Genomic DNA, 477,260 nt, shown 5'->3' with positions numbered 1-477,260 from the left:
TATAATAATGCACTAGTTCTTTCTAAGCACATAAAATAAATAGAATGTAATTTGCTTACTATTTTAATAAAAGGTGCTGCTTCAAATAGCCTTCTGGTAGTGAATAATAGCTTTTAGAGGTTGAATCCAATTATATATAGTTTATTGACACTCAGAGAATAATCAGGAATGTAAAGATTTTAAGTTAAATCTGAGTTCCAGTCAGAACTTACATTTTTAAATATTTGATGGGATAAAGATGTGTTAGATTTCATGTCACTTGATTAAGTGGTCATCCATAAAGTTGATAAATGATGCTGCCTTTTACTGAATCATTTGGAAGGAGTTCCTAAGGAAACATCCTGTCTCCAATAGTGGTGAATCAGATATAATTTTAAGGTGTACGTATCAGTGGCCATTAGCTAGTAGGAAACGCCATAGTACAACTACGTGTGGTATGAAGTGCTTCCTTTTATCTGTCCTGGATCCCAGACTATTCATCTTCATTGGATGACTGCAGAAATGGGAGGGGAGGGCAGCTAAAATATAAAAATGACTCAATAAAATTTCAAATGTGTTGTTTGTTGTTTTTCCTGCTTCAGAACTTTACTTTGGATGGTAATTCTATTTTTATTGCTTTAGAAATATTTGTTCTTTATGATTTTATTGCTTTTAATTGTAGAAAGTCACCACCCACCCATCCACCCTCCTAGAAGAATGAAATATTTTGAGGAATATTAAAAAAAGGCAGAATATTATATTTCCCCAAAGGAAGAAATGGAGAAACATATTTTTAGAGGCAGAAAGCAACCCCTACTTTTCTTAATACCCCACAGCAGATGTCAGCACTTAAGAGATAGAGATTATTGAAAGAAGCCAGATATCTAGATAGCTCTATTCATAGGTAAAACAAATACTGCAGGCAGAAATCCATTCAAAACAGGATATTTTGAAACTCCCTGCAGCAAGGTCTGAACAAAGATAGGATTAGCCCTCAGCCACAATAGGAATTGCCCAACACCCTTTCAGTTGCACCACCCTCAGCAAACTTCAACTAAACATGGGAGGTCAGACAAACACCTAGGACAGTGATGGCTAACCTTTTCTGGACCGAGTGCCCAAAGTGTGTACGTGTGTGAATGTGCGCACTTGTGCCAGAACCCCCCAAATGCAATGCATGCGCAGCCCCCCTGCATGCACTCTGCCCCTGCGCATGCAGCCCCCTGCATGCCCCCCGCCTCCCATACATGCATACAGGTGAGATGAATTGAGATAACGGCTCATGTGCCCACAGAGAGGGTGCAGCTTGCCACCTCTGGCACCCGTGCCATAGGTTTGCCATCACAGACCTAGGATTTGCATTTCCCCTTTTGCCTATAGAGCCAGCCAGAACCCCTACATAACCCCTACAACAGCCAACAGAAAACATGTTCTTGCACATGAACAGGAAGTTCAAATACAAAGCCCAAAAAGAAGGTATAAAAGCCACCCACTCTCAACACCATTTTGTCAGCTGCACCAGAACCACAAATTCTAGTGGTCCTGTTCATCAATAAATGGAGTTTCTTTCCAATCAGCCTCCAGCCTCCATTTTGTCTCCATTGCCTTTCTCCAGGTTTGGAACTGAACCAGATGGATATGTTTTCCCACATAATGTAAGCTGCCCAGAGTCATTTCAAAGTAAGATAAGTGACAAACGAATTTAATAAACATATAAATAAAACAATAGCAGGGGCTTAGATTCAAATTCATGCTGCTTCTTAGGAATTTTCTCTCAATGGAATTCTGTTAACAGATAAAAGGCTTCCACATCCTTGATTGTATAAAATTTGCAGTTTGTGTGAAAGACTGTGTATTTATATCGAAGACAGAAGGAATTAATGAAAATCTACGCATCTCTGCCTTCAGTGGAGGAAGTCTGAATGACAGTCATATTCACACACAAGTGTTGAGATCCAAACCAATAAATGTCCAATAGGTACTTGCCTAGTCATCACTGATATGTAAGTATCCCTTCTGACAACTAGAATTAAATGTTTTCATGTAAAGAAAATTTGTTCTGTGCTTTGCACAAAATTGGAGTATCCCTTGGATAACAAGTGTATTTAAAAATGTACTGCATGGCAAGTGAATTTGTAAGTGGCATCAAAAATAAAGTTTTAAGTTTATTAAGTTAAATTAAGTTACTATAGTATCGTTAATTATAAAATTAAATCTATTACTATTTTTGTGAACGTGAATAGGATTCCTCACACAGCTATATGCATTGTATTTTCTAGTACACACTTTGCATCATATTACTTTGGCTAATAAATGCTGCCGCTGCTCATTCTTGGGCTTCCTCTGTTGTTTTATGTGTCATTAATGGCAATTGTGTACTTGAAGATTTATACTCATTTACCTGGAATAAGTGCTATTGAACTCAGCAGGGCATTCTTCTTAAAAGACACGTAGAGGGTTGAACTGTAAACGAACTTCATATGCTCCATGTCATGACACAGCTTAAATATATTTCTAGTTCTGCAGATTCTGCTTAAATCACAATGATAACAAATCTGTTCACTGTAGAAGAAGCGGTTTCAAAAAAGGTTTGCAGCAGCTGGAATGTGGTTATTGCTATTGCAGTAAACAAAAGAGAAATTACATTTGAGAATTTATGGACCCTGGCAGTGACTTCCTTTGCTGATGGTTTCAGTTCATGGATGCTTAGAAGGAAATGACCAAATATTTAAAGACTCTGATTGATGCTTAAAATGTTAATTGTCCAAGAGTAGCAGTGAATTGCAGACTTTTTAGAAAACATGGCAACATTAGTTTTATCACTATTAATAATTAACTGTCCTTCACAGCAGTAATGAACAAAGACTCTGCTGAGGCCTACTTGCTTTGAGGAAAAAGGTGCTGTGTTGGACACTTTTAGGCACATGGAGGCAGGTCTTAGTGTGGCCACTGAAATTTAGGCTTTGTCAATGCTCAGACAAGTATATTAATATAAAAATTGAATACACATACACATAAGGGGCATGCATAAGAGCACCAGCATACCTACTGTTCCTGTCCCAGTGTTCCCTTCGGTTGCATTTAATTTATTTCATGCTTATACCAATATAGAGTGTTGTGCTTGACAAAATAAATAAATAAACAAACAAACAAACAAAAAACAAACAAACAAACTGTTAAGTTCGGGAAGTAACGAGGCTGGAGACCAGGGTAGTGACAACAGCTCTTTAATATAGGGTGAACCCAGCAACAGGCTGGGGGAAAAACCTCTCCTTTTATACAGTTCTGCTGGAGGCTTCGTCCAATCAGCAACGTGCTGATTTCCCGCCCAAATATTTAAAGGCACAACTGTTAATACATAACACTCCTCCCCTCCCAGAAAACACTTGGTCTTATTTACATATTTATTTACATGTTATTTTTCGTAGTCACGCAAATAACCTGGGCGTCTCTAGTTCTTTCTGACCTCGCGGTTCAGTTCTGGGTGGTGTTTTGAGCTGGTCGGAGGCTGTTTTCTCCTCCCAGCTCTTTCTCTGGGCCATCGGGCTCTGGATTATTGGCCGACTCTTTTACTTGGCCATCCGGCCTTGGATTAATTTTGGAATTTTCCTTGCTGTTTCCCTCGGGGACCTGATGGCGTCGCTGGAACTCTGGGACCTCAGCTAAGTCTTGCGCCTCCCCCGGGTCATTGTCAGCTGTGGATTCAAAGTGGTATTGGTCATTACCTGTCTCTGTTGGTTTGGTTTGGTCAGTTATTCGTTTCCTTAACTGATCTATGTGGCGCCGCCACATTCGGTTGTCTGGTAGCTCTACCACATACGATTTTGGCCCTGTTACTTTTGTTACTTGTCCTGCGAGCCAACTAGGGCCGTCCCCATAGTTTCGGGCCCACACCGGTCGCCTATGCTCATTTCCTTGTTTTTCTAGCTCCCCTTGTAACCCTCGGGTGTGTAATGGGGTTCAAGCGATCAAGTGGGCACGGAGTTTTCGTCCCATTAGCAATTCGGCTGGGCTTTTCCCAGTGGCTGTGCTTGGGGTTCTATGCTGGACGGCTAGGAAAAAGTCTATTTTTGTTTGCCAGTCACCTGGCTTGAGCCTGGACAATGCCTCCTTAGCGCTCCGGACGGAACGCTCTGCAAGGCCATTCGACGCAGGGTGGAAAGGTGCAGAGAGGGCATGTCGGATGCCTTCCTCTGCCAGGTACTCTTCAAACTGGGCTGCCGTGAATTGGGGCCCATTGTCGGACACCAGAGTGTCCGGCAACCCGTGAGTTGCGAATAGGTGGCGCAGGGTTGCGATTACTGCTTCGGCTGTGGTGGACTTCATAAGTATGATCTCTAACCATTTGGAAAATGCGTCCACCACCACTAGGAACGTTTGGCCGGTCGCCAGCCAGTAATCCCAGTAACGGTCTGTGGTCAGTCACGATTTCAAAATTCCGCCCAAAGACATACTCATGGAATTTTTTGACCCCTGATACAATGGCTAATGCCTCTTTGTCTAATTGGCTGTAGTTCCTCTCTGGGGAGGACATCGTTCTAGAGTAGAACGCTATAGGGGCTTCTGTGCCGTTTGGAAGTCTATGGCTGAGTACAGCCCCCACCCCATAAGGGGACGCATCGCAAACTAGCACTAGGGGTAGTGAGTCGTGATATTGGATGAGCAGGCTATCACTTGAGAGCAGGTTCTTTACTGCTTCAAAAGCCCTATTTTCTGACTTTCCCCAAGACCAAACAGTATTTTTCCCTAAGAGCCTATGCAGCGGTTCCGCAACGGTTGCTTTGTTCTTCAAAAAGACCGCGTAAAAATTAACCAATCCCAGGAATGCCTGCAGCTCTGCTTTGTTTTTGGGCGCTGGAGCCTTCCTAATTGCCTTAACTTTGCTCTCAGTAGGGTGAATTCCTTTCTTGTCTATCCGGTAGCCCAAGAAATCGACTGATTCGACCCCTATCTGACATTTATTTGTCTTGACTTTTAATCCGGCTGTCCGGAAAATGCTCAAGACCTTTCTTAACCGCTCCCCCAGTTCCTCCATGTTTTCCCCTGAAATTAGGACATCATCGAAGTAGGGAACTACCCCTGGGAGCCCTTGCAGTAGTCGTTCCATCAGGTTTTGGAACAGCCCTGGTGCCACACTAACCCCAAATTGCAATCGGGTGCATTTGAATGCCCCCCTGTGCGTCTCGTTTGGGCTTCGCCAGGGCGCTCTACTGGCAGTTGTTGGTAGGCTTGGGCCAAGTCTAACTTTGCAAAGACTTGTCCTTGCCCCAAGGAGTGCAATAAATGTTGCACTACAGGAACCGTACGCTTTTCTGTAAGGCTTTGTTAAGCGTCGCCTTGTAGTCAGCGCAAATTCTAATTGACCCGTCCGATTTGATGGGGTGACGATTGGCGTCTCCCACTTTGCGTGATCGACTGGCACCAAAACCCCTGATTTATGAGCTTGTCCAGCTCCTTATCAATTTTGGTTTTAGGGCAAAGGGACTCTCCTCGCCTTAAGCCTAATGGGGCTACCTGGGGTCTAAGTTGAAGGAAATAGGGGTCCCCTTGTACTTGCCCAGGCAGTCCTTGAAGACATCTTGAACTCGTTAAAGAGAATGTCTTTCAAATTGCAGTCACTTCTGTAGATGCCAGTCACTCCCATGCCCAGGGCACGAAACCAGTCTAGTCCCAACAGACTGGGCAGAGTTCCTTCGACGATCGTGATGGGCAGGGTCTTTTTGTGAGGGCCGACTCGACTCGGACGGAGGTGGTCCCTCGAACAGGGATGCGATTCCCTGGTAGTCGTGCACTCGTAGCCGCTGTGCTTGCAGATGGCGCCGCGACGGACGGCAGTGACTTCCTTTGCTGATGGTTTCAGTTCATGGATGCTTAGAAGGAAATGACCAAATATTTAAAGACTCTGATTGATGCTTAAAATGTTCATTGTCCAAGAGTAGCAGTGAATTGCAGACTTTTTAGAAAACATGGCAACATTAGTTTTATCACTATTAATAATTAACTGTCCTTCACAGCAGTAATGAACAAAGACTCTGCTGAGGCCTACTTGCTTTGAGGAAAAAGGTGCTGTGTTGGACACTTTTAGGCACATGGAGGCAGGTCTTAGTGTGGCCACTGAAATTTAGGCTTTGTCAATGCTCAGACAAGTATATTAATATAAAAATTGAATACACATACACATAAGGGGCATGCATAAGAGCACCAGCATACCTACTGTTCCTGTCCCAATGTTTCCTTCGGTTGCATTTAATTTATTTCATGCTTATACCAATATAGAGTGTTGTGCTTGACAAAATAAATAAACAAACAAACATATAAGCATTAACAATATAACACTATCATTAAAGAAGAAAGGCCAGGCAAATTATACAAATATTTCCAACAGAGTTGAACAAATTTCTTAAAATGTTCATTGTCCAAGAGTAGCAGTGAATTGCAGACTTTTTAGAAAACATGGCAACATTAGTTTTATCACTATTAATAATTAACTGTCCTTCACAGCAGTAATGAACAAAGACTCTGCTGAGGCCTACTTGCTTTGAGGAAAAAGGTGCTGTGTTGGACACTTTTAGGCACATGGAGGCAGGTCTTAGTGTGGCCACTGAAATTTAGGCTTTGTCAATGCTCAGACAAGTATATTAATATAAAAATTGAATACACATACACATAAGGGGCATGCATAAGAGCACCAGCATACCTACTGTTCCTGTCCCAATGTTTCCTTCGGTTGCATTTAATTTATTTCATGCTTATACCAATATAGAGTGTTGTGCTTGACAAAATAAATAAATAAATAAACAAACAAACAAAAAACAAACAAACAAACATATAAGCATTAACAATATAACACTATCATTAAAGAAGAAAGGCCAGGCAAATTATACAAATATTTCCAACAGAGTTGAACAAATTTCTTAAAATGTTCATTGTCCAAGAGTAGCAGTGAATTGCAGACTTTTAGAAAACATGGCAACATTAGTTTTATCACTATTAATAATTAACTGTCCTTCACAGCAGTAATGAACAAAGACTCTGCTGAGGCCTACTTGCTTTGAGGAAAAAGGTGCTGTGTTGGACACTTTTAGGCACATGGAGGCAGGTCTTAGTGTGGCCACTGAAATTTAGGCTTTGTCAATGCTCAGACAAGTATATTAATATAAAAATTGAATACACATACACATAAGGGGCATGCATAAGAGCACCAGCATACCTACTGTTCCTGTCCCAATGTTTCCTTCGGTTGCATTTAATTTATTTCATGCTTATACCAATATAGAGTGTTGTGCTTGACAAAATAAATAAATAAATAAACAAACAAACAAAAAACAAACAAACAAACATATAAGCATTAACAATATAACTGCAGCGTTGGCGCTGATGCTGCCCTCCGCAGCTTCCGCTCGTCCACGGTCCTCAGTGTCGCGTTTCTCGGTCCGGCAGACCCTTCCTCATCCTCGCCCTCACCTTCGGATTCGGACTGAATCTCCTCCTGGTGTACTGGCGTTGGCTGCGCTTCGTCTTGGATTGAAGAGGCTTTTGCAGAGTCTCTGCTGCTTTAGTGGACATTTCGTGTGCTCTGGCCTCGTCCAGGCGGTGGCTAGTGTCAGGTTGCTCTGGCTGAGCGTCGCCGTGGCGGATGTCCTGACCCCTCGGATGAGTTGCTCGAGTAGCACCTCGTCTAAGTCTCGTATCCGCGGTCCTTGGGCGCTCTTCATCTGTTCAGTAAAGTCTGCAGAGTCGGCCACGATACCGATTGTATCGGCGTTGGCTCTGCCAGGGCTTCCGCATAATCGATTACCTCCGGCCCGCAATGGCTTAGGAAATAAGCCCGTTTGCGGTTATCAGATCAGTATGACTCAGTGTCCTTGAACAAAGCTACATTTTGTTATATAATATTGCCTGCAAAATTAGGCAGAATTTGATTATCCCTTGATGAACCTACCATCAATTATTTCCTTTTTGTTTGAGGGGGGGTGTTTGACTGTGTGACATGCTACAGTCAAGTTAAGGCATTTTCTGAATTTTTGACATGCCGAACCCAAAAGGTTAACCATCACTGCTCTAGAAGAATTCAAGGACCTGCCTTATAATTCCTTACCTAGTAAAATACCCAGGAAATTCTTATCTTTATGTGCAGTTGGTTATCAGATCAGTATGACTCAGTGTCCTTGAACAAAGCTACATTTTGTTATATAATATTGCCTGCAAAATTAGGCAGAATTTGATTATCCCTTGATGAACCTACCATCAATTATAATATTTTATCTTTTATTTTGACTTTAATTTTAATTTAAATTTGTGAGTTTTGTTTGCAATTCTGGTCAGTGACTGTAAAGAATTATTTCCTTTTTGTTTGAAGGTGGGTGTTTGACTGTGTGACATGCTACAGTCAAGTTAAGGCATTTTCTGAATTTTTGACATGCCGAACCCAAAAGGTTAACCATCACTGCTCTAGAAGAATTCAAGGACCTGCCTTATAATTCCTTACCTAGTAAAATACCCAGGAAATTCTTATCTTTATGTGCAGTTGGTTATCAGATCAGTATGACTCAGTGTCCTTGAACAAAGCTACATTTTGTTATATAATATTGCCTGCAAAATTAGGCAGAATTTGATTATCCCTTGATGAACCTACCATCAATTATAATATTTTATCTTTTATTTTGACTTTAATTTTTAATTTAAATTTGTGAGTTTTTGTTTGCAATTCTGGTCAGTGACTGTAAAGAATTATTTCCTTTTTGTTTGAAGGTGGGTGTTTGACTGTGTGACATGCTACAGTCAAGTTAAGGCATTTTCTGAATTTTTGACATGCCGAACCCAAAAGGTTAACCATCACTGCTCTAGAAGAATTCAAGGACCTGCCTTATAATTCCTTACCTAGTAAAATACCCAGGAAATTCTTATCTTTATGTGCAGTTGGTTATCAGATCAGTATGACTCAGTGTCCTTGAACAAAGCTACATTTTGTTATATAATATTGCCTGCAAAATTAGGCAGAATTTGATTATCCCTTGATGAACCTACCATCAATTATAATATTTTATCTTTTATTTTGACTTTAATTTTTAATTTAAATTTGTGAGTTTTTGTTTGCAATACTGGTCAGTGACTGTAAAGAATTATTTCCTTTTTGTTTGAGGGGGGGTGTTTGACTGTGTGACATGCTACAGTCAAGTTAAGGCATTTTCTGAATTTTTGACATGCCGAACCCAAAAGGTTAACCATCACTGCTCTAGAAGAATTCAAGGACCTGCCTTATAATTCCTTACCTAGTAAAATACCCAGGAAATTCTTATCTTTATGTGCAGTTGGTTATCAGATCAGTATGACTCAGTGTCCTTGAACAAAGCTACATTTTGTTATATAATATTGCCTGCAAAATTAGGCAGAATTTGATTATCCCTTGATGAACCTACCATCAATTATAATATTTTATCTTTTATTTTGACTTTAATTTTTAATTTAAATTCGTGAGTTTTTGTTTGCAATTCTGGTCAGTGACTGTAAAGAAAATATTCATTCCTTGCCTGAAACCCATTAGGCATTCTAAAACCGGCCAGCTTGCTATGTCTAGTTTGAACTCTCAAAAGACAATTGCCTCGAAAGCGAATTTATGTACTTGTGTTTATGTGTGCATTCATGCACATTTCAGTCAGCCTTGAATCCTGGTGACTATCTGGACTAACTTTGCCTCTTTCCTTTCACCGTAAGAGTGTGACCGGCTCAAAATCACTCAGCTGGCATCATACATACATAACAGAGGGCTAGAACCAACCACCTGCCTGTTTGTAGCCTTGTTTCTTTAACCACTGTACCAAAATGGCTGTAGTAATCACTTAATTCTTAAGTCATATCTATGTGTGGTACAGCCCAGAAATAATGCAGACCAAATGCTACACATTTGAAATTCTCACTGGTCTAGTGTCAAAAAAAAAGTATTAACAATCCAGAAGCAGAAAGGAAATACATTCCTGTATTGTAATGTAAATGCTGTGTACCAGAGAGACCTTAGTCTTAATTATAAAAACTAGATTTACAAACTTCCTTTGTTTACAATGCCCTTAGAATCTCAGTAATATTTTTCACAGCACCCCATTTGTGCAGTGTCTGGTTGACATCAGGTATTGCAGTTTCCTTCAAAACTGAGGTATAGACGTGCGAACCACAACTATAAAAACTTGTCCTTGCGAAGTCAAATTCTTTGATATTAGTACTACAGCTGTGAAATACTATTATGCCATGAGCTTTACTACTGAGTAGACAAAGGTGATCTGCATTTTGAGTGAGTGCAATTACAACAATGGAGACCAGAAGACTATATCCAGTTTGGGTAGAAAATGGCCAAGTTTATCAAACTACTACCAAAAAAATCTCACAAACTCTTAGGAAAGCTTCCTCTGAAAAGTGTCTATATTTTCCAATTGGTTGGAAAATCAGCCCATACTGAAAAGTTCTGAACTGGTTGCCATTTATGGTATTGATACCGACCTTTTAAATTCTGAAGTGTTAAGGATCACTTTTCCTGCTTTGAACATGCCTGGCTTAGCCAATGTATGGAAGAGATCCCTTTCAAGACACTCCCACTGACAAAGGTCCCACTGTCACATGGGATAAGTCCTCCTGGGTGGTTTCCAGGTTATGAAATGTATTTTTGGGGAAGTTGTCCCTTTGCTCATTCTCACTCACTCACACAAAATATTTTTTTTCCAATTTTGTTCGTCATCTTGAGTATTTGCCAGACTAGAAAGACAAAGTATAAATCAAGTAAATATAAAAGTATGTCGAGTTTAAAATAGTAGCACAATGTTAACTTTCTGAGGTTGTCAAATAGATGTTAAGATCTAGTGTTGGTGTTCTCCATAGACGTGAGACATCAGTTATTGATCACCTTCCTGAAACAAGGAAGCGTACTAGTGGGCCTGATCCTTCTGAATCTAAAGCCCTATGGTTCTCCTACCAGGCATAAGAGATCAACAACGCCAGGCTAGAACTGCTGTAGATAATTTCCCTCCTATTGTACTGATGATAATTTCAGGAAACGTCTATTATATTGGGTAGAAAAAAGGAGTTGGGAAAGCATTGGGTATAATAGACCATATATTATTATTAAACACAAGGACTGTTTGTGGTAATTTTACTATGATATTCACACAGCTTCAGGTAGTTTTCATAGCTTTCATAACTCCCGGCAGCTATAAAGCTGACATTACAGAAATAATAGATTTTGGTTTAACACCGGACTGAAGTATATCCAAAGCAATCTGGCCATAAGTTGTGGCTCTAATTCTCCTCCACCTATCTTTTACAGAAACAATAGTGTGCAAAAGGCAGCATGCTGGGATTGAATGTTCCAGGAAAGACCAAGAGGTTTATTTAAAAAGAAAAAGATAAACTCCCAGTATGTTCCAGAGTGTTTTGTGCCCAGAAAGATAAGTTTTGTCCTGAAATATTTTATATAGTACATTTTCCATTCATAATTTCAAGGAAAAAATCATGTTGCTAATAATGCTAGATTTCTTAAAATGTGTTTGAACATAGAATTAAAATAACTGAGAAAAAACTGGTTTGCAAAACAGTCTTTTATTGTATCCGTGCCACACATACTAGTGAAAAATAACACTCCTAAAAAAAAAAGAATGCTACCTTTTCCACAACATTTTGTTTTAAATGAAACTTCAAGTACTCTTACATAGGTACAAAAAAAAGTCTGATCTATCTGCCTCCAACAGGCCACCACAACACACAGTAGATAAAACACAGTGGTTACAAATTTTTTTCTTTTTTTTTCTTTTTTGTTGTTTCTGTGGCAAGGCAAATGGAGGGAAATGTTTTTATGAAAAAATACTGTGTGCGTAAGAAATTGTCACATTTTTATTCCACATGGATACAAATGATTATACTCAAATTTGAGGCCCTGGTGGCTTGAAATTATATAACAAAATAGAAAAATGGAAAACTAATATCCCCTACACCCTGTTTTAAAGGCAGGCACTACAAAGATTAAGGAGACTCCACAGTGTTGGTAGAGGATACTTACTGTACAAGCCATATAGCTGTAATTACCTTAAAACTAAAATAAAATGCTACAGTCCTTTCTAAGGCATAAACAATGTCTGCAAACAATATGTACACATCATACATATTTAAAACAAGACTTAATATAAACAATAATGAACAGTATATACATATGTTTCATTTTTCTTCTTCACTGTTTTGAAATACAATTTAACTACACAAGTGATGCAGCAACATATATATAAATGTACTTGTAACTCTACAGTAAAGTTTAATTTTTCGTGCTTTTTACAGCACATCAGTGTAAACAGTTTTACTTGGCTTTGTTTTGTTTTGTTTTTTTTAATTTTAAAACATTCCTTGTTGTATTTTCAACATTTAAAGCAATTTCATTTCATTTTATTTTTTTAATTCTTCCTTTTCACAGAAAACGAAGAGTCTGGATGCTATTTAATCATAAATAATTCATAAAATTAAATACATTTACTAAAAATAAACTACAAAGTAAAAAAAATGAAAAATAGATATTTATTGAAAGGGGAAATACAACTTTTTTCCCCAACTAGAGCTCTGGTGGTTGAATATTCAGTGCGTTTTGATATATTTTAAATTGCTATTGCACTATGACACCCCTTACATTTAAATTCTTTGGGTGTGCTTCCCTGTTCTACCTAAAATAGTTTGATAAAACACACAAACCAAGAACCAAGGGCCATGGTTACTGAAGGAGTGAAACCTTAAGAATTAGCATTACTCCCCGTGATCCCTTAAGGAAAAATAAAACAGTCATTAGTTATGCATGTGCCTTGTACTTTAATGTAAATACACTTCACATTGCTGGTCTTATTTGTCCTCATTTAAGAAAAGAAAACATGTTGGACTGTGATCACTTCAGCTCACTTTGAAAATCTCTGTCCATTTTTTTTCAAAATGTTTTCTCATGTTGTGGCCAGCACGACCAATGTCAGAATCATCTTCATTAAATGTTTCACAGTTGTCAAACACAAGCCTGACATCTATAGCAAAAGCTTCGAGATTAGGATACCTGAAACAAACAAACAAACAAACAAACAAACAAACAAACAAACAAACAAACAAACAAACAAACAAACAAACAAACAAACAAACAAACAAACAAACAAACAAACAAACAAACAAACAAACAAACAAACAAACAAACAAACAAACAAACAAACAAACAAACAAACAAACAAACAAACAAACAAACAAACAAACAAACAAACAAACAAACAAACAAACAAACAAACAAACAAACAAACAAACAAACAAACAAACAAACAAACAAACAAACAAACAAACAAACAAACAAACAAACAAACAAACAAACAAACAAACAAACAAACAAACAAACAAACAAACAAACAAACAAACAAACAAACAAACAAACAAACAAACAAACAAACAAACAAACAAACAAACAAACAAACAAACAAACAAACAAACAAACAAACAAACAAACAAACAAACAAACAAACAAACAAACAAACAAACAAACAAACAAACAAACAAACAAACAAACAAACAAACAAACAAACAAACAAACAAACAAACAAACAAACAAACAAACAAACAAACAAACAAACAAACAAACAAACAAACAAACAAACAAACAAACAAACAAACAAACAAACAAACAAACAAACAAACAAACAAACAAACAAACAAACAAACAAACAAACAAACAAACAAACAAACAAACAAACAAACAAACAAACAAACAAACAAACAAACAAACAAACAAACAAACAAACAAACAAACAAACAAACAAACAAACAAACAAACAAACAAACAAACAAACAAACAAACAAACAAACAAACAAACAAACAAACAAACAAACAAACAAACAAACAAACAAACAAACAAACAAACAAACAAACAAACAAACAAACAAACAAACAAACAAACAAACAAACAAACAAACAAACAAACAAACAAACAAACAAACAAACAAACAAACAAACAAACAAACAAACAAACAAACAAACAAACAAACAAACAAACAAACAAACAAACAAACAAACAAACAAACAAACAAACAAACAAACAAACAAACAAACAAACAAACAAACAAACAAACAAACAAACAAACAAACAAACAAACAAACAAACAAACAAACAAACAAACAAACAAACAAACAAACAAACAAACAAACAAACAAACAAACAAACAAACAAACAAACAAACAAACAAACAAACAAACAAACAAACAAACAAACAAACAAACAAACAAACAAACAAACAAACAAACAAACAAACAAACAAACAAACAAACAAACAAACAAACAAACAAACAAACAAACAAACAAACAAACAAACAAACAAACACAAACAAACAAACAAACAAACAAACAAACAAACAAACAAACAAACAAACAAACAAACAAACAAACAAACAAACAAACAAACAAACAAACAAACAAACAAACAAACAAACAAACAAACAAACAAACAAACAAACAAACAAACAAACAAACAAACAAACAAACAAACAAACAAACAAACAAACAAACAAACAAACAAACAAACAAACAAACAAACAAACAAACAAACAAACAAACAAACAAACAAACAAACAAACAAACAAACAAACAAACAAACAAACAAACAAACAAACAAACAAACAAACAAACAAACAAACAAACAAACAAACAAACAAACAAACAAACAAACAAACAAACAAACAAACAAACAAACAAACAAACAAACAAACAAACAAACAAACAAACAAACAAACAAACAAACAAACAAACAAACAAACAAACAAACAAACAAACAAACAAACAAACAAACAAACAAACAAACAAACAAACAAACAAACAAACAAACAAACAAACAAACAAACAAACAAACAAACAAACAAACAAACAAACAAACAAACAAACAAACAAACAAACAAACAAACAAACAAACAAACAAACAAACAAACAAACAAACAAACAAACAAACAAACAAACAAACAAACAAACAAACAAACAAACAAACAAACAAACAAACAAACAAACAAACAAACAAACAAACAAACAAACAAACAAACAAACAAACAAAAAAAGTGTGTGTGTGTGTGTGTGTGTGTGTGTGTGTGTGTGTGTGTGTGTGTGTGTGTGTGTGTGTGTGTGTGTGTGTGTGTGTGTGTGTGTGTGTGTGTGTGTGTGTGTGTGTGTGTGTGTGTGTGTGTGTGTGTGTGTGTGTGTGTGTGTGTGTGTGTGTGTGTGTGTGTGTGTGTGTGTGTGTGTGTGTGTGTGTGTGTGTGTGTGTGTGTGTGTGTGTGTGTGTGTGTGTGTGTGTGTGTGTGTGTGTGTGTGTGTGTGTGTGTGTGTGTGTGTGTGTGTGTGTGTGTGTGTGTGTGTGTGTGTGTGTGTGTGTGTGTGTGTGTGTGTGTGTGTGTGTGTGTGTGTGTGTGTGTGTGTGTGTGTGTGTGTGTGTGTGTGTGTGTGTGTGTGTGTGTGTGTGTGTGTGTGTGTGTGTGTGTGTGTGTGTGTGTGTGTGTGTGTGTGTGTGTGTGTGTGTGTGTGTGTGTGTGTGTGTGTGTGTGTGTGTGTGTGTGTGTGTGTGTGTGTGTGTGTGTGTGTGTGTGTGTGTGTGTGTGTGTGTGTGTGTGTGTGTGTGTGTGTGTGTGTGTGTGTGTGTGTGTGTGTGTGTGTGTGTGTGTGTGTGTGTGTGTGTGTGTGTGTGTGTGTGTGTGTGTGTGTGTGTGTGTGTGTGTGTGTGTGTGTGTGTGTGTGTGTGTGTGTGTGTGTGTGTGTGTGTGTGTGTGTGTGTGTGTGTGTGTGTGTGTGTGTGTGTGTGTGTGTGTGTGTGTGTGTGTGTGTGTGTGTGTGTGTGTGTGTGTGTGTGTGTGTGTGTGTGTGTGTGTGTGTGTGTGTGTGTGTGTGTGTGTGTGTGTGTGTGTGTGTGTGTGTGTGTGTGTGTGTGTGTGTGTGTGTGTGTGTGTGTGTGTGTGTGTGTGTGTGTGTGTGTGTGTGTGTGTGTGTGTGTGTGTGTGTGTGTGTGTGTGTGTGTGTGTGTGTGTGTGTGTGTGTGTGTGTGTGTGTGTGTGTGTGTGTGTGTGTGTGTGTGTGTGTGTGTGTGTGTGTGTGTGTGTGTGTGTGTGTGTGTGTGTGTGTGTGTGTGTGTGTGTGTGTGTGTGTGTGTGTGTGTGTGTGTGTGTGTGTGTGTGTGTGTGTGTGTGTGTGTGTGTGTGTGTGTGTGTGTGTGTGTGTGTGTGTGTGTGTGTGTGTGTGTGTGTGTGTGTGTGTGTGTGTGTGTGTGTGTGTGTGTGTGTGTGTGTGTGTGTGTGTGTGTGTGTGTGTGTGTGTGTGTGTGTGTGTGTGTGTGTGTGTGTGTGTGTGTGTGTGTGTGTGTGTGTGTGTGTGTGTGTGTGTGTGTGTGTGTGTGTGTGTGTGTGTGTGTGTGTGTGTGTGTGTGTGTGTGTGTGTGTGTGTGTGTGTGTGTGTGTGTGTGTGTGTGTGTGTGTGTGTGTGTGTGTGTGTGTGTGTGTGTGTGTGTGTGTGTGTGTGTGTGTGTGTGTGTGTGTGTGTGTGTGTGTGTGTGTGTGTGTGTGTGTGTGTGTGTGTGTGTGTGTGTGTGTGTGTGTGTGTGTGTGTGTGTGTGTGTGTGTGTGTGTGTGTGTGTGTGTGTGTGTGTGTGTGTGTGTGTGTGTGTGTGTGTGTGTGTGTGTGTGTGTGTGTGTGTGTGTGTGTGTGTGTGTGTGTGTGTGTGTGTGTGTGTGTGTGTGTGTGTGTGTGTGTGTGTGTGTGTGTGTGTGTGTGTGTGTGTGTGTGTGTGTGTGTGTGTGTGTGTGTGTGTGTGTGTGTGTGTGTGTGTGTGTGTGTGTGTGTGTGTGTGTGTGTGTGTGTGTGTGTGTGTGTGTGTGTGTGTGTGTGTGTGTGTGTGTGTGTGTGTGTGTGTGTGTGTGTGTGTGTGTGTGTGTGTGTGTGTGTGTGTGTGTGTGTGTGTGTGTGTGTGTGTGTGTGTGTGTGTGTGTGTGTGTGTGTGTGTGTGTGTGTGTGTGTGTGTGTGTGTGTGTGTGTGTGTGTGTGTGTGTGTGTGTGTGTGTGTGTGTGTGTGTGTGTGTGTGTGTGTGTGTGTGTGTGTGTGTGTGTGTGTGTGTGTGTGTGTGTGTGTGTGTGTGTGTGTGTGTGTGTGTGTGTGTGTGTGTGTGTGTGTGTGTGTGTGTGTGTGTGTGTGTGTGTGTGTGTGTGTGTGTGTGTGTGTGTGTGTGTGTGTGTGTGTGTGTGTGTGTGTGTGTGTGTGTGTGTGTGTGTGTGTGTGTGTGTGTGTGTGTGTGTGTGTGTGTGTGTGTGTGTGTGTGTGTGTGTGTGTGTGTGTGTGTGTGTGTGTGTGTGTGTGTGTGTGTGTGTGTGTGTGTGTGTGTGTGTGTGTGTGTGTGTGTGTGTGTGTGTGTGTGTGTGTGTGTGTGTGTGTGTGTGTGTGTGTGTGTGTGTGTGTGTGTGTGTGTGTGTGTGTGTGTGTGTGTGTGTGTGTGTGTGTGTGTGTGTGTGTGTGTGTGTGTGTGTGTGTGTGTGTGTGTGTGTGTGTGTGTGTGTGTGTGTGTGTGTGTGTGTGTGTGTGTGTGTGTGTGTGTGTGTGTGTGTGTGTGTGTGTGTGTGTGTGTGTGTGTGTGTGTGTGTGTGTGTGTGTGTGTGTGTGTGTGTGTGTGTGTGTGTGTGTGTGTGTGTGTGTGTGTGTGTGTGTGTGTGTGTGTGTGTGTGTGTGTGTGTGTGTGTGTGTGTGTGTGTGTGTGTGTGTGTGTGTGTGTGTGTGTGTGTGTGTGTGTGTGTGTGTGTGTGTGTGTGTGTGTGTGTGTGTGTGTGTGTGTGTGTGTGTGTGTGTGTGTGTGTGTGTGTGTGTGTGTGTGTGTGTGTGTGTGTGTGTGTGTGTGTGTGTGTGTGTGTGTGTGTGTGTGTGTGTGTGTGTGTGTGTGTGTGTGTGTGTGTGTGTGTGTGTGTGTGTGTGTGTGTGTGTGTGTGTGTGTGTGTGTGTGTGTGTGTGTGTGTGTGTGTGTGTGTGTGTGTGTGTGTGTGTGTGTGTGTGTGTGTGTGTGTGTGTGTGTGTGTGTGTGTGTGTGTGTGTGTGTGTGTGTGTGTGTGTGTGTGTGTGTGTGTGTGTGTGTGTGTGTGTGTGTGTGTGTGTGTGTGTGTGTGTGTGTGTGTGTGTGTGTGTGTGTGTGTGTGTGTGTGTGTGTGTGTGTGTGTGTGTGTGTGTGTGTGTGTGTGTGTGTGTGTGTGTGTGTGTGTGTGTGTGTGTGTGTGTGTGTGTGTGTGTGTGTGTGTGTGTGTGTGTGTGTGTGTGTGTGTGTGTGTGTGTGTGTGTGTGTGTGTGTGTGTGTGTGTGTGTGTGTGTGTGTGTGTGTGTGTGTGTGTGTGTGTGTGTGTGTGTGTGTGTGTGTGTGTGTGTGTGTGTGTGTGTGTGTGTGTGTGTGTGTGTGTGTGTGTGTGTGTGTGTGTGTGTGTGTGTGTGTGTGTGTGTGTGTGTGTGTGTGTGTGTGTGTGTGTGTGTGTGTGTGTGTGTGTGTGTGTGTGTGTGTGTGTGTGTGTGTGTGTGTGTGTGTGTGTGTGTGTGTGTGTGTGTGTGTGTGTGTGTGTGTGTGTGTGTGTGTGTGTGTGTGTGTGTGTGTGTGTGTGTGTGTGTGTGTGTGTGTGTGTGTGTGTGTGTGTGTGTGTGTGTGTGTGTGTGTGTGTGTGTGTGTGTGTGTGTGTGTGTGTGTGTGTGTGTGTGTGTGTGTGTGTGTGTGTGTGTGTGTGTGTGTGTGTGTGTGTGTGTGTGTGTGTGTGTGTGTGTAATGGGGTTCAAGCGGTCAAGTGGGCACCGGAGTTTCCGTCCCATTAGCAATTCGGCTGGGCTTTCCCGGTGGCCGTGCTTGGGGTTCTGTGCTGGACGGCTAGGAAAAAGTCTATTTTTGTTTGCCAGTCACCTGGCTTGAGCCTGGACAATGCCTCCTTAGCGCTCCGGACGGAACGCTCTGCAAGGCCATTCGACGCAGGGTGGAAAGGCGCAGAGGGGGCATGTCCGATGCCTTCCTCTGCCAGGTATTCTTCAAACTGGGCTGCCGTGAATTGGGGCCCATTGTCGGACACCAGAGTGTCCGCAACCCGTGAGTTGCGAATAGGTGGCGCAGAGTTGCGATTACTGCTTCGGCCGTAGTGGATTTCATGATTATGATCTCCAACCATTTAGAAAATGCATCCACAACCACTAGGAATGTTTGGCCGTGGAAAGGGCCAGCAAAGTCAATGTGGATTCTTGACCAGGGCCCTTGGGGCTTTTCCCATTCTCTGACTGGGGCCGTTGGGGTAGAGGTCTGGACTCTTGGCAAGCTTGGCATTTCCCTACCCTCTCAGCAATCTCTGCGTCCATGAGTGGCCACCATACATAGCTTCTAGCTAACCCCTTCATCCTTACGATCCCTGGGTGACCTTCGTGGAGGAGGTCCAATACCTTTCCCCTTAGCTTATCAGGAATTATTACACGATCACCCCATAACAGGCACCCCCCTTGAGCCGAGAGCTCATCTCGTTTTTTAACAAATTCTTTGAACCGTTCGCCCGGCGCAGCGGGCCACCCTCTCTGTACCCAACCGAGTACAGTCCTTAACACAATGTCGGTATGATGCCGAGCCACTTCCTTAGATGTGACTGGGCCAGAGTCCAACGAGTCAATAAGTAGGATGGGCGTCCCCGGAGTGGGGTCTTCGGTCGCCCCTGGTAGTGGGCATCGGCTTAACGCGTCTGCATGCCCCACTTCTTTTCCTGGTCGATGCTGCAGCTTGTAGGAGTAAGCGGCTAAGAATATAGTCCAACGGGTCAAGCGTGGCGAAAGTGCCACAGGCGTTGGGCGGTCGCCAGCCAGTATCCCTAGTAGCGGTCTGTGGTCAGTCACGATTTCAAAATTCCGCCCAAAGACATACTCGTGGAATTTTTGACCCCTGACACAATGGCTAGTGCTTCTTTGTCTAATTGGCTGTAGTTCCTCTCTGGGAGGACATCGTTCTAGAGTAGAACGCTATGGGGGCTTCTGTGCCGTTTGGAAGTCTATGGCTGAGTACAGCCCCCACCCCATAAGGGGAGGCATCGCAAACCAGCACTAGGGGTAATGAGTCGTGATATTGGATGAGCAGGCTATCACTTGAGAGCAGGTTCTTTACTGCTTCAAAAGCCCTATTTTCAGACTTTCCCCAAGACCAAACAGTATTTTTCCCTAAGAGCCTATGCAGCGGTTCCATAGCAGTTGCTTTGTTCTTTTAAAAGACCGCGTAAAAATTAACCAATCCCAGGAATGCCTGCAGCTCTGCTTTGTTTTTGGGCGCTGGAGCCTTCCTAATTGCCTTAACCTTGCTCTCAGTAGGGTGAATTCCTTTCTTGTCTATCCGGTAGCCCAAGAAATCGACGGATTCGACCCCTATCTGGCATTTGTTTGTCTTGACTTTTAATCCGGCTGTCCGGAAAATGCTCAAGACCTTTCTTAACCGCTCCCCCAATTCCTCCATGTTTTCCCCTGAAATTAGGACATCATCGAAGTAGGGAACTACCCCTGGGAGCCCCTGCAGTAGTCGTTCCATCAGGTTTTGGAACAGCCCTGGTGCCACACTGACCCCAAATTGCAATCGGGTGCACTTGAAGGCCCCCCTGTGCGTCACAATCGTTTGGGCTTCGGCTGTGCGGGCGTCTACTGGCAGTTGTTGGTAGGCTTGGGCCAAGTCTAACTTTGCAAAGACTTGCCCTTGCCCCAAAGAGTGCAATAAGTGTTGCACCACTGGAACCGGGTAAGCGCTTTTCTGTAAGGCTTTGTTAAGCGTCGCCTTGTAGTCAGCGCAAATTCTAATTGACCCGTCCGGTTTTATGGGGGTGACGATTGGCGTCTCCCACTTTGCGTGGTCGACTGGCACCAAAATCCCCTGATTAATGAGCTTATCCAGCTCCTTATCGATTTTTGGTTTTAGGGCAAAAGGGACTCTTCTCGCCTTAAGCCTAATGGGGGCTACCTGGGGGTCTAAGTTGAAGGAAATAGGGGTCCCCTTGTACTTGCCCAGGCAGTCCTTGAAGACATCTTCGAACTCGTTAAAGAGAATGTCTTTCAGGTTACAGTCACTTCGGTAGATGCCAGTCACTCCCATGCCCAGGGCACGAAACCAGTCTAGTCCCAACAGACTGGGCAGAGTTCCTTCGACGATCGTGATGGGCAGGGTCTTTTTATGTGGACCGTACTCGACTCGGACGGAGGTGGTCCCTCGAACAGGGATGCGATTCCCCTGGTAGTCGTGCACTCGTAGCCGTTGTGCTTGCAGGTGGCGCTTCGCGACGGACGGCAGCGACTTCGCCAAAGTGTCCCAGGACATGATGGTGATCGCTGATCCCGTGTCTACTTCAAGCCGGCACCGTACTCCCTCTATTTTTGGCTTGGTGAAGATCTTCTTCTCCACTTTGGTCGAGGCGCGGCCTATGACCACAGTTGTTTGGTTGGAATCCGCGCCTTTTTTGTTTGAGCCAATCGCGGGCCGCCTTGCCGATTCCGCGCTCTGATTGGCCGATTTGAATTTTCGGCGGGAAGGTTGGGCCGCTCGACAAACTTGAGCTAGGTGCCCTTTCTTCCCACACCGCCGACATGTCGCGTCTTTAAACTTGCAGCGTTGGCGCTGGTGTTGACCCCCGCAGCTTCCGCATTCGTCTCGGTCCCCTTTGTCGCGTTTCTCGGTGCGGCAGACCCCTTCCTCGTCTTCACCGTCGGATTCGGTCTGAACCTCCTCCTGGTGCACCGGAGTTGCCTTCGCGCTCGCCTTTTGTGGGACCGGCTTCTGCAGTGTCTCTGCCGCTTGGGATGACATTTCATGTGCTCTGGCTTCGTCCAGAGCGTTGGCTAGCGTGAGGTTGCTCTTTGCCAGCAGCCGTCGCCGCAATCGGATGTCTTTGACCCCTCGGATGAGTTGCTCGAGGAGCACCTCGTCTAGGTCACGGTATCCGCAGTCCTTGGACGCTCTTCTTAGGGCGGCCATGTAGTCGCCTATGGATTCGCCCTCCATCTGCCTTCGCTCTCCGAATTCAAACCGCCGCACGTATTTGGACGGCGTTGGTGCGAAGTGGTTTCTTAGTAAAGTCTGTAAAGTTGGCCACGACACCGACTGCAACGGCGTTGGCTCTGCCAGGGCTTCCGCGATGTCGATGACCTCCGGACCGCAGTGGCTTAGGAAATAAGCCCTCTTTCGGTTATCTGGAACTCCGTGCAGTTCGTTGGCTTCTAGAAAGCTTTCGAAACGGGTCATATACGTTCCCCATTTCTCTTTAGCCGGGTCAAACGGTGCGGGCGGAGTGTAACTGGCCATCTCCGCTTTTCTGCCCTGGGTTTGCTGGGTTCGGGTCTATCGTGCTTCAGCTCGGTTCTGGTTCTCCTCAGCCTCGAGATCCCACCTTCGTCGCCAATGTTAAGTTCTGGAAGTAACGAGGCTGGAGACCAGGGTAGTGACAACAGCTCTTTAATATAGGGTGAACCCAGCAACAGGCTGGGGGAAAAACCTCTCCTTTTATACAGTTCTGCTGGAGGCTTCGACCAATCAGCAACGTGCTGATTTCCCGCTCAAATATTTAAAGGTACAAACATGAATACATAACACCTCCCCCAAGACTTTTGAGAAGGGCTACTGAACTGCAGGTTTAGCATAATGGCACTAAGCGTGCAATCACATTCAGAAGGGCCTCTGGGTGAATATCTGTTGCCCTGCCATCCAGCTGCCATGCCACCATAATTGTAGCTCTTCTGAATGAAGATGTTTGACTATAATACCATGGAACTGCTGTAGCCAGATGTGCTTGCTTCTGTATTTCCATTTTTATAATTTTGCTTCGTATCACCAACTTGCAAGAGGCTTTTTTTGATTTGCAAACTGACAAATGTAGATTGATACAAGTTCAGATGTAAAGGATGTAAAACTGCCAATGGCAAAAAAAAACTCCACACTCAGCTATTTCTTATCTTGAAGGTGAACTCAACTGACACGCTTTGAAAGTTTGAGCTCACAATGCTACTAAAATGTGTTCTGTATCATTTTAGAACCATGACTATCAGCATAAATCAGAAAAGACTGAAAAGAGAATGCAAAGATATTCTGATTTTATTTAAATGTGAATGGTAAAAGCAGGAAACTCATCATATGGTGATTTATAGTAATTGTTGCTACTTGTATTGCTAGGTAAATTAATTGATTGGTTTTGAATAATTCATGAGGGAAGGCTTTCAATGGCTATATTGCTATAATATTAAACATTATAAAGCATAAGTGGTAGGATACCTATTATGTTCTTGACTTTCCAGAGGCATTTAGCTGACTGCTGTATACCTGACTACGTGGGCTTCCAGCAAAACTTTTTTCTTTTTTTAAATAAAAATGCAGATATATGCATTCTGTGATACATGCATATACTTGTTGCCTCTTTTCCTCTTGCTGCTGATCCTCCATTAAGCCCCAAGCACTATCTCATGTCCTTCCAAAGCATAATAATATAACACGTAATATAACAATACAAGCACATTCTGTGCTTCTTCCATTAGACCATTTTTTCTGACTCTGTGTAAATGTTCTTTGATGGTGGTCCAAAGATTTAATACATAATTAGACAATATCGAGTCCATGTCTGCCTTTTGAAGTCATCAATAATGAATTTCCCTTTGAAATTCAGCTAATGAATTGATTTTCCCACCTTAAAACAGAATTTGACACCAGACCTCAGATATATTTTGCAACAGCTATTTCAGAACAGGTAAGAATAAATATTCTCTCCCACTCCCTCTCTCCACCCCCCATCCGCCGTGTAAGATACTCATCGCAGTGTAGATACTTGCAGAAGCTACCAAATAGGACGTAGTTCCTTACTGGATAATAGTCTGATACACACAGCCTAAGGAAACAAGAAACCTTCAATCTCCATGGTAATTACTAGTACTACATACTTACTCACCTTGCCAGCCCTGACTGTTCACCATTATGGTACTCTAGCACCTAAAATATTAGACATCAGACACTACCTGGGATTTAATTAATCAAAGTGGATTTAAAATTTTACTTTTTCTTTTCTGTGGTTCCTCTGATTTTTACTTACTGTCCACTATTCAGCTTCTCTCGAATTGTAGAAAAATCCATGGGTTTTTTAATAACTTTCCTATAACCAGGAACATGTTTTAAATTTACAGGAAGTAGGAAAGGCCAGGCATCTTCATGAGTTTCCAATTCAGACAGGAGCACACTAACAATATTTAGAAAGAAAGTCACAAGTCAGTTCTCAACTATTTTGCACCTCATGTTGCAATGAGTATAAATAAAAATGTCAAATGGCACATTAAAAAGTAACACATTTATTGAGGGATTAGCTACAATTCAATTCATCTGATGCAGAGAGAATCTTTAGAAAATATTTGGGACACAGAAGAATGATAAAAATCAAAATAGGAAGAAAATGATACTACAGAAGCTGAATAGATAGGAGAGACCAAAATAGCCACATGAATAAGAGGCACTGAATTCTGCCCAACTTTCTGCAGTTTGCATCAAAATCTGTTTCTCCCAGTCAAGTTTTGACAACGGAAGGGAGATTAGGTGACTAAAAGATGGCCAACTGATGACATACCCAGGGAAGGATCTCTGAAGGGTTTTTCCCTGGATTGTAATTTTTTTCAACTCACAAGGAACTAGCATTCCTTTAGTTTATATGACTCTGCTGGGTTAGGGAAAGTCCTAGAATTATCCCATAAGATCCTCTGATACAGCAAAGGTTTGCAAGTAGCTTCAGGAGCTGTGCTTCCAAGCATCCTGCATGCCGAAAGCTGAGGGGGTGGGGCTGCAATGAATTCCTTGTTGAAGAAGTAACTATTTTGGAATTTATTCTTCAAATGGACAGTAAGTTGTGCCTTTCATTTCTTAATCATTTTAAAGGACTATTTATTAAAATAAAAGGGGCTCTCTTTAGCCACAGCCTCTTATTCCTTTTTGAAGCTCTGAGCCATTTTGGGGATTTTTTCATTATTAAACAACAAAAAAGAAGGCTGCTGAAGGCAAGCTAAAATAAGTAAGTGTGGAGAACCTTTACAAAAAAACTGATGGAGAAATATAAGGGCAGAAAGTTGTGGTTCTAGTTTATTATTTTTAATAATTTGTAGCTTGGTCTGCTTTGCTATGGATAGCTAAAGCTTTCCAATTTTTATGATTCCTGATTGGCCAGAAATTCTTAAGTGATTTACACAAAAGCTACTCTTTGACTAAAGAGGAAGTTAAGAAGATGGAGGAGCAAATTATTAGAGATGTATTTAAAAAAATCTTTAAATAAAATCCATCAGTTCATCGATCAGTTATACTCCAAGGATATTAAAAAAAACTTCTCCAACTATTTCAGAGATGCAAATATATGTAAAAAGTTACTAAACCACCGAGACAATTTCGTAAATAGCTGACAATGCAGAGGAGTTGATTGCAATTTTAGAATATAAGCCCGACACCAATTTTTATTATGATGGTTTAAATATAAACCTCCCAACACAATTGAAAGATGTGTTTCTCCAAGAACATCTGCAACTTTTAAAAGGACAAGTTTAAGGACTTTTTTTCCTCATGAACATTAACAAGGTTGAGAAATCCTTGAGAAAAAGAGAAGCTTATAACTACTTGACAAACATTTCAGAGAAGAAAAATACTTTATTCCATGAAGCTGGAGTGACTTAATGAAATTGATAAAACGATAAAAATCATGAGATAAAGACAGAAAGGAGATTAGGTGAGGAAGCAAGGCAGGAATGAAGTTATGGGGAAGTAGAAGGGAAGCTTCCATTCCATACATCTATTTTGCCTTTAGGTTGTGGCCTATCAGATCTTTCTTTGCATGAGATTAAGGCAGGCTCAATTTAAACAGCTCCTGTCACATTTGAGAACCTCAGTTTGTTTTCATATAAAATCTAAAATGAATACACTCAAGCAATACCTGCATAAAGCCAAATCCTTGGATTCATCACGTTTCATTTTCTTCACAGGGGAGACACTTTCCTGTTTTGATGGACTAACAGAAAGGCTCTCTTCAATTTTTCTCTTTTTGGACTCCGTTTTCCCCCTTTTAACAGAGCTGCTTACAGATGCTGAGTCCTCATCTTCCATTTCTACCACTGGGGAGAATTTCTTGCTTTTCTTGTGTTCGTTACTTTTCTTCCCTTTCATCTGATTTTTTTTAACTTTTAAAGTTTGACCACTTGCCTATGTCGGAAGAAAAAAACCCCCAGTAAGAACAGAGCAAACCTGTATTTATTTCTGTTAGCAAAACTAGTCCATACATATCACTTATGGCTTTGTCAATATTTATTTATTTATTTATTTATTTATTTATTTTGTCACAACAATATATGTAGGTATCATACAAAAAGATTATATAGTGTATAAACATATATGAGTAAATATAAGGAGGTATAAGCATATATATAGGAAAAAGAAAAGAAAAACAATAGGACAGGAACGGTAGGCACGTTTGTGCGCTTATGCACGCCCCTTATGGTCCTCTTAGGAATGGGGTGAGGTCAATAGTAGAAAGTTTTTGGATAAAGCTTTTAGGATTATGGGAAGAGACCACAGAGTCAGGTAAAGTATTCCAAGCACTGATGATTCTGTTACAGAAGTCATATTTTCTGCAATCTAGATTAAAGCGGTTGACATTAAGTTTAAATCTATTAGTTGCTCTAGTATTATTGCAATTAAAGCTGAAGTAGTTTTTAACAGGAAGGACATTACAATAGATGATTCTGTTACAGAAGTCATATTTTCTGCAATCTAGATTAAAGCGGTTGACATTAAGTTTAAATCTATTAGTTGCTCTAGTATTATTGCAATTAAAGCTGAAGTAGTCTTTAACAGGAAGGACATTACAATAGATGATTCTGTTACAGAAGTCATATTTTCTGCAATCTAGATTAAAGCGGTTGACATTAAGTTTAAATCTATTAGTTGCTCTAGTATTATTGCAATTAAAGCTGAAGTAGTCTTTAACAGGAAGGACATTACAATAGATGATTCTGTTACAGAAGTCATATTTTCTGCAATCTAGATTAAAGCGGTTGACATTAAGTTTAAATCTATTAGTTGCTCTAGTATTATTGCAATTAAAGCTGAAGTAGTCTTTAACAGGAAGGACATTACAATAGATGATTCTGTTACAGAAGTCATATTTTCTGCAATCTAGATTAAAGCGGTTGACATTAAGTTTAAATCTATTAGTTGCTCTAGTATTATTGCAATTAAAGCTGAAGTAGTCTTTAACAGGAAGGACATTACAATAGATGATTCTGTTACAGAAGTCATATTTTCTGCAATCTAGATTAAAGCGGTTGACATTAAGTTTAAATCTATTAGTTGCTCTAGTATTATTGCAATTAAAGCTGAAGTAGTCTTTAACAGGAAGGACATTACAATAGATGATTCTGTTACAGAAGTCATATTTTCTGCAATCTAGATTAAAGCGGTTGACATTAAGTTTAAATCTATTAGTTGCTCTAGTATTATTGCAATTAAAGCTGAAGTAGTCTTTAACAGGAAGGACATTACAATAGATGATTCTGTTACAGAAGTCATATTTTCTGCAATCTAGATTAAAGCGGTTGACATTAAGTTTAAATCTATTAGTTGCTCTAGTATTATTGCAATTAAAGCTGAAGTAGTCTTTAACAGGAAGGACATTACAATAGATGATTCTGTTACAGAAGTCATATTTTCTGCAATCTAGATTAAAGCGGTTGACATTAAGTTTAAATCTATTAGTTGCTCTAGTATTATTGCAATTAAAGCTGAAGTAGTCTTTAACAGGAAGGACATTACAATAGATGATTCTGTTACAGAAGTCATATTTTCTGCAATCTAGATTAAAGCGGTTGACATTAAGTTTAAATCTATTAGTTGCTCTAGTATTATTGCAATTAAAGCTGAAGTAGTCTTTAACAGGAAGGACATTACAATAGATGATTCTGTTACAGAAGTCATATTTTCTGCAATCTAGATTAAAGCGGTTGACATTAAGTTTAAATCTATTAGTTGAGTTTTGGAAATTACTGAAATGTGCTTTCTTAAATTCAGGCCAAGTCTAGAATTCTATAGATTTGATCAGACTTCCTTTTCTCCATTTTCAAAAACTAGAAATTAATCACTTTAATCTGCTTATCCCACATCTTTCAATCAGTTTGATACCAAGGTTAGAAATTTCATTAAATAATGGGGCATTAAAGGAAAGCATGTATTTTAGGACAATGTTACAGTTTAGGTCATTTTTAACTTCTTTTACTTAGATATGAAAGAATAAACTCACTGGTTCAATACCTTCTTGATCGTAAAGGATGAGTGCTGCAAAAGAAATTGCCCTGAAAAGGGGGAGGTTAAGAAACACTAAGTGGAGTCAAATTACAATATGCCTAAAACCATTACGTACGCTAATGACACCAACTCATACCATCAAGATTCTTCAAAATAATTTTGTTTTTAACAACATACAGAAAGCAAGTAGGGTAGATAACATTGCCTGGTAGAAAACTACTCCGAAGTGTAAGTACAACCACAGAAAGCTCATGCCTATAAACATCCAACCATAGATCTAACTACTACTCCTTTGTTTCACATATGTAGTTCCCCACATATGGGGAACTATAAGCAGATTCTCCAATGATGTTTCAGTTAGATGGATCAAAACTGAACGGAGAAGGCGTGAAACAAACAAAATGTTAAAAAGTTATGATATTTATGTAGTTTCTTACCAAGCACATCTAAATTATATTAAAGCAACCAAAATAGTTTTACAATCCCCAAGGCATGTCACAACTTTTGAATACCCCGAATGTTTGGAAATTGAAAGTTGAAAAATTTGACATGCCCTAAGCTGTATTGTGTTGCCAAGTCATGTAGGGCTATAAAGGCCAATATCAGCACTTTGATTTTCATTCGCAAACTCATAGGAAATGAAGGAAGGAACCAAAGCACAGCTATAATGTGCTCATGTCAGTACCCTGGTTGCTGCATTCTGGCTAACTGAAACTTCTATACCATCTTCAAAGGTAACCCCCATGACCATTGCAGTAGACCAAATGAGAGGTGAACCAGACCTAGGTTACTGTCCTCTTACTCTGCATCGGGCTGCAGTTGTAACAACTGATGAAACTGGGCAAATCCTGCCTTAGCTATGGCCTTCACCTTCTAATCTAAGCAATGGCTGAGTCCAGGAGAACCAAAAAGTTGCAGATCTGCTTCTTCCCAGACAACTGCACCCCGTCAAGAATGTTCACTACCATCCATTATTCATCTTCCTCCTCCTCCAGTGCTACAGGCATCTCTTCTGCCACTTTATCTTGTGGTGATCCTTGGTACATTAAGGAGCCACCTGAGGCTAGCTAGCAGGGAGAGGCCCTTGGAAGCAATCACATAAAATATAATGGATCCTCTTGCCAGCAGGAATCAAGGACTCAACAGAGCTGCGATAAAGTTGCTGGGAAAGTCCTTAAATGCTTGTAGAAAGCCATCCAGATCCATGCAGTGCCTGGAGCAGGCCATCCTAATTCTAGTCTTTCAATAATAAACTTCTAAATTTCCATGTATTAGACTGATTTAATGTCAGAGAGGCGAATTCTCTTGTACACCAGAGACATTTATAAGTAGTCAATATATGTTGTAGTTTTGTAGTTTAGGCATAATAATCACATAGCAGTCAGTTGAGAGGAAAAGTATACAGATTTATCTCCAATTCATATTACCTTTGCTATGCAGGCAGGACAAAACCAGTCACCATCTGGAATAGTACTGATCTTGGGCCGATGACAGTATGTATGGCAACCTTTATCACAGCCATCACAGAGAAGCAGTAGTTCCTCATTATCTCCTTTTCGACATATTTGGCAGTACTAAAATACAGAGAAATTATTTCAGATCCATGAGTTATCTTCCACTGGAACATGATAACCAGCATGCTATGAAGACTCTAGGAACACTTTAAAATTAAGCTCAATATCTGTTGTTATATGGACCATTACACTTACAGCAGAAGTAGAGAAATAAATACATAGTCAGTAAAATAATTACCTCCACCTCTTTAATTTTATTAAATTTACAGATCTTATCTAAGCCAAAATTCCCAACCAACTCAATTAGGGAGTAATTATGAAGATTTTGTAATGTTCCTAAGGCATTTGAAAATTGATTCCCAATTACTGTATATTTTGTATTTTCAATTGTGCCACATTTGTGATAATTTGGAATTCAAATAAAAGTACGATGCTCCACTAATGCTATATAGAGAAAGTATTAAATCAGGAAAGGTATGTGGATAATGTTGAGCTTATTGCTTGCTGGTTAAAAAGGATGAAAATTTGGTATGGACAGTCCAAGCCGAGGAGCTAAATAGGGACCACAATTGTCCTAAGACTTGATTTTTGAAGACTATTAATGACAATCTATAATCTTCATTGCAGCATATACTGGTATTTGCTTTTATGATATAAGCAATGCCTAAAGTTTGGAAGGAGATGCTTTATTCCCCAATTTTTACTGGAGAAAAAATTTATAAAATGACAGTATTTCCTATATTAATGGAAAATCATTCCAGTGCAAACTAGATTAATAAAATGTGCTGGAAACATAAAAAGGTAAAGGTTCCCCTCGCACATACGTGCTAGTCGTTGCCGACTCTAGGGGGCGGTGCTCATCTCCGTTTCAAAGCCGAAGAGCCAGCGCTGTCCGAAGACGTCTCCGTGGTCATGTGGCCGGCAAAAGGCGCACAGAACACTGTTACCTTCCCATCAAAGGTGGTCCCTATTTTTTCTACTTGCATTTTTATGTGCTTTCAAAACTGCTAGGTTGGCAGTTGGAATGTATACGTATGGAATGTATACATATGGAATACGTATATATGTATTCCATACGTATATACATATGGAAACATACGTATCATAATTACCAGTGAAAATTAAGTTTGAAATTTTGTAGCAAGTTGGAGAAAGAGACTTATTTCGAGAGTGACACGCTCACTGTTTGTTAGTAATTTTTCCCATTGATTACTACAGCATAAAAAGCTTTATTTTCAGAAATCTGATGCCCAGGATTCATGCAAAATCTCTTACATGCATTTGCATGCCACTTATGAATATGCAATTAACATAGCAGTGCTTGTTAATTTGTTACTTCTATGCGGAGATGGGGCATTTCAGCTTGTATGCTGTACAGCATCCAATCTGCACATACTATTGTATTGGGTGGGCATGCCAAGAAGCCATGCACATCTTTAAAGCATGTACTTTGCATCTCATCTTTCTGAAAAAGCCTTTAATTGCAGTTTTTGACCCAGAACCCCCATTATGGCAACACAGAAGGCATCACTTTATTAATTGCATTCCAGGGAGAGCCGAAGAAACTCCATAAAATTCAAAATGTGCCAGCGGAAAGGCTATTTGTCATGTGGAAGTTCAGAATACTGAATTTGGCTACAGGAGGGCCCTTTATTTTACTTTTTAAAAAATGTATCTGATCCGCATAAAAGTGCCATTTAATTGTCCTTTTGGGATGCAGCAACAATGCTATCAACTTAGGTATCTGGAAAGGAGGAAAATAGGATATGTAAAAATCAGTTCATAACACTTACAACTTTCATAATAGATTTTTCCCATGCTATTGTTTTCTGTAACTGCTGAATGCACAGAGCTACCTGTGCAGCACTGCGAGCTTCTGACAATGCCCTTCTCCATACCCTTAGCCCTGGAGCAATATCCTCTTCCATTCTGCATTGAAATATAGAGAAATTAAGCAGGTCACATCCATTTTCATCAGTCTCTGAACGTGGAACAATCATCGTCACACTGAAAGCCAAGCAATGACAAAAACATACACAGCCAATAAGGGTAATAAGGCTTAAGCAACTAAATTTGATGTAGTGCACAGACTGTGGCTACGTGCCTCAAAGCTCAATCACAACCATAAGATAACTTTGCAGGATTAACATACGTAACAGAAAAACAAACAAACAAACAAACAAACAAACAAACAAACAAACAAATAAATCTTTGCACAGCACCATGCATAAAAAAGGCAGTCCATATGGATCAGAGACATACGAGAAGATACATAGATAAACACACAATAGGAAAAAATAGGCTCCAATTAGCAAAGAAGCACAATAATTTTTCAAGTTAATCTCAATAACCTACCCGTCACCATCACCACTAACGGATGGTGCAGGAGCAGGGACAGTAACTGTGCCCACATTATCCAGTTTGATCTGAATGGTGGTACTTAAGGGGCTCTTCAGATACCTTCGCTCTATGTTCCGCTCCAAGTCAGCAAGTCTGGTTACAGCTATATCTAGAGGGTTGTCACTCTTCCGTTCTAGAGTACTGCTACTGCCTTCTTCTCCACCAACACAATCACCATCACGCTTCTTGTGCAATGGAGTGATTGATTTATGCTCATAATATACCAAGTCTTCCCTTTCCGATTCCGGTTCAGGGCACATCCAACCCTACATTTTAATACAAAATTGTGCACATATGTGTTTGGCACTGTTAACCATTTCAGTTTGGACAATGGATGGATCATTTGTTTTCCTCCCTAAACACTGCATCTCTTTCCAGAAGTTCTCAAAAAGTCACTAGAGCTGATATTTTTCTTTCCTATACTATTGAAGACAACCACACACATTAATTTTTAAATCAGAGTTTTATGTTACATTTTTGGGAGAAAAAAAAATCGGCAATCCAACAAGTTCCTAAGTAATAAATTGATTTTTAACTCATACCCAAGAGCCAGTGCTATTGTGGGAAATATACAACTGGCACAAATCCCAGTTTCAGATTTTTAGTTTTTTTTTAAAAAAAACCCTGTAATCATTTCTGATGACTCACAGTAACAAGGTTAATTCACATTAATTATATGTGGTACGTAACACCTTCATATTGCACATTTTGTTAATTCCACAAGAAAAAATGCAAATATTTACATATATTTATTTCCCCCCCCCAATTTTAAAAGATGCCAGAAGTCACATGTTGATCATCATGACTAATGGGGAACGTAGATGGAATCCAAGAGCTACTAGCCTTTATGCTCTTCGTCAGCGGAACTTAATATTCTGTTTGCATGGAAAATCAAAGGCTCTTTCTCACTTGCATGATAATGTGTGTCCCCCCCCCCCATCCTCAAGAGGGAAGGAAAAGAGAAAATTGTTGTCTCGACAGTGATCTTTTTGCTGCACTTTGAAAACAAGGCCGGCAAATTTGCTGCCTGCATATGATGGTGGGGGCAGGGATTGCTATGCAGCTGCTACTTGTGGAAAAATGAGATGCGAAAAGAAGACTTTTTCCTTCATCTCTTGAAGCAGGATCCCTGCTTTTACCTCTGTGCTTGCTGGGGAACACAGCTATCTCTTTGCTATCCAGCAAACATGGAGGTTAGAGCAAGATCACTAAGACAAGACAGCAGCAGGGATTACTGATAGGAGTATTGATCCAGGAGATTGTTATTTTTGCTAGAATCAAAAAGAAAAGGAAAAGCTTGGCTGCTGGGTGAGTCTCTGTTGTCTTTGGCATACAGAGAAAGATTCAGGGGTGCCCAGAGTCCCATAGGCAGATAGGAGGGGCAGTTCCATGGTGGGCTGCTGACCTCCCTCAAGCTCTTCCTCCACCATGTGAACCAGAATGTTCACACAGGGGAGAACTTACATTTGCTGCAAGCTATGGCCTCAGTGGCAGCAGCCAGTTTGGAGCTATGTGGTTGACATACAAAGCAGAAAATAAACTGCTCAAAGCTGCACTGCTTGTGTAGCATTTTTCTCCATACACACTGGGGAGAGATGCTGTTTGCAATGTACTAGTCTATCTTCCAATAAAAGTAAAACTAAAATCTAAAAGACAGAAAATAGATGCTATTGTCTCCCTCACTCCAAAGCCTGACAGGGGGGAAAAAAAGCCTAAATCTACACTCAAGTTTTCCTGAACCATGCAAATTTGAAGTATGATCCCAGAGATGCTGTATTTTGAATTTAATAATATTGCATTAAATTCTACTACATGATTCTGAGGACTTGCAGATCTATGATGGTCATGTTTCCTCCATAATATTTATTTACTGACTTATTTTTATCCCACCTTTATTATTTTTTATAAATAACTCAATATTAACATACCTAATGTTTCTTCCTTCTCATATTTTCTCCACAACAACAACCCTGTGAGGTAGATTGGGCTGAGAGAGAGAAAGAGTAGCCCCAGATCATTAGCTGGCTTTCATGCCTAAGGTGGAACTAGGACTCAAGGTGTCTAGTTTAGTGTCTTGGTTCATGAAAATAGTTATATTTTAAAAATCCCATTTCCTACTTTTTCTCTGAACATTTAACCAACCATAAAAATAAAGCCCTCTCCATAAGAAAAGATGAAATAATTTCATTCCAGGTCGTGTTAATACATTCTTCAAAGTCTTTTGATTTCTTTTATTACTGAGAATAATCCTTAACGCTAGAAAATCTACTCTTCATAAATCTGAGTTAGCATTTTACCCAATAATTACTACATACAGATTTTACTGAAATACATTTTACCTTGATCTGCAAACTAGCTGATGCCACTCTTCTCTCTAAATCCTCTACCTGCTGAAGAATAGCAATATCCGTATCCATGGCTTGCTCTTCTATGGACCAATTTTCTACAATATCTCGTGTTACTTGGTTTTCATCATTTTCATTTACTTCAATAATTGCAGCTGTATTTAAAAATTAGATTAGGCTATTTTAGTATAACTTTCAGTTCAAGTGTTTTGTAGTAACAATGAGGTCAATGGCAACAATTATTTTATCAATACAAGAGGCCACAATCAATCCAACAAGTATACGTCTATCAAATTACTTCTATAGACTTAGATGTGTCATGTATTTTGCTTTTCAATTGAATTTAATAGGTTAGAAAGTTTCAGAATCTTTAGCTCAGTAAAATGATGAGAAAATGGAGATAAGAAAGCTTTATAAAATTATGCATAGCATTAAGGAACTCAATCAAAACAAGTTTTTCCTCCTTCTCAAAACATTATAGCCAAGGAGTCATGGAAAAATAATTGGAAGGAGATTAGAACAAGGGAAAGGAAGTATTTCCTCACAACAGCATAATTTAACATATGGAATTCATTACCACCTAACATGGTGATGGCCATTAATTTGGATGGTTTTAAAAGGGGACTGGAAAAATTGAGATCAGTCAACGGCTATTAGTCTTGGAGACCGATTGTTATTCTCTGGGTTGAGGTAGCATGTCTCCAAATACCAGCTGCAGGAGAATATGGCAGGAAAGAAAATTATCTCCTGCTTGCCAACACACCAAGTGGGCCATTGTGGGATACAAAATGCTGGACTAAGATGGGCTTTGGCTTGATCCAGCATAGTTATATTCTAATGTTTTTTTTTTAATTAAAGAAAAATGTCCATTAGTCATTTCATAATTAAGAGGTCACCTGTGCCATCTGAGCTATTAGAAAACAATCTTAAAAGATCGACTTCTCATTATACCACCGATTTTTTTTTCATCTAAATTACATACCATCTTTATTCTTGAGGCAAGCTAGAGTAATATAATCCATATGTTTTTGAATTTGCTTCTGTAAGGCCTTTTCTCTAATTCCCCTGAGATGCAACACTTTAACCAAAGCTTTTAGGTCCTCTGGATCAATAATTCTCCACCAGCCAAACTGCATTTCTGAATCAAAATATGGAGACAAAGAAAGATTTAAAATACACAAACGTTCTATATGGGAAATGGGTACCCCAAAACCTGAGTTCTCTAATATTAAAAGACACGTATATATGATCTCAGGGAAAACTACAGCATAGCTGAGATCCTTGCTGTTATTGCCATTGTTGCTGCCACTACAGAAAACCTCTTTTCTAAAAAAAATAAAATGAACAGTGGTCTGCAACAAACAAACACTGGGTCATTTTAGAAAGTCCTAGTCTCTAACTAGAAGAACAGAACTAGGATTCTGTTAGAATTAGTTAGAAACACCTATAAAAAGAATAAAATGATACTGACCTTCTGGGATAGGCTTTGGGCTAGGATAATCAGCTGGTTTGGCTACTTCCACAAGAACTGAAGAAGGTACAGAAGTTTGTTTCTCAACCTGTGGTACTGGCGATTCGCTTTTACTTGTTGGAACACTGGGTGTCAAGAAAGAGCTACCATTGCCCTCTGACAGTCCTAGGCCGGACCCCAGAGTAGGAAGTGGAGATGAAAATGGATGATTTGAACTCATAACGCCAGTAGGCCATCCACAGAACTGAAGTCCCATTACAGGCAATCCTGTCTTCATCTGCTATCCAAAAACAACAACAACAACCCCAATTTGAATAGTTATAACTATTTGTTATATAACAGCTCCATGCAGGAAATTGCAGTCAGAATAACAGCATTGGGAAGGACCTTGGAAGTCCCTTCTTGACCAACTTCCTGCTCAGGCAGGAAACCTTACACCATTTCAGACAAATGTCCAATCTCTTCTTAAAAACCTCTAGTCTTGGAGCGCCCACAATTCTGGAGAGAAGTCGTTCCACTGATTAATTGTTCTAACTGTTAGGAAATTTCTCCTCAGTTCTACGTTTATTTTTATTTTTTATTTATTTATTTTGTCACAACAGTATATATAAGCATAAGCATGAAAATAATTATATAATATAGAAGCATATATATAAGCATAAGTATGTAATAACTATATTAATTGCTTCTCTCCTTCATTAGTTTTCAGTCCATTGCTTCTTGCCCTGCCTTCAGGTGTCTTGGAGAATAGGCTGGCCCCTCTTCGTACAGTAAAAATCAGTACAGATTTTTAGTATGAAGATGAACTTGCAATAATTCCAAATCAATAAACATTGAGTCCCAGTATAGTGTACTAATTAATATATTGGAGCAGACAGATTCAAGTATAAATCCCCACTTGACTGTAGCACTCACCAAATGATCCTTACATTAGTCACTCCTTTTTAGCCCAACTTATTTCTTAAGAGCTGCTAGCATATGCCATTATCAGCTCTCAGAGAACAGATGGGATAAAAAAAAGTATTGACTAATAATAACAAGCATATGCAAAGAGTTCCATAAATGGCCCATCCTGTGCATGGAACAGACAGCATCTGTTTTGGGAATAGAACTATGATATACATTTTCCAGAAAGATGTTTTGAGATAGGATAGGGAAGAAGGGAAATAGGGAAATAACACAGCCATTTGCAGTGGTACAGGGCAACAGCAGCAACTAAGTGAAGGTAAGGGAGAAGGAAGGCAGAAGAAGGATTTGGAAAGCAATGAATGGGCTGATCTGATACGTTATACTTGAATTCATAATCAGAAGACACAAGCATTAAGGAAGACAGTACTGGAAAGATGGAAAAGAGAGGTTTCACAATTGACGGGTTTCAAAATATGGATTTAGCTCAATAATTAGCAGTATCACTTTAAAATATCACAAAAATCATGCTTTCACATAGTACAGTTATTGTCATAAAAAATATTTTCTTTCAAATCTTCTTCAGAAAATACTGTAGGCTTCTTCAACACACCTCAGGCACCATTTTGTATCCGATGTGTTCCATTGCTTTAGAAAACGCACATTTTCTAGCATATGCTTCCTATGTCCTCATTGCTTATAATAGGGAAATTAACAAATAGCCATTTTTTTTTCTAAAACCTTTTCAGAAGTGAATAGAACTTGCATGCACAGTAATGCTTTCTGAGGGATGGGTGCCAACCAAATCTAAGTAAAGTAAATATGGGATTGCAGTGTTAAACTCCTACCTATGTTTTCCCGAAAATAACTGTCTTATTTTTTTTGAACCCTGAAATAAGCACTTGGCCTTATTTTCAGGGAGGTCTTATTATTTTGGGGTGCATGGAGCAAGACGGGGCTCCTCTTGCCATCTTACCTGATTTCCAGCTCTGTCTCCCTAACCCTAATCAGACGAAGTGGAAGGGACAGGCTGTGCATGCATTTAAATATTTTCACGGAGGGCTTATTTTCAGGGTGTGTGTCTTATTTTCAGGGAAACAGGGTATCAGGTGGGAGGGGCCTTCTCATTTCTTGGCAGAAATTTGTAGACATGGTTGCATCTTCTTGGAGACAAAGTTTACTAAGATGAAACAGGCCATTGTGCAAATAACTAATCTAAAGAGGTTAGCATGGATCCCATCTCCCCCACTCTAGTTTGTAAGGAAACAGTACATACACCAAAGGTATCAGCAGATAACTACATTTAACAAACTTTAGATGTAACGGACATTTCTGTCCCAATTCTCCACAACCTTGAACTAATGTAGGATCTGAAATCAGGACAAGACATGGTATTTACATAATTTGTATTAATTTACATAATTACACAAATAATGGGAATTGCTGCGTATAACGTATTTTCAGATTGAATGGATATTCAGAAATAAGACAAACTCCCTCCCCTGGAACGGTTTGTTAAAACTGAGGTTTTACACAACTGTTTAGATTTGGATATTATAGTGAAGTTTCACCTATACTAATTCTGCGTAGACAAATATCAAATATCCATAACTGAGTTCATACTCTATACTAAGCCATAGTTTGTTTTAAGTATGGATCACTGAAAAAGTCACAGTGGCTCAATTGACAAGTAGTTGTATGACATAAACTGTGCTTTACAAACTATAATGATTGGCTCAGCTAGAATGATTTCAAATATTCATTAGCCAAAACAAAACAAATCATATTAGGGCTTAGTACAATGTATGAACTCAACCACTAGATTGAATTTTGGAAGATATTTCAATCAAGAGAAGCTGGAGAGAGATGATTAAACCAATTCCTTTCCTCCTTACGACTCCCTGCATCACCCACCCTACCCAACCAGACCCCAAAGATCTTCACATTCATATGCCCACAACTAGCAATTAACTTCCTTCCTTTACAACAAATGGTAAGCAAGATTCCTATCAATACTCTTAGCATCCATATATACTCTTTTTTCCCCCTGCAGAAAGCACACAGGATGAAATTTCCTGTGGAATAACATGGAATAAAATGCTTACCTGAAGTGGTGACAAGGCAAATGGACTTAATCCCATTGGGCTTGGTGAAGAGGCTGAACCAATAAGTGGAGATGGAACAGGTGAGGGTGATTTGGATGGAGGGTGAGAATGCGGAGTGAGAGATGAAGAAGAAGTAGCAGCAGCAGCAGCTGGTGAATCTAGGTGGGTAACAGAAGTGTCATCACAAGGAGTTCTGGGTAATAGGCTGAACCACTGCCTGCTCTTTTCTGTAAGAGTCTTTAACAGTTGGTCATTTGAAATTAATGGAGAATTATAAAATTTCCCTGGCCCAGTTGCCACAGAATTAAAAAGATGATTCGGATCAGACCGTTCATTGCTGCTTTGTGATAAAGTGGCCTGGTGGCTACACAATGAGGTTTTAGAGCTATTCTGATAGGCCAGTGAGCACCCATTTGCTGCACTGCCATTGGCTTTGGAGGCCAGAACATCCGACTCGGGAGGCATTTTTGCTACTTCTAAAAGTTTGCTTAGCTTTGAGAAAGAGCCGGGCTTCTGCAGGAAAAGATTTGTGCTGTCCTTCTCTTTGACATCCTCTTTTGGATTACAATGTGTTGCATTTAAACAATTTAATTTTTCTTCAGAGGTCTCAAAAATTTCTTCTTTGATATGAATATTTTTGGCCTTTTTCAGCTTCTCTTTTTCTTTTGCAATTTCTTCCAGACCTGTAGGCATAGAAAGACAATTACTTAACTCAATTTACAGCCAAAATGGGTTTGGTTTTCAGCTGTTCAAGCTGAAAGACCACATTCTCATCTAAAAAAGCCCTATACTTTTGATTTATAGAATGATTTTTTAAGACAGGATATTTGTCTAGCATAAAATCAACAATGATAACCAAAAGAATATAACAAGCATGTATGAGGCTGATCACAATTTCATTTCAAGAGATGAAACAGAAAAACAAAAGCTTGCTCTTAACATCTGAACTGAAAATGTTTGACACTTCAGCAGGAGGAAGTACCAGACAGAAGAAGCAGTGTTATTAAATGCATCACGCAAAGGGGATTCATATGGAAAAAGACTTTTTTGCATGCTCTGATACATAAAACACACTTCACTGCTTGTAGAAACCTGAATAAGAAAGAGAAATGAATTTAAACTACACCTTAATTTTTGTCCTAACTTATGCCATGCAGTACTGTTCTATTTTAGTGATGCAGAATACTTTTTAAAAAATATAATACAAAGATACTCTTTTAGTGTAACTAATTTTTTTCCAGAATTTCAAAATAAGGGATGAAGAAACGGGGCTGTATGTAGAAAATAAAAACAGCAGGGATTTCACAAATATCTAGCACAAGGTGAAATATTCCCTAACCCATGGTTTAGTACCAGCAATGGGATTCTTTTGTTTGGCAGCAAAATTCTGGCAAAACATTTTTTATAAAAATTCCCATTCTATGGCACACATCATATTTATGTTTTATTCAAGGAGTCTCAAGGGAAATTATTTTTACTTAATTTATTTATGTTTCCAGTGCTTAAATTACTTATTTTTAATTAACAATTATAAAGTGCCTTAAAACTAGTATGCTACTAGTAGATTCAAATATCAGCATAAAGAATATACTGTACTATTGGTTTTTGGAGGGGGTTGTTCCTACCGCCTTGAAAGAGGCGGTGGTGAGACCCCTCCTCAAGAAGCCTTCCCTGGATCCAGCTGTTTTAGGAAATTACCGTCCCGTCTCCAACCTTCGCTTTGTGGCGAAGGTTGTAGAGAGGGTGGTGGCACGTCACTTACCCCAGTACCTGGATGAAACTGTCTATCTGGACCCGTTCCAGTCCGGCTTTCGGCCTGTGTACAGCACAGAGACAGCTTTGGTCACGTTTGTTGATGATCTCTGGAGGGCTCGGGACAGGGGTTATTCCTCTGCCCTGGTCCTGCTAGATCTCTCAGCGGCTTTTGATACCATCGCCCATGGTATCCTGCTGCGCCGGCTGGGGAGTTTGGGAGTGGGAGGCACCGTTTTTTGGTGGTTCTCCTCCTATCTCTCTGACTGGTCGCAGACGGTGTTGGCAGGGGGGCAGAGGTCGACCGCAAGGCACCTCATGTGTGGGGTGCCACAGGGGTTGATTCTCTCGCCTCTCCTGTTCAACATCTATATGAATGCTCTCTCCATGGGACTCCCCTTGAAGAGCATCCGGAGGCTCCAGTTGGTTCAGAATGCAGCTGCGCGGGTGATAGAGGGAGCCGTTCGTAGCTCCCATATAACACCACTCCTGCGCAGGATGCACTGGCTGCCTGTGGTCTTCCGGGTGCAATTCAAGGTCTTGGTTACCACCTTTAAAGTGCTCCATGGCTTAAGACCGGGTTACTTACGGGACCGCCTACTGCCACCGTTTGCCTCCCACTAACCTGTGCGCTCTCACAGGGAGGGACTCCTCAGGGTGCCGTCAGCCAAACAATGTCGGCTGGCGGCCCCCAGGGGAAGGGCCTTCTCTGTGGCGGCTCCTACCCTTTGGAATGAACTTCCCCCAGGACTTCAACAACTTCCTGACCTTCGGACCTTCCGCCGCGAGCTGAAGACGTATCTATTTCTCCGCGCAGGACTGGCATAGAATTTTTTAGATTTTTATTACTGGGTTTTAAATTTTAATGGGTTTATGGTTTTAAGTATATTCTTAAATTGGGGCCAAATTGAATAAGTTTTTTAATTATTGATTTTATTTGTATTGTATTTATCTATTGTCGTTTTTACTTGGCTGTGAACCGCCCTGAGTCCTTCGGGAGAAGGGCGGTATAAAAATTATATTATTATTATTATTATTATTGTTGTTGTTGTTGTTGTTGTTGTTGTTATCAAGCCTTTCCCCCTTTGTGTTTTTTTATGAAAGGTGAGTACAATAAATTCAATAACTGTGTTACTACTTGTATCAGAACAGGCACCACCCAAATAAAAGAATGTGGATGAATGTATAACCAATTTATACCTATGAGTCCTCATAAAAGAAATAAAGAGGACCAGACTCTTCCAGTTAAATATCTGACAAATATTCTGAAATGTAAACTCTCCAGAATCCATTAACTGTGTTCAAAGAGCAGTTCCATATTTTTTTAAAGAAAGAAAGCTTTCATTCTTTAACCCCACATTTCTCCACTTCTCCTTTAAGCATGTGTCAACATGCATTAACAATTTCTTCACAAAGAGCAAAAAGAAAAGAGAGAATCACATAGAAAGGAACAGACAAATGGGAAAGAGAGGAAGCCTTTGCTGTTTCCTCTCTCCTAATTTCAATCTCTCTCATGACAGTGCATTTGGGATAACTTTAGCATAGTTGATAATCACTTTTAAAGGGAATGGGGCCAGGTTTCTTGCAAGACTGCCTATTTCTGTGGGTTCTGCAAGTCCCATAAGATCCAGCAGAATGGGCATTCTCCGGCTTTATTTGGTTTGTTTGTTTTATTTTGTTTTGTTTACATTTATACCCCGCCCTTCTCCGAAGACTCAGGGCGGCTTACAGTGTATAAGGCAATAGTCTCATTCTATTTGTATATTTTTTTTTAATTTTTTTTTTACAAAGTCAACTTATTGCCCCCCCAACAATCTGGGTCCTCATTTTACCTACCTTATAAAGGATGGAAGGCTGAGTCAACCTTGGGCCGGGCTTGAACCTGCAGTAATTGCAGGCTTTGTGTTCTTAATAACAGGCTTTACCAGCCTGAGCTATTCCGGCCCCTGGTGAAGCAATGTCACCTTGTGATGCCTAAGAATAGGGGTGAAAAACTCAAGGCCCGGGTGCTTAGATCTGCCCCGCAGGGCCTCCTTGGAAACAACGAAGGACTGGCCCACAATGCCTCTGCCAGAGAAAATGGAGTTCGGGAGGGCTGCGTGTGGCCCTCTCAAGCTCAGTTTTCGCTGGCAGAAGGTTGCAGGAGGCCATCACAACCGAAAACGGAGCTTGGGAGCCCATTTTTGCTGGCAGAGCACTTGGGCCACCACAAGCGCCCCTGACACGAGTGACATCGAGCTGGCCTAACAAGAGGGGTGTCAAACTCAAGGCCCAGGGGCTGGATCTGGCCTGTGGGGTGCTTAGATGTGGCCCGCAGGCCCTCCCTGGAAGCAGCAAAGGAACAGCTGCAGTGCCTCTGCAGCGAAAACGGAGCTTGGAAGGGCTCTGTGCGGGCCTCTCGAGCTCAGTTTTCACTGGTAGAAGGAGGAGGAGGAGGAGCAGGAGGTTCCATTGCAACCAAAAACGGAGCTCAGGAGCCCATTTTTGTTGGCAGAGTGCTTGGGCCACCACAGGAGCCCCTGACACACGAGTGACATCAAACTGGCCATGCCCACCCTGGCTCCTCTAGGTCAACACAACTCTGATGTGGCCCTCAATGAAATCAAGTTTGACACCCCTGCCTAAGAAACACCCCTCCCCTGTTATGGCGCCTGCCTTGTAGGGACACTTTCTCCTCAGAGATTTAATTTGTTCCAGATTGTAAATTTGGGATTATCAATATTTATTTATTTATTTATTTATTTATTTGATTTTTATACCGCCCTTCTCCCGAAGGACTCAGGGCGGTGTACAGGCAAAAATAAAACAGATAATACAATATACAATTTAAAATGCAGATTAAAAAACTTATTTTAAAATTAGCCTGATAGATTAAAATATACTAGACTAAAAACCCCATTTAAAATTAATTAATAAAAATTTAAAATTAATAAAATTCAGTTCAAGCCAGCCCCGCGCGAATGAAAAGATGTGTCTTCAGTTCGCGACGGAATGTCCGAAGGTCAGGTATTTGGCGTAAACCCGGGGGAAGCTCGTTCCAGAGTCTGGGAGCCCCCACAGAGAAGGCCCTTCCCCTGGGGGCCGCCAGCCGACATTCTTTGGCGGACGGCACCCTGAGAAGTCCCTCTCTGTGAGAGCGTACGGGTCGGTGGGAGGCATGTGGTAACAGCAGGCGGTCCCGTAAGTACCCAGGCTATTTCTCATGAACTATTATCAATAGTTCATGAGAAAACATAAAAGCACATTCAGTCCTTCAGTCAGGGCGCACCAATACCAACTTCGGGTTAAAAGAAGACTCTGACAGATAAAAACATGGACATTTTTTTCAGAGATCCCAGATCTAGCTGGGGATGCGGTGGCCTAGAGGTTAAGATGCTGGGCTTGTTGCCTGAAAGGTTGGCAGTTCAAGACAAAAGCATTGTACAATGTGCTGAGCTCCTATTCTTGGCCCAGCTCCTGCCCATGTGCACTTTGGCATATAGTCATGACCATGGAAATATTTTCAGATCCCTCAGATAAGAAACAGATTTGAGCACCCCCACCCCGCTCCAAAGTCAGACACAACTGGACAAGGGAAGCCTTGACCTTTTTAGATCTAGCTCCTTACCTTCTCCACTTTCCATGCCTTCAACAAAAATGCCCCCACATTGGGGCAAAATCCAGTATCGACGTCTGTAACGATCCTGGCCAAACATCATTGAACGTAAAGAATGAGAAGCTTCAAATAGCTTTCTTCTGTACTGGTTTTGCTGCTGTTGTATATATATATAAAAAAAACACAATGGTAAAAATAAATATTTTCTTCAAAGTTATGCTAATGAATGACAGACAGCTCATCAAAATTATTGGATATTTAAGTTACTTCCAAACAATACTATTGTTCTGTTTTTTTTGAGAAATTGAAAGAGTCTAATTGATGATGATGTGTCACACTGGACAAAATTAAAACAAATTGAAGGAGACATTACATAAGCAAAGTTTGGGCTTTTGTTACCAATTTCCAAAGAACAAAAGAATTTCAATGCATGAAAACAAGTGAAATATTATCAGTTATGACATACAGCAAAGGTTGTGTACATCTAGTACAACAAGCCAGGCTAATATGAGAAGTTGTGGCTTTTTATGAGATATTTTATATGGCCTTGAGATAAATTATGTTTAGGATAACCTATAAACAAAACTAATGCTCAGGTATCCACAGATAAAGAGAAAAAGCTAACACGCTGCATGCCATATTCTTGCTTCAGTTGAACAAATGGCGACAAATACACATTAGACCTAAATACCCATAGAATATACATTGGCACATGCCTCTCAAACTAGAGACGCAGAGGATCAAAAATTCCAGATAACACTTTTTCTTATCTAAATTAATAATTTTGTTCTATTATTTCACTACAGATGGAATCAGAAGGTAACTTTCCATCTTTAAAAAAAAAGAGTTTGCACCAGTTTTACTTTGAGAAAAAAAGCCTATATTATTTTGGACTCACAAAACTAGTTTTGAGGTTCTTATAATTCAGGTGATAATATTAATTAAAGTTTCTCTCAAGAGTACCAGTGCATTAGCACATTCAAGTCTTCCAAAACACACAAAGATTGCTCTGGCTCCAGAATAGAGAGCACATTACAATCATACAGATCAAATAACAGATCCCAGAATAAGGCAATATGATGATTTTTTTTTTTTTGGTAGTACTCTTTGCACATTTGTGTCATCATCAAATAACATAATTAGCTGTCTTCTGGATACAGCCTTGGATTTTTGCCTTTTTATAATATCTCACAGGTTTAAATTAAGCCAGGTCCAAGAGCTTGCTTTATTTATACAGTAGCAAATTGCTTCATCTTTCCTCATTTTCAACAAGACTGAAATTTGGTTAAGACAATGAGGAAAATTCTGGTGAATGTGTGTAAATGCTAAGGATCTAGTTAAGAACGCTTTAAAAATAACTCTCGTCTACATTATAGTGACAGAGTAAAGTTTAAATTTATAGAAGTTCAGGTTACCTTAGTAAGTTTGTCAATCTGTTTCTCTAGTTCCTCAACACTTGCCGTTTGATCTCCATCATCCTACCACCAACAAATAAAATGCAGTAATGCATTATTTTCTATATACTAATCGTGCTCACGATTATAAAACCAGAATTTTATGAAATATGCCTCAAAAATCACAAAGGCATTGCAATCATAAATATTTATTATGGGATGTGGTCTCCAAAGAGTATCTGTTCTTTACAGCAGTTGTACATAGGAGCCGCAAGTATGGCAAAAAACTAATGATTTTTTAAACATATTGATCTCAGCAAGGCTAGAACAGTCCATGCAATGCCACTGTGGCTTCATTCACACATCATACTGAGCTTTGTTCATGGAATAGGCTATAAGGTTTGACTGCACATAACATGAAGTCATAACAAGCAACTGCAAATCATTGTTAGTCAAAAACAGAAAAACTTAATGGCAGTTTATTTTCAGCAATGGACATAACAATAAAGACCTGCTAATCCTTCCCTTCTATGCCTCTGTATAGCTGGTAAATAAGAAATGTTGATGTTACCATCAAACAAACTCTTGTCATAACCTGTTTTAACAATTTTTCAGTAAGGTTTTTCATATAACACTACATTAAATATACTTTATAAAAATCAATATAAGTTATCTAATTTATCAACAACACCTACCTCATCTTCACAAATATCTTTCTTTCCCTTTTTATCATCTTTGTCGTCATCTTCTTCCTCATCTTCATCTGCTTGATCATCACTATAATCATCGTCGTCGTCATCATAATCACTCTCGCCTCCCTTCCGTCTCCTCTTTCGGCCTGGTGTGGGCGTACCTAGTGAATGGGGTTCTTCTCCTATGTCACCTCCTCCTGTGACATCTCGCTTGCCTGTTTTCTTAGCATGAATGATTCTAAGCCTTCAAACACATGGTAGAGAAACAGTATTATGGAGTGTTACTAAAATATACACATACATAGTTCCTCACATTTCACCAAGAGGAAATCATTCTCCTTACACATTTGAACCATTTTTGTCACATAATTTATTGCAGCTACTGAATCAGCACTTGAGAAATGTAATTCACCAACAGAACCATTTTTATTGATGATATAAATTTATTCGGTAAGAGCTTTAAAATTCTTTGATTTTATTTGCTGGGAATCATCAGAAACCACAAAATCTCTACCCTTATTTAATTCTTCATGAAATACTTTAGGTCTAACATGAATGATACTGTATAAAATTCTGTTATAACAGCTAGGAACAGCTAGCAGAAAGATTTCTAGAACCTTTCCTCTAAGCCAGGGGTGTCCAAACTTGGTCTCTTTAAGACTTGTGGACTTCAACTCCCAGAGTCCCTCAGCCAGCAAAGCTGGCTGAGGAACTCTGGGAATTGAAGAAACAAGTATTTAGCTGTATTCTTCTTTTGGTCAGTCTTAATCTCGGTAACCTCTTTCCAGTCACATTTAAAAAAACAGTGCTAACTCAAATCAAAAAATGATAAATCTGATGCTTGACTGTAGATTATATGAATACAAATCATTTCTCAAGTGTCTGCATATTACTTTATAGGTTATTAAACATTAATCTTGTAGCACTCTGGTAGCAGAAGCCTTAGTTTCATGTTTATGAAACAAAAGAAATTAAAACACAAATGAAAAACTTACATTGATAGTCACAGAGTCTGGCATAAAGTGCCACTTGATTTTGATTTTCTTTCCAAAGATCTACTGATCTATTACTATGTTTAAACAAACTCTTGTCATAACCTGTTTTAGCAATTTTTCAGTAAGGTTTTCATATAACACTACATTAAATATACTTTATAAAAATCAATATAAGTTATCTAATTTATCAACAACACCTACCTCATCTTCACAAATATCTTTCTTCCTTTTATCATCTTTGTCGTCATCTTCTTCCTCATCTTCACAAATATCTTTCTTCCTTTTATCATCTTTGTCGTCATCTTCTTCCTCATCTTCATCTGCTTGATCATCACTATAATCATCGTCGTCGTCATCATAATCACTCTCGCCTCCTTCCGTCTCCTCTTCGGCCTGGTGTGGGCGTACCTAGTGAATGGGGTTCTTCTCCTATGTCACCTCCTCCTGTGATATCTCGCTTGCCTGTTTTCTTAGCATGAATGATTCTAAGCCTTCAAACACATGGTAGAGAAACAGTATTATGGAGTGTTACTAAAATATACACATACATAGTTCCTCACATTTCACCAAGAGGAAATCATTCTCCTTACACATTTGAACCATTTTTGTCACATAATTTATTGCAGCTACTGAATCAGCACTTGAGAAATGTAATTCACCAACAGAACCATTTTTGTCACATAATTTATTGCAGCTACTGAATCAGCACTTGAGAAATGTAATTCACCAACAGAACCATTTTTGTCACATAATTTATTGCAGCTACTGAATCAGCACTTGAGAAATGTAATTCACCAACAGAACCATTTTTATTGATGATATAAATTTATTCGGTAAGAGCTTTAAAATTCTTTGATTTTATTTGCTGGGAATCATCAGAAACCACAAAATCTCTACCCTTATTTAATTCTTCATGAAATATTTTAGGTCTAACTTGAATGATACTGTATAAAATTCTGTTATAACAGCTAGGAACAGCTAGCAGAAAGATTTCTAGAACCTTTCCTCTAAGCTGAAGATTCTTCTTTTGGTCAGTCTTAATCTTGGTAACCTCTTTCCAGTCACATTTAAAAAAACAGTGCTAACTCAAATCAAAAAATGATAAATCTGATGCTTGACTGTAGATTATATGAATACAAATCATTTCTCAAGTATCTGCATATTACTTTATAGGTTATTAAACATTAATCTTGTAGCACTCTGGTAGCAGAAGCCTTAGTTTCATGTTTATGAAACAAAAGAAATTAAAACACAAATGAAAAACTTACATTGATAGTCACAGAGTCTGGCATAAAGTGCCACTTGATTTTGATTTTCTTTCCAAAGATCTACTGATCTATTACTATGTTTAAACAAACTCTTGTCATAACCTGTTTTAGCAATTTTTCAGTAAGGTTTTCATATAACACTACATTAAATATACTTTATAAAAATCAATATAAGTTATCTAATTTATCAACAACACCTACCTCATCTTCACAAATATCTTTCTTCCTTTTATCATCTTTGTCGTCATCTTCTTCCTCATCTTCACAAATATCTTTCTTCCTTTTATCATCTTTGTCGTCATCTTCTTCCTCATCTTCACAAATATCTTTCTTCCTTTTATCATCTTTGTCGTCATCTTCTTCCTCATCTTCATCTGCTTGATCATCACTATAATCATCGTCGTCGTCATCATAATCACTCTCGCCTCCCTTCCGTCTCCTCTTTCGGCCTGGTGTGGGCGTACCTAGTGAATGGGGTTCTTCTCCTATGTCACCTCCTCCTGTGACATCTCGCTTGCCTGTTTTCTTAGCATGAATGATTCTAAGCCTTCAAACACATGGTAGAGAAACAGTATTATGGAGTGTTACTAAAATATACACATACATAGTTCCTCACATTTCACCAAGAGGAAATCATTCTCCTTACACATTTGAACCATTTTTGTCACATAATTTATTGCAGCTACTGAATCAGCACTTGAGAAATGTAATTCACCAACAGAACCATTTTTGTCACATAATTTATTGCAGCTACTGAATCAGCACTTGAGAAATGTAATTCACCAACAGAACCATTTTTGTCACATAATTTATTGCAGCTACTGAATCAGCACTTGAGAAATGTAATTCACCAACAGAACCATTTTTGTCACATAATTTATTGCAGCTACTGAATCAGCACTTGAGAAATGTAATTCACCAACAGAACCATTTCACAAGAAAGAAAAGAAAGGAGAAAGAGTACGGATTAGGATGGCAAAAGTAGATTAATTATGATATTTGAATGCTTCTATGTATTTTTTTCAGTTTCCTTTTCTTCCTTTCCTCGCCCATCCTACAAAACAGTATTCCATACAGCAAGTGGGTATGATGCAGTGAAGCTGGCTTCTTAAAAAGCAGACTGGACAAAGCTTATAATTTTAAAAAGAACTCATCTGGAGGATGTTTATCAGCCTAATTAAAGAAAGATAAAAGGATGACTTAAAATCTTTAGCTGTCCTCAGTAAGCTCTTCTTATAAGGCAAAAGATAAAATTTATTTTTAATGTTCTAATTTGCAAATAATTAAATGCCCACTGCTTGACCAAAGACATATTAGGCTGAAATTTTATACCATAACATATGCCTTAAGTAAAATGATAGATATCTCTAGATTAAATATCTGCACCAGTATTAAATCATTGAAAAAATAATTAATGATGCATTTTGTCCTTGCGTCTTGACAAAGCTCATTCAGCTTTCTATTCTAAAATATTGTAATTCAGCATAAGTAGTACTAGAATAGATCAGCCATCTTGGTGAAGATAATTAAAACATTAACAAAAGAAATTAAAAACACAAATGAAAAACTTACATTGATAGTCACAGAGTCTGGCATAAAGTGCCACTTGATTTTGATTTTCTTTCCAAAGATCTACTGATCTATTACTATGTTTAAACAAACTCTACTGCTGCTAGCCAATATAGTTTACTTTTCTCTACATTCAACTAACAAGAGTAAACTAAAAAGACAGTTCTGGCAGCATGCAATTACTTTCACTTGCCCTTCCTAACCCCAAGTAAAATAACTGTTTCTTTCCCAATCATTTACTTAGAAAGGTGAAATCACAGCATCAACAAAGCCAGCAAACAGCTTGCTTGATGTTTTCAACAAAGTTCTAGTCCACAGAGAAACTGCAAATTTATTGTATCTTTGGCAAGATACACCTATGCTCGGAGCCCAATATAATAACAGTTTTTAAAAACCACATGTCTAATATATTTATTCTAGCTCATTATCAATCCAAATAGGATAGGGCTGTATTTTATCAATAAAAAGATAACCTGACCCAATATTCTTTCTAACTAATGAATTATCTTATGGTAGTGTAGAAAACATAAGATTGGACTCTGTCCAAAAACATTGAATTTAAATGTTTAGTTGGGTCATAAAACTAAATGATAAACATGGGAAGGTCAACATCTCTTAGTTTAATCAACTATATAAAAACCTTAGATTTTAGGGGAAGAAACAGGGACATAGCAAATGAACTTTGGGAGAACAGGCAGAATAAAAACATAATGTAACTTTTTCACACTCAAGCAATCATGAAAATACATGCTTAAGTAAGTCTGATGGAAAAGAAAAAGAAAGGTAAATATGAATAATCCTGCCTTCTACTAATCAAGTGCATTTTACGCCTATTGTGAATGAATGCTATAATGCAATATTTAATAAAAGCATTATCATCTTCTACAGCTAAGAATGGTATACATCATACAAAAATCTGAAGGAGTAATGTACCACTAGGATCTGAACACACACTGTTTTTAAGATTGACCAATGAAATACCTTACTTTGTAAGAGCTCAACAGATGCAAAATGAAATTATCTCAGCTCACCCGCATGACAATAATGAATGAATAGTGAAAGAGAAATAGTGGCATCCCATAAGACGGGAATGAGAGTGAGAATGAGAAGCTGAGAGTCACAAAGGAAAGATTTAGAAAAATAAAATTTGCCAGTTTTTTTTTTTAAGTAGAGCTAAATAAAAGAAGAGAAGCCGCTATGCCCCTCAAATCTAGTTCTGTACTTACATTTGTTGAAAAGACAGTTAAGAGAAAACTGAATTTCTCCCCCTATGTGAGAAGCCTCCTTGCATTAGGGACTGCAGGGCAACTTCAAATGTTAATTAGCCCATGGTTAGGGTGATTTAGTACATGGTTTTTATATGAGTTAATTATTACAAGGGCCTCACAGTTATACTCATGAACACGGTATGAATTTGGAGCCGGTATCATTAACAGAAATTTACAGTCAAAATCTTTTTCTTCCTGTAATTTGCTTTATATCTCTTTTTTTTTTACTTCTTCTATCTCCCTCCTGTAGCTCTCCTTTACTTCTTCTTTCTTCAGAGGTGCATTAAAATGTGTGGAGAAGGAGAAACAGGGTTAGAAACACAAACACTGTAAGAATTCCTTGATTTGCTAAACAAGCAAGAAAAGTGACTAAAGAAAAGAAAGAGGAGCCTGGCTATGCATAGCACAGGGCTACACAACCCTCTTGTGATTTACAATTACTGTCCCTTCAAATTCTATGGCAGATTGAGCTGTTATACTTGCTGTATGGAATTTTGTTTTGTGCAATGGAAAAAAAATGGCATCCTTAAAAACTTGACTATTTGTTTTGTAGCAAACGAAACTACCTCAATATTGGCAAGTCTACCCCAGATATACCTCAGACCACAGGAAATACTTAAAATTATATGACAAATTTTTTAACCATGACCTAAATAATTTGCAATTCTAAAGATGATAAGAACGAAATAACTTGACCTTATAAATCCTCTTTCAGAAATAAAAATACACAATTGTTCCAATCAGATTTTACTAATGCCAAAAAAATCCACCCCAATGTATTAACTCCACAAATCTTCAAGCAAAAAACTAATTTATTTTTATAAGTACCATAGTATGGATTTCTTCCAATTTGAGTCCTTCTAATTCACCACCTTTTTTTTCTTCAATGGACTATCAAAAATAAATTACATGCTTTACAAAATTAATTTCCCATTTTAATTAAATGAAATTGCTACTTCATTTTACATAGCATGAGATTTGTCTTTGCAAATCAGCCACATAACAAATTAAACAGAAATGGTGCTAGAATATTTTAGAGAAGTATTACTTACTTCCTAAGTTTGCCTTCAACCATCCACTTATCTCTTCTTAAATTTGACATATAATCTATATTCTTTTCTATTTCGCTGTCAAAGGAAAAAACATTAATTACTCAGGCACAATTTATTTCATGACATATTCCAAATATATTTACTATCTGTGAAAATATTTTGTTACCCAAATTTATGTGCTATCTATTCTAACTAGTATGAGTCAAGACTAAATAAAACATTCAGTTTAACGATGATAAATAAGTACAATTATTTCATGGAATGTGGTTGGAAAAACCTATTCTTTTAAGTATGATAGTTTGTGGTTGGCTCTGCTAACTCTGTTGCTACAGAAGTTCAAACCTATTACTGATCATTTGATTAGCTTCACCAGAAACATGCACAGAGGAAATTCTTACCTTATGACACTTTTGCTACAGGCTAATTCATTAACAAGGAAAGCAAGCACGGATGCTTTCTGAGCTGGGGTATGCGCCTGAAAAGCTTTGGTTTTCAAACTCTCTGTGAGTTCGGTTTGCCCACAGTGACCTTCCATAAATATCTGCAGTATTTCAGACACATTGTCTCTGTTGATGCCCACATTCAACAAATGATCCCCAAGAATTGTTTTGGCCTAGAGAAAAAAGTCTACTTGTAAATAATTGCACTCCTCACACAGTAATGACAGCACATATGTAATGCAGCTTTCTGTTACTTGATAACAAGAGGGGAAAAAACCAAACAAAATACAAGCCATAAACCAGAGGCACTACCATTTATTACCTTAGAACCTATTATCATTTTAGTTTTGCTGCCAGCACCCATAGAACCAGTATACCATCTTACTTTTTTTAAACATTTATTTATATTGAAATATACAGGCTCCTTTTTGAGACTTAAAGACGTTTCCCAAGCAACTTCCTGGCTTAACTGTCAGATCTCGCACAGAAAGGTAGATTCAAGTCCCCTAAACTAAGCTGAAAAAAAAAGGCATTCAAAGAAATCTAGAGTAAAATAAAGTTTGGGAATTACCTGGGGAGGTAGGCAGATGTTTGGAAATAATTGGGAATTAATCTAAATACATTGAAACTAAAGGCAATGGGCTTACAAAGTGGTATTTGTTGAGGACAGATTTGAAAATCCACACCACTATTAAGCCCAGATAAAAGGGAGACATTACTGTTAAGTGTTAGTAAGTGTTAAATTACAAACTAAGATTTGTTATCTGTTATATAATCTAAATGTGTATGAAATACAGCATCTTATCTAAGTTCTATACAGCCCCTTCATCGCAAGTGAGTGATACTGGAGTTCTAATTGCAGTTAGCATCAGCCAATGGACAGAGAAAGATTGGGCTATGTGAGTAAGAGTGTAATAAGATTTATACACGGGTCTTAAGACATGGCTGATCCTCTAACAGAATAACAGAGTTGGAAGGGACCTTGGAGGTCTTCTAGTCCAACCCTCTGCTCAAGCAGGAAACCAGTGGTGAAATCCAATTTTTTTTATTACTGGTTCTGTGGGCGTGGCTTGGTGGGCATGGCAGGAGAAGGATACTGCAAAATCCCCATTCCCTTCCCACTCTGGGGCCAGCCAGAGGTGGTATTTGCCAGTTCTCTGAACTGCTAAAAATTTCCACTACCAGTTCTCCAGAACCTGTCAGAACCTACTGGATTTCACCCCTGCAGGAAACCCTGTATCAAATCCCAAACCTTGTCAGTGTGGTCAATGGTATAGGATGATAGGAATTGCATCTCAACTAATAGAAAAATACTCAGTTATGTGGTACAACCCATAAGGTACACTTATTGTACTACCAATTGAATATTTGTTCATGATACTGTAAAAATATTATCTTAAGATCAAGGATAGTGTAAGAGTACTCATTACCTTGTATCCTGTTATTAATCCTGGATCACAAATTGCAGCCGAGAGCAACCTCACCAGCAGATCTTGTATTTCTCCCAAGCTGTCTCCTATGTTCAACAACCCCTCTTGCAGAACATTTAAACTTGGGACATCCAGATTCACATCAAAGCCAAGAACTTTGCCAAAGTTGCTGAGAAACTGTACCACCATGAGACAATCTGAAAATGTACTTCCTGAGAGAACTAGGCCTGGAATGCGAGGCAATTCTGGCAAGGGCTAAAAAAGAAAAAAAAACATCTTTTGCATCCTATAACACTGATCTTTGGCAAATTATTTCCAAGAAATGTAGCCGGCATCCAAAGGTTTGTATGTTTTGAAGTGAATAATACAGACTATCTGGCCTGCAAAATAATTGGTTGTGTAAATGTGTTGTGTAAACAAGGATGAAACAAGGCAAGAAATTTCTAACCACAAACAGGGTATCAATGATTTGTGCATAAATGGATTGAAGCCTCATTTATTTGTAGGGATCATATTTTAGACCTATTAAATCTCTTCTGAAGAAAAAATGGGAACCCTCTACATTTGTAATCTAGTTATTGTGAAAGCTCAGGTTATTCATAAGTTGCTACTAAATTATTATGTCTGACTTTGGCAGGAGACAATTAGTAAATGTACCAAGAAAAAATATAACCATTTGATTTAGTTAAATTTAACATTCGATCAAATCAAATCTAGCTTTTATTCTGGTTCCAGCGTGATACTCAAAGGCTACGTGTGATTTTCAAACCCAAAAAGCACAAGCCTACTTGAGCTAAAGCTGTAGCTGACAAGGTGCTCAGAAACATAGTAAACCACTTTCTCCATGCTTGGCTTTCACTTTAGAATGTCTATCTCCTTTAGTTGTGAAAATGTAGTACATGAGAAAACAAACAGGCCACAATCTATTCAGCTGCTTTGTAAGGAGTCATAAATTCAATAATGATTACTAAAATACATTTCGCTACAAGCTATTTCTGGCTATTATATACTTATTTCTTACCATCTTAGGTCCTCATTGCAGAATTTTGGCAACCAGTCTAACCTTTTGTTTGAACAGGAAATTAGACTGGCAATCACACAAGGCATCCAGGCATGGAGCTAAAGTAATACTCCCACACATCTTTAATAGAAGAGTTTTTATACTGAAAAGGGAAAATAACTAAGCTCCTGAAATAATGCTAGAATATTATCACACGTTGCATTTTCCTAAAACGTTGATGAAGAAAATAAAGAACAAATACTAGGTCCAGTGTATTCTAGAAATAGCAACCCAAATTTGATTATTAAAGAGCTGCTCCTGATTACTCTTAAGATCAAATATTTAAACTTTGTTGTCCATTTCACATAGCAATAAGCCCATCTGAAGTCTAAAACAAAACAGAAGCTGGTATATGTCTCTGTTGTGGGTTAGGAGCAGAAAAGAGAAATCAATGGGTTTGACTATATTGGTGTTCAGAGTTTTGTACTAACCTACACAAGCCCTCCTTAGGACATACTTAGTGTGCAAAGATTAATAATGTCTAATCCAGTATAGTACCCTACTATAAACATTCTATTATGTACTATTGTAGACTGTCCTCAGTTTATGAAAATTCTGAGTTTAAAACTGCAAGGTATGCTTTGGACCAAAGTCAGATAAAAGATTAAAAATAAAAAGATACCAAAAAATATTAATTTGTACTCATCATCTCCTATTGAATAGCACCTGAAATCAAACTGATCTAGACCGGTGGGAAAAATCTATTTTTCAAATTATACTCCACTGTAATTTGTGTTCTGAGGAACAGTGACTTTCCCTAAAGAAAAATGTTTTCCCTTCTGCATCCTGCAAGATATGACTATGTTCCATGGAAACTGATAGTCCAGAAAAATTCTGAGAAGCTATGAGTGTAAGAGCTATGCTGGATCAGACAAAAAACATTATTGTTCCTGAAAGGAGACAACCAAATGTCTCTCAGAATTCCCAAGCAGGGTATAAAGGCAACAGCTTAAAGAGGTATACTGGAAATGAGCCGAGAGAGTTCAAACAAATAGCACAAACATTACAATATTGACTATTAGTTAAAGAAAAAACAAAAAGAAACATACAACATTCCAGTATGTGCTTTAGTGTAAATATGGGTCATCCTGAAACACTGACATAACATTATCAAGCAATCTAAAGTAAAATGGGCACAATTTTAAAAAGCAATAAAGTAAAAAGAAATTGCTACAACAATAAGAGAGGAAGGAAGGAGAAGCATAAGAAAATGAAAGGTAAATTTACATGATTCTGATTACCTTCTGGTCCGCTAAGCACATATCTTCATTAGGCTTCTTTAGCTCCTTAGCCATTTCTAATTCTAATCTTCGCTGTTCCAGTTTTCGTTGTTTGTTTAATCTCTTTTCATCACGTTTTTCTTGTTTTAACCGCTCTTTCTCCTTAAGTAGCACGGGATAGATAAAAAAAGAATTAAACCCTGTATAGTCCACTTCCAAAGGAACAATTCAAGAATTTGAAAAACAATCATTATATAATCTTAAATCATCACTCTAGCAATTAAAACATTTAGGTTAAAGGAGTGGGGGAGGGAGACACCTAAACTTTAAATACACAAAAGACCAAATCTTGCAAGTGAGATCTGCCATAGTAGGTTCTGTAGAAAGATGCTACTATCAGTTGGCTCTGGATTTTCAAGAGCATGAATGAATTCTGTACTGTCAGAATACAAACAAAGCCTGCACTATATATAAATGCAGTGAAAACTCTTAGACTTAATTGAGGCAAAGTTTCTAGAATCAGCAGCATTAACATTCTCTTAACATCCCTACTTTTAAATGAATTGCTATGTGATAAGAGTGTGAATACATTTGATTCAGTACCAAATGCACATTCAGGGTCAAGGCATATTGGAATTTTGACATCTGCTAGAAGATTGGTTCCAACTTCATAGGAAACTGCAGGGAGACATATGTATGTAAACACCTCTCCTGCCCAGCAGTGAAATCCAGCCAGATCTATCCGGCTCGCACAATCTGGTAGGGGCGATGGCGGGAGGCTCCGCCCACTCGCCCGGATGTCATGGTTTCCCATTTTTGACCCTCTGCGCATGGGCAGAAGGCTCTGCACATGCGCAGAAGAGGCACACATGCTCACATTTGCAATCCGGTAGCGAGGTTAAGTACATTTTACCCCTGCTCCCGCCCCAAAAATACATGACAGCAAACAAAAGTACTAATAGAGAATTGTTCCCTTCTAATTTCTAATTAGAAGGGAACATAGGATCTAAGCCACTATTTTCATTCACTTTTTTCCCCAGACAAAAAATATCCCAGTATCCTAATATGATGTATGTTACTTACTGGTCTACTACTTTTATTTTAAATCTGAAACCACCTGTAACTGTTTGTACAGTATTTTCACTTGTAATTTGGAAATGATTTGGGGGACAGTTGGAAGAGCCACAGGCCAGACAACTATCTGATATAGTAAATGAAATCTGACTCTGCAGATGAAACGGGGGCATGGCAAATGTCTCCAAAGGAACCCTCCCTAGTTTCTTGAACAATAAAGGTGAGGGGGAAAGAGATGCACTTTCAGACTTCCAAGAATCTGTTAATGTAATCTTACAATAAAGTAGAGCTAGTACTTTTGGGTGTGCATCTTGTCTGGGCTACCTTGCAAGGCAGACATCAACAGAAGAAAGGCATCTGAATTGAAAATAGAGAAGCATGGAAGCAAGAGGACTCTCCTAGTGATAAGGCCAAAAGATGACGTTCCCCTACAACAGTGATGGCTAACCTTTTCTGGTCCGAGTGCCCAAAGCGCGCTTGTGCGTGTGTGAATGTGCACTTGCCCAAACCCCCAAAATGTGTGTACGGCCCCCTGCTCTCGCCACTCCCCCCACATATGCATATGGCCCCCTGCATGTTCCCCGTCCCCACCCCCAGGCATGCACAAGCAACCCCCCCCACACATGCCCAGAGCCCACTGCATGTGCAGCAGGGACCTGAAGACCAGCTAGCTGGCAGGAGACACACGCAGAGCTGAACTGACACGATGGCTCATGTGCCATCAGAGAGGGTGCTGTGTGCCACCTCTGGCACACGTGCCATAGATTTGCCATCATGGCCCTACAACCTCTCCTTAATGATGATGCAGTTGACAAGGATGACCAAGCCTTGCCTGCCTGCCTTTGACCAACAAGAGGAACCAAGCAAAACACTGTTGGATTGCAAATTTGCACAGAAGCTGAAACATAGGCAAAAAAATTGGCACATATAGCCCAGGAGATGGCCTGGCACTCCAACAATGCCTGCGACAGCCACCCAGCAACAGCAAATAATCCAGATTCTCAGAAACCTCCACAGAACAGGATTCTTTATCTCCAACACATCCCCTGGGGGTCATGTGCATCTGCCTATCTTTCTCCTGCCTCATTTTTTTTTGACTAACTTTCACCTTGCAGGGGGAGAGATCAAGCAAATTTTGTTCTCATTGTGGGTCTGGGTTTTGTGTGGTAGAGCACACTGTCAGTCTGTGATAGCTCAGCAGATAGATCTAAATGATCACATAACAAATAAGTATTGATAAAGCAAGCAGTTTATACATTTTAACACCTAATAAAATAAACTTTACTGGAAAATCCCGAATATACTGATTTAAGCGTTAAAAATCCACCTACTGAAGACATTAATCCTATGCTTGTTTATTCAGCACTAAACTTCACTGATTTCAGTAGGACTTCTCCCCAATGAAAAGTATATAAGATTGAATCTAAATATCATTGTCAGTTAATGATTGCCCTGTTTAGCAATGGTTTGAAATTATGAGGTCACTAAAAAAAATAATTTCATGCCCAATCCTTGAAATTACGATTGTTAATTGTTCTCCTGGACACATAATCATGATTTGGGTAGCTTGTAACCAGCATGCATTTACGACTGTCACAGTGTCCTGAAATTACATGATAAGCATTTGTGACCTGTGCAGCCAGTTTCCAAACAGCAAAATCAATGGCAGTATAATCACAGCTTGTGGTCATGTGATGTCTGACCTAATGACCAGAAGTGATTTGCTTAATGACCACAACTGGACTGCTGTAAGTCTGCTGCAGTCACATGATCTTCCCCTTCATGAGCACAGCATTTAGTGACTAGAGTTTCTAGTCCCAAAAGGGGTCATTAAATGAGGACTATCTGTTTTAAGTAACCAAAAAAAAAAAAAAAAGCTTGTTTCCTTCTAACTTTGTCATTGTCTATGAACTTTTGCTCCCAAAGTAGTATGGATATGCAATAATTGCTCCTATATTTCAATTACACTCTTATCTTCCCCCGCTAATACTAATATGGCGTGAAACCTAAGGTAGATAAGCTGGCCGCTCACCGGGTCTATGCAAGAAGATGGGACTAAGAAGATACTGTATTGATCAGTTCCTGGAAGGCAACTGGACAGGTAAACATGGAATGATAAAAGCTCTATTTACTCCCTCTGCTAAGCATTGGTTATCTCTGCCAGAGTTACTATTTATTGTAAGGAGAGAGATAGGGATAGGCGTGGACGCTAGCTGCATGACTAACAGATGCCCTTCGATATCCCAATGACATCACAGACCTTCCAGCAAATCCTGCAAAAAGAACCTTGCAGCCATTCTTCTTGCAGCTGTGGTACAGGTGGTCTACCTCTTTTGTTCCTTATGTCTCCTGAGGTTTTGCCTATCTCTCTGAAGCACTGGGCTGCTCTTCCCCTTTGTTTTCTGGATGCTCTGATGCAACTGTACTGTGCACAAGCGCCCACTTGAGTTTTGGCTTGTTCGTGCTTTTGCTTTTTGAATGGAAGAAACCACGGGAGTGGGTGAGTGGGTGGGGCAGAGAGCCTGCAAAGCTGGTCTCCATGTAGAAGGGGCTCAAGATAGAAAATGAACAGTGCTTTCCCCCTGTGTATCATGCAAAGAAGTCTTGCATTGCAAAGCTACAGTGTGAAGGATGCACTGATGCTGGACAGTATAGAAATGCCCAATATATTTATGCATGCATAGGCAGTCTGCACCCTACCGCATTCTTGGCTGAGCAGAATTATACTCATTAAATTCCAGGGCAATCTGTACCTATTATTTGAACATGGGGAAAACTGCTTAAATAACCCGTATTTCTGCAGCTTTGTATTGCCCAGGGGAGCCATTATGCTGGGTGGGCTTGGCAAAACAGAACCTATGGGGGGAAAAGCGACTTGGCTTGCTTCTAAGCCGTATTGTTTATTCATTCCTGCTGGGCTCGAAAAATTATGCTTAATCATCCTGCAGCATTACTTACCTCCTCTTCCAATTAATAAAACATTCTTGGCTCCTGCATTTGGCTTTATCGATTTTAAACGGTCAAAGCGTGTACACAGAACACTTAAAACTGAAAGATGAGTTTTGTTAAGTAAAACTAGGACTAGATTCCCCCATGGTATGTTCAATTGGCTACCAGGTGGTATAAATCTTCAATCATGGAATATTCAGAGCACAAGACTCACTCGGGTGCTGTGAATTTAATTCTGCTTTCAAACTGCTTATTAGACAACTTCCAAAACCTGAGATACGCTTCCATATTATGACTGCCGACAAAACTGCTGACAGCGCTGCTTAGTGATAAATGCATGTTTAACAACCTTTTGTTGCTTATTGATCCTCTGAGAGTTACTGGGAGGGAGTTGGAGGGAAGGAAGAACCAGTGGTACAATTGTAGCACTTTGTTATAGAGTTCATAGAGGCAAAATGAAGATAAATTTCTGAGTGCAGCCATCTGAAGATTTAGTGGCTCTAAGAAAAAAGGCAGAGAATTGAACAAATATCACACACACACACACACACACACACACACACACACGACCCACTGAGTGATTCTCAACTGTTCAAATATCCAGACTCTAAGATCTGCTCCGAACAGACTGTGAATGATCAAGGCATTAATTCACAGAAGTTTATCTTTCATAGTATTTGAAATTAAACATTATTGATAAGGTATTTTTTTACTTTTGAAATTAATTAGAATTGATATAGATTATTTTCAGCTGTAAGTACTTAAATATGTAGCTATATTTGATTTATTAATCTTTGCTTTCAATGTTTTCAGCTGAGTTTGAAAGGTTGGTTTTTTAAAATTAAGATTTTAATTGAAGAACATTTTAAGCATGTTAATCAACCAAAGTATTAGTGATATGTCAGTTATGTTGCACACTGTATTTGAATCTAATTGCCCTTGCTTTTATTTTATGGTCTATGCACGATTATCATACAGTATGATCTGTAATTATTAGTTCTTAATATCTGGCAATGTCGAGAGAACATTTTATTAAATTTCAGCTTAATTCTGAAATATATTTACAAAGCTTATACTTCAGATTCTGAAACCAGCAATAATCCAGAGAATGGTATGTCAGTAATTTCCCAATTTTTACCTTTATATAACATTTTTCATATTACTGTTTTCCAAGCAACTTCCCCATATATCCTTACTCATTGCAGACATTGGAATATGTCTTTGAGCATAATGCACATAGTGACAGATTATGATTCATGCACGCTGACCATGAAAAAATAATCTAGATCAGTCTTGGTTATTATATGGATAGAAGACCACCAGGAAATCCCGCTGCTTACAGGATATACTATTGCTGAAAACTGTATGGAGGTGTCTTTACAAACACTATGAGACAAGGCTAATTTGAAGAAATGTTTCCTTCTTAACAGTTCTTTATAGCTGCATTACACAGGAAAATCAAGCTGATTAAATTGCTTTCCAGTTCTTATTTTCATTGAAGCATCCCTGATTACTCTCCAGAAAATCTAATATTGCCTAAAGTTGAAATACTTGTTTATTATATTTGACAGTGTCTGACAGCACTGGAATGAATAAGAGTTTTCTCTCCCTGTAAACAGTTGTGATTCTGAACAAGCCTGTGTCTTGGTCCCAATCCAGGTCAGGCCCATACAACAGCGATTAAAAAATCAGCCACATGGAACCAAACCACACTGACTGAAATTGCTTTATGCAAATGCTATGTCAAAAGTAACCCAGAGTTCCATTTGTTTCTTGTATGTGACAGATTAGATCAAGCAAGTAGGGGAATAAGCACCTATAATTATCATTTATTTTGGAGTTTTGTATAGAAGTCACACAGGAGAATATTTTGCACCAGGTTTGGGAGCTGGGTGGGTGGGAAGGAAAATCTGCAAACTTAAGGAAGAAGGGCAGGGAATAAGACTGCATTTGCAGCAGCGGTGGGTTTCAAATTTTTTTTACTACCGGTTCTATGGGCGTGGCTTGGTTGGCATGGCATGGCCTGGTGGACATGGCTAGGTGGGCGTGGCAGGAGAAGGATACTGTAAAAATCTCCATTCCCTCCCCAATCCAGGGAAAGATTACTGCAAAAGTCCCCATTTCCTCCCGATCAGCTGGGACTTGGGAGGCAGAGAATAGATGGGAGTGGAGCCAGTCAGAATTTTTACTATCGGTTCTTCGAACTACTCAAAATTTCCACTACCGGTTCTCCAGAACTGGTCAGAACCTGCTGAAACCCACCTCTGATTTGCAGGTAAAATTTAACAGCATGAAATGACCTAATGGCAAAATGAAAGTAGATTTACTGACTGTAGGTAAGCTATCACTTGTCCTTAAGAAGTTTGATTAAAACTAGATTTTTTTTTTAAAAAAGAAAGAATTAAAATATTGGAAGGGAAGAGAGGAAACAGAATCAGTCTATATCAGACTTTAATACTCACTTCTGCTTTTTTACGTGCTTCCATAGCTTTCATCAGCATCATATGCTGCCTTCTTCTTTCCCGTTCCTATTAAATCAAATCAAATTAGAACAAAGTACTACTGAAAGTAAGAGTTTATATTTCTTTTGTTATTAAAAAAAAAATCCAGAACTCGACAGGACATGTTTAGCATTAACAGACAAGTCAGGGTGTATGCTAAATAAAAAGTATAGCAAGTCTGTGCATGTTTTAGTTCAGGTTTAGAAAGCAAATACAAGTACAACTGAAAGCAAAAAGGTAAAGCGATGAACATGGAGACAGTGTAAAACAGAAGCGTACAGATTTACTTATGGTCAGTTGTGAGGCTCCTTCAGAAGCTGGCCGAACAAAAAGCATAATGGTTGGCTGGAACAGGTCAGTTACCTTACATCTGCTGTAATAGGAAGTTTGCAGTCGCTCGCTGAGTGGCCAATTAAATTTTAAAAAACTGCAGTGCAGATACTTTGGAAAATAATCGAAAGTTACTAAAAAATTCAAAAACCATTTGGGCTACACATTGGCTGTAATCATTCATTTGGTGGGGGGAGGGGTGTTGCTGAGGATACAATTAACATTGGCAGCCAATCATTGAAAACAAAATCTGTTGGTTTGAAAACTAGTGTCCGATGAAGTAGCCATATTTGAGCAGGAATGCCAGGAGACAATTCTCTGGGTTGTTCCTCTAAGGCAAGCCAAAGAAGTTGCACCCAGGATTACATTAATGTTGAGTTAGTCCTGAACTAGAGCACAATGGGGGGGTGGAATGGCAAAGGTTTGTCTAGGGACCAAAATCGTGTGGGTTTATTTTAATATAGCCCAAAGACTGTGTGCTCTTTAGTAATTTCAAACCAAGTTATTTTTTTTTCAATTGCACAACACTGAAGTAATTTGAAAATCGTATGTCTCTTTAAGGTTAGCGTTAGGTAAAATTGAACATGGTTTCCCAAATCATGTGCACAAATGGCCTAGTGAAAATCATGGATAACCTATTTGTACTTCGAAAAAGCAAGTGTAAGGGTACTGCGAATTTGAACCCCCACTACATTCAGCAGTCCAACTTGATACTACAGCAAAGAAGATTCTGTTAACAAGGCAACAGCCTCACAGGTGGCTCAGATGGGTCAATTTATAGTTAAGTTTCAGGTAAGTTGTGTTCTTTTCTTTTACAGACAAGACAAGCAGATGTATGCAATGCACTGTGCTGGAAAGCCATGCAGCATTATGTAATATGACAGCAGCCAGTGCTACATTTTATGCATTGCTATGACAACCATATCACAACCAAATCACAATGCGGTGTTAGATGTACAAAAGTAAACATACCCATACCATATCTAGTCTATGCCTCTCCAACTCCTGGTAGAAAGAGTTGGCACAATATTATGAAACAGAAATCACAGCATCAAAAAACCACTTTATAATTCCCGTCTCCCCTCCACCATCCCATCACATATCAAAGCTGTTTACCCATAAGGTGAATGAAAACATTTAAATAAAACATTTACATATATTTATACTTATTCAACTAAAGTAAGTATATATCGTATGGGGGAGAACATTTGAAGATTTGTCCTCCAAATTCTTTAAGTGTTCATTCAAAAATAGAATTTCTGTTTCTTTAAATTAAATTCTGGATACATACCTGATGTTTCAGAAGGACAGCTTGCTGTCTCCTCATTTCCTTTTCCTTGAAATATAAAAAAAAATCATCTGATAAATGTTACTATCAACCAAAGATAACTTTTCTACCATACTGATCAAAGTAAAAATTCATGTTTTTTTTTAAAAAATTAATCCCACTTTAATTTATTTTTCTAGTAACCTGCAATGACTTGTTGAGTATCTTAAAAACACAATGTGTCAGGAATGAAGCAACATGATAAGAAGAAAACAAGGCCCTCATATTCTGCATAGACCTGCAGGTTGTGTACAGCTATCATCCCAAACCTGATGGGAATAAAGTAGGATTCGAATGTTCTGTTCCACTACCCAAACAAACTTGCATTGACAGAAGAAAACTTTTGTGACCTTCATGGTGCAATTCGTTTCCTATGGATTAACTTCTTTCCAACAGTAAAATGGAAAATTGGGAACAGATCCAGTAATTTGAATCAGAGCTCTTTACATGCGTTTTGGACTTGCCTCAAATCTAGAGAAATAATCCACTTCCCCCTGTTCCTTCTATTGCTGAATCTCCAGTGCTACACTGGGTAATTCTCTAGACTTAAAGAGGAATTTTTAGGAAACAACCATGAAGATGGAGATTGACAGCAAGAGGGAACTCTGCTATGCACAGAAGGTAACTCATAGTTTTTGGGATCCTGGCCTCAATTTAAATGTTAAACTACATATTTATTTAATGGCTTGTGGTTTTTTTTTAAGATCATGTATGAACTTTTAATTGTTTTCATTATTATTGTTACTTACATATACATATATGGAAGCTGAATGTCAAAAACATATTCTTAAAAGCCTATTGGATTTTTACAGACTATAGATGCACACACACAAAACACAGAAAGACACATGTATATGCCTATACAGAGCAAAGCATTCAGAATAAAATTGTGGTGATTTAAAAAAAAATATTTGGATACATTGTCAGGTTTGATGTGTTATGGTCATACAATGAATTTTTTTTAATGGTTGGAAAATAAAAGCTCTGATGCTTCTCTAAACTAACCTTTATTCGTTTCTCGGCCTCCAATAATTTGGCATTTGCTGCTTCTTCCTTCTTTTTCTTTTTAGCCTGTGCATGCAAAACAGGTCCCATGGTCATGCAAGAGAACGCTACAGCTTGAAAATAATCTCAGACCAGCAGTAAGGCTTCATGCTTCACAAGGTGCGAAACAATACTACACACCATATACACATCATAACAGATTTCTTCCTCAGGACTTTTTTGTGTTAGGAGTCATTCAACTGATTTTTTTTTTCTAGAGGAAAGACTTACATATGTACAGTCTAGGAAAAACATCATATATAACAACATGTCATCTTACAACATGGCTGCACTACTGAACTTCTAAACTTTTTGCTTGAAGTGGTATGTTTACAAACAAATGAACAACTAATGATGAATGATGTTTTTTATTCCCTGGATAAACCTCATCTGTGGGTTCAATTTTGAGGATCTAATTAAGTCAGTATTTAAACAATAACATCTCTTTGGCATATTATTAAAACCACATTTTCCCTGATAGATAGTTAAACAGCAAGATTAAAAAGAAATGTTGCCAGAAAGATCAGAAATGGAAACCTCAAATAGGAATCTTGAATCTCAATTTTCACCAGTTTAGTTATATATAGAATGTATACAAACCAACTTTTTGCAAAAAAAAAAAAAAAAACACCAAAAAAAAAACACCAAAAGGATTCATACATCTCTTAGAAGTATAAGCATGCAGATTCTTTAAGATTAAAATCATGCTATTCAAGTATCAGTCTTCTGAATAGACCTTTCTTTGTTCTAGTGACTCAGTCAAATTGTCTTTCCCTTCTCTGCCTTCATCATTTAGCTTTTCAATATCTACAGGACTATATAAGTAGTGTTTACTTTCACACTGTTCTAGGTAAGTCATTCCCAGGGGACACACAAGGCTAAAAGGAAGAGGAGAACTGGCCAAACTATCTCATTTCCTCCAGCAATTGTACCAATGAGTGAAAATAATTCTGGATCCATTCAGAGAATATTAAATTACTGATAATAGCATGCATCTGTCTAAATTGTATTTTGCTGCTTGTTATCTGGATGAAAGAATGGATGTTGCTGAGAAAGAAGAGTCTTTTACAGTTAGAAGGCCACAACCTCAGTTTGGATGGTATGGGTATTTATGGTATGGTAAAGTTAATCTGGATGTTAAAAGTTATTTTATTAGTCATATCGTATTGAGAATAAGCAATAGCTATAACTCAGGTTATACCTTTATGGATCTCAGCTCAAGAAACATATTACAGAAGAGAAATGGCAGACAACGATAAATGTTTGACATACTGGCACTTATTGGAAAATTATCAAGGCATTTAAGATCAAATCAAGAGAACAATTAATAGCAAAAGGATATGTAGTTGTTAATGATTCTTCCATTTAGTTACCTGAAAGTTTTAAAATGGATAAAAAGACTTATCATATAAAGTCACAATTTGTAAATCAGATTTTGAAATACTATTGTGTACAGATGATGAACATGTAATTTTATTATGATGAAATTTGAAACACAGGAAGAAGAGGTTAAAGAATGTACGATAAAGTAGGTTAAGAATTTTGGTTATGCAGATAGGTCAATATGTGTTTAAAAGGTTTGAAATTTATATTGTGCTATGTTCTCAAAGAAAATTTTGAGAAAGAGAAATGATGTACTGTTGGTACATGATACCAGAAAAAATTATCTAGAATATATAAAGGCACTTCAAATGTACGTTGAAAATGTGAACAACATGAACAGGCATTTTATTGTGCTTGGTTAAAAAAAAAAAAAAGCTAAATAGTTATGGATCCCAATACATATTTTTGATACCGAGAATTTAAAAGATTAATGTTTATTTGAAGTCAGAACATTTCCTCTTAGGATTGATGGTTAAACAGTTAGAAAAAAGCCATGGAAGATTATTTCAATATATGTTCCCATCAGCAAGATTACTGTATGCACAGAGATGAAAAGATTTGACACTACCCGCTATGGAGGAATGGTTGGCTGACAAGAATGTGCTGAACTAGATAAATTGACTTCTTTGATAAGACACACGACATTATCTACATTTATTGCTGACTGGAAGCTTCTTGTGGACTTTTTTTTTGCGTAAAAATGGAAAAAAAATAACTTGTGATTTATGGTTTGATGTTTAGACAGGATAATGTATAGAAAGATGAATATTATGATATAAATTTAGAGAGGTCAAAATATATTTGTACTTATAACTGCTGTGAAGAATTCCGGAAGACACGTCTTTATACTTTCACTTTTTTAATTTTTTCCTTTTCTTCCACTTTTTGTTTTCTCCTTGCTTTTTTTCTTTTTCCTTCTTTATTATCTATTAGTTCATATTAGCTAATTAGTTTTAATAAAGACTATACTGAAAAATTATTTTCAAAACCCATGGAGAGTCTTGTGTGTGTGCGTGTGTTTGTGTACACAGTGTGTGTTTGTGTACACAGGAGCATGAGTGAGTTTACCTACTGCATTCTGAACAATGTATTTATTGTGGCATAAGATTTCATAACGGTACAATCCACTTCATCGGATGTTTCTGGTGAACCTGATGCCCCTGACAACGTCAAGCCCAGTATATTAAAGTGCATTATAACCTATTAAATGTGTTACTCTTTTAAGTATAAGAAGAAGAGAATTCCTCTGAACATGAACCGGAAGTTGGCAACAGTCTAATAATTTTCTTCTAGAAATTCCTGTACATATTAACTGTTCTGTGAAGTGGTTTTATATCCATTTAAAAATAAAAATTCACAGCTTGGGAGCCACACTTCAATCTATGGACTGAAATATCTGCAACAGCATACAATCCTAATACAAAATTGTTAAATTCTTACAAGAGCCCTTTTTTTTATTTGCCATTAAAAGTTCGTCGTACCTCTAATATTTGCTGAGCTCGGAGTTCTTTTTCCAGTCGGATTTGCTGAATTCTCTTAATTTTTTCCTGCAACAAGAAAGGCTTTCATTCATTTGAAGCAGCAGTAATAATGGGCCATCCCCCCTGCTTCCATAGCTGAGAGTGAATTTCCACACAGACCCATCCAGTTCAGGCCAAGCCTCCACTGTACACTCACTGCTTGCTATTATTCCATCGTATTCCCTTGGAAGAGGCCAGCCACAATGATTTCATATGCAATGCCAGATCATGCGAAGACATCTGCCAAATAATGCAATGTTAAGGACTGTAGCCCTTTTCTAGGTGGTTGGGGACTTCCAGGCATTGAAGGAGGACCTTCTGCGAGCTACAATCAAAGTTAGTAAGAAAATGGCCCAGATGCTTAAAAATAATGTTTTTCTATGGTTCACCTGCGCCTCAAAAGTCTCAACTTTGGCCTAAAACAAATGGCTGCTGAAATAACATGTGTTCCAATACTGATAAACAAAGCACTTCTAAGAATTTTGTTTTCCCTATATACTTAGTAGAACACACAGCAATATTAGCCATGTTATTGACCAATTTTATTAAAATCATTGCTGTTCCTACCACCTTTCTATAATACGCTGGGACTGAATTCTTAATAGAAGCAAGCTACCACAAATACAGAGGGAATCGCTTCTGAGCAAGAATGTATTGCAAATTTCTTCATTTCAATTTGTGTCTCTGTATGAAGATCTAGACATCCCAAAGGTTGCTGCTGAGTTCTCTGGCGTTCCACAGCTTTAAGAGCTGATGGTAATAACTGTGAATTAATGGAGAATATAATGGACAAAGAAAAGAAATTCTATGCAATAAATTTAAGAAAAGGATGAACAGTATATGTGATTAAAAGGACTGAAATTCAGATCATCTTATAATTTAAGAGATAATTTCTATGAAATAAAATACCACTGGTTTACAACACCCAAAAAAACCCCTAAGACATAGGTGTGCAACCTTCTGGCTTGCCTTGAGCTGTACTGAGTGAAGATATATATAAAATATATAATATAGTTACTGTGTAATACTTGAAAATTTATGATCTTGTGGAGTTGCATTACTAGCTATTCAGGGCTTCATGTGGCTCATGGACCAGGGGTTGGACAAGCCTGATCTAAGATGTACAAACAATCCTCATCTTACGATCATAATGGAGTCTGCCAATTATGATTATAAGTTATGACAGTTGTAAAGTGGATCTTCATGTGACCAACCTGATTTTTTTAACCTTTTTTTGCTGTGGTTGGTAAGTGAATCACCATGGTTGTTAGATGAATCTGTGGTCATTAAGCAAATGCCAGTGTTTTTGCTGAAAATCAGTAGCAAACACCAGTTTTCGGCAAAAACATTGTAAATCATGGTCACCTGACCGAGGGACACTGCAAACAGCCGTAAACATGAGACTTCTGAACTCTCCCCATCGATCCTGGAAGGGCAGGGCAGGATGGAACAAAATGTTCCCTTATGCCCAAGGTTGATAATGTATTAATGGACAGATACTCATGATTGCACATTCCCTCTTTTTTTTTTAAACTTTTCCTCTTCTTCTTCTTCTTCCTCTTCTTCCTCTTCCTCTTCTTCTTTTTGCTTTTCTCCTTTAAATGCAACTTTATCTATAGAATTTGCAGGTGATGGCACATCTTCATGCTTGAAATGCATTATTTTTCATAATGTGTTATGGATCATCAAATTATCCAGCTGAGCTCGAGCAAAGCAAAATGAGTTTTCAAGTGGTTGCCCCACTAGAGATACACAAATGCACACACACACACACACACAAACACACCACTAAAATAGTACATTTTGCAAGGCGCATAGTTGCAGCCTGAAAGACATAAATTACCTGCTGTTTCATTATTTTTATCTGCTCTTTTTGCTTCCTTTTTTCTTCTGCAGCCATTATAGCTAAGAATAAGACAAAAACGTGTTTGTAGTAAATAACAGTCAGGATAATGGAAACATAATATCTATGGTTTCAAAAGCTGTAAGGTTCTTAAGTGTAATGTGTAATACTGACCTTGCTGTTTTTTTGCTTCCTTAGCAGCTCGGGCCTGCTCTTGCTTCTGAATTTTTCTCAAAAGCTTGATTTGTGCTGCTTGTCTAGCAATTTCTGGAACACAAAGGGGAAATGCTTGCAGTATAATAAAGATTGCCTATTGATACAAGGACAGTTGGACAAATGGAGAGATAAAAACAAATGAAAAAGAGGCAACTCAGCACTGAGGAAAACCTTAAAATGATTTCATACAAATATCTGTTATTTTGTACCCCAGGGAAAGAATGAAACTTTTTATTTTATTTATTTATTTATTTCATCAAGCATGTATTTTATGACAGATACAAGTGTAAACATAATTATAAATACATGTAAAGGATACGAATAAAAGAAAACATTAGGACAGGGACGATAGGCACGCTGGTGCGCTTATGCACGCCCCTTGCATAACTGCAGAAGTATCTCAGACCATCACTTCTTTTCTTTTTTTCCCTTTGGGTAATTTAAAAGAATATTAAAATAATATGGATTGACATTCAGATTCTGGAAGATCACTGGAGCCATATTTTTTTTTTGACTTGCAGGTCAAAAGGTTACAATTCGGCTTGGTTGTCCTGTAGTGAAATTTTCCTTCCTGTCACTGCCATCCATTATTCTGAACCTGCTCTCTGGAATCAAAGAGAGCAAATTCTGACTTTTGACTCTGTGACATCATCTCAGGTAATTGAAAACTGCTATTGTATCCTTTTCAAGGCTAAACATTCCCTGTTCCTTCCATCTCTCTTCATAGGTCTTAGTTTCTAGCCCCTTGATCATACTCATGTTTTCTCTGATTCTTAAAAGGTGATTCCCAGAAATGAATACAATAATTTGAGTTAAGATTTGAGAAGTGCAGAACGATGTGCAACTATTATTCCCAAAGTAATTTGAAACTACACTGAGCAGAATTCTTACTTGCTATGTAACAGTTTGAATCTATTATTTTCCCACAGCAAAATTCAGTGGCCGAGATAAGCTACCTTACAAAAACAAAATAAACCACAATTAGAAGCAGAGGATTTTTACCCATAGATATATCCTCTGAAACTGTAACATAGGTGCCAATTTATGGAATCAGAGGCTACCGAAGTAAGAACATCCAGGCCATTGGCACGTGCTCTGAAGAATGTGCCAGAGGCTGAATCAGTATGTTTCTCCCCTAAGTGTTATAAGATTTAACCAAGCTCTGCAGCATTGATTTCATTGTGAGGCATATCTACAAACACACAAGCAGCAGAAATATGGATGAGAACCATTCTTTTCCCTTAAAAAGAACTCAAACGCCAAGAGCTCCAAGATTTGAAGATAAAATTTCCCTTTATCCTTTTGCAGTCCTACAGAACCCCAACTGTCCATTGGGGTTAAAAAGCCAGGAGAAAATACAAATGCAAATGCAGCCTTAGGAAGGACTTGTGGGGTTTTTCAGGCTGTCAAAATTCTGCTTAAGGCTTCTCCTCATCCTTAAGGAGGCAATTATTTTTAATAGTTCAGTGTAATAATACTAAAAAAATTTCCATTAAAATAGTCAAAAGTGACATTTTGTGCCAAGGAAAGCAAATTTTCCTAAGAATTTGCGTATTTTACAAATATGCAAGAAGACAGGTCATGTACTGGAAATCTTTAACAGACTGTAGAAATCCTTTATCTATCCAAACTGGTGTTATGTTTCTCCACATGTGCAGGTCGGCAAATCCAATTTGCCACAGCAACTACTAGAACAGGATGGCATGACGTGTGGCTGCCAAGGACCCTTCTGTGGCTTGCTGGTTTTTTTCAAAACCTTAACAAATCCACAGCCACCAAATATTGTTGCTGCCAAGAAGAATCTGCTGCCATCACCTAGCTTTTCACAGCTTCCTCCTCCCTGAAAAATAAGCTGCTGAATGCATCCAGGCCTCACTGACTCTGCTGACGAATAGCGATCACTAGACCAGCTATTCTTTCTCAGCCCATGATTATTTTTAAGGTATTCATTTCAATGTAATTAACCTGGCTCCTTCTCTTCTGAGCTATGCAAACCTGTAGTAGAATATAATCAAAACAAAAGATCCTTTACAGACTACATGTTAAAAATACAGGAAAAAAATATCCAAAAGTTAAAAGAGAAAATTGTGAGTATAAATGCTCATTTGCTATATACTTGCAGTAATTTCATCCTGTGAAAGTGGCAAAGAAGATTTAATTGGAAACGGAACAAATGTGTATTTATAAATTTAGTAATAGAAGGAAAAAGATAGTTGCATAAAAGGGATTAACACTGCCAAACATATTGGAAAAAAGATAAAAACAGAACTATAATCAAGCAAACTACCAACTTGTAAGCAAATATTAGAGCCATGCAGCACCTGTTGTAGCTCCTTGAGCTGAAGGCACAATTTTGGGATTGCTCCAGAGCTGCAGAGTATGGTCCTGAGATTAGCCACAGTTACTTTAAGGATTTGCTGACAGATGCTCCCAGGCATCAAAGAAAACTTTTTCAAATTCAAAGTGTTGTTTGTGAGAATCATTATCGTGAAATATTAAGCTACATTAATATCTTACATTAAGTTAAGGTATCTATTAAAGCAATTGAATTGAACTGCCTAATCCCATTTTCCAAAGCAAGGAAGGGGCTCTATAGTCCTGATATCCCAATAATCTCTCATCTAAGCATTAACCATACTTAGTTTGCTTAGCTTCCAAGTTCACATAGTATCAGTCAGATGCTGCCTCCTGGTGAGAATTCAAGGAAGGCACCATAGCCTCATTTTTTTTAATACAGAAATTTTAGACAGGTATAAAATAATAATAAAATCAGTAATAAAATACTTACCTTGGGCTTGTAACTTTCGTAAGAGTTTAGCATCTGTATTGTCAAGGAATTCAGTGGTACCAACGTTTGGCGGTCGACCTTTGCGACGTCTCATTTTTGATTCCTCCTTGCTACGTTGTCTATCAGGATTGGGTGGCCGGCCCCTACGACCTTCCATTGCTCTGATGCGGGGAAGGACGTCCTCTCCTTTCAGCAGACACCACTGCATCCCCTTGTAATTAATATATTTCACAGAAAGTAATTATAAACACAAAATGGAAAACAAAATTAAAATTCAATACCCATATATTTATATACATTGAAGCATATGTCTATATCTGTAAGTATTAGAACTGTAAGCTTGGAGTGATTCAATTAGCAAATTAATGAAGTAATAGTAAATGGACTAGAATTTTGTCCTTTCAGCAGAGAGAAAATCAAAAAGTACCAAACTACACACAGTCCACAGCTGTCTTGATATCCTTTCTGTTTATTTCACAATAAAGAACTGAAACATGATTGCCCGTCCACATATACCCAAAGACAACATGTACCTGTACTGAGGGGTGATAAGACTTTCGATTTCCTTTTAGAAACCAAACCCATAAATTGATGGAACTCCAGTGAATACAGAATCAGGAATTTCTTAAAATCTGGATCTTCCAAAATTCTGATAAACTGCTCTATTTGACAGGCATGTGGGTTCTGGTATATCACCAGCAAAATGGAATAGCCATCATGCTGGATGGACTTGATGAAAAGGAAAATATGAAGAATGACCTTTTTCTTGAAAAAGTGGTGACATCTTTATGAAAATTGCAAGTTGCCTAAGAGAAAAAAAATACTAAAAGAAGTGTTTGTTAATACAAATCTATAATTACGCTGACAGTTGCAAGTAAGTCCCAGTGGTAAGGTTGCTTAGGATTGTAGCCTTAGAGCTCAATTCCCCAAACTCGATGGGATTACTTCTAAATGACTGTAAATATATTTGAGACTTGAGTACTTGCCAGAAAAGAAAGATGAGGCAGGAATCAAATTGTAAATAAATAAATGATCCTAATATATCCAATTATGCATCTGATTTTTCTGCTTGTGATTAGAATATTTATTGAGTTATCCATTGAAACTATTTTGTAATGCTTTATAGTTTTAAAACAATTTTTGACTTGCAGAAATGGAAGCTTAGCTTCATAGCACCATTTCAATTTTAGGAGTAACTTCCACTTAATTTGTAGAACAGGAGTCTTGTACCATGTTTACCTAATCAAACATTATACTGTAATCTAGTAACTTCTGAATTGCTTTTCTCTTTGTTTCCTCAAGCCTATCAATGAGTTGGTCAATATGTATCTTATTTGTAATACTTCAAACTACATGTCAAGACTCACATAATGAATGTTCTTCTAATTATCTCTGCACATGGAAATGCACCATCCTGATATATATGTATTGCTGAATTCAGAATTTGTGTGAATGGAAATCTGGTCATGAAATGTTCTTCGGCAAAGTAGTGATGAGAGGATTTTTGCAGATACTCCCCAGATGCTCTGAAAGCTACTCCAGAAAGTTGGAAAGCAATGGACTAAGGGAATCTCCTTTGGATCATAATCCTTTACATGAATGGAAAGATAACTGAATTTCAACCTTCCCCCCCTTCCCTCCTTCTCTCTCTCTCTTTTAATAGACTATTGATTTGAGGGACAATGAGCACAATCTGTTTTCTCATATAACTAACAAGAATTTAGATTAATTTGCTAGACGAATTAGAAAATTAATTATATTAGACTTGAATTCTAACCCCATCTGGATCAAATAAACACAACTAATTCACCAAGATTTCTATAGGTGTAACAATGTGGATGGGAATGGGAAAGATTCTGTTTTCATAAGGATCATTTACTGGATTGCTACATGTGGGCCTGTTCATAAAATAATACCCAGATATTTCATTTCAATTAGAACATACACATTTGTCAACAGGTCTTAATAGCTCAGTATCAGAACACAAGCTCTACACAGAAAATGTAGAATCCCTGGATGCCATAGAGAAGGCTGGAAAGACTTCTGCCTGAAATACTGGCACTCCTCTGCCTCAGAAATCATGACCTAAATAGACCAGTCACTAACAAGACTTCCCCCCCCCACACAATGTATTATTAAATACGTTAGGGTGCTTCTTTTAGGTTAGATTGATTAAATTAATTATTGAATGAAACTTAAAAATAAGTACAGCGACTTGCATAAAACCAAAAGCAAATAATCAAGTCCTTACAGATGACAATGTAACAGATGCAGAACTCCCCATCATATTAGTGTTTTAGGAATAGCAAGCTGGCTTAATTTAATTGGTATAAAGAAAACAGCCTTCCCCAATCCATTGTCCTCTAATGCTTTGAACTACAACTCCTATTATATTCAGCCACATTATCAGTGTCATGCTAAATGGGGATGATGAATATAACTGCTGAATGTATCAGAACAGAACCAGATTAGAAAGACATTTAAAATTACAATAAATTTAGAGCTTACAGAGTAAGGCTTTTATAGACATATACAAAAACACATTCAAAAAGCATTACTTATACTAGCAAACGTAACACCAAAGGTGCTATTCTGAATTTTCAAATTCGTGCTTGCTCTAAATTGCATTTGTCTCAAGCACACATTTTGCAATTTAAAAAATCCTATCAGGGAAGAGTTACTTACCTTATTTACTCTGTAGCTTACATGAGATCCACATTAACTATAACATAAAAATGCTTCTACTCTTCCAATTTCTTAAAGGTGTTTTGCTAACACCCAAAATGAAGACAAAGGTGAATTCAAAACTAACACCTGGTACAATCAAATGGTTTATTTGGTTTGCTTAACTGGAAATTGTTTCAAATTGACTATGTAAATCAAAGAAATACTGTACCAAGAACTGGACAAAGAAAGCGACAGTTAAAAGTTCTATAACCGACAGTTAAGTCTGGCAAGAAATCTAAATTCTCTACATTTATTCCAGTGCTTAATACCAGCGTAATAATGGCATTTCAATGGACTTATGTGACTTTTTTCCAACAATGCAAAAATTTCCAGCAATAAGAACTATGGCAAAAATCTTTGGTGGAGGCATAATGTTTATAATCAAAAAATAACTCGATTTTCTCGATTTTCTAAAGAGGTAGAAGAAATAATAAGCAGGGGAAAAACAGTTATAACTTCAGGAAAAATGGTGAAACAATTGGAAGTTGTGATTTCACTTTAATAAAATTAATGAGATATTCTGGCATTCTGAGAAAGACCCAGAAAGAAAGGGTCTAGGAGTTATGTAAGAAATAATTGGAAGGAAAGGATTAAACAAGTACCATCTGTGCAACATAATATGCAAGTATGAAATCCGAGAGAAACGGTCGTATGGTTGAAATTGTATGCTGACAGACCCAGAGCAGGATTCTGTATACATCAAACTGTCTTAACAATCACTGATCATTACACCATTTCCATTTGTTGTAGGTTTTTCCAGGTTACATCAGGAGCTGTACTTCTGAGACAGGGTCTATAACTTCACTAAAGATTCTGTAAACTGCTCACTATACCATAGTCTATTTAATCTCTCAGGGGAATCCATTATATCAAGGGTGTCAAACTTGCAGCCTGTGGGCCAGATGCATCATGCGCTGACCACCCCACCCCCGTTTTAGCAAAGGAGGAAAAAGTTGTGATATGTCATGTAACAATATGTCATCACAAGTTTGACACCCCTGCATTATACTAAGGACCTGCAGGTTCAAGCCCCACCAGGCCCAAGGTTGACTCAGCCTTCCATCCTTTATAAGGTAGGTAAAATGAGGACCCAGATTGTTGGGGGCAATTAAGTTGACTTTGTATATAATATACAAATGGATGAAGACTATTGCTTAACATAGTGTAAGCCGCCCTGAGTCTTCGGAGAAGGGTGGGATATAAATGCAAATAAAAAAAAAAAAATTATAGCTTGAAAGAGTATAATTCTCATAGGATTTGCTGATGGGAGGGAACAGTCATAGAGTTTCATCTGCTCAGTATTGCAGGTATTTTTATTTTGTTTCAATAAAAATAATCTAAAACCATCATCATTAAAAATAACTCAAGATCAAAGCAATCCATTCTAGTCCTTTAAGAAGCAAAGGGTACTTTTTTTCTTGTTTAATTGGAATGTGCTTACATGCATGCATGCCCCTCGTTGCAAGCAATTAACAAACAAACAAACCAACAAAAATGGTCTCTTCAAAAATGAAAATAAAATGTTAGGGGGGAAAAGTTTAACTTGCTCCTTTCCCTGACATTCCGGTTTTGAAACTGCCAGAATTTTTCACAGAAATGGATACAACACAAATCTTTTGTCTGTTTCTATCCATTACCTACAATAATGATCTGCATTACTGAAATCTTTTTACATGAATAAGCTTTCATGGAACTAACCATAAGCCTCCATTATTCTTCATCTACTGGATAAGACATTCAAGCAGAACCATTTTTTTAGGTATGTGGCTCTACAGTGTTATGATTTTTTCACAAATACCCTCTTTTTGTAGGCTTGTAGATACATAGTGCAATAACCATGTAGAATAGTTCCAGATGTTTCGGAAAGCATTTTTGGAGTATATGGCAAATATCTACACATATCTGATTTGTAGCTATTAAATTTATTGAAGAAGAATAGATCGTACGTTGAAATCAAAGAGAAGGAATGCTATTTCTTACATAGGAATATATCAGATAGCATGTGATGTAATATGAAAAAGGATACTAAGGCAGGGAATATTAAGGATAAGCAAAGTTTCCTGGGTAAAAATCCAAAAAAAGAAATCAAGAAAGAAATCACACTGTAAATTTTTACAACTATGTATATTGATATAGTTTAAAATAAGTCTCATTGACCTCTTTAGGAGTTGTTCCTACAGAAACCTGCACAGGATGACTACATTTAATCATCTATCACCGAGCATGGAGTCTTAATGGTAAAATGACATTAGAAAATAATCTCCACCATAGTGTCCCTGACTGCCTTTTCAACTTACTTGCCTATGCATTGTCCAGTTTTGCATGCATGCAACAAACACATATCTTTCATATCTGAGTTAATGCCACACAGGTTACTAAATAACTAAGATAAGAATATCAGAGGCACAAATGTTGACCAAATATAATTGCCACTAGTCTGACATAAACGCAAACCTTTCACAAATGTTGAAAGGAATATTCCAACATCGGTGTTATAATAGATGGAATAGTGATGTCTATTGATGAAACCCAATAAGTCTAAGGCAGGAGTCTGCAAACTTGGCTCTTTTAAGACTTGTGGACTTCAACTCCCAGAGTTCCTCAGCCAGCAAAGCTGGCTGAGGAACTCTGGGAGTTGAAGTCCACAAGTTTTTAAAAAACCAAGTTTGCAGACCCCTGGTCTAGGGCTACAGATGCCCAACATACACATTTTAACCAAAGGAGGTATTTCCTAACCTGCTCACCCACCCACCCACCTATCTTTAGAGCAGTGGAATATACTGAGCATTACAGACCAATAATATCAAATAATGGTATTGACTGCAATTTGAACAATACTAAATTGAGTTCAACAAGACACTGATTAGCTTAGCAAAGTCAAAACATGAAATTATGAAGGTTTTTCAGCACCTTCCCTGATCATGCGCTCCAGTCCACTCACCATCTTGACAATAAAACCATAAGTACTGGTCTAAGAATGAACAACTACCAATAGCAATGTTCCAGCGTGCAGTGTATGTATATGTGTGTGGGTATGTATGTGTCGGTATCAGGGGTGAAATCCAGCAGATTCTGACAGGTTCTGGAGAACTGGTAGCGGAAATTTTGAGCAGTTCGGAGAACCGGTAGCAGAAATTTTGAGTAGTTCGGATAACCGGCAAATACCACATCTGGCTGACCCCAGAGTGGGGTGGGAATGGAGATTTTGCAATATCCTTCCCCCAGGAGTAGGGAGGGAATGGGGATTTTGCAATATCCTTCCCCCAGGAGTAGGGAGGGAATGGGGATTTTGCAGTATCCTTCCCCCAGGAGTGGGGAGGGAATGGAGATTTTGCAGTATCCTTCCCACAGGAGTGGGGAGGGAATGGGGATTTTGCAGTATCCTTCCCCCAGGAGTGGGGAGGGAATGGAGATTTTGCAGTATCCTTCCCCTGCCACACCATGCCCAAGCCACGTCCACAGAATTAGTAGTAAAAAAAATTGGATTTCACCACTGGTGTGTGTGTGTGTGTGTGTGTGTGTGTGTGTGTGTGTGTGTGTGTGTGTGTATCACTTGGATTTATGGTACTACTCCTCGGATCAAAGACTTTACTTTTTTAAAAAGCGGATACCTGCGGTCCATCTCTGGCTTCATAGAAGTCACCCACTCCTATTTTTGCACTGAAGCTGAAATTGTCCCTTGAGATATCCATTATTCCATTTCGGCTGAGATACTGAAAAAATCACATATTTTTCCACTTCAGGTTTTAAGTCATCACAACCCAGCTTTGATGTACAGCTAATATTAGAGAATTCAAATACTGTGCATATTCTAGCAGGGCACTATGACTTTACGGTAGGTGAATTCAGAGACAGGTTAAGGATCATTAGCCTCCATATTGCAGGCCATTTTGTAGCTAAGAACTTTACTGGAAGGAAAGAAAATCCATTTAAACACAAATGTACATGCTAAATACATACACAAAAGCATAATGTTTAAAATATACCTTTACAACTTCTGGGTACTGCCTTAACTTCTTCCCACATGGTGCGTAATATGCTACTTCTCCTTGAAGGCGGCCACCAATGTTCCTTATTCTTGTTTCCCTTTGCCACCTGCAAATATAGTTCTGTGTTAAGAGACAAACTAGGAAAGGAATTGTCTACATACTTATTTGGAAGTAAGTTTTTTCTAGAAGGTAGATGAAAGTTCAGTGGATTACATTGGGCCTCAGGGTTGTTGCAGGGCAAAATGGGAGAAAGGGGTGCTATGTTTAATGCCTTGAACGTCTAGCGTAGGGCTGTCAAATTCAAGGCCCAGGGGCCGGATTCGGCTTGTGGGATGCTTAGATCTGGCCCGCAGGGCCACCCTGGAAATAGTGAAGGACTAGCCCACGGTGCCTCTGCTCATAAAAACAAAGCTTGCAAGGGCTGTGCATGCCCCCCCCCAGCTCCGTTTTTGCTGGCAGAGGGTTGCAGGAGGCCATCGCAGCCAAAAACTGAGCTCAGGAGCCCGTTTTCGCTGGCAGAGCGCTCAGGTCACCACAGTTGCCCCCGACATGAGTGACATCATGCTGGCCACACCCACCCTGGCCACACCCATCCTGGCCCCAGTGGTCAAATACAACCCTGATGTGGCCCTCACTGAAATCGAGTTTGACACTGTTGGTCTAGAGGGACGGTGGAATATAAATCTAATAGTATAAATGCATAAACAAAACAAACACAATTTTGATATGAAATAATGAAGATCCTTTGAAATTTCCCAAGTCCTATTTGTAGCTGACATTTGATAAAATACCATATGACTCAGCCCACAACCTGGAATTTGGTATTGACCAGCTGAAGGTTGACTCAGCCTTCCATCTTTCCAAGGTCACTAAAACGAGGACACAGATTGTTGGAGGTAATATACAGACTCTGTATACTGCTTAGAGAGGGCTGGAAAGCACTGTGAAATGGTATATAAATGTAAGTGCTATTGCTATTCTTATTCAGATTGCATTTGGAATCTGTATAGAGAGTTGGGTTGTTACAAATTGATTCTGAACCAAGATCTAGTCTGGAATTCCCCATATGAAGCAAGAAGAAAATCCGGTAGGCAGTATATTGCCAAGCAAAGAAAGAAGTAAGATGCAAAGATGCTTAGCAATGCAAACTAGTTTAGGGTGTCTGAAAAATGGAAGCTTGAAAAATTAAGGATATTATACTATCCAGCAGGATTAATATATTTGACAATCTGATTAGATTGAAGACCTTCAAGGTCACTTCCAACTCTATTATTTTGTATTCTGTTTGCCTGGACATATTTCAAACATGGCGTATTTGTTTAGAAAAATATATAGAAAGAGTTCAATGTATAAATTTGTGTAGTAAGTTAAGGTAGTTCTTGATCTATGACTAAAACTGGGACCAGAATTTCAATCACTAAGCAATGTGTTCATTAAGCAAGTCATTGACTGAATGGACCCAATTTTATGACCATTTTACTGCAGTTGTTAAGTGAATCTCATGGTTGTTAAGTGAATCATGCAATTGTTAAGCAAATATGGCTTCCTTTATTGACTTTGCTTGTTGCAAGCCAGCTGGGAAGGTTGCAAATTGTGATGTAACTGCAACATGACACAACTGTTGTAAATATAAGCCTGTTGGCAAGCACCCAAATTGCAATCACATGACTGTAGCCATGGTACAATGGTCATAACTTCAAGTATAGGTTGTAAGTCACTTTTCAGCACTGTCATAACTTCAAACCATCACTAAACATATGGTCATAAGTCAAGGACTACCTGTATAAAAAAAACCTTAAAGTTTCCTATGAAATGCATTGTTCTTCAGTTACTTATGACCAGATCTATTTCCCCACAACACATCCAAAACATAATTGTATGTTTTCGGAGAACTGGATTTTGTATAATAAAGAACCTATTATTTACCTATTAAAACTTCATATTCTCTCTATGAGGCAGAGAAAAGGACAATATGAATGGAGAAGGTAGCTTCTCAGGCCTCCATCTCCCTTCAAATGGACCCCTAAGCAGTTTTAAATCATTTCCTTGTATTCCAGTTTCCAAAGTGAATCTAGCCTTGGTTAACTAGCAAATTGATACTGAGAGGAGAGAGATCCAAGGTTCAAATGAAGCTAAACAACGTCCCACCCATTAATTCTTTTCCACAAGTGCCCCCTGTTTAATAATAGATTGCAAATATGAGCCTTTGGCAACAGCAACTTAGAATTCTATCTTCAGGATTGACAATCATAACACTACATTTTCAAGATTAAAAAAATCTAACAAGATATAGCACAAATCAATATTTTATTCCTCTTCCATCAATCCTAAACTCAGACTGACATCTTAAAATAATTCCCTCTTAGAATGGTAAAAGCACACAACAAATAAAGGCTGCAAAAATTTAATTTCAAATTTATTGTACATACCCATACTCCAGAGGAATGCGCAATTCCCGTTCATCTGTAACTCGTCGCCTTTTTGAAGAACCTTAAATAGAATTCAAAAAGTCAATTTATAACGAAACATACAGAAATTAAAACTAGTTGACAAACAGAAATTAGAAGCTGATCATTTTCATTTGCTACCGTAACATTTCCCATATCCTATAAAAATCAATAGGAGTACAAGTTTACTGTTTTACTGATTACAATATTAAACCATATAATTCAGCTGAAGTGAGGGATATTATCTCCCAATAATGTGCCAATCCATGAGAACTCCAGGACTAACTCAAATTTGTGTTGCTGCTGTATCATGAAGTAACTTATTCAATTTACCTTCACCAAAAATGAATATTTCAGAGCTCTACACCTCAGACTTTTAACAACATTTTTTTTCTACGGCATTTTTTCACTCCTAGGAGTAGGCATTGACAACTAATTGCTAAATTGGATACTCATTAGAAAAAAATGTGGTGCAAAATTATTAAAATATGTTTTTGCCAGCAGATATGGCCCAAGTCCTCATTTTAGTGGTAGAATGCCAGCTTTGCATGCTGAAGGTCCCTGCTCAATTCCCTCCATCTCTAAGTATGGCTAGGAGAAAATGATTTCTGAAATCATGGAAAGCTGTACATAAATCTTAGCCAAAATGATTGGTAATCTAACATGGTATGACAGATTCCTCTGTGAGGTCCACCAATTTGGATGCCTTTAAAAGAGGTTTAGACAATTCATGGAGAATAAGGCTATAAATGGATACTAGTACTAGATTATCCCCATTAGTAAAAATGTTAAGCCTGTTAACTCTAAGTCGCTGGAGGAAAATGAGTCAATGAGAGTTACTGATTGTGGGCTTCCTAGAATCATCTAATCAACCATAGAATACTAAGTTAAATACACATTTGTTCAAATCTTCTCCTTATTTGCAACAATTCATGCAATTCATGAATTGGCAGGCTTTCCATTTTATTTTTTTTACCTAAAAATAAACCAACAATTATACCCACTTAAAAAAAAATCTTCTTTGCTAAGTGATAGGAGTAGCAACTAGAGGAAAGATTTATACAGCATGCAGTATGCTGAAAGAGTTATTTGCTGACAAATGATAAGGAATGAGATTACAGTAGTCCTTGATTTACAATCATTTGATTAACAATTGTTCAAAGTTACAACAGCACTAAAAAAGATGACTTATAACCAGTCCCCATCCTTACAGCTGTCAGCATTCCCATGGTCATGTGATCAAAATTCAAGTGCTTGACAACCAGCATATATTTACTATGATTCGAGTGTCCTGGGTCACATGATCGCCATTTGCGACGTCATCAGTCAGTGGGGGAAGCTGGATTTGCTTAATGACTGCATGATTCACTTAACAATTGCATGATTCATTTAACAACCATTGGGAAAAAAAAGGTCGCAAAATTAAGGACAAGCAACTTAGCAACTGCTTTGTTTAGCTACAAAAATTCTGGTCAAAATTTTAATCATATGTGAAGGACAACCTATATATGTGATTGAAACCTGGATATAAGAGAAATATCTGGGCATTTAGCTAGCTAGCTGAAAAGCAGGATGAAACTTCAATTAAGTTTTTAAATCTTATTAAAATGAGAACTATAATTTTAATACCTATAAATGAAAACAGCAGGCTTGTCTTTTTATTAGATTAGGAACAATGTTCTTTGATAGTATGATTAGTCTAAATTAAGAAATGAACAGTTGAACACAACTATACCCAGGTGGTCTTGTTGAAACCAGTAGCATATAAACAGACATAAAGACATATTTTTTTTTAATCTATTAAGCACCTATTTTATCTTGAGTCAGTAGAACCTATATATTTTTGATAAAACTCACCTATGAGTCTTACAAATTTTGGAAAAAATATGATTCTGCATAGACCATGGATAATATTCAACTAATGGATAGAACTTAGTGTAATTCAACTGATGGGTCTCCTTGACCAGATTTTGTAATACAGTCAGGATGCCCGGCAAAGTGCAAGCAAATGTGTGAATTTCAGGCTCTGATACCCTTATGGAATATTCACATTCTCATTTTTCATCACCCTCTAAAGTTATGCCAGGGGATAATTCTGCTGTTTTTCCTTGGAAGCCACAATTTATGTAAGGCAGCTTTCAAGTAGAAATAATGTAGTGCAAGTCACTCTTTGTTATTCATATATCTAAAAGCAGTAGAGTCTTCCATATATTAAAGCCCCCAACATCCCTATCGGTCAGGATACTGAAAATTATATTCCAACAATATCTAGAAGACTACCAGTTTCCCAGAAACAGCTGTTCCCCAACCCAGGCACCTAGAAAAATCTGTAAAGTCAAAAAATATTATAAAACAAGCCAGATTTGAAAACTGATCAGTTACAACCCCTTTTTGATTTCAACCAAAGATCATACAATGGTCTTTTAGAAATAATAAATAAATGTTATACCACAATGAGTGCTTGAAGCAAGTCCAGATGATGGCGTTCCTACAAACACTGGTGAGGGGGACTCAGGGCATAATGCAGCTGGAGCAGAACTGGGTGTCTTTGCTACTTGGAGATTAAGTGGTGTTGAACAAGTGGCAAGACTGATAGAAGAGCTTTTAGTGGAAGAAGAGGTTTTGCTCAATTTAATCATAGATTTTTCTCCCTCGGTATCAGACTCTGACTCATCGGGATCTTTATCATCTTCTTCCTCATCATCTTCAGACCCTTCTGTGTCAGACCCTTCTGAATTAGTATCGGATTCTTTGAGAAAATAGAGAGAAACATGAATTACATAAAACAAATGGTGCCTCTTTCCAGCATTCACTAGTATATTGAGGGAAAAAATAAGTAAGTAGGACCCAAGAAATCAAAGTATGTATTGTGCAGAACAATTTTTGAGTCCACCCATTGGCAGTACTAAATGAAGTAACAAAAAATATATACCATATATGGGTATATGATCATGTTCCCTCTGTATTGCGAACATGACCATATACTCATAAGGCTTGCACATCTACTATTCATGCCCTTACAAGAAAAAAATGCAGCCCATGGATTATAGGTTGTGTCTATCATATACTGTTCCAAGAAAGCAGTCCAAATCAGATGCTTCTTGAGCCTTTATTTCATCACCAGAACTACTGATTGGCTACTATTCACTTTGTAATTCATAAAGAGAGGGATGCAGGTCTGCATAAGTTTTAATGGTATACAAAACTTTTTGTAGACACTGATACTAATTCCGAAGCTGAACTTGAACAGAACATCATAGTTCTCATAATTTTCAGTTAAGTTAAAATGCTGATTTCTAGCCTACATTTAATCAGAAAGTTGACAGTTCCTTCATATGAGTAGCTATGTGATTTAACTAGTTTTTAAACCTTACCTCAATAAGCATGCATGTAGAAGGTAGGTATGCATTGATTACAATGCATGCAAATGGTCAACACAACTTTTGTTGTGCCCATGTATATGTTTCTGTACATGTGTATGTGTTTATTTTACACATGTGTACATACATACACACCCACACAATCTCCTTCTGAATCCAACTGGCTCACTTCCAGGTATCTTTATAGAGACTTGAGGCCTAAAATATTTAAAGTAGGCCATCAGCTACTCCTGATTCTCTTCTCTCTCCTTTAGCAAACCTTTACTTGGGAAACAAATCTCCCTGAACTCAAAATTTCTTCCTCGTTGTGTGACCAGATCAAATAGTTATCTCATAATTACTGTCACCCTCCTGAAAGAAAAAGATTGGCAGTGGAATGTACAACCTGTGACACTCCAGATTTTGCTGTTCTGCAATTCTCAGTATCGCTAGGAAGTTTAGCCAACAGAGAAATATGTTGGGAGCTATAATTCAACAACATCTGAAGTGTTGCTGGCCTACTGTGATCTAAGAGCAATTGCAATAAAAGCGTGGCAGCAGTCCCACCACCGCTAGTTTAAATGAGTTAGGAATTATGCTGCATTAGGGTTGATTCATCTCTATAGTTCTTATCTCAAATATCAGCATTTAATACAGAAACAACTATAGAATTAAAAGCCTCAACATAAATTCAAGACACTTGCAACACAGAAATATGTGTTTTAGAAAGACGCAAGCATGCATTTTACACAGGTTCTTTAAAGGAAATAAACCTGATTGACTATCATCAGAATCTTCATCTTCATCATCCTCATCTTCTTCATCATCATCATCCTCGTCATCTTCATCATCATCATTTGAATCTTCAGAATCTTTACTGCTTAGAACATCTGAATCCGTTCCTCTGAATTGTTCAACTAATGATTTCGCCGAAGAATGACTGTGTTGTGTTTTTACTGCTGTTACTGTATTATTGCTGACTGCCTTTTCCTTTGCTGGGCCAGGTAATACAGGAGAGGTAGAAGACATAATAGGTGTCCGGTTGCTTGGTGTCTTTTTCCCACCTGTGGTTAAATTTACCGGTGAGGAAAAGGTTACGTTGCTGGAAGTAGATATGTTTTCGTTGACCTTGGGTTGAGATTTGGATTTGGTGGTAAGTGCTAGAGGAGCCTCTTGAATGACGCTCTGAATTACTCCATTAGGTTGATGATTACCTAAAAGTGCATTGGTCAAGAAAGGATTCGAATGGTTGTTTTCTAAAGAGGTGTGTTTTTGATGAGCTGGTGATGAACTGGTTGGCTTTGGACTTGATAATGCTGTGATAATCTTCTTTAGGTTCTTGGATGACTCGTGCTGTTTCTTGAATTGTGCTGGGAATGTTTGTTTGTACTGTTCCTGCAGAAACACAAAAACATAATAAATGTCATCAAATGCAATGGGAAATGGGTGGGTGAGTGAGCGTATAAGATCTATCTTTCTTTCTTTCTTTCTTTCCTTCCTTCCTTCTTTACATCCATCCATCCCTCCAATACTAGTTAAATGGGAACAGGAGTAGGAGATGCCCAATTAATGAAGCATCTATTGCTGAGTGTAGAAACGAAATGTTGAGCTAGACATAGCTGATCTTGGAAAGCTGCTTTTAACATTCTGATAAAGAAGCTGTAGAATTAAATACACTGTATTAGAATTCAAAAAGAGGAAAATATGGTTAATCAAAATTATATTATTAAAAAAAAGATAAAATTAAAGGTTTCCCCTTTCCAGTCATGTCCAATTCTAGAAGGCTGGCCTCATCTCCTTTTCTTAGCCAAGGGAGCCAATGGTGTCTGAAGACATTTCCATGGTCATGTGACCAGCATGACTATACAATTATACGCTGTTGCCTTTCCACTGAAATGGCACCTATTTATCTACTTGCATTTGCATGCTTTCAAACTGTTAGGTGGGCAGGAGCTAAGGCAAGCAACAGGAGCTCACCCCATCATGCACCGCTTGGGTCTTGAACCTGGGCTGTCAGCTTTCCAGCTAACAAACTCAGCATCTTTAACTGCTGAACACCCCTTAAATTATTAAATAAGACAAACCTTAATTGTTACATGCTGGGGTTACTTTGGTAACAGAAAGTAGATGAATATATTGTCTGTAATTCTATATGTATTCAAGACAGAATTCACAGATATCCAAACAGTTAATGGCTGGATAAGAAATTACATACATCTACTTGCATTATTACAGAGTCATAATAATATCCACTAAGATTTGGTATGGAAGAAGAGAAATTGGAATGCCTAATCCATTTACCTGAAGAAATTGCCATTACAAACAAAGTGCTTAACATATGAGGGGAAAGATGATTTTGAAATAGTGTATAAATAAAATATCACAGTTTTTTTTAACAGAAAGGTATAATGCAATGTTAGTTAATAATAAAGTACTGTTAATGAAGTACAGGTAGCCCTCGACTTATGACCACAATAGCGCCTGGAATTTTAGTCTTAAATTGTTGCGGTCATAAGACAAGACACTGGCAACCTCAGTCATGTGACCACATTTTGGGCGTTTGGTAACTGTTCTGCATTTATGACCGTTTACAGTGTCCCACAGTCACTTTACTGCAATTTATGACATTTTTGCCAGAAACCAGCATTTATTTTCCATTTCCAGCAAATAATGCCCATAGCAAACAAAGGGTTCACTTAATGACTGTGGTGTTTGCTTTATGACTGTGGTGTTCACTTTACAATGTTTGCTTAACAACCATTGTGAAAACTCATAGTCATGTGAAGACCCACTTTACAATCATCAAGATTTGTGACCATAATTCCCAGACTCAATTACAGTCATAAATCAAGAACTGCCTATACATGCTTTACTGCTATCATATAATACTTTACTGCATTCCTCAACCAACATTAAACTCCATAGTCATGTAAAACTTTCCAGAATTCCACTAATTCATTTTACTGTACACTTTTTCTAAACCAACAAGAATATAATAAACTTTATTAATCTTTCATTTCTTATCAAGAAGTAAAAAGAAAGAAAAATCTAGTCTGCACACTCTTTGCCTGGCATAAAGCCACACTGCATTTTCCAAATGTTACTCAATCTCATCTCTTATATCCTGTCAATCAGAATTCTGCTGCGAATCATCTCATGCTCATTTAACAAACTAAATACCCTTTAGTTTTACATTCATTCTTGTTACTTCTATCTTTGCATAGGGAATAAAAATAGCATTCTTCCAGAATTCATGCAGCCTTTTCATTGCACACATTAAACAAACATAGCCTCTCCATAAAGGAAACCATCTATATTTTAATATTTCTCCTGTTGCAGGTAGTCCTTCCTTGGCGACCACAACTGAGCCTGGTAATTCCATTGCTAAGCGCCCTAGTTACTAAGCGAAACATCACATGACTGGAATGAGCTTCCACCCTCACTTTTCTTTTAGCATGTATGACATCCTTTTTATCAGTTTTTTTCTTAGACATTAACATTTATAGTAGTTATTTCAATTCCATGCTTATACATGTTAGTATCATTCAAATATTTAAAATAGTTCTTTAAGTATTTCCTCACTTCAATTTCATCCTAAGTAAGTTCTTAATTTTTATTTCTAATTCCATTCTCTCTGTTGGAGGCACCTTTAGCCATTTCACCCATTTCCCAAAAGTGTTTAATTTCCATTAAAATTCCCTGGCATTTTCTTTGCTTTATTTAATCTTCCTGGCCCTATTTGATTATATTCTTTCCAGCTATGTTATTCTATTTGACTACATTATACAACATCTTCCTCTCATCCTCATTTTTGCAGAAATAGTTTTCATACATGCACTTTTTCATTATCCAGTTTCTTTCCTTTGTTATTCTACTAAGCAACTTTTTTCTTACTTTTACACTTCAGACCCTTGTGTGGCACTTTGTAACTCTGTTTAATTATCTTCATTGTGTTTAAAGCAGCTTCCTCATTTCTTTTCCTTATGTTCACTTCCTGTTCAGAATTGCATGTAAATGGAAATCAAAAAAATCCATAGGCAATTTATAAAGTTAAAAAAATAATAATACTGATTTTAAAATATCTTTATGTAACATTTGTAGCAACAAAAACAAAACAAAACAAGACTCTAAAACACTCCATGAATATAAATTGAAAATCCAAAAATGAGAATTGACACTACACAATGAGATCCAGTATCACTGGGGAAAAATACAGATAAACCTGTGTAATTTCCTGCTACTTTAAAAACAATTTCCTGCTACTTTAAAAACAAAATATTTAATATATACAATTGTTCAAGTTTCCATTTTTAATCATGAAGCACAATTGTGCAAGCAACCAATTGACACAATTATACTGTGAATAAACTTTGATCTAGTTTTAATACCAGTAAGATCACAGCTACTAAAGCAAAACAATAAAATAATTGTAAGAATATGCATATAAAATTGTCACGGCCAATTTTATATTCAAGTTCTAAGAACTGCATTCCAATCCACAGTTCAATTTGTCTGAAAGCTTTTGCACTTTTAAATAACAACAAACAGATCCCTACATTTAGAATAGAATATAATTTATTGGCCAAGTGTGATTGGTCACACAAGGAATTTGTTTTGGTGCATATGCTCTCAGTGTACATAAAAGAACAGAAAAAAAACCTTCATCAAAGGTACAACATTTACAACACAAATGATAGTGATAGGTTGCAATTTAACCCTTAATGATAGCAACAAAAAGTTACAGTCATACAGTCATTAGGGGAAAGAGATTGGTGATGAAAACGATGAGAAGATTAATAGTGTAGATTTAGTAAATAGTTTGACAGTGTTGAGGGAATTATTTGTTTAGCAGAGTGATGGCCTTCGGGGGAAAAACTGTTCTTGTGTCTAGTTGTTCTGGTGTACGATGCTCTATAGCGTCGTTTTGATGGTAGGAGTTGAAACAGTTTATGTCCAGGATGTGAGGGATCTGTAAATATTTTCACAGCCCTCTTCTTGATTCGTGCAGTATACAGGTCCTCAATGGAAGGCAGGTTGGTAGCAATTATTTTTTCTGCAGTTCTAATTATCCTCTGAAGTCTGTGTCTTTCTTGTTGGGTTGCAGAACCAAACCAGACAGTTATAGAGGTGCAAATGACAGACTCAATAATATAATATAATATAATATAATATAACAACAGAGTTGGAAGGGACCTTGGAGGCCTTCTAGTCCAACCCCCTGCCCAGGCAGAAAACCCTACACCATCTCAGTCAGATGGTTATCCAACATTTTCTTAAAAATTTCCAGTGTTGGAGCATTCACAACTTCTGCAGGCAAGTTGTTCCACTTATTAATTGTTCTAACTGTCAGGAAATTTCTCCTTAGTTCTAAGTTGCTTCTTCTTTGGTCAGTTTCCACCCATTGCTTCTTGTTCTACCCTTAGGTGCTTTGGAGAACAGCCTGACTCCCTATTCTTTGTGGCAACCCCTGAGATATTGGAACACTGCTATCATGTCTCCCCTAGTCCTTCTTTTTATTAAACTAGACATACCGAGTTCCTGAAACCGTTCTTCATATGTTTTAGCCTCCAGTCCCCTAATCATCTTTGTTGCTCTTCTCTGCACTCTTTCTAGAGTCTCAGCATCTTTTTTACATCGCGGTGACCAAAACTGAATGCAGTATTCCAAGTATGGCCTTACCAAGGCATTATAAAGTGGCACTAACACTTCACGTGATCTTGATTCTACCCCTCTGTTTAGGCAGCCCAGAACTGTGTTGGCTTTTTTAGCAGCTGCTGCACACTGCTGGCTCATATCTAAATGGTTATCCACTAGGACTCCAAGATCTACTACTACTATTGAGCAAGGTACCACATATACGGTACCTGTGCATTTTGGTTTTTTTTGCCTAAATGTAGAACCTTATTTTTTTCACTGTTAAATTTTATTTTGTTAGATAGCGCCCAATGTTCAAGTCTGTCAAGATCTTTCTGTAACTTGAGCCTATTTTCTGGAGTGTTGGCTATTCCTGCCAGCTTGGTGTCATCTGCAAATTTGATGAGTTTCTCATCTATCCCCTCGTCCAAGTCATTGATGAAGATGTTGAAGAGTACTGGGCCTAAAACAGAGCCTTGGGGTTCTGTATTAATTAATTAATTCCTCTGTAGAACTGGATCAGTAGCTCCTTGGGCAGTTTGAGCTTTTTGAGTTGGCGCAGAAAGAACATTCTTTGTTGTCCTTTTTTGATGACGTTTTTGATGTTAACTGTCCATTTTAGATCTTGCGATATGATAGAACCTAGAAATTTGAAGGTTTCTACTGTTGATACTGTGTTGTCAAGTATTGTGAGAGGTGGAAGTATGGAAGGGTTTCTCCTAAAGTCTACCACCATTTCTACGGTTTTGAGTGTGTTCAGTTCCAGATTGTTTTGGTTGCACCACAAGGCTAGTCATTTGACCTCTCATCTATATGCGGATTCGTCATTGTCTCGAATGAGACCAATCACTATTGTGTCATCTGTGAACTTCAGTAGTTTAACAGATGGATCGTTGGAGATGCAGTCATTGCTATACAGAAAGAAGTGGGGAGAGCACATAGTCTTGGGGTGGGGTCCTGTGCTAATTGTGCAGGTATCTGAAGTGATCCCGCTTAGCTTTACCTGCTGCTTCCTGTTTGTTAGGAAGCTTGTGATCCACTTAAGTCTGTTCAGGTACTTGTAGCTGAAGTTAGTTTAGAAGAGTGTTAAAAGAGTGTCTGAAATGATGATATTGAATGCTGAACTAAAGTCTACAAAGAGGACCCTTACATAGATCTTTGGAGATTCAAGATGTTGTAAGACGTAGTGCAGAGCCATATTAACAGCATCATCTGTTGATCTATTTGCTCGGTATGCAAATTGCAAGGGGTCTAACAGCGGATCCGTGATGGTTTTCAAGTAGGAAAGCACTAGCCTTTCAAAGGCTTTCATGACTACAGATGTTAAAGCAATTGGTCTGTAGTCATTCAGTTCCCTGATAGTGGGCTTCTTCGGCACTGGGATGATGGTAGAGCGTTTGAAGCAAGAAGGAACATAGCACATCTCTACTGATTTATTGAAGATATGGGTGAAGATGGGGGCCAATTGGTCAGCACAGACTTTTAAGCAAGAAGGAGTTATCTTGTCTGGACCTGGAGCTTTTCCTGGCTTTTGTCTATGAAATAGGTCCTGCACTGCCTTTTCTGTGATCACTAGAGGTTGTGAACCAAATGGGATGGGGTCAGTTGTAAGAGGCTTGGCTGTTGTTGGTGTGTCTGAGATGGGGGTTATGTAGATAGGTGGCTGTAATTTCCTTTCAAACCGGCAGTAAAACACATTCAGGTCATCTGCCAGTTGTTGATTTCCTTCAGCCTGGGAGGGAGGTTTGCCATAGCCAGTGATATTTTTAAGAGTTTTCCACATGTTTGCTAGTTCATTTGCTGAAAACTGATTCTTTAGCTTTTCAGAGTAGCTTCTTTTTGCTGCTCTGATCTCCCTTGTTAGTACATTTCTGGCCTGACTGTACAGCATTTTATCACCTTTCCTGTAGGCTTCCTCTTTGGAGTGACGTAGCTGCTTAAGTTTAGGTGTGAACCAAGGTTTGTTGTTACTGTAACGCAAGTTCTTTGTCGGTACACATAGGTCTTCACAGAAGCTGACATATAATGTTACAGTATCTGTGAGTTCATCCAGGTCTGCAGAGGTATCTTCAAAAATGTTCCAATCAGTGCAGTCAAACCAGGCCTGCAGCTTTAATTTTGACCCCTCCATCCAGATCTTCACTGATTTAATTGTTGGTTTTGTGGTTTTAAGTCTTTGCCTGTAAGCAGGTACAAGGTGAATCATGCAATGATCACAGTGTCTTACAGCTGCACGTGGTAAAGACCAATAAGCATCTTTTAGTGTTGTGTAGCAATGGTCTAACGTATTATTGCCTCTAGTGGGACAATTGACATGCTGAAAGTATTTTGGTAGCTCTTTCCTTAAGTTTGATTTGTTTAGATCTCCCAAAATAATGGCCAGTGAATCAGGGTATTTGACTTCAGCCTCCATGATTTGGTTAGCCAGAGTTCGTAATGCCTTATTTACACAGGCTTGAGGTGGTACATAAACAGCAATTAGAAGAAATGAGGAAAATTCACGAGGCGAATAGTATGGTTTGCGGTTGATAATTAAAGTCTCTAAATTGTTGTCGCAGAATTTGTAAATTACAGATAAATCTTGACACCAACTGATATTAATATATAGGCATAAACTTCCACCCTTCATTTTACCAGATGCTTCTGAAATTCTATCTGATCGTATAATCTGAAAAATTGGAATATGCAGGCTACTATCTTCAATTGATTCATTTAACCAGGTTTCAGAGAAGCATAGGACTGCTGAGTTGCGAAAATCAGAATAGTATTTGTTTAAGAGTTTGTTTAAGAATTTAAGAATTCCTTGTAAGGTGGGATGACATGATGGAAAATAAAACATGATGGAAAATAAAAGATGACCAACTCTTCCTTTGCAGAAACCAAGCATGAAGGTCAGTTTAAAAGGACGCCTTGTACTGTGCTTAGAATTCTAAGGTTAGTACTTTTGTGCAACCTCTTTTTCAATAGGCACTTGGTTCACATATCCAAGTTGCTTGGTATGTACAAGAAAGCAGTGACCTATACCTTCACTTGGCAGGCTTCTGGGTCTCATCAAAAGAAAGGGATATGCATTCCCACATAGCACTTTGGACAAGATATAGAAGCACAATGAGAGAAAGTACAAACAATCCTTTCATTGCTTTTTTATCTGCTGTTAAAGTCTGAGGTATATTATTGACTATAGTCCCTTACAAAAAGTGTGAAAGGCACAGCACAGAGATGAAACGTAATAATGTGCGCTATTTATCTATTCAAATCAATCTGGTGAAAAAAAAATCCCAAATAAAAACAACCACATATTAATTGCTGCATAATCTCTGAACTTTTCCCAAGAAGAAGGAATAACAGGAAAGCATCTTGAGGCAGTGTCCTGGATTAATGAAAGAGTATAACGTACTTACATTCATTTTTATATTGCCAATAGACCCAGCTGGTCTCCACACACCCCACATCATTGTAGCATTGCATTTGTGGGGCCCATTATCTTGCTGGGAGAATAAAGCTACCGTACAATAAGGCCAGATGTGGTAGTAAGCATATTCATATCAATTTTTCTGAACCGTCCTTCATCACTTCCAAATGGAAGGCTTCTTGTGGTTTTTTTAAGCACTATCCAAGAGGTTTTCCTCCTTAATGGATTCTTAATAGACTCCCCCTCCCCTTTGGAAAACCCAGAAAGGTTATAAGATGGAGAAAAAAGGTATGGAACTTCTGTTTGTGAACATAATATGACAGCGCGATAAGGCCTTATTTGAAAGCATCTGTGGTTCAAAATTAACATTTTCTATTTAATTCAAGTGCAACACCAGAAATATTTAGGTAGCTAGCATCATGACTTAATTTCTGTCTTGAACCTCATTGGATGTCAAAATCCCATTCTGGATTTCCCTGAGATCCAGGATTTATAACAAAGCACAAAAGTTTATATCATGCCAATAGAGCAATACATTTTGTTTTCCCTTTTAACTATTTGAAAACTGAAACATCTTCCATTGAACATTTGGTGGCATCATGCTCAGCTGTATTTTTAAAAGTTGGGCGTGTTAAAAAGAAGATAATTTTCTCAAAGAAAAATGTGATTTTATAAACGGTATTGTTTTTAAAACAAGTATTTTAAGAATGTATCCTCTCTATGCCCTCAGTAGAAGTATTTATACCTAGCAGGGATGTTGATGTCCTTAACTACAAATATTAATGGGTACCCCTCTTTCATGACTTCAGGTGTCCACACATGATGCAGTAGAACAGCCCATCATAAGCTTGTTTTATGCACTATGAGAATAGCAACTCCTAAACCCCATTGGCATTATCTCAGTAGCATTAACCAATTGTTTCCTTCTTAGCTCCCTGCCCGGCCTAAGCTCCAGTCTCCCCAGCCCACCAACCACAGCCCTAGATACACTCCACCTGCATCTGGAGTATCTATTAGAGGAGTATAGCCCTATCAACATTCATACAAGAATTATTCACTTGCCCAGGCTCTTCCTTCCATTCTACAGAGGAGGTACAAGGTTGCTACTACTATACAGTATCTCTTTCATCATTTATATATTCATTATTTTAAAGCATTCAGCATGAAAGCCTGGAGACAAGGGAGCCGAGGTTTCAGTGCTATCTTTTTCTGTAAAGTAGGGGATGAGATCTTTTTTAAAATGTGCAACTGCATGATCAGCATTTATGCAGAGCATTCCATGTATGTTAACTACCTGGAGGAGAAAATAAGAAAGAGCATGTTCTTCTGTCAAAGGAAAACTGTTATTCAGCAAATCCTCTATATCAGGATTCAGTATATTTACTTCATTGATATCTTGTCCCAAGCAGCTTGGGCCTGGGGTACATGGTTCATCTCATCCTGTCCATTTGTCTTTTCAATAATCCAAAATGTATTTCTATTTTTCTATTCTCTTTCTATTTTTTTACCCCAAAGCCAAAATAATGTTACTATATTAAACCATTTTATAATATATAATTGTACCAACAGTTACATAGTTATAGAATAGAATAGAATAGAATATTTTTATTTATAGACCGCCCTTCTCCCGAAGGACTCAGGGCGGTGTACAGCCAAGAATAAAATACAGAAAGAAAACAACAATACAAAACTAAAAACAACCCTTAAAAAACCTATTTGATATGGCTATTTATAGATAAAATATTACCCTCTAAAATTTACAAAAAATTTAAAACCCATAAAATCAATTTGATAATTTAAAATTTAAGCGAGTCCAGCAAGACGAAATAAGTAGGTTTTAAGTTTGCGGCGGAAGGTCCTAAGGTCAGGTATTTGTCGGAGTCCAGGGGGAAGCTCGTTCCATAGGGTAGGAGCCCCCACAGAGAAGGCCCTCCCCCTGGGGGCCGCCAGCCGACATTGCTTGGCTGACGGCACCCTGAGGAGCCCCTCTCTGTGAGAGCGCACCGGTCGTTGGGAGATAGACGTTGGCAGTAGACGGTCCCGTAGGTATCCCGGTCCTAAGCCATGAAGCGCTTTAAAGGTAGTAACTAACACCGTTATCATTCCTCCAAATACGTATGATAATTTAAACAAAATAAAAACTAACATATATGCACACACACACACACACACACATACACACACAAACACAACCCCACTACTTTTTCAAAAAGTTCATATAAAAAGGAAATTCGTCTCACCCGGTTTGATCTGACATCAATGGTCAATGCGCTAGCTTCTTCAGAGGTATTTTTATTCCCTGTCTTGAGTAGATCAGGAGAAGGAACTATAAGTTTTAAGAAAGTTTCCTTTTTGGCTTGATTTACCAAAGACAAAGGGTTCACATTGGGCACCAATCCAGTAGACTGTATTACACTTGTGTGTTTGTTCACAGATTCCACCTTTGCCTGAGAGCTTTGGAAAATAAAGGGAAGTTGCTGTGACAAAACCTGAGGCTGCTTCTGCTGGGCCTGGAATGATGAGTGAGTCTGGCTATCAGACGCAAGAGGTATTGGCTGGTGTGGTCTCTTTTCCTGGGGCAATTCCTGGGATTTCTGTCCATCTCCTTTCATGTCTGGTCCGCTATGCATTAGCACCTGTAAATATGGAAAAATAGCTTGATGGAGATATAGGAATGCTTGAGCTATCCTGTTTCCCCCAAAATAAGACATCTCCTGCTAATAAGCCCAATTGGGCTTTTGAGCGCATGCGCTAAAATAAGCCACCACCCCTGAAAATAAGCCCTCCCCAAAAACATTTAAACACATGCGCAGCCAGTCCCCACCATTTCCTCTTGTTTCCTCCACATGCCCTAAAATAATAAGACCTCTCCAAAAATAAGGCCAAGCGCTTATTTCGGAGTTCAAAAAATATAAGACAAGGTCTTATTTTCGGGGAAACACGGTATAAGCCACCAAAAGTAAAATAGGCTTGAACTGCTTTTGGCCCCCTTTTTAATGCCAAGGCTAAAGGAACTGTGAGGCCCTGGCCACAAAAAAGAGTACCTACCTGTGATTACAAGCGATTTTGAAAAAAATAATAAAATAAAATAATACTCTATCCATACAAAGGCCTACAGATAACAAATTGTTCTTAAATAAATCCCAAAATATCATTAATAATGAAATAGTAATTAACTTATTAGCATTATTTCATCCAAATAGCATAATTACATACTTGGTTGTCACTGGCATACACCCACAACAGGCAGGCAGACGCACCCCATCCACTCATAACTACTTTACCTAGTAATAAACATGAAATAACCTTACAATATATCTTCTTTGGCTTATTTCCCGCAAAATCCTTTTACTACATCTAGTTACAGTTTCAAGGGTAGTGAAAAAATACTATGGAAAAATCAGTTATTTTTGAATGTATGTCACACGATTAACTTAACGGAACATTAAAGATTACATTCTGGTTACTGGAAAGTGCTAACTGCTCTGCAAGGAAAAAAGGAGCTGTAAACAGAATTCAGTAGTCATGGCAACACTGACACCCAAACCTTTGCGACACAGAGTATTTCATTGGCTTGATATCCGTGGGCCTCAGTTTACAACCTAGATTTCCCATTTTAGAAGACTATAAACCTGTACTTTGCCCAGCTAATTTAAGGAACTTACTTTTTTATCCTAAACAGAGAGCGTATTTTACTGAAATCCAAGGGATTTCTTCCAAGAATAGAAGGAGTAGACTGTGCTGTGCCTTTTTCTTTCTTTCTTTCTTTCTTTCTTTCTTTCTTTCTTTCTTTCTTTCTTTCTTTCTTTCTTTCTTTCTTTCTTTTTCTTTCTTTCCTTCCTTCCTTCCTCCCTCCCTCCCTCCCTTCTTTTTTTTTCATTTTAAATGTGCTGTTCAGTCTAAAATGTATTTTACACTGAGACTCGCAGAATAATAAACACAAGTCAGTAAATCATTACAGACTAGAAAAACCCTTTTGCTCTTTTGCTCATTACATTGGTTTGCTAGTTTCAGTCAGTTTTCAAAATATGGAACAAGTTTCTGAGAACAGCTGGCTATTTCTGTGAATACTTGTGTGGTTTAATGCAGACTTTGGGATTTTGATTCCCACCTAACCCAAAAAGTTAATACATCAAGATAGAAAAGCATCAGACTTAAAACCTGCTCCTGTTGTCCCAACCATGCTGAGAAGTTCGAAAGGGAGCACATTTAATAATTAATAATTTACGAAACCCAATGCAACCTCATAATACAGAGTCCCATAAATTGAACACGTGCCCTGCAAAAAAAAATAATCTAGCAGTTCGAGGCAGTTTGTGATATGAACACACCTTGTTCTTATTTTTCGGCTGTGCTTCATTCTCAGAATCTGAATCATCGTCTTCACTTTCTTCAACACTTTGATCGTCTTCTTCTTCCTCCTCTTCTTCCTCTTCCTCTTCTTCCAAGTCATCTGAGTCACTGCTACTGATGCCTTCACTAGAGGTGTCCGAGGAGGAGCCAGAATCACTTTCACTGTTGCTGGAACTATCCACTGCTTTCTTTCTGGGTTTCTAGAAATAAAGGTTGAATGTTGAAATATTTTATTATTAGAAACATTCAGCTCTTACTCCTGTAGTAGTAACACAGAGATTTATCTCACAAACAGCTTTTAGGAATCAGTTGGGTTTGCACTTAGATAACCGATTTGATTCCACATTCTGGGAAATTTGTTATCTTCAACTCCCCATCTGCAAAACGGATATCTAATTCTATATACTTGTTGAATTTATAATATCACTACTCCAGGAGCTAAAAGCAGCATACATAACCTTCCCTCCATTTTTTTACTAACAGCAACCCTATGAGGAAAAACAGGGCTAAAAGAGAGTTACTAGCCCAAAGATAGACCAATAGGTTAAGGATTTGAACTTTTACTTCCTCAGCCTTAGTCTTAACCATTACATCACACTGCAATACAGCTAACAAAATGAAGGGTACAAAATGTGATATGAAATGCTGGCCAGCTGACAGGCCTACTGATCTAAATCTGGTATTTTCTAGTTGTGCTGGGACATATATCAAGGGTACCATGTTGGCAGATTAATTTGGAAAATAGTATCTTTGTTCAGAGAAATTATTCAATCAGTTGCTCCAAAATAGGCTGCACATTAAATTTAGGAACTTATGTTCGTACAGAGCGGAGATGCGCAACAGCCATGTTTTTATATCACCCCACCTACCCATCCAATAATTACTGTAATATCTACCACATTAGACAATCTGGCAAGAACAAACTATTTCTTCTATATAAAAGCACATGCTTTTATATACTGTAATTGCTCTTATGTGTGCTATTGCACGAAAAGAAAAGAAAAAGTTAGGCATAAAGCCATGGCAGAGAGACCAGCTTCCAAATGTGAACTGTTTTGGTAGCTCATAAACACTCCATGCCACACAAACATTAAATACAGACTAGAAAAATCTGAACACACATCAATAAAGTACAACACTTATTTAATATTATCAGATGTGGGTGGGAACATGCACACTGATCTTTATTACAACATGGGTAGAATGGCATATCCATAATCACAACTCCTGGTTTGAACAGCAGGTGATAGCTGTGGCCAGAAAGGCCTTTGCACAGGTACACCTAGTGTGCCAGTTGCCCCCTTTCATGAACAGGGAAGTTCTTTCGAGAGTCATTTACGCCCTAGTTATCTCACAAATGAATTCTGTAATGCACTGTAGATGGCGCTGCCCCTGAGATCAATTTGGAAGCTAGAGAATAGAAAGTGTTGGGCGTTCCTTATTATGCACATATGACGCAACTGCTCCACAAGTGGAAATTGATTATCAGTGGGTTTCCAAATGCAATTCAAGGTGCTGGTTATCACCTAGAGCAGGGCTGTCAAACTCACGCCCAATGGGCCGGATGTGTCATGAGCTGGCCATACCCACACTCTGCCCCCGGTTCTCCACCCCCGCCCCTGCACGCGCAACTCCCTCCGCCCCCCACGCATGCACATGCAACCCCCTGCACATGCGCACACATCGCCCACATGCGCCCCTCCCCCTGCACATCCCAAAAATCAGCTGGCCAGTGGGAGACAGGAGATATATGCATGCATGCGCAGTGGAGCTAAGCTGTGAGACGGCTCACATGCCCGCAGAGAAGGCTCTGCGTGCCAGCTGTGGCACACATGCCATAGGTTCGCCATCACAGGCATAGGGCTTATTTATTTGAGGAATCACCTATCATTAGTTGCTTCTGTCTGAGAGTCAAAAGCTATTATATTCAGTAGAATATATTTATTATAATACATTCTCAAGTAAGCATACACAGAATTTCATCATTCTTACCAAAACTTTGTCTTTCTGTTTTTCTCTCCATCCCCCATTGTTTAAGCTTCTCTACTACTCCAATCAGTTACTATATTATTCTATTCTATACTATATTATTCCTATGCTATTATAATTTTCTATCATTAAGATATTGCAATACCGGTTCTGTAATATAGCATCAGTAAAGCTGTAACCCATAAGCTTATCCCTGGCCTATCAGAGCCTTTCAGCTTGCAGGCTCTCAAAGCAAGCTTATTCCCTACACAACAGCTAAAATTTAATAAATAAATAAATAATACCCCAAGTCCCATACCCATATTCAGCATTTCTGAAGGGCAAAGTCTTGACTTATACAGAATGGATTTAGCTATTCCATGTTTTCCATCAATGAATGGTCCTTCTCAACGTCAACATCAACTTCACCTTCATCTTTCAAGGAAAACGGTGGGATACTTAAAACTGCTCCTTGGTGAGGTCTAAGAGTATTGTTCATAATACATATTTCAGAACTGATTCTTTTCTAACTTTATGTATCAAAGATATTACAAGCAACAAGTTACCCGCATGAAAAATCTCCATCTTAATAGTGATTCAAACCTCACGGCCCCATGGGAATAACCATCATGAGTAGCAAACAGACACACCAGTTAGAGCTCACAAAGGGATGGCATTTATATAAGGATTTCCCCTTACAATTCGAGTGACTACATCTTATGCCAAAAAAAAATTCATTGTTTTTACCTTGTCTTTAATCTTGACAGCTCTTGCATCCAGAACCTGGTTTTTACTTTGTTCCTGGTTACATTTGCGGCTTCCTCCTACTGAGGTTATAACTTTTGCCTGTCCTGCAGAACTTGCAGTGGTGGTAGATAACACAGAGGTGTTGATGCCTGATACTGAAGTGGTACTATTTCCATTTACAGATCCATTAACACCTTGAAAAACAAAAATATAATAATAATAATAATAATAATAATAATAATAATAATAATAATAATAATAATAATAATAATAATAATAATAATAATAATATAGGTCTTTGGTTATTCGGGTTTTCTCCCGCGTAAAATTGGAAGTGTCTTGGCGACGTTTCGACGAAGTCTCATTCGTCATCTTCAGGCTTCAGCTTCGTGCTTCTGGGAGCAATGTCTCCCAGAAGCACGAAGCTGAAGCCTGAAGATGACAAATGAGACTTCGTGGAAACGTCGCCAAGACACTTCCAATTTTACGCGGGAGAAAACCCGAATAACCAAAGACCTACATACAAACACCCACGAAAACCTCAGAAAACAAATACACACACACACATACACACACACTTTACACATTCATATATATATATATATGAATGTGTAAAGTATATATTAATTTATAGATTATATAAATACAATTTATTTTTATTGTTAATTTAAAAAATGCTGAGGATAAGTTTTCATTTAATATTCTCCTTCTATTTAATATGAAAAAATTTAAGCCATAACTATTAACACTAAAAATGCAATCAGTTTCAGAGGTTGACCTCTCAAGTGATAAGACAGTGTGCAAATTTCAACGAAGTGAACCTCAAGTTAACATTTGATGTATTCTGGTATATCATTCATAGTTAGTTCTATTTAGAATCTTGTGGTAGCCAGAAGAGTAACAAACATGATTATATAAACTGGCATGGATCCATTTGATGAAGTGGACTGTGGTCAACCAAAGCTTATGTGATAACAAATGATGAATTCTTTAAAATATCACAAGACTTTGTGTTCTATTTTCTACAAAACGCTAAAATAACTTCCCATCTGGTAGGAATTAAACATATATAGGTTTCTCTTCCAGTATTACCTCTATTGGCAGGTCATTATCAATTCAAGTTCCAATACTGCAATACAGGTAGGTCTTAATTTATGACCACAATTGAGCCCAAAATTTATGTGGCTAAGTGAGAAATTTGTTCAGTGAGTTTTGCCCCATTTTATGACTTTTATTGTCGGACTTGTTAAGTGAATAACTACAGTTGTTAAATTAGTAACATGGTTGTTAAGTGAGTTTGGTTTCTCCACTTTGACTTTGCTTTTCAGAAGGTCATAAAAGGGGATCACATGATCCCAGGAGACTGCAACAGTCATGTGAGTCAGTTATCAAGCATCTGAATGTAAATCACGTGACCACAGGGATGCTGTGAAAAAAAATGTCATAATTCAGTTTTTTCAGTGCCATTGTAACTTTGAACGGTCGCTAAATGAACTGCTGTAAGTCAAGGACTATCTGTATTTAATGTAGCACAATTTATATATTGCTTCCAGGTACCTGCACCATACCATTTAATGTGAGCCAAAATACAGTTAGTGCAAGATTAGCAAGCAGGTGGTTGAGGTTAATGATAGTGCATTTGGTATTGGGATTTTGAATACTAATTACTGTGTATGCAAAATAGAAAAAAGGAAAGTTCTGTTCAAGGAAATCTCAAAAAAAGAGCTTCATTTTGAAAAACTATAGCAGGACACAGATGATAGCAGGTATGTATTTGTCTTCCAGCTTGTCCTGTGTTCATCTGATGATTTAGTTTAAATATTTGTAAGATATATTCATCTAGAAGATATAGGAATGATGTTTAGATATTTTTGGTTTTATTTTGCATTCTATTACTAATCTGGGGCTTTGATAAAAAATAAAGTATATTCTTTTAATCTTTTAGTGTTATATTCATTAATAAACATATCAAATTTTCCTATTTCCATTGAACTAGAACCAATTACCCTATTTCCCATATGTATCACTTTGCACAAATTCAAATAAAATGACTGTGTTAAACAAGAATAATTGTAGACATTAATTCATAAATATATGAATTAATTCTTTTTTTATGTGAAGAGGACAGATGACTGCCTCTCATCTCTTTTTCAGTTTCTCTATTCTTCTCTGAGCTAAAATTTATTTCTAAGTGGACATTGAAACTACAACCCATGTCCTGCTACTGTACCTTTGGTAAGGATTCACAGACACACTTTGTAACACCCTCACCTAATAAAATACCCAGGAAATATTGAAATATTGCATTTTTTTTTATGTACAACTACTGCTCTCAGATCAGTACATAGTAGTTTTTTTGAATGTGGCAAAATTTTGTTATACTGCATGCAAAATTAGGCAGATTAACTTCCCACTGGTAATTAATCACTAATTATAATATATTATTTTGTCTGCTTTTATATTGATTGTTTTTAATGCTTTTATTGGTAATGCTGGTCTGTGATTGTAATGAAAATGGATTGATTATTTCTAAGATGTATTTAAACTCAACATATTAAAATTCCCATTTATGGGTCTATGAACACCTTTGAGTTGAATTGGGAACCCAAGTGAAATAAAACATCTCTATACTTTTATGCATCTACACACACTCACCCCTTCCAGTCCTGGAAAGAATGCTGTGGGCATGTCTCATTCAGAGCTTACCTTTCTCCAAACTTCCTCGTGCATTTTTTCCTGGGGTCCTTGTATGGAATGCAGTAGAGTCATGATTTTGGGCAGGAGGGGCAAACAGAGGAGAGATTCCAAGTAGTGGTGGGAAAAATGTAGTGCCAGTACGGGAGTGCACATCGGCATTCCGCCACCATTCTGCATATTAAATGCAAAGAAAATGGAAATAAAGGTCACATTATTTATTCTGCTTTTGCATTTTGTGTGTTCTTGCGGTTACATATTCAAATACAGATCTCAAACCTGGTACAAGTTAATACTATCAGAACTCCTGCGCTTAAAATCTATAGGAGGCTATACCTTTCTTTAGTGGTTTGAAATTTAAATATGCCCCTTTAATTTCCTAATCTTAACACTGTATCTTTACATTTAATTTCCACATATCTTTCATCAATCAAATATATTTGTCTACCACTCAGAAGTACTTTACATCTGAGGCTCAACATTTTGCAAATAACACAGAAAAAAATATAATTATTACAATTATGTGCAACGTCTACTAAACTGAGAACAAAGAAAAATGAAAAAGAATTAGCAACAAGATTGGTCTCGACACACAAGAGGCAGAAATCATTGACTGCAGGCAACCTCTCAAGGAGAGATTCGTGTAGGAATTGACATCTGAAGGGTGTAGCAAACTTTTTTAAAAGTGCTGTAGGGAGGGTATGAGTTGCTATTTAGGGTTTGTTTCAAGTGCTACAAGATATTGGAATAATATTGATAAGCAACTGCCATATTGGTGCCTAGGTATTCTGAGAAACTATACAACATGCTCGTGGGGCAGTGATTCAAACTCAAATGATGCTAGAGTTGTAATGACCACAACTGAACACAAGTAAATACAGTTTCAAAATTTATACAATTTATACTCTTGTTTTAGTGAAGTAAAAACTGGATACTGTAGCATCCCAGCGAGTCCTCTTTTTTTTTCTTGACATTACTATATTCTGCAAGTACAAATTGAGGATTTAACCAAACCAGGGAGATTGGGCTAGGATGGGATTGTGAATGTCAGTGCTTCAGAGCGGGGTTAATACTTTCCACCCTTAAAAAGATGGCAGTAAAATTCCTTTTGAAAAAGAATCAAGCTCTAATACTTTGATCAAAGGACATTAGTGCTCAATGTCCCATTTTATAGTTCTGAATATTGAAGAAAGCACTTCCACTTATCATAGCAGAGGGATTGGCAAAGCTCCCTGCTTCAAAGCAGAGAGAGCCATACCATTCAGAGTAAGGATACACTCTGGACCATGTAAAACAGATGGTGTTTTAGGCCAGATTATTTATTCCCCTGTGTAAAGTTGGGTTTATTACTCTTCATATGTCTTATGTGGGTAATAGAATTTTTCCCTTAGAGATGAAACAAAACTGCACAATATTATAATCTTTACTACATATGGCAAGAATAACCACTGATTAAATCAATAACATGGGATGACTCTCAGATGAAGAGAGCTGGTCCTGTTGCTCCTTCTACTATCAACTAATAAGCTAATCAGTACAGCTAAAGCCAAATCACAACCCACTGATTAAACCAGAAGACCTTTTCTGAACAGTAAATTTATCTTATGAAACATAAAGATAGCCCATTCCCTGGATTCCACTTGCTAGGTTCAGATCATGCAAATGATCTGAAGATGATTTCTGCATCTTAATGAAAATTGACAAACACTACCTAACTGTTGAATGATGAATCCCAAAGACAATTTCTCAGATACAAAGACCTACAGTTACTACAGTTGCTGTCTTCATCGTGGCATAGAACAACAGATCTTTCATGGGTTTGATCAATTCCATAAATTTAATGTGCAATTTGTTTTCTCCCCCTCCACAGTGTTACAAGCCATATGGAGATAAACTATATCAGGGGTCTCCAACCTTGGCAACTTTAAGACTTGTGGACTTCAACTCGCAGAATTCCTCAGCCAGCTTTGGCTGAACCTAGCAAGAGGAATTCTGGGAGTTGAAGTCCACAAGTCTTAAAGTTGCCAAGGTTGGAGACCCCTGAACTATATGATGAGCCTACCCACACACCACCATTTTGTAAACTTCCTTCTTGGCTTTGAAATGAATGGCATAAATTGCCTGATATGGAACAGAGAATTAAACCCCATTGTAATCCCAGAATAGTAGCTTAGAAAATAATTGCTCCTCAGTAACAAAAGGCAGCAATAAAGAACATATTTGCATTTTTAAAAAGAGTTAGCAGAATAAGAAATCGATTATTGCTTAATAATATACCAGGATAAATGCTTTATAAAAATCTAAAGAAAATCATAGGAGTTGATATTAGGCAACCTATAAGCAAGTGTGAAAATCATACTGCTCAAACTGACATAAATTACAAAATATTGAAATGTATAAACACTAGATTAAACAATTATGGGGGGGATGGTTTCTGGAAAGATAAAAACACTATAAATAAAACTAGAGCTTGAATTGCTTTTCTGGCTGTCAAGTGATTTTCCTAAAACCACAGCAGCTTCTGATTAAGTTGATTACAAAAAAAAAATGAAAATAATGTAAAGCAGAGTATTCTAAGTCATTTGTCTTCTCATAGTGCTATTCAGTGGAGTTCATTAGCATGTCTTGAACACAAAATTTGGAACAAGCTCGCAGAGTGAATGGGAGAACTATTAAAACTATGCAAACACTCAAGGATGCTTTGGAGAACATGGGAGTGAAGCCGCAGTGTGTGCCTGAGAAGCAATGGGAGAGAAGAAAAGAAAAGAAAAAGACATAGATATTTTAACAACCTGGAAAAAAAGGTGCTTTGTGTGTCCTCCTCAATGTTCCAAAACATCTCTTTTAAAAGGATCCGCACAGCCTTCATCTCTCTCAACTCACTGGATGAAGGAAAATACAGAAAGCACTAAAATGCTTTGAGAATAATTGAGGTGGGTAACAACATTATCTCATTCCCTTGCCATCACGTATGTATGCTTTCCAGAAGGAAAAGGAGAAAAACAGGAGAAGCTATAGGTTTTTTTTTAAAAAAAAGACTTAGGGAAATGTATAGATGATGCCACTCAAAATTTTGATGTAATCCTGCTTTAAAGCCATTTCTCTCTCCCGCTGCTCTGCAGGAGGGCTTCCTGAGGTGCATTACATCAAGTTCATCAATGAGCTAAGGCAGAAATTTTGCCAACAACAAGCAATCTGCCCATCCTTATGCCACTATGAAGCTAGAATCCAGCCACCTTAGGTAAGTTCATGGAATTAATTTGCACCTCATTTATATCAATGCTTTTGAACATAAATTTCAAACCATTTGTCACACATCATGAAAGAAGGGCTGTTTTTTTAAAAAAAAAACTTTAAAAAGAAGAGATGGCTTATGGTAATGAAATACCTGATGATTAGGTACAAAACTGGCTTTGTAACATGCATCATTATTTTGGAAGCTCAAGCATGTCAATAAATTAAAGAAAAAGAAAGGGAATGTCAAACGTCATGTGAAAGTACTCACTTACATGGTTTAGAAGTATAAATGAATACAAGAAGGAGATAGAGACTTGAGTTGGACCTATCATTCAGCAGAGTGAGAAATCTGATTTAGGGTGATAATTTCCTCACTACTGCAGTGTCTTGAGATCGCAGAACGACTATATGTTTAAGGAGTCCATACTTTCACTCTCTTTATTCCAATATGATATCTTTCAGTTTACATAAAAATTCTCAAGCTGTTTCTGCACCAAAGGAATGAGAATTAGATATATGACCTACTTGTGGTGCTACTTGCCATACGCAACAAAAGTACACATTCATTTTCAGTGAGGCTTGCCAAGAGCTACGAAACTGTTACTAGATAACATGCCACAATAGTCTACCCAAGATGTAGATAAAAGTCCAATCTACTCTGGAAAGAGTGCCAAACTAAATTAGACAAGCACATGGAGATCACACAGTATAATAGGTGGTGGCCGTTCCACTTTCACACACTCACCCAGCCATTGTGACTGCTTCTGGGAATGGAGTGAGGATTCCTTTGGGTCTATGACAATTCGCCACGGCCAACTTGCCGTGGCCAACTCGCTACGGCTATTCACCACAGCCAACTTGCCATGGCCAACTTGCTGCAGGACAGTTTGCCACGGCCATCTCGCCACAGGACAACTCACTGCGGGATAAGAGTTACACTAATATCAAAGAAATGGTGGAATAGAATCATTAAAGAAAGGATGTAAAAGGAGGGACAGAATGAAATATGAATGGCAAAAATTAAAACAAATTTTATTTATTTTAAACAATTAAACAGAAATATTAAATTGTCCCGCAGCGAGTTGGTCATGGTGCGTTGGCCATAGCAAGTTGGCTATGGCAAATTTTATTTATTATTTATTTATTTTATCACATTTATATACCGCTCTCTCTCCCAAGGGACTCAGGGCGGTTCACAGGCAGGTAAAAAAGCACATATAAATACAGACTAAAATAACAATTAAAAAACTTATTCTTACATGGCCGAATTATTAAAAAGCAATATAAATAATAAAACCCATTTAAAACCAGTATAAATTTAAAATCTAATCCAGTCCTGCGCAGATGAATAAATGCGTTTTAAGCTCGCGACGGAAGGTTTGGAGGTCCGGAAGTTGACAAAGTCCTGGGGGGAGTTCGTTCCAGAGGGTGGGAGCCCCCACAGAGAAGGCCCTTCCCCTGGGTGTCGCCAGACGGCACTGCCTAGCTGACGGCACCCTGAGGAGTCCCTCTCTGTGAGAGCGCACGGGTCGGTGAGAGGTATTCGGTAGCAGTAGGCGGTCCCGTAAGTAGCCCGGCCCTATGCCATGGAGCGCTTTAAAGATGGTTACCAAAACCTTGAAGCGCACCCAGAAGGCCACAGGTAGCCAGTGCAGTCTGCGCAGGATAGGTGTCACACGGAGCCACGAGGGCTCCCTCTATCACCCGCGCAGCCGCATTCTGAACTAACTGAAGCCTCCGGATGCCCCTCAAGGGAGCCCCATGTAGAGAGCATTGCAGTAATCCAGGCGAGGCGTCACGAGGCGTGGTGACCGTGCATAAGGCATCCCGGTCTAGAAAGGCGCAACTGGCGCACCAGGCGAACCTGGTAGAAAGCTCTCCTGGAGCGGCCGTCAAATGATCTTCAAAAGACAGCCGTTCATCCAGGAGGGCGCCCAAGTTGCGCACCCTCTCCATCGGGCCAATGACTCGCCCCAACAGTCAGCCGTGGACTCAGCTGACTGTACCGGGATGCCGGCATCCACAGCCACTCTGTCTTGGAGGATTGAGCTTGAGCCTGTTTCTCCCCATCCAGACCCGTCGGCCTCCAAACACCGGGACAGCACTTGATAGCTTCATTGGGGTGGCCCGGTGTGGAAAAGTACAGCTGGGTGTCATCAGCGTACAGCTGGTACCTCACACGAAGCCACTGATGATCTCACCCAGCGGCTTCATATAGATGTTGAACAGAAGGCGAGAGAATCGACCCTGCGGCACCCCACAAGTGAGGCGCCTCGGGGCCGACCTCTGCCCCCTGTCAACACCGTCTGCGACCGATCGGAGAGATACGAGGAGAACCACCGATAAACGGTGCCTCCCACTCCCAATCCCTCCAACCGGTGCAGCAGGATACCATGGTCGATGGTATCAAAAGCCGCTGAGAGGTCTAATAGGACCAGGGCAGAGGAACAACCCCTATCCCTGGCCCTCCAGAGATCATCCACCAATGCGACCAAAGCCGTCTCAGTGCTGTAACCGGGCCGGAAACTGGACTGGAACGGGTCTAGATAGACAGTTTCGTCCAGGTGTAGGGGAAACTGATATGCCACCATACTCTCTACAACCTTGTCCCATTCCCATTCCTTTTACTTTCTACTATTGGTATCTTATGATTATATTACTTTGTTGTTTATATGTCCACTGAGAGCTTATGCACTGGAGACAAAAATTCCTTGTGTGACCATTTATAGTTGGCCAATAAAAGATATTCCGATGTTCTAATTCTTTGCAAAAATCCACTCAAAAATGCCTTTTATAGAGTAATTAGGTATTAAGATAACACTGACAGTGGAAAATTATTTTGAAGCCTTGAGAAAATGGGGTAAGGCCCACTTTTCCCATTTTCTTAGCAGTAGTAGACTGAAGAAGTGATTCCTGCATGGAAAAAGAATGAAGCCATTGCTTGGGAAATGATGTGCCTTTTTAAAGCACACGTCACTTAGGGAATTTATACATGCCACTTTCAACCCATAAACCACAGATTTTCCATTTGTGACCTTGGATGTATCTTGAGCTGATACTATATTGACAAGAAACAGTCTAAATCAGTTTTTATTCTGGTCAACAACAGAATGTGCTTTATAGCTCATTTCTATATAGTTAAATGATGCATTAAATATGTACCATAAATTACCCTTCAGACTTTAATTTAAGCGAGAGTGTAAAAATCCAGAAATCTTAAACGTTATGTCCCACTTGATTTGCAAACTACACTCTTAAAACTAAGTCACGCCTGGTGCATAACTAAATTTATGGCAAATATATATTTTAAAAACAGGTTACTCCAAAAAAGTTTTGTTATCCAAATACAGGCACATTAAATATAAACAAAACGTAGTTTTGCAATTATATAGCTACATGCTGCGCTACATTTTGATAGATGAGTAGGACTTTTATGATAAATCTTACGTATACTAAAGTATCATTGAATTCAATGGAACTTACTTAGTCCAGAACAAGTGTGCACAAAACTGCAGACTTTTTTTCCCTTTCCTTTTTCAAAAATAAGATTCTCAGTCTCTTAATTATAATCTGAAAGATGCAAACATGCCCACCTTGGAGAGACCTAAATTAAAGCTGTACCATCATAATCACCAATTATAATAATCCAGTAGAATTTACTCCCAACCAAGTAAAATTGCAGACTCATAGTGCAAGCTTGCACATGCTTACTCAGAAATAGGTTTCCAACATGATTTATTTTGTGATGTGTACATAGGATTGTAGCCTTACAAAATAATCATACATCATACAGTTTCTGGAAAATAAGTATTTTAAGACTTAAATAACCAGGTCCTTTTTCCAAATAAAGGGTCCAACTCAATTCGTTTTCAGCTAAAACAACCAGATTTTGATTCCCAGCACTTGGAGGCTGAGCAGATATTTTTCATTCCACAAAAGTTCAGATAGATTTGAGTTACAAGTATGTAAACCAAATGTATGGAAAGGTCTTTTATAAAACAACAGGCGACTTACTTGTGTTCAGTTTTTTAAAAACATGCCTAGATATGTCTGATTTAGGATGTTGACAATATTTTCAGATTAGTTCTAAAGCAAATCATAACCCACCTAGAAAATGTTCATTACAAGTAGATTAGAAACATAAATAAATAAACAAGTGATGGGAACATGAGTAGAATAAAGCAAAAACAACCTAGAACCAGCCAGCATGCATTAGTATTCTCTTTGTAACCATGCAACGCAACTGCCTCAACTGTATTTACTCATGAGTAAGCCTCCCTGAGATCAAAGGGGTATTCTCCGATCAATGTATATAATACTAAGGATATTCCTGATGTGGTAGAATCTGGATCTTACTGGAAAAAAAGCTGACCTTTTATCTTTAGTATGCAAAATATAAAATCCATGCCCCTTTACTTTGAAGGAACATTTGTGGCTGCATCTTCAAGCAATTTTTTTTTAATGGAAGATTTATTTTTTTTTGAACACATAGACTTGTTTACCTGGAAAAGTTGTTAGCTGGGGGTGCGCTGCTAAGGCTATGGGTGTACCAAGTGACCCCAAGCCACCAAATTCTGTATGCCCTGAGCTGGCTGTATGTAGACCAAAGACTGGGTGGCTGACCATTGGAAAGGCACTCGACACTGTGGACAGGTTACACGGTTGATCCCCAGCTGTTCTGAATAAATGTCCTGAAGGGGGAAAAAAGCAACACTTGAAAAGGTCCCAGAAAAACACACGCTCCTCTTGAGATATTTCTGGCTTTGGGCTTTTTGAATCTGGGTTCTTCTATAGATTTCAGCAAAATTGGCAGCCGTCAGCTTCAAGCCATTGGAATAAAGCTGGCATTATAAGGCTCCTAAGCTCTGTGAAAAAGGATTTTGAAACTACATATGATTTCTAAAGCAAATTAACTTTCAATTCAGGCTACCAGATCAGGGCTGTGAAAATCTAGACCACCGTTAGATGTCCAAAAAAATACAAACTCGCTCTGGTTTTTAAAGTATTCTTATATTCCCTCTTGCTAATAAGTGTAAAGCAAGTTTAAAACACTTTAATGTTAGTACAAATGTAATCTATAATGGTCAAGCGTGATAAGTGTTACAAAGAAAAGTTACAAAGAACGATTACAGGAATTGGGTATGTGTAGACTAATTAAAATAAGGACTAGGGGAGACAAGGTAGCAGTGTTCCAATATTTGAGAGGCTGCCATAAAGAAGAGGGAGTCAACCTATTCTCCAAAGCACCTGAAGGCAGGACGAGAAGCAATGGATGGAAACTAACCAAGGAGAGAAGCAATCTAAAACTAAGGAGAAATTTCCTAACGGTGAGAGCAATCAACCAATGGAACAACTTGCTTTCAGAAGTTGTAGGTGCTTCGTCACTGGAGGCTTTCAAAAAGAGACTAGACAAACATTTATCTGAAATGGTATAGGGTCTCCTGCTCAAGCAAGAGGTTGTACTAGAAGACCTCCAAGGTCCCTTCCAACTCTGTTCTATGTCTATGTGATATTTCTTCCACTAATAGGAAAGTTTTTGGAAAGATACTGTCCCATTATGTGCTAATTTTCTTGTTTGTAGATTATCGGAAGGTAACTATTTGGACACTGTTGGAAACAGATTGCTGGATTAAGATAGAACCTACTAATCCAGTAGGGGTTCTTTTTACATTCTTAAGTACCACATTTGAACCTCATATACAGGTAGTCCTCAACTTACAACCACCATTGCGTCCCAAATTTCAGTTGCTAAGTAAGACAGTTGTTAAGTGAGTTTTCCCACATTGTAGGACCTTTCCTGCCACAGTTGTTAAGTGAGTCATTGCAGTTGTTAAGTTAGCAACACAGTTGTAAAGTGAATCTGGCTTTCCCGTTGACTTTGCTTGTCAGAAGGTCGCAAAAGGTGATCACATGACCCCAGGACACAACAACCGTCATAAATATGAACCAGTTGTCAAGCATCTGGATTTTGATCATATGACCATGGGGATACTACAATGGTCATTAGTTTGAAAAATGGTCATAAATCACTTTTTTCAGGGCTGTTGTAATTTCAAATCGGCACCAAATGAATGATTGTAAGTCAAGGACTACCTGCACTTCAGTTCAAATCCTGACAATTTCAAAAAGACTATTATGGAAACGGAGGCCAATCAATGTCTGGAACTGAATGGTACACTAAGCCATTCGTTATTTTAACAATTATGCAGAACAAGTTATACATTTGCACATACTACGGATAATATATTTTGACTGATTTACATTTGTATAAGCCCAAGTATTACGCTTATTAACAAACCAAAGTTACAGCAATGTGTCTTAGTTGTCAAGGTGTGCCTTAGACTATGTTAACCTTGTCACAATGATTTAGAGTATTTTATATCCAAAAATTCAGCCAGTTTTCTCTTAGTGAGTCAACCTACATTTCCTTGAGCACAGGTGGGAATTTTTAAAAAAAATAAATTATTACTATTTACCCCCCTTCCTTCTTTATCCATACCACAACTACAAAGGATGATTTTACTTGTATAGGGGTCATGATATATATATATATATTTGGCTGCTGTTTCCATAATGCCACTAGTTCTAATATCTTGGGATATAATTCCTGTGATGTGTAGAAATTATCACTAGGTGGTACTATTTACATCACTTGCACATAGGAAAAATATCTGTGCTTCTGAACATTCTAATTATTTTAATTATCTAGGACAAAGAAGGTAGAAACTCTGAAGAAAATGTACTGACTCTATACAAACAAGCACCAAAATGATAAGAAAGCAGTGATCTAGGGGCCTAGGAAAGAAAGGAATGTCTAAATGACAGTAAGAGGCATTTCTTTCAGAACTCTTAGAATGCTACCAAGTTCAACTTCTTATTATTTACTGTAATTTAATCTTTAGATTTTATCTTCAGGCAACCATCTTTTCAGATATCAGTTATATTTGTCAATGCTACCCAGACAAAGGTACCCAGATACAATGCAGCCTAACATCCTTTGACAGGCCAGCCATGAGGGCCAAGGATGTGATTCCTAAATGGGTGTGGCCTTAACAATGTACCACAGCTGGACTGCTGTGGTCCCTTTCTTGCTCCCTCTGATCATGGTTCTCAGACAGGCAATACAAGGTAGTCCTCGACTTATGACCACAATGGAGCCTCAAATTTCTGTTGCGGAGTGACAGTTGTTAAGCAAGCTTTGTCCCATTTTACAACCTTTCTTGCCACAGTTGTTAAGCGAATCATTGCAATCATTAAGTTAGTAACAAGTTGTTAAGAGAAACTGGCTTCCCCATTGATTTTGCTCATCAGAAGGTCACGAAAGGTGATCATATGACCCCAGGACACTGCAACCATCATAAATATGAATCATGAAATTAGATCACGTGACGAGGAAATGCTGCAACGATCGTCAGTGTGAAAAAACAGCCATAAGCCCCTTTTTTCAGTGCCATCGTAACTTCAAATGGTCACTAAATGAATGGTTGTAAGTCAAGGACTACCTGTAGTGGTGAAGATGAACCTGCAAGTTGCCAGCTCTTATCCTAGGCAGAACAAAGGGCATCCAATTTACCTGAGAAGGACCCACATTTCTCTTGGACTTTTCCTTTAGAATAGTTAGTGTTTGTCAGTAAACTGACAGAGATCAACACTAATTAATTTTTCTATAGTTCTCCAAGCTTCGGCAACCGCCTTAATCATCAGGAGCGACTCCCAAGCCAAAAACTTACTGGTGACTGATAATAACCATAACAATAGTCGTAATAATAAAACACATCACACAGCAGTAGAGTACGGGGAACATTTGGAAGCTGTCCCAAGAACAGCAACATTTGGTGTCCAGCTGGGCATTACGTACTAAGAGCAAAGAAATATAAACCAGAGGATGGGAGAAGGAAGAACAAAGAACAGCAAAGTTTTCTCAGCCTAGAAACAACAAAGTATCAATGCACTTGGCATTTCCCCCTCAATTATACTGTTTTTAAATTAATCAGGGCTGGCAAACAGGTAAAATGCCTGATCTCTTGAGTAAGGATTATCTCCAGGAGACAGGCAGAGAGATTTAACACACTAAATAGGTTCTCTGGTATGTTAAAGAGCCAGTCAGAATAGAAAAAGGAGAACAGAGCTGCAATCCTTGTTCAGCCAGGAAGCTCACAGGTAGCCTAAGCTGTTTTACAGGGTTGGTGAGAAAAAACACGTGGAGAGGCAAGCATTGGGGCGGGTAGGAAAAGGAAGAATGTAAATATGTTGAATAACAAAATAACAATTTTGAATAACAAAACAGTATCGTATTGTTGTTAGCTACTACAGCTAGTCCTCGACTTACAACAGTTCATTGTGTGACCATTACAATGGCACTGAAAAAAGTGACTTGTGACCATTTTTCCACACTTATGACCCGTTGCCGCATCCCCATGGTCTCATTCAGGTGCTTGGCAACTGACTTGTATTTATGACCGTTGCAGTATCCCAGGGTCATACGATTCCCCTTCACAACCCTCTGACAAGAAAAGTCAATGGGGAAGCCAGATTCACTTAACAACCATGTTCCTAACTTAACACCTGAAGTGATTCGCTTAACAACTATAGCAAGAAAGGTCTCAAAATGGGGCAAAATTCACTTGACAAAAATCTCACTCAGCAACACAAATTTTGGGCTCAATTGTCATCATAAGTCGAGGACTATCTGTACAATCTACCATGCATAGCCATAGATATAGACATTGATGCATTTATACACTATACTGGCCTAATGTGCTTATCCTGGGAGGCCTGGTATGTAATATCTCTAATCAAGTGTTTCGTTCTTATAATTTGGAACTGTTTTTGTTATACTCTATTTACATTGCTCTAGACCCCCAGAGTCATATTTTGTTATATGAGGTTTTTTTCCAAATACTTCCTACATTATTATTATTATTATTATTATTATTATTATTATTATTATTATTATTATTATTATTATTATTATTATTAATTGATTTTTATACCGCCTTCTCCAAGGACTCAGGGCGTGTACAGCCAGGTAAAACAAACAATACAATATACAATTAAAATACAAATTAAAAACTTATTATATAGTGGCCTAAAACTTTAAAATATATAAAACTAAAAACCCTTAAGATTAATAATAAAATTTAAAACCAATAAAATTTAAGCCAGCCCGAATAAATAGATGTGTTTTCAGTTCGCGGAAGGTCCGAAGGTCAGGTATTTGGCGTAAACCCAGGGAAGTTCGTTCCAGAGTGAGCCCCCACAGAGAAGGACCTTCCCTGGGGCACTCAAGCCGACATTGCTTGGCGGACGGCACCCTGAGAAGTCCCTCTCTGTGAGAGCGTGGGAGGCATGAGGTAACAGCAGGCGGTCCCGTAAGTACCCAGGCCCTAAGCCATGGAGCGCTTTAAAGGTAGTAACCAAAACCTTAAAGTGCACCAGAAAGGCCACAGGCAGCCAGTGCAGTCTGCGCAGGAGCGGTGTTACATGGGAGCTAACATTTTTATGAATTAAGTTTTGATACTGATCTTTAAATTCTTAAATGACTGAAGATTTGCGTATGGGACCATCTGTCTCATTATAATATTCTTTTAAGATCTGCGAGAGGCCCCTTTTAAAGATGTCCTACCTCCAGTCAGAGGTCCAGGTTTCTACCATTAGGGAGGGGAGATTTTGGTGTTAATTTTAATTTCTCTGGGTTTTTGTTATAAATATTCTGTTCTTATTTACAGTTTTGTTAAACTTTGATAGTTACACCTTGAGTATCTACTAAAACAGAAAAGTAAGACACAGATCAAACAAACCCACATATACACTAAGTACTGCAACAGAATCTTAGTTATATTGCTACTTGTAAAAAATGCTAACTTCAGTGAAAATTGCCACTGAATGGTTCCTTGTATTAGGTAAATCACACCAGGAATCAGAGCCAAATAAGTCAGTACTTATTAGCCTGTCAAAATCAGTTATCCCTATTTCTAAGACAGATAACACTTGATTTTGAACTCCTTCATTATAGAGAAGCAAAAAGAGAGCCTTAGAGAAAATACACAACCACCACAGCAAAACATAAACTCAGCCAGAGAAAACAAAAATGAGAGATTTAACACACTAAATAGGTTCTCTGGTATGTTAAAGAGCCAGTCAGAATAGAAAAAGGAGAACAGAGCTGCAATCCTTGTTCAGCCAGGAAGCTCACAGGTAGCCTAAGCTGTTTTACAGGGTTGGTGAGAAAAAACACGTGGAGAGGCAAGCATTGGGGCGGGTAAGAAAAGGAAGAATGTAAATATGTTGAATAACAAAATAACAATTTTGAATAACAAAACAGTATGGTATTGTTGTTAGCTACTACAGGTAGTCCTCGACTTACAACAGTTCATTGTGTGACCGTTACAATGGCACTGAAAAAAGTGACTTGTGACCATTTTTCCACACTTATGACCCATTGCCGCATCCCCATGGTCTCATTCAGGTGCTTGGCAACCGACTTGTATTTATGACCGTTGCAGTATCCCAGGGTCATATGATTCCCCTTCGCAAAGTTCTGACAAGCAAAGTCAATGGGGAAGCCAGATTCACTTAACAACCATGTTCCTAACTTAACACCTGAAGTGATTCGCTTAACAACTATAGCAAGAAAGATCTCAAAATGGGGCAAAATTCACTTGACAAAAATCTCACTCAGCAACACAAATTTTGGGCTCAATTGTCATCATAAGTCGAGGACTATATGTACAATCTACCATGCATATAGATTAATAATAAAATTTAAAACCAATAAAATTTAAGCCAGCCCGAATAAATAGATGTGTTTTCAGTTCGCGGAAGGTCCGAAGGTCAGGTATTTGGCGTAAACCCAGGGAAGTTCGTTCCAGAGTGAGCCCCCACAGAGAAGGACCTTGATACTGATCTTTAAATTCTTAAATGACTGCGCGGCACTTCAAAGGGCTGCACTACAGCTGATCAGCGCTGTAGGCAGCTAGTAGACCGGTGCCTCTATTTTTAAAGAAGGTAGACCGGTACCTCTCAGTAAAATGCAATTGGTAGACCGGGCCTCTATTTTTAAAGAAGGTAGACCGGTGCCTCTATTTTTAAAGAAGGTAGACCGGTGCCTCTATTGTTCAAGAAGGTAGACCGGTGCCTCTATTTTTAGAGAAGGTAGACCGGTGCCTCTATTTTTAAAGAAGGTAGACCGGTGCCTCTATTGTTCAAGAAGGTAGACCGGTGCCTCTATTTTTAGAGAAGGTAGACCGGTGCCTCTATTTTTAGAGAAGGTAGACCGGTGCCTCTATTTTTCAAGAAGGTAGACCGGTGCCTCTATTTTTAGAGAAGGTAGACCGGTGCCTCTATTTTTAGAGAAGGTAGACCGGTGCCTCTATTTTTAAAGAAGGTAGACCGGTGCCTCTATTGTTCAAGAAGGTAGACCGGTGCCTCTATTTTTAGAGAAGGTAGACCGGTGCCTCTATTTTTAGAGAAGGTAGACCGGTGCCTCTATTTTTAAAGAAGGTAGACCAGTGCCTCTATTGTTCAAGAAGGTAGACCGGTGCCTCTATTTTTAGAGAAGGTAGACCGGTGCCTCTATTTTTAGAGAAGGTAGACCGGTGCCTCTATTTTTAGAGAAGGTAGACCGGTGCCTCTATTTTTAAAGAAGGTAGACCGGTGCCTCTATTTTTCAAGAAGGTAGACCGGTGCCTCTATTTTTAGAGAAGGTAGACCGGTGCCTCTATTTTTAGAGAAGGTAGACCGGTGCCTCTATTTTTAAAGAAGGTAGACCGGTGCCTCTATTTTTAAAGAAGGTAGACCAGTGCCTCTATTTTTAAAGAAGGTAGACCGGTGCCTCTATTTTTAAAGAAGGTAGACCGGTGCCTGTCAAAATCAGTTATCCCTATTTCTAAGACAGATAACACTTGATTTTGAACTCCTTCATTATAGAGAAGCAAAAAGAGAGCCTTGGAGAAAATACACAACCACCACAGCAAAACATAAACTCAGCCAGAGAAAACAAAAATGAGAGATTTAAAATTGCCCTCCTTTACTCTCTTTGATATAAAAGGGGGGAAAGAGGAAACCCTAGGAAGCTTTCAAGATTCAAGACTACTACAGCCCGATTCAATCAAAAGAGTTCTAGTATTTTTTAGTGAAGTCAGTTTCATGACCTGCTCTATCTTGAAGGGTTTTCTCTCAAAGTTGAAGAATTAAATGCCACTTGCCACACAGAGACCGTGTTTTAGCAGACTTTTCTCTGTTTACTGAAAATTAGTCCTATTGTTCTCTTCATTATAGTATTATATGCATACTTTTACTTATACTTTTACTTATATATACTTTTTCTCTCATGATGAATTATTGTTTATGTTGATGATTGTATATACTGTTGTGACAAAATTAAAAAAAAATGCAAAGATGCCTCTTGATATCATGATACTTTTTAACCCAACACTACCTATTCTCCAAAGCACTACCCATTGCTTCTTGTCCAAGAAGCAATGGATGGAAACTAATCAGGGATGAAATGCTCCCGGTTCGGACCGGATTGCGCGATCCGGTAGCAATGGGAGCAGATAGTTCGGAGAACTTGTAGCAAAAATCCCTGCCCCCCCCCATTGCCCACAATTCACTGTTCCTCTTCTCTGTCCCTGAAGCGCTCGGTAGTGATATAGCTGCAAATGGCCTTAAATGACTGCCGCGGCACTTCAAAGGGCTGCACTACAGCTGATCAGCGCTGTAGGCAGCTAGTAGACCGGTGCCTCTATTTTTAAAGAAGGTAGACCGGTACCTCTCAGTAAAATGCAATTGGTAGACCGGGGCCTCTATTTTTAAAGAAGGTAGACTGGTGCCTCAGTAAAAGGCAATTGGTAGACCAGGACCTCTATTTTTAAAGAAGGTAGACTGGTGCCTCTCAATAAAAGGCAATTGGTAGACCGGTGCCTCTATTTTTACAGAAGGTAGACCGGTGCCTCCCAAGTTTTGTATACTTTATTATTTTTATTATTTATTATTATTGACCATGCCCATTCAGTCACCAAGCCACACCCACCAGTTAAGCCACACCCACAGAACCTGTAGGGAAAATTTTTAGATTTCACCCCTGCCCTAGTCATATGCTTACATAGCCATGCCCCCCCAGTCATATGACCCCCCCCATGCCATGCCCACCAAGCCACGCTCACAGAACGGTAGCAAAAAAATTTAGATTTCACCCCTGAAATTAATCAAGGAAAGATTTAAGATCTGAGGAGAAATTTCCTGACAGAACAATTAACCAGAGGAACTGTTTGCCTTCAGAAGTTGTGGGTGCTCCAACACTGGAAATCTTTTAAGAAGAGATTGAACAACTATTTGTCTGAAATGGTAAGGTTTCTTGTTTGATCACAGAATTGGACAAAAGACCTCCAAGGTCCAACTCTGGTATTTTGTTAAGAAGCTGCTTGGGCAGTGCCTTCTTCCCAAAATTAATTTATTGTTCAAAACCACACTTTTTTAAAGCTAAGACCATTGCCATGGAAATTCATACTCCATGGTGATAGTATACATATGTGTTGAGGCATTCAAATGAAAAAGGTTGCTGTAGAGTTATTGCTATATTAAAATTTGCCATTTTCTATGGAAATAGCACCTTATGCAAGCTAGTGCCAATTCAACATCAAGTACTCCAGTAGATACCATATTCCCAGGAATATTTAATATAAATTCAGCAGGGCAATTGATGCAGTAATTTAACTCAAAAAACCTACTTAAGAAAAAAATTCAGTTTTATGTTCACAATACAATGAAAGATTGGTTATAGCACCAAGACAATGTTAATAGGTGTTCATTAAATTTAAGATGATCCATGCCAGAATATTGAACATTATTTTGTTTCATTTGCAAGGTTTCATAAAAATAAGTATGGAACATGAAAACATGACAAATTTCTCAAAATACTTTTATGGTATGATATAAGAAAAAGATTCAAATATGTTTTGGACATGAGAAATAGTAATTTTAGATTACATATTTTATAAACAAAACTAATATGTTCAAAAAAAAATCAGATTGTAGCTTATCCTCAAAGAAAAGTGAATTAAACAGATTCCTTCCTTTCTGCCAACTCATTATCTTTTTGTTTCTTAATACATTAATATTCTGGCTAGAGATGAATATTTGTATTTCCTTTCATTTTTTCCTTTTGTTTTTTGTTCCCGTTAAAAAGTGCCAGCTTTCTGCATGCTTATTTTGCATAATGAAATTTAATACAAAACTACATTGCTTAAGACTCTTGACTTATATTATAATAGGCTGAATATTTTTCAGCAAAGCTTTTGAAATTTTACTAGCCAGTACGCAGATAAATGATTGAAAGTATTACCCAAAAGGCCAGCATCCATTTCGACAGGGCTGGTGTCTTAGTAACAAGGAACGATAAAGGCAAATGCCTTTATTAATATTAATGAATTTTGTGCTGCACTGTAATAAGCCTTTTCAAAAGAACTAAAAAGGATAAATACTTAACTAATGCCTTAAATGTAAAAAGATGGTGAACAAAATCTTTTGAAAAGCAACAGAGGCACAAAAATGACCAGCTAGATACTACCCCACCTCAACTACTTGTCTATTTAAGACACAGGAGATAAAAGACATTAACATGAAGGATAAGGTGGGTGAAGCTAATGCAATATTCTTTACTATGCATTTCAGTCTATGTGAGTAAAAGCTCTTCTCCTATGATTTAAATCATTATCTGAATGTAGCCACAACATTCACACCTCTGCAGTTTTACCTAAATGCAGAAATCTCTGAGCACCTTGTTGCAACATGTCTTTCAAAGATCAGATGTGTAAATTCACACTACTGGCAAACGGGTATCTCCTGTGTTAAAATTGAGAAGAGTGCCTAATCATCAGGAGTGACTATCAGCCGAGTAAAGGTCTCCTGCTTTAATTAACATTTTTCCTAATCTGATACAATATGAAAGGGTTACAAATAAAAAGGGTTTGCTTCAAAATCACTGCCAAATCATTAAAAAAAAAATACCACAATGTATATACTATTGGAAATAAGAGACATACAGTATGAATGTGTGTGTTATATAATTCCAAAGCTACGACAACATAGTTCTCTTCTTACTGGTACCAACGCTGAATGGTCTCCAACCTTGGTCCCTTTAAGACTTGTGGACTTCAAGTCCCAGAGTTCCTCAGCCAGCAAAGACAAGTCTTAAAGGGACCAAGGTTGGAGACCCCTTCATTAAAACTTTATTCTCCAAATCATAAATAGGTGAATGGAGAGGTAGATACTGGAAGCTAACAGAATCTTGCTATTTTAATCATAACGCCTTCAAATCTGCTGGGTTTTGAATGACAGACTGCTTTCTTTTTTGCTCTCCTCTTTCCGCTTTGCCCATTAACATGAAAACTGCTTTGCAATGTTCCTGACTAAAAGAAAAAATATATTTTGTCCAACCCATTTGTGATATATTAAAATCTTATTCTGTCCCCTTCAAAATCTCTTCTTTCCATATAGAATTATTCTCTGTCATATATGAGAGAAACTTGACAAATACACGAGTCTAGTCTAACAGGGTTTTTTTCCTTCTCTGAAAACCATTGTATAAAGACAAATATTTTGACTATGTATTTGTCTGTCTCTCCCACCATTGGCTTACACTAGTATTGCTCCCTTCACTTCATAATTAAATCATCCATAACTTTAACAATTGAAACTACATATCTGAATGCTACATGTCTCATATTTAGAAGAGCTACTTGATCCATGATGCTCAATGATTATAGGTAAAATGCTTAAAAAGCCTGGGTGTGAACAGAAACTTCATGATCAGCCACTATAATTTAATTATAATTGGTATTTGCTTTGCAAAATCAGAATTGAAAACCAGGATGGATCATACAACAACACACACACATCTTGAAATAAGCCATCTTTAAATAAAGAATGACAGAAATCAGAGATAAGCAGTTTGCTCCTGGAAAAGGGCTGAAGAACCCAAAAATCAGGCATGGGGATTGCCAATTATTCTTAAGAATGGGCTCCTTCCTTTGCTGGAAATATATGTTATCATCTCCTCCTCCCCCTCCTCCTCCCAGAAATGCAGATTATTTCTGGACCGCTAAGCAGATTGGCATATATTTCTTATTAGAAACAGACACAAAGATGCTATTATTTATATTTGAGATCCATATGCTAATTAGCAGAGAGTTAATTTCAGCATGTAGCTTGAACACAGATTCCTATGTTAGCACTTTGGAGATTGCGTTTCTAGTAGGGCTTCACAGGCATCTCTGTCATAATTGCTAATAGCATAACCTTTGAATCAGCCCTCAGGGAAGTCCACTGAAATATATGGGAGCATTCAGACTGCAATGGAATAAATGGCTTGTGATTCAGATTCATAATGAGGAAATATACTGCAGAAAATGTATGTATAATGTAATTACCATACTCAAATTACATACATTTGGAAAAGTATTTTTCCAAAGTCACATTATATAATTATAGCAGAGTAACCACAAATAACAGCTGATCCGTAACACAATCTTTCTGGCACGACATCTAGAGTTCCAGTCTGGACTAAGTCTCTGTCTTGGGATTTGTATGGCTGAAAGACTGAAGTTTATTACAAGCCTGCTTAATAGACTATTGATTACTGCAAAGAAAATAATTATATTGCATTGGATGAAACCTGAGCCTCTCTAACTGCAAGCTGAGATGAAGGTGTTTTTAACAGTATAGCACTGGAAACAATAACTGCTAAAACTGTAAAAGATAAATGTTCAATTATATAAATAGATTTTTTTTCTTCTTTACAAGATCCAGGCTGGTAACTCAAGAAATTATCACATGTTTATCTTATCAAATATCATACGAGCACGAAACTAGGGCTAAAAAGATGCAATTATATTTCTTCTTCATTCTAGAATATCTGATGTAATGTTTACTAGATTAACTGCAGGGTAAAAAGCAGCTTCATATGTGTTCCTATGCAATCAATAAAGCGAAGACATTGTAATATTAGATGTGATCATGAGTCTTCATCAGATACACCCCAAATTTATTAGACCAACACACTTGTTAGACCAACACAAATAAGCAGTTTAAGCAATTAAATACAGTGGACAAATATTTACCCATTTGTCTCTCTTTCAAACACCCAGAGAGCAAGAGAGAAGTAGTTTTATCTGAGTATCCAACTACATGATAGCAAGACTGTACAAAGGAGATTATATTACCTTGACTAGCTTTTATGGTGATGGCATGGAGCAGAATAATAAATGGAGGGGGGGGAAGTGAAGAACACACTGTGAATGTGTTATGTCTGATTCAGCATCCCACATGAGTAAAGAAACAAAAAAAAAAACACAAGATGAAACAGCCATTATTCCTGAGCTTTTTTTTTCTAATTATCCAAAATACGTGTAGACTGGTGTCATGTTAATATCTTTCTCAGTGCCTAGTGAGAAATATTCAATATAAAGTAAATAGCATTCTAAATTTTGATTTCATATTACCATAAGAATATGATTATACTCTACTATTCTGTAATTTATTCCTTTAATCTTTAGCCAGCCATTGACTGTTCGTTTATTTAAAATATATGTTGTCAGGCAGAAACCCATTTGGGCTCAAGGAAAAGCAGGTGTGAGAGGAAGCACTTTGGAGTTTTCTTCACCTGGGACAGAAAAGTGCTTGATAATTAGAGCTTCATCTGAGATTCATATTCCTTACACAAGAGTTACTGATCTAAGATTTCCACCATGCTATGAGGCTTTCATAGGTCTTGGCAAGTTCAGCTGATTAACTCATCTTCAGTGGTTGCTCTCAGGGAATTCCCAAAGGAATGTGACAAATAGTTTTAGGCCAGTTTTCCATTTGTAGGGATTTCCACTTCTTGTCTCATTCTTTCCCGATTCCAAGGTGCTGTGGCACCTTAAAATCCTCTTCCATAGTTTCTGACCATGTGGAGATTGCCCCATACAGTGGCCTATTTTTATTGCTTTAGTTTTTTCACATAAAAAACAACACCACCATGTTACAGGAAGAATGCGGATAAGGTGCCATCTGACTGTTTTTTTGTTCTCCCTTATATATATCAGCTAAGCATTTGGCATTTAGTCCTGCTGGCCACATGATCACAGAGACATCTTTGGATAGTGCTGGCTCTTCGGCTTTGAAACGGAGACGAGCACTGCCCCCTAGAGTCGGGAATGACTAGCACATATGTGCAGGTGGAACCTTTACCTTTATCTACTGTATCAGCTAGAGCAGGGGTGTCAAACTGGATACAGCAGCAATGAGCAATAGGGCTGTTCTACAGTTTGAATTTGAAGAAGAATCCAGACTACACAGGATAGTCATGTAATTCCTACTATCCTTAAAGAAGGAGAAAAATTATTCAACATTGTCTGAATAATTTTTAATACTGTGAATCTCCTTTGAATAGTTCTTCTAAGCATCCTTAAGTGGCAGGTCAAAAAAGTTCTCAGAGTTTGTGGAGTGTAGCTGGTTATGGAAGGACCTTTATTTTGTTATGTTTTTAATGTCCTGACCCAAATAATTATCGTCTAAACCAGGAGTCCCTAACCTTATGGACCTCAGGGACCACTAAATTCATAATTTTAAATCCCACAGACCACCAATATGATCTGCCTAATGACCGGCTGGGTGGGTGTGGCCAACTCGATGTTCAACTTGATGTCATAGTGAGGGGCGCCTCACCAGCCTCTACCTGCCCCTCCCCTCCCAGCCACTCCTTGCCTGCCTGCCCGGGCTCCTTAGAGCCCCAACAGGAAGCAGTTATTAGAGCTAAGCAGCCCCCACGAAAAAGAGTTGGCAAAACAGCTGGCTCAGTTCAAATTGGATTTGGCCAAGAAGGAGGCTCAGATGAAGCATCTCACTCAGGACTAGGAGCATAGGCTTTCCAAGCATAGGGAAGACCTGTGGGAGTGCAAGGCCAGGTACCAGGCCTGGAGGCTCAGCGGGCTGAGATGGTCAGCCAGTTCCAGGCCATGATGCAGTCCCACTGGAACAAGGCCCTTCGGCTCTTCACCACCAGCAGCACTTCCCTCCAACCTTCACCCAAAGTCCCACACCAGGAGACTGAAACAGACCCCAAGTCGGAATTTCTGCTCCCCATCCAACCCACACAAAAAGACCCCGAAGGAGGAGACTCTCTGCAGCACATAAAAATTCATTGCATATATCTGTCCCAGGGGCTGCAGTTTGAAGACCCCTGATTTAGTGCAATATAAAAAAAATGCAAATAATTTTTCTGCGGACCACCAAAATTTTCTCGCGGACCACCAGTTGGTGACCACTGGTCTAAACTATACATACCAAAATTATGATATTAATGCAGAAACAAATCTTCAATATGAATAACTTCTCTAAGATTATCTTTCTATTGTAGTGATTCAAATGTCTCACCTCCTACTGCTCTGGATATTATCCATGGACCAAATCAACTATTGTACAACTTTTATTTAATTAATGAAAGGATGTATGAAACAAAATAGGTTAACAGCATCTGTAATTCACTGAAGGTCCACAAATAACCAATGTTTGTAAATGTTTAGGCTCCTCAGATTAGTATTTAAAAATAAGGATCCTATGGATCCTAATTCACCCAACATGCTTCCAAAACCTACATTGTATTACACAATAAATAAATTTTCTCCTCTTGGAGGCAATGGGAAAAATGAAGTATATATTTATTTATTAAATTTATATGCCACCCATCTCACTCTGCAAAGTAACAGCAGCTTTTCCCATCTTCTTGTTCAGGGTGGTGGCAGCTTTTTTGTCACAGATATCGCCACAATCTCTACCAAGAGCGAAAAACGTAGGTATCATGTAATTAGTAATGTTGATAGGTCAAAAGTAGACCACCTGCTTTAATTTAAAAGGCTATAGATTCAATCCTAGACTAAAATGGGAAACGTTCTGGCTTTATCCTTGGCAAGCTGCTGCCAATTAGTGTAAGCAGTCATGAACTAAACAGACCAAGAGTTTAACTACAAATTTAATGAATATATAATATAGATAAGATTCCATATGCATTGAAACCTCAATGTAGCCCCATTTAATTGACCAAATTTCCATTGGAACATCCTCCTGAAATCAAAGAACAAGTTGTTGAATCCTATGAGAGTTGCTTTGCACTTTGATTGGAATGAACTTTATAAAACAAGGAAAAGGCATGGAGTGAGCCACAAAAGAGACAATCTTCTAGCCCTCTATGTCAAAAAAGCAGGAGGAAATAGATAAGGAAATTGTCAACTTAATTGCCTATACATACATGACTCACTTGATAACAGGAAATTTGCTAGAATCCTTAACCTTCCTGCAACTAAACACTATTAATCAGAGGTTAAAATTCTCATTCCTTGGAATAATGTTTCCAGCCTCCATTGCCTGGAGGGTAAGTCTGGCAAATCCAAAATAGTTTGGAACAATCCAGTTAAATTTACATTAATTTAACTGCAATTTTATTACATTGCATAACGATATCATTATGCAAATCATGTAAATCATCAAGATGGCATATTGGTAAGACTTGTCTCAATTGACTTAGTAAAAAAACTATTTGCAAGGATAGACTTGCAAAGCCACCTAAGTACTAATAAGTAGATTTAGTGCAGTAAAGTTAATGAAGCCCTATTTATAGTGAAACTTCTAATATATGTCCCTCTTTTTCCTTCCCATCCAATGTAAAAATTAGAAGTTCACTGTCTCTTGTTCTGGTATGGGACAGATCCTCCCACTTATGATTTATGATTATCCTTACGATTTATATTGATGTTGATTGTTTCCTAGTATGATTTGATTGCTTATTTGTACCCTATGACTATCATTAAATGTTGTACCTTATGATTCTGTACCTTTTTATATACACTGAGAGCATACGCACCAAAGACAAATTCCTTGTGTATGTAACTACATTTGGCCAAATAAAGCTATTCTATTCCTATTCCTATTCCTATTCCTATTCCTATTCCTATTCCTAGTCTAGTCCTAGTCCTAGTCCATTCCATTCTATCTGGTATCAGACTGTTTGCTTCTGACTGCATAAGGACATATTCACACATATACTTCATATTTATCAGGCATTTGGGAGTAAAAAAACAACAACACTCGCTGCCCCCAAATGCTCAATTAAAAGTACCGTACAGCATTTCAGAGTGCTGACTAGGTGGCTTTTTGTCTTATTCAAATAATTTTTGCAGAAACATTTTTGACAGATAGCCTATGAAATCGTACAAAACACACAGAACTGGACAGAAAGAAGAATTCGTCAGTACCAGGACAACTTTACTCAATAGGATAACATCAACAACAAAATGTTATGATCCACGGCTGTGAAAGCAGCTTTAGATAACTACTGCAATTATCTTAAGCTTCTAGTTGTTTCTTCAATAACTTAGTAGTTACTTTCATACCCTAAGGAAACTTATGGCGTCAGTTTTTGGATATTTGGATGTAACAAATTTGGATATAACAAAATTGAAGGACTCTACAAATCATGCGTAGTGTGCAATTTCCTCAACCTGGTGTCCTCAGTTATCTTCAGGCTATGTTTCTTAGAACTTCATTTGCAAAATTCTTGCCCAATGTTATCAGTGTTGGGAAGGTCTACAAGCTACAGTTCCAAATCTCTAGAATGGAAACCATTCTTAACTATAATTGTACGATTGCTTTAAAGGTTCCTTCCAAGCAAGGCATCAGTTTTAGGGATCATTACACTGAATGGCAAAAATGTCACTTCTGTTACATACAAGTTCAATACTTTTCTTATTGCATTCAGATCCCAAACCTATAAAAATTCTAAAACACAGTGAAACCTTGACTTAGTGGACCTAAACATGCATACGGCACATGCAAGCCACCATATCTGTTAGTGATTTATGCCATTTCATAATATTACAGGGTTTGCTTTAGAGGGAAGGGCCAAAAAAGTTAGCGATGGCCACAACCTACATGTAAAGGGATGAGTCTTTATTCACATAGTTATAGCTGCCATCTTTAAACCATCCCCCATATCTTTATCACTTGTGTGATGACATAATGCACACATGTCATCATTTTGCATCAATTTGCATCCTTTATAATTAATAATGCACACATGCCATCATTTTGCATCAATTTGCATCCTTTATAATTAATAATGCACACATGCCATCATTTTGCATCAATTTGCATCCTTTATAATTAATAATGCATTGCGCAACAAGGTTTCACTGTGACGTAAATTCATCTGGATGCCTTGATACAAGCCATCCACATGGTACAATATCACAAATATGACATATTCACCACAGGCGTTGATTGTGGAGCTAAGTGACGTGGCTCCAGTGGAAAGGCCACCTTTGGAAATTGCTGAAACGATGGATGCTGAGGACAAGGCAGGAGATGAAGCTGCAGTGGAAGAGGCTACTGTTGACGTTAACCGCTCTCCAGACTCCATATCTAAAATGAAAAAGGACGTGTTAAAAAAAAGCACACATTAAGATGGATGTATAAGGGGATATCAAGTATATTGCCAAGATATTCTGCATTTGGAGGGTGGGTGGGAGGAAGACAACTAATGAATTTAAAAGACAACCGAATCCAAAGGGTTCAATATTTTCCTCTACACTGGGGAATCCTATTATTGGATTTATACTATAATCCCAAATATGACTGAATTTTGCTTTCTGAAATTACATACCGGTATAATATATTCAATCAAATGAAACTGGGATCTTCTTGCCAAATATTTCTATAATACCAAACTATAAAGAAAATAGTTATAGTTTTATAGAAAATATAGCTAGCTAGATGATAGGTAGGTGGGTAGATAAAGGTATACTGCTCTCCAGGTGAGACAGACAGGCTGACAAGAGATAGATAAATAGGTGAGAAGAGAGGCAGAGGGAGAAGGAGAAGGAGAGAAACAAAATTATCTTGCTAATGACACACTGTTTTCAAAAATGGTTTTTATTTTGCTATGTTAGGTAGAGGTGTAATTAATGAATAGTCGTGGCCAAGGCAGTTTCTGCACTTGAATCATTCTTCATCTTCACATATACAGTATCTTAAGAGCAAAGACAACTCCTTGAATGTTCCCTTTGTTCTTTTCCTGGTAAAGTTTTGAGTAAACTGCAGAAGAAGTTGTGCTCCACTACTAGTGAATTCTAGAGTTTGAACTTGAGTTCTCAGCAAGAATTTCTGCCTGACAATCTATCTGACCCAACTAAGAAGGGATTTTTATTTATTTACTTGAATCACATCTTTATAATTTTTACAAATATCTCAAGGCAGCAAACCTATCCAAAATATCTTCCTCCCCTTATTTTCCCCACGCCAACACCCGTGTGAGGGGAGTTGGAGAGAGAATGACTGGCCCAAGGTCACCCAGCCATTTTTTATGGCTAAGGTGGGACTAGAACTCACGGTCTTCCACTTTCTAGCCTGGTGCCATAACAACTAGACCAAACCTGCTTTATGTTAATGATCATCTGAACTGTGCATGCATTCTGTGTATGTTCTTTGTTCCTGATTATACCTTTGAGATTTAGGATGACTACACAGTGAGTGTTATCTTCATGGCACTCTGAAATTTCTATAATCAACAGGATAAAAACCAGGAATGAGCCTTTGTCTGTCCTTCCTTCTGCTTCGGAAGAGGAAAATGATTGAAAGATGTGGTGTCTGGTGTCTTACAGGAAGGAATAAGAATTCCTTATACCTTCAGGGCAAATGGGAGTTTTAAGTTCAAGGAAAGCTAAGAGCTAAAGCTCTTAGACAAGCATTTGTGATGGCAATAAAGAGTTTTATTTGTAACTTTTGGCTGTTGTCTAGCAGTTCTCCAGATTTTTGCAGCAAAAAAGCTCGTTTTCTATCTGGCTATGAACAGAACATCTGAAACATTTTTCATTTTTGTTTCATCTGAATGCAGAACAAGCAAGTCTCTTGCTCTGTCTCAACTGCAGCCAATCTGAATTGGGTTGTCAGAACTTCCAGGGCATAATGTTTTGAGTTTTAAATAAATCACGTTATTTTCAGAATTACAAATAAAGTTCTTCTGTCCTTGGATTGATATTCTGTCCTCAGTTATGGGACCAGAACATCTGGTTATGGCACCAGAACTTCTGCCCTTGAATTCTTCTGTCCTAGATATTGCACCAGAACTGCTAGACAACAGCCAAGAGTTATACATTCTTTATTACCATTGCAAATAACAGCATACCCCTACATTTTCCCACATGCTATAACACATCAGATCCCAGTGTTTGTCTTGGCTTCATCTTTTCTTCTACTTGTGGGACTAATAGTGGAGAATCAATAACCATTTCAAGATGCAGAGTTCCTCATTGCTTTTCAATCCTGAGATATTCTGGTTGTAATATATTGTGGATATTGCATATCCTGCCAAAGCTCATGATTTGATAGAACAGCAAAGGGTTTTTTTGGATAATTTTATGTACTTGAAATTGTAAGATTTCAAATTATTTTTTCACAATTGTGAAAATTATAATGGGGAAGCATATATTTATAGTTTTGTCAATGGTGAATATTTTGGATTAGATTTTTCTAAAGATGGCATTTGCTGAAATTAATGAACTGATACTTTGATGGATCTATTTACATCACGAAAAACATGGGCCTATGTTTTTGTTGAATATTTAATGTTTTTTTAAAAAAATAACAGTTTAGAAATTGTTCTATTTTGTTTGTATTGCAGGGGTTTGTAGAGCAGGGTGTCAAACTGGAGGCCCGCGGGCCGGATGCGTCATGAGCTGCCCACCCTCACCCCCGGTTAGGGAAGGGGGGAAAAAGTCACGTGACGGCAATGTGACGATGCAAGTTTGACATCCTTGGTGTAGAGAATTTCTAATTTGAAATAGGTGTAAGTTTACACAATTTATTTACAGAATTCACTTAACAGAATATCTGATGGCCAAAGCTAAATAAAAAGATGCAAATATTATCACCGGCACAAAAGTACATCCGAAACAAAAAAAACAACCCTCAAACATTTCAGTAATCACAATTATTTTCAAGTTAAGGTGTGAAAGTAATAAGGCTCAAAGATTTAATTCTATGACTTCTCTGAAAATAATCCCCACTGACCTCAATGATACTTAATTCTGGGTGGACTTTTTATAGGATTGCATCATTAATTAATGGTGTCTCCCACTGGTTTCAGTGGGATTAAAAATACACAGTCTACTTAGATGTAAGCCCCACTCTATTCCCAGTTAAATTAGTACAGAATGGCAGTTCTAGACATTACTAACTTCAGCTGATTAGAGCTCAATATAATTAACATTATTTATTACGAAAATTAATATTAACATGATTTTATGTTAATTAAGTAGGAAAAGTCTGTAGCCCAAGGGATGCACACACGACTCCTGCACGCTCCGTTTCAGGTAACTAGGCACTGAAATTAATATTTTATTACTATTTTATTTGCCATGTATATATGCAGTGCTCTCAAGTATCAGTGTTATCTTTTCACAATTAAACAATAAGATCACTCTTAAGATTGGCACCCAAGATTATTTGCAATATGGGATACAACAAACTTTCTCAGAAACAGGAATTAATTGAAGACTAAGGACATGTAGTATCAGTATTTCAAGATAAAGTGCAGTTGACTGAAAATTATTTTTCCGTATATAATAGAATTGAGCAGCTATTCAGATATTCCTTACAATTACCCATTTAGGAGAAACTCACAAAACAATGTCCTCCACAGCCAAACTTTATGGCTTATTAAATGTTGATCAGTGGAACTAAAATACGGATATGCCACCTAACCTTTGTCTGTAGCATCTTCTATTGTGTTTTGAGAGACCTAAGAATTTTGTTTTTAAATTTAAGAGTAAGCCTTAATTGTACTCAGTTAGTTCATTACTCTAAACCACAGCAGATGGCTGACATTGTAAGAGATAATCCCTGAAAGAGTCATTAGTGAGGATCAACGATAATTAGACTGCAACCCCGAAAGGTTCACAAGAGAGAATAAAAAAAGTATCAATATAGCAGCTCTTCCTATGAAAAGCAACAAGTGCTTATTCCATTTTTTTTCTTTGGCTAATGCATTATTGGCAAATATACCCAAATGTGTCAAACGAGACTCTCATTACAAATAAACCATATTTTAGATAATACAATACTTGCCCCCTATCCTCTTATTATCCAGGACAGGTATTTTTATCTATCTATTTATCTATCTATCTATCTATCTATCTATCTATCCATCCATCCATCCATCCATCCTGACAAGGACTGAAACTTCACTTCGAGGCTGCTTAGTGATGAACAGGGTTTTTAACAGGCAGGAATATCCAGCTGAACTGAAAAGGATGAATTGTGTGCCTCTTTTAATATTGTGAGCAAAACCTGTCTTTTTCTCTCTACTAATTACTATATAAATATTTCAAGGCACACTGAAATATTTTGGCTCAAAGAAGCCAAAGAAGTAAATAATGTATTTCATAAAAACACACATGTTGTAATCCTTTTCAAAATGACAACTGCATATTGTGTAACAAGCTGATAAGTACACAGCATTGCTTTGTCTGTGTACCTTTCCAGAAAAATACATTTATTAGGAGAATGTATTGGTTTATTTTATGGGAAGTGAATCTCACAGCACGGGATCTGTTCACACGTCTATCATGTTTCAGATTTCTGTTGTTGGGCGTTGGCTGGAAAGCAGTGGTCCCATTGGGGAAGGGTAAATTAGTTACATCCTCTGACAAATTCCTTTTAGTATTAGAACTGTCGAGCTGAAATATCCTTAACAAATGTAGTTTCCTTCCTATATATAATTTAAACTTTAAAGATCATTATTACTTAAATCCATGTTTTAAAATAAAATTTAAACTTGTTATAGCATTATTTCAATAAATGAAAAGCGTATTTTCTCAAAGACCAGTGGTACTTGTTCAGGCAATACAAGTGTTTCTTTAGTGAAATAAGTTATAATGTTTTAAAATATTTTGCTATTTGCCCTTGATTCTTTATCCCGTAATTCTCTTCCCAACAGATTAAGGATGGGATTTCTATGGCTTAGAACATCACTTTGGTTAAATCTGCATTCTACAGAGGGCAAGACATTTCCAAGTGTTGGTCTTACGGATTCACATGCCACTCAAGTATGGGACAGCCTAATATGAAAATAAATATAGATTTCATGCTACAGACAATTAACAACAGGATACAAAACATGAAGGGGATACAATCTCTAAACAAAAACAACTATTTATTACTGTATCTGATGGCTTAATATAAAAGGTTTTGATGGTTTAATATAAAAGGTTTAATATAAAAGGCATGATTAATATAAAAAGGCATGACTTCTCCAATCTCTAAAAGCAACAGCTATTTTTCTTACCTGATGGTTTAATAGAAAAAGCAAGACTTCTCCAGTGGTCACTTACACTTAAAAAATGTATACCAAATATGTAATTGAAATAATATGGTCTAAAAGTGCCCAGGTCTTAGATGCCATAGAGACCATAGATACATTTAAGTTAGAGCCAGTATTAAGTGGAAGTTGAATCTTCGCATGCAGCAGATATTTTTCTTCAGATCAAGCTAGTGGTTTTCTGTTGCCAGATAAATATCAGGGTGACTACCTAACTATAGTGGTTGCTATTTGAATTCACTGTATAATACTACCAAATCATATTCAACATAACAGGAAGCAAAATCTGTTGCACAACAGAAATGCCTTTTTAAAGATTTCTACTTTTGTTTAGGGGAAAAAACTGTTCAATTGATACTATAGTGAACAATACAGTTTTAGTTAGAATATGAATAATGACTTAGGATGGAAAAGAATTTTAGATACGCAATGTGATCACAAACTCATTCTCTGCTTTGGAAAATTGATAGACATTATGAGTTGAGCCAAATTGCATTCCCAGAATTAATTTAATTCTTTTTTTTTCCCACATTTTCATCTAGATGCATTGGGAAGAACAACAAAACAAAGCAGAATTCTCATTTTGTATGTGTCTTTGTATTATTCCTATTAGTATAAATTTCAGGAACTGTTGTTTTTCATTCTCTTTAGTTTGCTGTCAAGAGTCAGCTGTAACTCTTTGTCCCACTTCAGGCTAGCAAAAAAAATAAAAGCCAAAAATAGTATGTGAGTATTTAAAAACAGAAAATATTGAGAAACAATATTTACTGCACTATAGCGTAAGTGGGAAGGACCATCTCTTGCTGGTCTCATCCACCTGACCGACTAGAGTGGGGAAGCAAGGAATATTACAGGTCCCATCCCCTAAGAAAGTACATCTGGCAGAATCCAGAAACAGGGCCATCTCCGTGTTGGCTCCCTCACTTTGGAATATCATCTCTTCAGAAATTAGACTGCCCCCCACTTCGACAGTCTTTTGTAAGGCCCTATAGACTTGGTTTTGCCAATGAACCTGGGGAACTCAGGGTGGAATGGAGCCCATCAAATGGCTTATTTGTGTTGTTGCCAGGGATGGGTGATGGGAAGTCGGGTTTTTGTTTGTTTTTTTCTATACTGTGTTTTTATTGTTTGTAACCGCCTAGAGTCATTGTGAGCGAGTAGGCAGCTATATAATTTTCTAAATAAATAAATAAGTAAAACAAGAGACAACAAAAGCCATATACCATAATTAACAGAAAAAATCTGGAAGAAAGCTTCTGACAAGTCTGACCAAGAGCAGCAACTCCCTCCCCTTTTAAGTGCTTTTCTGTAGAGTTACATAGAGAACATTTAGGTTCTATCATCTCTGAACTTAATTCTGTATGGACTTAGTTCATTTTTTAAGAACACAACTTACCATAGAAATCAAAGCTGCTGGATTTAAGTAGCAGTCCTTTGCTTTTAGGGAGTATTTGTGTGCTAAACTACTGAGCATACTAGCATCTCAATTATTTAGTTAGGACATCTTCTAACTAATTTCCCTGAAGAATTTTTTTAAGGCGTTATTCCCATAGGCTCCATCTGCCTGGAATGGATGATTGGACTCATATTTTAACCTGCTCTTTCCACTGTGTCACACATTTCTGTTTGTGCCAACAGTTGTTATTTTATTTTCTTCCTTCTTTCTCTGTCTTCATCTCATCTTCAAAACAAGTACCAAAAGGAGAAGCTGTTTTTGTTGACTTTTTGCTATTAACATTTCACTGTGGCTAGTCACATAAAGTGGAATCAGATAGGACATTGGTGGTGCTTTTATATCACCTGCGTCCGTGGATTATGAGTCGTAATGCAACAATGATTTTTTAAAAAAAGATAATAAGAAAAATGTGTAGGATTTGACCAGAATGATTAGAAAGAAGAAACCTCTGGAAACATACAAGCTAAATGTCACAATGCATCTCTACCTTTGCACAATAGACCTTGACTCTTAGGCTCAGGCTTCTGTCTTCAGAGAACAAGAATTACAGGTAATTAATTTTATTTCTTGACATAGTGCTTATATAATTGGCATAAAAGGAAATGAAGTGCCAAAAGAAGCAGAAATAAATAATGAAATTTTGCTAAAACCTATTACATTTCAAGTATGCTAAAGAGTTGCAGAGGACGGATCTACTCAAAAAGATAAAGAGGCTATCCTACTAAAAATTTAGAGATGGGTGAATCTGTGAAATTCAATTTTCCCCCATTTTTTATTTTTCCAAACTGTTTCCTGAATCAGTTGACTATTTTTAAAAGTTAGCATTAATTTTTTTATCAATCTTTTGTTTTAATATGAATTTTCATAAATGATGGTCTTTAACACATTTTGGTATATACATCCTCCTAGTTTATCTATTTTTCTTTAATACAGTACAATAAACAAACTTAATTACAAATTTCAGATACAGGAAGTTTTCTTTCTTGCTTCTAGGTTTATTGATATTTGAGAACTGTGGATTGGGTGAATTTTCATTAAAATGCAATCCAAACACTTCTACTTTTCTATTTTTGTATATAATTAATTTATGGTATTGTCACATTTCATATCTATGATCTAATAGTACAAGAAGGAGATGATTGACTACTAAAGAAATATAGGTAGTCCTCGATTTACGACAATTGAGCCCAATATTTCTGCTGTTAAGTGAGACATTTGTTAAGTGAGTTTTGTCCCATTTTATGAACTTTCTGACCACAATTGTTAAGTGAATCATTGCAGGTATTAAATTAGTAACACTGCTGTTAAGTGAATCTGGCTTTCCTGTTGACCTGGTTTGTCACATGGTGACAAAAGGTGATCACCAAGGACACTGCAACTCTCATAAATATGAGTCAATTGCCAAGCATCCAAATTTTGAGTAGGTGCCCATGGGGATGCTGCAGTGGTTGTAAGTGTGAAAAACGATCATACCTCACGTTTTTCAATGCCTTTGTAACTTCGGTCACTAAATGATCTGTTGTAAATCGAGAACTAACGTTGTAGTAGCTAGGATTTGTAGAAGGAAAATAAGGGACTTCTTTCTTCTCATATACTAGGAAACCTGCAGTTCAGTTCTCAAACACCGCAGCACTTTCAGTCTCTCTTTCATGGGTGCTCTTTTTTTCTTCCCATATTCCTCACCATACCCTTATTCAAAATGTTCTCTTGCATACAGAACAAAAATCAAAATAAATGTGACTCCATAACAATAACGTTGATGTAATTAAGCACTCAAACTTGCTTTTATGGTTAAGTGAGGCACTGGAATCCTTTAGTGAAACTACAATTTAGTGGATTTTGATACAGTGGACTGTGCATGCAGTGGACCCAATTTCCACGGCAATTTTGCATAATACATGTAATGACATAAATGATGTCCCTTGCATCATTTTGAGTAATGATACGATTCATGCAAATGGCTGCAACGACACACTTTTGTATTTGAGAGATGTTTGTGAATCAGGGACATCCTTTCCCTTAATTGGTCTGTCAAAGCAAAGTTTCACCGTGCATCTAAGAAAAGACATATACTGCTCAAACCAGACCACTAGCAGCTCTTTCTGATCACAAGGTTTCCTTCGAATAAGCTCTTCCACCACATATCAGAGATGAGCGACAGCTGTGATATTTAAAGCAAAGAACTTGGAACTCTTGGAATAGGTTAAAAGGAAATCTGATGCTCGCTTACATTTCTTATGGTCTCTCAGGTTGTTTTTTTTAAAAAAGAAACGTTCTTTCCAAAATTGTTTTCAAATGATATGGCAGCAGGACACAGTGAAGACAAGATCTGACATTTGAAAGTCCTTAGCACTCCCATTATAATTAGAGCCAAGGTGATTTTTTTTGTATTGTTTGGTTATCACTTATTATTTGTTTTGTGGTGTACAATGAAACAGAACTGATATCTAAGACATATTCTTACAGAATTTAATAACGTAAATTAAAACAAGCGTTCCAGCATCCATTAACACAGAATATTAAAATCAGCACCAACTATAATTAAGAGTGCTGAGTTCCACTTGCTAGTTAAAAATGAGATAAGGCTATTTTTATTCACTACAAAATGGGCTTAAAATCACCACAGATGGGGCAGGGCAGAATTCACACTGATGATATCAATTTCAAAGTTGTCTAAAATGTGTAGCTTTGACTTGTGGGACTGTCTATCTCTGATCAACAAGGTGCATACTCCAGGTCCCATCTATTAAGGAGTGTCATCTGGTGGGACCTAGATATCATGCCTTTTCTATATATCAGCATTTTCCCAGACATCCAGATGATCCCATTAGCTTTTTGTGAGGCATTAAAGCCCTGGTTGATCCCCCAAACCTTTGGGCTGTGAAGCTCTGTTGGCTGATGCGTCCTACAATTAGTAGTAAAATATTTTTAGACCTTGGGCATACTTTTATGTTTATTTTCTTGCTATGGGTTATTTAAGGGATGTGATGGCTCAGTGGCTAAGACGTTGAGCTTGTCGATCAGAAGGATTGGCAGTTCAGCGGTTTGAATCCCCAGCGCTGCGTAACGGGGTGAGATCCCATTACATGTCCCAGCTTCTGCCAACCTAGCAGTTTGAAAGCACGTAAAAAATGCATGTAGAAAAATAGGGACCACCTTTGGTGGGAAATCACAGCGTTTTGTGCACCTTTGGCATTTAGTCATGCCAGCCACATGACCATGGAGACGTCCTCGGACAGCGTTGGCTCTTCGATTTAGAAACAGAGATTAGCACCGCCCCCTAGAGCCAGAAACAGCTAGCACACATGTGCGGGGAAACCTTTACCATTATGGGTTATTTATACTAGTCTTTTTTTTTTTTTTGCTTTTCTTGGAATCCTTGTTCATCACCTGGAGTTACAATATCATGAGATAGGTGACTGTATAAATTGTACATCAAACAAACAAACACACCCCATAGCACAGGTGGTTTCCATGTGGGGGAAGGGTTCCTATATGAGCTCCAACTCTACACAATCAGAAACGCTAAAGATTATTATAAATGGAAGGCAAATACATCTTGACAACTGTTTAAGATTCTTTGAACAAAGAAAAGGAATGGCACATCTGGAAGCATGCTGGCAACTTCAGTGCTGACATTGAACTAAATACTGTAATAACAATATCAACATGTTGATACGATGCACTGATCTGGTAAAAACTTCACTCAGTTCACTGACCCCACATTAAGTTCCATCTGAGCAGTGAAATGTACTAATTTTATCCTGTGCTGCATTATTATCAAGGCAGGCAAGGATCAGGCAAGTACCACCTTCATACTACTTCGACCACCAGAATACTTTCCAGGTGTAAGACTTCATCTCCCATCATTCCTAGAACACATTTAGAAGGCACCAGATTAGGAAAAGCTCTTCTAGATTAGCAAGTGTTTAACATCATCTAATCCAAAATAGAGGTTTAGGCATCTTAATTTTTCAGAGTGATCTTAAATGCCTGTTCCCTCAGATGAACGCCCCATCGCATCTCGTGGACTTGATTCCCAAATAAACTACAGGATCACAGCTTTATGCAAAATAGAAGCTAAACCCAGTCAATTGAAATCAGCTGCAGTTTCCTCTGTTCTAAAAGTCCGGTGCCCCTTCTTAAATTGTAGCTCTCTTCAACAGCCCAGGGTGCAATTATATGAATGACACAATGTGGGTGGAATCACACTGAGTAATGCTTACCGCCTTGAGTTCATAAGCTGAAGCAAAGGCAGCTTAGCTTTGGTATCCATTCTTTTCATTGCGACCCTTTCAGGCCCAACTCCTGAAAGGCCACAAGCAGAATGAAATGGAAGGAGGGGAGCTGAACATGTAAAACATACTCAGCTCAATCTGGACCATTATTACCATTTGAGGGGGAAAAAGTATGATGAGAATGTTCTTTTCTCCATAGAAGTTGCACAATGGAGGGGTGGGGGAAACTTTTCAGCTTTTCAACAATGGAGGGGGGGACTTTTCAATCATCAATACTGATCTGGAATATTGTTAAAATTAGGGAGAACTTCATAAACAGGAAATAAAACAGAGGTGGGTGATAAAATAATATCTAGCAATTGTAGAAGCTGCCTAACCTTTATAAAAAAAATTCAAATGCTAAACTGGTTACTATAAATCGTCTTAAACAAGCATTTGATATAAGAAAAAAAAGAGGAAGAGAAAAAACTATAATTGATAATGTCATCAAATAAATTCTGAAATATCTCTACCATGATTGGTACCATCATTTAGTCTGTACAAGAAATATAGTATGGTCTAGATGTAAAGGCACCAGGCTAGCAAACAGAAGTCGTGAGTTCGTCCTATTTTAGGAATAAAATCATTCCCTCTCATTCACCTCACAGGTTGGTGATGGTGGTGGAAATAGCAGGAGGAAGGAGGAGTGTTAGGTAGGTTTGCCACCTTAAATTGTTTATAAAAATAATAAAGGTGGGATATAAATAAAATAAAAAATAATAATTATAGCCATGCATTCAATATTACACTGACACAAATAACATGTGTACTTTGCAAAATAAAATAGCAAAAATTTCAAAGCACATTTTGTAGTTTCAGAAATTCCACTCTTTGTTTCTTTCAGTTTGGAAAAGTGTTATTTTCCTGAAAATAACCATTGTATATCTAAGCTAATATAAAACTAAGCTCACTATGATTATATGGCCTTCTGGATTTGTTTGGTAAAACTTGATATATAAGAGCCAAGGTGGTTCAGTGGTTAGAGTGCAGTACTGCAGGCTACTTCAGCTGACTACTAGCTTCAGTTCAGCAAATCTCACCAGTTGAAGGTTAACTCAGCCTTCCATCTTTCCGAGGTGGGTAAAATGAGGACCCAGATTGTTGGGAGCAACATGCTGACTCTGTAAACCGCTTAGAGAGGGCTGTAAAAGCACTATGAAGTACTATTGCTATGTTCTTATTAGTATAATGACTTGTGTTTTGGTAGTGTTTTCCTGAAAATAAGACCTCCCCGGATAATAAGCCTAATCAGGCTTTTGAGAGCATGTGCTAAAATAAGACACCACCACCCCCGAAAATAAGCCCTTTCTAAAAATATTTGAACGCGTGCACAGCCAGTCCCCCGCCATTTCCTCTGGATAGGGTTAGGGAGACAGAGCTGGAAATCAGTTAAGACAGAAAGAGGAGCCGCTTTTATATCTAGTTTTGCCATTAATAAGGTTTTGGGATTGCGTAACACCATACAAAATTCAGTCTCTCACATAAATACATTCAGAATGCCTTAATTCTACTTTCACAGACTGATTTATTTCAATAGAAGCATATACTTAATTCTATAAAATTAATCATTTATTTATTCCTCTCAATTTTAAATGCTAAAGTGCAAATTTTTGGCATTCAATCTTTCATAGAAGTAAATTGCAAAAATAAATACACACTTCTAGATGAAAAGATGATAATTATTCCTTTTCGCAACCACTTGTTAAAAGAAACCTCACTAAACAGTTAATGTTTGCTCTTATATGTTTTCCTATTATTATATAGCAGCTACTACTAGTTATAAAATATGAGCACAAAGACTTATTCTTCCATTAAAACTTACAATTCAGCTGAAGAAACTGATTTAATAAATAAATAAATAGATCACTGTCCACTACAGGCTGAATACTCTGGAAGTTCAAGTAAAGATGGAATAAAATAGTACTACTTAAGAACTATTTAGCATAACTTATGATCTATTTTTATTTAAATTTATTATAGCTCCCATTCCAATAAACTGAGGCATTTTCAGAATTTAAAAATTTTAAACTAAAAGAAATAAAACAGCTAAAAACCTATCAAGCAAATCTCCCCAAATTTCATTACTACTTACTTAATAAAAGTGTTGATCCCCAATATTTCTTTTATCATGATACTGAAGATGACATACACTATGTTCCCCAATGGTATTTGCCAAAGCTTGTTCAGTTTTGCTGAAGTGGCTGAATTATGTGCCCTATAATGTCCCATCAAGGGCTCCCCTGGTTTTGCTGTTTACTTACTTTACTGTTGCAAATTCACAAGAGCTCGCGCAAGACCGGGCCGGGGTATAGCTCAGGCTGTAAGAAGCCTGTTATTAAACACAGCTGCCTGCAATTACTGCAGGTTCTAGTCCCACCAGGTTGACTCAGCCTTCCATCCTTTATAAGGTAGGTAAAATGAGGACCCAGATTGTTGGGGGGGCAATAAGTTGACTTTGTATATAAATATACAAATAGAATGAGACTATTGCCTTACACACTGTAAGCCGCCCTGAGTCTTCGGAGAAGGGCGGGATATAAATGTAAAAAAAAAAAAAAAGAAGACTTTGTGCCCTAAACTTCATGGTTGGTGCACAGTATCAGTTTATTCATTTAGAAGACCAGCTGTCTTTCTTCACATGCTGAAGGCTTATAACCTCCAGATCTATGACATCCATAGTTAATTTTATGCATTGCAATGCAATACAGGTAGTCCTCAACCTGCTACCACAACTGAGCCCAAAATTTATGTTGTTAAGTGAAAAATTTGTTAAGTAAGTTTTTGCCCCATTTTACGACTTTTTTGCCACATTTGTTAAGTGAATCACTGCAGTTCTTAAATTAGTAAGGCGGCTGTTAAGTGAATCTGGTTTCCCCCATTGACTTTGCTTGTCAGAAGGTCGCAAAAGGGGATCATGTGACTCTGGGACACTGCCACCCTTATAAATTAATCAATTAATCAGTTAATCAAGCATCCGAATGTATATCATATGACGATGTGGATGCCTCAATGGTCATGTGAAAAATGGTCATAAGTCACTTTTTTCAATACCGTTGTAACTTTGAATAGTCATTAAATGAACTGTTGTAAGTCGAGGACTATCTGTATGTGTAAAAAGAGTTGGGTTTTACCAATTCTCCCTGCTTTGGGGAGAGTAACTGTAAATATAAAAACAATAAAGTTGTTAGTCTTATACTCTGCCTCTTTCAAATTTTATGTTTTAAAATGGTCGAATACTGTTGTACCAGTTTATTGGGGGAAGGGCAAAAAATAGATTATGGTGCTGCATTGCCCTTAATTTTCCACTCCTGTAAACTTGTTGCTAGTTCCATCTATTCTCTGAAGATACCCACTGCAGAGAAACCACGTTGGAGGCTGGTAATACCATTACAAATAGAAGGCAATATGAGATGAAGGGCTGCAGTAGTAAAGAGGATTCTGTGGGAGCTTAGTACTCCAACTGATGCTACCATTAGATAAAATACTAATGTTGGATTATGATCATTGCTTTGGATTAAAATGAAACTAAGTCCACTCATGAAGACACCTTGATAAACTTGAGTTAAGAACCCGATTGTTTTATTTTTAACTGGCTTGGTCATTACCCTCATGCGTAATACAAAAGCTGACTATGGGTATTGCATGGGAAGATCTTCATATAAAAAAGTAGGAACCAGTTAGGATTTTTTTTAAAATTTGACTTCAGTACTTTTTTAAAAAAAAAATATCCACAGAGACAATTTACACCAAATGATGAAGATTACTACTACCAATTACCACTGGTCTCAACAACTCAGAAGAAGGAAAAATTATTATAAGTGGAAGCTTGAGTGAACCAGAATTAATAAATTGCTTACAGGTTTGGAGTACCTTGGCTCTGGCATTATAATTGGTTTTTTAATGCATGATATGGCATAGAGAATATTAGAATACTCAGTAAAATTTGACTTAACCTTCAGCTAGAGTTCATGAAAGTGCACTGAAGCATTATGATAGCTTCAAATCCGATTGAACAATTGTCATCATTTGTCTGGTACTTTCTATGAACCATGTTCAAAGCGGCTCTCAATTTTAATATAGAAACACATATTTTACACTTATATACACACTCTCCAAATGAGATGGACATTAACTCCATTGGCTGAAGTTCAACATATCTCAAGGGGAAGAGTGCATCAGCCATTTCAAGGCAATGACATTTAACAATCATACAAATATTAGTAGTTATTTAACAGTGCGTGGCAGTGATTTGTGTATAATAATTTTGACATAACCGAAGATGTCTATCTCCTCATCGTTTTAAACTCAACTAAATGGATGGGAATTTGTGACAGCAAACCAAAGGGTTCAGGCACAAGAGCAAAGCAGAGGCTACTGTGAAATTGAATTTAAAATGGTCATCATCAAACTCACTAGTTTGCCTGAATATTATCAACAAACAGCCCCAAGTTGAAACCTCCCAGATGCACTCAGTGTACAGGAATCTATACTAGCATATTCACTGACCATCTGGTTGGGAATTATAGTCCTAACATATCTAAAAGGCGCCAGATTGATGAATAGACTTTTTTAAAAGGATCAAATGAGTAGAAATAGCTGTCTGAAAACAAGAGCAGCTCCATCTTCAAACTGATTTTTTTTAAAAACAATTCGTTAATCTAATATTTATATTAGAGTTAGCACAGAAGTATTGAATTTTAATAAACAGTATGTCTAAGAAATGTAAAGCTTTTTTTTCAGAGAGATACAGCAATGCTCTTCAGCAATATTCCCTAATGTAAATTCCTTATTTGCATTACAACATAGGTAGAAAAATAATTCTTCCTGTGATTTAAACTTCTGAACGCTTCTAGACTTCTCATCACGTCACTCCACAAAATTAACCTTTACCACTAATTCCATCAGGAAACTATATAAAAATGTGATTACTTTCATGCCTTTCAGTCACATCCGTATAACAATGTTTTTCCATCAGGACCCAATGCCTGATTAAAGAAATCTCAGCCAATCAAGAGAAAGCCACCCACTGTTAATCTGTTGGTAAACTAGTTGATATTCCTTAGGAACCAGCTTAAATATTGTTTTGCTGGCAGCACTGAAAATCCCTAACAGGGCCATTCTTACCTAATCTAAAAGTCCTGTAATCCAATCCCAGAAGCTTTGATGATGCACGTTTTCTGTCAACAAATGAAAACCTGTCCCCACCCCTCACTTGTCCATTTGAAGAATAGCCTTCTTCTGCTACTCAGAGCAAGTAATACTTCTCTGTTAATCTGTTCACCAATTAATCAATTCTAAATGCATCCATACAGAATTCATATTTGACCAAGAACATTCCATCTTTCCCCCAGAGATCTACATAGAAACCATCCACATCTCTATATCCATATCTCCATCCTTCAAAAGCATTTTGAAGATAGTTGAGAATTATGTCCATAGTCACCAAAAGATAACCCAGCAGATGAACTGGGAATGAGTCTGTTCATCTCTTGAACCCAATCAGTACTATAAAAGCTCCAAGGTCCAGAGCTGGCTTTATAGTAGCTAATGCTGCTAATGAAAAAAGGGTATGAGGTCCCAAAGAGAGGAAGAGATAGTCTTGCCACAACCAACATAACCAGATCTACACAAACTTCTTCTGAAAGAATACTGCCATTTATAAATGAAAGGTGTCCTATTCCTTCTATAGAAGATAAAGTCCAGTAAAGATTCACAAGTATCTTTTTCTGCCGAAGCTCCTGAAGTAGCCTTAATAAGCAACTATTTCAAAGACTGATCTTATCACAAAACTACTCTGAAAAAAACTTGCTTACGTGTGAAACATACTTTGAGAAACCTCTCAGTACTTAATGGTTCAGGTACAAAGCTTGATCTCTTGAAAGTTAGAGATGAATTGCTTATTTTGGCAGTCATTCCATTTTAATAAATGTTACCTATGAGGAACAATTCCATCATTTTTCTGAGTTTGTTTTCTACGGGAACCCTTGAGGTTAGTTCCATGATTGGAAAGTTCCTTGTTTCATCTTAAAGATGACAATTGCTACATAATTCTAGATTTCAGACATTTCATTACGACAGTGCCTAATGCAGAAGAATCTGTGCATAGCACAGATGTAGGTATAATATTTTAAAACGATCTTTTAGAGCTACCCATTCAACAAAGAAAGCATCCACCTGCAGCAACTGGATCCCAAGGTCATGATGCTCCTGAAAGTGGTACAGAAATCTACAATGAGTGTTCATATTATTTTGTGTTTAGAAGGCACCTTTCAGATTTGATATGCTTTGCGGCCTAACAGCTTAGAGACCACGAAAAGGCAGATGGAGAATCAAGAAGAGGAAGAAAACAGCATGCTTGAGCAATCCAAGGGGAAATCAAGAGAGGATAGTTCTGATAACAGGTCACGAACTAAAGGAAACGTGACCAGAACTAAGCACTAATTAACTTGGGGCTTGGGAAAGTACAACCACAGAGATATGATATTCCCAGTACTCAGTAGTGGTATGAGTAAAATCAGACTGGGTTCAATTAAGTGCTTTTTTTTCTTGCTTTTTTTAATGCTTTTTTTGTGAAAAGGTGAACACAAAATTGACTTTTCCAAACCTAGCAAAAAGTTATGCAGAAAAGAACTTAAAAAGTCAACTACAATCGGATTTTGAAAGCACTATTGAAAGAAGATTTTTGGGTAAAGGCATACTTCATAGTCAAAAATGTATATTACGAACAATCGGCACATGAAGAGCCCTCTGTTATACAGGGTAGAAATCTTAAACAAATAACATTGTTGGGCAAACAAACATTTCAATCCAAAGAGCAGGTCATTAGCCTATTAAATAGGTTTATTCTGGCTGTACTCAGGAGGACCATTCTCAAACTGGCTGTTTGAGACAACAGGAGGGGCAAACATGATGGTTCCAACAGAGTTTAGGCTCCAGATAAAACATAGCAATATTAATCAGATTTGTAAAATGATGCTTAAAATTTTCCCACTATCCGAATATACATCTCATATGCAGATTGCATAGCTGGATTTTCTGGTCACAAACTCCCTCATTTAGATGTTGGTTTCTCCTCTGCTAGGCATTCTAGCTGGCTAGGGTGTCAAGCTGTGTGTCAATCTGATTTTGTGGATATTCAAAATCAAATTCTTTCTAGATGGATCATGATTTTAAGATTTGAACTCTGCCATCTTCAATTAAGGAAGAAAACTGTAAATGAAAATAAGGGTTAGAAAAACCCTACCAAAAACGGTTGATGCTGGGGAAGACCAATGACTTGGCATGTTTACTTGATTACAATCCAACCACTAAACCTACTGAGTTTTTCTTAGGCTTTGCAACTGATACTGTATAGCAAAATACCCTGTATTTCTAGAATTTGGGAAAACAAAACTGAGAAAGCATGTGGCATTTAATTACACCCATTTCAAACAGGTAAAGTGGAACTACCTGTTGATGAAGCACTGAAGAAACATGTTTAGTCTGTTTCTGTCTCTCTTATACAGCAAAAGTATCTCTGTATTGGAATCAGACAGACTTTCAACTAATACTTCCTTTAATAAACATCTGACCACTTGGCAAACATAAAACCTTTAGGTTCGTCCAAAGAAACACATTCTAGATCAGTTCTAGTACCCCACAGTTTCCTGATACCTACTTTTAAATCACCAAAGAGATTTTAAAAAAAAAAGCTCAGAAAGAAATTGCACAGACGACTAAACGTTCTCTCCTGTTAATTGAGCTGGGCCTAGTGCACTGGAAATAGATGGAGAGTTTGAGATCTTTGAATCAAACAGAGATGCTTAAAACTCAGCACCCTAAAAGGGCTAGCTGCTCTTTGACTAACAGTTTTTAAAAGTTTTACGAGCACCAAAAGCATACACAATTTTTTGCAGGACGTATTTGACTGTGTGGCATCAGTGTCCGTTCTTCTAAATCATTGTCATTTCAAATTAAAACACAATAAATAAGTAAACAGACTCACAATGGCAAGTTTAGACTCAAAACCACTTACTCACAGTAATTTTATGAAGATTTCCAGAGTCAGTAGACAGATGACTGTGGTCTGTTATCTGTTTAACTGTAATTTAAATTGTGAAATTTTTTCTCTTAAAAGATGTGCTAACATCTTTTTCCTTTTTCTAAAAGTTTAGTTTCCTGCAATTCAAGCAAAGAATTGCAGTACTAAAATGCAGCTTTAAAATTGCTGCAGTTAAACTAATCCCAACATTATTCTTTATTTTTGTTGCCCTCGTTCTCTTTTTTCAAATGTAAAACACTGATGTGTGATATGAAAAGCATCACTCTGCTTTCTCCTTAGGTTCTAATTCAGGATTCTCATTGTTCAGTTGTCAAATTACTCCCATGTTGTTAAATCATAGTGGTTATTCAGGCCAGACCTGGCTAAGATCCAAATTTAAAAACAAACCTATAATTAACGTGTTTAAGGAAATAACATTTAGAAAGGAAGCAGTGTGTGTGTGTGCATTTATATAGCAATAGCACTTAGACTTATATACTGCTTCACAGAGCTTTACAGCCCTTTAAGCGGTTTACAGAGTCAGAATATTTGCCCCCAAAAATCTGGGTCCACATTTTACCCACCACGGAAGGAGGGAAGGCTGAGTCAACCTTGAGCCAGTGAGACCCAAACTGCCAAACTGCTGACAGCCAGCAGTCAGCAGAAGTAGCCTGCAGTATTGCATTTTAACCACTGCGCCACCACAGTTTGTGTGTGAGTGTGTGTGTGTATAGTTTTCAACTTATGATCACAATTGAGCCCAACATTTCTGTTGCTAAGCAAGATAATTATTAAGTGACCTTTGCCCCATTTTATGACCTTTCTTGCCACAGTTGTTAAGTGAATCACTGCTTCCCCATTGACTTTGCTTGTCAGAAGATCACAGAAGATGAACACATGACTCCAGGACTCTGCAACCATGATAAATACAAGCCAGATTCAGATGTCAAGCGCCCAAATTTTGATCATGTGACCACAAGGGATGTTGCAATGGTCAAAGTGTGAGAAACAGCCATAAGCCATTTTTTAAAACAGTTATCAGTTGAGGACTACTTGTATATTTTTGCTTGCACATCTGGACTCTAAAGAACCTGAAATCTGCTGTAGTCAAATATTCATATAATATTTGTATACCATTAATTTTGTACAGAATACCAGTTATTAATGCTAAATCAATAACAAGTCAGAAATCTCATTATGCAAAGAAATTCAATGTTAGGACAGACACACTAGATTAAATTGAACATCAACAAGGGTTATGTCATGGAATTAGTGCATATATGGACTGGCATAAAGAGATAAACACCTATTGGCTGTGCCCTTCCTCTGCACTAATTGATGCAACTTGGGAATTATCATACGTGCAAACAAATGGTATACCTCAAAGGCCTTGCTCTGGGAGTTGACCAGCTTGGGCAGGGTCAACAGGCATGATGTAATGCATTTAGATATGATAGTACAGACTGTCTAATATTTGTTTATGTAGTCATTTGAATTTATATGTTAATTAATATACAGTGGTATCTTGGTAATTGCTAATTGGTTCTGGGAGGTGCAATGAGTACCAAAAACGATGAGTACTAAACAGATTTTTCCCATAAGGAATAATGTAGTGAATCACAAGGCAGCCAACAAGGACAAGTTCTAGCTTGTGCATTGAGTACCAAACAAATGATGAGTACCGGGATAAAATGTTTGTGTCCAAAGGCATTGAGTACCATATTCAATATGTTTCAAAGCAGTTGAGTACCAAGGTACCACTATAATCATATTTATGGCCTATAACGAAAATGATGAACATGGACTGTTTTTGTCAATCTATGAAATTTCACTGATTTGAAGTATTCTGAATGACTAATATTTGGCTTTAATAAAAACATTGTTTCTGTCTTTTTCAGAACAAAATTATGACCAGATACTCTGCTCATTGAGACAAACTGATGCTCTTGCCCATCAATGCCATCAAAATGCAGAAGAGAAAGTTATTCTTGTGCCTGAAACTGAACAACCCTATAAGGAAAAAATATAGTACAAAATTTCATAAAATCTAAAATCAGTTGTGAATAATAAAACAACTTATCTCTTTCTATGATTCTATGACATATTAGACAAGTAAATCAGCAGTATTTGTTTCACTGGTTGTAAGAAAATCTTCAATATTCTAAAGTCTACATTCTTATAATTTGTCTTGGATATATAGGTGGTCCTTGAGTTATGACCACTCTTTCAGTGACTGTTCAAAATTACAATGGTACTGAATGAAGGGGACGTGCAATCAGTCTGCAAACTTTCAGCCATTGCAATGCCCCTGCATGCAAGTAATCATGATCCAGATGCTTGGGTGCCCAGTTCACTATTACCATACTGCAATAAGCCAGTCACTGCAACAAGCCATTTGTGACCTTCCCTACCAGATTCCCACAAGCAAATAGCAATAGCACTTAGACTTATATACTGCTTCACAGTGCTTTACAACCCTCTCTAAGAAGTTTACAGAGTTGGTATATTGCCCCCAACAATCTGGGTCCTCATTTTACCCATCTCGGAAGGATGGAAGGCTGAGCCACTCAGCTTTGAGCCACTCAGAATCGAATTCCTGAAGTGAGCAGTGAGTTAGCTCTGCAGTGGGGAAGTTTGCAAGTTGATCCCATGAACAACTCCCACTGCTCCCAAAGAGTCTCACTATGCAATGCAGGATCACAGGGATCTCATACTCCATAGAACCCATCTCCTGGTGTCCTTACCAGTTGTCCTGCACTCCCAGCACTTGCCTATGCTTCTCAGCACCTGCCCACTGCCCTTGCTGGCCCACCCACAGTCCCCAGCACCAACTAGTGGCATCCATTCATTCTCTTCCCATCTAGGACTCCCGTTCTTCTTGCACAGCAAACCATGGGGTCGTGGGATTATGACAAAAACAGGAACTCCTGGGATTGTCCTCACTAAGCAATGTGATCACATGATGCCATTCTTTATGTTCGCATTGCTTACTGATGGGAATCTCAATCCCAATTGCCAATATAGTACAATTTGATAATTATCAGATTTGAATAAGCCTAATATACTTCCTATAAAATCAAAGGTGATTATGAAAATTTGTAAAAAAAAAAGAGTTTTAAGTATTATTTTAATTATTTAAAAGACTTTGGAATAATTATTCAAAGAATGACTTTTTCATTTGTAGGGATAAATATTTCTAATTGTTTATATCAGATTAATACTTATTTTAACAGGTTAAACATATCTAAAAATTTATTGGAGGGATAACACTATTAAACTGACATACCTTCTTAGATTCCTATATTAATCTGCTAATATTTTAAACAGCTTGATAAGATACTGAGAAAGTTTCTATGAGATAAAGGTTATCCTAGTTTTGTTTATCTAAATTACATAATACTAAAGTTGATGGTTTCAACTTTCCCAGTTCTCAGATATATCACCGGCTTATATTTTGATTTCTACTTTATATAGAATTGGAATTTTTATCAAAGACTTCAGTGAATAAAACTAGACAGTGATTATTTGACCCCTTTGGCTTCTTGGCAGGGACAGAGATTTGACTCTAGTCAGATGTTTTTTCAGCATTAAAAACTGCAAGACATTTTTGCATGAAGTTGGGAAGGAAACTTAAATTTTATGCCAATTTCCCTGAGAATTTTAGGATAATCCTAGTTTGAAAAATGTAGGACGCTTTTCTTTGGAGTTTCAAGGCAAGAAAGGTATTACTACTGTTAATCAAACTTTGAAATAAATGTCTACTCTCTTGCAGCAAGACTTTGGGTTATCTAAAATTGCTGAGCAATAATATATTTAACTAAAACATCTTTAACAGGCTCGGGAACTTCTAAATTATTGTCGATAGATAGTTTCAGATACTTCTGTATGGACAATTTCTTTTTTACACCACTGAAGAATATCACTCAAAGAGTCACTGGTAATAAAAAAAATTAAACAAAGCATTAAAAGGCCATATTTTAACAAATTAATGGGCTTGAAGTAGGTTTTTAAAAGTGTTTAATGTACACATTATGATCTTGAGATTAATTTAATATAAGAGTTGTGCTGACTGGGCACTGCAGAAGATGTTAGAAAAGAGTTGGCTGTCAACTTCACTAACTTTTCTAAGTTAGAAGTGCAATATCACCGATTACATGAGTTCTGGGTTTGTATTTGGTTGTCCTGTTTTAACTTAATATTTATAGATTCCATTTTTTCATACATATAGTTGAGCATGACAAAGATGTAATATCATGTTCAATCATATACAATAACCTTGGAATGTATTGCTTTATAAAGAATTCGGGATTTCTCATGCATGAATGTACCTCAAAAGATGGTTTTGTTTAGATGGAAATGATCTGTCTCCCCATATTTAAAATCCTGAAAGGAACATACTGCTTGCTCTTCAACTATAAATTGGTTTGCTATTGTTGTTTTAGAAAGACTGACAAATACTGTTCTGTGTGGTAGGGTTTAAAAATTGCTGTTTAAAAACTGAGTTATTTTCTGACATATATTTTATTGTATACTTTTCTTTTTCTTTTAAATCTTGTTAATTTTCATGCAGCTATCTTCAACTACTTTTTTAACTTGGAGAAAAAAGTGATTCAAGGAGTGGATAAAGTTATACATTCATACCTCCTGTTTTAATGTAAAATGGCTGAAATTTTGGGCATTTTAAAATTAAGGAAAGAGAAAAGGATACAAATCAGTTTTTCATTCAAATACTAAGCTGAGAAAGACAGGTAACCAGAAATTGTCTACAAGTAAAAGTAAGCTAGCAAATGAATACATTATTTTGACTCCATTTTTTGAACACAGAGGATGTATATAGCTAACTATCTTGCAAGCTAGTAACTTTTTTGCTTAGCTTAAAAACTTGCTTTTATAAGATTCCCGTTGTTTCTGAACCAATAAAAAGCATCAGAACCAAAATGAAAAATTGCTCAAGCATCTCTTCTAGCCGTTCCTGCAAGTCCATCACATTCCATGAAGATATCTGTTCTGAACTACATACTTTAAATATTTCTTAATATAACCCAGTAAACACAGACAGTATTCATCCACTTCACTGAAGGAGCTTTACTGGGGAAAAAAACTGTTGTGCTTGAGACATTTACTGCACCCTAAATTGTTATTTGCAGCATTTAATAATTTGAAATATCCATAGGAAGAGCATAAATGGTCTTTGGTCTTGGATCACTAATAGAGATTCTTGTAAAATGTTGAAAGAAAACGCTGAAGTTAGTTTAATAGTAAAGTTCATGGCAGATATAAAATTATCAAGCAGGAAAATTCTGCATCGAAAATAAAAGAGATCCTCATAATGTTTTTGACTTCTGGAGTTTCAAAACTTATGCAGTATTAACTGTTCATCCATGGATGATCCAGAATGAAACACAGTATGTGGAAAGTATAAGAAGAAGGAGGGGGACAACTAAATTATCTTCCCTGCTTCTCTGCAGAGTTTCTATTAGATCAAAGGTTCTTACAATCGCTGAATGAATACTTCCATTAATGGAAAGGAATGCCTGTATTTTTTTCCATACTTTCAGCTTGATACTATGTTATGTTTTAGTAAGTATGTGGGGGAAAAAATGTTCCAAAACCCCATTCCACATTTACAATTTTGTGCATGATAATATATTGTGGGATGCCCTAAGATATTGTGCTGTGATCCTAGATCTATGGATCCTACCAGCAGAGATGATGCAAAAATGGGTTTGTCTGAGTAAGAAATTCAGTGTTATTTAAGGTTATGAGGAATTAAAACCACTTTCCAAACCTTATGCCTTCCATTTATTTGAATCCTTTTTTTTTAAATATTCAACCAGCCACCATGTTCAACATATCTAAAACACAGGGCACCTGGCTAGGAAGGGAAAATCAAAATGCATTTAATAGGTAACCACCTTATAAAACAATGACATAAACTGGGCAACAAGACGTTCTCAAAAGGTTGTGGGATCTGATCATTTCTTCACTGTAACCAAATTACATTTTCATCAATGGTAAAAAGTTAACATTTTTGTTGACATATCTAAAAAGCCTCCTTGTCACCAAATACAGGTAGTCCATGTTGAGCAACTGCCTTGTTCATCACTGCAATTACAACAAGTGATGGACAAGTAACTTTACAACTAGTCTTTGCATTTCTGACCTTTGCAGATCTATAAAGCAAAGGACAACTGAAGTAAGATCAGAAGCACAACTGCGGTTTCACATAGTAATTGCTAGTCGCAATTATGGTCACTAAATGAGGACTGCCTGTATTGATTTGATACACAGACCGAATTTCATCTCACATTCTGATCTGGTTACAAACCAGATAATTATGAACTTGGCATTTTTGAAAAATTAATCTTTCTTTCAATCATTGTCATCAAAAATTAAAATAAGTCTTTGCAATATTGATTTATTGTGATACCTTCACTTTCAAAATGGTTTACCAGCTTATTTGATAATGTAAGGGAAGTTGCTACCCAAGCCTCATGTTTGCTCAGAAGTTTATTGCAGAGTTTAAATGGGATTTATTATTAAATATCAATCTATGCATAGTAATGCACTCTTCATCAAGCAATTTTTAGAAAGCTCTTGGCTTTAATTTGGGGAGCACGTCGTGCTATCAATATTAGATACAATATCATGATGTAGTCAATTTCATTTTCCTTTTGAAGTCTGTACTTACTCATATTCAATCTTCAAATACCTAGCATTAGACTCTTAGACTCCCCAAAATTACTACTTGTACTATATGAAGCTGTTAATAAATACTTAAATAATGGATTCAATCACTACAAACTGCATGACAAACTGGTGATAAAAATAAAACCTATATCCTGTTCATCATATTTCCTAAATCATTATTTTTTCCAGGAAAAAAAAGTCAGAATTATACTAGATATATAAAAATCATTCAGACAATATAAGGACCTAAATAGTTCTTGATTTTCAGCTCATATAATGTGGCAAATACCTTCTACCCACATTGCTTAATGACATGCTACAGTTCCTTTTCACAAGAATATATAATAATTCAAATACTTATATCATTAATGCACACAATATAACACTGTTGTATAATTCTGAACATAGGTAAAAGCAAGCATGTCTGTAAGAAAATATTTTACAGCTTTTAATACTCAAGAGCTTAAACAATTTCCTTACTTTAAAAGACAGAGGAAAGCAAAACAGAGAAAAATGAAAGCAAGCATGTAACCCACTATATCCATAAACATGTTAAACTGAAAAAGCCTTAATTAATTTTTCTTCTGAAAAGAAAAAAAGCATTAAGCACGTCTCCTATTTCAAGCAAATAGAGATGTAAGATGAACAGCTTACTGTGAATAGTGGTTTAATCAGGAAGTAGCCATTACCCCCTCGATACAGAACAGTGACAGCACTCCAAAACAAGCCGTGATATTTTCTTTTTTTAGTTAAGAGGAATGAAAGAACACCTACTATTGTACCCTAGTTCTTCTGACCTCTGGGTCAGCAGATCTCTATTATCAAATGCTATCAAGGCAGCATAATCCAAAGCAAGCATTTACAGCACTCTATTTGTGGAAACACCTAAAATCTCTCTTAACACAACCTCTCTCCCTCTCTCTCCCTATGTTACTCACAAAACATGGCTGTCTTATTCAGAGATTAGCAATTATTGTAATGAGATACTGCCGGAGAGGGTCAAATAGTACTTCCTGCAGTTTACACATCTTGATTTCCTGGTAAACAAACTGAAAGGCAGCTGGAGCACTTAGATTACCAGTAAACATCCATGTTCATGTGACCAAAACCAACCCAGGTAAGGTATGTGGCTTGCAAAATATAAGGTAGGAATTGTTTTACTGAACTGTGGCAACACCCTATCTAAAGCAGTTTTAACAAAAGGAACGCTCTCTATGCAAAAAGCCAAACCTCCCCCCCTCAGAGAAACAGATGAAAGGCTTAGTCCCTATTATGTTATCCCTTTTGCTATAACAAGGAACTAAGATTACCTGGATTTTAAATAAAAGCTTAAATTTCACTAACAGCTACAATTAAAGAAAAACCAGAACAGCCCAACTTCTCAAAAAACAAGGAAACTGCACTGGGCTTAAGCTAATATAATACAAATCAATATTACTTTCTTGAAAATATACTTGAATGAATAAAAACATGATATAATTCCCTGTCAAAAGAATATACACCTGAACTTTTTCTGCAAAAAAAAAAAAATCTCCCCCTTCCCAAAGCACCAGCAGCGAATATACAGTGTATACTTGGCAAAGAATAAAAATTAATATAAAAACCTAAGTACGACCCTGCCAAGCCAGGCCACTGCTTTCTTAATACAGTTTCTAAATAGATTTCTCACTGACCAACCAAATGCTTCTGAGACGGTCACGATCAGGGTAAATTATCTGGAACCTGGAAGTCTCAAGACCCATGTCCTCCATAAATTGAGTCAACCCCCTTCTAAAGACATTGCAGTAAGTGGTCACCATCATGTATTGTGATAATGACGTGCACAGGTGAACTATGCATTGGGTGAACAAGTGCTCCTTTTTCCTTTTGAAATTTTCCTGTTTAAATTATTCTAACTAGCTTCATTGCATACCCCTTGGACTTAGCATTTTGAAAGAGAAGGGAACTTACCTTTTGACTTTCTCCAAATCCATCCATCCATTCATTCAATTTATGTGCCACCCATCTTGACTAAAGGTGACTTTGGGTGGCTTACAAACATTCATACACTTTGATCCCATCCCTCCATCATCTTTATTTTAAATGAAGTGTTTTAATTGTTTTAGCCTTTTTCTTGTAAGGAAAGTGTTCAAGCCTCCTTCAATTTACTAGCACTGATGATGTTACATAGTTCGATTAATGAAATGTCTGCAAGAAAACAACCAAGCTCAGAGACCATCAGAGACCCCTCCATTCAACTCTGAGCTACAAATAATTATCCTCTATCGGTACCCCTTCAATTTCTCCAATAATTTTAAAAGCCATTAAAATAAAAAGTGAATGGTTTTTAAAAAAACAGCCTGTCTCTCCCTCCCTCCCTCTCTCCATCTATCATCCATCCATCCATCCATCAGAGAAAAGCATGAGCATAGTAGGTTCTAAAAATATCTGTAATAAAATAAAAATGATGTTATAAAAAGCAAAGAATAAATAAGTATCCAAACTTAACTAATAATGACATATTGTACAGATGGTAGCACAAATCTGGGCAACTTCAGAGGATATTTTTGAGTTCTTGTCTGAAAGAAGTAACAGTAAGCAGAAATCCCATTCTCTGCCTGGAAATTCTTCAAGATTGGAAAAATGGAAGTCAATCTATATAGACACCAGGATAGTAGAATATAACTTAAGAGCCATAGTTCTCAACTTCAGCAATTTTAAGATATATGTATTTCAACTCTCAAGTTTTCCAACCAGTATGCTCACTACAGACATAAATGACCAAGCTCAGATCTTACATCAGATACATTATATGATGATCTAGTTCTCAACAGAAGGCTCTAATGCTGGGAAGAGAAGTAAACAACCACCAGCAAAATTGAGAGACTCAGTTACAGTGATGATGAGCGGTGCACCTTTGAAAGACCTGATGGACCAAGTTCAGGACAGAATATCTATGTAATCACTGTCAGCACTGATGTGGTATCACTCCATCCATCCATCCATCCATAATAACCATCACTGAGTTACAAATGATGACCTATATATCAGCACTAATTGCCAGACTTTCTCTATGGGTAAAACTATTTTTTCCAACAGGACAAGAAGTCCTAAAAATTCTGTTTGGATTGTTTCTGGGAGGGTTAAACTTACTTTTTCGCACAGGAAAATATTGTAAAAATTGGGAAGAGTGCTTAAATCTACTGTATCAAAAAACAGACATAGATATTAAAATGGTGAGTAATGAGTAAATTCAAGCATCATATTAAACCACTATTGGCTAAGCATTGAGCCTCTGTGATTGGTGCAGCAACCTCTGATTAACCAAAATGTTTAGCTTCATGTATGAACCCAGCACGTCTAAGCTTGAATCTGAGCTTTAGGAATAAACGTAAGGAGTTTAACTTCAGTAATCAACCAAAAATAAATCTATTATAGATAAAGAGAAGATAGAGATCAACTAGATTCTGGGGAAATTAAGAAATTGTCTTAGAGTAAGAAAATAATTTTGCAAATAACTTCACCAAGTACTATCCACTACAAAGAGCAACAATTCATTTACTCTGTTGCAGACATTTGAGCAAATCAAGTAGTAAAGTCCAACATTCCTGTTTGTGGGCTGCCTCAGTGGTCCACTATCTCTCCTCTCCTTTTTAAAATCTATATAAAGATGAAGGTCATATCTCTGCCCTGGCTATACAAATGAAATTGTTAAGATACTACCCCACTTTCCATGGGCTAGAACCTTGATGGCGAACCTATGGCACTGTGTGGCACAGGTGGCACACAGAGCCCTCTCTGCGGGTATGCCTGCCATCGGCTCAGCTCAGCTCCACTGCATGCATGCGCTGGCCTCCCAATAGCCAGCTGGTCTTCAGGTCTCTGCCGCGCATGTGGGGGACATATGCGCATATGTGCGGGGGCAGGGCGCATGTACAGGGGGAGGGGGACATGTGCGGGTGTGCAGGTGGCTTTCCAGGCCCAAAATGGGGCACGGGGGGCCTCGTGCAAGTCCCCTGCACCCTGTTTTGGCTTCCACATTCGTGTAGGAGGCTTTCCAGGCCCAAAACAGGCCTTGCACAGCCCCCGTGCCCCGTTTTGGCTTCCAGGTTAGCATGTTTTAGGCCTAGAAAGCCTCCTGCACTAACCTTGAAGCCAAAATGGGGTGTGGGGGGTCAGGGTGCATGTGTAGGGATACACACACATGCATGGGGGATGTGCACACATGCATGGGGCAGGGTGCATGTGCAGAGGGTCCTCGCATTGCATTTTGGGGGTTTGGGCACACATGCGTGCACTTGCGCATGCACACACTTGGGCACTTGGCACCAAAAAGATTAACCATCACTGGGGTAGAATATTAAATTATGAGGGTCTGATTTGGTAAAAACAAGCTTTGGCTCAACCCTTCCAAGGCTGAGTGGCTGTGGCTGTGGCTGTGGCTTTGGGTCCCCATAGATCTTGGAACTGGAGGGATTCATCTTTGCACCTCAATGGGATTGCATTGCAATGATGCATATACTAAGAAAAACGAACAGAAATGGCAAAAGAGGAACTATATGTAAATGATAAAGTAGGCAGGATTAAAATTGATCCATAAAACAAACCCCCATAAATACCAACAGGATAATCCAGAGTTCAGAATATTTAATAAAATAGAGCAGCGGTCACCAACTGGTGGTCCACGAGAGAATTTTGATGGTCTGTGGAGAGATCTTCATATTCTTGCCAGTCCACCCTGATGGAGGAGCTACAGCGCAAGTGGGCTGAAGCAGCGATTGCAATGGCTGGAAGCTGTGGGAGCAAAGCACTACTTGCACTTGTGCAGCATCAGCATTCCGCCTTGGTATATTTGCGCAGTGGGTGGCACAAAGCAGCTCTCGTCTCCTGCCACTTGGGACTCAGAGTGGTTGGTGACTGATCCAGGGAGCAGCCAGATTTTGCTCTCTATTGCGGATACTCAATCGGCCCCCTGCAAGCTCTCGTCTCTCAAGGAGCGCTTGCTGAAGCAGCGCAGGAAACTTCAGCCGGGCTCCTCGAGAGACAAGAGCTTGCAGGGGGCCGGTCTGGCGTCCACAATGGAGAGCAAAATCCGGCTGCTCCCCTATCAGACGCTGTTTACAGCTCCGAGTCGCAAGCAGCAGGAGACAAGGGCTGGTTTGCTCCACTGGCTGGAGCAATATACCGAGGCAGAATGCTGATGCCGCGCAAAATGAAATAGAGAAAAAGAGAATGAAAGAGAGAGAAAGAGAATGAGAGAGAGAGAGAAAGAGACTAAGAGAGAATCAGAGACTGAGAGAGAGAGAGAGAATGAGAGAGAGTGAAAGAGAGAGAGAGAATGAGTGGGTGAGAGAAAGAGAGAATGAGAGAGAAAGAGTGGGAGAGAGAGAGAAAGAGAGGGGGGAGAGAGAAAGAGAATGAGAGAGAAAGAGTGGGAGAAAGAGAGAGAGAATAAATGGGAGACGGGGGGGAGAAAGAGAGAAAGGGAGAGGAGGGACAGTGCCTGAAGGACCCCATCCCGTCACTGGGAGTCCAGGAGCTTCAGCAAGTGGCGCGCTGGATTCATATTAGTGGTCGATAGGATTTAATATTATGAACTTGGTGGTCCCTGAGGTTCAAAAAGTTGGGGACCCCTGAAATAGAGATTGCAATGGATATATAGAAAATAATTACAATTTTTATATGTGGAAAGTATGAGCATGTGTGCAAAAAAGAGGAAGAAGAATTATCCTGATATTTGAGGGGCCTTTTAACTAGATATGACCAAATTTCTTTGCAAGGAAAATGAGTAGACAAAGAGTTGTATTGCATGAATAAAACATTTGGCTTTTGACTCTTTTCTACAAGGGAATGGGATCAAGATTGTATTATGTCAAACGTTTCAATATCGTCCAAAGGGTGAATTTACCTTGTAATTAGAATTACCATAGGTAAAACACCCAACATACACCAAAGTTATTTTTTGAAGGGGGGGGATGGGACATTATTAAAAAAAATTATGTGAATTTAAACAAACAGATATTACTTTTAGAAAATGCAAACCCTTTACCAATCTTTTGAACCAATTTTTGAAAATGTGGCTTGCGAAAGTAAAGGAACTGAAGGAATCATGGAACGATGAGCCAGAGGGAGACAGGAAGGAGGTGTTCCCTAAAGGGCAGGGAATGAGCAAATGTGAAACAATGGTTCACTTACTTTCAGTTAAGGTAACTTGAAATACAAGTTTCTTTCAGGGTTGTCCTCTGTCTGTATTGAAAAGCATGAATGTACATTTGCACCCCACCCACTATACATCATCCAGGATGCATAAACATTGTGGATAAACCCTGAAAAATTCTGTAGTAGTACAGAAGATAATTTAGCTAGGAATAAGGTCACAACTTCCAACTTTGATTCAACTTCATGAGGTAATAATCTACAAAATTGAACCATGTCAACTAACTCAGAAGATCATTCCATAAACTAAGTAGGTATACATAGTGAATCGTATATGCATTAGATGTCATCAAGTCCTTGCAAGCCCAACAAATGAGTTATATTGACTTTTGGTGCTTTTTTGCAAAAGCTGAGGAATGTAGGCTGGATAGATGATGATACATCTATAGTAAGTGTCATAGAGGATTATTAGTGATTGGCAAGGCCAACACAGTGCTCACAATGGATTGATTCAGACATGAGCCAAGTTTATTTTTTGACTGAAATAACTGAGATTATTTTCTGAACTAACTACACTCCCTTGTCCATTCTCATTTTCTTGTCAATCCTGTTATCACTCAAGCACTTTTTATCTTTGAAAGACTTAGAAGCTGGCTATAGCAGTAAGAAAAATGACACAAAAGAGCCATCATGAAGTTATTCTCTAAGTTTCCTTAGAGTTCAAGGAAGGTGTTCTTCCACTCCTTTCAAATATCCTAGGTCAAAGGCTTCCATAATATGCAGAAACCTCTGCAAAGATTGCTTATTTTCTTATGGAAAGAGAGTCCACATTCCAATTTACTAATGGTGCTAATACAAGAGTTGTTATTCGATCTCTTCCAGCAATAATTCTAGCTGCATTTCAATTCTTCCATTCATGTTGGCATTTTTTTCTCTCCTCCTATATTGGCATGCCAGGTAAACAAAGGAGCACTCTAGATTCTTCAATCTGAAAGACTCCTTTCATATACTCTCCAATTTTTACCTTTCACCATTTTTATTCTTGGAGCATAGCTATGGAGGATCAGTATCAGAGATGACCATCTTCAAAAGAGAAGGCCAAAGGCCAACCTCTTTCTCCATCATTATCCCATGAATTCTGTGACTCCCTTCTAGAGATGATAATGATTATCATCATCATTTATTAAACCTGTATGCCACCTGGCTCTTAATGATTCTGAGCTAAGATTTATCTCCATAAATTATTATTTATTGTTTAAAAATGGACTGTGCAGCAATCATTCAAAAGATATAAAAACCAGTTTTAAGGCTGAAAAATGTTAATGATTTGACCAATCTTGCTCCAGTCTTTACCGTTTTCTTCAAGGATTCCTAAAAATCATAACTTTTCAAATTAGTGGCACCATGTGGAAGAAAATGTAAATCAATGTAATTGTTATGACATTATTTTCATGTATAATTTTCACAACATTTCTACTTACAACATGTCACTGAAGACATGAGATTGCCAGTCAACCGTCCATCCATCCATTGACTTGATTCCAAGAAATCACATACACTATATGCCTTCTCTGGGATTAACTTCCCAGGAAGTTAATTTGGCTTCCAAAAAGTGCCCTTTCTTCTTGAGTTTGATTGTAGGGCAAGAACACACCATGAGTGTTCCTGACATCACCTACACTTACCCAAAACTTGGATGCACTCCAAAGTTCCTCCAAATCTTATAATCAAATTGCAATGGAAGAGTGATAGAAGAGAGAAAATTATTGAGTGAACATATAGTAATTATTATATTATCCACATTTAGCTTATCTTACATTTAAATTGAATTTTATTTTCTGGCTCCAATTATTTTGTGGCATACGGGCCCTTCCCCCAGCTCCATACACATACCATTCAAAGTCATATGTAGTCCTTAGCACAATCAAGTTTGCGTACTCCTGTTACAGAAAATGAGGAACTTTTTAGAGACTTTTAAAGTAGAAAGTGTTCTTTTAATTTCAAAGCACAATATTTGTACCTGAACAATAAAAAGCTACTATTGTGATAAGAAAGTTTTATTAGCCACCAGATGCTAGCTTTTCATTACATCTTCTGAATCATATCACTGGTCCTCTGAGCTGGATCTAACAGGAAAGTCAGAGACAGCAAGAATAGATCATATCATCTCTGGAAACCCTGGTTCTTATATTTCTGTCTATTTTCCATAACCATATTGGGCCATGGTAAGGGGTAATAATTTCCTACATTTGTTCCAATATTTTAATTGATTACACTATAACAACAATTCAAACAAAGCTTGCAGGTTTGTGATCTTTTATAACCATGAGCGTGTGTGTGTGTGTGTGTGTGTATATATATATATATATATATATATATAAAATAAAATATAATATGTATATAGTTATGAGAGTAGCCATAAGGAAATGAAATTCCTGTATCACTTTTATAAAGGGATAATAGGAAAAAGATGGTATCAGAGTAGTTGCTATTGTACAGAGTAATAACGCGTTGCATACTCAGACTAACAGCTTTCAGGAGGTTTCTTGCTTAAATGTAACCCCTCTCCAGCAGAACATGAAAAAAGCAACTAAATTCATTCTGACTATCTCGACTGTAATGCTGGTTAATTTGTACAGGGTACCCTGTATTAAAATATTCATTAATATGCAGCTCTTAAAAGCTTTACAAGAACAGAAGTGGGGGGGAGGATAAACTGAATCAGAAGCTTTGTTTTTTTTTTCCTATAAAATGCATGAAAGTCTGTGAAAAGCAGTAAATATATATCCTTTCATTTATCCATCAACAGAAAATAGACACACAGCCTGAGAGAATGCAATATTCATTTTGCTGCAGAAGAACAGACATTGCATAACAATGAGATTTGCTAATGAAATCAACCATCAACCTGGAATACATATGTATTAAACCAAGACCTCGGTGTCATTTTCTTTTTGCATCATTTGTTCTTTTCCTGATTCCACCCCCTCCCTCCTCTTTTCAGCATTTTGTCCTTCCTTCGGTTTTCCTGCATTCAAAATATAGCTATGTTGTACAACAATGTTTAAATATTATAGATGCTTTTATTTTAACATTTTCTCCCTGCCAAATGTAGATGCCAACAGCGTAGCTTCCATCAGCATTGTTAATGTACCCTTGAAGGAAAAATCAATGGGTACTAAAGAGACAAAGACGATTTATTTCTCTGGGAAATTGTTGAAAGTATTCATCAAAACCGTTTGTCATCCAGACTACAGAGGTGTACCAATATATCCTAATATATAACATAATAGAGGGTTTTAAAAATGAAAGTTATGTATACATTGTAATTCAATCATTTTCATTCTGCAATAATTACTAATAATGGTTAAGAACTATCCTAATTATGTTTTTAATTCAACTGTATGGAAGACCACCATGGTACAAAAATAATCTTAACTATAATACATAGTATGTATCACTTGCAAACTAGAATTTCAAATGCCATTTTTAAATTGCAGGATGTGACTGAATTGTTGGTAATTAATCATATTCTTTTGTAACATGCAAAGTCATAGCCCTTTAAGAAGAAGCTATTCGCTTCAGGATGAATTAACAATGGAAAGTTCTGAATTTTTAAAAAACCCTATTATTTAAGTCATCCTTTGAAAAACTATACTATGGCCTTTTACAAACATGCTTAAATTATTGGCAAGCAACAATATTCTTATATAAAGTGAAAGCTATCATTCTTTAAGAAGCCATTTATTTTAAAATACAAAAATGCAAGCTTTCATTTTGTGAAATACTTTATTAAGTGTGCATAAACTAGATTTAATTAACCTGCACACAACTAGGAAAGTTATCACTACATCCTTCTGTTGATGTAATTAATCCTAATTCATGGCACCCATAATTTCTGAGCTAGCTTCACTGCTATTAAATAAGGAAATAACTCATCCGGTACTTGCTACTTTAAAAATCTAATTCATACTGAAACAGCTTATGTAGGTGGCCACATAAACAGCATAGAATTTTATGGAGGAGTATTGGTTGGTAAACCATTTTGGACATGATAAGGAAGCTCCCTTTTTCATTAGTACCAATTCAGCTTTCAACTATTTCCTAATGTTTTCTTAATTGTATAATGCATGTGAGCATGGACTAAACTAGAACTGTCATCCACCTAAAATTTAGATTCTAAAGAGGTCAATGTAGTCACAGGCTATAATTAATCAAACTAGCAGATAAATGTAAATTATTAACTCTATGCGGTTTGCAATGCAAGCCACTAATACAAAACATTTATGCTGATAATATGATGATAATTTGTGCTGATAATGTGATGATAATATGTTGGATTTACGGTACTTGGTCCTATCCACCCCCCCCACACACACACACACACATCCTGAATACACAGATGTAGCAAATTTTAGGAATCGGCTACCCATACCATATTCCATACCTTAACATTTTACAATACTGTAAGTCCTTGACTTACAACCACAATTGAGCCTCAAATTTCTATCGCGAAGCAAGACAGTTATTAGCTGGGTTTTGCCCCATTTTGCCACAGTTGTTAAGTGAATCACTGCAGTTGCTAAGTTAGTATCAAAGCCGTTAAGTGAATCCCTGTCCCCCATTCTTTACTTGTCAGAAGGTTGCATGACCCTGTTATACTGCATGCCTGTTGCCAAGTGTCCGACTTTTAATCACGTGACCGGAGGGATGCTGCAACAGTTCTAAGTGTGAAAACTGGTCATAAGTAACTTTTAGTGCCATTGTAACTTTAAATAGTCATTAAACAAATGGCTGTAAATCGAGGACTGCCTGTGCTTTGTATCGCTGTTACAAGATTCCCTAGTTCCTATAAACAACGAAGCATTCACTCTTGGATATAACAGAAACAAAATGTCCTATAAATAAGCCACAGATTCATAAGGAATCCTGAAGATTCTGACCCTTGAAACTGGTTTCATGAACCTAAAGGAGGTTGGAAGAGGGGAGAGATATTTCATCTTTTCTTTCAGTAGCAGCCATCCTCCCTGTTCCCCAGTTGAACGTTTATACAATAAATGGAGTTTCAAATCAATCAGTGAGATTTTGGACGAGTTAGTTCAAATTTCAAAAAAAACCTGAATTTCATTGGACTAGCTTAAGCCTAAATAGCTGGACAATAAAACAAAAGCCCCCTTCTCCACTTAGTAAGCTCCAGATGTGTTGGATATCCAATTCTTACTCTCCTGAGTCTGAGCACCTTTGGAGGAAACCAGACTGGGAAAGGCCAGATGCAAGGTTTCTTCATTTACACATATTTTGTTTTCAGCTTCAGACAACTTTCAGAGATACTTTTAGGATTCCTTTGCTATCACTTGGTGACTTTTCTTATCTTCTAATCAAATCCAAGTGAAAGTGGATCCTTAGAAAACTATCCTTTCTGTTTGGAAATAGAGATTAAACAAGTTATTTATTTTTAAAATTTCCACAGATTCCAGTGAATTATGCATCAAGACAGACCTCCACCAATTTCTTTGAATGCAATTGTTTCGCATGCCTGATAACCAGTCTTGTACTCCTTAGAGAACCAAGCATTCCTACAGAAACTATAGGGAATCTTTAACGTCAGCCACGTTTTCATGTACAGACAGAGGTGGGCTATTGCCAGTTCTGACTGGTTTGGGCAAACCGGTAGTTGCAAACCCGCCCCCCGGCCCTATCCTGTGTTTTTGAAGTCACACGCATGTGTGGAAGACTGTGCGCATGTGCAGATGGCGTGCGCTCACATTTTCGGTGCTGGGCAAACCAGTTGTTACATTATGTGACGCCTACCTTTGTGTACAGACAATGCTCAACTTACAACAGTTCATTGAGTGACTGCTCAAAGTTACAACAACACTGGGAAAAGTGACTTATGTCCATTTTTCACAGTTACGACCTTTGAAGCGTCCCCGTAATCATGTGATCAAAATTCAAATGCTTGGCAACTGGTTCATACTCATGAATATTCCTGTGTCCCAAGGTCATGTGATCACCTTTTGCAATCTTCTGACAAGCAAAGTCAATGGGGAAGCAAGATTCACTTAATAAGCAGGTTATTAACTTACCAAGTGCAGTGATTCACATAACAACTGTGGCTAGGGAGGTCATAAAATGGGTGGGGCAAAACTCACTTAACAAATGTCTCACTTAACAACAGAATTGGGCTTAATTGTGGTTGTAAATTCAGGACTATCTATATTTTTATTTCTTCTTTGATTCTGAAGCTTAAGGTTCTACAACAGCTGATAAGAAGTTGCCAAGTATCTGAATGTTAAGCAAAATGCAGCACTTTTGAGTAACACCAGCAGCATAAAAGAAATACAAAACAAAATAAATCTGAGTACCCACTGTGAATTGCAAGATTGAATTCCATCTCTGCCCGTTGAAATTGGTGTCATATTCTAAGTCAGAATATCAAACAGGGAGCAGACACGGTTAGGCTGAGACTAGGATAATTTTTTGGAGCAAAAAGTTTGAGAGCGTGCATAGTTTAATGCAACAGCCCTGGTGCTAGAAAACATAACTTTGTTTTCTTTGTGATAAAACACTTATTGCTTTCCATATTCCTAACATTATCAACTGGGATAAAAAGTAGCCAAGGCTACTATATCGCCAGTTGAATATTTTGACTGTGGTTTTCAGCAACCCCATGCTCAGATTGGCATCAAGATACTTTCAAAAATTAAAGGACAGCAGATGTCCCTTGAAATATATAAGAACCATATGAGTAATTCTTAGTACAAGTTTATGAAGAGAAAAGATTGTAAATTAGCTAGTTGGAGAAGGATTAAAAATAATTTATTCAATTATTCACAGGTTTCTACTATAAAACATGTTAAACAAAAACATTAGTTTAAAAAGGACAATTATTTATACAAGCCCCAAATGAATAATAGTGGGTATCTGAATGCTAGGAGGTAAGATCATTATGATTGTTATGCCATACTGGAACCACCTGCCTGAAATGCAGTGGAAAATCGTGCTTCTTAAAAACATAATTTATTTTTAAACAAACAACCTCAGCTGAAAACTGGGTTAATGCCTCTGTCTTGAGGGAGGCTGGGAATAGCTGTAGATTTCCCACTCCTGTGAGGCACAGTTGGCACCTACTTTGTTCTACAGCAAAAATATTTTTATTCTCCAAGACCTTTTAATACAGAAACATGTTAATATTTTAACTTTTCCACTTCAGTGGAACTTTTATATTAATGTAATTTTAGCCATTCTGTTTTTAGTTTTTATATGTTGCATATTTGTTGCACAAAATATACTCTTTTTAAATAATCTTTTTAAAATGTTAATCCAGTGATATAACCATATTACTGCCCTCAGAGTTATACAGGTAATCCTCAACTTACGACAATTGTGTCAATTGTGACAATTTTATGTTGTATAGTGAGTTTTGCCCCATTTTACGACTTTTCTTGCCACATTTATTAAGTGAATCATTGCAGTTGTTAAATGAGTAACCCGGTTGTTAAATGAATCTGGTTTCCCTATTGACTTTGCTTGTCAGAAGGTGGCAAAAGGAGTGATCCAGGGACACTGCAACCGTCATAAATGTGAATCAGTTGTCAAGCATCTGAATATAAATCATGTGACCATGGGGACGCTGCAACAGTCATAAGTCTGAAAAATGGTCAGTCGTTTTTTTCGGTGCCGTTGTAACTTTGAACAGTCACTAAGTGAACTGTTGTACGTTTCGGACTACCTGTATTCTCCAAATGAAGAGATCCTGCTAAGCAGAAGTTTCTAACTCTGAACTAGATATTCTGTTAGCTACTATTGAATTACACTTCTTTGAAAAGTGGTTCAACATCGAGAAAAGTTGCCTCAGGGAAAAAAAATTGAATAGATAAAACCAAATAAAAGTCTTTTTAAAGAAATAGAAGCCACTATTTATCATTACAGGTAATCTTTGGGTTGCAATAAGCAATTGGTTTTGCTGAGGTTAAAATGATGTGGTTGTAAAGCACAATGTCACGTGACAATACTGCTTAGCTACCAGACAGTCCTGGTTGACTTCTAAGATGTCTGGGTCAATCAATGGAAAGTGGGGAGTCTCAGGTAAGAAATATGAGAGTGCCAGAAGTGGATAGGAAAGGCCCTGGGAAGCCCCACACAGGATGCATGTGAGTTGGGGCGGGAGGTGCTGCAGTGTGGCACAAGTGCAAGGAGACCGAGGGAAAAAGAGTGCAAATTGGTACGCAGCAGGAAGGTGTGGGGGGAACTTAGCAGAGTGATCTGTAATCTTTCTACCCAATTTCCCCATTGATTCTGCATGTGGGAAGCTGGCAGGGAAAGTTGCAAATGGAGATCACATGATTGTAAGATAATGCAATCGTCCTAAGTACAATATGGCTGCCAAGCACCCGAAGTATATTCACATAACCGTGAGGATGCTGTGACAGTCAGAACTTCAAGGACCAGTCACATGTCCCACTCAGTCAACACCTTCTGCAACTTCGAACAAGTTGCTGAACATACAAAAGAGGCAGAAATGGCATTAGTGTGAAATTATTTTACATGCTTATCTGATTTACAGTTTGCCTCACGCAAGCCAATTGCCCAGTAAAGCGGCAACCTCCAGAATATATATTTAGAATTAAACATTGGCAACATTATTCTCCCATTCTGGTTTTAGAGTCAGAAACACAGAAATACGTCTTCAACTTTGTTATGTACCATGTAAGGAGTGAGCTATAGGCTTCACTCAGGTCCTCTAAAAAGATGGGAAAATACTTGAAGCTCATTGGTTAAGCTGTCTGATAGACCTCTATAAAAGAGGACGCTGCCAGGCAAGCAAGTTGTTGGGTTGTACTGGTCTACTAATAAAGAGCTGTTGTTACTGAAAGAGCTGTGTCCGTCTCTTCCATCATCGAATCTAACAAACTTATAACCAGCTTGAAGTTACAACTGCCTCTGAAAGGGTGTTTTATAGCCTATAAAACACTTCCAACATTATAAAACATCATGTCGACTCTCCCACAAGTAATCTGATCACAATTGGGGCACTTGGCAAGTAGCTCACATATTATACGACCGGTTGTGGCAATCTATGTTTGTGGGACTGCAATTTTCAAAAATGCCTATTCAGGAGAGTGGATTTGGACTTACGACTGCATGGTTTGCTTAAACACATGATTGACTTAACGACTGTGTGATTTGCTTAATGATGTGATAAAATATTTTCAAAAAATTAGGCCCAGTCATGTGGTGCCTTGATTTACAATCAAACTTTCAGACTCAATTGTTGTCGTAGGTCAAGGATTTCCTGCAGATAGCGGAAAGAAATATAAAACCATCTTATTCTTGAAATGAGCTAACCTCAATCTGATCTCCTCACAGATGTTTATGGGAGGTTGAAGGAGGACAACTGATGAAACAAGTAGAATGCAAGTATGAAAGGCCAGAGTCTGCTTCATGAAATAAAGATAGTCCTCGACTTACAACCGTTTATTTAGTTACAACCGCACTGAAAAAAGTGACTTATGAACTGTTTTCACACTTAGCAACTATTGCATGATCCAAATTTGGGCACTTGGCAAGTGGCGTATATTTATAAGTGTTGCAGTGTCCAGGCTTCTTGTGATCACCATTTTAATCTATCCAGCTGGCTTCCAACAAGCAAAGTCAATGGGGGAAGCCAGATTCACTTAACAATTGCATGATTCATTTAACAACTGCAGTGATTTGTTTAACAACTGTGGCAAAAAGGTCATAAAATGGGGCAAAACTCAACTTCACAATTGTTCTGTTTAGCAATGGAAATTTTGGGCTCAACTGTGGCTGTAAGTCGAGTGATAACCCGTATCACTATTTCATCGTTGTTGTTCTACCAGACGCCTAAGTTCTGCCAGCCACAAAATCTTTTCCTGCCTTTTATTACAGAATGTAGGTCTTAGTAGGCAGACGTTTTTCAGCTTTCTTCCATTAAGCCACATAGTTACCAATCATTTTAATCAAAATCAATGAAATACGACACATTGACACTTAGCTCTGATCTAGAATAACATAATCCATTATGGTGTAACACAGGCAGTTTATCAGCTAAAAAGTCTTAAAATGTTCACAGAGCTACAATTTCAGCCATCCTCGTCGATCAGATATACCGAGTGTTTTGTACTTGCTCCTTTAAATACCTTATTTTCTGTTCTCTCTCTCAAGGGTATTCCAAGACAATACTAGCTCTAGGGCATAGCAAAATCTAATTTATTTTAGGTTTTGTGTCTCTTAATTTTAATCCTATGGCCTTTAAAAAAAAAAAAAGGCTTTGGTTTCCTATCTCCATTCAGGAAAGCAAGCACACTTAAAAGCTGTCATATTAAGCATGTAGGTAATAAAGTAGGCTTATGTTCCTTTTATAATGAAACAGCTCAATTTGTCTTGAATTATGATGACGACTATTTATCTACTTTTAAGGAATAAAAAGCAGAGGACAATTTATTAAAGCAGAAGCATAACTCCTGAGCACTGGAAGGTCACAGCCCGTGAGTTGAGCTGCTAGGAAAAACATCTCCGATGCTCCAGAGCTGCCATTTTTCTTCCTTGACAGAGACTCCATCTGCCACAGAGCCATTTAACAGCCTCAGAGTCGGAATATCAATGATTTTCCAGCATTCTGCAAGTCGGCTTTCACCTTGACATCACCTCTGTAATACATCTAAAACAGATGATACGTGCATATCTCTTTTCCAGACTACACCCCAGCTTCACGTGGCTGAGAGGAATTTGGTTCTGATGAGCCATTTTACATTCATGCCCCACTGAAAAAAAAAGGGGGAGCTTTAAAAGCTCCAATGCTTCCTACTTTTCTGTTCTGCCTATGCACCTGAAATGAAGTTGCTTTCTCCTCCTGGGGAAAGAAAGCATTGTAGCCCAGCCATATTTGCACAATAATTCTTCACGAGGGCATTGGATCAACTGCATTTATTGAGTTGAATGTTTCAGAAATAGGAGAGCTGACCCTGACACTGTAGCCCACTATCGGAATGCATTACAGGTAATCCTCGACTTATGACCATAATTGAGCCCAAGATGTCCATTGCTAAGTGAGAAAGTTGTTAAGTGAGTTTAGCCCCATCTTACGACTTTTCTTGCCACGATTGCTAAGTAACTCACTGCTCTCAACTGCTTTGTTAAAATTAGTAATTTAGTAATTAGTTAATTAGTATATTAACTAATTTAACTGCTTTGTTAAATTAGTAAAATTTGGTGGTTAAATGAATCTGGTTTCCCCATTCTTGACAGTAGATCGCAGAAGGTGGTCAAACGACCCTGAAACATTACAACTGTCATAAATGCATGCCAGTTGCCAAGTGTCTAAATTTTGATCATGTGACCATGGGGATGCTGCAATGGTCGTAAGTGTGAAAACTGGCCACTTTTTTCAGTGCCATTGTAACTTTGAATGGTCACTCAGCGAATTGTTATAAGTCGAGGACTACCTGTACTTGTCTCAATTACAGCTTTTCCCGTAAGTAAAATGTAAACCTGGCTAAAACAAGCACATTGTCTTCTTCAACAGAGCCCTTGTACTTAAAAGAAATTTACCAAGGATTTCTATCAGATCCGATCTGAAAATACAGGGCTGGCCTCTACCATTAGGCCAAATGAAACATCTGCTTCACATAACAGAGTCTGATAATCATGAGACAGTCAGTAACTCTGCTTTGAATGCAAAAAGAACTTGAGATGGCCTTCATTAACACCAATCTCGACTTGGACATGGGCGAGGTGGGTTGGAACGGGGACACTTGCTATTTGGCCAGGGCAAAAAAGTGTTTTGGAGTAGCTTTGGAGATTGGCCAAAAGAGACTCTGCTGGAACTAAGGCAATGGTAATAATACTTGAATTCCGCTAGTCTCATAAAAATTGCCATACACCCTACATTGTTCAGGAAGGGTGCGCTTGAAAAATAATGTTTTTCTGAAACTGAAATGCAAAAAGGAATTGTTATGTTAAAAAAAAGAGAGCGCTTACACAGCTGTCTAAAAAGCATGCCTTAGAGAAATATATTAACAAGGTACAACCTCAGGGAAATATATGTTATAAAGTATCTCGGGGACTTTATATTAGCAGCTATGCATATTAGGGGAAATCCATATAAAAGCCCTGGATATGTAGGACAGTTGGATATGAAAAAAAAGATGTCTGGTATCTTTTTTACCCTGAAAAAGAAATCATCTGGAATATTGTCCCACTAATGAGACAGTAAAATGTGCCCGTTTTACACCGGTCCATATATTGCTATTTATTGCTGACACATTGCGGTCTATAACGAGATGACAAGATGATGACAGGCTCTTTCAAAAGTGAGCAGAGGCATCTCTTTTTGCAATATACACATATTTGTTGATGCCACAGATTATCCTCCAGATTTGGATGCACCTTACACTGCATAATTAGGCCACCCAGGCTATCTAAACTGAAGCTTTGAGCAACATCAGTTCTCAGTGTAAGCTTCTCTCAGGAATACCTTCCCAGGTGTGTTTTTTTTTTTAAAAAGTACCTTAAATGTTCCAAGATTTTGAAAGTAATGCTACATATGGAACCCATTTAGGGTAGGCTATTTGCTGCTTCCATTTTCTATCCATAGTTCTTCAGATCTCAATAGTAACCAATAAAGCACTGTTGCCACCCCAACAACTGTGATTCCAAGAAGATAAAGAAATTACAGATGTAATTCTCAGGCAGATAAATGGAGGAGTAAAGAGTCCAACATTCTGATGCAAAGTTAAGACCTTCATTTTTGACAGTCAAAAGTAGCATTCTACAACAAGTTTCCATCATAAATAGCACTTGGCAACAATACTTTTTCTATTTGCACTTTAGACTTTTATTACTGACAAATTGCATTTAAATCCATAATTCTTGATTGATGACCTGAAATTATGAAATTCCAGAAAATTTGTCATATATGGTTTGTCAGAATCAGACAAGATAGCAAAACTGCAGGGGAGATTCATACATGCTGATGTGTCGAAAATGAGGTATCCAATAAAGAACCATGAGATGGCACAGTATAATCTCACTGTAGCAATAACACTAACAATGGAAGTGGATCCTTTAAGAGCAATCAAAACGTATTATTTGTTTGCACTGATTCTTTGAATTGATAGTAACACGCTGAAAATATTGTTGACCTAATGCCAAAAGCAGACTTCACTGGCCACTGAAATGTGCAAACATTATTACAGAATTTTTTTCCTGAAATCTCTTATCTTCCTGAACTATATCTCTATCCCACAAAACCTTCTGCAGTGGGTCCCCAACCTATCAAAATAAATTTAAGGATGGATGGCGAAAGGGCTGCAAGAGAGGGAAATTATAGTATCCCCTTCCCATTCTGCTGACAAGAACTGACTAACATGGCATATATTTTGACAGCAGGATCAAGAATAATCTAGAGATCCAAAAATATAAAGAAAAATAGTGATGAATTATTTGCTCGGTCTCCTTTAGTGAGTAGGTGGCTAGGACTTGTTACTTTAATTTCTGTTAAGTTAAACTTGATTGCAGAAAATATGACTTCTGTAACAGAGTTGTTAATGCTTGGAACTCACTACCTGACTCCATAGTCTCTACTCAAAATCCCAAAATCTTCAACCAAAAACTGTCTACTATTGACCTCACCCCATTCCTAAGAGGACTATAAGGGCGTGCATAAGAGCACAATAGTGCCTACCGTTCCTGTCCTATTGTTCCCTTCATTATATCAAATTAATATTATTGATGCATATTTTTACTTATATATTTTCTTCAATACATGTTGTTTTATCTATGACAATTGTTTGTGTATACTGTTGTGACAAAATAAAATAAAAAATAAAAAAAAGTTCTCAACGGAAAAGTTATACTAGCTGTTTGTAACAAAACCATTTTTGTGATTTTAAATGTACAGTTGTACAGCTTTTGTGCCATGTCTTCGCAAAACGGACATCCACTAATCAATAATGTTGCAAACCAGTGGTGGGATTCAGCCATTCTGAGCAATTTGGCAAACTGGTTGTTAGAAGAAATCATTAGGGCAGAGAACCGGTTGTTAAATTACTTGAATCCCAACTCTGTAGCAAACCATTTCCTTCAACAACTGAAGACTGAAGGTCTGGGGTTTTTTTGAGCAATACCAATAAATTTGACATTTCTGTACATTTAATATGTATTTGTCTACATATTTCATTTTGTACACTCTCAAGCATGATTTTCCCATGCAAGTCCCTGTTGTGTAATTAAAACTGGGGTGTTTGGAGCTATAATTCATGATGCCCACCATACAAATGAAAGATGACCTTGTTGTTTGGTAAAACATTCTGTAATCATGGTCAGTTAGAGATGGCCATATAAAGTCTTATTTCCAAATACAGTAGAACCTCTGGTCATGACCATAATTTGTTCCGTAACTTTGGTCACAAATTGATTTGGTCGTGACCCAAGTCTAATTTTGGAAATTTGGTGCTTACAAAAAAAAAATGGCATGGAAGGGGAAATCGACCACGGGGAAAAAAATATGAAATTTTTGGTCGGAACCCGATTTGGTTATGGTCAGAGATATTCATGAAGTGTTCTACTATAAGCAGGAAACATCCTATTCTTAGAATTAAGATGGTGGTGTTATTTGAATAAAATTTGAATTATGAAAGTTACAAATGCTCAGGTCATTGGTATTATTAACATTTCCCCTCTCTTAGTTTTTGTGTTTTGACTTTACCTATTAGGTAAAAGATGGAAGCAAGAACTCCCTGGGTTCTGGGTCTACAAATCTACCTGAAGATCTCCAATGTTTTGGCCAATGGCCACAATTACACTTGTGAATCCATATTCTATATCCTGGCTGTGATCTGCTAGGAGTATTAGGTCCTAAATACCTAAAGACAGGGTTCCCAGTAGGCAGTAAAAGAGATACCCAGGAACACCATATCAAGGAATCCAGACCAAACTGTAGGCTGACATTTAATACAGTTCGATTTATTCTGAGTAGATAAATATACATTGCTAAGGCATATTACCTTTGTAAATGCAAATTCTCAATTTCATGTTTGTTGGGTTAATGTAAATGGAGAGACAGAGTCTATTATCTGCTCAAGTCTGTTTAAGATTTAAATTATGTCTCTCTTTGGGAATAATTTTCAATGTGTAGTTTATGTATCTCTATTTGCACTCAGGAAACCAGAATTTATTTCTTTAAGAACCGAAATGCTGCTTATATGATTAAAAAAAATAAGCAAAAAAAAAGCAATTGCTGTTCCAGGAAATTAACATTTAAAGCCATCTGCCTGATATTTATAGCCTTATTTAACATATTTATCCCTTAAACAAGTTACAGAAACTTTGTTGTAAACAACAATTCCTTTGGATGCTTTTGGCACCTCCTAAACATTAGCGACTAACAGGAATTCTCAAGGTTTATTCAAACATACTACTGCTATTTGACTAATAAAACCAGCTGCTCTAAGTAATAAAATGACAGCACAGAAAATTCAGTTTATATCCGAATCCTTCCAATTGCCATCTGTACAGTAAAGCTTAATAAACTGCTTATTTCCCCTAACAGATGCTAATCATCAGCTGATAATGCACAATCAAAATCTGTTCTTTAATGCTTTTAGGCAATGGGCACTAGCAATTCCACACAAACAAACTTAAAATATTCTATTTAGTTCAAGGAGCCTCACTCCTATGTTTCCGTAAATTGGAAAGCTGCCTCCTGCTAACTATTAATACAAGTATCTACCATAGGAATAAAAACGTCTGCGGAGATAGAATTTATAAATATTAAACATCTCATAACATTTTTAGAAAAGTTTGTCTACTGATCAAGAATATAGATTATTTTATTAAAATAAGTGCTTGCAGTTGCAATATATATTTATATTAAATATATAAAGAGAGTGAAATGTATATTTCTGAGTTTAATGATTTTGCTTGTTTTTATTCATAGTCATTAAGCAGATACAATTCCTTCCATTTTTTAACATCCAAATATGGATATTTATTTGGTGGTTAGGGCAAAACTCAAACATGAGATAAATGTAAGTATTGTATCTGGGAAAAACTCAACTTTGCAGAAATTCAAAAATTGCAAAAGTGATTCTGAGAAGTGAAAGTGGGGAATCCAAAGATAATTGAATTATGACAAAGTATGCTCAATGGTCATGGAACACTTGTTGATATTAGTGCATGGAGAAGAAATTGGGGAAAAAATGGAACAGGAAATGGTACAGATTATGGTTCAAAAGAGCATGGCTAGCTGAAAGCTAGCCAAGAGAACTGCATACTGCAATATTTGCATGTTTCAATAACATAATAATCCTCAAGAAAAAAATATTTCATGTACCGGTTATCAGAAAAAAGACTGACATTTATTTATCTGAGTCCTTCAGAAGGACGGTATAAAAATCTAATAAATAAATTAAATAAATAAATAAATCTAGTAGTGCTTTGTAGTGGGCAACCTAGTATCTGACAGATGTTTGAGTTTTCGATTTTTAACATTCCTATCCCTTGATCATATTGTCTGATGTTATATGAGATCTGATAGGTACCAGGATGCCTGTCCCACAACTGAATTTATGTTTCCTCTCCACTTTCGGATGGAAAATGGGTCTTTATATGAAAGATTCTTGCTGAAATAAAATTTGCTTCTAAGTTTGGAATTTATGCCATGAATTAACATTAAAAAAGCAGTTTCATGTTCCATTTTTCATTCAAGTTAATCTGTATTTGTCAATCATAGAACGCAGGTTTTACTTAATCTTTACTGCTGATTTGTCAGCAAATGAGTCTCTGAATTACAAACACCAAATAACTCATATTCACTTGCAGTACTTCAAACTTAATATTTGTCTCTTTATAATCTACATGTATGTTTTGCAAAACTGCTTTCTTTTTAAAAATAATCTTGAGATGTGTAATTACTTCTTGGCTTCCATTTTAAACAGTTTTTCTTATTGCAAGCACTTAAAGCACTGCTTAGAGATCTTATTCTTTTAGGTTTCTCAGTTATAATTATTGTTATTATATGGAAGGAAAGGTTTAATTAAATCTGCAGGTGCTGCGAACATACAAAGTAGTGAATTTTCAGTCTTCTTTTTGAACTGTCTGTAGAAAAGAAATGATCTTGTTTCCATAATATTTTGGGATATTAAAATAACATTTATGGTTTCATGCTGGGTCTGAGAATTCACTATACCCAGAATAACAAAAATCATTACCCTTAGGTGAAGGAATAAAAGTTTTATTTTAGAATCCCTGTTTTCTCTCTTTCCCTACACACACACACACACACACACACACACACACACACACACACACACACACACACACAGAGAGAGAGAGAGAGAGAGAGAGAGAGAGAGAGAGAGAGAATGTCTTCTATCATTAAGACTGCCTTAAATTAATAAAAACTATAGCAAAAAAGGTTTTTTTGGCAACCGCACACTCAGTTTCAAAGCATCAAAGATAACTAGATTTAACAGAGAGAAAGATTTGTATTTTTTTCCCTGTAATACAGGTTGTCCTTATTTAATAACAAATTCATGTAACAACCATTCACAGTACGACAGGAATGAAACAATAACTTTGCAATCAGTCTTGTCATTTATGATCTTTGGAGGTCTATGAAGCAAAAGAAAGTTAAAATAAGATCATTGGCACAGTTGTGATTTCCCTTAGTACCTAGAACCAATTTGGTCTAGTTGTTAAGGACCAGGCTAGAAATCAAGAGATTGTGAGTTCTAATCTAGTCATTAAAACCAGCTGGGTGACTCTGAACCAGTCACTCTCTCTCAATCCAATTCACCTCACAGAGCTATTGTTGTGGAGAAAATAGGAGGAAGAAAAAATAATAGATATGTTCATTGCCTTGAGTTGTTTATACATATAATAAAGGCAGGATTTTTTTAAAAAAATCTAATCTAATCTTCATGTAACAACTGAGTTGCCAGTGCCAACTGTGGTTGCTAAATGGGACTTCATGCATATACTTTTAAAATAAAGAAGTCTTACTTCTGCAGGTCAAGAATTTGCACAATACGTAATGATGAGGATATCTACCAAATAATTTATTGTCAGAAGAAACACTAAACACTATATGTCATATCAATTTACCTTAATTTCAAAGAAACAGATTTGCAGCTCGCATCGTGTGATAACCAGATCAGAGGGGGTAAGCAGACAGTAATCAGAGGGGTGCAGTGCAGAAGGCAAATCAGCTCCCTGTGCCCTCTGAACTGCTAACAGAAGAAAAGAGGTTAATATGGATAAGAAAGGATTTTTTCCCTACAGGATCTAGTAATTAATATATTGATTGAAATCCCTATCCAGGCAACCTTCCCACCACCATTCACTTGACGGAAACAAGAAACAAGACTGTTGGCTCCACCCTTTTCCATGTCTCTTCATCAAGTGGTCCCATATAATTATGATTATTTCATGAAAATATTCAGCATTTCTCATTGGTCCTCTTGTGCAGTCCAGTTTAGTGCTGTCTCACACAATGGCCAGTCTGCACCGATGTAGGGCCAAAGCAGAGGGTAAATCAGAGGCCAGTGCCAATACAGGTTTATACAATCTTCTTTGTAGGGGGCACAATGATTCCGATTTAATTTCTAAAAGCTGCTTTGGAGTAAGCATGGAGCAAGAGTAGCATCTGTCTGCAACCCTTTACAGCAGCTGTGTCGATTCCTGAGATAATGGGGCATTCTCACAATCCCAGGAAAAGACACATTTGCTTGCAACAGTCACAAACCATTGTTCTGCTCAGCTGCCTGTCTGCTCCAAAGCACCTTTTCTTTATTTTCAAGTGCTGCACAACCATATGTTGATCTTCTTCCCTGATGAATAATTCATATCAAAATACAGACCCAGATCTGAAAGGAATTCAATGTGTGTCAACCCCACACTAGACAACTGTGGTAGCCAATTCCTAATATTAATCATGACAGTGCTTTTCAGGCCTGTCCAATTTGTGATCCACCAAACCAAATGCACTCGACCAATCACCACACATCAGTATCTGCCAAACTAATATGGTTATGAATAGCCTGAAAAATCATTATATATCCCTGCTAGATTATTTATTACATTTATATTCTTCCTTTCTTTCGGAAGGTTAACTGTCCATGTCCAGGAATCTCCTATTTTCATCTGCACAAGTACTTTCCGAAGGCACTCAGTGAATTCCCTGATGGAATGGGCTCTGAACAAGGCTCTCTTTATTCCCAGTCCAAAATTTTAACTACCATATCGCACTAGCTCTCCATTCAACTTGGTGGGTTGTACAGACATGCAGGAGAATGCAGCTTTGTAACCTCTCCATCCCTTGATTCTTCTGATCTGTTGCTGCAATAAAGAAGCTAGCAATTCTTAAGAGACAGTCCGAGTTTATTTTCAAAAGAAAAAAGAAGTTATACTTGATCTTTTCTCTAAGAATATCTGATCAAAATTATTTAGTTCAACAAGTAACAGATAAAGAATTGGATCCAAAACTCTTAGGAGCAGAATTCTGCTCTAGGGATGTTTTACAGTAGAGGTAGTCCTTACAAATCGAGCCCAAAATTTCTGTTGCTAAGCAAGACATTTGTTAAGTGAATTTTGCCTCATTTTACGACCTTCCCTGTCACAGTTGTTAAGTGAATCACTGCAATTGTTAAGTTAGTAAGTGTTCACAGATTCACAATCGTTAAGTGAATCTGGCTTCCCCACTGACTTTGCTAGTCAGAAGGTTGCAGGTCACATGACCCTGGGATACTGCAATTGTTATAAATACGACTTCGTTGCCAAACGTCTGAATTTTGATCACATAACTATGAGGATGCTGCAATATTCATAAGTGTGAAAAACAATCATAAGTCACCTATATTGGAATGGGGAAGTGTAACTTGTTTAAACTGAAGGCTGCATTTTGCCTTCAAAAAGAACCAAACAGAAGCTTGAGTTAATTATAATTTAATTAAAATTAAATCAAATATAGTTAATATGATTTGTAATTAACAAATCTCTTCCTATAGCATATTAAAAATTACAATTTAGAGGCAACTTTTTGATCAGTTCTAGGGTCACACTCAAATCTTGAGGGGCACTGAGGACGATTTAGAATAGAATAGAATAGAGTAGAGTAGAGTAGAGTAGAATAGAATAGAATTTTTATTGGCCAAGTGTGATAGGACACACAAGGAATTTGTCTTGGTACATATGCTCTCCGTGTACATAAAAGAAAAGATACGTTCATCAAATATTATTGTAATAAATGAGGATGATTTATTAAACTTGTATGCCAACCGATTCTCATCAACCCTGGTCCGCTCACAACAAACAAAGAAAATTCCAATAAAATCAATTAAACATGAAAAATTAAGATAAAATATATGAAGAAGTGAAGGTTCGCATTCTTCCTTGTCAAAACCCTGGGTGAAGAGTTAGGTTGTCCCAGCTCTTCTAAGCAATGGCAAAGTGGGGGTACTTGGATCTGGGTGGGGGAAATCTCTTTTCATGGGACAGACACTGATACAGAGAAGATGCATTTTTGGGGTCTTAACAGATGACATTGTTTAAACAGAAAAAGATAGAGTGCACCAATCCTGCAAGATCAAATCAGCCAGGCAGATGTTACGGAAGATAGGCATATGGCCTTATGCCATTTAGGACTTTATAGATAGCATCTTGGAAGCAAACTGGCAGTGAGTGTTGCTCGCACATCAGAAATTATGCATGGACATACAGAGGCATGCCCATTACTATTCACACCAACGAATGTTTTCACATTTCTCCTTCCACACGCAACCATCTTTAACCTAAATATTTGCTTTGGCAGGTTAAGTTCTTTTTAGATAAGTGGGAATGGTTACACAACACTTTCAGAGAGAATTGGCAAAGATTATTTGAATTCCTTGCCTCTGTATCACCTCCACCTAAGCACAGCTGAAAATGAACATGCACATAATGAAGTCACAATGAAAATTTTCTCATTTGTCTCTCTTATGCCTCCTGCCAGCCCTCCAAAGAGATCCAAGTCCTTTTGGAGCTCTTCTTCATATTAAGGCTACCAGATCTGGGTTGCAACTATGTGGAGGACTGTTAGAGGGTAAGCAGAGAGATACAGAAAAATTTAATTCTGGGTTTTGTATCCCAGAACTGCTAGCTCTATCAATCATGGAAAGATATGCCTGGATCTCTAATTGTGTCTAGTTCAAATCCTGTTCAGGTTCAAGCAAATTTCACAATATCTAGCATCTGAGAAAAATACTACAGGATATTTTCTGTTTGTGATGAGGTGTAAAATCCCTTCTTATATTCTACTGGTCAGTTGGCTGGTTTCTGCCTTCTGGTTGCTTCAAATGTATATGTATATGAGAAGAGGGAGGGTATTTTGGTTTTCACAAGAACCTGCTAGGGCCTGACAATATGTTTACTACAAACTTGTTCCTTTAGCCACTAAATTACTTGTATCCCCCAATTTTAAAGATTTAATCTCATGTTACAAATCTGGGCATTTTCTGATGCTATCCTTTCCTCCATTCTAAAAAAAAATATTTACGATGACTTTAAATAGTTTCATACTCAACTGTGGGCCCTGACTGTCTGATAAGCAGAAAGCATCCCCAACTTGGGAACCATTTAAAACTAACCTTTAAAAGGATTCCTTTTAGTCAGCATTTCTAAAACAATTGTTTTAGCATTCCCACCCACCCATCCACTACCAGATCTGATTTTAACTTTACTGATTGTAAAGCACCCGTGGGACACAGGCATGAAGGTCGCTACTGAAATACAAGATTGCAGACTATCATAAAATATTCAGCTTGCGCTAAAGAAGGAGAGATAAGAGTTCTCTTGCCTGGGATTCCCTGACACAGTTAAAATACAGAAGCATCAAACAAAGGCTCACCTTTATCTTTGACTACCAAAGGCAGAAAACAAATTAATTTTCAATTAGAACAGCTATAAATTCCATTCAAACTGCACTGGTAGTCATCGACCACTTTTAACAATCCAAAATGATGAAAAGTCTCAGATCTCCCCAAAACAGCCAGCTAAGCATCCAAGACTCAGACACCCATAAATAGACAGGCTCTCTATTTTAAAACTGTCCTGTTTTCCCAGTGCGCCATCAGCTTCAACTTGAACCACTAAGTCACAAAGAGGTTTGGCTCATATACTTCTCAAAAACAACTGGCCTCTTGAACAAGTCATTTTTGAAACCAGGAGAGATATGCAGATAATTTGCTACACTACATGGGAGTCTGTACTCATAGGATTAGAAATAATCTTCAAATAGTCCTAATTCTTCTTCTTTAAGATTACCCAGAGTGCAGATATCGGCAGGTGACCAGGCTCAGATAGGATGGTTGTCTAAATTGGGCAATATCTGATTGGGCGATCATTTCACAATAGACTTTCAAAATTATAAATATTGTAGTAATTTGGATAGTGAGGTGAACCATGTCTAAATTTTATAAATAAAAAATAATGCTATACCAATTCATTTTTTAAAAGCTATGTTCTTTCAACAAAGATGAAAAATACAGCTAGTCATTCCTGTTGATAAAATAGAAGTTCTCTAATTTTGCAACATCGCAAATCACTACAATTTCAATTTGGATTGATTTTGCTGATCATCTTGATAATACACGTTCAAGAATCTGATCTAAATAACAATGTAACTATAGTTAGATTGAAACCTCTGATGAATACATTGGTTTGGGAAGAGGAAAAAAAATCCATATAAAGAATTCCTTTTAAACTGGATCACATCTCTTAATAATAAAAAATTACAAAATATGATCATGGTTGTTTTACTCAGAGGATAGAAAAGAGAAGGTGCTATAGCTCAGCATCGTTCTTAAGTATGGATGGTAAAAGTATGAGATCTTAGAATTTTCTTTCTTATTTCTTTCCTCTATTTTTTATATTGCTGATATGATATCCAGTTAAGTAATTAAAATATTTTAAAGACTATACTAATAAAGATCATCAATTGCAATCTTAAACTCACTGTTCATAAGTCTACTTAGAACTGGGTTGATTTAAAACAATTTCAGGCTCAAAGTCCCGCTGAACCAAATAGGCACAGTATGTTTTTTTAAAAATAAAAGTTCTTCTCCCATAAAGTACAAACACATCACATTCCATTAAAAAGGAATTAACAGAAAATAAATTCTCCTATAGATACTCAAATCCTAGTATCTTAGAGGTAAATTCACTCTGTCAAGATAAGCTGGTTCTCTAGCAAGCTCAAAGCACAGTTTCTCAAGGACCTGGCTTTGATTGTACATACAAATCCTGATCCCTTTCTTTTCCATTCCATCTGGATAAGCCAGCTTGTCCAGACAGAATAGGGAAAAAAAGGAGTTTTGGACTTGGCTGCAATGATTGTGGCAATTTAGCAACCTGTTCTCACAAACCAAACTGAATTGACTAGATTCTTTTCCTAGCAAATTGGAAAATCTGTATGTTCACATTTAAAAAGCTAGCCTTCAGCATAGGAGTGAGAAGGCAGAAGTTCCACATTGTAGCTGTGACAGTTGCTAAACAGTGTCAAAGGCTTATTGAAGAAGTCTAGCTTTTTCTTCTTTAGGTTGTAGGGCTTTGGCTGTTGTTTTAATCATGACGAAGCATTAGGGCAGAAGAATAGGACAAATCCAGATACAAGCTGTTTAGCCACAACAGATGGCTAGAAGTAAAATGACAGTGGAGAACTTGGCATCCAAAACCAATGGCTATACATTAGAAGTAAGAAAAGTGAGGTCATCTTTTCAAGGTTTTGTTCCACAAGTGGCTGAAACCTTTTTTTTAGATTAATCCTAGATATCCCAAAGTCAGGTTAAGGCAGCAGGCTAGAAACCAGGAGACCATGAATTCTAGTCCTATCTGAAGCACAAAGCCAGCTGGGTAACCTTGGGCCAGTTGTTCCCTCTCAGCCCTAGAAAGGAGGCAATGGCAAACCACTTAAAAAACCTTGCTAACAAAATTGCAAGAATTTGCTCAGGCAATTGCCAGGAGTCAACAGTGATTTGAAGGCACGCCCTCCACCTTCCTCAAAAGCATATATTTTAAGACACTTAATTTCAAATAAGATGAGTTATAACAATCAGCTTCATAATTTCTGGTTTGAATTTGTCTTCTCTCCTATAATCAGAAGCAAGATTACATTACATTCATTCAGGTTTATGCAACATAAAATATATTTTTACTTTCTGTAAAATCTGTGATAAAAGGTCTAGGAAGAAAGGAAAGATGATAAAAGGCCCCAAATAGTTAATGAGTAGATTTTAAACACTGTAACAGCCAAATTCTCACGTAGCTTTCCTGAGTTTGATAATCCCAAATGATTTGGAAGTAAACCCCCCTGGATTCCTAGCACCCTAATAATTTTGTGACCCAAAAGCAGATGAAAGATGTCAAGGTACTTAACACCTTGAATTTTTTTTTTCCATTAGTGTGGCCAAAAAAAATCTGCCACAAGAAATGTAAGGTTACAATAAAACAGCAAAAAAGAAATAGAACAAAAGGCTTCTAGAAGCATGTTGTTATAAAAGTTAAAACAGACATATATTATTTTTTTAGGCTAAAAGAAAAAAGAAAAGAAAAACATACAAACAACCAGAGAAGCAAATAAAGACTTTTCTCACAATAGAAGAAACTGAACTGGGCAGTGGGCACATCCCTTAAGATTCTGTGCTGGAATCAATGCTATTTAATATTTATAAATATCCTGGAGAGTGGGAGAACAGTTAAATATCCAAAACTATAGATTTTTTCTGAATGCTATCACAAAGACTGCCAAGAGTCCCTAAAAATCTTAATAAACTGTGCAAATGGTAGGTAAAATAACATATGAGCTTGAACCATAGGAAGGATAAAACATTTGGGCATCATGTGTTGGTTTTTGAACCAGGTCATGGGGAAATAGGCCTTCGAAGTCCTAAACAGTTTGGTTCCAGGACACCTGAGGAATCCTTCAACATTTTCTCTGCCCAGTAAGATTATTGGAGAAGTCCCTGTCAAGAAGCAGCCAACCCAGTGGATCAATGGAGTTGATGTACAGAATGTACTGATGGCCTTGAAGAACAAGAGGAAGAGATGCTACCAAGGAAACTATCAGACAAAAGCAGTAGGAGTCCTAAGTGGCTTAAAAGTCAGACAAAGAAACTTAGGAAAGACTCGCACCAATGAATCAAGAAGTTAAAAGTAGCAGTGAGAAATTGTACTTTCAGACTTGCAAGATTCTACTAATGCAGCCTTACAATAAAATAGAATTAGTCCATCTAATTGTGTCTCTTGTCTGATTGACTGGGGAGAGCCGACTCGTTGAAATTCACTTCCCAGTACCATAACTAGACTTCCTCAAGTGTTAGCCATTGACAAATCTTTAATAACATCTGTGTCGATTGGCCACCATCTTTAATTACTTAATGAATTTTTGAAACTTGTCAAAATGATACTTTTTAAATCTATTTTAAATGTAAGAATGTGCTCTTTTCTGTATGTTTATCTGATATTTGGCCGTTCTGTTTATTGCCTAGGGACTTTTATGATATATGGTCTAAAAGCACAAAAATGAAATCATAAATACATGTTATCAAGGACTAGGCGTTACTAAGGCTAAAAGCAGACTATTGTTTTTCTAATTATTTCTACACTTAGGTGTACAACATACCAAAACAAACCCAGCAGTTCAATGGGAGCTAACCATGGGCACTAGAGGGAACCAACCAACCATATATTATGTTTGAATACATCATTTATGGTTCAGCAAAAGGGCTTCCCAGTGTGCAAATTTAAAAGAATAGCTTTACATGGAAATCTCAACTCACTGATACTTTGATTTATCAGGAAATATGTCTCACTCATTTATCTTCCACACAGTGCAATTACAATTATAAAACCCAACCTAATTCTGTTTTTAAAAATGTCAGAATCAGGTCAGCTCTAAATTTCTTATTCTCACCATTCACTTCAGTATGACTTCCGAATGAGAATAAAAAAGTGCTTTGTTAATTTGTACCAGTGGCTGGAAATGGTGTGTTCCATGCAGCAAATGAGCCATAATAATGATAATATCAAACAGCATCTAGGGTACGATTTCCCTTGTGTGGAAATAGTAAACAGAAAATAAGGACTATTTGAAAATTGCTGCAGTCCTACCTGAGCGGCCGATGACATTTTGCTATCCGCAATAAATGGCAAAATGGTTCCATATAAAGTAGTTGAACAACCTAGCAGATGAATCTTACTTCAGCTATGGAAACAGAACAGTGTCCTCCTATATATCTAAAGGTAGCAGGGTAGCTGAGGAAGTGCAGAGCAAGTTCTGTGCACTCACTGTCCCCATTTTATCCCCCCAGCATCGACTCTTGGTACAATTTGCAACACAACCTTAAAATGGCATTTACTTCTCACTGATTTCGAATCAGCCTTGCAAGTTAAACCAGCCAAGCGGGACATCCAGAAGCACTAGCTCTAATTTAATTGTAAGATTATATTCATAGAATCTTGCAAATCTGAAAGTAATCTCCCCCACACACCTTTACAGTCTTAGAAACTAGGGAGAGTCCCTTCTGAGACATCTTCCACACCCCCATTCCTTCTGAAGCTCAGCTGCCTCTTATCTGACCAAAGTTTGGAGCTTTCCTTCCTGTCTCTCAAAGTCATTCCCACATACAACAGTATTATACATTGAATGTATTCAGGTAAAGAAAGTCCTCTGAGTAACAGCTTCACAGCACTGGAACTACCCAATATATAGTAGGCTTACTCTGCCCAATCTACTCCTCTCCAAATATATAAAGCTACATGAAAGTCAGTATAGCATAGTGATTAAGGCATCAGATTAGAAACCAGAAGACAGCGAGTTCTAGTCCCACGGTAGGCATAAAGCTATCTGGGTGACCTTGGCCAGTCACCTTCTCTCAGCCCTACGAAGAAGGCAATGACAACCATTTCTGAAGACCTTGTCAACAAAGCTGCTGGGATTTGTCCAGGCAGTCTCTGAGAATTAGACACGATTGAACAGAAGAAGAAAAAATAAAGCTATACAATTTCTCACACCTTTAACTTTCCCTGGGTCATGCCCACTGTTTTTAAGTGCTCCAATACAAATCATACTTGTAAAAAAAATTATCTTAATGTCAGACATTGAGCAACTAACTTACTGTGATCAATGTGGTCAGTTCTGTGGCATCACTGTTTTGCAAGCTGAAAGACAAAAGAAACTCAGTTGAATTATCCCCAGATGCTAAACAACATCCTGTAAGCAGATGCATGAGAAGTAGTATTCAAGAATTTCCATAAACAATCAAGACAATAAATATGCACAGTGGAACACCTGATCATGGACATTTTTAAAATAAAACGTGCAATGTGCAGTCTGATTCCGCAGGAGAAAATTGCTTTTTTCACTGTCCTGGCTTGGCAGGGTTCTGGTACACCAGTCATACTATGTGTCAACCTGAAGGGATGATCAACTAGAAGCCCACCATTCTAAGGTCAGCATGAGGTGCTGACATTGCTGTGCAACTGCCTTATCTGAGAAAGATTGATGCAGTTGCCAAACCCTTGAGAGTTATTTCCCTCTGTCCCTGCTACTGTTCTTCCTCCCTGATACAATCAGGACAAGGAAAAGCAGCTTCTATTTCAGAGGTGGGTTTCAACAGGTTCTAACCAGTTCTGGAGAACCGGTAGCGGAAATTTTGAGTAGTTCGGAGAAGCGGTAAATACCAACTCTGACTGGCCCCGCCCCCGTCTATTCTCTGCCTCCTGAGTCCCAACTAGTCGGGATGAAATAAGGATTTTGCAGTAACCTTCCCCTGGAGTGGGGAGGGAATGGGGATTTTGTAGTATCCTTCCCCAGCCACCCCCACCAAGCCACACCACGCCCATCGAGCCACACCCACAGAACCGGTAGTAAAAAAATTTGAAACCCACCACTGTTCTATTTGCCTGCCCTGAACCCCCCACAGGTTCTCAATTCTGGATCCCCAAGGGAAAAACAAAGCCATTGGATGGTGGTGACAATAGACAGGAGGAGGTACTCAACAGTATAGTCAACTGTATTGAAGTCCCAATCCCACAGTTGAGAGAAAAAGAGAGCTTATCTACCCACGAACAGTATTCCATTGGGAGAGGAAAATAATGTAAACCACTTCTGCCAAATTTTAGCACACTTATTCATTCTTTGGGTTACTTTTTAGTCCAAAAAAATATGAAATCAGGAATATAAAGTTGTTCCTGGTTGCTCTTAATGTATTTTTCTTGATCAGACCAAATGATGAGACAATAAGGGGTGTGCATAAAAGCACAAATGTGCCTACCGTTCCTGTCCTATTGTTCCCTTTCATTATAACAAATTAACATAGTTGTTGCATACTTTTGCTTATATATATATTTTTCTTTATAATGTGTTGATTTTCTTATGTCGATGTTTGTGTATATTGTGACAAAATGAAATAAAAAATATTTTATTGTATTTTCAGAGAAAGTAATGTTACTGTGTTATGGTATATTTAAAGGAAAGGAATATAACTTGATTTATTTGGTTAAAGGTATGTATGTATGTATGTATGTATGTATGTATGTATGTATGTATGTATGTATGTTAGTTATTGTTTTCGGTAAATCCTAACAGACTTTGGCTGACTGAATGATGAAGCTTTAAAATCTGTTTATAGTTAAGATAAGAAAAGTGTGAAAATATTTGAGTGTTGTATCAGAGAAGATGATAAATTAGTGAAATGGTATGGACTTTTTATGATGAATCATTTCCTTATACATATTCTTTCTTTTTTTATTATTATTTTTCTTTTTCTACCTTAATTTTTTTTTTATCTCTGCACTTTTCTTTTTATATTTTTATTAGTGTTTTAATCTTTGTATTTGTAAACTTTAATAAAAATATTTTTTAAAAAAGAAAAATTAAATCTTAAGAGTGACTAGGAAAACTTAGTAAAGAGGCATGGTAGATTGATAAATGATTGAGCATGATCTTACATATTTAACAAAAAAATGTCTGTGGAAATGGGTGGTTGATACATTTTGATATGGAAATAAAAACTATAAGTTAATGTCTACAAACTAGGCTTTGGATAAAGCTCTGGGTAAAAGTCAACTTGAGTCTATCTAATATGGCAATCCAACATTAGATATTTTTATCCCAACATTTATATAGATTTTTACTAGTTTAGTTGCTCTGTTTTAGACAGCTTAGCCCTGTTATTATTTGTATCATTTTTCTGGAGTTTACTGAAAGAGGACAATACTAGAAGAGAAAGTAAAGAGAACGACATTTCCTCAACTACTCCAACATACAATAGGCTTGGACTCTACAAAACTTGAAATTCCAAATAAGCCAATTCCAATAAATTTAGAGTTTCAACCTGTGAGTATATTCTATTCTAGGTACCATATTGAAAAAGGACAACTCAAACAGTTATCTCTTGAAGGCCATCTTCAAAATTATTCAACAAAGCAACTGAACAAATTTGATGACATATAATGATGCTAGTAAGCAACAAAGGATGTTAATACATTAATACATTAATAAAGCTATCAAGAAAAATAAAAAGAATTTTAAAAACCATCTGCTCTAACTGCAATCTTTTCATAGAATTGAAAAGTGCTTCATCTACCATACGAACCTTACAGAATAAAGAGGACAGTAGAAGTGCAAGGCAATGCCATTTGAAAGTGTCAATGAAAAGATTCTTACTTTAACCCATCTCTCAATGCATTATGTTTTATTACATACACTTCAATTCTGCACGGTGTCAACACAATAGTACACAATACTTTGAATTTTCCACTGCACAATTTAGTGCAAGAACAACGTCTATAAGTTCAGGAAAGTTTTATGTAAATAAATATAAACTTTATTAATAGAAAATATTGTGAATCCATTATCTACCCTGCTACCCCCTACCTAGAATGCCTACATTATATAGTATATATAGTATATTATATTATTATATATAGTATATTATATAGTACGTTATAGAGTATATTATATATTATAGTATGCCAATGAAGCAATCTCAAAGTAAATTATTGCCAATTGTGAAATGTGTTTAAAAGTTTGTAGCTTAGCACTTCGGCTAAAGATCATGTGTTTTTCCAGACTGAATTTTTATAACATAACTGTTTTGATCATTTTTAGAATTTTGTAAGTAGGGTTAATGGTATCATTATTTTTTTCTATAGAACTCAATGGAAAGACAGAACAATCAACATTAGAAACCTTTCTCTGGAAGCAGCCTTGCAGTCAAAGACCTAATATTAAACTGTAATCTATTGACCATAAATTGACTTTAAGCAAAGATTATTGCCATAACTATCAGAGTTAGATTCTTGGACTTATACCATGATGTCCTAGGTTCAGCTCACCATTTCACGCTTCCTAGGTAATATTTTCATTTCTCCTTTAACGAACAGTATTTGCCTTTTCTAATTCAATTTTCTCCCAAGAATGGCTAATAAAAGTATAAATTTATAGCTAAATTAAATTATGGATAAATACCCTATATCTAAGATGCAGTCAAATTAATAAAGAACTTTTTCAGGTACCAAAAATGCATAATCAGTAACCATCAGTAGAGAAAACATCCTTTTGAACTCAGTCTGAATGGCATCTCTCCTCCACTTGTAAATTCCAAAAATAAATATGGAGAAAAGAGCCCTCAATATTGCTTTGTTTGACAAAGTGTATCAATCATGCAAGTTCTTAAGGTTTCTCAACCTAACATCTCACAAGATTCTCATAAAGGTCAAAAGCTGGAGGGAATGAATTTTAAAATAAAGTAAGTGCAATGATAATGGATCAGAAAATCTAACAGAAGTAACTGATGGGTTGGTTAGAGAAAGTGTATTTAAGCATGAAAATACCTCAAACGTCTCTGTTTACATACTACGACTGGCAAAAGAATGATCATGTTATGGATGTCAATTTCACTTTTGTTATTTTAGAAAGAGAAGAAAACAGCAATAAAGTTTGGCTGCTAACGGTCATGCAGGATGGAACGGTCACAAATGGCAAGATCTCCTTCACACTGCATTTTTTTATAATTGCATTCAACTGTTGATTTCAATGCTCTGTGGCATTCCACAGATGCCTGTCTGAGATTGTCAACTCTGCTTTTGCCTGTGTTTTGAAATATATCCTTTGTTTATATTGCTTTGTGTGTGGCTTGTGATGTGAACTTTGAATGATACTAGCTCTACTATGCACATTCAGTCTTGAGACTCTTTATATACCGTACTTTTCGGAGTATAAGACACACTTCCCCCCCCCCAAAAGTGGGTGGAAATTGTGGTGCTTCTTATACACCAACTGTTGCCAAAGCCCCACCCCTTTGGCTGTTTTCAGCCTCCACACATCTCGTTTTCGGCCTCTGCACGCTCTGTTTTAGACCTCTTCCAGGCTGCGGGGATCACCACAGAACATTGCTGCCAATCGCCGCCTTGTCACGTTTTCAGCCTCCATACGCCACATTTTTTTGCCTCCGTGCATTGCATTTTCAGCCAGTTCTAGGTGGTGGGGATTGGGGGTGGCAGTGGAACCGGGCAAAAATGTGATGCGCGGAGGTGGCGATGGACTGTGACGATCCCCACAGCCTGGAACAGCTAATTGGCGGTATTCCGGGAGGCTGATCCAACCGCCAATCAGCTGTTTGTGCTGAATCAAGCTGCGATAATGTGCTGAAGCTTACCAGGCTGTTTGCTGCAAGGATGCTAGCCAGATGAATGCTGATGGATGCTGGTAGGCAGAGGCAGAATTTTTCCCCCTTCTTTTCCTCCCCAAAAACTAAAGTGTGTTTTATACTCCAGAGTGTCTTATATTCTGAAAAATACGGTACTGTATTGTACTCCCTTTTTGTATTGTGTGGATGCATGTGCATGTATATATGCAGGACCTACCCTAATGGACTGTGTTTCTTTCATTTTGAATCATGTCAGCTCCTGCTGAAAGCCAGTTTTTTTATTTTCGTCTAGCAGAGGCCAGCAGTCTCAATTAACTTGTTTTATATTACTGGTATTGTTCTTCCTTTTGATAGAACAGAATGTTTTTTTGTTGTTGTTGCTGCTGTTCACATCTTGGTTTGCTGCTCAAGAGCTGCTTGCTATACACTGTTAATCATGCTCAAGGGCATCTTACAAATAATCCTGTACCTCAAAGACAACATGTCCATATTTCATATTTTTAAGAAACTGTTTGGCTATGTTTAGAAATTTATCATTTCCTTACATTTTAACATTGTTTCCAAAGCATATTGCACACTGCAAGGTCACGAGTTAAAAATGATTGACAAATGACTATTAACAAGCATCTTCCAAGGCAGAAGTTAAATATATTCCAGCCTCTCACTATAATTAGTAAAAATTGTCATGCTCTCATTATATTCTTAAAATAACTCTCTTTAACAGAAATGAGCACACTGGATAGACTCTGGTTAAATTTTCAAATGGTAAAGATTAAAGCTGCCTGATAGATTTGCATTATACTCCCCATTACATACAAGAAATTAGAACTTCTCAAGTAATTTAACTCACAGTACCTTTCAGGCTATTATTATTATTATGCTTCATTGCAGCCAAATGCTTAAACTAGATTTGGCATTTTTATTCACTTATTCAGTTCTTCTCAATGAGCTGGGATAGGCAGATGTAGTTTGATAGTGTTAGAGGTATCATCGCAGCATGTAAACTGTTCCAAGTAAAACTGCCTTTTCCAATTGACCAATGGTGATTTTGTCAATGTCCATGGTGTTTATATGATGCTAAAATTGTTTTAGGATTGCACCTAAGGCACCTATTAGGATTGGTACAACTATCTTTATTTTGTCACATTCTATTTCTATTTCCACGCTTTGAATTATTGTTATTATGATTCACTGTACAGTTCAGTCAGATATTTGGATTTGGCATTTTTATCCACATAGCGACTCCTTTCCAAAGACCTGAGATAGGCAGATGTTCTTGTTTGATGGTATTAAAGGAATTGTGGGATATATTATTATTTTTTAAGAATATAAATGAGATAAAGCAGGCTTTTTCAGCTGCTGAGAAATGAAGCAAGATGAAGCAAGCTGCACTGCTGTTGTTTGGCTTCGCAGCTCACCAACTCAAATCCCCCTGCAACTCAGACTAACCTGAGCACAACCAAGCCACCACCCCCACCCAAACAGAACACACCCCCAGCCAATCAGAACACAGCCAAGCTCCCAACCAATCAGTTCAAACCCCCACTAGCAGTTAAAAGGAAGAAACAACTGCAATCACACATTGCTCCCAGAAGCACAAAGCTGAAGCCTGAAGATGACGAATGAGACTTCGTCGAAACGTCGCCAAGACACTTCCAATTTTACGTGGGAGAAAACCCGAATAACCAAAGACATATATATATATATATATATAACATCCAGATGCCAGAAAAAAGAATCAAGTCATATACAAGCATATAATGATGTAAACTTAGAAAAAAGAGTTTGGAAAGAGTTTATTTGGGGGGTGGGGGGAATGAAACAAAACACTAAGAAACACTAAATATCAGTGTGAAATGAAGAGAGAATAGACTAAATCTCTCAGTTTTGTTCTCTGACAAAATACTTGGCATGTTTGTCTTTGCTGGTGTGATTGGCAATCATTCCTTGGCTAGAGTCCATTTGTCCTAAAGTGAGATGCTGACAGATTTCTTGGAAAATTACTTTGATGCCTTTATAAAACCCTCAAGTGCAAAAGTTCTCTCAATATTAGGCCTACATTTGATTGGCCTTTTATCTTATCTCTGGTTATGCCCCCCTTACATTTTGCTCAACAATTCTACTCCACCATTCCATTTAACTCTTAGAAAAGAGTCCTTTAACACTCTTAGTGCTTTCGAAAATATTAGCCGGGTGCTCCAAAAGGAGAACATTTGTAGAGCAGCAGGTCTGGCACATAGCTGCCATCAAGGCTACAGGGCGTACATGACAGGAAAGCCATCTGTAACCAAGAAAGGGCAGTCTGCTCAGCCAGAAGACTTGAGAGGGAAATTATATGCCAGGAGACAATTTCTGCAACAGATATAGTATACAGGCAGCTGGTTGTAGGCAAGAAACTCAAATCTGTTTTCACGTCCTAGTAAAAAAAAAGGAGAGTAAGTCAAAAGCACAAGCAGATTTGCATGTGTGTGTATGTGTGTAACAGATGATTCTGGCTTTCTGACACAGAGATTTTAATAGCTGTGCTGGTAAATGCACAATGGGAACGACTTTTAAGCACCACCAACTATACTTTGCATAAGCCATCGTGAATGCACATGGCAACAACATGATCAAAAACAAGATCTGGGTGTTGATTATCATTGTTAGCATTCATTAGTACATATCTAAAATATTTGGGGTGGGGTTTTTTTGTAATCATGATGGGAAGAACTTCCAGTCCAAATAGCTTTCAGAGGTATTTCTGGAATAGAGACAAGGTTCACTGTCTTCTGGCTCATTCTGGAAACATAAAAAGCATGTTCTGGAGCCCAGATGTTCCTTTCTATACACCCATCTCTTACCTCTGGAATGTTCTTCTTAGTACCTCAGAGATCCTAAATTAAACCTCACAGGTATTTTAGTCTTCATTGCTTCCATCTTTCTCCTTCCCTTTTGGTGCAGCTATTAGATGGCAAGATGATAATATTCAGTACTGAACATGAGGATGAAAATAATTGTAAAATAATTTTAAATGGAAAATCCATATATGGATCTGAGCAGGATATCTCACCTTTTTGATGTTTTGAACCACAAATTTTGGGGTTTCTTCCTCTTAACTTATTCATACTTCCCTCTTTTTGGCAGAGAGCCAATTTGATATAGTAATGGGAGCAGCAGGCTAGAAACCTTGAGACCCGAGTTCTAGTTCTGCCTCAGGCATAAAGCCAGCTGGGTGATCTTGGGCCAGTCATTCTCTCTCAGCCCAGAGAAGGATCAGGCAATGGCAAACTATTTCTTAAAATCTTGCCAAGCAACCTGTAGGGACTAGTTCAAATGGTCCACCTGTAGTCAATTTAAATGTGACTTAAATGTCCATATACATGTTCATATGTCTTATATGTTGCAATTTAATCTTAATTCATTCTATATGACTAAATCAGACTTGGTTTGTAATTCTTTTGTACTGCTCATAGCCACATTCACTTAAAAGCCATTCATTCTTGATCCTCTTTTACACCACATATTTCCAAATTTTCCCATTCCCTCTACATTCAACTTACATGCATATTTTTCATGATTTACTCAATCCTTACTTCACATACTTTTTCTTGCAAGAAGATCACACTTCCAGATAAAGAACTATGCCACATCTTTGTTTGTTTGTACCCCACTTTTATTATTTTTTAAAATAACTTATTTCCTAATAATGCCTCAAGCATTTACTTTTAAATAAAGCTGATGATAGAGGCTGGTATTTTCCTTTGCACCCTGAAAGCTTCTCGTGTAATTGTTTTGTTTAAAAAAATTAGACCATCAGATACAATATGGTGTCTAGTGAACACCACAGAAAGGTTAATCTGACAGCCTCTTGGGAAGTTTTTGAGAAGAAATTTTGATTCTATATACTTAAATAAATAAAAATAATATGGTGACATGATCTGGCTGAGCAAAAATAACTTTGTGTGCATATATAGGAGCCCTAGTGGTGCAGTGGTTAAAGTGAAGTATTGCATGCAAACTCTGCCCACAGTCTAGAATTTGATCTTGATGGGGCTCAAAGTTGACTCAGCCTTCCATCCTTCTGAGGCCAGTAAAATGAGGACCCAGGTTGTTGGGGCAATATGTAAACCACCTAGAGAGTGCTATGAAGTGCTAAGGGGCAGTAGATAACCCTAAAATGCTATGCTATGCTTTATATTCTTGTGTCATCAGATCTCATTGTGTAAGTCACCGAGCAGCTTTCTTCCTTAAGGCAACTATTACTAAATTCCCATCCATCCCTGACCATTGGCACTAAAATATAAGGGTTGTATGCTAGTTTGGAATCACTCTGGACCAGTAGAGTCATATGATACTGGTGGATTCCGAGAACCGAATCAATTTCCCCCCCTAGCTCCACTGATTTAAAGAGTAGTCTATTTTTTGTAGTACTTGCAGTACCACAGCGATTGTGGGTGGTCTATTATCCCCACTGATGTGAACTATAGTTTCACCCTGCCTCCCACCTCCTGGAGAGCCCACCACTGAGCTTCAGTGTTCTGCTTATTTAGAACTCATCTCTTTCCCTGCCTCTCTCCAGCCATCACATTTACAAAGGTGCCTAGTTGCAAAAATATTGATGTGCTATTTTTCATTATCACAGCTGGTGGGTCTTTACAGCCACTTGAGAAAAGGTAGCTTGGTGATTTGTATCTCCTGCTCTTAGAAATCACTCATCGTTTTTTTGCAAGTGACCAACCACTAAGAACATAAATAAAAACATAGATTCGGAGGGGATTGTTACCTCTTTTTTTTTCCTATTTGGGGTGAGTGAACTCTAAGGGATTTATGTTATTCCAAGATCCAAAAAGAGACCAGTAATTGGTTCATGGTATTCTCTACACATTCTCTTTATTTCAAGGTTGGCAGAATTGAAGATGATAATGGCTCAGCTTCAAACTGCTTTGAACAGACCGGGGAGTGGAAATCGTAGCATTGAAGTAACCAAGAACAAAAGCCGTTTCCTGCTTTCCAAATTTTGCTCTTAGCAGTACCTTGCTTTTTGTACTGCGACTGAAACCATCAGACACACGTGCTACATGGGAAGCAGAAATAAATATGCAAGCTTTTGAACAAAACACTCTCTTTACTAACATGAATGGAATGGAATGGAATGGAATGGAATGGAATAGAATAGAATAGAATAGAATAGAATAGAATAGAATAGAATAGAATAGAATAGAATAGAACTCTCAGTGTACATGCAAGCAAAAAGTGATGAATCATGATCATAATTATAAACCTCTCACAATACTAAACAACACAGTATCAACAGTAGAACCCTTCAAATTTCTAGGTTCTATCATATTGCAAGATCTAAAATGGACAGCTAACATCAAAAACATCATCAAAAAAGGACAACAAAGAATGTTCTTTCTGCGCCAACTCAGAAAGCTCAAACTGCCCAAGGAGCTGCTGATTCAGTTCTACAGAGGAATTATTGAGTCTGTCATTTGCACCTCTATAACTGTCTGGTTTGGTTCTGCAACCCAACAAGAAAGACACAGACTTCAGAGGATAATTAGAACTGCAGAAAAAATAATTGCTACCAACTTGCCTTCCATTGAGGACCTGTATACTGCACGAATCAAGAAGAGGGCCGTGAAAATATTTACAGATCCCTCACATCCTGGACATAAACTGTTTCAACTCCTACCCTCAAAACGACGCTATAGAGGACTGCACACCAGAACAACTAGACACAAGAACAGTTTTTTCCCGAAGGCCATCACTCTGCTAAACAAATAATTCCCTCAACCCTGTCAAACTATTTACTAAATCTGCACTACTATTAATGTTCTCATCGTTCCCATCACCAATCTCTTTCCACTTATGACCATATGACTGTAACTTTGTTGCTGGTAATCCTTATGATTTATATTGATATTGATTGTTCCTGATTGCTTATTTGTACCCTATGATTATCATTAAGTGTTGTATTATTAAGTGTTAAATTGTACCCTATGACCATCATTTGTGTTGTAAATGTTGTACCTTGATGAAGGTATCTTTTCTTTTATGTACACTGAGAGCATATGCACCAAGACAAATTCCTTGTGTGTCCAATCACACTTGGCCAATAAAAATTCTATTCTATCCTACTCTAAAATACAATCATCATAAATAATAAGATACAACATTCAGTGATAGTCATAGGATACTAAATAAAAACAATATAAATCATAACAGGATACATATATGAGTATACATTAACAGCTATTAGTATTAGGAATGGAATAGAAAGATGTAATGTAAATGGGTTGTTATTATTTCAGGGAGAAATAAAACAAATTTAATAATTCATATTCAATATTTCTGCTCAGAAGTATATTTGAACAGTCAAAGTTATCTGTTAAGGAAAATCTTGTTAGTATCAATGATAAATGATAAACCTTTTTAGGTAAATTTAACCTGCACTTTCTGATTCTTTCAGTGGCCTGCTTTGTTGTGCTAATTTTAAACCATCATATTACAAGGACATCATTTTTTAGAACATTAAATTGATTCCTTTGAGCCAGATTTCTTCCTAGATGCACCAAATACATATACAAATAAAATACATTTATCTAGATTAATAACTAAGATATATAAATGTTAATATAAGCCAGTGGTGGGCTTATAATTTTTTTAGGACTGGTTCTGTGGGTGTGGCTTGGTGGGAATGGCATGGCTTGGTGGGCGTGGCTTGGTGGACGTGGCATGGGGAGGATACTGTAAAATCTCCATTCCCTCCCAATCAGCTGGGACTCAGGAGGCAGAGAATAGATGGGGGCGGGGCCAGTCAGAATTTTTACTACCGGTTCTCCGAACTACTCAAAATTTCTGCTACAGGTTCTCCAGAACTGGTCAGAACCTGCTGAAACCCAATTCTGATATAAGTCCATATATATCCTTCTTAAATCAAAGTAAACAACAATGTCTAGAACGTTATTCTCTCTCATATACTATATCTGTGTAATACAGTTGTCCTCAATTTAAGATCACAATTGGGACTAGAATTTCTGTTGCCAAGCAAGCCAGTTGTTAAGTGAGTCACCCAATTTTATAACTTTTTTCCATAGTTGTTAAGTGAAGCATATAGTCATTAAGAGAATCCAGCTTTCCTCATAGATTTTGCTTATTAGAAGCTGGCTGGGAAGCTTGCAAATAGCAGTCACACAATCCTGGGGTGCTGTAACCATCATAAATACATGACGTGGCCAAGATGACGAATTTTGAATATGTCACTGTGGTGATGCTACAATGGTCATAAGTGCAAAGACCAGTGGTAAGATCCTTTTTTCAGTGCCGTTCTAACTTTGGATGGTTGCTGAACAAATGGTTTTAAGTCAAGGACTCTCAGTACTTTGTTTTTTTCCTATATGCATCTTTCTCATTCGTTCTTCCTTTCTTTTGTTTGGGTGCAATTTACACTCTCTTCTAAAAAGCAATACACATTCCACAAATATACAATCCTATTGCTTCTTGGGAGGTATCCCAGGGACCCTAAACATTGTATGGTTTCCAGAATTCCCCACCCAATTCTAGTGCCCTGGAATCAGTTTTGCAAACAACCAGCATCATTCAGTAGCCTAAAACAGAGGCGTAGCAAAGGATAGGATAGGAGATAGTAGTGTGGGATAATGGATAAAGTACTGGAGTGGTGCAATGGCCTAGAGGTGGAGCTCTCGCCTCACAATCAGGGGGCTGTGAGTCAGTGGTGGGTTGTTACTCCGGATCGGACAAACCAGTAGCAGCAAAAGAGGTTTCACCCACCCGCCTGGACATCTCTGCACATGCAGAGCTTCTGTGCATGTGCAGAAATGTTTCCCGCGCATGCAAGCACGCCCACGAGCGAACTAGTAGCGGCCAAAATTGAAACCCACTACTGTTGTGAGTTCAATCCTAGTAAAGGCAGATATTTCTCTCTCTGGGTACAATTGAGATTATATCTGCTGAACAAAGCTCCGCATTGGTGACAGGATGGGCATCCGGCCAGTAAACACTCAGCTCCATTCAGTTGCCCAGACTCTACCCTGCGAGGGATTAAGGGCAGGGTGGGTTTCAGCAAGTTCTGACCAGTTCTGGAGAACCGGTAGCGGAAATTTTGAGTAGTTCGGAGAACTGGTAGTAAAAATTCTGACTGGCCCTGCCCCCATCTATTCTCTGCCTCTAAAGTCCCAGTTGATTGGGAGGAAATGGGGATTTTGCAGTAACTTTCCCCTGCCACACCTACCAAGCCACACCCACAGAACCGGTAGTAAAAAAATTTGAAACCCACCACTGATTAAGGGTTGTTAAAAGAAGATGAAAATGGTTAAGGTATTGGACCAAAGAATTCATCTGATAATTTTGTGCCAATCACACAATGGCCCAGCTTAGTTAGTGCTACAAAGATAAAACCAGGAGTGGGGGTAGACTTCTATATATAGGCAGTTCTCGACTTATAAACAGCTTGTTTAGTGACCATTTAAAGTTACAATGGCACTAAAAAAAATGACTTATAACTGTTTTTCACATAAGTGTTGGAGCATTCCCATGGTCATATGATCAAAATTCAGACGCTTGGCAATGGATTCATATTTATGACAGCTGTAGTGTCCTGGGGTGATGTGATCACCTTTTGTGACCTTCTGACAAAGAAAGTCAATGGGGAAGCCACATTTGCTTAACAACCATGTCACTAACTTAACAACTGCAGTGATTCACTTAACCACTGTGGCAGGAAAGGTTGTAAAATGGGGCAAAACTCACTTTACAAATGTCTCACTTAGCAACAGAAATTTTGGGCTCAATTGTGGTCATAAGTCAAGGACTACCTTCCGTTCTCCTCCCTTCCATGCAGTTCTCCAAATTCATAGAGTATGTGAGAATCAGACACCAGCTTACTGGACCTAAGATAATACTAATATACCAGAAATATAGCATTCAATTTTTTAAAAAAATCACAATTCTCTTAACATCTGGATAGGCCCACTGATGTCATTATTTGGAATTGCTCAATACCAAACAACTCTGTTAATTCTGACTTATATTTATAGCATCAGTTCATAAAAGAATAATCTTTTACATTCAGTGCAAGTAAATATCCCTGAATTGTCCATATGGTTCTTGCTTTTAATGATACTGTATTTATATTTTGGAAAAGATTGCAAGTCCTTTAAACATTATCTTCTGTGGAAATCTTAAAATATCAGTTTCAGTCTAAAGATTCATAAACACTGTAGAAAAAAGAAAGTATATAATATCCTGGTCTGGAAACATGATACAATACCTTTGCTGAAACTAAGCATATTTGAGTGGCACAATCTTCAACAATACCTTCTATTCATGGCACTGAAGAGAAAACATGCAAGAAATACATCTGCTTTTGAAAGTGAGCTTAATGGCATTTTTATATTTTCTTAAGTGTCTTAAGGGAATCCATTTTCTTTTTAATTTCACTGAAAATTCACTTTTAAACCACATCTCACAGCAAATGAAGAATCCATAGATGGTTTCTCTTGCCTTACAAGCCTAATTCATAGAATCATAGGACTGGAAGAGACCTCGGAGATCTTGTAGTCCAACCCGCTGCCCAAGGCAGGAATCCTTATACCATCCCAGGCAAATTACAATTACTTTAATCTGTCATTGAGTATGCTTCATCAAATAGATTAATTATCCTTATCTTGCCCAAACCTGGACTCCACATCTCTCCCCCCATCCTTACATTGACTAGCAATTGTTCTAGGTAAGTCTCCAAAATCATCAATTCTAAATCTATTCTTTCCATATTAAGAACCTCAAGTGGCCAGTTTTACACCAGGCCATGCATTTATTGTACCATGCTTCCCTCTCCCTTTTCTGCCAGCCACTAGGCATGCCTGTAAAAACCCAGTTGAAGTTTACCCTAGGGACAAAGAAGGAAAAGGTTGACTGTGCATTTGATTCAGTATTATTAATTCAGTACACCATCTGCAGGCACCGTTCACATCATGGTAACACAGGGAGACATCAGGACTTCACTCCGCAAACTGAATCAGCCCAATCTCTGAAAAGGTTGCCAGAAGATCCAGGGTTATTGAGTTTCAAAGTAGGAAAGAAGCATTTGAAGCCCATTTGCCATCAAGCAATAGCAACAGCACTTAAGACTTATATACCGCTTCACAGTGCTTTACAGCACTCTTTGAGAGGTTTACAGAGTCAGCATATTGCCCCCAACAATCTGGGTCCTCATTTTACAGATCTCGGAAGGATGGAAGGCTGAGTCAGTCAGGATCGAACTCCTGGCAGTTGGCAGAATTAGCCTGCAATACGGCATTCTAACCACTGGGCTGCCAGGGCTCTTATCAAACCACAGGTGCCACTAGAGGTGGAAATGGAACAGCAGCTCCTACAACAATTTGCCTCAATGATATTGGAATTGCTTCAGGGAAAGGGGGCATTCCACAACAAAAGGAATGATTACACACCTTTAAAGGCAAATAACAGGGGGATGGGCAATTACCCCAGGCAAAAGCAGTTGCTTTAAGTCATGCATCATATAAGTACCATGTTATGCCAAGTGGCCTTAAATTCTATTAAAAGGACAGTTTTTTTCCTGATAAATATGCATCTTTCCACAAGTGCAAAGATAGTCAGTTAAGATTATCTGGGGGAAAAAAAGATTGACAGGGGATATACAAGTAGTCCTTATTTAATAATTGCCTCATTTAGCAATTATTAGCAATACTGTTCTCAAAACAGTAATGAAAAAAGTAGCTTTGATCCCAATCCTCACATTTACACCCTTTGTGGGTCTGTAATTAAAGAAAAGCTATAAGATCAAAAGCCCAATTGCAGTTTCATTTAGCAAGCACTTCGCTTAACGATCAAGTTGCGAGTCCCAATTGTGATCCCTAAATGAGGGCTTCCTGTTTGTTTATTAAATGTATCAGATGAATCCTATAACATAAATAAATAACATAAAATAATGTGGAAAAAGATAGAAATGAGAAGAAAAATAAATAAAAACAAGCATCGCCACCACAGATGCTACTTTCTTAATATCAGATACACCATTTTAAGCATTGAGTCTGTTGACACACTAAGACTTATTGAAAAGATTATCATAAACTACATAAATCATCAATAAATTGGGCATTGGCCTTACCTGAACTCCCGTTCTCAAAAAGTAGGAACCAGCAGTCAGGAATGGGTTAACTCTGTCTGATCCGATAGGACTGAGTCTGCAAACTGTTAAGCTCCTCCTCTTCCTCTTGCTTCCCAGCTTTCAGACGGGGATGATGCAGCAGACCGACGTGCTGAGCTGCAACGACAAGGTTAGTCCCATCCCCAGAGGCTCTCCCCAGAGGCCGGGACTGACGTACCTGGGTGGGGCTGACTGCTGGTCCCTACTTTTCAAGAACGAGCATTCAGGTAAGGCCAATTCCATTCTCCATAAAGGTGGGACCAGCAGTCAGGAATGGGACATACCAAAGCAGTTTGTCAAAATGGGAGGGATCCGACTGGCCCGGTGTCCCCAAACCCGTATGAACTCATTGGAGGACCCGGCAACCAAAGGCTGCCTCCACCGAGGCATAAACATCCAATTTATAATGGCAGATAAACAATGACAGGGATGACCAGGTGGCGGCCTGACAGACCTCCTCCAAGGATGCTTGTGTAGCCCACGTGGCTGAAGTGGCCACACTCCTGGTCGAGTGGGCAGTGATGTGCCTAGGGGCAGGCAATGCCTGTGCCCCATAGGCCTTAGCAATAGCTGCTCGAATCCAGCGCCCCAGCATGGAGGAAGTAACCCGGTGACCAAGGGTAGCTGGCTGAAAGGACACAAAAGAGATTCTGTCCTCTGGAGGGAGGAGGTCCTCTTCATATGGATACAGAGAGCTCTCCAGACATCTAAGGTATGTCATGTATGTTCTAGGTGGTGGGAAGGCCCAGGGCAGAAATTGGGCAGAACCAATTCCTGAGACCTATGGAACGCCGTGTTAACCTTAGGGATGAACACAGCATCCAAATGTAAGATGACCCTGTCGGAATGGAAGATGTAAAGGTCATTTATGATTGAAAAGGCCGCCAACTCAGAAATCCGGCAGGCTTAAGTTATGGCGATCAGAAATGCGACCTTGTATGAGAGGAATCGGAGGTGACCTCCTTCAGGGGTTCGAAGGGGCCCCAGGTAAGGGAGGTTAGCACCTTTGTGAGATCCCAAGTGGGGTAACGGTCGACTATGGGAGGTTGGAGATTAGTGATCCCCCTGAGGAACTGCCTAATCAGCGGGAGCTGTGAAAGGGAACCCATGGACCCACATGAGAAAATGGAAGAGAGAGTTGCTACCTGTCTCCGAAGAGTGTTTGGCGACAATCCCTTCTTGAGGCCATCTTGCAGGAATTCCAAGATGTGTGTTGTGGAAGCCTCAGTGGGGACCAGGTCCTTCTGAGACCACCAGCCGCTGAAAGCTTTCCAGTGGCATTGTAGATGCAGTTGGTGGAATTCCAGCATGAGGCCTGAATGGTGTCAATAACAGATTGCTGGATGACAGGTTGCTCCCTCTCAGCAGGCTCTGCTCAAGTGCCAGGTAGTCAGTTGGAGCCACTGAAGGTCCGGGTGACCAATGCCCCCCTGGCTGAGGGATAACCTGTCTGGAGGAAGCCACCAGGGCTGAGCCACTAAGAGGGCCATCAGGTCCGCGAACCAGGGCTGCTGGGGCCAATGGGGAGCCAGCAGCAGAAGCTCCACCGCCTCCTGCAGTAGCTTCCTGATGACCTTGGAAATTAGAGGGAGAGGGGGAAAGGTGTAAAGCAGGCCCAGGGGCCATGGGCTGCGCAAGGTGTCCACTCCCTTTGCTCCCGGCATCAGGAATCTGGCAAAGAACCAGGATGTCTGGCAACTGGCCTGAGTGGCAAACAGGTTGACTGTCGGGTTGCTGAAGTGGTCCGTCAGCTCCCTGAACAGGTCCGGGTGCTGGCGCACTCCGTGTGGTTGACTGAAGCTCGCTGAGCCAGTCCGCCTGCACGTTTACCACCCCTGAGATGTGTGCAGACCATATGGACTGCATATGGGTCTCCGCCCAGAGGCTCAACTGTTCGGCCTCCTGCATGAGGTGCCGAGAGTGGGTCCCTCCGAGGCAGTTGATGTGGGCCTTGGCAGCCACATTGTCTGTCAAAATCAGAATGTTTCAATCTTTGACTGTGTCCTGAAATACTCTGAGAGCCAGGTGAACTGCCCGGAGCTCCAACCAATTGATGCTGTGGCTCAGGTCTACCTGAGTCCATTGGCCCTGGGCCATCTACGATTTGAGGTGGGCTCCCCAACCGTAAAGGCTGGCATCTGTTGTCAGGATGAGGCGATGCAGTTTTCTGAACTCTCGACCCCTGGTGATCCATTGATACAGGAGCAGAAACCACTGCAGAGCCCTGCAGTGGAGGTGCGCCCAGGGCACAATGCCAATGCAGGAAACCACCTTTCCCAGGAGCTGGGAGAGCAGACAGGGCTTCCTGTTCTGACCTTCCTCATCAGGTGCTTCAAGCTGGAAAGACGACCCTGGGAAAGGTACACTCAGCCCTTGACTGTATCGATGATCGGCCCTAAATGTTGTATGAGAGTTGTAGGAATCAGATGGCTCTTGGATCTGTTGATGGAGAAGCCATGGTCTTGCAAAACCTGAAGAGTGGTATCCAGGTCCCTCCTTGCCAAAGATTCTAAACTGGACTGGATAAGGAGATTGTCTAAGTAGAACTGAATCCTTATTGGCAGTGTCTGGAGGTGGCTCGCTATGGTGGCCATAAGTTTGTGAATACTCTGGGGGCAGAAGAGAGACCAAATGACAGGGCGCAATTCTGATAATGATGCCCCGCATAACAGAAGCGGAGAAATTTCTGTGGGCCGGAAGGATGGGGACATGGAAGTACGCCTCCATCAGGTCCACTGATGTGAGGAAGTCAACCTTCCTGACGCTCTCCAAGATGGTTTGGAGAGACTGAATCTTGAACCACCAGTAAATGATGCGGCAGTTCAAAGACTTGAGGTCAAGAATTGCCCTCCATCCCCCGAAGATTTCTGGATCATAAACAGGCGGGAATAAAACCCCTGTTTGTGCTGCTCTCGTGGAACCGATGGTATGGCCTGAATGTCTAGAAGATGCTTTATGGCCGATACCATCAGGAGCCATTTCATCCTGTCCTTCGAGAGAGAGCAATGGACGAAGAGGCTTGGGGGGTGGAGAGAAATTCTAGAGAGAGGCCTGACCTGACTGTCTCCCTGACCCAAGTGTCCATGGAGACTGCCACCAGAATATGGTGCCAAGGCCAGCCTCCATTTGTTTCAGGCATCAGCATGCCAATGACAGAGTAATTGGCGGAAAGTAATTGTGGAGCCTATGGATTTGGCGGAAAATCTGGAAGCATTTAAGGTGACATCCACCGAGAATTCTAAGACAGCCACAATCGTGTTCAAGTCCTGTTGTGATCTAATGTCAGTTGGGAGCAATCGGTCCTGCTGTTTGAGCCAGAGCAGGGATGCTCTGCTAAAGAACAAAGCAGCCATGGAAGCCTTAATAACCCAGGCTGTGGACTGGTGAGCTTTAACTAGTGATTGCTCCGACCTCTTGTCTTCAGGGCGGAGTATTTCCTCTGGGGCTCCTGTTAGGGCTGGAGGAGCAGACATGGCTACCACTGGTGAGTCCACAGTGGGGACCTGCAGCATCTTGGCAAAATTTGCACCCAGGTTGTAGAGGTGCCTGTCATTAGGGTTGGGCCTGGAGATTGGTGCAGACCACTGTCTTTGCACGACATCAGAAAATAGCCTGGGAGTGGGAACCTCCTCCACCTCAATGGCCGGTTCAGAAAACAGGGGGATTGAAGGGTCAACCCCGCTCTTTGAGGGATCTGGGTCTGGCTGTACCGTACCCAGCCAGGTAGTGGTCTTGGCCTTGTGGAGCAAGGACCTAAACAGTTGGGTCGAAAGAGCCCCACAAAAGATGGCTGGTCAAGGAGCAGGTCCTCGTTTTCTGACAAATCTGGGTCCCACAGTATGTCTTCCCCAGCCAGCGAATCCTGGCTGGGAGAGGCTGAGCAATAATCAAGGTCCTGGGAAGGACCAGCATCCCTTAACAACTGGGAGTCCTGGTGATATTCTTGGGATCTGGGGTAGTCAGAGACCCATGATTGGGCCCGCTGCTGCATGCACATTGCTATGCCGCCTGGATAGCATCAGAAATAAAGGCTGCCATGCTAGCCGGGATCTGAGGGTCCTCCTGTTGGGCGGGCCTAAGGCCTGCGCCCATGGGTGTAAAGATGGCTGGGGCCGAAGATCCTCTATAGCTGTCAGGAATTTCCCAATGGGACTCCATGATATCTGGATCTGGAATAGGGCCAAACAGCATTTCACTGTTGTCTGGAAGCAAAGGAGCTTGGTCTCCCCCTCATCAGGAGACCGTGCTGCAGTGGTCGATTGCAGTGGGGTTACAGGCAAAACCTCCAGAGCAGGAGGTGGGGCAGGCTGGAGTGACTGCTCAGCCTCTTGCCAGCCCCGATTCTTCTTGGTGGCCTCCTTGACAGCCTTCTAAATGGCCCTTTCCATGGTCTTGTGCCTCTTTTGGGCCTCCTTCTCCAAAGCCTTTGAGGCTTGTTTTGGATGCTTAGCCGGGGTGTGGTGTTGGTTGACTTACCCCCTTTGAGGGCCCTTGATCCCGAGGGCCCTGTTGCCTCCTGGGAGCTATGGCTATCATCAGCCAAGGCCTGTAAGGCCTGTTTGCAGGTTTGCTTGGATGGGCCGGTGGCCATTTTGAAAGGCAATAGAAGCCTGTGCTTAGGCCTCTAACGCACATGTGGCAAGAGTTGAAAGCCTGCTGCCATGGGTCCAAGGCCAGAATAGCTGACCTGAAAGCTGTTCTTATGGGATAACTACCTCGCCCCCTCCTGTGCCCCAGCCAGTACCTGAGACACAAGCGACTGCTTCTAGCAAGGATCAGTCTTACCGACTCAATCGGAAGTCCTGCGTCGCCGGATCAAGGCAAAACGTGCCATGTCTGGCTGGCTGGCTAGCGCCACAGAGTCTCACTCATGAGCGCAGCCGCCGACCGCTTCTCCTCTGCAGTCCCTGGGGTGGAAGCCTCCTAACCCCCAGCTCCAAGGTCTCAGCAATTGGGCAAGGCCTGGCAGCACCGCTCTGACGCTCTGCCAGTGGCAGAAGCCTCACCGCGAAGCAGCCTTTAGCGGGCTCCGGCTGAAACGCTGTTCATGCTGGGAGCCAAGAGGGACATACCAGAAGTCCTGGTGCCCTCCATGATGCTCACGCTGCCTGGGGCCGTCAGTGGAGTCGGGTCAGATCGCCCTTCTATGCTGGTAAGGGATAAGTTCAACCAGCAAGGCTGGGAGCCCTCCACGATGTTTCTGCTGCCTAGCAGCCTTCAGCGGTTTCAGGCTGGATCGCCCTTCACACTAGAAAGAGGCAGGCTCAATTAGCGAACTGAGAGCCAGCCAACATAAAGGATCAACAAACTCAGTTTTGAAAGGAAAAAGCAGTTAAAATGGGACAGCTCAGAAAAACATGTCTGTCCGATCAGACTGAGTCTGAAAGCTTGGAAGCAAGAGCAAGAGAAGGAGGAGGAGCTTAACAGCTTGCAGACTCAGTCCTATCAGATCAGACAGAGTTAACCCATTCCTAACTGCTGGTGCCACCTTTATGGAGAAATGGGAGATTTTAAATATTATTATTAAACTTGGTCAAGTTTAATTAAATCATATTTTTACTAATGAGGTCCTGCCAAACATTGCCATCTATTAAACAGAGCTTGATGATGCTATAAGAGAGTGTGTCACTGTGGCTTAAATATAGTTAAGATAAAAAGACTAATATAGCATGGGCTTTTAAATTAGTAAAAGAATTATAGGTTTATAATTAGTAAGATTAACTGTGAAGTAGCACGCAGACTATAGTTTTAATGGTTCTGGATTAGTGGGAGAGATATTTATTGTAAAGAATTTTGTGAAACCTGCTTTCCAAGTCTGCAGCTTGATCTGTTTTGCTTAAAATACCTTTTAATTTGTTTATCTTTACATAATCTACTATTGACATCAAACATCAATTTAGAACTTGAATAGGGTATTTTTCTTTATTTTAGATACAATTTGGTGAATCAGCATATTGTGTGGAATCATCAGAATCATACTGGTGAAGCAGACCCTCTAAAGCGCTATTCTTCCATAGAGCCAGTTACGTGCAATGGTAAAGATACTGGCCCAGAAAACCGGGAAGGTGTTGAGTTCTAGTCTTACTTTAAGCACAAAACCCAGCTGACTTTACATTGGACCAGTCACTCTCTCTCAGACCAACCCATCTCACAGGGTTGATGTTGTCAAGAAAATAAGAAGAGGAAGGCGTATTGCTTATGTCTGCCATCTTGAATACTTATAAAATAATAAAGGCAGGATAAAATCAAATAAATAAATAAATGCACTACATAAAATGGAGACAAATTGCAGCCCTAAGGAACAGCATAGCCTATTTGCTAGCCACACATGAAACAGGCCTTTCTCCTAGTACGTCCTTCGGAAGTCATACATTCAAGTAGTACTTGAGCCATAAGAAAGCAATGTTTCTAAAATCCATCCAAGGCAAATAGTTCAGAAGAAAACCATGATTATTAGAGCTAAAAGCTACTTAACAGTTCCAGACCTAAGAACCCCTGTTCATCTTAAATAAAATGAGAGCCAGTTTGGTCTAGTAGTTAAGTTACCAGGCTAGAAGGCAGGACATTATGAGTTTTACTCCTAACCTCAGCCATGAAAGCCCTCTGGGTGACATTAAGCCAGTCACTCTCTCTCATCCCAACCCACCTCACAGGGCTCTTGTTGTTGTGAGGAAAATAGTAGGAGGAAAATGTGCTGGGTATGTTCACCACTTTGAGTTATTTGTAAAAGCAATAAAGACAGAATACAAATAAATTAATAAAATTAAAAAACACCAAACTTTTTTCACATTCCCAAGCCTAAACTTCAGTAATGAACTTGAGAAAAAAATGGTGCTCTAAGACCTTGCCCAAAATGGAAAAAAAGCTATTTTTCCCTTTAAGTGGTAGGATTTAATGGAGGTTTTTAAATAAAAAAAGTCTCTTACTCCACTCCTTTTAAATATCATGGAATCACAATCAATATAAAGAAGTTCCAAATAGATATGTTCAAAATGTTCTTGTGGGATTCAGTTCTCCAGACTGAAATATATCTATGACAACAGAACGACAGTACCTTCATCATCTCATCTAACTCAGAAAACCAGACTGAATATGTGTACTTATGAATAAAAAGGATACATTCCAATTTGGACAAGCCTATGTTGGCCATTCAATTCATGAAGTTCTAAGTCACTGATGACAGCCCTAAGTACTTTTGAAATGCGAAACTTGTTTTGTAATGAAAACCATTTTTCTGTGATACTTAAAAGGAACACCCTTTTCAAATTTAGCAGTTGGAAAAAACACATTAATAGCTTTTCCATGAACGTTTCATTTATGGTGTTTGAAATACTGAATTGTTCTTGTAGCCATATCAGATTAAAACAATGCTTCTGGTTGGCAGACTTTGCAGCAAATGGAAAATAAACTGAGGTTCAGCCATGAGGATGTGATCTGGCATATAGTTGAGAAAGTTACACAATATGAACATGTTTATACAATAAAAATATCAGTCAGAGGCACAGGAACTTTTTAAAAATTAACTGAAGTTTCTTTTCAAAGACTATTGTGTCAATGCATGCAATATTTTAATGTGAACATTTTCCAGTGCTAATAAAAGCCATATGCTAATGTTCAGGTCTTTATTAAATTCTATGAGAGTCTCCTCCCCTTCCCAATCTTTGGAAAATTGATGTGTGTGCGCATTTATGTGTGCTGTGTTAACTTCATTAAAAGACTGATTTAAGTGCTATTTATTTTTAGGTCTCATTAGTAAGAATGAGCACATATATTGCCTAATGAAAACAAAAAGTTAATGTAATTCCACGGTGTGGTTGCACAATTAAAATGCACCAAACAAAGCCTTTAAAAGGTCAATTTCCAAACACAGCAACCTCATAAAGATTACACCAAGAATGTTTTTGTATAGCTCTTTTGAAACTTCCAGTGTCATTCAGCTTCAATATCCATTTTATATTATATCTATAACAGAAGATAATGTTCAATATCCATTTTATATTATATCCATAACAGAAGATAATGTTGGAAAAGCTCTTCATAACTTGAAACCATCTCTATCTATTGGACCTGATGGACTATGTGCATACTTCTTAAAAAAACTTTCCACTAATATAGCAGAACCCCTAAGCATAAAGCTTTCACGACCAGTTCCCTTCCCAAACTTTGGTCACTAGCCACAGTCATCCCAATCTTCAAAAAAGGAGACTCCAGCTTAGTTTAAAATTACAGACCAATCTCTCTATGCTGCATCAGCTGCAAAGTAATGGAATCAATCATCAACCGATCCATTACCTTCCACTTAGAAATAAACAACCTACTCTCTAATAAACAATTTGGTTTCAGAAAAGAATTATCATTAACTTACAACTTCTCTACTGTAAAAACATATGGATTACAAATCTTGATCAAGGCAAAGCAATAGATGCAATCTACATAGACTTCTGCAAAGCTTTTGACTCAGTAGTACATGATAAACTTCTCCTAAAACTAAAATCCTATGGCATTTCAGGACCCCTTCACAATTGGATATCTGCTTTTCTGTCTAACAGACAACAAGTGGTTAAAATTGGCAATGCTCTATCAAATCTTGTTCCTGTCAAGAATGGCATTCCTCAAGGTAGCATTCTTGGACCAACACTCTTCATACTATACATAAATGATCTTTGTGACCATATCTCAAGTAATTGTGTTCTCTTTGCTGACAATGTCAAACTATTTAACACCACCGACAATACATCTACCATTCAAAAAGACCTTGATCTTCTAACCGCTTGGTCTAAAACTTGGCAACTCCAAATCTCAACCAGCAAATGCTCAGTCTTACATATTGGAAAAAAAGAACCTAAACACTAAGTACATGCTTGATGGACATTACCTTACAGATGACCCCCCCACCCTGTTAAAGATCTTGGAGTTTTCATGTCAAATGATCTAAGTGCCAAAGCCCACTGCAATTACATAGCAAAAAAGGCTCTAAGAGTTGTAAATCTAATCTTACATAGCTTCTTTTCCAAAAACACTACACTACTAACCAGAGCATATAAAACATTTGCTAGACCAATTCTTGAATACAGCTCGCCTGTCTGGAACCCATACCACATTTCTGACATCAATACAATCGAACCTGTTCAGAAATATTTTACAAGAAGAGTTCTCCACTCCTCTGAAAACAACAAAATACCTTATCCCACCAGACTTGAAATCCTAGGTTTAGAAAACTTAGAACTCAGTCGCCTTCGACAAGACCTAAGTTTAACTCATAGAATCATCTATTGTAATGTCCTTCCTGTTAAAGACTACTTCAGCTTTAATTGCAATAATAAAAAGAGCAACCAATAGATTTAAACTTAATGTTAACCGCTTCAATCTAGATTGCAGAAAATATGACTTCTGTAACAGAATTATCAGTGCTTGGAACACATTACCTGACTCTGTGGTCTCTTCTCATAATCCCAAAAGCTTTAACCAAAAACTTTCTACTATTGACCTCACCCCATTCCTAAGAGGACTTAAGGGGCGTGCATAAGAGCACAAACGTGCCTACCGTTCCTGTCCTATTGTTTTTTCTTATATACAGTGGTGGGATTCAAATAACTTAACAACCGGTTCTCTGCCTTAATGATTTCTTCCAACAACCAGTTCACCAAACTGCTCAGAAAGTTAACAACCGGTTCTCCCGAAGTGGTGCAAACTGGCTGAATCCCACCATTGCTAATATATATATATGCTTATGCTTCCTTATATTTCCTCATATATATGTTTATATACTATATAATCATTTTGTGTGATGCTTATGTATATTGTTGTGACAAAATAAAATAAATAAATAAATAAATAAATAAATAAATAAATAAATAAATAAATTTTAATTTTTGTGCTGTAACTTAAACTGCTTTGTCTTTCCTTTTGGCTTGTTAAAAATCCATCTCTCAATGTTTTGTTGAAATTATAGTTTTGTTTGCCCTTTTGTTTAGGTTTTACTGCTCGGAGGGGAGTTCCTGATTCTACAGTTTATGTATTTATTATGTCTGTTTTTTACCTTTTCTCTAAGGAACTGTAGAAATTAGTCATATACTTTCTATATGTGCACAAACACACCGGCTTCTGATCCAGCCATAATTCCCGAATCAATAAACCTTAGTTGTTCAACAGGAATAAACAGGATTAAGCCTGTGCTACAAGCTCTTGCTTCTCATCTTCTAACTACCCTGACTTTACTTTAACTGTGTACTTCCTTTGCAACTACATAACAATTTCATAGGTGTCATCCAAGTCAGGCAATTGGTTTCATCCCATGGTTTGCATATCATAGGAAACTATGTTCTAACAAACCAGGCAGTGCTGAATTAAAAGGCATTAGAGAAACAAGAAAAGAGTTGGGAAGGCACACAGCTCATTAAAGTGACATTCCCTTCCATTTCTGCCAACATCAAAATTCACTTCTGATTTAAAAAAAGAAAAGAAACTATGGCATTGTGACTATTCCCAAGTAGTTTGACTCTCTCCTGATAATTACAGAATAGATGTTGTGCAATGGAGGACTTGAGGGCATATTGATGAACTGACACAAAATACTCAACATATCTTCTAATTGCACACAAATTCAAATTGTAATAAATAGGATAGCACTTATAAGCAGTCCATAAGATGGGGAGAAAAATCTTATATTTGAAACCATTATCAAGCGATTGATTGTTAAAATCTTACAAATATATACATCTTCTAGAAATCATGGATACGCACTGTTAATACTTATTTTATTTAAATGTTGGCCTTTTTGCCTTAAAAAGCCAAACACTGGTTTGTATGGACACATTATAAGACATTTATGTAGCAGCTTATTGCAAAAAACCAGCAACTTTGGAATTTTTTTCTTGTAAGGCCATGAAAATTCTAACCTTCAGATGTAACATATGGGCTGATTCTTCCTGCATTCCTCCATCATTACCAGAGAGTAAAACTAGAAAATGGTGCTTATTTATTTAAATTATATTTATATAGTCACCCATCTCACAGAACATGTCTCTGGACGGTTTGTGTTTTAGCAGCAGACACCTTTATTGACATAATCTTTCAATATAACCAAAACTGAAAGAAAAATTTGCTTTCCATTGCCAGCTCACAAAATTCCACAAAGTGGAAGAGGTAAGATGACTAAATCTATTAGTCATCAGCTAAAAGAGTTAGAATGCAGTATTGCAGGCTAATTATGCCGCCTGCCAGCAGTTCAATTCTCAACGGATCAAGGTTGATTCAGTCTTCCATCCTTGTGAGGTCAGTAAAATGAGGACCCACACTGTTGGGGGCAATACACTAATTCTGTAAACTGTTCAGAGAGGGCTGTAAAGCACTGTGAAGTGGTATAAAAGTCTAAATACTGTTACTATTGCTATTACTCCTTTATCTATATTCTGGAACATTAGAGAGAATGACTTGATCTTCTTCTAAGTGATCTTCTTCCAGGTAGCTAATGATGCTTTATTATCCCTTTAATTTCTAGTATTTAATCATACTAGTTGCCTATATTTTGATTCTGGCCCTGTTTCTCTGATTCATTTTTAAAGGGTGATGTTTAGTACTGGATGCAATATTAGAAGCAGGATCTCACTGAAACAGAATGAAGTTGAGCAATAGCTACCTTGAAAAATATGCTACTCTTAGAGTTCGAGGGACAAAATGGTGGATTGAAGATGGTTCCACAAAAAACAGAGCTGATGACCTTGGCAGAATGAAGAGCTGCTGAGTAGACTGGCTCTTTGATAATTCCTCTCCAAACAAGGAGAAGACTTGAGATCCTCTATAAGTATGTGAACTTACTTTAGATAGCTGCTCCTTATAAAGAGATTGCAAGATAGCGGACCCCAGAAAGTTTAAAGCTTTTGGAGACGAAAGAATAGCCATCTTGCTCAAACTGTGGTCAGTACCTTTGAAAAGATACTAAGTTCAGACACTTCCTTTTCAAATCATTCAGAAATAGCTTATTAGGTGATTTTCAGCTATTTGGGAATTTATAGATTAATATGTTTTATAGCACCAGGTACTATAAGTTTCCTTCAATCCTTAGCAAAAGAAGTTTTGACTACAAAGATATATTTAATAAACAGCAAAAGGGTGATTAAAGCTTTGCTTTTAGAAAGTTAAAACAGATTAAGAGTCTGGAAAAAACCAACATAATGTTTTGGGATTAATTATGAACAATCCTTCCTATGGGAAAATGCTTCTGTTTTGAATTTTAAAAAATAGAAGGAACTTAGAAACCAAAGATTATAATTAAAGGAGAAGAATACTTAAACTTGACTTACAATTACAGAATGAAGCACAATATTTTAACATTGGACATACTTATAGATTTTTTGAACAATGGACTAAGAAATTATTTTTAAGAATGCCTGCCTCTATTGATATACTGTGTCTAAAATTTGCTTTGGAAAAGGAACAATTTCTACTTGATAAGATCAAGGCTGATTTGAAAATGAATTTTAAAATGACATGAAAAAGATAATACACTGGATACACAAAGAAATTAGCTGATATCTTAATAATTAAAATGAATAAACAAACAACAAAAACTAAGACGAGCTGGAAAATTTTCCTTTATGGGATTTACAAAAAAGGCTTGTTAAAATTTTGAAGTATTTTGTGAGAAGAGACAAATATAAAAATGAAAAGAAATCAAGTTATACATCATTATTTGAAGGAACTAAAGATTAAAACTGGTAGAGTTTAAAGGAAGGAATATATTTTAACCTTCATCAAATATAAATTTGATGAAGGTTAAAATAGATAAATTGTTAACTCTAGGTGATATCAGGATTAAAAAGAGAAGGCTTTTAGGTTTATAAAAAAAGAAATGGTATATGGGAAAAAGAGATCATTTGTTTTATTTTAAGAGATAAGTTCCTAAAATGGTTTATACTTCCAATGAAGGCAGGAAGTCACTTACAGTATTTGTATATTTTTCTTTTTCTTTATTATATTTAGAATAGAATAGAATATTTCTGTTTCTCTTTTTTTTTCTTCAATTCTTTCTTTTGATTCTTTTATTTTTTTCAGTTATTAGTTTTTACTGTTATAATTATATTTAATAAAATTGCTATTAAAAAAGAAAATATGCTTTTGTGTATCCAGTTTTTTATCTATGCCTTGCACTTTTGTTACATATTTTAACAGTATTTTCAATTGCTATCAAGTACTAAATCAAAGACTTTTTCATCTGTACCATTACCAAGCTTGCTAATTCCTCCCTCTATATCTGTGCATTTGATGCTTGTTTCCTGACAGCAATGTTGCATTTCTTAAATGTTATTCTATTATTTGATTCGATTTCTTTAACTTACTAAAATATGCCTGAATTTAATCTTTCTCTTCTAGGGTATTGGCATTTCAGTTTTGCGGGGTCCACAAATCTAATAAGTATACCTTCCACTTTTTCATCTGATTCACATTTGAGCCATGGCTCTCCATTCAATACACTGCCCCAGTGGTGGGATCCTACCAGTTTAACAACCGGTTCGCTGAGCGTGCATTTTTCAGAAAATTGAACTTCCATGTTGCTGAGAGCAAGGAAAACAGCTGAAGAGCGGCAATCCATTTTGCCGCCCGATCAGCTGGGCTTCAGAAGCAGAAATATAGGTAAATATAACGCAGGGGCAGGCAGGTGGGCCCACTTCAAAGAAAGAGAGAACCGGTTCGCTCACTGATGGAAGTCGGAGAAAACGGTTCTCCCGAACCGGTCCGAACTGGTAGAATCCCACCACAGCACTGCCCTAGATATTACTGAGGAACATAAGCAATCAATGTATCTACTCAGCTGAAATCTGTACAAGGCCCTGTTTAACTAGCAGAATGTCAAGGGATATTTTACCAAATGGATTATCTACGCACGCGCACACACACCCTTCCATGATTTTGACATAAATATATGCTTGCATCCAATAAGTCATTCCTCCATAGATGAACACAATGTCAATGGCTTCCATAGTTGAACATAATATATTGCTATCAAATGCTGAAATGTCCAAGATTTTATATTAATTTTAGTTTTATTCAGTATAAGCTGAATTCCTCTTTTCAGTTCTAATTTTATTTATTTATTTATTTATTAAATTTTTATACCACCCTTCTCCCGAAGGACTCAGGGCGGTGTACAGCCTTATTTAAAACACATAAATACAAACTCCCAGATTTAAAATACATTTAAAACGAAATATTTAACAGGCCAAATTTACTAAAACGGTCAAACCCGATATAAACCTTTAAAATTTAAAATTATAAATAGATTAATACATTAAAATTTAATTAAAATTAAGATAAAATTAAATTAAAATACTTAGGCTAGTCCCGCCCGATTAAATAATAGAGTCTTCAGTACCCGTTTGAAGGTTCGGAGGTCAGGAAGTTGACGCAGCCCTGGAGGTAACTCATTCCATAAAGTCGGTGCTGCCACAGAGAAGGCTCTCCCCCTGGGGGTCACCAGCCGACACTGTTTGGCTGATGGCATCCGGAGCAGGCCCACTCTGTGGGAGCGCACAGGTCGTTGGGAGGCTATCGGCGGCAGAAGGCAGTCTCGTAAATAGCCCGGTCCTAAGCCATGGAGTGCTTTAAAGGTGAGCACTAACACCTTGAATTGCAGCCGGAAGGCTACCGGCAGCCAGTGCAGGCCACGCAGGATAGGTGTTATATTGGAGCAATGTGGTGCTCCCACTATTACCCGCGCAGCCGCATTCTGGACTAGCTGGAGCCTCCCGGTGCTCTTCAAGGGGAGCCCCATGTAGAGAGCATTGCAATAGTCCAAGCGAGAGGTGACGAGGGCGTGAGTGACCGTTCGTAGAGAGTCCCAGTCAAGGAAGGGTCGAACTGGTAGAATCCCACCACAGCACTGCCCTAGATATTACTGAGGAACATAAGCAATCAATGTATCTACTCAGCTGAAATCTGTACAAGGCCCTGTTTAACTAGCAGAATGTCAAGGGATATTTTACCAAATGGATTATCTACGCACGCGCACACACACCCTTCCATGATTTTGACATAAATATATGCTTGCATCCAATAAGTCATTCCTCCATAGATGAACACAATGTCAATGGCTTCCATAGTTGAACATAATATATTGCTATCAAATGCTGAAATGTCCAAGATTTTATATTAATTTTAGTTTTATTCAGTATAAGCTGAATTCCTCTTTTCAGTTCTAATTTTATTTATTTATTTATTTATTAAATTTTTATACCACCCTTCTCCCGAAGGACTCAGGGCGGTGTACAGCCTTATTTAAAACACATAAATACAAACTCCCAGATTTAAAATACATTTAAAGCGAAATATTTAACAGGCCAAATTTACTAAAACGGTCAAACCCGATATAAACCTTTAAAATTTAAAATTATAAATAAATTAATACATTAAAATTGAATTAAAATTAAGTTAAAACATTTAGGCTAGTCCCGCCCGATTAAATAAAAGAGTCTTCAGTTCCTGCTTGAAGGTTCGGAGGTCAGGAAGTTGGCGCAGCCCTGGAAGTAACTCATTCCATAGGGTCGGTGCTGCCACAGAGAAGACTCTCTCCCTGGGGGCCACCAGTCGACAATGTTTGGCTGATGGCACCCGGAGCAGGCCCATTCTGTTGGAGCGCACAGGTCGTGGGGAGGCTATCGGTGGCAGAAGGTGGTCTCGTAAATAGCCCGGTCCTAAGCCATGGAGTGCTTTAAAGGTGAGCACTAACACCTTGAATTGCAGCCGGAAGGCTACCGGCAGCCAGTGCAGGCCACGCAGGATAGGTGTTATATTGGAGCAATGTGGTGCTCCCACTATTACCCGCGCAGCCGCATTCTGGACTAGCTGGAGCCTCCCGGTGCTCTTCAAGGGGAGCCCCATGTAGAGAGCATTGCAATAGTCCAAGCGAGAGGTGACGAGGGCGTGAGTGACCGTTCGTAGAGAGTCCCAGTCAAGGAAGGGTCGCAACTGGCGCATCAGGCGAACCTGATAAAATGCTCCCCTGGTGACAGCCGTCAAGTGCTCCTCTAGGGACAGCCGATCGTCCAGGAGAACGCCCAAGTTGCGCTCCCTTCCCCTGGGGGTCAGAACTTCACCCCCCACAGTCAGCGAAGGCGTAAGCTGACTGTACCGGGATGCCGGAACCCACAGCCACTCTGTCTTGGTGGGATTGAGCTGGAGCCTGTTCCTCCCCATCCAGACCCGTACGGCCTCTAGACACCGGTTCATCACCTCGACAGCTTCGCTGGGGTGGTTCGGGGTGGAAATGAGTATCATCAGCGTACAGATGATAATCCATCCCGAAATTACGGATAACCTCACCCAGCAGCTTCATATAGATGTTGAACAGGAGAGGCGAGAGAACCGACCCCTGAGGCACCCCACAAGTGAGGCACCTAGAGGTCGATCTCCGCCCCCCTGCCAACACCGTCTGCGAACGGTCAGAGAGATAGGAGGAGAACCACCGATAAATGGTACCTCCCACCCCCAATCCCCCCAACCGTCGCAGCAGGATACCATGGTCGATGGTATCAAAAGCCACCGAGAGATCTAACAGGACCAGGACAGAGGAACAACCCCTGTCCCGAGCCCTCCAGAAGTCATCCACCAACATGACCAAAGCCGTCTTGGTGCTGTAACCAGGTCTGAAGCCGGACTGGAACAGCTCTAGAAAGACAGTTTCCTCCAGGTATTGGGGAAGCTGATATGCCACCACACTCTCAACAACCTTCGCCAGAAAGCGAAGGTTGGAGACTGGACGATAGTTTGCCAATACAGCTGGATCCAAGGATGGCTTCTTGAGGAGGGGCTTCACCACCGCCTCTTTCAAGGCGGTGGGAAAGATACCCTCCAACAAGGAAGCGTTGGTAATTCCCAGGAGCCAGCCTCGTGTCACCTCCCGTGTGGCCAGTACCAACCAGGAAGGACACGGGTCCAATAAACATGTGGTGGGATTCAGCCTAGCCAACAGCCTGTCCATGTCATCAGGGGTCACAGGCTCGAACTCATCCCAGATAATGTCCACAAGACTCGTCCCCGTCCCCTCGCCTGGATCTATCCAATCAGTGTCCAGTCCATCCCGGATCCGAGCAATTTTATCGGACAGATACTGTATAAAATCCTCAGCACGCCCCTGCTGCTTATTTTATTAACTTCCAGCAGTTCCCCTCATCCTCTGTCATTAAAACAATAGATCTTTAAATCAGCATGCTCTGAAATGCATAATAAACAAATGCAATGGTTCATTTCCTTTCTTTCTCTGAGAAATTTGGACATCGAAAAGTTTAATTAATCTCACTCTCAAATATCAAATATCACGCAGCAGTGTTTTCAGATTTTATGAAAGGCATATAAAAGAGTACATGGATCACAATGTACTTACACAAAATTGGAAGCCTTTACATAGGACTATATTTCAAATCTAAACTTTTCCTCCTCCTTTTCCAAATCAATGGATGTTTGCTTATTCTTTTTTTTCCCAAAGGTTTATTGGGTTTTTATTTTTAAACATATATTAACCTCAATACATGAACAGTGTGGCCTCTGGGTATGGTTCATATTAATACAAATAACAACAGTCAATTATTACATTAATCAAACATATAATCCTAATAGTAATGTAGATTATTTTAAAGTAGTTATTCTAATGTCAATGATCTTCTTGAATATACATAGTAATACCATCTTTCAACCTCTCAACTTTCCATCTAATTATTACTTATTTTCAATTTATATAGAAATAATAACTACTAATATTCCCCCCTAATTCATATTTCTATCTCTGTTCTGGCTTCTAGTCAGGTCACTCTTACTAATCCTAATGTTAAAACACATATTTATGTTAATACGTAGTCCTTCATATATGGTGTATATTCTTATTTCTACCTCTATTTCTAGTTTTTAATCAGGCCATCATTATATTAGAAAAAAGATGTTTGCTTATTCTTGAAGGTCTTGTTGGCATCTAATATGTGTTGACATATGAGTTCTCTCTAGTCTGGCAACAACAGGTCTAGGTTCACCAATTTCATTCATTCATTCATTTTGCACTTAATGAGCACTTATGTTTTGATGGTACTATAGGAACTATTTTGCAACTGAATCGCAATTTGTGGATTGTAGATCAATAAATTATACTGCATCAAAAGTAATAGTGTTAAATGGTATGATGGAGATTCAAACGACTACTCTCTCTCTAGCTCTCATTCTAATGAATAAGGGTTTGGCATAAATGATTGACACAATCAGTGGTGGGTTTCTACCGGTTCTAACAGATTCGGGTGAACCAGTAGCGGCACAGGGTGGCTCTGCCCACTCACCTGGACATCATCATGGATACTCTGCGCATGCGCTCACATTTGCGAACCGGTAGCAAAGGTAAGTGAAACCCACTACTGGACACAATGAACATTTTATCAATCAATAAAGAGAAAAATAAATTGCAACAACTCATATCAAGGTCTATCTTCAGCAACACTATGTATCTTCAAAGTAAAAAAAAATCCACCTTGGTAAAAATGCTACTGATATCTCTAGTGTACCATCCTCTGACAATAAGCTGGGAAAGCTCTGTAACCAGTCAACTGAAGGAAAGTCTCGCATTTGCAAATGTGTCAATGGAATGAAATCATTTCACCCTTGAATCAAACCCATTTTGACAGAATTCCGGAAGAAAAACTATAGAAGTTGAAAAGTACTGCTTGGGTTTGGTTTGTAATGCTCTTCATGTATTTGAAGGAGATGGGTGGTTTAAATATGCAATACATTAAGAAATATACAATATAAATAAATTAGTCGTTTGATCTTGTTATGGAAAAGAGAATAACACTTTTGGCAAAACTGAGTAAAAAAAAAAAAGGAATCTCTCTTTTACAGGCATCCTTCTTTAAGTTCAATAAGCAGATGACCAAACCACTAATCAAATACCAATGGAACCCATGGCAGTTAATGCTTTCACAGAAGGAGAGACTAATTTGTCAAGTGGGGAGAAATGCTGATTTTATGTGCCAGGTGAAGCTGCCTTTGCCACAGTACATCAGTCTGTCCCATTTGGTTAGGCAGGGAACCTGTCAGTTAAAAAATTCAATTGGTGGGGGATCCAGGAAGAGGGCCTTCTCTGCCATTGCCCTTACCCTGTAGAATAGTCTTCCCCCAAGAGATGAGGCGGGTCCCCACTTTCCTGGCCTTTCATAAATATGGGAAGATCTTGACTCTGCTGACTTGCTTAGGATCCCACAGAAGAGCACACAGCGATGGGACAACAATAAAGTAACATTTTATCACACACTGGTATATTTGTACAATAAAGGATCCTCAAACTGGAAAAAGGTAGATCAGAATATCCATAAAATTAGAAAAACAAAATTTTTTAACAGAAAGGACAAATGTTTCCATTAGATATAATTTCAAAAAATATAAATATAAATGAAAAAAAATCACAATTTATTGTACGAAGATACTTGTTGAAAGCTACCAGGACAAATTTGGCAAAAGCACCGGAAAAGAGAAATTTGCCAACGATACAAAATTAGAGAATATGACAGTATACGGTATATTGATAAATTAAAGTTGCCTGTGTTTCAGTCACATGGACCTCTTTACCATGGCCCCAAATATATTTGAACATATGGCCCCTGGTTTTCCACTGCAGGATGAAGTAGAGCCCTCAGTCCTAAAAAATAGTTGCCCAACCGTTCTTGAGTTTTGCCACTTTTGTTTTTATAAACCACCTCCATTTAGATGGCAAATAAACTGTCATGTATTTTATTTTATTTATTTCTCTTTTTAAAACAATTTTTCTTTATCCAGCATCAGTTTATTCGTATAATATAGTTAAGTTAGCACTTCCTCATTTTAAATAAAATATTTTATTCCTAAATACTTTAAATTGCTAAATACTTTCTTCAACAAAGTTACCTTAAGTTCTGAGTAAATTTAGGAGTGCAGCTTGTGTGTTAAATTTTCCTCAGATGTAGAACAGTGGCTGGAAACCTCTTTTGGCAATATATAAGAACTGTATTGAATTTCCAGTAATTTTCTGGCAGAGTGACCAGTTACTAACAATGTCACCCTTCCTTTTATTGAGATAAACTTAATAACTGGAAAATAAAATATGACATCATAGGAAGTTGTCACATTTCTCTTATTAACTGCATGGGAACTGTCTATTACTTTACCTTAAGCATGCTCTACATATTTATTTTTAATCTATGTTATTAATTTTGTTTTTTAACAAATAATAAATATATGTCCTCTTTGATTTACATTTTGTAATATATATATGCATATGTGATAATACACATGCACACAGAGGTGCTATTCAGTCGATTCAGATTGGTTCACTGGAACTAATAACGGAAATCACGGGTGCGGTGGGGCCCGCCCACCTGCCTCGGCTCTACGCCATCCTATTTAGGCACATTTTTGAGACCAGGCGCATGTGAGGAAGGTGCGTGCGCTAGCAAAGCACATGCACAGAAGGCCGTGCGCATGCGTGGACATTTGCGAACTGGTAGGGAAGGTAAGTAAATACCATCCCTGCATACACATATGTAAACGCTTGCACAGAGACACAAACAATATCTAAATTCCAATAGATACGATGAAGAGAATTATAATGCATTTAGGAAGAAAAGAAATCCACTTGTTCCATAGTTCCAATGATTCACCCAACAATAGCCCTAAGGTATCCCTACCAATAAGAGTTCCTATCCTTTCTGGCCCTCACAACAACAGAATATACAAAAAAGAGAATATCATACAATATAGAATAGCATCTACACAGAATTCACACAGACCTCCTTAGCAAGGGTGCAAGACTCACAGATTGAGGAAAATATTATTCTGATTCTGATATTTCCTGATGCCCTCTACTCTACCTAGCAGACTAGCCCCGCTTAACAGAAGAAAACTGGAGTCAAAAACATTGTATGGTGCCAAAGTAATTATCGTTGCATTTGAGCATATGTTTCCTTCCTTCCCTTGCTTATTACTACTCTATGGCTGGGAGTTGTTTTAGATACAGGTGTCTGGAGAACCAAGAGGGGATCCCTGTTATGCAGGACTACTAAGGACATTATTATTTCAGTCTTTTCATTCTTAAGTCTTTTATAATTAGATAACAATAATAATAGTTTTAAGTTTTGACAGAAACACACAGAAAAATCTCTCTTCCTGAAAGCAAATGCTGTCCTTCTCAAAACATTGCAAGTCTAGAAATACCCCCATCCATATAAACAAGGAAAAACAAGGGGAGTGTAGCACTTTGTATCTGTAGTAAAAATATGTTTTGAATGGGTGAACACACCATACATGTCTTAAAGAAGTTGCTTCTTTTGTTAAAGTCATAAAAGAGCCATGCAATCCCAGAGAAATATGCATTTAAGGTCAAGAATTCCCAACAACATCCTCCCATTCATGTCAACACTCTTCGTCACATCCTATTAGTTCTTTCCTCCAAGGTAAGGTATATATATACACCTAGGGTCAGGTGAGCACTGTACAAAGGCAGGTACTGTATGTAAGACCCAATAGCACTGGAAGGCTACAAAGAGCTTCTTCTGGATTTTCCATGCAATATACATGGAGCTTGGAGAACACATGACTTCAAAAGGTCCTTGAAACAGTCACAGTGAGTGTTCAGGAAGATATAGCTGTCTGTGTTTTGAAGAGCACAATCCTACAACAGGACTATAGGCCAGTAAAACTTATATGGCAGTGATGGCTAACCTTTTTGCCATTGCATGCCAAGAGGGGGGGCGGGGGGTCGCACATGTGCATGTCCACACCCATAATTCTATGCGCCTCGTTGTGCATGCATGTGCGACCCTCCCCGCTCCCCCTGCTACTGGCATATGATGGCCCAGTAGGCCCGTTTTTCTCTCTCACCTGGCTCCAGAGCCTTTCTAGGAGTCTGGGGAGGGCAAAAACGGCCTTCCCCACTCCCCGGAGGTCCTCCAGATGCCAGAAACAGCCCATTTGCCAACTTCCAGTGGGACCCAGAGAGGCCCTGGAGGCTGGGGACAGCAAATAACGGGCCTTTGGTCCCACTGGAAGTTGGCAAATGGGCTGTTTTCGACCTCCGGAGAACCTCTGGGGGGAGGACGTTTTTGGCCCCCCCAACTCCTAGAAAGGCTCTGGAGCCAGGTGAGAGAGTAAAACAGGTCTACCGGGCAATCCCGTGCCAATAGCAGGGGGAGCAGCGTGGTCGGGTGCGCATGCGTGGGGGCAGGGCACATAGAATTATGGGTATGGGCACGTGCGTGCACAACCCCCCGCCCAGTGGTGAAATCCGGTTCTGTGGGCGTAGCTTGGTGGGAATGGGATGGCGGGTGTGGCAGGGGAAGGATACTGCAAAATCTGTATTCCCACCCCACTCCAGGGGAAGGATACTGCAAAATCCCCATTCCTACACCACTCTGGGGCTAGCCAGAGGTGGTATTTGCCAGTTCTCTGAACTGCTCAAAGTTTCTGCTACCAGTTCTCCGAACTGCTCAGAATTTCTGTTACCAGTTCTCCAGAACCTGTCAGAACCTGCTAGATTTCACCCCTGCCCCTGCCCCCCTCCTGGCACGTGATGGCAAAAAGGTTAGCCATCACTGCTCTAGGGTGTTAGCTATTCCTGCCTGCTTAGTATCATCTGCAAATTTGGTGAGTTCTCCTTCTATTCCCTCATCTAAGTCATTTATGAAGATATTGAAGATACTGGGCCTAAGGTGGGAACCTTGTGGCACCCCACTGCTTACTTCTCTCCATGTAGACCCATTAAGGTTTGTCAGCCAGTTGCAAATCCATATGGTGGTGAAGCTATCTATCCCACTTTTTTCTAGCTTACGAAGAAGTAGATTGTGGTCTACTTTGTTGAAGTAGATTGTGGTCTATTTGTCGAATGCCATGCTGAAGTCTATTACCGTATTTTTTGGAATATAAGACACACCTTTTTCCCCAAAAAAAGAGGGTAAAAATCTGGATGCATCTTATACTCCAAATGTAGCCCCGCCCAGCTTCTCAAATGGAGGTTTCAGAGACTGAAAAAAGCTTCAGAAACGAAGCCCCCAAACAGAGCTTCAGAGGCTTTTTTTCTGAAGCTCTGTTTCAGAGGCTTTCAGAGGCCGGAGTTTCAGAAGCAGAAAAAAAAAGCGGAGGCACAGAACTCACAACCAAGGAACCTGTTGCTAAAATTCATCTCTGGGAACAGCTGATTGGGGGTAATCCGGGAGGCCAATCTACCTGCCAATCAGCTTTTTCCTTATTTTCCTCCCCAAAAACTAAGGTGCGTCTTATACTCCAGTGTGTCTTGTACTCCGAAAAATAGGGTATGTCCACAGTATTTCACTGGTCTACTAATTTAGTCACTATGTTGAAGAATGAAATAAGATTGGTTTGGCATGATCTGTTTTTAACAAACCGGCGCTGGCTCCTAGTTATTACTTTATTCGTTTCTAGGTGTTGGCAGATCTGTCTTTTTATTATCATGTTTGTTCTTAGGTTGGAGTTCCGCCCTGTACTGACATCAAAATATTTTGCCATTTGCAACTGCTAGCTTTTTACCTGTGGTCATTGACAGAAGAAGAAATATGAACCAACTTTACTTCCTCTGACTTCTCTTCCTAGGCAACAGGGCGAAATGAAATAAAAGGAGCTGGGTGGTGAAAGGGAGTTTGTGAAGGAGCTGACTCATTAATAAACACCATCAGTGTTTCAGAGAACTTAAGTGAGATGTAGACAGTTTTATGCCTCATTATATTTCTTCTCACTTACACAAACATTCTGTAAGGAAATAGATGTGTCCACAGGCAAGCTAATCAATCAGAAAGCCTAACTGTGTTTGTTCTTTTGTTGTTACAAGATACCAGGAAGAGAGAGGACATCTATGGAGCTTCTGAAACCCAAAATGAATCACTTTTAACCACAAGTGAGTTATTGTGTAGCTACATATGTGACCAAATGCCACATTATACTTGAGGTATTTAATGGAAAAAGCTAGGCAAAACATCTCATTTTATTCACAAGAATAATTAATGATTTATGCTTTTATACAGATGGATCATGGAAGAAAGCCAGAACTTTAAAGAGAAATTATCTCAAATAACTTTTAAAAAAGCTATTATAAAAAAATTTGGGCTGGAAAAAAACACAAACCTTGATTAACATTAAAATGTTGATGCAAAAGTATTCAGCTACTCTGAAAATTTTATTATCGTAAGAACATATTTATATATTCTATTAAAATACACAGTGAACAATAGCACACAGTTAAGGACTAGTATCCTACTTTTAGAAAAAATTGATAGTGCTTCCCAATGTTGAATTTCCACTCATATAATTCAAGACCTCTTCAAGGAAATGACTGGACTTTTGTTGTGAGAAGCTGAAGCCCTCCTTTTTAAAAGCCAGATTGAGGATAGTGGATATCAAGGGACATATCTGGGATTCCACTGGTGCCCATAGGCACCAATTGCCTATCCTTGGCATTAAGGGAGTTTCATACGACATCAGAACAGAACTGAAACTAAGAGTGCAGAGAAGAGCAACAAAGATGATTAAGGGACTGGAGGCTATAACATATGAAGAACAGTTGCAGGAATTGGGTACGTCTAGTCCAGGGGTCTGCAAACGTGGCTCTTTTAAGACTTGTGGACTTCAAATCCCGGAGGTCCTCCAGATGCCAGAAACAGCCCATTTGCCAACTTCCAGTGGGACCCAGAGAGGCCCTGGAGGCTGGGGACAGCAAATAACGGGCCTTTGGTCCCACTGGAAGTTGGCAAATGGGCTGTTTTTGACCTCCAGAGGACCTCTGGGGGGAGGACATTTTTGGCCCCCCAACTCCTAGAAAGGCTCTGGAGCCAGGTGAGAGAGTAAAACAGGTCTACCGGGCAATCCCGTGCCAATAGCAGGGGAAGCAGCGTGGTCGGGTGCGCATGCGTGGGGGCAGGGCACATAGAATTATGGGTATGGGCACGTGCGTGCACAACCCCCCACCCAGTGGTGAAATCCGGTTCTGTGGGCGTAGCTTGGTGGGCATGGGATGGCGGGTGTGGCAGGGGAAGGATACTGCAAAATCTGTATTCCCACCCCACTCCAGGGGAAGGATACTGCAAAATCCCCATTCCTACACCACTCTGGGGCTAGCCAGAGGTGGTATTTGCCAGTTCTCTGAACTGCTCAAAGTTTCTGCTACCAGTTCTCCGAACTGCTCAGAATTTCTGTTACCAGTTCTCCAGAACCTGTCAGAACCTGCTAGATTTCACCCCTGCCCCTGCCCCCCTCCTGGCACGTGATGGCAAAAAGGTTAGCCATCACTGCTCTAGGGTGTTAGCTATTCCTGCCTGCTTAGTATCATCTGCAAATTTGGTGAGTTCTCCTTCTATTCCCTCATCTAAGTCATTTATGAAGATATTGAAGATACTGGGCCTAAGGTGGGAACCTTGTGGCACCCCACTGCTTACTTCTCTCCACGTAGACCCATTAAGGTTTGTCAGCCAGTTGCAAATCCATATGGTGGTGAAGCTATCTATCCCACTTTTTTCTAGCTTACGAAGAAGTAGATTGTGGTCTACTTTGTTGAAGTAGATTGTGGTCTATTTGTCAAATGCCATGCCGAAGTCTATTACCGTATTTTTTGGAATATAAGACACACCTTTTTCCCAAAAAAAAAGAGGGTAAAAATCTGGATGCATCTTATACTCCAAATGTAGCCCCGCCCAGCTTCTCAAATGGAGGTTTCAGAGACTGAAAAAAGCTTCAGAAACGAAGCCCCCAAACAGAGCTTCAGAGGCTTTTTTTCTGAAGCTCTGTTTCAGAGGCTTTCAGAGGCCGGAGTTTCAGAAGCAGAAAAAGAAGGGGGTGAAAAAAAGCAAGGCACAGAACTCACAACCAAGGAACCTGTTGCTAAAATTCATCTCTGGGAACAGCTGATTGGGGGTAATCCGGGAGGCCAATCTACCTGCCAATCAGCTTTTTCCTTATTTTCCTCCCCAAAAACTAAGGTGCGTCTTATACTCCAGTGTGTCTTGTACTCCAAAAAATAGGGTATGTCCACAGTATTTCACTGGTCTAGTAATTTAGTCACTATGTTGAAGAATGAAATAAGATTGGTTTGGCATGATCTGTTTTTAACAAACCGGCGCTGACTCCTAGTTATTACTTTATTCGTTTCTAGGTGTTGGCAGATCTGTCTTTTTATTATCATGTTTGTTCTTAGGTTGGAGTTCCGCCCTGTACTGACATCAAAATATTTTGCCATTTGCAACTGCTAGCTTTTTACCTGTGGTCATTGACAGAAGAAGAAATATGAACCAACTTTACTTCCTCTGACTTCTCTTCCTAGGCAACAGGGCGAAATGAAATAAAAGGAGCTGGGTGGTGAAAGGGAGTTTGTGAAGGAGCTGACTCATTAATAAACACCATCAGTGTTTCAGAGAACTTAAGTGAGATGTAGACAGTTTTATGCCTCATTATATTTCTTCTCACTTACACAAACATTCTGTAAGGAAATAGATGTGTCCACAGGCAAGCTAATCAATCAGAAAGCCTAACTGTGTTTGTTCTTTTGTTGTTACAAGATACCAGGAAGAGAGAGGACATCTATGGAGCTTCTGAAACCCAAAATGAATCACTTTTAACCACAAGTGAGTTATTGTGTAGCTACATATGTGACCAAATGCCACATTATACTTGAGGTATTTAATGGAAAAAGCTAGGCAAAACATCTCATTTTATTCACAAGAATAATTAATGATTTATGCTTTTATACAGATGGATCATGGAAGAAAGCCAGAACTTTAAAGAGAAATTATCTCAAATAACTTTTAAAAAAGCTATTATAAAAAAATTTGGGCTGGAAAAAAACACAAAACTTGATTAACATTAAAATGTTGATGCAAAAGTATTCAGCTACTCTGAAAATTTTATTATCGTAAGAACATATTTACATATTCTATTAAAATACACAGTGAACAATAGCACACAGTTAAGGGCTAGTATCCTACTTTTAGAAAAAATTGATAGTGCTTCCCAATGTTGAATTTCCACTCATATAATTCAAGATCTCTTCAAGGAAATGACTGGACTTTTGTTGTGAGAATCTGAAGCCCTCCTTTTTAAAAGCCAGATTGAGGATAGTGGCTATCAAGGGACATATCTGGGATTCCACTGGTGCCCATAGGCACCAATTGCCTATCCTTGGCATTAAGGGAGTTTCATACGACATCAGAACAGAACTGAAACTAAGAGTGCAGAGAAGAGCAACAAAGATGATTAAGGGACTGGAGGCTATAACATATGAAGAACAGTTGCAGGAATTGGGTACGTCTAGTCCAGGGGTCTGCAAACGTGGCTCTTTTAAGACTTGTGGACTTCAACTCCCAGAGTTCTCTGGGAGTTGAAGTCCACAAGTCTTAAAAGAGCCAAGTTTGCAGACCCCTGGAATGTCTAATAAAAGAAGGACTAGGGATGACATGATAAGTGTTCCAATATTTGAAGGGCTGCCCCAAAGAAGAGAGGATCAACGTATTCTCCATAATACCTAAAGGCAGAACAAGAAGCAATGGATGGAAACTAATCAAGGAGAGAACCAGCCTAGAAATAAGGTTAAATTTCCTGACACTTAGAACAATTAATCAGTGGAATGACTTGCCTCCAGAAGTTGTGGGTGCTCCAACATAGAGGTTTTTAAGAAGAGGTTGGACAACCACTTGATTAAAATGGTATAGAATTTCCTGCTTAAGCAGCAGATTGAACTAGAAAACCTCCAAGATCCCTTCCAATTCTGTTATTCTGAAACAGACCAATAGCATTAATTTAATTAAAAGTTAATCAAGCTTCTTGCTTCCACAATTGTGCATAGAGTACCCTGAGAAGTCTAGAACAAAAATATGTACTTAGAAGCCCCCTCTGCTTTCCATCCCCTCCTGTTCCGATATTACAGGTAATGTACAAAGATTAGCAGCCATTAATAACATTTTTAATAACCAGGAATTAGTCCAGTCCTTACTTCAAGCTATAAAAGTTGATGGCCAGCCTATAATTTGTGACAGTATCATAATTTAACTAAACTTAATAGGAAGAAGTGCTTCCTATTCTATACCTCCTACTACCGAGCTTTACTGAATGATCCATGAATCTACTATGATCCTCCACAAGACTTGCTTTTTCCAAATTCTTTGAAAGCTGCCAGCATGTTATTTTTAAAAAGCAACATCTTAATTGATATCCATCCACACAAAAACTATCTATTTATTCCTATTCTTTGCTTTCTGTCCCTCAGTTATCAGTTTCCTCAAAGTACTGGAATCCTCTTTACCTGCCGATTTGGCTTTTCTCAAAAGGTTTTCACAAATACAAGTAAATAGTGTCTACCCATTCACCCCCAGCTTCCTGACATTGTCTGAAAGAGGGGTACAAAATGGGGAGAGGGCTTAATGATGCCCACCTCACAATGCCCTCTCTTCTTTAAAAAATATTGGGGAAAATTAAGGGTCATTTTAACACTTAATCCCCACTCCCATGCTCATTTAATCTAACCATTAGACTACAATCCTTGACATACAATATTAGGGTTTCTAGGAATCAAGTTATCAGAAAGTATATAATTCTGTTCTAAAACAGAGATGGGAGATTTGCCATCTTCCAGTTGTTGCTGGACTCCAGATTCAAAATAACTTAATAAAACATGTATCTTTGAAGAAACTATGTTAAGTTTTCTTCAGCAAAATTCAGGATGCTTGATAATTATCTTAATGTTCGCAATGAGCACTACCCAAAATACTCATATACCTAATTAAATATTACTTTCTTGTGGCGTACACCCACAAGCCTCCTTACTCTTTTTGCTTTGGAAATTGTTGCATGGTATAAGCCCTATGAATAGAAATCTTAAAAAAAATTGAAATAATGTCAATTTTTGTCACAAAATAACATTTGCCCATTATAAATGCCAATTGCTTTTCATCTCCTGAATCTTAAAAAGTTCTCTTTTTAAAATTAACATTCAACTAGATTACTTTTCAACCTTCTGGCATCAAGACTGACCTCGGAAATATGTTATGTATTTTTGAACAATAGAGAGAAATCACTCAAGATCAATGACAGTTGCTCAGGCAAAGCCCAAATCTAAACCAGACAGATTTATAACCTAACATATAAGAGGAAACCAATGTTTTCCATAGTTAGAAGTAATAATTTTCAGGTTGAGAAGACTTCGTATTCTCACACTTTAGTCTCTAGTTGTCAGTACAATAGTTTATCACAACAACCAGATAGCCCTATATCCATCGAAAAGTTCTTGATTCCAAATGCTTGAAACTCTCAAACTGTAATTTTAACAAATCTTTTAAGTTGGATATGAAGTGACAATTTGTCTGTCAAAACTTTGATCCAGTATGCTGAAAAAAATACACAACTAAAAGTAGAACAGAATCTGTGATGGGGTTACTATCAGCGGTGAAATCCGGGGAGATCTATTGTTGTGTCTCGCTCGCTTTCCCCGCAGCCGGGTCCCTCTTATCTCCTGCCGAACGCTGAGGAATGTCCTGGCATGCCTCCAGCCCCCAGCCCTGGCTTCATGCCCAGGCAAATGGAGCAACTAGACCCCTCCCCCTCCCCCACAGCATGTGAGCCTGAGGAATGTGAATTGCCAACAGCTGGAGCCTGGAGAGATCCTCGCTTCCGAAGAATTGATAGCAAAAGGAAGGGAGGGGCAGGCCTGGATAAGTGCTGAGTCATGGAGCCACACCCATGGCCTATATAAAGGATCTGCTTTCTGGCATTCTCTGAGTCAGGCAAAGTCTACCTTGGATTGCTGAAGTCACTTCCTGGTCTCCTGCCTGCCTTGAGAACTCTGATAGGACTTTGGCAGAGCTGCAGAGGCACGCTTGCTACGGACTTCCCCGACCTGGCCGTCAGCGAGGAGTGGGATATGACATTTATCCAGCTCGTGTGAACCAGTAGCGCCGGCAGTGGGAGGCTCCGCTCACCCACCAGGACATCATTATGTCCCGTTTTTGACCCTCTGCACATGCATAGAAGGCTCTGTGCATGCGCAGAAGAGGCACGCACGCTCACATTCCCAAACCGGTAATGAAGGTAAGTGCATTTCACCACTGGTTACTATGTATATAAAATTTCATGGTTCCCTCTTTGTATAAGCTTCTGTTCAGTTGATTGATCTCTTTTACCAATTTCTGTTACGTCTAACTTTTGCTCTAGCCACAAGTCAGATGCTTTAAAACGTCAATTTTAATCTCAAAATTAAGAAACAGACCATCTTTAAAGAGCTAACAACACAGGCTGAAGCAGCCACCAATTGTTACCCCGCATTTTGAGGGCATAAATAGAACTTCCATTCCATCTTTAAACTATCTGTGAATACCTAAAACTATTTCAGGCTTCAACATTGTGGGTCCAAAATTAAGTAACCTGCCAAGTACAGCCCAACTGATATGAGGCAAAGGCTATCACAGATGCAGGTATTACCATGTCTTTCATGAGACAAGGCTCTAGTGCGGGTGTTGGCAACCTGCAGCTCTGGAGCTGCATATGGCTCTTTGACTCCTCTCCTATGGCTCCCTGCCAACCTGGCTGTGCGACCTGCTCTCTGCCCTGAGACAATGGCCCAACCCAGCCATAGCTGACACCAACCTCGCTAACATGAGGGCTGGCAGGGTGTAAATGGGATCCAGGAGGAGGGTACGACGAAAAGGGGGACAGGCCCGCAGCTGAGGAGCGAGCATGAGCCACCGCCACGGCTTCCCACATGACGACCCTCTTCCTCCTTCTCACGCGACCCCCTGGCTGGCTGTAGAGCATCCTCCAGGTGATGAAAGTCCCCCATGCAAGATTTAAAGCAAGATTTTCAATCAGTATCCCCAGTGGCACCACTCCTCTCTGTTTAGGAAGGTATCCCCACTCGTGCATGCCCTCCCGGCCCCACAACAGCAGGCCAGGGGGTCTCATGAGAAGGAGGAGGAGGAGGGTCATCTTCAGGGAAGCTACCACCACAGCTCGTGCTCGCTCCTCAGCCAGCCCAGATTTCCAAATAGTTGCCAACTAGAAAAAAAAAGGAGTAGCAAAGAGCCCCAAGGAGAGCTCGCCAGATCAGCCTAGTCTTGGTTTTCTGAGAGAGAGGCGGGGGGAGAGAGAGAGATGAGAAAATGATGGAGGGAGAGAATGAGAAGAGGAAAAAGAGTGAGAAACAAATGAGAGTGAGAGAAAGGGGAGAGGGAGAGGGAGAGGGAAATGAGAGAGAGCTGGAGGGAGAGAATGAGAGAGAGGGAAAAGAGAGAGAAACAAATGGGAGAGAGAAGGGGAGAAAGAAAAAAGAGAGGGAGGGAGGGAGGGAGAGGAAAAAGAGAGAAAAACAGAACTGAGAGGGAGAGAAAGAGAGAATGAGAAATGAGAAAATGGAGGGAGAGAATGAGAGTGGAAAAGAGAAACAAATGAGAGAGAAGGGGAGAGAAAAATGAGAGAGCTGGGAGGAGAGAAGGGGAGGGGAAAAGAGAGGGAAACAAATGAAAGAGAAGAGGGAGAGAGAGAAAGGAAGAAAGGGAGGGGAAAAAGAGAAAAACAGAAATGAGATTGAGGGAGGGAGGGAAGGAGAGGGGAGGGAGGGAGGGAGAGAGGGAGGGAGGGAAAGAGGGAGGGAGAGAGAAAGAGACATTTCCCACAGAAAACATCGGGAGCCACAAAACCTGGGAAGGCGTGGCTGGGGGGTGCCATGTGACAGGGTGGGAGTGACCTTGAGTTGGCTATGCCCACCCAGGTTTTGTGGCTCCCAACGTTTTCTTTTCTGTGGGAAACAGGTCCAAATGGCTCTTTTAGTGTTTAAGGTTGCAGACTCCTGCCCTAGTGCATGCAACTGTGTCATATAATTCTTCTCCAGATCCTTGATCAGTAAACCCAAGTTATTACATGTGAAAATAATAGTATTTTGGTAGCTTAAGCAGACATAGATAATTTTCATGAATTTAGTAAACATGTAAATACACTTTGAATAAGCAGCTTAACACTGGCCTATGTGCAAATGAAAGGTGGCCTAGAGGCATGAGAATCTACAAAGCTGAACTAGAACAGCTGTATAAGAAATAAATGGCTGTAAAGAAACAGTATTGGATCCAAACATTTTCAAGTTGCTAATTGTAACATTCACCTTCCTGAATGCTGCCCCCAGAAGTTGCAATCCAGCTCACCAAATGCTAATAAGGATGTCTCTAAACACTATAGAAGAACAATGTCCCGAATTGGTTCTGGCCTTTTCATGAATATCACTGACAAGAGCCAAGAATGAGCTGGGTGCATGATGAAATATGGATCACTTAAATGCTGCAATTTACATACTTAAGACATCAGGCTATAAGTATATAAGGGTGATGTTTATACTGTATGATATCACCATGCAAGTCATTTTGACATCATCATGGTTTGCTGCAGAAACTATTGGGCCCTTCAGAAGATATCTTGAGAAGGCAGAATTAGTCTTGGTCTGCTGGGCTGGCTGAAGTCCACAAAAATGAAGTCGGGCTCCAGCTTTCCATGGATAAGTTTTTGGCTCCAGAACAGAACCTATCCAACCAGACAGTCTGGTGATGATTGACCAACTACTACCATCTGTATCCCATTTGGTCACATTTTACAGGAAATTATTTTGCTTCATTGATGAAGACAGAATATTGCAATAATGGGGAGGAACATTGGAACTCTAAGAGTTGAATGTTTTCTGGTGTCCCAGACATGTTGACACAAATGGGCAATAACACATAACCCAGCATCAAATCCATTGTCTGTTGTATAACACTCTCTGTCGGGGCCTCGAAGTATAGAGGAACACAGAAATAACTCTGCTGAAGGCATGAAACAGCTGTTAAAAGAACATTTTTTAAAAAGTTATGAAAAAGAGAGAGAGATGGGAGGAGAAAAAACTCTCTGATATCCCTGCTTTGTTATGTAGCATTGTTTGATATAAAGGAAGCAGATTTTTCAAGAATCTATTACTATTATTATCAGTATACTACTTAAAACTGTAACCTTCAATTAGTTGAAACCGTACATCATAGGACAATGTCAAGTACCTCAAATGCACAGAATGTGTATACAACCCAAGACCCATCACTCCTGTGGAATTTAAATTTCAAGGATCTTCAGACGAGTTATATTTGCAAACTTGTCAGCTACAGTCACATGTCTAATTTCCAAAACTCCTTGTCAACTTCCCACAAAGTCATTGGGGAAACTGGCAAGAAGCTGGAAGTAGATCCAACTCCCACTGCTTCTTTGCCTGCCTCTGGTCATTTTGTTTCTCTCTTTAGGCAAGTCATTGTCAAATTCCCATCAGCCTTGCTATGCCTGTTTCCTGTCTACCTTGAAAGACTAACACAAACATATTTTAGTCCCTTTTCCTCTGTTCCACAGCTATGATTGTGCTGTTAGGATAATTACAATTAAATAAGTGTGGATTCCAATCACAGAGACCTTTGCTTAGAACCAATCCAACATCAAGAGACAACAGTTGTGTGATGATCTGACTTAGGAGATAGATGATTCAATAAAATAAACCCACATATACCTACCAGGACATTGTATAGACAAGAGGTCCCCAACCTTGGTCCCTTTAAGACTTGTGGACTTCAACTCCCAGAGTCCCTCAGCCAGCAAAGCTGATTGAGGAACTCTGGGAGTTGAAGTCCACAAGTCTTAAAGGGACCAAGGTTGGAGTCCCCTGGTACAGACCTTACTGGAATTAAGTAAACACAGGGGAGGGGGGAGGGCTGTAAAAAGTGATATTAGATTAATGCTAGGAAAGTTAAGTTCATGTTATTTTTTCCAATTTGCTTTACTTTCTACAAACTGTCCTTTCTCAAAAGTATTTTAAAATCTATTTAGAGAATCTAAGCAGCATTCTGGGTTTATCTGCAGAGTTTATATAATTTAAGACATTTAATTAAGATATTGTTAAAAAATGAATATCAACCTCCTTATTTTAGTCACAAATTACAGTGTACACTGCATTTCATCATGAGCCTTAGATAAAGCTGACAACTTGTTTCACAAACAGTACTTAGGATGGATGGAATAAAAGAAAATTGATTAGACAATATGCCTGTTCTAAAAAAAATTATGTTAGTTTCTATACATATCTGTCTGAAAATCAAAACATCCATTAATGTAAAACCCAACAGCAAAAATGTGGAAAACTGGAATATAATGTAAGGGAAACATCAGCTAGATTTTTTTTTTAATCAGACTTGTCTTTCACTGCTCAGAGTTTCTAGAAAGATCAGCTGTCTACAAGGTCTCCAAAATTAATGAATAGGAACTGAAGGCTGGCTGCTGGCAGTAAGATTCTCTAGGTAATAAATTTTAGCATGGCAAGATCTAGTTGTTCAAAACTGGATGTCATGTTTTTGAAGCTTCTGTCGGCATCATGTGACTTCCAGTATAATGTAAGGTTTCAGATGGATCAAAGCACTAATCAATATGACAATTAAAGGGAGGCTAGGATTTTGTAGGAGGAAGGGTTAGCACCCTCCAGTTGTTTTCCTTGTATTAAAAAGTGGCCATTTTCCATTGAAGCTTTAGAGATGCCTTCCTGGGGAGTGGCTGCTGTTACAAGCATCACAGGATTTATGTTCAGGACTGGACTCATGGAAACATTCCAGGCTTAAATCAAGGCAGTTTATGGGACAGAGTTTTACAGAAGCTTTGCGCTGTTATTATGTCATTTGTTACTGAACAATATGTGCATTATGTAATCTCATGTCATATGCAAGATTTCCTTCAGTTAGCATTTGTAGTCAAAAGAGGTCATTGTGATATCGTTTCAGGTTAAGCTATCAAAGTTATTGATAGAAGGATTTTATTTTATTTTGTTAATTAAATTATTCTCTTGCTTACTAAGTAGGAAACACCATCTTACTTATGTTCATGGGAGTTCATCTTGATATGGCAGGATATCCCAAAGCTTTCTCGGCACCTTTGCCAAATTGCATTATTTATGCCATTATTGCAGGTAAGGAAAATATTAAATTCAAAACAATATAAACTAGTGATTTATTTTGTTCCTTTCCTCTCAGAGAATTTCTATTTATAAAACCAAAATCAATTTTAAATGTCATGTGCTTAATTGCAGGCTATTTATAAAATAATCTTGTGATACATCTGTTTGCACAAGAAACTTGTGATGTTCCTATTCATAGAAAAGTTAGGTGAAATAATATATTAATTCCTTTGGACTATCGACATTGTACGCCCTTTTAAGACACTGTCTGATGGAAACAAACGGTCCCTTTCAACAGTCAGATTGTAATTTTCAGACTATTAATGCCATTTACCCATTGACTGGACTGGCTTGGAAACCTTAGAAACATGATGAATTTGAAATGCTGGTATTTTATTTTCAATTAGATGATACTAAGTGCAGGAGTCAGGATAACATGGGGCATACGGGTAGTCCTCGATTTAGAAACACCATTGGGATCAGAATTTGCTAAGCAAAAGTTTAAGTTTTAAGACAGTCTGTTATTAACAGCAGCTGCTTGCAATTACTGCAGGTTCAAGTCCCACCAGGCCCAAGGTTGACTCAGCCTTCCATCCTTTATAAGGTAGGTAAAATGAGGACCCAGATTGTTGGGGGCAATAAATTGACTTCGTATATAATATACAAATGGATGAAGACTATTGCTTGACATAGTGTAAGCCGCCCTGAGTCTTTACCCTCCATTTTATGAGCTGTTAAGCAAATCATTGCAGTTGTTGAGTGAAATGATGTGGGCATTAACTGAATCTGGCTTTACCCATTGACCATGCTTGTTGAAAGCAAGCTAGGAAGGTTGCAAATGGCAATTATGTGACCCTGGGACATTACAACTGTCAGAAATACACACTGGTTACCAAGTTTCCGAATTTTGATCATGTGGCTGTGGGGATCCAGTAAACAGTGGTAACCAACCAATTTTAAGTTACTTTTTTCAGTGCTGTTATAACTTCAATACAGTTGCTAAACAAGTAGATGTAAGTTAAGGACTATCTATAATCATATCCAATATCCAAGGAAACATTAGCAGGATAATAGCTTTTCCTTTGGGACAGAGAATGAAGAAACTCACATTTTCAATGGAAGAAAGGCACATAGCTACACAAGTCATTCAGAATGCCCTCTTCTCAACAATAAGTTGTAGTTCTGCTGTTGCTATACATATTAGCTTCATAAAAGTGGACAAGAGAGTTGGCACCTTATTTGACACCTGCTTTTTTTACTTTAGCTTTTCATTTTTTGTATAAAAAAAACCAACCCAACTTTATATGTAAGCTTTCCTCTGACAGGTCTAAGGAAATAAGAACGGTCCCACAGTGCTGTTGACATTTTCTCAATTCACTGTGTCTGTCAATTTTTGCAGTTATCCATATTTTGATTGGTCCTTTAAACTTGATTTATTTTAGCAAAAAAATAATCTTAAACCTCAGAGTTTCCCTTTTGTGTGGAATCATATTTTTAATACATACTATATTTAATTTATCAGGGGATGCAGGAGTCCCTTGATCCGGTAAAATTAACTCCCAAGATTGTAATTTTAGAGACCAAGCAGCCAGGACTGGGGCTAATGTGGAACAGATTATAAATAGCCTTTCTCTCAGAACCAGAGCTTGGAAATAAGTATGGGAAGTCAGGTCCTCCTGCCAACGGGGGTGAGAATTTGGCAGACACTCTGCTCTCAGCTGCCAGAATGGACCGTGTTTATTTTTGCTTTCCCCAAGAGCCCATTCTTGGAGTGGTGATGATGTAAGGCTTGGCCACAGATTCCAGAGTTATAACTGGCTGTCTAGTCAAGTGGGCAAAAGATGAAAGCAAGAGCAAGATAAATAAAGCATAAGAGAAAAGGGCTGAAACTTAAGAGCTAAATGACAACCATGCCATTTTTATTTCATGCTGTTTACAGGTTCTGAATGTATGGCCCCAACAGTATGTGAAAGCTCCAGCGTATGTCATTGATTATAACTCAGAGTAAGAGCTCATATTACACACCACTGAGCCTGTGGCTGTCATTAGTGAATACTTACTTATCCTGCATTTGTTTTCTTACAGTGCTCACCTTGCGCTTCTATTTACTTTTCTCCATCTGTGACTACTCAGTCCCAACGCAAGCACAGACTGAGCCTGTTTGCAGGGACAAAAACAAGGCGATGATCACATCGAGTTATTTTATGTATGTGCCTCAATAAGGAGCAATTGACCGTACCTTGCTAAAAATAGTGGAAACTGCAACTTGCATCTCAATATTAGTTAACAAAAATAGTATTGTTGTTTTAAAGACTAAAAGAAGTTAGAGCCCAGCAGATGTAGATCTTTTTCTGTGTATTTCTCATTCTTTTCCTGGATTTTAGGTAGGATAGCTCCAGTGGTGGATTCGGTTGGTTCGGCCGAACCAGTAGTTAAATTGCTGGCTGGCCCCTCCCCGCTCTTCCCCTTCCAGGAGTCACCCTGCGCCCCATTTTGGCTCCCAGGTAAGTGCAGGGAGGCCTACTAGGCCCAAAATGGGGCATGGGGCTGCAGTGCGCCCTCTGTGGCCCATTTTCACTCCCAGGAGGCTGCAAGGAGACCTACTAAGCCCAAAATGGGGCAAGGGGCAAGGCATCCCCCCATGGCCTGTTTTTGCTCCCAGGAGGCTGCAAGGAGGCCTACTAGACCCAAGTTAGAACACACGGGGGTGGGGGTGCGGTGCCTCCTCGCGGCCCGTTTTTGCTCCCAGGAGGCTGCAGAGAGGCCGAGTGCTGCCTGTCACACCCTCTGGCCACGCTCACCATGGCTACGCCCACCCCAGTCAATCATTAGGGCAGAGAACCGGTTGTTAAATTATTTGAATCCCACCACTGGATAGCTCCCTTGGAGACTGGTTCCAAAGTAAATCTCATACACTGAAATTTTACATTTGAGGAGGTTCACAATGCCTCCTGGGAGGAAACAATCTGAAAAAACATAATTTTCAAGTTGCAAACATTACCCTCTCATAAAATGTGTGTGGCAAATTGTGAAAATAATACTGGAAAAATAAGGCAGGTATCTACAAACTAGGTATCTATATAAATAAACTGAAAAGGTCCAAAACTGCACTAAACTACAGAAATATCCAGATACTCATACAATATTCAGCTGTTGTTCTTCATTGAACCAGCATAGGCTAAGCTGAGGTTTATTTAAATCAGCTAGCATGCGGGACAAACTTCCAGAAAACAAGTTCCTGGACTTCTAATCCAGTGGTTAAGACCAAATGAAAGGCATAAAAGAGCTCTGAGAGATAATAATAACTGTTGCACTAGCCAAACAAACAGCTTACCTCATGAATGTGTGATTCAGCAATGCAAATGTAGAACCCAAACCATTGGTTAAAACCAACATAATCTTGATAAATCCCCAGGGTTCTTCATTTCAAGCAGGCACCAAAATAGAGGCCTCAATCCCTGTGCTCTGCTATACCAACCATGAGTCAACATGAGGAGTCATATATTTTGGGAACCATTTTCCCAACTTGTCTGTAGGTACTGGGGGGATGGGAGGTGAATTTACTTTGATGTTTTTGTTTGCCCTTAATATCTTCTAACATTGGAAATGGTAATTAGTGATAGTCTTATTTTTATGTAGCACTCATGGTACTTCTTAAATACATGACAAGATTGCTCCTAACATGATTGGAAAGAAAGTTGCATGTACGTATCGGGAAGCAATCTATATCTACAAATTTTCCCAGAAATAATAAATTTGTACTGATCCAAAACTAACAGATAGACTAGATTAGTCCTTCCTCCGCATATTTTATATCAAGAAATATTGAAACTTTTCACCTACCAGTATTATTTGAAACAGGATGCTTCCAAAAACTTAAAGATCACTCCAATATGAAATACTCTTTCTCAACTACTTCATTTTAATTGGCAAGTTGAAAAATTAAAATATTGTGAAAATGCTAATATCTTAAAATTTGCACATTAATTTAAAATGTTATAAAGTGTTTCCAGTAGTAAATTGCTATTGCTCTCCACATTCCAAAATACTATTGTGATTTTTATGATGTAGAAATGTCCAGGTTTTATTGGACCAATAAATGTTAGAGTTTTCTAAAGGCTGTAGGATATACCCAATATAATTTCAGTGGATTTAACGCTATGCCTATTTTCCAATAGGGAAAAGGTTACTGACATCTTTCCAACTGTCAGCAAAACTTAGCTGGTTCAAGCGTGTATTAATGTGATTTAAATGATATTAAAGTAAGGATTGCAAAAGGTTGTCTTAAATCTGTCAAACAGGTTTGAATCTTGCTAATCTAGTTTAGTTTAAAACATGAAATGAAGGGGGAAAAATCCACTGCAGGCTTGAAACCCAGCCAGAAGCCTTAAAAAGAAGCCTGCATTTCAATGAACAGTTTCAAAAATGGGTTTCATAACCTTTGGTTTTCATGTGTATCAACAATGATTGAGTAGGAAAAACACTTTTTATTAACAAAATCATAATCAGTTGTGTATACGGTAACCATGGAAAGGAAACACTTTTGTGGATTATGGCCAGATTTTTGCTTCAAGCCATTTTAAACTAAAATGTAGCACATGTACACAGATGAACTCTGAAGTTTGTTTTGAAAACCTGCAGGCAATAAACCTGTAATCACTGTTAACTAAGGAATTCAAGTAGGAGAGTGTTCTGGTGTTTGTTTCCCAATTGCTGGCTTCCCACTAGAATCTGTTACAGGAACTATGGAATGGAATGGAATGGAATGGAATAGAATAGAATAGAATTTTTTATTGGCCAAGTGTGATTGGACACACAAGGAATTTGTCTTGGTGCCTATGCTCTCAGTGGAGATAAAAGAAAAGATACGTTCATCAAGAATCATAAGGCACAACACTTAATGATAGTCATACAATAGATTAGATTTTCTAATCTGGTTGGGATCTTAACTTCCCCACAAAGAGAAGAGGCAGGGAGTCTAGGACCTTTTCCACACACAGCAGTAGAATCAGGGGGTACTGTAATCATACTATTACCAATTCAAGATACCTAGAAGATTCTGGACAGGGTAAGATGATCCAAAATCAATATTTGCCATAGGGGTCAACATTACTGGTGCTAAATTTCTCTCATTCACAGTTTGAATTAAATCCAAACGATGGGGCATTCAAGAAATGAATTTTCTGAAAACCAGCAGCAAATCTAAACAAGATAGACTGCAAATATGGGAGACAACCATACAAAGGCTTTTTTACTATGAATTCTAAGAAATAGGGTGAAAGCTCCAAACACAAATTTATCCCAAGAAACACTTAAAATCCCTACGGGCAAATGACATGTCTAGAACAGCTCAAGGAAGCACTTAATCAGCAAAGGCAATTCATTTCTGAGATGCACAGAATCCAGCTTGCGTGTGTATGTATTTGCACGAAAAAGTCATATACTGCATTTGATTAGAGAGTTGCTGTCAGACACTCTGTAGAACGTGGAACTCTCTCAGAACTGGAAAACTTGCTTGCTACCCATTTGTTTCCTGAGGAACATCTCTTTCCAAGCTCCGCAAAAAAATCTGCCTAGTTTGGGTAGAGGAATATCCCCAATTATATCTTGGGCTGATTTTCATAGACACCATCACCAACACACCAGGGTCTGAGCTCAGGTCACCATCCATCCCATTTGATTCTTCAAAACGTCTTTAACTCAGTGACTCAGTTCATAAAAAGAACTAGCTGGCTGTATGACATGGTTGGTTGGGAAAAAATATACATCTAGGTATAGATTATGAGCCACCAGGACATCATCTGGAGAAGCTGCTGTCAGTCCTCTGGAGTCAAAAGATACAGCAGGGTATATGTTTTTGCAAGGGACCTGTCTCCCACTGTTACTGGCTACCATATTAGATCTAACAGAGACGCATACTCCAGGACCTTTCCATCAAACAATGCCACTTCATTGGACCCAAGAATAGTGTTTTCTCTGTGACAGTTCCTGCCTATGGAACAGCATCCCTCTGGAAATCCAGATATCATTGGCTCTGTTAATTTTTTTATAAGGCATTGAAGATCTGGCTGTTCCCCCAGATATTTGTTCAAGGGGTTAAAAGATTTAGTGACACTCTTGGTTAAAAGTTATTTTTATAAATTATATTGTTTTAATCTCAGACTTTGTGGTTTGAATCATGGGATTGTTTCTTTCATTGTCATTTCTGTGAGCTGGGCACCCATATGTATTATTTAATTAAAGTCAAGTAACTTAGTTACTTAATTACTTAATTACTTACTTACTTAATTAATTAATTAACTTAGTTACTTAGTTACTTAGTTAGTTAACCCTAGAGTCGGCAAAGACTAGCACATATGTGCGAGGGGAACCTTTACCTTTACCTTAACTTAGCAATCTATTGAGCAACGCAAATGCGCACTTACACAAATGCAAATACAAACGCAAAGCACGAATGGAAACAATTTCAAGAAGACTGCTCTGGAAAATTGAAGTGGAGCTGAAATATGCGAAGAGCTAAAAGAAGACAAGTTTCATGGTGTGAAACTGATCGCTAACAGCTAGTGGATGCTATGGTGCAACCTTTCTGTATTTATCTTATCAATGGATTTATTGGTGGTGGGTTGGGACTTACGATGTGTGCTTTTGGTTTACTGATATACAGGTATGCCATCTAGAAATCCTGTTAAATAAACAAATAAACAGATACTGCTTACCCAGGCAACACTGGCATACAAGCTTCTCGTATTGATGTTGTATGTAATAAGTTGCTCATCAAGGACTCAAATGGTAAATGGACAGGATAAGAACAATTGTTGCTGGACTTGTATTCTATTGTTTTTAACTAAAAGCATCAAGGGGGTGACTTTCTAATGACAGAGCTGATTAGTCTACCCATGAATTCTCAGACCACAGTGGCATGAATGCTAATTTTAATCTTTGACTTGTTATACATAACTGTACATTCTCTCCTCTCCCTTAGAGAAAAAGTTAGGATCTTCTCCTGGTAAGATGATCTGCAGAAATTATTTTAGGTATTTTTCCCTGGTTGGAGAACTAATGAAATGGTAGCACAATGAGGAAACGGAAGGCAGTAAAATGCTTTGCTATAGAAAATTCTAGGTTTATTTCCTGTATTTCCACCAAAATAATTTTGTCCAATGCTCCAGACAAAAATAGACAACTTTAGGCTTGATCAGTCATTTAATAATATAATGAAATGCAGAATGATTGCATATTCACAGACCAACTGTTGAGGAAAATACTTCACTGTAACTCTTAGTTAAAGTAATATGCCCTGATATAACTTCTGCAACTTTTAAAAACATTTAAATCAGTAGAATCTTCTAAAGAAGTATTTAAAAAAGGACTCCCCCATAATTTATAAAAATCACTAGGTAGATGTCAGGAGCTTGATACTTGAATGGATAGTTTGTTCTCCGAGTAACTACCGTATATCACTTCAAAGTTTTCTTTTTCCTGCCAGACACTGAAATCAATTTTTTTGAAAACAAGAAAGCATTTTCAGATTTTCTTCAGAAACTGAAATGGCTAGAAAATAGTTTCCAAGTCTTCTGTTTCCCCACCCCACCTGAGATAATAATTTAGTTTCCATGAAAAGTGAACTAGAAGAATGGAAATAAGCAGAAGATTATCAGTTTCAGTTGCAAGCCCGTTTCTTCTTCCATGTCAAGCTTCCAGTTTCCTTGGCAACCAAGGCGGCATCAAGGGACACTGCATGAAGTATACTTTCATGGAGGAAAATGTTAGTCTTCAAAAAAAAAAAAAACATTTTTAAATAGAAAAATTATCTGACATTATCCCAAGTCCTCAGTAGACTTTACAGTTCCAAGTACAAGTGCTTGGAATTTAAATAATTGGTACTTACACTTTTGTAAATAGATTTAAGTTTGAGATGGAAGTGTGATTTAAACAATCAGAAGTAAATGTATAAAACTAAAGTGAAGGATTTTCATCTCTCAAGTTGATCTGGAAGAGAATATGAGTTGGATCCAGATCCTTTCTCCAGCAGCAACCGCAAACATATCGATCCAAATTTAGTTTTTTCAAAGTGTCCCAACTCCAACTCTCTTTGAAAATCTGGTTGATACAAGGCCCACCAGAATAGAACCAGGTCATATAAGTCTATTAACAGTTCTGAACCTGATACAAGTGTGTCTCCTTCCACAATTTAATTCCATCAGCTTTTTTGCCTCTCTTCCATTCCTTTCTCCTAAAGCTGGCAAGGTATTTCTTTTTCCTTTGATGATATCAGGGGAGGACCAGAATAAAGTAGCAGCAGCCACACTATAATTTGGCAACAGTGACATTCAAAAGGTGGAAAAGGGGTGCACAAATACATTATGTGTAGGTGTGTATATAAGTGCTTGTGTGTTTTAAAAGTGATAGTAGACTCAGCCTCCCCCAAGCCGGGGAGAGACTATCTGGAGCCCAGTTTGCAATACATAAAAGCTAGTCAGTTCTTAGGTTCTCTGCAATGTGCGTACCAGGGGTGGGTTCCAAATTAAAGTCACTCAGGGCAAGGTGGGGCGGCACCTTGCTGTGAGTGACATCAAGTTGGCCATGCCCACTCAGTCACATGACCGATGCTGCAGAGACAGAGCAATTTCTCCCAGGGGACAACCAGAGCTTCGCCGCCACCTCTTTTCCTTAGAGGAGCTGCCTCCAAGTCCTTGCGAAGGGACACACACACACACACACACCACAAAACAACACAACAGACTCACACACAATGTAAAAGCAGCTGCACTTCACCCAAAATGGCACCTGCAACAGCAGGAACTTCACACAGCCACAAAAAGCTCAAAAACCAACTTTTACACTTTACACACACTTTACATACACACACACACAAACAAAATGCCACATACAGCTTTGTGAGATTTTGCGTGTTTGTGTAGTTAGAGTGAAACACTACAGAAACACACCAAATCTCAGAAAGGTGCACAAATATTTTATTTTATTATTTTATTTTATTTATAATTTTTAGATCAAGGATCTCCAACCTTAGTAACTTTAAGGTTTGTGGACTTCAATTCCCAGAGTTCCTCAGCTAGCAAAGCAGGCAGATTGAGTTGCTCACTGAGGAGATGGATTGCAGGCAAGCAGATTCAGTTGCTAACTGATGCAACTGATTGCACCAGCCAAAGGAAAGCGAGCCCGAAAGGAGCAGTAATTAGGTAAGTAGGGAGGGGGTGATTGGGTGGGCTAGAAGAAAAAAAGATTTTAAAAGGCTCCTCTGACGATCCCAGCTGAAGTTGCCTAATCGCAGCCCAGAAGCTCTTAACTCAGCTGGGATCGCCAGAGGAGCCTTTTAAAACCTTTTGTTTTTACAGCCTCTTCAGCTGAAGAGGTTGTTAAAAAAAAAAAAACTTTTAAAGGGTTCTGATGATCCCTGCTCAGCCACGTGATCATCAAAGGCTTTTTTAAAAAACTTTTTAAAGCCTTTTTTTGGCTGAAGATGCTTTTAAAAGTAAAAAAAAAAAACTTCTGATGATGGCGTGGCTCAGCTGGAGCAGGGGGCGGGGGCAGGGATTTTTGCTGCCGGTTCTCCGAACCACCAGCCACTATCGCTATCAGATCGGGAGCATTTCACTCCTGGCTGCTTACCTTCCACAGCAGCTAGTCCAGAGTCAGGAAGGCAAGCTGACCCAAGTTTTCGGAGGCCGCCAGCCAGCCACCGCTGCTGGAAAGTGGCTGGCCAGGAAGCCTTCAAAAAGGCTTTTTTGCCAGCCGTTTTCTCCTCAGGCTGCCAAAAAGTACCAGCTGTATCCCCATATTCTTTGCACATGCGCATCCCATTGGACTTGCAAGGCACTGGGATGCAGATGTGCAAAGAACATGGCAGTGATGAACATGGTGGCCGGGGAACCGGTTCGGGGGCGTGGCCAGCCAGCCATTACTATCAGTTCTCCGAACGCCAGCAGATTTTTACTACCGGCTCTCCCGAACCGGAGTGAACCGGGAACAGCCCACCACTGTTGTCTACATACATACATGTGTATATATACACATATATACATACATACACGTGTGTATCAAAAACTGTTTTGAACATATTTTAAAGTGCATGCTTCTAGGTATAATTCTCAAATGCTGAAATTTATGAAGGCCAACAAATAATTGCTTTAAAGATTTCCAAATGCTTCTTTAAAAGAGGAATTTGAGACAAAAACAGAACTGTGTTTTTAAAAATAATTTCTTTAGATATGAACTGTGCTACATCTGAATTTGCTCAGGAATTCCAAATATATACCAGTTCTTTACAATTGAGATATTTCTATCCCTTATCATTTGCCTTCTTAAAAATACTGAAATTTATGTTTTTCTTTTCATAACTACTTAAGCTCAGTTTTTGAGATTTCTGTTAAGCAGAAGCAGTCTAGACATATTTCCAATACTGGAGTATGTACTTGTGCAAAATATACTTTCCTTTTTACCACCAGCATTCCAACCCCCACCCCCACACACAAATATTAGTGTAGTGTTTCCCAGAACTTCCTGCTTCTACCCCTATCTGCATTGAAGGTTTACTGGATCATGTTCTGTTCCTTTCTGTAACTTGGGAGTAAATGTAAGTCAAAAAAGAGAATTTAATTTTTTTTAAAAAATCTTAACTTCAATTACAAATTTCACATTGTATTCTAACTTCTTCATTCTGACTAACCCTGAAAACAACTGTTACATAGAAGTTGACTTCATGCATTAAGATTATACTGTAGTTTCTTTAAATGATATTCATTAACTCTCAATTGGTTTGGTTTCCACAACACATCATATTCATGGATTATAAACCACAATAATTTGTGTTAATACACATTCAACCCAACCCAAAGCAACATTATGACTTAGCATTATGTATAAAGAATTTGATGCTTTCTCCTTTCCTTTCTAACTTTTTACATGAGGCTGATGGGTGAGCTCATCCATCATCATGGGATAAGGCATCACTGGTATGCTGATGATACCCAATTATGTCTCCCCAGCCTAGGTGAATTAAATGCTACCATGAACATCTTATCTCAGTATCTGGCTATTGTGGTGTCTGGATGGCAACAACAGGTTTCAACTGAATCTGGCAAGACCGAGTAGCTTTGGAGTTTAGAGTCCACTGGTTCCACGACTATGCCATCTTTGGTATTAGAAGGGATTGTATTATTACAGACATATCCAGTGCACAATCAGGGGTCCTCCTACACTCTTGACCTGTACTTTATGAGAATATGGCAGTTGTGACTAAGAGAGATTTGCACAGTTTAGTCTTGTGCACTACAGGTAGACCTCAACTTATGACCGCAATTGAGCCCAAATTTCTGTTGTTACGTGAGACATTTGGATTAATTTGCATCTTCTACTTGTTTTTACACTTGCTTTCTGATCTGATTTTATGCACCACTCAGAGTCGCTTTGAGTGAATGAGAAGCTATATAAATTTGATTAATAGATAATAATAAATACGGCAATCAAAGGTAGTAGATTCAATAAGCCAACCCAACAACATTGTGGCCTCTTGTTAAGTGATCTTTTTATTTCTATGAGCCCAGAAAAGGTTCCTCAGACAACTTATAGTTTAAAACTTTAAAACAAGTTACGAACTGGAAACCGTTAAACAGCATAATCAAGAGCAGAAAAAAAAAGAGAGCTAAGTTGTTATGTAAGAAACTACTCAAAAGCCACAGGGTTCAAATGTTTTAATAAGTTGCCTCATACTGTACAAAAAGAACAGTTTGTCTTGCTTGGGGGAAACAAATTTTCAAACAGAATTCTGTCACAGAGAAAAGACTGTCTATATTCCCACCAATCAAACTTCTCTTGATGGTGGTTAACAAAACGACTTCTGAAGGAAATCAAATTTTAAACAGGTTCATACTGTATGGGAAAAGATGTGTCTTTCAGATATCCTTTATAGTAAGAAGCATAGAAACTGTAGTTTAAAAAGGGAAACAAGGACATGTTTTCTTGTAAAGCAGTTGATCAGCAAAACAGAAAATAAGTATTAATAGCTTGGAGTTGTTCTGCTTTTCCCCCTGTCCTACAAAGGTTCTATTAATAATTTTTAGCATAACGCAACCTAGAAAATTATGCAAACCAGTATTGCAACAATTCCAATAGTACAATAATTAAACAAAATCTGTTCCTGCATAGGCTCTTCTCCTACTGTATTTAATACTAGCCAGCCTAATAATGCTTAATCAAATCCACACATATTAAATAAGAATAATGTCCAAAGTATTTAGTATTAGGCTAAATAACAGAATACAGTCTCCAAAACACAATGTAGTCAGTATCATATGCAGTTAAAAAAAATTATCTTTCATTGCTCCATAGCTGGCCTTTGTCAGACTTTCCTTTAAGGAACAAAAATAAAAGAAAATTTAGAAAGCACTAAAATATACGGCACAGCTGATGCAGAGAAATGTACTAATGCATCACTGACTTCTTTCATAGAGTGTTACAGATTTTATATTATTGCAATAAATGGCTGATCTGAGAGACGAACAAGGTCTTCTGCATGCAGCGTTCCTCCTATATTATCACTTTTACTCCTAGGCAACATACTTTCAATGGAAGCAAAATTACGTATACAGGCACATTTCAGAAACAATTTGGAGCTGAAATGCTTTTTCACATGCATTAAAGACATGTATTGGAAAAACAAAGATAACAGTAGGTGCTCTTTTTCCAATCTGCAGAGTTTGAAAGAGAGAAGAAGGCTGCACTATATAGCAGAAAATATAGAATTCTCTACTATTCTATAAACATTTATCTAGACTGTCCTAATAATGCCATACAGGGGATAAAAGAATTAAAGGTCATATTGTGTACAATGGTCTAGTCACTCCACACTTATGCTCTAATTCCCCAAAGCCTCACAGGATAGGGTAAATCAGAGAAAAACTACAAGCTTCTAAGCTTAGATCAGGTAAGGAGAATATATTATCATAGCCTTCCTTAACTGGGAAACCTTTAACTGTGCTAGGATTGAAATCCCAGAAAGTGTAATCTAAGAGTATCTAAAAAATACTGTGCACTAACCCAATGAAAGGTAAAGGTTAAGATATAGGCCTAGGACCAATACCAGAATTCAGTACCAAGAACCAATACCTTGAATGTGCAAGTTCACCAGTGTTTAAGGTCCATCCTCAGCCACAAATGCTCAGTGAGGGAACTGTAATCAGTTGGTATCTGTCAGCCCAACTTTTTTCATGTTATATAGAAAAAAAATGGAGAAGTGAATGTAATGTGCACCACCTTCAGCTCCTAGACTAGAGGAAAGGAAGCATATACATCAGAAAGGGGAGAGGGAGAGAGGGGTATGTGTGTGTCTGTGTTCATAACAGGCCTCAAGAAGAGCAGAGAGCTTGGAACAAATAAAAAAAGATGGGGAGTAGGAAATTAGATACCTTCTTTTAAAGAAATATTAATACAGCTCTGTGGTTTTCAAACATAGTCATACCAATGATTCTGGATGAGGGGACTCAATCCTTTCACTCAAGTCCCCCAACCCCTCTTTTTCAGGTGCAGTCAGCCTCATTTTAGAACAGAGACAGTAGCTGTACAATTCCCAAAGTTTCTCCCCATCCCAGTAGACTTACTTAGTTCGGGAAAGCATCTCTTCCTCAGTACCTTTGCTCTGATCAGAGTTTCTTTACCAGTTCATGGCTGCTGTAAGTACTGTGAGGACAATCAATGGACCCTTTCTCTCACTGCTCCAATGAAGCGTGAGTGGGATATAGAGGGAAAGCAAAGGGAATGCAAAATTATATTACTTGTACAATGTGTGAAAGTAAATGCACTCAAAGGAGGAAAGTACACAGGATTAGTTTTTAAAACAACTCTTGGATACAGAGGGTGTTTCTGAATGCTTGTATGTATATAATAAATACTCAACAGGCAACCTAAATAACCTCAACTGGACAAAGCATGTACTTGGACTAATCAAAAAGCCATATGTCATTGTAAAAAGTTTTAGGTTTTTCAGAATGACTGACAGTTCTGAGGCACTAAAGCCTGCAATTAAACTAACTTAAAAGTTAAACCAACTCCTTTCCTGAAATATAGTTTCCAAAGGATTATAGCTATTAAGATTTACAGGATCAGGAATTCTGGTTTAAAAAAAGAAAAAGAAATCAACCTCAATTTAATGGAAAAACGGATGCCCAGCTGCAGATGGCAATGCTAGCTGACGGGAATCAATTCCCATATAGGAACAGGCAATATTTATTTCTGTTAATGCTTTTTTTTAAGAGCTTCCAATATATCCCAATGTTTTTGACAATTTGCCATTTTCTATCCTTCTCTCTCTTATGTATCTGTGGAACAAGTTTTCATCCTATACACAGTGGTGGGATTCTACCGGTTCTGGTGAACTGGTAGTGGCTGTGGTGGGAGGCTCCGCCCACCTGCCTGGATGTCATCACGGATGCTCTGCGCATGCGCAGAGGTGGCATGCGCTTGCTTCGTTCGCGCACATATACTCACATTTCCAACTGGTAGCGAAGGTAAGTGAATACCACTACTGCCTATACACAATGTCAGATTGCCACTTCACTCATCTTTACCTTATGATAGACCAAAGTCTATGGGATGAAAGGTTACAACTTTTCTTAAAGATCTCAGAAAATATTAGCCTACAGTGGATATAAAAAGTCTAGACAGTCCAGTTAAAATGCCAGGTTTTGGAGATGTAAAAAAAAATCAAACCAAAATAAATCACTTCAGAATATTTTCCACCTTTAATATAACATATTAGCTGTACAATTCAATTGAAAAACAAATTGAAATCTTTTAGAGGGAAAATAACAATAACGTCGTTGCATGAGTATGTACAGCCTCTCATAAATAAGGATGTGGCTGTGCATAGAATTAACCAATCACATTCAAACTGATGGTAAACAGTAATCATACTTGCCATCAATTAAATCACTGGAGGTTTTTAAGAAGAGATTGGACTTTCATTGTTTGGATAGGATCTCCTGCTTGAGCAGGGAGCTGGACTAGAAGATCGCCATGGTCCCTTCTAACTCTGTTATTCTGTATTGTGTATTCTGTAAAATAACTCTGATCAAACTCATATAAAGTTCAGCTGTTTGAGTAAGATTTTTCTGACATTTACTCAGTTGCCTCTTATAGCAAAAGATCTCACTGTTGGATGGTATCAGTCAGAAGGCTACAAAACAATTTTCAAGGCACTGAATATACCATGGAACACAGTGAAGAGTCATCAACAAGTGGAGAAAATAGAGCACAGCAGTGACATTACTAGATGTCCTTCAAAAATTGATGAAAAAACAAGGAGAAAACTGATCTGAGAGACTGCCAATTCCTGACAAGTTCTGGTTATATACTACATGTGACAACAATCTCCCTTATTCTTTTTATGTCTGGGCTGTGGGGTAGATGGCAAGATGGAAGCCTTTTCTTACGAAGAAAAATAACCAAACCTGGCTAAAGGTTTGCAAAAACCTACATCAGGTCTGACAAAAACATGTGGGAAAACGTGTTAATGGTCTGATGAGACCTAGGTTGAACTTTCTGGCCAAAATTCCACAAGCACACCATACCCAGAGTGAAGCTTGGTGGTGGTAGCATTATGCCTTGGGGTTGCTTTTCTTCTGCTGGAACTGGGGCTTGAAGCTGGAGGGAGTTATGAACAGTTTCAAACATCATTCAATTTTGGCACAAAAGTTTCAGGCCTCTGCTAAAATGCTGAAGATGAAGAAAAAGGTCACCTTTCAACATGACAATGACACAAAGCATATGTCCAAATTAACAAAAGAATTGTTTCACCAGAAGAAGATCAAAGTTTTGAAATGAACCAGTCAGAGCCTAGGCCTGACTCCAACTAAAAATCTGTGAGGTGACCTGAAGGGGGCTGTGCACAGGAGATGCCCTCACAATCTGACAGATTTGGATTGCTTTTGCAAGGAAGAGATTCCCAAGGCAAGCTGATAGACTCCTACACCAAAAACTGAATGCTGTCATAAAATCAAAAAGTGGTTTAACAAAGTATCAGTTTAAGTTTCTGCACCCTTATGCAATCACATTATTGTATCTTTTTTATTGTAATTTTCCCCCTAAAAGATATGTTTGTTTTTTGATTGAATTGTACAGCTTATATTAATAGGTGGAAAAAAAACTTCTGAAGTGATTTATCTTGGCCTGATTTTTTTTAGATCTCAAAAACATGGCATTTAACATGGGTATGTAGACTTTTTACATCCACTGTATGTAATAGAAGGAACTTCTTAGTTCTTAACTCTTCTTTCAGAAGTTCTCCCCTCTAGCCCCCACCCCCAAGTTACATCTTGAAGGTGAATATTCAAATTAAAGCAAACAATCCAGAGTTCATGTTCTTTTTATTTGTCATGGAAAAAATGGTAACAGGATGCTATTTGAAACATTTTTCTTCCTGACGTAAATCCCACTGAAATTCTGAGTAAACGTATGGTTAAGTCAGAACTTCACATTTACGCTCACAATCTATCTCATGCTTGCCACTTTATCACTAGCCTAGACAGCACCAACACTGCATAATCAATGCCAAATAAATGAGAAACCTGTTTAAATACTGCCATCCTGCTGTGAAGAACACACAATCTGAATAAGAAGCATCACAGAAAGAGGGTTAAAATCAGACAAATGCAGGTACTGACTTGAGTATTTTTTTAAACAAGAAAACTATGTAAAATAAAACAAAGGCTCAGTAATTCCGAAACAACTGCTTTTGAAGTTCAGGTAGTTTATTTTCTGCTGTGCTAGACACTGTGGAAAACTGGTAAGTTTGCTAACTAATTGCTTATGTAGCTCCCTTCACTTTCCCTTTCTTTTCTGCACACAAGTGCATGGCACGTGGGCAAAGTACAAAGCCACTATGCTGCCTTTTAAGACCTGTCACACGAAGAATATAACCTTGGCTGTACTCAGCAAATCCCCTAGTCAGATCAACAGAAGAAATCAAAGGATTGGAAAGGGTTGAAGAATCCTGCTGCCAATATGCAAAACCTAAATTTGCATTTGAGATATATGACACTACAGTTTAATACAGATAATCTCTTCCCAACTTTCGATGCTTTAACATTCCTTCCAGAAGTTTGGTAAAATTAAATATTTAAAACCACATCTTCCCTACATGGTAAGCAGAGCTGAAAGGAAAAACAGCAACCAATTGTTAAAAAATATAAAGATCAATAAATAAGTGACAGGGGTATACACTGAGCTCAATCAGGTTCTGTGAGTGAATAATCAGCCTATATAAGTTTTCAAATGATGGCATGTTGGCTGAAACTTGTAAGTAGCATCCTCAAAAGGACAAATAGGCAACCAGTTTGTGTTTTGACTTAGGACCAGTACCAGAGCAATTCAACAGTTTCCCCTACATGTTAGCTCTGCTAAAGATACAAATAATGGCAAGATTCAGAACAAATAGAGCCAAACTATTGGCATTTCACGCATCAGGTCCATTATCACAGCAGGGATTGTCAATCATTGGAACACTCCTATAACAGCTCAGGCAATATGACAATGATCTTCCAAGAAAAGGGGGGGGGCACACAATCTCTGCAGCATACTCAAAGTCTCCTTGCCAGCTTCATGCTTTTTAATTCATCCAATCAGATTGTCAGCCCTGACCTAGCAAAAGACTTGCATCAAGCTTCAAACATTTAAAAACATCAATCATAAAAACAAAGACAGGACATTGAATTATGCAGTATTAACCTCCAGGGTTTGCATACAAAGACCTTAGATTTATTTATGTCCCAGTGCGTTAAGAGCTTCAGTACACCGTTCTTTGCACCAAACCGGCTGCCAATTTGATGAACCTCTCCGCCCTCAGCAGGAGTGCAGCGTCTTTGATTAATGAGTGCATGCTTGTGGAAAAGTGTAAGGACAGAAAAACAGGGTTAAAAACACACAATTATAGCTCTGCACATCCATTGGACCAGTGCAATAATTATCTTCGAACTGAATTTCCTGTCAGGGAAAACAAATTAAGCAGTTTTTGCTTATAATATAGATTCATCCAAATACTGAAGCCAAACCAGCCTTTCTATATATTTTCTTACAAATACAAATGTAAATGTATGTGCATCTCTCTGCAAGTCTGCTCCCATTCCAATATAACAGCCTTTGATGTCTTTTCTTGAAAATGTTTTCCAAGCCTCCATTTATTTTTTCCTCCAATCTTGAAGACATTAAATGAAAGCAAGCTTTATTTGACTCAAAAGGACAAATCAAAGAGGTAGGTATAAAAGTTTTCTATCTATTATTAGATATTGCCCTTTTGAAGTTAGTGATACTAATGGGCTTATTTATTTCCCTGTTCCTCCCAATCGTAATTGTACAATGGCAACTGAAACACAGCAATCCTCATATTCTTGAAATAAAAGCCACAGGGAATAGTAAATAATCTTTTAACGTTTACTGCCATCTGTGAATATTCTTTTTCTTCAATTTTCAAATCTGAAAGAGAATATGGTCACAAATCCCACAAAGGGAATAGTAAAACATCAACAGTTAAAAATAAAGGAGATTAGGTCACAAACGGATAATGTTTGTAAAATAATTTATAGTTGTAATATTATATGTGAAGGAATATATATAGAAATAAGGGATAATGGGACAATAACTATATTTAAAGAAAAGTAAGGGGAAAATGTAAATAATAGAAGACTACTATTACAAAATTGTTGTAAAAAGGGAATATATGTTTTGTGTTTGTGTTTGTCATGTCCTGTTGTTTTAAAAATAAAGAGATTTTAAAAAATAAATAAAGCAGATTCTTACTCTAAAGATCCATTACAGCTTCATGTTCATTATTAATCTAATCTCCACAAAACCAAAAGACCAATATCTGTTGTTATTGCCTCACCAAGTATGATTTATTATAATACATTATTTACAGCAGTATTTTCAATATAAAATAAAAAACAGCATATAGTAGTTTCCCTTTTGCGATTATCCTGCCATTTAAAGAACTTTGCTATGCAATGAGCAGAAATCAACGTATTCATTCTACTGGTATGGTGTTACAGACACTTTTTGGTAATTGCTTCAAAAAAAGGGGGAGGGATGAAGGTAATGTTACCATTTTTGTGGCATTTAGCTCTAAAGATAAATATTTAAGAGCTTGACTACTTTATAAAAATATTAGCAATTAAGGTTAATAAGATTAGTCATTTAGGAATAAGCCTTCCTTGAACTAAGCAGGAATTACCCTACACACAAAGGATCGCACAAGATCGAGTTGTAAACAAAACCCAGAAGTATGTTACTTGTTGAGGTTGAGAATCAGAACAAGAAGCCTCTTCTTTTTCAACTCTGAAATGTCAAAAGTAGTAATTCACTGGGAAATATATATTAATTTTTTTTTAAAAAATCTTTCAAACAGAAGTTTGCCTTCAACATGTGCAAAGTGACCTAAATAGGAGGGGGAGCTAATATACCAATTGACAAAACAGGCAACAAAGGAAGGAGGAACCAGTATTCACAATCTTTCTCCCACCACACTTTTTGCACTCCCAACAGGATTGAAAACTGCGCTCAAAATTATACCATACTAATTCATTAGCAGGAAATACATGAGTGTATCTGATGGCTGTGTTCTCGTTTGCTATACGAGAACCAGGAAAGGACTATCAAGTATCAGGTTGGAAGTATGATGCAAATGCAAATGCAATTTTTGCTGGAAGATACTTTACTAGTGTACTTTTTAAACCACACAGACATACTTAAGATAATGATGTGCATACTAGAAAAACAATGAAATTATTTCAAGCCAATGGTGGCCTTTAGCAGCTTAACAAAACTAGCATTTCAAATCAACTCTGAACATATTGCAAACATTATTTTTCCTTTGCAATGGAGTTTCAGCTATTACATAGCTGAAATATTCTGAAATATTCCTGCAATAGTGGAAAATTTGGTTGCATTGTGCATGTTAAAGCCAGTATATACCCCAAATATGATCTCCTTTGAAATAATGCATTGGTTGAGTTCATTTTGACCTGTTTCTCTTCCTTTTAAATGGAAAGGCATTTATTTGTCCTTCTAATTTAGGTCTGTTCCCTTTGCTAAAATGAATGGAGAAGCCTCGGCAAGCAAGATAGCTCTTTTGCTAAAACCCTTAGTCAGAAATCTGCAGCAAATCAGACTGTATCTATACAACATGTGTTCTTCATATACACAAAGACTATCAAAAAGATATTGCACATACAGCCAGATCAGGTCAATGGCAAAACATCAATTTGCACTATACAAATATCCCCTTTAAAATCCTTGACTAAAATTAGCAAGAGCTACAACTTTATGCACACAACTTCATGCAAAATCTTCTTTCTGTTCATTTGCTAGTTGCAAAAAAAAGGTAACTAGTGCTGAATCCAATGGCACTTAACTTCTAAATAGACAGACCACAATCATGCTGACGATCTTCCTGAAATCAAGAAATCCAGAGTCCAGATATCCATCTAAGATGTTTATTTAAATAAAAGATTGGAAATCATACATAAGCATACTCTTTCCCCGATCTCAATAAATATTTTATTTCTACCCCGTTTTCACTCGGTTCAAATTATGCAAATATTTATTTTTATTTTACTACGCCAACACACTGCTCTAATCATCAACTGAACTCTTACAAGCCTACCTTTGGTAAACAAGATTAAAACTAGATTAAAGAAACAAGATTACATAGTGTAATATTCCTATATAAAACATAGGTACTTTACTTCTAACAGTTCTTCAAAATAAATATCTCTGATTGCAAGCGGCTAGAAAAGTTGTCATAAAATAGGCCCTACCAAATATATATATATACTTATGTTACAGATTCTTTTTCTATTGGAGTATGCAAAGCATTAGAAAGGGGGGGGCTTCACAAAACTTTAATGTGAAACACTTCTGATCTTTTCTAAGGTTCTTTGAAAGCTCTACTCAGATGTGTGTGCATATACAGACACATCCCTATATATTCAGTAGCAGAGATTGCAAAGCAGCTCTTAAATGCTTTGTGCATCCCTACTTATTCTGGATGGTCAAAAGGGTGGGAGAGAAAAAATTATGTGTGACTACATGAACTGAACTTGAAATTAAATGTATGGCTGATCACCAAAAAAAGTTTTTTCCTGTGCTAACTATTCAATATTGTATCTGTTATTCAGCATCTGAGAAGCAATTCTACTCACTGGGCAGAAGCCCATCTCTAATTACAGTGGGACTTTCCTTTGCTCTTCTTTCCTCATACATGTCCCAATTCTAATCTAGAGGAGGCACCAATTAGATCAAAATATACAAGGACAATATTTATGGCTTTGCAAGTGGATAATTCACAATCACCTTCCCATTAGAGTAGATCCACTGAAAGCATCTTTCTTGGGAAAAGCTGTTGGTAGAGCAGCATTTCATTGGGTGAGGGAGGTCAAGACCTGGTGGTGTCATCTCTGGGGTGTTTTGAGCCCCCTGGAATGGCCTCTCCCAGGGTGAAATTGATTTCATGCAGAAGAGCTTTCCAGAAGTTAGTTATAATCCTATTTTAGCGGGCTTTGGGATGTTTATGTAATGTTGTTGTTATGTGACTTGAGCAACCTGATTATTTATAGCTTACTGTGAACATTCTAACGGTACATTATTGTCATAAGGTGTGTGGTAGGTAGATTTAATAACTAAAACAAATAAACAAGTTTTTCAGGCTAAAAGAAATTTTTTTCTAGCCAAACACAGGATCAAATTATACATTGTATTACAATTATACTGTAATTAGCAGATATCCTTTTGTTTTTTACCACTGGGAGTGAGAGAGATTTTTATTAGCAGTTCTTACCTAACAAGTATTGAGATAATTTTAAATTTTCTGGACTCCTTGATTTTACTAGTAACTCTTCCGCAAAGCACCTAATATATGTACAGTATATGACACATAAGGTACATGACTTAAGGAAGAAAGTCCCAAATAGTGTTTCCCCCACCCCCACGTTGGGAAACTACCCCATAATTAATATAGTTATTATTGGTGCAAGCAAGGTTTGTTGGGGTCACCTATTCAAAATAAAAATGGATCCCAGCTTCAACAAGAAAAATCAAGACAAGCTTCTAGGCTTAACATAGCTTCATACTCAATCACATGAAAGACCCATTCAACATTATTGGATCGCGAACATGACCAACATCAATCCCCTTGGATTCATGGGCCTACTCTTTAATTATATCCAGAGCCTTCACACCCATATACACAAAACACACACAAAATAATGAACCATCTTGAAAACAGCTCAAACAATTTCCAAAGAATCAAGCAACTTGCATAACTTTGTGGAAGGATGCTTTCTATTCTGTTTGACTCTGGCTGTTCTGAATTTTAATAGCAACCCCTAGTTGATTTTTTTAACCAAAGATGGTAGGACTTCTACATGCAAAGCACAGACTCTCTCACTGAGCTATGGATCACTGGAACCAAGTCTCTCTCTCTCTGCCTTTACTATTAGCTAGGGCCCAGTAACTATGAATAGGACTGTACCCTGAGCTGGAAGATCCTCCTTTGAATCCCAGTTCAGCAGCCACAAAATCACTAGGTAACATTAGAAAATCCATTTTTCTCTTAGCTTCAGGTCGCCAAATAGAATATGTTGATAATGATATTTATCACTCAGATAATAAGCATGGAATGCTTTGAATACTTGAAATGTGCTATACAAATGCTACTCTTATTTTAATAATTCTTTCAAGTTTTCTCCCCTGACTATAAACAGTGCATATGAAATGGTTTTCTTAACCATCTATCTTACAGAATATGCACCTTCTCCATTGCTTGATTTCATTAAAGCACGGATTCATTTGCAGATCAATTTTCAAGCAGCCTTCCAATGCGAATACATAATTGTCCGTCTTACTAACTTTGTCAGCATTTTTCCTGCCTATCCCAGCATTTTTTAAATACATTTATTTTAAAAAGAAAAGATCAGAGGTTTGTTGTCAAAAAGTGTTCAATATAAACGACCAACTAGCAAATCCCTCAAGGTAATAACACTGGAAAGCCTCAACTACAATTTCCAAATACAGACATTTCTGCTAATGCTTCTCCTCCTTGAAAGCAGATTAGTACCTTCCCAATATTCAGCTCACTACAATAAAGACAAATATACTTTTAATCCTGTAACAGAGAAAATCTGTGAATTATATTGCACTCTAGGCCTTAATCTATTACATACAAGACCTATTGTTTTTCATTGGACTTAAGTGTGCCGAACTGTGCTGGATTGTGATAATTACTTTTAAAGCTGAAATGTACTCTTGAAAATAAATAACAGCATGTAGCCAATCTTACCCACTACTCCTCTACCTATGAAGGCTAGAAGGAGAATGGTGTCAGTACTGAGACTATTTCTATCCCACTGTGTTCTTTTTTCTATATAAAAAGTTTTTATTGGTCAAAAAAGATTTATGCAAATACATATCAGGTATGGTAAATTTTCATTTTTCTTATACATGATAAGAATTTTGCTCAAAATTTTAAACACATACAACAGCCATATGGCAAGCAGGTGATACGAAGTAGCTAAGTTCCAATCTTACATACACAATAAGGAAGGGTCAAGAATAATCAGAATATCATACGAAAGAGAATAAGGAAAACCAACACAATACCAAATATCTTTGTCACTTCCTAGTTTTGGATCTCAGAACTCTGGGCTCAGCCTGACCCAATTCCAGGGCCGCAACAGCGGCAGCTGCCTCCGCCCCATGGTCTATAACCTCCCCTTCTTCAATTCCTGGGTCATCTAAATCCAGGAGGGCTTTGTGTTCCTCCACGTAGGCCGCAGCCTCCGCAATTGTACTAATTTTTTTCGTAATGCCCTCCCGGAAAATCATCAATCCCTCTGGCATCAGCCATCTGAAGCCCACTCCCTTCTGGTACAATTTGCTTGATAAAAAGTAATATTTCTTTCTCATTTCACGTACCTGTCTGGGAATCTGCCTCAGAATGGCTATCTCCCTGCCCCTATAAGTCAGTGCCCCACTCCTATGTTTTCTAAGAATTTCATCTCTCGTCTCTCTTTTCACAAATTTGACATGAACCTCTCTAGGAACTGCATGCGTGCGTGCATATTGTGAATTAACTCTATAAACTCGATCCACATCCCAATTCATAAAATCAACACCTCTCCCAAGAAATTCTCCCAACAGTTTAGTCACAACATCTCTCAAGTCTTCTTGGTCCACTTCTTCCAAATTTTGAAACCTAAGGAAATAAGACATTTTATCCATCTGTAGTCCAAGCACAGCATTGCTTGTCGTCTCCCCTCTTTTCTGCACTGCCCGCATCTCACCCTCCAGACCTTCCACTTTCTGCTTATTTTCTGCTGAGACTTGTTGAGTATCCTTTAAATCCTTTTGGATAGTCACAATTTCTGCTCTTATTTCATCCAGTTTCTTGTCCATATTAGATAACTTTTCCAGAATTCTCTCCATTTCTCCAGCAGTTGGTCTCTGACCTTTTGCCATTTAAAAAAAAAATTTTTCCCACTGTGTTCTTCTTATAAGTTTTAAAGTCTTTTATGCTACATCTTTAGGAACAAACTCTTTATATTCTAGGAAAAAATAATGAAGATTATTGAGCATCTAGACACAATCAAATCACAGCACATCTTTCCACTGATTTACGGAGATCCAAAAGAAAGATAGGCCTTCCTTGCAACTGTGATATTCTACATCTTGGGCAGGAACATAAAAGTACAACAAAGACATTAACAATTGCAGTTCAAGCTGGGAGTGACTGTTCTGTTTCAATTCAGTGACACCACTAATGGCTTCTTAGCAGCTCCATGAAATCAACCAGCTGTCAGGCTGATGCATCAGAAGGAACAGTTATGCTCCCCTAAGAAAAAGCAACACATCAGGATGTTTGGCAAAACATCTGCTCCTTTGCACTGCGGTTTTATAATAAACATGCAAACAAAGAAATGAGGGGGGGAAAGGAGAAAGGCACCAGAAAGCAAATGTTTCCACTGCCCCGTATCTAAATTTGAAATAAGTGTCTTTTGAGGAAGCAAATCAGAACAGAATCAAAACCAGCTATTTGTGCGTTACCATTACACCGAAGTTGTAATGGTTTATTCTACACCCATCACCAAACAGAAGGTGCATTATTTAAGTGATGTACAAATGTACTTTAAAAGTGCTGGTACTTAAAGAAGATATTAACACCCAGATATAATCTATAACTAATTCTCTCTCAGACACACACACATACAATACACACGAACAGAAATGTTAACAATGTCATGATGTATATGGTACTACAGCTAACTTTAAAACTGGGTCTCAGTTGGAATGTAGAACTACATTATAGTAAATAAGTATTGTGCAGTTAAAAAGTCCAAGGAACATATTGCTTAAAATATATCTATCTAATAATTTCAGAGAACAACAACAACAGTACAGCTAATCGCCCATTAAAGAAAAAAGAAAACCAAAAACTCCTAAATTTCAAACCCTTATATTTACTATCTATTAAACTTTCAGGCATAAAACTATAGAGGCATGCATTAACAGGTTATGTTATTACAGCATTTCAAGATCAGCATTACTCCAAGAATTAAAAATAAAATGATTTCTTGCCAGAACAGATCTAAACTATCTGAAATTATTTGAACATTTGAAATGAAACTCTTAAATATTTAAGACTTCCAACTCTCCTATGTATACCCAATATGGAAAATTGTTACAACTCTAATTTTCTCAGGATTTCATGCTTTACTGATTATGCATCATAAAATATGGGCACGGTTTACAATAGGTGTGAGGTATCAAATGTATTAACTGCCATTTTCTTAAACTGCTTCTGTGGCTCACCATTTATAATCTGTCAAATCTTCCAGGCACTTTTGCATGTATAATTTAAAGCCATCTGTTCTATGTGCTTTTAACTATTTCAACGTTTTCATCTACCTAAGATCCACATAACTGGCAGCCATTCAATTCAACCAAGCTTTCTGAAGTGGATTTTTTTCAAAGAAATAAAGAAAAAAAGGCAAGAAAGGAAGAGACATATTAACGTAAATAGTTTAATTTTGTAAACATGAAAGTATAATTCCAAACCAAACACAAAAATACACTAAATCTGTCATTCAGTTTTAACTGTATTGAAGAAAAGAACTTCTTGACATACTAAAAAGATTCCTTTTAATTTCCATTTAATTATAGTAAATGGTAGGGTTTTTCTTTTCTTCTACACACAAAAACAAAGGAAATGCACACTAAACACAAGGAATTTCATGAGATGTTAATGCAAATGTTACAGAGATGTTAGAGTAAATAAAAACAAATGCAAGAAGCATGAAAGTAGAAGTCCGCTTAATGATTTTATTATATATGAAGTGCTCAATGTTTCATTAAGTTTTGCCCTACGATCAGGGTAACTTTATAAAATAAAAAGGGGTGTCTTTTGAGAAATAAATTGAATAATACTTTTTCTGGTTTCCCTTTTCACAAGCAAAGACATCAAGGTGAGATGATGCAACTAAGATGTTTTGTGTTTTAATCTTGTTAGGGAGCAATTGAGAACTTAGCATACTAATAGTATTTTGATAACCATAGCATCTGGGACACAATCCACAGGTCCTTTCCAGAATGGGGGCAGGGTATGGTATTGGTAAGAAACACAATCCACAAACTTTAAAAATATATATAGCTGCAGCCTGACATACTTTTTTGTGTCCTCAATTATGCCAGGAAGATTATTAAGCACTATCCTCACCTAAAAATGGTTCAAGCACACAAGTACAGTATTTGCAAATGAAAATACTTATTTTTCACACAATTCCTATGTGTAGTATTATCATTTAAACCTGGTAATTAACAAAAAAAAATCTATGGGTGAAAACTGAAACACCACAAAGAATATAGTCTGCCCTATAGAAAACCAAGTCTTTCTCCACCTGTCCCAAAAATTCAAGCCGTGCAACTCCTTCAGTGCATTTTATAAATGTAAATTATAACCTTCAATCGCAGCTTAAAACTTGCTCGACCAGAAATCCTTTGAAAGAAAACAAACATCCAAGAACGCAACGTTGTAGTAGGGAAAGGAGAGGGAGGGGAGGAAAAAAAATCCCTTTTAAACTTTACATGACGTCACTATCCGTCCTTGTAAGATTGCCTAAACTTTGTGGGTTATTCACCAGGACTTGAACCGTTTCATCTTCTTATCCTTTAAAAGACACACACACACGCAGACCCGGACTTGGATTCTTTTTTTTTTTTAAAAAGCCCAAGATGGCGAAAGGCTTGTTGTTTAGAGGGCAGAAAAATGGAGGATATTGTAATATACACAAAGGGATAAATTTCAACAACTCGGCTAAAGGCAGCAGCTGCGTCTCCGGCTTTATAAGGAAGCAACACACACAAAAGACCGGAGGGAGGGGGGGAGAGAGAAAGAAAAGAGAGAAGAGAGGTTGTTGGAGAAAAGAAAGAAGCAAATGCCCCGAGAAGCAGCCGCGACTCCCGCCCGTCCTCCCCCCATCCTTCTTAAGCTTTACCCACACCCCGCTTTTTGCAAAGCGGCCGCAGCCTCGGATTCAACGCGGGCCGGGGCGCGTTTAAAAAAGAAAAGAAAAAGAAAAAGCATTGAAAGCGGGAGGGCGGGAGGGGGAGTTGACTGTGAAAGCGGAGGGGAGGGGAAAGAGACAGGCACGGCCGGGGACCTCGAGGCGGGCGAGGGAGCCGCGGACTCCCCTGTGCCCTCCTTCCCCGGGGAAAGAAGGGGTGTACCTTCTCCTACTCTTGGGGGGCGGGGAGGTGGCGGGGAAGCCCAAGCGGGGAGAGAGAGAGCGAGCAACCGCCCCATAGCTGAGGCTGGCTAGCTGGCTGTCACGCTCAAAGTCGCTTGAGCAAACGGAGGAGGAGGAAGAAGCAGCAGCGATTCAAGCAGCCAGGCAGGGCGAGAGGGCACAAAAGCGCAGCGGCAGATCCGAAGCGAGGAAGGTCGCGGGTGGGCGGGTGGGCGAGCGAGCGGGCGGGCACAGAAAGACTCCCGAAATCGCGCCCCCCCCCTTCCGAGTCGGAGACTTTTATTGCGAGCCACGGGAGGGGGGGTGAGTGGGAGGGTGAGGGCGGTGGTACTGGAAGGGTGTTGCAAAAAAAAACAAAAAACCACCCCGCCTGGCACCAAAGGTGTCCCCCCCCACCCTCGACGAGGAGCCGCGGCCCCACCCCCCCCCCCCTCCCACGTCCCCGAGCCGGTGTTAATCTACCCGCCCCTCCTGTCTGTCGGGCACAAGGTCAGTTTCACTTTGCTCTACTAGTTGAGCCACCGCTACGGCAGACGCACCGAGCCGGCGACTCGTCTCTGCGTGTCTGTGTTATCGGTCTGCGGATGACCGTGTGGAGAGACCGAAAGATAAGACGGGCGCCCAAGCGAACGCCCCCTCGGATGCACAAGCCAGCAGCGCCCCGGCAACAAAGAACGGCCGCAGAGGACCGCCAGATACTTCCGAAGCTGCCTGGAGCGTCTTCCCCACCCCGCGCCATCCTCGGTTTCTCCCTCCGTCCCTTTTTTTTTTTTTTCCCCTCTGCCGCTCCCCCCATTCCCGCCGCGATCCCCGGCTTGGAAACCCGAGTTCGGGGTGCCTCGGCCGGCAGCACAACTTGCGCTTCCCCCTTTGAAGCCACCTTTTCCCCCTCCTCCACCTTCACCACCACCTCCTCCTCCTCCTCCGGAATCGATTCCAACTCACCTTTGCAATTGAGACGCCAAGCGAGGGCTCTCCTCGCTCCCTTCCCCACACACACTCACACACACGCACGCGCGCGCGCGAGCTCCGCTCCGCTTGTGTGATCTGGATGCTGGGAACGCTGCCTTCCTCCAAACAGGCTGGAGAAGGGAGTGAAGAAAGACCGGGCCGGGGAAGGAGAGGAGGGAAGGCGGGGGGGGGGGGGAGAGTTGGAAGAGAGAGAGAAAAGGAGGGGGGTGAATCTAACTCGAAGGATTCATGATAGATAACACGCCTCGTTCCCGCTCCGTCTCTGCTTTTTAGTTCGTTCCAGCGGCGGCAGCTTGAAGCCGATTCAGCTCTCCTCTCAAGGTTTATTCAGCTTCACTTCCAGGCGAAGGCTTCACCGACCCAAAGTGACGTCAACCAACTCGCTCCTCTCTTTCTAACAATGAAAGTTGCTGTTAAAGAGACCGGGGGGGGGGCGGTTTGGTTTGTGAGAGAAAAAGAGAGAGAGAGAGAAAGAGAATTGTTTTATCTCCTTTCAGCTTCGGCAATACAAGACATTGTCGGGCCAAAGAGAAGCCGCAACAGCAGGCCGGTGGTGGGGGGGAACCCGGGGGCGCCGTTGCTGCTCTAAAGTTCATCCTCTTGCTTTGCTCGCGTTTCGGACCCCTCGAGGAGCATCCTCTCAAGTTTGGAAGAAAGTTGAGCCGCTTTGTTTTGGGGAAGGGAGAGCACTGTTCGCTCGTGCCCCCCTCCCCAAAAAAAGGAAGGGGCTGGCTAGACGTGGATCTCTCAGGCGGGGTCCCAAAACGAATGCATCGCCGGGAAATGGTCACTAACATTTTTTAGGGAAGTGTAAATTTGGGGGAGTGGAGGTTGTTGTAAACGCTCAGCGCAGAAAGGGGCAGATCCAATTCCCTCCGGAGTAAGGAGTGTGCAGGCTACCCAGTGATGCAGGCACACTCGGAGTAAAAGGAAAAGAAGAGCCAGTGAGTTGGCCATTCTTCCATCTCCTCCCTCCCCAAGATAAATGCTAACTTCCCTCGGCCAATAATAGTCTCCTTTAAACGAAAGAATATCAAAAGATGCCCCCATAATTCTTTTAAGTAGCATTTTGCATCCTCATTAAGACCACAGCAAGATGGCAAAATGTGTTTTCAGTACCCAAGCATCAGCTCTTGGCCTTTTTGCTATTTATAAACATTCTAATATATGGGGAAGTGCATATTGCACTTATTGCAGAGGCAGATAAATTACATCTTTCTCTGTCATTTTCCAGAAAAAAGACAGAGAAATGCAAAATACTTCTTTAAAACATTAATCAGTTTTCTGTTTCAGTAGTTTCTAAAACCTCTCCTGGCACTGGATTAAAGTCATGCTAAGTCAGGGTTAAAGTACACTGCAAGCAAACCATTGCTTCCTGTAAACTATAAAACATATAACCTTAAACCTACAAGGGAGAAGAGATTTTGACTAGAACTAGCAAAGTGCAAGAGGATATTATTGGTTTTGGCACTCTGAAATTGGAGCATGCAAATTGCTAACAATTGTTTGCATTGAGTAGGGCCCTCTAAAATCTGCAGGTTTTTTTAACATCAGTTCTGAACAAAAGCTGGTTGCAACATCAAAATTATATGCATATGTAGATACCATTGTCCTGGGTTTCCTCTTCAGACCCTGGCTGTGATTTTAATTGTGCTGGAGGATCTTCATTAGTATTAGCGCATAGAAAGATTTCACAAAGCTGCTTCATTAGGAGAAGAAGAAAAAAACAACTCTTGGCAGGCTAGGTCTTTTTGCATGCAATGAGAATGTCAGCCTTACCTCGGTCATTTGTAACATAATAAGTGCAAGCACAATGATTGCAATGCAAGAACCACTGGGGGAAGGGCTAAATATCCTGCCCATCTAACAAGGCTATCTGAAAATCTCCTCATTACATAGGAAAATGTATTCCAAAAGGGGAAAAAAATGTAGAAATAATGTCTTAGCAAGTTGATGACAAAATCTCAGTTAATGACCTACAATTTTAATTGTGCAATTGGTGGTAGTTTGTTTCATTCCTAGTATTCACTTTCAGCAGCAAAATTGTGCTAGCATTTATTGATTTTTTGTGTGTGTGCTGCCACATTCCCGGAATACAGATTTTAATCATTTCACTATTCCACACTCGGTAATTTCATTAAAAAACTGGAGCCTTCCATCCTCAGAAAAGCATTTAATTTCAGTGACACACAATTTCTCTTAGCAGTGAACTATCTGAACAGTAAAAGCTGGCCTATAGTTCAAATGCATAATTTAATCCTGGGTTTCTTCATGCTCTGCATTCCTTTGAAGCTATAATTTGAGTAACTACCTAATAACACTAATAAGAACAATGATTTCCTTATAATATATTATTAACCCACATTTAATTAACTCAAAGGCCAAAGTCTGTACATGTTTGATTGGGTCACTAGTTCTATAACCTCACAATTTACTAATAATATTCTTGGAGTTAAAATATGGCATAAGAATATAGTTATAAATATAGACAATCAGATATCTCACTCAGAAAGCTGTGGATCAAAAACTAATACCTTTCTTAGAAGATCAGTTTTTACCTCTCTTTTAAAAGACAACAGGGCTTTAAAATACACAAAAGTAAACCAGGTATTTAGATAATGCACAGAGTAAATGGTAAGAGTTTTCAGACCCTGAAAAAAAATCCATCATTGGAAGAAAAATCTCAGCTAATAATGTCAGGATAAAAACTGTCAACCACATGTAATAGAAGAGGTAAAGAAAAGTCATTTCATTGTATTGGGTAGTACAGTATAAAATGTTTATAGAGCAGCAAACTTAAAAAATGCATTGTTGCAAATCTAACTATAGATAAAGGAACAACAACTGCCATCTTAGCAAGCATCAGATTTTTTTGCATTGCTGGATTGTCGTCTGGAACAAAACACTTGGTCATCTAGATACACAGGAATCAAGTGGTTGTTAATAACTATCATATACTTGACAATATCTTAAGATGCCATCCCATTCAGAAGAACAATGTTACAAGCAAGCCTCCATCTTTCTCATGCTTTGCTTTTTCAAATGTTATATTTACATGGCATTGAAATAATATTTGCTTCAACTCACTGTGAAACAGTATTGGAATTAGGGATGGAGGCTTCAGTTTGCATTTTAAAATATAATAAAATCCACTAATGGTGTTTGTAGTCAAAATCAAGTGGAATTCCCATATAAAAAGTGATAACTATCTTTGGCTTTCAGTTCTTGGAGTCTCAGAACCAATGCTCCCCATGGAAAAAATATTCATATCAAAATGCCCGTTATTATATGATAACCATAATCCAAAGGTATAATTCTTTGTTGTATTCTGACTGCATATAAGTATAACCCCCACCCACCCCATTCCTAAATAATTCCTAAATATGGCTTTCTCGTCATAATCTGGGCCTTTTTTCCCCCCAAAAAAAGTTGTGGGAAAGTATCTAGCCTGGATGAATTAAATTTAAAATCATTTCCATCTTTCTAAGTTTTCACCCTTTGTGAAAACCCCACTGATGTGCCACTTCCTATTTTGATCCCCTGTTCTTTGCTGCCTTTGCCTTCTTTCTCCAGGAAATGTTTTGACATGTTTCCGTCAATTTTCTGCAATCTACCTAACAGTTACTGACTATGGAAATAACTGGAAGAAGACACCTGCTGCAATCATAGAAAAGGAAATTCTTGGAATGTTACCTAGGCTTGGCATATGTAAATGAACTCTGTGCCTTGGTATGTATTTGGGTTGCGCAAAGCATTCGTAGCAAGGTTGCTTTTTTTCCATATTAAATATGTTATTTAAGTTTTGTGCGCTGGCAAAATAATATTTAATTAATTGTAGTGTAACTCTTAAAGAGCATTGCTTTATTTGAAGTAAGGGTCCCCCAAATCAGCATTACTATTTGACACTGCTGCTTTTTGCAGGAACATAATAGGGAACTGAGCAGCTGACTCCAATGAGTCTTGCCCATCATTATTAATTTTCTAGTTAAACTTCCAAGGAGCTTGACATTTTCTGGGTGCCCAGTCTAAAAACAACAGTGGCTTTAGGAGGCAGGAACCCCAATGTGTGCAATCATGTCAATAGGAAAGGTGAGGCCTGTATCTGCAAGATTATTTCCAATTTGTGTGACCTGCTGCTGAAATCTGCCACATTTTGATGTGTTTTGCAATGCTCACAATAATCATGGTGAGAGCAGTTGCATGATAACAATGAAGAAGCTATTGGAAAGTATATATTATATGCAGTAGGGCTGCAAAGCTAGGCATACTTACCCAGAGGTTAGATCCACTGAACTCAGCGGGGTTTATTTCTTATTAGACCCCTATGGGATTTCCCTGCGAGAACATAACATCAGGGGGAAAAATTTTGCAAAGTGTGCATCGACCATGTTTCTAGTAAAAGATGGAAGCATTTGTAGGAAGGACGTGCTATGAATTGGAAAGAAAAAGCACTATAGTAGATTTATTTAAAAAGCTAAATATTTCATTCAATTATGGTGCAATCTATGCCTTAAAATATTATACTTATAAGTAAGACCTCAGTGGAAAGCTCTAAAAGCATAACTTTTGTGCTCAGAAAATTTACTCTGGGTTTAAGAGCTTTACTCTTATCTCAGATACTTGTTGGCACAGAAGAGCTTACACTCTCTGAGGGCTATTTATACAGTTTAACATGCCTAAGTACTCCTGCCTTTATGCTGTTACACTCCCTGGTTTATGATGTCACCCTAGAGTAGTCAAATGAATGCAGAGCTACTTCATTTCCCTATAATCAAAGAGTACAGAAGGACAAGAAAGCTCGTGAATACGTAAAACACAACTTTAATAGCTTTGCAGCTAGATTGATCTGTTGTTGATCACCGTGACTTGCCTGTTCTGAAATAATTATCCTGCTAGAAATGAGCCTGAAAGAAATTCTACAGGAAAGTCAAGCCCCATAAACGGGTTTCATGATTTACAGAACCCGAAGGGTGGGCTTTTCAGAGGTGGGAGTGTAGAAATTGGATCCACATCTGAGAGACAAAAACAGCTTTTCTTTCCAAGGATTGCATTTTGAGCAGAGGCAATCTTTCATTGTACCATTATGGGAAAAGAGAAAAATGTTCCTTTAGGAGAATGAAATCAAGGTAAGGTTCGTATCCTTCATAAATAAAATTGACATTGGTGTTGATACAATCACTTGTTATTTGGGTTTCAGACCTAATTCTTTTGAAGGCTTTCTACACCACCAGTTGTGGGACCCTTCTGATTAGATGATCTGAGTTGATTTTGGAAATACTGCATTGCTATTGGAATGATTAATTCCAAAACCCAGTACTTAGAGAGTGTCGTTCTGCCTAATGGTTCCACAAAGTTCAAATTTTTGAAGTATTTTCATGAAACCATGAAGTCGGGCTACCTGGAGATGTGGGTTAAAATTTCACTGATATAAGATGACATCTGTTCTTTTCATGTGGTCCAAGTAAAGCAGTGGATGATGGTCTGAACAATTTTGCAGGAAGATAAATGAGCTAAAAGCCAATATACTGAAATTCCATCAGAAAAAGATGATGCTTAATCTTTGAGAGAGAGAGAGAGAGAGAGAGAGTAGTGCCTAGGAAACTTCTACAACTCCAAAATGGGGCAGCAGATGCTCACTCCATTATGATTTTATTACAGTATCTATGATCCATATTGGCTTCTGGTCCTTTCCCTGCCTATATTCAAGCTAGTGTTTTTCACTTTGGAAGTCCCAATTGGTTTATAACCTGAAGGAGTTTCTCCTCCTATTGCCTTCTTTGGAGCCTCTACCGAACGAAGTACTGTAATGCAGCTGGTTCATAAAGAGCAGCTCTGGTGATTTATTCTGCAGTGGTTTTCCTGTCTGTCTGATGCTAAACGGGTCTTTTCAGTGCCATCCAAAGGTGTTTTTTATTGTTCTTCCAGGTTTCTCAATAAAAATACTTCAATATACACAGGTACACTATTAAAAAAAGTTATTTGCCACATGACAGCACTGTCTTTGCTGCAATTCCTTGTTTTAGATTGCACCTGACTTTTTAATATTTTTTTAAATGATGTATTTTACAATTTAAACAGATTTGCTGATTTGAATAAATATATTAATCATATCAAAACCTCAGAAACCATAATGGCATGAGACTGGAAAATGACACCCTTTTTTAGGAGCATCAGTGGAGTGAGGTTTGGGACAATACTAGTTTCTCTATCACAGAGATTGTACTTGAAAAGATGATGTCTGTACTTTCATTGCAGCTTAAAAACCACCATGATTTCTCCTCTAAAAAGAGGCTTAGCTTAACAACTTCATTTCTCAAGAGGAGAGTCCTGAGCCAGGTAGTCATTAAAGGCACTGCCTATTATTTGTTGATTGACTGATTATTGGATTTATATAGAAAAATAGTTCCAGCAGTAAATTGCTGATGTGTACTATTCGTTAAATTTTTGAATTGGCCTTTTTTTCCCTACAGAAAACCAAAAAAGAGGCCTTGTCAAATCTTCTTCACACAGTTCATTGTTGAGTCAGACTACGCACTGTTAGTATAACAGTGATAGAAAACAGTGATAGAAAATTTAATATTGCTATTAAATATTATAATAGAATAAAATATTAATGTTAAATATTAAATTATTTTTCCTATTATTGTCACTACCAATGTTTTTAATGTTAATTATTTAATAAAGCATACATGCACACAATAATAACATACTTGCTTTATTAAATCAACATTAAATTATGCATAATTAGAATAATACAAACAACTATATTATAATTAAAATATATAAACTCTCAAACTATAGAAATATAAAAATACAGGTTGAATGTATTTAGTCTGGAAAATAATTTGCACTGTTCCCTTATCCGATCATCCCAATGGGCAGGCAGCCATTCCTAGAGAGTGGAAACACCAAAATTGCCCTCTGTTAATCTACTACTCACCTTTAAAGAACCTAAGTGCGCATTTTTTTTCTGCAGTTTTCTGTATTATATCACTTGAACAGGCCTGCTCATCTGAGATGACACACTTCCATTTCTTGCAAGCTACACCAGCAATTCATTGGCTATTTTGCAGAAAAAAGCACTCCTGTATAACTGAGGCAATGTTTACCATTATTTCTAGTATCTGTTAGACTTCTCTTTTACCTTGAATATCAATAAAAGGAAAGTGAGTATAATATTTGCCTTCCAAATAGAAGATTGCTGGTTGGAAAGCCAGCATAATTTTTTAAAACTATTCTTTTTGTGAATTGCCTACTTTCCCCTCTACTTTCTTTAAAACAACTAAACAAAAGACATGTGAAATTTGGGGTACAAACCTCATATTTCAAGTAATTGGGGAACTAATAATATGGCATATCATTAGAGCTTCACTTTTTAAAAAAAAAAGCACATAAAAGAATAATAGGCTTGGAAAAGAAAAAGAAAATTTTTTTTGCCATATTTTTGAATGAACATTTTTTGTTTATACAAGCTTTTGTGTAAGTTGCACACTTGTGAAAAAATGGATCTCAACGAGATTAGAAGAAACACATCAGTGAGATTTTGTTTGTTATGCCTACATGTATGTACATTTTAATATACACACAAATATATGTCTAGGCAGATCTACCTGCAGGAAAGAAAGTGATTGGTTTCCTAAAACAAAAGATGGGAGAACATAGCAGGAGTGGAATTATCCAATGGGAAGATATGGTAACCTGCTTTCTTATTGAATACCTTGCAATCTGTTGTTGAAAAGTGACAGTCCAGAGAGAACTTTCTTAAAATGGCTTAGAGTCAAGCCAGCATGAGCACAGGACAGGAGAAGTATAAAAGATAAGTGTGGATATGTCCATTATAGTTTAGTTTAGTTTAGTTTATTAAATTTCTATACCGCCCTTCTCCCGAAGGACTCAGGACAGTTTACAGCCAACATAAAACAATATGCATAAATAGATTAAAAAACACTATAAAAATCTAATTCAAATTTGGCTAAATATTAAAACTATTAAAAACAATAGTAAAACCCAATTAAAAACCATAACACATTAGGCCATCCCCGCGCGATGAAATAAGAGGGTCTTATGCTCGCGTCGGAAGGTCCGGAGGTCGGGGAGTGATCATAACCCTGGAGGAAGCTCGTTCCAGAGGGTAGGTGCCCCCACAGAGAAGGCTCTCCCCCTGGGGGTCGCCAGCCGGCATTGTTTGGCTGACAGCACCCTGAGGAGACCCTCCCTGTGGGAGCGCACAGGTCGGTGGGAGGCTATCGGTGGCAGCAGGCGGTCCCGTAAATAGCCCGTTCCTAAGCCATGGAGCGCTTTAAAGGTGGTTACCAACACCTTGAATTGCACCCGGAAGACCACCGGCAACCAGAGTAGCTAGTGCAGGAGAGGTGTTATATGGGAGCCACGGGTGGCTCCCTCTATCACCCGCGCAGCCGCATTCTGGACCAGTTGGAGCCTCCGGGTGCCCTTCAAGGGAGCCCCATAGAGAGAGCGTTAGAGTAGTCCAGGCGGGAAGTGACGAGGGCATGAGTGACCGTGCACAAGGCATCCCGGTCTATGATATTATGATATGATTCCAACCTTATATAACAGTGATGGTTAACCTTTTTGGTGCCAAGTGCCCAAAGTGTGTGTGTGTGTGTGTGCGCGCGCAAATGCACACACGCATGTCTGGACCCCCAAAATGCAATGTGAGTGCCCCCATGCATGCGCCCTGGCCCCCCATTTTGGCTTCCAGGTTGGTGCAGGAGGCCTTCCAGGCCAAGACCCAAAGAACAGCTGGCTGGCGGGAGGCGCGTGTGCATGTGTGGTGGAGCTGGGCTGGAGCGACAGCTGGAGTGCCAGGCGACATGGCTCTGTGTGCCATTTTGGGCACGCGTGCCATAGTTTCGCCATCATGGTTATATAACATTACAAACTAAGTAATAAAATGTGATATCATTGTACCCAAAAGTCTCTGAAACATCCTCAGAAATAGTCCCACTTAGAGTATACAATAGTACAATACAGTAAGGTTACAAAGGCATGGATCATAGTCATCAGGTTATAATTGGTTCAGAAAGGTATGAATTCCTCACTGAAGATTTCTTGAGAGAAATAGTTCTGCCTCCACCATATTCAGGGTAATGTATGATTCTCATTGGCTCTGCTGGCATCTGATTTCTGGGCAGACTTGTTTCATTATTTCTCCCTTCATTTTCTAAGGATCAGGTACCCGCCCATGAATCCAACTTTTGCTATTTCTCTCATATCTGTTCCTGACCATCATATACACTGAAGGCAGTATAATGCTCTGCATGCTCTGAAGCCTTATGATTATTTTACAATGGGTCACAACTAAAATTCTATTTTAATCTGCTCATCTGCATCCATCTGAGTCCTTCGGGAGATGGGCGGTATACAAATATAATAAATAATAATAATAATAATTCTACATTAGAATTTTGATCACGCGAGCATGGAAATGCTGCAACAGTCATAAGTCACTTTTTTCAGTGCCATTAAAACTTTGAACGGTCATTAAATGAATGGTTATAAAGTCAAGGGCTATCTATACTTAAAAAGACCAGAAACACAACATGACAAAATATAGAAGACTATATATGCACTGTAGTACATATAAAGTCAGCTTTGGACTTGACTTCTAGGATACCAAGCACAGTAAATGGCCATTACTACTTCAGACAACATACATTAATTATCTCAGCAATTCTTACAATAGTCCTGCTAGAATACTAGTGGATTAGTACAGGTAGTCCTAGAGTTAAGACCGTAATTGAGCTCAAAATTTCTGTTGTTAAGTAGAACATTTGTTAAGTGAGTTTTGCCCCATTTTACGACCTTTCTTGCCACAATTGTTAAGAGAAACACTGCAGTTGTTAAGATAGTAACACAGTTGTTAAGTGAATCTGGTTTCTCCATTGACTTTGCTTATCAGAAGGCCACAAAAGGTGATTTTAGGACCCCAGGACACTGCAACCGTCATAAATACCAGTTGCCAAGCATCTGAATTTTAATCTCGGGGATGCTGCAACGGTCGTAGGTGTGAAAAACAGTAATAAGTCACTTTTTTCAGTGCCATTGCAACTTCAAACAGTCACTAAACGAACTGTTGTAAGTTGAGGACTACCTGTATTCTTATTTTAGGATTGCAGAAAGATTAATTCAAAAATGTCTTTCCATTCAGTCTTCCCTTAAGGTTTGTTTAAAGCCCCTGTAGCTAAGGAAAGCATCACAATCATGGCTGCAACATCATTAGTGGTTTAAAAAAAAAAAAAAGCTTACATTTGAAGAATATTCCAAATGGCATCATGCTTTGCTTTGGCTCATGTTTCAGGTAAGATGACAAATGAGGATTATGAGAATGAGCAGCAAAGAGGGGTAGGATTATTCTCACTTCTCCTTCTCACCACCTTCCTTTCCCATGGAGTGAAAGACAAGCTTGCACATCATCTTCACAGCAAATTATGTTCTTATTCCCTTCAGTGAGGCAAATTCCATGCCTTGTGTAAATCGTACTGAGCCAGATCAAGAAGAAACTAGAGTTTGACTCTAATCTCTTTTTTAACTAAGCAATGGAGACGGGAGAAGGGAATTGAAGCTTATAGTAGATCATGACCAATATGATAAATCCTGATTTGTTAATGCATCCAAAATAAGCTTTTAATTTTTTGTTTCAGTACTCAAAGAGTCTAAATTACGGTTTCTCAACTTCAGCAACTTTAAAATGTGTGGACTTCAACTCCCAATTCCTCAGCCGGTACAGTTTATTTGTTTGCTTATGTCTCGCCTTTGTTATGTTTACAAATAACTCCAGGCAGCAAATATATCCAACATACTTTCGTCTTCCTATTTTCCCCACAACAACCACCCTGAGAGTTGATCTGAGAGTGGATAACTGGCCCAAAGTCACCCAAGTCAGTTTTCATGGCTAAGGTAGGACTTGAATTGACAGTCTCCTGCCTTCTAGCTTGGTGCCTTAACCACCAAACGTATCCATTACACTAAACTGGTGTATTTCTATGTTGAATAACATTGCAATGAAAACAGATTGCTTCCTGTTCTGTTTATCTATTAACTGTAAACAATTACATAGTTTCTCTCAATGTGAGGAGTATTCCTGGTGACTATGTGAACATAGAAGCCTACAACATGTCGTTTTCTTGGCACCATTCTTAGGGCTAACGTAATTTAAGTAGCAGAAAACAACCACTAGATGGCAACAAAGCGAGTTTGTTTCCCTTTGCTGCTACCTAATGGTAATCTGGATTTTTGTAGTTCAGAAATGCTTTTTTCTTAGGTATTTCTCTTTTTCCTTTGAGACTTTCTAGTCCAGTTTCACCATGGCCTTTCATTCAAGTATCAACCAAGTCTGATACTGCTTAGCTTTTTTAGGATAGGCCAAGTTTTCTAATTTAGCCTTTTTTCAGTTAGAGGTTTTTTTTTTCCTTTTAGAGTGTGATCATTGCCTAATTTAACTGGTATCCTTAAGATGGCCAGATTTTGCCTCTATTCTAAAGACTGAGCTACATGTAATACTATTCTACTAGATTTTTGCATTGAAGACTCACTTTGCTCTTTTGTCCTCAAGGTGATCAACTTTTTTATAATGAGGAGGAAGACACAAATAAATTGAAGAAAAAAAATTGTAAATAAAAGAAACATTTTATTCATTGCAACAATAATACAGAATACACTATATGATAAATGCATAAAAACATCTGTAACAATAACATTTTATATTGTAATTATGCTTACATGCCTATTTATTATTTAAATGAGTACTTTTCCATTGAAGGAATATTTTTTGTCATTGTATCATTTTCTAACAATATATTGGAAATATCTGAACAAGAAATATCCTTCATATTGAATTTTAAAACTGAAACAATAACATAAGTGAATAAACTTGTAAATAAAATTATACATATTTGGAATAGATAATGAATTAATAAAACACGAATTATTGTGCTCATCTGTGTATGATTGAATATTCACTGAGAAAGAAGTGAGTCTAATGCATGCGTGTGTGCTGGGTCATGTCATGTTTCGGTAAGAAGTAAACAGCCATTTGCGCGTGGTGCACTCTTGCGTGCGGCGCACTCTCAAAACAATTCTGTGTGGAGCGCATGCGTCTCATAATCGCGTCTTGCTGCACTTTACCGAGCCTTGACGAATCGTCATGTCAAATATAAATACGTCACATCACACACAACGGATCGGATCGGCATCGATCAAATACGGAGATTTACAGATTAGTCTTCAAATATCGAAAAGGAGGACATGTAGGAGGACAATTTTCGAGAGAGGAGAGAACTTACAAAAGAAGGACTGTCCTCCCTAAAGGAGGACGATTAGTCACCTTATCCTTCTTCCTCTAAAACCATTCTGGAAAGCTTCCATCTTCCAGAACAGAAGGGGTCACGCAGGAATGATGGGAGAAGGGGATCCATTAGTACTGTAGGTGGAAACTCTTGGCGGCAGCACTGAATTGTAACAGTTGTACATATATATAAATAATTACATTCCAAGATAAGGTATACAATATGAACAAAGAGAACAGAGAGGGGAGAATCATCCCACAAACACTAAGGCTCTTATCATTTATTTTCTTGTATATCTGTGAAATATTTGCTACTAGTTCACCTTGATAAAAATCAATGGGCTGGTCCGTGCTTTGTTTAAAGCTGCCCAGTTTCTTCCTGTCATATCTAAAACAAGAGAAGAGACAAATCTGATTTTTGGAAAAAAAAGGGGGGGGGGGAGAATGTATGGAAGGGAAGACTCCCAACCCCTCTCTCTGGTCTGTAGCTCCCCTGCATTTCATCTCTCTCCACCACTTTTAGCAACTGAACTCAGACAAAGTAAAATAATGCTTTGAAGCAGTGGTGAAATCTTAACCGGTTTACTAGCGGTTCGCTGGCTGCGTACGCGTGCTGTGCGCACACATGCGCAGTGCGCACCACACACCAAAAGGACACATGAGGTAAGTAGAGAGGCATGCGGGTGTGTGATCAGCGGTGGCACATGATTTTTTTTTTACTTTTAAAAGCATTTTTTTACAGCCTATTTGGCCAAATAGGTTGTAAAAAAATGCTTTTAAAAGTAAAAAAAAGGCTCTGACAATCGCATGGCTCAGCTGTGATCGTCAGAGACTTTTTTTTACCTTTTAAAAGCATTTTTTAAAAGAAGCAGCAAGCGGGTGACCGGGCATTGGGTGGACATGGCCAGGGATTTTTGCTACCAGTTCTCTAAACCACCCACTGCCATCGCTACCGGATTGGCCGATCTGGTCCAAACCGCGAGCATTTCAACCCTGTTTTGAAGGCAGTTTACAAGGTTGCATTTAGACAACAGAGAAATAGTCCCGTTCCCGAATGACTTGTACTCCTGCCTTTTGTGTAAGAACAATCCAGTATAAATATGTTTGCTTCTTTTTTAAAAAAAAATAGCATTACCTTAATATTATCCTAATGCAGGGGTGAAATCCACTTACCTTCGCGGTTCGCAAATGTGAGCGCACGTGCCTCCTCCATGCATGCGCAGAGCCATCTGTCCATGCGCAGAGGGTCAAAATGAGACATGATGACGTCTGGGCGGATGGGCAGAGCCTCCCACCGCCGGTGCTACCGGTTCACCTGAGCTGTATAGAACTGGCTGAATTTCACCAGTGCCCTAATGATTCTTACTGATTGTGATGCAATTGACCCACTTAGGATATAATCCCAAATTGATGTAATGGTCCTTCAAGTCAAGTTTGACTCCTGGTGATTACATGGACACAAATCAACCTTGGCTCCACATGGACTACATGGACACATGGTACCTGGCTCAATAGTAGTAACTGTGAGAGAAATCTTAGAATCCTAGTGGACAATCACTTACATATGAGCCAGCAGTATGGTGCAGCTGCCAAAAAAGCCAACAGTTCTAGGCTACATTAACAGAGGGATTGAATCAAGATATTTATAATGCTTTGGTAAGACCACACTTAGAATACTGCATCCACTTTTGGTCACCATGCTGTAAAAAAAATGTAGAGGCTCTAGAAAGAGTGCAGAGAAAAGCAACAAAGATGATTAGGCGACCGGAAGCTAAAACATATAAAGGAAGGTTGCTGGAATTGGGTATGTCTAGTTTAATGAAAAGAAGGACTAGGGGAGACATGATGGCAGTGCTCCAATATCTCAGGAGTTACCACAAAGAAGAGGGAGTCAAGCTATTCTCCAAAGCATCTGAGGGCAGATCAAGAAGCAATGGATAGATACTAACCAAGGAGAAAAGCAACCTAGAACTAAGAAGAAATTTCCTCAAAGAACAATTAATCAGTGAAACAACTTGCCAAAGAAGCCATGAATGCTCCAACACTGGACATTTTAAAGAAAAAATTAGACTACCATTTGCCTGAAATAGTATAGGGTTTCCTGCCTGAGTAGGGGGTTGGACTAGAAGAACTCCAAGGTCCCTTCCAACTCTGTTATTCCAAATTCTACATCCATGCAGTTTTCTTGGCAAGTTTTCTGGAAAGGATTTGATATCTTCTTTCAGAATGTTTTTCAACTTCCTAGTCCAAGGCTGAGAGGCAATGACTGGCCTAAAGTCACCAAGTTGGCATTTATGAGCAAGGGATGACTAGAACCCAAGTCTCTCTTCTCCTAGGCCAACACATTTAAACACTACACCAACTGACTCTCAGGATCTTAATAAGTCCCACCATATACAAGGAATGTCAGCTAAGAGCCCTGGTGTGTCAGTGGTTAGAATGCAGTATTTCAGGCTAACTCTGCCAACTGCCAGCAGTTTGATCATGACCGACTCAAGCTTGACTCAGCCTTCCATCCTTCCAAGGTCAGTAAAAAAAAATATTTATTTTATTTATTTCATCAAGCATGTATTTTATGCCAGATACAAGTGTAAACATAATTATAAATACATGTAAAGGATACGAATAAAAGAAAACATTAGGACAGGGATGGTAAGCACGCTGATGCGCTTATTCACGCCCCTTATAGACCTCTTAGGAATGGGGTGAGGTCTACAGTAGACAGTCTAAGGTTAAAGTTTTGGGGATTTGGGGAAGAAACCACAGAGTCTGGTAGGGCATTCCAGGCATTGACAACTCTGTTACTAAAGTCATATTTTCTGCAGTCTAGTTTGGATCGGTTTACCATGAGTTTGTATCTATTGTGTGCTCTTGTATTGTTTTGGTTGAAGCTGAAGTATTCATTGGCTGGTAGGACATTGTAGCAGATGATTTTATGTACTATGCTTAGGTCAGACTGAAGACGGCGAAGTTCTAAATTGTCTAAGTCCAAAATTTCGAGTTTGGTGGCATAAGGTATTTTGTTGCGAGGACCCAGATTACTGTAAACCACTTAGAGAGGGCTGTAAACCACTATGAACCAGTATATAAGTCTAAGTGCTATTGCTATTGATAATGAAGTCTTGGAAGGGGACTATGTGGGGGAAGGTACTAGAAAGGGTAGGGTTCAACCTATGTTCTCTGGACATGGTGATCCCAATGCAGATCAGGGTACATGGGCAAACTTTTAAATACAAAACAGAGGGGAAATGACTTGCTGCATAATTAACACAGCTTGGAATTGGGAACCACAATCAATAGCCCCCAAATTAAAACATTGTTCCTCAGTCATATTAGTCCCAGTGGACTCTTACCATATTTTGTCTGCATTCTAAAGGCCCTGCCATGTTTTAAAGTTAGCAAAGCTGGCAGAGGAATTCTGGGAGTTGGAGTCCACAAGTCTTAAAGTTGCCAAGGTTGGAGACTCCTGTTCTAGGTAGTCCTTGACTTAGGACCATAATTGGGATCAGAATTTCTGTTGTTGAGCAACAAGTGTTCTTGGTTGCTAAGTGAGTCACACTCAATTTTATGACCTTTTTGTCACAGTTGTTAAGCACAACACTGCAGTTGTTAAATGAAATCAGGTTTCCCCCATTAACTTTGCTTGCCAGAAGACATCTGAGAAGGTGACAAATAGCAATCATGTGATCCCAGGATGCTGCATAAATATACGCCAGTTGCCAAGTGCCCAACTTTGATCACGTGATGATGGGAATGCTACAACGGTTGTAAATGTGAGGACCAGTTGTAAGTCCCTTTTTTCAGTGCCACTGTAACTTTGTAACATTTGTAACAACTGTAACATTGCAAAGCTGGCTGAGGAATTCTGGGAGTTGGAGTCCACAAGTCTTAAAGTTGCCAAGGTTGGAGACCCCTGACCTAGAACACATATCCACAATTCCTCCTTGTCAGGGATTTAAAAGACCACCAACATTGGCAAAAACCTCTGATTTAGGTATGGTTGAACATCTCAAAAAGCAATCTCCAGCAATACCCTGGTAAAAGCAGCGTATAATCTACATAGAGATGATTTGTCCTGTCTGCATACATGTCTTTTCTTTTCTTTCCTCTTCATCTGATCTCCACAACTTCTTTTAATTAACTCCCCTTTGTTTCAAGTTGTATTTAAGCCACCTAAATTCATTACTATCCCCTATAGACAATTTTTGGCAAGACTCAGGGAAGGGAAAAAAAATGCCTACAGCACTTTCTGGCATTGAGCAACAACTAATCTGTGGTTCTGTGTGAAGTCACAGGAATTCTCACATGTGAGAAAAATTATGTTGTGCTTGAGCTTTATTGCGTGTATTATCTGCATTGCCTTCTTGAAAATTACTTTGCTCCAATCCCAATGTTGGCTCCTTAAAAATCAAATAAAAATTAGTCTTTCATAGAATAGTTGAACCGAAAGGAAATAAAGGCCCACTCCTGGGACTTGTGTAATAATTGTAATGCAATTATTAATAGAAACAAAGCAAGAAATGTATCCAAAAGGAAGTAAAAGCGGAAAAATTGTGTCTGGATGTAAGGCATGTTCAGTTGTAAAAAGAAAAGGATTATGTAAGTTGCAGTAGACAAAGTTAAATATAGAAACTGTGGACACCAAATACAATGATGGCAACCACTTTAGACTGTTTTTAAAATTTAGGAGAAATCCAAAATTTTCAGGGCTTCTTGGTGGGCATGAGAGTTATATGTTATCTGCACTACTATTAATCTTCTCATCGTTCCCATCACCCATCTCCTCCCACTTATGACTGTATGACTGTAACTTTGTTGCTTGTATCCTTACAATTTATATTGATATTGATTGGTTCCTGATTGCTTATTTGTAGCCTATGACTATCATTAAGTGTTGTACCTTATGATTCTTGATGAATGTATCTTTTCTTTTTATGTACACTGAAAACGTATGCACCAAGACAAATTCCTTGTGTGTCCAATCACATTTGGCCAATAAAAAAAAATCTATTCTAAAAAAAATTCTATTCTATTCTAAATTCTATTAAGGCACAGGGTAGAAAGCAGGAGACAGTGACTTCTAGTCCCTCCTTACCCATGAAAGTTGGTTGGGTTACCTTCAACCAGTCTCTCTTAGCTGGGTTACCTTCAACCAGTCTCTCTTACCTTCAACCCACCTCACAGGGTTGTTGTTGTGAGGAAAATAGGAGGAGGAAATGCTGAATATGTTTGCCACTTTATAATATTTGTAACAATGATTAAGGCAGAATATAAATGAAATAAATAAAATCTTCAGAATACAACATAGCGTGTCCTAAATACCGGTTGCTAGGTAGCAACTGCTGAAAAGTGCAGTTGCCCTGGAAGCACCTCAAGGGGGCTGAAACAGCCCCAATTGCAGGGGTCCCCCCAGGCCACAGCCCATTAGGGACCAGTCTGTGCAAGTGAGCAAAGCTTTAGCTGTGCATGCGCGGGATCTAGGTAGCGTGCATAACCACATACCCACAGTCCGTGGGAAAAATTGTCTCAACCACTGAAAAGTGCAGTTGCACCAGGCGCACCCTTCCCACAGTCACACGTACTCTGGGTGCTTGGCAACAGGTGCACACTTACAACCAGTTGCTAAATGCCTCGCAATCAAGTGATCGGCATTTACAATATTCTCTGCCATCTCCCCAGTCAATGAGAAAGCTGCCAGGGAAGTTTGCAACCTGCTGCCAACTGCCAAAGAATTTTCCCTTCCCCTCCATGTATGGGGAAGGGGGCTTGGAGGCAGAAGTCCTTATCAGGCTACTGTTCTGACCTAGACTTCCTGATACAGTAAAAGCACCACAATGAGTCCCCAAAACCCTCTTTTTTATTTCAACGGCTGTGAATTCTGCTCATTCATAGCCTGTTCATTCTCATTCTGTTCATTCACAGATGAGTTGCAAATAGTTATAAAAAGTCCGACAGAAGTCTCCCACAGTCCTTTGGGATAAGGCTGATAAACACCCACCTTTATCTCCCTTGACATGCTGCCAAGATCTAACTGGCAATTAACTTTGCAAGGCCATACGGAACACAGAGTCAGCACGGAACTGCAATATTGAAACCGGCCAGTACAAATAACAGTTGCTTCCTGCAAAGGCCCATATGCCTTTGCTCTTCCTTTATGTCTTATGGAAGGGGCCAAGCCCTACTCCAGAGTTGTCCCTTTTGTTTTAATTGTTCTTGCCTTCTGGCAGCTCTGCGCATGCACGCACTGGGAACAGGCTTCCCCTGTTTCTCTTCCTCACTGATGTCCGACTCTGGAGGCTCCGGAGTCCCAGATGACCCTGGCCCCATCTCTGCCTCCGACGCAGAGCCCTCATCCGAGCCTTCTCCAGACTCCAGGATTGGCCCATGTTCCTCCCCAGCCTCCTCACTGTCCGACTCTGTTGCCAGCTCCGCAGGCCACCGGCGGACCACAACAGCTGCAAAAAGGAATCTCTGATCTTCAGGATTCTAACTATGTCTCGCTAGCCCAGCTCAGAAGTTTCCTTCCATACAGAGAAGGGAGAAGAATTCCTATACAAGGCTGGAGAGATGAAGCGGGGATCCTGAAGATCATCTCTCCAATCCATTAATGAGTTCCCTTCCTCACACAGTGGGAAGAGGAACTCCTACACTGAGCTGGAAAAACAAAATGAGGATCTTTGCAAGTTTTTTTTGCCTCTCTTTTCTGAGAGTATGCCCCTGATTTCTAATAATAATTGAAATTCTGGTGCTGACTCAGAACAAAGCTTCTTTTGAGTTCAGTCAGACTCAATGCCAATGTAAATAAGTATAAGATTACAGGCCATATTATTTCTATTTCACAAATCTTTTTAATTGCTTCCAATCCCACAGTGCCAGCAAGGCTGGAAGCAATGCCCATCGTTAGGATTATCATCTGCTTTTGCATTTTGACAAATATATCCAGCATATCAAACCAAGGAACAATTATGTAGGAGCCATAATGGGGCAGATAAAATATACTTTTCTCAGGCTGTACAATACCATCTAACTCAAGGAACTCACACTTTAAACTCACACTTTATACAGTGGAGTGACCACGGGGAAGGCTTAAGACCAGGGGTGAAATGCTCCTGGTTCGGACCGGATTGACTGATCTGATAGCGATGGCAGTGGGTAGTTGGGAGAACCGGTAGCAAAAATCCCTGGCCCCTCCACCCATGCTTACCCAATGCCCAGTCACCTGCTTCCCTGCTTGCCGCTTCTTTTAAAAAAATGCTTTTAAAAGGTTAAAAAAAAAAAAGAGGCTCTGACGATCCCAGCTGAGCTGCCTGATCGTCAGAGCCTTTTATTTTACTTTTAAAAGCATTTTTTACAACCTGTTTGGCCGAATAGTTTGTAAAAAATACTTTTAAAAATTAAAAAAAAACAGCTGATCACACACACCCCCGCACAAACTTTTTCTACTTAACCCATGCCTCCTTTTGGCATGCACTGAGTGCGTGCACACACACCTTGCACTTGATGGGTGGTGTGCAGCCAGCAAACTGGTAATAAACCAGTTCAGATTTCAACACTGTTTAAGCCTGATTTGGACTTCGGTGCCACTGCACGTATGCATCTGTCGTTTGGAGATGGCTGCATAGCTGTTACATTTATACTTCTGCAAATGTTAATGTTCTGTGCTGGGGGTACAGAAAAACTTCTCTCGCAGTTGCTTCCACTTTCCTTTCCATCTGGATCTTCCTCCGAACGTCTTCCAATTTCCCTCCATGAATGGTCTGTTACCTCCTGGCTTTTCTAGTTTTTATCCATTACATCATACAAATGTTTGTATTTCCTCTAGCTGCTCCATCTTCTCATTTGAATATGCCTTGTCTTCAGCCCGCCTCCCAATAGGAAGTTGGATCAACCAATCAGCAAGCAAGATGTTCATCGCCACACAATGCATAGTTGAGATTTGGGAGATGTGTGTGTTGATCCATCTGTAACCATCTGCAAATATCCTTACCCATCAACCCCTTCACAGCATAGGTATGAGTCAATGACTGTGCGCAGTTAAAGACAAGTCTAAATCAAGTTTTAGTATCCAAGCATATGCAGGCCTTTCCTCTAATTTTAGTAGAAAGATCAGATTATCAGTACCAGAAACTGCCCTATAATCAGTAGTACAATAAGAGTACTTCAAGTACTTCAAGTACTGTGTCAAGGGACACAGTTCAGTGTCCCTCAGCTAAAGGATCCCATAAAATGATATCCTAGAAAATGACAAATATTAGCAGAAAAGATTGACAGCAACATGATGGTAACATGGCTGCTAAAGATCCAAAGAGGCTCTCTGGTCTATGTCTTTTTATCCTTCCTGACACAGGCTTTCAAAAGGAGATCCAAGATCACATCTCTTTCTGGGTTCATTCTTGTGTCCCTTGACCACAACACAAACCTATTCCTAAACCTCTTTCTGTAGTCTTTATGATATTGCTTTCCTTTCATCCTCAACCCACTGTTGAGGCAGTTTGACTGTCTTTATCTAACCCACTTTTAGAGTTTTTAGAGTTTCCCCCCCTTCTTCCAACAAAATTTGGGCTGTAGATACCCTATTTCCCCCTAAAAAAATACATCCCCTGATAATAAGCCTAATTGGGCTTTTGAGCACATGGCAATTAGGCCAAGCGCTTTTTTCAGGGTTCAAAAAAATACAAGATAGGGTCTTATTTTTGGGGAAACATGGTACAATTCAGTCTTTTTCATCAGCAATATGGTTCCTGGCAAAGTCAGGTAGGATCTGCCCAGCTCCAACTAATCCCTCTAGATAGCTAAGGGCATAGCCTCTTTCCCCCTAGGGAAAGGGAACTGCCTTTTGTGGTCATCTTTCCTTAGGCTGCAGGACTCAGTGGAACTCTGGGTTCCCCAAAGCCATCCAACCATGAAATGTGTTCAGCATTTTCCAAAGTGTTATGAGGTCTAATACACGCCTCCAAAATTTAGTGCTTTTTTGACAGAATGCCAGACATTTCTTAAACATGGGATTAAGGCTCTTTTGAACGAATAGGACTAGCCCGCTCTTTTGAGGGTGTTAACCTCCGCTACACCAAAGTCGAATTAAATTGGAAGGGGGGAAACTGGGTTTTCTCAGCTGTGTATAACTGATTCTGCCATCTCTGCCATTTTATGTTGTTGCTTCTGGCTCCATACCTGACTGTATGTTACATCCGGCTACAACAAGAAAGTTGAACTTGTTTGTAACTCTGCCATTTCTTGTAATGGCAGAGTTCCATTTCTTGGAACAGACTTGTAAGTGGATCACAAGCTTCCTAACAAACAGGAAGCAGCAGGTGAAGCTAAGCAAGATCACATCAAATACCTGTACAATTAGCACAGGGGCCCCCCAAGGCTGTGTGCTCTCCCCACTTCTCTTCTCTCTGTATACCAATGACTGCATCTCCAACGATCCATCTGTTAAGTTACTGAAGTTCGCAGATGACACAACAGTGATCAGTCTCATTCGAGACAATGACGAATCCGCATATAGACGAGAGGTCGAACGACTAGCCTTGTGATGCAACCAAAACAATCTGGAACTGAACACACTCAAAACCGTAGAAATGGTGGTAGACTTTAGGAGAAACCCTTCCATACTTCCACCTCTCACAATACTAGACAGTATCAACAGTAGAAACCTTTAAATTTCTAGGTTCTATCATATCACAAGATCTAAAATGGACAGCTAACATCAAAAACATCATCAAAAAAGGACAACAAAGAATGTTCTTTCTGCACCAACTCAGTAAGCTCAAACTGCCCAAGGAGCTGCTGATTCAGTTCTACAGAGGAATTATTGAGTCTGTCATTTGCACCTCTATAACTGTCTGGTTCGGTTCTGCAACCCAACAAGAAAGACACAGACTTCAGAGGATAATTAGAACTACAGAAAAAATAATTGCTACCAACCTGCCTTCCATTGAGGACCTGTATACTGCACAAATCAAGAAGAGGGCCATGAAAATATTTACAGATCCCTCACATCCAGGACATAAACTGTTTCAACTCCTACCCTCAAAACGACGCTATAGAGCACTGCACAACAGAACAACTAGACACAAGAACAGTTTTTTCCCGAAGGCCATCACTCTGCTAAACAAATAATTCCCTCAACACTGTCAAACTATTTACTAAATCTGCACTACTATTAATCTTCTCATAGTTCCCATCACCAATCTCTTTCCACTTATGACTGTATGACTGTAATTTTGTTGCTGGCAATCCTTATGATTTATATTGATATATTGACCATCAATTGTGTTGTAAATGTTGTACCTTGATGAACATATCTTTTCTTTTATGTACACTGAAAGCATATGCACCAAGACAAATTCCTTGTGTGTCCAATCACACTTGGCCAATAAAAAAAATTATATTCTATTCTATTCTCTGCCATTTCTTTGTAGCCAGGATAGAACTGACTTAGTACAGTATTATTGATCAGGCCCATTCACTGCTTCCTACCCCTGTTCCACACCTGAAACTTTTGAGCTGGCCTATTTTTGAATACATGTTTACTTTTCTTTCATAAGAACACTAAACTCATGTTGAGAAATAGCCCAATGGACCAGTTTCATTCAGGTACCTCTACATATGCAATCTATTAATTGGGCAACCTACTGATTGATAAACACATCTACCCAGTTATCCATACCCATCCAACCACACATTATGGAAAGTTATTGTCGTTGTCCCCCCGCCCCCTCCAGTAAGCAACACGTGTTAAAAGAAGCAAAGCTAGGGGAATCAATTCATTGCTTTGAATAATGTATCTTGCATGAAAACAATAAGCACAACATCTAATGCTGGCCTCATTACTGAGACAGAATAGGGCTGAACAACTGTAGCTACACCGGCATACTCTTTTGTTGACTCAAAGACTGGTGGATATCTCTTTAACTCAGCTGATTGCTGTGCCTTTTTTTCTCTGAGCTTGGGTGTTGATAAGTGATGGGTTCTAATCAGTGTTACCACTGGTTCGCTTCGCGCACGCGTTTTACATGCAACCTTTCAGCTGGGCTAAAAACGAAGGAATAAAGGTAGGTATAGTGCAGGGGCAGGCGAGAGGGCCCAGCTGACAGTCAGAACAAACTGGTTGGCTCTCCCATCAATATTTCCGCTACCGGCTCTCCTGAACCAGGGAGAACCGGTAGCAACCCACCACTGGTATTGATCCAATCAACTCAATAGCCATTGGGACATCTTTCCAAGAGTCAAAAGACTGAGCCTTACATACGGCTGAATTTTTGGGGTTACAGTATTAAAAAAAAGTATGCAGTATTCATGTTCCTGTCATAGTTCTTATAGTAGAAGAGAAGGAAGGAAAGGGTAGGAAAAACCAGTTTTGCCAGAAGCAACTGCAATAACATAAATAACAAACCTGAGCAAACAAGACAGAACTCTACAAGAAGTTAAAAAGCTTTCTTTATAACGCTTGTACTATTTGCTTAGAAGCAGATCTCAGGTGTTCCTCTGGGCAATTCAAAGAGGCAGGTGGAAGAGAGATAAAGGCTGGATTCACACAGTATATATATTATGCTTTATATAAAAAAGAAAAGCATACTAAATGGATAATGTATTCAATTGCCATTTCATTGTTACTAGTTGACTAACGGGAAAGGAATTAGTTTAGCATGATTTTGGGGATTTAAGCTCAAAGCACAGGACTCACAGAGGGACTGAGACGCTGTTTTAACTAGATTTTGGCCAAAGGCCACATTTAATTTTTGAAGAAAAAGCTGGAGATCACATGCCAAGAAGGAACAAAGGCCAGGACAAAAGTTGTGATGAATTTAATTTAAATCAATATAAATTGAAATTAAAGGCAATTGAAGTCAATATAACACCTCCATGTATTCAATACATTTTTTTTCTTCTGAGTGATTAAACACCGAGGCAACTCTTAGAATGGTTCTTGACCTGAGAGCAGACCCAAGGCACTGAGAATGGCAAATTATTTGATGCTTCAGTCTAAAGAATGTCTGGCAGTCAAGATTACAAAAGTTCTTGCCGTTATATAGTACAGTACAGATTATACCGTACAAGGCTGCAATCAAATTTGCCAGCAAACGGTCATTTGGTAGAATTGTTATTTACCAACAGTGAGACCTCTAGGGGAAATTCTTGAAAATTCCTAACCATTTTCAGATCTAGCCAAAAGAACTTTTGAACTTTTTCTAAACGGCATAAACCTACATTTTCATTATGTTGGATTTACTTTTTTTAGTAACCGCTTTCAATCAGACTCAGCTTTTTCTGTACATCGTCCCTTAAGAGCAGACAAGGATTAATACTGTCATACCAGGAACAGGCCTTCCTTTATTCCCCTCAGTTAGTTTACTAAAATAAGATTGTGGCTCAATCAAACTGAGTGTTAGAAACATCTATGGAAATTCCCTTTGTTTTCCTACACAGTCTTTTAAGAAGTACACATTTTGCAGGCCTCATTTAATTTCCTAGGTCTCACTTCTCAATCCCCATCTTGGATTCCACCTCTGCCAAGGAGGAAGAACAAGAAACATGGTGACAGCTGGCCCTGTTTCCCTGTTGGACTAAGCAGTATCTTGATTGCAAATGCTGGGTTGAGATTAATGTTATTAAACTAATGGAAAACAGCTGCTACCTGTTATGTGCTTTGCCTCTCAGCACAATCTGTGTCCTCAGGTGGGACTGCCAGCCTTTTTTGTCTTAGTTTTGGGCTTGATGCCCTTATTTTGGCCTTCTTTCCTAGGCACTGAAATGATATCTTGTCTCTAGAAAGCATAGCAAATTGCCTGCTGTATTGTTATTATGTAAAAGTATATCCCATCTTAGATCAAGGGGGCACACCTAATACATCAGCCTCCAATTTTATCCTCACAATCACAGCTCTGTCAGGTAGACCAGCTAAGAGAGAGACTGCATGGCCAAAGGTCTCCCAGTGCGCTTCCATGCTTTAGGATGGATTTGAGCTTATTGCCCTAATCCAGTATTTTAACCATTACACTGAGAGCATATGCACCAAGACAAATTCCTTGTGTGTCCAATCACACTTGGCCAATAAAATTCTATTCTATTCTATTCTATTCTATTCTATTCTATTCTATTCTATTCTATTCTATTCTATTCTATTCTATTCTATTCTATTCTATTAAATCCCATTGGCTCTGAAATGATAGAAAATATTTGTTTCAAATGAGTTTCTGGACGTTTCATTACCAGACTAGGTAACATCAGCAACAGCAGCAGTGGTGGGATTCAGCCGGTTCTCTCCGGTTCGGGCGATCCGGTAGCAGCGACTTCAGTAGGCCCCACCCACCAACCTGGAGGAAATGCTGTCCTATTTTGCCATGTTTTGGAGGCTATGTGCATGCGTGGAAGGTGCGTGCACGAGCAAAGAGTCTCCATGGAAGGTTGAGCATGCGTGGAAGGTGGCGCGTGCGAGTGAAGCGATTGCGCACGCACCACCTTCCACGCATGCCTTTCCTACCGGTTCACATTTGTGAGCCGGTAGGAAAGGTAAGTGAATCCCACTTCTGATTCAGCAGGATTTTCTTGTCCTATTCTCCTTAGCTTATAAATGTCTTGTGTGACAATGTGGTCAGTTGGCTCTCTCTACAACATTTTAGCCCATCCAATTTGTCTCCTCCTTCCTCCTGGGTTGTGTTTGTATGCCTCCTCAGGCCATCTTATTTTACTACTGTAGCCTGGTCCATTAGCAGCATTTCCTGGTCTTTTGGTTGGTTGGGGCCTCGCTTCTGGAATCGGGACAGCAAGACAAGTGACTTATGACCGTTTTTCACACTTATGACCGTTGCAGCATTCCCCATGGTCACATGATCAAAATTGAGATGCTTGGCAACTGTTTCATACATATGATGGTTGCTGTGTTCTGGGGTCGTGTGATCAGTTTTTGTGACCTTCTGACAAGCAAAATCAATGGGGAAGCCAGATGCACTTAACAACCGTGTTACTAACTTAACATTTGCAATGATTCACTTAACAACAGTGGCAAGAGAAATTGTAAAATGAGGCAAAAATCACTTAATAAATGTTTCACTTAGTTTAGCAATGTAAGTTTTGGGGTCAAGTGTGGTTGTAAGTTGAGGATTACCGGTATTGTGTTGTTTGATTTTTAGCTTAATGGCCATTATTTTTAATTAAAGCCTGGAACTCCCTACCAGGTGTGTTGGGGTGCCTAGCCAGGTGGGTTGATCACCTGGGAAAGGGATAGAAGGGCTCAATTGCCAGTAGCCCCTTTGGGAGAAGTGCGACGTTGCTTAAATACTGCAGTGTTATTGGTGGCTATTCATTCTTTCCCTGATTCAATTGATCAATTCTAGTTTGTATGAGGATTCCTGGAACCCCAGATGATGTAAGTGGTAAGTACAGGTAGTCCTCAACTTACAACAAACATTACAACAAACAGTTCATTTAGTGACCATTCAAAGTTATAATGGCACTGAAAAAAGTGACATGACCATTTTCACACTTACGGCCTTTGTAGCACCCCTATGATCATGTGATCAATATTTAGATGCTTGGCAACTGGTTCATACTTATGACTGTTGCTGTTTCCCAAGGTCATGTGATCCCCCTTTGCCGCCTTTTGACAAGCAAAGTTAATGGGGAAGCCTTAACAACCCTGCTACTAACTTATCAACTGTGGTGATTCACTTAACAACTGTGGCAAGAAAGGTCATAAAATGGGGCAAAACAAATGTCTCACTTAACATCAGAAATTTTGGGCTCAATTGTGGTCATAAGTCGAGGAGTACCTGTATTACATTTATCCATTCTATCTTATATAACTAAGCACAGTATACACTGAGACTAAACATCAATCTGCTACTATAAACTGCAATTAAAGATAAAATCAAAGTTGGAAATAAGTAGCTTTTAAATTAAAAGGCAATCAGTATCAACATCTATGTGTTAATAGGTTTAAAACAAAAGTTAAATAATTAATGGGAATGATCCTTTTTTGACGCTTTATTAAACCCTGGCTCAAACCCCAAATCTGGAAATTATTTACACAGGAGAAGAACCAGTTAAGACAAAGTGTTCAACAGTGAAATGAATATTCTAAAACTCAGGAGAACTGGTTGACCATGGTCTGTTAAACAGATCAAATATATCAATGTATTGATTTATTTAACAAATTTATACAGCTGCCCATCCCTCAAAATGTGACTCTGGATGGCGTACAATATATAAAAACAATATCCTAGAACACTAAAAACAGAAAAGAAAAAAAGAAAAAAACTCAAATAATATTGTCTCTTCTGCTGTCTTAATATTGCACAACAACTTGCCAGCTCAATTTGTGATCCCCATGGTAGATTGAAAAACCATGTCTTGAGAGCTTTCTGGAAGGCAAGTAGAGATGGGGTCAAGAGGAATTGCCTCAAGAGGAATCATGTTTCAGATAGTGTAGGCCATAAGAGAAAAGGCACACTGCCTGGCTTACCACCAGATATAAATCCTTAGTAGAAAGAACCCATAGCATTTACCTCCTGCTTGACCTGATGGGACAGGACATATAATCTCTAATAATCTGGTCCCATGCCCTATTCACAACTGATGAAAATACAGCAGGTCTTTCAAATGATCATATGCATATGGGTCACAAAGAGATTAAATTGTCCTGAAGCAACCATTTTAATCAAATGATTGGATCAGGTTTACTGTATGCATATTTTTAATCTCATCACAACACTAAAAGATTTTCCATGCCTGGTTAATATCTGAGTCTTAAATGTGAATCTAGCCATTTCAGTTTATGCAACACAACCTGTTACAATAGTGATGTGTGAATTGATACAACATAAACAGTGAAAGTGTGAAGACGAGGAGAAAAACATACAAAGGGGGAATTGTAGCATCCCCCTAGCATGAAACTGGGAGAAGATTAAACTAACCAATCAGATTGGGATTGAACTATCTAAAAGGAAACGCTTGGAAAACTCGAAATCTAAAAATGAGGAACTAGAGAACTTCTGCCAAGAAGGAACATAGGATTTTATGCAAATCCATCAGCTTTCCAGAAAAAATTACCATGGCTGAACAAACCCATTCTCCTTGAATTCTCTTGCAACCCCAGTTTTTCTCTAGGGAGAGATCTGGGGAACCACTGGGGCAGAATGCAGACAGAGGGTAACAGAAGGTCTTATTAAGTAAGAGGAAGTCTGCTTGTGCAATTTATAGAAAAGAATAGAATAGAATAGAATAGAATAGAATAGAATAGAATAGAATAGAATAGAATAGAATAGAATAGAATAGAATAGAATAGAATTTTTTTATTGGCCAAGTGTGATTGGTCACACAAGGAATTTGTCTTCGGTGCATATGCTCTCAGTGTACATAAAAGAAAAGATACGTTCATCAAGAATTCTAAGGTATAACATTTAATGATAGTCATAGAGTACAAATAGCAAGCTATGTATGCTAAACAAACCAATGAACCATTGCTTCTTCTCATTGAATATGGTTTACTATTCAGTATTCTAACCAACTGTGCCTCTCCAAATTTGAGAAAGGGAGTTTGACCCAGACCTGGATGGAGGTGTCTGAGATTAAGGCTTGTTGAATGCAAAAGAGGGGAATAGGCAATACATCTTAAGGGAATAAATATTAATTAATGAACGTGCACAGAAACTCTTTTTTGTCCTGAATCTCAATAACAAAAATTATTGTGGTGAAACTAATTATTTTTATTAAAATAGTATTAATTTATCTTGTGCACTATTCCTTTCAAGTACTTTGTGATCATTAGGAAGCATAATGTAATAACAAATGGCTACTAAATTTACTTAGAAAACATCAGCAAGGCATTTTTCCAAATTTTAAAAAAAATGTGCCATACAATATTTGATTGATTGATTCAATATGTGCCATCAATTAGGTGCTGACTCTTAGTGACCAAAGGTAGAGTGAGCCTACCTCCACTGCATTTGAACTTCCCAGAGGCTGCTGGGAGGAGCTGCTGGCTGTAAGTGTGGGAGACGTAGCGGGAGTACAGAGGACAAAGGTAGCGGCCCACGTGCCATTAGACATGTGAATCATATAACTATAAACCCAAATAGCAATAATACATTCAGGGTAAGTGCGCCTGAGATTGCAATTTTATTTTATTTCAGAATGACCGGCTTAGTTCAGTGCAGTACTTGTTTTGCAGCTGTCTTTCGCAGTATTTTTTTCAAATTTGGATACTATCCTCTTTGTAAACAAATTACTAGTCTACATGGACAGATTACCTATCTAGAATTTCTAATCTGTGCTCTCCAAGCAGAAATTAGGTGTCCAATTCAGCCACTCCACTCTATTGAGCTGCTGCGCTATCAGCCCCCTCTACCACAAATATCCATCAGGAGAAGGGCAGTATGGACAACTGTGGGATGTGGCAGGATGACAGTTGTGAACAATAATCATGGTCCAAGACAAAAACTTGGTTTGGATGGGGGAAAGTGTGAATCAGGTTTTACACATCAGTCATGCAAGAAGAGTAAGGTGTCCAAAAAGAGAAGCCACCTTCTGGTTGGTGATTCATTTGTAATGGATGTAAATTTGGGAAAGGATATGGAGGTTTTGAAAGAGGTTAGGTGTCTGCCAGATGCTACTGCCAGCAGAGACAAGAGGCGTATTTTTAAGATAGTCAAGAAATCCCAGTAAGGACTGTGATGTTGATGCTATTGTACATCTTGGCACAAATGATCTGTCCCAAAAGGATGTACTTTCTGTGCAGAATGATTTCCAGAGCTTGGGGTATGAACTTAGTAGTATAGGTTGTATGCTTATCTTTTCAGAGGTTTTACCAGTATATAAGGAACAAAAAGGGAAAGGCCAGTGTGTAGTGGAGTTTAATGTGTGGCTAAAGGAGTGGTGTAAAAGGGAAGGCTTTAGTTTTATTAGTCATGATATCTGCAGCTGGTCCAATGAAAAACTGTATAAAAGAGGTGGTTTGCATCCACCAAAGAAAGGGACTGAGTTACTTGGCATTAAATTCACAGATTTAATGAACAGTGGGGACAGAGAATTAATTGATACAGAATATTTCTGTCCCCAGCAATCTAAAATTAATAGGGTTATCAGTGCATGTAACATAGATGCTTGTGCGGGTAAGATTATTAATCTTGCTGTCAAGCAAAACCAAGCATTTAACAGTGAGTGCCATACTAGAATAGAATAGAATAGAATTTTTATTGGCCAAGTGTGATTGGACACACAAGGAATTTGTCTTGGTGCATATGCTCTCAGTGTACATAAAAGAAAAGATACGTTCATCAAGGTACAACATTTACAACACAATTGATGATCAATATATCAATATAAATCATAAGGATTGCCAGCAACAAGTTATAGTCATACAGTCATAAGTGGAAAGAGATTGGTGATGAGAACTATGAAACGATTAATAGTAGTGCAGATTCAGTAAATAGTTTGACAGTGTTGAGGGAATTATTTGTTTAGCAGAGTGATGGCCTTTGGGAAAAAACTGTTCTTGTGTCTAGTTGTTCTGGTGTGCAGTGCTCTATAGCGTCGTTTTGAGGGTAGGAGTTGAAACAGTTTATGTCCAGGATGCGAGGGATCTGCAAATATTTTCACGGCCCTCTTCTTGATTCGTGCAGTATACAGGTCCTCAATGGAAGGCAAGTTGGTAGCAATTATTTTTTCTACTATTTGCACTAATCAAACAGGTGGCAAGAGAGTAGGGGCAGCCAGGCACAACACAGGTTATATAGACAGCAAACAGAGGGTCAATCAAAATGGACTCAAATGTCTATATACCAATGCACAGATTATGAGGAATAAACAGGGAGAATTAGAAATTCAAGTAAATGAGGGCAGATATGATATTGCTGCCATTATGGAAACTTGGTGGGATGAAACCCACAAATGGAACATTCAGCTAAAGGGATTTAAATTATTTAAAAGAAATAGATCCAGGAAACTACAGACCTATCAGCCTGATCTCAATACTAGGGAAGATTCTGGAAAAGATAATCAAGCAATGAATCAGCGAACACCTAGAAGCAAAGTAATAACCAAAAGCCAACATGGATTTATCAAAAACAGATCATGCCAGACTAATCTTATTGCATTCTTTGACAAAGTGACAAAACTAGTGGGCCAGAGGAATGCTGTCGATATAATTTACTTGGACTTCAGTAAAGCATTTGACAAAGTAGACAATAACCTACTACTTGATAACATAGAAAAATGTGAGTTAGATAGCATCACCACCAGATGGATTCGTAACTGGCTGACCAACCACACTCAATGATTAGTCCTCAATGGAACTTCATCTACATGGAGGGAGATATGCAGTGAGGTACCCCAGGACTCTGTTTTAGACCCAGTACTCTTCAACATATTCATCAATGATTTGGATGAGGGGATAGATGGGGAACTCATCAGATTTGCAGATGACACCAAACTAGTAGGAATAGCCAACACTCCGGAAGATAGGCTTAAGATACAGAAGGCTCTTGACAGACTTGAACATTGGGCGTTATCTAACAAAATGAAATTCAATGGTGAAAAAAGTAAGGTTCTACATTTAGGGGAAAAAATAAAATGCACAGGTACAGTATATGTGGTACCTTGCTCAATAGTAGTAACTGTGAGAAGAATCTTGGAGTCCTAGTGGACAACCATTTAGATATGAGCCAGCAGTGTACAGCTGCTGTCAAAAAAGCCAACACAGTTCTAGGCTGCGTAAACAGAGGGATAGAATCAAGATCACATGAAGTGTTAATACCACTTTATAATGCTTTGGTAAGGCCAACTTGGAATATTGCATCCAGTTTTGGTTGCCAATGTAAAAAAGATGTTGAGACTCTAGAAAGAGTGCAGACAAGAGCAACAAAGATGATTAGGGAACTCAAGGATAAAACATATGAAGAACAGCTGCAGGAACTGGGATGTCTAGTTTAATGAAAAGAAGGACTAGGGGTAATATGATAGCAGTGTTCCAATATCTCAAGGGCTGCCATAAAGAAGAAGGAGTCAAGCTATTCTCCAAAGCACCTGAAGGCATGACAAGAAGCAATGGGTGGAAAATAATCAAGGAGAGAAGTAATGTAGCACTAAGGAGAAACTTCCTGACAGTTATAACAATTAATCAGTGGAACAACTTGCCTCCAGAAGTTATAAATACTCCAATACTGGAAATTTTAAAGAAGATATTCACCGTTCGCAGATGGTGTTGGCAGGAGGGCAGAGATTGACCCCGAGGCACCTCACCTGTGGGGTGCCTCAGGGGTCTGTTCTCTCGCCTCTCCTGTTCAACATCTATATGAAGCCGCTGGGTGAGGTTATCCGTGGTTTTGGGGTGGATTATCATCTGTACGCTGATGATACACAGCTGTACATTTCCACCCCGAACCACCCCAACGAAGCCGTTGAGGTGATGGGCTGGTGTCTTGAGGCCATGCGGGACTGGATGGGGAGGAACAGGCTTCGACTCAACCCTTCCAAGACAGAGTGGCTGTAGGTTCCGGCGTCCCGATACAGTCAGCTTGTACCATCGCTGACTGTGGGGGGGGGGGAAGTACTGACCCCCAGGGAGGGAGTGCGCAACTTAGGCATTCTCCTGGACGATCGGCTGTCCTTAGAGGAACATTTGACGGCCGTCGCCAGAGGAGCATTTTATCAGGTTCACCTGATTCGCCAGTTGCGCCCCTTCCTTGACTGGGACGCCTTACGCACGGTCACTCATGCCCTCGTCACTTCCCGCCTAGACTATTGCAATGCTCTCTACATGGGGCTCCCCTTGAAGAGCACCAGGAGGCTCCAGTTAGTCCAGAATGCGGCCGCGCGGGTGATAGAGGGAGCACCACGTTGCTCCCATATAACACCCATCCTGCGCGGCCTACACTGGCTGCCGGTAGCCTTCCGGATGCAATTCAAGGTTTTGGTCACCATCTTTAAAGCGCTCCATGGCTTAGGACCAGGATATTTACGAGACCGCCTTCTGCCGCCGATTGCCTCCCAACGACCAGTGCGCTCCCACAGAGTGGGCCTCCTCAGGGTGCCGTCGACCAAGCAATGTAGGTTGGCGACCCCCAGGGGGAGGGCCTTCTCTGTGGCAGCACTGGCCCTGTGGAACAAGCTTCCTCCAGGGCTACGGCAACTCCCTGACTTCCAGACCTTCAGGCGTGAACTGAAGACTTTATTATTTCAGCGAGCTGGACTAGCCTAAGAATAAAAATTTTAGCTAAATTTTAATGGGTTTTTAATCGGTTTTTACCGTTTTAGTGATTTGGCTGTTATAATATTTTGTTTTAATTGGGTTTTAAATTGGTATTTATTATATAATTGTATTTTAATATGCCTGTGAACCGCCCTGAGTCCTACGGGAGATGGTGCGGTATAAAAGTATGATTAATAAATAAATAAATAAATAAAATATTGGATAACCATTTGTTTGAAGTGGAGTAGGGTTTCCTGCCTAAGCAGGGGGTTCGGCTAGAAGACCTCCAAGGTCCCTTCCAACTCTTTATTCTGTTTGTTTGTTTTTCTGACCACATTTTTTTTTATATTTGTCCTGTTTTACAACCTAATCTGTGCACAAAATACCTTATAAAATAATGTAACTATATAACCAAGAACAAATTAATAAATGCATTAAACAATAAAATAACACAATCTAATACAAAAAAAATTCTTTGGGTGTGTACTGTGCATATACACAAACACACATCTGTACATGTGTGTATGCAAAGAGGAAAGAAAGGGATCATGTTCCAAATGTTCTTTAAAATTAAATTGACTTTTTTCATCATCTGAAAAATCAGTTTTTCTGTGAAATGAATTTTATATCTCTGGTGCTAGTACGGAACATTCCCTGTTGTTTATTAAAATCCTCCAGAGTTGCAATATTCTGAGATTCAATAGAGCCAGATATTTGGGGATGATTTAAACCTTTGGTCACCAGGGGGCCAGTTCCATGGAGAGAGGTTTTTCCATGGACTGGAGAGGATGGGGCTTTGCTCGTTTGCACAGCCCAGTTACTGGCATGCTGCAGCCCGGTACCAGTCCACCGATTTAGGATTGGGGACCCCTGATTTAAAGTATGCATAGGTTTATGTGGGAAGATTTTGGATCTCCACGAACTCTATATTTGCCCAGCTGATTAACAAGATTAATGAGTTTTTAATTTTCTGGGTTTTTCCTGCATTTCCTTACGCAGTCAGGTTGTTTTATATTGACTAATTTCAGCTTTGTGGTAAGGAGGCTGATTTTAGGAAAAAGCTGAATAATGTAGGTCTGCTCTTGCAGTCTTTGGTATATAGAATCATAGCTGTAACTTTTTAATTTTAGTTCATCAATTTGTTCTAGAAAGTAGTTTTTCTTTATCTGTCAGTGTAGTTCAGGCACTTGAATCTTTCTAGTACTTTTCCAGGAAAGAGTCACACAGATATTTCATTCAATTATGCTGCATCTCTTTCTCCTCTCCGAAATTATTTTACACTTTTATCACTGAGCCCTCATATATTAAGGTAGTGTCTAAACCGAGACATTAATCTGCTGTCAGCGAAGGATGTCAGCAACAGTTAAAAGAATGTTGGAATCTGTTGAAATAACAGTGAAGACAAGGGCAAACTGTCAGCAGTTTGCCATTTTCACACCATTAGAACCATGTTCAAAGAACTAGATTCAGCAAATCCGTCTTTTGTTCAGCAGGGAAGACATTAGTAATCTGGAGCCAAGGATTGGGAGAATAAGGAAGACCTCAGACAGAGAAAAGAAGCTAGCAGTTGTTACTGTAAGTACCTGCAGGGCACTGTTAGGAGACTCAAATTAGCAGAACAAAAAGAAACTACTACTCTACTACCTTTACACAATCTTGTCAGTCAACAAGACTTTTGAACCATTCTCTTCAAGTTATTTTTTTCACACCCCTTTTGGAAAATGCATAATTTAAAAAACCGCATTCAGATTCTTGTGGCTGACAGTTTTCCAGACTAACTTTAGGTGTCGGTGGATGGATGTGGGCAGTTTTCAGAATCAGGAGCTTGAAACGCTTTTAGATTGCCACAGTAATGAAGTATATAGAGGAAACAATTTTTGTTACCATTTGATCAAAATTCTAGAGTTTGTTTCATAGTTGAGAACTCTGTTAAAGTTACCTGAATCATACTGTCTTATCTTTTGAAACCTACTGAAATCAGGGTGAGTGCAGAGGGAACGTAATCAATCAGCAGCTATAGTATTTTAAAAAGGAGATCAAAACGAATGACGAAAATTTCTCAGTACTAAACATTCCTTTCTAATGGCTACATCTCAGAGGCTAAAAAGATTTCTGAATTCTAAACTAGTGGTGGGCTGCAACCGGTTTAACAACTGATTCTGTGAGCATGCGCTTTGTGCACGGGCTTCATGCACGTGTCCGTCTAATGCACTTGCGCTCAGCGTTCAAAATACAGCAATTTGAAGCTCAGCTGCTTACCTAAGGCAGCCCCGCTAAGTAGAACAGCGGAGGTGCGGAAATCAGCTGTGCCACGCGAATCAGCTGAGCCAGAAAGAAGGAAATATAGGACAGGATAGGGTGGGGCAGATGGATGGGCCCAGCCGCTGGCATTAATTACCAGTTCACCCAAATCGGTCCAAACAGGCTGAATCCCACCCCTGTTCTAAACCCCAAGTTATCCAAGATCTATTTGCTCAAATGAATTGTAAAATTAGAAACCGACAAGTCATAGAACTCCTCCAAATTTTTGTGCAACTAGTTAAACACTGAGCACAATAAATTCTACAGCCAACAGAATTGAACTGTTCTTGCCCAGCAAGATAAGTAATTAGCAAATAGGAATTGATAATTTGATGTATTTGACAAAGTAACAAAAGTCAATGCAAATGAGCTTTGGTGGACCCCAGAATAATTGTTTGGAATCAGCTGCACAGGCTCCCCATTCTTCACATGATACTTGACAAATGATACAGGAAAAAACCTCAAGTAATGATGGATAATGTTATCAAGCATAACAACATACCTGTTTCTGACGTCACCCTGTTTGTAAATTTTATAGGAACCCATATATATTTCAGTGTGAAAAATGGAGATGCAAAATAGCCACGATCTCAACCATGAGAACCTCATAAGGGCTCTTGAGTGCTGAATGGCTTGCCTGAAGGGACCAGTTCCAAAGATCTTACAGCTCCTTTCATTAATAGCTGATGGAGCAGACCAGAAACATTTATCTTTTTTCACTTTGGAATATTTCAAGGTTATCTAGTACTTACGCTGATGTAAAATAGATTTCAAATAGCTCTTTATTCTCTTTTTTCTTTTATTTACTTTTTAAAAGAGCAAAGTGGTGTTTGTTACTGAATTTAACGGAACAATGCACCAATATAAAACACTGCTTATGTTTTAAGCAAACCATTAAATACAAGACTATATAAATACAATCTGCTTCTCTGGGAACTCACTGGAGTTGAATGTTGAATGGAAAAAAATACATCCATTCTCCTTTGAAAAATAGATTTATTCTGGGTTGGTTTTTTTTTGTGAAAATGTAAAAGATAAAAGTTATAGAAATAACAGCTAATAAATATGACTGTTAATGGAAACCAGAATTATCAGTTTTTATTAAATATAAGGAAGAATTAGAGTTCCCAATTTTGGCATAAACCTCCAGCAACTTGACCATGTGACATATATGAGCCACAGTGGTACAGTGGTCAGAGTGTAGTACTGCAGGCGACTTCTGCTGATGCCAGCTGCCTGCAAGTTGGCAGTTGAAAACTCACCAGGCTCAAGGTTGACCCAGCCTTCGATCCTTCCGAGGTAGGCAAAATGAGGACCCAAATTGTTGGGGACAATAGGCTGACTCTGTAAACTGCTTAGAGAGGGCTGTAAAACACTGTAAAGTGGTATATAAGTCTAAGTGCTATTGCTATTGCTATATGATAATCCTTGATTTACGACTGCAATTGAGCATGCAATTATGGTCATAATTTGTGATGTTCAAGTCATTAAGTGGGTCATCATGTGACCATGTCCAATTTTACTACTTTTTTTTTTTTACTTGACCAAGGGGGAGAAACAGTTTATTGGGAATTCTGTGAATTCTGCTTAGCATCAGGTGTAATATATTTCTTAAGTTAGATGTAAAAAAGCTTACTTGAGCTTTTATTTAGCTGTAGTTGTAAAAACATATAAAATGTTTCCCTATAAACTGAAAATGTTGCTGTGCAAACTGCTACGTGCTAGTGCTGTGGAAATAATAACACTGCAATAGCAATTGTAAATTTCATTTCTTGTGTTCCTGCATCCGATTGCTAGAAAACTCTACCCACTTGGAGAACAAAACAAGAAAACAAAACTGAACAAAACCTGGGAACGTAAGAGGGAACTCTTGTCTCTCCTTAGGCCACAGAATGTTTCTTAACCTTTTGTTTGTATTTAAATCTGCTCTTTGTTGTCTTTAGCTGCTACCCCAAAAGAGGAGGATATGCCAGTTTTTCTTTTGGGGGTACAAGACTTTTCTTTTTAAAATATTTTTTCTTTTCTCAAAAACAATATTTCTCTTAACTCTCTGTAGTCCAACATTTCTGCCTTGAGAATTATAATGGAAACCCCATGGACCTTTTTGGGATATTATCTGATCCAGTAGTGGGTTCCACTTATCTTCATTACTGGTTCGGAAGTGTGAGAGCGTGTGCACATGCGCTTGTTTCATTCACGCGCAACACTTCTGCGCATGCACAAAGCATCTGTGATGACATCCAGGAGGGTGGGCAGAGCCTCCCAAATCGGGGCGAACCGGTAGAAACCCACCACTGGTCTGATCCCAGAGCTGTTGGAGTTGGGGTGTAAAACGTTTGAGGTGCAAGGAGAAGAGGGAGGAAGCAGTCTTGAGTGTTGACCAGATTGTCTTCTCCATTAATAGTCTAGGATCTGGTAGAAGTTCTATTATGTGCAGTGTATGACCATTTTTCCAATCTAAATATTGGTGTTTGGGTGAAGAAGGTGAGGAATGCATAGAAATTCATGATAGCTTCGCTGGCTGTAAACTGTTCGACATGATGGAGTACAGTAAGCAATCTGGGAAATTTGCCAGTAGGTAATGGAATATGTCTGACTTTCAGTTATCATCTGATTTACAAAGCAAGGATGATTCCACTGAATCAGAACTCTCTAGGGTGGTACCTGTAGATGGGTATTCTTAAATAAATCCATACTATGACACTTGAAAGGGAGGGGGGAGTGGGAGAAGGACAGGGGGAGGGGGACAGGGGGAGAGAGAGAGAGAGATGAAGTAGTGCATGGGTGTGCAAGAAGGAAGGATAGTTTGCAAAGATAAAAATGTATGAATATAGCAAAGTCAATTTACCGTAGTTAATTTCCTTTTCTTTGCATGCATTGTCTGGCTTTGATTTCTTCAACTTACTATTTCATATTTCTTTTCTGTATTCTGTATATTGTGCCTTGATGTCCTTGAAGCTTGAACTGATATTGGGAAGCTGTGAGGATCTGAATTGGCTGATACAAATGCAAATGAAAACTTACCAATACCTGTACAGAGTTGTCTGTGGTCAACAGAAAACAGATATTTCAATAATATTGTTCCTGATAGCTACCATGCGGTGGCTCATAACCTGGGTTTCTGTTGGACTCACAACTTTTGTTCAAGTCGTAGGTAGAAGCCACTACCCAGCTGTGGCTGTTGCAGTTGTTGTGACCTTATCTTCAACCATGATGGCTAGACTTCAGTCATGCATGGATGGATGCATGATCTTAACTGAACTACTGCAACAAGCTCTATGAGGTTGCCTTTGGAGACAACAAGAAGTTACAGCTGAATGTTGAGTTTATGTTTGCATGTGTAAAACATAGCAGCCAAGCTTATTGGCAGTTCAGGCCCATCAATACAGAACTGAAACAGTATTCAAAGTAACAGCATTGGTTACCAATAACTTTCTAGGCCCAGTTCAAAGTGCTGGTCATTATCTTTGAATCCTTAACTGGCGCAGCATTAAGATATAACAGGCAATGCTTTGTCAAAGTTGAATATGTCCATCTGGTCCTTTCAACAAGACAAGCTGTGGGATATGAGAGCTTTAAGGCATGAGTTAGTTGGCAGACCTTCTTGGGAATAGCCCTTACCCAATGAAATACTCCTCCCTTCAACATGCAGCTCCACTTTGCTACGCCTTCATAAAAGGTTGAAACTTTTTTATTTCAATGAGCTTTTAATTCCAGCTGACTGGGACTATCCTGGGTTTTATTTGGGGTTTATCTTTAGTATCTGTGTGGGTTTTTTTTAGTTTTAGTTTTAGTAGCTATTCGTTGTTTTCTTTTTGTTGGTGTTATAAACCATCAGAATATTCAGGGATCCAGATGAATTAGAGAAACTACAAATAAATACTTTCTTACTTCCAAAAAGGGAAATAATGAGTATGCATGTATATATGTATGAGTATGTATGTATATATGTATATATATATGTTTTCTGAGGTTTTCACGGGTGTTTGTATGTACGTCTTTGGTTGTTCGGGTTTTCTCCCGTGTAAAATTGGAAGTGTCTTGGCGACGTTTCGACGAAGTCTCATTCGTCATCTTCAGGCTTCAGCTTCGTGCTTCTGGGAGCAATGTGTGATCGCAGCTGTTTCTTCCTTTTAACTGCTAGTGGGGGTTTGAACTGATTGGGTGGGAGCTTGGCTGTACTCTGATTGGATGGGGGTTTTTTTGTGCTCTGATTGGCTGGGGGTGTGTCCTGTTTGGGTGGGGGCTTGGTTGTGCTCAGTTTAGTCTGTGTTGCAGGGGGATTTGAGCTGGTGAGCTGCATAGCTGTTGTTTGGCTTTGTGGTCGTGCTACATCTTCATAGTGGGTGTCAGTCTGCTGCATGTATGGATTGGAGGGGTTTGAAATGGCTAATGTTGCAGCTGCGGTCTGGCTTCTGGTCCTTGGTCGTGCTTCATGATCAGTGTGGGTTTGGGTCTGCTTTCTGGGTGGATGTGCGGTGGTGACATCCTGTGTGGACCTCGTGAGGGTGGGTCTGGTGTCATTCCTCGTGTTAGGGACTCGTTTGTCAATAAGGGCGGGTTTCAAATGGCTGATAGGCGGGGGGTATCATCTCGTTTGTTCATGCTGTGTGGGCGTTTTTCTATCTATTTTTTACTTTTTCTTTCTATTTTTTACTTTTTCTTTCTATTTTTTACTTTTAAAAGCCTTTTTTTGGCTGAAGAAAAGATGCTTTTAAAAGTAAAAAAACCTAAACCTCTGATGATTGGAGAACCAGTTCAGGAGTATGGCCAGCCAGCCATTACTACCGGTTCTCCGAACGCCAGCAGATTTTTACTACCGGCTCTTCAGAACCGGAGCGAACCAGGAGCAACCCACCACTGGTGCACCCCTAATCTGAATGAAAGGCGGATCTGCACCTGCTCTTTCAAGTCACATATTTTAAGATGTTTGTTAGGTAAATTATTTAATGGAAAAACTACATTCTTCAGCACAGGAGATGTTGCTTGCATGAACTATAAATCCCATAATTTCCCACCAAGATCCCTGATATTGCAGAGAAGTAGAAAATAAATCAAAGTCTTACTGGTTTCCAGTATGCTGTTTATATACATAAATGTACATTTGCTTTAATATTCATTTTTCCCCCTCCAGTTTTGTCTCTTTATTTTACACTAACCCCAGTGGGATGGCTCTTATGATCCCTAGCTAATAACTGAAATAAAAGATAGGGAATATTTTAATAAAAGGTAAATGTAAAGGTTCCCCTCGCACATACATGCTAGTCGTTGCTGACTCTAGGGGATGGTGCTCATCTCCGTTTCAAAGCCGAAGAGCCAGCGCCATCTGAAGACGTCTCCGTGGTCATGTGGCTGGCATGACTAAACGCCAAAGGCACATGGAACGCTTTTACCTTCCCACCAAAGGTGGTCCCTATTTTTCTACTTGCATTTTTTATGTGTTTTTGAACTGCTAGGTTGGCAGAAGCTGGGACAAGTAACAGGAGCTCACCCCGTTACATGGCAGCACTAGGGATTCGAACCGCTGAGCTGCCAACCTTTCGATCGACAAGTTCAATGTCCTAGCCCCTGAGCCGCTGCGTCCCTGGCAATATTTTAATAACCATTGTCAAATCCATCATTCCAATGATGTGAACAATGTACATATACTTGGCATTTTGCAACCCAAATTCTATACAACTCGGTAGATTTTTCTTCAGTTACACCCAAATAGGATCAGGTTATCATAGGGATGACTACATTCACTTTTTTTTAAAACAAGAAACACATTCCACAACAACAAACAAATTGTTGGTGGGCCCATTAACGCTATGACATTCCGTGTACAATCCCTGTTTTCAAACTGACATACCACAGATCTCAAGGTTGATTTAATAAGCCTAATGTTGGGATCTCTGCTTTTTCCCCATCCCCTGCTTTTTGTAATATATTGCCAATATATTGTAATATATTGAATTCTGAAAAACTCAAAAGGATATAAAAGTAATACCTGATCATGGATTTCCTCTTCCATTTCTTCCCAATATGTAAATTACATTAACCAAATTAATCTCACATCTATTTTTAGTCCTACATAGATTACATACCAAATGTGTTAGCTATGTGAATATTTAATATTTAACTGACCTACATACCATATATATATATATATATATATATATATAAATATATATATTATATATATTTATATATATATATATATATATATATATATATATATATATATATATATGTAGGTCTTTGGTTGTTCGGGTTTTCTCCCGTGTAAAATTGGAAGTGTCTTGGCGACGTTTCGACGAAGTCTCATTCGTCATCTTCAGGCTTCAGCTTCGTGCTTCTGGGAGCAATGTGTGATCGCAGCTGTTTCTTCCTTTTAACTGCTAGTGGGGGTTTGAACTGATTGGGTGGGAGCTTGGCTGTGCTCTGATTGGCTGGGGTTTTTTTTGTGCTCTGATTGGCTGGGGGTGTGTCCTGTTTGGGTGGGTCTGGTGTCATTCCTCGTGTTCGTTCTGGGCTGCGATTAAGCAACTTCAGCTGGGATCGTCAGAGGAGCCTTTTAAAATCTTTTTTTCCTCTGGCCCACCCAATACCCCCCCCTTACATAATTACTGCTCCTTTCGGGCTCGCTTTCCTTCGGCTTCTGTAATCAGTTGCATCAGCTAGCAACTGAATCTGCCTGCCTGCCTGCCTGCAATCTGTCTCCTCAGTATCTTTGCTGGCTGAGGAACTCTGGGAGTTGAAGTCCACAAACCTGAAAGTTACTAAGGTTGGAGACCCCTGATTTAAAAAATATAAATAAAATACAATAATAAAATATTTGTGCAGCTTTCTGAGATTTGGTGTGTTTCTGTAGTGTTTCACTCTAACTACACAAACACAAAATCTCACAAAGCTGTATGTGGCATTTTGTGTGTGTGTGTGAGTCAGTTGTGTTGTGTTGTGTGTGTGTAAAGTGTGAAAGTTGGGTTTTGAGCTTTTTGTGGCTGTGTGAGGTTCCTGCTTGTTGCAGAGGCCATTTTGGGTGAAGTGCAGCTGCTTTTACATTGTGTGTGAGTCTGTTGTGTTGTGTTATGTGTGAGTGTGTGTCCCTTCGCAAGGACTTGGAGGCAGCTCCTCTGAGGAAAAGAGGAGGCAGCGAAACTCTGGCTGTCCCCCGGGAGAAATCGCCCTGTCTTTGCATGTGACTGAGTGGTCATGTGACTGAGTGGACGTGACTGAGTGGACATGACTAACTTGATGTCACTCACAGCAAGGTGCCACCCCATCTTGCCCTGAGTGACTTCAAGTTGGCCACGCCCACTCAGTCACATGACCACCAAGCCACGCCGACCAAATATTCAAGTGTGGCCTTGGTAAGGTCACACTTGGAATATTGCATTCAGTTTTGGTTACCACAATGTAAAAAAGATGCTGAGACTCTAGAAAGAGTGCAGAGAAGAGCAACAAAGATGATTAGGGGACTGGAGGCTAAAACATATGAAGAACGGTTGCAGGAACTTGGTATGTCTAGTTTAATAAAAAGAAGGACTAGGGGAGACATGATAGCAGTGTTCCAATATCTTAGGGGTTGCCACAAAGAAGAGGGAGTCGGGTTGTTCTCCAAAGCATCTGAGGGTAGAACAAGAAGCAATGGGTGGAAACTAACCAAGGAGAGAAGCAACTTAGAATAAGGAGAAATTTCCTGAAAGTTAGAACAATTAATCAGTGGAAGAACTTGCCTCCAGAAGTTGTGAATGCTCCAATACTGGAAATTTTTAAGAAAATGTTGGATAACCATCTGTCTGAGATGGTGTAGGGTTTCCTGCCTGGGCAGGGGGTTGGACTAGAAGGCCTCCAAGGTCCCTTCCAACTCTGTTGTTATTATTATTATTATTATAAATAAGGCGCGCCCACAGAACCGGTAGTAAAAAATTTTGGAACCCACCCCTGGGGTGCACATCTTATTCTGATAAGAAGAAAGAGCAGGCTAGACCTGAATGCCAATAAGTTGTTTCTTCGATTGACTCTTTCTTTCCATTTCTCTGATTATCAAATAAATGTTTATCAGGACACTCCCACAACTTCTTTCTAGAGAGAAATCAGATCAAAACATAATTGTGCCATTGATAATGCAAAAAAATTTACTACCACCACCACCATCCCAATCATAGCTTCGGTGTTGGAAAATCATGATGTGGCCAGAATAGAAATATTGGGAAGCCATCTGGAATCTATACAGCAAATTTATGCATTTGTCATTAAAGAGCAAATCAAATAACATTTAAAAATGGAAATGCCATTTACTCAGCAATAATCTGTTCTATTAATATCTTTATTATTAGTGTTGACATTTTGAACATTTTATGGCCTTGAATTAGCCTGCTAATGATATTGCTCTAATATGGATTGTAGATTTTTTTTTTTTTGCATAAAAGATTTTTGAGTAAATTATATACCAGGCACCTGAAACTTCTTTTGAGGATAACAATAAATAAGTAATTATATAAGTAAGCACAATTCACAAACTAGATAAATTTCTATAATGTGTTATTTTTAAAAAAAATAAATTGTGAATATCGTAAATCTGTTGAGATTTGACAATCAATAGATTTCCCAGCCCAGATCAAAAGATTAAGGTTTTTTTTAAAACAAGTTTGAAGACCAGTAGCTCTCTAAGGTCACTATCCCAACTGACTTCAACTGGATGAAAGGCCATCATTCACTTATTCACAAGGCTGAATGCTACAATACTGTGGGACAAACGTACCTGTTATAGCACCTGCACTTAGACTATTCACCTCCCTAAATGCACTGTGATTATATCTCCGATTCATCCATTTACATTTCTCAATTTCTTCCTTTTAAGCTTGTACTTTGATGATTACAGCTACCCATAGTGACTAAAGTTATAATTCACCCTTACTTCTTAACTAGGAGAACTCAATACACGATAATTGGCCAATCTCGCACAAGATGCTAACCCATAAACCACAGTTTTCAATAAATAAAGATTGAGTTCACACAGTGAAAACCAAAACACACCCATTCTCATGTCTTATGGCATTGTGTATAGGTGAAACAAATAATTATGCTTAAAAGGGCCTCTGGTGGCGCAACAGGCTAATGCAGCCTATTATTAACAGCAACTGCTTGCAATATTGCAGGTTCAAGTCCCACCAGGCCCAAGGTTGACTCAGCCTTCCATCCTTTATAAGGTAGGTAAAATGAGGACCCAGATTGTTGGGGGGCAATAAGTTGACTTTGTATATAGTATACAAATGGATGAAGACTATTGCTTGACATAGTGTAAGCCGCCCTGAGTCTTCGGAGAAGGGCGGGATATAAATGCAAAAAAAAAAAAAGCAGTTGTTGGTTGTTATTCAGGAATGCATGCATTATACACTATATCTAGCTATGCTTCACAGTCATCTTCAGCTATTATTTTGCTTATGCTAAAATATATTTGACCCAGGGTCTTAAACTTCACAGATAAGCAATAATCCACAATTTGATACAGCTGCATTTAAACATATAAAGATTTCTCCCCTTACTGTATAATACATTATTTAAATTCAGGACAAATATTCCTTGTTCAGCATTATGCTAAGTCTTCTATTACAACCTTAGCTGAGGAAGAGTGATGATCTTGAGTAAGAATCCATGGACAAGTGAAAAGCCTTGACGGATTTCAAAACTAGCAAGGGCCTAATTGATTAGGACCAAGTATGGGTGGGGAAAGAATGTCACCCATTATGATTCTTGCTTAATACCAAGTTTTTTTTGGCGCTGCAAAGACAATCTTCAACATTGGTGATGGCATACAAAATAATGAATCTGGTGTCCATGTTTTATATATGCAAGGCAATTTGAGAGGAGGGGGTTGTGTATTGAGAGAAGAGACTATCTAGATTTATTAAAAGACAAAAACCTGGACATTCAAGAAAGAAAGAGAGTGCCTTAACCCCAGAATATGTACTCAATCATTCAAGTGATGTAAAAAGTGACCTTGTTCTCCTTACATTACTCTGGGAAAGAATGCATAAATTACACAACACAGCAGTATGATGTTTTTGCACAACAAAGCAATTTCTTAGCAAGGTATTTAAAGTCAGATTCAGATAACTAGAAATAGCTTGGTATGCTTTGTAGCTTGGTCAGCTCTTTTTTTAGGTTAATGTGACATTAAAAAGATAATATACAACATTGTGCATCTTGTTGCAAGTGGAATAGAAACCCTCAGAATTAAGCTTTAGGGGAGGTAGACTAGTAAAAGCTAGCATACAAAATATTAAAGTATTAAATATTTTTCATTAATAGTTACCTGAAATTCCTGATATCCCTCATTTTTTTTCTCAGTCAAATGGGGGCTGAAATACCATTCAGGAAAAGGAAAAATACATCATAACAAGAAGAAAAATAGTTATGAGAGAGACAAAAAGGAGAATAATTAAAAGCCAATGATGATAACATAATCAGTTCAACTCTAAGATTTTTTTTATTACAGTAATTATATTTTACATTTTAAAACTATAAAAGCCACATTTATATATGACTGATTCTCCATTGTTTCCCTCACATTTTTGGCAAAAAGATGCAGCTTTAACAAAGCAAAGAAAAAGCAACAAGCAGTATGTTGTTTACACCTCCACCTAGTGGTCTCCTATTTCCAATTTTCACAATAAGTCTAACTCTAAGTGCTATTATGTATCTTAAATAATGTATATTAGACTTAATGTAACCATTAAGGTTTTTAAAAATTAAGGCTTTTGGGTGTCAGGAGAAGAAAATTATTGATGCTGCGGGTCAGGGATGTGGGGGACAGGAAGCCAAAAAAACTGTTCCACCCGAATTCAAAAACGGATGCCAGGATGACATTCTGGGTGGAATTTCATGCTTAAAAATGTTGTTGCTTCCTGTTTTTAAAAATCAAGAGTCTTTTGTGCCTGGGGAAGAAAATGCCTGATGCCAAGGTCAGGGATGCAGGTCACCAGGAGGCCAACATATTTTTCAACCCAAATGCAAAAACGGATGCCAAAATTAGATTTCCAGTTGGATTTCACGCTTAAAAGTAGTGCTGTTTTCTGTTTTTTAAAAATCAAGCATTTTGGGCTCTTGGGCGAAGGAAAATCTTGATGCTGGGGTTGGGGACACAGGGGTCCAGGATGCAAAAATTATTTTCAGCCTGAATACAAAAAGGGAATCCTGAGCCAAGTTTCATGGTGGAATTTCATGCTTAAAAATGGTGCTGCTTACTGTTTTAAAAATAGAGCCATTTGGGTACTTGGAGACCAAAATTCCTCATGCTGGGGTTAATGATGATAATACCTAGGAGCAGTGGTGCAATTCAGCTGGCTCTATTTGGATCGCGCAATCCGGTAACACCGGCGGCGGGAGGCTCCGCCCAACCGCTCCGACATCATCGCATCCTGTTTTTGACCCTCAGTGCCTGTGCAGAAGGTTCTACGCATGCGTGGAGGAGGCATGCACGCTCACATTTGTGAAACTACCCAAGCCTAGGAGGTCATTTTTTCCCAACATAAATGCAAAAAGGAACACCAGAATTAGATTCCTGGTACAATGTCATACTTAGAAAAAGTATGCAGAAAAAGCAATTGCTACCAACTTGCTTTCCATTGAGTATACTGCACGAGTCAAAAAGAGGGCTGTGAAAATATTTACAGACCCCTCACATCCTGGACATAAACTGTTTCAACTCCTACCCTCAAAATGACGCTACAGAGCACTACACACCAGAACAACTAGACACAAGAACAGTTTCTTCCCGAAGGCCATCACTCTGCTAAACAAATAATTCCCTCAACACTGTCAAACTATTTACTAAATCTGCACTACTATTTATCTTCTCATCCTTCCCATCACCCATCTCCTTCCACTTATGACTGTATGACTGTAACTTTGTTGCTTGTATCCTTACGATTTATATTGATATTGATTAGTTCCTGATTGCTTATTTGTACCCTATGACTATCATTAAGTGTTGTACCTTAGAATTCTTGAGGAACATATCTTTTCTTTTATGTACACTGAGAACATATGCACCAAGACAAATTCCTTGTGGGCCCAATCACACTTGGCCAATTAAAAAAAAATTCTAAAAAAATTATTAAACATGGTGCTGCTTCCTGCTTTTAAAAATTGAGCCTTTTGGGTGCCAGAGGAAGACCATTCCTCATGGTCAAGGACATGGGTGCCCAGAAGGCCAGTATTTTTTTCAACCCAAATGCCGAAATGTATGCTAGGACAAGATTCGGGGTGGAATTTCATGCTTAAAAATGCTGCTGCTTCCTGTTTTTAAAAATCGAGCCTTTTTGTGCTGGAAGAAGAACATTCCGGATGCTGGGATTGAGGACATGGGTGCCCGGGAGGCCAACATTTTTCAACCTGAATGCCAAAACAGAATATCATAAGTAAAAGGGGAGCTGCTTCCTGTTTTTAAAAATTGAGCCTTTGGAGTATTGGGAGTACAAATTTCCAGATTCCGGACTGAGAGATGCAGGTGCCCGGGAGACCAAAATCTTTTTCAAGCCGAATGCAATAATGGATGCTGGGATGAAATTTGAAATTTCATGCTTAAAAGTGGTGTTTCTTGCTGATTTTAAAAATTGAGCCTTTTGGGTGCCGGAAGAAGAACATTCCTGATTCTGGAATCAAGGAAGTGGCTGCCCGGGAGGCCATTTTTTTTCCAACCCAAATACAAAAACCTACATTGGGACAAGATTCAGGATGAAATATCATGCTTTAAAATGGTACTGCTTCCCGTTTTTAAAAATGAAGCCTTTTTGGTGCCCATGGAAGAAAACGTGAGGCCAGGTTCAGGATCACCAGTACCTAGGAAGATGACTATTTTTTGAACCAAAATGCAAAAATGGATGCTAGGATGAGATTTGGGGTGGAATTCCATACCTAAAAATGGTGTTGCTTGCTGTTTTTAAAAATCGATTGCTTTTGGTGCCCTGAAAAGAAAATTCCTGATGCAGGGGTCTGGGAGGCCAAAATTATTATCACCCTGAATGCAAAAAGGGATGCAGGGCCACATTTCAGTGTGAAAAAACAAAGAAAAAGAAAAGAAAAAAAAGAAAAAAGAAAAAGAAAAAAATGAAAGAAAAAAGAAAAAAGAAAAAAGGATAGAAACAAAAAAAAGAAGAAAAAAGTAAGAAAAATGAAAAAGAAAAAAATCAAAAAAGTTAAAGGAAAAAAGGAAAAAGAAATACAAGAATAAGAAAATACAGAAAAATAAAAAAGGAAAAAAATAAAGCAGAAAAATGAAAAAGAAAAAATCAAAAAGATAAAGAAAAAGTTCTTTAAAAAGAGGATAGGATGAGATTCGGGGTAGAATTCCATGTTTAAAAATGGTGTTTCTTGCTGTTTTTAAAAACAGACTTTTTGGTGCCCAGGGAAGAAAACGCATGATACCGTGGTCAGGAAAACCGATGCCCAGGAAGCCAAATATTTTTTGAACCCGAATGCAAAAACAGATGCTAGGACAAGATTCAGGATGGAATTCCATGCTTAAAAATGGTGTTGCTTGCTGTTTTTAAAAATTGAGCCTTTTTGGTGCCCGGGGAAGAAAATGTGTGATGCCGCGGTCAGGGACGTGGGGGCCCGGAGGCTGAAGCCACTGGAGGTGGGGAAGAGAAAGGAGCACACCCAAAAGGCTGGAGAGCTTCCTCCTCAGGCTGAAACCACCGGGGTGGGGTGGGGAGAAAGGTCCTTGAGTTTGACACCCATGGTCTAGACAAGAGCTGTTACACACATGCATCTGCCAAGAGGTCCCGGACCACATCCACAAGTGGTACCGAATGGCAGTGGCCATGGACATTGAGCTCCACCGACACAAGAAACATGGGTTTACCGAAAAGAAGCCAAAAGCCAACCCGAGAGACACATGCTCGGTCAATGGTACAGCCCTCGCCAAGCTGAAGAACAGCTGAGAGGGGCCTCCACACAGGCCATCAAGTGTTTCCACTGTGGCCAAGAAGGCCACTGAGCATCTGAATGCCTGGCCCCAGCCCCCCAGCCAAAGGCAAAGGTCTCGGAGCCAGCTAAACCAAAAAACCCACTGTGGAAGGCGACAGAAAGCGGAAAATTCGACTTCTGGTTCGGCATTGCCGCGAGACAGCCAAGGATAGCAGGGCTTCATGAATCCTGGCTGATCCTATCTTCATAGGGAAGAGGGATCTCTGGCCCTGAGACCCCTACTGGCAGCGGCCCATGACAGTGATGACGAGAGGGAGGACAACCCAATGGAAGGTGAAGCCATCCACCTGTTTGTCATCTAGTTGAGACTGATAGTGCCAAAGACTGGGGCACAAGGGGAGGTGGAAGCCATCATAGACATGGGTTGCACTCACTGCCTAATCAGCCTACCCATGGTCCTAATGTTAGGGATCAGGACAAAATGTTGATGGGACCCATACGATTTGAGCAAGTCAATGGGTCATTGATAGTGGGAGCCCCTGCCACACTCATCACCGAACCTTTATGGTTAGAAATGGGCCGGCACTGGAAACTCATCCGCTTCATATTGGTGCCAAAGATGACCGAAGTGGTGATTCTATGTCTGGCATGGCTAGACAAATGGGGTCCCACCATTTGGTGGGAAGGGGGTGACAGAAAGCTGAGATTGGGAGTAGGCCCTCTCCCTCTTCCTGATGCTGCTATGAAGGGAGCTGTCCAGTGGCTGAATGGCAGTAAACAAAGTAAGAGAGCCACAGCCATGTCCAAGCTGCTCCCAGGCACGCCCCAGGTCCCCAAAGAATACCGGGATCTAATGGGGGTATTTAGCAAAGAGGAGTGTAATACCCTACCCTCCCATCGCCCCATGGATTGTGCCAGTGGTGGATTCAGCCAGTTCGCAGCACTTCGGGAGAACCGGTTGTTAACTTACTGAGCAGTTTGGCAAAGTGGTTGTTGGAATAAATTATTAGGGCAGAGAACCGGTTGTTAAATTACTTGAATCCTACCACTGGATTGTGCCATAGAATTCATATCTGGGGAAAAACTATCTCAGCCAAAGGTGTACTCCATGACCCCCGAAGAGATGAGAGAGCTGAGAGAGTACATTGACCAACCTAACCCGAGGAGTCATATAACCAGCAAAATCCAGGGTGGCTGCCCCAATCCTCTTTAAAGAAAAGAAAGATGGCTCAATGAGACTATTCATGAATTTTAGAGGAATAAATGCAGACAGTTCATCCCCTCCTTTGCAGAAATTGCCCTACCTATTACTGAACTGTTAAAGACTGGAGGGGGGGGGGTTGAAACCTTGGCTGAGCCAACCTTTAAAGTGGACCATAGAATGTCAGCAAGCACTGAAACACTCAAAAGACTATTTGCCAAAAAGCCAGTCCTCAAACACCCGGACCCCAAGCAGCCTTTTGTAATCCAAGCCAACGTCAGTGATGTAGCTGTCGCTACAATCCTCTTCCAAATGAACCCAAAAGGAAACTTGCAGCCCTGAACTTACACATCCAAAAGATTGACCGAAACTGAGAGGAGATGGGCAGTGTGGGAGAAGGAGGCATATGGTCCGATGGGCGCTGCTAACCTGGCGCCATTTCCTCAAAGGCAGCCAAATGCCTTTCAAGGTATGGCCAGACCACAAAAACATGGAAGCACTCGGGACCTCGTGTAAGCTCTCCCCAAAGCAAGTCAGGTGGGCACAATACTCAAATGGTTCAACTTTATGCTTAAATACATCCCGGGGAGGGGGGAACCTCCTGGCAGACATGTTGTCATGAAAACCCCAATACAACAGTAAACAGGTGGTCCATGACATGCTTCCACCCTCCCAACCTGCCACACAAGCCAGCACCAGAGGACAAGTGAAACAATGGAGAGCCGGAGAGGGTGGATGATGCAGAAATTAAAAGACAAACTCCCTGCAGACCCATGGTACAATGCAGGGGTGAAATGTAAAATTTGTTACAACCGGTTCTGTGGGTGTGGCTTGGAGGGGTTTAATGTGACTGGGTGGGAGTGGCCAACTTTTTTTTTACTTTTAAAAGCATTTTTTTACAACCTCTTCAGCTGAAGGAAAAAAGCTAAAGGGTTCTTTGGCTTTGCCAAAGGAAAAAAGCTATCAATAGTAGAAAGTTTTGGTTAAAGCTTTTAGGATTATGGGAAGAGACCACAGTCAGGTAAAGTATTCCAAGCACTGATGATTCTGTTACAGAAGTCATATTTTCTGCAATCTAGATTAAAGCGGTTAACATTAAGTTTAAATCTGTTGGTTGCTCTTGTATTGTTGCAATTAAAGCTGAAGTAGTCTTTAACAGGAAGGACATTACAATAGATGATTCTATGAGTTAAACTTAGGTCTTGTCGAAGGCAACGGAGTTCCAAGTTTTCTAAGCCTAGGATTTCAAGTCTGGTGGGATAAGGTATTTTGTTGTTTTCAGAGGAATGGAGAACTCTTCTTGTAAAATATTTCTGGACTCGTTCAATTGTATTGATGTCAGAGATGTGGTGAGGGTTCCAAACAGGCGAGCTGTATTCTAGAATTAGTCTAGCAAATGTTTTATATGCTCTGGTTAGTAGTGTAGTGTTTTTGGAAAAGAAGCTACGCAGGATTAGGTTTACAACTCTTAGAGCCTTTTTTGCTATGTAGTTACAGTGGGCTTTGGCACTTAGATCATTTGACATGAAAACTCCAAGGTCTTTAACGGGGTGGGGGTCATCTGTAAGGTAATGTCCATCAAGTATGTACTTAGTGTTTGGGTTCTTTTTTCCAATATGTAAGACTGAGCTTGTGTGAGTTGGGCAATGTTGTGGAGGGAATTCAGGGGTCTCCAGCGGGTGAGGCAGTGGGCGAGAACCTCGTCATACAAGAGATGAGATGAGGCAATGCAGGGGCAGTGTGGGGATACTGCTCCTGCAAGGCGATGCAAGGGGTGGAGCAGCTGGTGCCGGTAACTGTCAGTTATCACTTGCTCATAGCCCTTTGTGTGGGTGGGGCGATGTTTTTCAGCCCTTATGCTGGTGTACTCTAAAAAAAATGTGTGAAACAAGAAAACCGGTGCCCAGGAAGCCATTTTTAAAAAAAATCAAATACAAAAATGGATGTTATGACAAGATTCAGAGTGGAATTCTGTGCTTAAAAATGATGTTGCTGTTTTTAAAAATTGAGTCTTTTTGGTGCCAGGGGAAGAAAATGTGTGATGTCAGGAAAACCGGTGCCACATTGCTTTTTAAACCAAATGCAAAAACGGACGCTAGGATGAGATTTGGGGTGGAATTCCATCCTTAAAAATGGTGTTGCTTGCTCTTTTTAAAAATTGAGCCTTTTTGGTTCGATTTGTTGGTAATTTTATCTATTTGTTGGTAATTTTATCCTACCTCTTTCTGGATCTTTAATGGCTTCTTCTGTGTGTTTTCAAATGGGGACTTCATTATAAACTGGGCATCTGATGGAGGTCCAGGCACAATTATCTCTAATTTGTAACATCTGTTCACCTATCATGTCTTTTAACTTTTTAGCTTACAGGCAGGTATGCTGTAAGTTATAATTATAGACACATATGTTTAACTTAGCCACATCATGAGGAGGTGGAATTTAAGACATCAAAAACTTTGGACTTTTCATACAGGGGAGCTGGCCAAAAGTAATACGATACAACATTGGAGGATAAATTTAGCCCTGATTTGCCGCAGTGGATTGCTCATTTCCATGGTCTGTCAATGTTTTGTCATTTGTGTGGGTGAGTAGGAAGTTGTTTTGCCTTGAAGATAAATTTCTAGGAGATAAGTACTTCTGTGAATGAAGATGATTGCCTACATAAAAACCTTGTCAGGAAGCTTCACCATTTGTCCAATTCTATTTTAACCAGATCTTTGTAATTGGCGTCTCCAGCGCACATGTAGTTTTCACTAACTTTACATATCATAGCCAGTTCAGTCTAGTGATTAAAGCACCAGACTAGAAACCCAGAGACTGCGAGTTCTAGTCCCACCTTAGTCATGAAAGCCAACTCAGTGATGTTGGACCAATCACTGTTTCTTAGCCCAACTAATAAGAGGATGAAGGTGTGTTGGGTATGTTTGCCACCTTGAGTTATTTGTAAAAATAATCAGGTGGAGTAGAAATAAATAAATAAAACATCCAAAAATTGCCCCCAAATAATTTTCAAGTGACATGATAATTAATATGACTCAAATTGTCTTGGGTTCAATTCCCGTGTTTGTCCCATTAATCCATTTTGTGCATGTTGGTTTCTGGATATGACTCAAAGACTAAGTGGAGCTCTCAGCCTGCTCCAATAGTTACATTATAATACAAAGATGTATGTACACAGAGAGATGAAAGAACCTCATACAAATGCCTAGCCTTTCTATGTTGTATTGAAAAAATAACATTGCAAAGAAAATATTTATTCCTATTTCCTCCTGGTTTGAAATTGTTCAGTCAGCTGATTCAATAAACACAAATTTGTCTGGAAAGGCTGTTAACTGCTGTATAAAACTGAAATGAATGCAGGATAAAAACATTATGCATTTTATATTAAAATTACACCAGAACATTTCAAATTCAGGAGAGAACTGAAAAGTTTAGGGAGGATTTGCTACTGTGTTTGTACGTTAAATTTGGAAAGCTACCATGAAATTCTAAACATACTAACTTTTGCAGTTATTTGACTTTGGGAGAATGAATTGCCTAGTCTCCTTTTGGTCACGGAATGTGCCTTATTTTATAACTTCAGTTCCACAGATGTAGCTGATATGTAACTCATCCAGCGCTATTTCTGTAGAATTGTGTTTTTCTGAAGAGCACTATTAACTTTTACAAAGTATCATTTGTTGGAGCTATGCTGCTGCAGGATGCAAGGCACCAGATTAGAATTCTAATTCAAAGTAGAAGAGAGGTAAAGCACTGCTGAATAACATGGTAAATTTTTCACTTACATTTTTGTTGCACCACAAACTAAGAAAACATCACAGTATTCTAAGATAACTTAGCATATTGAAAACACATTTGTGATGGAGCACTAGGACCATATTTGTGTGTGTTGCTACATCTGTTCATAGAACATGGGTTTTTTCCCATGTATCTTTAGTTTTAAATAATTGATTCAAATTAGCATCACAATTGCATGTTTTACTCCAACACAATGTGCCTTTTTAAGTGTAAATGTCAGCAGGAAAAAACTCTGAGAAAGCATAACATTATTATTATTTATCTTTATTCATTAAACATGAAACTCAGTCAACTTAACATTCAAAAAGGCATCACAAATACCATTGACTGGTGCTGATGGTTGATACAGGTTGCTGCCAGTGTCCTAGGTATCAACCAAGTACCTTCTTAAGATATATGATGTTCCAAGTAGCGCAGTTTTTTGCAGTTCTGCTGGTGTTATTGCAGGAAGCTGCAACTTGTTAATGCATCTTATAAAATTATTGGACATGGTACCATGTTGTTGTTGTTGTTGTCCAGCTGACTGAGTTTCATGTTTAATGAATAAAAGAGATAATAATAACCTTTATTGTCATTATACATATATATAACAAAATTGATTTAGCCTCTACTGCTGCAGTCCATAACAAAATACAAAACAATACGAATAATACAGAAAATGGTCTTTATATAAATAATTAGGGAGAAACCAGTCATATGTTTCCATGTATGCATGGAGTGATTGTAATTGTATTTAGGAGTCTGATAGCCCATGGATAAAAGCTGTTTTTAAACCTGTTTGTCCAGCTGGCTATTCTTCTGTGTCTTCTGCCCGATGGTAAAAGTGAGAAAAGACACTGACGGTGATATGAATCTTCCTAGGTATCTTCCTTATTCTATGTTATTTTTGTATTTTACATAGCTTATAATTTATGCCAGTGAGATTTAAGAAGCTTCGGAAGTTTTATGAACTTTGAAGAGACTGTTTCCCAGTTCACTATCAATAAAAGAACAACACACAAGCTATTTAGAATATATTTTTTTCCACACAGAATGATACATGTTAATTGTGGAAAGTAATAATTCAACTGCAGTTTTGTTTTAATTCAAGCATTTAAAAATGTTGAGCTTCCCCAAATATCCTTAGAGTTAATGTGGAAATAAAATGACTATAAAATGCATATTAGCATATTAGCATTCAATAATCTCAAGTCTGTTTTAAGTATCTACAATACATTTATGAGACACATTATTTGAAGACTATTAAAACAATGCAAATTTATTTTTAGCAAAAAAACAGGGATGGGTAATCTGTAGCTTTTGAGGTATTGTTGGCTTTTATAACTGGCTAGGCAGTTATGATTGCACTGATGAGGAGGAAAGCCAGCTGGATGTTGTTAAAGCAGTCACTCTCTCTCAGCCCAACTTGTTGTGAAGAAAATAGGAGGCGGAAGAAACATTAGGCATGTTCACTGCCTCGAGTTACTTAAAAAATAATAAAGGCAAAATATAAAATGAATAAATAATAAATAAATAAGTGTATTCCTGTTACTGTTTGTCATGGAACAATATGGAATCACTATGGCAATATTTAGACATAAGATTATTTTCCTGCCCCTTTTTAAATTCAGTGGACCAATCTCCACCAGCCCCAAGTAACAAAGAAAAGCACTGAAACACTAGCTTCAAAATTCAAGGACTGAGATCTGAACGAGAATTCTGCTTCTAATCAGCATCTTACCCATTGCTGGTTTTGTATGTGTATAGCAAATTTAGATGAGGTTTCTATAAAAGAAGGGGGAGGATTCTAAACTTGTGTAATTATTTTGTGTAAATTCACTAAAGTAATAATATTGACCAAAGACAGCCATGCACTGGCCACAGAAGCACACTTGCTCCATTGATCTGAATTATACCTATAGATTTTAATAAATGGTAATGGATCTTTGAAATGGTACAATCTGCAATCTATGGTACGTATCAAAGGTCAAGAGTGCAATATTGATATTCATATTGCAGTAGGCAGTATCAGAATTCGTCAGGTGAAATTGGGATCAAATTGTTCAAAGAAATAATTTTGGCTTACAGCTTTGCACCTCCATATAATTTCTAATTTTGATGGGTTGTTAACTGTGGGAAAGAGCGGTTGCCAATTTACATACATTCAAAATTAAGTGAAAATATGCAAATGTAGGTTGTCAGAAACCTACTATTCTAATTCATTAGGTACTTTGATAGTTTCAGTAACTGTTTCAAGAGCAGCACTACTATCTTAGCAAATGGTCAGACACAATGAAAGCAGATTTTCTGGAGAAGAATAATATATGGCTTGGATCTAACTCACCATATCTGATGGGGGAGAAAAAAGATAAAAGAAGGTCTTTTCATAGCACCTTCTAAGCTTTTCCTAAGTCCGAATGAATTTCACAGAAAATATATTTAAAATGAATCTCATTCACTTGGATCACTTTTGACACTCAGGAATTTTGCAGTAACAGCAATATTGAAAGCACTGAAATTGCATAAAGTCAACATATTTATACAGAGACTGGGGAATATTACAAACTGATATTACAAGCTTTTGATTACCTGATGGCTGCATCACAGCATTTACACCAATAGTGGTAACTTTTATGTTGCAATTCCTTAGCAATATTTTGTTTGCTTATTTAAAACAAGCTTTGCAACAGCAATGACTTGGCACATTTCCAAACAAAAATTGATTGTATTATTCCAACCAACTGCCAATAGACAAAAAGTGAATGGCTTCTGTTCTTCTTTTTTCAGTAGTTGACTGTGTTTGAGATTCAATCCCATTGATATGCCAGTCTTTGTTAACAGCAGTAAATACCTCACGGTTGCCAGGAATACCTTATTTTGTACGAGTCCTGCCTAGCTTTGGCAGTGTGGATTCTTTCTGTGCATAAAGAAAGTGAAAAATAATATACTGCAGTTTCTGGAGAGCCTGCCTTTATCTGTATTTAACAACAGTTTAAATTCCACGTTTTTTCAGCAAAAGCAATCACACAAAAGTTGCTAAATAGAACATCCCCCCCCCGCCCTCCCAGAGGCTGCTATTCAGACCCTGAGCACTGGTCCCATTGTAAGCTTTTTCTCCCGCATTTGCTTCTTGTAGGAATAAAGTGTTACAGCATCTCCAGCTTAACAACTGCCATGATTCACTTGACAAGAAAGGTTGTAAAATGGGGCAAAACTCACTTAACAAAAGTCTTGCTTAGCAACATAAATTTTGGGGTCAATTGTGGACATAAGTCGAGACTACCTATATTTGTAGCAAGAAGATTTTTAAGTGAATATATGTGCAGAAACATATGTATTTATACACACTGCTGTAGATTATGATTTTACAAAATAAAATGAATATGTGTGATGTATCTTAAGCAGATTCTGGAAAAGGCAGTAAAACTAGCACTTGGACTATAAGATTTACTCTAGAAATTACTGCTATCTGATATTAAATTACTGCTATCTGATATTAAAGAAGTAAGGAAAGACAATTTAATTTTTTAGCTGGTAAGAAAGTTTCAGAAATCCACTGGCTATTCCTAACACTTGAAAAACTCTTGAGGAATATGCCATTCATATGTAAATGTCAAAGACAACTGATCTTTAATGAAAGTACAGAGGTTATTCTTATTTCCACCTCCTGTCTTGAAAAAAGTCTCTCCTGATATTTATAGATCTTCTCCCCCACATAATTGCTACATTACTCTAAATCAGCATGGCTCTTCAATCTATGTCAGACACCCTCTGTCTCAGGGGTGTTAAACTGGTGGCCGGCGGGCCAGATGCATCACACGCAGGCCACACCCACCCCAGCTCTGCAAATGGGAAAAAGTCGCAAAATGTCATGTGACGGCAATGTGAGGTGGCGAGTTTGACACCCGTGGTCTATTTCATTGCCTGAAAAAAGTAAATCTTTGCTATCTCTCCCACACCTAACCGTTGTAGCATGAACCTGCACACAAGGCATGTTCTGTTGATAGAATATTCTTGCTTAAAAGCCCAGGCTTTACACTTAATACACTTAATATTGTATTTCTTCGTTTAGTGACAGTTCAAAGTTACAATGGCACTTAAAAAAGTGATTTATGACCGTTTTCAGAGTTAAAACTTTTGCAGCATCTCCATGATCATGTGATCAAAATTCAGTTTTTGCCAACTGGTTCATATTTATAATGGTCGCAGTGTCTCAGGGTCATGTGATCCCCTTTTGCAACCTTCTGACAAACAAAATCAATGGGGTAGCCAGACTCACTTAACAACCGGGTTAGTAACTTATCAACTGCAATGATTCACTTTACAACTGTGGCAAGAAAGTGGGGCAAAACTCACTTAGCAAATGACATAATCCTGGACATAAACTGTTTCAACTCCTACCCTCAAAACGACGCTATAGAGCACTGCACACTAGAACAACTAGACACAAGAACAGTTTTTTCCCGAAGGCCATCACTTTGCTAAACAAATAATTCCATCAACACTGTCAAACTATTTACTGAATCTGCACTACTATTAATCTTCTCATAGTTCCCATCACCAATCTCTTTCCACTTATGACTGTATGACTATAACTTGTTGCTGGCAATCCTTATGATTTATATTGATATATTGACCATCAATTGTGTTGTAAATGTTGTACCTTGATGAACGTATCTTTTCTTTTATGTACACTGAGAGCATATGCACCAAGACAGATTCCTTGTGTGTCCAATCACACTTAGCCAATAAAAATTCTATTCTATTCTATTCTATTCTAAATTTTAGGTTCAATGGTGGTCGTAAGTCAAGAACTACCTGCATGACACAGCAAGTAGTCATATCTTTGTGCAGGAGTGTATAAAAAAAATACTGGTGCTATTGCTAAGCGATAAAACTCAATTCCTTGTTACATAAGAAAGCTGAGGGAAAAGAAGAAGAAATAGGGATTAGCCAGCAAGAAAACAGAATGTATATTTAATTTTAATTTTAAATTTTTTACGCTGCCATTATTACTAATACAGTGACTCTGGGTAGGTTACAATATAATAAAAAGTTAAAATGTGCTAAAAAAATTCAAATTAGAATAAAAAAATTAAACATTAAGAAACAAGTTGATGAGCAACCTGAGGTGAAATTCTGTCTGGGAAACAGCAGTTAGTCTTGACCGCTATCTCCTAACCTTGGGAACTTTTTAGATTTGTGGACTTCAAGTCCCAGAATTTCCCAGCTGGCCCTACTGGCTGAGGATTTTTGGGACTCGAAGTCCACACGTTTTAAAGTTCCCAAGATTGAGAAACACTGGCCTAGAACATGATTGGGAAACTTGCAGGGCTGAATTAAGACCTGCTAAGGCCCTAAACCGGTGCCCTGAGGTCATTTGTCATCATTAATGTGCAGCCTGCATCTCAGTTTTACAAACAGGAAGGTGTAGCTGGAAGCAGGCCAGCACCTTACTGATTCCCCCCCTTAAGCTAACAAGAAAGCATGTTAGGAATCTGAAATGCATTCACCAGGCAAAGATGGCTGCAGGATAGCCACACACCACACCTCCTGCCACCTCACCATAGCACCTCTCTGCTATAAGCTCTCCTGTCTTGCCAGACAGCTCTGGGAGAGCAAGTAAAGCCAGGATCACATCCTTTTGCAGACTTTGTTGGAAGAAATATCCATCTGGGTTTTTTTTGAAGATACTTCCTTTTAGAGCCCTATCTTTCTTGGTCATGGAGGACGGCCTTCTCCTATGTTGTACCCAGTTTATTGAACCCATTTCCTTGAGAATGGGACTTGGCATACTGTCTCCAGGTTACAACACATCTCTTTTCTCAGGTTTTCAATGGTTAGTTAAGGGTTTATTTTAATACAAATGTTACTTTTTATTAACTTGTAATATTCCTTGTTCTTAAATTAATTAACCACTTTGTGTGCTCACCAAAGGTGTAGGAAGCAACTAAATTAATAAATAAGTACATTAGAGCGCATCATGATGCTCTCACAAAAATAAATTCCAGGAGACTCAAAATGAATGTCATGTGGATTTGACTAAACATAGAGACTTCCTTGACTAGAAGGGAGTGTGTAATACAGGAAGTTGTGTTGTGAGCATATTCCTGACCTGATTTCATTGGCTACCTCTATGTATAGGCTACAATTAGGTGTCTTTGCTGATACAGCCTCACATTTCTGACTTTGGTATGTTTGGAAACACAGGCAGGAGGGAATAGAAGGGGAACTCATCAAATTTCAGATGACATTAATGTCTAAGGGCCAAAATATTCATTATTAACCATATTTTGAGGAGGAGACCCATTAAAATGAAGGATCAATTAAAAATGCTTAATTTAAGTCACACTGTTTTAAATTGAATTGCTTTAAATATTATTAAATATAGCTTTAACCAGTGACATTTATCAGCTGAATATTTTCATGATTTAAAGAAATTTATGTGCACAAAGTTAATTTAATCAAATTAAGAGTCCACGAGATCTGTCATTGAAGCCGATAGGCTATTGAGGGTATACCAAAAACATCAGGGATATATTTGGTTTCTGAAAATCTTGGATGTAGTTTATAGAGTCCTCAAAAAGAAGCCAGATTTTGTTTATTAAACAAATGACCATAAAAATATATTAACTATAATTTTAAATAAATGTAACTGTAAACAAAATTAAACTTTGTTGTCTTGGCCCCATTATTTGTGGACTGAGAAAGCTTTGTACCCTAAAAATAAAAGATGAAAATCTCCAAGAAAGGGAATAACAAGGACATTCCCTTGAACTGGCACCCACCAACTCATAAATGTTGTTTTATTTTTCCACTTTTATAGTCAGGATGATCATATTGTTATTTACAATGTATTTTGAGATTGCTCACCTATTTTAATTTTAAATTACTGCCAATTTTGTCTATTATAATACTACCTCAGGATAAGATGCCATTCTTTAGAATCTTGGTATCTAGTATTAAAGTACATATTGGCATACTGAAAAGCAGCAAGTGATCAGGGATATATTGGGATATATTTTGAATGAATGAATGAATGGAAAATGTTATTAAACCAGTATCTCAAAGATGCAAATTCAACTTCAAAGAGTGTTGTGATATACTTAATAGAGTACTGTGTTACCTTGATTAGGAACCTTGAAATGAATTTGTATTGACTTTATTTTCTGTTGAATCAGTTGCCATGGAAGTCAGTTCTAGAAAAACTAGTTTGGTAGAAGGACTAGAGAAAATATCAATAAAGGAGAAAAATATGGCTGATTGCTGTTATATACAGAGTAGGTTTCTGTAATGAGAATTCTGTAATGAGAAAATATCCAATGTTATAAATACGATTCAGATGTTTTACATAATAGGATGTGTTCCATATATCTTGCTCCAGGAAGGTACCACTGGAAATTAAAACTAGTCATTACAGATAGTCCTTGGCTTACAACCATTCATTTAGTGACTGTTTAAAGTTATAATGGCGCTGACAACAGTGAATTATGACTGTTTTTTACACTTACGACTGTTGCAGCATCCCCGTAGTCATGTGACCAAAATTGAGATGGATGGCAAATGGCATGTATTTACAGCAGCTGTGGAAGATCGCAAGGTCATTGTGATCTTCTGACAAACAGTCCATGGGGAAGCCAGGTTCACTTAACAACCGTGTTACTAACTTTACTCAGTGATTCACTTAACAACTGTGCCAAGAAAGATAGTAAAATGGGGCAAAACAACTATCTTGTTTAGCAATGGAAATTTTGGGCTCAACTGTGGTCATAAATCAAGGACAACCTGTACCAGATGGTTCCTGAGGAATTTATTATTAGCAGTGCTATTTTATGGAACACCAATGCATGCATTTTCATGTAAAGACATAGGCAGAGATATTTCTCTTATTTCCCCCAACTTTTATATTTCAGTAGTTTAGACAATTTTATTTATCTGCACTGTGGTGAGATGGCAGTTTTTATACACTTTTTTGGGATTGCAGTAGAGGAGGGCTAGGAAAGTGAGTATGAAAAAACAGATGGAAGTATTTTCATGATTAAAGTTAAACATGATTCCATACATGGCCATGTGACCTCCTTTTACCCTAATCCACATCAAGCCCCTTTTCACTTGTCATGGTTCCTCAGCCCTGAAGGGATAACATTTGCATGGGAGTGGGATCAAAGAAACAAGTAGCAAGGGATCATGGAACTTAACCAACATCTTTCAAAATACCTGTTTGGATCCAAAACAATATAATTAGTAAACAAGTTACAACCATAAATTATCACACAATTTTATTCAATAAAACAAGAGTTTTCTTGGCTTTATGCAACAGTGCATCTTGCGGTTGCTTTAAAAGCAGAAGCAAAAATTTCTAATTTGATCGTGGTGATCAGATGTCAGTTCCTGAAAGTAGATTAGACCAAATCAACTCCACATTAAAACTATTTTTTTTTCATTAAGATTCACTATGGTAAAAGAAACGTGCAAGTCTGACTGTGCTTTACTTCCTTCCTCTTATACTGCTTAGGGAGAATTAGGGAAGTGTTTACCTGAGACATTTTTGCATGTTTGCTGCATGATTTAGGCTTAAGCCATGCTTTTTGCCTTGTTGATTTGGTAAAGGATCTTGACTCTTTATGCAAAAGTCACCCTTTGTACCCTATATCCTACAGTAGAGGACAAGAAGTGGAGGACATCTTTTATGATTTTCTGGAATTGTTGGAACATAAGGCATGTCAGTTTATCAGAAAGGAAAGCAAGGTTCTAGGATCTTTTAGAGTTAACCTTCTGCTGAGATTCTAAACTGTTTGCTGAGGTTAAAAGTCATGAAGCTACAGCAGCTAAAGAGAGGTACAAAATAGAAGCCTGAAGAAATAAGCCTAGATTTAGAATTAAGTAACAGATGGTCCTGTGCACATGTGTAGTCCACAAATACACTTTCAGCACTGTATTACAATAAGCTCAGTAAGCTCTGTTACTGGTTTTCTTGAAGATACCTTCATTTCTCCAGTCCAGTTCAGGAGAAAAGAAATATACGACTTATTTTCAATTGTATTGAAAATTTATATTTATGACCATTGTGGTGTTCCAGGATCATGTGATCAACTTTTGCAAACTTCTGAAAAGCAAAGTCAATGGGATAGTCAGATTCACTTAACAGGTGGATTAGTAACTTACAGTATCAACAATTGTGGCAAGAAAGGTCATAACGTGGGGCAAAACTCATTTAATATCTCAACAACATAAATTTTAAGCTCAATTGTGGTTGTAAGAACTATCTATATTAAGATTTGAGGAATTTTAAAAACAGATGTTAAAGCATCCATGGCTGAAAAGCCTTTCCTGTTCATAGAATAGAAGATGAGAACCTCAGAAGATTCTTGCTCGATAGGACAAAGGAGTAAGTAATCCTGCTAATGAAATACTATAGATACAGGAGATGACATATATATCTGCCAGGTTTTATAGCCTTACCAAGGGATATTTAACACTTCAGATTTGAAGCTGAAAAGATGCTTTGCAGCAGGTGTAGCATGTGCTACACACCTATTAGCATCTCATTAAAGAGCTGCCTCCTCTCTTTGGCTCATAATATCATCCTGGGGAAAAATGCATTTGAATTAAGGCACCAAAAGCCTGTCCCTTCCTGCTTTGAAGCACCTTATTGCACCCGGTTGATGCCTACTTTATTTAAACATATATTTTTCTGGGATTGTATGGCTAGTTCAGGCTTATACCAAGAAGTCCTGCTTTATTCTCTGCTCCTATTATCTGCCACCCGTCATCCAGGCTGTTTTGGATGCTGGTTTAGTATTCTTTTGAAAGAGTACTTGACCCACTTCAAAAATAGTTCAACATAATAGTCACAAGCCAAGCATAGGGCGCGTTCATGCCTGAAACTTGTTTAGGTGGACAATTTGATAGGCAGCTATACCTGCTATTCAAAATATCCAACCATGCTCACCTGGCTTCATTCTACCACAAATTAAGTAATTAATGATTGTTTTTTCAAGTGGCAGGTGACACTTCATGAGAGGGAATGCACTTTCGTTAAAAGGTTTTTTGCCTTTAAACCAAAACAACAGCACTACTGGTTATATAGCCTTCTTGATGAGAAACAAGGCTGGGTCATCACTAGCGGCCTGCTTTTGGGATTGATGGGTTGCACATCAACACTTATATAGCATAGATTAACAGAGTTGGAGGGGACCTTGTAGGTCATGTAGTCCAACCCCCCGCCCAAGCAGGAGACCCTACAGCCTAAATAAAGTGAACAAAGCTGGCTGGGCTCATGAACACCGTTTGCAATTTCTGCAAACGGATTGCAGCTTCTTTGGTGCAATTAGTTCCGCCTGTGTGGTGTGAACGTGCACGGATAATATCCCTAAATTTTGCAAAAGTGCCTCTTTCCCCGTTTTTCTCCCGGCCGCGCCTGCGCCGTTCCCTCTCTGAGAGCCCCGAGACTCCTATCCACCGCACAATATGTAACGCCGCCCAATGACGTATGACATACGTCAGAAACCACCGAAGACCAGGGCCAAACGAGCTCAAAGTACTAATGCAACTCCACCGCTTCCGCTTTCCCAGCAGCCTCCGGGTGAGCCCCTCGCCTCACCCACGGCGTCTTGGGGGAGAGCCCGAGAGCCAGACTTCCGTATTAAGCTTCGGGCTAGGTTAGAGGTGTCGCTGTTCTCGCGAGAGTTGAAGGGACGGGTGTCCGTTGACTCCGCGGTGATTGGCAGGCGCCGCTGAGGTAGCTTCCTCCTTAGTACAGACCGTAAGGTAGGCAGCGGCCGCCATTGTCGGCTCGGCGAGCGGCTGGTGGGGAAGAGCCCGTGAAGGCGGCGAGCGGCGCTGGGGGAGACGGCGGCCAACGCAAGCAGGTGATGTCTTGCGGTGGAAAGCGAAGCTGAAGAGGCGGGCGGAGGGCCCTGGCTTCGCGGGGACTCGCGGAAGGGAAGTGCCACGGTTTGGGGAGCTGAGGAAGTCTCCATTTTGTGGGCTTTGGGCGGCGAAGTTCTTGGCCCGGTTTCCTCCCCTTCCCCGTTTGCCTTGTACGGTTCGGAAACAGAGCTCTGACTCGGCAAACGGACCCCAGACTTGCACGTCTGCCCTGGGCGCGTCCGCGAAGAGACGAAGACGCCCGCCTCCATGGGGCTTCGTTGTGCAATCGAGTCCGGAAAAGAGAAACCTTCCGCTGTTTTTACTGTTGGCTGAAGGGGTTTTGGGAGGAAATGCGGTTTCTTATCCAGTGATAGTCCAGTTTCAGAGAGGTCAGGCGCCTTCTCCATACATTCAGGTGGTTAAATTAAAATCGGAACTCGGATTTTCCTGATCTGTCTCCAGTGTGAGGTCATTGGGGTGTTTCTTATATAGACTTAAGTTAAAGTCAGCTTGGCATTCAGGTTATGACTAATCCTTTACAAGTCTCTTTTCCCCCAGCTTTTTAGGATTGCCTTTTTTAAAAATCATCTGATTAAAAAGGAACGCCAATAAGAGTTCGGTTTGCTGCTTCTCCCTTGCGCTGCTTAGCCTTAATTTGAATTTCGTATGCAAATAAGAGGATTTGAGTATTTAGAACAGGCGTTTTTTTAAAAAAAAAATACCCAGCATTTATTGCAGTTTTGAGAGTATCCGACTTGTTAGAGGACTTACTTGTTCATTTGCCTTCACTAACTGGATATTATTTCCCTCCAGTGAAAAGTATTGTATTTAGTTGGAACCCTATGACCATATTAGTATTGTATTAGTTACTGACCAGTAGGAAGCACTACATGGCCACTTTTGTCTTTATTGGGTCTCTTCAAGGAATAAATATCCTCCATACTAGATAGTCTTTATTGAATTATTTAATGTCCATTATGGAGAATGCCTGCATCTGGAAACTCAATAAGGGCAAAAGCAGTTGTGTAGTGCCTCCTATTGGTCACTAGCAAATATATGTAAGCCATATAAGTCCCCTCTGTGAAAGGAAGCAATCTTGAGGTCTCTAGCATGAGGCCTAGACTAATAAATATCACAACTAATTTGAGCACATAGAAAAGCATATGTGTAGCTTCTATAAATAAGAATTCTCTACCTATGGTTTTTACAGTGAAATGGCTATATATGGAGAACATGGAGACTGGATGTTTATCTAGTGAATAACAAATGTGCTAACTTGCCCTAAATTGGATTTGTCCAAAACCTGTGATTGATAGGTTGCTTTTTCTATATCAGCAGGAGGTTGATACAGCTAAGTTCTGTGGATCGAATAGGACAAAGATGCTTATGTTTGCTGGTTCCTTCTGTCTTTGCATTTGCTTGTATCCTTCCTCTTCATCTGCTTCAAAGATCTGAGAGATCTTTGAAAGATCCCAGAAAGTCTCAACCAGCACAATGATTTTAACACACTACAATAGCCAATTCATTATATTTTTGTAACTATTTTCATATGTACCAACCTGTTCTCCCTCTTGTCCCATTTTAATTTAAATCTGTTAACTGTTCCATGTATCTGTTAAAGTGAGCTACAATTCATGAAAGTTTATATGTTTTAATGAAATTGTTAGCCTAAAAAATGCTACCAAACTCTGATTTCCTGGAACAGTTAAGAAAATAGTACATAATTGCTTCTCTTCCTTCCTCTAATTGGGATGTTGTAAGCACAGCACTAGTCATGAGCCCTCCTATTACTGAAATACACACGTTGAATGTATTTCCTTTTGTTTAATGCAGTTTTTCCATTTAAAACTAGTACTTAGAACAATGACAACACTAAGACTTGTCTGGTTCATTTTAAAATGACCTGGAGATACAATATTTAAAATTTTGTGGCTGATCTTGAATCATATTTGAAATTTCCTGGACTTTTATTTTTTATGAAATAAGGCTGGTAAATGACTAGATGCTAGAAAATTTTTGAGGCATAGTACATGATTACGAACTCTTTTACAGGGACTTTTAGGATTGCTTCTTTTGCATTGGGATGTACATTAACAGTGTAGAAATAAATGGGTTCTAAAATAGGAAATTGCTGAGATTGCTGGATCAGTTTGCAAATAAGCCTAGAATTCTTTCTACTACTTAGTATTGCCACAGTTTTTTGAAATTGACATTGTAAGGAAAGAAGTATTGTTTTAACCTGCACCAATAAAAGGGTTATAAGCAAACTTCTCCTTTCTGTTGCATACTATGTCCTTTGTGGGCAGAAAGGTAGATTGGATTGTTCAGCTAGATATATATGTACTCTTGTTTATTAATAAGAGCTTAATTTTTCTTCTCTTTTAATTTTGATTTTGCTGTGGCCAAAATAGTCAAAAGTAGGACAATAGGGCACAAATTTAATTATATTTGAATTCAGGCTGTGAAAAGAGTAGGAACATTATTTATTATTTATTTATTTATTATTCACATTTTTATACCGCCCTTCTCCGAAGACTCCGAAGACTAATAATCTTCAAAGTAATTATGTTGGCTGTTTTAGGTCTAGCTTGATATTGGCTTTGCTAGCTTACAGCTGTGCAGAAATGAAACAATATACAGTACTTTGATGTTATTTCTCCTCTATTAATATAATTGGCTAGTGCTGGAATTTTTTTTAAAAAATTGCAATATGTTTTTGATAATGAAAGCATCTAAGATCCTAAGAGTTTAAGATATATAGATGTCTAATATATAGATATGCTTCCAGTATTGGTAAGAATGTATTTTTAGCTAACCATCTCATGTTTAAGTTGTATTTTTCAGTTTTTTTATATTCCAAAATCAATCTATATATATAATAATAATAGAAAACCAGAGATTGACAGAACAGGTTCTCACACAAAATAATATTGAATACTTGATTAATTATATGCATTAAAATAAGATAAAGTTCTATTTGCCTGTAGGACTTAGGTTTACTTCTAGGCTATGTGTCTAAATAGTTGTTTCTAAACCAGTGTTTAATGAATTGCTTATTCTTTATATTCCAGTCTGTGTTGTGGAGGATAATATGAATTGTAAAATAAGGTTTAAAAGCTACTAAACTAAATTTTTAGAAGTTGCTGTACTATACATTTATTAGATTACATGATTGTGTAAAGATGGAATAAAAATTTATTGAAAAGTGATGTTTAATGATGAATTTTTGTCCAATTTGATTATAATATAAATCATACATGTATGACGCTTCTGTGCTTTTATCAACATATGCATTACTCACATCTAATGCACATTTCAGAAATGTTTAGCCAATTGATGTCCTTTCTTTAGATTTTATGGATTTTGGGTTTTACAGATTAGTGGTCTCTAGAAAGTGATAGTAGATTTTAGGTGGAATTGATGACATCCAAAAGCTATGCGAAGGCCTTCCTAGCCACAGTTGCCATCTGCTTCTCAAGCAATAGCTGTAAGTTCAGGAAGACTCAGATTGTACTCTCGGTCTGTCTGAGGCAGTGTCAGCCCATTAGAACCAAAAATGACGAGTCCCCAGAACCAGATAGTCCAAAAAACTCAAAGCCACTTGGTCTTGTTAGGTTGAATTGAAGTCTCAAATGTCCTATCCAAGTCCTATCACATCTGCTAGGCAAAGAGATTGAACCTCTATGGGGCATCTCTCAGGTGACCTGGCACCCTAACCCTGGCTAAGTATCATCAGCAAAATTTATCTTTTTGATGCTTATATCTCATTTGTAGTATTTAAAATTGATCAGCGGTTTAGTGTACAAACATAGGGGCAAAATTAACCACTGATTACTATCTGAATTATAAACCTGTAGCTTTTCTTCCTATATTTTGCACAGTTCATTATCTAACTAGAAAAGTTGAATATTTGTTTTTATATAGTGCACAAAAATGGAATCAAAGCCATCAAGAATTCCACGGAGGTTATCTGTTCAGCCATCTGGTTCTCGAAGTACTAGGATAGGAGCTGGAAGTGGTGGAACAAGTTTAACTGATTCATACCGTACAAGAGAGTCTTCATTAAGACTTGATTCTGGACGCCAGGTAACTTTTATGATGGTATATTCTCCATCTTTCTCTAGTTGATGAGCTCAGATTGTCTGAAGTTTCATTAACAACTTGGTTATATAAAAGATGCTGAATAAATATAAAAAAATCATTCAAAATTTAATACTTGAGATTGCTTTATGGTACTCCATTCTGTTTCCCTCTTGACAGACCTATTCCATTCCATTCCATTTTTGTTTCAACGTACACTGTGCATAATTATTAGGCAAGTTGTATTTGTGAGGATTTCCGTATTTTTTGGACTATAAGACATACCCAACTTTTGGGAAGGAAAGCATGAAAAAAAATCTGTCTCTGCCTCCCAGCAATTTGCCTCCTTGCAGGAAACAGCCTGGTCAGCTGAGTTATACAGCTTTGAGGTGGAGGTGGAAAACATGCAAAGGATGATATGGTCAAAATACTCAAATTATCACATAATAATTGTGCACACAGTGTATTACATAGAGACTTGTAGTTTTAAAAATCCTGAATGACTTTTAACAAGGAAAAAAAATATTCTTTACTAGAATAGAGCAATTTAAAGCCTCATTAAAACCATCTAGGTTGCACTCTGAACTTTAGAACTACAGGTTGATTATTGTTCAAAATTATGATGATACTTAAAGGGAGATTTAATGCCTGGCCTTGAAGTTCCAGTCATTGCAGTGTCCCCACAGTCACATGACCATGATTTTGGTGTTTCGTATCTGGCTCTCTAAATTTATGATGGTGTAATATCATGTGATTGCCATTTTGACTTTCCCTTCTGGCTTCCCTCTATATCAATTGGGAAGCCGACAAGATCAAAAAGTTGCTCCTGCAAGTCACTCCTGCCATTTTTTTTGCCCATTCACCTGCTCATGCACTCTGTGGCGTCCACTCACCTGTCCAAAGCACCCGCCTGCAGTCCTTAAGTTATGATGACAACCAAGATTGCTAAGATTGCATTGCTGTCATTAAGTGATGTGGGCATCAGTTAGCAATGGAAATTCCAAACCCAATTGCTGCTGTAATCTGAGGCCTATATTTTCTTGGGATGTATTTTTTATCTTTTTCAATGTCTCACTGACTTGGACTCCTTTATCATATTTTTTAAATTAGAAAAAAATATTAATTGCATTCTTTTTATATGTTAGAACTTTGACTGTTACAGAGTACAGCTTAGAACAGTAGTAAACTAGTGAATAAAGATTCTGCTAAAAGTACCTGATAAAATCGCATTTAAAAAGACCTGATCACAAGTATTGGGCAACTGGTATATAGGTGTTGCATATATGTATTATTTTATTCTTGAATTTTTAATTGTATATTTACTAAGTGTTTTTTATTTGTTCTGGCCTATGGCCGTAATAAACTTACTTACTTACTTACTAGGTGTTGCATAAGTGGAATTTGTTTTAGTGCTTTGAAAATTTACTAGGTCCGACTTTCTCATTAGAGTTCTTGTAAGTTTTTCTCTAGGTGTTTTGAAAAAAAGAAAGAAATGTAGATCCATATGTAAGTTAAAATATAAAGCAGTATAAACTCATTGTGTAAAAACAGTAGATCCATATGTAAGTTATTCAATGTTCCTAGGCAGGTTAAAATATAAAGCAGTATAAAGTTATTGTGTAAAATCAGTAAAACAATGAATTAAATAACAAAAATAATAAAACATAGTAGCTACAATAACAGAATGCCTTGAAAAAAATCTAAAGTCATAAAATATATGGAAAAATAAAAAATAGAATAGAAATTAATATATTGTATATAATAAGTTGGAGGAGACATGTCAATTTCTCATACATTTATAGAATTCCTTAGATGACTTGAGATTGGTTTCTTATCTCAGCCCAGCCTACTTCAGAAAATGGTAACAAGAAAGAAAATTAGACACTTATGTTGCCTTGAATGCCTAGAGGAAAGGAGGGATATGAAAAGTATATACTGTTTAGACATGTTTAGAAATGGATATGATGCAATTTAGGTGATTTTACTAATTAAATTAATCTTAAATTGGGCATAAATATTTTAGTCTTCTTGTTCTGGAAAGAATTGCCTTTGCAGTTAGGAATATCCTCAATTTTCATTGAATAATGTGAAGTAAAATATACTGAGTTTCAATCCAATGTGTTTTAGGGAGAGGAGCAGAACTTTTACCCCAGCTAAAAATCTAGTGAGGCTTTTGCCTTGGAGCAGAGTTACATTAGCCCTCTTCAGAATTGTCCTCAAATGCACTTTTTTCTTTTCTATATGTTCATGATCATAATACGAACATGATTACTTATAAATCTAATTTGAAATATTACCTTCTTGAACTCTGGTATTGAATAATTCAGCCTTCACTCAGAAAGATACATTATATTACTTTCAGTTTGAGTTCATGGAAGTGTATAACTTTATTTCCTATAATAAACATGAAGATACATTTCCCCTCCCCTTTTCTTCTCTTTTTATTGTTCTCTTCATTGTAATGATAATTGCAATACTTATAGAGAAAGTATAATTGTAGTATCTATCTGGAATTTAGCTCCAGAGATTTTGTTATAGATAGTTACTGTTATGTCCTAAGTATGATCACCTATACATGTATTGTTGACACCAACAAGGGCTTTTCAAGCAAAAGTTTTCTAACATGACTGAAAATTATAGGTGTTGAGCCTGGGAATTCTGCATGTATTTTGCCACTTATCTTTGGCTGTTACCACAGTTCATCCTACAGCATACTATGTATGCTGCTTTATCCCTGGAAAAAGGATTTGCTGGTACATAATTAATTGATTATAAACTAATAAATTATTTCTATTTTAGGAATATATACAATTCTGTTTTTTTCTTTTCAATTCTACTTTTGTTTGTTTAGTACTTTATTTTCTCAAAACTAGCTAATTGTCCCCTTAAATAAGTAGGCATGATTTGGTTTTGGCTAAAAGAAGCATACGAATAATTATTTGTGTGATATGAGTAAATTTGCATTTTAGAGGGTTAGCAAAATTCAGTGCCTGCAAATAGAAAATCTTCACACTTTTTTTCTGTAAGAAATTTAAAACAAGGATTTTTACTAAATACTTGTAGCCTTTTTCAGCTTTCCCCCCCAATGTAAACAGTTGTATAAAACAGTAATTTGCAACTATTGTTTTAAAGTGATTTGCATTTGTTTCAAATGTTGCCAGTACAGGAGAATCTCAGTAAGATTCTCTTCAGTGAGAGGAGAATAGTAATGTTTGATCTTGCTTAGAAAATAACTTAATGGAAGCTGATTTTGTTATCAACATAAACCTTACAGTTATGACCCACTTAGGATGACGTAAACTTATTTTTGTAGATGGGATAGGAACAGTTGATTTCTAGAAAATGTTTAAATGTAATTAATTAAAAAGTGCAGATGTTATAAATTTTATTTTCTTGTGTGGAATAATGGCCCAAGCAAGACATTAAGTAATATATTTTTTGTAGGAATCTGGCAGGTTGCATAGTTCCAGTAGAGACTGGTCAGTTGAAGAACGAGAAGCATATGAAAGTTCATGGAAGCTTCCAGCTTCTTCTCCAACTCACTACTCAGGAACAGTTGATCGTCCATGGTCTGGAAGATTTTTGGGAAGTAGAAATAGATTGGTAAGAGTTGCATAGTTAATCTGTTGAAGATAAAATTGTGTCTGTCTCTGTGTGTAAAAACATTTAGTTTATTGAAAAAAGATTAACATACAAAATGAAACATTTACTGTAAAACAAAAACAAAAAAACAAAAAAGACATTAACAAAAAAAGTGACTTAAAAAGAAACAGCACATATACACATAACATCCTCCCCAGTTGAATGCTGATTGGTATAATTACAACAATTTTTGTTTCTCACCCCTTGTAAAACAGGCCAAAAGAACTTTAAATGGTTAAACTTCTAAATCTACTTACAAATCGTTAGGCTATCATTAGTAAACTATATTAATAACAGTAGTTAACAGAAAAAACAGTAATAATATACATAACTACTGTGTTTTCCCAAAAATAAGACCCTCTCTTATATTTTTTTGAACCCTGAAATAAGCACTTGGCCTTATTGCCATGTGCTCAAAAGCCTGATTGGGCTTTATTATCAGGGGATGTCTTATTTGGGGGGAAACAGGGTATGTAATAATATAAAAGTAATAAAAATTGTGAACAGTAATAGGAGAAAGACAAAGTTGAAGTTCCAAAACCCTCTGTTAACAAGCTGTTATTCAACTCATAGAAATTTACCACAACATCAATCTCTAATCATACCAAATATTAACCTTAATTGGTCCTGGATCAAATATCCGTTTCATTATACTATGTCTTATGAATTGTTGATTGATTGAATACAATAGGTCCAGCCTCCTCAAAAGCAATCAATCTTTCTCCAAAATTCTAGATAAAATTGTTACTCAATTAGATTGACTAACTCAGTTAAATCTGTTCCCCACTCTCCATCAATCCCTTAAAGAAAAACCTTTTGCCACTTGTTGACTTGGAGAGTTCTCTGCTATTATATAAATGTACACTGTTAAGCTTCCAAAAAGTGTGGAGTTAGTTCTATAATTTCTGCTTGATCCCCCAGGCTCTATAATTTCTAAGTCTTTATTCCTGAACAGTTTACGGCTGGAAAATCACATTTCTTCTTCTTGATATTCTCCACCACCTGTGTTGTTTTCATATCATATTCCATATTTCTTCCCAATGAGTCTGTTGCTTTAAAAACAAATTCTTCTTGTAGGCTTAAAAAATGTAATGTCTGTTTTTTTAAATTGTTTTGCACAGAGTTTACAAGTTTTATCGAACCTTTTTGAAAAGAAATCAACTAAGGATTGCATCTTGTTAGCCAGAATCTATTTTTCCCCTTGGGTGTCAGCCTCCTGTTTCTCTCTGTAAGATGATCTGTTGTTGGCTCAAAGCAGGGAGGGGAAGCCTGGAGGCAGTGAAGGAGATAGGGAATATATTTTCTGGGCATTTGATCCAAAATGTGGAACCTGCTTCCCCTACTTTGCTTGTTGGAGGCCCCCCCTCCCCAAAGGAAGGTCACAAATAGTAATCTTGGGACAATGTAACCATTGTAAATGTATACTGGTTGGCAAGCACCTAATTTTGATAATGTGACTGCAGAGACGTTGCAAAAATTGTAAGTGCAAGGAATGGCCATTAGTCACTTTTTTCAGTGCTTCAAACTGTTGTTAAAAGAATGGTCATAAATCAAGGACTACCTGTACTTTGTAACACCTTATTTGGCAGAAATATCAGTTTCCAAATATTTTCTGTAGCCAACAAAGAGTTTTTTTGTTTTTCTTTTGGAATTTTTTCCACACAGCTCCTTATGGAACTTGTTTCAGAAATATTCTTCAGCGTCCTTGCATCTACTGTATTTTTGAGGTTTCTTCTACATATTTCAATAATACTAACATTTTAGGATTGTGAAGGCCATTCTAACTTTTTCTGTAAGTACTTTATAGTTGATTAGAGATAAACCTCGATCCTACATCTTTTCAGCATCAGTTTTTCACTGATTGTAGGAAATTAGCTTCTAGGATATATCAATATTTCATTGAATCTGTCTCAATATTGGCTATGTATTATTGCATCCACAAACATACACCACTTAATAGTTGGAATGGTATTTTTTATGCTTCATAGTTTTTCCAATAAATGTATTTTGTGTAGTTGGTGCTGAATAGTTCAGTTTTTATTGCATCAGTCTCAATATTTGATTTCACAATGTTAAAATCTGATCAAGGTGTTCTTTACAGCTGTCAGGCAATATGTGATGAAGAAAAGGTTTTCTTCTGAGAATTCTCCAGGATTATTGATATATAAGTAATGCTATAATGATCTAATCTTTTCAACAGGTCATTTGTGAGTTCTGTTTTGCAAACCTGGCAAGTTTGGGGGCAATTCCAGCAGATATTTTTCTTGGTCTTTCAAATTTTGCCTTGACTTTAAGTAGTTCCATGTAACTTCTATTTCTTAATAGTATTTCTAATAGTTTAAATAGCTATCTAGTAGCAATTTAAAAAGGTTTTTTTTAATAGCTTCCCCTTGCTGGGAAAAGGACAGATTCTGTGTGTTTTGGGGCCTTTCAATTGATCTGTCAAGACCTAGGAAGCATGCATTCTCTGCATCATGCCTACTCTGGAATATTATTCCCCAGAGCTCTCTAGGAGTCTCATCTTAATGATCTTGCAGAAATCTTTGAAAAGCTAACTGTTCTGTCAGGCCCTTAAGTACTGTAAGATATTTATGGAACCTTGTTGGTTATATTTTTTGTGTATTGGTTCTCTCTTACTGTTTTTATTCTCCATATAGACTGTGCAGAGTTGCATTGGAGTCGGATAGTCTCCAAATTTTATAAATTAAAGAAAATGTAAATTAGTTTTGGTTTTAGTCTTTTAGATGTTCAGAAGGAATGCAAGTCGTAAATAATATTACTATTTTAAAATTAAATTTTTCTTTTAAGATAATTATTAGGTACTTAGAAATCATAATTATTTATATGCAATTTAATACTGTTTCAGTTAAAAAAAACAATATATTGCATAAATTTGTTCTTCCAGTTGATTCTATACTTATTTTATAATCAGATAGTACAGGGGTTTCAAACTCAATTTCATTGAGGGCCACATCAGGGTTTTGTTTGACCTTGGAGGACTGGGTGTGGCCAGCTCACTGTGACTCGTTTCGGGGGCGCTTATGGCAGCCCGAGTGCTCTGCCAGAGAAAACGGGCTCCTGAGCTCTGTTTTCGGCTGTGACGGCTTCCTGCAACCCTCTGCCAGAGAAAACAAAGCTCAGGAGGGCCTCTGTTTTCGCTGGCAGAGGCACTGTGGGCCAGTTCCTCGCTATTTCCAGAGTGGCCCGCTCGGGCCAGATCTAAGAACCCCGTGGGCCGGATCTGGGCCCCGGGCCTTGCGGTTAACACCTCTGAGATAGTAAGAGATTATTTTACACATGAGATTATCATGAAAAATAATCAGTGCTAAACTGTATAATTTGCTTTACTACTTCTTGTAAAAATAAAAAGATATAGTAAACATAAAATCATAGACTGAAAACACTCATGTCAAAATATCCTAAATCAATAATTTTAAAGCCCAGAAAAGTAAATGCACCACTAAAATCCCTCTGCTTTATTGGATTAAATATTGTCGCCAGTATTGGTACTTTGATTTAATCCCATACATTATTTTAATGGAGTTGGGGTAGGGCAATATGTGGACAAAGATTTTGGGATAAGCTTATGTAGATTTCATTCTTGTGTTAGAATACACTTCTGTAAAATATTGGGAATTATTTCTGAATTAAATAAAATATGACGGATTGCACTATTAGAATTTTGAAGGTCAGGATAGATTTGATCTGAAATAGAATTGGCAGCCTGTTCAGATTAAAAAAAAACAGGTATTGATACATTTCATATGCAGTTCCAACTGAGAAATGTGCTATACAATTTATACTAAGTTTCTCAACTGTTTTCAAGACTGCCCCGGAAGCTGCCTGAATATGGAAGATAAATTCTTGTGTTAACATGAATATAGATAGTGGAAGATTGATAACAACTTAAAGGATTGTACATATTTAAATGAGTTTTGTATTAAATCTGTTTGAGTAAAAAAAAGAGTTTGAACATATTCATATGAAAAAAACATTGATTTACAATTCAGAGAGGTTTTCCAAATACTAAGATACCATACTAAATACTAAATTCCAAATACTAAAATACCATAATTAGAGTTTATAATGCTGAATTGTTTTGACAGAACCGTTCCAGAAAGAACAATTTTTATCTTGTTTCCAGGACTAGGATGCATTTGTGTATTATCTCTAATGCGATTTGTTCTTTTTAATATTTTATTGTAATGTTTGAATAATAGCCTATTAGACTATTCTTTTAAAATTATTCTCATTTACTTACTGGTTCTCTTGATTGTTTTATCCAAGCCTTTTCAGCATAATGGTTTTGGTTCAATCTTTTTGTTTACTATTACAGAACAAGTCATTTATCAGTAAATTAATAAGCTTCTCAAATCCCAATTGGTAGGTTACATCATCATCATCACTTCCTGCATCATCTTGGTTGGGTGAATCTGAAAGAACTCAGGGAGCATATTCTTCAAGACTACATAGCCAACAACAAGATATTGATTCAAAAAGACCTAAACTTTCTTATACATCTACCTCTAGTATGAGAAGTAGTGGTTTAAGCACAGTTTCAGGTAAGTTGTATGTTAAATAGTAAAAAAAAAAAAAAAGTATATCAATAAGGTTTATTAACACTCCAAACTGCCACTCCATTCTCCAAAGGGAAAATAAGTAGAAGATGTAAAAAACAAGAATGCTATACTCATTCAGAATTAAAACACGATTCCTCATCAGAGTAATAATGGCATTTTTATTACTTGTGGTCTGAGGGCAAGCTATATTTTAATTGATTTCCTAAAAACCATGAGGAATAGACCCTTTCTAGTGTCCACATAAAGCTATTTCAGAGAAGGGGGACAGCAGTTGAAAGCGTATGGTTTTCAAGTTTCTGCAGATAGGAGTACCTAATAGGAAAGCCCAGAAGTGGACTTGCTTTAAATTAAATGTAGAATTTCTAAAGCAAATAACAAGGAAGCTGGAAAATAAAAATAGTTTTAACTTGTCTTTAGATTCCCCATGGCGGTACAGTGATGTGCCCAGATCTTCATCTATGGTACTTGGATCATTAACAACTGAACTTGTGAGAGAGAGAAGAGAGCTAGAAAGGACAGAGCCATCTGTTAGTTTTGTGGATTGTAGTCAAAGGAATGGTGATTTCCCTCCATCAGCATGTATGTATTGGAAAGCTGAGACTGTTTAGTTACATGTTGTTCCATAAACTTGCCTGGAATGTTTATATTGCTCTGGTAGTGTCTGACTGTTGATTAGTTGCTTCATATATACAACTTGCTGTCTTACTAGCAAGCATCTAGCTACTTTTTTTCATTGTTTAAAAAATTGTAGGACTCTACTGTGCCTTTTAAATGAAAATTATTTTGAAATATAAGGAACATGGTGGTTTGCATAATTAGGACACTGGCTTGACAAACAAGCCCATGTTCAAGACTCAAGTGCTGCTGTGGGCAGGTGAGCTCCTGTCCTTTGCTCCAGTTCCTGCCAGGGACATGAAAGCCCCCATTTGGGTGATTTTGAAATATGATAATACAATTTAAAATACTAGACCTCCAGATATTTGGCCTAATTTTAATGCATAATTAAACTGTAACCACATAAAGTGCTATTGTTCAGTCTTTCCATTTATAGTATATCAGTAAAGCGTTAGCTCAGAACCCTAACAAACACATTGGCAATTCAAGATCTTTGGTATATTTCCAATGCCAAAAGAGTATGTGTTTGCTGTTCCCTTTGCTCAATGAATTGACATTTTTAGGGACGGAACATTTTAATACATAATTCAGATGTACATTTATGTCTTTATACTATATATAATATGTATAATATATATAGATATTACTGTAATCTTAGGAATTTTAAACTAAAATAAAGCAATAGTGGGCCCAAATCTTTTGAATAAATGTATCTTACCCATTTTCAGCATAGTCAGGTTGACAGCCAAACATTTTAAACATGTTTTAAAATATCCAATAAATATGAAAAAGTATTTTGTAGTTGTATGATTTATATACTGTGTTTTCCCCAAAATAGGATCCTGTCTTATATTTTTTTGAACCCTGAAATAAGTGCTTGGCCTTATTGCCATGCGCTCAAAAGCCCGATTGGGCTTATTATTAGGAGATGTCTTATTTTGGGGGAAAACAGGGTATTTATATTAAATTATTTCATGGTAAGATGATAAAGAACATAATATTCTGTAAGATTCTTAGCCACTGATTTATTAATTGTAAATATCTAGTATTTACCTTAGCAATATTCTTTAACAGTTTATAAAATGCTGTAGATTTAGAACCTCTAAAACCCATTTCAGTACTGATAATAGTATGGAAATTCTAGATTCTGTTAATGTATCTGGACCACATAGTGAAATTAGGATATGTTTTGAATATTCTGCCATCTTCAAATCTTAGGCAATTCAAACTCCTCTTATAGTAACTCAGATTGTTTAAAAATTGTAGGTAGGTTTAAAGTTTATTCCATTTTCTCATGATTTGTTCCCATCCAAGAGATTTACTTTACTTCAAATTTAAATTATTCCAGAGTATAAATTTGTCATGTAAATAAGAGTAAAAATTACCCCATCTTAGCTTTTTCCAATTGTGCCTTTAATGCAGAAACTATAATAATAGGCTTTGGCTGAAGATGGAATTGTCTTGCTATTATGTCAGCAAGGTCACCTTCTTTTTAACTCTGCCAACAATATGTTTGACTTTATCACTTACAATCCATAGACACATTGAACTCAAAATAGATCTACAGTAATAAAGCAGAGAACCAAGAAAGATAAACATCATATAATAGCTATAATTTAGATAAAGAAAATCCAGCAGTTTAGAAATACTACAGCACTTAATATAGCTGTATAGAAGTACATTCATTATATTAGCAAGGAATATATCTTAAGTATATCAACATTGAAGTGATATGCATCTTTATATTTATCTTTCTTTATATGCTTGATGGGATTTTAAAGTCAATTTTATATAACGTTAAAATGCTTGAAATATTTATATACATAAGTGAAGAAAGTTTCCTTGGAATAGCTGTTCCCAAAATTTGCAAATAATTTAATTATAAACCATGGAAGAATCTTTAAATTCTATATGAACTGCATTCACAGCTGTTTGAAGCAAGCTATATGCTAAAAAGAAAGTAAGCAGTAAAAATCTCATGATTTTAATTTTAAAGACATCAAATTGTAAAAGTTATGCAGTTCTTGATCTTGAGCTGCACAATTAACAGTGATTGTATGTACTTGTAAATTTGATTTTTTAAAATGTTTCAGTGTATCTCTTAATTTCATGGTACATAAAATAGCTTAGATATCCTTTCAACTTAAAATATTTAAATCTGGAAAAAATGGGGCAACTCTTTAAAATAATTGATATAAATCAGGGACAGACTAATAACGCATTTTTTAAAAAAAAAAATGAAGCAAAGCCCAACAAAAAGAGCAGCCCAGAACAAATAATAAAAGTACATGGAGAAAAAGTTTTTTTAAAAAAACAAAAAGCCAGAAATAAATTCTGGAATAAAAATTAAAAGAAAACTAAACCCACAAGGATTCCTAAATAGGATGTTCAGAAATCATAATACAGGAACTCCACCTCCAAGGCCCATTGTAAATAGTAGATTTTTTAAAAAGTTATTTAAGATTTTTACCTGTTTAATTCACATAATCCTGCAACAATTAACTTAGTAATATCTGGAGCATCCACGAAATTTTAATACGTTGGAAAAAGAAAAAAGATTTAGTCTCTTTTTGTATACTAAATTTTAACTTCTGAACCATCAGTGGAAGAATATCTGGATATGTCATCTTTTCATTCAGGGGTTTTACTTGGTGTAATAGATAAAGAATATAGTCCTGTATTGTAGATCTCCTTTTTTTTTTATTCAAAAAGTTTTACAAAAAATTTTTCCCCCTTTCCCCCCCTCCTCTCCCCTCCCTTCACAACCCCCCTCCCCCCCCCGACTTCCCGGAACGGGCACAAGGTATAGTTAAAAATAAAACAAACATATGCTAAAAATTTTCATCCCAACTTAATTATACCCTACAATCATCAATTCCTAACTTCCCCAAAACAATCAAAAATAATACATCATAATCATTCAAAACCAGTCTGATAACTCTTAGTCTGATATCTACGTTGAATATAGTCAATCCATTTTTTCCATTCCTTTAAGTATCTTTCTTGCGTATTGTCTTTCAAAAAGGCTGATATCTTCGCCATCTCAGCCAAATTGGCAACTTTCAATATCCATTCTTCTATTGTTGGTACTTCTTTTTTCTTCCAATATTGTCCTATTAGTAATCTTGCTGCAGTTATTAGATTTAAAATCAATTTAGTCTCAATTACTGTACAATCCGTAATAATTCCCAACAAGAAAAATTGCAGCAGGAACTTTATCTTCTTTTTCAAAACATTTTGTAAAATCCACCAAATTTTTATCCAAAAGGCCTTTATGTCCTTACAAGTCCACCAAATGTGAAAATATGTAGCGTCATCACAATTACATCTCCAACATTTTGCTTGCATATCTGGATACATACACGATAATTTTTTAGGATCTAGATGCCATCTATAAAACATTTTATAAAAATTTTCCCTCAGATTCTGTGCCTGCGTGAATTTAACATTTCTAACCCAAATTTTTCCCCAAGTTTCCAATAATATTGGCTCCTGAAAATTTTGTGCCCACTTTATCATACAGTCCTTTACCAAGTCCCTTTCAGAATCTATTTCAAGTAACACATTATACAATCTCTTTATATGCTCCTGAGACTGATTTCTAATTTGCTTTACCAAATTTCCCTCGTTCTGCTCTATACCAATTTTCTGATCTCCCTTCCATCTAGCACGTAGTTGCTCATATTGAAACCAAGTATAATTTTTCCCTTCCTCTCTTAATACTTGCAGAGATTTTAACTGCAAATTACCTCTTTCAGTATACAAAAGATCTTTATATGTAATCATTTCCTGATTCTGTTCTATGTTTATATTTTCTATTGTATGTCTAGGACTTGCCCATATAGGAACCTTATAATTTAGTTTATAAGAGTATTTTTCCAAACACATGAAGAGCAGTTCTTAGCACATGATTTTTAAAGGCCTTATCCACTTTTTGTCATAAATTAAATATGCATGCCATCCATATAGCAAATCATAACCTTCTATATTCAAAATTCTGTCCTCTGTTAAATTAAACCAATCACTTATTGCAGAGAGAGCAGCTGCTTCATAATATAATTTAAAATTAGGCATTTTAAACCTCCCTTTCCGAGAATCTTGAATTATTTTCATTTTAACCCTAGCTTTTTACCTTCCCATATAAATTTGTTAATTCCTTCTGCCATTCCTCAAGATTCTTATCTTTCTTAATTATTGGTATCATCTGAAAGAGGAATAAAAATCTAGGTAAAACATTCATTTTAATAGCAGCAATTCTCCCAGCAAAGATAATTGCAATTTTTCCAAACAATCAACTCCTTCTGAACTTTTGCCATAAAACCTCATAGTTATTCTTATACAATTTCACATTTGATGATGTAATATAAACCCCTAAGTACTTAACCTTCTTTACAATTTCAAATCCTGTTACTTCCTCTAGTTTTTCTTTCTGTTGTCTGGCCATATTTTTATTATCACTTTTGTCTTTTCTGATTTACCTTAAACCCTGAGACATTCCCATATTGATCAATTATTTCCAACAAAGATTTACTAGAATTTATAGGGTTTGTTAAAGTAATCACCAAATCATCTGCAAAAGCTCTTAACTTATATTCATACTGTCTAACTCTAATTCCTCTATCTCCTTTACTTCTCGTATTTTATCCAATAATGGTTCTAGAGTTAAAATAAACAATAATGGTGATAAAGGACATCCCTGTCTTGTTCCTTTCGCAATCTTAAAAGGTTCTGTTAAGCTACCATTGATTATAATCTGTGCTGTTTGCTCTCCATAAATTGCCCTAATTATTCTTAAAAAACCATCTCCAAATTGCATCTTTTCTATTAATTTAAATAAAAAATTCCAATGCAATCGATCAAAAGCTTTCTCTGCATCGAGAAAAATAAATGCTGCTAGAATAAAAAATTTTCTTTTCTAAGTACTCCAGTAAATTAACAATCTGCCTAACATTATTCTTCATCTGTCTCCCTTTTATAAATCCAGATTGATCATTATGAATTCTTCGCTGCAGAATCAACATTAATCTATTAACTATTATTTTAACAAAAATCTTATAATCATTATTTAAAAGTGAAATTGGTCTATAATTCCCAGGTTTAGAACAATCCTGTTCCTCTTTTGGTCTGTATTGTAGATCTCAAATATCTTACCACAGTGAGATATTTTGGGTCAAATGGAAATGAAAACCCATCCAATAAGCAGATTCAATTTCAAATATATACCCTATTTGCAGGGATAAAATCCCATACAAGTAGTCCTCAGTTTACGACCTTGCCACAGTTGTTAAATGAATCACTGTATTGTTAAATTAGTGACAATAATTTAGTGAATCTGGCTTCCCATTGACTTTGCTTGTCAGAAGGTTGCAAAAGAGGATCACATGACCCCCAGACACTGCGACCATTATAAATATGAACCAATTGTCAAGCATCTGAATTTTGGTCACATGATGGTGGGGATACTGCAAAGGTTGTAACTCTGAAAAACAGTTATAAGTCACTTTTTCAGTGCTGTTGTAACTTTGAATGGTCCCTAAATGAGCTGTTGTAAGTCAAGGACTACCTGTATTATTCTGAAATGTATTCTAGGCTGATCTTGCTCAGTAATATATGGAATGTTTAAAAATATACCTGGTTTCCTGTACGTAAAAAGGGTTTATTCCCTTTTTTCTATTCTTTTTTCCTTGCTTCCTTTTATGTGGGTTTTCTCTATTTTTCCTTCTTTTTTGTACATTAAAACAGTTAGAAAAAACATACTGGCCCAGTAATTTTCATCACTCTTAGAACTAGTTTCAGCTAATGAAAAACAGTGTAACTGTCAGAACTTTAAGCCAGTTCAAACAGCCAAAAATGTCTGGCATTTTAATTGTAAACTGCTTTTAGCTAGCTTTACTATAGAATTGAAACACTAACAATATATATGATTCATAAATTTATTTAAAACTTTTTTCTTTTTCATTTTTATTTAAAGACCAAATAGAGTAAAATCTGAATAGTTAACGAATATACCTTGCTTCTCTGCTCCTCTAAACGTTTAGGAAAGTTTAGCAATTGAAACGAAGATGAAACTGTAAAACATGAATTTAACATTACTGCAATTAAAATAAATTAATAATTGATGTTTGCAAAATAACATATTGTTTTCCTAAATACTGAGAAAATGAAGACCAAATCCATCTCCCTTTAGAATGTTGCAAGTCCATTGCTTGGGAACCCCAGAAAAGACGCTCTCCCACATACCAAAAAGCTGAGATTTCAGCAGCAGGGGCTGTTTGGCAATTGAAAGGCAGCTTTGTCTAGCAGTTAAGGTGCTGGACTAGGAATGGGGAAAGCTGAGTTTCTCTAGCTCTACCATAGATAGTCGAAGAACAATGTATGTAGCCTAACAGCCAAGCTCAGAGATCACCAAGGATTCCACAGATAGAGCTATGTTTTAAGAAGTATATTTCCTTAATTGTCTAATTTTAATTTTCTTTGATTCTTCTTAGATTTGCAGGAAAGACCTGCTTCTTCATATGCACAGGGAGCTAGACCAAAGGAAAACTCATTGAGTTCTTTAAGGCTGAACACATCCATGAACCGCCAGTTGCCTTCTGAACATGAATCTTCATTACTCTCTAGAGAACATAGCTGGAATTCAAGATCTAACTATGTCCCAAGAGAAGTAGAGACTTCTGAAAGGAATATACAGCCAGAGTTTACCCATGATACCATGAGAAATGGGACCAGAACTTCAAACCTTTCTGAAGGAGTTTTGCCAACCCAAAGGTCATTAAGTGAGCCTTCTGCTGATACTGAAGGAAGGCGTTCAACAAGGCAGTTACTATCTCGCTTGGCATCTAGTATGTCCTCCACCTTTTTCCCAAGAAGGTCTGGCCAAGATTCTTTGACATCTTCAAGATCATTAGGTTCTAGAGATATAAGTGTTCTAAGAGCTCAAGCTTCTGCCCAGGCTACTACTTCTAACACACTTACAACTTCTGAAGGTACAGAAGCTCAAACACCTGATCCTGGTCCTCAGGGATTTAGCTTCCTTAGAAGACGCTGGGGTTTGGCAGGTATATCACCAAATCATAGTGCTGAGTCAGAACCTGGAAATTACAGACATAATTCTGAAAGTAGAAATGCAGGTTCCTGGCTGTCATCTTCTTTGAGGAACAGATGTACACCTTTGTTTTCAAGGAGGAGAAGAGAAGGAAGAGATGAAACAGCAAGAACCTCTACCTCTGAAACATCTCCTAGGTCACTGCATCTTTTTAGGAGAAGGGAATCTGCTGGGGATATACCTCTTGAAGCACAAAGGGAATCCCTCAGGCCGAGGCCATCGATACCTACAGTAGCCAGTGGGACTGTTGCTTCGGGGTCAGAGTCAGTGCCTCCTAGAAGAAATTCAGGAATATCAGGAATGTTTCCTGGGTCTCTTTTTCGGTTTGCAGTGCCACAAACTTTGGGAAATAACTTGTCCGACAATGTTATGATAACTGTAGATATTATTCCATCAAGTTGGAGTCAGTCTAATGGACAAGATAGTGACAAATCTAAAACACCATCTTCAAGAGACCCAGAAAAGCTTCAGAAAATTAAAGAGAGGTAAACAGCTATTTTTATCATTTAAATGATGTTTTAATTATAAATTTCGTTTGACAAGTCCAACACTTATTGCAACAAACAATATTTTGGGAATGCTGATGTATCTGATTAATGTCATAATATGCAAACAATTTAATTCAACTTAGTAAATTTTCTCACCTCTGTTCAGTCTTCTTTCAGAAGATTCAGAAGAAGAGGAAGAAGACATATGTAGGATTTGTCAAATGTCCTCTACATCTGCCACTAATCTCTTAATTGAGCCATGTAAATGCGCTGGAAGTCTGCAGTATGTTCACCAGGACTGTATGAAGAAGTGGCTACAATCAAAGATTAACTCAGGTAAGAATTCATTTATAAGATCACAATTCAGGAAGAATAGACTAATTTGGAAGTTGATCACAAAAGGGGATTGTTAAAGTGTAGTTGGAAAATGAATGAAACTGGCTGAATACATGTAAGAGTGAGGGTCCGTTGTGCTCTCTGAGCTTGGTTGTTTTCTTGCAGATGTTTCATTACCCAAACTAGGCAACATCAGTGCATGCAACATCATTGTCTGAAAGAAAGCAAATCAAGCTCAGAGAGCACCAAGGACCCCTCATTTCAACCCTGAGCGACAAATATTCTCCTTTATTGGTACAAGTAAGAGTCCATATTAGGAATTGCATCATGGCAATGTTAATTTTTGCTCTTAATAATCCCCAAATGTCTGCTCGGTAGGCCTATTTAAAGTGACCTGTTCCCTGCCAGGGAGGGACAACTTGCTGCCTCTCCAGGGCTCTTATGGGGCATACTGAAAGCATCTAGCACAGGGATGTCAAGCTCAAGGCCCCCAGGGTGCTTAAATCTGGCCTGTGGGGCTGGCCTGGAAATATCAAAGGACTGGCCCACAGTGCCTCTGCTGGCCAAAACGGGGCCCATTTTCAGCCTCCACCGCTTTCTGCAGTACTCTGCTGGGCAAAAAGGGGCCATGTGGAGGCCTCACGAAGCCCCTGCGTGGCCTGTTTTGGCCGGCAAAGTGCTGCAGGGGGCTTCCATCCTGTCCGTTCTCCCCCACCCCCACTCCTCTCCCATGGAGGGGAACCACAATGCTGATCCGGCCTCAAAGAAATCCAGTTCGACACCCATGATCTAGCAGATAAAAGTTGCTTAGATCTGCTCAGAGATGGACTTTTACTGGGTAAGACAGTAAAAGAAGCAAAGTTTTGTGTAGGACAAGTATGAAACTACAACTCCTGAGGAGGTGGTCAGGTTTCTTCTATCTGTTAACCTGAATGCTTCTTTATTAAACCTCTGTCCCTCCTCTTGGTGAAAGTTACCCAGGAGGTCACAGTAATTGGATTCATGCCATAATCTTCACTGAGGAGGGAGTGATCCCCACTGCCTTGAAGGAGACAGAGGTATGCCCCCTCTTCAGAGTTTTACTGGACCCAACTATACTGAACAATTTTTGTTCAGTCTTTCTTTCTCACTTGTTGAGGAAGTGGTAGAGCTATGACTTCAGAGAGTCAGGTTTCAAGTTCAATTGTAATGTAGAGATAGCATTGATTGTACTTATTGATGATTTCTGGTAGGCCAGAACAGGAGTAGTGCAAGCATTTTGGTTCTGAAATCTCAGTGATTATTTATTTCATCAATAATAATAATCTTCTGCCCTGCATGCAGTGGGATGCACAGCCTTGAGTGTGTCTCTTCCTTTCTTCCTCTTTGGAAAAAGGAAGTGCTTGAGCCCAAGACCCCTCATTTATGAGCTATCTTGGCCTCTACTCTTTTATCCCTTCTATTAAACATCTATGTAAGGCTACTGAATGAAGTCATCCATTGGTTTGTAGTTAATATCATCAATCTGTGTATAATTATTAGTTTTAAATTTTAATTTTTTTAAAAAAAATTTACATTTATATCCCGCCCTTCTCCGAAGACTCAGGGCGGCTTATAGTGTGTGTGTAAGGCAACAGTCTCATTCTATTTGTATATTTACAAAGTCAACTTATTGCCCCCCCAACAATCTGGGTCCTCATTTTACCTACCTTATAAAGGATGGAAGGCTGAGTCAACCTTGGGCCTGGTGGGACTACATCTGGACCCCAAATTGATTAAGCAATGCTTTCAAAGTCATATCTCAGTGTCTGAGTGCTTTGTGGAGAAAAAACTTTAAAGTAACTTGGACAAAATTAAATGGTGTAGTATGTTTTTGGAACCCCCACTTTCTCCTCCCCTAGACTGGGAATGTTTCATCTTTAATCTTAAATGGAATTACATTTTCTTTTTTGGACTGATGTGCAATTTGTGGATATATCTTTGAATTCAGCTTCTTTTTGAAGAACAAGTAGCAGTTGTGGTCAAGAAGCTTTCTCATACAATCAAATATTGTTTTGATGCAATATAGGCAATCCTTGCTTAATGACCATTCATTCAGCAATCATTTGAGCGTGTGATGTTAGGAATAGTTTTATAAGTTTTTCCAGGTAGTATTCCACTAGTTGAGGGGCTGCTACAAAGACAAGGAGTTCAAACTTTTCCAAAGGACCAAAAGTCAAGACAAAAACAATGGATGGAAACTAACCAAGGAGAGAAGCAACCTAGAACTAAGGAGAACATTTTTAATAGTTAGAGCAGTCAGATAACTTGTCTTCAGAAGTTATGGGTGCTCCATTACTGGAGGTTTTCAAAAAGAGACTGGACAACCATTTGTTTGAAATGGTATAGGGACTCCTGTTTGAACAGGGGTTAGTTGAAGACCTCTAAGATCCTTTCCAACTGTATTATTCTATGTTCTATGTTCTGGGCATCACAGGGTTCCCATGATCACTTGATTGTGGTCCAGGTGCTCAGCGCCTGGCTGTGATTATGACATCAAAGCATCATATGGTTACCATTTGCAACCTTTGCTGTCTTCTGACAAGTGAAATGAATGGGAAAGCCAGCAGGAAGTCAAAAATAGCAACCATGTTTCAACAAGAGTTTTTATTCAAGAATATTTCAAAATACATTTAGAATTTTACTCATTTAGAAATACACAAAAATATAAATACTGAGATTATATGTGTTTAGAAATACCTGTTAAATTCATATTTTGATGCAAATCTTTTTTTGAAAAATGCATATTTTGGTATAGAAACACAATAGAATGGACAGCTATAATGTTTATTTTATCTTGTTGAACTTAACTGTAAAAATAATATTGTCTTAATACATAATCTGTGAAAACAATCAACAGGGATGCTTGAATTTTAGATAGTTATCCTATTTTCTCTACTCTTGCATATTTCTCTTAGAATCACAGTTGTATATATAATAGTGAATTTAGTTTTTTGTTTAATGATGTACTTTTCTCAATATAATTGCTGTTTCTGAATGTTTTCAATGTCAAGGCTAAATAAAATAAAAGATAAAATTCCCTTCCCCAGGTTCTTCATTGGAAGATGTAACTACCTGTGAATTGTGTAAAGAAAAACTTCAGCTCAATCTTGACAATTTTGATATCCATGAACTACATAGAGCACATGCAAATGAACAAGTTAGTATATTTTGGCTAATTTGGTAAGTGTCAGTTCAATGCTTGTGACTCAGGATAGGTTTTTTCCCAATTGTGGAAGAAATAATCTATTTATGACAGGCAATTGATGTTGTTTGTATGTTGTACTCTTCATTTTTAGATGGCTAAAAATATAAACATGTAAAATACTTCAAGAAACCTCATACACATAAAAAACCTCCCTTTTTACAACTGTGTAATCCTTTAATTCTGGGTAAAGTCAGGACGACTAGATGGAGCTGAACGTTTGCTGGCCATATGCCCTTCCTGATGCCACTTGGAGTTCACGGCAGATTTTTTTTTCTTTGCACCCTAAGAGAGAAATATCTGCCGCTATCTAGGATTGAATTCTCAACATTCTGAATGGGAGGCAAGCATTTTTATCACTATGGCATCACACCGCTGAAACTCCATTTACATATAAGCATAAAAACATTTTTTTAAAGTCCATATACATATAAGCATAGAAATAAAAAAGTAAGTACCAACATATACAAATACCAATACTATATACCAACAAACATACTTCCTGGTCAAAGGGTGATCTCCTGTGCAAATAGAACAATTGATTCTGAAGTTCAAAGTTTTTCTGATACATAGGAGGGATGAGGCTGATAGAATTCCTATTGGGAGAGAGTTTCAAAGAGTGGAAGCATCCATTGAAAATGTCTGCATCCTTTGCCCTTTTGGGTAACAATTCCATAGGGACACACCTTATAAGAACTATATATGATCTGGTTGGAGTAAGCAAGTAAATATGGAAAAATAATAAGGTATATAGCCATCTAGGAACTCAATTCAGCACCTGGATTGCGTTTGGTAATTAGTACAACTTCTAAAGTTATGTGGTCACATAATATATGTCTTATCACTGCTTGGGCCACTGTGTTCTGCATCTGCTGTAGCTTCTAGGATACTTCAAAGTCAGCCACATGTAGCATTTCAGTGGTTTAAATGTGAAGTGACTAGAACATAAGTGGCTATATTAGCTATATTCCTAGCTAAAGCTGCTGCTTGTTTCTCAAACAGGAACTCTAAGTCTAGGAGGACTCTCAAATTGCAAAGGAGTACAACCTGTTCAGAATCGAATATGGTATCTCCTTGATATCATTCAGGCCCCAAACTCAAAGCCATTCCATCTTGGAGGGATTCAGTTGAAATCTATTCATCCCCAGACAGACCCTGATAATCTCTAGTCACCAGGTCAGCACTTCTACTGTATGTAATGAGGCATATATTTCAGTATGATCAGAATATGGATATCAAACCTGCAGAGGACTACCTCCAATGACTTCAGGTAGATGTCAAAAAGGAATGGAGAGCGGGGAGAGGCGCTCCACAAAACTGGTCTGTGGGCAGATCTCTCCTACTAGCCCAATTGGAACTGGGCTTTCAGGAAGGAGCAAACTATTCCAAAATAGGGCCTTCTATTCCAGTCCCTTGGAGACAGTTCAACTGAATGCCATGGTCAGTAGTATCAAAAGCTGCTGACTGATCAAGGAAGAGGGGAGGGTTGTACTCCTGAATCCAGTCTCTTCAAAGATCATCTACAAGGACAACCAGTGCTATTTCCGTGTTGTAGCCCAACTTGAATTCTGATTGCCAAGAGTCCAAACAATCTGCTTCCTCAGTCTAGGGTGTTTTGCATTTGTAGGTCACCACTTATTTTAAGAAGAGGAAGGTTGGGAGCAGGTCTATAATTGTCTAAGTCAGTTGAATGAAATGAATATTTTTTTAAGTAGGGGCATCTTCAGAGATGTCAGTAACAGCCCCTCACTGAGAGAATTACTGATTACTTCTCAGATTCAATCTTCTGCCAGCTCACAGGAGACCTTATTAAACTGTGAAGTAGGGAACCAACAAATGGAGAAATAATGGAACTAAATTCTTAGGGTCCTATCTACTTACTCGGGATTCAAAAACCTATAATGATTCCAGATCACAAGACATCCAGTTATTTTCACTGAAAGTGAACAGTTTATCTTGGATCTGTCTTGCAAAGTGGAGTTGCTACTGGCATGGAAAGCAGCCTACTCAACTGACCCCTCTGGCCTACATGTACAAAGAAGGCATCACTTTTGGTTTTCTGTGGAGTAGCATCCCTTGATGCAATAGAATAGAGTCTTGCTGCTACTCAAAGGCAACTGTTGATACAAAACCTGAAACTCTGAAGGGCAGATTTCTAAGCGGGGAATTCTCCATTCCTCCCCTATCCAGGTGCAGCAATAAAGGCCAGATCTGTCCTCCCATTCATAATCAAATCATTGATGAAAAAAAATCTTACTACATACAGTTAAGCTATTAATAGGTTTTAGAGTGTCTGGGCTCCAAATATCTGAACCCTGGCTCCTGCTATGAGCCCTGGGAACTGGAAAGGGGTATTTGTATTTGATTTGTATACCATTTATTAAGGAGACTTTCTGTGGCTTTTTCTTGGGCATGTGTGAGAGAGGTGCAGAGAATGAAGGACGTCCTAGAATCTTTAAACTTGCTTGTGCTGTGTTATGTGTTCTCAAATTCATTTGCCTGGGGTTTTGAAAGACTTGAATTTGAAAATGATACAAATGAGAAGTGAGAATGAACTTTCATTTGCTAATACTGCTGAAATAAGGCTCCTTGGGATTAAGGAACATGCATAAATCTTTCAAGACACTGGGTTTCTTTGGCAGTGACAATTGGTTTTCCCTTCCAAAAAGTACTGCAGTGTAATACACAAATTTACTAAATTTGAGCCTATACTATTTTGCCCAGTTGACCACTGGGAAAAAGTCTGTAGGAGAGTTGGAATCCAAGGTTTTTTTCTGACTGGTTCCCCAGATATTTTCTTTTCTTTCTTAATTACTTTCTTATAAACCAAATGATAGGATTTTATTTCTCATGTGCCTAGTGCTGCATAAATGCTAAACAGTATTAATTTTCCAGTTTGAATAGTTGAAATACGGTATATTATCTAATACGGTTCTCATTTTTTATAACCATTTAAACATGAATGTCAGATTGTGAACTTTGGGTATTAAAAGCATTGTTTGTTTAGCAACAAGGATTTCAAAACAGTTGATATAAATTCTATGGATCTCAACCTTCCCCTTACTGAAAATGATTTCTCACAATAATTACTGGAATGGAGAGCTAGCCAGTATATTGAAATGAAGAATCATCAGGAAGTGTGATTTCAGGAGTTATTTCTTTAAATGTTCAAGAACGTTCAGATCCAAGTCTGAAGTAATTGTATCCCTGCAGTCAAGAGGAAAATAATCATAAAAATACAGTAAATATTTTGGAAAGCTTGAATATTTGACTTCTAATATCTTCTCTTTCCAGGCAGACTATGAATTTATCAGTTCTGGGCTTTATCTTGTAGTATTGTTACATTTGTGTGAACAGCGCTTTTCAGATATGCTGGGAACGACAAGTGAGGCCAACACACGTATCCGGGTAAGGGATATGACTTGTTTCTGTAATAGAACCAGTTTGTTATTACAATTAAAGCACATTCCATCTCTTTCAAATATTATATCTCCAGAACCAAAAGAGCCTAATTTCAAATGGGCGCTTTCTGCTCTTCTTCCTGACGTTCTGCACAGCTCCCCAAAAGACATTCAAGAAGGTCAGGGGTTCCATTTAAAACCGAAGCAGTGAAGGGAATATGGCCAGAGAGTAGCTAGACAAGTGCTGGGTTAACACCTCAGTCTTTCTGCTTTAGGGTTCTTTGACTTTTTACATAGCTAAGGTAACACCTGCTTTAAAAAGTATACTCAGATAGACAACAAAGCAAAATATATTTTGGCTATTTTACTGTAATCTGGCAACTATTTTATTGGCTGATTTATTGACCTTCTGAAAATAAAGGAAAGGCTGCCTTCCATTAAATTTGTTTTAATCTTAATTTTCTAAGTCCATTTTCCAAATAGCAGCATTGACTCAGTTGCATGCAGTCTTATATTTCTTAACAGAAAAATGTAATAAGTGAACCGCTGGGTCATAGCCATTCCCCATTGCTGCATGCAATCTTCTCTACTTTAGAGGGACTAAATGCATTTATAATCCACCAGTTCACATGTTTTACATAAGATAAGTGTTCTTGAGACAGTAGGGACTTTCCACGTACAGGTGAGAAATGAGGAATTCTTGAAAAATTTAATTGTGGTATTGGATTTTTAATGGTGTACGGTCCTGTGGTGATTTGCATCTTTTAAAACTGTCTTTTTGCATTGCTTCCAGTTTATTAATCTTGCAAGAACTCTTCAGGCACACATGGATGATATTGAAAGTAGGTGATTTTACTACTAAGTTTAAAAAGGGATAAAGTACAGTCTGTTCTTATATGTAATATTAAGTATCAAAATATCTTAGTTGATCTGCAGTTTTCAGATAGAATTAGAATAAATTGTAAGGGCGCCTGAAGAACTCAATCTGGTTCCTGAGGAAACGCAATCCAATTACTTGTTTCAAAATCCCCTGCACTTTGTTCTCTGGGAAAGTTTGAAGAGCAAAACTAAACAAAACTCATCATAATATGCATATACTTAATATTTTATCATTTTATCAAAGAAACAAAGTCTATCCACTGAAATTACTAGAACCTGGTTAAGTCTTGATCAGTTTTTTTATACTTAAGAAAGGCTGATCTTGCTGACTCAAACATGTGAACATAGACTAGCTTTCAGGTAGGTATTGGGATTTTGTTCAGCTGAAGATCTCTGAAGAATAGTCTCTAATAGGAATCTAATTATCTTTTGGGGAATGTATATTTTTAATAAAATATGGAGTAATGTCTGTTTGAGGTAGTTCCATTTAAGAACATGGTTGCTGATACAGCAGTTGTAATGAACCCTTGTTACTGCCAACCCATTTTTCTCCTGCCTCTTTAGATTGTGTGTACAAGAAGATTGTGTGTGTCTCTTTCCTATATACATCTCTATGCCTAAAGGCCCCACGTACAGATTCTCCTGTCCATTACATAGGCTAGGGTGATGATAAAAGAAACTAAAATTATATTCTGTGAATGAACATTATTTGTGTCCATAAAAGTTTTTCTTGGTGAGATATCGTTTTCTTGTTCTCTGTTCATACATATATAGGTATTTAATACAAACATCATTTATTTCTTTGGTATTATTTACTTCATTTACAAATTTAGGCTTCCTGTTAAGGACATTTTGGATTTTGGCCATTTATTTACACTAGCTACATCTGGATCTTTGCTTTAAAAGGGCTTTTACTCTTTAACACATTTATTTCATAATGATCTTAGCCATGTAATTTAATCATACTCTTTTTGGGAAAATAAACCCCTTGTTAGCCTTTTTGTACTGAAGATGCCTGCTGAAGTTATTTATATATTGCCATTCATATATCTGTACTTCCATATTAAAACCAAAGCAAAATCATACATGATGTGAAACACTTTACTGCATTGATAAAAATCTGGTCCTTTATCATTTTTAACCTGTGCAGCTGTAAAAAAACAAAACAAAAAAAACAAACCATTCCTATAGGTTCCTAACATATGTTAAATTGAAATGATGGGCAGAACATTATTGTGACAGTTGGCAAGTAAGTGTCTAATTTTTATAGAGTTATAGTTGTGAGAAGGTGTACAAGAATTTCGTTAGTGGGCTCCCATTGAGAATTATTAAAATGGTACCTAAAGATAATTGCTTTACATTTTTTTATTTAATTTTCTAAATTTTATACTTTTCCTTCCTCAAATTGCTTATTAAAGAAACAAGTTTTGATATACTTTTACATTAATTTGCTTATTAAAAGCAGTATACTTTAGCATAAGTATACATAGGCGTATTTTGATTTTAAATTTCAGAGATGTTAAGTTAAAGTTGTACATAGGTATTAGTTTAGGGAAGCACTCCATTATGAAGATATATAAATGCGTTATAAAATGAGATGTTGTGTCACATTAAAAATAATGTCCTTGAAAAAAAAAGTTTCTGATTATATTCTGTACTTCCAGCAGCTTCAGATGATGATGATGATTCTGAAGATGGTGATCTCGATAGGACCCTTGATGCTGCATAGATGGCGTGGAAGGGCTAAATGCTCAGCTGACACAAGTATCACCAGTGCACATTTATTTAGTAAACCATGCTGAATTCTATTAGATTTCTGAAGAACTGCTGAGTCACAGAAAATCTGCTGTTGCACACTGGTATCCATAGATACTGGATATTGCTCATTCAGTCTGCAAGAGTATCTTTCTTCTTTCAGAGTATGACGATGTATGCCTTCTTCTCAAGGGTGTGATTTTTATCTGTAAGGAAGAGTTCTTTTTGTATAAACTTCTTACAGAAATCGGTTATAAATTCTGGGAAATGTTTCTCATGTTTTGCTCTTCTACTGGCACTAAGTGGAACTGTTAAATAAGTCTGCAAGTTCAAGTCACGGGGAGGGGATAATTCTTTGTTAACTTACCACTTAAAAATATCTATTGAGAAATCTCATAATTTTGGTTCCAGTGTTAACACCTAGATTGAATGAGGGAGTGAATGGGTTCTGTAATTAGTGTTAAGTTTCTCTAAGTTTGTCTGGAGGAGTGTTTAACTCAAAGCAATAAACTTGCAAGGGGCTACTAATAAGTGTTAATTAAGGCTTTTATAAGTATTGATTTCAAAACTGCAGATTATATTTGATAATATTATGTACAAGTTCCAGTTACAGCAGTAAACACAAGCATTTCAGCATTCCTGGAAGGAATAAAACTTACGGTTTAGAATCTTAACCAAGCTATTTATCTGAATGAACATTTTTTAGAACCCACATTCACTGCTAAGGCACTGGTTATCAATGTGTTTTCTAGTATTGTCACTTGTTTGTTAAATAAAAATTGCAATCCTATGGTTTGTCTCCCTCTTTAAAATAAGGAAACATTTAGAGCCTAAGCCATACCCACATAGGAATTTTGTTTGGTTTAAGAATATCAGTGCTGATTGAATCTGTTGGGGCGAAACCTGTTGTGTCTGCGTCCCCCGAGCCGGGCCCCCTGCCAGAAAGTGACTTGGAAAGTGAGGGGGAAGGGCCATCAGGACTTACCTCGGGAGCACCGGCTTTCCTGGCTCAGCTCCAGGAGCCAGAGGCAGGCCAGGTGGAGGAGATAACGAGGCCTCCGTCCCCTGACTTCCCCCCCAGGCCACGCCTCCAGACCCAGCTGATGGCAATCAGGCCTGGCTGGACCCTAGATTTCGTAGGCAGGAGAGGCGGGAACAACAGAAGCAGGGGTGGGGCAGGCGTAGGAAGTGCTGAGTCATGGAGCCATACCCCACAGGATATAAAACCAGTGAGGGCTGCTATGCTTCTTCGTAACAGGCAAATCAACTGCTTAACTAGAGCTGAAGTACTGTTTGTTCCTGGGTGACTCATCGGCATCAAGGGAGATAACAGTCACTTGGCAGACGCTCGCCTGTTTGCTGCCAGAGTTGATAGTGCTGGCTAATTAAGCCATCGCTCGGACAGAGGCGAGGGAGGACAGAACAAAACCATAATGGGGATAGGTTTTCTGTGTTGCTGATAAGGCTAATGTCTCCTAGGTGAGCTCTAGGATTTCAGGGCTGCATCTATACAGTTTTCCTGGCAACCATTCAGAAATGACTTGCCATTTTTCCAGGAAATCACTCTGAGAATGATCCCTTTACAGAGAGCATCCTTTTCCTGTTATAGGAATACTGGTAGTCCTCGACTTACAACAGTTTGTTTACTGACCGTTCAGTAAACGTACAATGGCACTGAAAAATGTGATCACCTTTTGTAACCTTCTGACAAGCAGAGTCAATGGGGAAGTCAGATTTACTTAACAACAGTTTGACTAATTTAACAATTACAGTGATTCAATTAAGAACTGTGGCCAGAAAGGTCATAAAATGGGGCAAGGTAACTTAACAAATGTTTCACTTAGCTACATAAATTTTGGGCTCAATTGTGAGCTCTGTAGAACATAGTCTATTTACTCCAAATCAGCGTCCGTTTTAAACTTCAGAGTATTCTTTGCAGATACATTCATATAAAATACATTCATATTGCTTAACTTATCCTTTTGACTACTTCAAAATGAGTTGCTTGAGATTCAGTGGGAGAAGGGGCAATGCAATCTAGGCTCCTGATCCAAATAAAGTCAGTAAAGCTATCATCTAAAGTACATTGTTCCTTCCACATAATAATCCCTCTTACAGTTAAGAATTCCCACTAGAGTTTCAGCTCACACAGAATTCTTTGCATCTAAAAAATCCTTGTTGCACTCAAGCAGTTGTTCTATATTACTCCTGTGTAGAGTTGAATATTTCTTTGTAACACAAATAGTCCTTGACTTACAACCAATCATCTAATGACCATTTGAAGTTATAATGGCACTGAAAAAAGTGACAACCAGCCCTTGCATTTGCAACCATCACAGCGTCTTTACAGTCATATAATCAAATTTGGGCATTTGGCAACCAATTTATGACATTTGGTCATGTGATCGTCATATGTGGCCTTCCTAGCCAGCTTCCAACTAGCCAAGTCGATGGGAGAAACCTGATTCACTTAATGACTGAAGTGATTTGCTTAACATTTGTGGCAAAAAAGGCTGTAAAATCAAGTGCGACTCATTTAATAACTCCCTTGCTTAGCAACAGAAATTATGATCCCAATTATGATCGTAAACCAAGGACTACATCTATGAATCTTAGTTGATAGAATACAGCTGGATTGGTGGGAAATTTTGACCAACTGTAAATAAATTACAGGTGATCCATGTTTGGTGACTACATTTAGAACTGGCAACTTGTTAAATAAAGTGGTTGCTCAGTGAAACTGCAACTCTGTTTATGATCTTATTTCAGCTTTCCTTTGCTTTACAGAGCTGCAAAGATTGTAAATATAAGGATTGGTTGAAAAGTTGTTTCTTCAATAAATTATAACTGAATATGCCCTGTTCAGTCACTAAACAAGCACTGTATTCTTCTAAGACACCCTTAGCCCAATAGATCGCTACAGTAGTTTTTGTAGAAAAACAGGTTTTTGTTTTATTTCAAGAAAGATTAATAACTTGGCAAACAATACCAACTTTTACAAGTCCATATAGGTAGTCTATACATATTCAATGCTTTAAAACTGCAGTCCAGAGCTTGTTTATCATCTTCTGTTAGCTGCTGTTTTTTTGAAATACTGGAATGGAGATATGACGGCCAACCTTAAGGACAAGTTAAAAAGGAGAGCAAGTACTATCAAGATTTTTTTTACTTATTTTGCAGTAAATCTTTGTATTTGCTGCTGGGAGCTGTAATCTCAAAAGTACTGCCTATGAAGGCTAGTACCTCATTTGGAAAAAAAAATAAGCGATTAGAGCAAAAAAAAAAATAGTTACAATGTTCTGAGCTACAATCTTCTACATTCTCTTTCCTTTTGTTTATGAAAAAAATGACTAAAATTAATTTAGAAAAGATGTGGGGGGGAACGGACATTAGACCTGTTTAACAAATATGGCCTTTTCTCTGGCACCGAGAGGCATGTAATCATCTAAATTATAAAGGTCAGCTAGCATAGTAAAGATGTGATTCACATATTCAACCATCCAAATGATTATTTTGATATAATGCTCATTCATATAGAAATATATGTATTTATATTTTAGCCTCATTGTGACCAATGCTAGATTTCCACCTGCATTATAACGTGAGGCAACCACTGAATAGTATCTTATTCAGCCTCTGATGATAAGCAGTAATTCCCAAACACCATGTGCCTATCAGTAATTGCTAGCCTAATTGTAAATACTGAATTGCTTTATGTATGCAATTCTAGAAAGGCCCGTTTTAGTTATTGCTTTTATTCGTGCTCCAGAAGGTATAAATATTGATAATCAAAATTTTATTTCAAAGAACAGAATATTAAAATAGACATATGTAAAAAGATTAGGATTGTGCTGAAGGTCCTTGCCATAGTTCCATATTTTGTTAATATTCAAAAAAACGTAGACATTCACTAAGAGAATAAGCAGACTTCATGATAAAGATACAATCTACAGGTTTTAATAAATTGTTCTGTCCATTGTTCATGATTGCAGTTGCTCCACATATCTTAAAGATAATAATTTACAGTCTTGCATTTTAAAATTTTGGGAATGATAAAAAGAGTTTTTGTAGAGACTTTTAGCCCACAACTGGAATTCTGAACTTCATAAACAAATGAAAGATTTCAGGATTCAAGAAATGAAAGATGCTGTGAGATTTGTTGGCAAATGTCTCACCAGAATAAGTTTAGCAGTGTTGTTGAAGGTAGGAGCTGCTTCCTTCCAAAGGATCTTTGGGCATTTTGGATAAGAATGATTTCTAAACTATACATATTATTAAAAGGATATCAAGCATGTTGAAAAATGCACATTTAGATAGAAAATCACTTCATATATGTAAAACAATTTAACAAACATCATTTGTCTTATATTTCATTAGAATACAGGATAGTTGTTTTGAAGATTGCTTTTGTACCAGGACCCCTTTCTGTAACAGTATCTAAATGAAAACAGTTTAAGCAGAATATTCATCGTCATCTATAAAAAATGTTTCATTGTCACATGGAATTTGAGTGATGGAATTATGTGTGCTACAACTTGGTCTAGAAGATATCCTCCTTTGATAAAGAAACCAGAGAAATGCTGCAGAGATTGCCACAGTTATTGTTGATATTATGACTATGATGCTTGTCCAAGCAGTTTCTGAAACAATACAGATTACAAGAAAAGTGCATAATTAATTAGATATGTTGTTTTCTGCAATTACAAATATTTTTCAGCTGTTATAACATTCTGATATGACGACCATTTCCCTGATGCACAGCTTTTTATTTATCTAGTAAATCTTTTAATTATACCTGGATTACTGAAAATCTCCATCTAAGATATTACTAGCACTTAGATTTATATACCCTTCACAGTGCTTTACAGCCCTCTCTAAGCTGTTTACAGAGTCAGTTTAAATTGCCCCCAACAATCTGGGTCCTCATTTTACTGACCTCGGAAGGATGGAAGGCTGAATCAACCTTGAGCCCATCAGGATCAAACTGCTGGCAGTCTGCAGAATTAGCCTGCAATACTGCATTCTAACCACTGCACCACCATGACACTTGGATAGAGCAGATACAGATCAATGGACCATTATTTTAATTTTCTAGGATGTGGGGAATTATCTGAGATCATAAACAGATCTAGAAATGTTTCTTTAATACTTTGATGTTGCCATGTCACTTATTAATTTCTATATACTGTATTTTTCGGAGTATAAGAAGCTCTGGACTATAACCTACCTTATTTGGTGAGGAAAACAAGAAAAAGAAATCTGCCTCTGCCTCCCAGCAATTTTGCCTCATTGCAGCAAATAGCAAATAGCCTGCTTTACTTTCATTTTCAGCATAGCTTGATTAGCACAAGAAAAAAAAATGTTCCCAGCAATTTACCTCCTCGCAGCAAGCAGTAATAAGCAATGGCAATATCTTCAGCCTGAAACAGCTGAGAGTCTGTTAGCCAATCCAATGGACAATCAACTTGTGCTAATTAGGCTGTGCTGAAGGTGAAATGGGCTGTTTCTTCTTGCTGCTTGCTGCAAAGAGGTAAATTGCTGGGAGGCAGAGGCCAAAGCTTGATTAGCTTTGGGGCAAGTGGGTTGGCGGGGCTACATTCAGTGTATAAGACACACCCAAATTTTCACCCCCTTTTAGGGAGGAAAAAGGTGCGTCTTATACTCCGAAAAATACGGTAGGTAGCCCTTGACTTAAAAAAAGGTAAAGGTTTCCCTGTCCCATCATGTCTGCCTCTAGGGGGCAATAGTCACCTCTGTTTCTTAGCCGAGGGGGCTCGCATTGTCTAAAGATTACAACTATTCATTTAGTGACATTTGAAGTTACAATGGCATTGAAAAAAGTAACTTGATCGGTTTCACACAGTTGCAGCATCCCCACAGTCACGTAATCAAAGTTTGGTTGGTTGGCAACTGGTATGTATTTAGGACAGTTGTGCTATCCCAGGGTCATGTGAGCACCGTTTGTACCCTTCCTAGGCAGCTTCTGACAAGCAAAGTCAATGGGGGAAGCCAGATTTGCTTAATAATTGCATGATTCACTTAACAACTGATGCTTAGCAATGAAAATTTTGCAATCAATTGTAAGTTAAGAACTACTTGTATTACTTGGTCCTACATATGTGGTAAGTAACTTCTACTGCTGAGGCATGTTTCATTATGCTGTTTCAGATGCACACAAACTAGCTTCCTTATGCTCACTTTTGCCATTTTAGAATGCACCAAGTATAATCTTATCCTGTTCACCCTAACATTTAATTAGTCTAATAAGAATTTTAATAAGCTTGAAAAATGGTTGAATTACTGCCTTTATGGAGTTCTGATTTTTCAAGTCCTGACCGATAGAGCTTCCAGTGGGCCTGTCCCCATAATATAAACAAATTCTCTAATATGTACCAGGCAAATGGCAACAAAAATGTGGGGAATCAGTGACATTTAACAGTGAATGGATATCTTTAATACAGCTTCTTGTATATCCAAATAGAATACACAACGATAATTCCTTGCTTAGAAAAAAGGTCTATTAAAATCAGTGGGATGAATTAAATTAGTCATGGCTAAATTACATTGATGGACCTGCTGTTAATTATATTCACGCATGGAACCAATCCATGATAACTGTGAATGTTACTTCTTGAAAAAGAAAACTCCTAAGAAATAAAAAGACACTATCTTAGCACTGTTTCATTGCTAGACAATATAAAGGAAAAAAAGTGATTACTCACCAAAAAAGCGTGTTTTTTCATAAAGAACTTTAGCAATATGCAGAGGAAAAAATGAGAATGTATTAATTTGGATGTACTTATTTTTTTTTTTTAAAAGAAATCTACATTTTACTATCAGAGAAGTAGTGAAAATAATTACTATCCAATAGTTGGCAATAAGCCACTTAGTGACCAAATAACAGTAAGCAATATAAAAACTAAAAAACCTGCTCATTCAAAAGTGTGCATGTTGGTGTGTGTGTGAAATCTATTTGAGGTAATTTCTGCGTGGATCTCCTTGGAAATGGAAATTGTGGATGTAAATTAGATGGTTATTCAAATGCAGGTACAGTACATGGGTCTACTGACTACAGTTTGATTCTAGTGTTTATTCATGTGCTAGCATAGTAAACCGAATATGTAAACCATATGACTGGAGTGTGTTTGTGAATAGGAAATGAATGAAATGTGATTTGCATAATTTCTAAAAGGACAGATAACCTCTTGCTTTCATTGTAATGAATTATATATTGATAATAGATAAAACACCATACTATTGAAGAGTGTTCTCTAAAAAATTTCCCAAGCAAAAATCCTTCCCCAATCATTTGAAAACACAGCATTGCGCTGATGAGATATGACCTGGGGATATATCACCACCAATAAGAAAGTTGATACAGCTAGGAAAGGTACAGTTCGTTTTCATTATGGGACAATTATTGACCCAGTTAAAACTTTAGAAAACCTAGTATGTGAATAATTAAGTCTTGAAGTTATTTGGTTTCAGTGCTGGAATCAGGAGACATCCAAACCAATGTCTTATTGAATTAATCTTTGGCAACTGCTTTCTTAAAAACACTTTCTTAAAGCATTTTTCCTAATTATGCTTGCTGTAGGAATAATCAAAAGAGTTTGTTTCCTAAATGTGGTAATGGGGAAGACATTTAGCAATAACTCTACCAGAGTTGTGACTAAGCTCCTTAATAAGGAAGTATGTAGGTAATTTTTTTTGCATCTACCTTGCATGTTCTATGTGAAAAGCCCAATAGCAAGATAGAGTACTGTTTCCAGTTTCTCTTGAATTCATTTGCATTCATTTCTAATTAATGTTATCATAATTATGCATATATGACTAGTATAGGAGAACAAAATAACAGCAGGACTTGAAAGCCCTTCCACAGCCTCTGAAATTCCTAATTTATAATAGAAATCTTCAATACTGTAGCATTTTTAAAGCAACATTGTAGCATGTCTCTTACATACCAGTAGTTTCACACAGGATCTTAGTCAGTGGAAGATGTTCACAGGAGACTTTTTTCCATCCACCTGAAGCTGTATGCATAGTAGCACAAGTGTTTAGAAGTTCATTGTTACTTTCTTCCTCTAGCCAGTTTGTAAAATTTACTTTGGAATCATCATACCATTTGAAAATATCATCTGCAATACAATAGATGTATATTTATTTTTGCTTGGTTCATAAAAATGAGCCAAAGTAAAAACTTACATTGACTCGATCATTTACTAATGTGGTTTTAATTTTAGTGGTTTTTTTAAAAAATTCAATTTAGTTTAGATTGCTGCTTTAAAGAGAAACAGCAGAAAGCTTTAGAGAGGGATTTTTTGCCCATTGCCTTAAATACATCAGCCCTGGTACAATGATAGCCAGGGACAGGTCTTTGTGAATTGCAATTGTACCCTTTATCAATAGCAGATAACACTTAGATTCCCTCCTGGTAAAAGTCTGTCAGCCTATTTCACTTTTCATGCATCTGTCCCATTGAAGAGGCCTTAGCCCCTGTATTCATTCTGCACCCCTAGTGTTGTTCTTCTAGGCTTTGCATTCACAATTCTCTCTGAATTGGCCCATTTTCCAAAACCAGAACAAGAGAGTTCTTAGATAAATTACATCTAGAAAGCTTTTTTATCTTAAGAAAAGAAGGATAGTTATTGTTTTCGGGGGAAGTTAGGAATTGATGATTGTAGGGGTATAATTAAGTTGGGATGAAATTTTTTTTAGCATATGTTTGTTTTATTTTTAACTATACCTTGTGCTCGTTCCGGGAAGTCGGGGGGGGGGAGGGGGGTTGTTAAGGGAGGGGGGAGGGGAGGTGGGGGAAAGGGGGGAAAATTTTTTTCTGTAAAACTTTTTGAATAAAAAAAAAAGAAAGGAAGGATAGTTCTTAATGCAAATGTAGTTCAAAAATCGAGAAAAGGTGGAACCTATGTCTAACAGGATTTGTTCACTTACCATCTGTGTCAAAAAACATGCCAAGAGATATGTATTCTGGACCATGCCAATTTGAGTGAAAATTACTTTGAATAAAGGTATTTTCATCTTCGCTATTTATAGTAATAACATCCGCTCCGGAAGCTGCATTCAGGAAATAAAGACAAAAAATTAAGGCTGAGTGTCAGTTCCTGTGAATGGGAATAAATGCTGCAGTTGTATATTGTTAGCCTGGATCATCCTGGCCACATGAAAAGATGAATATAAACTGAATAGGCAAGTTCAGTTCTTTTACTGTATTATAGAGTTAGTGGCCTATATTTGTCTTCCAAAAACATCAACACTCTCTGCAGTACTTAAGGATGCATGTGCATGCATGTACAGGCTTGTGCTGCACAACAGACAATGCCAAAAGATTTTCCTAAAATAAACAGTCTGGGAAATTCTGGAGTAGAAATCAATGAAATAGCAGTTCTCTCTGTCTCCAGCATTAGAAATGATTGACAGTATACAAGCATTTATTTATTTATTTATTTTATTGTTTAAATTTCTATACCGCCCTTCTCCCAAAGGACTCAGGGCGGTTTACAGCCAGATTAAAACAATTGATACAAAAATTAAAACCATTTTAAAAAGTGAAAATTCAAAATTGGCTGGACACTATAAAACCAATAAAAAACCCATTTAAAAACCCATTAGGCCAGTCCTGCGCGATGGAACAGAAATGTTTTCAGCTCACGTCGAAAGGTCCGGAGATCAGGGAGTTGGCGGATACCTGGTGGTAGCTCGTTCCAGAGGGTTGGTGCCCCCACAGAGAAGGCTCTCCCCCTGGGGGTAGCCAGCCGACATTGCCTGGCCGACGGCACCCTGAGGAGACCCTCCCTATGGGAGTGCACTGGTCAATGGGAGGTCGCCGGTAGCAGCAGGCGGTCCCGTAAATAACCCGGTCCTATGCCATGGAGCGCTTTAAAGGTGGTAACCAACACCTTGAATTGCACCCGGAAGACCACCGGAAGCCAGTGCAGCCTGCGCAGGAGAGGTGTTATATGGGAACAACGAGTCGCTCCCTCTATCTAAATCAATGCTAAATCAATGCACTTGGGAAAGTCTGCATTCCCCAGCAATAGAATGAAATTGAATGAGATCAACCATAGAAACCCAAGAGCTTTCCCTGCTGTACACTCGGCAGGTCTCTATCCTGAGCAAATAATGTAACATGATCTCTTAACTACTGTGAGAACTAACATTCTTCAAAATGGCAAACAGACATTCAGATGTTGAAAGGACCCCCTGTTCCTCCTCATGTAGGCTCAGCTGATTGGTCTCATTGCATCACACAAGGTTGGGATGAGATTGGACAGAACAGAGCTGTCTTACCATTGCCTTGGCACAGCTCCCTGGCATCATCCATACCGTAGATCTCTGAGGATCCCTGAAGTAGAATATAGCAGCTCTTTTGGAATGGAATCCAAGCAATGGAAGGGCAGGCTGCACAAGGAAGAGAACATGAGACCATCTGTTTCTGTTGTCAATCCCAGCTTCACAACATACAAATGAAGTGAAAGGAGTTTCTCCAAATGTTCATACAGCATTCAAGACAAAATTTATCTACATGGCCTTCTTATTTGGATTATTATATGTTTAAGAAGGCAACAGGACCAGTTAGTTAAAAAAAAAATCTGGAATTTCTGTTCAAGAGGCAAAGTTTAGAAAATTAGTAGTAAAAGGAAACCCAGATAAACTGATTGCTGCCTATCCATCCTAAAGGGGCCATTTAGGAATCATTGCTTATCAGGAAACTCCTCCTGCCTTGTCCACCCAAAACCTTCCACTTGACCTTGATCAGTGAGGGCCAAGGGAAGGAGGACTCAGGAAGGATGATTTTGCAGAACAGGCATGCACAAAATGGTGGATGTGGCTCCCCGCCCCCAGCACTTTTGGAGTAGGAGAATGCCATGCAGCCAAGGTCATCTCCTATGTTAAGATTGTGGCTATAATTTTAGCCTTTTCTGATGTACCTTTCTTTCTTTTCAGTGGTTAAAATGTATATATGTTTCCATTTTTATAACATTGCCTTCCCAATGTTAATATTAATCTCCCTTTCAAATTAAAAACATTGCATCTATAAGAGTTTTCCCACTTAAATTTTCTCTATATGGTTTAGACTACAACAGAATCAGGATTATTGGGACTGTAACAAAAAATACCAGGCAGGAGAAGGGTAGGTCAAAAATTCGAAGGCTAATTTTAACAGAATTAAAGGGACTTCACAGAGATCTGCCTAAAAATAAAATAAAAATGGTAAGCCCTAAACTTTGAGGCCTAAAGAGCAATTTGTGAATGTTCTCCCACCCTCTTTTAAAAATGTCAGAAACAAAGTGGATTCTATCTGAGGGGGGAAAAATGGCCGAGAAATCTTATGTCATGACCAGGATAAGGAAAATAAACACATACAATAGAAAGAGCAATACTCTGCCTAGCTAAATATCAGATTAATCCTACAACCCTGTGGCAGCTGAAGATATGTGTATGTATATGTATTTGATTCATTCTATGTCATCAAAATAAAACGCTTCACCAAACTCTTCAGAAAACATGCAGTCAGATTTTATAACTTCTTGTCCTTGGAGTTTAGCACTATGCCTTCAAGGATGGGCGAGTAACTCAATAATAACCATGTTATTGTTAGCATTTCAAGAGGGTACACTCCAGTTTAGCAACCAGTTTCACACAGAAGAAGCGCAATCTGGGTGCTAGGACATCTGCTTCTGCAAAGCAGGAGGGAGTCGGCACAAGTCAAAACGCAGATACAGATCTCTTGCTTAGAAAACGTCTTAGAAAAGATTTGGTACTAGTTATGACTTTATGACTATTATCCTTATCACTATGCAAGTAATTCTTGCAAGTTGGTTTACATGGCGATGCCTCTGAAGATCAAGAAGTTTTGCTGGAAATGCCATGGCCAGGAGATTAGCAGAGATCTGTTCTAGAGAAACATCTATTTTGTCATTGTTGCACTGGCTGTCAATGGGCTTCTGGGCCAAATCCAAAGTCCTACTGAACACCTATACAGCCCCTTATGGTGGTGCAGCTCCAGAGTACATCAGGAACCACTTTATTCAGCACAATCCCCCTCTCTTCCACAATGTGGATTGATGAATTTTAATTGTGATCTTTTTGTGTTATACACCACTCAGAGTCTTGCAAGAGATCAGTATTAGCAATAGAGAGTAGTAAGGGCAGTAATAAAAAAAGAATGAGGTGAATTGATAATGAATAGAAAAATGACAGTCCTAGGCCTGAAAATGATGTTTTCTAGCACCGAGAGGACAAATATACCTGATTTGAAAAAAAGTGTTTTGTTTTTCCTTGGTAGCAGAGAAGACTTATGCAAGTTAACTTCTCTTCACACCCCTCTATTTCACAAACCTAGCATACAAATTTCAGTATAGTATACCGTTTCTGGATAAAAATCAATGTCTCCTTATTGCTAAAGTCATCTTGGATGTACTGTAACATGGCTCTAGTGGAGATTGAATAAAGATAGTGCCTAGTTAATCACCTAGGCAATTTTATTTAAAAAAAGCACCTCCTTCCCTAGTAAATCTCCGCTCCCCCTTGTTTTTCTTTCTTTCAAACATTGACTAATTTTCCTAAATCATCCACTTCCACATAATCCAAGTCATCCTCTAATTTTTGAAACTGGTTAATCAATCAGCAGATTTTATTCGTCACAACAAGATATTACCAATCTTGGTTGACCTGGAAGAAGGCCTAGTATGGTTGAGCATAAGTAGTGCTTAGATGGGAGACCTTTAGGCTGCAGCTACTCCATAAAGTTGAGGGGAAAAAACTTTCCAGAAGTCAATGGCGATCCACTTCTGTATTGTTAGGCAGGTCGGGGACCATTGAACCCACAGGAGTCAAGCTCAATTTAACATAGGCTTTGGTTGGATTTATTGCAGATTTAACTACACAAATATTTATTTTAGGCCCTCTGTCTGAAAGCCTTGCTTGTGTTCTTATGTTGCTCAATAATTGTACATAAGCCAAACTGTAGTTTCAAAACAAAGCCGCCTCCCAACCAAATGCAATTTTCTCATCTTCTTATGGACGAAACAGGACACTAATCTGCCTGTCATTTTACTGAATTAGATTCTTCTGGCGAATGAAAAACAGGAGGAAGCAAACATTCTTTTGCCTCTGCAAATCCTGAAGTTTCCCTCCAGTCTGAACAGATCAATCAGACACAATGTCTTCCTCTTTCTCCCCCCCCCCCGACTCCCTTTCCCTCTCTCCCTCTCTTACCCCACAGAGTTGTGGTGGGGCATTTAAATAGATTTCTAAAAACCATTAAAAAAGTCCTCGGAGCAGCCCACTCATTTGGAGAACTGATATTTGATCCTGCGCCAAAGAAGGGGGGGAAATCTTTGAGCACTGGGTGTTTTCAGACTGCCCTATAAAGGGAGGTGTTGGCAGATATGCAGATGATGCCACTCTAATGGCCGAAAGCGAAGAGAAACTAAAAAGCCTCTTGATGCGGGTGAAGAAGGAGAGTGCAAAAGTTGGCTTGAAAATCAACATTAAGAAAACTAAGATCATGGCATCCGGCCCTCTCAATTCCTGGCAGATAGATGGGGAAGAAATGGAGATAGTGACAGATTTTATTTTCCTGGGCTCCAAGATCACCATAGATGGGGACTGCAGCCAAGAAATTAAAAGACGCTTATTCCTAGGGAGGAAAGCTATGGCAAATCTAGACAGCATACTAAAAAGCAGAGACATCAATCACCCTGCCAACAAAAGTGTGTATAGTCAAGGCTATGGTTTTCCCAGTTGCAATGTATGGCTGTGAAAGTTGGACCATAAGAAAGACTGAGTGCCAAAGAATCGAGGCCTTTTAACTATGGTGCTGGAGAAGATTCCTGCCAGTCCCTTGGACTGCAAAGCGAACAAACAAATCAGTCCTAGAGGAGATCAACCCTGACTGCTCTTTAGAAGGCCAGATCTTGAAGATGAAATTCAAATACTTTGGCCACCTAATGAGAAGGAAGGACTGACTGGAGAAGAGCCTAATGCTGGGAAAGATTGAGGGCAAAAAAAGAAGGGGACGACAGAGAATGAGGTGGCTGGATGGAGTCACTGAAGCAGTAGGCGTGAGCTTAAATGGACTCCAGAGGATGGTAGAGGACAGGAAGGCCTGGAAGAACATTGTCCATGGGGTCGCGATGGGTCAGACACGACTTCGCAACTAACAACAACAACAAGCGAAGAACCCCAGGGTCCCTCACGGCATAGAGGAAGCACCCCCCCCTTTCCCTAGCCCCGCCCTGAGAGAAAGAAAGTGAAAAAACACTGTGGAAAGGCAGCGCCCGAAGCTTGAAGCGCCTTGAAGCTCCCTCTCCTGCAGTGTTTCTGGCTCGTGCGCGCACTTCACTCTGGATGGCAAAGGCAGCGCACCGCCTGGCTGGAGGTCAAGGTTTCCAAAAGGCAGCAGCTATAAAGAGCCTCAGGGGGATTCCCAAAGCAGCGCTTCGGCGCCGCCCCACCTTCTCTTACCGTCGGTTCTTAAGGAAGGTAACGCGGCCGCCAGGAGAAAGCCGCCGAGAAGGCAGGCGGAGTAGGAAGCGGGCGAGGGGGCGCCCATGGCCGGGCAAGGGAGCTCCGCCCGACCCACTCGCGTCGCTCGGGGGTGGGGTGGGGGGTTGGGGCCGCACAAGCGCCGCCCACCCTTTGGGCTCCGGCCAGGGCGAGGAAAGGAGGAAAGCGGCGCTCTCCTTGAGGCTGCCGTCTCTGTCCCGCGCTTGCGGGGTTCGGGAGGAAACCGTGCTCCTAGCGCTTTCCCTTCACCCGAAGCAGGGGGTGAGGCAGAGGTTCCACCGGTGCGGTGCTTCCCAGAGTCCCCCTTGAATTTTTGTTTATTTATTTATTTTTGCGAGTCATTCTGCGCTTTCAGCGGCATAAGCGCTTCATCCGAAGAAGCAGAAGTCCTCCGGGTGAAGTTAAAACACTTTGAAAATATTTTTTTAAAAAATTCCCACCACCACCACCACCACCACCACCACCATCATCATCATCATCATTATTATTATTATTTACAAATAACACACAAGGTGGCGAACATAGCTAATACTTCCCCCCGAACTTTGCAGGGCACACTGACTTTGTAGCCCGCTGCAACGCATGTCCCACAGCAGCCTTGGAGGGAGGATATTTTAAAAATTCCATACGAGCCGAGATTGTCCCTGTGGAGGAGGAGCTGTCGAAACTTCAGCTTACGCCCTGCTATACTGTACCTTCTATAAGGACTCAGAGATTCATCTCATAACACCTCACCTGATACAATACCCGGGGAAAGTCAATCTCACATGTACAATTGCTGTTATTTGAGGAGTCTGATGTAGGATTTGTTTTTGCATGTTGCTAAATTTTGAAATACTATCAGCAAAATTAGGCAGATTTTGGCCACTGACCACCCACCACTCTCATATACCTATCTTTCCTTTTTATTTTTTAATGCTTCATATTTGTAATGATAGTCTGTGATTGTAATAAAAATATTATTTATTACTTAATACTCCTCTCTCCCCAATTCCCCCCCCCCTGGTTTAACTTTTGGCTGAGAGAAAGAAGTGAGTCAGCCACTTTCATGGTTAAGATGGGACTTTAATGCAGAAACTCCAGTTTTCTAGCCTGGTGCCTTAACCATTAGCTAGCTGGCTTTACTGGAAAGTCATTCTTTTACTCATCTTTTTTTTTAAAGTCCAAACTAGGTTGAGGGTGTTCTCTTGTCAGATCACTTTACTATTTCAAACTATTGTTGGAAGAAATATCCATCTGGGTTCAGTTCCAAGTGGGGACAAAGACACTGGAAACATGGAGGCTGCTTGGAAAGATGGTTTAATGGTGGTCAGGATCACATGGCTTGAGTTCCTGAACAGAAAAGGGCTGAGATCCTGTGTGCTCCCTGGCTTTATGCTTTTTCTGAGCTTTGACCTTTCTGGGGCACAGGAAGAGTATCCTGATTGGTTGTCAGACTCCCAGGGGGTGGGGGTCTTAGCTAATGTTGTAGGTTGTCTCTCAAGCTTGCTTGAGCCTTGCCATGTGGTAAGATTCTGTTGCTAGATGGGTAGGGGCTAATCCTATCTTTGTCATGTAGACAATGGACTGGCTCAAGTCTTAATGGTCCATTGACAAAGGTGGGGAGAATGAGTGAGCTTAGCTGAGGCTTTTAATGGCCCATTGACAAAGGTGGGGGGGAGTCAGGAAGCTGCTGTCTTTAAAACATGTTTCTCCATTTCTCATTCAGGGAAATATATTTTGCCTTTTTAAATATTTTCTAAAATATTTCATTCTTGTAGGAGGGGGGTGGGTGCTAAATTCCTACACTACTTATTGAAGTCAAACTATACTCCTAACGCCTGTTAGTCCTGGAGCACTTTGGTCTGCTATCACATCTATTTGTCTGTCTGTCTGTCTGTCTGTCTGTCTGTCTGTCTGTCTGTCTATCTATCTATCTATCTATCTATCTATCTATCTATCTATCTATCTATCTATCTATCTATCTATCTATCTATCTATCTATCTATCCTTCTTCCCTCATCATCATCTATCATCATCTTACACTGTTGACATTTTTAAAAAAATCTGAAAATACAATTATTATTTTTCTCTTAGATGTTACCCGTACTTGATTTGGAGAGGTTGTTTGAACAGTGCTTCTTCAATTAACAGGTATCTTACAATTTGACCAGCAGAGGGCATGAGGCATTTTCCTGAATATAACTGAATATGGTTATTATAATAATTTAGCTACTTTTTATTGCTATTTTTTACATGAGCAGAAATTGTTCTGCTGAAATCAACAGGACTGGAAAGTGCTCAAATATTTCATACTGGCTCTGATCCAGATGTAATATTAAAAATGAAATTCTTCCTCAGTAGTTTTGCATCTGGATCAAATTTACAAAGAATTACATATTAAATGTAGTTTGTCTCTGAGACTAGCAAAAAGGTATGACAACCCCAGCACCATCTGTCATGGATATGATGTATAACGTCCATCGGTATATTTGTGCAGTCTAAAAATATAATTTTAGAGGATGGTGGAGGAGACTCTTATTTTCTGTTTATAAAGTATGCAGACAAACAACACTTTCATCTCTTGAAGATTCCTCCATCACTGGTTTCCTAATTAAGGAATTAGGTACATAACTTATTAGGTACATAACTTATATAGAAAAAAAATATTGCAGGATGCAATCTAGGTTGGTCACTGGGACCACTGGGTTTAGTCTTCTGAGCTTTCGGATTTGTGCTGGATCCCATCTCAGGGAAGTTCTCTACTGGAATATGTAGAGAATGTGTAGTAAGATACACGTACATTTGCCTTCATTTGTGAGAAAAAAATTGTCCATTTTTTCCTCACACTTGAAATCACTAGTTTCTTCCACAATTGTAGAGGATTTGATGAAGACATCATTCTGGCACTCTCACATATTGTGGCTCCTTGATTTTGGATGTTATGGCACTGAATACATTTTATTTACATGTAAATAGACAGGAACAGAAAGGTTAAAATACAATGCTGAGCTGTAACAGCATCATACTGTGTTTTATGTCTGCTCCTGGTCCTACTTAAATGGATGACCATTTATAATAGAATTAACAAGTTTCTGAACTGTTGTGTAAAGGCATTAAATATGAATCTCAAATAGAGCTTTCTTCGATGCTCTGTAGTACACACTATTTTGGCTCCTTCCAAGAGATAACTAGAAGATGATCAGTTGTCATGCTACCTTAGCTCAACCTGGGGTAGGGTGGTATGCAGCAGTGATGGATTGCTACTGGCAAACCGGTAGCGGCAGCAGGAGGCTCTGCCCACCCACTTCTGCACATGTGCAGATGCATCGTGCGCATGTACCCACACCCACGAGCAAACTGGTAGCGATGGGTTTTGAAACCTGCCCCTGGTATGCAGAAAGCTGTGTGGTTATAGCTTTGTCAAACTGCCATGCTCACACAAGCTTAGGGACATCCAGCAATTGGCTGTAGGTCTTCTGCTTGGGTGAGTCGACTCTGAATGTTCTTGTGAAAGGAGAATAATTAAATAGGTACAGATGCCTTTGCTTCATGGATCCAAGTCCCCCTAATTACTTGCTTCTCTTCATCCACACTCCCTGTTCCTTAGGAATTCTCTTTTTGCTCTGCCATTAGTGAAGTGGCTAATGCCTTGCTCATGAATTTTTAATGTGCGTTAGATGGAGGGCTTTTTGCTTTAGACTGAAAGCAATACACTCTACCGCAAGCTGCTTTCAGTGAGATACCGCATGAATGTACAATGGGATTGGAAGAGAAAGCTTATGCTATCAACTCTGGGAAGTATAATTATAAAATTTGCTCAAACTGAATTAAGTTTAGGAGCTACAGTTCGTAGCTGTCTAATATACAGAATTATACAATTAAATGGATTTGCTTTCTAAAACGGTCTGCTATTCACTGAACTGACGGTGTTACTTACATATTGTTCAAAAGCAAGTCTTTTTTCCGACTTTATTCCTCACACTGTTCATTAATGGGTTTAAATAGCTGGATATTTGCTTTACTGGCCCATGTGTATTTTAATAGAAGAATCCCCAGGAAATTCACTGAGGACTGCAGTTTAGAATAGGACAGTGGAGAAAAAGATGAGAGTTCAGTTCTTCAACAATATTGAGAACCATCAACAGGTCAAGAAGCAGAATGGATGCACTGCCTGTCAACGTTCCAGAAAACCCCCTCCTGCAGAAAAGGCTCTGAAGCCAACATCTTTCAAAGTTCTTTTACTAGCATAGGTAAACTGGCAGTTGGATGAAAACCGAAACTGGGGATTCAGGTTCCTCCCTCAGTAATACAAACTCCAAAATCTCCACCCTCATGACCCCTCTGCCGGTCACATGTTCCAATCCTCAACCGTCCCATATCGAAGCATCACTCCGGCCACTCCTCCTCCAGATGTGAGCCCAGCCTGCCCTTGACCGACAGGAAAAATGTTGTTATGTCTAATAGCCCCTTGTACTGTCACCCCCCTCTCCTACTTTCCCACACTGGAGAAAGTGGCAGCGTGTGGAAGCCTTCGGCCTAGCATGGCTTCCAAAGCTGACACCGCCACTATCCTGGTTCCATCACAGATCATTTACAATCATGAACAACGTTGCCTCAGTACTAAATTCCAGTCTGAAAGCTTACTGAAATGAATCTAGATTCCTCCAGGGTTCTCATCAGCTGCAAGCTGACTACCTGCTCAACAACCTTCCCCAGAAAGAGTAAAAATGAGATTTGTCAAGTTATCAAACAAAATTGGGTCCAAGAACAGCATTTTGAGAAAGGGGCACACCACCTCTTTCAAGGCAGGAGGCAAAACTTCATCAAAAAAGTTGACCTTACAGCATGGGCCCATCTGTGGGTCATCTCCCTATAACTGCATTCATGACCCAGGAGAGGCCCAGATCACACCACCAGTTCATGCTAGCTTCACCTGACCAATTACAGTCCAAAGCTGACTAGCTTCACCTGACCAATTACAGTCCAAGGCTAGTAGATCTGAGTTACTTTATCTGCAGAGAGCCCGAATATACTCACAAGAACCCAACATTTGAGTGTACAAGGTCAGCTATCAGTGAACACGAGGGAGAACCATTGGTGTTTGCTGCCCTTATAGACATGAGATACTCCCTTATATTTGATTTCACCCATGCCTGATCAGTCACTTTTGTGTCTTCCTCTTGATGGTCTCCAAGCAGGGGTGAAATGCTCCCAGTTCCAACCAGATCGGCCAATCCAGTAGCGATGGCAGCAGATAGTTCGGAGAAATGGTAGCAAAAATCCCTGCCCTCCCCCGCCCAGTCGCCCACTTGCCGCTTCTTTCTGGCTCGCTCGCTTTTCCCGCCTGAATGGTAGGAATTGGTTGTAAAAAATGCATTTAAAAGGTAAAAAAAAGGCTCTGACGATCACAGCTGAGCCGCGTGATCATCAGAGCTTTTTTTTTACTTTTAAAAGCATTTTTTACAACCTATTCAGCCGAATAGGTTGTAAAAAATGCTTTTAAAAGTTAAAAAAAGATAGTGTGCCACAGCTGATCACACACCCCGTGCGCTGTTCTACTTACTCCATGCCTCCTTTTGGTGTGCACTTGCACACACCTCGCATTTGGTACATGGTGTGCACTGTGTAAGCATGCATGTGCACATGCGTTTGACGTATAGCATGCATGCACAGCCAGCGAACCGGTAATAAACTGGTTCAGATTTCATAACTGTCTCCAAGCATCATTCATGCTGGCTTCCGTTAGAACATTAGAAGAAAAAGGAATCTAGGTCCATCAAATATCCTTTATCTTTTGATCTGAAAACATAAATATTATATCTAGGGGCAAAGGCAGCATTTGGGTAGGCAAATGGCCTCCCAGCTTCTGAATAAAAATTGTAAAAATTTTGTCTTTGTGATCTGTTTAATATTGCACAAATCCGTATCACCTTAGATCACAGCCAACAAAAAGGGGAAACTCACACTTTGCTGCCATTTAAGGAGGATTTAGATTTTTACAGTTCAGATGGGAAACCCAGCTTTAATGTGCTCTCCCCTCTATAAATAAAAACTCATTAATATGAATTTTTAAACAGCTTTATTAACATCAATATTTTTTAAAAAATAATGAAGCATAAAAAATATTTTAATGAGAGAAGAACTGAATCAATGTAATTTTCTTACACTTCCAAATCTAGCAATTATTGAAGCTTTTTATAAATCTTGTTTCTTTTGGTATCACCACCACAGGTAAGCTTCATTGCAAACTCCCTACAAGAGAGCTAATTAGATACATTAAGGCATCTGTATTAGTCCACATATTTTTTTCCCATTTGTCCAAGTATATTTTTGTATGGAAAAAAAAATCAAGCAGAATTAAAACCATTTACAATATAAGTTTTAGATTGTAAATCCTTCATAGAAACAGTGGAATATTTTGTTCATGTTTATTTCTATGCTGAATGATTGAATAGCCCTATTCTATGTATAGATTCACATTAAAATAACCCGTGAGTGCAAAATAACCTTGTGTCAGTAGGGTTGCACAAACTTATTAAACAGAACATCACAAACATACACAAAAACATTACTTGCTTTTAAACTCTTTATCTTGTGCTCTTTATCTCTTGACCATGATAATCAAGTCTTGTGAAAATATGATCTTAACATAGGGTAAGTGGCCTGCCTTTGTGTGATTTGCAGGGGTTTGTTATGGGGACTCTTTTTCAGTCCTGCTATTTAGCGGCTGACGTGGTCTGGCAGAAGATGACATTAACAACTACCTCCTTGGCAAGTTGATTAAACAGTATACAAAAGTTGTTGTCAGCTATAAACTTTGATAAAGGCATTTTGGTTTTCTGAACAAGGCTTCCTTACACAGCCTAAGGTATCTACATATCACTCTTATTTAGCAGGCTGAACTTGGCTGTTAATTTAAGAACTACATCACAGGCATTTCAGCACTTTTGGTACCGATTTTCTTCAATGTAGTTCCTTAAAATGGCTCTTGTTGCAAAGTTACATCAATCCCCACGTCCTCAAGGTACAATATTTGGCAGACTACTCATTCCGAGTTCAGCTAGCAGAAACTAGAAAAGCTATCTGGAGTGCCCTTGCACAAGGATAATGCTTTATCTATGAAAAACTGCAACAAGAGCAGGGTCACTGGCCTATTTCTCCTTAATGCACTTCTCCTATCTCTAGTTTTAGGTTAGGGTTCATGTCCCTTTGACTCCTGACACCAAGCAGATACAAGCATCCAGGCATTTCTTTTACAAATGGTATATATATAAAAAAAGAACAGCCATCACTTCTTTAGTGCAAACTATCTCTTTTCTTTATTAGGTCCTCACACACATTGTGGTGACATCCCTGGAAAAATCATAGTAAAATACCCTCCAATCGTTAAAAGTCAAGTGCAGAAATGAACATACAGAAAGCAGTGCAATTAACTGCAGAAAAGATGGCTTTCTGTCCAATTTCAAAACATTTATATAACCACCTGTCTTACAACAAAATCTGGGCTGCTCTCAATCAAGAATTAAAACATTATCAGTAATAATAAAATAACATAAAAACATGTTAAAACTATAAACCTTAAAAAAATTAAAAGCAAATGTTCACTTCTAGAGAAAAGGATGTATTTACGCACATGTTTATAAAGACCACACAGGATGTCTTGAAAAAAGGAATTCGAAAGGAATAAGTTGTAGGCTTGGGTTTATGTTTTGCTACAAGGGCCATCTTTGTGCATAAAACTGTACATCCATTACACTGGAACCATAGAATATAGAATTCTAGAAGGCACACAAAACATCCTTATTTTCATAAAGGGCACATGTAGCATTTGTTTAATAAATGCTGTGGAGTGCATTTCCTCTTGTATATGAAATAGGAAACATGCTTGATCTTTTTTTTTAAAGAAGGTATCAGTAATTCCAGAGATGCATATTCACTATCTTTTAAAAGAGCTAACTTAGCAGTAAAAGTGCTAACTTAGCAATAAACCAATATTTTCCCCTCTAACCTCTGATGGCGTTCCTCTGAGGTTTCAAAAGTGGATGTTAATTATCTCTCTGGTGAGTTTCATTAAAGGAAATGTTTTAAGAAATGCTACAAATCAAATCATAAAATTGAATGTGTTTGTGGCACCTTAAAGGCTAACAAATTTTACTAGTCTTTCTAATGCCATGAAATGCTTTGGCTTTAAAGTCAGCTGAACTACCTCTTTGGAAACGCTATTGAAATCAGAAGGTTTTTATAACGTAACTTTTCCAAAGTTTATTAAGGTCTGAAAAAATATCGTGTTTACTCTGTATTGAATTGTTCCATGTTACAAATACCATCAGAAAAATCCATCCACAACAAAGAATGAGGAAGAGGAAGTTGATGGCATGAATGGCTAGGAGAAATCACCAATACAGTGCTATGGAATCAGACCAGAACAAAACATTATGGATGCTCCAGTTTAAGCACGAGTAAAGCATTCTCTGACTATGAAAATAAGACTTTAGATTACAGTCAATGTATTTCGAATACAAATAAAGAAAATACTTAGTACCTCTTTTGAAAAACATTAAGTCTTAACATAAATAATAATAATAATAATAAACAGTTTCATTCGTGAATCTGGGATAGCAAATGGACAGTAGGGTTCCAAAACTTTCATTTAGCCCTTGAACTGAGGTTAACCTGTTCCAGTGTATACGGCAAACCCAGGAGAAAAATCTAAGAAAAATAAAATCTGACAATAACTTGTTGCTATTCTTTTGTAGTAGCTACAAAAAATATAAGAGTCAAGCTTTAAAAGTTAATACAGTAAATGAATACAAATTGAATTTGTTACTTTGATCAAGATGAAGAACTCTGGGGTTTCTGATGCAGCAAGGCAAGCCAATACCTGCAATCTTATCTACTCTAGGTGGATGCAGTGGCATTTGGGTCAAAAAGGCACTTAGATGCAAGACCTAGACTGTCAAAATTTTCTCCAGAAGAGAGAGAGAGATCTGGAGATTTCCCATATGTATTTCAGTCAGCTGAATTCTGTAGAAACTGTTGTTTTCGCAGCTGCTTGCAAACAGCTGGGAGTTCTGGTTTCTACCCTCCTTTGAGCTTCAAATGAAACCTTTAAGGACTCAAGGCTTGATCAAACCTCATGTTTTTAATCACACTGGAGTTTTTACAGCCTCTTTTAAGATTGAAAATACTTCAGAACTACAAAGACTACTATGCTAGTTGTTGGGTAAATGTCCTTTCAGTCTGTTTAAAACAATGTTTTTTTCAGCTTTGTAAGTCTTCTACAGTTTTTTTTGGTAACTTTTTACAATATACACTGAAGCAATGATTTTAGAGTTGTTTTGAAAAAGTTTTAATGGCTAAGGCTTTAAATTAATTTAAGAAAGAAAGATTTCAAAACTAATTAGAAAGACCTCATGTGGGGAAAAATCTGAGTTGTTTACATTTTAAAACAAAACAAGTACATGATGGCTACTTTAAAAGGAGTTTTTGATCTATAGGTTCTGAAGAGCTTGAGCTGCTTTAATTCTTTCCTGGAAATAATGTTATTGAAGATGAACTCTTTTGAAGACAACTGAAAAGAAGTTTAAGCTGGACCTAAAAATTACAACTCAAAGAGAGAGAGGGAGAGGGAGAGGGAGAGGGAGAGAGACAGACTACAGGAAAACAGGAGCTCGAACTTTATGGGATTCAGAGATAACTGGGAGGACAAAAGAAAAAAATACAAAATTGTTTTATTTGACTGATTAAAATACATTACCATTTTTGGAAATCTAAATAAAGATTTAATATTTCTGATAAAGTTTAACAGCTTTCAATTTTATTATTCTTATCTTTGTAATACATAAGAGGGCTGCGGGAGATTTAGGCTAAATAGAAAGGGGGATTATATACTCATGTCCTTAGGTATTTTTGTTAATTTTTACTGGACTTTTGTTGATTAATAAGGGAAGCTGAAAATTTAAAAACAAGTTTATAGAAAATGGGATGAGGTATGGAATGAAGATGTAGCTGATTGTAATTTAAAAGACAGCAATAAATTGTCAATTTGAATAAGTTTATTGGGTATGAAAGGAGAAGTTTTACTATTTTTTGGAGGGAGAAGATTTTTTTTCTACACTGTTTGGTTTTCTTTTTCTCTCTATATATCTATACATACACGTTTGTCTGTAGTTTTATCTGTTTAAAAAACTGTAATTCTTAATACATTTGTTTTAAAGACAGAAGGAATCTTTGAGAGCTTTTATTGAAAATCAGAATGGCCCCAAAAGTTCTGAAGGATAATAAAAAGGATCAGAGCAGATGGCAATATCTCACTGACCTTGGTGACCTCAGAAATGGTAAGCAAGTTTGGACCTGCTTATGCTTGGATGAGAAATCCCAGATCTCTTCATTCTGTTGCCAAATAAATCATACACATAGCAATCAAAAGCTGAGCTTGACTCAAAGTAATCTTTAACTTTGAAAATATAATATTTTTAACACCATAAGCTATCACATACTTTATTTTCAATAAGTTATATTTCAAGTAATTCTCTGGCCCTCTGCTATCTTACTTCATTTGGGTAAATGGTACAGAATATCCTAATGTCAGAATCGTTCCGTGCACTATACTTCAAGCCACGTGCAAATCTCAGGTCACGAAAAGTGCAAAGTTTGATTGTTGTTAAAGATCCCTTTTTCGCCCCTAAACTTGAAAAAAAGGGAAGGTGTCAGTAAACCCCAAGAATGAAAGTCTATAGCATCTTTGAAAGATGCTCAGGAGCTGATTTGAAAATGGGTTTCAGTATGCCATGCAGAAAATGGTTATCAGTCATCATTTCTAGAAAACATGGTGTCAGTTTCATCGTCATGCATTCCCCTCTCATAGCGAACAGAGGCCAGTCCAGATGAGCGGAGTTGCATCTTTCTATACAGGAAGTATGCTAATCCAACAAGGAGGGCTATAACAATTATAACACACACTGCTATTGCCCCTCTTGAATGACGAGAGACTGTAAGAAAAAGAAGGAAAAAAAAGTTATTGAGCTAGAGTAGTGGAACTACAAGCTATATTGGTTATGTTGTTGTTGTTTATGGTTGTTATTATTATTTATTCATATCCTATTTTTTTATCTGGAGGGTGATCAAAGTCAGTTACAACATAAAAGGATTGAATGAACAAAGTAAATAAATATTAAAATATTTACCTACCCTTTTAAATCAAACTAAATATGAAGATTATCCTATCATTTAAATGCATGGCTGAAGAAAAATCAGTGTCCTGACCTACATGGCTTCCTCGCAGTAGCTGGCTACTTTCTTAACCACTAACATACTGAGGCGAGACATGAAGATTTTTGTTACTTATTCTGTTGTGTCTTGCCCGCTCTCACCGCAGCCGGGGTCTGCTTATCTGCTTCTGAACGCTGAAGAATGTCCTCCCGGCCCCAGCCCTGGCTCCATGCCCAAGCAGGCTGCAGAGGAGGGAGCACCCCCCGGCCCCAGCCCTGGCTCCATGCCCAGGCAAACGGAGCAGCTAGACCCCTCCCCCTCCTCCACAGCATGTGAGCCTGAGGAAAGTTTATTTCCAATAGCTGCTGATTGGAGTGACCCTCGCATCAGAAGACTGGATAGGCGGAGGCAACAGAAGGAAGGGAGGGGCAGGCCTTAATGAGTGCTGAGTCATGGAGCCACACCCCATGGCCTATATAAAGGATCTGCTTTCTGGCAGTCTCTGAGTCAGGCAAAGTCGAACTTATCTTGCTGAAGTCACTTTCTGGTCTCCTGCCTGCTCTGAGGACTTTGCTAGGACTTTGGGCAGAGCTGCAGAGGCAAGCCTGATTCGGATTTCCCTGACCCGGCCGTCAGCGGAGGAGTGGGACACGACATATTCTGTCTCATAGGGAAGAGAAGCGAAACCCTTCTACTGTCTACTTCTTCTGTTAAGAGAAACAAGCAACTCTTCTACTGTATTATATTGCAATGGCCCCCAACCTTTTGGGCGCCAGATACTCCTGTTATACTGTACTATAAAAAGGTTACTCTATTTTGGAATAAGCAATTTCCATTATCCCTGGCTGATCACAATAAAAGATGATAATGGTGATGATTAGATTTTTATTCCACCTTATCTGCAAGCCATAGTCTAAAATATCTGAAAAGGACCAGATAGCTTATCTTCATCTGACTAAACCAAATCATCATGTACATACCTTGAGAAGTTTTGCAAACAACTCTGCTTGGTTCATTGTTGCAATCTGCTTTGGACCATGTCCCATTGGCTGAAAAGATAACACTGCACTGACCATTAGCCTTTTCAGTTTCATTGGCCCAATTTGTATATTTAGCCTCAAAGCCATCAAACCAGTTCAAGGACTTAGCTGTAAATAAAAGCCAAAACATATATATATATATACATACATACATACATACATTTTATTCTATATTTGGCTATCCAGAGTTTAATGTGTACTAAATAGTCAGAGCTCTATTCTGGTTCAGTATCTAAAAACTGTCTTAATACTTTATTGATTAGCAATTTGCCATGTTCACCATCAAAAGTAGAGTTGAATTGTTCCCATAAATTGCAGACCTTTATTAATAATGCCTTTATTAAGCTAAAAACTAGGTCAGGCAAGGAGGAAAGAATCATATCAATCTTGTAAAAACTCACTCTGTTTATTCCAAGAAACATCAAAACATCAGCCTGCATAGAGCTAAGTGCAGTGGTGAAATTCAGCCGGTTCTATCCGGATCGTGCAATTCAGTAGCACCAGCTGCGGGAGACTCTGCTTACCCGCCTGGACATCATCACGTTTTTGACCCTCCGCGCATGCACAGAAGGCTCTGTGCATGGGTGGAGGAGGCACGCGTGAGCTCACATTTGTGAACTGGTAGCAAAGGTAAGTGAATATCACCACGGCTAAGAGCATATTCTCCGAGTTGCTTGTGTAGTTGGTGGTAGGAAATCTTAGGGGAAGATTTCCTGATTAGCAGCTGAGGCCAAACAACAGACACAACATGCCTTAGAGATCTCTTTCTGCAACTTCTGATGCGGCTGCAATGCAAGGACTGAGGAAAGCCCATATTACAATTACGGTAAAGCAGGCTTGCCAGTGGTATTCATTACCCCAGGCCACCAACAAGTTTTAGGATGCACTGCCACAGAATAAAGGCAGCTGTCACTTCCTAGCAGATGTAAGATACTCTTATGTATTGAAGTGGTATATGCTCTTAAAATGTTTCAGACATATTGCTATATTGACCATCAATTGTGTTGTAAATGTTGTACCTTGATGAACGTATCTTTTCTTTTATGTACACTGAGAGCATATGCACCAAGACAAATTCCTTGTGTGTCCAATCACACTTGGCCAATAAATTCTATTCTATTCTATTCTATTCTATTCTATTCTATTCTATTCTATTCTATTCTATTCTATTCTATTCTATTCTTCTATGCTCTTAAAATGTTTCAGACGAAGATTTAGACCTCATGCAAATACAGTGCTTCTCTGCCATTTGTTAAAGTATGTATTTTTTTCAGGCTTCCCCACAAGTCTGAAACTAGATACGACTGCTTTAATGAACTGAATAATTAAAGCAGCATGTCTTTAATTATTGCCTTATTTAATTACAATAATTAGACTGAATTATTATTTAACATGGCTCTTTTTTCACACTTGTTTATAAACGTGTGTGTGTGGGGGGGGTAATGTGTATTTTAATGAACTGCAAGGAGATGCTGTGCTTATTATTACATAAGGCCCAACACACTTCTTACAAAAAATACTGGTATTTCAAGTGTGCTCAGCTCTATTGTGCAGTTACTTATCATTAGTCTGCCTGCTTCAATGAAAGTGCTCTGGTAGTTCATTTGAAAATAGTCCTCCACAAGATTTCAAAGGGCTATTATGAAATAAAAAGAACTAAAGAGATTACTTTGGATAAACTATGCAAGCACAACAGAACATTACTTAAGTCCAAAACAGGAAGAAACATTAGAAAAAACTCAAAACTACCTCCATCTTTCAAGAGGGAAGGATGGAGAGAGAGAAAATGCTGTCAGGCTTTCAGGAGTTTGTTACTATAGTCTAAATCAATAGAGTACCAGCAGAGGTGAAATCCAAATATTTTTACTACCGGTTCTGTGGGCGTGGATTGGTGGGCATGGTGTTGCTGAAGGATACTGCAAAATCTTCATTCCCACCCCACTCCAGGGGAAGGATACTGCAAAATCTCCATTCCTACCCGACTCCTGGGGGAAGGATATTGCAAAATCTCCACTTCCACCTCACTCTGGGGCCAGCCAGAGGTGGTATTTGCCAGTTCTCCAAACTACTTAAAATTTCCACTACCAGTTCTCAAGAACCTGTCAGAACCTGCTGGATTTCACCCCTGAGTACCAGGCTTACTTATGGAATCTGCTCCCTGACCTTAGCCTACTCTAGAGGGCTGACAGAAACCTATTCTTCATCATTCATATTGTACCCATACTGATTGTCTTGGTATCTCTAGAGCAGTGATGGTGAACCTATGAAATGAGGGTCAAAGGTAACATGCTATCATGTTTGGGATGACACACCAGTGTTCCACAAGTATTCTTGAAAGCAATGCCAATTCTCACACACTTTTTGGAGGCCATGTGTGAATGGAATATGCTCTTATGGGCCCCCCAGAAGTCACGCAAGAACAGGACATGCTTTTGTGCTGTTTCACTGTGGAAGAACATTTTCCAAAGTCACTTTAAAGGCTTTGTGTGGCTCGAGGCCAATCTCAGGAAACCCACAAGAACACTGCCTGAAAATGGCATGTGGTCATTTTCCTAGGCAGAACTGGGCCATGGGAGCAATTGTGCCTCAAGGACCTTACTTCATGCCATGCTGCTGTTCAGGCTGATCTAATTGGAAGGTGGGGGGGATAGAGAATTGTTTGGTGTGTATGACATCCCAGGAGAGTCAAATTAGTCATCTAAATTTTTGACATGCTGATTGCAAAAGGTTTGCCATCGTTGTTCTAGAACCTCTCTCTGGTAGGGACTGAATGCTGCAATGGATGGAGCCAAATGTTTAGGCAGACTTTGAGAGATTTCTTCTTCTTCTTTTTTAAAAAAAGCCTCCTTATTTTAAGGCTTAATTACAGGTTTCACTCATTTTCTGTAGCTAGCTAGAAGGAACTTTTGCTGTCCTTCAGCAAACACTGTCAGAAGATCTTAGAAAGAGGATAGAAAAGTTCCACGCAGTGCTAAAACCACAGCTGTCTGCATTAGGAGAGAGGCAGAAAGGCCACCAGATCTTTGGGGAGTCACTGGTTGAGCTGGTTTTATCACGTACAACTGGTGTGCAATGTCTGATCCTCCAAATGCTATTGGAACTGCAGTTCTCCTCAACCCCTCATCACTGCCTTTGTTTGTTGTGGTGAGCATGAGTTGGAATCCATGGAGCCACCACATATTGCCCACCCTGCTATGAATCCATTCTAGCTGAAGTTTATCTAGCAAACTCTCAAGATTCCCTGGAGTGAGCTCCACAGGTCAAAATGACTGGCTAAAGAAGCAGGCCATAAGGACAGCAGACTCTAATAAGGGTACTGCAGGGATGTCAGACTCACAGCCCACGGGCCAGATGCGTCACATGCTGCCCATCCCCCAGTTTAGCAAAGGGGAAAAAAATCCCGGTATGTCACGTGACAATGATGTGATGACGTGAGTTTGACATCCCTCAAGTGGGCATCTGGGTAGTGGCTTGCCTGGCTTCTTCATTGGCTTCCCTTCCTAAGACAAAAGTCGAGGACAACTTTTCAAGCCTCAGCTCCGCCATGTTTATCTTATTGGGCCATGCCTTGGATTCTGAATTCCAAGCTCCCCTGAATTCCACTCCATCCTGTCTTGCGCTTTTCCCCTGAATATGATGCTTGTTTGTTATCAGACACCTGGTCTCAACCCATACCGAGCTATCACCACACTACAGTTGCCTTCTTTAGATATAGGCAAAAAGAATTCTTTGCTTCTAAAAGTTCTGAGTTTCTATATCATTGGACTGGGGCAGGCATTCAGCTTGCTATCTTGCTGCCTGGCGGCCAACAGTACTGGGCAGAAAAGGTACCCTGAGGCAGAGAGGTCTAAGCAGGAGGGCACCAGAAGGGAGAAATGAATTTGAAACTATGGAAGGTAGAGAAGAGGAAGAGGAGAATGGACAGGGGAAAAAATATGGCGAAGACATTCAGGAAGTGAAAAGGTTAAAATTAAAATACTGAATATTTTTGTCTTTCATTTCTTTTAACTGCACCTCTTATTATGTGTGCTTAAATTTAAATTATTGGAAGTTTATCAAGAAATAAAAAGTATTATTTCTCTGAAGTCTATTCATTTTTTAAATTTGCTATGCACAGTCTATTTCATGTACACACTGAGGAAAAAATATCAGCTTTACTGTAAGCCAGTGTCCTTGTTTTCCATGAACACAAATATACTCTAGACATTTTTAACTAAAACGTATTCACATACTGTATAATTTTTGTCATTTCCAGTTATTTAATATTACACCCAGCTTTTCCTTACCATTAAATTGCATTCCAAGCCATACTTTTCCAGTAATAAAATAATATTCTTTCAAGTGTGCGCTCACAAATTTATTCTCCTCTTCATCCTTGATAGTCAGAAGATCTGCAGAAGGATCTAATGAGAAAATGTTTATCTTAAATGAGGAAAATCTAATTTACTTAAATGTCCAAAAGAGTTTATTTAAGACATTATCTAAAATAATACTGAAAAATAACTCTTTAACCAAGAAAAGAAACGTATAATTTGGGCATACCAAGTTTCTTGCAAACTTTCCTAGCTGTGTCTGCAGTATATGTGGAATAATTATAAAACGCCATATCAAATGCGTAGCAATATTCTTTGTAGTATAGCCATTGTGATGCTCCCTTAGGAGAGTCTGGACACTTTGATGATGTTTCAGTTTGCTTTAATTGCACTTCTGTGAGAACACAAATAGCATAATCAACTTTATTCAAATATGAACATTTTCTGCACAGTAAATTGACTCTTTTATTATTGTTGCAACTATTCAAAATATAAACAAAGCAAGGCTCTAAATATGTTTGCTTAAAAGTAATAGCACATCTTCATGGAAAAAGTGTTTTAATTCTTAGGAAACAGCAGCTATAACAGGAAATGAAATGCCTGCATTAGTCCTGACTTTCCTCCTCCTTTTTACAAGACAGATGGTGCTGCCCAGAATTAGTTCTTAACTCTTTGGGCTTTTGCCCAGATGAATATATTGTTATATCTACCCTCACAAGGGGGGCGGGGGAGAATCATACCAACAACCCAGAAAATCTTTTCTTAAGTAACGTAGAATATTTTTTCCTAAGTGACTTGAAAACAGCAATTTAGGGAACAATCTAACTGGCAGTTAAGGCTGTGCAACCACTTTGACTTAATAAATGTCTTTCCTGAGACCATGAAGTGGATTTACACAAAAATCTCCGCACAAAAAGGGAATGGAGATTACAACTAAATCTAGCCTGTATCCCTCATGGCTTGAATCTTTTGCATAGCTATGTAAGGCCAACCTATGAAAATCATGGGAAGATTTGAAATGCTGTAAGCATTTTAGCAACAGCACTACAAACATTTCCATGAAATCAAATAAACTGTCATATACTTCATACTTAGCCATATTTAGGAAGGATATGTAGGTTAGTAAAACCGACTCTAGGTTAGGCAAACATAGCTAATATGGAATTGCATGAGGTAAAACTGGGTACTGGTTGTGGTGGTGGTCTACTTGCCAAAAAGGGCTAGAACTCTCCGTACTATTAGCAAGTAATCCTGCAAACAAATTTAATAGTACCAATAGTAATAGGCACCTTGGGTGCAATCCCAGGATTTACAACTTTTAACCAACATTATCACTGACAAATTCACCACCAGCCAATTGCAAAAGGCAGCTTTGCCCAGGTCAGCTTACATTCTGTGATGATTCCTCTTACACAAGAGTATCAAACTGGCGACCCACGGACCAGATGCGTCACGTGCAGGCCACACCCACCCCAGCTCTGTGAAGGGGAAAAACATCGCGAAATGTCACGTGACGGCAACATGATCCCGCGAGTTTGACACCCGTGCTCTAACACCATCAGCAACATCTGCCTATCCGAGGTCCTTGGGAAGGAGTCAATAGGTGGATAAAAATGTCAAATCCAGTCTGAACATCTGGCTGACTGCAATGAACCATAATACCATGAAAAACTGTTACATGAAAGCCTCAGAAGTGACTTTGCAACCCCATCTCTGTACAGAGCACTGCAAGACCACCTCTGGGGAAGAATAGCAAGGAACGCCACTATTAAGAAGGAGCAAAAGGAAGCAATTGTCCACTTTAACCATCCATCACCGTTGGCAAATCTCAATAAAAACTAAGTATTAAAGCCAACCTTTTGTTTTGTTTTCTTCCCCATTTTTAAAAACTCTGTGCCATGTCATTTTTAGGCAGCCTGAAAACAAGAGCCACCTTATTTTTTTTATTATGCTTTAGGCCACTTTGCAAGCTGAATACGATTATCTTGCCATGTTATCTGGTTAAGATCTGCTTGCCGCTGAGGAATTATATTCAGCACGGGGTAGGGAATTCTTCTGTTTTATAGTTTCTTAGATGGAAAGGAATCAAATGATACAGGAATGATATACACTTACTGTTTGAAGAAGAGTAGCAGATAGCACCATCACCTCGAGAAGTGCATTTCCTGCGATTCCAAATTCCTTTAGTGTCCACAGCAAAACAATTTCCAAAAGAATGAGAATGTTGATATTCCCAAGGCTGGTAGTCAAACCGGCTGCCGTCAGACCACTCAAAATCAGAATCATTTCCCTAGGGAAGGTGCAACTTTGTTGATCAATACTGATAGTATACTTGTTTTTAGCAAATGGTGGAGAAAATGGCTATGACTTGAACAGAGGACAAATTCAGAGTCTTTCTTAACGTTCTTTTCTAGTATAAACCGCAACACATGAATTCAGTTGTGCTTGGCTCTATTCTGAGAAAGACCTCAGGGACTCAGTTTACTTGGCAATACTAGTGCAATTAGCAATTACGTTAATGAGTAGCACGGAGATTCAAGGTCCCAACCGAGGACAGCCCTGCATGGGCTGAAAAGCCAATTCATTGCTCTCCTTCCAAAGCAAACAGCAAATAGGAGATGCTTAGCTGAGATATGTCTTATGAAGTAGGGCAAAGAATTAAAATTTCCTTATCTTACCGATTAAGCCCTGGGTCAGAAAATGTTTTTTTTTGGTCCAATATTTTAATCTCTGCAAAATGGCATAATAGCTTGAGCAGAGGCATACAACCTTAGCTTCTCTAGCAGAGATGTTGTGGTCCTAAACACACACACACACAGTAGCAAGATGGATTCATTTTAATCATAAAAGATTATAATAACTTTAGGATGGCTATCAAATAATTCTAAGAGTGCTCAAGCAGAATGCCATCTTTTTATGGGTAGAAAAAGTCCATAATGAGCCCATGTAATATTAATGGAAGGTAGGTGTCTATCTTTACCAGCTCCAGATTGACTCAGCCTTCCATCCTTCTAAGGTCCGTAAAATGAGGACCCAGATTGTTGGGAGCAAAATGCTGACTCTGTAAACCGCTTAGAGATGGCTGTAAAGCACTGTGAAGCGGTATATAAGTCTAAGCGTATTGCTATTCCCTATTGAAGGAAATGAATAATAAGTTACTCTTTTATAAAAATGTTTAATGTATTAAAAAGCTATGACGTTCTTACTGTTTCAAACTGACCACAAATTGTAATTAGTACAGACAATGTGTTATGACTTGCTAAAAGCTCCCTTGGAGACAGGAACCTACGCTTTGGGCAAAACCACTATCAGTAAGAAAGGAACATCCGCCCAAGGTGAAGTTAAAAGTAAACATGATAAGATAGTAGTTGTTAGACAGGAATTATCAAGATGACCCTTTTAAAGTGTAAAATAACTTGGAGAATGACTTAGGAGAATAAAGGGGAGTTGGGAGGGCTTCTTAGGCGTGGCATTGTGTAGGAGTATAAAATGTGTAGCTTGAAAACTGCTTCTTGCGCTCTTTGAACTCAATCCATTTGGGAAGGGTCTAAGAGGCCGCGCTTGCAACCACTTTTTATTTTTCTTCATTTTATCTTCAATAAACCTTTGATTTTGTGAGCCAGACTTGTTTATGAATTGTGAGGATTAAAATATTTGGGTCTCATATCTCACACTATTTTCTAATCATATCCATTGCGGATTATTCTGGTTCTGAGATTTTAAGTTTAATGACACTTTAAATGATGTTAATGCTATGAAGTCCTTTGAAGGATGGATTACTATTGTGACTTGTCAAGAAACGTGAGGAGCATACAAATATTGTAAAATAATTAAGAAAAAAATATTTTCAAATAGTGCAAGCCATAGCGAATACACTCCTTTCCAAATGTGGATCAGTGAGTAAGGCCTCCTCTGAGGAACTTACTAACTAGGCAACCTATATGGAAGCGTTTCTCAGCATAGTCTCCATCTATCAGTCAGATTGATACTTTAGATACATAACTAAGATACATATTGATATCAGATTGATACTTTAGATACATAACTGACCAAATATACAAAGCCCATGCCATGATTTTTAATTTTTTGAAAAGCAGGAACAGAGTTGTCTTCTGCTCATGTCTGTCTTCCTGAGTAAAGCACTCCCCCTCACATGGGTATGTGTCTATGGGTTTGGATATTTGTGTATGTGTGTTGTCAAGACTGATGTTCGCAAAGTTAACTCATCCTTCCCCAGCTATGACTGCCCCTCCCCATCAGATATGGTTCAGCACAGAGTGTGGCAAATTTGTGAAAGCTGCCCATTGATCTCAATGGAAGGGGGCAGGTTTAGTAACTTTAATTAGCATATGGAAAAATACTCTAGGCTTTGGAACACAGATTGAAACTTGAGCTGCGTGAGCATAGAACATTAGTTGTGAGAAAAACTACAGTTTATGAAACATGTTTGGGTAGTGACATGAAAAGGATTGGGTAAAATTAGATACAGTTTGAAGCCTGAAGTCTGAAAATCAAAATTATTTGGTGGTTTGATTCTATTATAAGAAACCAAATACAGAAGAACGAAGCATAAAAGATGGAAGTACAAAAATGTAGAACACTATACTTATGTATACATGGTAAACAGATCTAAGACTCTGCCATATGTGAAAAATAAGCTAGAAATCTCTGATTCAACTTACATTATGATTAGATAAACCAATCCACAATGGAAATCCATCACGCTTTATAATATCTTCCAGAAAGACTTGTTCGGAAGTACTGTGAATGCTGGCTAAATCGCTTCCTTTCTGTTTGCATTCTTTCCACGCATCATACCAATTGAGCTGTTTCCGAAGAATCCAGTAAACTTTGTTTTTGTAGGGCAGGTTTTTAGGAAGCGGAGGTTGGCGGATTTTGGGCTCTAAAGACAAGGAATAAATTACATGTTGCTTTGCTGTACCTGCTGCATAAAGAAAAATCAGTGGAATTGGTGAAATTCAGTCCAAGAGATGTTTCTTACCTAGGTCTAGCTTGCAGACCAGGATGGTATGAAAACCAAATTGCCAATATAACCATTTATTTTGCGAATGATCGTAAATGTCCCAGAAGCCATCCAGGTTAACGCCAGCAAGAAAGAATTTACTCTTGATGTTAGGTCGTCCATTTCTCCAGTTGTTATATGACACGTATGTGTCATCATACCACTTCAGATGGTTACCTGCAGCGGAAAATATAGGATTTGGAGAGGAAATAAGCAATATCCAAGGGACATCAACTGCATTTGAAAATTTGAAAGGGCTGAAACCCTTTCAACCACACACAGACAGACACACCTTGGAAATATTAACACAACTTGAAAGGGCAAAGGCCTGACCATTTAAGGTAGTCCTCATATTTAAGTCATTTGCAGTGCAAGACCTATTTTGCCACCCATAATAACCATCTGTCAGATAGGTTGGGCTGAGAGAGTGTACTAGCCCAAAGTCAGTCCTCTCTGGCTAATGTGGCACTAGAACCTGGATCTCCCAGTTACCCATCGGCTTAGTGTGAATGAAGGACATTCTCTTATTTACAGATAGTCCTCGACCTATGACCACAATTGAGCCCAAAATTTCTGTTGCTAGGTGAAACATTTGTTTTGCTCCATTTTACGACCTTTATTGTCACAGTTGTTAAGTGTATCATTACGGTGGTTAAGTTAGTAACATTGTTGTTAAGGGAATCTGGCTTTCCCCATTAACTTTCTTGTCAGAATATCACAAAAGCCAATCACATAGCACTGCAACTGTCATAAATATGAATCAGTTGCCAAGCATCTAAATTTTGATCATGTGAGCAAGGGAATACTGCAATAGTTGTAAGTGTGAAAAACGGTCGTAAGTCACTTTTTTCACTGTTGTTGTAACTTTGAACCGTCACTAAATGAACTGTTGTAAATTGTGGACTACTCATATTAAAGTGCATACTTGCTAAAGGATTTGGAAATAGGGCATTATTACATTTGAACTATTCTTAAATTGCACTTCTAATATAGGAATGTTAATTATTTTTAGAAATGCAACTTAATTACTATTTATCCAGGGGTGGGTTTCTGGGGGTTCGCAGGGGTTTGGGAGAACCTCTAGCTAAGGTTCTGTGCAGTTTGGAGAACACCCAAATCCCACTCCTGGCTGGCCCCACCCACCCAGCCCCACCCCTCCCAGGAGTCCCCACATGGCCCGTTTTGGATTCAGGTAAGTGCAGGGCGCGCACGGAGCCTCGGGGAGGGCAAAAAACAGGCCTACTGGAAATTCAGGAAGGCCTCCAGCAGGCTGTTTTCGCCCTCCAGGGGGCTCGAGGAAAGCCTCCTGAGCCCGGGGAAGGCAAAAATGACCCCCACCCCCATGGTTCAGGAGGCTGACTAGGCCACGCCCATCTAGCAACCAGGCAGAGAAGCCCTTGCTAAAAAGTTTTAAGCCCACCCCTATATTTATCCATCTAGCCCCCTTTTAGGCCACTATTATAGTATGAAATAATTAAAATAGTCTTAAATAAGGGTAAAACATTTTAAAACAAGTTGACTTTTGAGAATCTTTCCAGTCACTCCCAGTTGACAATTTTAACTAAAACAAAATTAACATTTTCTGATTACAATATAATAACTCTTTTTACACATCAATGTTCTGCAAATAATATAAAATATATAAAATATATAATATAAAATAATTATAGTCTCTCTGTAAATTTAGAAAGCAAAGAGCCAATAAATAATTTCCAACATACCGTCAGTGTCATAAATCAAACCCAACCACATCCACCGAACAAGACCACTGAAAGACTGAAACTGTTCAAGAATAAAATCATTTTCATCTTCATCCCTGATATTCAAAAGTGATGCATTTGAATCTGTTGAAGCAATTAAAAAAATAAATCATGGAATAAATTTAGAGAACACCATCTTTTTGAAGATTTAAGCAAAGAATCAAACCTGAGGAGCACTGTCCGTGAAAGAGATCTTAAAGTCACTTTATTGTATAACGGGAATAGTAAATTCCATGTTAGACAAAGTTAAGAAACAATAACCAGGACCCTCAATATGTGTAATATAGAAAGGTACAGCTGGAAAAGATGGAGACACCTGAAGTGTTTTACAAGGAACATTTGACTAGTAACTTTCCTAAGAAAAATAATAGAGCTTAAAGCAATAATTAAAGAGGATTATATTTCCAAAACATGAGAAAGAATATGTTCTGTTCCCAACCTCCACAATTTAATACAATTCAGTAGGAAAAGAATGGGAGCAAATTCTGTAGGTAATTAATATGTGGAATTCCATGCCAGAAGGTGGAGCAATAGTTCATAGAATTTTCCCATTAAGGGGAAATTCACAGAAAAAAGCTGTCAACTTTATTCATTAGAGATCGATATAGCCTCCAGTTGAAAGTAGTGAATCAACAGCAGAGGTGCTGTTGAACAGTGCATAATTTGGCTGCAGGGATTGTCCTGCCAGTCTTGGAAACAGGATGTTGAACTAAATGATTATTCTTACAGTTCAGCAGTTTTGGCTTCATTTTTATTATACAAATATTACATTTCATTAAATATTGTAACTTGGAAACTCTTTTTTAAGAAGCTTCTTTCTTTAGTGAGAGGAAAAGTGAGTGTTTAAGAGGTCATTTCTTTGAATTATAACTAGCAAGAAAAGGTCTTGATTGAGGTTAACGTTAACCAAATATATAAATTGATCAACAATTACTTTTATTATTTCAAAGGATAATCCAATAGGTCACAGGGTATTCTAATATTATACAAATATACATTCTCTAAACAGTTATATTGAAACAATAATATGGGGACCTTTTTCCATGTATTGCCCAGTTGAAAATGGACAGTTTTGCATGCAGCAAGTTATAAATTCAGTAAAATTAAGGTACCTCAAGTCCAAAAATGCTCTTCATAAAAGTCTTTGAACACACAAAAAAATCAGAACTTTAAAGAGGAATAGCTTACTCATTTTCATGCATAAATGGTTAGCTTGAACTGCTTTCAATCCTTCCCATCTATTTTGTGGTATTAGAAATGTGTAACAACTGTTTCGATATGCTATCCATGGTGTATTCTTAACCTTGTGTGGACATTTACTTGATTCATGATATGCTTCTTGGGTTTCAGTGTCATCTGAAAAATAAACCCTTTTTAAAGGCAGTGCTTCATATCTAAAATACATTCAGTATTTAATACTACAATAGAACTTTCATCAGCTGAGAATTACTGGATGCTGGTCATTAATGATATCATTTTGTGGTGATGGAAAAAAAGTAACAATAAATTTGGCTGTGAGGAATGAGAATGCGAAATAAGAAGGATCAGAATGTTAAAATTCATCTTATAAAAAAATAAAGGTAATCAGTCTTATTTATCCTTCTCCAATAGCACCACCACCAGATGGATTCATAACTGGCTGACCAACCGCACTCAACGTGTAGTCCTCAATGGAACTACATCCACATGGAGGGAAGTATGCAGGCTTCCACATGGAGGGAAGTATGCAGGGAAGTATGCCCCAAGGCTCTGTTTTAGGCCCAGTACTCTTCAACAGCTTCATCAATGACTTGGACGAGGGGATAGATGGGGAACTCATCAAATTGGCAGATGACACCAAGCTGGCAGGAATAGCCAACACTCCAGAAGATAGGCTCAAGATACAGAAAGATCTTGACAGACTTGAACATTGGGCACTATCTAACAAAATGAAATTCAACAGTGAAAAAAGTAAGGTTCTACATTTAGGTCAAAAAAACAAAATGCATAGGTACCGGATATGTGGTACCTTGCTCAATAGTAGTAACTGTGAGAGGGATCTTAGAGTCCTATTTTAGATATGAGCCAGCAGTGTGCAGCAGCTGCCAAAAAAGCCAACACAGTTCTGGGCTGCATAAACAGAGGGATAGAATCAAGATCACGTGAAGTGTTATTTTAAATCCTGATACCTTTCCATATTTATTAATTGCTTCCAACAAAAATTTACTTGAATTTATAGGATTTGTTAAAGTAACCACTACATCATCTGCAAAAGCTCTAACTTTGTACTCATATTGTCTAATCTTAATTCCCTCTATTTTCGTTAATTCTCGTATTTTATCTAATAATGGTTCCAGAGTCAAAACAAACAATAGTGGTGATAAGGGACATCCCTGTCTCGTTCCTTTCGCAATCTTAATAACTTCTGTCAAACTACCATTTATTATAATCTGAGCTGTTTGCTCTCCATAAATCGCTTTAATTATTCTAACAAAACAATCTCCAAATTGCATTTTCTCTATTAATTTAAATAAAAAATCCCAATGCAATCGATCAAAGGCTTTCTCTGCATCCAAAAAAATAAGTGCTGCTGAAGTATTCTTCTTTTCCAAATATTCCAATATATTAATAATCTGTCTAACATTATTCCTCATCTGCCTCCCTTTTATAAAACCAGATTGATCAGTATGAATTCTTTGTTGTAAAACTAACATTAATCTATTTGCTATTATTTTACAAAATCTTATAATCATTATTTAAAAGTGAAATCGGCCTGTAGTTACCGGGTTTAGAGCAATCTTGCTCCTCTTTTGGTATCAGTGAAATAAAAGATGTTTTCCATGACGGGGTATTCCACTCCTAGTTGTATCTGATTAAATAATTCTTTAAGTGGGCCTAATATTTCATCCTGTGTTTTTATAATAAGTTGCTGTAAGACCATCTGTACCAGGGTTTTCCCATTTTTAATTGTTTAATTGCCTCCACTATTTCTCCAGTAGCTATCGGCCGATTCAGCTCCTCCCTCTGTTCTAATGTTAGAGTATTAACCTTATAATCTTTCAAATAATCATAAATGTCCCTATTCAATATTTTGTCTTTTGCATATGGAGCAGTGTAAAATTCTGAGAATGCCTTTTTAATGTTATCCTGTTGATATATCTCTTTACCTTTATATTCTATTTTTTGTATGACATGTGCTTTCTGTTTTTTCCTTAAGTTATATGCCAACCATCTCCCAGGTTTATTTGCATTACAAAAGGTATTATGTTTAGCATATTGTATATTCGTTGCCACCTGGTCTGCCATTAACATATTAAATTGACTCTGTAATATTTTTATAGCCTCTTTAAGTTTATGATCTTGTGGGTTTTGAATTAATAACTGTTGCTTCCTTTGAATTTCTTCTTCCAAGTACCTACGCTGCCTTTGTTTATTATTCCTCTGCCTATTGTCCAAGTATATCAATATACCTCTAATAAAAGCTTTACTCGCCTCCCACACAGTTCCTATAGGTGTCCCTTTGTGCATATTAAAATCAAAAAATTCTTTCAACTGTTTCTTACAATGATTTACATTATCCTCATATCTAAACAGATTTTCATTCAACCTCCATGTTCTACCACCTTTTTTCCCTTGTAATAATTCCATCCATACTGGGCTATGGTCAGTTAAACACCTCAGAAATATCTTCATTTTCTTTACCCTAGAAAGCAAGTCATTAGAAATTAAAATATAATCAATACGTGAGAAGGATTGATGCCTATCAGAAAAAAAAGTAAAATCTCTCTCATCTGGATTCCGTAACCTCCATATATCTCTAAACTCAAAGTCTTCCATCATTTCAAAAAAGGATTTTGGTAGTTTTGCATGTATAGGTATCTTCTTGGAAGAGGTTCTCTTATCACTTCTTGTATCAATTACTCCATTCCAGTCTCCTAATAAAATAAACGAACTATAATCCCAGAGGATCAACCTCTCGTGTAACATTTTATAAAACTTTTCTTGTTGCTGATTAGGTGCATAAATACCTATCAGCAAAGTCTTTTTTGCATCTATCATCAGTTCAATAGCAATAAATCTTCCTTGAATATCTGCCTCAATTAACTTAGCTGGTATATCCTTCCTGATATATACAACAATTCCATGCTTCTTTTCCAAAGCTGATGCAACAAAATGTTTACCTAATTTTGAATTAATTAAGTATTTTTGGTCTGATAATTTTATATGTGTCTCTTGCAGGCAAATCACATCATTTTTAAATTGTTTCAAGTAGTGAAATATTTTCCTTCTTTTCTGAGCTGAATTCAAGCCATTAACATTCCATGACAAAATTCTATTTGCCATTACTGGCCTCCTGAAGCTTTGAAGCAAACAACGGAAGATCCTCCTCCGGTATCTTCCGTCCAGCTCCTCCCACAGCTTCCATACTGGGGTCCTGACTTTTACTTTGAGACTGTTGCTCTTCTTTACGCTTAAGAGCTCCTCTTGTCACCCTTTGCTCTTGTGGTTCCTCTGATGCTGGCAGCAATGAAGGCTCTTGGATCACCACGCCTTCTTGAATCTCTTGAAGTTTTTCTATCACTTCTATTTCGACTTTCAAAACTGTAGAAAGAAAATCCTTTGCCTTTAAAACAGTGTCAATTCTATATCTCCTTCCTTGATAGAATACTGTCAGTCCAACTTGCACCTCCCATCTGAATTGAATCTGATGTTTTTTAAGTTCTTGTGTAAAAAAAAGCAAATTCCTTCCTGTCTCTTAACATCTTTGAAGGAATCTCTTTCAACACCTTCAACTCCTGTTCTCCAATTTTTAAAGTTGTCTGATATGAAACTTGCAGATTCTGATTTCTCATAGTCCTTTTCACAAAATAAACCACAATGTCCCGAGGAAGCTTTCTCTGTCTTGCAATCCAGGAATTAACTCTATATATTTTATCAATTTGGTAAGCTACCTCTTGAGGTTCCACTTCAATAAATTCAGCCAATGCTTCAGATATAATTTTTCTTAAGTCTTCTCCTCGCTCTTCTTGCATACCACGAATTCTAAGAGCTCCTTCCATAAGTTTATATTGTAATATCACAACCTGATCTTCATTTTGATCCACTTTTTTCTGAACACCTTGCATTTTGTCTTCTAAATGCTTATTTGACTGAGAGATCTGTTGCATTTCTTCTTCCAATCCCTCAATTTTTTTACTCAATCCTTGAACAGCCATGAGAATATTTTCTCTTATTTTTGCATTAAAGTTCTCCATCATCTCTTTTTGCCTAGCTTCAGAAAGTTTTAATTGTACTTTCAATATATCCTCAAGTTCAGATCCCCTTCTTCCAGAAGGCTTTAAAGGTTTAGCTGCCATTCTGTCTTCAAAAGAATCAGGAATTTAAACTTAACAACTTTCCTTTACGCCTTTCAGTATAAGAGAACTCCGTTTGTAACAATCCACAAATAACACTACTTTGTTGTACTAAAAAATTTCACTTTCACTTTCAGATGCCATTTTAAAAGTCAATTAATCAGAGACAAAGAGAGGTTTCAAGTTTCAAAAAGGGAGTCGGTATACTTGCCGTGTTGATTCTACTTCAAAGATCAAACGCTTGTGAAATTCCCGTCTGCTTAGAAAATCAATCAATTTAATAAGTCCTTTTGAGCAGAAATGACCCCTACTCCTTTTTCCTGAAAAAAAACCAGGAACGCGTTTGAAGTTGGAGATAGTGAAGTTCAGTGGGATCATAAATCCAGGAAAATTCGCTCTTAAGAGCAAACCCCATCTAGATCTACCACTCCCCCACAACTCTGCATAAACCCTCTTATGCCCAAAGGGTATGCTAAGGTCAGTGAACAGTGATTTATACTGTTTCACTGACTTTTACGATCTTCTAACGCGGAGTGCCCTGTTAGAGCACCCAGCAGGAGCGGGTGATAATCAAAAATGATTATCAAAATGTGATAATCAAAAATATGTCTATACAACAGAAACAAAAACTAGAGGAAATGACAGGATTTGAGGTGGTAAAAAAGGTTAAATACTTAGGGGTTTATATTAGCTCATTGAACAAGAAACTTTATAAGAATAATTATGACTTGCTATGGCAAAAAGTTCAGAATGATATGAGTGTCTGGAAAAAATTGCAGTTGTCGCTATTGGGAAGGATTGCGGCTATTAAAATGAATGTGTTACCTAGATTTTTGTTTCTGTTCCAGATGATACCAATAATTAAGAAAGATAAAAATTTGGAGGATTGGCAGATTGGGATCAATAAATTTATATGGCAGGGTAAAAAGGCGAGGGTTAAATGAAAATAATACAGGACTCACGGGAAAGAGGTGGCTTAAAAATGCCTAATTTTAAACTATATTATGAAGCAGTAGCCCTTTCAGTAATAAGTGACTGGTTTAATTTAACGGAGGAAAGAATTTTGAATATAGAAGGTTATGACTTGTTATATGGATGGCATGCGTATTTATTTTATGAAAAAAAAGTGGATAGGGCTTTTAAGAATCATGTGTTGAGAAGTGCTCTTTTGCGGGTCTGGAAAAAATATTCTTATAAATTAGATTACAAGATTCCTATATGGGCGAGCCCCAGACATGCAATAGAGAATATAAATATAGAACAGAAACAGGAAATGATTACTTATAAAGAACTTTTGTATGCTGAAAGAGGTAGATTGCAATTAAAATCATTACAGGTATTAAATGAAGAAGGGAGGAATTATACTTGGTTTCAATATGGGCAAATAAGTGCTAGATGGAAAGAAGATCAAAAAATTGGTATAATGCAAAGGGAGGAAAATTTAATAAAGCAAATTAGAAATCAGACCCAGGAGCATATAAAGAGATTGTATAATGTGTTGCTTGAAATAGATTCAGAAAAGGATTTGGTAAAGGACTGTATGATAAAATGGGCACAGAATATTCAGGAACCAATAATGTTGGAAACATGGGAGAAAATCTGGGTTAGAAATGTTAAGTTTACACAAGCACAGAATTTAAGGAAAATTTTATAAGATGTTTTATAGATGGCACTTAGATCCCAAAAAATTATCATGTATGTATCCTAATATCCAAGCGAAATGTTGGAGGTGTGATTGTGATGACGCTACATATTTTCATATTTGGTGGACTTGCAAGAAAATTAAGGCCTTTTGGATAAGAATTTGGTGGATTATTCAAAATGTACTGAAGAAGAAGATAAAGTTCCTGCCACAATTTTTCCTTTTGGGAATTATAACGGATTGTACAGGGATTGAGACTAAACTGATTCTGAATTTAATAACAGCAGCAAGACTGTTGATTGGACAATACTGGAAGAAAGAAGAGGTACCTACAATAGAAGAATGGATACTGAAAGTCATTAATTTGGCTGAGATGGCTAAAATCTCAGCTTTTTTAAAAGACAATACGCAGGAAAGATATTTAATTGAATGGAAAAAATGGATTGATTATCTACAAAACAGATATCAGATTAAGAAATATCAGATTGCCTTTGAATAATTAGGAAGTTATTTTATGTAATGGGGAGGGGGTTGGGAGATGAAAAGCTTTGGATGAGGTCATTGGATTGGAAGGGAAAATTTTATTCTATGTTTGGTTTATGTATAACAATACCTTGTGATTGACCCGGGAAGCCGGGCGGGGGGGGGAGGGAGGGGGGAAGAGGGTTTTCTGGGAGGGAAGGGGGAAAAAGGGGGGGAAATGTTTTTGTTTTTTAAAAAACTTTTTCAATTAAAAAAAAAAAGATCACGTGAAGTGTTAATATCACTTTATAATGCCTTGGTAAGGCCACACTTGGAATATTGCGTTCAGTTTTGGTCGCCACGATGTAAAAAGGATGTTGAGATTCTAGAAAGAGTGCAGAGAAGAGCAACAAAGATGATTAGGGGACTGGAGGCTAAAACATATGAAGAACGGTTGCAGGAACTCGGTATGCCTAGTTTAATGAAAAGAAGGACTAGGAGAGACATGATAGCAGTGTTCCAATATCTCAGGGGTTGCCACAAAGAAGAGGGAGTCAAACTATTCTCCAAAGCACCTGAGGGTAGAACAAGAAGCAATGGGTGGAAACTAATCAAGGAGAGAAGCAACCTAGAACTAAGGAAAAATTTCCTGACAGTTAGAACAATTAATCAGTGGAACAACTTGCCTGCAGAAGTTGTAAATACTCCAACACTGGAAATTTTTATGAAAATATTGGATAGCCATTTGTCTGAAATGGTGTAGGGTTTCCTGCCTGGGCAGGGGGTTGGACTAGAAGACCTCCAAGGTCCCTTCCAACTCTGATATAATAATAATAATAATAATAATAATAATAATAATAATAATAATAATAATAATAATAATAATAATAATAATAATAATAATAATATAGATGGAATGGCATTTGGGCAATGATTTAAAAAACCCAAGGACATTTTGAGTTGAGACTCACAGAATTACTAAATATGGTTTGAAAGGGATGAGAATCACTTGTGTTTCCTTTTCTTTAGATATACTCTCTCTCCCCCCCCTCGCTTCCCTCTCTCACACACTCTATCTAATCTCAGGCCAACCCACCTCACAAGATTGTTGTGAAAATAGAAGGAAGGAAATGTTATGTATATTTGCCACCGTGAGTTACTTATAAAGTAATAAAGGTGGGGTTTTAAAAGCTAATCTGATAAAATAAATCATCTTTACTAAATGTATTCTCATTCTTTTCTATATCTATGGCTTTGCATTCCTTATTGAAAGAAGTCCACAATAAAAAGGGTGGAGACATTATTGTGATAATTATTGAGGAATTATTGAGTCTGTCATCTGCATCTCTATAACTGTTTGGTTTGGTTCTGCAACCCAACAAGACAGACACAGACTCCAGAGGATAATTAGAACTGCAGAAAAAACAATTACTACCAACCTGCCTTTCATTGAGGACCTGTATACTGCATGAGTCAAAAAGAGGGCTGTGAAGATATTTACAGACCCCCTCGTATCCTGGACATAAACTGTCTCAACTCCTACCCTCAAAACGAAGCTATAGAGCACTCCACACCAAAACAACTAGACACAAGAACAGTTTTTTCCCGAATGCCATCACTCTGCTAAACAAATAATTCCCTCAACACTGTCAAACTGTTCACTAAATCTGCATTACTATTACTATTAAACTTCTCATCGTTCCTATCACCTCCCACTTATGACTGTATGACTGTAACTTATTGCTTATATCCTTACGATTTATATTGTTTCCTAGTATGATTTGATTGCTTATTTGTACCCTATGACTATCATTAAGTGTTGTACCTTATAATTCTTGACGAATGTACCTTTTCTTTTTATGTATACTGACAGCATATGTACCAAAGACAAATTCCTTGTGTGTCCAATCACACTTGGCCAATAAAGAATTCTATTCTATTCTGTTCTGTTCTGTTTTGTTTTATTCTATTGTATAAAAGCCCAGCTCCTTTGTATGTGCATGTATAAAAGGGTGAGCTTTGATTGGGCTGCCTCAACTGACATCTTGACTTTTATGACATATGCCCAACCCACCAAAAGCCACTGTTTTAGTATTTCTCAGGTTAGCTAGATTTGTTATTTATTTGTTTTCTGCTGTATGCTCACAGACCCAAAGTTAACCCAGAAAGCAAAACAAGCAATTTAATGAGGGCAAGAATTTTAAGAAACAACCTGCCTTCATAAACCAGCATAACTGTCAACACTTAAATTTTCTAAACATAAATCAGAGCAAACACTTTCTAATAGCAAGGGCGAGGGGGTAAAATGTTACAACTTTGCCAGATTTTGCAAGACTGATCCCCTTTATAAAAACCATTAAGCCCAAACATCTGCTAATAAGTGGAAAGGTTAGTGTTTTGATGTAAATCTACTAGAATCTAACAGTTGGCCAGGCTGGACTTTTTTGTATATATTGGAGGACGAGTTCTGTTCTTTTTAGACATCTATAAAGAGTTAACTGATGTGAGTGGACAAGGGTGCCCCAGCACAATAGCCCCCTACTAAGGATTTAGTTTTAGGAGATTTTGAAGAAATCAAATTCCCCCCATCCCCGACATTTTGCTATTTCTCAGGTAGGCAATGAGTTTAAGTACATCCACAATTGAGGCCAGAGGCCAAAATAAAATAAATAAATAAATCAGACAGCACCAGGCAGTGCTAAGCTTAGGTCTCATTCACTGGTCATTATATGCAGGGGCTCACAAATGTGTGTGACCAAGGTCTCCAATAAGATTAACTTATTGTCTCTGGAGCCTTTGCTTTGGAGTTTTGTACGAGATAAGAATTATTTTCCCTGGAACAGCTGCCTCCGCCTTTTCCATCTACCACCATCTTGGTTTCCTCCTTCACAGGAGTCCTTTAGACTTCTTTTTAAGGCCTTCAGGGCCTTCTGAGAAGCTTAGAATCAGATTGGCCTTGGCTGGAACACACAGCAGATAAATTATAATCAGTTGTACTGGCTCACCTTCTCCCCGGAAAGTAAACTCTTCCTCTGAGCTTGAATATATTTACAATATGGAGCCTAAACCTGATAGCAAGCTGAGCTAGTCTCAACACCTTTATCTTGGGAACAAGGAGGCCTGAGCAGAGATGACCTGGCTGCATGAGAATCCGCTGTGTCAAAATATTGAAAAATGATTCACCATTGCAACCCTATCTAACATTAATTCACACATATACACATTCACAGCATTCAAGTTATTACAACTTCTGATTTATGAGGAAACCGATGATGAAAAAATTGGCAGAGATTTATTTTAGAGAGGGGAAGAAACAGAAGGTAGGCCACTTAAAATTTATGCTACATTCAAAAGCCAAAAACTGAGTGGTTTGTGGTCAGTAACAATTGTGAAAGCATGGTGGGTAGCTGTGGAATTTTAAGTACAGGTAGTCCTCAACTTACAACCATTCAAAGTTACAAGGCAGTGAAAAAAGTGAGTAGTTTTCGGAAGCTTGGCAAGTAGTTCATATCTATGACGGTTGCATTCTCTTAGGGCAGGGTCTGCAAACTTGACTCTTTTAAGACTTGTGGACTTCAACTCCCAGAATTCCTCAGCCAGCAAAGCAAAGCTGGCTGAGGAACTCTGGCAGTTGAAGTCCACAAGTCTTAAAAGAGCCAAGTTTGCAGACCCCGTCCTAGGGTCATATGATTGATTCCCTTTTGCAACCTGCTGACAAGCAAAGTCAATGGGGAAGCCAGATTCACTTAACCACCATTTTACCAACTTAACACCTGCAGTGATTCACTTAACAAGTGAGGCAAGAAAGGTTGTAAAATGGAGTAAAACTCATTTAAAAAATGTTTTGCTTAGAAACGGAAATTTTGGGTTCAGTTGTGGTTGAAAGTTGAGGACTACATATACATATATAATACATAGTACTTTATTTTCTATACTTTTGTATAACTAGACGTATATTTTCATTTCTACTTTACGGGCCTAAAATATTTTCAAAACCATTTTCAATGCAAAACTGTACACTCATGACATGTAATAATTAAGAGAAGCCTTACTTCCGGGTGAGTAGCAAATTGCTCCTGGTTTCTCTGCATCACAGTCAGATGTTTTCCAAAATCCATCCGTGTCCAAATACACACAGTCGTCAACCAAATCTTTGTCTTCTTCAGACCAACGACTGAAACTAATGTATTTTTCATCTGACCAGTGATAATGTCTTCCATCCTAGAGACATCAGAAAGTAGAAAGATTAACTGCATAAAACAAACTATTAACCTGTTCCAGAAGCTAGGACAAGAAATAATGAACTTAAAATTCAAGCAAGTGGTTTTCAGAATGGAAATCAGGAAATATATAATACAAATAGGGAGGTCAACTTTGCCAAATTGGCAGCTTAAAAAACCAAGAACTCAGGGGTTAGTGGACTCTGTGAACTTAGTAAGAGGTTAATTGTTTTTGGAAGTTTTTATATTTAAGCTGGAATATGATACTTCCTGCATTGTTCAACACACTTTCTCACATAGACCTTTACTGGATAATATGAAAGCTGGTTATTTTTTCGTCTTCCCTATGAACTCTGCCCTTAAAAAAAGGGGGAAATATTTCTATTATTAAATTAAAACTCTCAAAGTGATGCAGCGTAAACTTTTCCATTTTTAATATAAATGTCTAAGAAGTTGAATATCCCTTTTATTTGCTATGCATTCTGCCCAAAAAAGAAGCACATGCACTACTCTGGTGTTACTCCATTTTAGCCTCTGAGCAGATTGTGAACAGAATCTCAAAACAATTCAAATCAAATAGTGTTGCTTTTGAATCTTAAATCTCAAATTTGTTTTAAATCCTACCACCATCAAATCTTGGAACAAAACCAGTTTTTAACTGATTTGCACATCCTTTACTATATACACCAAATTGTAATTATTAGTATTTATTTCAGTTTAGGCAATGGCTGACACCAAACCAACTCACAGTAAAATATGCACTAAAAATGCAATACAAGACAAAACGAGTTTGGAATCCTGTCGATTAACACAAAAAGTAGAGTGAAAAGCACATCTGACAAGGATTCCATCTATCTTAACTCAAGCCTGGAAGAACCATCAAATCTCCAAGAGCTTACAGATTGTCAACAGGGTAGAACCCCACATATTTTTTGTGGAATCTCATTCCAGAGGGCAGGTATCACAACAGAGAAGGCATACTTCCTGAGTCTCCATAGATGGCACTATTTAATCAAAGGAACCCGGAGTGGGACAATATTGTTTTGGCATCCTGAAGCCAACATATTGCCAGACATCCTAGCAATCATCGCAATGCATGAAGCAAGGGTATTAAATGGACATAGCAAGACATGCCCATCACTGTCCAGGCTGTTGCATTCTGGAACAAGTGAAGCTTCTGAAGAGTTTTCAATGGCAGCTCCCTGTACAGTGCATTGCAGTAATAAAGCCATGAGGTGACTGTCTAAAGGGCTTCCTGATCCAGAATGAGCACAAGTAGAATAGCAGTTTGAGCACCGGGAAACTGTTACTCCATTCAAGAGTATAAATGGGAAAGAGGCTCTGATATCCAAGCCATTCAGCCTTATAGGATTGAGTTGGAGTTTTCTTCTTCCCATCCAGGCCTGAACAACCTCCAAACATTTGATATAGGTCTCCAACAGTCTCACTTGGCTGAACTGGGGTTGAGGGAGATAACTGAGTGTCATAAGCATATTAATGATATTGAACCTCAAACTGGCAGATAACCCTATCCAGCAGCTTCACATAGAAAGGTATACCTGATGATTTATAGTAGTGCTGGATTTCAGTTCCACCCAGGAAGCATGGCCAACAGTTATGCTGGTTGGAAAGCTCAAAATATTAAGGCTTTATGGAAACTTGAGTATGAAGTATTTATCTGACTGGTACCGTTTTGGGTAAAATTGTTCTTGAGCAATGTGGACATTCCCATGATACTGGATTTGAAAGTGTGTTCTTTTTTTAAAAAAAGAACCCCACACTGTAGACACTATTTAAAGGAGCAAAAAGAATTTACCGCCATCGTTGAGACATTCTAAAAAGTGAAGTTTTTAGATATGAGACATGTATCTGCAACATATTTCAGCATTCTCAGTAGCCACAGTGCTCACATTTTGCAGGTATTATTTAAAGTATATTTGGTCATTTTATCACACATCCAATTTTTCTTATTTCAAGAATAAGTTTGAAAGGGAAAGCAGAACCTTACTTCATAGCTAGAGAGCCCAATCCAGAGCTGGTAATTATGGAGAGCCACCTGAGAACCAAGAAAAGCCTGTTGATATGGTTCTGTAATGCTAACCAGCCTCATATTGCTCTTCAGGCATTCTTCCTGGGCATCAAACCATGTCAGTTTCTTCAGAATTAGGGTATAGGTGACATTTAGATATTTCATGGTAAGTTCAGGCACTTGTACTGTCTGGTTTTCTACAGGATCTATGGAAGAAGAATAAGCAGTTATTCTATAAGGAGTGAAGTAATATATAATAAAGAATTTTATTTTTAAGAACAGAGTTTTCCCTTCAGGGAATAGATCTTCAACTTCCAAATACATTTTGGAGCACATTGTATTTTGGGCAATTTAATAAAAATAGTGTCTATGGAGAATTTCAGTCATCTAGGTCATGGTTGTCCCAAAGGTGCAAAGGCAACTGGTTTTTGTTTTACTTTGAAGACATTTTGCTTCTCATCCAAGAAGCTTCTTCAGTCCTGACTGAAGATTGATTGAACTTTAGTAAGATTTGGACTGCAATGCTGAATCTCAACGAATCACTTAAATTAATCCAACTGATATCCAAAGCCAATGAACCAGATTAATCAGTCGGATTTTCCTAGAAACAAATTTAAATACATGCAAAGGATATATAATGACAAGCATATCTTAAAAAGCATTCCTTTTGGGCATAACAGGAAGAATATTTCTTCTTCACCTTCAAGAAGGTGACATTCAGGATTGTACCAGGAAGCTTTCAAAAGTAAAACATTGCATAGAAAGCCAGTAGTACGGTATTATACAATAGCTTTTAGCCAAGATAAAATTTAATTTGAGAATTACTTTTAAAGTAATTAAATCTTACCACAGAAAGTGAGCTATTTTTAAATTTTTTTTAGATCTTTACCATCTAGCTCCCTAATGCTGATCCAACAAAGTCAAGAGATTTACAAGTGGATCTTCTAATATTAAATACGTCATGTGCTGATTGTGCTATCTGGTCATCTAGAATGCCACATAATGAAAAGCTGGTATTTCAAACCTGTATTTCTCCACGTCACGTACCTGGATCCTTCTGACATATGGCCAAAGGCAAAGTATCAGCACAAGAAGTAAAATTCCAAGTTCCTAGATGAGCTTTGGGATTATTGAGCAAAATACCACACTGGTTACTCTCTTCCTCATTAAATATCTGGGGGGGTGGTTGTAAAAAGAAATATTACATATTATCAGTGCTAGCATGTCCCATGAACAAATAAGATTGAAATCCTTGATACAATCATATTAAACAGTGATGTTTGGAGGTATTGCTAAATTATACATCTAGCTCTCGCATGAGTAAATTGGGCCTGTGAGCATACTCATACCTCCTGCATTCTAACATAGCTACTGGAATGAGATCAGGGTTTTGGGGTTTTTTGGGGTTTTAAAGTTATTGAAGTTTAATGTTCTACCTAGTAACAGTGTGGAAAATATGCTGAAATCAAAATGAACAGCAATTTTGAGTATTCTAAGTTCAAAATAACACATTCCATATTCTAGAAATGTGCCATCTCCCATCCCATCGTTACCGGACAATTTTAACTAATTAATGAAGTAGTGTAATGACCTGCCTGCCTGCCTGCCTGCTATGGGCAACAATCAGGAAGGAAAAGCTTTCATGGAGTGAGAATTGGCACAATTTACCAACTGAAAACCTGAAGGGATATGAAACACTGATTGTTTAACTGCATCCCAAACAGGAAACAGCAGCCAGGAGCCTGGCTCCAACTTTTCTTTATCAAGCAAAAACATATAGCCCCTGCTCCTCCCCCTGGCTCCTTCTCAATGAGAAGAGGGGGCATCCATGGTATGTTCCCACAAATCAAGGAAAAGTGAGTACGCAAAAAGTTCCCCTTTTGGCTACACAATGTTGCCCAACAATATATCATGTGCCTGATAACCAGGGACCCACATGAGGTTTTGTCTACAATAGGTGATATGATAGCATCCAGGTGTTCACACTGGACACTAGCTTGGTAGAACAGCCGATTTCAAAATCACTCTCCCACTGCTGGACTTTTCCAACCCAGCCATTGGAAGCTAGTGTGAAGTTCCCGAAAGATACCCTTCATGAGCCTCAAGCCAAGTTTCAAAAGAAATCCAGTCATTTATTAGGAGCAACATTCCGGCAATTACTCAAAGGGAGTCAGCTCTAACCCCACTAACTTTTCGGGCCTCCATAACTTTGTCTCCCCATTCCTCCCTGGGTATGTCATAAACTACATTCTCCAATGGACCATGTTGGCAGGCTGTAAAAACCCCACCCCTCCTGCTGACTTTGGTAACCTAGGATACAATCTAGAGAAAGGCATGTGTGGAATGTGTTTTCAGTTGGGGCAGCTGAGCAGCTCTGTCAGTTCTCCTGCCCTCCTGCTTACGGCAACTTGAAAGCTGGTCTGGAAAGCTTTGCAAGTTGACAGCTAGCTGAAAACTAGTCCCTTTCATCATCCTTGAGAGCCTTTGGCTGGCAAGCCCCTTTGCCTATGAATTTCATTCATTAAAGATTCTTTTATTAAAAATAATTATTATTGGTTCCAATCCTTTCCTTTTACAATTTTGTTGTAGGGTAGATGGAATATAGCATTAGCGTAGACTATTGCTCCATCCACTTTTGTGGCTTTGAAATAAAATGAGAGCACAAGAAACCTATTCAGTATTCTCCCAAAATGTTACCTCTCAAAATGTTCTGAGCTTAATTCTGACTTCAGAATAAATTTTTGTTTCCTTTTTGCACAGTTCTGGGATCTGAATCCAAACCTTCAGTCTTAACTATAATTTACAAAAAAGCATCCATTTGACACCATGATTTGTGAAGCTATCTTGTCGCAAAAAATAAAAATAAAAATTGACCAAGTAATTTGGTTTGGATTTCATCTAAACCAGAAATATGAAGTCATAGAAAAAAAATGACTGTTACTTTTGGTTTTTTAAGTTACACTTTCTTCCCTTTCATTATAATGAGATCCAAGTAAAAACTGCTGACTATAGGTTCACATGACAACCAATGAGTATAGGAAAGGTCCACGTTACTCTCTTGGTAAAAATATGGGAGGTTGTGCCATCACCTCCTTTTTCTGATTTTCTTAGCTTAGTCTAATATTCTCCCATCCCATTCAGCAGGGCTGACCCTGGTTAACTTTTCCAAAATCAGCCCCGATTGACTAGGTCAGCAGTCCCCAAACTTTCCAGCTTGGCGGACCAGCGAGGGGGGGGGGAGAAGGGGAGAGAGGATGGTTCTATATGAGTAGTGGGTGCGTCTGCATGTCCACTGCTTGCACAAATAGAGCTTTGCTTGTGCGTGCATTTGCCCACCGCTTGCGTGGCCCAGTTCCAAATCGGCCACGGCCCAATAGTGGCTTGTGAGTTGGGAACCCTTGGACTAGGTGATGCTACCTACTGTGACTTACAATTAAGGTTGTTACTAAAATCATATTCCTTATGCTGCTTTCACAATTATATCACAAGCAATTTTTAACATAATATAAATGTCCCAATCTTATACCGAAATTTCTGAAGAAGCCATCCAACTACAAACAATATATTCAAAATGGATGGGATATACTTTTCTATTTTCAACTTCCCATTTTTTCTCCTCTATCTTAAATTAGTAAAAGCAAAAAAAAAAAAAATCTGCTTTAAATAAATTACAAGGAAAATCTACAGGGTAAAAAAACAGTATCAACAACTCACATCAAACTGAATTTTTCCTAGCCTTCCTTGAAGCAAAGGATGGAAATTGACATAATCTAAATCGCTGCCATCACTCCACTTGCTTACGTGCATATGCACTTGGGAACGTAAACCAATCCAAATCCTTGGCGGCAGATTGGGGAGTAAGGTTGTTATAAAGTCTGTTGGGAAGAAGATACATATTTGCATATTAGGATTAAACTGGTAAAAGAATTCACTTGCAGATAAGGACAGTCCATCCTTGCAGTCAAGACGGCAACAATAACTCAATAGAATATTAATTGGTTTTATTTGTAAATTACATTATTTTGTTTATTTCTAAACCTCCCACTACTATTCCAGGATTAATGCAATTGATAGATGCATTCAATAAAATAGCAGGATGCTCTATTAATTGGTCCAAATTGGAATTGTTGCCAATTGGTGAAACTGGGGGTACCCAGTCATATATCAGTTCAGCATTTGTATCAAATCCTTTCAATATCTAGGTAGGTGCATACCAAAAAATATAACCCAGTTAGTAACATGTAATATAAATAAAATATATAGAGATTTCTTAAGATATCAATAGATGTCTTTAAATCTCAATCTTTGGAGAAAGGTGAATGCTCTTACAATAAGTATTATTCCCATATTTTGAGAGGAGTTTCTGTTCAAATATCTGGAAACTATTTTCAGAACATCAATTCCTTGCTTAGGCACTTTTATGGGATTCTTTAATTACAAGAATTATATTCACAGAAAATCCAATTATCAATTCTGTAGGGAGGATTTGGTTTACCAAATCAGGAGCTACATCATCACGCTTAATTATTGTCAAGTATTAAATACTGAAAGCCAACAATTGGTGTTAATTTTCTGATTTGGGCAACTTTGGTATATACATACATAACATCTTGGTTGGATGTACTATTTTAGGATCAAATATACTAGATCTCTAGTGTCTCTGAAAACAATTATGTCAAGTTAGAAAGTTATGGAAAGTAATGTTGACAAAAAAAAAGATTTGATTTCTTTTTCCATGATAATTTGACATTATGTGCAAACTGAACTTTAAAAATTGAGAAAAACACAGAAAAAAATGGATGAAAGCAAGGATATTGACTTTGGAACAATTGATAGATGATGATGATGATTCTTTTAACATATGCTGTGTTAAGAGATAAAATTATTTATTTTATGTATTTCCCACCCTCATTACCTTTTTATAAATAAAACTATCGTCTATCAGATATAACTCAATGGCAATGCCTTGTGCATGGTCACTCATGCGCTCGTTACCTCTCGCTTGGATTATTGTAATGCTCTCTACATGGGGCTCCCCTTGAAGTGCACTCGGAGGCTTCAGTTAGTCCAGAATGCAGCTGCGCGGGTGATAGAGGGAGCTCCGCATAGCTCCCATATAACACCGCTCCTGCGCAGACTGCACTGGCTGCCTGTGGCCTTTCGAGTGCACTTTAAGGTGCTGGTTACGACCTTTAAAGCGCTCCATGGCTTAGGGCCTGGGTACTTACGGGACCGCCTGCTGTTACCACATGCCTCCCACCGACCCGTACGCTCTCACAGAGAGGGACTTCTCAGGGTGCCGTCCGCCAAGCAATGTCGGCTGGCGGCCCCCAGGGGAAGGTCCTTCTCTGTGGGGGCTCCCACCCTCTGGAACAAACTTGCCCTGGGTTTACGCCAAATACCTGACCTTCGGACATTCCGTCGCGAACTAAAGACGCATCTTTTTATTCGCGCGGGGCTGTCTTAAATTGAATTTTATCAAATTTTTTAAAATTCTTATTAATTAATTTTAAATGGGGTTTTTAGCTCACTGTATATTTTAATTTTCAGACCAATTTTAAAATAAGTTTTTTAATTGCATTTTAAATTATATATTGCACTGTTTGTTTTATTTTTGCCTGTACACCGCCCTGAGTCCTTCGGGAGAAGGGCGGTATAGAAATCAAATAAATAAATAAAATAAATAAATAAAATATTAATAGCTACAGCATTTGTTAGCAATTTTGTTTGGACCAGCAACATTTTCAACTTCTAAGTCACCTGACATACCAGAACAACTTGTTAAATTCTTTAAAACTAAAGAACCTATTATTAGTTTTTATAAATATTTCCATTTGTATTTGAAATTCAATTGTATCATTTCTATGATTTATAGATAAATCAATTTGATATGTAGATGCTAAGAAATTAGTTGAATAAAGAATTAGAAGTTTCTATATTGCTTAGACAATAGCAGTGTGTCTTAACTTCTATAGCAAAAATGTCAATGGACCTTAAACTACAACTTAAACAACAAAAAATAATACTTAGAATATATTGGACTCTAGTAAATTTGTACAGAAAAGGTCTGTATAAGACAGCATTTTATTAGAGTTGTAATAAGGGTAATGCTTCTTTAAAACACCTATTTTTACAATGTCCTATACTATCTAAATCTGGGGAGGAAGTATTGGGCTATATAGATATGATAGGCTGACAAAAGTTTTCAGAGTACGTAATTTTTCTCTTGAATTACTATGTACATGGAATCTGAAAACTGGACAATGTAAATGGATTCTCTGTGCCCTTACTATGGCCAAAAGACCGATATTGTAGTACTGGAAGATAAATGAATGGCCTCATTCATTCAATGGATTGAAAACCTGATTGCATTTGCCATCAATGGGGCAATTGCCTATAGACATAGACTTTATATAGACTTTGTATAATGAAATAAGGAACTCACTTATACAAATTACAGCAGTGAAAAAAGAATAGCATGTTTCCCTGAAAATATGACCTACTCAAAAAGTGAGTCCTCGGCTTGATCTTTATATGTGCACCCAATATAAGCCCTACCCACAAAATAGGCCCTAATTAAAACCCCGCCCACTCCAGAGTGCACAAGTAAAAATTAAGATAGGGTGCTGATGAGGAGAGTGGAGCTGCCTTACTAATTGTCTTCGGATAGTTGCAGCCAGGCCTCGCACATCTCAGCCCATTTCTTCTGCCAGCAAGGCTTTCCTGAAGGCCTCTGTAGCCAGTAACAGAGCTTCAAATCAATCTGGAACTCTGTTATCGGCTGCAGAGGCCTTCAGGAAAGCCTTGCTGGTCTTACCAGATGAAGAAGTTCCTGAAGGCCTCTAATAGTGAAAAAGAGACCGGAGACGATGCGTGTAAGGGAGGCGAGTCAGTGGACAACATCCACACCCCACACGCCCCGCCCGAAAATAAAACCTGGTGCCTTTTTTGGTGGCAAAAAAAATAAATAAAAGCCATTATTTTAAAAGCAATTAAAAGATAATTTTCAAGATGGAAATCACAACCGTGTAACTGAAGTCACAACTTCATCACAAGAAAAAAAGGGGCAGAGCTTTGATTGCATGGTAGTGCAATTGTCATCTTGATTTTTTTGGACCTCCCTCCATAGCAATGAATCTTTGTTGTTGCTGTTGTTGATTTCCTGATTTTATCAATCTTTTCATAGATTATATCCTAAGGCTCACAGATGGAATATTAAAACAACATCCATGGAAGAGGATCAGTCAAGAGCCACAAGCTGAATTCACTTACTTGTAAACACTGTCAGTGACATCTGCAATTGCTTCTCCTTCAGAGAACAGTTATTTCTATTTTCTCCCATAAGGATACCACTATCATGCTGTGTTTATTATTCCCTTCAACTCAAAGGGTGGCAAAAGATTGCTTCCTTTGGTCGGACATTCAGAGAGTGTGAGTTTGGGAGGGGAGTGTTTCTTGTGAGTTTGGGAGGGGAGTGTTATTTATCCCTGCTGTTCTTATTAGCTATGAAAATGAGGAAATAGGAATTTCTGTTTTATAGGAATTTATATTGCTCTTGTTTTATTTATTCTAAACTACTTGGAGTCTGCTGTAAAAATATTATAATTAATTCATAATTCATAGTATTATCATAATATGAATTAATCATGATAATTCATAAATAAGTAACAGTAAGGAAATACAATGCTTACATCCACATCTAGTTTATAATAATTCTCAGTTTTAAGTTTAAAAATGAAAACTTCATAAGATTTTGAAAGAATAGAGATGATGCCAACTGCAAAATTACAATGCATTCTTGCATAATTAATGGTAATGCTCACCATCCCTAATTTTTATTTGGAAGAGGTCTTTACTACTACACCAAGAGGAAGGGTACATAAAAAGATATGCAAGAAGAAAAATTTCAGCAGAACAACCAGAATGCTCTGTCTGTACATGTGATGTCAAAACACACGTGCAAAAAGGGCAAATGCTGGTTTTGTCATTCCACAGTGCATGTCCACAAACAGAACTTTCATTATTATCTCATACACAAAGCCTTTCTCAGGAGCAGGTCCCTATTATTCAATTTGAAGGAATCCAATTACAACATGTATGTATATATGAAAGAATCCTGTGATACAGATTTATGTATGGAATAGCAATAGCACTTAAGATTTATAAACCGCTTTATAACACTCCGAGAGGTTTACAATATTGGCAAAATCTGGGTCCTCGTTTTACCGACCTCGGAAGGATGGAAAGCTGAGTCAACCTTGAGCTGGTGAAAATCGAACTCCTAGCTGTGGGCAGTGTTAGCCTACATTAACTGCATTTTAACCACTGCCCACCACGACTCATGTATTTTCTTACCTTGTTCAGTCTGGCTTTTGATTGAAGGAAGGAATCCTCCTAACGATTGACAATATTCATCTGCTTTTTTAAATGTCAGGTTCTGAGGGGTCACCTTTCGATAACACTGTAAAATATATTTTTTTTTTAAAAAAACCTCTGATGTAGATATTTTAAAAATGTTTTGAATTAAACTATGTTTAAACTATGTTCATAGAGTAGCCCAATGTCAGGTTTGTTAAAAATGAAGGTAAATATACATGTTTCAGGATAATGTTGCAGGATCCAATCTAGATTGGTCACCAGGACCAGAAATTTAGTCTTCCGAGCTTTAGGACTTGTGCTGGAGCCCCATCCTCAGGGAACTTCTCTGTACTGGAATGTGTAGAGTTCTCTCTACCAGAATGTGTAGCGAGAAGACCAATACTGTGGTAGAAAGGAGGTCCCCGAGGATTGGCTCCAGCATGGCTGAAATCTCGGAAGACTAAACTTCTGGTCACAGTGACCGACCCAGATTAGATCCTTCAAGTTTGTTAGTTGCAAGTTATTGCAGCTTTTTAAATGTTCATCAAACTAGTCTGATAACCATTTCAAGTCAGCTTCTGAGGACTGAAATATAATATTCAGAACCCCAAATTATTTATGCTTTACCTTATTTAGGGAAAAAATCCAATTTTCAGGGCAGCTTCTCTGAGGTGGTTTATAGCCTGGTTCTCTTGTCTCCAATAATGATGCATTGTATTTCTCACAAATGAAAGGCAGTTTTGTGCTGCAGTCTAATGAACTGCCTGTAGAATAGAGAATAAATAGAGAATTGTAAGGCTGATGCCTTGTTATGCAGACCTCTCACTAAGTTTAATGTAAGCAATAATATAGTTTTAATTGAAAATTGTTTTTAATACCTTTGGTTTCAAATATAGTTTTATACTTTAAACCAAACAGAACCCTCAGCAGTTAGTATAAGTGTACTCTGAATGAATATATTAATTAATCAATAAAGGAGAATATTTGTAGCTCAGGATTGATGCTCTCTGATGTTGTTTTCTTGCTGATGTTTCATTATCTAAACTAGGTAACATTAGTTTAGCACTGAATTTAGTTTGAATGAATGATAAGAATGCCTTCTTCGTTCAAAAGCAAAGCCTATAGATGGTCCCAAGTTCAACCAGAGGATTTTTAGTTAAAAGTACTTTAGATAATAGAGTTGGACTGAAAATTTGAAGAGTTGATATTAATGTCGGACTAGTAAGTTCAATTGTTTTATTTAGTTCTGAAACTCCAATATCAGCAATAAAATGAACTATGGCAAGAGAAGAATACGAAGTATCAGAACAATGGGAAATCTGCCGATCCAACAGGATGGAAACAAGATGTCATGGGGGGGACAATGGAAGCTGACAGAATTCCTATAGACTAGGGGTGTCAAACTTGCAGCCTGTGAGCCAGATACGCCATGTGCAGGCCACACCCACCCCAACTCCATAAAGGGGAAAAAAACGTCATGATATGTCACATGACAGCAACGTGATGCGGTGAGTTTGACACCCATGCTATAGACAGAAATAAACTTACAGTCTCAGAACAGTTATTTTGAGAATGCAAACTTTAAACTGTTTACCTCCTGTCAATTTCAATCAAGACAAGAATAGAAGCAAAAAGATCCATAAGAGTGAAGAGCAACCATGCACATTTTCTGACTTTGCTGCCTCGAGTTGGCAGAATTGAAGATTAAAAATCGTATAGTAGGAAAGAAGAATCTCACAAAAAGAAGCCTTAAGGAAAACTAATATACTCTTCTTATTTAGGAGAGTCTGAGAACATTTCTAAAAATATAGTTGATTAAAAAAGAAACAAAGTTATTACCTCTTAGCCAGGATCGATAAGAGATGTGCCAACATTTTCTGGGGTTGTGTTCAAAATAGTGTGAAAAAAAGCTTAAGAAAAAACAAAGAAAGAGAATATTATTATTTTTTTTTAAAAAGGAAACAAGATACATATAGCCACAGAGTGGTATCCAAACACTATAGTCAGGGATAGAACGATGGGCCATGATCAATCACATTTTAATGCAAATGTTACAACTTACATTAAATATAATATTTGACAGATGTTATATTTATAAAAACAAATATATTTAAATAATGAAAATATGAAATGCGAATACATAAATGCAGTATTTACAGTAAGGTAATATGATAAGCTAATATGGTAAAATTAAGAAGCAGCAACAGCAGCATAGGTAATTTTTCTTGGCACCGCCTATGCAAAGAACTGTTCTTTTTGTCCATATGTACAAAATATGAAAGGGTTGGATTATGATCCTACAAGTAGTCTCCCTTTACAAGTATTTTTTTAATGATGGTTCAAAATTAAGATAGCCTTAAAAATGACTTATGACCTGTCCTTGAAATTACAACTGTCGCGCCATGGACACATGATCACAATTCGGGTGCTTGGCAACCAGTTCCAATTTACAACAGTTGCGGCATCTTGCCATCATATGATCACTATCTGCAATCTTACGGGACCGCCTGCTGTTACCTCATGCCTCCCACCAACCCGTACGCTCACACAGAGAGGGTCTTCTCAGGGTGCCGTCCGCCAAACAATGTCGGCTGGCGGCCCCCAGGGGTAGGGCCTTCTCTGTTGGAGCTCCTACGCTTTGGAACGAACTTCCCCCTGGTTTACGCCAAGTGCCTGATCTTCGGACTTTTCGCCGTGAGCTGAAAATGCATTTATTTATCCAAGCGGGACTGGATTAAAAGTTTTACTTAATTTTAACTGGGATTAGTTATTAATTTTTAGGTAATGGGGTTTTATCATTTTAATTGTAATTTTAAATTTTGGCCTATTTAAATAAGTTTTTTAATTAGTGTTTTACCTTGTATGATATTTGTATTTTATCGGGCTGTAAACCGCCCTGAGTCCTTCGGGAGATAGGACGGTATAAAAATTTGATTAAATAAATAAAAAATAAATAAATAAATCTTCTCAATTGGCTTCCTACAATCAGTCAACCAATTCGCTTAATGTCTGTGACTCCCTTAACAACCACATGATATGGTTAACAACCATGGCGATTCAATAAATACCATGGTAAAAAATGATCATAAAATAGAGTCCATTCAGATGATGGCTTGCTCAACAATGTTGCTTAGCAACCAATGTTGAGGATTACCTATGTTCCTACCATCTTTCCTTTCAAATCCATCCAGTTGGATGCTACTAGCAAAAAGGCCCAATCCAGGCCAAGACTTATGGGAGGGGTGAAGATGGCTGAACTGATGCTCCAATTTTAATCCAGATAAAAAACTGTACACCTTCCATTTTCATGAAATAACATTCCTCTAGACAAGAGGAATCCTGAACTACTCTTAGTTCAATCTATTTTGGAAGGTTTGTTTTTGCAAGATATGATATTACTTCTGGGCTTGAAAGCCTATATAGTTGGGCTTGGTTAGAATTTGAATGGGAGACTTAGGGACTACCAACACTGTAGCCTAGATCTTGGAAAAAGACAATTACTTATTTTATTTATACAATTTCTATAGCTTCTAATTGCCATAAAAACTGTTCTTGAGGTCACAGAGGTTGAGTTCAACTCCAACAATATTTTACTTTTTATTTTTAAGGTACCAGAGAACCTGGGAGAATGGGCACAGTTACAAATATAATTAGACTCTATTAGTTATAGATACTAAGACTAATGTGATGAACTGCCCCATATAAATATACACACAGAACTTGCTTTAATGTTTTTCTTTTTCATTTGCATTTTAAAATAAAAATTGGACCTGGTGCAGAGATATGCTCCCACATATATTGAAGGGTTTTTCTTAATGTAGCCAAAAAATTAAAAATAAAAATTCAAAAGCAAGCCTTTAAATGCCCAATTTTTCAAAAAAGTGTAAAACATGGGTACTTGCAAAATATTGTCTCCTGCTAGCTCATATGCAACTGTTTATGGAACAGAGGTAGCAAACCTTTAATCAATCCACTCTGTTATTAATTTCCACTTGAACCACTGTAAAAATATGTAAAAAATAGGACAAAATGTAGTGTTAAAATTCCCCGGCTTTCCAAGGTTTACCATTTCAGTATCTGACCTTCTGTCATAAGTGGCAGATTCAGCATTGTACTTTGTAAATAGTTTTCATCACATAAATAATCTTTAGAACAATACAAATGGATATTTCTACTTACGGCAAACGGTAGTAAGTTGTTGGAATTTTGTATTTGAACCACCAGTTCTGATTCTCGGCCGATAACTGCCAAAAGCAGATTGTGTTAGCATGAAATACAATATCCAATGTTAATCTCTTCCATGCAATACTTTTAATCCTCAAAACTTTTACCTTAGACTGTCTACTGTTGACCTCACCCCATTCCTAAGAGGTCTGTAAGGGGCGTGCATAAGCGCACCAGCGTGCCTACCGTTCCTGTCCTAATGTTTTCTTTTATTCATACCCTTTACATATGTGTATTATTATGTTTACACTTGTATCTGTCATAAAATACATGCTTGACGAAAATAAATAAATACAATAAAAATAAATAAAATACTGAAAAATGTTTCTCAGTTGCATGAGAGTGTGGCAATTTTTGGAAGAGCTTGAAAAACCTCATGATTATTGATTTGTTAGATGTTTTTCTCAACTCCTTTTTATTTTTAGGGAACTCTAATGTCCAATGTAAAAACATTTCTACAACCATAATAATAAAGAAATGCTAAGTTTACTGCAGCACGGTATCTGCAATCAACGTTTTTAATACTGCTAGTGCTGTAATACAATGTATTACAATATATAAGAAATCAGAAGGAAGACAATAAAAAAACCCAGCAAGATTTAATGCAGGCACATCATAAATAAGGGAGAAATTAAACCCAGGCGTCTTATTAAGACTGGCTTTATGGTAAATGCGATTCATGCTGACTTCACCTATAATTTGATCCAACTAAGAAACCATCTATGATTTCCAAAGCTCTGTAATCTTACCTGGATGATTTAAGACATTTGCAGTGCAAGACCTATTTTGCCATCCATAATAACCATCTGTGAGATAGACTGGGCTGAAAGAATTTACTAGCCCAAAGTCAGCCCTGGATCTTCCAGTTAACCACTGGCTCAGTGTGAATGAAGGATGTTCTCTTAACTACAGGTAGCCCTCGACCACAATCGAGCACAAAATTTCTGTTGCTAAGTGAGACAGTTGTTAAGTGAATTTTTGCCCCATTTTACGATCTTTCTTGCCTCAGTTGTTTGGTTAGTTACATGTTTGTTAGAGTGATTCTGGATCCCCAATGGACTTTGCTTGTCAGAAGGTCCCAAAAAGTTTGCAGCAACCATCATAAATATGAGGCAGTTGTCAAGCATCGGAATTTTGATCATGTGACCACGTGGTTCCAACAACAGTAGTAAGTGTGAAAAACAATTGTAAGTCACTTTTTTCAGTGCTGTTGTAACTTTGAACGGTCACTAAAAGAATTATTGTAAGCCCAGGACTATCTGTATCCAGAAAAAAACTCCAGAGAAAGAAGTAGCCATAGTTTGCTTCAATTATGGCCACTGGCTTCATTCTCTGACTTCTTTCAAGTGAACTAAGCCAAATTCCCCATTAAAATATCTTAATAAATCAACCTAACTATTTATTTTTGTTATCTATTCATGGATAGAGCAGGAGACATGCACATGGAATGCCATAACACAAAGTATCCGCAACCCAAAATTTCACATGATCTCCAGGGTCATCCAGATATCACTGATGAATTTTAGCAACAAATTACTGAACAGCAAATAGTAGCATGATTTCCTGCTCATTTTTATGGAAAACAAAGTAATTTGTCTCTGATAGGTTTAATGTACCTCACTGCCTGCAACCTCTCCATTTCATTTCCTAATGATTTAATGATACCCTCCATCAAAATCCACAAAGAAAAGGGATGTCGGCAGTCATTTCATTCAACAGAAATCAACCAAAATATAAATGAATGCATTACTTTTAAAATTGTGTTTAGAATTCCATTCAGCGCAGTGAAGGAGGTCACATAAGCCAAGTCACTTCCATTCTCAGAACAATACAAGGAAGCTTCTTGATAGCTCAGATTCTTATTTGCCACGAACCAGAATTCTGACCCATCAATATTCACTGTTGGCCCATGAATTCCTTCTTCATCTACAAAGAAAGAAAATCACATATGAAGCTTACGTTCAGTACAACTTAACATGAAACAGCAACTCCATGCAATCTGAATCATCATGTAACAGGGAGGCCATATGAATCAAAATAAAAATGCTGAGCGTTTTTGATTTAGAACAAAATTGTGTGCCTGCAAGGTGGCTCACGCAGAGGCATGTGCTCCAGCCGGCCCCTCATGTGGCCCAGTGGCAATTAGCCTATGACCCGGTTGTTGGCCACAGATCATAGGTTGGGGACCCCTGACTTAGCGTCAAACGACTGATTTTGACGTCAATTCCTCCAAGTCTGATTTCAAGCAAAGTCATTACAACTCACTTCATCACACAATCATTTTGCTAAAGTTAAAAAGTTTATTAACGTTCTTTAAGAGTTAAAAGAGACCAATGTTCTTAGTAATTACATATTTGGATCAACTCTCTAGTGCAAGAAAGACTGGGTTATACCTAAAAACTATTTCATGAATGGTCATGTTGGGAAGGTAATTATCACTGTCTGTAACTTCTGCATTTCATTTCCTTATGATTTAATTATTTATAATAAACCTAAAATTGAATGACTAAATAAACAAACACACACATCATTTTAGTGATTTTGGGCATTTGTGTGGAATAGGAGCAAGTGACATGCCATCCAAGTACAAATAATATGATGTACTTGCATCAGGCATCATGACATGAGCGCAGCATTTATGCAATGATATCATGACGTGTCAACACTTTGATATCACAGAATAGGAGTTGGAAGGATCCTTCTTAGTTATTCCTGAAGCTTGGCCAAGTTCCTTTTGGATAAAGGTTAATACTTTCAATTATATAAATCTTATTTCAAGTTTCAATCACACACACACAACACACACACACACACACACACTATGCAATGCTACTGTATGTTTAGAGTTTTACAAAATATATTATTTATGCAATGCACACATTCCAGCTATCTGAAATACTTGAACTGGGATTAAGCTAACAATCCCATCTGTTTTAAAACTGCCATGAGGCTGTGGAAAGAAAGATGCCTGAACTACAATGAAGTGTATGAAAAGTAAAACAAAAAAAATCTTACCTGGTTTGTACCATTCAGGTGTCTTTGGAGTACTACCTGTTGATAAATGAAAAGCCTATCACTGGATGTACTAATATAGCCTTGGTTAGAAAAATGGCTACATGTCACTGTTTTTATTGGCAATTGGAAATGTATAACCTTCTAGTAAAACAGGAATGTTCAAACTTGAATTCAACAATAATTTAACACTTTCCATACATATAAAGTCTCTTGAGTTACTTTAAAAAACTGAATCTAATTGAGGCATGAATCCATGTTCCAAGTTTTCTTTGCTATTAATATTACACTTTCAAACTCAAGTGGTTAAAAAAAATCCAACATTTAACTGATCAAAAATCCATAAAGAGTTCTTGGAAAGAGTTGTATAACAACATGATTATCATCATACTCCAAGAGAATACTGCAAATAGCAGGAAATGGAATGAAATAGATACGATTATTCAGAGAACAATTACCGTACTTCATACAATAGAATTAATTTTATATCCACTAACAGCCAGACAGAAAGCAAAGAAATTACCCTACTGCTCTATCAATTGCCATATTTCTCTGCTAAAATCTTGTTCCAAACCATAAGAAGAATTTATGGTTTGAAAACATTGTCTCCCAGCATTTAAGCACCTGAGTTAGGCTGTACTGGTTCCCCCCCCCCCTCCAATCTTTTGAGCCTGGAGGAACCCTTGAAATATTTTTCAACCCTCGGGGAACCCCTGCACATTCAGCCTCAAATATAGGCCAGAACTTGCAAAATTATAATATTCATTTCATGTGTAGGTACTATGTGTTTGTAACAGTGTTCATAAACTAAAAATAAAGAATGATTTTTTTCCCTTTCCCCTGCTTCCTTCCCCACACCCTCTCTTTGTGGGTGGCTGCTGCTAATACCTGGACCCAGACCAGACCTGACCTAGATCTCTTGCACCCTGGGGAGTGGAGAGATAGCTCTCTACTCCCCAGGTTGCTACATCTGGAGAAAGGGAGGCTGGTGAGCTGGCAAGTAGAGTCCCTACAAGGAAGCCTCACTTGTAGGCCCATTCACCAACTCCTGCTCCTCCCTCCTTGCTTGCTCTTCAGCTAGGCTTTGCTCACCTACTAGCTTCTGGGGTGTGTGGGTGTGGGTGTGCGCATGCACACACAATTCCTGCCCCAGCCAGGAGTTCATGTGGACTCCAGGGGGCCAATCAGAGGTTGGAAGGGTTTTGTTCAGTCTCTCTTTTTTAAAAAAACAAATCATCATCCAACCAGGGAACCCTTAGCGACCTCTTGCAGAATGTTAGGTTTCTGCAGAAGTCCAACTGAAAAACCCTGGGATGCACACAAAACTAAAACATAATCTTTGAATACTGAGCTTGAGAGAAATCCATACTTTACTATGTTTTTGTTTCAGTTTACAGCATTGTTGTCCCTTTAGTTAAAATGGATGGAAAGTCAAAAAATAGTTTTACACTTGGAAAGTGTACGGAGGGCTCGTGGCTCTCAGATCACGAGCCAGCAATTAAGCACATATTCAATAATTGCCCTGCTTCAAGGATACCTTGCAAGTCTGTTAATTTGTAGGAAAAAAAAGCCATGACTCTGAACTACTACAAGAATGAGAGGCATCTGTACTTTTCTATCCATGTTTGTTTGGTTTTGTTGTTCCTGGCACTAAAGATTCTTATTCAGCCAAATTGGGTTTGCCAAACTGACTTATGCCAAGCCTTGCCTAGGAAATAAGGTTACTCATGGAAAATCATGGAGTTGCCAAATCCTAGTTGGGGGATATGGATACTGGTTAACAGTAGGACACAAAAAGAAAGAAAACACTTCTATGTAATACACACATTCTGGAAATAATGTATGCCAAAGATGGGACTTCAACATTTGATTCAACATCCGTAGTTAGATGGAAACTAACTCAACATTTGGGGAGGAAAAACTGATAACACTTTTCAGAACTCAGATTTTTTTAGAGTTACAGGAAATTGGCTAATCACAATGCTGACATATTAAATAAAATGAAGGAAAAGACAATCCTAAATTTTTACTGTTTTTATCCTGCATACTTTTATCTGGAATGAGCCATGCTGAATACAGTAAATCTACTTTCTAAAAAACAACAACATAAGTAAACAATATATGGTTGAAAGCCAAATTTACCTTTAGTGATCTGGCATACCCATTCAAGTTTTACATCACAATGGAAAGGCTTTAAGTAGAAATCGTCTTCTCTAGGTCCATATAGGTAACTATGCCACATTGGTCCGCGTTTTCGCCCAAGGGTCTATATAATTACAAAAGAAAAGCAGTGATAATATGAATTATTGCTTTTTGTAGTAACTCTCAAGTAAGTAAGTGTCCATAACTAAATTCTGTTAAAAAGATTTCCTTCCTTCTTATTAGCTTGTTTAATTATTCATTATTCATTGTTTAATTATTCATTGTTCATTGGAATTTTCTTTTAAATATACAAGGGATTCTAGCTACAGGCTAAAAAAATAGCAATACCAATTAAATTTATATGCTACTTCACAGTGCTTTAGAGCAGTTTACAGAGTCAGCATATTGTCCCAAACAATCTGGGTCAGAGGTGGGTTTCAGCAGGTTCTGACCAGTTCTGGAGAACCAGTAGCAGAAATTTTGAGTAGTTTGGAGAACCGGTAGTAAAAATTCTGACTGGCCTCTCCCTCGTCTATTCTCTGCCTTCCAAGTCCCAGCTAACTGGGAAGAAATGGGGATTTTGCAGTAACCTTCCCCTGGAATAGGGTGGAAATGAAGATTTTACAGTATCTTTTCCCTACCACGCCCACCAAGCCATGCCACACCCACCAAGCCACACCCACAGAACCGGCAATAAGAAATTTTTGAAATCCACCACTGATCTGGGTCGTTATTTTACTGACCTCGGAAGGATGGAAGGCTGAGCCAACCTTGAACTGGTGGGCAGAGTTATCTTACAATACTGCACTCTAACCACTGCGCTGCCACCACCACCACAACAAATACAGAAGTATACTTCTATTTAATACTGGGTACTTGCTTGATGAGGAAAATCAGGTTTTGAAAAATATTATTTTCAGCTGGTGATCAACAAAAGGGAAACATTCCAGGCATGTATTTGGATTTCCAATAGGTAAAAGCAAGATACAAATGAATGGTAAATGCAGAAGTAGAAAAGGATCAAGTAAGGTAAGGGCTAAATGTTTTTTTCCTTAGCTGAGAATAGTCCAATTAAAGCCAGCGGGGCTCACTTTTTACAGAATTAAACTACTGCCAACTACTTACTCAGAACTGAAGTATGAAATTGCCATGCCATGCTTGATATATTTATAAACGTATCTTTGAAATATATTTCATATTTTGAAATATATTTGAAATATTTGTCAAAAACGACATATACCTACTTTAAAATAGTTTTTTTTTCCAACTAATCAAAACAACCTATTGAAAGGATCACTGCTACTATACATTCCAAGACAAATTATATTATGCACATTATTGCATTCCAATGTAATATTTACAAATGTAACACAGCTGAAAAAGGCTGTTTTATTCTGAAGTTAGGACAACAACTCTAACCAATTAGATAGAGAGGGAGATGAATAATAGGGACATGCCAGGGTATTTGCAAGAAGACTGCAAGCATTCAGGAGATTTTAGTTATGTCTATGTTCATGCTAGAAATAAGATTAGGGTGTTCTGGATGAGGCAGTAAAGCCACAAAGGCAACCTTGGATTCATTCTGTTTAAAAATTCCAGGACTGCTTCTGGCTCCATCTGGAACTGATATATTAATTTCCTCCATTCAAAATCAAAGTGACCGTGTGTGAGAAAACAAGAATGCCAAAATCACCAGAGTAATGCTCTTAAGTATCTCTCCTAGGCTGTTCAAACAGGCAGGCTGTGGAAGCAGTGCAGTATTCACCTCTTCCCCATACACACACTTTTTTTTTTAAGGACTGTACACTAAGAACTGATTTTCTGCTAAATGAGATGAAGCAATTCCATAGTAAAAAGAAAATTTAACAGAGCACAGGTTAAAAATCCCTTAGGGCAGTCTAACTGGCTAAATTGCAGGACATCTTGACAAGCATTAGGTCAACGGAGTTATTCTACAAAAAGATAGCACCGATTCTTCCAGTATTTCTTCCTCTTTAAGAGTTAGTAATCAAAAAATGTCACAATGCACCTTGATAGCTGCACAGTCTCGAAGCTCATAGTCATCTTCTCTAAATTCCAGGGGCATAACAACAGTCGAGACCTATGGAGGAAGAATGGTTTTAAAGCTGTATGTTATTGATTTTAACTAGTATGCTTTAGTAAAAATAGTCGCAATATCCCAGTACTGTAGGAACAAGAATCTTGAGAAAAATAAAAAGAGTACTTTCAATATTCATTAACAGTTATATGTTTTAGTAAACTAAACCAGATTATCTTCTGCAATTTCATGACAAAGCCTTTGCTAATTTGTTAAAGGTCACCTTATGAGTTGGTTACTGATCATAATCCAAAACTTTATATTCATTCTATGAAAGTCTGAATCCTATATAGGTATTTCTCTTTTCTTCTTTTCTCCTTCCTTCCTCTTTCTTTCCTCCCTCTCTCCCTCCCCAGGAAATGACCACAGCAATGTCACTAAATGAGGACTTCCATTGTGTAATTGTGTTTAAATAAAGCAAATCCTCCAGTAATTTTCATATAGAATAGCCTAATGGCATAGGCTTTGGTTTTCTGAACACTTTTGTAACTAATTTAAGCTACTGTACATTATTTAAAGTTATCATTTAAAGCCTGTTTTATTTTTCCTGTGCAAAATATTATTTAAGCTTTTCAACTTCAGAATTTTACCAATATTCTTCCAGCTAGAATTGGATCATTTAGCATTCTAAGTATGGTCAGCTCAACTTACCGGCTTATCATCACTCCATTGCCATGAACCCAGAAAATCAGGCTTCCTCTTATTTAGCCCAATCCAGACCCATCTGTCATCACTGTAAATAAAAAAGTAAAAATGCAAAGGAATGCTGAACTTAATTGTTTTATTACTTTTGAGTGTTTGGTGATCATTTTCATCATTTTAGACAACTGCTCTGTGACATGCTCAAATCTGAAAGCATGTGGATGATCATTTTGCCAATCTGCTGTTCAGCATTGCATATACTTTTCTTTATAAATATTCCCCTGAGGATCTGTACTTATAAAGCCTGTAACACATAAGTGTTTATAGATTAGAAAACAAAGAAAGAAGAAATGGGCTTGTCTTCCATGGTCTGGAATCTGGACACAGAAGTCACCAAGAAAAAAAAAAGTCAAAGATATAAGCTGAATGGTTTTATGTAGTGGAAGGCAAAGCACTTAGGGGGATATAGATGCCAATAAATAAATAAATACTGTACTATATATACTTGCAAATAAATCCATCTGTAGATAAACAAACCCTGGAATTTTTAAGCAAAGTACCATGAAAAATGTGCTATCTGGTGATAGACAATCTACATTTTTTTTCATATTTTAAAAAACATTTTGTGGGTCTATTTTTTCACAGATGGACTTATCCAGGAGAATAAATGGAAATTAGGAGTACTTTTAAAAAAGTATTATGTATATACTCATGGATAAGCCCATCAACAGAAAAGCCAAGCCTGATTTTTGGCAAGCATTTTGACACCTACAATTTTTGGCTTACCCAAAGTATATACAATAAATACAGTAACTCAGCAGGTCCTTTGGCAGTCACAAATCTTTTGTTTAGCAAATTGGCTAACCAGCTTGCCCTTGAGTTGGGCTCAATAGAGACAAATGTCCTTTAATTTGTCTGGCCTTGTTGAACAACTTGCAAATCTTTCAGGGACATTCCAGAAATATCTTTAGTTTTAGCCATCAACTTTGTTTGCTGTCTTCCCTCTATGCCCCAAAGTATGTAAGTTTCTGCCTGATCATCATTGTTTCTAACACTCTTATTTCTTCAAGAAATAATCTCCTTATGCATAGTCTCCTTAGGCTGGTTTTTGACTACATGAAAGATTTATTGATGATGATGGTGACACACATACTTCTAATGGTAATCAGCATATAAAAGAGATGATATATAAATGCTGGAAAGATTTAACTATTGAGAGTTCCTTTAATTGATCCTTGAAACAGTTTTCTCTAGTTTATAACAGAAGTGATATGAAACCACACTGTAGTACATTAAATTTTTTAGGGGGAAATAAAGCAGAGGATCTTTTCCTTCACACTGAGCAGGATTGCACAGAAACCATTTGCCTCCCTTACCTCAGTCTCAAGATGCCCCTAAGAGACTGGTTAAGATTGCTTGACTTTTCAAGTATTTTAAAAGCTATAATGGTACTTTATCTGTCACATCTGCTGTGGTAAAATACATGAAGAGATATTTAGACATCAGTTGAGTTCACTAAAATGCTAGACTCTTGAGAATATCACCTGATGATCTCCCTCAGTATTGTATGGAGTTCCTTAATGTCTTCTGAGTGGCTGAAACTAGGAAGATGTCCTCCAAGAGCTTCACAAAATCTCTCAGCTTCTTCCCAAGTTCTGGTTCTCAGCAATCTTTCCTTATGAAAAAACTTTGTAAGAAAATAGGGAAAAAAATCCATTTTATCTCTGTACAAAAGTACTATTTCATTTTTTTTCTAGACATATATGCCTATTACTTTGACAGATTAATGAACTTTCTGATCTTGTTATTACATTTCTATTTTGCTCTATTTTAAATTTATCAAAACTTCATCGTTTCATTTCTGTGGTTGGTTATCAAGACCCAAGACTACTATTCCATTCATTTGAAGTTCTAACTGAAGGAAATGGTTTTTCATTTTTTTTTTCAAGCAGCCTCCCTGATCTTTGAGGAATCCAACATAAGGGATGAGAGAGGCAGCTTCAGAAAAAATGGGAACTCCATAGATTTCCTTCAGGTTATGCCAACAGAACCACTCAGAGCATCTCAAAATAATTCAAGATTAAAGTTGCCAAAGAAATTCAACATGGATCTGTATTAGGGCAAATTCACAACATTTGACGTAATAGATTTTGTTGCAGTAGAAAGGGTAGCAATGAATGAAGCCCATTAGCACCTATTTTACTTCACTCAAAGTTCCATAAACACAAAACTGATTTGCTTACAGAAATATTTCTAAAAAACAAAATATGCGTCCAAAACTTGCATTCGGGGAAGCATTCTTTTAAAAAAGCTTATTTTCGTGATTTTAAACATTTAAAAATACTTTTAAAATCTTGCTTTGGGAAAGTATGTAACTAATAGTACTGGGTTTTTTAAGAAAAACATTCCTCCGGGAGTTAATATTACAGCTTAGATAGTTTAGGAGAATCACTAAATTGATCCCATATCTAGCATTTCTGCCCAAACAGTGAAAATTATTCCATCTGAGAGAAAGAGAGGGGGGGAGGGAGGGAGAAAAGAAGGAGGGAAACATATGTAATTTTGGTTAATATATAATGGAACCTATGACAGTCAAGGAGAGTACAAGAGTATGTTTTCTTAAGAGCCGAGAGAATGTAATTCAACAGAAAGGATATAATAATTTAATAGACTTGATATGATACCTTATAACAAGCAAAACCTGAACCCCTGGACCACCCTTTTGGGCAAGGGTCAGTGATTTTCGGCATTATCTCTGTTTCTCTCTTTGGTCCAATGTATTTCTTGCAAATAGAGTAAGCTTTAAATGTTTGGCAATCCTTGACTTCCCACTTTCCAAGGTATCTTCCACTTGACATTGCCACACATCCTCCACGGAATTCTAAAAAGTTGATGTTTCAATTACTTATGTGATATTTTAAGAAAACGGTCACCCAACCAAGGCTGTATTATGAAACAAGTATTAGCACTTCACTGTTCAAAATTTTACCTGGTTGAAAGAAACCCCAATTTGTATACGTTAGTAGGTCATTATTTCCATCCACACTTCCCCATCTATACTCTCCTGATGAGCTGATATCTTGCAAGCCAGTCCAGAAGTACTTTTCTTCAACTTTATTATCCATTCTGATTAAATTATTTATAAATTCTTGTTCAAATCTGTAAAGGTCAGAGATTCAATACAAAGAATAATTATCATCAGATGTACAAAATGTATTTAGCTAGGATTAAAGAGAATATTTGAAAATTTAAGAAATTTTACATTCAAAGAGTAACACTGTACAATACCTGTTTGCTATAGTAAGATTGCAAACACTTCCAAAGAAGACTTCATTCTTGTCAATCCTATAGCAATAATCTCCATGTTTCTTCCATTCCTAATTTAAAGGGTGATAATCATTTATTCAAAGGTAAAGGCAACATGTGACATAAAGTGATCACATTAATTGGAAGATAGGAATGGCAAGCCAGTGTAAGCAGTCCATCTGCTTCTGCCCTCTTATTTTTTCACAAACAGCTTGCTATTTATCTCATTTTAAGATCATGTCCTACAACCATATTATTAAAATGTAAGTTTTACTTAACAGTTTATTTAAAACAGAAACTAAATGTAAAATTAAAACACGTACACTTTATTATGCAGCTCAAATTTCAAGACAGACTTTCAACTGGAATTTCTAATGATACAATGCTTTTTCAAATCTAGAAAGATAATTGGAAAAATTGCTAGAGAATGGTTATCCTCCTAGCTTTGTAGATTTTTTGTGGGGAGGGGCTATCAACATTGGTTGTGAATGTTGAAGTTGGTATCGACTCTGTGTGACCAAAGAGATAGATTTCTTCCCTGATGATCTGTCCCTAATTTGATTTTTTAAGTCTTCCAATAGTAGTATGGCCATACCTGTATGTAATACCCATTTCTTGAATCCTCATATGTGTTTCTAAACTATTGATACACAAGTCAAAACATGAACACCTATAAAAACTAATGAGAGTAAAAAATCATGGAACCATGAAATACAATAAAATAGTTGTTGAAAATATCCCAAGGCTTTGGGGAATTCTCTGCATATAAAATCAATGTTAAAAAAATACATGAGCTTTAATGCAGAAAGAAAACAATTTCCTATGGGAGGAATTTGGCTGCAAAATAATAGTTGCTCTCAAATATCTGAGTTGTATGTATAAGAGCCATGGTGGCACAGTGATTAGAATGCAGTACTACAGGCTATTTCTGCTGACTGCCAGCTGCCAGCAGTTTGGCAGTTTGATTCTCAGCCACTCAAGACTGACTCAGCCTTCCATCCTTCCGAGGTTAGCAAAATGAGGACACAGATTGTTGGGGGCAATGTGCTGACTCTAAATCACTTTAAAGCGGAGGTCCCCAACGTGTGATCCACAGCCCACTACTGGGACGCAAGTTAATCGCCACTGGGCTTTAAGGGCTGCCGGTATGTGCAGGCCGCTCACGTGGCCCAATGACCATTAGCCCACAGCCCAATATGGGGCCATGAACCAGAGGTTGGGGACCCCTGTTGTAAAGCACTGTGAAGTGGTATATATGTCTAAGTGGTATTGCTACTGTTTTTTGACAGGAAATAATTAAGAAATATATCAAAATATTTATGTCAAATTATGGACAGAAATTAAAAAAAAAATGAAAGGTGGAAAAACATAAAGCTTTCTTGGTTGTACAAGAATGGCAAAAAACTGTAAGTAAAGCCCCACCTTCAGAAAATTCTGGAAAACATGATGCATGGAGGCAATGCTCTTTTTCCTCCCCAATTCCCTGAAGCAATTTGCAGAGCCGCATGCCCTCCTCCTCCTTTTCTGCAGTCTCACTTTCTCTTTCCTCCTGGCCAGATCCGTCTCCCAGGCCAAGAGCAGAAGCTGACTGCCCTCAGCCTGGGTCATCTGGAGAAGGGGCAGGCCAGGTGGCGAGCACCTTGCTGTATGTCTCTCACAAAGCGCCTGCTTCGCAAGAACATCACCTCCGTGCATTGCGTTTTCTGGCAGTTTCCTCCCCGATGCAATTCGCAGAGCCACGTGCCCTCCTCCTCCTTGGTGGCTAAAGGGGAAGAAGAAAACTCTGGGCATGTTGAGAAGACACACAGTCCTGTTGCTGGAAGAAGGTCAAAGTTGGTTCCCCCGCTCTCTTAAACTGAACTGCATTGGTTTTCTTACTTGTTGATAAATGATCCTGGGAGAAAGCAGGAGCCAGCCACTACAGAGGCGGCGCTGATCCGTTTTGGGTGGTCAAAATGCCAAATGGCTGTGGGGAGCTGAGACATTTCTCCTTCACACCGCCCCCCCCCCAGCTGCTCAGTGCAGTTCAGCTTAAGAAAGCAAGGGGGGGAACCAACCTCGACTGTGGATGGAGCCCCTCTAGGCACAAAGACCATTTGGGAGAAGGTGGCTGAGGAGGGAGGAGTGTAGGCGCAAGGGAAGGCGCAAGGATGGAGAGGCGGGAGACTGCAGGAGAAGCAGCCATTCTCCCCTTCTTCCAGCAACAGGAGTGTGTGTGTTCTCATGTGCCCAGAGTTTTCTTCTTCCCCTTTAGCCACCGAGAGCTCCAAGTTCTCCCAGGGTCTGCCTGGAAACAGCTGTAGCAGTTCTGACAGCTGCTTTTACAACTTGTGCGAGGACTGGAGATCCCCACTCCCTACAGCAGTAGACTTCTCCTTAACCTCCTGAGATTTCTGCCCCCATGGCTGCTGTGCGGCATAGGGTGAGGGTGATCTGTGTAGACCACCTGCAGGCTTTGGGTGTGCTGAGTGGGCTTGCATCTTCAAGGAACTGGTGGCTTGCTGGGTGTTGTGCAGGTGTACGGCAAAGTGCTGCCACCCAAAAACTTTTGCCATGAACTCCGCTGCCTGGAACCATCCAAAAATGCGATGCTCTTTCTTTGCCTCCGCACGTCCCATTTTTGGAACTGGGGAGGCAGTGGAGATCTCCAGGCAGCAGAGATTGCGGCAAGTGTTTTTGGATGGCAGTTCCTTGCCTTGTGCCCCCTGCACAGCATCTGCTTCGCCAAGCAAGTCCTGACCTCTGCGCTTCCCTGGGCCGCTTCTGGAATCAGGCTCCGACCAAGGCAGCAAAGGCGCAGGGGGCTTGTCAGAAAGCCTGGCACCGTGTTTACGAGATGGCAGCATCCAGGAGGACTGAAGTGCTGCGTCTCTATGGGGCCTTGCTGCGAGAAAGCCAGGCTTTCAACGCCTACAGCTATAGGTAGGAAGATGGGGGCATTTCGAGAGTGGAGCCTTCGGTGCCAAGTCGCTGTAAGAAAAGTGCATTTACTATATGGTCCATTTAGATTCCATGAACAGACCTAAAGAGATACCAATAACTACTTGGCAAAGGCTGGAACATATCAAGCACCAGAAGCTTCCACACTGCCAGTTGATTTACAAATTGCTAGAAGATAAAAATTGACAGCAAAAATGAGAGGAGGACTACTAAGGAAAATGACAGAACTAATATCAACTACTAGGGCTTATATATAAAATCAGTTACCTAGAGACTGAACAAACAAAGAACTGCATGATAAAATGGATGCGAAACTAAAGAAATAGTCACAAACAGAAATGAGAATTATGGAACAAATCTACAAAATTTACTCTGAATTATAACTTATTATTGAACTTGAAGCAGCAAGAATGTTGAATATATCAAATATATTTAATTAAAGTTCATCTTTCATTTAGAACAGAAATTTTTGTTCTGTCTTTACCTTACTTGGGGAACAATCTTTATCAGATTTTTGTTCCTCTAAAACTTTTCCTTTTTTCATACACACAAACTTAAGTTTATTGTTACAAGGTAGGATGTTCCATCGGCCAAACTACAAAGAAAAGGAAACAATAATTTTAGAACTCCCAAAGACATAATCATCCAAACGAATTGTTTTTCAATTGTTCATGTACTTTTTGCACCTGTTTTTCATAAATTATAAAAATACATAGAAAAAAAACTATTTCCCTACTACAATTCTTGAAATGTATATTTCTCATAGAACTTTGAATAAGATAGCATAAAACCTGCAGCTTTTAAACACTTCATTCAATCTCATAAAAGATCATTTGCATTTGAAATTTCAAAGAAGTAAATCATTTCGGTGAAATTCCAGTAAGTGGAGAGTTGCATCATCGCACTCAATTACAAATAACCAAAGGATGTATGTGAATGACCTCATGGTCACCATCACTTCATCCTTTTGAACTCTGCCTCCTCCTTGTTTAATTAATTTAACTTAATTATTTAAATTTTCAGTGCAAAAGAAATACTAGCTCTCTTTGATAAAATGAGGCATATACTTTTTGCCTTTTATGAAGTTTACAAAACACTTTAGAGTCGAGTAATTATAAAACATCCCAGAAGATCCTTACCTTTCCGGAATAGGAGACACAATTTGGAAGGTCTTTGAAGGAAACCTTTGGTTCATTCTGATCCCAGTATGTAAATACTACTTTGGAATCATCTGACCACTTAAACAAGGCTGGAATGTCTTTATTTATTAATCCTATCCATATTTTGTCTTTCGTATCTACAATTAAAGCAGAAACTCAAACAGTTCAAAAATAATGAGGCAAAAGTATGGACAACCAGATCCACATGTATGGAGTTCAATAAGCTGCTTTGTTGTTCATGCCTATTTCATAGGAATCTTCCCAGACTGACAATCTGCACCTGGACCAGATTAGATAAGATTCAATGCATTCAAGAAGGGGACAGGCCTTGCCCTCTTATGCCTATCTAAGGATTCCAAACTAATTCCCTGCTTGACTCCTCCCCTTGAATCAGCCTCTCTCTGATAAAATAGAAGCCATCTAACAAAAATTAGAACTTTTTCTATAGCCACTTTTCATTCATGTCATAATAATAATGGAATTAAAGAGATTTGGCAGACAGACTTTTTTACCCAGAATAATAGCATATACTGTTTTTTGTTGCTGTATTTGCCACACTGAATGACAAATAAATACAGATAATCCTCATTTAACAACTGACTATTTAACAATTGTTCAAAGTTACGATTGCACTGAAAATTTTGGTTCTTCACACTGGCAACCATTGCAGTATCATTGCAATCACATAATAGCCATTTGATTCACAGCTGGCTTCTGACAAACAGAGTAAAATGGAAAAGCTAGCCATAAAACTGCAAGTCAAAGTCATGTGAAGTCTTGCTTAATGACTGTTGTAGAAGTGAGACTCTAAGTCTATCATGGTCATGGTCATGGAATGTCTCACTTAATAACCATATTGCTAATGTCAGGGTTCCAAGGAACACCCCCAACGAAATAAAGCTCTGAGGCTTGAGGTTCTTCAAAGTTCCAATTTATTAGAGATGTCATGTTGGCACAGCTGGGAAAACCCGAAACTGAAAGCTACCAGGTTTTCCACACCCAGCTGACAGTTCACAGCCCAGCCCCACACCCACAAGTTCATCATATTGTCCAATCAACTCTTCACACTCAATTGGATACAATCTTCAGGCAGTCTACATCAGACATAGGCAAAAGTCCTTGAACACATAATGTTGTTATGACTAACTTTCAACAACAACCCCCTCCCAACGTCCCCAGCTAAAATATGTGGCAGTTAAGAAGCAAAAAGAAAACTGCCATCCAAAACTGACAGCCTAGCTGCTGGTTCCAATAGTGGTAATTAAGCAACAACTATCTGTAAGTTAATGAACATGGTTATAGATTTAGTAATACCAGAGATTTAGATTAATCTTTAATCAAATATTTTTACCGTACATTCTAACTTCAAATTGAGAGCAATGTTTAAACAGAAAAACAGGAGCAACTCCTATCCATGTTAATTCCAACTTACCATTATGGAGTTTTGTAATAACTAATTCAACATCTGCTAAGGAATGTATACTGATCAGGCTACTATTGAGTTCATTGCATAACTGATATGAATCATTCCACGAAGCAATGTTGTTCTTTAGCATATAGCAAAATCCATTGTTCGCATACCAGCCAGATTCACACTGAGTCTCAACATTGTTCGGAGTATCTAAAAAAAAAAAAATCTTGAAAAGAATTTGGTAGAAAACAAGATAATTTCTAAAAGCAGTTACGCAGAACTGGTATCACAGAAAAAGGATCATAGCTCAAAAGGAACAAACTTTGGATACAATAGATTTAAAGTTCAAATTTTGGCATCTCTAGTTAAAAAAAATAAAAAATAATCGGAGTTGTCACAGTACATAATACTGAATCAGATGGACCAAAAGGCTCAATTGGTAGAAGACAAAATTAGCCTGCGTGAATTGTCTCCCTTAGAGCATTTGCTTTCAGGGTATTTTTTTTTAAATGATGCAGAATAAATTCTATTAATGCCAGAATAGAGTTTATATTCTCGGTTACTTTTGCAACTTCCCCTACTCACATTCAAGTCAGATAAAAAAACTGCAAGTACCATATTTACACAGGTAACAAGTTTTATTGAACCCTTAAAATAATTTTTTCTGAGATCCTTTTGAATGGAAATTATAAAAATTCTCTGAAACCTTCTATGTGTAATTAAAGAAAATTATTATTTTTCTGCAAAACTTTGAAAAACAATTCAGTCCAAATTCTAGTACACATTACTTTCTATAAGCATAAATATTTGTGTTCATACAGCATATTTATTTATTTATTTATTTATTTATAAACTTTATAAGCTACCCATCTTACCTCAAGGTAATTTTGGGCGGCTTTAAGTATTTAAATAAAAATTAATGGCTGAACCTATGCTGAATTTGTAGTTTTAATCTGAGGGAAAAATATATAAAGTTTACAAACATTCTGAATTAGTTCTTATGCTTCAGAGTGTATAGTGTGAGTCCTGGTAAAGGTTCAATTTAGTAATCATTTTAAGTATGTTGTGTGAACATAGCTGTAAGTATTTGGAAAGTCTAGAATGGTTCTGAATTTGCTATATTTGCCATTATGTAAAGATTAGACATTTTAGCTGCAAAAACCAGACCACAATTAAATTCACAATGCATTTTGGACTCACCTGGGAAATCTGGTTGACTGTCATTAACTTGTTTCTTGCAGACATAAGGAAGTGGAGTATCACAGGGATAACTCTTCCAGTCACCTGTGTCAGCATTCATAGCTGCACAATCATTTCCCTCTAGTGGAGTTATATCCTGCATCTCTGCAGAAGAGTAATGATTCATTATTAGGCTAATGATACATCGTATCATAGATTATAATAGGTATTGGAATGCAAAGGATGAGATTAAAATTATAGAATTGGTATTCTTTTTATTAAAAAAATTCAACACGGTCAGTTCCATTGTTGATTTTACACTGCATTCTAGACCAGGGGCCTGTTCAGAACTGGGCCGCAGAAATGACAGGTGAGCATGCACATGCAATTCCACTTGTGCGTGAAACGGATGGATGAGCATGCGTGCATCTCAATTTGTACAAGAGGCAGGGGCATACACCAGCTGCTTGTGCAAATGGAGTTGTGTGTGTACCCACCAGCCGTTCGTGTGGAAGCATCTCCTCTTTCTCCGACAGGTCTACAGAACTGGAGAAGTTAGAAACCATTGTTCTAGACCAGGGGTGTAAAACTCAAGGCCCGGGGGCTGGATTCAGTCTGCAGGGTGCTTAAATCTGGCCTGGAAATAACAAAGGACTCCCTGCACCCCGTTTTCAGCCTCAATGGTCTCCTGCAGCATTCTGTCAGCCAAAACCGGGCGTGGCATTTTGGCTGAAAAAGTGCTGCAGGAGGCTGTCCAGGCCAAAAACTGGCTGTGTAGGAGCTGCTCGCAGTCACCCATGCCATTTTGGCTGGCAGGGTGCTGCAGGAGGCTGTCCAGGTCAAAAACGGGCCACGGGGAGGGGCGTGTGCAGGGCCCCCCATATCCCGTTTTGGCCAGCAGAGTGATGCAGGAGGCATCCGTCCTCCCCAGTGGAGAACTACAATGCCAATCCGGCCCTGGAAGAAATCAATTTTGATACCCCTGTTCTAGACTGTGCATTATGAACAAAATTTAAAAAATAAAAGGCCTTGAGAAGAAAGAGACAAGATTTCCTGGACAGGACAACTAAAGCTCTCCAGGAAGATTTGACAAATGAACACCAGAGAGAAGTTCTGTTGTAGAAGCAGATAAATGGAAGCCTGCCATCCTAACAAACAAGGCGACTGGAAGTTGTTCTTTCTTTAAGGGATAATTCATAGCACCTGAGCAACCTGGCCACAGAACACTAAGGGGGAAACCTGTACTCCTGGATTGAAAAAAAACTAAGGACTAGTTTGAAAAAGAAGTATGTCATGGTGGTGGGTGATTCCCTGCAGAGAGGAACTAGCTGTGTGTAGAGCTGATATGACATATTATATGGGAGGCAGGTTCTCCTCCAGTGCCTATATCCACTGCCTGCCTGAACTGGTTTCAATATTCCAAATCATGGTTTGATTTGCCAATGCAAACAAAACAAAACTGAATTAAGAGCAACCCTACCTCCAGCAAACATAGCTACTGGTTACATCCACAAATAACTGTAGAGACCCATTGCTTGCTTGTTTGCTGTGAGTTACATAATAGCAATAGCACTTGGACTTATAAACCGTTTCATAGTGCTTTTACACGCCTCTCTAGGCAGTTTACAGAGTAGCATATTGACCCCAACTACCCGTGTCCTCATTTTACTGACCTTGGAAGGATGGAAAGCTGAGTTAACCTTGAGCCAGTGGGAATTGAAATGCTGGCAGTGAGCAGTGAGCTAGCCTGCAATTCTGCATTCTAACCAGTGTGCCACCATGGCTCACTTATTCCATGTGGGAGGAATCAAATAATGAGGTTACTGGAGTACAGAACGTTAAATGGCTGAAGACTGTATATAAACATGGTGATGGGAAGGGGTAAAAATCACTAGATGGACAGATATGAAAGATAAACATCTAGATAAACAGATGTCCAATCTCTATGCCAAGATATCCAAGTTCTCCACCCAAGGACAGTTTGAACTAAAGATATGAGTGAGGGGTTTTGCCATCACTTATTTCTTCTTCTGTATCAGCTCCATCTTTTTCCGTCACTTCTTGTTACAGTTCTCTTCCCTGCTTTGAAGTTCATCGTACGAATTAATGAGAAGACAGCACAAGAGGAAAAATGTAATTACCTGAATTCCAGTTCACGAAGCTCAATGGAGTATGATCTGACCACTGCCAGCCTCCAGAAACATCCAACTGATTTAATCCAATCCAAAATATTTCTGCAATACCATCTTTAGCTAGAGAGTTTTAAATAAAGATGATGACAATAGAAAAGAACATTTTCAAGCCAATCAATTCATAGTTGGGATTTACCTACTATAGTAAAACCAAACCAAACCAATCTTTATCCTTTGTCTCTGAGCTCATCTGCAGTATTTTGGCACTCAACTACAATAATATGCTTCAACAACAACCTATATTTTCATTGTCTTGTGTATGGTATGTGGAATGGTTTTGCACAAACACGTGAATGTATAGGTTTCTATGAAAAAAATAACAAATAATTAAAAATGTCACTTTTTTCACATATCTGAACTGTTTTGAATGTAAAGCTATGATAAAATGCAGCTCATTTATTTTTGGCTTAGAATGGATGTCTAAAATTGCAAATAACTTGCGTAACAAACTAATGCTAACACAATCCTGGTTTAATGTTATATGGTATGCAACCAATGTTAATTTTAATTTTATTTAAATATAATCAGTACCACGTACTTTTCCAGAGTGGTCTGAGTGGGGATTAATACCCAGTGGAAATAATAGAACTGTAATGGTCCAGATACAATATCTTGAAGACTTATTTTAAATGACATTTTCTTCTTAGAATGTATTATTTTTTCAGAGAAAGAAAAGGGAACAATCAAGGAACTAGAAGCTATAGCTTATGAAGAGGGACTGGGAAAGTTTAATCTTGCAGAGCCAGGGGGAAGGGAGATATAATAAATTTTTCAAATACCTCCAAGGCTATCCTACAGTACAAGGTTATGATCATCTTGTTTACCATTCCAGAGGGCAGAACATAGTATAATGGATTTAAGTTACAGGAAGACACATTCTAGAGGAATGTTATGAAAAAAATCTTTCTAACTGTTTAAACAGTTTGGCAGAGATATTATGGGCTTTGCTTCAGCAAATAGGTTCAAGCAGGGGCTGGACAGCCATTTGTTTAGAATGCTTTAATTAGGTAGGATTCATGGAGTGACCACAGCTGGACTCAAACCTTAAATGGCCCCTTCCAACGCTGCATTTTGTAGATGTAATATCTACTCAACCTTTGCACTGCTTTCATTCTTCGCAAATTGCGGTTTGCCTAAATATCCTTCCTAGATAATGAAATATGTGGGGTGGAGGCGGAGCAGGAAATGGTTCAACATGCTGCTTTTAATGTGTATTTCCCTTTGTGTGCCTGCTTACTCTCTTGCAATCCCTTCCATCTGTCTGCTCTGCAAGGGGGTGGGTTGGGGAGAAGAACAGGTCAGGCACAGGACAATGCATTCAGACTAATGGTGATTAGTGGCTTAGGGACACTGCAAAGGTCATAAATGCAGACAGTGGTCATAAAGTTTTTTCAGTATTGTTGTAATTTTGAATGGTTGCTGAATTAGGCAGTCCATAAAGCAAGCCCACTTGCATTAGTATTATTTTGATTGCATACTGCCTGACTCCCAGTGAGTGGGTTGATTGTTAATATTATGAATTCAGCCAAACGTTTTTAAAATCATCACTCGACATATCAGATTTGGAAACTAGGAAAAATATTCTGTTCTGCAAGCCATGAAATCTGGTAGCCCTGATTCCATCTTGAAATCAATCCACTTATTCTTCATTTGCTTTCCTCTAGATTTCAGTACAAAGTCATAGATAAATAATTTATTGGCCGTATCAAAATATAAAACCAAAATAAAATACAGGATATAATTACAGGGTAAAATAGATAAAGGGAAAATACAGTAATGAAATACATATGTGGTGAGTAGAAAGAAACAGCAGATAAATGCATCATCTTTACATGATATTCCATCTGTTCAATGTAACAGGTTCTAATTGCCTTGAGATAGCCTATAAAACATTCTGCTCACAATATATACATTAGAGCCCAGGGGGGAAATAGGACAAGCAGTGATTCAGGTCCCATAGCCTTCTTGAGAATTGGGCCAAACTCCCCTGACAAATATTTTTCAAACTGAAAAATAGTTTTGTTTTTAGCTAACCATCTTAAATATCTATTTGCCGCCAAGTACTCCATTTCAGTTTGAGCGCTGATATCTAGGACTGCCTGTTAAAAAATGTCCCTTACCTAGGGGACAGTTGAGAGTAAAAATTGGGTAGAAAACCCAGCTGGGACATAATTTGGGTAAATCGGCTTGCACAGGAATTGGGCTGAACCATACTTATCTGTTCTGCCAAACGTATTTTGGATAGCCTATCAGGGTCTACTGAATGAATCCTTAGTCAATATGTGATAACTTTAATTATGAATAGGCTACATAAGAAGTAGACACCTGTTTCTGTTCTGACTGCAGGAGCTGACACCAGTATCCGTTCCCAGTATACTTCTTTAAAAATGTGTCTATACTTGTTCAACTGAAGTATCTTTTGTAAGACCTATAAGTCAGCATTGGGGCCATTTCTGTCCTGAATAAGTAAGGCCAAGGACTGTGGGGACGCTGCAGCAGGCACAACTTTGAAATGGATCACAAGTAACTTTTTGGGGGTGGGAGAAGGTTTGTTGTAACTTAAAACAGCTGCTAAGTGATCAGTTGTTAAGTAAGAAATCCCTGTAACTCAGTCCAAGGCCATCCTTGGTTAGTAGCTCACCAAGATTAGCACTACATCTTACTTCCTCGTCTGTCAGCCTCTATTTTATTTCTGTCACTTACATTTTCTGTATGGTATGATGTTTTATCAGGGAGAAGAGGGAGTAAGGTAGAAACAGCCAAGAGGACTCTTTGTTGTTCTCTTCCACATCCATATCCCATGTTGACATAGGGCATGAAGCAGCAGAGTTTCTCAAAATTGGTATTATATCCATGGGCACGTGGGGTGACCAGTTCTTTTGGAGGTTTAACAGCTTTGCAGTGTTGTTGCTAATTCCCTCAGCTCACCAAAGCATTTTTACAATACCCACTTGTTCAGTACCTGACAGAGAACTGAAAGAGTTAATCAAATTTATCTCTAAAGCTTCTTCAGAAAACTGACTTGATGTGGGAGGTACAGATTATTTATTCAGGCTCTCTCTTCTCAAGGACTGTGATAAAACGTCCTTGGAGTTACCAACTTCTATGCTATAATTAAGCTTTAAAGTAGAAGCTCTCTTATTACCAAAATGAGTTATTTAATAGGCTAACTCCCTCTGGGCGAAGCACATATAATGGGAAGATCCCGAACCTGCTCCAAAAAGGGTTTGTTTTGAACAACATGCTGGCAATAGTGGGGTGTTTGAATGAAAGCATTCAATTTAAAGACTCTCATGGATAGGAGCCATTCAACTTTTGCAGATCAACCAACTGCCTTTCACAATAGAAGCTGACTTGCACGGTCCTTTGGATATAGACTCAGATCTCTTAGCTTATTCCTCACTCTCTTTTTAGATTCCAAATTAGGATCCCCCTTTTCTGGCACTATTATCTGATTTTAAGTGGTATTTATTTATTTATTTATTTATTTATTTAGTCACACAGTATATAGAAGCATAAGCATGAAATAACTATACAATATATAAGCATATATATAAGTATAAGTATGAGTATGTAATAACTATATTAATTGGATATAATGAAAGGAAACAACGGGACAGGAACTGTAGGCACGCTTGTGCTCTTATGCACGCCCCTTACAGACCTCTTAGGAATGGGATGAGGTCAATAGTAGACAGTTTTTGGTTGGAGCTTTTGGGATTTTGGGAAGAGACCACAGAGTCAGGTAGTGTATTCCAAGCATTAACAACTCTGTTACTGAAGTCATATTTTCTGCAATCAAGATTGGAGTGGTTAACATTAAGCTTAAATCTATTGTTTGCTCGTGTATTGTTGCAATTGAAGCTGAAATAGTCTTTGACAGGAAGGACATTGTAACAGATGATTCTATGAGTTAAATTGTCTCTGCATGAGCCTGTCTTAACTGAGTCAGCAGCATCAATCTTGAAACCAATCCACTTACTTCTCATTAGCTTTCACTGACAGCTTTCCTCTAGAATGCAGTATAAAATTGTACTTACCTCGGATATAATTTAACTCGGATGAAGTTGTGATGCTGACCAAATCACTCCCTTGCTTCTTACATGAGAGGTATGCTGCTTTCCAAGAAAGGGCGGCCTGTGTGTTTAACTGATAACAATTTCCAGAATCTTTAAACTGTTCCCATGTATTTTGACAGCCATCCTCTGTTGAAGACAAGTGTTCATAACTGAGCTCTACAGGTACTATAAACATAATCTAGAACTTGTGAACATGTTGCCGTATCAGCTTAATCTACTTAACATGAGAGCAAATATACATATACATGTATTATCTTCATCTCCAATATCGGCATTCAATTTTCATTCTCTGTGCCATCCAGATTACAAAGGAGATAGACGGGGATCTAGATCTAGTCTTCCAATCCCCCGCCCACCCCACATTTCTCCTTGTGCTGTCTGCAACATGTTTGTAGAACACATGAGAAAAAACAGGATCCACTAAAATTGTGAGGACAAAAATTCACAAGGAAGAAGCGTATATCAATTAGGTTCTAGGTTTAAGATGAAACTACATTTTTTGAGCATGTTTTTATAACACAAACTGGAACCTCATAAAATAATTTTAATATCTTAATTTATATCATTGTAATTGCATATGATACAATACTGTTTAATCAATAGAAAGCTATTATTAGATGTGAAGCTCTGTTCATTCTTTTTCTCAAGAAATACCAAAATATATAATATGCATTAATACAACATTAATTTTTCAGGATACTATTTTAGGAAAGCCACTTGCCTCTTTTTAAGCAGAAGCCCCATTGTCCATCTTGATTGAAGTAAGTAGTTGTGGAACACCATTTACCTCCTGCATACCTCTCATTGTGAATGCAATCATGATACCATGTATTATTAAGTAAGAAAGGAAATGCACAAGGTTTTCCATAGGCATTCCCATCCCTGGTATAACTTTCTGCATAAAAGAAACCAAAAACAGATTTTTTTAAAATCTGGAAATGAGTGTATTTGATGTAAAATGAACATATTTTTAAAATATTACTTTAAGACCTGTATGACTGCAGGAAGAATCATGTATGCGCAGATCTTAAGTTACATTAGGTAGAGGCAACAATACATGGAGCCAGAGGTCATCAATAGTAAAAAAAAAAGAAAAAAAAGAACCTAATATCAAAATCACAAGATGATGATCTGACCTATACAACTTAAGGAACAATACAAATGGCCAAAGAAGGAATGAGTGTTCAGCAAAAAATAGTGGGCCGTGCTACAGCAGGCCTGCTGGAGACCAGGCGGCTTCCAATTGAGTACCAGTGTTCACAGAGGAGGCCTTCTCATGTTTTTCCAAAGGAAACATTATTATCTTCCTAAATTGCCTTGATTCAGCTTCAATTGGCTCAATAGGAGGGTAGCATTATATTGTAGTGGCTGTACTGTGAAAACAGTACTGGGTAGATTCGAGTGGGATGACGGAGGCAGTTCTTGAGATTGTTATCTGGGAAGAGTTCGATACTGTGGTTCCCGAGGACATGGACAGGATACTGGGGAGGCAAAATGCGACCACATGTTTACTGGACCCGTGTCCCTCCTGGTTGGTACTGGCCACACAGGAGATTACACGAGGCTGGCTTCTGGGAATTATCAACGCTTCTTTGACGGAGGGTGTCTTCCCTACCGCCTTGAAAGAGGCGGTGGTGAGACCCCTCCTCAAGAAGCCCTCCCTGGATCCAGCTGTTTTAGCGAATTATCATCCTGTCTCCAACCTTCGTTTTGTGGCGAAGATTGTTGAGAGTGTGGTGGCACGACAGCTCCCCCAGTACCTGGATGAAACTGTCTATCTAGACCCGTTCCAGTCCGGCTTCAGGCCTGGGTACAGCACGGAGACGACTTTGGTCATGTTGGTAGATGATCTCTGGAGGTCTCGGGACAGGGGTTGTTCCTCTGTCCTGGTCCTGTTAGATCTTTCAGCGGCTTTTGATACCATCGACCATGGTATCTTGCTGCGACGGCTGGGGGTTTTAGGAGTGGGGGGCACCGTTTTTCGGTGGTTTTCCTCCTATCTCTCGGGCCAATCGCAGACGGTGTTGGCAGGGGGGCAGAGATCGACCGCAAGGCACCTCATGTGTGGGGTGCCATAGGGGTCGGTTCTCTCACCTCTCCTGTTCAACATCTACATGAAGCCACTGGGTGAGATCATCCGTGGTTTTGGGGTGCAGTGCCATCTGTATGCTGATGACACTCAGTATACATTTCCACCCTTAACCACCCCAATGAAGCCATCGAAGTGATGTCCTGGTGTCTGGAGGCTGTGCGGGTCTGGATGGGGAAGAACAGACTTCGACTCAACCCTTCCAAGACTGAGTGGCTGTGGATGCCAGCATCCTGGTACAGCCAGCTGATTCCATCGCTGTCTGTTGGTGGCGAAACATTGGCCCCTAGGGAGAGGGTCCGCAACTTAGCGTTCTCCTGGATGTTCGTGTTCATGTTAGAAGAACACATGACGGCCGTCGCCAGGGAAGCTTTTTATCAGGTCCGCCTGATACGCCAGTTGCGCCCCTTCCTATACCGGGATTCTCTATGCATGGTCACTCATGCCCCTGTCACTTCCCGTCTGGACTACTGCAATGCTCTCTACATGTAGCTCCCCTTGAAGAGCACGAGGAGGCTCCAACTGGTCCAGAATGCGGCTGCGTGGGTAATAGAGGGAGCAACACGATGCTCCCATGTAACACGTTTCCTGCGCAAGCTGCACTGGCTGCTGATAGTCTTCCGGGTGCAATTCAAGGTGTTATCACCTTTAAAGCGCTCCATAGCATAGGACCGGGTTATTTACGAGACCGCCTACTGCCACCAATAGCCTCCCACCGACCTGTGTGCTCACACAGGGAGGGACTCCTCAGGATGCCGTCAGTCAAAAATGCCGACTGGTGACCCCCAGGGGGAAGGCCTTCTCTGTGGGGGCTCCTCCTGTTTGGAATGAGCTCCCTCCGGGGTTACATCAACTCCCTGACCTCCGGACCTTTAAACGCAAACTTAAAACCTTTTTGTTCCACCGTGCGGGTCTGGCCTAACGCAATTTTTAAATGTGGGGATTTTTATGTGGGTTTTATGACAGCTTTAACTATTGTGGCCAAATTTTAGAATCAGTTTTTTAAAATGTTTTCATTTTTGTTTATATTGTTTTATCCTGGCTGTAAACCGCCCTGAATCCTTCGGGAGAAGGGCGGTATAGAAATCAAATTAATAAAATAAATAAATAAATAAATAAATAAATAAATAAACAAACAAACAAACAAACAAACAAACAAACAAGACTTCAATGAACCATAAGTGGACCATCTTTGATCTAGGGCAGAGGTCCCCATTTCTTGGTCTGTGGACTGGCACCAGTCCGTGGCATGGCAGGAATTAGTCCATGCAAACAGGTGAACCCCATCCAAGGGATGCAGGCAGCATGCGAAATCATGCCCCCTCTGGTCCATGGAAAAACTTTTTTCCACAGAACCGGTTCCTGGTTCCTAAAAGGTTGGGGGCTGTTGATCTAGGGCCGTGATGGCAAACCTATGGAACGTGTGCCACAGGTGGCACGCGTAGGCCTCTCTGCCGGCACACGAGCCCTCGCCCCAGTTGAGCTGTATATACACCCAACAGGAACAGGAAGTGCCTCACAAGAGCAGATAGAGGTAAATGCTAGAGAGGCAGGAAATGCATCACTGAACAATGGAGATGAATGCTAGAGAGGAATGAAGCTGCATACAAGGCTGACATAACACCTGTAACAGCGTATGCATGAAGGAGAGGGGCGGGGCAGGAGGGTTGTGGCGTGCCCCCTCGTGCCCCTTTTTTGGTCCCAGGAGGCTTCAGGGAGGCCTGCTAGGCCCAAAATGGGAGGCAGGGGGGAGCCTATGCGTGGGTGTGTGCTCGCATTATATTATGGGTGTGGGCAAGCGTGCGTGTGCTGTTGTCCTCGCGCACATGCTTTCAGCACTCAAGGACAAAAAGGTTAGCCATCACTGATCTATATGAAGCTTGGGTGTATGATTTCTTGTCTTTGATAAAGTGCTTCAACATCTATATGTCAATTTCTACAAATGTTTGAATTGCTGGTTTTAAAAGGATCTTGCTTCAAGTTTGGAAGAGGACTTTTATAACAGTCAATGCACAACCTAGTAGATTAACTTTGCAAGGAGAATATGCCTTATCCACAAGGGAAAGTTAAAAAAAAATGGCTTTGAAATTACTAGCAAAAGCAAGTTGTCTCCACATTTTTAATGCCAAAGCAATATGTTGATACAAACTTCTTGCCTGCACAGCTTTCATAACTTACTTGCATACCAAGCTTTCAACACTATTCTCATGGTTAATTAGCATACACAGTTATATTTTAAATGCTACATGTTATTGTAATAAACATTTTGTACTGGAAATTCAAAAAAAAAAAAAAAAGGAAATGAGATCCCAGTCTAGTGCTTGCTTGTTTTTAATATGGTCAATACTTTCAGATATATATTTATTTTTCTTTTCTGTATCTTCTTTGCTCAAAGTATTATTTAAAGTAATATAAGTAATAAATAAAAAAATGTAGCCACATTTCTCATCCATGCAGAAAGTGAAAAAAAATTTGCCAAGAAAAAAAGTGATTTCAAAAAGCACTGGGGAGAGCAACCTGAGTCTCTTCAAATGCTGCTAAACTACAATTCTCAGCAGCTGAAGCTAATTCAGCTACATCTTAATTGATTTTTGTATTATGTTCTTTCTTGTGTTCACTGCCTAGAGTTCCACTGACAGCTGGACAACTATATAAATCTGATCACTAGATAGTAGATAACTTCTGGAATACAGGATAGCTGGGTAACACTATCACTAGATAGCCAGATAAAATCTGGAGGATCTTAAGTTCCTTTTAAGTTTCAGCTTTTAGGGTTGACATGAAACAACCAAGTTGGCTAATGAGATGATATCATAATCTTCAGCAAAATAACTTTCAATGGACACAGTCAAAATAAAACTGATCGTTTCAAGATTTGTTCGGCTATCCTTGCTGGCTTTCTAACAGAAGAAGGGCATTCTTCAGAATTATTAAATACAAAATACAGGAAATCTATGACAATTCAAAATTATGTGTGGGGTTATTAGTATTTTAATTGTCCTGATTCTTTTGCTATTACTGATGTGAATATCGAGCAGATACAAGGCAAATTTTCTGACTCCAAGGGCTGCACATGACACTGATGAAAGCTGCTTTTGTTGGGTTGGAGAACAGACGTCTCTTCATACCAGCAGTGAAAGACTAAACAATCTTCTCATGGGAAGTGAACGAACAAACCAAATCCCTGAGAAATTAAAGACTGTCCTCTGATAATCCCACCAGAAATTATTAACTTGGTTTTGTTAACAGCAAAGCCTAATCCACAAAGCCACAATAGCGTGGCTAGAAGTACCGCAGCACATTTAATAAACAAAAATAAAATAAATACATTACTCTACTGCCCTGCTGAAGAAGAAATTGGGGCTGGTTTTGAAAGCTCAGAAAGGAACCAGGAAGAACATTGTACTAAATAATTGTACTAACAGGACTTCAGGCCCTGTAGATAAAAATAGCCTGAATTGGCTGAAGGTTAGATTAGATCAGGAGAAAAGGCCTGTGAATATGGGTGAATATCTGGTGACTTTGTTGTAATAATTATAATTAATTTGTACAGCTGTTTAAATCTATTTAGAACTGTTAAACAGAAATTTTAAAAAACCCAAGGCAGTTCCTGTCCATGAATTTATAATTTCATAAACTATATAATAAAGGTCTACAGGGCGGGGTGGAAGAAAGGAAAAAGAGAAAAACAAATACGTTCATTCATAATTATGTAAACACAAATATGACTAGAAACAACTGTGTGATACAGTGATACAGAACCTCGTCAACCAAGTAGCTCCACAGAACAAGACAGAAATACAAAAGATGCCTTGAGGTAATTTCCATTTGTTTATTTAGACATCCCAGCGTCTAGTACAGCGAGCAGAAGACAAAGTGGTTTTGTACTTTAAAGACTAGTGAAGCTCCATGTTTTCTGTGCTCTAACCGTAGAAAAGTTTGTAGGACTTCCCCAGAGTTCCTTCAACTTGAAAATAATTTTTTTGGCATTCAAATTAGAGAGTGCGAGAGCACTGATTTCATTGTTATGGTTAATCCCCCGTTTCTTAAAAATAATTAAGTTCAAAGCTTTCTCTTCTGCAAAAGTGGGGGGAAAAAGTTTAATCAAAAGGGAAGTGCAGAAACTTTCACTTCTACTTTGGATTAACCCTGATCTCTTACATCACCATTTCACCAAAAGATCCCTACAATCCTGTTCTCCAGATCAGTACATGCCTTTCCCCCCCCTCTGAAGGGACAGTGAGGCAGCAAACCTGGGGGTCTGATTTAGGCGAGGCTTTGGGAAACAGTTAGTCAAAATAGATGTTGTCAGGGTTTTAATTTATTTTTAGTGCTCATTCTATACAACAAAGGGGCAAAAATAAACCAACCCACCATTGAAAACCCAGCACTTCACTTTCAGAAGTTAACTACATGAACTTGAAGGATCTTGAGAAGTAGAGAAATTGAGCAGGGGAGCACTTGAACCTATGGCTTATCTACCCTCATGCTAAAACATGATTTAATGTAACATCAACATTTCCACTACAGAGGAAATAAATTATGCATTCTTTATAAATGCCAAATGTACTAAGATTTAAGTGCAAAGACCATTATCAAAAGCAGTAACAATTATTCCACACACACCCCAATCCATAATAAGGTCTAATATTTCACTGATTTTTCCACATGGTATTTTCATCTGGAAATAATCTGTTTCATCCTGCAAAAGCATCATAATGATAATCTGAGCCCTTTTAAAAATCATGAGAAGTCTGCATGTTTTCCAAAGGAACACCAGTTATTTACAATGCTTTTTTCCTTAATTTATTATTTATTTATTATTTAATTTAATAATTTTTATCCCACCTTTATTACTTTATTAGTAATTCAAAGGCAGTGAACATGCCAAATATTCCTTCCTCCTCCTATTCTCCCAACAACCTTGAGGTAGGTTGGGCTGAGAGAGGGTGACTGGCTCAAAGTCACCCAACTAGCTTTCATGTCTAAAGTGGGACTAAAACTCACAGCTTCCTGGTTTCTAGGTCAGCACCTTAATCAATACATTAATGATCTTAGTGCTCCTCCAAAGGCATTCCGACATCCTCCAAATTAACATTCAATTAGATATCCCCAAGTATGGATTTCAACTTCCCAAAATCTAAACCGGCATAGTCCCAGAATAGCTGAGAATGCTAGTACTTGCAGTCCCTATATCTGGAAACAATGTACATTAGACCATGGACAGGAATGTCTGACTTCCAGTTCATCACATGAGTGTTAATTAGGATTACTGGTGGTTAATCATCATTTGATGCCACATTCAACTGGGAATGCCCCCTTTCTTTTGAAAGCCTTAGAAGTCAGCATTTAACCATATTCTGGCTGAAACCCTTCTTTCCCTTTCTACAAATCAAAGATAATACATACCACTATATGGAAATTTACAAATCGTATCGCTGGAATTGCTTCTCCTCCAAGCATCAGAAGAGTTTAGGCTTACAGCGAGGACTCCATTCTTTAATGCTAGTTTGTTCTGAGATGTGGAAAGGATGGAATCACCTACACAGCGCCACCACAAATTGAGATCCGAGTCACAAGCAAACATTTTTAAGGTATTTGTAGACTTCACAGTCTCTAGTCCAAGGCACTTTTGGGATCCCAAATTAAAAAGGCGATGTTGAGAGACCCAGGTCCATAAGCTCTCGTCTGCCTCCTTACAATCTCCTAATATTAGGTGCTGGCTTTTAACTTGGATGCACTTATTAGACTTTTCATGCCGGATGGTGAAAAGATTGTTATCTGCATGAAGAAAAGAACATATTTTAGTGATTTTTCTGTTCTAACTTTTAGTAGAAACAAAGATAATACTGAAAGATTATGTAGTAACACTGGAATGCACTATCAACATTCAGTTCCTTTATAGAACATCTTAATTATTACTGAAAATACCTGTGTCTATTTATATACTTACAAACAGCATTCTCTAAGCAACATTACGTATAGTTTTGAAAGATTAAAAAAGTAACATAAACTCAGAAGCAAATAAAGCAATATTTAAAGATCGGCAGCATCAATTTTAATATCACTGTGTGCTCAATGTTTAGGAGGCCTGGAACAGAGGTGGGTTTCAGCAGGTTCTGACCAGTTCTGGAGAATCGGTAGCGGAAATTTTGAGTAGTTCAGAGAACCGGTAGTAAAAATTTTGACTGGCCCCACCCCCATCTATTCTCAACCTCCTGAGCCCCAGCTGATCGGGGGGAAATAGATATTTTGCAGTAACTTTCCCCTGGAGTAGGGTGGGAATGGAGATTTTACAGTATCCTTCCCCTGCCACACCCACCAAACTATACCCACTAAGCCACACCCACAGAATCGGTAGTTGCAATTATGACTTTGCCATATCCTGTAGTTGTGTGATCTCCATGTGTGACTTTGCTGGCTTCCAACAAGTGAAGGGGAAGCCAGCAGGAGATCAAAAATGACAATCATGTGATTCCCTTAACAACAGCAACTGGAAATGCTGGTCCAAACTGCTGTCATTAAATGAAGACTATCTGTGATATGTTCAGCTATGTTCTGGAGTTCTTTGGAAGACATTCTCAGAAGGAACTCCATGTAAAATATATTGTCTAATCCAAACAGAGCTCAGATAACGATGTTTAGTGTATCAAGTAAAATAAAAGGATTCAGAATCAGAGGCCGCTTATGCTTCCAATGAGGCTGCTAGATTAATAAGACTCCCCAGTGAATAAACCTAGTTCTTTAAAGTTTAGGTGAATTTATTGACATGTCCATTTGATTTTCTTCATAGTAGTGCAATAAAGAACTGGTGAACTTTTCTAGTTTAATGCCCAATTTTCTAGTTTTATTGTTTTTATTTTATTATTAACTTTTTATTGCATTTCCAGTACTGTTTAGATTAAACCACAGTTTATTAGTCTTTAGCCAATCTTTATGGATGTAATCCTAAATATTTGCAGTTTAACCCATTAATTAGAAGCATGTTCCATTGAACCAACAGGTATTATTGCTATGTAAATATATCCTCAATAGAAATATTAGATTTATTATACATTTGATGCAAGATTAATTAATCAAATTTACTAAAGAAATACTGGAATAAAATTATCTGTAAAATGAATTTCTGGTTTGAAATTATGATCTAGTTTATGTATTTATGGGCTAATTTTTTATTCATTTTAAAATTAGAAAGCTTTTAAAAATAAATTGAATACTTTTTAGTTAATGAAAACCAGTAAGTTGTCGAATTCTCTAAACCAGTTTTCTAGAGCTTAAACCAATTAAAACCTATTTGCTGGTATAGAAAGACCACTGCAGCCTAGTCTGATTACTAAACCTCACATCATAAAGCTCTGATGAGAACAATTTTAGTTGCTATATGCATTTAGCTTAGGCTACAATTACGTTTTTTGTTAGAGAAAATAACCCGAGATGGCACACTAAGACCACTGAATTGTGCAGAAATTGTACAGCTGTACCATAAGTTTTCCACTGTAATAGTTATTACTCAGTTAAAATTTATTTTGCAGTGTACAAAATGTTTCTGCTTTATATTCTCTAATGATTAAATTAATAATAGATTTCTAAAAGTCACAGCAGTGAATTAAGCACCCTGCAAACGGAATACCCGCAGACCTTTATTTGAAACTACCTAAAATATTATGCTAATCTGGGATTTGAAATATTTATTTGCAATTTACTAGCCTGAATACTGGTCTACAAAGCTTCTATCTAAAGTATGTTTATGCATTTGCTGCCTGCTTGGGGCATTTCCCTGGAGGCATGCCTCAAGTGATCTGTGGAAAGAAAACAATTGTGCTATATTCAATGTATTTAACTGAAACACACTTTGCAAATTCTGCTTGATTTTGAAAATGTGCCCCATGCATGGGGAAGATTGTTGAACAGTCAGATGAATAAAGGTATTCCCTCAACAATAATCCTGGGGAGGGGGTTAATAGTGATTCATCTAATGGACATTTTTATGTTGAGGTTTTTAATCAGCAATTCAGTATCTTGGTAATATGTTTGATTTATTACTTCATGCTTTATCAACTTTTTATTATAGCTGAACCGAGCCACAATGCTTTCATGCAACAAAAACCTTCTGGGATAAATTCCTCTTAATATATTCATTTCTAAAAAAGTTGATTAAAATCTTATCCCTGACATTACATACAACATAGTTGCTTGCTTTATTAACAGTAAAAAAATGCTAAACAAACAAACAAACAAACAAACAAACAAACAAACAAACAAGAAAGATAAAATGCCCCTCATAGTAATTACAATTTTTGAGCTTAGCAAACACATCGGGGTGAAATCCAGCAGGTTCTGGCAGGTTCTGGAGAACTGATAGTGAAAATTTTGAGCAGTTCAGAGAACTGGCAAATATCACCTCTGGTTGGCCCCAGAATGGGGGTGGGAATGGAGATTTTGCAATATCCTTCCCCCAGGAGTGGGGAAGGAATGGAGATTTTGCAGTATCCTTCCCCTGCTACGTCTACCAAGCCACACATGCCCACCAAGCTACGCCCACAGTAAAAAAAATTGGATTTCAGCACTGAAACACATCCTGAAAAAGTGTTATTGAAAAACAATAAAATGACACTGCAAGATTTACAGGTAGTTCTCAATTTACAATCACAACTGAGCCCAAAATTTATGTTGCTAAGTGAGAAATTTGTTAGTGAGTTCACGTGATGTTTCGCAACATTTTTCCCCTTCACGGAGCTGGGATGGGTGTGGCCTGTGCATGATGCATCTGGCTCACAGGCCACCAGTTTGACACCCCTGTTCTAGTGCAACAGTCAGTAAAATCCCAAGCTCTCTGGGATAACTCTGTTGATGTGGTATGCATTGCTTATTGTTCCAAAGCTGATTGGTATTTCCAGAGGTCCTACTGCTACCAATGGCAGTCTTCCAGCTGGTGGCATGGAACAAGGGCCATGGTGGCTCAGGCTGTAAGATAGCCTGTTATTAAAACACAGCAGCCTGCAATTACTGCAGGCTCGAATCCCACCAGGCCCAAGGTTGACTCAGCCTTCCAACCTTTATAAGGTAGGTAAAATGAGGACCCAGATTGTTGGGGGGGCAACAAGTTGACGTTGTAAATATACAAATAGAATGAGACTATTGCCTTACACACTGTAAGCCGCCCTGAGTCTTCGGAGAAGGGGGGATATAAATGTAAATAAATAAAAAAAAGAGTAAGTACTGGGTACCATGCAAGCCACAGTGAAGTTAGGCCTGGGATATAAAGCACATGAGCCCAATGGCAAGAACTAACAACCCAATCCAGAACTAGGAGATGGAGGACCCCAAAGGGCTCCTTCAACCATCTGCAACATTCTAAAAATCACCAACTAACAATGGCACTCTGCTAACACAGCCAGCCTTGGTACCATGTGTGTATGTGTGGGAGAAGTACATTCATGAAAGATAACACATGTAAAAAATGGGTAGGACCCATGTTTTGACAATCCAACATGGTTCCTACCATGCTGCTCCCTTTACCACCAAACTCCATACAGATGCCCTATTCCAAGTCAAATGTTGAAAATGTTAAAAATATAATAATCACAATAAATTCTAAATTTCTATGTATTTAGAAAAAGGTTCTGAGAAAACACTTCACTACAGAAAAGTTGTAGCAGGATGAGGCAACAGATAGACTGCTCCTTTTATGTATTTGATAACTGGTTGCTAGAAGTAAAATAAACCAATAATTTTCCCAATAAATGAATAGAACATCACACAAATATGAATTATAAATTTTGTGGTGCAAGTTATTCATGACTGATCTCGATAAAAGAGACAGAAATACCAGTAGTGAATTTCACTAACAAGTACACTTTTAAAGATTCTGGAGATGCACACACTGTATCAGCCTTTTGAGGAAGATCAGAACTAAATTTTGAGGAACCAAAACTAAATTTTCCTTAAATGTTTTCAAATTGATCACAATATTTAAAGTAGGGTTTGATTGATCCAGATCGAAGTGAAAACATTACTTCTCATAAATTGAAAACCATGCTATTGATGCAGCTTAAAATAGTGTTTGTCTGAATATGAGTCAGCAATGACTCATATTTCTGACTCAGTTTGCAATCAATAATTCTAAAATCTTTTTCACAAGCACAATGGTTAATCCAAGTATGCCCTTTGCTGTGTCTGTAAATTTGATTTTTATTTGCTAAGTGAAAAAATTTGCATTTTGTATTTTGTTTTAGTAACAGTTAAATTGCTTTAATTTCTTAAGATAGGGTTGAATTTTTTTTCTCTCTACAAGGGAATCCCAAAAAATTCCATACACTCATTATGCACACTTTGATATGATTCATTCCATGACTTCTTACAAATCATAAATAAAATTCTGGAAAGTAAAGGGCCCAAAAATAAAAAAAATCACCAAAAAGCTCATTCCTTTCCATGGATGGCTTTCAGGATAGCTTTCCACCCATTTAATACTCCTGTGATCCAGCTTTCTAATGAGAACGTCACATATCAAATACTTTCTAAAATTACTGAATATGTTTGTAGCTATTCCACAAATTATTAAGTAAACTATGAATAAAAGAAATGAAATTAAGTTAATCTGGAATGATTTGTTCTTGAGAAATCTATACTGACTTCTGGTAATTGACATATTGTTTTGAAACTATTTATAGATCAGTAACTTGAATATCTGCTGTAGAATCTTAAGTTTCAGTATCTCGTTCCTAGATCATCCTTTCTCCCCCTTTTGAAAATAGAAACAATAGTGAGCCTCCAGTTTAGCATTTCATTCATTCACCAGAATCCTTCATGCCCAATCCATCACTATCCTAGGAGGCCATTAATCTACCCCTGGAGATGATAACTTTTTCAGAGGAAATAGAAACATGATCAGGAAATACCTATCAATCTTAACTTTAATTTTGTGTTTTCATCTTACATTTCATAATTGCCTGGAAGTACACATACACTCTTACTGGAAAACACTGAGTAAAAATAAGCGCTAAGTAGTTTTGCTGATTATTATGTTAAAGTTTTGCCATCTCCAACAATTGTTGAATAAATAGGTAGTTCTCAACCTATGACCATTCAGTCAGTGGCCATTTTAAATTACGATGGTGCTGAACGAATTATGCCTTCACCAAAGCCCAACGTACAAACTGTCCTGCAGCCTAAGCCATGAGAACAGTGCCCACGGATCAAAGTGTTCCTACAACAGCAACTTCATGAACTAAAGATTGAAATTGATAGAAGCAAAAGAAAGGAGTGTAAAGTTGGCTTGATTAATTAGAACTAAAATACAGAATATTTTAAAAAACTTCTGGAAACCATTTATGGACTTTTTGCCAATATGTAGATACAAATAACAAGAAGTTTTGGATTTGTGAATGGATAAGGGGACGGGCTTATAATAAGAAGTAAAATTTGTATGTAATCTGATAAGGGATGGAAAACTATTGCTTATATCAGTAATCTTTGATTTATGACCACAATTGAGTTCAAAATTTATGTTGCTAAGTGAGACATTTATTAAGTTTTGCCCCTTTTTATGAGCTTTCGTGCCACGGGTGTTAAGTGAATCTGGATTCCCCATTGACTGTGCTTGTCAGAAGGTTTCAAAAGGTGATCACATGACTTTAGGATACTCCAAATGTCATAAATAAGAGTCAGTTGCCAATATTCTGAATTTTTATTACATGGCCACGGGATGTTGTGTTGGTTGTAAATGTGAAAAACAGTCATACGTCATTTTTTTCAATGGTGTTATAACACTAGAGTAACTGTTGTAAGTTGAGAACTATCTGTATTTGTAACAAGAAATATCTGGATTTACTTCTTTAAATGTTCTTTCTATTACTTTTCACTTACTCTTTTTTTGCACTTAGCATTTATTTTTTCTAATTTTTTTCTGATTTCAGTTTGTATTTTCTTTTAGCACTGTAAAAGTATTACAGAAGGACAGAAGGGATCCTAAAAAGTCCTAAATATTGTGATAGAGCTGTCTTAGCCTTAGTTAATGATTATTGCCATTTCCTGCCCTTTGGGGAAATGCAATAAATATTATTATATGCCTGTACCATACAGTATTTCTGTTCTGTTATGAGACAGTTACTTTTCACCTTAAAAGAGATATTGAATGCAAGTCATTTACAAAACTACCAAATAAAGTGCAGTAGTAGCTTCAGGAAAGACACCAGGGGCAACAGAATGAATGAAGGCATTCCACAGACAGTAGACACTATTGCAAAGAGCAGAAGAAAACTGAAGTCTAATTAGGGAGATTTCTTTTTATATCTTGCATTTAACTTCAGTTCAACAGCAACATTTATCACATGCCTCAATCTTTCAACACGGATGTGGGATGTGTCTTTTTTTTTTTTTATCTGGTTTGGCTCTGTAACCAAACAAGACAGTCACATACTTCAACAGATAATTAGAACTGCAGAAAAAACAATTGCTACCAAGCTGCCTTCTACTGAGGACCCGTATACTGCATGAGTCAAAAAGAGGGCTGTGAAAATATCTACAGACCCCTCGCATCCTGGACATAAACTGTTTCAACTTCTACCCTCAAAATGACCCTATAGAGCACTGCACACCAGAACAACTAGACACAAGGAGTTTCCCCCCCATGCCATCACTCTGCTAAACAACTAATTTCCACAACACTGTCAAACTATTATCGCAGTAAGTATTTTTTTCCCCTGAGATGAGAATAATAATAATTCTCATCTCAGGAAAAAAAATATTTACTGCGATACAGCGGATTATCCGTTCCTTACAAGTTGCACCTGTTTAACCACACTGTACCTATAATATCCTGGTAAAAGAAATGCAGAGTCACTCAGCTTGTTTCCTACAAATCTGTGGCTGAGGATTCTGGTTCTAACCTGTAGAAGATCTGGAGACTAGACATACAAACGGAAGATGGAACTAATCTAATCTAATCTAATCTAATCTAATCTAATCTATTTCTCTTTACCTGATCCTGTTTTTTCCTTTCTGTCTTTACTTGCTCTCAAATCATTATTAGTGTCTTTTAGCTTGCTTTTATGTGTGTCTATACCCCAACTTAATTATTTCCTGCCATGTTCCCCCTTTTTCCTGTAGATAAGGGTCAGCTTGTTTGCTGGAAGGGTGCGTTGTTTTACTTCCTGTGCCTGCTACCTTTCCCGTAGATAAGGGTTGGCCCTCTTGCCAAGGTGGCATGTCTTTCTCCTTAATTTTTCTTTGGGAAGGAATTGACCTTTTCCATACATAAGGACTGCCTGTGTTGGCAGGATTCAATTGCCTTTTATTTCCCTGAGATGGCTGGTTCCCTGGGCTGTCTTTGTGGAGAAAAAAAAAGAAGAAGAAAGGAAACCCAATGTGGAGTACCTGCCCTTAGATCGGCAAGCAAATACTAATAGAAATACAATAAGATCCAGACAGAGGTGGTTATTTGCCGGTTCTTCAAACTGCTCAAAGTTTCCGCTACTGGTTCTCCGAACTGTTCTAAATGTCCGTTACCAGTTCTCCAGAACCTGTCAGAACCTGCTGGATTTCACCCCTGGTGCAAGCAGAGTATGATTGGTGTATGAATGAGATGATGAACATTAATGCAACCACGAGCGTCTGAGCCTGACCACTTTTCCGTTGATAAGGAAGGCCTTTTTCCATTGGCCTGTGGTCTAGAATTACATTCATTATCCATAGAGTTAATGTATGTTGCCTTTTTCTCATCTCCCATCCCCTGCTCGTTTTTTGTTGGATGTTCTTGCTTTGTGATGAGGGACTCCTGGTCTAAAATGATTATTTCTATGATTTGGTAAAGACATCCTAGATGCCACCATGAAAACCTTTGCCAAACGTTTGGAACTTTCAGTGTAAAATTTGTAGACACGGAAGATTTAACTGCTTTCTAGTTTAATTTCAAGCTGCAAGCCCCAATCTTTATCTTATCCCATTGTGAACTGTATGTATAGACTCTGCTGTAAATGTGACTCATTCACAGAGGAAGTCTTGTGTGTATGTGTGTGTTTAGGGGGGGGGGTATTTGAATAAAGTTAGGGGGGAAAAAAACAAAAAACTAGCAGCCACAAATGGGGGGGGACATGCATAAAGAAATGATGCAGTCTTTTTACTCATTGGGATTATAGATTTCATTATGCAATTTGTATTTTTTTAGGTTTGTTCAGTGATGAGGGAGAAACAGTTTAGCAATGCAATCATAAATCTGACTTCTTTCCTGATTTCTTTCCCTCCAATTATAACTTTACCTTGGTTTTTCACTTTACGATGACTAAGTTGTTTCTATTTCTCTCGTCAATAACTTACTGCATTTTTTCATGAATTTTTCTCACACATCTTCCATAGAACTTTTCTCATTTCTTTTCCTTGAAACTTGCTATTGCCTTTCTACTGAATGTATAAAACATATTACATCTTTGGTTTAGGGATTTGGGCAGAAATTATTAGAACCACTTTAAGAAGTGTTAAGGAATGCCTAAACCAAATAATATCAGTGTCCTCTGTTGAGATGCTATTATGTTCCTGTTGCGTGAAAAAGTGCATTTTAATCACAGGATAGTGGCATCTAATGTACATGCGATGCAGTTGAGGAAGGTGGAGAGTAAGTGTTTATTAAATGTAGGACCTGGATGAAAATTAAATCAAGGATCCCTTGAAATCAATAAAGAACGCTGAGTATGTTAAAGATCTGTTGGATGCGCTGCACCTGTCCTCTCAAATTGCTGTTGTGAAGTGCCTCGTCCACCAGACCTCCTCTGACGAAGTTGGCCGACGCCATCACCAACAGGCGGCTCTCCCTCTTCTGCTTGTGTCAGCCCCACTTCGTTGGTGCTGCCATTCCAGTGGGGACGGAGGCAGACAGGTCGAACTGCTCCACATTCAAACTGCCCAGGAAGCCTTGCCTTGTCTCCGCCTGCTTCCTTTTGCTGACAGCCAGTGGTTTTCTCTTCTGATCACTGATCCCAAGGCCGTCCTCTCCATTGCCGCTGGACGCACTACCGCCCCTAAGCTGAGAGGTGGACAGGACCACCCATGCACAGCGGCCAAGCTAGCCAGAGTTAATCGGGGCTTGCTGAGATTATCCACAGATCGACGGGCCCTGCAGCCAGGACTGACTGAGGCTTGCTAGCCCAGAAGGGATACAGTTTCCTTTCCCGTCCTGATCTGGAACCTGACAGGTTGTCAGCTCTAGCCTCTTCATGCGCCCACCACTGTTTTAAACCTATCATGCCCCACCCCACTACTCCACCCCCAAGCTCTGGATTGTTTTCTATGTGAAACAATCCAACAATCCAAGTGCGAATTTCATATATCTCAGTTGGATTATTTAGGCTTCCGCATATCCTCGAGGGGGGTGGAGATGGACCCTGCAAAAGTACAGGCCATCACTGTCATTGCTTATGTATCAGACGCTTCTCCTCCTTCTGTCCTTGCTTTTCTTGGTCATCTCGCTGATGCACAGGCCTCTGCTCCTATCTCTGAACACCATGCATGGTACAACTCAGACTGTGCTGTTGATTCTACAGGGGAGTGGCATCATCCGGACGGCCTCCCTATTTACCCACGCTCTCTTTTGCCCTATCTTGTTCATCTCCAACATGGGCCTGCCCATATTGGCCAGGAGGGAATGTCTTCTGCTATCATCATCATCAACAACAACAACAACAAATGGTTTACTCCTGGACTTTATGTTCTGGCTAACATTTTTGCTCTACCTGTATCGTCTGCCAGCAACTGGCTGACATACAAGCCCTATCATGTTATACTATTGTCATGCCCATGCCACAACGTTAAAGACGTGTCATTCACAGGTTGCTGCTGCACTCCCCAAAGAGACTCTACATCCTTGACACTCCTTGGCATATGGTGAAGATATTTCAACAAAAAGAATTGCCTGGCTCCTCTTTGGAAGGGTCCATTCCAGATCATCTTGACCACCAATGCTGCTGTGAAGTGTCAACATCTGGCCATCTGGGTGCATGCTTTGCACTGTTAAGAAGGTACCAGCCCCAGACGAGGAAGCCACTCAGCTGAGGTCACCTGAGTGCAACAAGGCAAGAGACTGAAGCTTTGCCCAACAAGGGAGCAAGTGCTAGTAACCTCTGCTTCCCCTCCCTCTGTGCAATTTTCAACCAAGACGTCAGTATCAAATCAACTCATTTCTACTTGCAATCGCAAGTGATAGCAAAGACTGCAAGAAACAGCCTACATTAGGAGAGGTCTTCCGCCTGCAGTCGTGACCAGCGCTGCATTGCTCCTCTTCAGTACCATACTATATTAGGGTTGCAGGGTTGTTCCTGTAATGTCAATTATCATAACATTCTGGCAATATAATATTCTATCCATCCAATATCAAGTCAGGTTTCCTTTTCAGTTCCCTACTACAGATTGACTTACAACAGCTCATTTAGTGACCGTTCAAAGTTACAACCGCACTGAAAAAATGATTTGTGACCATTTATTCACATACAATCATTGCAGCATCCCTGTGGTCACATGATCAAAATTCAGATACTTGGCAAATGAGTCATATTGATGATGTTTGCAGTGCCTTGGGGTCATGAGATCTGCTTGTGTAACCTTCTGATAAGCAAAGTCAATGGGGGAGACCAGATTCATTTAACAACCAGATTACTAACCTATTCACTGCAGCGATTCACTTAACAACTGTGGCATGGAAAGTCATAGATTGGAGCAAAACTTACTTGAAAAATGTCTCACTTAACAACAGAAATTCTGGGATCAATTGTGGTTAGAAGTCGAGGACTGCCTGTAGCTGCATGTCCGATTTTCTGGATTGTATCTTCAACTGAGGTGAGACAGAACCAGCTCATTCATCTTGCAATTTGGCAAATGTTGCTACCATTCTGGAGTGCTATGACCACACTCTTGGGCTTCGTCCATTTGACTGTCATTAGGTATGGCTCTGTGAGCCAAGATATCAGCTTCCTAACATTGCCATTTGGTCTCCAGCAGTTTCAAAACAATCTCCTAAAACAGAATTGTTTTTCTACCAGGAAAAAAAGAGGGAGACATTACTGATTTTTTTTCCAGAGCATCTTACTCCAATTTATACTTAATGGGCCTGGTTACATTTTGTTCCTTCAATTTCTGAGCACTGAGTTTGCCAGTCCATGGCTTCTCTTTCATTAAAAACCCAATGAAATCATCCTATAACTCTCATTATGATGGGTCCAATCTCTGCCCAAAAGTATGACACTTTCATAGTATCCAGTTAAATAGCATGTCCCCCTATCTCTACAAAGAGAAAGCCACTGTGGGTACCAGTTTATGGACAGGATGAAGTTACATTTTAGGGGTGTGTGTGTGTGTGTGTGTGTGTGTGTGTGTGTGTGTGTGTTGGTGTGTGCATATCTAATTTAGAGACTGTCCATCTCACTTGCAGAGCAAATCTGGGTGGGGTACAATTTAAAAATTGGAGGAAGCTCTTTAGTTCAAGTAGTCCATAATTATCTATTAGCACTTTATCTTTCAGAACCAGATCACAGGGTGATTGTACAGCATAATTCAGGAAAGCCAAAAATGATCCCCATGCAAATGAGTTACAACCATTTGGGTAATTTTTCCTGCTTTCAGATGACTTCTCATGAGTCTGCATCCCGTAACCACAAAGACATTCGGCATTCTGCTTCAAAATAAACTGTTGGAGCCTAAGTAGTCCTTGACTTACGACCATAACTGAGTCCAAAATTTCCATTGCTAAGCAAGGCAGTTGTTAAATGAATTTTGCCCCATTTTACAACCTCTTGGATACAGTTGGTAAATCTTTGCAGTTGTTATATGAGTTGTGTGGTCATTAAAGAATCTGGTTTCCACTTTGCTTGTGGGAAGGCAGTTGGGAGTGTTACACATGGTGATCACACATGACCTTGGGACAGTGCAATATCATAAATACATGCCAGTTGCCAAGCACCCACATTTTCATCATGTGACTGTGATTTTTCAACTGTCCTATGTATGAAAAATAGTCATGACACTTTTTTTATAGCGATTGAACATTTCACTTCTCATCCAAGAAACTTCTTCAATTCAAGTTCAGTTTAGAATTGAACTGAATAGAAACAGAACTTAATAGAAATTCTCCATGAACAATTAGCAAGAGAAATAATAAACTACAGGGGGTCCTCGAGTTATGAATGTAATGGAGCCTGCCAATTACATTCGTAATTCGAGGATTCGTTGTAGTGAATCATGTAAAACGAGTGTGAGAACTCCCTGCTTTCACATTTGATAATCGAATTAAGTAAACATGAGGTATCTCAGGGTGTGGAAGGTCAGGGGGGGGCCTAGTGATGGAACTGGCCACCTGCTTAAGACCACCCAAGGCCTTCCCTGATCCACTAAGAAGCCTCATGCTCCCCACAATTGCTTCACCACCCCCTTCCTGCTGCGTTGGGTCACTTACCTTGAGAAGATCTAGTGAACTATCTCCTCTCCAGCCTCTCTACTGGGCAAGATCACAGAAGTTCCAGTATCGGTGTACAAACATCAGCCCAAAGCATCCTATTGGCTTGCAAACAGTTTGGGTGCCAAGGCTAGAAGCTTCTGGGGGCCATGATCTCATGCGACTTCAGGCACTCATTCTCTGCAAAAGTGGGCAAGTGCCTAAAGTTGCGCAAGATCACAGTCCCCAGAAGCTTCCAGTCTTGGCACCCAAACTATTTGCAACCTGATGAGAGGATCTGGGGCAGTGAAATTGTGCTGACTCAAAGCGTCCCATCGGCTTGCAAACACTTTGGCAAACCTTTGCTGGTAAGAACAGAGGGGGGCCTCTCGGGCTCCATTCTTGCTGGCAAAGGCAAAGGCTTGCAAAAGCCTACAGATCATTTTTGCAAAAAGCCTTTGTCAGCAAGAAAGAGGGGGGCTATGTCGCAACTTTGAACAGTTGCTAAGCGAACTGTCATAACTCGAGGATTACCTGTAGTTAGAAAGAAGTCCTTCCTACATAATATAAACCTACATATTACACACACACACACACAATCTCTTACACACAAATAGCAATTATAATGTACCGTATATACTCGAATATAAGCCGATCCGAGTATAAGCCGAGGTCCCCAATTTTACCCCAAAAACTGGGGTAAACTGGGGACTCGAGTATAAGCCGAGGGTGGGAAATGAGGCACCTACCGGTTGGGGAAAGCCTCCCTCCCTCAGCTGAGAAGGCTGGCGGCTCCCCGCCCGCCTCTCACTGCACCGCAGGGCTTCCGTCCGTAAAATGTGAAAAAAGAAAAAAAAAACTCGAGTATAAGCCGTATATACTCGAGTATAAGCCGAGGGCTTAAAAAAAAAACTGAGTATAAGTCAGAGACCCGAGTATAAGCCGAGGGGACGTTTTTCAGCACAAAAAACGTGCTGAAAAACTCGGCTTATACTCGAGTATATACGGTATGTGAATGAATGTTAGATAAATCCTAGTTACACTGTTTACACATAAGAGGGTGTGTACTGTTGAACTGTCATGCTTGAAAGTATTTACATATATTCCAGTAAGATGGTATACAGGAAAGTTTTAGAATAATTGCATTAGCAATGGAAATAATAATCTGTTTAGAGAGAAGCCCTTTCTAAATAATGTAAGACTGCACTATATACACAGATTCACACAATCTCTCATAAACAATTATAGCATAATATATGTGAAGGAATGTTAGGTAAACCTTAGTTACACTGTTTACACATAAAAGGGCTTGTGTACTATTGAACTGTCATGCTTGAAGGTATTTCCAAGTGAAAATGATAAACAAGAAAAATTTAAAACATTTGCATATAACAATTTAATCCATATGAAATTAAAATTTAATTTTTTCCTTCAAATGTTTAAGCCCAAAGACTTTGTGATATTTATACAGTAATGTAGAATTATTGTAGGTTCAAATTTCAACTCACACTTTCTTTAAAGCAACTTAAAAAAACGTTAAGAAAAACGGCAGCAAATCCTTATTAGCCGAACCCAGCATAATCTTGCACAGACCTGCAAAATACCTTAACAGTCTTAAAGATTTCAGATAAAGAAAAATCTGTGAAATCAGACTGGAATTTCAATTCATCAGGATGATTTGTACCCTGTGACTATAGTGTTGTATCATTAAGTGTTAAATTTATACCCTATGACTATCATTAAGTGTTGTACATTGATAAAGCTATCTTTTCTTTTATGTACACTGAGAGCATATGCACCAAGGCAAATTCCTTGTGTGTCCAATCACACCTGGCCAATAAAAAATTCAATTCAATTCAATGATATGATTTGGTTGCTATCGGGTTTTTTTTGTGCCAGAACTTCACACTTTTCATTTCTGCGCACGCGCACAACCATTTAGAAAGGCCGCCCGTCGAACGCATCATTGGAAAGAAATGTGAAGATTTGCCGCCAGAGCTGGAGCAGAGGAAAAAGAGTCTTGAAGCGAAAACCAAAAGCCTCCTTGCTCCAATTCGGTTCCCCCACCTAGCTCCAAAAGCCCCCGCGCGTTCTTTTCTGCTTTATACTTGAGTGGCCACCGAAGAGTAAGCCAAGTTTTTAACTCCTTAAAAAAAAAAATCAAACCACCCAGGGAATCTATCGCAAAGCCTATAAATAACTCTGGGAAAGAAAGCGAAAGGAGCCTGGGTGAAGCGTGGCGAAGGGCCAGCGCCGCCGCTCTGCCTCCGACGCCCATTCCCACACCGCGGCTGCAAACAGTAGCCGGTCGTCGTCGTCGTCGAAGGCGCCGCTCGTTGGAAAATCGGGCTGTGGTTTGTAAGCGCCGGGCCCGTCGACCTGCTCGTCGGGCGGGAAACTATATTCCGAGGTTACTCCTCCCACGGCTTTCAGGTTTACAGCCTCTGGAATAACCACAGTGCCGGAGGCTCAAAACAACACCACCAAACTGTCAAGTCACGGCTGTAAACTCGCGGCCTTGGCGCAAACCGGAGACTTTCTTTTGCGCGCCCGCGCGCGCAAGGCTGGAAGGAAAGAAGCAAGCTGGGCTGCACGGAGAGGCGCTTGCAGCGCAGGTCCCGGCGCTCGCTAGAGAACCACCTGCCACAGGGACAGCAATCCCACCCACTCACTCAACCCCACCCGGAGAAGCAAATAAGGGGTGTGGGAGCATCCTCCGCTTGTTTCCAAAAGCGCCCAACTCACCTTCAGCCCAACCAGCCCCAACGCGTTTAAACGGGGATTTCCCATTTTCCCTAACCAACACCACCTTTGCTCTCTCTCTCTCTGGGTGCATCCGCGGCACAGCCCCCCTCACCCTCCCCCGGCTTGCACAGCGGCGGTTCGGTCGTTAGACTTAAGGTTTCTTCCTTCTTCAGCCACCATCCAGCCGCTTTCTCAGCTCCCTAGACCGAAAGCCCAGCCGGGGTTGCAAGCAGCGACCTGCCAGGTTAATTACCTGAAGAAGCTGCTCTGTTAGGGCAGCAGCAGCACAGGATGGCGACCGTCAGAATCACCCTGCAGGTGGAAACGGAGCCTCGGAGCAGCCCCCTCATCCTTGCAAAAAGAGCAGGTGGGCAGGTCGCAGAGACGACGAAAGGCAGCAGCTCCTTTCGCTTCTCCCAGGAAGATGTCTCCTCCCGCGGGCGCTTCCCGAGCTCTGAGTTACATTCCCCGCGGGGTGAGGTTCTGGGTCTTAGGGCGATGATTGGCGGAGGCGACAGGCCAATCCCGTCTTTTTCCGCCTGTCTCGTCTCTGGAACGGCCCGCTCTGGTTGGGAGATAGCAGCCGCGGGCTGGAAAATCCCGGGGAAAGTGGTACGAAGGGCGAGAGAAATCGAAAGAGAAAGATGCTCGGCGACCTTTTGCAGCGAGCAAGAGGGGCGGGGGAGACTTTTTTTTCCCGAAGCAGGATTCCTTCCTCTCCGGTGTTTTCGAAATAAATCACGTTTCGTATTTCTGATTTAAAGAAAGAGGGAACTGCGCTCCGCGGAAGTTTACGTTACAATTTGTCTTCCTTTTTAAGGTGCGGCAAGACAGCCTAGAAGAGTGCAAACCGGGCCGGGAATTATTTTTTTTTTAATACGGGAAGGAAACGTCGAAGTAGTTAGAACGGCGTTTCTCGATCTCAGCCGCTTTTGAGGGGTGAGTGTGTGTGTGGACTTCCACTCTCACAATTCCCCGGGTAGGTGTAAGTCCACACATCATAAAAGTTGCTCAGCATCGAGTCAGGAGAGCTCTGCATTAACCATGGGGGATGGGCCGGGGGTGGGTGGGAATCAAACCTTGAAACATTCAGT

General features: G+C 38.3%; 4 protein-coding genes and 2 long non-coding RNA genes across 15 annotated transcripts; 2 read left to right on the top strand and 4 right to left on the bottom strand.

The window, feature by feature from the left end:
* Positions 1–11,532: 11,532 nt before the first annotated feature.
* Positions 11,533–269,338, bottom strand: BAZ2B (bromodomain adjacent to zinc finger domain 2B). Its single transcript, XM_058191992.1, has 38 exons — positions 268,938–269,338; positions 189,497–189,539; positions 130,639–130,791; positions 112,839–113,027; positions 109,082–109,255; positions 105,112–105,273; positions 102,406–102,599; positions 99,669–99,890; positions 97,578–97,973; positions 87,065–87,686; positions 85,382–85,681; positions 82,915–82,975; positions 80,483–80,591; positions 73,770–73,980; positions 70,940–71,032; positions 70,766–70,827; positions 68,884–68,949; positions 65,981–66,046; positions 64,940–64,984; positions 64,627–64,653; positions 63,280–63,345; positions 56,816–56,956; positions 54,515–54,769; positions 53,043–53,257; positions 52,645–52,719; positions 46,496–46,736; positions 45,822–45,884; positions 44,419–44,563; positions 39,060–39,742; positions 36,049–36,325; positions 35,560–35,715; positions 34,572–34,732; positions 32,188–32,498; positions 31,626–31,761; positions 29,746–29,892; positions 25,956–26,221; positions 24,087–24,230; positions 11,533–13,042 (listed from the first exon to the last, which is right to left on the bottom strand). The coding sequence occupies exons 3-38, from the start codon at positions 130,787–130,789 to the stop codon at positions 12,889–12,891; spliced, it is 6,786 nt and encodes a 2,261-aa protein (XP_058047975.1). The 5' UTR covers positions 130,790–130,791; positions 189,497–189,539; positions 268,938–269,338; the 3' UTR covers positions 11,533–12,888.
* LOC131202755 (uncharacterized) lies at positions 235,005–243,356 on the top strand. The gene is made up of 3 exons (XR_009156219.1): positions 235,005–235,283; positions 240,094–240,201; positions 242,275–243,356. It is a non-coding gene; the product is annotated as an uncharacterized LOC131202755 (long non-coding RNA).
* Positions 269,339–324,305: 54,967 nt separating the features above from the next.
* On the bottom strand, positions 324,306–334,286 carry LOC131202745 (uncharacterized). Its single transcript, XR_009156218.1, has 3 exons — positions 334,156–334,286; positions 330,781–330,956; positions 324,306–326,571 (listed from the first exon to the last, which is right to left on the bottom strand). It is a non-coding gene; the product is annotated as an uncharacterized LOC131202745 (long non-coding RNA).
* Positions 334,287–334,371: 85 nt separating this feature from the next.
* On the top strand, positions 334,372–365,420 carry MARCHF7 (membrane associated ring-CH-type finger 7). 7 transcript variants are annotated; one of them, XM_058191909.1, is made up of 11 exons: positions 334,373–334,525; positions 338,451–338,612; positions 342,051–342,209; positions 346,636–346,810; positions 347,246–347,407; positions 353,932–355,033; positions 355,203–355,372; positions 358,441–358,550; positions 361,890–362,003; positions 362,790–362,838; positions 364,543–365,420. In XM_058191909.1, the coding sequence occupies exons 2-11, from the start codon at positions 338,460–338,462 to the stop codon at positions 364,602–364,604; spliced, it is 2,256 nt and encodes a 751-aa protein (XP_058047892.1). In that variant the 5' UTR covers positions 334,373–334,525; positions 338,451–338,459; the 3' UTR covers positions 364,605–365,420. The 7 variants fall into 7 exon arrangements, with proteins under 7 accessions (XP_058047910.1, XP_058047901.1, XP_058047935.1 ...); XM_058191903.1 differs by having other exon boundaries at positions 364,540–365,420; XM_058191927.1 differs by lacking the exon at positions 342,051–342,209 and having other exon boundaries at positions 334,372–334,525.
* Positions 365,421–368,565: 3,145 nt separating this feature from the next.
* CD302 (CD302 molecule) lies at positions 368,566–379,242 on the bottom strand. 3 transcript variants are annotated; one of them, XM_058191966.1, is made up of 6 exons: positions 379,118–379,242; positions 374,936–375,046; positions 373,580–373,702; positions 372,595–372,768; positions 371,353–371,379; positions 368,566–369,270 (listed from the first exon to the last, which is right to left on the bottom strand). In XM_058191966.1, exons 1-6 carry the CDS (start codon positions 379,203–379,205, stop codon positions 369,083–369,085), a joined length of 711 nt encoding a protein of 236 aa, XP_058047949.1. In that variant the 5' UTR covers positions 379,206–379,242; the 3' UTR covers positions 368,566–369,082. The 3 variants fall into 3 exon arrangements, with proteins under 3 accessions (XP_058047949.1, XP_058047957.1, XP_058047958.1); XM_058191974.1 differs by lacking the exon at positions 371,353–371,379; XM_058191975.1 differs by lacking the exon at positions 374,936–375,046 and having other exon boundaries at positions 379,118–379,234.
* Positions 379,243–385,203: 5,961 nt separating this feature from the next.
* LY75 (lymphocyte antigen 75) lies at positions 385,204–476,748 on the bottom strand. Of its 2 annotated transcripts, XR_009156202.1 has the most exons (36): positions 476,420–476,748; positions 460,416–460,787; positions 453,639–453,812; positions 452,879–453,043; positions 448,788–448,898; positions 446,668–446,811; positions 445,489–445,677; positions 444,036–444,193; positions 443,381–443,491; positions 439,939–440,027; positions 439,640–439,809; positions 439,335–439,531; positions 438,195–438,337; positions 436,660–436,741; positions 435,940–436,011; positions 433,911–434,034; positions 431,772–431,807; positions 430,507–430,682; positions 428,712–428,776; positions 426,372–426,442; positions 425,160–425,296; positions 424,530–424,635; positions 419,889–420,049; positions 417,222–417,348; positions 416,154–416,380; positions 413,978–414,146; positions 403,677–403,844; positions 402,450–402,572; positions 400,708–400,905; positions 400,388–400,608; positions 397,821–397,995; positions 395,935–396,099; positions 395,679–395,795; positions 391,333–391,500; positions 389,695–390,132; positions 385,204–389,533 (listed from the first exon to the last, which is right to left on the bottom strand). XR_009156202.1 is itself a non-coding variant. In XM_058191890.1 (35 exons), the coding sequence occupies exons 1-35, from the start codon at positions 476,514–476,516 to the stop codon at positions 389,948–389,950; spliced, it is 5,193 nt and encodes a 1,730-aa protein (XP_058047873.1). In that variant the 5' UTR covers positions 476,517–476,748; the 3' UTR covers positions 385,204–389,947. The 2 variants fall into 2 exon arrangements, 1 of the variants encoding a protein (XP_058047873.1); XM_058191890.1 differs by having other exon boundaries at positions 385,204–390,132.
* Between the last annotated feature and the right edge of the window lie 512 nt (positions 476,749–477,260).

The sequence above is a fragment of the Ahaetulla prasina genome, chromosome 1, assembly GCF_028640845.1.
Source record: "Ahaetulla prasina isolate Xishuangbanna chromosome 1, ASM2864084v1, whole genome shotgun sequence".
NCBI lineage: Eukaryota > Metazoa > Chordata > Lepidosauria > Squamata > Colubridae > Ahaetulla > Ahaetulla prasina.
Note: the sequence above shows the minus strand (reverse complement) of the source record. Positions and strands in the feature narration are given on the sequence as shown.

Coding starts and splice junctions, on each gene's coding strand:
- CD302 (XM_058191966.1), bottom strand. CDS start 379,205: ATGGGCGCCCCCTCGCCCGCTTCCTACTCCGCCTGCCTTCTCGGCGGC. Junction 371,380..372,594: donor GATCCTGTGTGAAACTACTG/GTATGTAAGAGA, acceptor ATATTGCTAAAG/TTCTTTATGAAAAAACACGC. Junction 369,271..371,352: donor TGAAAAAACACGCTTTTTTG/GTGAGTAATCAC, acceptor GTATTGTTTCAG/AAACTGCTTGGACAAGCATC.
- MARCHF7 (XM_058191903.1), top strand. CDS start 338,460: ATGGAATCAAAGCCATCAAGAATTCCACGGAGGTTATCTGTTCAGCCA. Junction 342,210..346,635: donor TGGGAAGTAGAAATAGATTG/GTAAGAGTTGCA, acceptor CCCAATTGGTAG/GTTACATCATCATCATCACT. Junction 362,004..362,789: donor AGGCCAACACACGTATCCGG/GTAAGGGATATG, acceptor CATTGCTTCCAG/TTTATTAATCTTGCAAGAAC.
- BAZ2B (XM_058191992.1), bottom strand. CDS start 130,789: ATGGAGTCTGGAGAGCGGTTAACGTCAACAGTAGCCTCTTCCACTGCA. Junction 36,326..39,059: donor TTGCCTTGTCACCACTTCAG/GTAAGCATTTTA, acceptor TTTGGATAGCAG/ATGAAGACAGGATTGCCTGT. Junction 32,499..34,571: donor CAGCTAGTTTGCAGATCAAG/GTAAAATGTATT, acceptor ATTAAAATGTAG/GGTTGGATGTGCCCTGAACC.
- LY75 (XM_058191890.1), bottom strand. CDS start 476,516: ATGAGGGGGCTGCTCCGAGGCTCCGTTTCCACCTGCAGGGTGATTCTG. Junction 436,012..436,659: donor AATGGAGTGATGATAAGCCG/GTAAGTTGAGCT, acceptor CTTCCTCCATAG/GTCTCGACTGTTGTTATGCC. Junction 390,133..391,332: donor TGTTTGCAAAACTTCTCAAG/GTATGTACATGA, acceptor TTTTTCTTACAG/TCTCTCGTCATTCAAGAGGG.